The following is a 576,716-nucleotide window of genomic DNA, read 5'->3' as shown; positions in this document are numbered from 1 at the left end:
GTCCATTAACAATATTAGCAATGATAAATCCCCAAAATGTGTATTATGAATATGAATGCTTTCATCCCCCTTGATTCTTATTTTCAAAAAGAAAAAAGTTATTTGAAGTCAACTGTATAATAAATTCAGCACATGTGCTTTGAGTTTCTTCCATACTTAACTGATGGTGTGTTTCAGTCTAGATGTTCTCCACTTAAACATTCCCTAAAACCCAATACAGAAGCTAAGTGTGCATATTAGCAATTGAACAGCTGAATATCTACACGTCAATCTATCTGTTAATTAATCAGTTAAGAAATATTTCATATTATCCAGTCTCCCAAATGTGCCTTATCATAGGACTTACCTGGGCACTTCCTTAACATACAGAATCCCAGGTCCCTGTTCTGGAAGCTGCGGAATGGGTATGTTTAAACAATGCCCCAGAGTGATTCTTGACAATCTGGTCCCCACAGACACTAGCCTGTTTAATTATGCTGCTATGAAACAGAAGTTCTCAGAAGGCCTTGATTTGGGGTCATTTTAATCTTTTCAATGAAGATTACATTTTAAATGTACAATTATATGTGATTTAGTATTTATATATCACAAGACCTTTCCTATTAATATATTTATGAACTGGAAGATTTCCTGTATCAGACCACTTGTCTCAATTTTTCCTTTGGAAAAATGATCAACATAATATTAAGTATGGTCTTTTTCTTCAAGAAGATTGAAGAAGCTATTTAGACAGGGGATGTAATATGATGGTGACAACCACAAACTAGCTTTGTGATTTTGGACAAGTTACTTCATGTTTTTGAAATTTATATTTGGACACAAAGGCAAATATCAAAATTAGAAATGGAGTTGCATATACTTTGAAAACAAAGTAGTGCTATGTCATTGTTTTTACTTTATTTGGTCAAAGTATTTATTTTTACTTTGTATTTTAGGTAACATTAAAAGAGTGGTAAATGTGCAAGTTTACTGTTATAAAATGGGGGACATGGATTAAAACAGGTTAAGTATAGGTTTAGGCAGTGCATTTGTTTTCTATGGCTGTGTAGCAAATTATCACAAACTTAGCAGCTTCAAAAAACACATTTTATGTCATAGCTTCTGTGGATCAGAAGTCCAGGTATAGCTTAGCTGGCTCTTCTGCTCAGGATCTCATCAGTCTGTAATGCTGGATTGATTTGGAGCCTTGAATAGGGAAGAATCTCTTTCTAAGCTCATTCACATTGCTGGGAGAATTTATTTTGCTGTGTTTATAGGACTGAGGGCTCTTGCTTCTTACTGGTCATCCGCTGAAGGCCACCCACAATTCCCAGCCCTCTCCATTGGCAGTTTATACCATGGCCATTTGCTTTCTCAAGGCCAGCAGGAGAATCTCTCTCTCCAGTTCACTAAGATGGAGCCTTATATAACAAAACAATCAAGGCGTGACATCCAGCACCTTTGCTATATTCTGCTGATTAGAAGCAAATCATCGGCTTTATCTGCTCAAGCGGAAGGAATTCTACTCGAGGCATGAATCATTTGGGTCACCACGAGTGGGTCCACTTCAGGGGTGTCAACTAGATGATCTCTAGAGTAAGTTATTTACTTAGAAAACAGTGTGGCTTGAAATATGGTCCCTAGACCTCATACTTGAGAATCTCCTGAACTGCTTTCTAAAAATGCAGATTACTAGGTCCAGAGCCATACCTGCTGAATCAGAATGTCTTGGAACAGGTTGAGGAAGTCCTCATTTTTCACAAGCTCCCAGGTTATTCTGATGCATATTAACATTTGGGGACATTATGATTCCTATGATTCTGTAAGTTAATTGTGGACAAGTAACCTTTAAAGGGCAATGAGGATACCAAGGAAAAAATAAATTGGACTTCATTAAAATAAAAACTTTTGTGTTTCAAAGGACACTGTCAAGAAAATGAAAAGACAATTCACAAAATGAATAATGTACCTAATAAGGATCTACTTTCCAGAATATATTCTTACAACTAGAAGTTCTTACAACTCAAGAAGACAAATAACCCAATAAAAAAGGGGCAGAGAATTTGAATAGACATTTGTCCAAAGAAGATATAAGAATCTTTCAGTAGGCATGTGAAAATACTCAACATTATTAGTCATTAGGAAAATGCAAATCAAAACCTCAGTGAGATACTACTTCACACTCATTAGGGTATTAAAATAAAAAAGATGAACAATAACAAGTGTTGGTGAGGACATGAAGAAATCGGAACCCTTACATATTGTGGGTGACAAAGACTCCCTCCTTGATCAGACTTAAGTCAGGCTCCTCTGAGCCCTCATCTCCACTAGACATCATCCTTGGCCTGCCCATTCTTGGATTGATGAGCCCAGTTCAGCAAGAATCCTGTCAAGACAGTTTAGCAAGAATTACCCGCCTTGATACCCAACGCAGATCCTCGTAATGATTTTCCATCCACCTACTCTCTCACCCTGCCAACTGGCTGTAAATTCTCAGCTGTTCCAGTTGTATCTGGAGTTGAGTTCAATCTCTCTCTCCTGTTGCAATAATTTTGAATAAGTCTTCCTTGCCTATTTAACTCCATCCAATACAATTTTTATATGACAATGGTGAAAATGTAAAATGGTGCAGCTATTTTGAAAACAGTTTGGCAGTTCCTCAAGAAGTTAAATATAGAGTTACCCAGCAATTCCATCTCTAGGTATATATCCAAGAGAACTGAAAACATACCTTCACAGAAATAATTTGCACACAAATGTTCATAGCATATTCAGAGTAGCCAAAAAACAGAAACAACTTAAATGTCTATCAACTGATGAGTGGAAAAACAAAATGTAGTATATCCATGCAATGGAATATCGGTCATCCATGAAAAGAAATATAGTACTAATAGATGTTAAAACATGGATGATATGAAGACATTTTGCTTAGTAAAAGAAGCCAGGCATATAAGGCTATGTATCATTTAATTCCATTTATATGAATGTCCAGAAGAATCCATAGATACAGAAAGGAGATGAATGGCTGTCAGGGCTGAGGGAGGAGGGGATTGGGGACTGACTGCTAATGGGTACGAGGTTTCTTTTCAGGATCATGTAAATTCCCTGGAGTTAGATAGTGTTGATGATTGCACAATCTTGTGAATATACTAAAGGCCACAGAATTTTACACTTTAAGAATGTGAACTTTACCATACATGGATTATATTTCAATTTTTTGAAGTATATTTAAAAAAGCAGTGAGGAAGAATCATCTTCTAAATGAACTTGCCTCATGTGTGTTTGTGTTATGTGTATGTCTGAGTGTTGAAAATGAATATTCATTATGAGACTAAAATAGAAATACTGAATGTTAATATTTCAAACAAGTACACCATCAGAATCCCTTCTCTTTTCCCAATCGCTGTACCTAAACTTACATTAAGCTTTTAAGGATTTGTCATCCCTAAATAATCAATAGAAAAGACACAGGGAACTAATATGCGTGAATAAACCTTTTCTGCATCACATTATCAGAGATACACCCATCTTCTCAGGTACATAGCTTATCTCACCTGTGCTTCTCTCAAGCTTTATGTTATCCAGGAAAGGGGAAAAAAGGAGGAGGAGGGGAAGGAGGAGAAGCAAGGAGAGGGAGAAGGAAAAGAGATCAAAAAAGAAAAGGAGAGGAGAGAGTCATCAACGTGCATCCCCGAAACTAAGCTTTCTGTCTTCGTGCTTTGAAGCTACTGCTGGTTTTCTCCAACACCTTCTTGAGACTAGGCATTTTGGCTGCAGAGCATGTTATAATACCTTCCATAAAACATTCTGCAATATTCATTTGTAGCTGTTGAGTTACATAGCCAATAGTTTGGAAGGAGAGAAATAAACCAGAGAGAAATAAACTGCTTTGCATAAGAAAGAAACAGGAAACTCATGGGTGAGAGACGAGCAATTAAAACAGCCTAAGGAGGGGAATCTATTTAAAAGACCGGGTCCCAGTAAAGTGGTGAGATGTCCAGCTCCGCGGCAGGGATTAGCCATTGAGAATGTGGAGGGACTTTTTAAGAACAGGATTCTCTAATACTATTGAAAGTCACTTTCTGAGTGGTGCTGTAGTAAATACCGCTTGTTTTCCCTCGAAGTCTGCTGAATGCACAGCCTTGTGCATGTAGTAGCGTGAGGGGTGAATAAAAGCCAGGGGTCAGGGGCTTCCCTGGTGGCGCAGTGGTTGAGAATCTGCCTGCTAATGCAGGGGACACGGGTTCGAGCCCTGCTCTGGGAAGATCCCACATGCCGCAGAGCAACTAGGCCCGTGAGCCACAACTACTGAACCTGCGCGTCTGGAGCCTGTGCTCCGCAACAAGAGAGGCCGCGATAGTGAGAGGCCTGTGCACCGTGATGAAGAGTGGCCCCCACTTGCCACAACTAGAGAAAGCCCTCGCACAGAAACGAAGACCCAACACAGCCATAAAAATAAATAAATAAATAAATAAAAATTAAAAAAAAAAAAAAAGCCAGGGGTCAGGGAGAGACTCCAGTGTACAGGTGAGGCAGTGTGTGGGTTGCAAATGAACTGCACATATAATGAGGTGAGAGAGTAGAGATGTGTAAAAAGCAGGAGATAAACCTGATGAGGGGTTATCTTGACTGTATCAGAAGGACCCCTGCATTTCCCAGTCTGTGTTCTGCTCATCTCTTCTTTCTTCTCAGAAGAGATGGTAATAGGGCCTCCTATGAGTCAACAAAGAGTAAAACTGAAAATATTAAGCTTATATGTTTCTTACCCTATGGACCAATTGTGATTATTTCTGGTCTGATCTGGAGTAAGGACTTGTAAGAATTCAATGTGCAGCATGTCACATACAGAGAATGACCCAAGTCCCTGCCAAAAGACCGGGTTTGAGCCGGTACCCCCTGGCCTGCCCATCCAGCCATATTCACTGGGCAACTACAAAGTGTTTAATGCCTTGATCCATGTTTTGGCATGAAGATCAATAAAAGATGGTCTCTGCTATTCAGGAAATATCTGATCTGTGTTTAAAATGCAAATATAGCGTTAATGGTGCTCAAGTACAGTGCTACTCAGAGTGTGATCTGAACACCACTGCTAGCCCACAGATGTTTATTGTTTCAAGATAAGTACAGAAATTGAAAGTAAGTGTTTAAAACTTTTATTGTACATTGACAGAGTAATTTTATATCTGTTGAATCTAATGATTAAAAATTGTGATTGTATTTTACATCTTTTTATTTCATTTTTCTATGAATTTATTTGTATTGTATTTTAGAAAATTATTAGTCCATGATAGATTGGAGCTAAAAAAATATACTAGTCCTTCACCACTGATACTTCGTGAAATTCTGTTCTAAAAGAGAGATGTGGGATGCACTATAAACTTTCCCTGGAGAGTCAGGGTAAACCTCCCAGAGGAGATGATTCTTGAGGAGAAACCTCAAAGATAAACAGATTTGTCAGGCAGGAGAGGGAAGAAAGGCATTGCAGGAAAGAAGAAGTGCTTATACCAAGGCAGAGAGTCATCAGGCAGCAAGATGCTCTCAGAGAACTGCAAGTATTTCAGCATGGTTAGCATGGGTGCTGGGTTGGGGGGCAGGGGAAATTACCAAGATGAAATTGGAAAATGGCCTTATACCTAAGTTTGAATTTCATATTGCAGGCGATGTGTGAGGGTAGCATGTAGGAAATATAGCTTGTCTTAGTCTGCTTGGGCTACCATAGCAAATTACTATAGGCTGGTTGGCTTAAACAACAGATATTTATTTCTCACACTTCTGGAGGCTAGGAAGTCCAAGATCAAGGTGCTAGTAGATTTGGTTCTTGGTAATAGCTTTCTTCCTGGCTTGCAGACCACCGCCTTCTCACTGTGTCTCTACATGGCAGAGAGAGGAAACTAAGGTCACTGATCCCATTAAGGGGGGGTCCATCCTCATTATCTCATCTCCCAAAGGCCCCACCTCCTAATACAATCACATTGGGGGTTAGGACTTTACACATGAATGGGGGTGGGGGGCACAAATATATCTCCAAACATTCAGTCCATAACATAGCTAATGAGTTGGCCATATCTTATTAGAGTAGTAATTGTACATCCAGAAGAGCTGCCCAGTAGGCAACTATGTATACCAGCAAGGTACTCTGCAGAGACTCAACTAGGTTCAAGATTCGGTTTGTAAAGTCATCAACCTAAAGGTGATAGTTAAAGCCAAGGAAGCACTATGATGCTACAGATAAGAAATATAGAGTGAATAAAGAAGAGGGTCAAAAACCATGGCAGCTCCAAGGTGCAGACAGGGAAAGAGGAATCTGCTTAAGATTCCATAACACTCTGTCAGAGAGAGAGGAGGAGAATGGGAATGCAGAGTCAAAGAAGCAAAAGAGAATTCTAAGGATGGGGAAGGGCTATTCAGGAAGCACTAAGAAATTGATGTACCCCCTAGTGCCTCCTATTGGCTGGCCTTGTTGCTTAAAATTTCATCATCTGATCATCCCAAATGATGGCAACCTGGTGGTAGAAAGAGACAAGAGTATCTTGACTCGGCTTAGTTTCAGTTCAGACTTTGCTACTTATTGTGTCACCACCAGCAAATCATTTAGCCCCTCAGAACCATAGTGTGGTCATCTACAAAAATCAGGTTACTATTGGATTGGCAAAAAAGTTCATTTGGGTTTTCCCATAAGATGTTATGGAAAACCCCAAACGAACTTTTTGGCCAACCCAATATTTCTAGCCACGTCTTCTCCTTCATGGGCTTGTCAGTATTGAATGAAACCATATGTGTAATTATTAAAATGCTATATCTGCAAAGTGATAATATTTTAAAAGTCTCCTGCTAAGCTGCAATATCTTAACTGAGAAGAGTTCATCCATAATCACATGTATGGATAATTAATTCTCATCAGGTTTCTCTCAGTGATGGAACATATGCTTAGGTGATCATAGGAAATGTCCACGGCAGGAAATACAAAGCTGCGCATCAGAGGGACACCGCGGAGATGGATGACAACTAAGGACAGGGGCTGTTGAAGAGGAAAATTGTCCTGGGCCAGAATCACTGGGAATAGAATGTGTCATGAATTCACAGTGTTCCAAAGTCCCTGCAATCTGGTGAAAGGACAGGTGGTCCTTTGAACTTAGGTTTTAAAGTTACATTTAAAAGGCACATGCAGTAGAATAGACCCTTTAAAAGAAATAATAGCTTAACTGTTGGCACAATTACCAGCAGGTTTTCTAGTGTTAAGTATACATTCTGAAAATAGAAAGGACATTTCATAAAACTTCCTCTCTAGCCAAACAATCAAAAGCAAGTGTTAAAACTCTCAGACCTTTGGATGACAGAATTACTGAACTCAGGGAGGAGATACATTTCTTACCCTGGGACCTCTAAAATTACTGGTAACATGACTATGGAAAATGTGTCAAACAAAAGCACCAACTTCAGACAACGTAAGTTCCCAATTTCCCCATGAAGAATATCAAATGTTTTATACTTACTGGGCCAAACATATGCTCAAGGTAAAGAGAGTGTGTTATAATATTTTTCATTTCTCTTGCTGTGCATTTATTGTTAATATATTACAAGGAAAATGAAGGTGCTAAGTTGACGAAATACAGACTAGATGTCTTGATGGTCAAATTTAATTCTGATTAAGGCAGCTGCTATTAGGGAATTTCCCATAAAGGGACTTAAGTCTTCCAGCCTTGGGCTTAAGGAGAAAAGGAGTTATTGATGTAGAAATAAATGAAATAAAAGAAGAATAGGGAGATGCCCTCCCAAGTGAAAGATTCTAAAGGGAGACAACTTTTCTTGAAAGCATGTATTCATTCATAAAACAAATCCACACTACAATTATTAATTGAGCCCTTTTATGTGCCAGACATGTTGCCAGTGCTGGGGAGAGAGCAGGAAGAACTTGGAAGGGGCCCCTGCTCTTATGAAGTTCACAGTATAGTTGGGAAGACTTAGATCAATCAAGCAATTAAACAAAGCATCACCTGACTGGACAGACAGTGCGGTGTTGGATGGAGATGAATGAAAGGTCATTTGAGGCTGTGGATACTGTTAATGTCTATAGCATCCCCTTTCCCTCCGATTGCTATTTGCCTCACACACTGTGACTCTGTTCCAGCCTTCCTTTGCTTTTAACAAAAAAACTGAAAGTTTTCGGTTGCATGTCAGAAACCGAAGAAGCTCCTTGGCTCAGCATAGAATCAAGTGCAAGTTCCCGCGGCAGCCAAAGTTAAGCTGTCAAACTAATGACATGCGTACTACCTATTGTGCTTCATTGTAATTAACCTAAATGGTTCAGGTAAATCACTTTAACTTGTATTATGCTGACAGACTCAAACTACTTTTTTTGCTATTTTTCTCTTTACCTTTTAGTTTAATCTTGTCTGTTGTTGATATCATAGATCATGCTAGGAGACATCACTGTTTCTCCAATTTGCTACTGTCTGAAATTCCTTCCAAAATGATAAGAGAAAGGAGTGGTGTCTTGTATCCCATCAGCAGTGCTGGAATGAGTGAAGTTGAAGAGTCAGAGCTCCATATGCATGGGCCCTTCCAAGCAACTTTTTGTATTTGTAATTGTGTATTCTTTTTTCTTGAAGAGTGTCCCCAAAACCTGGATCCACCCTCAAACAAGATTCAAACTAAAAAACTACATGCCCCTGAGAATAAAAAATGTTGACTAAAGTATATTCCTATCATATCAACGGGGCATCACAATAAAAGACGTATTTGCAGGTGGGTCAGGACTGTCCAGGGAGGGAGGAAAAGGTATAGAAATAAACTTTACTGGTCTTCTTTACTCTTGCTTGGTGCGGACACTGTTCAAACATTCAATAATTCAACAAATAGTTATTGTGTGCTCACTCTGTGCCAGGCAGTGCCCTAGAAAAGTGGGATTTATCAGGAAAATGAAACAACTAATAGTACCTGACTTGTAGAGCTTACGATCTAGCAAGGGAAGACAGACAATAAACAGTAAGCATAATAAGTAAACATCTATTACCTTAGAAGGTAATAAGTACAATAGGGGGGAAAGGTAGAGCAGGATAAGGGAGACTGAGAGTGTAGAGTGAGAAAAAAAGTTCCACACTGCTAGGAAAAGACTGGTTATTTTTGTAGCTCTAGTAACAAGACAACTTCAGTGAATCAGGACAACTCACTTCTGTGAACACACTTTTACAAGCCAACCAAGCAGTGTCAATCCCTTTCTTCTAAAAGTCAGCCAGTCAGAAAGGAACTCGTTCCAAAAAAACATACCTCTGAGTGCCAACCCACCAATCAACAGCAGTCTCTTGGAGTAATCTTTCTTCTACCAATGAATTCATGCCTCTGAAATTCTGCCAATCCTTAAACTTCATGTTTCCCAAAACTTTATGTAAGATTAACGTAACAGTCTGCTCTCTGCTTTGCTTGGAGAAGCTGTGGGTGATCTGCATAGCTCTCTCTGACCATAGTGAGCAAAACAATTGAGCTTTGTCTTTTTAATCTCTGAGTTGCTAACGAATTGATCGGTAGACAGTATCACAGTATCGGGTGGTGGACAGAGTAGATCCCATTGAGAAGATGATATTTGAGCAAAGATAAGAAAGCTAGAGAGTTGGCCAAGCGAATAACTGGAGGCAGTACTAAGAAAGGATGAAAAAGGAGTTCACTCTTCCCTAGATCAGCTCCTGAGTTCCTCTTAGCAGGAGGTTAATGTTTAAAAACATGGACTTTTTAATGACATGGTTCTTACATGCAAACTTACTATGCTACTTGGTGTTTAATCAGAGAAACAGGAATCTATTCCAATATTGAAAGAAAAATTGACAGTGCTAGACATATGGAGAGATGGGCTGTGGGTCTCCAAAAAGGTAACTTCTTGAGGATTTTCATGGAAAATTTGATTATATTTAAATATCACTTTACTTACTGATTTTCAAATCTTATCACCAAGTAACATGCAATTCCATTTGTATGGAGACATAATGCTGCTAACACTATATTTCAGGTACTATTAAGTAAGTTAATTTATTTAATCCTCATAATAACTCTATAAACTTATATGCATGCATCCCTATACACATACATAAAAATCCTATAAAGTTTTCATTTTACTTATGAAGGAACTGAGGAACAGAGAGGTTTAGCAACTTACCAGTGTTACACATGGGGTAACAGCAGAGCTTGGGTTTCAGACCCAGGGAGTCTGGCTCTGGAGTCTGAACTTCCACAAGACTAGGATATACTACTCTCTGAATGCTTTTATGATTAAGTACTGACTTTTGCAAACTCAAAAATGGTTACTTTCTTCCAAGCAAAGGAAAAGTGTCTTCTCACCAGGCAATCTGAAGTCACTGAATTCACTGTGTAGCCAGAAAGGTGGTTAAGTGTTGAGAGAGTCAAAAGAAATGTAGACTGTACAGACCTCTGATGTTTAGAAAAAATGAAACTCTCTAAGACAATAGAGAAACCTTCCTTGACCTCCCCAGGTACACCGAGGTAGCACTTTCTGGGAATAAATAATCTGCTCATTCACCATTCTCCATGCCCCTCTGCACCCACTGCATCCACCCTGCCCCTCCAGAATGGGGGCAACTGAGAAGGTAGAAATCTACTGTCTTCCTCATAAAACCCTAGGTGCCTAGTACGGGGCCTGGCACAAAATAGAGTCTCAAAGTTGTTTTGAATGAAGTAATTAAATGAATGGGGGGAAAAAGGAATAAAATTGTCATTTACATGACTATTGACCTTTCTGTTCTTTTTTATATCTATGTATGAGTCAAACATGCAACCATATATTATTCAGTAACCTTGAGGCTGCTGCTTGTCACTTTCATGGAGCCCCAGGTAATTATGCTGTCCTGAAAACACCCATTACTTATGTAAAATCTTCAGATGTTTATCTCTAGGGGCAGTCAACTTTAGGTGACCTAAGGCAATTTTTGGAAGCAGTAGCTACTAAAACTAGTAGAGAGTGGTTGCTCTCTTTTATGTATATGGTAAATTTGCTGTCTTTAGTGTTGCCTTCGGAATAAGAGAAAGTATGTGCTTTTAGGCTGAAGAGTAGAGATAATGAAACGGTGAGGAAAAGGCCAAATTCTTTGCTGGCTTCTAATGATTAGCAATAAAGCCAGTTAAAGTTCAAGGGTGTGCCGTCTGAGGCAGAGTTTTTCACCTCAGGGCAATCTTTGCTTCTTTGTGAAACCAAACTGCCTAATTGGTACCCTCCTCTGGGTCCCAGGAGCCTTGTAAGTATCTAGGACTCCCAGCTATCTAGCAATAATGGGGACAAGAGGGGAATAAATTATCATTAAAGACTCATTGTCCTCCAAAGCTGGGAGTTTCAGCATTTGAAAACATCAAAATGTGCTAGGTCATTTAATAATTCACTTCCTGAAGTGCAATCTAATTTTAATTGAAATGTATGTTCTAATTAGCACTTTGTGGGAAACCTAAAATAGAACCACACTTCTAAAGGTATCTCTTTGAGGAAGCCTGGCTTTAGTTTTATTGAACAGTTTTCCCTTCATCTTCATAACTTCGTAGTTCACATAGATTTTATAAAGATAACTTTATTTTATAAAGATAAATCTAAGGTGGGTTTTTTCCTTAGGATTTGTTCTCTCTCAGAATTCAGATGCCCGGCTCTGGAACAGAAAGTGAACATGAGTGCTTTGCAGATGATTTTTACTTATACATATGGCTATTATGTTGTACATTTTAAACATTATATTTAATGCAGTAAATTCAAGTGCTTTCCATATATTTTTTTTCCTCCAACTCCATGTGGGTTAGTTCTTCCTCTACTATTTCATAACCTTGAGGGATATATTAATAGTCCAAAGAATGACCACATACCAGCTTCAAATTGTATATAGTTAGGACTCTTTTGGCTGCAAGTAACACAAGACAGCTTAAACCATTAGGACAAATATTGTCTCATTAAATGGAAAGTCCAGAGTCAGGGCAAACTCCAAGTTTGATAAGCAGCCCAATAATGTCACCAAAGCCCTAGGTTCTTTCTTTCTCTCCTCTCTACTTAATTCAGTGTCAATGTCATCCAAAGGCTGGTTCCTCTTGTAGTACCAAGAAGGTTGACAGTGTTAATCAGGGCTTTATTCTTTCTTGTTCTTGTCTGGCAGGAGAGAGAAAAGAGAAACTCTGCCCACAGGCAAGGTCTCTGCTGTCAGCCTGGCTGGGCGGTCTCAGGCTCCAGATGAATTATAGTTTCCAAGGGAATGTAGTCAACTTAGACCTTCAGTGACCAATATGGTGGCCGCTAGTCACATATGGCTACTGGGCACTTTGAGATATGGCTGGTCTAAGATGATATGTGCTGTAAGTGAAAGAGATACACTGGATTTCAAAGACTTAATATCAAAATTATATCACATATCTCAATAATTTCTATATTGATTATATATTAAAATAATGTTAGATAAGATAAAATATATTATTAAAGTTAATTTTACCTGTTTATTTTTACTTTTTTAAAAAATGTGACTACTAGAATATTTTAAATTACATATATGACTCTCTGTATTTCTTTTGGACAGTGCTAGCTAATCTGGATTCCGCCTGGGGGGTGGGGAGGTGGGCAGGTATACATTAAAACAAAATTCAGGGGTTTTTTAGAAAGAGAGGGAATTGGTGTTCAGTAAACATATGGCCTACTACATCTGGAGAACTCTTTCTTTAATTACTCTCGCTATTTTTATTCTAATTGCTAATTGGTGGCTAGAGGATATAGGAAAATCAGTAGCCGTAGGTGGGTTTCATTTGGGACATGACAGTTTTCTCTAAGCATTCCAAACCTACAACCACTGTCCTGTCCGGGAGTTCCGAGAGAGCAGAGATTTCCAATACTCTTCCTCATTTACCTGCAAAACCACTTACATGTGGGAACAAAACTGGATTGATCTCATAGGCTTGAGTTCTCTTTGACTACGCCTTTGTGTGCCAGTGCCGAATTGAATCTCGGAGATGGAGTTTGGGGTGAAGTAGCAAAGAATATCTTTATTGCTTTGCCAGGCAAATGGGGGACACAGTGGGCTTGTGCCCCTCAAAATTGGCTGTCCCAATCCGGAGGGTATTTGGTGAGGAGTTTTATCACGATGGTTCCAGGGTGGGGTTTCTGATAAGGATCAGGGTGTGAGCAGGGCCTGCACTCCTTTAATCTGGCCTCAGGTGGTCTCCTGATGAGCTTCTCTGGTTCCTTTAATCTGATCTCGGGTGATCTCCTGCTAAGCTTCTTGAAGTTATCAAACTGTGGCCTTCTCTGGAATGAAGAATGCTAACATCTTCCATTTCTTCGGGGTTTAAGTTCTGTACAAGAGCTCAGAGATATTCTTATGTGTATCCCTTGAGGCATAACCAGGACCCTGCCGCAAGGCTGCACTATTGTTTCTTGACTGCTCCTGCCTTGTCTCTGCATCCCTTCCCTTCCCTGATTAACAACAGTTGGAATCTGCCTTTTGGGACTCAGGGAAGGTCATGGAGGCTGGAGTCTATTCCCTACAAACAAGAAATGGGAGACAAAGAAAGGCTCCCAAGCCCAGGAGCCCCACAGGATCCTGCTCGGTTTCACTACTGAGGCCTAAACAATTTTATTTTGTTCATATGCAGTATTTATTGTTATTAAAGCTATATGTAACGGCAGCACCAAATGCATAACATTGATTAAAATGCTGTGGGGACAGGAAAATCATTGACGGGTATTGCTTCCTGCTTTTCTGCTCGGCACTATTTCTCTTTCTCCCCTTCTGTTTTCTTTCTCACACTCGTAGGTAGAAGGGTTCTTTTCCACACTTACCTTATTATGAGGTTATCCTTGTCTCTCTGACAGCTAATTGCACAACTGTTCTAAGAACAGGGATTCAAAAGAATTTGTAACCAGGAGAACTTTAGAAATTGGCAAAGAAAAATCAGTGTGAATCCTCAACAAATTATATGTGATGGTCAAGATTCTCAGTCATAAAGTGAAACATACCTTTGAGAAAATTTCCCCTCTCTCTTCATTCAAGAAGTGCACATGGAGCAGAACTACATTCTATTTTAGAGTCAACTATACCCAGAGCTGACATTCAGCTGGTGCAGAATACAGCACAGGCTATACCATGAGCTACAATACTGAAGTATTTGTGTAGTAATCAGTAAGTAACCATGGCCTCAAGCCCCCAGATGCCCTTTTTGCCACCCTGGCTCTCCTGGCCTCTCCCCTGCAACCGTGTTTTTTTCAAAAAACATAATTAACTTCCAAGATTAAAAGAGACCTAGTTAACCATGAGCATATGAATGCTGTAGACTCAGATCATGAGGCCATAATGCCTGGGTCACTCTTCACCTAAGAGCTTCCTCATAGAGCAGGCAGACAGCTGTAATTAGAAGGAAAAGAATCAAGTTCTACAAGTGTGCATGCTAACCTAAGCCTGCAAAATGATGGCCAGCGTCCCAACCATACTTTAGCTTTAAAGTTGGATTGAGAATGAAGCAGCTCTTTGTTAAAGCCAAAGTAGAACAAAGGCATTTTTTTTTAATCACGCTTGACATAGATAACAAAAGAAATAAATCCAAATTTTAGCATTTGGTTGCCCTTTCTTGGAGTGGGGGTGAGGATGGAAGTTGTTGAATGTAGACTTTCCAAATGCATATTTGTTGCTTAGTAATATAAGGCGCAGCTTTTTACTAGAGGGGGAGGAAGATGCAGGTGGGGAAGGCTTGAATCTGCTTTCAATAGGAACAGACAGGATGTATCTTCTCTGACCTCTTGCTACTCTCCTATTTATGTCAGGCCTTCTGGGTGATTGTGCTCAGATTCTTATTTAAATCCAATTAAATCTGAGACTTGAGTAAACACATATGTATATCATCCAGAAGATAGTATTAAAGGATTCTGCACTTAGGCCAGAGCAGCTGTATCTTTTCTTCTATTTAAGATTTGTTCTTTTTCTTGGGATCTTTGGGGGAAAAAAATTGGCAGTAAATATTGGGGGTTTTAATTTCATACAAAACCGAAGTGTTGCTCTTTTCTGGTCTTACTCCCTTTTTGATCTAGGCCAGACTGATTATATTAAAACAGAGTCTGATTGGGTCTCCCTTTTCAGAGTCTCCCACTCACCAACAGAAGAAAATCCAGCCTCCTAGGGGAACTTCAGATTCCTTTTATGTTCTAGTCTCTCCTTGCCTGTCTAGCTTTATGTCCTGCCACTTCTCACATAGAATATTCCATCAAACCCAGACTCTTGCAATTTCCCCTGCTCAGAGCTATTTCATACCTGCATGCTTTACCAGCCTTGTTTATCTTACCCACATTATTGCCATGTGTGTTTGTGTGCGACTGATCCTCATCTAGCTGGTGAGCTCTGTAAGGGATGGTCCTCCCTCCTAATTGCCTTATACTCCTCAGTGGGTAGCCCAGTAACCAGTACGCACATGGCTGATGCTCTGTGAACGTCTAATGAAAGAATAAGGAATCATGTTCCTGAGGTATAGGAGCCTGTAGACACTTTCATTATTATTGGATAGTTTCTAGAAGGAAGATGATTGAGGGCTACCTGTGAAGGGCAAGACTTTGAATTTACAATACTTGCTTACTCGCTTTGTGCCAAAGTAAATGATGTAAGGTCATCAGATACAGGACTTTAGCCGGCATACAACTGTTTTGCACTTCATGGACATGGATGTGGAGGGTATCAATTAATCAAGAACTAAACTGGGAGCATAACCATCCTGAGAAGCAGCTAAGTGACCTTGGGCAAGCTGCTTAATCTCAGTATCACCTAATCTGTAAACTGGGAGCAATGATAGACTATTTGCATTCCCCACCTTAGGTGGAGGTGTTAGAAAATGAGAGAATATAATTTTATTTATTTATTTATTTTTAAAATAGAGGGAAGGATTATTTATTTATTTATTTATTTATGGCTGTGTTGGGTCTTCGTTTCTGTGCGAGGGCTTTCTCTAGTTGCAGCAAGCGGGAGCCACTCTTCATTGCGGTGCGCGGGCCTCTCACTATCGCGGCCTCTCTTGTTGCGGAGCACAGGCTCCAGACGCGCAGGCTCAGTAGTTGTGGCTCGCGGGCCTAGTTGCTCCGCGGCATGTGGGATCTTCCCAGACCAGGGCTCGAACCTGTGTCCCCTGCATTGGCAGGCAGATTCTCAACCACTGCGCCAGCAGGGAAGTCTGAGAATATAATTTTTGTGGGCATTTCTGAAAATGTAAACAAGGCAATTCCTAGCAAGGAGTGATCTTGCCCCACCCCCCAGAGGAGCTTTGGTAACGTGTGGAGACATTTCTGGTTGTTGCAACTGTTACTGGCAGTGGTCACTGATGCTGGTAAAAAAAAAAAAAAAAAAATCCACAATTCACAGGACAGTCCCCGGACCCTCAAGAAATAATTACCAGGCCCCAAATATCACTAGCGCTAAAGTTGGGAAATCTCTATGTAAGGGGCACTGTGACATTTCTTAACATTTGGTTCTGTTAATATTTTTTCTTACATCTTTATTAAAGACAACAAAGGATGACAATAGTACTTAAGTTTTACCAACTGTAACTTGGAGACACGCTGGATTTATTGAATTGTAGATTGTCAACGTGCCATTCTCTGCCACCTTGGTTAACTAGCTGCTATCATTGAGCCAGGTGCTATTCTAAGCACTTTACCTGTATTAACTCATTTAATCCTCACAACAACCCTATAAGGTAAATAATTTATTACCCCTATTTGACAGATGAGGAAACTGAGCCAAATTGACAAAGCCGGGTTCAAACCCAGTCTTGCTCCAGGCATTATGACAAAAATTCAGCTAAGACTAAGTCTCTCCACCCTCCACTACAGATATCTCACTTCTGGTCTTAATTTTTTTTTTAAGCTTGTGGGATTTTCTTTTCATTGTCACCTTTGGCAGGGAAATTAACTCTGGTTTCTCAGGTCTTCTTAACGGAGGACCTACTGGTTTGAGGTGCTTGACTAACTGGAGAGGAAAACAGCAAGAGCACGGAAAAGGACATAAGGAAACAAACCTCTGAAGAATCTGGGATTTGAGCCTGGCAATCTATGGAAAAGCACTTCACAAGTGGCAGGGCAGTGGTTTTCAAACTATAGCATATTCAAGAATTACCAGGGGAGCTTGTTAAAAATGCTGATTTCCCAGCATTACCCTAAGAGCTTCTGAATCAGAGGATCTGGGAGGCTCCCAGGAATCTGCCTTTTTAACAAGCTCCCACGTGAGCCTGATGCAAGTGGTCCAAGCGCACACCTTGAGAAACACTCTGGTATATGCAGGGCTTGGGGACAAGCACTGGCTGATCCCAGAAGAAGACTTGGGTTTGCCTGCACATTAATTCAAACCACGTGCAAGGGAGCATATTCGTGCTGTTCTGGTCCTGTAATTCGCTAGCTTTAGGCCAAGGAGGTTGATTGAGAGGGCAGGGATGGGGAGGACGGAAAGGAGAAGAAAGGAGTAGGGCAATTACAACCACTTCCAGGGAGGTGATTGTTTCCCTGCGGACAGAGAAGGAGCTGTCACTGGAGAACCTTCTTCCTTCAGTGTCCCCCTAATTGGCTGTTGTGACTATCGTTCTGCCCCAAGGGAGTTTAATAGAATCAAGAAGAGAGACGAAAAGGATGCCAAATAACTTGGAGCAGGAACAAAAGAGGAGCAGGGCTCATTTCCACCAGCATGGAGAGAAGCCCTGATTGGTCCCTTTCCCCAAGGTCCTCTTTCACACCATCTCTGTCCGAGACCTTTCCCCTCCTTTTTCTTTTCTCCCTCCCAGGGACCAATAAATGCAGGTTGTCTGGACAAGCACGGCTTTATAATTATACAGGGAAAAATTCCGATTGCCCAGAATTCTGCCATAAAGTCATGTCATGCTATTGCAGCAGCAAAGCCAGGGATGTTTTAACCTTCTCGCTGAATCACATTTTTTTGGAGATGAACACCAGGCAGAGGCTTTTTTATTCTGAGCATCTTTTCAAGAGATCAATTGAGTTATTTTGATTTTAATATCTGAGCAGTATATGACATGCGTTAACAATGTAGGCAACTTCCCTTTCCCTGAACTGAGTAATTTAAAGCCATTTCAGCAATATAGTGTAGCATAGTGATTAAGATTGCCTGGCTTCATTCCTAGCCCTGCAAATCCCTGGCTGTGTGACGTTGAAGATTACTTTACATCTCTAAGTTGCAGGTACTAATCTGTAAAACTGAGATAATAATAGGACCCCACTCCCAAAACACACAGGCGCGCACACACACACACACACGCGTGCACACACACACTTCAGTGGATTGTTGTGACCACCAGATGAGACAATATATTTAAGATATTCTTCCTCTTTCACAATAAAGCCACATTGTTTGCCTCCATCATTCAACTTGTTTTCCCTGAATTATTAATGTTTGATATTTTAAACCCGTCTCTGGACAAAAATCAGCAGAAAAACATAAGGAAAAGAGAAACAATGAGAAAGGTGTTTCCACTCTCTTCGCATTGAATTTCAAATGCTCATAACTCACTGTGAGCTGGACAACAGATGACTTCCATCCGAAGGGAAGTACACAGAACTTGAGAAGCAGACAGAGGAGAACAAGATAAATCACTCAGTTGCCTACCACACACATCGTGAGATATTCAATGTGGATTAGAAGTTTCTTACCAACAGTTTGGCCTCCATTTCTTGAGTGGTTTTATATTTCCAGACTGCAAACAAATGATTATATGTGTGAAAAAAATATGCAGTACGCTGGAGGACAGATTCAAGTGAGCCAGAAGACCAGGGGCTCTGGAGTTGCAGCTCTCTGCACAAGAAATCCTCTGAGTGCAGTGTAGCCGCCAGGCATCTCATTCACGGGCAGCTTCCTCCCGGTGGTAGCTCTTGAGAGCTCCCAGTCAGAGTCGGGGTTAGCAAGCAACTCATTCCCACTTCGACATTCGAGGAGAGAAAGTCTTGATTTTCAAAACAAAAGAAAACCCAAAAGCCCTGCTGAGCAGACCTAATAATACACACACACCCCCTTCTCCTTTAAGTAAATTAACCCTTGAGGTATTGTACCTTTACCAGATAGCACAACCTCCCGGAAATCGAGTTAGAAAGCAAGCTGCAATTTTACAAAGTAACTTCAAGCACTGTCCTAAATTACTGCTAATAAATTTTATTTTAAAGTGGAACCTCTTATAGTGAATTATATCATATGCCTCATCTCTCAATTGGGTGCCTGAATGAAAAGCAACTATCATCTGAATAATAGTTTTAGCAACTCAATTAGCCAGTTTTTACTTTTGGACTTAAAATTGCTCTATTTTTTTTGTGTGCGTGTATTATCCAAGTCATACATGCTTATGGCAAAAATTATTACATTTAAAGTAGTTAATGCACAGATGATAACAATGAACAGTTGACTGGATCATGAGCTTATTTTAAGAATTATAAATAGATCTGTACATATTTGCATGTTCCCTACATACCCCCTTAGGAGGACACAACGAAACATTTTTGTGTTCTAATTCTCACTTTGATTAGCGTTTATTAAGCACTGATATGTGCAGAGCACTGTGCTAGACTCTAGGGTTGAAGCGGGAAAAGGAAGAAGAGACACCATGTAATGACATAAGGTCCAACCACTCTAGGAAGTGTACATTTCAATGGAAGAAATAGACTCATGCATAGATAAAGCAAGAGGTGGTGGGAAGAGGAATGAGAAAGCTCTTACTTATGTCATAGTAACTGAAATTCCTAGCCTCAAATAGCCAAGTGATAGCATCACTGTTCTAACCTTTCCCAGGATTGAGCAGTACAGAGGGAGTGGGAGAGAATTAGAACTCCCAAGTAGAAATGAGCCTGGATCTGACAGCAGCCTGTACCTTCTGACCTTTTTCACGTTCATGGTATATTACGTAAAAACAAACAAACAAACAAAAAAACCACATAATTTCCTTTTTATAATGGATCAAGGCAAAAGGACTTGTGTTGGAGGAGAATGAGGCACCAATGACCCAGGTCTTATCCAGCTGCTTCCAAGTCACCTCTGGAGCCACACACACCCATGGGAAGCCCTGCACATTCAAGACATGCTGCTTACATGGCTTTGCCCACTGGGAAGCCAGAATCTTCAGCATAACATGAAGGAATGTTGTCCCTACAGAGCTAACTATGGTCTGTGGGATGTAGTGTGCTTAGCAAGGCACACTGAGCTGGGATGGAGCCCCAGCCTGAACACTCACTAGTTTACACGACCTTGGGCAAGTTAGCTCACGTCTCTAAATTTAGGAAAATGTCTAAATTTAGGAAAATAATATGTAGTGCCCTGTTGAGCCATCTTGGGGCCTGAAACAAAGGGAAGAATATACCCTCCTACGTACACTTATCAAAATACCCTTCCATATTTTGAATCAAGTAGAAAAAGTTAGCAGAAGCTCTCCAGCGAAAAACCATGCCTTTTCATAAAGCTCTGTGTTGCCCAGTCCAGTCACACGCCATTACTAACTCTAATCAAGTGGCTGGTGGGGGACGTGCTGACCGGGAATGACTGTTCCTATTGCGTAATAGTACAGGGTTGTGAGACACACGGCTAATTTTTATTTCAAATTATGTTTTATTCTTCATGGAGTTTTTGTATTAGTTTTGATTTTTTTTTAAATATTACATGAAAATATTTTGTTAAGTACTGAGTTTTTTGTTTTTTGTTTTTTACTTAGTTTTTTTTTTTTACACACACACACTGTATTTTATTTTTACAAGAGATAAATAGACTGACACCAAGCATTGTACACGGATGACCACAACAAAAGCAACAATGATTGCAATTACCAAACATGAAACACACTCATACTATGTCATAATATTGACATTCAGTCCAGTAATCCTCCACTGTAACAGCTCCTTTACTTTGCAGTGAAAATTGATTTGTATATTCTTTGCCTCTGAGTCCTTGTGGGATTTTTTTTTTTTTTTAATTCAGACAGAAAGTCACAAAAATTATACTCATCCTCATCAGTTCACTCAGTCCCATGTAATTAATTGTTTTTTTTCATCTTGATCTTTTGTTAGCACTTTTATGAGTTCATCAGTTTTTCATCAGAGTTCTCAAAATGCTTATTCATTCAGTTCAGCAGTACAGTCAGTTACCAGAAACCTGTACTTGTCAGAGTCTTTTCCATGAATTTCTTGAAGATGAAACCCTTTTATAGGAACATATTTGCAAAATCATCAGAGTACACCCAGAACTGTCTGTAAATGACAAAAGACTTAAAAATGACCACGGTAAAAGATTTGATGAAAGTTCATAATAATGCAGTTGACAAGAAAATTAGTTATTTCTGAGATATACATTTTAAAGTAATAACTAGGATTATTACTTATAACATTATACCAGAACATATAAGATTTTTAGAAATTTCATGTAATGTCTGAAACATTTATATTAACATATTTCCATACATATTTCCATACAAATACAAATATAAGATTTTTAGAAATTTCATGTAATGTCTGAAACATTTATATTAACATATTTCCATACAAATAACCCAATGAAAGTTTAGTATTAGTTGTTTTGTTTGCTTTTTTATACTGCAGGTTCTTATTAGGCATCAATTTTATACACATCAGTGTATACATGTCAATCCCAATCGCCCAATTCAGCACACCACCATCCCCACCTCACCGCAGTTTTCCCCCCTTGGTGTCCATATGTCCATTCTCTACATCTGTGTCTCAACTTCTGCCCTGCAAACTGGCTCATCTGTACCATTTTTCTAGGTTCCACATACATGCATTAATATATGATATTTGTTTTTCTCTTTCTGACTTACTTCACTCTGTATGACAGTCTCTAGATCCATCCATGTCTCAACAAATGACTCAATTTCGTTCCTTTTTATGGCTGAGTAATATTCCATTGTATATATGTACCACATCTTCTTTATCCATTCGTCTGTTGATGGGCATTTAGGTTGCTTCCATGACCTGGCTATTGTAAATAGTGCTGCAAGGAACATTCGGGTGCATGTGTCTTTTTGAATTACGGTTTTCTCTGGGTATATGCCCAGTAGTGGGATTGCTGGGTCATATGGTAATTCTATTTTTAGTTTCTTAAGGAACCTCCATATTGTTCTCCATAGTGGCTGTATCAATTTACATTCCCACCAACAGTGCAAGAGGGTTCCCTTTTCTCCACACCCTCTCCAGCATTTGTTGTTTGTAGATTTTCTGATGATGCCCATTCTAACAGGAGTGAGGTGATACCTCATTGTAGTTTTGATTTGCATTTCTCTAATAATTAGTGATGTTGAGCATCTTTTCATGTGCTTGGTGGCCATCTGTATGTCTTCTTTGGAGAAATGTCTATTTAGGTCTTCTGCCCATTTTTGGATTGGGGTGTTTGTTTCTTTGATATTGAGCTGAATGAGCTGTTTATATATTTTGGAGATTAATCCTTTGTCCATTGATTCACTTGCAAATATTTTCTCCCATTCTGAGGGTTGTCTTTTCGTCTTGTTTATGGTTTCCTTGCTGTGCAAAAGCTTTGAAGTTTCATTAGGTCCCACTTGATTATTTTTGTAATAATTTTTTTTTTAATTTTATTTATTTATTTATTTGTTTGTTTGTTTATTTATGGCTGTGTTGGGTCTTCGTTTCTGTGCGAGGGCTTTCTCTAGTTACGGCGAGCGGGGGCCACTCTTCATCGCGGTGCGCGGGCCTCTCACTATCGCGGCCTCTCTTGTTGCGGAGCACAGGCTCCAGATGCGCAGGCTCAGTAGTTGTGGCTCACGGGCCCAGTTGCTCCGCGGCATGTGGGATCTTCCCAGACCAGAGCTCGAACCCGTGTCCCCTGCATTGGCAGGCAGATTCTCAACCACTGCGCCACCAGGGAAGCCCTAATTTTTAAATTATTTTTTAAATTGAGGTATAGTTGATATAAAATAATATGTAAGTTACAGGTATACAGTTTAGCGATTCAGAACTTTTAAAGGTTGTACTCCATTTGTAATTATTATAAAACATTGCCTGTATTCCCTGTGTTGTATGATATATCCTTGTAGCTTATTTATTTTATAACATAATAGTTTGTACCTCTTAATCCCCTACCCCTTGCCCCCACCCCTCCCCACTGGTCACCACAAGTTTGTTTCTCTATTTATATCTGTGAGTCTGTTTCTTTTTTGTTATATTCACTCCTTTGTTTTATTTTTTAGATTCCACATATGTCACATCATGTCTTTCTCTGACTTATTTCACTTAACATAATACCATAATATTTAGCATAATTTAGTAAAATTTTACTTAATTTTTAAAATTTTATATTTGTACATCTTTTCACTGAAAATCGGGGTTTCTTGCCACATTAACAAAGTACTGAGTTTTTTGATGCCCCCTTAAATTTTGCTTCTGTAGTGAGTACATCACCTGCGTCATCGTGGTCCTGAAAATAGGGACTTTGAAGGACTGTTATAATTAGGAGTAAAGACTGTAAAATAGCTTCACAAAATCAGTACTTAAAAAGAGTAGCCATTGTGACTGTATTTCTGCAAGACCTGCAGAGACTCTTGTAGTTGTCACAGGACACATTGGCTGGGAATCCCTTAAGCAGCAGTGTGAGAGCCTGCAGCTTAGTCAACAGCCTTGAGAAGATGGTCAGTGAGTTCTGCGATCAGCCCCCAGACCCTACTCATCAAGGAAATGTTGATGATTCTTAACCAGAACCTGCAGGAGACGGGGTTTGGACCAGCTGGGATTTCTCTTAGGTTCTGAGGAATCTCTCGTGGATCCCAAGCTGCACCTGTCACTTTACACCGTAATGATTACACTCAGAGAGCTCTCAGTCTTTGCACCCAAAATAGTCTCAAGTACTGAGTTTACCAGTAGACGTGTATAAAAAGCTCTGCTTCTCTCCTTCACATTCAGCAGAATGCAGACGGCCTGCTTGACTATGCTGTAGGTCTTCTGTCCCTCCAGCTAGGGAACTCTTCTCTCTGGCCCAATATTGGGTCTCAGTGGCAGACCTGGGGATTTTAAATCCCCCTTTGGCAGGAGGAACAACTCCCTGCCAGGAGTCTGCCCCAAAGCCTTCCCTGTTGGCAGCGCTGGGCCTCTCCCTCCTCATTAGGGGCAGCAACTCAACAGCTCTCCTGTCCAGCCACCTCGCCTCTGATGGCGTGAAAGCTGCAGAAAACAAACCGACGCGAAACATCACTTACCTCTGCCTCTGAGAATGTATTTTGGGGGGATTTGATGGCAAGCATCATAAAAGCACCAGTGTGCAGTTACATTCAACAAACACTGGAAAATTAGCACACTGACTGCCTCTCACTACCTCCACTTATTCTCTCACGTGGTGTCTAGCCGAACAGTTCCTGGGTAATTTTGCGATATACTACTTCCAGCTTAAGAAGGCAAACGAATAGGTACTTTAACTTTTCATTCCCTGGGTTGTTTGCAGAGAGGGAAAAAAAAGAAAAAGTCAACCTATTCAATACTGAAAAGATTTTAGGCATCAAGAGAAAGCGCTTACCAAAGGAAGGCCTTGACTAAAAGTAATATCTAGACACAACACAGGCCTTCTCGCTTCTGATGCATTTGCAGCCTAAACAGTAAAATATGCTCTTTCCCATTTCACCTTGTTTCCTCAGAGATCAGGCGGACAAACAGCCCATCACCAACAGTTATCACACTTTGTCTGCCCTGGATGCCGAAGGCTCTGTGAGCAGAGAATGAACAAATGTGAGATAAATGTTAGCTGCTGATTTCATTCTCACTCGGAACCGTCTCTCTCTCACTTCTGAGTCACTATGGAGCTCTCAGATTTGCCTCAATCGGACTCATTTTACACTCTGGCTTTTCTTCAATCTGCTTTTTTCTCTTGGTGTGCAGTAAAAATAAAGTGCACTACAAGATGGTGCTGTGTTCTGCATTTGCTTGTTTACATTTTAATTCAAATTCCTTTATTATTTATTCTCATTACGAAGGCAATCTGTGTGCTATAAGCTATTCCAATATAGAAAGATGGAAAGAAAAAAGTGGAAAAAATCACTGATAATCTCATCATCAAAAAATAATCACAAGCAACATTTTGATGTACCTTCTTCCACATTTTTCCCTGCCTCCCTTTCCTTATTTATTCTCTATCCATTTTCTTCCCCTGCTTATTTGAAATGCTAATTATATTACAGAGCAAATTCCCAACGATTTGTCAGTGTGTTTTCTAGACTCCGTCCCAGTGATTTTTTTGTACTGACTCAGAATTCTAGGGCTCTTCAGAGCCTCTGGGGTGTGGGCGGGAAGCAGATCTGTCTGCTGAGAGCTGGAGGCTCTGGGTCTCCCAGTCCCCTTTTACCAGACCGATTTTTTTTTTTTTCCCAGACATTTGGGCTTGTGTGTGAGATTTTGATAGAATAAAGAATTACGTGGCAAAACCAAAATCAAATTCAGACTTCACATATTCTGCTCCATTTTCCCATCAGGGAAGACTTGGATACTATGCTTTAGTAGCAGTCATTTTGGTGTGACTGCATTGATGTGACGATTTTGAAGTGAGGATGTTTCTCTATGGCCTAAAAAGCAATCATTCCGTGGGTAACTCATCAGTGAGTACTGTGTGAAATAGGCATCCTCACCAAAGTCCTGAGCCATCCCTGGGCACGGTTGTCCTTTTCTGATGTCCCCTGTTGGTGGCTCTCTCCATCCCAGGGGAAGAAAAGAGTTCTCACAAGGTCTCCATTCATTCCTGGCTGCTCTCCCCTCCCATTCGTGGTGGTGTGAAAGTTGGGCACACCGCATAGGACTAGAGGCCTCCACAGTGGCTGAACCTGACTTGCTACCCAGGGACTACCCACCTGATGCACTAGTTTTCTTGCTGTCGTAACTGCCTCCACGCACAGATGGGACTACAGGGCCGCAGCTGCTCTTTGTCTGTCTTCCTAGGCCAGGGGCAGCTCACCAACCCCGTCGTCATACCCTCCCCCCTCACATTCCCGCACTCGCTAATGAAACCTCTCGATGACTCACTTCTGCTCCAAGAGTAACCATTTCCCAGGATCACTGAGAGTAGGAAAGAACCCACTTTTCTCAACCAGGATGTGGCCTTGCCTCATGGCCAAGAAGGAAAATAACAGACAAGTTTTACATTGGTATATATTATATATTTAAAGTGTGGGTTATCTGTCCTACCCATGACTACTTCGTCACATAAGCAAAGTAAGCAAAAAGTTTGTACATTTTCTGAGAATTTATTTGTATATTAAATGGTCTGCCTTTCAATACTTTCATTTCTCTATTTACTATGGCCTTATTCACGTACATTCAATTAATAAATTATTGAACTGTTTACTAATGGCACTTGTTTGAAGATCTAAAAGATATACACCTCTTTTTGTAGACTTCCTCCTTATTCTAAATCTATTTAAATCAGCATAAAGTAGATACAAGAGAGTAGGCATGAGAAGGGGCGGAGGGAGACTCAGACCTAACACTAACATTTATACAATGCCTCAATGATATATGTGAATTATATGAAATTTACAAATGTGGTTAGAAGAATAGGATTAATATATTTGGGGAGGCTGGCTTACTTATAACAGGCTTTTGAAATATTTTATTGAATTGATATGACTGTAAAATTAATGCATATGTAATTTTTTAAATCCCAACAGTGTGGCACTGAGTAAAGTAAAAGTTCTCCATTTCTGGTGTAAGGATTAGAGATAGAGTAAGGGTAAAATGTGTCTTTGGTACAAATTTCTTGGAAATAAAAGAAAAAAACTAGGATCACTTTTGTAGGATCATTTTGGTGTGATTATGCAAGAATATTTCAGATTGGAGGTCTACACCAAAACCACACAGTTTTCATTGCTGTAGCTTTATAATACAATTCAGTATGTACCAGGTCAAAGACCCACTAATTACTCTTCCCCCGCATCCCCCCCGCCCTCAGGATTTTAGTGATGACTCTTACTTGTTTATTGTTCACTTAAGAATCATTTGGGTAAGAACTGAATTAAACTTTGACTTTACAGAAACAGCATTTTTAGCAGCTAAGAGAAATGACAATATCTAAAGTCCTAGTCTCTCAGTGCAACTCTATTATAGGCTGTAGGCATTTTGCTTCTGTGAGCATCACCAGAAACTATCTTGACCTTTAATGCTTAACATTTGTCCTCATGATAAATTAGAAGTTGTGAACACAGTTGGTGGTTCATTCTATTTTTACACTGTTTTTCCCCCGGGTAGGTTTGATAGGTGTGAACGTGCTGTCCTGATCAATTAGCACTTTATTGGCACAGAAGTCCACTGCAGCTCTCTTAACAGGAATCATAGGGTATAAACTGTTGCTGGGGGAAAGAGGAGGAAGAAACTTCACATTACAAAGTGGGAAGTGGGCTCTTGAAAGCTAATTTTGTTTTTCCTGCAGGTTGCTCTTTGTAACTTCAGAAAATTTATTCAAATGTATCTATACACACAGTTTCTAGATGGCAGCACAAACGTTTCACCCATTCCCCTTCCTCTTCTCCTTTATCTTACGTTCTTGTAGGTTGCGATGAGCAGAGACCCACTCAAAGTACTCAGGTTATGGGATTTTATTTTAAAGATAGATGGGAAAATGAGGACTCTTCAAGCTCTTTCAGGTTACAAGGAACAGAGAACCTTGCGATGGGGGTTAAATATAAGGATGCCCACTGAAGTAAGAATAACAGGGAAAAAAAAAAGAGTTTTATATTGGCATATATGACATATTTTGAAGTGTGCGTTAGCTGTCCTACCTATGAATATTTTGCTGCATAAGCAAAGCAAGCAAACAAACAAAAGCATGAATTTTCTGAGAATTCATTTGTTTATTAAATGATCTACCTCTCAAATACTTTGATTTCTCTCTTGACTTTACCACGGTTTTATTCACTTTTACTCAACTAATAAATTGTTTGAATGTTTACTAATAGCAGCTGCCCATTCAGGCCTCAAGGAACTAGAACAGGTTCTAAAATGGCATCAGAATATAATGCTTCAGGCTTCCACTGGTGGTGCAGTGGTTGAGAATCTGCCTGCTAAGGCAGAGGACACGGGTTCGAGCCCTGGTCTGGGAGGATCCCACATGCCGCGGAGCAACTGGGCCCGTGAGCCACAACTACTGAGCCTGCGCGTCTGGAGCCTGTGCTCCGCAACAAGAGAGGCCGCGATAGTGAGAGGCCCGTGCACTGGGATGAAGAGTGGCCCCCGCTTGCCACAGCTAGAGGAAGCCCTCGCACAGAAATGAAGACCCAACACAGCCAAAAATAAATAAATAAATAAATAAAGGTGCTAATAATTAAAAAAAAAAAAAAGAATATAATGCTTCCTACTCTCATATGTCCTTCTAATAGGTCTCAAGTTATCTCTGCTTTCACTTCTTCTGAGACGACTTCACCACTTCTGACCAGCGCTCTCTACTCTTATCCTCTTTGCTTGTGAACATCTTCTTACTCCTGGTACATGGCATCTCCCTATTGCCTCCTTTCTCTGTCTCCCTCAACCCACGCTACTCTACTCTGACAAGTCTCTCTGGATATCTGGCGTTCAGATTCACCCGGAGGGAGAATCTGATTAGTTCAGCCTGTCACCATCCTTACTAAAAAGCTTTTGTAGTAGCCTCTAAATGGATTGCTTTTGTATCAGGCATCAGTCCTTGGCCCAGTTAACTGTGACCAGGGCAGGGTCACCTGGCAGAAAGCATGAGTCTCCATGCCCAGGGAATCCCCCTGCAGCTGCTTTTCTCTGAAAGACATCATGCATATGACAGGCCTTCAGAGTGGAAGGGCCTGGTTAGTATGGGAAAATTTTAGAGTTTTATTCATGCTCACTAAAGGGGTCAACACTTATACGGCCACAAATACAGGTCTTGACATTGGTCATTGAAATGATAGAGCACCACGAATGCAGCTCAAAGTAGCACATGTTGGCAGCAAAGATTTCTTGGCCTTTACCACTCAAATAGAGCAGTGAGTGATTCCAACCAGAAAGGCGTAGCTGATGGGGAGTATGGTATGTGATCTAGATTTCCCCAGTCATACTAGCCTGGGGAAAGGATATCAACATCAGTAGCCAAATAGCATTTGTCAAAGTCCATCGTTTTGTGCTCAGAAGGAACTGTTTTTTTTCACCAGTGGAGCTTGCATTTCCCGGAGGGTTTCTCCCATGTGCTAGCAGAAATAAGCCTCTGGACTACTGGGGCGTATTTGAATTCTATCCCTCTTTTGTCGTGACTCCTTGTGATGAAGACCCTAACTGCAGCTGATGCCAAGAGTAGCAGCTGTGCCGCCTGCCAAAAACACCATTGCAGCTGCTTCTGCTGCTGCCACTGCCTTCCAGACGGAAACTGCTCCTGCCTGCAGAAAAAGACGGCACTACATCTACACCAAGTGTAACTCTGCCCACTGTAAGGACATGACAAACAGCCACAGCTGCAGCAAACGCCACTTCCACTAATGTTGCTGCTTTTGTTGCCAGCAATGTTGTCACCACCACCAGTGCCACTCTTGGTGTCTATGGGCCAGATGCCTTGCACTCTTAATGTCCCAGAGAGATGTAAGAAAAAATAACTTTTTAACTTTTACTTGTTAAGTAAAAGTAACTTTTACTTTTACATTCAAATTTTATCCTCCATAAACTTGGCCATGAGTCCATAGGAGCTGGGCCAGGACATAATCTGGGTGACAAATTGTGTCCAGAATCATCCCTCCCTTCCAGTATCAGCTCACTGGCTCCTCTCCATCTCCTCATTGCTTTGGGATGAGTTCTTTCCCACAAACTTCTTGGTGCCTCATGTGTATAGGAGTACGATCGGCCTCAGGCAGCCCACAAGCTGCAGAGGAATTAGCCACTTCAGAGGAATTAGCTATACCTTGTTATGTGATTAAGTAATTTAGAGATCACCCAGACTAAAAGATATAGTCTATAAGCATGTGTTTAAGGAGATTAGGGATATCTTAACATATATGATTGATGTGAACAAGAATTCGAATTTCATCAGCTGTATTCTTCCCAGTCTAAAGAAAGAAAGAGAAGGTAGGTGGTCTCCCTGCATTACAGAAATGGGAAGACCAAGATGCAGAATTTTTGCATTTATTCAACATCTTTCAAAGGAAGAAGACACTGAATCTGGCAGACAAAGATATCCCAATCATTACGAATGTGTAGTCTATTTTAGCATAAAAATATCTTCTTCTTCACCATAGCCTGAGTAAAATATCAATACTTCCTCAAGATTATTCAAATATTTACTCTACTTCTGTGTTCATCAAGACATTCTTGTGGACTATTAAATACATTCACTTTGAGCATTAATAAATTTGGGACTCTGCAGGGAAATCCATCCTCATGTTTAGTGTTGGACACAGTATTAGTTTTCTGTATAATATTGAGTAAGTGTACACTATGCTTACTGACTATATCCTACTTTAAAGTTTTAGAAAGTTACTCAAACTAAACTCTTTACTGCGAATTACAGGCACTCTTGATTCATAAACATCGTTATCTCCCTAAATTCATGTTCTTGTATATGATATTTTAAATGGGAAATTAGAGAGACATCACTTAGTTTCTTTAAAAATAATAATTTTTCTGAAACTATAGAGAATGTGTCTTTTGTGAAAAAAAGTATTTATGCTGTCTTTTTATTTCCCCTAGGGCTATTAAACACTGTGTGCTAGTCCTTTATCAGCAGTGTTTATACTGCATGATTTTGTTTATTTAGATGCTTGTATAGAGTGTAAAATTATGGGTTTGGTGGTTTGCAGCTAAAATTTGCTTCCCCACTTCCATTCTTGCTTTTACTTGAATTTTGAAGGTTTTTTTTTTTTTTTTTTTTGGTATCTTTTGTTTTCCTCTGTAAAGCAGATAAAGACTATGTAAACTCCCCAAGGAACTCTCTGCAGATTGATGATTGGGGAGAATTCCTCTCCATTTGGGAGCTGCACAATTTTCAAGTCAAGTCATATAAAAGGAGCATAGCTTGGGTCAGGCTGGGAATTGGCCTTATAATGTCTGTAGCTTTTCCAGACCAGGGTAGTTCTTCTGCTTGCCCTTCACCTCTCCCAGAAGAGATCCTATTCTCTTTTTAGTTTAGGAAGCAACTTAGGAAGGCTGATTGGCTCAAAGCTGAGGAGAGTATCAGTTTTTAGTTCATTTATTCTTTACATGAGTCAAATATAAGCCTACTTTGAAAGAATAATGTAGAGCTGAGTTGTTCACCTCTACTCCTTTAAGTGGGTATTTGCTATGCACCCTCTGACAGGGGAACACCAGCCTTTGTCAACTTCTTAGATTGTTCTCAGCTCATCCTGATTTTGTGACTTCTACACTCTTAAGTCTCATGGACTCTTCGGAGCTAAAGTCAATTTGCCTTTCAGAAGTCTACATGAAGTTACAATTATTGAACCTAACTCAATCATGCACAGCTATACAACATCAATTATATTAGTTTTTATTTTTGTTTTATTTTGTTTTGGAGGGCTAGGAAGGTCTGTTTCTTGTTTTTGTTTTTTGGTTGCAACTAACAGAAAATCCACCTGAACTAAGCCAGGCAACCAAAATAGGAAAGGGGATTTATTGGTTCATGGAGACTAAAGACTGAAGAAACAGAAAGGATACAAATGCATCTGGGTCTTAAGTCAACAGGAAACCTCCATCTGGATTTTGCAAGGTCTCTCTCATTCTCATTCTCTCTCTCCCCCTTTCCCTCTCCATGACTCTCCTTGGCTCTTCCCGGGCAGTTGCCTTCATTCTCTTTCATGGAAGTCTTCTCCATGGGGCAAGAAACCACTGATGGCTTTTCATTTCCCTGTGTGGTTCCTATATACCAGAGAGGGGTACTGAGTCTCTTCTTGGTGGTTAACATTGCTCAGGGAAGAGTTCAGAATGGCTTAGCTGGGAAGGTGCCCACCCCTGGACTAATCAAAGGACTAATCAGCAGTACTGCTTTGTAAGAATTTGGTGGTTTCCATGGGAACCACGGGTTAGATGGGGAGGGAAGGAAGGAGGAGGAACAAGTCCCCCAGAAAGAAAGGGAGTAAGGGTGCATGGTATCCACAGAAATGAAACAGTATATGCCCATTTGAGAAATGTGGTATAGCTGTATGGACACAAGGTTATTCCTTTTCCTTATTGGAGTAAGCTGACATATGTTTATTTGTCACTGCCCCACATTCACTCCCAAGATTAGATTTTCCCCCTTTGCAGTATGTGGGAAAAATAGGCTTATTTGTATGTACTTAACAATATTAAGATCTTTTCTGTATTGTGGGATAAGTTATCCGATTAAATTCAACTTTTTACTTCATGAATTTGTCAACTGATTGGTTGATCCTACATCCACAAAGGAGTTTGAAGTGGGTTAAAGGAAACACATTCAGACTCCTTCCATTGTATGTGATATGCCGAAAGTAAAACAAATTTTCCACATAGCCAGTGCTGAAAATAAACTATGATTTCAATCACAGAATCAAAGTGTCATCCTGAAAACCACCCTTTAGAAGTCTCATAAAACTGCCATTTGAGTTACTTTTTATTTTTTCTGACTTTAAAGGTTATGTAAGCATTGTGCAGCCCATGGCTCATCCAAATATTGGACAAAGGAAAACTTCAGAAATCTCCCAGGAATTTCCTCTGGTTGTAAATTAATAGAAAGGATGGAATTTTTGACAGTCAATGGATAAATTTAACAAATGATTACTCATTAAAAACACAAACAAAAAGAAACCAAAGCCACCCTGGCTTTGAGCATTGGCCTCACTAGCAAGATTTTTTCCCCATTTTCTTCCCCTTTTGCTCTTATTTAGATGGCTTTAGAGCAAAATGCACTGTTGGAAATTGAACAAACCAGTTATCTTTGCATACACTTCTTGCTTCCCTTTTCCCAGAATCCATCTTTGAATGCATACTTGCAGAAAGGGTCTATCTTGATAGGCAGAGGGAAATTTTCCACCAGAGGGCAGTTTGGCAATACTTCAGCCACGCAATCTACAGACACTTATTGAAAGCCTACTCGGTGCCAGCGACAGTACTAGGTGCTGGGTTACAGCACTGAACAATCAGGATAAGGACCAATCTTCATAAAGTGCATAATATTCTCCAGTTTCTCTTCTTCCTCCTGCCATCAAAGTTCTGTCCTTGAATTTCTCTTTTTACTTGATCTCCTTTGATCATCACACGTAATGTTCTGGTTGTATAACTTCCGAATCTATAGCTTTGTGTGTTAAATAGAGTCTCATTGATCTAATGGCATGTAAAACTTGTCTGCCTTTCTGGTTACCACCTCAAATTCAATATGTCCTGAAAAATGAATCATCACCATCTGCCTTCAGTGTCCTCGTTCCTCCATTTCTGATCATCTCAGTCCCATTATTCCCACCCCATCACTCAGACTTAAAATCCCACACGTCATTGCAGTGGGTTTAACAGGTCTTTTGCTCCCAGTATCTCCTCTTTCTTTGATCCAGATTAAATGTTGATGTCAGAGGAAAATTCATGACGAAAAACCAATCATTAACTCTGATCACATATAGGAAAGAACTTAGTAAATTACAAAAGTGTACCATGTTAGTTCTTTTCCATATTCGTTATCATGTTACTACTCAGCTGAGGAGTTTTCAACAACTACCTACACTTCTCAAATTCTAAACTCTTGGACTGGACATTTGAGGCCCTATAAGATCTACCCCTTGTCTATTTTTCATACTTATTTGCCTTCGATTTTTCTGTGCATTGGACAACTGGGATTGTTCACTGTTCCTTCACAGCCACATTGAAGAGCCTCTTCACACATGCTTTTCCTTTGTCCTGGAACACACGTCTCCCAGTCCGTCCCTTCGTGTCTCTCTCCTTGTGACTGACAATTGAACTCTGCCAGGAGGAGAGGCCCTAACATGGGAGTAATGGAATTCCACAGGGCATAGGATAACTGTGGCTTCATGGACCAGTTAATATAAACCTTTGTTTGAAAATGCCAGGCATGAAAAGCTACGAAGAAGTATTGTAATTCAGGGAGGGAAAACGGGCAAAAGTTTTATGGGACTTGAGCAGTAGGACGACAGTCAGCATATGCTACTTTCAGAAGTGGGAATAGAGGGACTGATCTTGGAGTCTGGGTGTTTGGACAGTCTGGAGTTTTGATATCAAGAGCTGTGGGGAGGATGAGTTAGGGGATACAGTCATTTGTAAGGGGGTAGGGGTGGGGAGGAACAGCTGCAGGGACCCAGGACATGTGAGAGCTGCCGTGGAAAATTCTCAAGCCTCAGGTCCTTCCGGGTCTCTCCCAGTAGACTCATATCTATCTCCACTGTGGATTTGCCCTAGATCTGAGAGCTAATACGGCCTCCTCTGAATCAAATAAACTGGCTACAAAATTTTCTGTAAAGAGAAAGATGAATAAATTAAACTTTACCCTTCTTTGTGTGTGTGGTTCATTTAACGTGCACAAAGGACAGCTGAAATCTGGAAACTTCCCAAGGACTTATTGTTTGTGCTTGTCAGCACACCTGAGTAAAATCAAACTCCTAAGAATTATCTAATCTAACTTTACAGGTGGCTACAGGGAGGAATAAATATCTAAATGCTTAGGGGCAAGTCAAGTGTAAAATATGCTTTGTGAAAATGCCTGATGAATTATGACATGATATGCTTCATTATAATAATGAATGATCTGAGAGTAAAGGACCCTCGGGCTTTTGAAGCTCATTGGTGTCAATTTGGGGAACAAGGGTAAAAGATTTAATCTTCAAGCTTTGCTGTTACGCTTTATATTGGGGTCTTTTTAGAAATGTTTATAATTGTTATTCAATAAAAACAACAAAAAATAGATCTGCTATAGAATTTTTTTTTTAAACAGACTCAGAGCAATGTTGCTGTTTTCTTTTTTTCTTTTTTAATTAATTATTTATTTATTTATTTATTTTTTATTATTATTATTTTTTGGCTGTGTTGAGTCTTCGTTTCTGTGCAAGGGCTTTCTCTAGTTGTGGCAAGCGGGGGCCACTCTTCATCGCGGTGTGCAGGCCTCTCACTGTCGCGGCCTCTCATTGCAGAGCACAGGCTCCAGACGCGCAGGCTCAGTAGTTGTGGCTCACGGGCCCATTTGCTCCACGGCATGTGGGATCTTCCCAGACCAGGGCTCGAACCCGTGTCCCCTGCATTGGCAGGCAGATTCTCAACCACTGCGCCACCAGGGAAGCCCTATAGAGTTTTTATATGAAAAATTATCAAGCTATAAATTTATCTTGTGATATTTAGTCTATGTCAACTCAATTTTGAAAATAAACATAGAAAAGTTAGAAGTTTATTTCTTGATTATTCGTATCAACTTTCCATTTGTAGTTGTGACAGATTTCTCAAATTTGGTATTTCTTATACTGAACTCCTGATCTCCCTCCACCAGCCTGATCTACCTGAATACATACATGTCCAGCTCAGTAAATGGCGACTCCATCCTTCCAGTTGTTCAGGCCATGATCTTGAAGTCACACCTGACTTCTCTCTTTTTTATATCCCAACATTCAAGTGATCAGCATATTCTATTGATTCTATCTTCACAATAGATCCAGAATCCAGTCAATCACTCCTCATGTCCTTCATCACCACCTTCCTGGTCTAAGCAACCATCATCTACTGTTTATTGCTGTAGCCTTATCCTTCTTTCGGCTTTCCTGCTTCACTCTTCTTCCATATAGTCTACTCTCAAAAGAGCAGCCAGAGTGATCCTCTAAAATCTCATATTCTTCTGCTTAAAACTTTTCAATCTCCCATTTCTCCCAAGGTAAAGATCCTTCAAAGTCTCTCAGAGCCTCCAAGGCCCTGCAAAATCTACCCCCTTATCTCATATCCTGTTTACCTCTCTGACCTCACCTCCTGGGACTCTCTCCCCTGCGGAGCTTCAATCACATTATCTTCCCCGCCCTTCTTCCATTCTCAAGGTGCTAGTGGTAGCCTCTGGGACTCTTCCCTCCAACGTGAGTTTTCTGTTCCTGACCCCATAGGAGCTGCATCCCCTGCATAAGAACTCCAGCCTTGAAGCTAGCAGTGGACAGTCATCAGGAGAAAACGGTTCCTACCATACTCCTTTAAATTTCTTCTATTGAAGTCACATGTTTACTCTAAGTATGAAGAACAGCTAAATCATACGTGATGGAAAGAAAAGAAAGGGAAGATGAGGAGACCTAATGGAACAATAAATTTATGAGAATGGAGCCTTAAGCCACAGCTGAGATTAATTCCCAAAGTACTTCATATTATTTTATATTCTTACCTTTTCATTAAAACCAGAAATTTCATATGAACATTTCTGTACCATTTAGAAGAGAGACATGAATATATATAAATGTGTAGACTGTGGTTCCTAGGCACCCAACTAAAGCTGCCAGAGTGGGTTCTCTTCCAGATTCTGAGAAACACTGGTCAGCTTTGGAAGATAGAAACGTTTCATCATTGATACCTCTAGCCTAGGCAAAGAACTGAATTAAGATTATGAATTTTAAGGTCTTAGACACTGACCGAAGAATAAAGGAAATCAAAAAGCAAAAAAAAATGCATGTTCTATGAGGTCCAGATTAAGAAACATTGATGAAATTGACAAAGCAAGCCTTGCTATTTTTAGTATGTATTACACATTTTCTTAATAAAATAAGACTGCCCACATGATTCATCTCTGGCGGCATTTGAGCAGAAATTCAGGATAAAGATCAGGTTTCCAGCAGTGACTGCAAATATGTTCATCCTTTGGGAAAACAGGAAAGGAAATCTAATGATGCAGAAATAGTCATAGAGCAGCCAGGAAAGAAAGAGACCAGAAGGAGAAGCGTGGACTGGATGGCAAAAGCTACACCCAAAGAGCTTGAAGTCAGCAATCAAACGCCTCCTCAAACTATGCTTGATGATTTCAAGGGGTGGGGGAAATAAAAGAGTAACTGACATTGAGCCTCCCTTGTTTTTCAGATGTACTGTGATTTTTGCTTGACTTCATCAGTAAAAGTATTCATTACCTTTGCCTTTTATGGTCAATTCCTAGACTATTTTAAACTGATCAAATTTTGTCCAGAAACTGGCATTCTTTTCCTACGATTTCCATATTTTCCAAACTCTTGGAGTTTCCTGAAATTCCTAGCAAGAATTCTAGATATCATAGTGTTAATTTTACTTCTTGTTAAAAATATTTTGCTCCCACCATCCATCCCAAATCCCCTTCACATTCCTTTTTTTACTTGTTTGTTTTATTGAGTTTTCGGTTTTAATAGACAAATGAAATTTTAGGATATTGAAAGGTAAAGATATTTACCTTCCTTGATTCCTGAATAGAAACACTTTTATCTATTTTTTGGTTCTTCTGTTGTTTCTTCCTGTATCTCTAGATTATAAATTTACCTGCTAGCTTTTGATTTGTTCATTATAGTCATAATCTGCTATTAGCTTCCTGCTATGATGCATTATGATTTAACACATTTACATAATAATATTGCTAAATTTTATTTTTCTTTTAGTTTGCCTTTGTTGTTTATTTTTGTTTCTGTCAACTACAAACAATATTCTTGACTCTGCTTCACTACTGTTCTTCCCCACTTTCAACCATCTGTACTTATACATGTATATTGTCAAATTTAATAACATTTCATTTTGTTCTGTGTCAAGAAATACTTCTATTTTTTTAATATATGGTTTGTTATTGTTTGGCTAACACCAATTGAGGACTTTCTCTGTGTTAAGCACTGTTACAAGTGCTTTGTGTAAATTAACTCCAGCCTCACGAGACTATAAAATAGATAACTTATTATTTCTATCTTACAGAAAGGAAATTGGGTAGTATAGAAATCAAGAAAATTTCTAGATTCATATAGCCAGTAAGAAATTTAGAGATGGTGCTCGTAACGGCTGTGTAATACTATCTCTTTAGGTTGTCCGTTCAAGTTGAAAGTCATTAACCACTATTTACATTCTAATAAGAAATCAAATGGAATCCATGGCAATGCCAAGTAGCGTGCTAGGATTATACTTTGTTTCTTATCTGGTCTGTTTTCTTAGAGTTCCTAAGTGCTTTTTTTTTTTTTCTTACTTTACCTTCCTTTTCTGTCTCTGAAACTGTTTTAGGATCTTGAGAGTAGTATTAAATCTTTTTTCCTTTGATACCTTTTCCCAAGCCTTCCATTATTCTGCTCCGAGTTGTTCTGATTTCTCTCTAGGATGGATCATCACAGCCCTCTCACAGATGACTGGATCATCTGTTTGCTAGATCTCACATCTTCCTCTTTCTTGGTTTACTGTCTCATTGTGCTATAGCATATTCTCAAGTAATATCCTAAGAAATAGGATAGTATCTTTCAGGGGATGTACATTTTTTTTTTAATTTTTATTTATTATTTATTTATTATGTTTATTTTTGGCTGTGTTGGGTCTTCGTTTCTGTGCGAGGGCTCTCTTCAGTTGCGGCGAGTGGGGGCCACTCTTCATCGCGGTGCGCGGGCCTCTCACCATCGCGGCCTCTCTTGTTGCGGAGCAGAGGCTCCAGATGCTCAGGCTTAGCAGTTGTGGCTCACGGGCCCAGTTGCTCCGCGGCATGTGGGATCTTCCCAGACCAGGGCTCGAACCCGTGTCCCCTGCATTGGCAGGCAGATTCCCAACCACTGCGCCACCAGGGAAGCCCCGGGGATGTACATTTTTGAAGGTTTTAAAAATGTGTCCTTCTTTGGACAGTTGATTTGACTGCTTTTAGGATTCTAAGTTGAAAATAATTTCCATTCAAAGCTTTGAAGTCTCCATTACCTTCTAGCATTCAAAATGGTTGACTGGATAACCAATGCCAAGCTTAAGCTTAAACGTATTATTTTTGTTGATCTGCTGTTTCTTCTCCTTGAAAACTACTAGGATAGTCTTTCTCCATGGTATTCTGAAAATCTATGACAATATGACAATTAATCTGGGCTCTAATACGTGAGGCACTGGGGATTCACTGGACTTATTTAGTCTGAAGACTTTTGTCTTCTACTCTAGGAAATCTCTGTTTTTGTTTCCTCCCTTCTATCTTTTCTGTTCTCTTTCTAAAATTCCTATGAACAGGCTGTTGAGCTTTTGAATAATTATATATGTGAATATATATCTTAAAGCTTTTTTCTCATATTTTCTTTTTAGCCTTTTGATTTTTATTCTAGAAAGTTCACTCAATACTCTCTTTTAACCCTTCCATTTTTTTGCTTTTCTATTTTTTAGTTTCAGACAACGTATTTTTAAGTATCTAGGGATCTCTTTGGTCTCTGATTTTTCTTTTTCATTGCATCCTGTTTTGTTTTATGGATGCAGAATCTTCTCTGATTTCTCTATATTAATTAGAAGTGTTTTGGGGTTTTTTTTCTGAATTAACTCTATCTCCTCTAGGATCATGTTTTCCTGTTTGTTAATTTTGATCTTTCTCTTTTTTTGTTGCAGGGTTTTCTCATGTTCAGTGTCCCTTGTTTTTCATTTATAGTTAAGCACGAGGCCACAGAAGAGTCAGTCTCTCTGGGGTGAGTGGGGCTTGTCAATTGGCCAGCTCTCACACCAGGGGACTCTAAAATGACAGAACAGAAGCATTTGTTCCAGTGCCCTTCCTGGCTGTCCTGGTTCTCCTTAGATTGTTCATTCAATACAATGAGAAAAGATCTTTCTCCTTTTTTCATTGGTGGGCTTGTTTGTTTAAGGAGTGTGTGCCTAGCTTCCAGGAGTGCTGTGTGCAGGGGAAGGGGAGGCTGCAGCAGGCTAGTCTATATTCTGTACTTCAATTCACTCCCTATTCAGTGTCCCCTGCTTCACCCCTACTCTCCACTGTCCCTGTGATTCTACGAGCCACATTCTCTAGAGCCGTGAGAGCTGATGAGTTTCCATCTGACCTGCAGCCCTCCCCTCCCCTTTCAGGCTTCAGCCTCCTCTCCTCCACGTCAGCAAATCCCAATCACCCTTGTCCTTCCAGGAAAGTATTGAAATGTCTGTTCCGATGATGGCTCCCTTCCCATTCTCTTCAATGTTGAGAGTTTATACTTTCACTATTAATGTTCAGACCCTGCAATCTTCACTAACAGAATGTGCTAAATGTTGTGGTGTGGCTATTAAGACATTTTATGTCGGCCCTTTTTTCTCAAAATATACCTCTCTTCAGCCTTGCAGGACTGAAGATATTCCTTTCTGGTTCTTCCTTTCTGGTTCTTCCACCACAGTGTAATGAAACCGGAAGTTCTGGAGTGAGCCTTAGTTTTGGGTGTTTTTAGGAAGCTCTGAGTGACTAGAGCATGCAGCCGGGGCTGGAAGGATGGCTCCTGCTGGAAGCACAGAGGAGGCAAGCTGTAGCCTATCTCAGTGCTGATAGGTGTCTCTGCGTGACCTATTTCGAATTTTCTGCTTTGGTAGACATTTTTGAAAGACTTACTTGATAATATATTAAGTCATTAACTAAAGCTGAGAGAGTGCCATATCAAGCTACTGAAGTGTTATCATCAAGTTCTGCTACTTGTCATGTGCAAGTAACTGTGTGTGTAATAGTTACAGGATCAGGACGTTGCCGACTCCTACTTTTCCGTGGTGCAGTGGGACGGAAAAGCCTCCTGTGATGCACGTCCACAGGAATGCAGGTCTCTGTGGGCGCTCATGCAATAAAGTCATGTTATGTCACTTTAAAACTTCCCGTAAGGAAAAGTATGTATTTCTAAGTTAAGCATCTATCCCAGTTCAATTAATCCTGCCGGTAAATTACCAGTATGATAAGTGCCCCCCAGATAATATTAGAACTGAATACTATTCATTTTTAATGTGCAAGTTTATAAAACTTCTTGAAGCGTGATTGTGTCCCCTTGGCCAAAAAGCTCTGAGTTCCCTGCCCATGCCCCACTTTTACATTAAAGCTGCCACTCCTTGGAAGATAAGTTTTCCCAATATGAAAGAATTTTGAAATTCTAGTGTGTATCACCTGATGAGTTTATTAAAAATACAAAATTCTGGGCCTTGAGCTCAGAAAAACTGATTCAGTAGATGTGGCCCAGGAATCTGCATTAATATATTGTGCAGGTTATTCAAATGCAGGAGGTATTGAACCTTCCTTTGAGAATCACACTCTGAGGCATAGAGGAGAAAGAGGCAGATTAATTAAAAAGCCAGTGTCTTTTGATAAATACTTTAAGAGGAAACAGAGCAGAGAAAATCAGTATGTAAAGGTCTCTAAAGGACCTGAGTCCCACTAGAGCTAAATAGATGGTAATTCTTCACATTATACATGTAAATGAACCAAAAAGATACAGAAATCATTATCAGGTTAATTTCATTTTTTAAAGAAAAACTCATTTACTTAGGTAAAGAACTTTTAGTTATCAAAATGCCAAACTTTGAAATGACAGTATTTTCATTCACTTTGTGAAACCCTAATTCTACAGAGTCATGCCTCTTCTGCATACAGGATTGACGTGTGTCTCCCAAACACAGAAGACACACGACCTCAACCTGCCCTTTTAAAATAAATAGCAGTTTTCATACTTGTCTCTTCCCAAGAATATCTCTTAGTCTCTGAACCTCTATGTGTTTGTTCGTTGTGTCAGGGCAAACCTCAGACTCAAAGACAAAAGTGAATAGGTGAACATGTTGAAACTGGAGGCCTTTCTTTGCTGTCAGCTATTTCACTCAGAGGAAAGATCACCAAAGGGGGCTAAATGGTTGAAGACAAGTATTCAGATGAAGTCAGTATTACATTCAAGCCGCTCTATTCTTTTTTTAAAGAAGCTGAGCTATTTTTCACTATGTTATCATAAATGTAGGCAGGTAGAAACCTGCAGACTCAAACTGTGAGGGAAGTAAAGGTGACAGAAGTATTTGTTAGATACTTAAGTAGCTTGGCCCATCTTCCTCTAGTGTATATCCACCAGACAAGCAGTTATGATTGCTTTACAGATATTAAATTCTGCAGGAAAGTGACTCACTCTGATTGAAAAGCCTAGCATGATGGGGCCCAAAATAACCATGGCCAGACGCCAAGTGAAATTTCCCCTAAATATGACTGTCTTGCCCATTTCCACAATCCCAGACAAGGGTTGCTTCAAATCGATTCACCACCCACCCCATCCCTCTACTGGTTAGAGCAAAAGTCCTTGACTTACCTTCCCAGTCCCCTAAATTGTCCCTTCTAGCCTGCATTTCTCATCTGGCTGTAAGTTTGTGGCCAGTATTTAGTGGCTGACCTGTGGACAGACTTAGCAAAGCTCAGATCTGCTCATCTTGCAGTTTTAAAGATATTTTGATTCCCAAAATGATTAGCTTCTTTTTATACATAGAAACGTCCTCAATTACTAGGCTCGTCACACAAGAGGGAGGAGAAAAGAGAGGAGGTAAAGGGAAAATAAAGGGGTCCCTGGAAGATGTCTGCTATGAGCCAGCACTGGTTCTGCCTATGAACCCTTCACCCTCCTCCTTCAATAGGGTTTGCAAATTGGTACAAGTCTTTCCATTCTATTATTTACCTTGTGATTCAGATTTTATTTTTTTTTAAAAAAGGATCAGTTTACCTATAACATATTGTGACCAAAAATAAAACTAAAATCAAGAGAAGTTTGCTAGTTGACTTATATTTTATAGGGTGATGAGAATATACTAAGCCTTACGCCAAGTGAGTATCAGCATATCAACCATCTTCATTAATTAAAACTGCATGTACTGATGGCCCATTCTGTGCCAGGCACTGAGTTGAAATAAAGGTCCCACTGTGCTCGCTTTGGCAGCACATATACTAAAATTGGAAGGAAACAAAGACGATTAGCATGGCCACTGTGCAAGAATGGCATGCAAATTTGTGAAGCATTCCATATTAAAAAAAAAAAAAAAGCGGTCCCACTGATCATTACATACATATCACCCAAACTTAAAAAAAAAAAGAAAAATGCAGTCTTAATTTCTGCATGCCACTTGAGTTTACTTATTTTAATTTTTATAAAACAGTTTTTCATTTCTTGCCCTTTATTATCACTAAAGAATATTTTCTGTATTTTCAAAATCTTCTATGATGGTTCATATGTCATCAGTCCTCAAACTGTGGTTGGTACACGCTGGGATGGAACTGCCATCCAGGGGCTTAGAGTCTGGTTGGCGAGAGGGATTAATCAAAATATGATGATCTAACGCAGTAACCATGTCTGTGATCCTAAGTTGAGATTTGACCTAATAACAATAATTATTTCCTCGTTTTTTTCCTGGGTACTAATGGTCAACGTTAGAGAGATGCTATATTAGTACAGTAACACAAAACACTCAAAATATTTCCATTAGATTTTAATTTTTTTCTTTTAATTACAGTGGAACATAGGTTTAGCTTTCTTCACTTTATAATACTTTAAATTATAATACATCTAATGAATGAAAGCAGGTGGTTCTCCCTGGCTCTGTGATTGAGTTTTCTGGACTCAGGAGTAGAAACAGGCTACCCTGTGCAGACAGCTGAAAGCACCACAGCAAGTGAAGCGAGAAGAGGAATTGAGGAGATAATTAGGCCTATGAGAGTGAACCAAGTAGTGTCAAGTAAATAATTTAATTCTAGCCTTTTTTCATTAATATTAAAAAATTAGACAAAAGGGGAGTTTTGGGTGTCTCCTTCTAGTACCCATAAATTACATGTGTAGCATTAAAAATGTCTATTGCTGGTCTAGGCTTTTAAAAAATAGCTCAGGGATTAGATTAGCCATAGGAGGTCTGAGACTTAATACCTAGGATTCTGACTCCTAAGGCAATGTTTTTTCACTACCATATACAATAGCCTGATCGTCAGCAAGAGATATCTTGCTGAAAGGGACTTTCTTATAGGACATAAAGGCAAATAATGATCTATTCTGGAATGCCCAGCAGAATCCTTTAGCTTTAGCCTTCAAGATTCAAGTGTGAGCAGCTGTCATAAAGAGCGAGTTCTCAGCAGAAACAAGGGCATGGGCACAGGGCGAGGCAGTGGTGGGAGGGGTAAGTATTGTCTCTTTCTTCTCCCCTGTCCTGCCCCAGGCCAAAATGGTCCCTTGACTCTCATTTCAGAATCAGAAGTCAGAGGCAGCACTTGTATAATGGCTGGCTACTCACAAAAGCACTGCTTTTCCTTTCAGTACCCATCCAATCTGAAAACCAGAATGATTGTAATCTTTGATCTCTGGATTCAACCACAGGGTTTAGAAACAGCTGTACATGAAGAGAGATGCTAAGCTGATCAATTATTTTTCTAAGTCATTTTCTAACAGTCATATGAGAAATCTCATGACAAAACCCGACACAATTTAAACACAACTTTAAAAATTGCTTTCAGATATTATTATAAAAACACATCAATAATTAGTTGATAAAACTAACAATGTAATAGGGAGGTCAGAAATTGAGTTTTTACAATTAATAATAGAAATCACAGAAAACACACCATTCAAAGAAAGTAAGTGCTATTTAACACATTTTTCTCCTTTTCTGGAAATGAAGGATGACAGTCTCAGAACTTCAAGAAGTAGAGGTATTTCTGTGAAAAACAATCAATTAGATGGGTCAAATTAAGCTATCAATCATTTACATCTAGGTATTCCCATTAACATTTACAATCTGATCAAAGTTTTGGCTCTCCAGCTGGTCCCCATAAATTACATTCACAACACCCCAAATTTGTAAAGTGTTCAGTCTCAATTAAAAATAATTTGAAATTAAATTGGCAAGGGTGTGGTGGGTGAAGACTGAAATGCAAAGCAGTGCAGGCCAGAGGGTAAAGTTAAATTTGAACCAAAGCCACAGCATCTTGTTATAAATATGCTTAAAATGTAAAGTCTTTGTCTTTGCCAAATCATGTGGGAAACTGAGAAAATTCTGTGGGGATAATTAAAAGAAAGTAAAGAGAAATCCAAAGTTACCTTTGATTTGAGGTATTCAGAAAATGCAAAACAAAAAAGATTTTTGGTTTTGTTTTGGCTTGAATTATCTAAACATAATTGCTATAAATTTCTCCACTTCAGTTATTATGTTTCCCTGGGGCCTTTAGAATAAAAGATAAAAGGATACTATTTAGAAGCATGTTTGTTGAACAACAGCTAGAGTGAATTAATAAGTACAGTCTATACAAACACGTAAGTCCCCACAATATTTCCTTTCTTCTTCTCACTTCTTTCTTGAGAATATCTGGAATTTTAATTGCCAATTATTCTTTTTTAAAGTAATCAAATACTATTTACACTTAACTATAAGTTCTATAGTTTTCCTTGCTCAATTATTATTTTTTTAACTCATAGTTTTTCTTATACTCATTTTTTAATTTTGCTGTAACCTAACCTCTAGAAATTCTTTCTGAGAAATTCTGTGGGTGGTAAACTTCATGACTCCTTATAGGTCCTAGTATTAGTTTGCATTCTTGATTCAAAATTATTTTCCCACAGAAATCTTGAAGAAATTGTTTCACTATTTTCTTGCATTCAGTGTTGCTGATGAAAACATATTGATCTAGCACAAAGTAGGTAGATTCTGGAATTTAAACAATGAAAGAGATAAAGGAGTTCGGGGTTTTTACAGTGAGTGATTAATCTGAGCAAGGAGTGAAGGGTGGACAAAGGGGGGTGATGAGAGTTTGCAAGTGGTAGGTTCAATGGATTGGACTTCTTGACAAGGTCAAACCATAGATGGAGTGGGCATACAGAGTAGGTTTGATGGTAAATTTTATGTGTCTATTTGACTGGCCTACGATGCCCAGATATTTGGTCAAACGTTATTCTAGATGTTTCTGTGAGAGTATTTTTGGATGACATTAACATTTAAATCGGTAAATTTAAGTAAAGCAGATGTGAGTAAAGCAGATTGCCCACTGTAATGTTTGTCGGCCTCATCCAAGCAGTTGGAGGCCCTTGGACTTGAATTGCAACATCAGCTCTGCCCTGGGTCTCAAATCTGCCAGCCTACCCTGAAGATTTTAGACTTGCCAGTCTCCATAATTGCATGAGCCAGTTCCATAAAATCTCTCTCTCTCTCTCTTATACCTATCTCTCTCTCTCTCTCTCTCTCTCTCTCTCTCTCTCTCTATCTATGTATCCAGGTTCTGTCGATTTGGTTTCTCTGGAGAACCCTGACTAACACAATAGGTGAGCTGGAAGGAAGTGCAGAAAGTCATGGTCAGAAGGTAAAATTGAGGATTTCTGATTGAATTATCTGAATAAATATATGTAATCTCTGATAGATTAAAAACATTAGTGAAATTTTTCTAAAATGCTTAACCCATTCACAGGGCATTAATAAAGCAGAGGGAGTGTTTAGTTATACGCAGTATCCCATTTCCTTAGGATGTACTTAAGGTTAAGCTCTGTTCTTAAGGTTATACTTCAGATGATAAAAATAAATAATAGTAACAGTGATAATGGTGATGACACTGGTAGCAATAGTGATATTAACAGCTAACAATAACAAGTGCTTTGTCTATGTCAGGCTCTATGTTAAGCACTCCAAGTGCATTACCGCATTTAAACTTCACAGTAATTATGAGATAAGCACACTAGTTAGCGTTATTTTAGAGATGAAGAAACTGAAACGTATAAAGGTGAAACAAATTATCTAAGACCATATAACAACTAAGTGGCGATGTGGTCTTGGAAACCAGATCTGCTTTATCACTCCACTTACCTCTTTGTATATTTAACTTGGACACTAAGGTAGAATAATCTAGAATCACTACCTTATTCTTCTTCCCTTCCCCTCTACAATATCTTGCTCACGTGTTATTCTGTCCTCAGTCTTCTTCCTGGACTCTAGTGAGCCCGTGTCACTAACTAGATGCTCATCCCCGGGCAATTCACATCAGCCATGCAGACCTCGCCGTCTCATTCTACAATGTGAGGCTATCTTGGCCACTGTGCCCCTTCTTGCCCCTCATCTTGTGAGCCTGTGCATTTGCCTAACATTTATGTCAGTAGCTGTACTGGTTTTCTTTCGCTGCGTAACAAATCACCACAAACTTAGAGGCTTACTACAACACAAAGTTACCATCTCAGTTTCTGTGGGTCAGGGATTTTGGCACAGCGTAACTGGATGCTCTGTTCAGGGCCTTACAAGACTGAAATCAAGAGTCACCTGGGGCTGTGAGCTCATCTGAGGCTCGGGTCCTCTCCCAAGCTCACCAGTTGTTGGCAGAATTCTGTTCCTTGTGGTTGTAAAGTCCCTGTTTTCTTGCTGGCTTGTGGGCGGGGATCACACTCAGCTTCCAGAGGCCACCTGCACTTGCCTGACATGTGGCCTCTCCACAGCCGCAGTTTGTGTTTTCGAATCCACCAGGAAAATCTCTCTGATGTGTCTCTCTGTCTTCTAGAACCTCTATTAACAGGGCTCATCTGATTACATCTGACCCACCCACACTCAAAGAGAGATTTTTTTTTCTCAAGCAATATGATTTAGAGGGCCATCCATTCTGATACATGTTGTTTTTGCTCATTTATTTTTAGCTGCGATATTGAATCCCATTGTATGAACATGCCAGTCATCCTTTGGATCTTAGTTCACACATTTCTTCAGGAAGGACTTTTCAGATCTGACAAACTCCCCCCAACACCTCATTACCATGTAAATAGATAGATAGATAGATAGATAGGTAGAGATCAATCAGTTCCCCTAATGAGGCACTCTCATAGCACTTGGTAGTTTTCTTTGTAATGCTTTTTTTACTACTCATCATTATTTGGATTACTTGGTTAATTTCCCTGTTCCCCACCAGTTTATAAGCCCCATGAAAGAAACAATCATGTTTATTTTGCTCACTATCATGCCCTCAGTTCCTAGCATGCAGGAGTTCAAGACATATTTGTTAAGACTGTTCTGGTGCAAATGTTTCTAACAGCGTGGTTCTGATAGAATTATATGGCCGTGGGCATTGGTGAAATGTGGAAGAGAACTTCAAAGTCAAACCCTCTGTCAGTGAGAGCAGGAAACTGGAGGCTGGTGCACACAGGGCGACAGACTTTGGAGCTGCAATAACGCTGGATCCCTGCAGTGGAGTGACAGTCATTGCTTCTCTTTTCTCCGTCAATAGAGAATTAAGTGTATGTTTATGGGGCTCAAGGTTATTTGCTTTTGAGAGAGTTAATTGATGGAAGGTTAAATAAAGCCACAAGTTTTTACTTAAAGAAAACAGAGAAAATGAAGAATTACTTTAATTATGAGCAATGTGTCAAAAGAAATGTTTCCCAAATTAATCTTTTCTGGGAGTGTAAAAATTCTTCCTATAATTTATTTTAACTCCTCTTAAAAAAGGAGGGGGCTACATTCTACCCAATCCTTCTCTTGCAGACACATACACACACACACACACACACACACACACACACACACACACACACACACATATACAGTGTTCAGTTAGCTCCCACTCAGATTACAACAAACAACATGAATTAATTACAGGCATTAAAGCTTTTCTTTCCAAGGTGTTTGCTTTCCAAAGATTAGTTTTTTCCGTGTTAGCTGCAGGAGGTACCCCTTTATGGTTAAAGAAGAGGCTCATTCTAGAAAGTGACTATAAAAGCCTTAGCACTGCTCCCCCTCCTTCAAAACACCCCAAACCCAAGAGGTCAAGGGTCAGAAATGTTACACATCCAATTGTGTCTTTTAAAGACAGCTCAACTGAAATTCTCCTGGAGAAAGAGAGCAGAACAATCTTGGAGTGGCTTGACTGTTAACATTTGTTCTTAATCTATCAAAATTCTCCTACTCCTGTTCACAGAGTTTCTGAGTATTCACTGAAGCCTTTTCAGTTGGAAATCAGTCCAATCCCAGTAGTATGGGAGGATTTAAAAGAATGGAGAAGGTGTTCCGTTGATTTCTTTTTTCCCTTCAATGTAGATTAGTGAGAAAACTCTAAGACGTTGTTTCTTACAGGTCAGGGTTTGTTTGTTTGTTTTTCCTTCTTGGTCTCCCTAAGGGGAATGTGTTGGTAGGGGAGGAATTGTAGAAAAACAGGAAGGAGGAAGCGAAGTGTGGGAAGAGAAGGATCTAAGATTGAAGATGTTAAGTGTAAAGTGAAATTGTCAGGATTTAAGTAGCTTCATCTAACTAACCTGCCATGAGCTCTGTGTGGTGACATTATAATGGTCCTGCAATCTGAAACCCAGGAAAGGCAAGGAAAAACGGGGAAATTTGAGGTTTCCTATACAATAAATTCTGGCCAAGAGCCAGAAGCTTTCAGGGTTTTGCAGTCATTTTCAGACTGGTCATGTTTCTTTTTTGTTTTAACTTTACACTCATGCAGATTTTCTGGAAGTTCAAGGAGAGGGTTCACAATGTATTGGCCTTGGTTTCAATGATTTGTGATAAACAGTAACCTTCTGCAGGGTTTAACAACGGTGGAACAAAGCACACTCTAAAGAATACAGGGTAACTTCATATATTATTAAGGAGTCATCGACATAAAAGTCCATGAAATGTTAGGTCTGTGAACAATGGCAGAGCAGAGTAGCAGAAAAACAGTTACTGAAGATAAGTGGCTAAACCTAACGCTGGATGTAAGGCAGGCAGCAGGGGATAAAATGTCAAAAGAAGCAGGTCATAGATCTCTATCTCTTGTCTCAGCAGAGGAGGTCAACCAGATGTATAAAAACAACTAAGAATTTGGAACGAGAACAGCGGGTCCTTTCCTTCTCCCCACATGCAAGGGAAATGGACATAGTTTTAACAGAAATAAGTGAGGAATAGATATTCCCAGCTCCCCACATACCACCCCATTGTACTGACACTGATGATTTGCTCAGGGTCAGATGAATATCTTTAGAGGCTCTTAACATGGAAAATATTATGAGGTCCTTCCCACTGGCAATTTCAAACAATACCTAAAGAGTGAAACACAACTTGCAGGAATGCTGAAATTAAAATAGCTTCTTTCTAGATCTTTTTTTATAAGAAAAATTGCTTTATTGAGGTGTAACTGACATACAATAAACCAGATGTTTTGATTGCAGAATCTGGCTGAGTTCATTGGAGCTTGACTTCTCTTATCGGTGTGGGGTTGGTGGCTCGGCTTTGTTGGTGCCCTGGACCCACAGTGAGTCTGCTTGTTGGTTGATCCACCCCTGGACTCCTTCCAGATCCAAACAGGGGCTGGAGAAGGCAGAGGGAGAGGACCAGTGCACAGGAACAGAGCTTACACTGGATAACTGTGGAAAGCCTTCCAGAATCATCTTCCCTCTGAAGTGGCCGCTGGTCCCAGGCCTCAGCCCTGCTGGCCAGTGAGGAGGGTGTGAAGCAGTCCTCTTCCCCACGTGGGCTGGGCTGCTGCATCTGAGGTGGGGTGAGCGAGGGGAGAGCCCTGACAGTGCCATGGCGGTCACTTAGCAGTTGAACTTCCAGGCTGCAGAGTCAAGCCACTGAAGGGAAAATGTCTGTACTTGAAATAATCATAGGCTTTCTCCTCTAATACCAGCCTGTCCTGCCAGAGTGTCAGCAGCACAAAGGGCCCCAGTATTCTTCCTCCATCACAGAGTACATGGCACATCCCCCTGCCGCTTGGCTCCCAGCTCCCTGTCTGGACAGGAACACAGCTGGGCTTTCATCTAATAAGGGGTGGATTCAAGCTGATTACTTTTGTTTGGCCTTCACTGAAGACAACAGAACAGGAGGCATTTTACATTTGTCTTGTATTCGAAGCCCCAATGCAGGATGACTCAAGAACATTTTCTCAGAGCAAAGGCTGCTAGTGAAAAATCACATTAAGAAAATGCTCAGAATTTTGTACAGAAGGCGTGTATTACTTGCATCATCAGAAAAATAAAACAGGATTAATTTAAAAGAGGCAAAAAGAGAAAATCATCTGAATACCTTCAGTAATTGTCCAAAAGATAAATTGCTCTCTTTTCCTTACTCTCTCCTTGGCAATATGCTCTACCCCCATGGCCCCAACATTCACCCATAGGCTGATGGTTCCCCAAATCTATATCCTTACCCAGTCTTTTATGAACCCCAAACTCATATGTATCCAACTGACTGCTTGTTGTCTCAATATATAAATATATCACAGCTTCCTCAAACTTAACACCTGAGACACTGAAATTCTTTCTTCTTTCATGACCTTCCCCAAATCCTCACCTCCTTCTATATTCTTTCCTTATTTATCATGCACTCAATCAGTAATCCAGTTGTTCAAGGTATCCTTCTCTCCTTTTTTTCATTTCCCTTTATCCTAGGATTTCCTATATCCCATCAATTTTCTCCTTCTGGTAAAATCATACTTTCCTGTATAATAATATTAACTTATTTAGCACTTGTGTTGTTCCAGATCCTATTCTAATTGCTTTGTATGTATTAATTCATTTAACCCTCACAATGACTCTAAGAAGCAAGTACTATTTTAATCCCTATTTTACAGCTGAGGAAACTGAGATGTTATATAACTTGCCATATAATATCATACAACAGGTAACAGGTAACTAAAGGAGGAAGGGCTCAGACCCAAGTGAGTAACGCCAGGCCTATGCTCTCAATCCGAGTGCTGTTCTGCCTTCTCAAATTATTTGTTATATTTGTTATATACATTATATACATATGTATTTACATATACACACTGCTCTCCATCCTCACCACTTAGACAAAGCTCTGACCATAAGGTATCTGAATGATTCCTCCTCCAGAATTAAGTTCCTAAACCACAAATGTGCCACACTCCTGCTTAATCTCAATGGATTCTTAGGAATGATTCTCAATCATTTTCTCAACTGGTCATTCTCACAGATGTGTTGCTGAATTTGAGGCAACATGCACGTGTTTTGCCTTATTGGTTCACCAGGGCTAATACTGTGGCAGTGACATCTATCACACGGAACACTGAACTGAGGTGATCATGAAATGATGGAGAAGGGGTGTGGGTTGCTAAGTAGCCTAGAGAAATGTTAAGTTGGGCCAAGGAAAGCACATGTCCATGGAACACGAGGGAACTTTTCCATCTTTGTATAATCAAGGCAGGATGCAGTTCTACTCAAACAGTTGGCAAAAAAGATCTGCCATAAATATGGATGCAAGTTCATTTCTCTCAGGTGCCACCAGAAATCCAGTATACAGACAGATGTGAGAAACTCAGACCTGTTAGGAAAAGCAAGTCTAGAGGATAAAGTTCAGAGTCCTTCTCACATCGACAATGCCATTTGTCTATTCTCTGGTCCCATCTACCAACACCCCACTTCTCCCTTCACCCCAAACTCTGCTCCAGCTGTAAGGACGTTATGTCTGAGCACACATTCCTGCTTCATGCCTCCCCGCCTAAAGATTCTATCTCCTCTGCCTAGACGGCCCTTTCTTGTCTTTCTGGAAGGTGTGTTTTTGTTTTTTAGGGTTTCACTCAAAGATCATCTCCTGTGCCTCCCCTACGCTTTGCACTGTGTAGATGAGCTACTATTCTCCACTATACTGTGTTCATATACTCACCTAAATCAAATTCTATTACAGTGTTTCACAGAACATCGTAATCGTTCATTCTTATGTCTCCCTCACTAGACCGGGAGCTCCTTAAAAGTAGGGTCTTTGCTCTGGTCATCTTTATATAGCAATTCCAAGCATACTGAATAACATATTGTAGATGCCCTATAAATACTGGAATGAAGGAAGATACACTGTTTCTAAACTATTTAGTGAATCAGGTCACAAGTGTGTTGTTTTGGCTGAAATGACCTGTATAGCACATTCTCTTTGACTTTATCATTTTTATGCTACAAAGGAGAAAACACCAGAAAGCTTTATTTCAGCTAGTTGTCCTTTTTCCTCAAATAACATGGGAATACCTATTATAAAAAGTGCCAGTAAAGGGCCAGAGATGCTTTAATGGAATCTGAGGATGAAGGAAAGGAGTTTCCGTGTGCCAGCAACTTAATATTTTCCTGCTTCAGCTGTTCTGCCAGAGATTATAATTCGGGAACTGATCTCAAGCTGAGCAGAGGAAAAAATGAGGTGCTTAACGAAAATGGCCAAATGTTATCAACAGCTATTTTGTGAGAGGATCTGTGTCAGGAGCCATCCCCAGGTAAAATGGACTTCTGCTGAATTCCAGCCATCTGCAGGCTTATGAAGCCTCACAATGCATCTCCTGAGGGAGCCTTTCCAGTTTTGTGCTTTTTCTGATGCTAAGAAATCAGACCCTTGTGATTTACTACAGGGCAGTTATAGGGATGAAGTCAACTATTTCCTAGGAAATCTAAAGACTGAGATGAGAAATTCAGAAAATAAAAATATTTTCTATATTAGAAAAATATATATCAGAAAGCTTGAAAAGTAGAAAAAAAATAACTCTGCTTAATAAAACGTAGAGTAATGAGAGTCTGAAAATCCTTTTGTTTCCAGTATATTTTTGAAATATCTAAGCTATATTAGTTTCCTTTTTTGCCTGGGGAATTACAATATTGTGACTGTGTGAAAGAGTATCATTCTAAATAAATATTGTTAATTTCACTGAATATATCTTTGAAGGTTTAGTGTTTTGATGTTTGAGGTCTCCATAGCATATTATAGAGGAGGAATGTAACACAGAAGAAGGATTAAAGGGCTCCAAGTAAGAAATGCTAGAGTCTGGCTTTATCATTTACAAATTCTGTGACCTTGAGCAAGTCATTTAGTCCCTGCAAAGTTTCAGGTACTTCACCTATAAAATAATTTTTTAATAGTGTTTTAAAATTGATTTATTTAATTTATTCATTTCTGGCTGCACTGGGTCTTCATTGCTGTTCATGGGCTTTCTCTAGCTGCTGCAAGCGGGGGCTACTCCTCACTGCAGTGCGTGGGCTGGCCATTGCGGTGGCTTCTCCTGTTGCGGAGCACGGGCTCTAGGCACGTGGGCTTCAGTAGATGTGGCACGCAGGCTCAGTAGTTGTGGCTCGCGGGCTCTAGAGCACAGGATGCATAATTAACTGGTAATCTCCAGTGATTCCCAACAGTAATACTTGTGATGTTAGTTGCGGATCAGGAGGGCAGAACGAGCAACAAACCTGCCCTTGCTCTAAGGACTCGATGGAAATCCCAGTGATTTTAAGATATCATACAGCAGTACAAAAAAAAAGATTAATCTTATTAACAGAGAAGATAGTGAGGGGTTAGAGGTGGTAACATCAGAACAGAGACTCTAACAAATTTTTGAAAATCTGAAAGGGTATAAAAGGCAATTGACATATGAAATAGAACACAGCAAAATGCAGGTCCAAATCCACTAATCCCAGACTGCAGTGGAGATGGAAGTGGGAGTCAGTTTTCCCATTGGAGGCCCCAGGCTGAAGGTGGCAAATAAGGAAGAGTGTGGGAGAGAGAAACAGAGCAAACAAAGATTATCTAGAGGTCTGTGAACCAAATCACTGCCCAGTGTACCTCTCATCTCTCCTTCTTCACACCAGAAATAGAAGGTCAAGCGACCTAAATTGGTTGAACTGCGAAGGCTTATGTTGTGGTATACAAGTTTGAAACCTCTTTGTCTTAGCATTTAGAGAAACCACAACCTATCAGCTGATGTCCAGATCACTCACCCTGAAGCAAATCATTTTATTTGACACACCCTTGTCCACATACATAAAACTGTCAGTCAAATTTCAATGTAGTGGAGGGTACTTTTTGGGAAAAAACCTATTCACACACCAGCAGATGACACTTATACCAATCACTTAAAATAAAGAGCCTCATTCTTTTTTTTTTTTTAAATAAATTTATTTATTTTATTTATTTATTTTTGTCTGCATTGGGTCTTCATTGCTGCACACGAGCTTTCTCTAGTTGTGGCGAGTGGGGGCTACTCTTCGTTGAGGTGTGCAGGCTTCTCATTGCGGTGGCTTCTCTTGTTGCAGAGCACGGGCTCTAGGTGCGCGGGCTTCAGTAGTTGTGGCATGCAGGCTCAGTAGTTGTGGCGCATGGGCTTAGTTGCTCTGTGGCATGTGGGATCTTCCTGGACCAGGGATCGAACCCGTGTCCCTGTATTGGCAGGAGGATTCTTAACCACTGCACCACCAGAGAAGTACAAGAGCCTCATTCTTTATTCTTAAAGTGGTTGAATAACAAAAAATATAGGAAAACTAGAAGCACAGAAGAAAAAGGACAAAATAATAAAACAGAAAAATCAACTTGGCAGAAAACAGAAGAGAGTTTAATAACAGCACTTGTATAGCACTTATTTGATGTCAGGCGTTGTTTTAAGGACTTTATATATATTAACTTACGTATTCCTCACAACTACCTTGCCAAGTATGTATCATCACCATCCTTATTTTACAGATAAGGAAACTGAGGCACAGAGAAGTGCGGTGCGTTCCCAAGGGCGTCCAGCTGGTACGTGGTGGAGGCATGATTCTAACAGGGGAGCCTGGCCCCAGAGTTTGCTCTCTTAATCAGTCTGCCTATTCTAATTAATATCCTACTGTGATGTGAGAAGACGTTATATTCATGTAATAACAATAGAATGCAATATTTCAAAGGAATCTCCCCCAAAGTTGTTTTAAGATACAGAGGCAATCATGAGCAAGAGATACCGCAGCTCCAGTCTATTTGCCCAGTTGCCAAAGTGAATGTACAGACATTTTAGAAAAATTATGAAGTACTCGATTTAAACCATCCTACACAAGTGGAATCCATCCTAATATGGAAAGGTTGCCACAGAAGGAAATTCCACAAATTTCCTTTGTAAACCTTTGCAATATTTAACAACCCACATTATTAAGAAATTCTTCTTTATATCTAACCTAAATCCCTCTTGCTACATTTTTAAACATTTCCTTGTTTCCTTATTTGGTGGAGATGGAGAACAGCTGGCCAGCATTTTGCATATTTCACCTTTAGGCCAAAATAATGGCAGTTGTTTTAACTCTTCCTGGAAGGCTGTGCTCTCTATCCCTGGATTCCATTTTCTTAGATCTCTTCTGAATGCCCCTTCCATCTTCTCTGCAGTTTCGATTCACATTTAGGGCCCGTCTGGGAATTGAGCAATGCGAACAAATTAACTCAGTCCTTTTTCAACATTATCAACACCAATTTCTAATTTGGAAACAACACTGTTAGAAGTACTTGAATTCATACTGAGTCATAGTGAGTAAGTTACATCCTGAGAACACTGATAATGAAAGAGAAATTATACTGACGCCTCCAGGACATGGGAACATTATTAAGGGGCAACACGGACAAGAGGGCAGCAGGAAAGAGCAAACCGTGGGTGTAGAGCAAGGACAATGAGTTGTGTTGGATGGGGCTCTGCTGAAAGGGGGAGCAAAGCTACACTCCTGTGTCCTGGGTGTGTGTGCTTAGGGAGGGAAACTCTGTGTGTGGTGAGGCAACTGGGTCACTTCCCCGGGGTGAGAGCGTCTGCGCACAGCAGGTGGGAGCTGGCGGAGGTGGGATGAATGAGCCATTTGAATGGGAAACACCAGTTCTGAGGATGACTCTGTCTTCCGGCTGCCAAGGAGAGGGCTCTGCTGCTCTGATGGGGTGAGAGCAGGTGTAGACGGTGGTGGTGTGGAGAGACTTGACCAGGCGAGGGCCTCCGTGGAATCCAGGACCAGTAACACCTTGTGTTTGCCCAGCACAGGATGGCCAACAAAGCACTTCCACATTCTTTTTTTTTTAAATAAATTTATTTATTATTTATTTTTGGCTGCTTTGGGTCTTGCTATGCGTGGGCTTTCCCTAGTTGCAGCGAGCGGGGGCTACTCCTTGTTGAGGTGCCCGGGCTTCTCACTGTGGTGGCTTCTTGTGTTGCGGAGCACGAGCTCTAGGTGTGCGGGCTTCAGTAGGTGTGGCATGTGGCCTCAGTAGTTGTGGCTCGTGGGCTCTAGAGCGCAGGCTCGGTAGTTGTGGTGCACAGGCTTAGTTGCTCCGTGGCATGTGGGATCTTCCTGGACTGAGGCTCAAACCCATGTCCCCTGCACTGGCAGGTGGATTCTTAACCACTGCGCCATCAGGGAAGTCCCCCACATTCTTGATTCATGTCACACTTCGCCCTGTGATGTTAACAGGCCACACATATTATCACCGCTCTACTGGGAAAGAGAGGCACGCACAATCACATGACCAGAAAAAAAGTGAGGAAAGCCCCTTGCCTTTTTGCCTCCTACTCTGGTGCTCTTTGCTCCACACAACCCTACCTTTCCTGCGAGAGTTCTCAGGGCAGGTATCAGTGAGCATTTTGTTGAGACTCTTCTGTAAGGAAGAGGGTGCTGCTTAATTAGCTAAAGACTTCCGGTACCTGAACCCAAGATGTGCACAGAGCATGCTCCATAAACACTGAAAGGAGGTAATAATTAATATGATGAAATGGCAAGGAGGAGGAAGTTGTTTCACTGGCACGTTGAATGGTAGCCTGTAGACTCCCCCCAAACAACTGATTACCCTCAGGAGACACCGTTTACTCTGGTTCAGGATTGGACGAAGCTACCTTAACCACTGTTATACTCCTTGGTGAATAAACACTGAACAGAAAGAAGACAAGTTCTTTAAATACATGTGCTCTTTAATCATATAAAAAAATATATTCAAAGAACTATTAACGTTGTTTCCTATTCACAATACCCTAAAACCAAACATTATCCCCATCAGGGTAAGCTGTGTACATTGAATTGTTCATCAGTCAAATAAGAACTGAATACTGTGTTGAAACCAAAGCAAAATTAGTTTTTTTTTTCCCACGGTAAGAAAGAGCTTCTTCTTCCCACTCCCAGAGTTTCCACACAGATTAGAGAATGGTCTATTTTATTTTAACAAAGCTTTTGGCAAAATGTTAACCAACCACAAATGTGGCCTCCAAGCCCAGGCACCAAAGAAACTGATACTGTTCCTTTGAGAAATACATAGTTTGTCCAACAGATGAGAGAAAGTAGAAAACCCTAGTTGTGTAACACCTAGTAAGTTAGTAAATCCAACTATCCCAATTATAGTGTGAAATTTCTCATAAATCAGCTGCCATTAAATCACATTACACAATATCACTTTTTATTTTTACCATATTTTGTGATGCTTCCCAATATAAATTAATGGCTAGCTTAGTGTGCTCAGTTGTTTATTCATTCAATACTCTTACAGGAACATGGAAACATTCGGCCTGTACAAGTCAGTTAGACCACATGCAACCGCTGGTAAAGAGTAAGACAGATACATCTGGTCCCTGCTCCACAGGGCAGCCATATAGGTGGCCAGATCCAAATCTTCCTGACCAATCAGAAAGAAGAGCTATTAGACATCTTGGAACCAACCATGGAAGTATAACTATGAGCAATAGAATAGAAAACTCATTCTAAATCCCATGAGGCTATCCATGGAGAAGTACAGAAATTTTTTGTTTTGTATTTGACTTTATAGTTCTGCCATTTTAATCAAAAATGTATTCTTGGTCCTAGGAATATAACTTCTCTAAATGATATTCCTTATTCTGTACAAATGTTCTTTATGTATTCTGATTACTGTAGGCTTAAAACTTCAGTCATGAGATGATGGTGTTTATGGTGGTTTGTGGACCTACGTTCTCCATCTCATACATGTCTGAAGAATATTCAGTCTTATTTGCTCAGGGCGTCAGTAGTTATAATCTGTCTACACAGTGTATCAAGGCATTCATTTATCTTAGTTCATGGTGTAAATAAGGCCAGGTAGTATGTTTGGTCCCTCTAAGAGTCATGCATTTTTATACAGTGACAAACTGCTGCTTGGTCACCCTTGAACAGACCACAAAGGGAATTGGGCATCTTTGGATGGTTCATTCCAAGACCTATCGCCTGCCAATGAAAAATGAGCTCTTGGGATCCACTAAATGTGGGTTCTGTTCCATTATGTTCGTCTGCAACCTTCTAATCTGCTTGTATAGCCATTGAAATGTTGTCCATTTCACACAGCCAGTGACCTCACAAGGAAGGCCCTTGGAGGGACCAGGAAATCAGTGTGGGTCCAGAGCTTCCACAAAGAGCCATCTTCACTGGCTGCACCACTCCTCTGTCCTGGCCTGGACTGGGTACCCTTTTTTGAACTTAGGCTGGGATGGCAGAGTTTCTCATCCCCTGTGATCATTTTTCTACACAGCTTTTATTAACTGAGCAGAGCAGAGAAAAGCAACTTGCATTACAGCCAAACTAACATGTGGTAGAAATTCCCTGAGGGATTAAGGTGAACATGCTGTCCCCTCCCTCTGAGAGACAAAGTCAGGAGAGTGACAAATCTGAGTTCTGCTTCATTACGCAAAATATACAATCCCCAAGGGCTTTATCTGAAAGGAATCTAAAGACTAATGAAATATCATAAAATTCCACCCTATAAATGAAGAAACTGACAAACCAAGAAGTTAGCAAAGTGATTAATGTAGGTCAGTGGTGGAATAATGTATTAGCTTCTTATTACCATGAGCTTAAAATACAAGTTTATTTTCTTAGAGTTCTGGAGGTCAGAAGTCTAAACTGAGCTGGCAGCGTTGTGTGTCTTCTGGAATCTCTACAGGAGCTTTTAGAGGCTACTGGCATTCCTTGGCTCATAACCCCACAGTCCCTCTTCAAAACCAGCTACGTAGCATTATCAGGTATCTTTCCTCTCTGACCTCTGCATCTCTTGTCACCTCCCCTTCTCTGAGTCATCCTCTTACAATGACCCTTATGGTTAATAATCTCCCGACTCAAGATCTTTAACTTAATCATGAACGCAAAGTCTCTTTTACGTGTAAGGTAGTATATTTACAGATTTTGAGTATATGGGGTGGGGGTCAGGGGGGAGGCAGGATATTATTCTGCCTACCACAAATAACAACCAAAAAGTTTAAACCTCATTAGTGGCTAAGGATCTAGCAAATACATGTGTTAATTTTGTTTTAAAAAGTTTAATAATTATTTACTAGATCTGGGATACTGTGATTGACAAACATGGCAAAGCAAATAATAGGCCTGAAATTATCTTTATTTACTTTGCAAAGGTATATTTTAAATGTAATTCTCAAGTAGAGAAGCCTTCTTAAGATCCTTAGAAAGAAAAAAAAATTTAAGAATAAAACTGTGCTGACATATAGGAAACAAAGACCTCATAAACCCAATATTTTAAAAAATGATCTTACAAATCAAAAAGAATGGGATGAACAACACAATAGAAGACATGGATAAAATGAGCAATTTACATAATAAAACACACAAATGGAAAATGCATATATAATAAGAAATCCTGTTTTACTTCTCAGATTGGCAAGATTAAAAAGATAGCTGATAATAATCTTTCCAGTGGCCTACAAGGCCTGCATGACCCGCCTCCTCTCCCTCTCTGATCCTTCTCTCTCCCTCTCTGATCTGATCTCCTTCTCATCTCCACCTCACTTGTTTGCTCCATCCAAAAAAAGATGCCCTTTCACACACTGTAATAAGACAACCTTGCAATATCTACTGAAACTCAAATCTATATACCATTTGACCTAGCAATGCACTTATAGGAATTTAACTTTCATAAATATTTACACAATGAGGTTATATTACAAAAGTGTAACTAAAAAAACTTGGAAACAACCTAAATGTTCCTAACTAGAGATTTGGTTAAATAAATTAATGTAGGTTCATAAAACAAAATACTATGTGACAACTAATTTGAGTGTGTGCGTGTATATGTGTGTGTGTGTGTAAAATATTTCTCAAATATACCAACACGGGAAGATTTCTGAATTGTGTCATTTAATATAACTAGTAACGTGTCTATTTTAGTCCTTCAGACTGCTGTAACAAAAATATCATAGGATGGGTGGCTTATACACAACAGAAACTTATTTCTTACATTTCTGGAAACTAGAAGTCTAAGGTCAGAGTACCAGCATGGTTGGGTTCTGGTGAGAACCATCTTCCAGGCTGTAGGCTGTCCGTCTTCCCATTGTCTGCTCACACAGTGGAAAGAGAGATGAGAGAGCTCACTGGCATCTCTTTAATAAGGGCACTAATCCCATCCATGAAGCCTCTGCCTTCTTGACCTTATTACCTCCCAAAGGCCTCTCCTCCTAATACTATGTCATTAGGGGTTAAGATTTGAAATTATGAATTTAGGAGGGGTACACAAACATTCAGTTCATAACAATGTATGTTATGTATTATATACTTACTCATTATACTTTGTATTACTTATAAAACAACTGTATCCTAATACACGTCCTTTCCAAAATAACTGAAAATGGCTGTAAGAGGAATGAATATTGTTTTCCATTTAGCTGATTATTGACATATATAAACTGTCTTAGTCCATTCGAGTTGCTCTAACAAATTGCCACAGAATGGGTGGCTTATAAACAACAGAAATGTATTTCTTACAGTTGTGGAAGCTAGAAGTCTGAGATCAAGGAGCCAGCATGGTCAGGTGAGGGCCCCCTTCTGAGTAGCTGATTTATCATCATATCCTCACGTGGCAGAAGGGGCTAGAGATTCTCTGGAACCTCTTTTATAAGACACTACTCCCATTCATGAGGATTCCACCCTCATGACTTAAGCATCTCCCAAAGGCCCCATCTGGTAATACCATCACATCACTTTTGGGGATTCGAATTTCAACATGTGAAGTTTGAGGGGACACACACATTCACACCATAGCATAAACCCAGAGGAAACATTTCTTCAAATCATTTTTTTTTATTCTCCCAGTCAGAAAGAAAAGACCTAGCAAAAACTGGCTTTGTCAAAATATTGGAAAATCTCATTCCTTGTAGTCTCTGTTTTACTAGTCAAAGTCACCACCGTCTGTTATACACATTATACTCAAAGCCCTTTGGATGTTTTCATTACATTACATACTACATAGAGAAGACTTAGGCATCCTTAGAATTTTTATAAGCATATGTTCTTCCTTCCTTATGAGGAAATGTAGATCTCATTAAAGTAAATTTTTCTAAAATGAAATATTTTAATGTATAAGCTTAGTGAGACTGCATCTGAAAGCCACAACTTTTGCTACAATCTTAAGTATGACCAAATTAACCTACAGCAAATTTTATTAAAGACAGAGCAATAACAACTTTGTCTTATTCTTTAAGAAAACTCAAAGACAGTGGTCTCTGTGTAATTTCTTATAGTTTTCACATGTATATTATTTTTGCTCTCACTAAAATGGTTTCTAATCATTAGTGTCACCAGTTAAAATTATTTTAAATAACCAAATTCTCTAATTTTACATTTAATGGAGTCATTTCCAAACAATCATTTTCAAGGTTGTTTTTAACTTTTTTTTTTCTGCAAATCCATACATGCAATGTTATAGACAATTTCCCTCTGGACAACATCCTCCTAGCCATGCATGTTCAGTTTGGTCTCAATGTCCTAAAAAAAAAAAGCACTGTATAAGGTCAAGTTGAAGCAGATTAAATTTGAATTAGAAGCACTTCTGTATTAACATGGAAGTGTTAGTCATATTTTCCCCCTTCTACTCTTGGAAATCAAAGAGACAAGAAGTATAAAAAGAACCCACAAACTCCATTTTGGCAAAACAAGGTAGCAGATTTAAATTACAGTCTCAAAAATAAATGTGAAGGCTACCAAAAGCAGCCAAGACCAGGCAGAAGCCACACATAAAACATGAGGAAAATAGCAAAGAGAGTCACAAGATGATCCAATGGCAGCAGATTTCAAAAAAACACACTTCCTGCAGGCGAGAGGTTCATTGAGAGGTGAGGAAGCTGTATCCATGTTGGCAGCAATGGATGTAGGACCTGTGTGAGCAGGGCTGGCAGCAGAAGTCTTCATGAACACAGTTAATTAGAGAGAAGCAGAGAAGGCGGGGTTACATAAAAAACACCCAGCTAAGCCATATTAGAAGGAAGAAGTCTGTCTCTGAGGAAGCAGAATAGGAGAGAGCACTGCATTAGGAAGCCTGAAAAGTTACAGTTGTGTTTCTTCTCCTATAGGAGTTTTCTATGAAAAGTTGCTCAGGAAAATTCAAGTTGTTCATTAATAAAAGGAATTGATACAGTATTGATACAAAGGTTACATAAGAGAAGATATGGAAAATAGCACTAAAACCTTCAAGTACGAGTAACATTCACCAGAAGATGTTGCCACAAAACAAATGAAAGTTGTAGCCAAATGCTTCATTGTGAATTTAAAAATTTAATAAATCAGTTTTCTCTATGAAAGAAAATCATAAAGCGGAAATAAATAAGTAAATAATAAAGATATGGAAGACTGAAGTAACATGATGAATAAGACATCTCATCAAATCAACTGATAAAGCGCTATTCAAGAAGAAATTTCTGACTATGGTAAACAAATGACTAACCTTTCTTTATATCATTTAAACATTTTTTCAAACATCTGTTTATTCATTAGATTATTTAGTTTTCTCAACAAAGAGAATTATTTTTAAATAGTTAATATTTCTGTTTGGTTTACCATCACTTTGAGGAATTTGGTGCACCTAGGTCAGTGTTTCTTGAATTTCAGTAATATAACATTTTAAAAGAAGAGAAAAGTTTTTGAAGCATTAATGTTAACTATAATTTTTATTATATTCTTTAATTATACATATACCAAAAAATTAACTGTAAGCTCTGTTGTCTCACAGTTGTGCTACAACTATAAAACCAAAGCAGACAAATCAATGTAAACAAAATTACAAAAATGAAAAAGTCAAAATTGAAATTAACAGATTATGTCATAAAGTACATTGTGTGGAAATGAAGTCACCATTCACAAGACCAATGGAGAGTTCACATGCCAACACCTCTGTGGGCCTTTTGAAGATTCAAGTTTCCTTCCAAGTCTTTTTCAATTTCAAATCATGCCTAATGATGTAATTTGTTCTTTACTTAGTGGGAAGCCATCATTTCTAAATTAAGTTATCTTTTGTTCTTTTTCTAACTAGCACACAACAATGACAAGGTACTTTTTGGTGCCAATAAGAAAGTTGAAAAAAATGCAACTGTAAGCACGAAAATCAGATGGTGTTATTCAGCTATAGTCATTCAGAATAGCAAACTAAGCTTCTACTAATTTTATTTTAGCTTTTTGTTGAATACAAAACAGAACTTTGAAAGTTATTTTTAGTGTTCTTTCAAACCCCTGTTTGAGAAACATTATTCTAAATTTTTAGAACACTAAACATTCCCTGTAACCATCTCTAGATAACCATACTTGGTATGTTCTTGGCAAGCCAAGTGTGATTTTATAACATCCCAGAATTCTTGCTGCCTGAGTCTCACATTACACACAAGAGTACTGTTTTGTGGCCTCGTTAGAAGACTTACATCAGTGTGGAAATCTCAGGAACTTAATGTTTCACCTTTTCTGAGACTAATAAAGACTCCAAAAACTCAGGGTATGATTCTTTAGATTTAACGGGGAGTCAATTAGAAGACTTCAAGATTCCAGAATACGTAGTTAGGGGTCAGAGTCTGAACCCAGTGGACAGATGGAGAACTTTGGAGCTGGGAAAGAATGAGAACATTAAGAACTATAAAGACATATAGTTTCATCTTCAGTACATATTACATACTATAGATGTAGAAGGGGAGATATGCAAATAATCAGTGATAGACTCAGAGTCACCCCAAAAAATAGATTAAGATTCCACCAGTCTCTTCTCCAAGCACTGAGGCTATAGAGCCTCTAGGCTTTCACAAGGTGCCCTCCACATAGAGAATTCCCCTGGATACAGGAACTCACAAATCACTTGCTGGTCACCGTTAAGTTTTCAAAGATGCCTCTTTATGAGAATTATCATACCCTCTTCTTTACCTCCCATACTTTCTCTGTCCACTTGTTCTAGAAAGAACTGTTCTGGAAATCCCTTCAAGGTACTGTCTTTTCTGAAGGAAAATGGATAGCAGCAGGTGCTTGAGAGGTGTTTTCCCCATGAGAATAGATGGGAAATATTCCAGGTCTCTCTTCAAAAATATAATAGAATTAAGTTAACATTTAAGGTGTGACTAAGAGCTATAGGCAGAATCAACTAGTTCTTGACCATATTCTACATGTGCTTGTAACTGACTATAAAAAAAAAAAAGTGTGCTCAGGTTAAGAGTTCCAGGAACTGGTTAGTCACTGCTTTCCACACTTTGTCATGGAGAACACTTTTAAGCAATGAGAAAAAATAAAAATACTGATCCTAAACCATATTGTTTTTATCATAAAAATATGGTAAAAACAGAGCCAGTGCAGTAAAAGTGAAATAACTATACAAATGTTATCATGTGACTCTGGTTTATTGAAGGAAAACCTCAACAAAACTATCATGTCTAGATCCAGAATCTAGGTTTCCTAGTCATAATGTGCTATAACTAACAGAAGTGAGGGTTTATCCCTGAATTTGCTTAAATTTGCTATACTAACTTAGCTTTTTTTTTTTTTTTTAATGGTGTGTCAAAGATAGGTTTACTCCCTTTGGGCTTTATCCCCAAATTATGGTATTTAGTTCAGTGCTATTCCCAGCCTGTAATGCACTAGCAATAACATGTGATGTACTGCTAATATCCTGGAGAATTCTGCTGGCTGTGTCCTTGAAGCAATGTAGCAACTTAGCACCATGCATGTTGCATAGTTATGGATCACACATGGGAGCAAATATTATCCTGTTATCTTTTGTTCTACTTTAAGTTTTTTCATCATGATGTCTCAAGAAATTTTACTATGAACTGCAAGTTTTCTTCTTTTCCTATTCTAGATGAGTAGATATTATATGAAACAGGTGTTTTCAGATGCATAAGTACACACATATACTTCTCATCACCACAATCATTTTAAATGTCTGGACGGTATACTCCCCCTGCACTTTACTCTTGGAAGTGGTCCTTGCTAACTAAGAAAATAGCTTTGGTTCATGTATTAGTTTGCTAGGGCTGCCATAACAAAATACACAGACTAGGTAGCTTAAACAGCAAAAATTGACTTTCTCACAGTTCTGGGGGCTGGAAGTTTAAGATCAAGGTGTCTGCAGTATTGGGTTATCCTTCGGCCCTTTTCCTTGGCTGGCAGATGGCCATCCTCCTGCTGTGTCCTCGAGTGGTCTTCTCTGTGCATCTCTGGTGTCTCTTCCTCTTTCTGTAAAGACACCGGTCCTGTTGGATTAGGGCCCCACCCTTATGACCTCATTTAACCTTAATTACCTCTTTAAAAGCTTTGTCTCCAAATACAGTCACATTGAGGGTTAAGGCTTCAACATGTGAATTGTTGGGGGCATACAATTCAGTTCGTAACGGTTCATAACCTTAAAGAGATAATGGGCAGGTGTCTCAGTAATAGATAAAAACAGCCACACATTTCTCCTCTAAAGTCTCCAGATCTTTTCATGATATGTATAATCTTAACCCCAGGGTACCGCATCATGTCATGTGACTTTCCAACCAATGTTATAATGGACACAAACACTTCCAGATGTTCACTGTTGGCTGAATCAGCCTAGAGCTGGATTCATGAGCCCTTTTCATGCCAGAAATTGGAGAAATAATTCTGTTCTGTGCTCCAACTGGATCAATGCATAAGTGGCTGGAGTTATTTCAACTGGTATCATTTGGTCTAACCAAAAATTAAAATATGGCCTCATGAAACCAACAAACAAGCAAAGAAAGTTGAAATTATTCAGGTTAGAGGCTATAGACCACTTTGGCAGCATGATCTCTGATGGAAGGAATGCTCAGGCAAGCAGATAGAGCGTCTCTAATTATGAGGGTGTTATAATATCACTGTCCTAACAAGTGTCCTTTAAGTTAGAACTAGAAAGTCTCCTCTTGTGAAAATGGAAAGTTTGCTGGGATTATTAAATTTTCATAACATGGTAGAGTTAATCCACTTGTTCTAGAGGGCAGGGACTGGGTAAAACATGAAGACAAGGATGGAATCACTCAGTAGCCTGACTGAAGTCAGGAGAAGAAATCTGTGCTCTAAAATAAAAATTTTCTCTGAGTACCCAAAAAATGTAAGCTCTGTAGACTCTTTCTATCCCTTATCAAAGTCCACTGGAAGATACACAGTGGACAGACCAGGTCAGGAAAACAGAAAAGAACAAAGGCAAGACTTCAGTTCCTCTTTATTAACCACCTGAGTTTCATTTTGAAGCAGAAAAGAAAAGGAACCTCCTCCAAAACAATTTCACCATTGTCGGTTACTCTTCAGATCTCAGCCTGATTCCCTCCTCAGTTCTCTGAATCAGAAAAGAGCCACATAAGATGTGAGTGCAAATAAAATCACACAGACCAGTAGGCTGAATGTTGATTTGGTGTAATTAGGCAGTCCTGAGAGCTCTCAGTAGAAACTGCTTTGATTTTTGACTTTTTAGAAAGTTGTTCTACCAGAGGATTATTATGGTAATTGAAATTAGGAATAGAATTATGGTTGGACCCTAAATAATACGATGTGGATGCTAAAGCTGCTATTTAGCTGTTACACTGAACAATTTGGAACAATGGGAGGGACAGGGTGTACTCATGAGGGCTCTAATTTTAATTATGGGATTGCCAATTTGTTAGCCTTTCACTGTTTCCTTAAAGGAAATGCAGGGTCTTAAGGAACTTGCTCAAGACCTATATTCAAGTAGAAAATTATGAGCTTCACTTCCTAAGGAGGAGATATTTAACTTTTTCTTTCTTTGAGGGTAGTTCACATTCACAGTTCTCAAAATCTCTGCTACAAAATGAGAGATACTCTGTGATGGATCAGTTGTAAGAGCTCATTACTTTGGGAGCAATCCGTTTGACAAGTGTTTGCGTTAACCCATTTTTCTGCAAAAAGGGGGTACGTAGAGTTGCTACTATAAAGACATGATTTATAGGCAAATGTATGATAGAAGATCAAGACTAAAATTCGCTTGTCATAAAGCATAATTCTGACAGTTAATTTGCTCTTATCTTCATCTGCAGACATTTGAATGAATGGATATCAATGGCAAAGAGTTGTTATATATCTTCATTAGATGATAAAGAGGATTATTATGATAATTGAAATCAGGAGTCACAAAGAACCAGATTAGAAATTAGAGTCACAAGGAGCAAATCAGTGAAAAGTAGGGAACATTTGTTTTGAAAAACAGAATAGGCGTGGCCTGTTATGTTTTCCCCAAATTGACAGTGCATCTCACTTTTGTCCCTACCTTTTAAAATAATAAAAAAAAAATACATACATGTTGTGATATTCATACACAACAAAGCTAGGGGAGAGTCCTTGTTATCTCAGCCTCTGAGAGAGAAGCACTATTAACAGTGCAGTGTGTTATTTTTTCAAATTTATTTTATGTATATACTATCATATTACTATTGCTGTAAGAATGGGAGTATATATAGTACATGTTGCTCTGCGATATTTTGTCACTAAACATATCATGGATGACTTTCTATGTCTTTTGATGAGAGAGAAATGTACAAATCACAGACATGTGCTAATAAATACATTAAAAGTTTCTGGAACAAACACAGGAAACTATAAACTATGCTTTGCTCTACAAAGTGAAAATAGAGATGAGGACAGTGACCGCAAGACTTTTAATTCTCCATTTTGTTTTCTTTTAAATTATTAAAGCTTTATTTATAACCATGAATTATTTTTATCATAGAAAGCTAGAAAAGCAAATGAGCAAGAAAGAGAAAAAGAGAAAGGCTAAATTTAAAAGGATAAAGTAGAAAAACAACCCAAGTTGCCTGGTTGTGATTTTTGTACTAAAAAAAATAATGAAAGATCAAATATTTAATCTATTAAATCTTTGGCTACTTCTAGAAAAGTCCATAAGCAGTAAAATTTTATCCAAACTCCCGGCGCAAATCGTTAGCTCTGGTACAAACCAAATCGACACCCCTCTCATCCTCTGAGATGTGTTTTCATCGTGAGCTGCCCGATCGTGCTTTATTCATGTACTCTCCATGACAGGGAGGGATAATTCTAATACAAAGCATTGTTTTTTTGTGGCCAACCTAACTAATGACTCTAATGAACAGAAGGCCCAGTAAATTCCCTGAGAAGTTTTATTTCTACAGCCTACTTTTGGGTTATTTTTTATTCCAAGGTAATGCCTGGACCCAGTGGAGGGAAATCTTTATTTCCTTTGATCTTACTAAGAGCTCATTTAAAGCAAAGGTCCCAACTGGGGACCTGCATGTGAGGACAAATATACTAAAAAGTATGATTTCTTGGCATTGCGCATCTTTCCGATACATTGCACAGCATCTCCTCTATGAAGACTCCAGGGAGAAATTTCCTTCTGGTCTCAAGAACAGTTGAAAGCACCTGAGCAATTGATTTGTTTTTACATTATGGACAATGTGGATTTTCCAATAAGGCCTGTTTCTGGTTTTTATATTATTTAAAATATGTAACCTAGATGTCCCTAGATCACACTAGCCTAGGGGCACAAGTGAGTCACATTAAGATTAACTTCCAAATACTACTGGCTGATGGGCCTCAACCCATTGCAGAGAAGACCCCATGCTCCAAGCGTTTCTGCATATCCCTCAGGGGGAATCACATGTGTTTACATTCATTGATTTTTAAGGAGAAGAAACCAACTGTGTTAGTTTAAACAAAGAAAAACAAATTTATTACAAGCATTAGGACATGACCCGTAGAACCTAAGGGCAAGAATGCATCCTTGCCTCAGAAAAGACTGGAACCAGAGATTCCAGTGTCATCAGGATGTTCCCTCATCTCTGTTTCTTGCTGCCTAATATTCTCTCTCTCTCCCTCCCCCACCCCCAACCCCTCTCTTTCTCTCTCTCTCTCTCTCAGCTTTTCCTGCTGATCCAACTCAGTAACAGAAAATAAAGACAACTGAGGGCTCCCAGGTTTATATGATGTGCGCCCAGCTACCTGGAAAGAGACTGAAACATATTTCTGGGTCCCAATTCTGAATTTCTGGGGAAGGGACTGAGAGCTAATAGTCACAGCTTGAAGAGAGTACTCACCTTTGTTTGCTCCAGCCCACTGTGGCAATGGTGACAAGGACATGTGGCCTTGCAATGGCCTTGTGGCTAGGTGGGTGGGAGAGTAGTTCCCAGAGAAGGGGATGAGCAGAGCTATGCTGACAGCAGAAGACAGCTTCGGGGGAAAGAGACTGCCCTCTGGGTATGGCCACCCTCCCCCATGGCCCCAGAGTGAGCTGCCGGGCTCATGCAAAACTCTGCATTGCTCATCTGATCCAATTGCTGAGCAGTTTTAAAAGAGATTTTTTTAAATGAAAGCAATATTTACTGAAGATGTGACCTTTGATACTGCTGATTGGTGAAAAATCTTCTGGAAAAAAATTTGGAAATAGGTATTTAAGAGCCTTAAAATGCAAAGATCTTTCGACCCATTTCTGGAAATTTATCTAAGAAAACAGACAGATGTACGTAGAGGTTTATCACATCATGAAATTGTTTATAGTGGAAGATTGATATGATGTTAAAGTGTTATAGTATTTGGATAAATTATAGCACATTCGTATCATGGACTATAACATCCATCTAAATATACAGTGTATTTATTGACCTGGAAAGATGGTTGTGTATAATAATAGATATGAAACAGAACAGAACACACAGCACATAAATAGTCATTTCTGGTTGAGCAAGTATACTTGATTTCTATATATTTTCTCCAGATTGGTTTATTTATGTTTTCTAATGTGTCCTCAATAATCATGTCACTTGTATAATATTTTTTTAAGCTTTTGAAAAATCACACTAGTGATACAAATTTTTTCAACACATAAACGTTACCCCAGCGTTAGAAATAAATATGTTTGTACATCCTTCTTTAAAAAACAGAAAGGACAGCTCTCATAGTTATAGAGACCATGCTATGTAGCCCTCTGTATATTAATTTCATAGTCAGTATTCAAAAATAGGAGAAGGAGGGTGAGAATAAAGAAAAAGTGCACAGAGATCTAAGGAAAAATCTTCTCTCTTTAACACCTTTGTCAGCTCTCCATCCTTCCGTGGTTCTCCAGCAGGGGTGGTACCACTCCTAGGGGCTGTTGGGAAATATTGGGCAGAGGACATTTTTGGTTGTCCAGGGATTAGTGAGCATGACTGACATTTAGTGGGTCGAGGGAAGAGAGGCTGGCTACCCTACAAGGCTTGGAAAATCCAGAACAAGAAAGACTTGTCCTGCTCGAATGTCAATCACACCCTCCACTGAGAAACCCTGCTAAACTAAACCTCTCTGAATAAAATCCAAGGCCTTCACTCCCTAACCCCTGCCTATTTTTCTAATCTCCTCTCTCCCAGCTTCCCTTCCTGTTTTATACCCTGCTCTGTCCCACTTTAATTCCTTTTTCCTCTGTCCCATGCCTTAACCATATCAAATTTCTGGCAATTCTCATAGAGTGCCAAGAAGTATTATGCTTCTCAGCTTTCATTTGGTTTAGATTATTTGCTCTGCCTAGAATACTCCTTTCATAAAGTCCTACTCATTCTTGAAGATTCAGCTTAATCATCTCCTTTGTGGAGCCTTTTTTGGATAATAATTCTTCCCCTTTTTTGCCCTCATTGTTACCTCTGTGCATCGCTATTGTAACACTTAAAACACCGTAGAGTATTTCACGTCCATATTCTCCTACTAGAGGTACAAGTTCCTTGTGGGCAAGGAGGGAATACTTATTCATGGCTTAACCCCAAACAAGAGGAAAAAAATCTCATGTTGCTCAACAAATGCTTGTTAGCTAAGGGAAAAAAATGGAAATCAGCTTGTCTTTCTGTTGCCATTGAAAAAAAATAGAAAATTAATTCAATCAGTAAAAAAAAAAGGTTTGATTTCTGCCTTCAAATTATTTTCCATTTCAATAAAAATAATGTTGACATCTGCTTCATTACCATCGCACAAAATGATTGGGGGAAAAAAAGGCAGGAAAATATATCTATTGGCTCCAAATGTGTCCAAAGGCTTAAATGCTAAGAAATCCACATTTGTGTATTGGTATGTTATATATATGTGTATCATTCTATTTGTAATACAGTTTATTCTATTATAATGTAGACCTGCTGGCAAATGCAAAGCAAATTTAGGCTAAGAAGAAATTTCAATAATCTTTATGATTGAAGTTCAAGGAACTCCGAGGAGATTCATTTTTACTGACAGTTGACTCTTTTTGCTTACAGAACATATGCTATGTTATTGTGATCACTGAATTTAGGGAACTGAGCTGTAAAAACATATTGAGCAAATTAAAATTAAGAGTCAGGGGCCAAAGAGAGTGATCTCACTTTTGTTTTACGTGTCTTGATCTTTAAGGTTAAATGTTTTCCCCCTTCTATTAATATAAAGTGTTTAGAAATATATTAGTCATTTATTAATAGGGCATCTATGTTCATATTTTAGGAGACAAACACAGTGCTCTATTCTAATTAACAACTTGAAGCAATTAAAACATCAGATTTGTGAAGGGTGTCGTAACCATCTAATGTTTCAACTGGCTATTTTATTCCACATCAGACCTCACTCTTCCCCCTTGAAAATGATATAACTACAATGTACTAAGCACTGTGTATGTTACTGTGGCAGAAGCAAAAAAATAAGAATCTGAACCCTCTCTTCTAACTGTTCAAACTTTAGTAGAAGGAAGAAAATAAACACATAGATAAAGTAAAAAGAGTAATGGCAAATCAGAGGAGAATCTTCTGGTTGCAGGAAACGTGAGAGCATCTGAGGTAAAAATTGAAAGGTGGATAAGTTTTGGACTGCTTCATTCATGTGGATGAAGACTATGACAGATTCAAAAGAAACAGTCCTTGCAATCATAAAGATTTCACAAATAGTAAATTATTTTATTTGAAAATTAGGATGTATCTGTTCTTTATTTTAAAATTATGAGTAGGATTTTTGCTTCAGGTCAAAATGGAATAACAGGGACTGGATCTACCCTCCTGCCTGAAACAACCAAAAATCAGAAAATACCTGAAACAATGGTGTTGAAGACACTGAACATCTATCAATAAAATACAATGATTCCTGAGAGATGGGAAAGAAACAAAGTGAGCAAATTGCCCCAGTTTACTGCCAGGGACCACAGCACAGAGAAGGAGAACTTGGGCGGAGTACCGCAGATTCCCTGAGTTGAGGAAATAATGATGAGAGTCTGGGGAAATAAAAGCAGCAAGAGCCTGAAGGACAGAAAAACAAAGGAGAAAATGGCACAGAAAAAGAACTCCGGAGGCTCTTCAGAGTATCTCCATTGAATATTCAACAGAGTATTGATAAGTGCATGCATGAGGAAACCACCCGGAGCTAGGGAAAAAACTACCCCCAAAATAAAAACGAATAGTACATGGCACTCACCCAGGGCAAGACATATTGTCTGTCCCACCAGTCAGACAGAAAAAACTCATAATTCAGAGGGCATCACAGAATACTTAGAATAGTCTTACTTCATGAGTGAACAATTAGTCCTAGTTTAAACATGGATCTAGTTGTTAACAAATCTTAAAATCAAGACCCAAAGGGATCATACTGTTTGCTAAGTAACTTAACAGCACCCCAGAACAAACTTCAAGAATATTCATAGGGGGCTTCCCTGGTGGTGCAGTGGTTGAGAATCTGCCTGTCAATGCAGGGGACACGGGTTCGAGCCCTGGTCTGGGAAGATCCCACATGCTGCAGAGCAACTGGGCCCGTGAGCCACAACTACTGAGCCTGCGCGTCTGGAGCCTGTGCTCCGCAACAAGAGAGGCCGTGATAGTGAGAGGCCCGCACACCGCGATGAGGAGTGGCCCCCGCTTGCCACAACTAGAGAAAGCCCTCGCACAGAAACGAAGACCCAACACAGCCATAAATAAATAAATAAATAAATAAATAAAGTGAATGATTTAAAAAAAAAAAGAATATTCATAGGAATATAAAAATGTCTAATGCCAAACGCCAACTTGACCTAATTAATATATGTGAGATGTTGCTAAGGAAAATATATACCCCTAAATGCCTATATTAGAAAAGAAGAGAGGTCCATCTTGGAAAAAGAAAAGCAAATGAAACTGAAAGAAAATGATAAATACGAGAGTATGAGAGTGGAAATCAATGAAAACCCAAAGCTAGGTTTTTAGGGTTTGTTTGTTTTTTTAGGAAGATCAAGAAAAGTGATAAACTTCTATCCAGACTGATTAGGGAAAAAAAGAAAATATAGATATTACTGCTACAGATATTACCAATATTCTGACAAGATTTGCTCTTTTTTTTCAGTGAAACTATTACTTCTTACTTGGTATTAAATGCTAAATGATCTTTGAACACAAGTATTTTCCTACTTGTCTTGCCTCTTATTGAAAACAGAAATGTCTTTACGTTTGTGTGTACGAAAAACATTTAAAATGTATAACAGATTGTCTTATCAAAGAAACTGAAATCTCCCAGCACCAGGAGATTATGTCTGAAAATGAAACTGCTTATGACTACCATCATTTCAAAAATAATTGCTCTTCATCAAGTGACAGTAGTTGAAACCTGATTTTTCTTTGAATGTACATATGCTTTACCTCAAAAACCTATGACATGTTACTGTGAATTGAAGAAAGTCTTTAAGTGCTCAGAGCTCAAGTATAAAAATATGTCCACATTTTCCTCTGATCTTGAAGATTGACCTGTATATCTTCTAACTGTGCTCTAAACATTTCTATCCATATTTGATTGCTCCAAAAAAAAAAAAAAAGAAAGAAAGAAATCCTCTGAGATTAGTTAAATAACAGGCAATCTGTTTAGGGTTTATTTCCGTCTTTTGGGCTTTATGAGGATGGAAGAAGTTTGTGATGTAAATTTCTCAAGTAAATATTCCTTGATTATCAAAATGAGATTTCTCACCAGCATTTTGCTTTTAACATCAGAAAGAAAGATGAAGGGAAGAAAGGCGATGTTTATACAGGGAAGCTGGGCAGTTGTTCAGGAATGAGTTCCAGATGCTATGGCCTTGAAGACCTTGGCTTCCATGGAAGGCCTTGTGTCTCTCATGGTACGAGAAGCTCAGGAGGATAAATTTCCTTTCAAAACCAAATAACTCAATCTCTTCAGTAGTTGCAGCTTGATGGAAGAGGGTTTATTTACCCTGTCAGGTAATGTCAATACACCTAACAGGACCATGGTGCAGGCAGGTTATCAGAGAAATTGGAACATCTCCAAGGAATCTATATGTATATAATATCAATTTATTATAGATTCTGCTGCTATTTTCATTCTGCTGCTATTTCATTCATGATGCTAATTTATCACAATTCAAAGAATGAGAAGTTTTCTGTAAGCTTATGTATGAAAAATGGGAAAATCCAGAATTTTTTGGATGATGTAAATCTTCAAAAAATTTTTGAAGATTTTTTCCTTAAAGAAGAGTTTAATGGCTCTATAGGTGCTTGTTAAATAAAAGATTATAATAGATACAAACACATTGAAATGGCAAAGATTTAATCCTATGAGAAACTTCCTGTGAATTACATCTTTTCTACTATGAATTTTGTGTATATTATTAGGTTTAGATGAAACATCCTTTGTGTGACTCTATAATTTTGTTAAGAAGGCTTTCTGTTATCAATTTTATAGACCTGCCAAATCATGACAAATTTACTGAGCAGCAACTGTGTGCAGCACTGACCCTTGAACTTGTAGCTCATCCCTCATCTCTCAGTTTCCACCACATCTCCCTGACAATCGATTCTCCAAACAAAAACAGTCAGAATGATCTTTTCTAAATGTAAACAATTCATATCTTACTTCTGCTCAAGACCCTCCAATAGGTTTCCATCACATTCAGAATAAAACCCAAACTCCTTATTGTAGCCTTAGAAGTTTTTCGTATTCTAGACCCTGCTTACCTGCCCAAAGTCCTTTCATTCTTCTCCCCATTCACTCACTCTGCTCCAGCTACCTGCACCCAATCGGCAGTGGGAGCAGAAGTTTCCATTTTTTGTGCGCAAACATGGAGACTTGGTACATATTGCACATTAACAAATAACATACATTCAAAGGAGTTATTCTGCAGGTATAGAATTTAAATATCCCTGGAGAGCATTCTATCCAGCTTTTCCTGCTAGGTATGGACAACGTACACTCTTGCATTCATTTCCTCTTTATAGATCATTGTTATGATGGATACTCTGAAGAAGGAGATAGAGGGAAGGAGGAGATAGCTAAAAGTCCTCCCTCAAAACAGTTTTTAAAAATTGGTTTATTTCTTATTTTATGTTATATAGATCTCTTCTCAGTGGTTTATGTCTACCTTCACAGATTGAGATTCATTCCATAGGGGGATGGAAATAATGATTTTGAGAATCCTGGCCACATTACTCTCATATTATTTGCATTCTGACTGGTTTGCATTTGCTTACATATGGGGCCAGGAGAGGAAGGGGCAGTGTCAATTTGCCTTTAGGTTCATTTCTTCCAACTGCAAATATGAAAGATACCTGTCTCCACATTTGTATTTTAACATGATCTGTTTTGTTATTTTAAGTTTCCTATACATTAAACAGCAAACTCCATTTTTCAGTTCAATCTCCACCACCACTTCCAACTGTCGATTATTGGGCACTTGCTTAGAGCTGGAATCTGATCTACGTGGTTTAAATGAAGCAGCTCACAAGTGTCCTGCAAGGTCAAATCGTGGTGGCCCTTTTACACTTGAGGAAACTGAGAGTTTAAGTGGTTTATCCAAATTCATGCATCCTATAAATACAACTGGACTGAACAACCAGGGAACTTTCTTTTATCTTGGCTGGTAAAGTATTTGTGGCTGGTTAACTGGTTACCTAACAGCTGGTTAGAGGTTAAAGTTCAGTGCTAATGAGTTGAAAGTCATAAACGGGAAGTTTAAGTGCAGGCTTTCCTGTGATTCACAACTGAAAGTTCAACATTTAACCCTAGACAGTCAACATATACTGTTATTCACAAGGAGGACAGAGTGAAGGATGGGTGGCTTAGTATAATTCCATCACAAATACAGGAAGCAGTACTCAGAAAACATGTTTCCTGATGAATAGCCAAAATCATCCTCTTTTTCCAAAAACAACAATAAGTTACATTTAAGCTAGGAAATCATTAATAGTTTTCACTCTAATAGCCAGACAATGGAAAAACCAGAGAATGGTTGAGCTGGATGCTATCAGCAGATCTCTCTGGTACAATCCCTTCATTTGACAGATAAGAAAACAAATTAAAATTCAAGAGTAAGGACAGGGGCAGGGATTACTGGATTATTTCCCCAGTGTCTCTAAACCAGAAGTACAGAGCAGAGAATAGAACTTGATTTCTCTGACTCTTGGTTTATGGTTCTTTCTACCAAACTAGGGAGACGGTATGCTGTAGCCCCAGCCTGAGCCTGAGAGAAATTATTTTCTGGCTACCTCCTGAATGTGAAGAACACATAACTAACCTGCCTCCAGATGTAAAAGAGAGAATGGAATGCATTGTTTCCCTTAGGGAATGGCCAAATCTAGAGAACACTTTTTTTTTTTTTTTGATTCCCATCGAAAGCCTTTACTTTTCCCTTAAAGCTTATTGAAATTTACATTTCGAATTTTTCTTCCTTTGCCTCATTAGTTCCCCTTTCTTCTGCTCAGAATCCTAAACCACACCATTCTCTGTGGGCAATGATCCCAAGGTTGTCTTTCATGGATAAAACACCAACCCGCCTCTCCTAATGTCTGTGGACACTTCAAGAACAGTGCCTGTTCCTTGTAGATTTCTTCTCTCTCTTCACGTAGAAAATAAAAGAAATTTTCTAGAAAGAGATTGACTTTCATGGAAATACTGATTTCTAGCATATGTCTCTCTGTGTAGGTAAATTCTCCTTTCCCCTTTAAATTGTGTAACTTGGCAGGATGTTGACAAAATAACAAACATGGAGACCAGGAAATTGTATAGAAAGAAAAATAAAGTAAAATAGGAATCTAAATATTTAGTATACATATATGATTCACCCTGTTTTCAGCCAGTTCGAGTCAACTTTTTATTCTTTGACTAAATTGAAAACGAGTGAAAAGAAAGCAATGTGATGGTGTAATACAGTTAATAAAGTCTTTTGTTTACATCACCATCACACTTTTAAATTATACTTTCTAAATTTGACTTCACATCTCCATGATACCTAATGAAAGCTGTAAATCAAGTAGTTGTGTAGATTTTATTCAGAATTATAACACTGTACTCTTAATAGTACTCATAAGCTTAAAACAACTATGATGGAATTCTTTGTGATTTATTTAGACCAGTGGTTCTCAAATGTAGTGAGTATCAGGGTCACCGAGAGGGCTTGTTAAGCACAGATCGCTGGGCCCCCATCCCCAGATTTTCTGATTCAGTAGGACTATGTGATATCTGAGAATTTTCATTTGTTAAGAAGCTCCCCGGAAAGGCTAGTCCTGCACATTTTGAGAACCACTGATTTATACCAATACAAGTCTGAAATTCTTTCTTTATGTTGGTGTAAAGAGACACCTTAACACACAAGCAACCTCAGACACAGACCATTTGGCAAGAATCAGATTTGGATTTTTCAAGTGTCTGGAGAAAATTATTGTGGACAATTTCACTTTGCCTCTTTTCAGCAAAGTCTCTTGATCCAGGTGAGCCTCAAGTGACTCCCAGCCAGACTGTCAAATCTAATCCCAAATCCTAGGGTACTTGGAAAATACAATAAAATGTTTGTAAATGCAATTGATCTTGTGAATACATAACAAGTGTCCTTAGAAACTAGCAGTTCATAGCTCAAATTATGTAAATGCTGCTCAATGTTCATAATGTGAAAATGAGAAATACTGAAAGAAAGAAACCCCACTCAACAGTTTGGTTATTAGGAACTACCTGGGTGGCACCCTTCATTCAGCCTTGTTCTCATCCTGAATGAAGTCAGTCCCTTTGCCCAGTCGTCAAAACAAACATTAGCAAGACAAGAAAAGAAGGAAACAATGAGGAAAGAGGTAAATAATTACCTTATAGCTACTTGTAACATCGCTGCAGTTTTTATGCACAATAGAAATAGTCCCAGTTTTTCTTCCATTAAAAAAAAAAGATCTGAATCGTAAATATAAATCGTGCTCATTTACTTCCTCCGTGACAGAGTCAGCTTCAACAACACAGCTTGCCGAGATTTATTGCGCTAGGCAACTGTTTGAGATCCATGGAAGCCGTTTGGGGAGCAGATAAGCACAGCCTAACTAGAGAAACACTAGGTTTACTTCGGTGTGGTCTGGTTGGATATTCATTCTTCCTGGACTATTTCCTGAATGGAAGTAATCTATTTTGCAGTGGGTCTGAGTACCTTTTGTGAGAGACACTCTATGTTCTGAACCGTAAGTGGGAACTTCAGGCTCCACTGCCATCAGGCCTCCCCTGAAAGGCCAGTAACAGCTATGAAAGGACTTGATAATTTAAGGTGAAAAGGCATGATTATGAGTCTCAAAACCCTAAGTGCCAAAAAGCATTTAAACAGGAGAAGACTGACAGGCTTGTCAAGCAGTAATGCATCTGTATTTGCATCTGACCTGAAAGCACTTTCAACATCTGCAAAGAAAAAAAAAAAAAAATCAACTGAAGAAAAGTTTTTTTGGAGCAAAAGGTCACCCCAGCTCTTCAGTTGTCACCCAAAATTAGACGTTGTTTGGAATAAGCTCTGTCTTTAAGGTTATATATTTGTTTTCTTGAAGGATAAAGTAAGAGCAGGAGGGACAAAAAGAATGCATTTCATGTCCTTTTAACTGCAGTGAATCCACAGGCACTGGTTCACAGATGGAGACTGAGCTGTCTGTCAACTTGGGTAGACATCTCCTTTGTCAACACTTTTTTTTTTTTTTTTTTTAAATCATACACGTTTGACCAGTTTGTGTATGATTCCCGAGTCCCCAGGAGATGTCCCAAACACATTTTTATTTGTTTTGTTTTGTTTTGTTTTAATTAATTAATTTATTTATTTTTGGCTGTGTTGGGCCTTAGTTTCTGTGTGAAGGCTTTCTCTAGTTGTGGCAAGCGGGGGCCACTCTTCATCTCAGTGCGCGGGCCTCTGACTACCGCGGGCTCTTGTTGCGGAGCACAGGCTCCAGACGCGCAGGCTCAGTAATTGTGGCTCACGGGCCCCGTTGCTCCGCGGCATGTGGGATCTTCCCAGACCTGGGCTCGAACCCGTGTCCCCTGCATTGGCAGGCAGATTCTCAACCACTGCACCACCAGGGAAGCCCTCCTTTGTCAACACTTTTGTCACCAACTTCCATCTGGTCTGCCTGTAGCATTTGTAATCATTTCTTAGTATAAGGGGTTGGAAAAAGGTCTCAGTTTCATTACATCAACCATAGGTCAAAGTCTCCGTTGATAAAGTGTGGATAGTAGAAGCCAAAAATATTTTAACCTTGGACTTTTTATTTTGTTCCAGCATAATAAACCTATGTATGAAATCAATCGAATGGGTCTTGCAAAGGCCTATGCCAATTAGAGAAAAAAAATTAAACGTTTCTCTTACTGTTATCTGCCCAATATTCTCAACTGGCATTGTGTCTGTAACATAATGTGGATTCACTGGGTTTAACTGGGAATTTGAAGGTAATCTTATTACACTGTATATTGTAAATGTTGTAAATTGATCAAATATATATGCCTTTGAGCATATATATTTCTCTTAAGAAAGAGAACTTTAGAGTGATTTTACACTATTTTCCAGATATGCTTAAGTCCATTTTCTGTTGTAATTAACATAAGGAGAGCTCTCTTGAAGCTATTTACAGAATGCAGTGTCTCTAGGGGTTAGTAAATTGCATGCTTTTGAGGTAATTTCCTAAGGAAGAAGCTTTTATACCTTACGATGAAATCTCTTGGACACCTCCCATGGAGCTACAGTCGACTTTCATATACAACATAATGACTACATGTCAAAGAAAGAGTGATAAACTGTACGTCTTCAAAGAAATAGGAGCCCACAAGCTTGCTTGCTTTCTTTCAACACATTTAAAATAAAGTTAGCCCACAAAGACATTTGAAAATATATTTTCTTTTGCAAAGATGGGTGATTGTTTTCAACATTACAAAGCAACTGTAGCTTCCTTGTTTAAAATGTTTTGTTTATTACTGTTTTGTTGGGGAAGAAGAAAATTCTTCAACAAAGTAAGGATTTTGTAAAAATATAGACCTTAATGAAAATTCATATTATGTTTTATGAAGAAAACAAGCAAAAAAAAAATCTCTTGTTCAAAGTTCCCAGGAACTTAATAATTATAAGCTATAAAAATATACATATATATATATATATATAATTTTTATATATGAGCCCAGATCCTATATATCAGAACTTTGGAAATCTTAGACATTCTTCATGTTTTCAACTAGCATCATGATGCAGCTCTGTCCTATCTTCTATCTGTCCTTTCTGCAATGCTTTTTAATTTATACTCATTAGTATAAATGAGTGTCACTGCTATTCATGAAATGTTTCAATATCTGAGGGTAGCTTAGTGTAGATACATATGTATATAGTTATATTACAGGTCTGAGAGTTTTGTTTTGTTTTTTAATTACTGAGCTATTCTAAGCGTAACCAAATACTGTAAAAGAAGGTTTTAAGAAATAAATTATTCTGCTAAAAGCAATTTATATAAAAATATAAAATATTTTGAATGACCTTGCTCAATAGTAAATATTTCTAGCCATAATAGGAGCCAAAGAAATAATCATATTTTCTTGGGAAATTAAGTCAAAATAGGATAGGTTTTAGCTTCCTGAAGTTTAAAAAGAAAGTTATATTTGGGAAACTGGGCATCATAATAATATTATATTAACTTTCTGTAGTGCTTTTTGAGTTTGCAAAACACTTTCAGATATATTACCTTTTCTATCTTCATAATAGCTTCATAAGACAGACAGTGCAAGTCATCATTTTCCAGATTGGGAGATTGATGCCCAAATTAGTTACTTGTCCAGGTTTATGCAACTCTCAGCCATGCCTCTGATTCCAGCCAAGTCATGGTGAACACTTGAGTATAGATTTTGACCCATTTCCTTCTGCCAGTGCCCATCCTCAGATATAAGCTCCTGAATGCTAGCTTCCTTCCAGGGACTTCTCTGACTCTTGTGTGGGATGTCCGTTTCAAGGGAGTCCACCCAGCATTGAGTTGAGCCACGAGAAGCATGAGGGAATAAACACCAAGTGGGGCAATTCTCAAAAAATGGGGAAAGGCAGACAATGGATAAAGCCTCTTCCTTTCATGCTCTGTGTGGACAATTCTGAGAAGCCTTTTAGAAGTTTTGTGTGAGCCTTTATAAGGCTCCTGAGAAGACCAACGCAACATAGCATTCTCCAACACCCTTAAAATAGCATTCTCTCCTTCCATTTCCCCTCTGCCTGGTCTCCAACTTCTGTTCACATCCCCAAATAAACTACCCTGTCTCAGACTCTACTTTCCAGAGAGAATTCAAGTTAAAATAGTCACCTACATAGTCACAGTAGGTGGTGGGAAGTAGTATGGTTTTGGACCTCAAGAGAGGAGTAGACATTTGAGATACGTAGTTGGAAATAATTGTTTAAAAGTAGTAAGTAGGGAATTCCCTAGCGGTCCAGTGGTTAGGACTCCGTGCTTTCCCTGCCGAGGGCTCGGGATCAATCCCTGGTCGGGGAACTAAGATCCCGCAAGATGCGCATCTTGTCCAAAAAAAAAAAAAGTGTGTAAAGCCTTAGGAGTACATGGTAGAAGAAGAGAAAGAAGAGGGAGAATCCTGAAAAGAGAGAAGAGCTACAGACAGAACGGTAGGGAAGAGCAACATCAACAAGAGACATAGAGGAAAAATATCTAGCAAAAGAGAAAGAGAAAGAATAGTCAGGGAAGTAAGAAAACCAGAAGAAGGTAATCATGGAGGCCAAGAAAAGAATTTCTACAAGGAGCCATTTTCCACCTGGTTCAGTGCTGTGTTCCAAGATGCCCAACATGAAAGACTAAAGAAAAGTAGGAAAGATACAGAAAGGGGAAACAGTGTACTATACTGGACACATGTTTGGTTTTTGTTGCACTACAGAGTATAGCACATGAGCACACAGACAATTCCAGTGCTTCTTCCCAGTGGCTGGTAGATGAGTTTCTAATTGTGACCTCCTATAGCCTCAAGCTGAAAAACACACTTCACAGTGGGTAGCTCTATGTATTTTCCTGGGCATGCTTTACAAAATAAAATGCCACTTGTCCAGGGAGCTTATCATCCTATCTGGATAACCATAAAATGATCTAGAATACCATAGCAAAATAATTTTTCAGGATTGTTAGTTTTCTTCTTAAAAGCATTTGCTGCAATCTTACATGTGTGTATGTGTATGTGTGTGTGTGTGTGTGTGCATTTAAAAAGTTTGGGAAAACATATGCCAACATAACAGTGGCAATCATTGGGTGTTGGGATTACTGGAATTTTTTAGTTTTAAAAAATATTTTTATTTATTTTCTGAGATTTGTGGGAAGGGTATGTTTTTCTCTTAGAATTAATACAAAAACTATCAAAAAAAATTTTAACCTAAATTGAATTATGTAAAAAATGTTTCCTTCATAAATTGTTGGCTACTTAAACCATCGCATCTTCAACATGTTGTCAACTCTTCTATTTGCAGCCCAGATAAACGGGGTTTTCTTCCAAAGCAGTTACCTGTAGATGGAGGTAAAAGTGGTCCAGAAATGTCTCCCTGCTGGCTTAGTGCAAATAGATCAAGGCAGGAAAACTGCACACTAATGCAGCTCTTGTTGTCTGTGGATTAAAAGATATTAGTCCTTATTGTAAATATCTGGGACATCAACTGTGTATTAATTTTCCCCTTTAAGGAGAGGTATGAAGGGAAACTGACAAAATTTAATCCTAAAACTACCTAATTCTGAATCAGAGGTATTCTCCTTAGAAGGTGATGGTTGGATTTATTTTGGGTTTTTGGTTTTTTAATTTCATTTCTTTAGGCTAACAGATGTGTCAACTTTCATGCTATCATATGAAATGCTGAATGGATTCAGCAGAAGTTAGTTGATTTTCTCTGATAGGAACCTGAAATGTTGTCTCTTTTGAGGGTTTGGAGTATATAAAATTGATTATAAGAAGGAAAATTCTTCAGCAAAAGACTTTAATTTACAAGAAACAACTTGCATCTCCAAAGACATAACTTTGAACCCTGCTAAAGATTTGGTGTTGGGTGAGCCCTGAGGGCAATAAGAGTCTTTCTGGTTTACTGTGCAGGGCACCAAATCCCTTCCATCAGTGGTTTCCAACTCCTCAAGGTTAAGAACTCATTCTACCAAAACTAAAAAAAAAAAAAAAAAAAGACAAAACTCTCTGTAATAGTTGCTGATTAGGGAAATATATAATGTCAGAGAGCTATTATAAATTCATTATGTCTTAGAAATAAATGTTTTATTTTAAAAAATTCCATCAGCATCCACACACATTTGAATATATAAGTCATTTATCTGGGAGTCTAAACAAAGAAAGCATCAAAAATGGAAATTTCCAATTTTTCTCTATGACCATATTTTTTTTAAATCTCCATTATAATAGTTGAAGGAAAATTTGTTATAATGCATAATATGCAAGGAAGACATCATGCTGTAGGAGCAAATGAGCAATATTGACAAATGTGGTATGATTCAAACAGGTGAAATGCCCACACATTGGTCTTGCTGTTTGTATATTTTAGCAAGTAACAAATGTTTTAAAGATTTAAACTGCAATGGTTAAAGTGCTTATTTTTATGCATCTTCTTTCTTAATCTATATAACAGAAAGAAAACCCAAAAGAATACATCCAGAAAATTTGGGGTACACTTGTTTTGAATTGACATATCTAAATTTTGGAAATGTCATTAATTTGAAAGTGGTTATTTCCATCTAGTCTGAATAAACACCCTTCTACTGGGAAGATGTATGTGGAAGGGTAATTTTTTGAGATCTTAGCATCTGTTTTGTTTACTTTTTGATCTTTTCCTCCCTTGCATTGTGATCATGAAGCACAGTGTATCAGTAAAGACCATGAGTAAGAACTCTCAGTCACAGTGCAAAGTGAAATCACCACAAAATCTTACTGATTGGCTTCCCTAGAAAGTCCAAGCATGGCTAGAACCAAAGCTCAAATGGTGCTACCTGTCTCTGCCTATCTCTGCTCTGCTTTTCTTTGGACTGTTTCCATTGTCTTGTGGGCTCCTGCCCCAGCTCTCAGCAGCTCCAGAAAAAAACCCTCTATCCCCATAGTTTCATCTATCCTAGATTGGGTCTTACTGGCCTGGCTTGGGTCTTCTGTGCATCTCTTACCAATCACTATAGTTAAAGGGATAAAATACTCTTATTGGTCAGGATTGGGTTATGTGTCCAGCTCAGCAAAAATTCTTCCCATATAAGCCAAACAAACTAATAGTGGGGAAGAGTTGTATTCCCAAAGGAAACCAAGGTGCTGTTACCAAAATAAGGAAAAGTTACAGGGCAGACAAAAGCAAATATATTCAAATCTCCCTGTCTCAGGAATTTTTACAGAGATGAAAGCAGATGTTGCTTGAAGACCACATTCCGGCAGGTCCTGAGCCCTTAGGGATCCAGGCAGCGTGGAAGCCAGACAGCAGTAAGCCTTGCAGGGAGACCAGTGAGAAATGCAGGGGCCTCCTCAGGCTTTGGTGCTACACAAAGACTGAGGACTCTGATACAACCAAGGGGAAGGAAACCCAGTGATGATTATGACAGAATTTCCCATCAGCCTAGTATGTTGGGTGCTTGGTATTTGATGACTAAGATTTATGTGACCACCCATATTATTCAGGAAACAGAAAGTACTTAGAGCATATGGACTCATGCCATCTTTGAAAAACTATGACACTCTAGGAGCCTGTGAGCTCTGCGTTGGAAAGTACATTCCAGATCCACTTCAGCAGTATTATGCATAAACACACTGTTGTGAAACAGATCTCCAGAACTTTTTCATTTTACAAATCTGAAACTATACCCACTAAACAAAAACTCCTCTTTTCCTCCTCCCAGCCCCTGGTAACCACAATTTTACTTTCTAGTTTCATTCCATTGTGATTGAAAAAAATACTTTGTGTGATTTTAATCTTCTTGAGTTTGTTAATATTTGTTTTGTGGCCTAACATGTGGTCTATCCTGGGGGATGTTCCATGTGCACTGAAGAAGAATGTGTATCCTGTTGTTGGATGGAGTGTTCTGTATATGTCTGTTTGGTCTAATTGGTCTTTCCTATTGTTTAAGTCCTCTATTTCCTTATTGATCTTCTGTTTGGTTGTTCTAATTAACCTTTATAAGTCTCAGTTCCTCATCTGTAAAATGATGAAAAAATCAGTACCTACCTCACAGGTTGATATAAGGATTAAAGAAGCTACTCCTCATTAAGTGTTAATACTTGACATGTAGTAACTGCTCATTAATGTCAGTTACTATTATTAATCCCAAGGAAAGCATGAAAAGGTCAGAGTATATCCATCACCATATTTCAAACATCAGTGCAAGATGCTTAGCCAAAAGACCGAAAGGAACAATTAGTTGAATTATTGAAGGACATATTTGCCAAGCAGTGGAAAAGAGGAATATTACAAATTTTGTTTGTATTTATTGTAACCCAGTTGTCAGCTGGATGCCTCCCTATCTCCACCTTCAGCCATCTACCTGATCAAGAAGTCTCCCTGCTCTCACCTATATGCTCTCATCACAAGATTTAGGAATACTTGACATAAACTCCTAATTTTCATGACCCAGAAGGGTCCAGAGCCCTCCCCATACTTTCTACCAATTTGTAACAATTTGAATTCTAATATTTTCCCTGAAACTGTATAGGATGCCTTGTTTCAGCCTCTGCTGACCTAGATCCAAAATTCAGTTTCTTAGCTGATGTCCACAAAAGATCAATTTGAGCTAACAATTTCATGCATTCTAAAACTTTCCTAAAGTTTCACAAGGTCATGGGAAGAGGTCACATCCCACTCTGACATTTTGCTAGACCTACCCTGTTCATTCTCTCCTTCCTTTGCTCCAACCTCTCTAGAGTAATAAGCAATCCTTACTCATATCCCTTGGAATGAACATTTTACTTTCAAGTACAATTATCAAGATATATTTTCCAAGCAAATGTAGTTTTCTTATTGAGGAATTCTGTTGCAAATGTTAGACAAATAATATTTTTAAGCCCATGACATTCAGTTAGGCTCCATGATATGCTGCCATTAAGGAGACAGAAATTGTACCCATTCTTCATAAAAGTTATAGTGCAGGAGCGAGACCTTTTTTTTTTGGCCACACCGCATGGCATGCGGGATCGAACCCATGCCCCCTGCAGTGGAAGCGTGGAGTCCTAACCACTGGACCACCAGGGAATTCCCAGGAGTGAGAGCTTGAGCAGAAATGCTACTACCTAATCTACCGCAAATGAAATAATATTACATCACAGTGTACCAATAATGAACACCAAGAATGTAATGAATCTGCAAGAATTTTAAAGCGAAATATTAATATGTTTAAAACTCCAAATTATTACAACTATCTAAGTGTTTATAATTGCAGACTTACTTTTATCTCTATTTTCAATGCTGATATTTTGTATAATTTGTATTTATTTCATTAAACTCTGGGGATTGCAACTAAGACAAAGAACGTGATTTTCTGGCCTATAGGAGATTAAGATTCCTTCAAATTATCTGTGTTTCCAAGAGAAGATAACTCTGAGATTACAAAATTATTTACTTAGAAAGTTAATAATAGATATAAACTCCAGGAAGGCAGGAACTTTTGTTCACTAAAGTATCCCAAGCTCGTAGAATAGCATCTGGCAGGAACTCACTTCACTTTGGAAAAATTAATTAACATGTAATAATTTATAGAACTTCATTTATCCAACTTACATTTATTATGTGCCTATTTTATGCATGGCTGCTTCTAGGTGAATTAGACTTTCAATTTATCCAATTTTATTTTATTTTATTATTATTATTTTTATTTATTTATTTTTGGCTGCGTTGGGTCTTCGTTTCTGTGCGAGGGCTTTCTCTAGTTGTGGCAAGCGGGGGCCGCTCTTCATCGTGGTGCACGGGCCTCTCACTATCGCGGCCTCTCTTGTTGCAGAGCACAGGCTCCAGACGCGCAGGCTCAGCAGTTGTGGCTCACGGGCTTAGTTGCTCCGCGGCATGTGGGATCTTCCCAGACCAGGACTTGAACCCATGTCCCCTGCATTAGCAGGCAGATTCTCAACCACTGCGCCACCAGGGAAGCTCCCAATTTCATTTTTAAGGTCCCCAAATATTGAAACTTCCATCACTTTCTTAGAGAGATTAACAGCTCTTATAGTTAGGAAGCTTTCCCTGACAATTAGATATTTTATTTTTCTTTTTATTCTTTCACACAGCTCAATCCTTCAATTTCCTTCTCAGGTGATCTTTACTGACCTATGTGCAGCATCTCTTCTGCACTGTATGACTTCTGCTAAACAAAGCATCATGTTCCAATTGTGAACTCTTGAGTCATTTTGCAAGGAGCTATCAGTTCTCTGTTAAGCACAATAATTAAGTGTAGTTTTTTGTGGCATTCAATTTTTATATTTTTATGGACATAATTGCTACTGAGAATTACCTTTCCTTTTTTCCCTTCATTTGGAACTTTTTCAGGATGACTGTCTTTTGTGTTTTCATCAGTATATTACCAAAGCTAATATCTAAAAAACTTCTACAGCTAACTTTGAGAGTCATTTTACCTACATTTTCTCATGTAATTCTCACAATAAAATCTCAGTGACATAAATATTATTATTATTGCCACGATATAGGTGGAGGATGGGGTCACATAGCTATATTGAACTGAGATTTGAATCTGTCTGTTGTGACTCAAACTCTTAACCACTCTGCTATTGTTGTCACATGATAGATCGAGTTTATTTACACTTAACTACTTTTGGTTTAATATTTAAACTTTCCTTAACTACTTTTGGTTTAATATTCAAACTTCTGTGCTTATTGTTGGTCTATATCTCAGGACAAAATCTTGGGATGGAAAGGTTCTTATTTTTCTCCACACTCGGTACAATAATACACGTTCAATTTGGAAGTAGATGTTTGTTGGTAGCCTATCAGGTATCCATTCCCGTCTTTCCCCTTCCTAAGAGCAACCAGATTTTCCTCTGGGGGATCAATCTTCCCCCATTGTGCAGCAAGCATATGGTTTGAATGGAATTGACCCCACTTCCTGCTCCAGGTGTGGACTGTGGTATCAATCCACCTGTTCATCCAATCCCTGATGGTTGAGGAAGGAACAGTCCTTTAGATTAAAGTCAATCAGAACATGACATTCATTTGACTTCAGAGACTGGTTTAGCTTGGTCCAGGGTGAAATTCAGGTGTTTATGATATGGTGGAGGGAAGAAAAGCCCTCTCTCTTGCTTTGGATAGTGTCACATATGCCAATGAGACCTGGAATTGCTGCAACTGTTTGTTATCATGATGGAGGCCAGTCTAGACAAACCAATGCATAGAGTGAGACTGAGTCAGGTGAACTGATGGGAATTTCAGCCAACTTCCTGGTTAAACCATGACTGAACCCACTCTGTACAGATGAACTAATAGTTATATATGCCAATAAATTTCTTCTGTCTTTTGTTGCTTGGAACTGACATCATCCAAACTGATAGAACTACTCTCATTTTTATTTCTTCTTAATTTTCCTTTTCTTTTACTTGACCAAGAAGTTTCTCTCAAATTTCTACTTTTGAAGGATATATTCTGTGTTGAACTTTGTCCTTGGAATAACATAAATTTTAAAAACTCATTTAAATTAGTTTCTAGATTTCTCTAATTTCCTAGTCGTTTCCTTTTTTGGTGCTTTATTCACTTGAAATTCTTTCCCTGAAGCCCATTTATTAGTGTACTGAATTATCACAGTTCAAGGTCACCGTAGCAAAGTTGCCTCTTAATTTCACATTGCCAATCAATTAGTTCCTGCCAGTAAGCTGTAAATATAATATAAATATTCCTGTCAGTAAGCTGTGGATACAATATGGCTTTGCATCCATTCAGACCACAAAAACCATATAATCTTAGTGGTGGAAGGAACCTTAGAGGTCATCTAATCCTGCTTAATTATTTTACAGATTGGCAAATTAGAGCCAAAAGAAATTAAATGACTTGCCTAAGGTCACACAGCTAATGGTGGGTCTCCTGTGATTCCTGGTTCTTTCCATTAAATCATGCCTCCCCATGTGCAATGAAGCCTACCAAAATTAAATAAATATAACCCAGTATTTCAGGAGACTAGTATAATTCCGTAATGTCTCATGTAACCAGTGTGCCATAAACCTTGGAAGCAACATAAAAAGGGCACTGAATTGAACTGAATTGATTTTCAAGTCTCAGTGGAAATTAATATAATTTTCTGTGGTTAAAACTCTATTTGAAATTTGACAATCACTGAAGATTGATTTTTAATACATTTTGGATCATAAAGTTGACTTCTTAGTGCTAAAAAATTTCACTGAAGATACAATGTAGATTGTTTTCATAAAACAACAGAAATTTTAAGTATGAAAGAACATGATTTTGGGTGGACTCTTCTTTCCCTACTTGAAGACAGTGATATTTATATATTAAAATTATTTTTCACATATTTCCTATAGAGCAGATACATTCCTCTGTTGTTCTCCTCATCTGTAGCATGGCTCTCATCAGAATCAGCCTGGGAGAGTTCTAAAATTACAGATTCTCAGATGTATCTAGAACCAGAAACTCATAAGGAGAGCTCAGATATCTGTATTGTTTTAAAAGTTCCTCTGGTGATTCTGCTAGTTGGTCAAGTTTAGGAAGCACAGCTCTATAGCATTCTATAAAATATGTGTCTAGAAATGTTTTACTGTAAAAACAAAACAAAACAAAAAACTCCAGTGCACAAACACACACACTCATTCTGTGAACAGCGGATGATGACTACAATACTTAGCAAGGTAAATAGTCACATCTTCTGTGTTGGTGAAAATAAGCATGCAAAAAAAAGCCGAATTTCATTGACTCCAAGATACCATTGTGTGTAAGATGCACCATTATTTATGTACCACTTGGGGGAAAGGAAAGTTACTAAACTGACATGCCATCAGTTGTAACATGCCTTGTGATTTCAGAGATGATAAAAAACATGCATCTTAAAATGGATGAAGTACAGTAAGTTCTACTCTTGTAATTGGAGTTATAATGGTGCCTGCCAGGTTGAAAGTGAATAAAAGAGGGAGATTAACTTCTAGAATATTAGGATAAGGGGAAACCATATTAATGATCCTAGCAATGCTACTAAGAAATCTCTGTGGATCTTATATGCATCAACTTCCAAGGCTTTTCTGATAACCAGAAATCCATCCTGCTGAGATAGGAGCTCCCATGACGTCTTAGGGAGCTTTGGTTAAAATTGGTGGCGGGACAAAGCCCTTCATCTACAGATCTGACTTGATGTACACCACCTCCACCCACGCCCTGCCCCCCACATTCTTCTCAGAGGGGTAACAGAGAAGCAAAGCACTGAAAGCAGAACATGCAAAAGAAAAAGAAAGTGACTGTTCATAAGGGTGACACTCAATTTTTATTGTGCATTGAGGTGAGAGAATCTAATTTTAAAGGGTTTCATATTATTGTTGCTTGGACCAAAATTGTAGTTGTATTTTCTGTTAGGCTGCTCAACTTGGTTCCTATAGCCAACTCTAGAAATGCTTTTAGTTTGTCTCACAAAAGAAAAGCCAAGACTTATTGAAAGTTTTTGGTGTTAATAGGTGAATAGTTACTGAAAAATATGGACTGAACTTATATTCTAACCAAAGTAAACCTCTTATCCTTCTCCCTCCTTGATATTCATTGTAAATAATGATGCATTTGGATTTATCTGTCTTCTTTGTTTCAAAACTACCTATACTAATTTCATGGACATAATATCCTTTCTTGTTTATAATATTAATGTCATATATTTTAGCATTCCCTCTGGCTGCCCTGATAACTCGGTTTCCTTTGGTCCTGAGGATACCGCCTCCATTTATGCTGTTGGCTTTTTTTAAGCGTGCCTTAAGAAAAGGATTTTTTTGGATTGTGCCTTTATGTTTACCATTGGGAGTCCTTATTAGATTGTCTTGACACATCTATTCATGTAGTTTCTTTGGGAGAATGTGGGCACTGCTGTTGCAGCTTGCATGCCACACTGCTTTTAGTGAGAAAGGGGGTAGGGCAAGGTATGCCACTAGGCAGTAGCTGTTTTCGTGATCTGGGGTGATTCCTCCTTTAATCAGAGTGTCCGTTTTCGTTGTCCCTAACTGGAGGCAGACTTTATGTTTAGATTTTGTGGTCCAAGGTAGGAACATGAATAGAGCTCAACATTCATTTCTACTCCTTACGACTGACTCCAAATAATGATCCTATCCAATGTCCCAACTATGCTTGGCTTCCTCTCACTCTGTCTGTGACCCACCGCTAGTGCTCCCCTGCATGCATCCTGGCCCACAATTTCTCTATTCAACTTGATGTCATCTGCTTTCTAACATTCATGGGTTCATCACAAGTTTCAGTCATCTGAGTTTTTTTTTGATTGTTGTTTTTTTTTTTAATAAGATATATTTAGCTGTGAAGTCAGTTTATTTTATATATATATTTTTTTAAATTAATTAATTAATTAATTTATGGCTGTGTTGGGTCTTCGTTTCTGTGCAAGGGCTTTCTCCAGTTGCGGCGAGCGGGGGCCACTCTTCATCGCGGTGCACGGGCCTCTCACCATCTCGGCCTCTCTTGTTGCGGAGCACAGGCTCCAGACGCGCAGGCTCAGTAATTGTGGCTCACAGGCCCAGCCGCTCCGCGGCATGTGGGATCCTCCCAGACCAGGGCTCGAACCTGCGTCCCCTGCATTAGCAGGCAGACTCTCAACCACTGCGCCACCAGGGAAGCCCCAGTCATCTGAGTTTTATGTCTTATTTTCATTAGCAGTTTATATATTTATTTTATGTCTTATTTTCATGAGCAGTTATATATTTAGGGTTGAATGTCAGTTTGCCAGATTGGAAGATTGGAGGAGGGGAAAAGTCAGGGTATTTCCCCTCCGTTTACTCTGGTTTTTTTTTTTTTTGGCATCTCTAGCAATAGTTCTGTTTTCTCTGCGGCTTCAATACCCATTTACCCCACGTTTAAGGATCCTAGACCAAGGCTAGACCAATAGCTGTATGGTTCTACCCTCTAAGCTCTGTTCCCAGAGCTTGTAAATAGTGGTTTCCTGCTATCATATGCCTTTTATTTCTCTTGCCATCTCCTCTTTTCCTTGTCTTTATTTATTTATTTATTTATTTATTTATTTATTTATTTATTTATTTATGGCTGTGTTGGGTCTTCGTTTCTGTGCGAGGGCTTTCTCTAGTTGCGGCAAGTGGGGGCCACTCTTCATGGCGGTGCGCGGGGTCTTTCACTATCGCGGCCTCTCTTGTTGCGGAGCACAGACTCCAGACGCGCAGGCTCAGTAGTTGTGGCTCACGGGCCTAGTTGCTCCACGGCATGTGGGATCTTCCCAGACCAGGGCTCGAACCCGTGTCCCCTGCATTGGCAGGCAGATTCTCAACCACTGCGCCACCAGGGAAGCCCCCTTGTCTACATTTTGATTGTGTGGTAAACAATCACCTGTACTAAATTCCTTTCATTTAAAATGCCTGGGACTTTCCTGGTGGTGCAGTGGTTAAGAATCTGCCTGCCAATGCAGGGGACACGGGTTCAAACTCTGGTCTGGGAAGATCCCACATGCCATGGAGCAACTAAGCCCATGAGCCACAACTACTGAGCCCATGCTCTAGAGCCCATGAGCCACAACTACTGAGCCTGTGCTCTAGAGCCCACGTGCCACAACTGCTGAAGCGCACGCACCCAGAGGCCGTGCTCTGCAACAAGAGAAGCCACTGCATTGAGAAGCCCGCTCACAACAACCAAGAGTAGCCCCCGCTCGCCACAATTAGAGGAAGCCTGCAAGCAGTAACGAAGACCCAACGCAGCCAAAAATCAAAAAATAAATAAATTTATAAAAAAAAAATAAAATGCCTAGAATGGTTTGTTTTCTTGCTAGTCCCTAAATGATAGAGTGGAAGACCAAAGCACGTTCTCAATCCACCATCTTAAAATAAACATTTAGAAATGTTAATAATATTTTAAGAGCACAGTTGAAATGCTATTTAAAATCATCTAGGAAACCACAGATCTATTTTCTGTACCAGGTCCACAACTCCCTAGCTGAGTAATTTGACAGAGCAGTTGGGACCATTCTGGTCGTTACATAGTCCGCCATTTCCAGGTATACCTGCAGTTGTGCTTTAGTGACAATGATTATTATTTATCTAATACTGTTTATTTCCATTTTTATATTTGCAACCAGAAAAACTGTTTTCAACCTGCACTGCACCTGTTTTTATGTTCAAAAGAATTTTGATGTCAACTCCAGCCAGCTGATGTCAACTCATGGCAGTTAGGTGTTGCCATGCTTGCCATGAAAGACATTACTTCAGCCACCAAAAGCCTTTAATTGTCTACATATTTTAACTTCTTTGGCGAGCACTTTGCCCATTTAACCCAAGAAATCAAAATTCTTGTATTTTCTTTGTCCAACGAGAATTTCCTCCCTGCATTGTCCTTGTCTCATGGCAAGTGAGGAAGAGACAGTTACCAAGGAGCCACTGTATGCAACTCATATTTCTCCAAGGCCCTTTTCTTCTCAAGAACCATCAGTAGCTCTTCTCCCAATTTACTCCTTGCTTTCAATTAAAATTTTAGGTTTAGATCAGTAATTACATATTACTTTATATAGAATGATTTAAGATTACCCATTAACAAGTTCAACATGATGTTTTTTAACAAGAGATTTTTACAAGGCCTAACTTCTTTTTTTCTCATGAATATTTATACCTCTGAGCTAAACACAAGAGCTTTAAGTCATCCAGGTGATGGTTTGTTCACAGGTAGTTGTAATTAAAGCAAATCTATTTTAAAGTGACCTTCCATATGTGGACACATCTTGTACCTGAATCATAAACATTCATTATAATTAAATAGGACTGCTAAAATTTTCAGTTTGGATCTTCCTTCTCTAAATTTCTAAAGCAACTCAAATTTTTTTATAGGTCCTGAGAAACTGCAGTTTGATAACTGCATAGCAACTTTTGAAAAATAGGCCTCTGACAAAGCAGATTCCAAACACAGTTTCACTAGAGCTTTAAGAGGACCATCATTTCTTTGTCAAATCACACACAAAAAAAACAAAACCCTCAGTCTAAAATATTCCATAGGTGTCGACCCTTTGAAGATGGATGAAGAACAGCTACAAGGCAAGAAAACAAAGTTTTCATTTCTTCTGGAACTTAGAATAGCTGCTTCTTCGTTCTGCACAATCTCACCCACTAGCAGTTTCACCCACTGGTCTGACTGAGGCAAAATAAGTCATAGGCTGTATCTCAGATATTTGTTCTGATGGTCAATGTCTTACTTCTCAAACAAGCTAAAATAAGACACCATGAACTCTCTACAAAGGAAGTAGACAATATATATATCACCTCTATACTGGTTTTCTCACCCTTCCCCAGATTTCCATCTGGAAGCACCATTTTCAAGCAAGCATCACAAATATGTGGAGGGCCAAATTGGCTGGCTGTGTAAGTACTTATGCCTCAGAAAACCCTTTTATTCATGGCAAGGCTGGATTCCACTAGGACAGCCAATGTGGGCACATTTAGCATTGGCTTTTAGTCCTGGCTCATTCCTTCCCGTCTGAGTTTCTGAGCCACATATACTTTAATCATTCCAGCACACTGATTCATTGAAAAATAAACACTGAGGTGATAATTAATTAGAAAGGCTGCATATTCCTCTCCTACAGCAAGTTGAGTCTCTTCCTGCCAGAAATTAACTGTCAGGAAAGGAGGTGTGTAATATCCTTATGTTTGGTTTACATTGGTTCATTTTTCATCAGATTCTCCAAGCTTTGATACCTGTGGCTTAATATTCATAACATTTTGCTTGGATTTTTGATTTTATTCAAAACCCATCTAACTTCCACAACCAATTGAGACAAACCAGATGAAAGATTTCAACCACATCCACTCATCAAACCAATTTGTTGCTGTTTTCGTAGGTTTCTGATTCCCCCATCTGTGTGGCTTGGTTCATGTGAGGCCAAATTCAGAAATGGGTGGGAACATATTGCCTAACTAAAGGAGTGTTAATCATTTCCACTAATAGAGGGAACCTTTTTTATTGCTACTTTACTGATGGAATCGCTCCCCCAAGGCAAGAAACAATAACAAAATCCCTCCTACCTTCCTGTCTCAAAAGAATTATAATCTGTCTGGGAAACAGCCATCCCCAAGAGATGTTTATTGAATGCCCTCAGGGGGTGGTACTCCTCTGGAAATAAGCAGCAGGTCAGGAAAGAGTAAGCACTGCACTTGGAGGCTCTGGGTTCCAGTTCTGGTCTGCCATTTATGTCCGTTCTGACCTTGGAGAAGAACAGTCATCATTTACTGAACAGCTCAAATTTGCCAGGTATTTCCCATCCATTTTAAAAATGTCAATAATGCTACAATAACGATTAAACCCCCATTTTATAGACTAAAATGAAATAAGGCACAGAGAGGTTCAGTGACCTGTTCAAGCACTAATAGCTAGCTAGTAATTTGCAGAGCCAGGAGCTAGCCCTGGGTTTGATTTTTCAGACTCCAAAGCCTACTGCCGCTTCACTATACTATGACAAGTAATTTTCCTTTGCTGGGTTTTAGTTTTGATTTAATCTGAAAAAATAAGATGATTGGGCTAAAACTTAAAAACCCCTTTGAACGTGGATACCATATGATCCTGTAATTGAGCCTAAGCTTTAAACGTGTAGAGATTATAGTTTGGTTCAGTTCAACCCAAACAATACACATATTTATAAAATAAATTTGGGCGGCAGTGGGGCGGGGCGGTATGAGATTAAGGGTCTGGTATTAATCTGGGAAAGCTTCCGGCCTAAAGGGTTTTCATCTGGTACAGGCAGGAAGAGACACGATGTAGGATGGCAGATGGGAGGAGGTCAGCTCCAGCTTCCGAGGGTCTCTGGGAAAACACGGTCGGGGAGGATTCAAAGTAAGAGAACATTAGCAGGTCTGACTGGCTGAATGACAGACTCTCTGGATCAAGGCATCCATGCTGAGGAAAAGGAAAATGGGTCCTTTACCCAGTATTCTTCCCTCCATGGGAACTCAATAAACATTATTAACTGTCCAGCTGAGGTGAACTGAACTGCAGAATTGCTTTGAAGCCCACAGTTACAAGCTATAATTGAGAAACTGTCAGGAGATTCAAATTCATGGAAAACCAGGAAAGAATAATGTTTCCATGTTTCAGAGCTTGCCAAAATATAGTTTCCTTTCTGCTGTTCATTTCCTCCCCGGCTTATAATTCATTTTTTAAAACTTTTCCATCAAGGAGAAGTCTATTTTGTAACTATGCATAATTAATGTTTAGCATCTTTCTTTCTTTTCAAAATGTTGAGAACTGTAACTTTTCTAGTACCCTAAGGGGAAAGGGGCGCTAGTTGTAAAGACTGTTCTATTTGTTTTCCCTGATAAAGGACCCTATTAAGAAAGGAATTCCAATATCCACAGGATCACTAGCTACAAAATAACCATAAATAAATGCAGGTTGAGAACGATAGCCCAGCTCTGTGCAGTGAGTTCTTCCAGTCTTTTTCCTCTAACACTGTATTAATCATCGGCTCCTGAGTGGCTTGAAATATGTGATCTTTGAACCTATAAAACAATCATATATACTATATGCCAGGCACCTTTTGCTAGACACTTTATGTATATTACCTTTAATCTTCGAAGCAATTCTTTAAGGAAAAGGAGATGTCAGGGCAGAGTAACATGCCCATGGTGGTAAAGCCAGGTCCCAACGCTGGTCTTTTTGACGTCAATCCCTTTCTCCTTCCCCTCTGCACCTTACAGAAGACAGGTATCGACCAGCAGGTACCTGTGCTTGTCCTTCTGACAAAATCACTGATGTGATCTTTAATCATTCTTTCAGAGTATCTTTGGACTAATCCCTTACAGAATCATGTGAAATGTGCCATAAAGCACAGCCACTTATACCCAGATATGTCCCGCACCTTAGTCTGAAAGGAAATTTTCCATTTTGAAGCTAATGGGTGAAATTTTAAAGAAGGGGCATAGGCGTGAAGAACTGTTTACCAGAAAGTTAAAATTACTGTTTAAACAGACCTCTTCGTTAAGAAATAAAGGCAAACCTTGGGATGGGTGAGATCCTGCTACATTCTCACGCAGATTAATAATTGCCTTACGAACGGAGCACAGCGCAGCGACACTCAGTTGCTCCAGGTGAATTTCCTGCAAAGATAAACAATGACATGGGCACTACTAAAATCAAATGCATCTGCTTAAACATATATGCCTATATGCCTATAAATGTGTGCATATGGTATATTAGGTTGTTTTCATTCGACAATTTTTTTTTAAATAGTTTATTTATTTTTATTTATTTATTTTTGGCTGTGTTGGGTCTTCACTTCTGTGCGAGGGCTTTCTCCAGTTGTGGCAAGCGGGGGCCACTCTTCATCGCGGTGCGCGAGCCTCTCACTATCGCGGCCTCTCTTGTTGCGGAGCACAGGCTACAGACGCGCAGGCTCAGTAGTTGTGGCTCACGGGCCCAGTTGCCCCGCGGCATGTGGGATCTTCCCAGACCAGGGCTCGAACCCGTGTCCCCTGCATTGGCAGGCAGATTCTCAACCACTGCGCCACCAGGGAAGCCTGACAATTTTTTAATTAATAAAATTCACTCACAATTTGACTCTCTAAGGAAAACCCAATGATTGATCATCTTCTAGGTTATCTAATTAAGTAGGTCTAAATAAAAGTTTGCTTTTCTCAAAGGATCCATGTAATATAAATATTAAGAAAAGTACAGAGTGGATTTGTCAGCTAACTCATCTTAAGTGAAGGAACAAGAGGTCTCAGAAATCACAATGATGTGTTCATTTCACTTCGTTGAATAAAAATGATAGATGCCATGGCGATTTCAACAAACAAAGCTAAGGAAACACAGTGTGAGGGCAGCCCATGAGGAAATTAGGAGAACATGGAGAACAGTCTTGATCTCCTGAGTTTTGATCCATTGCAATTTATTATGTATCTTCATGCTCTTTGAATCTGTGATTCTCTGTGAAAGCTGTTTCTTTGTTCTTAAAGCAGAAGTTAGGTGCAAATACTAGGAATGAGACAGAAGTAAACCGATGTGGTTAGCCCATGAGCTCAGGGCTAAATCCCAAGCTATAAGTTTTTCAAGTCAAAACAAATGTGTAAACTAAGAAAAATGTCTTGGTAAATGCCACCAACCCAGCTATTCCCACAGGCACTCAGAAAGCCTCAGTTACAAAACTACTGCAGAAGAGTTGAGTATTTGGAGACATTAGCTAGGATAGCCTCAGTCAGCAGATAGCATTTGGATCAATAATCACTCCAAAAATAATCACTCCAAAAGCAGTCAAAGGCTTCTTATTGTTTACATTAGATTTATTTGGGTATTCGCGCACTTACTTTTGCCACTAAAATAGCAAGTCTTTTGGTCAAAGTAGAAAACTGCCATTATTTTATTTATTTCATGCCTTCATGATTAATACATTGTCCTCCTTCTATGGCACCACTAACAAACTTGGTATGTTCTTTTTTGGCAAATTCTTGAAGATAAAAATTCAATAAAGACAGAAATGTTAAATTTCTTAAAATCAATTTGGACAATTTTTCAGTTCTTTTCTCTGTAATTCCTCATTTTTCTTGCTTTTTAAAAAACATGACACAAAGTTTAGACTCAGAAGAATTTTATTTTCAAATTCCAAAATTTAATTAGAATACCTTACTTATTAAACAGTAACTGGATATCAGTTTAGAACCATTTTCCCCCAAAGGGCTGGCAGTATACGTGGGATTCTTTGAAATTTTCTGGCACATCAAACACCTAACACCTTTAGCCTTTCCTTTCAGGGGAAGAACTTGCCCCTAGAACTGTTCCACTACAGTTTTATTAAGCAACTAGTGACAAATAATATTTTTATATCAACCCAGGGAGGTAATCTAAGTACCTTGAATTATTATTGGCTCACTGTTCTGAAAATGTTTAACATATATTGCCCTCATGTTTTAAAATGTATCGTAAGAAACAGACTCACCTGGTCATTGCAGTGGACGGTCTCTAGAGTGTGGGCCACATTCACAGAAGTAACTGCTATAATTGATATCTAAGTTATTGGTAACCTCCACCAGTAGCATACAAATGAACTTAGTTACAAAACAGAAATGGACTCACAGACATAGAAAACAAACTTATGGTTACCAAAGGGGATTGGCGGGGGGAGATAAATTAGGGGTTTGGGATTCACATATACACAGTACTATATATAAGAGAGGTAAACAACAAGGACCTACTATATAGCACAGGGAACTCTACTCAGTATCTTGTAATAACCTATAATGGAAAAGAATCTGAAAAAGAATAGATAGATAGATATGTATAACTGAATCACTTTGCTGTATACGTGAAATTAACACAACATTGTAAATTAACTATACCTCAGTTTTGTTTTGTTTAATTAATTAATTAATTAATTTATTTTTGGCTGTGTTGGGTCTTCGTTTCTGTGCGAGGGCTTTCTCTAGTTGCGGCAAGTGGGGGCCACTCTTCATAGCGGTGTGCGGGCCTCTCGCTATCGTGGCCTCTCTTGTTGCGGAGCACAGGCTCCAGACGCGCAGGCTCAGTAGTTGTGGCTCACGGGCCTAGTTGCTCCGCGGCATGTGGGATCTTCCCAGACCAGGGCTCGAACCCGTGTCCCCTGCATTAGCAGGCAGATTCTCAACCACTGCGCCACCAGGGAAGCCCCTATACCTCAGTTTTAAAACTGTAATTATAAAGAAGAAAACCAAACCTTCACTTTATGGTACTGGATTAGGCACCACACAATCATGCGCAATAGACACAATCTGTTCCTGCCACTAGCTCCAAAAATAAAAATGACTGTGTCTTCATGTTATCACATATAATGTATGTTAATTCCATCAACGTGATTTGAGTCCTGATTTCTAGTCTGCCTTAGTATAAGAAAAAAAATGAAAAAAAAAAATTGTGTTCACCAGAATTCTTTTCAGGGAAGACACTGAAATTCTTCAGAAAAATCTTTCGTAGACTCTTGGGATTAAAGGTACAAGTAAGGCTGCTCTTCAAACTGTTCTGCAAGACCAAGTGGAAGAATTTCCTGGTTATATCAGAGAGGTATGGACAGGAGTGGAAATTAAAGGAAAATGGAAGAAGAGGAGAAAAAAGAGTGCTAACAAAAGGCTGTCACTCCACAGTGAGGCACCATTCACCTAATATCTTCCATAAAGTTACAGAACCCCAAGCTGCTTCAGTTCATGTAGATGAATCAGTAAATTTATTCACTTTTTAACTTAGTTATTAAAACAGGTGACAGGAGGGCAGCTGGGACTGCAGGTTTTAACAGAGAAGTGAAGTAGACAAAGAAAGAGGAGATAGACTTTAAATCAAATTTTACTAATACCCCAAGGGGAAAATAGGCCCCAAATGGAGTATGGGTTGCATATGGTTTTTCCAGACCTTTCCAAACACTGCACAGTGAGCTTCCCAAGCACAATAAATAGTCTCATACTGTACATAGAAAACTATCTCCTGAAGGACACTGCCATTTGCCCTAGTTTCATATGAACTTTTTTACTGAATATTCCTATATCATATAGACTTACCTTTTATGCCTATAATCCTGATATTCTTCAGTTAGATTACAGCAGAGTTATGGACAAATAGAGGTATTTCAGGTGTCCTTTTACACACAGATTTCAAAATAATGTACATCTTTCAAAATGTTTAGAAATTATCATGAATTACATATTTTCAAAGTATGAAGATGAAGTAAATTATAAATTCTCTTTATGCTATTACCATGTGGCAGTCCCCACATGGGGGCTGATAAATAGAAATGCTCGTCACCCTTTTTGAATGATATGGGGAAATTAGTCTTGAACAATGCAGATTATTCAAGGTAATTGGGAATGTTTCTTTGGCATAGAGTATGATCGCCCTGCTGTTAAAGAGATTGGAAAAAGCATCAGAGAGTAGCTGGCATGAGATATGGAACTTGAATGGCAGGACTATAACAGGCAGAAATGAGAAGATGTCATTTAGAAAGAGGGAAGACATGGGGACAAGAAATCAGATGTGTTTGGGGGAAGAGCCTACAGTCCCATTCATCTGTAGGGTGAGGTCCAGGAGTCAGCCTTGGGAGCCAGCTCTTGGCACGAGTGTCAATGTTCTCATGATGGAACAGCGGTCAGCTCCTTCACTGAGCTTTTTATGAAGCAGGCATTGACAAGAGGAAAACAGAAAGGAAGAAGTCGGAAGATGCCAAGTGTTGACTACAGCTGGCAAATGGGTGTGATTGGGATCAAAATTATTAATGTATGACTGTTGCCAGCCTTTCCCATCCACCAACTGGCTCAAGAGGAGTCTTGCTTTTCTACGCCATTTCTTCCCTTTCTCCAGCCACCTAGGAGGCCCTTGCCTTGTCAGTTTCATTCTGTAGGTTCTCACAATCAAGAATGGAAAATAGACAAAAGAGCACATAATCAGAGAGGCAGAAGAAGGCCTGTGCCATTGTTATTGGAATATAAAGGGATACAACAATCTTCAGGAAAACCCAATACACAAGCTGAAAACAGCTTTCTTTTTCTTTTTTTTTTTAAATCCAAAGCAAAGTTAGATAGTCAGAACCAGAAGTTTAAGGAATATCCTCTTCAGGGGGTAGCTCAGCACCATTGTAATTTGGACATAAATATATATTATATTCATTGGTTAGTGGGATCAGGGCTATTATGGTAGGCATAAATAACAGACCGGGGAGATTTTGCTTAATTAGACAAAGACTAGGGAGACATTGAGGCCTCCTGAACAAGGTGGTGATGTGATTAGTATTCTTCTTTAGGAAGAATTATCTAACAGCTTTATCCACATAAATGAGAGAGGAAAAAAATTGAAGCCAAGTAAAATCAGATAAACTTTGCAATATGCCAGGTTAAAGGTAGTGAGGAACTAAAAGGGGAGAGTGAGGACGGAAAAGAGAAGATGGCAAGGTGTTTGGAAAGCAAGCTCAACAGTACCGTTATGAGAGGAAAAGGAAAAGAGATGACAATTTGAAGTTGGAGGCCTCAGAAATTGAGGGAATAGAAGTGCCATTAACAAAAGTGAGGATACCAGAAGGAGAAGCTGACTTCAGGGCAGACATCATTAGCTCAATTTTACATACGTTGTTTTTTATGTACATCTGGGTGAGAATGTCCTGTGGACAAATGGAAATGTAAGCTCCAAGAGGAAAGGCCTGTGTCTGTCTTGCTCCCTTTGCCCCATGGTATCTCTGAAGCCCAGCATATAACAGGTGATCAATAAACACTGCTGTATAAATGAAGAATGAATGAAAGTCTACCCAATACTCTGAGTTCTTATGATACATGATTACAGTTTTTCATGCTTGTTTCTCTTTATTTATAGATTCTGCTTTATACACATGCGTCTTAGATCTCCATTTCTGAGTGCCCTCAACCCTTGTTTGTTGAATTAATGTTAGTAGATGCTCTTTAGTAGTAGTTTATGTACAACCCCATTCACAATTCTCATCTGCTTTTAGCATATTCAAATAAGATAAAACTCACTAAACGCCATATTAATATACATAGAGAAATATGCATATCCCTAATACTTATTTTAAGGAAAGAGCAACACATATAAGTAACTACAGGTATAACTACATAAATAACCATCAGCATTTCAACATTTGGTTATTCTATTTGGTTAAGAGCTTACTTGAAGTTGTCATATATTACATTTCCTTTCAACTACAAAGAGCCTGAAAAAGACTGCTGGGCAACAACTTAGAAAAGATTATTTCAAAGGTAAATATGGGTCCTGGTCGAAGATGGCAGCGGCAGCTGGAACCCGGGTTTCTCACCTACTTCGTGGCGCTCCCCGGGGTGGGAGTGAGCTTGCTGTACGTCTTCCTGAAGTCGCACCATGAAGAGGAGGAGAGACCCGAGTTCGTCGCCTACCCCTATATCTGCATCAGGTCCAAGCCCTTTCCCTGGGGAGATGGTAACCATACCCTTTCCATAACCCTCATGTGAATCCGCTTCCAATTGGCTATGAAGACGAATAAAGAGAACCTGGACCACTACACAGTGAAGACCACAGCACTGGTTTGGCCATTACTCTGCACACATGGACCAGAAAATTGTACGGGACCTTAAGCTCACCTTCTTGTATCCAATGATGACCATTATACTTGATGACCATTATACTGATCTTCCGTCCCTTTGCTTATAGCAGGAGATGGCTTAAATAAATAACTTAGTCACGAGCTGAAAAAAAAAAAAAAGGTAAATATGTTTTAATTTCATGAATGGCTGGAGATTCCCTATACTCAGCAGTAGCATATGACTCACATTTGTCCATGGCACAAACTTGTAGAGCAAATACAGATCACAAAACTGACTGTCTCACAAGGCTCCTGTGATACAAACTTTTCCCAAGGTCCTCTCTCTCCTCCTGCAGTGTGTGAGGGCCTTCATAAGGAACATGGTGTTTCTATTTCAGAAAAACTGCACATCTCATATTCTATTTTAAAAGATTTGACAATATATGAGCAGTGTATATATTTATATTGAAAAGGTCTCTTTGGTCATTATGGTTGATTCACTGGAGATGTTCCTCGTACGCATGGTTTAATAGTAAAATATAAGTTCAAAATTTTACTCTGCAGTGATTCGCCCTACCCCTTGGACTGAGATGGCTTCATGAAAGTTAAATTTTTTTTTTTTTAAAGGCAAACCTTGAAAACAACATCTGGTGTTGAGTTCAGAAATTAGAACCAGATATGCTTCCTTATCCGTATTTCGGTTCACATGAGTAGGCTGCCAGAATGGTGAAAGGGAAAAGGTTTGCTAATTTAATTTTTGTCTTGTTTTTGAAGAAATAATAGAAATATTTTAATGCTCAAAGTAGTTATGGGTCTTTTTAAGTATACAGACCATCCCTGAATATACATAAAGAAATATTAGAATTAATATAACTTTTAGGTAATAGTTAGCATTGTAACAATTCACATTCAAAGGATTCGCCAAGGGTTTCCTCTAAGTAACAAGAGCCAAACGGTATAAAAGCCTCATAGATTGCTTTTAAAACCAGTTTTCCAAATAATTTATGGTATATGTGTTCCCCAAAAAAACTGAGACAGCAAATAACTATTTGATTCAGCTATATTTCGAGCATTAGTATACATCCCATTCAGAATGCCAACATGAAAGAGCAACTAGAATTTTTGTTTTCTAAAACTTCAACAATAACTAAAGGTACGCACAGAAATGTTGGGGATGGTGATTAATAGAATTCTAATTTGGTGTTTACAATTTACCAAGCACTACAGAGCCTATTTTATTTTGCATTTATAATAAGCTTAAAGTAAACCAAGCATATATTGTTATTTCCATTTAACAGATGTTAAAATTGAAATCTTCAAACATAATGTGTTACATAGTTACTTTCGTAGATCCAGTAAGTACTAGAACCTAGATCATCTGTATCTTAGAGCTTTTTCTATTATTTCATAATACCTTTCTGCGTGATGAAAATCCAACAAACTGTATCCCTAATTGGCTGGTATTTGAAACCTAGGTTGTAACTGTACTCAATTCTAGAAAAATCTATCTGAGCGAAACATCAGCATTAAAAAGCAGACATACTAACATTGCACTTGGAATATCTGTGTGGTAAGGAATCCATTAGATCCGGAACTCATTACTTTGACAGGATATCTCTATTAATGAATTTTTCTAATTGACTTTGTAAGTATGATTTTTATCTTCTACTTTTTTTCAATTGTTTTACATGTAAGTTTCTCCATAATCTTTCCATTTCAAGCAATTCTGCATCATGAAAATATGTCCTTTGTTCATCCAAGTGTAGAAAGGGTATAAAATTGTCTAATGCATATGCTACATCAATAAGATTTATTTTCCTTTTCTGGTGGGGTGGGGGTGAAAAGGCATCTTTTAAATTCTGCTCTACATCTTACAAATGAGAAAATTGAAATGGAATGTTTCCCTTTTTTTAAATAAGGTTTTTCTTGGTGGCATAGCCCTTTGGCTATTCTGTTGAGGTCAAAGTCTTATTCCAGCACTAGATTATCGGGTTTCCCAAAATGAGCATGAACCCTGGAACATTTTGCCTTTTTCTTACTCCCTCCCCAAATAATGGATAGTCAATCCCGTCTCTTTATATGAGATTAATAGCAACAACAACAACAATAATAGATGTCTTTCATTATAAAATTTAGTGTTTCCAGGTGTGGAAAAACAGTAAGAAGGGATGAGAAAATTACAAAATAATGATAATGCATACTTTTTTGGTACTTTATAGTTAATACAATTTGGCTGACTCCTCAAAATCTATGATGTAGACAGTGAAATTTGTATTCTTTCCATGCTCAAGAGATAGAAGTAGGGGCTCAGAGAAGATAAATAAGGTGTGCAAGCTGATATGCTCAGTAAATGGCAGAGGTGGATTAAGAATCCAAGCAGCTCTGCTCTGCTACTGATTTGCAGTGTTTATGCTACCAAGTTCTCTAATTCTGAAACTACATTAACTTTGAATAGCCAGATGAGACAAGTGCAGACCGGTCTGAAATTCAGGAGCTCTGAATTCCTATCTCCACCCCATTTGGCCTGATTTAGTATTCTCAAGTAGCATGACATCACAGTTAAGTGCATGGGCTCCAGAGGCACCCAGACCTGGCCTTACATCCCCATTCCTCCACTTAACATCTCAAGGAAGCTTCACAAGTTAGTTTCTCCAAGCCTTAATTTCCTCATCTGTAAAACAAAAATTGTTATGAAACTTAAATATAACAAATGTAAAAGTATTGGCCACAATAAGTATTGGATAAACCATTGCTACTAGCACTTCACTTTATGCTGATTTCTCTTTTCCCATTAATACATATATTTCTTGGAGGAAAGAAAGTGAAAACCCATATAGGTTTCATCACACACAAAATGCTGACCACACACAGAGAGCCCTCCCCCAGGCACTTACGTTCTACCTCTTGGACACCTTGGAAGTATTGCAAAGGTTCTTGAATCCAGATGTACAAGAAGAATTTCTTTGAACTGAATAAGTAGTATGTCTTACAGAGCTATGTGACTCTATTTCTTTTATCTCTAGGGTTTTGATCTCATAATAAATAAACTGAAAATTTAATAAAAAGCTTTATTGAATTCCAGTATAGATTTTCTTGATCAACAGATAGTTAGAGTATTACCATAATTGTAGATGGGGTAGGAAAGCATTGCTTTGTGAAAATATCTGACATTATTCAAAAGGGATGGGAATCAATGTTAGCTTTCAAATCTCAATCAGCATGAATTCATAAGTATTTCTAAAATCAGATGGTACAATTTGATACTGATTCCTAGAGGCTAGAGAATTCCTTTTAATTTATGGCTTGGATTCATTTCCTTGACTGTATCCCAACAACTAAAAAAAGATCATGTTTGATGAAATAATCATAGTTAACAATGAATGCCCTGTTTTTTCCTTGTCTCCTTTTAATTCTATAACCATTCCAAAAATGTAGGATTGGAATACAGTAGTAATAAATGTAAAGGTGAGAAACTCAATTATAATTCCAAGGGACTCATTCAAAGACACCCCAAAATCTTTACACAAATATTAGGTGTTGATAACTGCATTAATATACTTATGTACATAAATTCAGAGTATTTCTGTATCATTTACCATGTTCTCAGTCACAAGTAATAGGAAGCTCAAAATGGATTAAACATTAAGGAAACTATTGGCTTTCATAGCTGGAAATTCAGAGCTAAGGTGAACTTTGGAGGAGGCATTATCCAGTGGTTCTGGTTGGGTTCCCCAACAGTTTTCTCAGCTCTGTCCCACTCCTCAGGATGGAGCAGAATAGCTTCAGAAGATACAAACCCCACAACAGCAAATGAACACAGCCAAGAGAAGAAAAAAGTAGCTTTCAGAACTCTCTCATAAAAAAGAGAAAACTTCTTTCTGAATCCCCCAGCAAATTCCCCCTCAAATGTGTTTGGTTGAAATTGAGTTGCATGCTCATTTTTGTTCCAGTGTTTGAGGTGGTAGAGTGATGGAATTATGGCCACTCAAGGTCAACTTTCCCTGAGGTATTTGGCTGCGTAGTAAAAGGGTAAAGAATGAAACAAAACTGAGATTCTCTTGGGAAGGAATAAATGGAGAATATGTACCTGTACATAGGCAACGATCAGTGTCTTCTGCCTCTTTCAATATCTACCCATTCATTTTTCTAAGAGGTATTAACTGAGATAGTTAAGATCCTGAAACACAAATACTCCTTCTGATATACTCTTGGAAGAAAAGTACAAATATTTTAAGTATTAAATAAATTGGCTTGAGCTATGAAATTCTTATATTGCTGGCAAGCAACCATGTCACAAGTCATGGACAAGATTAAACTTTAAGTTTAATGGCTGGAATAAATCCAAGTATAAGAAAGGAGCACTCTGCAAATATGTTTCATGCTCATACAATGGTGCATATCACCTCTTAAAAATGTAAACCAGAAGATTTCATGCAAACTAGCATTAAAGAGGAAAAAACAAGTTTTCTCATAGAAAGCACTCAGCTTTGGGATAGGCACTTAGGAGTGGGATGGTATTAAGATTCATATAATGCCAGATACTAGTATGATCCACAAATTAATTTTAACCAGTGATCTGTCCAGAACCCAATAACAAAAATACTTCCCTGGAAATGAGATTTTACTTACAAAAAGATTTATATATGACTGTTAATGTTTACCACGATTTTTAAAAATGAAAAATGAAGATTTTCAGAGGTCTAATGAAGCCAAGAGGAAAATAAAAACTTTCTGGAAATGGTGTTTTGGACAGTGTTGACTGCATCAAAGTAGGAAATATTTTTTTTATTTTAGAATTTCTTTTTATTCATGCCCTATAATTGTTCTTAAAGCACTTACAAATCTCTTCCCCAAAGAAGTTTGGGCTTTTCTTTTTTTTTTTTATATATATATATATTTTTTTAATGTGACTTTGTTTGGAAATAGGGTCTTTTAATTTATTTAATTTATTTATTTTTGGCTGCATTGGGTCTTCGTTGCTGTGCGCGGGCTTTCTCTAGTTGTGGCGAGCGGGGGCTACTCTTCCTTGCGGTGCACGGGCTTCTCATTGCAGTGGCTTCTCTTGTTGCGGAGCATGGGCTCTAGGTGCATGGGCTTCAGTAGATGTGGTGCTTGCACTCAGTAGTTGTGGCTCGTGGGCTCTAGAGTGCAGGCTCAGTAGTTGTGGCACACATGCTTAGTTGCTCCGCAGCATGTGGGATCTTCCCAGACCAGGACTCAAATCTGTGTCCCCTGCGTTGCCAGGTGGATTCTTAACCACTGCACCACCAGGGAAGCCCTGGGCTTTTCTTTAAAACTAATTTAACTTTGAAAAATTATTGTTTATATTAATTGATTAAGTATTTATAAAACAGGTACTATACCCAGAAAGAATTAAAATGCATAGTCCTGCCCTCAAGAATTTAAAATCTGTTTGAGGACATCAATCCAAAAATATAAGAAACAATTAATAAACAAGAAATGATAGCATTTAATTAACCACTAAATTGTGAATCAAGGCATAGTCATATAGAAAAGACCAGATGAGGAAAATCATGTACTTCATAGAAATTACAGAAGCCTTATTAACATAATACTAACATCTTTTGAATACTCACCATGTACCAGATATGTTTAATAACATATAATTTAATCCCACTACAACCCTATACATTCTAATCATTATCATCAATATTTTACAGACAAAGAAATTGAGGCTTAGAGAGATTAACTTGCCCAAGTTGAAAAGTTAGTAAAAAGCAGAATTGGGAATTGAGCCCATATAGTCAAATCCTACCATGTGGTTACTTAGTTACTAAGGTATTCTGCCTCCATGGAATATGACAAACTTGGTGAGCACTTTCAAGACTTAGAGGTCCTTCTAAATCAAGGAGGATAGAGAGAGGTATTTTAGGAAGGAGGACCAACACCAGTGAAGACATAGTTGCCAGAGTGTCCATGGTATATATTAGGGCCCTTAAAAGAAACTGTGCAGACTGAGTCTAAAGTTTGAACCAAGTCAAAGAGAAGAAAAGATTGGGCAAATTCAGTGGAGTTGGGTTATAGAGATTAACAGAGGCATTGATGAGTTTTACAAAACAATTTCTCAATATAAAATAACCGTTTGAGGGACTTCCCTGGTGGTGCAGTGGTTAAGAATCCGCCTGCCAATGCAGGGGACACGGATCCGAGCCCTGGTCCGGGAAGATCCCACATGCCGCAGAGCAACTAAGACCGTGCGCCACAACTACTGAGCCTGAGAGCTACATCTACTGAAGCCAGTGTGCCTAGAGACCGTGCTCCACAACAAGAGATGCCACTGCAACGAGAAGCCCGCGCACCGCAATGAAGAGTAGCCCCCGCTCGCGCAACTAGAGAAAGCCTGCACGCAGCAACGAAGACCCAATGCAGCCAAAAATATAAATAAATAAATAAATTTATAAATAAAAAATAACTGTTTGAACTCTTTCCTCCCCTCTCTTTCTGTCCCTCAGCTGCATCTTCAAATTCCAAAAGACTTGAAATGAATCACCAGAGACCACCCAACATCTTTCAGACATTTAGATTAAACTCAAAAGCATAGAAGTGTTCTTAATAGCTGAAAGGTTAATACTTTTCAAATCCTGGGTCAGCCTACCCCAGGGAGAAAGCAAGAGACATCCTGGTGACCTGGAAAGCCCACAGGCCCCCAGGTGACCTTCCAGGGACGCTCCTCCACATTCCACACATTTTGCAGTCTAGCCTTGCCTTGTCAGTTCGAAATGGAATGCAGGCTCACACCGTGTCAGAGCGGAGGGTCTCCTAAACTGAAATGGAAATAGCTCTAAAACTGGAATAGCTTATACCTGCGTGTTTATAAATACGTGATTAAACTCTGGGATAAAAACTGGCCATTGTGATTGCCTCAGGGAAAGATAGCTGGATGGTTGGGGAACATTCAAAGAGAAGAGATTTGCTTTCCTTCTCCCTACCAACCCCTTGGACTTTTTCAATGTTGAAGGCTATACATGTTTATGCAATATGTCTATTGCAAATGAATTAACTTTTTAGTGGCCTTTTTGCCTGTCTCACAATGCATTCAAAGCACCATTGCCAGCCAAATTCCCAAAAGCACAGTTCCCATCACATCCTGCCCCTAGTCCCAAACCTTCAGTGCATGCCCATTAGTAATAATAACTAACTCACAAGGTTCACAAGAATTGATTTACTGATATCTTTTATGTTTCACACCACATTTTGAAGTAGGTTATGCCTCATATGACAAGTAGTAAAATGGCATGTAGTGAATTTAAAAGATTTGTTCAGGGTTACACAGCTAACTGGTAATGCTGCTGAGACTTGAGCTTTTAATACATGCCACTTTCTGTGATATCATGCAGCCTCTCACATACAGCATAATCAGATCAAAACTCTTTAGCCTACCATTGATTTCTAACCTTCCTTAGAAGTTTTCTCATGCAAATCCCCAACACCTATCCTTTGCTCCAGGTAAACTAGTACTTACACACTGGTTCCCCAAATACCTCTCACTCTTCTATCACTGTATCTTTTCTCATGTTCTCTCTTCCCCCTTAGAATGTCTCCCCACTTCATTTGTCACTGAAAATCTTCCAGTTAACCACAAATGGTCCCTCTTAATGCACCTTTCCCGGATTCCCCCAGTTTTCAATTATTCTCTTCTCAGTACATTATTATATCTCTCACAAAACTACATGTTAGTCTTAAATTATAGTTGAATTGGTGTTTGTCTTAACCTGACTACAAAACTGTAAACGTTGAGAACAAAGATCATTGCTATCCATGTTCGTTTTTCCAAATATGTAGGAAACTATTTTCACTTATTAGATGCTCAGAAACATTTGTTGAATTCAGTTTGATAACTGATATTTCTGGAACACCAGGGGTGCGTTGTAAGATGAAGCAAACTTTGGAGAGAACCCAGAAACTGATTTTACAGTAGAGATCACAAACTGGTAGTTTGTGACACTCTGAAAGACATGTGTGTTGTTAGCACAGGGTTTGTTTCTTTGGGGGTTTAATTTTTAATTTGAATTATTTGCCAGCATTTAAAATCAGAAGATCTCATGTAAAAATCTAAATTTCTAGCTTTTCTTGAAAATGGAAAAATCTAACAATACTGAGCCTACCCTACCACATGACAAAATTGGCTAGAGTTGGTAAAACCTGCCCGTTTTCAATAAGGTGCAGGCTGTCTGGTGTGCCACAGCCCACCATTCATGGTTGTCTTACACCGAGGGGGCTATATTGATTTGTGATACCTGTTGGATGCTATACATTTACGTTTGCAATTCCTACCAGAAGTGCTGATCCTTTTTCCTTCAGAAAAAAGTCCCTAAGGCTCATTACCTCTACCCAGAGCTCTACACCTATTTCAACAATGGCCTGGTGAAAGCAATTTTCTCAACCATCTTTGAAAAAGTAGCTTACCCTCCTCATGTAGGAAAACCTCAAGGAGAAGTTAAGTCAGTTGTTACATTCAGGTATATTAATGGAAATACAGAGAAATTCTATACACAGAAAGAAAACTGTCGTTTGAACTACAGGATGTCACACTGAGACATTGCCAGGGAAGCTATTTACTAGTGTCCCACAATCGGGGGGAGCAGAATACAATGCAGGTGACAGAATCCCATAGCAAGAAGGGATCTAAAGAAAGGCAATCCAATGCTTTAATTATTTTTATGACATTCCTACCAAATTGATTTTTTAAATCTTTAGCTCTCTGATGAGGGCAAGCCCATTTAAATTTTCACAATTTGTACTTCAAAAGCATTCTTTTTTGCATGTAAGGAAAAGATGATTTATTGTAACTTTCCCCCCTTAGTCCTTCATTTTCCCTCTGGGGTAACAATAATCACATGTGACAAACTTTGTTTATATTTAAAGACAATGGTCATAGTTGCCTCAAAGTCTTCCATTTTTCAGGTGAAACACATTTGGTTTCTGGTTAGTAAGACTCTCTTCACCCCCTGGTTATTTCTTCTCTGTTTCGTTATATTCCATCAAAATTCTTGGCGCCCCAAACTGGCCAGAGCATTACAGGTATTGTCTGGTCCAACAGAGCATAGCAGAGAATACTGAATCACTTTGTTACAATAACTTTATTTGTGCAGTCTTGAAGTTTAGTTAGTTGTTTTGGCAGCTACAAGTCTCTGTTGACTCACATGTTGTTGCAGTCGACTGGAACCGAGTTGCACCACCAAGTTCTGTTAAAGCTCATCTTCACCATCATGTGCTTCCACAATTAGCCTTCTGGACTTCGAATTTATCCCCATTAAATCTCATCATGTTTATATTGGCCCATTATTCCAACCTGTCAAGGTCTTTTTGGATTTGATTCTAGAACTCTCTCTCCTTGATTTCTATCTCTGTAAATTTCATGTGTAGTCAATTATTTCCTCCAAGTCACTAGAAAATAAGCAGAGCAAGAAAGGACTTTGCTTCAGGTCCTCCTTCCTGGTTTCCAGATTCAAGCTGGTCCCTCAATATTTTTTGAGAAGAGCCATTTACCTGTCAGTGATCCACCCAACTCTATCGTTAGTTGGGTTTTTTGTTTGTTTGTTTGTTTGTTTTTATTTACGGCTGTGTTGGGTCTTAGTTTCTGTGCGAGGGCTTTCTCTAGTTGAGGCAAGTGGGGGCCACTCTTCATTGCGGTGTGCGGGCCTCTCACTGTCACGGCCTCTCTTGTTGCGGAGCACAGGCTCCAGACGCGCAGGCTCAGTAGTTGTGGCTCACGGGCCTAGTTGCTCCGCGGCATGTGGGATCTTCCCAGACCAGGGCTCGAACCCGTGTCGCCTGCATTGGCAGGCAGATTCTCAACCACTGCGCCACCAGGGAAGCCCTATTGTTAGTTTTTTTTTTTAATCTGTCTTTAAGAATACTGTGGGAAAAGAAATGTTGAATCCCTCAAGTGCACATGCATACACGTAAATACATACTTTCCTCGGGAGAGGATTCATAGCTTCCACTGGATTGTCAGAAAGTTTCCTGACATAAAAAAGATTAAGAACCGGGCTTCCCTGGTGGCGCAGTGGTTGAGAATCTGCCTGCCAATGCAGAGGACACGGGTTCGAGCCCTGGTCTGGGAAGATCCCACATGCTGCGGAGCAACTAGGCCCGTGAGCCACAACTACTGAGCCTGCGCGTCTGGAGCCTGTGCTCTGCAACAAGGGAGGCTGCGACAGTGAGAGGCCCGTGCACCGCGATGAAGAGTGGCCCCCGCTCGCCACAGCTAGAGAAAGCCCTCGCACAGAAACGAAGACCCAACACAACCAAAAATAAATAAATAAATAAACTAACAAAATTTAAAAAAAAAAGATTAAGAACCATTAACTTATTAATTCTCCGGATACACAATATATTAAAATAGTTCTACTTTTTAAATCTCTGATGATCATTATTTATTGAGTGCCTACCTTGTGCCAGGGGAGCTCTAAATATTGAGATGTCAATGTGAACATAATAGACCAATCCTCTGCCCTCATGGAGTTTACATTCTAGTGAGGCAGAACGTTGGCCATAATGACCAAGATTAATAAGGAAGCCAATAGTGTGTTTAATAGTGATTAGTGCTAAGGGACAAAAATAATGTAGAGTGAGGGGATGTGAAGTGTTGAGTGAGAAGGCTGCGTCACTGAGAAGATGACATTTGTGTAAATACAGCAGCAAGTGCAAGGCACCCTGTTAGCAAAATTCTTAGTCTACCCAACGAACAGCAAAACTGCAACAGAGTAAGCCAGGGGAAATAGTGGAGATGATTTAGGAGAGGATTGTGGGTAGGGAAGCCAAAATGTTTCTCCGACGTGGAGGGAGTTCCCCCTTAGGGTGCAGCTGGAAATGTGGGAGAGAGGTTTCTTTAGTTGTCACAATGACTCTGGGACCCTACTGGCACTTAAGGGAAGCAGAGACACTCTGTAGGACTCTGTTTTGTATGGTGGAAAACTGTTTTGCCCATTGGCAACAATGGGCTTTACTCTGAATGAGATGGGAAGCCATTAGAGATCTCAGTGCAGGAGAGTGAGTGGTCTAACATATTTATCAAGGCTCAGCCTAGCCGTCGTGTTGGAGGTGAAGAAGACCACAGCAGAAGCACAGAGACCAGTTAAGAGGCTGTCACAATAATCCATGTAAAAGATGATGATGGCTGAACCAGGGTGGTAGAAAGGAGGAGATGACAACTGGTTGGATTCTGAATAAATACTTAAGATTGAGTCAACAGGTGTTGCTGATGCAGTAGAAGTGGCGTGAGAGAGAAAGAAGAGTAGAGGATGAATCCAAGATTTTAGGCCTGATTAGTATCTATCGTTTGGAAGGATAGAATCGTCATTTGTGGTTGTGATGGAAAACTCAGAGGGAACACAATTTTGGTTGGAGGCAGAGGGATTAGGAAGAAAGGCCACATGGCATAGCCACTTAGACTGCTGGATGAATGCAAGTATATAAGGATATGTATTGTATGTAGATATAGTTACAGAGAGATAAAGATACAGATATGAGTACCAACACAGAAAAAATATAGAGATGGGGATGTAGGAAGAAATCTAAAAGAGACCAAAAATGTTAACACCAGCTATCTCTAGCTTTTTACTTCACATGAAGATTTTTCTCTTACACGTTTCCTAGATTATTTACATTAAGCATGTCTTAATTTTGTGAAATGTAAAAATTTTGAATATCTACAACACTCATTTATGAAAGCGACAGAGCTCTGATGTGATTTTTCTTTTCAGTAGGCTCTACTCCTCCCTCTCCAACTGCTTAGGCATCAGTTAGCAATGGACTCCCCACTTGCGAGGCCACTTGTAGGGATTTTAAATCTCAGCCTTACTCTACTGTGGTCATTATAACCATGCAATACATTTCCAGACCCCCAGGATTTTCATTTCGAGGAGAAATGGTGGAACTGTTAGCAGCTGGATCCTCTTTGAAGGAGCAAGCCACACATATTTATAGAGCTTTGGGGGATTGTAGGAGGAGCGAAACAATTGTCACTCAGGTCCCCTTTCCTGGCAGCACCTCAAAGGTTACCAAGTGAGAACAGCAGTGCCCAGCTGCCCTGAAAATCCAGAGAGAGTGAAATTTAAAACTTGAATTTCCTCTCTCTTCTCATTATGTATTATTTGTCAATCATGGATAAAAAGTGCTTTTTGCCCTCCAGCAGCTAGCCCTGGGTGCACGTATCACTCAGTGGTGCCACTTTCTTGTGGAACATTGCAAGAAAAATCAATGATTACACCTTTCTTTGAAAGGAAATGTGGTCTTTCTTTTCCTCATTTTTTTTTCTTTTTTCATTTTAACCTGATGGCTTAAACTAAGAAGGCAAGTCACTTGGAAAAACATAAATAAACTTTGTTGTTATGGTGATAGACATCTTAGATATGGAAATAACGTGTATTAGAACACATACACTTTCCTTTTTCCTATTGGAGCCAACATGTCTGAAATGTACTGAATGACTACAGCCTGGTGGGAGAGGGATAGTGTACTCCTTTGTACCGGACCTTGCAAATGAGCAATAAAATGCACATTATCACTCTGTATGAAATTCAGACCTTTAAAAATAGATTCATTTTGATGCCCCGCCTTTCAAGCTTGTTTTACAACATCAAAACACATCGCCCTCATTTGTACATTTCACTCATGTGACGATGGAGTGCTTTTTAAACTTTTTTAGCACCATTTTAGGACTCAGTAACTTTTTACTGTACTATGCAGGGAGTGAAGATACAAAACTCAAATACGTTTTCAGTTGATGTGATAAATACATATTAAGCCATACTGCACACAACTTTCTGTCTAATGTTCTTAAACAAAGTACCAAAGCATCATCTCAGTTATTCAAGCACATTCAAATAGGAAACATTAGCATCTGTTTGTTTCTAAAATTTGCACCTTTGGCTTGTATAAAGGAGAAAAGTCCCAACAGAGGCAATGCTGAACTTTTTTGAAGATTTATTTAACCAGGAAAAGTGCACTAAAGGCATCAGTTGTCACAGTTTTATTCTTTTGTAAGTTAAATACCACTCACCAAACAATTCAAAATTGTGGTTAAAAGTACACATTTTACAGGTGAATCAAAATGCTAACATAATTGATAACCTACAATGAAACAGATCCTGTTAAATTAAGATAAGACGATATCGTCTCCCTCTCATTCTTTTCTTTTTGTCATAATTCCACCTAGGCATAGACATTGATGCCAACTGGAAAAATCCAATAATGGAAGCCCCAGCAGGTTCAGCTTCCCCTTTCATGCTCTAATTTACATGGAAATGTGAGGTGATCACATCTGTCATAAATTTTACAGAATGTAGGTTTGGGCAGTAAGGACAATACAATAGTTTGGACTCACCTATTTCTTCAAGCTTCGTATTTTCTGTGGGCAGGATATGCATCCTGCAGTAAGCTCAGGTTCCGATGGAACACACTGAACTGGCTGGGCTTCTGGCCAAAGCTGTGCATTGCCATGGCATTTCATATGGTTTCCACCTGAGTCCTGAAGGATGTCTGTCTGTACCTATGAATGTATGTATGCAGGCTGCCACCTCAGCTGGTTCTGATTTACACCTAATTCTCTACAGGATCCCTAGAAGCCAACTTTGTACAAGTTCGACCTTCAGAACAGATCTGAAATCCCAGTTTTGTCTGGGATTCAATTTCAAAATGGGGATGTCTTTCCAAGTTACATGTTTCCAACTATTGTTGATTATTTGGCCCCAGTATCTATCATGTTTAATATTGTACATTCCTGAATATCTAGACAGTGTAAGAGAATTGGAACTTAGAGGACCAGCACCGTGGAATGGGTGGTTGTAGAACACCTACAGTTTCAAAGTGTGTCTCATTAAAGAAACTTCCAAACACGTGAGGATTTTGTGGTGGTCCTTGGCAACAAGTATCTACTAGTTGCTTTTAATGCTCCTCTTTTTCTCTTTATACCTCTTTACTCTTCCCAACTGACCCATCAAAACTGAGATAATAAGTCAGCCAAACTGAATGCTTCCTCTTGCTTTGTTGATTGTCTCTGAGTTCCCAATTTTATGCCTTTGTTCTCCTGTCCTTTACATGGGCTACCTTTCTCTTTTTGCCATGTGTTCATAACCTCACTAATCATAAGGCTCCATTTACAGCCTCTTCATCCATGAAGACTTTCCTGACCCTGTCAACTGGAAATAATCCCTCCTTTATCTGAACTTCCATAACTCTGATGGAGTGGTATCATCATCATCGTGTATATACATATATTATCTCCCACACTAGACTATAAGATGCTTGAGGGCAGGACCAATTTTTAAAAATTTTTTTATTGAAGTATAGTTGATTTACAATGCTGTGCCAATCTCTGCTGTACAGCAAAGTGACCCAGTTATACACATACATACATTCTTTTTTTTTATTCTTTTCCATTATGGTTTATCACAGGATATTGAGTATAGTTCCCTGTGCTATACAGTAGGACCTTGTTGTTTATCCATTCTAAATGTAATAGTTTACATCTACTAACCCCAAACTCCTAGTCCATCCCTCTCCCTCCCCCCTTCCCCTTGGCAACCACAAGTCTGTTCTCTATGTCTGTGAGTCTTTCTGTTTTGTAGTTAGTTTCATTTGTACCATATTTTAGATTCCACGTATAAGTGATATCATATGGTATTTGTCTTTCTCTTTCTGACTTACTTCACTTAGTATGATAATCTCTCATTGCATCCACGTTGCTGCAAATGGCATTATTTCATTCTTTTGTATGGCTGAGTAGTATTCCATATATATGTATATATGTACCACATCTTCTTTATCCATTCATCTGTTGATGGACATTTAGGTTGTCTCCATGTTTTGGCTATTATGAACAGTGCTGCTATGAACATAGGGGTGCATGTATCTTTTTGAATTATAGTTTTGTCTGGGTATATTCCCAGGAGTGGGATTGCTGGATCATATGGTAATGCTATTTTTAGTGTTCTGAGGAATCTTTATACTGTTTTCTATAGTGGCTGCACCAACTTACATTCCCACCAACTGTGTAGGAGGGTTCCCTTTTCTCCATACCCTCTCCAGCATTTGTTATCTGTAGACTTTTTAATGATGGCCATTCTGACTGGTGTGAGGTGGTATCTCATTGTAGTTTTGATTTGCATTTCTCTAATAATTAGAGACGTTGTGCATCTTTTCATGTGCCTACTGGCCATCTGTATGTCTTCTTTGGAGAAATGTCTATTAAGGTCTTCGAGGGCAGGACTAATTCATCTTCCTATCACTCAATTGTTAGAAAGATGATAGAGTCACTCAAATGATTTGTTGAAAGAATAATGAATGAATAGATAGATGAATATTCATTATATTCAAATATAAAGTGACAGGAGGACTTAAATACAGGCAATAAGTATCATAAGAGAAGGCTACAGTGATAAAAAGTATTTAAAGAGGAAAGACATTTTCAGGGCCCTCATTGCTCTTGTGTACTGTCTAGTTAGTGCCAACGTCACCACCACTGTGAGTCTCAGAAGGACAAGCACCTGATGGCCCTCATTCAAAGCTACATCCCCAGTCCCTAAGCACAGTAACTGGCATATAACAGACACTCAATAAATGTTTTTTTGAATGAATAACATGTTGAATTTTTAAAAGCAAAGACTCTTTATATAATGTAAGCCTCTGGGCTAGAAAGAGAAATTTTAGGGACATCAGAAGGAGGAGATTAAAAAAAAAAAAACCTAAAGCATCTTAAGGCAAAAAACTAAAAATGTTCTCCCAGTTTTTACCTGTCTGACCTTGTCTGAGCCTCCTTGAGCTTTGACTTCTCCCCCTGTTCAATGTCAAGTTGATGAGACAGCCACAAATGATAATCTGTGTAAACTCAACCACTCTCTCATTAGCCCAGAAACAGATGAAAAAAACTGATACCGGCTCTTGAGAGTTCTTCTGTAGAGCACTCTCTTATTTCCAGAGTAGCTCCAAATTTGATAAGATCCGAGCCTTTGGAGGAAAGATTAGCATCAAGCCCAGTGGGGATTTTTAATCACATTAAAACAAGATAACATTATTATCTGAGAGAAAATTAATCCTCACATCTAGGCCATGTTATTTATGCAACTTGACACATGGGTATTCTTTTAAACAGTTATCTGGTCCATTTCATTTCATAGGCTTTATTGCCTTGACACCTAAATATCTTTAATTTATGAGCATTCAAATGTTTCTTGATTAAAATAACTAAAAACTTTATTATTTCTTGCTTCATAAAATAAGTCATATAATCAGACTCCTAAAGAGAGCATGTTGATATCATATTTCCAGGTTTATAACATCAGGTACCCAAAACTGACAGCATAAACAAATTCATTTAGTTCTGCACTTACAATTTAATATTAGCTGGAAGAGATCTACAGAAAATTACCTGGTGGCTGGTGCTCATTCATGAAGTGAGGAAGAAAGGTGGATGCCTGTTTGAATGAACTTTGTAAAACAACTAACTGCTTGTTTTGGTATCATAGCCTATTTCAAAATATGCAAAACCTTTATTTATTTACTGAACTAGCTATTCACAACTCTTTCCACAAATGACTTTTTTTTTTTTTTAACATCTTTATTGGAGTATAATTGCTTTACAGTGGTGTGTTAGTGTCTGCTTTATAACAAAGTGAATCAGCTATACATATACATTTATCCCCATGTCTCCTCCCTCTTGAATCTCCCTCCCACCCTCCCTATCCCACCCCTCTAGGTGGTCACAAAGCACCGAGCTGATCTCCCTGTGCTATGCGGCTGCTTCCCACTAGCTATCTAGTTTACATTTGGTAGTATATATATGTCCATGCCATTCTCTCACTTCGTCCCAGCTTACCCTTCCCCCTCCCCATGTCCTCAAGTCCATTCTCTACATCTGCATCTTTATTCCTGTCCTGCCCCTAGGTTCTTCAGAACCTTTTTTTTTTTTTAGATTCCATACATATGTGTTAGCATACGGTATATGTTTTTGTCTTTCTGACTTACTTCACTCTGTATGACAGTCTCTACTTCCATCTACCTCACTGCAAATAACTCAATTTTGTTTCTTTTTATGGCTGAGTAATATTCCATTGTATATATATGCCACATCTTCTTTATCCATTCATCTGTCGATGGACACGTAGGTTGCTTCCATGTCCTGGCTATTGTAAATAGAGGTACAATGAACATTGTGGTACACAACTCTTTTTGAATTATGGTTTTATCAGGATATATGCCCAGTAGTGGGATTGCTGGGTCATATGGTAGTTCTATTTTTACTTTTTTAAGGAACCTCCATACTGTTCTCCATAGTGGCTGTATCAATTTACATTCCCACCAACAGTGCAAGAGGGTTCCCTTTTCTCCACACCCTCTCCAGCATTTATTGTTTGCAGATTTTTTGATGATGGCCATTCTGACTGGTGTGAGGTGATACCTCATTGTAGTTTGTTTTTATATATTTATTTATTTATTTATTTATTTATTTATTTATGGCTGTGTTCGGTCTTCATTTCTGTGCGAGGGCTTTCTCCAGTTGTGGCAAGTGGGGGCCACTCTTCATCGCAGTGCACGGGCTTCTCACTATCGCGGCCTCTCTTGTTGTGGAGCACAGCCTCCAGACGCGCAGGCTCAGTAATTGTGGCTCACGGGCCCAGCTGCTCCACGGCATGTGGGATCTTCCGGGACCAGGGCTCGAACCTGTGTCCCCTGCATTGGCAGGTGGATTCTTAACCATTGCACCACCAGGGAAGCCCCTCATTGTAGTTTTGATTTGAATTTCTCTAATGATTAATGATGGTGAGCGTCCTTTCATGTGTGTGTTGGCCATCTGTATATCTTCTTTGGAGAAATGTCTATTTAAGTCTTCTGCCCATTTTTGGATTGGGTTGTTTGTTTTTTTGATATTGAGCTGCATGAGCTGCTTCTATATTTTGGAGATTAATCCTCTGTCAGTTGCTTAATTTGCAAATATTTTCTCCCATTCTGAGGGTTGTCTTTTTATCTTGTTTATGGTTTCCTTTGCTGTGCAAAAGCTTTTAAGTTTCATTAAGTCCCATTTGTTTATTTTTATTTTTATTTCCATCTCTCTAGGAGGTGGGTCAAAAGGATCTTGCTGTGATTTATGTCATAGAGAGCTCTGCCTATATTTTCCTGTAAGAGTTTTATAGTGTCTGGCCTTACATTAAGGTCTTTAATCCATTTTGAGTTTATTTTTCTGTATGGTGTTAGGGAGTGTTCTAATTTCATTCTTTTACATGTAGCTGTCCAGTTTTCCCTGCACCACTTATTGAAGAGGCTGTCTTTTCTCCATTGTACATTCTTGCCTCCTTTATCAAAGATAAGGTAACCATATGTGCGTGGGCTTATCTCTGGGCTTTCTATCCTGTTCCATTGATCTATATTTCTGTTTTTGTGTCAGTACCATACTGTCTTGATTACTGTAGCTTTTAGTATAGTCTGAAGTCAGGGAGCCTGATTCCTCCACCTCTGTTTTTCTTTCTCAAGATTGCTTTGGCTATTCGGGGTCCTTTGTGTTTCCAAACTAAACTGTGAAATTTTTTGTTCTACTTCTGTGAAAAATGTCATTGGTAGTTCGACAGAGATCGCATTGAATCTGTAGATTGCTTTGGGTAGTACAGTCATTTTCACAATGTTGATTCTTCCAATCCAAGAACATGGTATATCTCTCCATCTGTTGGTATCATCTTTAATTTCTTTCATCAGTGTCTTATAGTTTTCTGAATACAGTTCTTTTGTCTCCTTACATAGGTTTATTCCTAGGTATTTTATTCTTTATGTTGCAGTAGTAAATGGGAGTGTTTCCTTAATTTCTCTGTCAGATTTTTCATCATTAATGTATAGGAATGCAAGAGATTTCTGTGCATTAATTTTGTATCGTGCTACTTTGCCAAGTTCATTCATTAGCTCTAGTAGTTTTCTGGTAGCATCTTTAGGATTCTCTATGTATAGTATCATGTCATCTGCAAACAGCAACAGTTTTACTTCTTCTTCTGTGATTTGGGTTCCTTTTATTTCTTTTTCTTCTCTGATTGCTGTGGCTAAAACTTCCAAAACTATGTTGAATAGCAGTAGTGAGAGTAGGCAACCTTGTCTTCTTCTGATCTTAGTGGAAATGGTTGCAGTTTTTCACCATTGAGGACCATGCCGGCTGTGGGTTTGTCATATATGGCCTTTATTATGTTGAGGTAAGTTCACTCTATGCCTACTTTCTGGAGGGTTTTTATCATAAATGCGTATTGAATTTTGTCAAAACCTTTTTCTGCATCTATTGAGATGATCATATGGTTCTTATCCTTCAGTTTATTAATATGGTGTATCACATTGATTGATTTGCATATATTGAAGAATCCTTGCATTCCTGGGATAAACCCCACTTGATCATGGTGTATGATCCCTTTAATGTGCTGTTGGATTCTGTTTGCTAGTATTTTGTTGAGGATTTTTGCATCTGTGTTCATCAGTGATATTGGCCTGTAGTTTTCTTTTATTGTGACATATTTGTCTGGTTTTGGTATCAGGGTGATGGTGGCCTCACTGAATGAGTTTGAGAGTTTTCCTTCCTCTGCTATATTTTGGAAGAGTTTGGGAAGGATAAGTGTTAGCTCTTCTCTAAATGTTTGATAGAATTCACCTACTAAGCCATCCATTCCTGGACTTTTGTTTGTTGGAAGATTTTTAATCACAGTTTCAATTTCAGTGCTTGTGATTGGTCTGTTTATATTTTCTATTTCTTCCTTTTTCAGTCTCGGAATGTTGTGCTTTTCTAAGAATTTGTCCATTTCTTCCAGGTTGTCCATTTTATTGGCATAGAGTTGCTTGTAGTAATCTCTCATGATCCTTTGTATTTCTTCAGTGTCAGTTGTTACTTCCCCTTTTTCATTTCTAAATCTATTGATCTGAGTTTTCTCCCTTTTTTTCTTAATAAGTCTGGCTAATTGTTTATCAATTTTGTTTATCTTCTCAAACAAAGAGCTTTTAATTTTATTGATCTTTGCTATTGTTTCCTTCATTTCTTTTTCATTTATTTCTAATCTGATCTTTATGATTTCTTTCCTTCTGCTAACTTTGGGGATTTTTTGTTCTTCTTTCTCTAATTGATTTAGGTGTAAAGTTAGGTTCTTTATTTGAGTTGTTTCTTGTTTCTTGAAGTAGGATTGTATTGCTATAAACTTCTCTCTTAGAATTGCTTTTGCTGCATCCCATAGGTTTTGGGTCGTCATGTTTTCATTGTCATTTGTTTCTAGGTATATTTTGATTTCTTCAGTGATCTCTTGGTTATTTACTAGTGTATTGTTTAGCCTCCATGTGTTTGTATTTTTTACAGATTTTTTCCTGTAATTGATATCTAGTCTCATAGCATTGTGGTTGGAAAAGATACTTGATACGATTTCAGTTTTGTTAAATTTACCAAGACTTGATTTGTGACTGAAGCTATGATCTATCCTGGAGAATATTCCATGAGCACTTGAGAAGAAAGTGTAATCTCATGTTTTTGGGTGGAATGTCCTATAAATATCAATTAAGTCCATCTTGTTTAATCTGTCATTAAAGCTTGTGTTTCCTTATTTATTTTCATTTTGGATGATCTGTCCATTGGTGAAAGTGGGGTGTTAAAGTCCCCTACTATGATTGTGTTACTGTCAATTTCCACTTTTATGGCTGTTAGCATTTGCCTTATGTATTGACGTGCTCCTATGTTGGGTGCATGTATATTTATAATTGTTATATCTTCTTCTTGGATTGATCCCTTGATCATTATGTAGTGTCCTTCTTTGTCTCTTGTAATAGTCTTTATTTTAATGTCTATTTTGTCTGATATGAGAATTGTTCCTCCAGCTTTCTTTTGATTTCCATTTGCATGGAATATCTTTTTCCATCAGACTTTCAGTCTGTATGTTTCCCTAGCTCTGAAATGGGTCTCTCATAGACAGCATATATACAGGTCTTGTTTCTGTATCCATTCAGCCAGTCTATGTCTTTTGGTTGGAACATTTAATCCATTTACATTTAAGGTAGTTATTGATATGTGTGTTCCTATTACCATTTTCTTAATTGTTTTGGGGTTGTTATTGTAGGTCTTTTCCTTCCTGTGTTTCCTGCCTAGAGAAATTCCTTTAGCATTTGTTGTAAAGCTGGTTTGGTGGTGCTGAATTCTCTTAGCTTTTGCTTGTCTGTAAAGCTTTTAATTTCTCTGTCGAATCTGAATGAGATGCTTGCTGGGTAGAGTAACCTTGGTTGTAGGTTTTTCCCTTTCATCACTTTAAATATGTCCTGCCACTCCCTTCTGGCTTGCAGAATATCTGCTGAACGGTCAGCTGTTAACCTTATGGGTGTTCCCATGTATGTTAATTGTTGTTTTTCCCTTGCTGCTTTTAATGTTTTTCTTTGTATTTAATTTTTGATAGTTTGATTAATATATGTCTTGGCATGTTTCTCCTTGGATTTATCCTGTATGGGACTCTCTGTGATTCCTGGACTTGATTAACTATTTCCTTTCACATATTAGGGAAGTTTTCAACTACAATCTCTTCAAATATTTTCTCAGTCCCTTTTTCATTCTCTTCTTCTTCTGGGACCCCTATAATTCGAATGTTGGTGTGTTTAATGTTGTCCCAGAGTCTCTGAGACTGTCCTCAATTCCTTTCACTCTTTTTTCTTTATTCTGCTCTGCAGTAGTTATTTCCACTATTTTATCTTCCAGGTCATTTATCTGTTTTTCTGCCTCAGTTATTCTGCTACTGATTCCTTCTAGAGGATTTTTAATTTCATTTATTGTGTTGTTCATCATTGTTTGTTTGCTCTTTAGTTCTTCCAGGTCCTTGTTAAACGTTTCTTTTATTTTCTCCATTCTATTTCCAAGATTTTGGATCATCTATACTATCATTACTCTGAATTCTTTTTCAGGTAGACTGCCTATTTCTTCTTCATTTGTTTGGTCTCGTGGGTTTTTACCTTGCTCTCTCATCTGCTGTGTATTTCTCTGTCTCCTCATTTTGCTTAACTTACTGTGTTTGGTGTCTCCTTTACACAGGCTGCCGGTTCATAGTTCCCATTGTTTTTGGTATCTGCCCCCAGTGGCTAAGGTTGGTTCAGTGGGTTGTGTAGGCTTCCTGGTGGATGGGACTGGTGCCTGTGTTCTGGTCGATGAGACTGGATCTTGTCTTTCTGCTGGGCAGGACCACATCTGGTCATGTGTTTTTGGATGTCTGTGACCTTATTATGATTTTAGGTAGCTCTCTGCTAATGGGTGGGGTTGTATTCCTGTCTTGCTAGTTGTTTGGCATAGGGTGTCCAGCACTGTAGCTTGCTGGTTGTTGAGTGGAGCTTGGCCTTAGTGTTGAGATGGAGATCTCTGTGAGAGTTTTTGCTGTTTGGTATTACTTGGGGCTGGGAGGTCTCTGGTGGGCCAGTGTCCTGAATTCGGCTCTCCCACCTCAGAAGCTCAGGTCTGACACCTGGCCAGAGCACCAAGACCCTGTCAGCCACTCGGCTCAATAGAATAGTGAGAAAAAGAAATATAGAAAGAAAGAAAATAAATAAATAAATAAAATAAAATAATTAAAATTTTAAAATATTATTAAAAATAAAAATATATAAAAGTAATTTAAAAAAGAAAGAAAGAGCAACCAAACCAAAAAACAAATCCAGCAATGATAACAAGCACTAAAAACTATACAAAAAAAAACAAAAACAAAAAAACGAACAGACAGAACCCTAGGTCAAATGGTAAAAGCAAAGCTATACAGACAAAATCACCCAAGGAAGCGTACACATACACACTCACAAAAAGAAAAAAAGGAAAAAATATACATATAAAAAAAGGAAGAGAGCAACCAAATCAATAAACAAATCTACCAGTGATAATAAGAAATACTAAACTAAAATAAACATAAAACCAGAAACAAATTAGATGCAGAAAGCAAACCCCAAGTCTACAGTTGCTCCTAAAGTCCACCATGTCAATTCTGGGATGATTTGTTGTCTATTCAGGTATTCCACAGATGCAGGGTACATCAAGTTGATTGTGGAGATTTAATCTGCTGCTCGTGAGGCTGCTGGGGGAAATTTCCCTTTCTCTTCTTTGTTTGCACAGCTCCTGGGGTTCAGCTTTGGATTTGGCCCCGCCTCTGCATGTAGATTGCCTGAGGGCATCTGTTCCCTGCCCAGACAGGATGGGGTTAAAGTAGCAGCTGATTAGGGGGCTCTGGCTCACTCAGACTGGGGGGAGGGAGGGGTACAGTATGCGGGGCGAGTCTGCAGCGGCAGAGGCCAGTGTGACGTTGCAACAGCCTGAGACGCACTACGTGTTCTCCCAGGAAAGCTGTCCCTGTATCACGGGACCCTGGCATTGGTGGGCTGCACAGGTTCCCAGGAGGGGAGGTGTGGATAGTGATCTGTGCTTACACACAGACTTCTTGGTGGCGGCAGCAGCAGCCTTAGCGTTTCATGCCCGTCTCTGGGGTCCCCGCTGATAGCCGCAGCTCGCGCCAGTCTCTGGAACTCGTTTAGGAGGTGCTCTGAATCCCCTCTCCTTGTGCACCCTGAAACAATGATCTCTTGCCTCTTAGGGAGGTCCAGACTTTTTCACCGACTCCCTCCTGGCTAGCTGTGGCCCACTAGCCCCCTTCAGACTGTGTTCACGCAGCCAACCCCAGTCCTCTCCCTGGGATCTGACCTCCGAAGCCTGAGCCTCAGCTCCCAGCCCCGACCCGTCCCGGCAGGTAAGCAAACAAGCCCCTCGGGCTGGTGAGTGCTGGTTGGCACAGATCCTCTGTGCGGGAATCTCTCTGCTTTTCCCCCCGCACCCCTGTTGCTGCGCTCTCCTCTGTGGCTCCGAAGCATCCCCCCGCCATTCCCCCATCCCCACCAGTGAAGGGGCTTCCTAGTGTGTGGAAACCTTTCCTCCTTCACAGCTCCCTCCCAGAGGGGCAGGTCCCATCCCTATTGTTTTGTCTCTGTTTTTTCTTTTTTCTTTTGCCCTACCCAGGTACGTGGGGAGTTTCTTGCCTTCTGGGAAGTCTGAGGTCTTCTGCCAGTGTTCAGTAGGTGTTCTTTAGGAATTGTTCCACATGTAGATGTATTTTTGATGTATTTGTGGGGAGGAAGGTGATATCCATGTCTTACTCCTCTGCCATCTTGAAGCCCCTCCCACAAATGACTTTAAATGGATTCTTCCCTAATATGATTTCATTAGAAGTGAAAGGGAAAGTTTACCGTTGTTTAACAAACTTTACCTGGTTAGTGAAAATGAAAGGTTTAAATGAGATTATAAAGAAAGAGTTTAAGATATGTCAATACCTCAAATACGTTTAACAATTTAATAAATATCATTCATATATCAATTACCTAGCCAGGAAACATTTCTCGATCACTAATATTAAATGAAGCAAGTACAGCCAAAAGCTGTTTAAATCCAGTAATATGAAAATTAACATTATTACATTATAACCAAATTACATCCAATGAACTACCAGTTATTCTTATTTACTTATTATAAAGAAAGCTAGTCCCAAAAGCTCTCTCTGTTACCTGGGTTGTTACTATTTATAACTGTAGCAATCAAGTTCCTTTAAAGTCACTTAATATTTAATATCACATTCTCAAACTAAAATTTTACAACATCAAGTACCAAAAAGTTGAGAGTACAAATTTATTTAGTTTAGTCACTTATTTTACTTTAAAATGTTCTACTTTGTGTGTGATATGCATTCTAGCAAGCTACTCATAGGATGCATTCTAATTTTCAGATACAAACTACAAAAGCCTGCATAATTACATTTCTGATTTGGACTAATGCAGTAAAACAGCTTCAAAATTCTGATAAGGAAAGCATTCACTCATTATTTTAGGTAATCATTAATTTTTCACCTGAAAACACAAAGTGACTACCTCAATGATGAGTTCAAGCTTAATCATAGGTTCCAAAGTGTTACATTAGTTAAAACGTGACAAACAACCACAAATCAGCATTTCTTTTCTACCCTCACTTATTCATGGAAATGCTATGACCAGGCTAAAACTACACTATCACATATTCCCTCTTTTTTGAAAATTAAAACCAATAAAGTAGGCAGAACAGGCATTCTCACTCCATTTTACATATGAGAAATTTGAGACTCAGAAGATCACACAGTTGGTAAACAGCAGACCCAGAGAGCCAGATTGCTGGGAAAATAATTTGCCAGCAAAAATTAATGAAGCATTTTGCATTCAGGTCAGCCAGAACCGCTAGCTCTTCATTTCCTATATTTTTTCAAAGAACCTTTATTTGCTTTCCTATGGATCAACCTAATTTGTTTCTACTTTACTCATATAGTAGCATGTCTTCTATATGTGATCCATTTATTCCAGTCAGATTTCTATTTTCCATTGTCCTTGGACTCAAGTGTTGGTATCCTTACACAGTTTTGTTTTTTTTTTAAGTTGTCAATCAAAGGTCTTCTAAGTTTTTCTACCTTTCAAAGTACCCTGTACCTGAGAAAAATTAGAAGAGCAGAAATAAAATTCAGCCAGGTCAAAAACATATCTTAAGAAGAAATTTGCTTTGTGTACTGCCATTTACCAAGTAATCACTTGATTCCTACCATGTATCTGACAATGACTGAGGGAGTCAGTACCTAACAAGGAAGACATATAATAAGCCAAAGATGACTACATGTACCATGGTATGTGCTCTAATAGAAGCAACAAGTTAGAGAGCTTCCAGGAGTGGGTATGTAACATTGGGGGAGTTAGGGAAGGTTAATAGAGAATGGTCATTGAAAGATGAAAAGGAATGAGCAAAGAAGGCCAATCCAGGTGAAGAAGAGAGTTGCCCAACCTGGTGTGGCACTTTTAAGAATCTGCCCCTTTCTGGCAGAATGTGATATGTCCCACAGTGTAGAATTTCCCATTGCATGCTCAATTTTACTAAACTTTTCTTCCTGAAACTCCAGTTTTCCCCAGATTTGTATGACCCGTCTGCTACTATTCTATACCTTGGCCTCTACCCCGTTGGCTCGATAAAGGAGCCAATCTGTCTTACACTTTGACCCTAGCAATGGGTTTATATCTCAGCATAATTGCGGAAAATTTCTGGACAACACCACCTCCGTTCAACCCAAAGTCTAGCACCTTCCAATGATCCATAGCTCCTTAAAGCATTTCTCTATAAAGTCTGCCTCTTCCTCCTGGGCAGGACCTGAAAAATGGTGGGAAATCACAGGATATCCTCCAGAGACAGACAAAAGTTGAATACGGCTAGAAAATGTTTGGGAAAAAACAAATACTGGAGTTAGAAAAGTAAAAACAACAACAGTAGTAAAATTTTTCAAGCATTGAGCAGTAGCTATCTGTCAGGCATCCTGTCAAGAATTTTTGTGTTATCTAATTTAATCCTCACAACAATTTCATAAGGTAGATCCTGTTACTTTCCCTATTTTACACATGAAGTGACTGAAGTTCAGAGTGTCAGTAATTCCTGAAAATCACACAAATGGTAAAGGAAACAGTCAGGCTCACCCACACTCCAGAACCCACACTCTTAAGCTATATGCCTCCCAAATGTAGATCGGGTTAGCTTGTAAAACCCCATTTCATGCTTCATTAAAAATCTGAATTTGATTCTTATGCAATGAGCCATTGAAGGTTTTTAAGCAAGGGTGTGTTTAGACTTGAATTTTAGAAAAGATCATTCTGGGGACATAGGATAGGATAGAGAGAATGGAGAGAGTTCAAAGAGGGCTGCAGGACCCCATGGTGATGAAATGAGGCCCTCAACTTGTATGGTAGCCGTGGCAAAAGGAAGTGACAAGAAATATTTGAGAAGTAACTTACCATGTGTGAATGGATGAGGAAGGGGAAACAAAGAGCATTCCAAAGTCTCTCATCTGGCTGGCTATTGGTGGCTGCGAACAGTATCAGCAAAGAGAGAGAACACAGAAGGAACTGGTTTAAGAGACAGGATAAGGACTTGTATTACAGCCCACCACCAGACACACTTCCCTCCGTGATCAAGCTTGCTTGGTCCAGATTGTTCTTCCAAGTCAATTTTATAGCTGAAATTTTTTTTTAAAAAAGTAACTTTCTTGGAGATCTTTCAAAGAATAAAATCCATGGAGACTAAGAATTTGTGGACAGTCTGTTCTGATGGGTCTGGCTTCACATTCCCTTCCTACTCCATTTTCTAGAATATTTGTAGGCACCACAAAGAGAATCCACTACTGTCTTCCAAATCAGCATCCAGGACTTACAGGAAAAAGCCCACCCAGCAGGTTTTTAATTACCTCTACATATAACCACCCAAATATCTTCGTTATCTTCTCTTTTTTTTTTTTTTTTTAATGCCATGACTCATCAGACCACCAGGTAAAAAGCCTCAGGTCAGCAAGCCAGCAGCCAGGGAGAGCACAGAAAGGAGAGAGAATGGCTCTTAAAGTCTCTCATTTCAAAAAGCTTTTGTAGCTTATTCTTGCAGAGCAGAAAGCAACTTTTGAGTGGTCCAATTTATTGAACTACCACAAGGCTGACACAGTTGAAAATCAGTCCTAATATGAAAATATAAATTGGCTTCCCATGCTGAGAAAAACATTTCCACAGAGCCAAATATTTCATCACAAGAACTAAAGCCTCTGTCTTAGTTCTAGGTCATGTGTCAATAAGAGGGTTGTTTATTTTCTAAACCCGGTGTCATGTGACCCAACTGCACCATCTATAATAATTTTCTGGAGTGAAACAGACAACCAGGACCCTCTCTCAAACACAAATACTGAGGCCAAGTCAAATCAGCAGCTGCTCTGTGTTTCTGAATGAGCTGTTGTAATTTAAACGTCTCATTCCATTGGGAACTAAGGGAGGTGACATAACCCAGAAGAAGCTCGGAAGTGAGAGTGTTTGTGGGGGTGGCTGAACTATGTGACCTTTAGGGTCACCTTTAAGGTCTGCCCTCCAATTCTGTCTTTGGGAGTCAATGAAAGTACTTCAGGAGTTTTTGTTGCTCAGGACAAGCTCCTTGAGAGTTTAATTTGAAAGAAAAAGAAAAGTGAGGCTACAAGTAGGTGGATATGATGAAAGGTTTTTCTTTACATCACCTTACATGGAAAGTATTTTTAAGTAGCTAGTTAAACAGTGGATGTCTATTATGCTCTGTATTATGAGAAAACAGGAAGTTCATTTTCTTGGACCAAATCCATACTACAATGAAGAGTGCTTGAGCAGTGGTAACGGGCAGAGATCAAGTTGATTCTAGGACTTTGCTTTAACTCAGCTAAGACTATCACTAAGCACTCTCTATATTCTATTGTTTAAAAAACAAAATAGAGATAGTTAAAATGGACTTGGAACATGATACACAGACTGTCACTTCAGTACTGTGGTCAAATTTTCTCATGAAAGGTGAATCTCAGTTTTTATTCTAAATTGTACACTGAGCCCGTTTTTCTGTTTACTAAATGGTATCATTCAGTTAGCATTCAATAATGCCTAATTTAAAAAATCATATAATTTGCTCAATAGATGCAGAAAATCATCTGACAAGATGATAAGATTCAACACCGTTTCAGGATGAAAATCTTCAACAAACTAGAAATATCATGTAGTCTTAAAAAGAAGAAAATCCTTATCGTTTGCAATAATACAGATAAAACTGGAGGACATTATGCTAAGTGAAATAAGCCAGACACAGAAAAATAAATACTGCATGATCTCACTTATATTTGGAATTTTAAAAAGTCAAACTCTTAGAAGCAGAGAGTAGAATGGTAGTTACCAGAGGATGGGGGTGGGAAAAATGCGGAAATGTTGGTCAAAAGGTACAAAGCTTCAGTTATGCAGAATGAATACATTCTGGAGATTGAATGTACAGCATGGTAACTATTGTTAACAATACTGTATTGTACGCTTAAAATCAGCTAAAGGAATAGATCTTAATCTTTCTCACCAAAAAAAAAAGATAACAATGTGAGGTGATAGGTATGTTAATTAGCTTGATTGAGTGTGGTAAACATTTCACAATGTATACATTTATCAAAACAGCACATCGTACCCCTTAAATGCATACAATCTTAGTTTGTCAATTATACCTACATAAGGTTGAAAAAAATAATAGAAAGAATGGCTAATATACTTCCACTTAGAATTTGGCTTGTTGTATTATATTCCAGTTTGGGGAGGAGGGCACAGTATAAGACATACCTCTTATTATTGACTAAACATTCCAAGCAGGGTTTTTACCATTTATTTTTAATATTCTTTAGAGAAAATTTATCAGCATGATCTTTTGGTTGGGCCAAGAGCATTTTATAGATTTATATTCATTACATTGAACGGTAGTATGTACAATAAATATCTTAGAAATTTTCCAGCTAGTTTAGGCCTCTTATCCTAAAGTTAAGATTGCTATCAAAGCTAACATTTATGGAAAGATCACGATGAGATTAAGAAAGTATTGAGATTCTGTCTTTGTAAAAGCATCTAAGGTCCCTGGGTATAAGGGTATAATTATCACGGTATAAGGTCATGTGCCATATCCTAGACCTTACCATGAACTCTGAATTTATGTCTCAAGTGATATATAGTGCTAATTTCAATTCCAAAGGATCTAGAAGTTACTCATATTTAATCATTTATGTTATATATTGAACCAATTTCTCACCCTCTATGAGAACTGCCTGGGATGTTTTATGAGCCTGAAATTCCCCCATAGGCCATCTAGTGTGTATCCAAGTGTTCTGTGTTACTTGGATCAAGGTACTCTATTTACAGCCTTTGGAATACCACACAGCTTCCAGTGATTTCTGACCTTCTGTGGAAGTTTGGATATGGGAGTGCTTGTCAAATTTGTCTAGTGGACACCCCTAGACGTGGGGTCCGGTCCTGCTCTGTTCTTGCCCTCCCTTGACCCACAGATCCAGGATTGCTGGCAGGGTAGTTCATACATAGCTCCGCTTGGAAGTGGAGCACACCCATCCGAGCCTTAAGGACTGCTTTCAAAATGACATTTTGAGAGTAAATTTGGGAATCTTCTCAGGCCTTCAGCTGGGACTCTTTTCCAAACTAGTGCTGCTGCTTATTTGGTGCGCTCAAATTGGAACAATTTCTTAAGTACTCTGAGACTGTCTTTGACCATGAGGAGAGAAGCAGAAATGAAACCACTGCCTCCACTGATCTCAAAGACAGAAGTATCCTAACCAGCAGAGATGATTCAGTCATACCAATCTCCTCCTACTTCTTCTGGCCTCTGATCGGCTTTAGTCTTGGGTTCTGGTTTTTTCCTTGTTTGGGCTTTGTTTCTATTTTCTAGCTCTCAGCTTAGCTTGGCCCTTGTTTTTTATTGCTTAAATAGAGCTGTTTAAAGAACACTGATTAATGGATTAATGTGAAACTGGAGGGAGCTTTTCAGAAACCTGTGCAGAGTATCCTTTGCCCTATTGTCATATTCACCTATTCCAATGGCTTGGATAAGACATTATGCTTGTCAAAATTTCAAACTCTACATGGTAGAATTGATATTAATATTCTTTTTTTTTTTTTTTTTTTTAATTTCATGTAATGTCTGAAACATTTATATTAACATATTTCCATACATATTTCCATACAAATACAAATATAAGATTTTTAGGAATTTCATGTAATGTCTGAAACATTTATATTAACATATTTCCATACAAATAACCCAATGAAAGTTTAGTATTAGTTGTTTTGTTTGTTTTTTTATACTGCAGGTTCTTATTAGGCATCAATTTTATACATATCAGTGTATACCTGTCAATCCCAATCGCCCAATTCAGCACACCACCCTCCCCACCTCACCGCAGTTTTCCCCCCTTGGTGTCCATATGTCCATTCTCTACATCTGTGTCTCAACTTCTGCCCTGCAAACTGGCTCATCTGTACCATTTTTCTAGGTTCCACATACATGCATTAATATATGATATTTGTTTTTCTCCTTCTGACTTACTTCACTCTGTATGACAGTCTCTAGATCCATCCACGTCTCAACAAATGACTCAATTTCGTTCCTTTTTATGGCTGAGTAATATTCCATTGTATATATGTACCACACCTTCTTTATCCATTCGTCTGTTGATGGGCATTTAGGTTGCTTCCATGACCTGGCTATTGTAAATAGTGCTGCAATGAACATTCGGGTGCATGTGTCTTTTTGAATTACGGTTTTCTCTGGGTATATGCCCAGTAGTGGGATTGCTGGGTCATATGGTAATTCTATTTTTAGTTTTTTAAGGAACCTCCATATTGTTCTCCAGAGTGGCTGTATCAATTTACATTCCCACCAACAGTGCAAGAGGGTTCCCTTTTCTCCACACCCTCTCCAGCATTTGTTGTTTGTAGATTTTCTGATGATCCTCATTCTAACAGGAGTGAGGTGATACCTCATTGTAGTTTTGATTTGCATTTCTCTAATAATTAGTGATGTTGAGCAGCTTTTCATGTGCTTCGTGGCCGTCTGTATGTCTTCTTTGGAGAAATGTCTATTTAGGTCTTCTGCCCATTTTTGGATTGGGGTGTTTGTTTCTTTGATATTGAGCTGAATGAGCTGTTTATATATTTTGGAGATTAATCCTTTGTCCGTTGATTCATTTGCAAATATTTTCTCCCATTCTGAGGGTTGTCTTTTCGTCTTGTTTATGGTTTCCTTTGCTGTGCAAAAGCTTTGAAGTTTCATTAGGTCCCACTTGTTTATTTTTGTTTTTATTTCCATTACTCTAGGAGGTGGATCAAAAAAGATCTTGCTGTGATTTATGTCAAAGAGTGTTCTTCCTATGTTTTCCTCTAAGAGTTTTATAGTGTCCAGTCTTATATTTAGGTCTCTAATCCATTTTGAGTTTATTTTTGTGTATGGTGTTAAGGAGTATTCTAATTTCATTCTTTTACATGTAGCTGTCCAGTTTTCCCAGCACCACTTATTGAAGAGACTGTCTTTTCTCCATTGTATATCTTTGCCTCCTTTGTCATAGATTAGTAGACCATAGGTGCGTGGGTTAATCTCTGGGCTTTCTATCTTGTTCCATTGATCTATGTTTCTGTTTTTGTGCCAGTACCATATTGTCTTGATTACTGTAGCTTTGTAGTATAGTCTGAAGTCAGGGAGTCTGATTCCTCCAGCTCCATTTTTTTGCCTCAAGACTGCTTTGGCTATTCAGGGTCTTTTGTGTCTCCATACAAATTTTAAGATGATTTGTTCTAGCTCCGTAAAAAATGCCATTGGTAATTTGATAGGGATTGCATTGAATCTGTAGATTGCTTTGGGTAGTATACTCATTTTCACAATGTTGATTCTTCCAATCCAAGAACATGGTATAGCTCTCCATCTGTTGGTATCATCTTTAATTTCTTTCATCAGTGTCTTATAGTTTTCTGCATACAGGTCTTTTGTCTCCCTAGGTAGGTTTATTCCTAGGTATTTTATTCTTTTTGTTGCAATGGTAAATGGGAGTGTTTCCATAATTTCTCTTTCAGATTTTTCATCATTAGTGTATAGGAATGCAAGAGATTTCTGTGCATTAATTTTGTATCCTGCAACTTTACCATATTCATTAATTAGCTCTAGCAGTTTTCTGGTGGCAGTTTTAGGATTCTCTATGTATAGTATCATGTCATCCGCAAACAGTGACAGTTTTACTTCCTCTTTTCCAATTTGTATTCCTTTTATTTCTTTTTCTTCTCTGATTGCCGTGGCTAGGACTTCCAGAACTATGTTGAATAATAGTGGTGAGAGTGGACATCCTTGTCTCGTTCCTGATCTTAGAGGAAATGCTTTCAGTTTTTCACCATTGAGAATGATGTTTGCTGTGGGTTTGTCATATATGGCCTTTATTATGTTGAGGTAGGTTCCCTCTATGCCCACTTTCTGGAGAGTTTTTATCATAAATGGGTGTTGAATTTTGTCAAAAGCTTTTTCTGCATCTATTGAGATGATCATATGGTTTTTCTTCTTCAGTTTGTTAATATGGTGTATCACATTGATTGATTTGCGTATATTGAAGAATCCTTGCATCCCTGGGATAAATCCCACTTGATCGTGGTGTATGATCCTTTTAATGTGTTGTTGGATTCTGTTTGCTAGTATTTTGTTGAGGATTTTTGCATCTATATTCATCAGTGATATTGGTCTGTAATTTTCTTTTTTTGTAGTGTCTTTGTCTGGTTTTGGTATCAGGGTGATGGTGGCCTCATAGAATGAGTTTGGGAGTGTTCCTTCCTCTGCAATTTTTTGGAAGAGTTTGAGAAGGATGGGTGTTAGCTCTTCTCTAAATGTTTGATAGAATTCACCTGTGAAGCCATCTGGTCCTGGACTTTTGTTTGTTGGAAGATTTTTAATCACAGTTTCAATTTCATTACTTGTGATTGGTCTGTTCATATTTTCTGTTTCTTCCTGGTTCAGTCTTGGAAGGTTATACCTTTCTAAGAATTTGTCCATTTCTTCCAGGTTGTCCATTTTATTGGCATAAAGTTGCTTATAGTAGTCTCTTAGGATGTTTTGTATTTCTGCAGTGTCTGTTGTAACTTCTCCTTTTTCATTTCTGATTTTATTGATTTGAGTCCTCTCCCTCTTTTTCTTGATGAGTCTGGCTAATGGCTTATCAATTTTGTTTATCTTCTCAAAGAACCAACTTTTAGTTTTATTGATCTTTGCTATTGTTTTCTTTGTTTCTATCTCATTTATTTCTGCTCTGATCTTTATGATTTCTTTCCTTCTGCTAACTTTGGGTTTTGTTTGTTCTTCTTTCTCTAGTTTCTTTAGGTGTAAGGTTAGATTGTTTACTTGAGATTTTTCTTGTTTCTTTAGGTAGGCTTGTATAGCTATAAACTTCCCTCTTAGAACCGCTTTTGCTGCATCCCATAGGTTTTGGGTCGTCGTGTTTTCATTGTCATTTGTCTCTAGGTATTTTTTTATTTCCTCTTTGATTTCTTCAGTGATCTTTTGGTTATTTAGTAACGTATTGTTTAGCCTCCATGTGTTTGTCTTTTTTACGTTTTTTTCCCTGTAATTCATTTCTAATCTCATAGCGTTGTGGTCAGAAAAGATGCTTGGTATGATTTCAATTTTCTTAAATTTACTGAGGCTTGATTTGTGACCCAAGATGTGATCTATCCTGGAGAATGTTCCGTGCGCACTTGAGAAGAATGTGTAATCTGCTGTTTTTGGATGGAATGTCCTATATATATCAATTAAATCTATCTGGTCTATTGTGTCATTTAAAGCTTCTGTTTCCTTATTTATTTTCATTTTGGATGATCTGTCCATTGGTGTAAGTGAAGTGTTAAAGTCCCCCACTATTATTGTGTTACTGTCGATTTCCTCTTTTATAGCTGTTAGCAGTTGCCTTATGTATTGAGGTGCTCCTATGTTGGGTGCATATATATTTATAATTGTTATATCTTCTTCTTGGATTGATCCCTGGATCATTATGTAGTGTCCTTCCTTGTCTCTTGTAACATTCTTTATTTTAAAGTCTATTTTATCTGATATGAGTATAGCTACTCCAGCTTTCTTTTGATTTCCATTTGCATGGAATATCTTTTTCCATCCCCTAACTTTCAGTCTGTATGTGTCCCTAGGTCTAAAGTGGGTCTCTTGTAGACAGCATATATATGGGTCCTGTTTTTGTATCCATTCAGCCAGTCTATGTCTTTTGGTTGGGGCGTTTAATCCATTCACGTTTAAGGTAATTATCGATATGTATGTTCCTATGACCATTTTCTTAATTGTTTTGGGTTTGTTTTTGTAGGTCCTTTTCTTCTCTTGTGTTTCCCACTTAGAGAAGTTCCTTTAGCATTTGTTGTAGAGCTGGTTTGGTGGTGCTGAATTCTCTTAGCTTTTGCTTGTCTGTAAAGCTTTTGATTTCTCCATCAAATCTAAATGAGATCCTTGCCGGGTAGAGTAATCTTGGTTGTAGGTTCTTCCCTTTCATCACTTTAAGTATATCATGCCACTCCCTTCTGGCTTGCAGAGTTTCTGCTGAGAAATCAGCTGTTAACCTTATGGGAGTTCCCTTGTATGTTATTTGTCGTTTTTCCCTTGCTGCTTTCAATAATATTTCTTTTTCTTTAATTTTTGCCACTTTGATTACTATGTGTCTCGGCATGTTTCTCCTTGGGTTTATTCTGTATGGGACTCTCTGCGCTTCCTGGACTTGGGTGGCTATCTCCTTTCCCATGTTAGGGAAGTTTTCGACTATAATCTCTTCAAATATTTTCTCTGATCCTTTCTCTCTCTCTTCTCCTTCTGGGACCCCTATAATGCGAATGTTGTTGCGTTTAATGTTGTCCCAGAGGTCTCTTAGGCTGTCTTCATTTCTTTTCATTCTTTTTTCTTTAGTCTGTTCCGCAGCAGTGAATTCCACCATTCTGTCTTCCAGGTCACTTATCCGTTCTTCTGCCTCAGTTATTCTGCTATTGATTCCTTCTAGTGTAGTTTTCATTTCAGTTATTGTATTGGTCATCTCTGTTTGTTTGTTCTTTAATTCTTCTAGGTCTTTGTTAATCATTTCTTGCATCTTCTCAATCTTTGCCTCCATTCTTATTCCGAGGTCCTGGATCATCTTCACTATCATTATTCTGAATTCTTCCTCTGGAAGGTTGCCTATCTCCACTTCATTTAGTTGTTTTTCTGGGGTTTTTTCTTGTTCCTTCATCTGGTATATAGCCCTCTGCCTTTTCATCTTCTCTATCTTTCTGTAACTGTGGTTTTTGGTCCGCAGGCTGCAGGATTGTAGTTTTTCTTGCTTCTGCTCTCTGCCCTCTGGTGGTTGAGGCTATCTAACGATATTAATATTCTTTATATTTATTCAGGGCTTTGCTGTTTTAAAAAGTTTCTGCATATAGTATCTCATTGGATTCTAGGAATGATGGGCACAGACGATAAGATAAATTTCAGTGCAGTATGAAAGACAGCTTTCCATAAATTGACCTGTCCAAAAATGAAACAGCAAGCTTCACAAAGAAATGAGTTCCAGGCAGTGGAGATGTTTGAGTAGATGGTAAACAGTCAACTCTCAGGGATTTTGTAAAAAGATCCTTGGTTTGGGTGAAATCTTGGATTAAATGACACTATGATGAGAAAGAGAGAAAATGAGAGGAGATATATATTAATTCAAATATATTGTCTCGGGAGAGAGAGAAAAAAATGAGAACACAGGCTACAGTTTTCTTAAAATCTTTGGCTAGATTATAGAACTCCCAAATTCCGCTTTAATATAGCACATGTAGTTGAGCAATTCATCATTTTTTAGGTTTTGTTTCAAAAGTTCAATAAGAATCTGAAATAGTATAGACTTAAATCATGGTCTCAGGATTACAACAGGGATGTATGATTTACTTCTCCTCAGACCAAAATGACCTAAAACTGAAAAATTAATGGGAGTATCTGAAGGGTTAAGTGTAAGTGGGAGCAAGATGTGTGTGAAGATGGAAGATACTGCCTGGGTACAGATAGAAGGATGGGGGTGGGAAGGGCAGCTGGCTGGGGTGGCCAAAATGAAGAGAGCAGAATTACCAACCCAGCATAGGGCAGGGCTAAAATGAGGTCACTGCCCTTTTGAATTAGAAGCAAAGGAATCAAACAAACAGCAGAACTGGTTTGCATTAGTGCTTCCATAGTTGGAAGAAATGCCTCCCTTCTTCCCTCCAAGACCAGCTCCAGTGGAATATTTTAGTAAAATATTCACTTGGCCTAGTCCAACTTTACCTTAAGAAAAAAATCTTTTTGTAAGTTCTTAGAAAAAAGTTTTTAATGATTTTGTGGTACTGGGACGGGCAGGTAGGGCAAGGGACCAACACATTTTCCTTTCTATTTTACTGAGGTGATATTTTGGGGGTGTAATATAATATAATGTAACATAAATAACATTAAATTCAAATCACTTGCTGTCTTTCGTATCTGACTCACATCACACACAAAAAAAGATTATGAAAAGTGTTATTTGCTTGGCTTGGGTACATTTTCTATCCTACACCTGGATTGCCATTGACAGGAATGCCAGGCTAAAGATGCTCTTCAAATTTTACCATGTGTAAATGTGTAACTTGGAAAACGTTCAGGATAGTTGCTCACTTTTTTCAGGGGAAACTGATTATAAATTACTAACAATGCTTTATAAAATGATAAGTACCTAGCAATCAGATCTCGTTGTTTTTGTTTTGTGTTTTACCATTCTCCAATAAAAGAAACCAGGGCTCCTTGGAGGAACATATGATTCTAGGACTAGGACAGGAAATATATAAAATGATCCTGGAACATAGTGCCAGAAAGTAAGGAAGTTCTCAAAAACAAAACAAAACAAAACAACAAAACAAAAAGAATCTAAAAAGACCACAATGATGGGGAGGTGTCAAAGAAATACAGGCACCAACTGAAAGCTCTCCCAATGGCCCAGCCAATGCGGAAATGATTTGAGCAGCCAAGTAAATAAATTTGTATTGGATAATAACCCAAAGTATAAACTAAATATTCATGAGTCCAGACAGCTATAAGAAAATAGGATTGGTTAAAAAATAATAATAAATTGGGTAAAGAGACAAATCTTACATGCAAAAATAATTCCAGATAATTTATGAAGCTATTCTGCCCTCAGGGAGGTAGAGCATAATTCCCTACTATTTTAAATTTATTTATTTATTTATTTATTTTTGGCTGTGTTTGGTCTTCGTTTCTGTGCGAGAGCTTTCTCTAGTTGTGGCAAGCGGGGGCCACTCTTCATCGTGATGCGCGGGCCTCTCACTATCATGGCCTCTCTTGTTGCGGAGCACAGGCTCCAGACGCCCAGGCTCAGTAGTTGTGGCTCACGGGCCCAGTTGCTCGCGGCATGTGGGATCTTCCCAGACCAGGGCTCGAACCCATGTCCCCTGCATTGGCAGGCAGATTCTCAACCACTGCACCACCAGGGAAGCCCCCCTTACTATTTTAGTTTGGACTACACATAGTAACTAACTTCCTGCCCAAGTGTACTGTATGGAAAAGGTAAAAGAGAGAAGCTTTAGAGTGTACAAATCTGACAAACACCACCTGAACCAAGTGGTCAAGGTTAACATCACAGTCATAAGTCATATGCATAGTATGTGATGAGAAGGGCACTTCACTTCTGTGCTCTTCCTCCCCCAAACTCATAACCTCAGTCTAATAATGAAAAAAAAAAAATCAAAGAAATCCCAGTTGAGAGCCATTCTACAAAATGCCTGACTAGTGCTCCTCCGAACTGTGAATGTTTTTAAAAACAAGAAAAGCCTGAGAAACTGTCACAGCCAACAGGAGCCTAAAGAGACATGAAGTCTAAATGTAATGTGGTAGACTGGCACAGAAAAAGGACATTAGGAAAAAACTGAGGAAATCTGAATAAAGCATGGACTTCACTTCATAACAATGTATCAACATTGGTCTATTAATTATGACAAATGTACCATACTAATATAAGATATTCATATTTGGGGAAACTGGGTTCGAGGGGAATGGAAGCTCTCTGTACCATCTTTACAATTTTTCTATAAATCTAAAAATACACCACAAATAGCTGGAATTGTGCTACACTAAAGCAATTTCTCTGAGATGATTTTTGCTGCCATGAAAAACCACCTACAGAGATAAGAAGCTTTCTTGACTTTTCACGCTTATTAGCTTGAAGATTACATGTAAAAAGGGATGCTGGAGATCCACTTCTTGAAGGACTTGTCAGTGAGAAAATTTAAATGTATAATAAAATATGTGCCACTGTGTAGAGCACTTATACCAGCGCTTTTATGGGTTTACCTCTGAAGTGGAGATGTAGCTTCTTTCAAATTCCACTTGCAACATTTTTAAAAGCATGAAAGTGTTCTAAGGCAGTAGTATCCATATTACAGCAAAGCAACCAGTCGAAAAATAAAATAGTGACATAGTTGTTTGGACTGTAGAGGCTATCAGACAACCAGGGCGAACAATTAACAAGAGCCAGCTTAGTTTGCTAAATGTAAATTTCTTCTTGAAAGATGAGCGAAGAACAGGCTTCAGCTGGTATGGAAGGCAAATGTGTGTGCTTTTTCATTTTGAACAAAATTTTGGCCTTTAAATTATTCTTCCTTGAGTGCATTATCTTGAGAAGAAGGAAATGAGAGCCACGCAGAATGTTTCAGTTTTACATAGCAACATAGGTAGATCTGATCATAAAATTTCTAAATTTAAAGTTTATCACTGTAAGCAAGATAAATCAATTGCCAATAAATATGGTCACCCTCTGCTCTGAGTGGCTCTTAGAAGAAAATTATCCAAAAGGAGAGAAAGCCCTGTCTTTTTGTGGAACAGCCTTGGGAAAAGAGGTTCAGTGAAGAATTTGTCTTACTCTGATGGGTAGAATTGAGCATGAGACGTGAGAAGGGGACAGCCTAAAAACATAATTTATGTTACAGTTTATAACCTGACTATTCATACAATGGCACCTACACTGGCACTGCAGGAGATTCATCTTGAAATTGTAGGCAGGAACCCAATAACCAAGACTAGCAATCTATGTACCTAACACACACGAGACAGGTGAGAAAACAGAGGCACAGAAAGCCCAAGTTATTTGCAATCATACAGTCACGTAGGGGTCCCGGACTGGGGCTCTGTGACCTTGGGTTCTTCCTAGGAACGATCCCTGCCTTTTTTACAAATATCCACCTCAGCAGATAGACCTAACTAGTGTTCTGGGAGACTACAGAACACCTAATGCCAGGTTAAAAAAAACCTGCTCACAAAGTTCAGGTTGATTGATCCTGATTCTTTTCTTGAAGCAGAAGGAAGAAAAGACGCTTCTACCCTTTCACTGTGTCTCTCACTGAGACCTCAGAGTTAGGAAAGCTCTGTCTGAATGGTGTCACTCTGCCTCAGAAGTTCAATTTGATCAGCTCATATACCTATGCAAACCCCACCAAGCTTCTGAAGCAATCACACGAGGGAGTCTAGACATGTTCTGATGCACACGAAGAGCAGGAAACGTGTCCTGCGCATCTCAGCGTCTGTGCGGGACGGATACGCTCACTGCTCTGGCAGAAGCCAGCTCAGCGTGCCCCCTTGATTCCAGCTCTGAAACCCAAGTCCTGTGTTAAGAGCCAGAGGAGGGGGACTCCGTGCTGCGTTAGGCCAGCCCTGCCGTGCACGGCTGGAGAAGCACATCAGTAATAATTTAGCACTCAGCAGCTGCAAGAGCAGGGGTCCCTGCCAAGTGCCAGTCTTTGATTCTCCTCTCTACCAGGCAGTAGCTAGTTCATTTCCTGGGCACCCAGCCACATTTCAGAGAGAGCAGGACTGGTGATGTCTGGGACAGCACAGACACACAGCCCGCTGAACAAGTAACGGCTATGAACCAGCCCGCACCATTAACAGTGTTGAAGAATTGAGCTATTAGCCATAACTAAGAGGATACAGGGAATGATTCATTTAAAGAATTGTAGAGTCAGTAAAAATGTAAAAAGTTCTAAATAAACGCATTATAATAAGCAGAACATGATTTGGAGCCCCAGCTTACAGGGTGGCTTCTAAGGTAAGATCCAATTTTGTTTACATGGATTCTGGAGCTCAACTGGTTTTATAATTAAAAAATAAACAATCCACCATTTCCTTTCAGATCCCAGGGTGGTTCCTTGGAGTCAAAGGGGCATCAATCATTCCAAACATAAGATAATCAATGAATAGGAGTGTGTGTGTGGGAAGTAGGGTTTATGAAACAATGGCTGCCTCGGCAGTGTGTGAAAGGCTCCTCGAATTACCACTGCCCAACAGGAAAATCTCATTCATATCTTCCCTAGTTTTTCACGGTCAATCTCATCTAGATCAGATCTGTGATTTCAACATCAAGTCCTGTTCGTGGTGGCATTATTGCAGCACTCTGTTTTTATTGGAAATGGCAGCTCTTATTTCAACAGACCCCCTGGCTTCTGTTTGTGGCAGTCTGGGTTTGTGTTCGTTGTCAGCCTAAGGGGTTAAAATTCATTTTAAATTACAGCATGATGGATGCAATCCTTCTTTTCACTTGCTTCAGGAACCATTTGGTAATTTGCATTTAAAGTCACAGACTCTATTTGGGTTTAAAAGCAAATTGTATTACAATTAGACTTTTTTTTTGAAGGTACAAGGAAAAATAAAATCATTATTTAATCAACAGTGAGCTAACCTGGCATGTTGCTGAAAAGTTTTTGAATAATAATGATAAGTTAATTCTGTAATTTAAGATAGATGACAATGCTATTGCAGTCACCATGTTTTGAACATCTGTATGCATATTTTTTCAAGAAAGAAAGAACCTTAAAAAAAAAAAAAAAAAAAAAAAAAAAAAAAAAAGAAAGAAAGAACCTTGAATCACCCTGGCCTTAACCTCTTAGAAGTCCTAAGGGATGCTTGAGCCAATTAATAAGGAGCCCCTTCACTTGAAGTATTTGGAAAGCCAACATTTGTGGTTAACAGGGAACATCAGTTAATCACATATTAGGGGTGATTCCTTTGTTCACTGTGTAAAAGTGGTTTCTAGCAGATATTCTTATATTCCCATACACAATATTTATCTTCTCAAAACCAAACAACTTCCAACAGCCAATGTGACCTTTAAATAGTATTTTTTTCTGTCTCTTAGAAAACAATTTAAGGGGTTTCACTATATTAGTGGGATTTTCCCTTTTTTTTCTAGTCTTCAAAAGATTTTACTTTCATCTTCTTTTGCTTTCTCTCCAGCTACAAAATGTGCTCATTACGGGCCTGTCTGCCAGCTACAAAGGGGAGGAGACTCCTATTTCAGCAGGTCTGCATCTCAATAGCCACTTTCATCTCCCGAGAGTTCAATTCTGCTCTATTTAATAAAACCCAACACTTCAGTTATCAGAGTCATTAGGAGGAAGCAGGATTGGAAGAAGGAAAGCCTTCATTTATTTCAGCGCCATATATAATTACACCATTTATTTCCCTAATGGGGTCTACACTTTTCCACTACCTTTTTTTTCCTTTCAGAATATTTCTAAGGAAAGCTCATCATTTAGAAAACAAAGACTAAGCAGTAACAAAATTTAAAAAAACACTCCTTCAGAAACCAAAGTAGTTCTAGTACCAGGCAGTTAACACCAAGTAAGTGCCAGGATGCTATTCATCCCTAAATAAACCAAATCCCCCTGAATATCATTGTCACTTTGTTTACTGTCTTTTCCCTTCAACTAAGGTGAAGTATTTTGATGAGCCAAGTTTTCCCTATGACACAGAATAAAAGGGATTTAAGTTTGATAACTCTGAAGGGCTACAAGTCTCTGTGGACTGCAGATATGACCGATAAAAGTTATAAAATGCATCTCCTGAAGGTGCAATCAGAAATCCAGTATTACATTAGCACATGAAAACCAAGCTCAATTAATTAATTACTTCTAATCAACCATCCTTTGTTTAAGAAACTAAAAGTTACAATTAATTGAAAGTGCAAACTATCCTGAAAATTATCTGTTAGGTCTATATGGAAGTGGTTTTCAATGGTTTTCCACCAAGGTCATCCATATCCTGATTTCCCAGACTTCTGTGAGCTATGAGATAAGCCATCAGCTCTTCCTGATTGATATTAATTCAGATGATTTTAAAAATGAAATCACATCATCCTAGAATTTTTTTCTTTTTTTATCCTAGAATTTTTTAATCAGAAAAAAACCCCAAAACCCATATAGTTTGGAAATTGCTAACCTGGAGCTCATAACCTCCTGAATATATAAGCATAATCGTTTATAGGTATGTGCATACTTTTGCGAAGAGGATCCTTGGGTTTTATCAGCTTTCTTAAAAGATTTAGGACCCAAGGAAATGTAAAAATTATTAATCTAGTTCATTCTCCATCTCTGCAAGAACTTGCTATATAATAAGGCTGTATTTTTTCCTAATGTTCTAGGCTAATCCATGATTGATGATCAATCTGCATACAGTCAGCCAGAATTGTGTAATATTCTCCACATACAGTTGTTGGTTCAGTGCATTTAATGAACAGAATCAGAAACTTTGCAACACAAAGCAAAATGTTCTCTAACTTGCCCTTGGTCTCCTAGGTCAAGAGCTTTATTATAGTCGTACACATTAATCTGACAATTTTCTTTCTTCAGAAATCGTTGCTGGTTCGTATTCAATCTCTCTATAAAATATAATAAAAACTAATTTTTGTACATTTTTCATATTTTTTCAAAGCCTTTTAAAGGTATGCCGAGCTATAATTTCTAGTCTTGACGGACTGAAACCGGAAATGTGAATTTCATTGAGGAGTGAACTGAAACCTGTAAAGATTATGGATGACATGTGCACCATATGGAAAACATTGTTCAAAATTCAAATTGTCCCTTTCAAGTGTCTCTCACATCTCAACATGGCTTTGTTTTTCTAACATAAAAAGGTCAGCTCCCTGGTGCCTAGATTTGACATCCTGCAGCACCAAGAATCTTTTTTTGTTTTGTTTTTCTACTTCTACTTTTCCTGGTGTTAGTTTACTCCTCATCTCTTCCCCACCTTCCTCATCGCATGTCTTCTCCCCTTCCTACTCAGCCTTACCAACCAGAAAAAGAAAATAAAACTTGTAATGTCATGTAAAAGTAGACCAAAATGAACTATCCTGACAATTATGTGAAAAACAACAAAATCATAAGTCATTACAATCTATATAGTAAAGCAAAAGTCAAAGACTCCCAGGCATCTGAAAATGAAAGGGAGGGGAAATCTTACTTTTTAAATTTATGTGAAATGGGGCTTCCCTGGTGGCGCAGTGGTTGAGAATCTGCCTGCCAATGCAGGGGACACGGGTTCAAGCCCTGGTCTGGGAAGATCCCACATGCCGCGGAGCAGCTGGGCCCGTGAGCCACAATTACTGAGCCTGCGCGTCTGGAGCCTGTGCTCCGCAACAAGAGAGGCCGCGATAATGAGAGGCCCGCGCACCGCGATGAAGAGTGGCCCCCACTTGCCACAACTAGAGAAAGCCCTCGCACAGAAACGAAGACCCAACACAGCCATAAATAAATAAATAAATAAATAAAAATTAAAATAGTTTGGTTTAAATTTATGTGAAATGTATGAAGACAGAGAAATAGATTTTAACAGGTGGTCACAAATGGTGGTGGTTTCCTCTAGATTTACTCAAGAAAAGGCTACATGTCTGGTTTAGCTGAAGCTAGTTCCCTGGCAAGAAGAGATTGGAGTTATAAGTGCCTCTTACTTTGTATAAATGTATACACTGATTTCAAAACTGATGGTGTTTATGTGTCACTTTCCTTTCTCAGTAACACTTCCATTATATCTAGCTTACAGAATTCAGTCACATCACATGAAAAGGTCTAACCCTGGTGTCAAACCATCTAAGTCTCAGACTATAGCCACCACTTACTAACACTGTAACTCATCTCTTAATCTCCTGAAGCCTTCATATATTTAGCTACAAAATGGGGATAATAATAGCAACTACTTCACAGACTTTTTGTGAGGTTTTAATAAGATCATGAATGTAAAGCAAAATGTCGGACACACTCAAGTTTGCCATAAACATTACCATTATTAGTAGTTATTTTTATTATTATTAAGTTCCATGCCTTGTGCTCTTATTTCAGAAAACAAGCCACAGTGCCCTTCTCGTTGGGATTCCAACGTCATTCAGATCATTTTCATCTTAACATCCTTCTATACCAGTGGTTCTCAAGCTTCAGCCTGCATCAGAGTCACCTATCTGGCTTGTTTAAAAACACAGATTGCTGGGCTCTATTCTCATCGTTTCTAATTCAAAAAGTCTGGGTAAGCGCAAGACTTAACATTTCTAACAAGTTTCCAGATGGTAATGATGCTGCTAGTCATGAATCATACTTTAAGCACCAATGCTTCTATATCAGGGTTGGCAAACTTTTTCTACAAAGCACCAGGCAGTAAACATTTCAAAAGCAACCCTGGACAATACGTAGATAAATGAGTGTGACTGTGTTTTGGCCAAAGTTTATTTAAGCACAGTGATGCCCTGCATTTTATATAAGGAACTTGAGCATCTGTGGATTTTGGTATCTTGGGGGGGTGTCCTGGAACTAATTCCCCCGTGGATACAAGGGCTGACTGTACTTGAATTTTATATAATTTTTATTTCATGAAATATCGTTCTTTTAAAAATGTTTTAGTCATTAAAAAAATAAAAAACCATTCTTAACTTGTGGGTCATATGGAAATAGGCTGGGGGCCATTTTTGGCCTGTGGGCCATAGTTTGTCAATCCTTATTCTGTGGAGACCCAAGTGCTCTTTACCTGCCCAGTCTCAGGCAGAGTCATCGACCTTCCTCCCTGGCTCAGCCTGAGCCTGGTGGTTTACTCACTACCAATTGGCATCTCACCAGCAGGTTGGATAAATTACTGGTTTTTTAGCCTGCTCACTACTGCCCTTCCTAGAAAGTGCTACTCCTATTACTCTAGCTTATTAGCTGCAGCTTTGGCCTCTCAGAGCATATACTTCAGTATGTGTAGAGGAATCGGTTGTCTCTCCAGCGCTGATATCCCTCATCTTCTAACAAGTTTACACTAATTTCCTTTAGGGTGTGTGCTTAATTTCCTCCACTGGTAATGGCCCTGTGATTTGGGTAGGTTAGGCCAATCAGAGCATCTGATTTCCCCTGGTCATGGTCATTGGTTTAGGACCTCATTCTGGCCAATGAAACGTGAAAGGACTTTTGCTGAGGAATCATGGGAAAGGAGTTGATCCGCTCTTCATCAGGAGCTAAGGAAGAGGTCCTTTCTTTCGCTGCCGACTGTGTGGTAAGGAAGCAAATTCGGTAATTGCTGTAGCCATTAATGCTATTATGAAAGAAATAAGGGTGAGGCAAAAGCAAAGATATGGAGGATAGAGCCGAGAAAACTATATGTAAACAACCGGAGTCTTATTCACAGTCCTAGATCACACTTCTGGATCAAGCCACATCTGAATCGATTGGATTACTTATTAACTGTGATTAAGGTTTTTTTATAAGATTCTCTGATTTAAGCAGCCACTGAAAAACTTCATCAGTTTTTCCCCTCCTCTTTTCTCTTATGGGATATACTTCAATTAGGCGTTACACCCAGGGGTAAGGGATAAAAGAACAATTAATTAAACCATTGCTATAATCTTAATTACCACTAATTGAATGAACCCTTGGTGTGGCAGAATAAAATTGTTTCTTGCAGTCTTTTATATCAAAAGGCTATTTGAGGGAGTGGATGGATAGTCAAGGCAAAGCTGGCAGGAATTATAAGTATCCTTTGATTCCCTTTCTTATTTGTTTCTCATTATAGAAAGATGACCTATGACTTATTTAGAAACATCTGGATATCTTGAGGCATCTTCTAAGAAGTCTCTCCTTATTATAGGACTTGAATATATACAAAGTGCTTGAGAAATAAGAAGCATAATTATGACTAGAGTCATAAGTAGCGTAGATACCACTTCAGTCATGTCTTATGTTTTCCAGTGTTTAAAAGGATCAGTTAGCTGTTGTTTGACTTCATCTGGTTGTCCCTGTCCTAGTTAGAAGATGGGAAGCATTCAACCAGCCACCTATTTTGGAGGATGTTATTAGAAGGATCACTTGACAATGAGCTCTTCCTGGATTCTTTCGTGGGTATAAAATAACACTGTAATTGTGAGAGTCTGTGGGTAACTTGCATGTCCTTGAACCCCAAGAGGAATGTGTTGGAATAGTTATTTTAGTTTCAAACAACAGAAACAAAATATAGCTAATTTAAGCAAAAATAATAATAATATTAAAAGGAGTAGGGAAGTTACTAGAAAGCTTTAGAGGGTTTTCATGAGGATCTCACCAGAATGCTGCCATTAATGCACCTTAACTCCACTTACTCCAAGACTCACTGTCTCTCCAAACTAGATTTCAGATACCTGGGGGAAAGAATCTGGTAGTCTCTGCTAGTCAGGTGTCATCCACACCTGGAAAATTCAACCCTTTGTGGGGTATTCCCAGAGAAGCAGGAAAACTAAGCTAGGCTGGCAATCAGAAAGGGTCTAGCTCAGGAAACTTGTGTCAAGTACACATCACTCAAACTCACCTGATCTTCAGGAAAATGCCCGAGTTGGGGGCAAAGATCTAACTTCCATAGAAGGAAGGAGTCTATTTCTTGTCGAATTCAATCAGACTAACATGTTTGGTTTTTTGTGGGGGTGTTTTTGTTTGTTTGCTTTTGTTTATTTTGCTAAGGAAAAATTCAGTATTAGGCATACATCTGCATTTTGATGGCCAGGCCACAGCCTATTCCTCATTGCCTTGGTGTTCAGTACCTCATGTCCATTGAACTGGCAGAAAGATAGAAGCTGTTTAAGATGCTCCTTAGGAAGTAGGTGATGTTAATGAAAGTTTTGAGCCTATTTCTTACCTAAAGAAATCAGTATAATGTATGGTCATCAATAGCAATAGCAACGGCTACTTATTTACAAATTGACCTCTCCATGAGTCACTTTTGCCATACCAGTAGCAGTATAATACCTGGCCCATCTCTAAGCCTAGCAGTATTTTCCAGTGAATGACCCTGCAACTCTCTCCAGCAACAAGCTAGGTGGACCTAATCCTGATGGTGGGGAAATGCATCTGAACTCAACTTCCCATGGGAACTTGGATCTGCAAAGTCTCCAGGAGCTGAGCAGCTAGTATCTCTTATTATTGTCCTAAACAACTAATGGCTTATTTTGCTTGGCCGCTGAGTCCAAATCATGTGTTCCTCCAACCAATGTTACTTTCAAACCTGACCTATGAGAAGGAAGAGCAACAGGGGTCAAGGTCCCTTTCCTGGAGCACCCTTTATGTTAGCTATGCACCAGCCCAACCATGCCCTCCTGAAGGATGTGGGGTAACTAGTTACCCATGGACCAGCTCACCTTTCTGCCTCTACATTCTTGTCTTCACCAAGTAATACCACTCGGGTTAACTCTAAACTTTTTGCCCAACACATAGAGATGCCTGAAGTTACATTCAAGAAAGTTGTAGAAGTCAAGAGACTAGAGGTAAAATCAGACTAGATTTGCCCCAGAGTTGTTTTCATTTCTATAGCAGTGCTATAAGCCTAATGATTGTTAAAATTCTTATGAGAAAAGTGGTGTTTGGCAGAAGATTTCCCTGCTTTTTTTTAAGGAGTTTAACTTTTGCTCCTGGGATATGGGCATGTGCAGAGAATTGAACACCTTCATAAATGAGAGTGTTCCTTTCTTTCCTTTTCACATATATTTACTTCCAATAAATCACTTGGGGTGTGAGGATGAGAGGAGAATAGCATATTGATTCAGGGTTCTATGTAAAGACAGGGCAAAGGTCTTACAAATGTGATCATCTCATTGTCATTATTCTAGAGCAAATGATGTTTTTTCCTCTTTTCCTACATGTAGCCCAAATCTCCAAATTCCTACTCTGATTTAGTCTCCACTTTCCAGGTATGCCACTTCTTTACTGTCTACTGAAACTCCGTGGAAGGGAATGGGAAAGCATAATGACTGGGCACTTTTGATAGATATTTGCTGCTTTGATACCTGCTTAGCATTTGAACCCCCTCCCGATAGGGCCCTTACTCCCCTACAGAAGTAGAAAGGACCAGATACTTGCTCTACTCATCTGCATGGCAGCCAGGGCACTATCAGAAGGCCTAAACTTGACCAGTAGTAATTGTCACTGGAATAAATTGAAATATTAGCCCCAATTCTTCATCCCATCCTATGTGTGTGACTTTTGCTATGTCACTTCACAGATCGTCTCATTAGAGGTGGAATGTTTTTCGTTGTCCCCTTGACTTTGGGCTTGCCATGTGACTTGGATTTGCCAACAGAATGTTAGTAGATTTGATGTTGCAGAAATTCGAAATATACTTATACAGTTTGGCTTGCCATCTTGAACTTCTGCCATCACCATGAGAAGAAATGTCAGGCAGCTGACTGATGCAAAAAAAATGAGAGATAAGGAGTTTTAGTGGAACCCAACTTGAGGTTTGGAGCCAAGTACAGCCAAGTATAGCTTAGATCAGCTAACCCCCAGCTCACCCACAAATGAACAAAAATAAAATACTGTTATATTAAGCCACTGAATTTCGGAGTGCTTTGTTATGCAGCTCTGGTGTGGGAACAGTTGACCAATACACTCAGCTTGGCACTTTGAATCTATAGCCCATGATGCATAGGAACAGACACTGAAGAATTTATCTCCTCCACAGAGAGACTGTATTCAGGGACAAGTGATGAAGTGCTGAGGACAAGGCTCAGTGTGCAACCAGGGCATTAACTTGGCTGAGATTTTGGCTACCCAGCTTCCCTGTGTTCTTGTTTGATTTCCTTCCCTGGTTTGTTGGTCTTCTGGGTTATTCTATGAGATAACTAATATCCTTCCAGTGAATTTATTTTCTGCTTAACTTGGTTTGGGTCAGTACGTAGTGTTTGCAAATAAGAACCTGTCTGAATCAGCCCTTATATTTCAATGGAAGTGGAGGATATGGAAAAGCAGAGAGTGAAACTGGCCAAGAGTGGAGGAAGCAGGGACATTAGTTCATGGGTCCACAGTTCTGGTGGCAGGGTGTGGAGAATTTCTGCATAGTGTAAGGTGGGGTTTTTATTTTATGCTTCTGAGAACTTTCAATGATTCCTACTTTCACATAGAGCATGTGAGTAATGGGGTCAGTGAGTAGGCTTTCTTTCAAAAGGAGTGATGAAACTTTTTCAGTCAGTAAACTATGTTCATCAACAATCCTAAAACTAATAAATTATGTCTCACTGACACTTCTATTCCTTATCTAATTGTGTTTTTTTCACATCTTTATTGGAGTATAAATGCTTTACAATGTTGTGTCAGTTTCTGCTGTACAACAAAGTGAATCAGCTATATGTATACATATATCCCCATATCTCCTCCCTCTTGAGCCTCCCTCCCACCCTCCCTATCCCATGCCTCTAGGTCGTAACAGAGCATTGAACTGATCTCTTTGTGCTATGCAGCAGCTTCCCACTAGCCATCCATTTTACATTTGGTAGTGTATCTATGTCAGTGCTACTCTCTCACTTCATCCCAGCTTCCCCTTCCCCGCCATGCCCTCAAGTCCTTTCTCTATGTCTACGTCTTTATTCCTGCCCTGCCACTAGGTTCATCAGTACTGCTTTTTAAAATTCCATATATATGCGTTAGCATACGGTATTTGCTTTTCCCTTTCTGACTTACTTCACTGTGTATGACAGATTCTAGGTCCATCCACCTCACTGCAAATAACTCAATTTTGTTCCTTTTTATGGCTGAGTAATATTACATTGTATATATGTGCCAGATCTTTATCCATTCATTTCTTGATGGACATTCAGGTTCCTTCCATGTCCTGGCTATTGCAAATAGTGTTGCAATGAACATTGTGGTACATGTATCTTTTTGAATTATGGTATTCTCAGGGTATATGCCCAGTAGTGGGTTTGCTGGGTCATATGGTACTTCTATTTTTAGTTTTTTAAGGAACCTCCATACTGTTCTCCATAGTGGCTGTATCAATTTACATTCCCACCAACAGTGCAGGAGGGTTCCCTTTTCTCCACACCCTCTCCAGCGTTATGTTTGTAGATTTTTTGATGATGTCCATTCTGACTGGTGTGAGGTGATACCTCATTGTTGTTTTGATTTGCATTTCTCTAATGATCAGTGATGTTGAGCATCTTTTCATTTATTTGTTGGCCATCTGTATGTCTTCTCTGGAGAAATGTCTATTTAGGTCTTCTGCCCATTTTTGGATTGGGTTGTTTGTTTTTTTGATATTGAGCTGCATGAGCTGCTTGTATATTTTAGAGATTAATCCTTTGTCAGTTGCTTCAGTTGCAAATATTTTCTCCCATTCTGAAGGTTGTCTTTTTGTCTTGTCTTTGCTGTGCAAAAGCTTTTAAGTTTCATTAGGTCCCATTTGTTTATTTTTGTTTTTATTTCCCTTACTCTAGGAAGTGGGTCAAAAAGGATCTTGCTGTGAGTTATGTCATAGAGTGTTCTGTCTGTGTTTTCCTGTAAGAGTTTTATAGTGTCTGGCCTTACATTTAGGTCTTTAATCCATTTTGAGTTTATTTTTGTGTATGGTGTTAGGGAGTGTTCTAATTTCATTCTTTTACATGTAGCTGTCCAGTTTTCCCCACACCACTTATTGAAGAGGCTGTCTTTTCTCCATTGCATATTCTTGCATCCTTTGTCAAAGATAAGTTGACCATATGTGCATGGGTTTATCTCTGGGCTTTCTATCCTGTTCCGTTGATCTATATTTCTGTTTTTGTGCCGGTACCATCTTGATTGCTGTAGCTTTGTAGTGTAGTCTGAAGTCAGGAAGCCTGATTCCTCCAGCTCTGTTTTTCTTTCTTAAGATTGCTTTGTCTATTCAGGATCTTTTGTGTTTCTATACAAATTGTAAAATTTCTAGTTTTCTGGTGGCATCTTTAGGATTTTCTACGTATTAGTATCATGTCATTGGCAAACAGTGACAGTTTTACTTCTTCTTTTCCAATTTCTATTCCTTTTATTTCTTTTTCTTCTCTGATTGCTGTGGCTAGGACTTCCAATACTGTGTTGAATAATAGTGGTGAGAGTGGACATCCTTGTCTTGTTCCTGATCTTAGAGGAAATATTTTCAGTTTTTCACCATTGAGAATGATGTTTGCTGTGGGTTTGTCATATATGGCTTTTATGTTGAGGTAGGTTCCCTCTATGCCTACTTTCTGGAGAGTTTTTATCACAAATGGGTGTTGAATTTTGTCAAAAGCTTTTTCTGTATCTATTGAAATGATCATTTGATTTTTATTCTTTAATTTGTTAATATGGTGTATAACATTGATTGTTTTGCATATATTGAAGAATCCTTGCATCCCTGGGATAAATCCCGCTTAATCACAGTGTATGATCCTTTTTTTTTTTTTTTTTGAAGATTGATTGATTGATTGCTATGTTGCGGCAAGCGGGGGCCACTCTTCATCGTGGTGCGTGGGCCTCTCACCATCGTGGCCTCTCTTGTTGCAGAGCACAGGCTCCAGATGCGCAGGCTCAGCAGTTGTGGCTCACGGGCCCAGCTGCTCCGTGGCATGTGGGATCTTCCCAGACCAGGGCTTGAACCCGTGTCCCCTGCATTAGCAGACAGACTCTCAACCACTGTGCCACCAGGGAAGCCCATGTATGATCCTTTTAATGTGTTGTTGGATTCTGTTTGCTAGTATTTTGTTGAGGATTTTTGCATCTATGTTCATCAGTGATGTTGGTATATAATTTTCTCTTTTTTTGTGATACCTTTGTCTGGTTTTGGTATCAGGGTGATGGTGGCCTCATAGAATGAGTTTGAGAGTGTTCCTCCCTCTGCAATTTTTTGGAAGAGTTTGATAAGGATGGGTGTTAACTCTTCTCTAAATGTTTGATAGAATTTGCCTGTGAAAGCCTCTGGCCCTGGACTTTTGTTTGTTGGAAGATTTTTAATTTCAGTTTCAATTTCATTACCTGTGATTGGTCTGTTTATATTTTCTAATTCTTCCTGGTTCATTCTTGGAAGGGTGTACTTTTCCAAGAATTTGTCCACTTCTTCCAAGTTGTCCATTTTATTGGCATATAGTTGCTTGTCATAGTCTCGTATGATCTTTTGTATTTCTGTGGTGTCCGTTGTAAGTTCTCCTTTTTCATTTCTAATTTTGTTGATTTGAGTCTTCTCCCTTTTTTTTCTTGATAAGTCTGGCTAAAGGTTTATCAATTTTGCTTATCTTCTCAAGGAATCAACTTTTAGTTTTATTGATCTTTGCTATTGTTTTCTTTGTTTCTATTTCATTTATCTCCACTCTGATCTTTATGATTTCTTCCTTCTACTAACTTTGGGTTTTCTTTGTTCTTCTTTTTCTAGTTGCTTTAGGTGTAAGCTTAGATTTTTTATATGAGATTTTTATTGTTTCTTGAGGTGAGCTTCAATTGCTATGAACTCCCCTCTTAGAACTGCCTTTGCTGTGTCCCATAGGTTCTGGAGCATTGTGTTTTCATTGTCATTTGTTTCTAGGTATTTTTTAATTCCTTCTTTTATTTCTTCAGTGATCTCTTGGTTATTTAGCAATACACTGTTTAGGCTCCATGTATTTGTGTTTTTTACTGTTTTTTTTTTTTACTGTAACTGATTTCTAATCTCATAGTATTGTGGTCGGAAAAGATGCTTGATACAATTTCAATTTTCTTAAATTTTCTTAAATCACAAAGGTTGATTTGTGACCCAAGATATGATGTATTCTGGAGAATGTTCTGTGTGCACTTGAGAAGAAAGTGTATTCTTCTGCTTTCAGGTGGAATGTCCTAAAAATATCAATTAGGTCTATCTGGTCTATTGTGTCATTTAAAGCTTGTGTTTCCTTATTTATTTTCTGTCTGGATGATCTGTCTATTGGTGTAAGTGGGGTGCTAAAGTCCCCCACTATTATTGTGTTACTGTAGCTTTCTCCTTTTAGGGCTGTTATCATTTGCCTTATGTACTGAGGTGCTCCTATGTTGGGTACATAAATACTTGTAATTGTTATGTTTTCTTCTTGGATTGATCTCTTGATCATCATGTAGTGTCCTTCTTTATCTTTTGTGACATTCTTTATTTTAAAGTCTATTTTATCTGATATGACTATTGCTACTCCAGCTTTCTTGTGATTTCCATTTGCACAGAATATCTTTTTCCATCCTCTCACTTTCAGTCTGTATGTGTCCCTAGGTCTGAAGTGGGTTCCTTGTAGACAGCATATATATGGGTCTTGCTTTTGTATCCATTCAGCCAGTCTTGTCTTTTGGTTGGAGCATTTAATCCATTTATATTCAAGGTGATTATTGATATGTGTGTTCCTATTACCATTTTCTTAATTGATTTGTGTTTGTTTTTGTGGGTCTTTTTTTCTCTTGTGATTCCTGCTTAGAGAAGTTCCTTTAGTATTTGTTGTAAAGTTGGTTTGGTGGTGCTGAATTCTTATAGATTTTGCTTATCTGTAAAGCTTTTGATTTCTCCATTGAATCTGAATGAGATCCTTGCCAGGTGGAGTAATCTTGGTTGTAGGTTTTCCCTTTTCATCACTTTAAATATGTCCTGCCACTCCCTTCTGGCTCGCAGAGTTCCTACTGAAAGATCAGCTGTTAACCTCATGGGGATTCCCTTGTATGTTATTTGTTGCTTTTCCCTTGCTGCTTTTAATATTTTTTCTTTGTATTTAATTTTTGGTAGTTTGATTAATATGTGTCTCAGTGTGTTTCTCCTTGGGTTTATCCTATATGGGACTCTCTGTGCTTCCTGGACTTGATTGACTATTTCCTTTCCAATGTTAGGGAAGTTTTCGACTGTAATCTCTTCAAATATTTTCTCAGTCCCTTTCTTTTTCTCTTCTTCTTCTGGGACCCCTATAATGCTAATGTTTGTGCATTTAATGTTGTCCCAGAAGTCTCTGAGACTGTCCTCAATTCTTTTCATTCTTTTTTCTTTATTCTGCTCCCTGGCAGTTATTTCCACCATTTTATCTTCCAACTCACTTATTCGTTCTTCTGCCTTAGTCATTCTGCTATTGATTTCTCCTAAAGTATATTTAATTTCAGTTATTTTGTTGATCATCACTGTTTGCTCTTTCATTCTTCTAGATCCTTGTTAAACGTTTCTTGTATTTTCTCCATTCTGTTTCTGAGATTATGGACCATCTTTACTATCATTACTCTGAATTATTTTTCAGATATGTTGCCTATTTCGTCTTCATTTATTTGGTCTTGTAGGTTTTTACCTTGCTTCTTTGTCTGTAACATATGTTTTTGTCATTTCTTTCTTTTTTGTTTTTTTTGATGGGTGGAGCTGTATTCCTGTCTTACTTGTTGTTTGGCTTGAGGCCTCCAGCACTGGAGTTTGAAGGCAGTTGAGTAGAGCCAGATCTTGGTGCTGAGATGAGAACCTCTGGGAGACCTCACTCTGATTAATATTCTCTGGGGTCTGAGGTTCTCTGTTAGTCCAGTGGTTTGGACTCAGCTCTCCCACCATAGGAGCTCGGGCCTGACCTCCAGCCTGGGAACCAAGATCCTGCAAACTGATAAGAAATGGTGTGAATAATTTTTCTCCATTGGAAGTATAGCTTATTGTCCAATATGCCAGCCACTAGCCACATGGAGCTATTCAGCATTGAAAGGTGGCTAGTTCAGATTGAGATGTCCTTCACTCTGTTCAGTGGCCACCAACTGGATCCTTAGTTTCACTTAACTTCTTGGAAAACGCATGTTGTTGCTCACAAAGAGAACAGGAGGGCGTTGAGGAAATGTTTCACTTCTTCTAACTGCGCTCCTGGCACTGGAATCCATGCATCACCCTGTGGGCGAGTGGCCAAGCAGGCCCCTTATGTAATTGTTAATACTTAGATGCCTTTTTGATATCCTAAGAACTCCTAGTGAGGAAGATGGAATAAATCATTAAGTGAGCAGGAAGGCTTCAATCATTAGCCACAACTTCTATATAATAGGCTTCTTCAACATGCCATTCATTAACTTGGTTTCAGTAATTAACAGAATTATAGAAAAATGTTTTAAATGTCCAAAGCTATACATAACTGCTACAAAATCATTCATGCTCAGATTTTCTTACTAAGACTTATCCAGTGCTTCATTTTTTCAAAAGCCTGAAAGTATACATAATTGAGTGGTGTAATAAATACTAAATTCTCTAGTATTGTATTAAGTATGTAATGTGGATGGAGATATGTTTGCCACTATTTTCATAAACCAGAGAGTCAGGAAATTTTATAAAGTTGACATCTTTGTGTCACGTAATTGCAGATAGATGCATATAATTTCATTTAAGATAAAAAAGAATTGAGTTTCATCACTTAAAAAAATAAATTCATTTACTTAGCATGAATTTTACATTCAATGCAAGGCATTTATTTCTGGAACTTGGATCACACTCACTGTGTTGTATATGTAAAACCTTCATTGACTAGTATATACATTTTAAGTTTATTATCTTTTGCCTTTACACAAAACCCTTGGCAGACTAGTCTTAATGCATACATGTTGGAGATAACTGAGTCTGTTTCTTGTCAGTTCTAAATTTAAATGATTTACTTTTCTTGATGGTTGAAAATGCTTGAAGTTGGGGCATTAGGGGGTAAATTCAGGCCATTTGTGCTTCTTCAAAGAATTTAGAATTTACATGATAGATGAAAGGTTACTAAATACTGTTCACATTCTGGATTTAGAAAGGCAAATAAGGAGTGCCCATCCTTAAATTCATTAAATTCATATGAAACATCTAGTTTGAGAAAATGAGTGTGGGAGGAAATGGGAAAAAGGGAAGATTAGAGCAACAGATTTGGAGATAAAATGACAAAGACCTTTTATATTCTCATGGGAATGAAACAAAGAAGGGAAAAATATCAATAAAGCAAGTTGCAAAAAAAGTTTGATGGCCTGAAAATAAAAGCATGAAGAAAAAAAGTAGAGCATGAAATTCAAATGTACATTTGTTGCCATTTATTTTATCATGTATGTTTACCATAAAAATGCAGATTTAAAAAATAAAAGGAAAGAAAAAAACACTGTCATTCCTACCCCTAGAGAAAGTCATTCTTAGCATGTTGGTATATATTTTTATAGTCTTTTCCTATAAATGTGTGTGTGTGTGTGTGTGTGCGTGCACACACACACAGACACACACGTAGAGGATTTTTTACACTAAGGGATCTCATTCTATCAAGTGTTTTGTAACATATTTCATCACTTAATATATTGTGTGCATCCTTTCATGTCAAAGATCGACTTCAATATAAATACACTTAATGGCTGCATAAATATTCCATTTTGTAGAATAAACAAATAAATGAATTCTATCAAAATATTCTGTAAATTGATCCCTCACAACTTCCATTATTAAAATGGAGCTATAGCCCCCCTACACCCTGAATGACTGAAAAACTGTGGAAGCAGAGGCATCAGTAGGCTAGAGTGCTGTTGCATCCAGTAGTGCTTTGCTTAGTCTGAAGGATCTACAGCACTCCCACAGTCTCAACTCACTGTTCAGTTTCCTGTGTCTGATGTTATTCAGTCTCTCTCACTCCCCAGATGCCTAATTTCTTTTGCCCAGCCTGGGGAACATCTCTGTTTTTCTCCGTGTCCTGCAATGTGTGATAGAACTGGATTCAAATATGGTACTTCAGTGGCTGATTCCCCCATCTAATGCATGCACATACTTCACTGAAGACTCATGGTCTTGGGGGAGGGAATAATTTAAAATGCATCATGTCCAACTCTATAGAAAACTGATAAAATATGAATGTTAAGCTTTTTAAGGGTGTGATTTCAGTTTGCAGGTAGAGGTGAAGTGGGGAGATATTTCCAAGTGCCCTTGAAATAATCAGAAGTAAGCAGTCAACTCTTTTGCATACATGTGCCTCTTATCTTGAACAAGAGACCTGTTCATGCAGACCTAAGTGGAACTTTAGAATATCCATTTAACTTAGGTACCTGTGTAATATACACTAATCTTAGAGGACACTGATATGATTTGTGCCATGCTGTCCTTTTAAATATGTCATTACCAAAGTGGAAACAATATACTTATCCAATAACAGTCTATGGGTTAGATAAATTATGTTGTAGTCTATAGCAGAATACTCTCCAATTATTTTTAAATGGTATAATAGCAAAAATCTATAATTTATTTAAAGATGTTCATGATGTATTTTTTTATGTTTTAATTTTATATTATTATTAAAATTTTTTAAATTGAATTTTCATTTTATATTATAGTTGATTTACAATGTTGTGTTAGTTTCAGGTGTACAACAAAGTAATTCAGTTATACATATACATATATTTATTCTTTTTTTAGATCCTTTTCCTATATAGGATATTACAGCATATTGAGTAGAGTTCCCTGTGCTATATAGTAGGTCCTTGTTGGTTATCTATTTTATATATAGTAATGTGTATATGTAAATCCCAAACCCCTAATTTGTCCCTCCTCCCACCTTTTCCCTTTGGTAGCCATAAGTTTGTTTTCTATGTCTCTGAGTCTGTTTCTGTTTTGTAAATAAGTTCATTTGTATCATTTCTTTTTAGATTCCACATATAAATGATATCATATGGTATTTGTCTCTCTCTGTCTGACTTACTTCACTTAGTATGATAATCTCTAAGTCCATCCATGTTGCTGCAAATGGCATTATTTCATTCCTTTTTATGGCTGAGTAATATTCCATCATATATATATGTACAACATCTTCTTTATCTATTCTTCTGTTGATCGACATTTAGGTTGCTTCCCTGTCTTGGCTATTGTAAATAGTGCTGCAATGAACATTGGCTTGCATGGATCTTTTCAAATTATGGATTTCTTCAGATATATGCCCAGGAGTGGGATTGATGGATCATATGGTAGTTCTATTTTTAGTTTTTTAAGGAATCTCCATACTGTTCTCCATAGTGGTTGTACCAATTTACATTCCCCACAACAGTGTAGGAGGGTTCCCTTTTCTCCACATCCTCTCCAGCATTCACTGTAGACTTTTTGATGATGGCAATTTTGACCAGTGTGAGGTGATATTTCATTGCAGTTTTGATTTGCATTTCTCTAATAATTAGCGATGTTGAGCATCTTTTCATGTGCTTTTTGGTCACCTGTATGTCTTCTTTGGAGAAAAATCTATTTAGGACTTCTGCCCATGTTTTGATTAGGTTTTTGTTTTTTTGACATAGAGCTGCTTGAGCCGTTTGTATATTTCAGAGATTAATCCCTTGTCGGTGGCTTCATTAGCAACTATTTTCTCCCATTCTGAGGGTTGTCTTTTGATCTTCTTTATGGTTTCTTTGCTGTGCAGAAGCTTTTAAGTTTAATTAGATCCCATTTGTTTACTTTTGTTCTTATTTTCATTATTCCAGGAGGTGGATCAAGGAAGATGTTGCTGAGATTTATGTCAAAGAGTTTTTTGCCTACGTTTTCTTCTAAGAGTTTTATAGTGTCTGGCCTTACATTTAGGTCTTTGATACATTTTGAGTTTATTTTTCTGTTTAGTGTAAGAAAATTGTTCTAATTTCATTCTGTTACATGTAGCTGTCCAGTTTTCCCAGCACAACTTCTTGAAGAGACTATCTTTTCTCCATTGTGTATTCTTACCTCCTTTGTCATAGATTAATTGGCATAGGTGCATGAGTTTCTTGGCTTTCTGTCCTCTTCCATTGATCTATATTTGTTTTGTGCCAGTACCATACTGTTTTGATGACTGTAGCTTTGTAGCGTAGTCTGAAGTCAGGGAGCCTCATTTCTCCAGTTCTACTTTTCTTTCTCAGGATTACTTTGGCTATTTGGGGTCTTTAGTGTTTTCATACAAATTTAAAAATTTTTTGTTCTAGTTCTGTGAAAAATGCCATTGGTAATTTAATAGGGACTGCATTGAATTTGTAGATTGCCTTGCATAGTATAGTCATTTTGACAATATTGATTCTGCCAATTCAAGAACATGGTATATCTTTTAATTTGTTTGTGTCATCTTTGATTTCTTTCATTAGCATCTTATAGTTTTCAGAGGACAGGTCTTTTGTCTTCTTAGGTAGGTTTATTCCTAGGTATTTCATTCTTTTTGATGTGATGGTAAATGGGATTGTTTCCTTAATTTCTCTTTCTGAACTTTAATTGTTAGTGTATAGGAATGCAAGGGATTTCTGTGTATCAATTTTGTATTCTGCAACTTTACCAAATTCATTGATTAACTCTAGTAGTTTTCTGGTAGCATCTTTAGGATTTTCTATGTATAGTATCATATCATCTGCAAACAGTAACAGTTTTACCTCTTCTTTTCCAATTTGGGTTCCTTTTATTACTTTTTCTTCTCTGATTGCTGTGGCTAGGACTTCCAAAACTATGTTGAATAAAAGTGGTGGAGGGGACATCCTTGTCTTATTCCTGATCCTAGAGGGAATGCTTTCAGCTTTTCACCATTGTGAATGATGTTAGCTGTGGGTGTGTCATATATGGCCTATATTATATTGAGGTAAATTCCCTCTATGCCCACCTTCTGGAGAGTTTTTCTCATAAATGGGTGTTGAATTTTGTCAAAAGCTTTTTCTGCATCTGTTGAGATGATCGTATGGTTTTTATTCTTCAATTTGTTAATATGGTGTATCACAGTGATTGATTTGTGAATATTGAAGAATCCTTGCACCCCTGGGCTAAATCCCACTTGATCATGGTGTATGATCCTTTTAATACATTCTTGGATTTGGTTTGCTAGTTTTTGTTGAGGATTTTTGTGTCTATGTTCATCAGTGAAATTGGCCTGTAATTTTCTTTTTTTTGTGGTATCTTTGTCTGCTTTTGGTATCAGGGTGATTGTGGCCTCATAGAATGAGCTTGGGAGTGTTCCTCCTTCTTCAATCTTTTGGAAGAGTTTCAGAAGGATAGGTCAGAAGGATAGGATAGGATAGTTTCAGAAGAACAGGATATCAGACATTTATCTCTTCTCTAAATGTTTGATAGAATTGGCCTCTGAGCCATCTGGTCCTGGACTTTTGTTTGTTGGAAGTTTTTTAATCACTGTTTCAATTTCTGGTGGGCAGGGCCATGTCAAGTAGTGAGCTGTGAGGTCAGTAAGGCTCTAGACAGCCTGTCTGCTGATGGGTGGGGCTGTGTTCTTATCCTGCTGGTTGTTTGGTCTGAGGTATTCCAGCACTGGAGCCTGTAGGCTGTTGGGTAGGGCCAGGTCTTGACGCCAAAATTGCGACCTCTGGGAGAGCTTACGCCCATCAGTATTCTCTGGGGTCTCTGCCACCAGTGTCCTTGCTGCCCCAGTAAGCCACAGCTGATCCCCTCCTCTCCAGAAGACCTTCCAAGACTCATAGGTAGGTCTGGCCCAGGAGACTATGGAGTTACTTCTTTTTGCTGGGTCCCAGTGCACGTGAATCCTTGTGTGCACCCTTCAAGAGTGGATTCTTTGTTTCCCCCAGTCCTGTGGAGCTCCTTTACTCAAGCCCTGCTGGCCTTCAAAGCCAAATGCTCTGGGGGCTCCTCCTCCTGATAGCAGATCCTCAGGCTGGGGAGCCTGACATGGGGCTTAGAACTCTCACTCCTGTGGGAGAACCTCTGTGACACAATTATTTTCCAGTGTGTGGGCCACCCACCCAGTGGGTATGGGATTTGATTATATTGCAGAAGCACCCCTCCTACCATCTCACTGTGGCTTCTTCTGTGTCTTTGGGTGTAGAATATCATTTTTGTAGGTTCAAGCTTTTTTGTTGATGGTTGTTCAGCAGTTTGTTGTGACTTTGGTGTTTTCATGAGAGGAGGTGAGCTCAAATCCTTCTACTCCGCCATATTGTCCAGGAATCTCCCATGATGTATTGATAAACGGGGAGGCTAAAAAATAGCATGTGCTATTTTATAAAAATAAATTGTATGCTTTATCTTTACATGGCTATCTTTGCATGAATATCTTTACATGAATTGTTAATGGTGGTTGTTTTAGACTGATAGGATTATTGGAAACTTCTATTTTTTTTCTTTTTGTGTATTTGTATTTTTTAAGTTTTCTATAATTCATAGATTTCAATTTTGTAGTGAGATAAAAAAATTTGAAGGGGCTTATTATACCATCTCTCAAGCAGATGGCTTGTCATTCAGAGGTTGCCATTCTCTTAAAAGGCAGAATCAATAGCAGAAATTAGAAGTATCTCCTGCTGAGTGACTCATACTGTGCTAGGCTGATAAGAGGTAAGGGGCAGCTACATTAGCATGTTTCCTTGGATTATCATGAGTAAAAACATTTGGACAGCAGAGAGTAGGGGGAAGTGATTAGCAATTCAAGGCCTAAAAGTTATTTTCTTTCTATTTTTTTCCTCCTTCTTTTCTTTCAAGTTGATGTGGACATTTCCCTTTGCATGGTGTGGCTAATGGGTGAGCTGATTCTTGCTGATATTCATAGAATAGGTTAATCTCAGGATTAGGTTTAAAAAAAAAAGGAGTAACAAGCACATGCTCCCTGAATATTTCCTACTGAAATAACCACTGTTCTAATCACAGAATGTCTCCTGTAACTCTTTAAAATGATCGAAGTGAGTCCTTATAGAATTTCTGGCAAGGTGAATTCCTGGGTACATTTCACAAAGTAGAATTTCCAACCACAGTGGGATTTCCAAGAATATGCCTAGAAGAAAACAAATGAAGCTTCACTCTCTAAGAGCTCTTTTCCTTTGTTTAACCAACTGCTGAGAAATATAAGTGGGGGCCAGTGAAGAACAACTTGTACTATAAATACAGGATAGTCATCGGTTTTTAGAGCTGGACAGGCTTTTAGAGATCATCTAACCCAAATCTGAGAAAGATGAGACTCGCCCCAAAGTTTTGTATCTATCATACAGATGACGGCTCCCTTCTCACCACTTTCCCATTATATAAGTGGAAAAGGAGAACTGCATTCACTTTCTTAGGCTGAAGCTATGTTCCTTACTCATATTTTCTCATTATGCCTTTTGGCATTTGTGCCACAACTGCAACTACATATGCTTCAGTTGATGGAAGAAGTGGGAGTAGGATTTGTAACATGAGCTATACCTAGATTGTGTGGACGAGAATATTAAATAGAATGTACTCAGAGATATTTGTCCCCTTTCAAAGAAAAGTAAGCATAAGAATTCAGTTTATTTCAGTTTTAAATCTCAACAAGTTTATTCTCTGAGAGCCAATTTCTCTAGATTTCCGTGACATTTTCAGATGGAGCAGAAAAAGTCCCTATGGAATAGATTAGAGTGTTAATATGCTTAAGTAGAAAGAAAACCTCTATAGAAGAATTAGTGTACATGACTAAGGTTCTGTGAAGTCTGCTGATTGTACCAGCACCAGCTCACCAGTACCTTCCAATGACCACTTCTTTCCTTGTAACTCCATTGGGTGTGATTCAGATTGACCAAGATCATCTATCATTTCGGTGGACTTCTTCACAGCCCCTCTGCTTCCTAGCTGAGTTATTTATGTAACATTATTCCACATGGGAAAGCCCAGCTGTTAAAGTTTTAGAATCGGGAACAAGAACAGATTTTTATTAGATCTTTCATCTTGTCTACAGTGTGTTTTTCTTGGTTTAAATAATGATAACAGCATGCTAGCACCTCTGCCATAACTCACTCTCCTGTACGTGTCTTTGGAGGGGAGAATGCCCTTGTTGTACTTCTGGGGTTCCAGAATGAGGCTTATATAAAACTGAATCTGGGCTTCCCTGGTGGCGCAGTGGTTGAGAATCTGCCTGCCCACGCAGGCGGCACGGGTTTGAGCCCTGGTCTGGGAGGATCCCACGTGCCGCGGAGCAACTGGGCCCGTGAGCCACAATTGCTGAGCCTGCGCGTCTGGAGCCTGTGCTCCGCAACAAGAGAGGCCTGCGCACCGCGATGAAGAGTGGCCCCTGCTCGCCGCGACTAGAGAAAGCCCTCACACAGAAACGAAGACCCAACACAGACAAAAATAAATAAATTAATTAGTTTAATAAATAAATAAATAAATTAAAAAAAAAAAAAAAAAAACTGAATCTGAAATCAATGTGTGGGATGGTATAGTCACCTGGTGAGTTTGAACTCATATGCCTGGGGTAGGCACTGCAGAAGTAAAAATGATAGAACTAAACTACAGATTGGTGGGAGCAAGGGAGGGATATGAGAGAGAGAAAAAAAAGTTTAGGGGGTTAGAAAGTTTCTATCATAGAAAGAAAGTTGTACTGTTTACAAAAATAAGGAAACCCAGACAGAAGCAGATTTAGAAGGGATAAACAGTTGTGTTTGGCATACATTTTTGACTTGCTGGGAGGCGATCCAAGTGGGTCTTTAAGAGGATGTGATGCCCTTGTAATGTGTCAGCTTGGTGAGGCCGTCCTACATTTCCCAGAACTCCATTTCCTCTAAGGTTTGGTTAGAGTGGGCCACAGGAGAGTCTCGTGTGAAATTTGAGGGCAGAGGTGCAGCAACCACCGTTTTGTTAGCTCACACATGTTGTCCCAGGTGTGCTAAACTTTTTAGCATGAGGCAATGGCTGGGCCTATAACTACTCCACTTTCTCCTTCAGTTTCTCTAACCCTTGGCCAGATGTGTGTTTAGCTCCAAGGTGAAGGGCACTGGCTTCTTTCTGCAGGACGACCACAGCACCAAGATCAGAGCAATAATAACTGATGGGCTTTAGTCCATCCTGAAGCTTCTAGCCTTTCCTTCCCAATTACCTGCCCTGTGGATTTCAGTTCCAATACGCGATCCAAGGACAGCCTGATAGACACTATACCTGCTCCAATTTTGCAAGCAGGTATTGACTCATCCTTTGCATGAGTCTGCCAGTCTTCTCTATGGCTCAAAGCACTGCATAATTTGGCTCATTTTTCTATCCAACTCATACCATTCTTGGTCTCATTTAGTTCACGCTAGTTTCCTATCAACTTCTCCACTTCAAGCCCCAAGCGCTTTCCCATTTCTAGGTCCTCAAGTATGCTGTTCCTTCTGCCTCCTGGCTCATGCTCTTTTCGTCTGCAGGTCTTAGCCTAACCCATCAACTTTATGGACTGGCCATCTCTGACCACTCCATCTAAAATCATCCTTTGTCTGGTGTCTTCAAGGTCCTTCCTGGAGGTTGTGTATGCCTATCTAATTATTTTGGTTAGTTGGTCTTCATTAGAATCGAGGTTCTGTGACGGAAGGAGCTGTCTTGTTCCACATTGTATACACTGATGCTGGCACTGTGTCTGGCACACAGCCAGTTCTCAAAGGATTCTTCTAGAAATAGAAAGGAAGATGTGGAGGAACCTACTTTGTGGGACAGCCATGTCAGAGGGATTAATTTTCCATTCCTTGGAGGCATAAAGATTATCCTGAATTCTACCCTTATTTCTGTTCTTCATGGCAAGTCAAATAATTGCCTAGGGATTCAGGAACCATCTCAATAGTTTTCTATGTCCAATTTCTGTCTTAACAGATTCAATTACGCCTCTTTGAAAGGATGCTTGTGATGGTAATACTTAAAAATAAAAACAACTAGGATTGGAGTTGCCAGTAGTATGAATGCAGTTTTAAGTTATGGGTTTTAAGTTCTGTTACTGTATGTTATTTTGGCTTTGATTCACTTAGAGCTCAAATCAGTGACCCATTAATAGAGAGCTGAATGAGGTTTAGATTACATACTCATAAAACTAACTTTTCTGAAAACTCATCTAACTTTATTACCCTATATTTTGTGTTCTACAGCTCTCTTAATTTCATACTGTAAACTTCTTAAACATATTTTATAAGTCAGAGTACTCTCATCACTTTCCAAGATTTAATAGAGGTTCCTCCATTTGTGAATAACATTAGCTAAAAAGCAAGCAAAGAATAAACAATACTTTTATTAAATAAAATCAAAAGGAAAATCCTATCTTGTTTTTCTAAGGCCCTAATGAAATATTATTCAAAGAGTGTTCTATCTTCCTTTCAGTCTCCAAGATCAAATCTTTTGGTGTTACCCTGAGTCTGCAGATCATTTTTCTTTAAAACTTCACTACTGCAAATATTCCTTCTTTGATGCCAGCCTTCTTGAAATCCTTCACGGCTTAAATGTGTCCTTATTTCTTTTTAAGGACACATTACTTTGCACATTACTTTTCCAGCATTTAGCCTACACATACTACGTGATCAAAAGTGTTGAAGTGGCTCATAAATTAGACGTTTTGGCAATTTGGGTACAAACCTTCAATCACTACACATTTGCTCCCAGGCTACTTCCCTTGCCAAATAAAGCTCAAACAGTAGTGGTGTCTGGGTATTTTGAAATTCCTGAGTGTTCTCATCCTCCACAAAGTGTGTGTGAAGTGACGTACCCTATTTTCAATATTTATGTTTCTCTCTCTCTCTTTTTTTTCTCCCAGCAAATCTGTTATGGTTCAGGATATTAATGCAAACCCTCCGAATAGAAAACAGATTTTGCTTTCCTACTGTGTTAAACTAATGGTCTCAAGCAAAGCCATTTTGAATTCTTTTGATCTAAGTTAGAAATCAGAAACTTAGTCATTTTTCTCTATAGTCTCACATCAACTGGTAGTTACAATGGAGCAGTGAGGGAGGTTTATAATATACACTGAGGATACAACTAAGATACTGTTTTTCTATTCGTATATGAAGTACTTTTTGAATTCAAAACTCAACTAAAAATATAGTTGTTGCAATTCACTTGGTTAAGTCAATTATTTCCGGTAACAGGGCTAACAAAGGCTTGTCTGTGTTAACTGGGTGCTGGGAAGATAACAGTAGAAAGACCATGCTACCCAAAGTACACAGTACATGTTTTTTTTCATATTTCTCAATAAATGGTATAAATTGGGTAAATAATCTCACTCTGATGGACACTGCTCACAGATTTTGATAGCTACTTGCCAGAAGGCTTGGGCATCTGAAGGCTCTCAGTTGAGGACAAGTTGAAAGTCACTGTCAATAATTAATTGTCACTTTCATTCAGAATCAGATTTCCACCATCTCTGGAGGGAATTCATGACTTCACATCTAAAGCAAGTCATTAGACTCTTGAAGACTCACTCAAAGAAATAGCAATATAATAGATTGAACAGCTTTAAGATGCAAAACAATATAAAAATAAAACTTCCCCAAACCAACCTTGACCAGCCATGAATTAAAATACAGGTAAAACAAATAGAAACATTTCTCTATTCCCATCTTACTCAAAACATGGCAATTTCAATACTCTAACCAACCCCTAAAAAACCTTTCACTCATCTGACAATAAGACAAAACTAGGAGGCTCTTGCAAGTTCATTTTGATCTTTATTACATACCACAGACATATGCACTAACCAGAGAGTAGGATGATTTTTTTGTACTCTCAAAACCACAGGAAATATATTTCCACCTACCCTCTTTTTTCTGATATTGGAGTGGCATTTCAGATTACCATTTTGGGACTGGTTGAGGGCAAAGTAAAAGAAACTGTAGAAAGCAATGGATAGATTACATAATCATGAAGCTATTTTTGGAAGCTAGTAGTAACTTGCTGATTGAGAATAACAGGGCTGTGCAGTACTCACAATGCTGATATTACTCAGGTACTTATATTTTGTACATCTACTGTTACTGGATACCAAAGAAAGTAAAGAGGGGTCCCTAAGAATCTTCCATTCTTGTTTTCAGTTTCCTATGACCCAGTACTTCTCAAAGGCTTTGAAAGGAGCACATGTCCTTGTTTATTAGAAATCTTTTCTGTGCACCCAGGAAATGTAGAAATTGCAACCACCTTCGCTTCTTATGCACATGCGTGCTTTAACAATCCTGACTACTTTTGGCACTGATAGAGTATCAACTACTCAGAGTTCCTGGAAATACTTGACCTGACTGGTAAGTTACCTTGGCTTTATGCTATGCAGGTGCCTCTGGAGAGGACAGTATTGTATTCTTGGCCAAAAATAAGGTTGGCATGGATATATTCAACCTTGTTTACACATACACCAAGGGAGGATTTTATTTTTATTCTTGAATTTTTTTGTCAGGCAGGAGGAAACATATTCAACTTCAATTCTGAGGTAGATAATAGATAGCGATGAGAAAAATACAAGACTCTCTAGGATCTAACCTCTCTCCACCTTTCTAGGCTTATATCGTAGTGTAGTTGACCCTTGAACAATGTGGGGGTTACGGGCGCTGACCGTCTGCGCAGTCCACACTCCAGCCATATCCTACAGTCAGCCATCCATAAGCGAGGTTCCGTAGCCACAGATTCGACCAACTTGGGATTGTGCAGTACTGTAGCATTTACCACTGAAAAAAACCCAACATATAAGTGGAGCTGCACAGTTCAAACCTGTGTTGTTCAAGGCTCAGCTGTACTCCCCAAGTGGCTGGCATGACAAGCTAGGTACTGATGGCCCATAATATACCCCTGGTGCTTTTGCATATTGCTCGTCAATTCAGCTTAAGCCTTGCTCCTCTGGAAGGAAGTTCATATCCCTGACTGAGCTGTCACCTTTTTATTTTCTTCCAGAATCCTGGTGTTATCTCACTAATAAATGCTATCACATTGCACTTCATATAAAATAACCTCATTTCTCTCTCACCCACTACATTATGAACCACTAGAGGGAAGAAACTGTGTACTTGGGTTCAGTGATAATAGATTGAATGCACTCTCTTAATGCCTCTTAAAAATGCTGAAATATAAATATTCTATTTACAAGTGGTAGGTCTTTTTCACAAAACCAGGCAGAGATCTGTTCATTTTTGACATTGTGAACTTGAAGAAGTTACTTCACTGAAATCTCAATTTTGTCCTAGGTTAGAACTAGACTGATCTGCATTTTACTAAGATGATGGTGTCTATTACAAGTTACATATTACTACTTTTCCCAGCATAGGAGTGTTTTGAATCTGATGATGTAAGAACATTCAGGATAGTAGTGTCTGGCACAGCAGCATAGGCATTAACAAAATACTGGACTTGAATCTAAACTTTTTAAAGAGGGAATTCAGCAGACTATGTCTTCTTTTGATTGAACATCTTTTAAGACTGCCTGGAAAGAAGGCATGCTCCTGCCATTGGCACAGCTGAGGCCAATCAGGAACTAAACATCAGCACAAAACAAATTCCAGGCAAGATGGAATCAAAAGAAGATTCTGGAGCCAGGAAGGAGCTTAGGGAGGGTATTTGAATCTAGCAAGCTGTGGACTTTAGTGCCCATCATCCCATCCGGCCCTGCACCAAGACTATGTGACAGAGGAAGTCCATCTGATGTTTAAATTGATCCTTAATCCTCTTCTGCATCTTACCACCTCGCCAAGACCACAAAAGGAATATCTGAATATTCTGTGGGCTTAAAACTACCTACGCCGCCCTTTGGGTTAGAGAATAGGATTTAGTGGTAATTCTTTGAAAAAAAAAAATACATTAAAGAAAATGCTCATTGCTTTTCTTCACAGAATCCTGTGTCTTTCACCACCTCCCAAAGAGCTTGTGTTTCAAAAGGTCAGAATGTCTGGGGTCAGAAATAAGCTGCTTCCCATTCTGTTCAGCATCTACACACAGTAAAAAAATGTAAAAAATGTTTATATGTTGCCACAAATTTTCCAAAAAATTATTTCTTCCTCTACTTTCCACCTACCTCCTCTGAAATGCCAACTTAAAAGAAATGTCCTAGAACTGATTATCTAGAATAGTCCTCCCTTTTTCATATTAGATTTGTGTTTGTTAGTATATAAAAAATTAGTTGATAGATATAGCTTTTGGAAAGTCTAGTTGGCAGCAGAATTGGACAACAGATGGCCACTCAAGAAACTAGACCCACAAAGGTGACTTACTCTGCATGTATATGCTGATAAGAGTCCTATTTTGGGGATACCCTGAAAATCCTTGACCTAATGCAAAGCCCAAGAGACAGTGCAGAGTAGGAACAATTATCATAGCCTGATTAACCTGTTTAAGGCAAAATATACCATTTTAAACCAGCTATAGATAAGCCAGAAACGTACAATAAACAAATATACTGACAGCCAAACAGCAGCTTTTATCTTTTGCAAAAAAAAAAACCAGGCAATGTGTAACAAGATTTTCTTCGCTGTTTCCTAGAATTCTAAGTACTTTAAAGTGGTCCTAAAAATAGGTAACTTTCAGTTCCATACTTTGTTTCTGCAGAAACAGCTACTGGCAGGCTCATTTAAAAATAATTCTAAACAATTTTTTTTCTTAAAAAAAAAAGTTTATTCTTTTTATCTTTATGGGGAATTAACAGCTGACAACAATATCTAATTAATACTATGTATAACGGGCAATTTTTAGTTAAGAAGTTCTCCTTTGCTTTGAAGCTTTAACTGAATTTTGAAATGTTAACCATAAATGTGTAATAACTGCTCTACTACAAAATTTATGTCACATTTCCAATGTTAAATTACTGAAGGTCCTCCTTTATCATCAAAGCTCAAAGACATTTATGCCATGGCATATGGTAAGTAGATGTGAAAACTGTTCATCATCATGTAGTAAGTTACACAAGATTCCAGTTCAAGTTGATAGACGAAACATAAACTAGATTTAAAGTGCTGCATTAAAAAACAAAAACACAGTTTGCATTTTGGGGTAATTAAAATGTAGAGACCTAACACTAAAAAGAATGAAAAACGCATATAAGATGATTATCATTCAGTTTAGCTCTTTACTCTAAGCATGTAGTCTTATTCCAAAAACGACAGTTAGCTGGTCAAATTTATACTTAAGACATTTATCCATACTTAACCAGAGGTTTTAGAGACAATAACACCAGTCAGGTATTCTGAATTCTTTTATGTTAAATAGGAACATTTTTCTCAATAGCACTCTTAAGTCACTTCTCATTTATCTTCCTCCTTAAGAACTGCATAGGCTTGTTTTAAATAGTTTAAATACCTGTAATAAACTACAGTTTGCTAACAGTAGAGGTACTCTGGTTAATGCTCAAAATGATGTGGCCAGAGGAAAAGCAAGCATTATTAAATATGAATGCAGTCCTTATCAACACGAATTGAACCTTTTTTTTTCTTCAATAAAAAAGCTAGTCCAAAAAGTCTCATTCTATAAAGATTTATCGTTTCCCAAATCACGGTGAAAGGAACTTAAGTAATTTACCAATTTTGTTTTCTCCTATGTGCCTTAAAGATACCTCACTAAAAACTGGTATCTGACACAATAGAATGACATATGCAGAATGTAATATTGTAGTGACAGTACTGAGGTTGATTGTTACAGACATACTTAAACTCTGAGTATTAAATGGTTACATCCTAATTATTTATATAGAACATTGGTCCAATAACAAAAATAATAGAGAACAGCAGCTGAAAATTTATCTCATTCAATGTTGTTCAGAGATAAAAGGGTTAACCATTCTTTCCATTATTTTCTGCAGATAAATCCTTTTTTTTTCATATTTAAATCTGATTGCAACTGAATTCTGGCATTTTTCCAAGCTACTGTATGAAGAGGATGCTGAAGGCCATCACAATACAGCATACCGCAACATAAGGACTCTTCCGTTCACCTGTTGGAAAAAAGGTAGATATATTCACATTGATTAACTGAGTGGTTAGCATAAGGTTATTACTTACTACAGGAGAGGGGCATATAAAAAACCAAGATAAAATTCTTGCCTATGAAGCCCATATATTTAGGGGTAGGGGTGGGCAAAACAAACTACATGCAACATAAAAGTGAGTATACTCCAGAATGAGCTAAACTATACTGATCTATTTTTAAGACCACCTCCCTTTTCATGCCTTTAGAAAACCCTTCATGAGCCATTTCAGTGTCACTGCACAAACCCAAATATTAAAAAATATAACACAGAATGTAGGCTAAAGATCCAAATGAAATTATCTCAAAAACTCAATTAAAACCAAAGAAATATTGCTTGTTTTTTTCCTATAAAAAAGGGAAATTTCCACCTATAAAAAGAAGTTCAACATACAGTTTCTAGCCATACTTGTTTTCTTCATTGATAGCAATTCATGACAATTATAAGGGGTAAAAAATAAGCATTCCTAGATGAAAATAAACAGAGGGTGTTCAATCAAACTGCATTTTAAAAATCAATATAACGTAGAATGCTTAATAAAAACATATCAGAGAAAACTAAACTATTTCTGAAATGGATTTCATATCAAATCTTTTACAGTATAATTACTCTGGGTTAGAGATGTAGAACTCAGAACAACCACTTCTGTATTAGTCAATTTTCACATGTGTTTAAGGAGTGTTTGTTTATACTTGGAGACTTTCCTTTGCATGAAGTAGATCTGGAGTTGGCTTGTGAAACTGTCTTATAAACAGAGATCCTGTAATTGTGAGCTAACTCAAACTCATCTTGTTCTTTCCTGTTTCTTCAGTAATTGCAAGGCTGCACAAAGCACCAGGCATTTTTATGCTGCCTTGAGGGCACATAAGAAAGGAAGAAGGAAGGACAAAGAGTGATGTGCTACTTCTAGGAATAATCCTGGGTATGTACCTGGTTCCTTTACAGAGATGGTTTATACTCACCTCACCTGTGTTTTTCTATTATGTTTAAAATAATCTTTTCTAGTAACTAAGTTCCATATTTCACTAGCAAGTTCAGTTAACTACTTCTGGAAAATGTCAATCTTGACCACTCTTATCAACTAAAACCTTGAAGGTCATCTTCATTTTCAGAGCTTCCTCACTGAGATCACAGTGATACAGTCAAAAAGTTTATATCTTTGTTCAATGGCAATATTCACAGAAGACATTGCACACATACAAATAAAATAAACATTTGGTGTTTTTCTGAAAGTTTTTTCTCTCCGTAGACATTTAATGGACTGCATTCCAGCTAAAGGAAAATCTAGAAAGTGAGAAAATACAGTGTTTTTACAATATTATCTCAACTGGAAAAAAAAATCTTTTGAAACTAAAAAATACTGTGGTTCCTCATTTTTTAGCCATGCTGATTCTTTCAGGGTAAAAAACTCACGTTATCCAACAAAACAAGAACAACAACAACAACAAAACAATCAGACCAAAATTTCTGGTAGATCTCATAAGGAAGCCTGTTACTCACCATAGGGCTAGATACTCTCACTGTCTAATATAGTCTTCTTAAACACTAAAAGAAGAAACTAATATTGTCCTAAATTTTCCATCTGCTGGAAATTAATTTTTGAGGAAGTTTTTCTCTTCCTCATCCTCCAACTTAGCGTGCTATAATTTACATATGGGTTTCATTTTCCCGTTTTTAATTTTCTTAAAAGAGACTGCCATGTGGTAGAGCTAAACATCTTTGGTTGAACTTGGGTAAAAATGTTACTTCTTGTCTGGTTTTAGGTCTCTATAAGTGAATGTGAAACAGTTGCTGTAATGTGATGTGTAACATGATAAGATGATCTGGCTGGGCCTTTTCCCATTAAAACTGCTTCCTTTCTTTGTGGATATATTCTGTGTCAAGATAAGAGAGGAGCATGTGGTTGAGAAAGCAGCATATCACCATCAACATTTTCTAAACCACTTTGCCAAAATGAAAAGCTAATGCTTTCCACATAATTGGCAAAAATGAATAATTGAACCATTTAACCTATGGTATTCATATAGTCAAGACAGGAAAATGGAAATACATGGGCAAGCAAAAAAAGGCACAGTTTATAATTAGACATAAAAATAGGTAGTACTATAGGATAACATGAAGAAAGCTATAAACTAGATGTCTGAAAACTTTAGCTATACTTTCAAGCTAAAATTGTGAACAAAAGGATCACCTGGATTGGCTACTAAATGGAGTTGTACAGTGTTTTCTAATTTATTACACAAAAGATGGATTTAACATACCTTAATATTTTATTCATGAGCTAGCAACTTTAATGTTAGTATGACTCTAATCCAGTGATATTCTCTACTCCCTCAAACTGTCTTGCTCTTCCATATGTTCTCTCTCTTTTTTTACTGAAGAATAGTTGATTCAATGTTTCAGGTGTTCAGCAAAGCGATTCAGATACACACACACACACACACACATTTATACATATACTCTTTTTCAGATTCTTTTCCATTACAGGTTATTACAAGATATTGAATATAGTTCCCTGTGCTATATAGTAGATCCTTGCTATTTATCTATTATTATATATAGTAGTGCATAACTGTTAATCCCAATTTCCTAATTTATCCCCTCCCCTTGCCCCTGCCTTTCCCCTTTGGTAACCATAAATTTGCTTTCAATGTCTATGAGTCTATTTGTTTTGTAAATAAATTCATTTGTATCATTTTTTTTAGATTCCACATGTAAGTGATATCATATGATATTTGTCTTTCTCTGACTTAATCTCTAGATCCATCCATGTTGCTGCAAATGGCATTATTTCACTTTTTTATGGTTGAGTGATATTCTACGACTGCAATGAACATTGGGGTGCATGTATCGTTTCGAACTATGGTTTCCTCTGGATATATGCCCAGGAATGTGATTGCTGGATCATATGGTAACTCTATTTTTAGTTTTTTAAGGGTCCTCCATAGTGGCTGCACCAATTTACATTCTCAACAACAGTGTAGGAGGGTTCCCTTTTCTCCACACCCTCTCCAACATTTATTATTTGCAGACTTTTTGATGTTGGCCATTCTGACCAGAGTGAGGCGATACCTCATTGTAGTTCTGATTAGTATTTCTCTAATAATTAGCAATGTTGAGCATCTTTTCATGTGCCTGTTGGCCATCTGTATGTCTTCTTTGAAGAAATGTCTATTTAGACCTTCTGCCCATTTTTTGATTGGGTTGTCTCTTTGATATTGAGCTGTACAAGCTGTTTGTATATTTTGGACATTAATTCCTTGTTGGTCACATCATTTGCAAATATTTTCTCCCATTCCATAGACTGTCTTTTCGTTTTGTTTATGGTTTCCTTTGCTGTGCAAAAGCATATAAGTGTGATTAGGTCCCATTTGTTTATTTTTGTTTTTGTTTACATTACTCTCTAGGAGTCAGATCCAAAAAAATATTGCTGCGATTTATGTCAAAGAGTGTTCCGCCTACGTTTTCCTCTAGGAGTTTCATAGTATCCAGTCTTAAAATGGATTAAACACCTAGATGTGAGTTTATTTTTGTATGGTGTTAGAGAATCTTCTAATTTCATTCTTTTACATGTAGCTGTCCAGTTTTCCCAGCACCACTTACTGAAGAGACTGTCTTTTCTCCATTGTATATTCTTGCCTCCACTGTCCTAGATTAACTGACCATAAATGCGTGGGGTTTATTTCTGGGCTTTCTATCCTGTCCCACTGATCTATACGTCTGTTTTTATGCCAGTACCATACTGTTTTTATGACCATACCCTTGTAATAGTCTGAAGTCAGAGGGCAAGATTCCTCCAGCTGTTCTTCCTTCTCAAGATTATTCTGGCTAATCGGAATTTTTGTGTTTCTATACAAATTTTTAAATTATCTGTTCTAGTTCTGTGAAAAACACCATTGGTAATTTGATAGGGAATGCAACTGAATCTGTAGATTTCCTTGGGTACTATGGTCATTTTAACAATATTGATTTTTCTAATCCAAGAACACGGTGTATCTTTCCATCTGTTTGTGTTATCTTTAATTTCTTTCATCAGTGTCTTCTAGTTTTCGGAGTACAGGTCTCTAACCTCCTTAGCTTTATTGCTAGGTATTCTATTCTTTTTGATGAGATGGTAAATGGGGAAACTACTAGAGCTTATCAATGAATTTGGTAAAGTTGCAGGATACAAAATTAATATACAGAAATCTGTTGCATTTCTATACACTAACAAACAATGAAATATCAGAAAGTGAAATTATGGAGACAATCCCATTATGTTCTCTCTTTGTAGTTTACGTGAGGTATTCTTACCAGCCTGTTCCTTAGCGAGATTATTTTTTTCCTTGAGTGACCTGGATCTTGAAGCAAGGAGTTTGGTGTATATATATTTACATTTACCATTAGCTATCAGCATTAGCCCTTGAGGGTGCTTTTGTCTCTTTCTCTCTCTCTTCTTGGTTACTTTTGAAGGGCTTAAGATTTCTTCTGTTGTTTCAGGGTTTGCACTGGGACTCTGCAAATGTGATCTAAAAGCATCAGAAAATACTACCTCTTGGGGAGATTGGCCAAGATGGCGGAGTAGAAACACCCTGAGCTCACCTCCTCTCATAAGCACACCAAAATCATAACTATTTGCATAACAACCATCGATGAAAAAGACTGGAACCTACCAGAAAAGATCTTCTACAACCAAAGACACAAAGAAAGAACCACAAGGAGACAGGTAGGTGTGGAAGACTAGCTGTATATTCAAGTCCCATACCACTGGGTGGGCGACCCACAAACTGGAGAATAATTACATTGTAGAGATTCTCTCAAAGGAGTGAAAGGTCTGAGCCGAACATCAGGCTCTCCAGCCTGGAGGTCCTGCACTGGGAAGACGAGCCCCTAGAGCACTGGCTTTGAAGGCCAGTGGGCCTTAATTTCAGAAGTCCCATAGGACTTCGGGGAGAGAGACTTCACTCTTAAAGGGCACCCACAAAATTTCACACCAGGACTCAGGGCAAAAGCAGTAATTTGATAGGAGCCTGGGTCAGACCTACCTGCTGGTCTTGGAGAATCTCCCAGAGGAGCAGGAGGCAACTGCAACTCACCCTGGGGACATAGACACCGGTGGCAGCCATTCATAGAGCTACTTCTACCATGGGGACACTGGTGCTAGCAGGCGCCATTGTGGAATCTTCCCTCTAGCTTATTAGTGCTAGGACCCAACCGTGCCCTGGCCCAACAGCCTACAGGTGCCAGTGCTGGGACACCTCAGGCCAAGCAACTCACTCGGTGGGGACAGAGCCCCACCCATCAGCAGACAGGCTGCCTTAAGACCCCCTAAGCCCACAGCTGCCTCTGGACATGGCCCTGTCCAGCAGGGTCCCAGCACCCAGTTCCCCAACCAGTGCGCAGGCACCAGCCCCAGAAACTCCTGGAGCCCAGCCCTGCCCTCAAGAAGTCTGCTCTAGCCTCTGGACCAGCCTCACCCATCAGGTGGCAAACACCAAATGCAAGAAAACCACAATCCTGCAATCTGCGGACCCAGCCTGCCCACACCCCCCAGTAGGCCAGACCCTGCCCTGGGACCAGTTGGGACATGGTCCTGCCCAGTAGCAGGCCAACACAAGTTTCAGGACACCCTGGACTCCATACAAAACTGTGTCAGGAATCACTCCCCACCCCCCTCAGTGGTGCTGGGAAAACAGCTACATGTAGAAGAATGAAGTCAGAATAGTTTCTCATACCACATATGAAAATAATCTCAAAATGGATTGAAGACCTAAATGTAGGACCGGAAACCATAAAACTCCCCGAAGAAGACGTAAGTGGAACACTCTTTGACATAAATCATATTTTTTTTGGATCTGTCTCCTAAAGCAAAGGAAACAAAAGCAAAAATAAACAAATCAGACCTAATTAAACGTAAAAGCTTTCGCACAGCAAAGGAAGCCATCAGCAAAACAAAAAGACAACCTACACAATGGGAGAAAATATTTGCTAATGATATGACTGATAAGGGATTAATATACAAAATCTATAAACAGCTCATACAACTCAACATCAAAAAAACAAACAACCTAATTAAAACTGGGCAGAAGACCTGAATAGAAATTTTTTCAAAGAAGACATAGAGATGACCAACAGGCAGATGAAAAGATGCTCAACACTATTAATCATCAGAGAAATGCAAATTAAAACCAAAAATGAGATGTTATCTCACACCTGTCAGAACACCTATCATCAGAAAGAACACAACAAATGTTGCTGGAGATGTGGATGGTGGTGGGAATGTAAATTGGTGCAGCCACTGCGGGAAACAGGATGGAGGTTTCTCCAAACAGTAAAAGTAGAGCTACCATATGACCCAGCAATCCCACTCCTGGGTACATATCCGACTAAAACAAAAACATTATTTTGAAAAGATACATGCACCGTAATGTTCAAAGTAGTATTACTTACAATTGCCATGATATGGAAGCAACCGAAGTGTCCATCAACAGGTGAATCGATAAAGATGTGGCATACACACACACACACACACACACACACACACACACACACACACTCTGGAATACTACTCAGCCATAAAAAAGAACGAAATTTTGCCATTTGCAACAACATGAATGGACCTGGAGGGTATTATACTTAGTAAAACAACTCAGAGAAGACAAATATGGTATGATATCACATATATATGGAGTCTAAAAAATAAAACAAAAAGGAATGAACATAACAAAAAAAAAAAGAAACAGACTCAGAGATCTAGAAAGCAAACTAGTGGTTACCAGTGGTGAGAGGGAAGGGGGGAGGGGAAAGACAGAAGCAGGGGGTTCAGAAGTACAAACTGTAATGTATAAAATAAATAAGCCACAAGAATATATAGTACAACACAGGGAATATAGCCAATATTTTATAATAACTATAAATGGAATATAACCTTTAAAAATTATGAATCACTATGTTGTACCCCTGTATCTTATGTAATATTCTACATCAACTATACTGCAATAAAAAAAGAATACTGGCAAATAAAATGCATTTTAATTCATTTACTTACCAATCATTTGAGAGTCTACTATGTGCTGGCCACTGTGTTAAATGTTATTATGTACACAGTGTTATGGGACAATGTATAGTATATATTGTTATCTAACCATAAACACACTTAAGGAGCTACTAATCTTATTATGAAAAGTTAGAAGATATCCACATTTACACAAAGCTCAAGTATGACCACATACATAGATTCAAAAGATGAAATAGTTCATGTTTTCTAAAAGCAACCAATAAGATTCTGTGACCTAGCAGAGGGCAATTAGATGGTTGCTCAGCAAGCCTTTCATTAAATGGAAAAATCATACTCAGTTATCAAAATGGTACACATTATACAGAATTGCATGCTGTACACTAAAGTATGCGTGCATAAAACTATACATATTTGTCTGAAATCTCCCCAAAACCAGGAATGCATAGTATTTGATATCTGAATTAGAGAGACTTTTGTCATATTTTCCATCTGCCTGCTAATGAAGTATTACGAGCTATCTATGAAGTCTAGTTTTAAATAGTGTCAGGAAAAGAGTTAGGTGGAACTCTACAAACTACTGCAAAATGCACATAGTTGGGAAGGCTGCACTTTAAAAAGTGACATTTGATTTGTTTGAACACAACAAGTAAATTGGCCAACAATTTACAGATGAAGAAGTGGAGAGAGATTATAGATAGATACTCACCAATTCTGGCACACTTCCAAAATATACCCAACAACCTGCATAGAATAAAAAAAAGTAGCTACTGTTTACTGGGAAAGGTGAATTATTCAGAACCATATGGAGAATTTATTATATACTAGTATTTTAACTGCTGATGCTTTGCTTTAAACTGAAATGTAGTTGATGTTGAGCCACCACTTATGGAGAAAAGTAGGACACAAAAGCTTATCAACCATCAATGTATAGAAACTGTCAGAAACTGAACATATGTTGTGTCACAGGTTAAGCCCAAAGTAAATTAATGTGAGAGTGGCAAAAATTTGCACCAGGGCTTACTATTAGAAGATTGATTCAGTCAACTTCAAGTGCTTTACCCTTCAAAAGCAGAAAATACATATGCCCATTTAAATAAATGTTAACTTTCAGAAAACAGTAAATGGGAACAGTTAGTTCTGGATAAATTTTGACATTAAAAAATAAAACTCTCATACTGAAAAAACTTACTTCTTACTGAATATAGTTCTTTATTTAAATGATCTATAATCATGAACTCCAATGATAGCATTTACATAACTATAACATTAAATAAGGAGGAATACAAAAATATGAGCCTATATTTCAGTGTAATATATTCAATATATTTCAACATATACATTTCAATATAAGTGGAAAACCCTAGTTTCATATAATTGTATATGAAATTAACTAAATATACCATTTAAAACACATATACTCTGGAAATAAAAATTAGACTAATATGTCCATTTCAATTCTATGAATGGAATATATTATGAATGCATATTATATGGATATATCACTTATTTTGCATGCATTAAAAAATACCAGCTCAATAAAAAAGACAAGTCATTCAATGAATAGAGATATTTGGGGAAAAAAACACATTATAGACAACTATTTTGTTGGTGTGACAAAAGAATAGAATTATAAATCGTGTTACACATGGTTACAAATCAAGATAAATTAACATTACTTATTTAGTGAATTAGGATTGGTGTAAGAAAATCACAATGTTTAAATTACAGGGAAATTTATAATTTTTTTTTTTTTCCCAAAGAGATGGCTGGCAATGAATCATTGTATTTGAATGGTTAAGACTGAAAGAAAATGCTGATTCAATTAAGTTCTATACACTTTCCTCCTTTGAAGTATACAGTAAATTCCTGACATCAAAGCAAGAAGTCTCTTAGTACAGATTAAATGAAATGGCAAAAATACAAGTTTATTGTGAAGGATGGGCATTCTGACAGGTGAAACAATTTTCTTCTTATAGGAATAAAAAGGACAAAAATCATATACACTCTTGAAAGCAAAGGATCAGGGCTAGATTGTGCCTAAGTTCAATCCTACTTAATTGGCTGCATAACTGTGAGCAAGTTATTTTACCTCTTTTATCTCTTTATCTCATCCTCATAGGGTTGTTACAAGGATTAAATGAGTTATTACACAGAAAGTCTTTAGAATGGTGATTAACATGCGCTGTGTTCAGTATTACACAGGCTAAAGATGTATGTGACAATAACTCCAGGTATCACTTACATTGGCTTACATTTCATCAAAAAATGAAAGACAACTGGTTAGTGATCTGCAAAGCCCTGGATGCTTGATTCTAAAAGTCTGTTGATTATAAAATGCATTACTGACTTAAAGCTCCTCTGGGTGAGGTACTGAGAGGCAGGACACCTGAAGTTCCTCTATGGGAAGCTTAGGGCCCCACAGAATAATCTGAAACCACATGACCACAGTCAAGGTCTTTTCAGGTCTTATAGCCTAGAAATAACTAAAAGCCTCATTAGGAAATTGGTATAACACACTTAGCATATTGAAAGCTATTTAAATGAAAAAAATTTCCCACCTTGGCAACTTAAGAGATTAATTGGCACTGCTTTGGCCTTTTTCACGTATTTGCCTACCTAGACATTTCTGTAACATCCCAAATGCTAAAAGGAACTTTATTAGCTGGTAAAAACCAATGCAGATATGCTGCTTAGTTTTCTAAGGATATAAGCCAATAAGTATATCTGCTGATAAAACTATTAAATCTACGAAAATATGAAGCAAGACAAAGTAGCAATCTTTCTCTGCTGCTTTTTAGTTCTATATTATTTGAAGCAGCAAAAAATTAATTTGTTATTTTCAACAGTGAAGTTATCAAGAACTCATTTTATCTAATTGGTCCAGATATCTTCACTTTAGCATGGAATACTCACTATAATGAAAGGAAAGCTTATTTTGAGTCTCATAAAAATACGCATTACAACAGAAGAGAACAATGACCAGTAAAAATTTCTTCTACAGAAAATACTTCATATGTACAAGTCAAAATAAAAAGGGCTTAACATTTATATAAATAGAAGCAAAGTTTTAAAAAAAGCTTTGAAACAGCTGACTATATCATTATATATTTTAAAATGTGAAAATAGGCATGCTATTTCTTTGGTTTTTATGTAGGAGAAATATACTACTACTCAACCTCTACTGTAAGGTTGGCAGCCCTGAGAACTCCTTTTTTAATGTAGCATGTTATGGATGTATTCCTGCTTCCAAAGGAATGAGGAGCAGACATTTCCACATGCAATCTACTTTTTTTGTCGCAGCATCAGAAAAGTACAAATACACTGTTCTGCCACTATGAGATTATTCTTCAATGACATAAACACTTAAATTTCTTATCAGACATTATGTATTACATTAGAAATCTAAACTAATGATCAATGAGACTGTTTATTGGATTCTACCATATGCTTTAACTATAAGTTAATCGTTGGGGTTGCAGAGAAAGGGTAGGAGGAAATAAAACTGGCTGGGTAGAAAGGCTTCAGGCACAACTAAACAACAAATAAGATTATATAATTTCAACAAAGGGACAAAGTATTGAGTGCTGAGTCCAGAGAAAAAGGTGGACTGATGAGAAGATAATATCTACAAAGGAACTGAGGCATTGTCAGAAAAACTGATGGACAAATAACATCTATTTTCACCTTCAGCAGGTTAAATAAAATCCCTCATGCCAATAGAGACAATCAGTTTATTGGAACAGGATTATAGATTTTCATTATTCAAAACTGGTTAGGGGTTCTATTTATATCTTTATAGATGTTCAAACAAACCTATGTAATAAAAAGAAAGGAATAGTAACAAAAGCCAAATGATTTAGATAATAGGATGTTTGAATAAATGTTAATTATGACCCCAAAGATATAATGGAGTTGAAGGAAAGAGAATTATTTCCTCTCCTGGTTGAGTATCTACTACCTGGCCTCTTGTAGGGGCTTTTTATTAGGGGAAAAGCAGAGTTTGACCTTTCAGGATCTTAATTTGGCCCTTTTCCTTTCATCAAAAATAAAAAAGGTGCTGGAGATAATTAATTATTCCTATGTGAAGTATTCTACTATTTCCTCCTATTATTTCTTAAGATGATTAAGTGAGGTACAGGATCTTACCACAAAAGAATTAAGACAACTGTGAATTCAAGAAATTAATAAATCTGTAAGGCAAAGAAAGTCTACATAGTTTTCACCACATGGTCTCTGTTTTTTTACATACTTGTCCTTCTGGTTGAACTCAATATGTATTTCTGTATTAGGAACATGGCACTTAAAAATTTTAAGTCTTTGTGGTATCATATTAAGCTTAAAATTTTTGGGGGTGTGAACATATAATTAAAAGTGATGTGACATGCCCAAGACTTAATTTTCATTACTTTTTTAAGTAAGCTAAATAAATTTCTCCAAAGACGTTTGCTTTATGATACAGATGGGGAGCCTATATGATTAGACCAGTCTTGGAATGAAGAGGCAATGTCTATATTATTATTTTTATGGACACAGTGCTTATAAGATGTTTAATGCTTTCAAAATATGATAACCAATTTTACTAATATTCTATTAAATACTAAGGCCAAACACTGTCTTTGAAAGTACTAAACTATAGCTTCAATCTCAGAAACAAATCTATCACATCTTTTAAAATACACTTTTTTTTCAGTCCAACACATTTCAGGTCACTTCTGATATTTATATTTTTATTTAGTAAGCTTCTGTGAATATAAAGATTTGGATTTTTAAAAATCGGGAAAAAATAATGTAAAAAGTTATTACAAACTAAATTACATATAGGAATTAAATTATTTAATGACTTTCAATAATTGACATTCAATATCTCTAAGAACTAATTTGGGTGATTAGACATTATTAGTGACATACCCAGTTTTATTTCTGTCCAGGAGGCTGGGTGCCAAGGATCGGATATAAGCACAGGTACATATAAGCAGCAAGATTACAGTCAACAGACTCTGAAAATTGAAAATGGCAGACTAAAAAGAGAAAAAGAAAAATTAATGTCACAAGATAAACTGCACAGGTAAAAAATGTCAATTTCATATTAAGAATCATACTTTTTTCTTCAAAAAGGCAAACAGAATGACATGTCTGAGAACACTTTAAAAGCAAAATCACAAGGTATTCTGAGAGCATACTTTCCTCTCCATTCTTTGGGCTAAGGAATTCAGAAGATGCAACAAAAATTCTAAATTCAAGTACTTAAAAACACTACCAAAAATGTCATGAATCCAAAACAGCTCACCAAAGCTTAACCAATAATTAATAGAGATATTCTAGGATCCCAGACTACTAGGCAGGACATGGGGTCTCCAAGCTCTGCAAGTAAGCTGGTTATATGACCTCAGTTGAATACTGGCTTCTCTAAATCTCTGTTTCACATCAGTAAAACTGGGTGGAGAATGGGGAGACAGATTCAATGCTGGCTCAAGTTTCTTTCAATTCTGAAATTCTTTTAGAATAAGAATGCTTTAAATTTAAGTAATCATGTTCCATTTATTGACTAATACTAGCCTGTTAGGTTTTGGTGAAAGAAAAGCACTTGCTCATTCACTGCTGATTTTTTAAAAGTTATTAAAATAAAATTTAACACAGGATTCTGTTCCTGAAGAAAACTGTTATATGTTTATCACAATACTCATCCCTGAAGAGTGGACACTATCAACTCTGAATCTGCAGCACCTATGTGCCAGCCGCACAGTGGGAGCCCAATAAGAGATGACTGAATAAATAAAACAATTTTTAAAAAGTGCAGGAATACTACTGTATGTATAGTAAAGAATAACATTTCCATTATACACAGGTAGCTAAAATATATCAATCTCACACAGTAGCCAGCAATATGCTTATTTAGTAAATTCAGAAGTACTTCCTGAGGGGGATCACGATGGCAGAGTAGGAGGATGTGAAGCTCACCTCCCCCAACAAACACATCGAAAATACATCTACATGTGGAACAATCCTCACAGAAAACCAATGGGAAATGGGCAGAAGATCTCCTATACAACAAAAACTGCAAGAAAGACCTCCATGTAAGTAGGTAGGACAGGAAAAGAAAAAAAAAGCATCAGGATGGGGCCTGAGCCTCTGGGGGGGATGTGTAAAGGATAAGAGGTCCACACAGTCAGGCTTAGCGAGCCCCCTTGCCTGCTGGGACAGACAGAGGGGCTGGAGAAGCCTGGACTTTACTTGAGAGGAGTGTGCGCAGGCTGGCCTGCTAACAGTCACGGTGGAGGGAGACTGGTGCTGGCGCCTGTACCTCACCACACTTCCCAATCAAAGTTTGAATCTTGCGGGGCTACAAATACCTACAGCAGCTAAGCAGTGAATCTCGGCAGACAAACCCTAGAGAAAGACTCCATTTAGCTGCAAGGAGCTAGTCCTGAGAGTCTGGGGTGTGGTCCAGGTCTAACAACAGAGCGCACTGTCCCACTGTCAGCACTCCTAAGGTGGGGGTGGGGGGGAAGGGGGTGGGTCTGGGCTTTGTCAGCAGCACCTGGTGGAGCACAGAAAGGCATGTATCTGGTACAAAGCCTCTAGGGAGGAGTACTCAGTGCTCCAGTTCTGCCCACCCCACACCTCTGCTTGGAGTTGGATCTGGGGTGGACAGGTCCTGAGAGAGGCCTGCCACAGAGGCAGTCAAGGTCCCAGGCAGCAGCCCAACCATCTCGAGTCATGCAGCCACAGCACCCTGGCCCCCAGCGCCAGCCTACTCCATACCACAGCCTAGCACTACATCTAGGACGAACACAATGGAAAAAGGGAAGCAACCTTGGACTGCATGGGAGGTACATAGGTTCACCGTGACCACATGGGCCTCACCTGCTTCAGCAGTCACCTCCTTTGGGACAGGGCACGCACTCAAGGGCAATGGAGCCTCATCAAATCCAACCCTCAGGGCTTCTACTCCAACAACTGGGGAGGAGGCCCTGACTCCAACAGGCCATGGAGCAATGAGGGGGCTCTGCCTAACACCCAGTGCAGGCCCTAGACTCCAAAACACCAATCACATCCCCATCAAGGGGATAACAGCCAGCAGACTCTGGGGAGAAGAGGTGGCTGGCATCCATACCAAAACCGGCCCTCACACCAAAAATACTGGACTCACACAGAGTACACATGATACTCCCACGTTGAAAACACCCCTTCAAGACCACAGTAGAAAATGTTTCTCCTAAATCCAGACAGAAGAAGGTAAACAAAATGAAAAAGGAGAGGAGCTACTCCCAATTAAAAGAACAACAGACATCTGAAAGAAATGAAGCAGACCTCACCAGTCTCCTAGACCCTGAGTTCAAAAAGAAGATAAGAAAAGTGCTAAAGGAATTAAGATTACCAATAGAAATGCAGATCACTGTAACAAGGAACTAGAAACTACAAAGATGAAGCAATCAAAATTAGACAACTCAAGTGCTGAGATAACAACCAATCTAGAGCGATCAACAGCAGACTAAATAACACTGAAGAACAAGTAAGTGATCTGGAGAATAGAATGATGGAAATCACTCAATCAGAACAGCTAAAGCAAAACAAAATTTAAAAATGAAAACACCTTACGAGATTTCTGGTATAATATTAACCATACCAATGTTCACATTACAGTGGTTTCAGAAGAAGAGAGGTAAAAGGGGATTGAAAATTTATTTGAGGAAATTAGGGCTAAAAATTTCCCAAGCCAAAAGAAAGAAACAGATATCCAGGTACAGGAAGCACAGAAGGTCCCCAAAAAGATGAACCCAAACAGATCTATACCAAGACATATCATAATTAAAATGGCAAAAGTTAAAAACAATGAGAGAGCTCTAAAGGCAGCAAGAGAAAAACAAAGAGCCATATACAAAGGAATCCCTATCAGGCTATCAGCTGAATGAATTCTCTGCAGAAAATTGCAAGCCAGAAGGAAGTGGCATGATATACTCAAAGTCCTGAAAGGGAAAAACCTGCAACATACTTTACCCAGCAAGAATATCATTTACAATAGAAGGAGATAAAGAATTTCTCAGACAAGCAAAAACTAAAAGAATACAGCAATACTAAACCTACCCTAAGGTCTCCTCAAAAGAGAAAAGTAGCGAGAATTTATACGAAAGTGAAAATTACAATAGGAAAGGCAAATATATAAAAGGATTGAAGATCATTTAAATAAGACATTACATTGATTAAAAACAAGAAGGGACTTCCCTGGTGGCCAAGTGGTTAAGAATCCACCTGCCAATGCAGGGGACACAGGTTCGATCCCTGATCCAGGAAGATCCTACATGCTGTGGAGCAACTAAGCCTGTGTGCCATAACTACTCAGCCTGTGCTCTAGAGCCCGCGAGGCACAACTACTGAGACTGCATGCCACAACTACCGAAGCCCATGCGCCTAGAGCCTGTGCTCCGTAACAAGAGAATCCACCGCAGTGAGAAGCCCATGCACTGCAACAAAGAGTAGCCCCCGCTCACTGCAATTAGAGAAAGCCCATGTGCGGCAATGAAGATGCGATGCAGACAAATCAAAGACAAAAACAAAAACAAACAAACAAAAATTGTAGAAAGCAAATAGAGATAGTTATGGGTCAACATACTTGAAATCCCAGTTAACCACAAAATAAAAAACATACAACAGATTCACAAAAATCAAAAAGAAAGGAACTCAAGCATAATACGAAAGAAAACCATCAAACCACAAAAGGAAAAACAAAAAGAAGAAATCAACAAAGAAACAAAATTAACTGGAAAACAAGGTTTAAAATGGCAATAAGCACATACCCATCAATAACTACTTTAAATGTCAATGGACTAAATGACCTGATCAAAAGACACAGAGTGGCAGATTAGATAAAAAATAAGAACCTACAATATGCTACCTACAAGAGACTCACTTCAGGGCTAAGGAGACACATAGACTTAAAGTGAGGCTATGGAAAAAAATATTTCAGGCAAATGGAAATGACAGTAAAGTGGTGATAGTGATAATCATATCAGACAAAGTAGACTTAAAGTCCATAAAGAAAAAGAAGGACATTATACAATGATAAAGGGATCAATACAATTAGAGGATATTACACTCAATAACATATATGCACCTGGTATAAGGACCTAAATATATATCACTAGAATACTAACAGACATAGAGGGAGAAACTGGCAGAAATACAATAATAGTAGGAGACTTTAACATCCCACTGACATCAATGGACAGATCTTCCAGACAGAAAATCAGTAAGAAAACAGATGTCCTAAATGACACAATAGACCAGTTGGACTTAATTGACATCTACAAGACACTACATCCCAGAAAACCAGAAAACACATTTTTTTTCAAGCGTACATGGAACATTCTCTAGGATAGACCACATACTGGGTCACAAAACAAGCCTCAACAAATTTAAGAGCATAGAAATTATTTTAAGTATCTTTTCTGACCACAATGGTATGAAACTAGACATCAACCACAGGAGGAAAAATGGGAAAAGAACAAACATATGGAGACTAAACAACATGCTACTAAAAAACCAATGGGTAAAGGATGAAATAAAAGAAAAAAAATCAGAAAATACCTTGAGACAAATGACAATAAAAACACAACCTTACACAATCTATGGGATGCAGCAAAAGTGGTTCTAAGAAGTTCATAGCAGTACAGGTCTTCCTCAAGAAACAAGAAAAATCTCAAATAAACAACCCAACCTACTACCTAAAAGAATTAGAAAAGAACAAACAAAACCCAAAGTGAGCAGAAAGAAGGAAATAAAGATGAGAGAAGAAATAAAGATTAAAAAAAACCCCAAACTAACAGAAAAGATCAGTAAAACGAAGAGCTGGTTTTCCAAAAAGATAAACAAAATCTACAAACTCTAGCCAGGCTCACCAAGAAGAAAAGAGTGGGCCCAAATAAACAAAATAAGAAATGAAAAAGGAGAAATAACAATTGATACCACAGAAATATAAAAAAATCATAAGAGAATACTATGAACAATTATATGCCAAGAAATTGGACAACCTAGAAGAAATGGACTAGTTTCTAGAAACACACAGCCTGCCAAAATTGAGTCAAGAAGAAACATAATTTTAACAGAACGATCAAAGTGAAACAGAACCTGTAAGAAAATACTCCCTGCAAACAAAAGTCCAGGACTGGATGGCTTCACTGGGAATTTCTACCTAACATAGAAAGAACTTAAACCTATCCTTCTCAAACTGGTCCAAAAGGTTGAAGAGGAGGGAACTCTACCAAATTCATTCTATGAAGCCACTATCACCGTGTTACCAAAGCCAAAGACATTACAAAAACAGAAAATTATAGGCCAATACCTTTGATGAATATAGATATAGAAATACTCAAAATGTTAGCAAACTGAATCCAACAATACATTAAAAGGATCATACACGATGATCAAGGGGGATTTATCCCAAGGATGCAAGGATTTATCAATATCCACAAACCACTCAATGTGATATACCACATTAGCAAATTGATGAATAAAAATCACATGATTATCTCAATAAATATAGAAAAAGCAAACAAAATTCAACATCCATTCATAATAAAAACTCTTGTGAAAGTAGATACAGATGAAACATATCTCAACACAATAAAAGCCATTTATGACAAACCCACAGCCAACAATACTCAACCCTGAAAAGCTAAAAGCCTTCCCACTAAATTCAGGAACAAGACAAGGATGCACACTCTCACCAATTCTATTCAGCACAGTATTGAAAATCTTAGCCACAGCAATCAGACAAGGAAAAGAAAAGGTATCCAAATTGAAAGGGAAGAGTAAAACCGTCTCTGTTTGCAGATGATATGATACTCTGTTTAGAGAACCCTAAAGTCTCCACACAAAAACTAGCAGAATAAATGAATTCAGCAAGGTAGCAGGATACAAGATTAATATACAGAAAGCTGTTGCTTTTCTTTACACCAAAAATGAACTATCAGAAAGAGAAAGTAAAAAAACAATCTTGTTTAAAATCATCTCAAAAAGAAAAAAAAAAGAAAACCCTAGAAATAAATTTATCCAAGGAGGTGAAAGACCTATATGCTGAAAACTATAAAACACTGATAAAGAAAACTGAAGATAACTCAAAGAAATGGAAAGATGTCCCATGCTCTTGGATTGGAAGAATTAACATTGTTAAAATGGCCACACTACCCAAAGCAATCTACAAATTTAATGCAATCCCTATCAAAACACCCATGACATTTTTCACAGAACTAGAACAAATAACCCTAAAATTTACATAGAACCACAGAATTCCCAGAATTGCCGAAGCAATACTGAGGAAAAAGGACAAAACTGGAGGCATAACACTTCCAGACTTCAGACAATAGTACACAAAGCTACAGTAATTAAAACAGCATGGTACTGGCACAAAAACAAACATACAGATCAATGGACAGAATAGAGAGCCCAGAAATAAAACCACACACCTACAGTCAATTAATCCAGAACAAAGGAAGCAAGAATATATAATGGAGAAAAGACGGTTTCTTCAACAAGTGTCGTTGGGAAAGCTGGACAGCTACACATAAATCAATGAAACTAGAATATTCCCTCACACCATATACAAACTCCAAATGGATTAAAGACCTAAATACAAGACATGACACCATAACTCCTAGAAGAAAACATAGGCAAAACATTCTCAGATATAAATTGTAGCAACATTTTTTTTAGATCAGTTTCCGACGGCAAAAGAAATAAAAAGCAAAACAAACAAATGGGACCTAATCAAACTTAAAAGTTATTTACAGCCAAGAAAACCATCAACAAAATGAAAAGACCACCTATGGAATGGGAGAAAATATTTGCAATGGATGAGACCTACAAGGGGATAGTATCCAAAATACAAAACAGCTCATACAACTCAATATGAAGAAAACAACCCAATCAAAAAATGAGCAGAAGACCTAAAACTAAATAGACATCTCTCCAAAGAAGACATTCAGATGGCCAATAGGCACATGAAAAAATGCTCAACATCACTAATTATTAGAAAAATGCAAATCCAAACCACAATGAGTTATCACTTCACACCCATCAGAATGGCTCTCATCAAAAAGTCTACAAATAACAAATGCTGGAGAGGGTGTGGAGAAAAGGGAACCCTCCTATTCTGTTTGTGGGAATGTAAATTGGTGCAGCCACTATGGAAAACAGTATGGAGGTTCCTTAAAAAAGGAAAAATAGAGCTATCATATGATCCAGCAATCCTACTCCTAGGCATGTATCTGGAAAAGATGGAAACTCCAATTTGAAAAGATAGATGCACCCCAGTGTTCATAGCAGCACTATTTACAATAGCCAAGCATTGAAAACTAGTCAAGTGCCCAACAACAGTGGATTGGTTTAAGAAGATGTCATACACACACACACACACATGCACACACACACACACAATGGAATATTAGCCACAAAAAGAATGAAATACTGCCATTTGCAGCAACATGGATGAACCTAGAGAATATCACACTAAGTGAAGTAAGTTAGAGAAAGACAAATATCATATGACATCACTTATACGTGGAATCTAAAACGTAATACAAATGAATCTATATACAAAACAGAGACAGACTCAGAGACGCAGAAAACAAACTTATGGTTACCAAAGGGCAAAGGGACATGGGGAGGGATAAATTAGGAGTATGGGATTAGCACATTGCTTAGAGATAAGCAATAAGGGTTTATTGTATAGCAAAGGGAACTATATTCAATATCTTGTAATAACCTGTAATGGAAAAGAATCTGAAAAAAATATATCTGAATCACTTTGCTGAACACCAGAAACTAACAGAATATCAACTATACTTCAATTAAAAAAAAAGTATTTCTTGTAAAGTCAGAAGTTAGACAAAGAATAAGAGTTATAAAAAAAACTATTTTAAGGTGAAATTATTACTTGCAAATATAAAGTGTTACCTGAAAAGCCCAAAAGAATCTAGTGAAAAATGATTACAGACCATAAGGGAATTAAAATTGAGTAAGGTGGCTAGGCACATATTTAAAATACTTAAATCAACAATCATCAAAATTACAATATCAACCAGTTGAGAAACAAAATGGAAAAAAAGGACTCCATTTATAACAGCAATTAGAACAAAATGCTAAAATATATAGGAATAATCTTAACAAGAAATCTGTAATATTGGCATCAAAGGCCAATTGACAAAGCCTTAAAACATACTGAAGCATACAAAAGTAGAATGGAGTGGTATGCCAGGTTCTTATATTGAAAGGCAATACTGTAAAGCTAATCTATAAGTTTAAAATGAACCCAACTGCAACAAGTTACTTTTTTTTTTTGAAATTGACAACTGATACTGAAATTCATATGGAAAAATAAGTAAGCAAGAATAGCCAGGAGATCCTAAAAAAAGAATTAGCTATCAGAAACTGTCATAATATTTTTTAACCTTTTACACATTTAATGATTTTTATTTGCTATCTATTCAAAACATTTAAAAAAGTATACATGTTATTTGCCAATATTTTAAGGACAAAAAAATGCTTCTGTACAATGCTAAGTGATGGAAAAACATGATTTCACAATCAGTATATCTGTAGCTATGTAAACCTTTATGCAAAGAGAAGACAATGAAATGATTATCACTGGAAGGTTTTTAACCTAATTATCAACTTTTCTGGATTTCTCAAATTTTCTAAGTGTTACGATTATGGTCTGAACAAGGTAAAATTGATTTGTAATTACTATTTTAATAGCTGTTCTCTGTGCAAATCATTTCTTCATGGATATAATAAGGATAAAATTTAATATGTCTTGGTTTTTAATTGAACTGGATTTTAACCTTGCATCTGTGAAAGCAAGTAATATATATTTTTAAACTTGAAATAAATCAATAAAGGAAATGGTGATCAACTCTAGAGAGAAATCATAGTATCTCACAATGCTTATTTTTAAAGGTCATATTTTGAACGTGTATATGAATTTGTCAATGAATAGTATTTGATAATAATCTAATGAAATATAAAGCACAGGCTTCCTCCTAGCCAACATAACTAAACATGTATTTCATATCTACTTTGTCTGGAGCATGAGGGTAGACACTGGATCAAAAAAAGTACATAGCAAGACAGGAGACAAGATGGCGGAGTAGAAGGACTTGAGCTCATGTACTCTCACGAAAACACCAAAATCGCAACAAACTGCTGAACAACCATTGACAAAAAAGACTCCAATCTACCAAAAAAGATATTCTACATCCAAAGATGAAGAAGCCACAACAAGACAGTAGGAGAGGTGCTTTTGGCAGGTGGGTGACCCACAAACAGGAAAGTACTTATATTGCAGAGGTTCTCCCACAGGAGTGAGAGTTCTGAGCCCCACGTCAGGCTCCCCAGCCTGGGGGTCTGGCAGTGGGAAAAGCAGCCCCCAGAGCATTTGGCTCTGAAGGCCAGTGCGGCTTGAATGTAGGAGCTCCACAGGACTGGGGGAAACGGACTTGACTCTTGGAGGGCAAACACAAGGTTTCACGTGCACTGGGACCCAGGGCAAAGCAGTGACTCCATAGGAGCCTGGGTCAGACCTACTTATGGGGACTGGAGGGTCTCCTGGGGAGGCAGGGAGTGACTGTGGGGGCAAGGACACTGCTGGTGGAGGCCCAAGGAATACCCACTGGCTGCCATGTTGGCCTCACCCAATGGCCTGCAGGCTCCAGAGCTGGGATGCCTCAGGCCAAACAACCAACAGGGTGCGAACACAGCCCCACCCATCAACACACAGGCTGCCTAAAGCCTTACTGAGCTCACAGCCAGCTCTAAACACACCCCTTGACACGGCCCTGCCCACCAGAGGGACAAGACCCAGCTCCACACAACAGTAGGCAGGCACCAGTCCCTTCAACCAGAAGGCCTGCACAGACCCCTGGACCAACCTTACCCACCGGGTGCATTTCTATACACTAATAACGAAAGATCAGAAAGAAATTAAGGAAACAATCCCATTTACCATCGCATCAAAAAGAATAAAACACCTAGGAATAAACCTAGCTAAGGAGGCAAAAGACCTGTACTCTGAAACCTACAATACTCTGATGAAAGAAACTGAAGATGACACAAACAAATGGAAAGATATACTATGTTCTTGGATTGGAAGAACCAATATTTTCAAAATGATTATAATACCCAAGGCCATCTATAGATTCAATGCAACCCCTATCAAATTACCAATGGCATTTTTCATAGAACTAGAACAAAAAAATCTTAAAATATGTATGGAGACACAAAAGACCCTGAATATTCAAAGCAATCTTGAGAACGAAACGGAGCTGGAGGAATGAGGCTCCCTGACTTCAGACTATATTAGAAAGCTACAGTAATCAAGACAGTTTGGTACTGGCACAAAAACAGAAATATAGATCAATGGAACAGGATAGAAAGCCCAGAGATAAACCCACACACCTATGGTCACCTAATCTATGACAAAGGAGGCAAGAATACACAATGGAGAAAAGACAGTCTCTTCAATAAGTGGTGCTGGGAAAACTGGACAACTACATGTAAAAGAATGAAATTAGAACATTCCCTAACACCATACACAAAAATAAACTCAAAATGGATTAAAGACCTAAATGTAAGGCCAGACACTATAAAGTCTTAGAGGAAAACATAGGCAAAACACTCTGACATAAATCACAGCAATATCTTTTTGGATCCAACTCCTAGAGTAATGGAAATAAATACAAAAATAAACAAACGGGGCCTAATTAAACTTAAAAGCTTTTGCACAGCAAAGGAAACCATAAACAAAACGAAAAGACAACCCACAGAATGGCAGAAAATATTTGCAAACCAAGTGACTGACAAGGGATTAATCTCCCAACCTAAACATCCACCAACAGAAGAATGGATAAAGAAGATGTGGTACATAATATAATGGAATATTACTCAGCCATAAAAAAGAATGAAATAATGCCATTTGCAGCAACATAGATGGGCCTAGAGATTATCATACTAAGTGAAGTAAGTCAGACAGAGGAAGAAAAATATTATAATATCACTCATATGTGGAATCTAAAAAGATGATACAAATGAACTTATTTACAAAACAGAAACAGACTCACAGACTTTGAAAACAAACTTATGGTTACTAAAGGGGAGAGGTGGGGGGGAGGGATAAATTAGGAGTTGGGGATTAATATATACACACTACTATGTATAAAATAGATAATCAATAAAGACCTACTGTAAAGCACTAGGAACTCCACTCAATATTCTGTAATAATCTATATGGGAAAAGAATCTGAGAAGAATGGATATATGTACATGTATAACTGAATCACTTTGCTGTACATCTGAAACTAACACAACATTGTAAATCAACTGTACCTCAATATAAAATAAATATTAAATTTAAAAAAAGGACATAGCATGATTCCTTCTTTTCAGTTTATAGTTGACAACAAAAATAACTGATATTCACGGAATTCTTTGTTTTGGTTATCCTATTTATCCTCATATTTGAGGCAGTTGTTATTAATATCCTTCTTTTATACATGAGACAACTGAAGCACACAGTAGTTATAATCGAGTTAGAATATTAAACTTTAAAAACTCAATAGCAACTCATAGCATATGTAAATGATAACTCAGCAATGCTCACAAAAAAAGAAAAAGAAAAAAAAAAAGAGGCATTTTCCCAAAGAAAAGTCAGGAGAATCTTCAAGGAGAAGGCAGGAACTGAGTCAAGCCTTAAAGGGCACAGTCACATGGCAAAGAATAGAGAGCAGGCTCCAGAGGAGACAAAAGCATGGAAAACGTCCCCACAGAATCAGGAATTCGCAAGTTCAGGGAATAATGAGCAGACTTATTGTTTTAAGCAAAGGATTCACTTAGTTAAGTGGTTGGAAAAGAAATTTGCAAAGTAGGTTTATCATCTTCCTAATGGAGTATCTAAATTCATGATTTTGCAACGTATACTTTTTTTTATTCCTTGAATGTCTTGTTAAAGAAACATGCTTAAATGGTATGTCTGGGATTGGTTTCTAAATAATCCAGTGTGTATGGTGGGAGGCGTGGGGCTGATGATGAAACGCTAAGTATCTGAGACTTCGTTACACTCTTCTTTCTTCCTTTGTATGTTTGAATTTTTTCAAAATAAAAGATTTTTAAGAGGCACTTAAAAACATACTATTATTAAAGAAGTGGGGTATGTATATATACATCTGTGTGTGAAACCATTTACAACTGAAAACCATTTACAAATATGCACTATATGATACATACAACTTTGTTCCTGCGGTTTATAGACCCTTAAATTTAAACAAATAATCTTAGGTGGTACAGTCTTTTAGATGTACTCAGTCTCTGGTCAAGTGTTTCAAAACTCACGGACATTAGCCTACCACTGCTTAGCCTACCTAAGCATTCCTCTTAATGCTTAGCATCTGTTGCCCACTGATATAAAATTTTAGTCTCAGAGTTAAAGGAAACAGATGTTACTGTTCTTCAGAAAAATAATTGAGATGTTCAATACGAAAATGTTATTAAAGGGAAGGGAGGAAGCTAAGAAGAAAGCAAACATATTCGATCACAATATAGAGGGAAAGATGATTAAAAAAAAAAGGTGATAAGGGAAGCAAAATTCATTTACTATGTTTTTTTCTCAGATCCTTCAAATCCTGCAACCTTTTCCAAGGTACTCCGTGCTTTTGTACATGCTATCTATTTGTTTCAACCTTCTGGTCTCAACTCAAGAGTCATCTCTTCTGAAAAGTGTTCCTTGTCAGTAGGGACAACCTACTCTCCACACCAAGCAGAGTCTGGATCTTTGTACACCTATGTGTTACACACAAACCTGCCACCCAAAATTGTAGTGTAATTGTCTCCTCTATTTTATTGAGGTTCTTATCAATCCCCTGTGCCTATTAAACAAAATAGTGCACAGTAGTCACTGAAAAATGCTGAACTAACAAGAACTTGACAACAATTGCAAATAATGAACATTTTAACAAATTCAAGAGAACATTTTAACAAATTCAAAAGCACACTTACATTACAAATTAACAATGCATGCTATGTTTTCTTTATTTAAGAGAAACCTCACATTGCTTTGCACTTATATTTACTTGTCAATGATATTTTGGAAAATTCAGAATGAAGAAGCAAATATATTTATGTTTATGGTAAGGGACCGGGCTGTAGGGTAAAATAAAGGTCTGAGATAATTTCTCCTCAGCATCCAAATCTTTTATCACTAACTGGAATTCAGAGAAAGTTCTACTGAGCAGCCAGCCTCGAGGTGCTTGCATATGGGACGGTATGTGTTTTTCTGAGTCCACTTAATTTGTAAGAGAGACACATCCTCAAGAGTTCTGGATGCCGGAGTAGGCAAGCTGGCTGGCAGAAAATTCTTGGACCTCAAATAGTTCTCAAACCTAAGGTTTACCTAATTTTCATCGAGTACACCCTGTGACAATGCCCTGTGACAATGCCAGGGAGTATACAATGGCACGCTATTCAGTTTAATAAACTTAGCTAACTATTAAACATTAAATAACACACATTGGAACTAAGGAGTTATAAAACACAAGACAACTTGTTTCTTCTGGAGGCTGTAGGGAAGAATCTCTTTTCTTGCCTTTTCCAGATTCTAAAGACTGCCTGATTCCTTAGCTTAGTGACTTCCGGATCACTCTGACCTTGACAACTTCTTTTGTTATGTTATGACTGTCCCGCCTCCCTCTTACAAGGATCCTTGTGAATAAACTGCCCTGTTTCCCCATAATTCAAGATAATCTTCCCATTCCAAAATTCTTAACTGAATCACACAAGCAAAGTCCCTTGTGTCAAGTAAGATAACATATTCACAGTGTTTTGTTTCGTTTTTTTAAAACGGGGTTGGGGAGAAGGGCATTGTCTACCACACCTACAAACATTTCCTTTTTATAAAGAGGTATCCAATAACATTCCCTGGACTCAGGGCTGCCTGTAGCAACTTCTGGAGCACATCCTCAAATACAATCAGAATGGTAACCTTTGCGGTCCTGGAATACAGGAGCCCTGCCCTGACCCTAACTGGCAATATGAAAATCCCAAACTTTTTTTCTCCAAAGGCCCCTTTTACTATCCCTCCATATTCCAGACCCATCATACTACTCATAGCTGATTAGAGCTTCTGATATGCTTAAAATCATTGTACTAAACTAACTGATCCAAACCAGAGGAAATACACTTCATGACTTAGTCACTTTGTATAATCAATCTGAAGTAAATCGCAATTTGTTAGGCCACTGAAATAACAAAAATAATTCAGACTTTCAGTTGGTCACCACTAGATCAAACTGTTCATCAATGAAAGATAGAGATCGGTCAATGCAAAGCTTAGTTTCTAAACATGAAATAACCTCTAGTGTTGACACATCTCTTTAAAAATCTCTATTCTCAAGTCAATTTGAAAAGTTAGGAATATTTATTTCAGATTCAATTTCTATCATTTTTATCTATAAAGATATAATTTCTTATTTTCAGTCATTCCTGAACGTTAAAACTATATTAAGTATGGATATAAGGGCAAGAATTCAATACAGAGTTTTATTTTTAGCTGTATAAATAAAAATGCTTCTAAGTAAAAGAATACCCAAAACATTAGGAATAGAGGAAAAAACGGGGAAAAGATCCAAGCAACAGAACATAACAAAGAAGGAAACATTGAGAAAAGCAGAAGAAATACACATATTGATATGCTAAACAGTGCTCTGCCCAAGATGCTAAATGACTGGTTGCTAACTGTACTTAATCTGCAGAAAAGACTTCGACTAAGCCTCCAGTATATTCATTAGTCCTGGATCACTTGAGCTTCATGGAGCTTATTTACTTATTTTTAGGATTAGCAACACAAATTATTTAACCAATGTATTGATTAAGGGCCCTTTTTATGCATAACACTGTCTGGGAGCTTCAAATGTTGACTATGTGGGAAATACATTTCTACTGACATATTAACTAATTCTTCCAGTTTAACTGAATACCAAAATTTTTTAAAACTCCAAACACTAACAATTTTACTTGTTTTAAAAACCTACTGTTTTTACACAAAACTAAAGTCGTTGATCCCTTTCTGGAGGTGGACGGAAACCCAGAAATGACATTCCTGACCTGATTGTGATAGAAATTATACAGCACTGGAAAAGTGGGTCAGCATTTTATCATTTACAAATCTAGGTTAGGTCAGCATTTCCCAGCTAGTTTCTACCTGTAAATTCATATGCACCACTATTATCTCTTAAAATGGAGAACGTGAAAATACAGGGACAAATGTAAGGTAATATGTGAATGTGCAAAGACACCCAACACCCCGTGTGCCCAAGATAAGTGACCACAGGTGACTGAAAAGATTTCTAATAACACACAGAAATATTAACATTTTCTTTTGCACCTCAACTCTGTTCTCCACTGGCAACATGGGTGGTCATTTGTGCCTATTTTCATCTCATTGTCATGGTACCTACAGTGCATTTGCTATATTTGTGCTGCTTAATTTGAGCTATTTTACAGACACCTCACATCTAAATATGAAGCAACAAGAGTGTCACAGGTATTAACAAGAGAAATCATACATATAACTATGATTAATAGTAGACTTAAGAAAATGGAGATGTAAATACTTCACATGTCCTTATTAAATGATTGATAAGAGAAACTATTCTGAAGGAAAAGTGCAAATTCTGCTATGAAAAAAGTACTCTGATCATGCAGTCAGATAAGACAAAGAATGACAAAATGGAAAAACCTGCAAATATAACGAGTCAGGGTAGGAACACTGGCTACTCATTAGAATCACCTGGAGCTTTTAAAAACAATCAATGCCCAGAAAATTGGACTGAATTGGGTGGGCATATAGTTTTCTCAAAGTTCCCTGGGAGTTTTTACTTGCAGTCAAGGTTACAAGCCAGTATGCTACAGAAGACCAGCATCTACTTCAGTTACCTACCTATTAGCCTGAGGTAGTAGTTTTCAAAGTGTAGTTTATGGAATCTTTTCATGGGTTTATGCAGTCAAAACTACTTTTATAATGCTAAGAAAATACCTGCCTTTCTACTGTGATGCCATTTGTATTGATGGTGCAAAGGCAATAGTAGCTACAGAATTATCATCTTAACAAACTCCCTCCACCCTCAACCACTGAGGCATACAAATGCTGCTTTTCCTCTTGAATTTCCTGTGGAATTATCGGCATTGTTGTATAATAAAAAGGGCTCAAGATTTGGTGACAAACAGAGCTGTTAAGTTTAAATTTGAGCTTCACTATTTATCAGCAGTATGGTCTTGGGCAAGACACTTAATCATTCTGCGCCTTTTTCTTCATATGTACACTGTGGCCAATAATGTAAGTTTTCAATAAAGCACTGCATGTAAAACACATGGTAGAGTAGGTGCTTAATATTTCCTTGCAATCCAACCAATTATCTAAACTGGAGTTGTGCTTCACCACTCCTTACTAAGCACCATCAAAATGATTTTATTTATCCTTATCTTTCAAACCTAACTACTATTGTCAAGAGTTAAGGCATTCAATCATCTACTATCACTGTACTGTTTCTAAACTAGTCTTCCAGATTTTAATCTTCTGTGTAAATAGACCCTGAACATTGTTACCAGTTGGTTTTCCAAAATGCACACCATTCTCTTCCCTGCTCACAGTCTTTGTCAGGTACACAAACATCATCAAAATATAAAGGCCTTGAAATGACTTCAAGATCTGGCCCCAGTCTTCCTAGTCTCATCTCTCATCATTTCACGGCTTAACTTCTATTCCTGCCAGTCCCCAAGCAACTATTTGACTTCATGCACTTTGTGTCCGTAACTACCATTTCCTTTTTCTGTCTGAAGGATAGAAAATGCTTTCCCAGCTCTAGCTAATGATTCCTTCCCTAATCCCTACTCACTCCTTAATATACAGGTCAGAGTGTAACTTCTTTGGGGATGTCTCCCCAGCAGTTCTGAGCCACAATTATTCTTTCCTCTGTTTCTAACATATTTCCTATGTATCTCAGCTACAAGATGAGGGACACTATCTCACACCCTTTCTCTGATATTTAACTATAAAATGTGGGCAATAGGTCTTACTTTGCAGGGTTTATGAGCATTAAATGAATATATCTGTAAGTCATGTAACACATCAACAGAGGAAGAAATGAAGACAAACTTCCTCAGGTTGATCAAGCAAAGGCTGGGCCCTGGGAATGATTCTAACCTTGTTTGGCTCAGTCTAAAGCCCATGTTCTTTCCACCACACATGTCGTCTCTCTACGTCCTAGCAGCTAACACATAAAATTTACTTATTTAATACTCTCCCCCACTGGACTGTAAAATCCTTGAAGACAATGAGCATGTTTTACATGACTTTGTATCCCCAGACTCTCATTCATTTGAGTACCAACTCTGACACTGTGATGTAGAGATTAAAAGACGTAGTTTCTACTTTAAGAGCTCTGCCTAGAGAAGGGAAAAATATAGGCAACACCTTACTGCTGTTTTCTATGCAAGAGAAACACTGGAGGTATATACATGGGGTACAGATGTCCAAATAGATACCTAAAAGGAGCAGAAGAAAATAGAAGGTACAGGGAAGGCTTCTTGGGAAGAGATGAAATTAAATGTATTAATTCATAAATGATATAATTATCAGACTGTTTATGCTTTGATAGTTGTAAATTATTATTGCTGATAAACATTTTATGGTCTTCAAATGCATTTTAAAAAATGGATTCATTAAAATACAGTAATTCAGATTTAAGTCATTATCACTGGGCTACCTCACAAATATACCAAGTGTAGGTACAAACTCAAAAAGAAACCTCATTGTGTAGCTCTTCCAACTACAATGTACATTTTCTGAAATGTGGACAACTTAAGCTCACAGGAACAGAGCAGGAATGAAAAATTAACCACCGGGCAGTTGTTTCTATTTTCCCCCATGTCTGATTGACATGTTATATTTGAGAGCAACAAATCATTACGACGTATTTTATCCTCAGTTATGTTGTTTTTATTAACAACGGCATGAGGACTTCCGGCATCTGGACATTAAAATAAGTTTGAGTTCTGGCTTCACTACCTACTAGGTGTATAACCCCAAGCACGTCAGTCTCCTTGTGCCTGACTTCCATTGCCTGCAAACATATATTCAGTTTCAAGCCTGAAATAAGACAATGCTTATAAACTGATTTTTCAAATGCAGCCTGGCACATAGCAAGTGCTAATAAACGAGAGCTATTATAGTTACTTTGAAAAAACAAGTATGGCCAGATGATTCAAATACTATTAATCTTAAACACAGTATGTCTTGCTTCTAGATAGTACATAAGACAATAAGATGATGAAAAGAATAATCTATCTCTGACTGTACTATGAGCAAAATAACCCAACTTCAGCCTCGAAGAGCATATGCAAGAATTAAGAGTAACAGTTTCTCTACTCTTTTTGAATTGAAAAAGGAACCACATTTTCTAAGTTAAATAACCGCTTACTCATGACACAAGTGTATCCGTCCTATCATGTGGTAGGTGGAGAAAGAAGTGGGCCAAGGAAGGAATAACCTCTAATAAACTGCCATCTCCTCTATAAACGGTAAACTTCTCCAGGGAAGACACTGTGACTTATGCCCCAGCTATAACCAAAGTAGCTGGCATAAAGCAAACAACAATTAATGAGTTTTCGATTAATGTCTAAGGGTTTTGTGCTGTATGGGATTCTGCAGGAACTTCTGGAAACACAAGCTCAGCAACTTTTCACTGTAGAAGAGCTTTTTTGTCATGGTTGCTTTTGATACTATAATAAAAGGCATGCATCTTTTCCCCATAAATATGCTCATAAACGCAAATCTGGCACATGGACCTCATACATTCACCGCGAGGGCCTGGTGTAGAGGCTGTTGGCATTTACCGTAACAAAAGTGAAATGCCTGCAGACATAGCTTGGGAGACTTTTGCTATTACTACTGATTATTACCTCTGTCCTCTGCCTATACTGGCTTTATTTTTCTCAACCTGGAGACGTAAGCATTTTGCGATCTTTTGTGACTTATTTCAAGCTTTTCTAAAAGGCCCAAACTATTAAAGGAATCTGCAATAAGACAAAATAACACATAAAACCTTCTTAATGTGTGGAAGGGGAGGAAGGCCCGAGGCCAGACACACTCCAAGCACATTAAGCTCCTAGAAGAGAAGCCACCTCCGCAGACAACTCCAATCATTAAAATATAGCTCATAAAGTAGCATCTCTAAAGTTGAGAGAATGGAGTTGGAGGGACCTAAAAGGCCACTAATTCAACATGTGAAAATTAAGGTGTAGCACTTGGGGCTTATTTGACAACAGGGAAATAAAAACCTGGATCAGGCCCGCAGAGAGATAAGGCGCCGCAAAATAACAAGCGCAAACCCGGGCAGCTCTAATGCCTCAAAATGACCACAAAGAGTCTAAGTAACCGATGGGTTAAACCAAACCAGCGCACTTCTTCGAAACAAGTCAGGAAAGTGGCCTCGGCGTGTGAGGAGGGGTTCCGCGGCCCCGGGGTCTTTCTTGGGCTGCCGGCCCTGGTTCTCCCTGGTTGGACGTGGAGGGGCCACATGGCTCCCGGGCCTGTGCATCCTCCGAGGCCCGGGAAAATCAAGTCAGTGACAGGGTTCCCTAGCCGGGGACCCGGGATCGCCGCCCAACCCTCCAGCCCTTGTGCGGGCCCGCAGCCCCTTCACAAAGCTCAGCCGCGACCCCGAAGCCCCGGTTCTTACCATAGTGAGGCCGGCGAAACCCCAGCCACATCACCCTTCCGGGCCCGGGGCGGAAGAGGCGTACAGGCCGGCTTGCCTTTCTCGCTCCTTCCGCGGTCTGGTTGGGCCTGTCAGGGTACCTCCTCCTGAGCCGCACGTCTCAGACTCTACGATAGGCTCCTCTCTACCGGAAAGGGCGGGGTGTAAATGCCGTCATTCAGCCCCGCGGAAGTAAATGACACTCTCATTGGCTGCTGGATGTCTGCCTGTGGGAGCGGGCCTTTTGGAGGAGACCGGAAGTGGAGTTACTGACAGGTAGGGTCCGGAAGTGGCGACTGCCTCGGTGGTCCAGTTCTTTTCTTTTTTTTTCTCTTCTTTTTTAGCTTTGTAGAACTCCGCAGCGCGCACATTTTTTCCTGCTTGGAGCCCCTCCCCCCACGATGTGTAAGCTTTTGGCCCTTCTGTTTATGGACTCTTCGGGAACACCTGGGTTCCCTGGGCTTACACGCAGGGCGTTCATCTCCTGGGCTCCCTTTACAGTTTCTCCCTTTGCACCTGAGAGAGTCTTTGGAATGTAAAGCGCCTTTGAAATGCCCTGTAAAGTTGTGGAATTAGGAGGACACTTGAATTCGGTGGGTTGTGTTGAGAAGGTGTTGGATTATTTCTCTAACATTGGCGTCTCTCTCTTCCAATCCCCAGCATTTTGTAAATTGTAAATGGGTTCCATCTGGGGCTGAAACGTACTAGGCCCGTTGGGGTCAGGAAGGAACTTTATGTGGTAACAAATGGAAAGGAACTGCGTTTCCTGAGTTCAGTAGTTGATTAGGTACTCCAGAGAAGGAGTCCAGCTGCAAGACCAATAACATGCCAACTTTTTCTTTTAATCAGTAGTATTATTATTTAGCTTTCTCTAATTTTAATAATCCCATTAGATAAGGCTCTATTTCCCCCCACCCCGAGATTCTTTATAGAATGTTATCAGTTTTTTAATGCTTTGACTTAAAGTGGGATAGAGAAAAAGAGGAAAGGAAACTTACATGAGGTGTTGATTTATGTGCTGTTCTTGGCCAAACTATGAGACCCTTCTATATTTAGGGCAACACAGTGATTAGAACATTTGGGTTTCTCCTGTGATTACATCGTTGGCTACAGCCAACACGTTTTCTTTTTTCTTTTTTTTTTTTTAAACCATAACTAACTTTACTTTTGAATCTATTGAATTGTTAAGAGTTGGTCAAATACACAAATTTAGCAAGTATTTAACTGAGCTTTATTCATGGGATCATGAGAGTGCAGCAGAGGAATAAAGATGGCCTGTTCCTTCCAGAAATTTAATGGGCATGGGGAAGAGGGGAATAAGAAATGTATAAAAACGTACTGTACCCTCCTCCTATCAAAAAACAAGCCATAATGCTCTGGCTTTTGATTGCTTTAGAGTATACCTTGCAAGTGTTGCCATTCAAATTAAATAACCTTGGCTTAGTTATGGAAATTATGTTGTGCAACTCATCAAGCTTGGCTTCTAAAGTAGTAACTGTGTCTGCAGACATTTTGCTTTCATGTGAAGATTGTCTTCATCTTTATGAACGCTTAGGGTAATATGTAATACCTGAAGTGCACCAGGAAACTGAAGTTGTTAGAGATCACAATTGATTTACTATATTTATGGATTTGAATAAATTTTAGGCCATGGGCTCTTATGTACTTCAGCTTCAAAACAGGAAAGAACAATGTCAGTTATTTTAAAGTTACCCATAGAGGAACCCAAATAGCAATAGATAAGGCTGAACATACGTAAATGTGTAGTTTGTTTTTCATGTATCACAGCAACAAAGTTATCTGATGTGTGGCAAGATCTCTAGGGAGGTGGTAATTGAGCTATATGGTCATTAAGCACATAAACTCCCTGCTCTTGGTTTTCACTGCCAGTGAACTAATGTAAGTACTATCTTTCATTGCTGTTTCAGAAGTCTACTTTCCATAGCTCTGCTATGGATTCTCATTTCAAACTGTCTTGGATCATTTTCTTACTTACTAAAAATGAAATCTGACTCTATCATTTCCTTCTTCAAAAATTATTGTCTCTCCTGCATCCAGAAGAGTATTTTTAACTTTGGTTTCATGGGTTCAGTAGGATTGTATGCAAAAATAGTATGTATTTATGTTTTTCTGTGGAGAGAATGCATAGGCTTCCCCAGTATTGTAAGGATTAAATGAGTTATTACAAGTAAGTCATCTAGCCAGGTATTTGACATACACTAAGCACTCAGTAAGGGTTGCCTGTTGTGTGCCTGGCTTGCTTTCTTCACTTAATTAAAAACTCTTTGAAGGGAGGGATAATGGTGGAGGGCTGATTGACTTGCATGTTGGGCACTCAATAAAATGTTTTTTAAATTAATGGTATTTAAAATTAAATTGTTATCGCTTTTCTATCACCAGACCACTTTCTTCCCTCTTCTCTTTTTACTTTGTGTCTAGTATTGATAGCGTTGATTATTTCCTTTTATCTGACTTCCTTTTTTTCCCTCATTCAATGATATTCTCATATATTAAAAGACAATGGTTTTACTTAACTCGTTTTCTTTGATCCCCAGCTAGTCTCCATAGACTGAGATTGAAGTTTTTTGTTATCTAGTGTTCGTCTTTGTCCTTTTTCTCTCCCTCTTTTTAAATTCTCTTTCCCCATGGCTCTTAGATTAAGACCCATAAAATTTTGATTGACCTGCATGTTATTTCTTTCACCTTAAGAAATGCTTCTTTTAACTTTTCTCTACTTCCAACCCCATTTATTTGCTCCTCTGAGCAAAAATCCTTTAAGGAGTTTCTATGCCCCAAGTCCCAATTTCCCTTCTACTGTTCTTTCTTGAGATCCCTTCAACATGGCTATTGCTCCCCCAAATGCTCTTGTTAGTGTCACCAGTCAGTCTGAAACTGTGAATTGTTCATTTCGATATATCATTGCTATTTCTTGTCTCCAAGCCTTTGCTCATGCAGCTTCTTCTGCCTGGAATGTGTTTCCTTATCTTTTTCCTTCCACTCCTAAACCTTTTCCACCTTTTAAGATTTATATCAGATATAACTCAAGGAAGCCTCCCCTGAAATTTCAGGCTGGTTAACGTGCTACTTTTCAGATGAGCTCCCACCCTGCCTCTGCACTTTACAAGCTTGTATAATAATCCTCTTTGGGTGTTTCTATCTCACCAGAGAGCTGGGGATATGTCTTACTCATCTTTGAGATATGAAAACCTGGTACATAGGATGTAGTCAGTGAGCATTTTAATGCATTAATGGCATGACCAAAGTCACTCAGCTACGAAGCTGTAGAGTTTTGATTTCAATCTGGGTCTTCTGAGTATAAAATCAATGCTTTATTTGCAATACCTTGTTTTCAAGGAAGAAGGTGGCTATCTTCAAGCTAGTTCTTTTTGTACTAGTAGGAGGTAATTAATGCATTTTATAGCCCTGGGCAGTTTGTTCCTTGTCCTTTGTGAAGCTGATGAGAAAGTGAGTTGTGTCTTTTTCTAAAACACTGGCTGAAATCAGTGAACAGAGGGTTATTATAGTCAGCAAATTTTTAATATTGATAAAATTGGGCTCTTTCTAGAAGAAAAACACCACTGAGACTTTCGTTGCCCAAAAGAAAAAATCTGTGTGAGAATTCCAAACTGTTGATGAAGCATTCATGCTTTTACTAGATGCCAGTATTGCCAATAGCTTTAAATTAAACTTTTGTTTTTGTGCTGTTGGGAAATCCCAGGGTATTTACAAGGTAGTGCACAGATTTTCTCCCAATGATGGAAATTTGCTCTTAAGATTGAGTTAATGATGGTTAGTTTGTTAACATGATTTCTGATACTTGGCACAAAAGTTAGGTACACTAATTTTGCATGTAAAACACTGTTTAATTCTAGATAATGAGCCAGACTTTCCAACTACCTTTTATGGCAGGCATTCTGGATTCAAACTTCTCTCTGACTATCATCATCATTGTTGCAGTCTGTAAACCAATCTTTTATAAATTTGTCTAGCTTTTAGGACTAACAAAAAAGGAAATAATTTAATTCTATAAATTCTGAAAATGCTTCGGCGGCTTCACCCTTAGCAATGGGGTTGAAAATGATGATTAGGCTTGGAATTGCTGCAGTCAAAAACAAGTATTACTTGGAGTACACTCCTGAATTTGTGCCTTGTTTCTTTGAGCTTTACTAACCCTGCAGAAGTGACCAAAATGTTGAAATAAGCAAGGAGTTCAATCTGGTCTTTGTGTGAGAGGATGCTATTAGCTTACTTGTAATTTTGTCTGAACGGTTAGTGAGAATTTTATTGAATAAAGAAAGATCTTGCTCAGTTGGAACAGAAACAAGTGGCTGCCAAGAAATAAGATGCAGCCATTGTTGAAGAGACTCATCAAAGTGTCCTGACAGTATAAATATTGACATGCTGAGATATGTCAATATTTACCATAGAATTTGGAAGTTGCCAAGTTCCTGTTTAAGAAATGTGACCCTAGCATTGAACACAGTATATCAATAAATAAGGAGCATGTCCAAATGAACAGCTGCTCAGAGAAAATCTCAGAGAAAATAGGATAACATCTGTCTAAACTTTAGGGCACTTCAAAAGTTAAATTTAAAAAATTTATTGATGCTTCTTTGGTAATTTGTAGGTAGATACATGTATAATATAGTATATTAATATAGTTCTATATGTAGGTTTAACTTAAGTGTTTTTTAAAAAATTACAGCATGGTTGCAATTTATAACTTTGTAAATTAGTGGTGCTGTGATACTCATCTCTAAAATGAATTAAAAAAAAATCTTGCCATAATATTGTGTTTAGGAACCAACCTCTTCATTTTAAGCATTATTCTTACAGAAATTGGCTCAAGTCATGCCTTAGATATTACTTTTGGGAACCAAAAATTTGTGCTCTGAGAATTTAGCAATAGAGAAAACATAAGTTTCTGAAGTTTAACTGTAATGAAGAAATTTGTCCTGGTTATTATCTGAAAACTATGCCTCAGAAGAAAATCTGTAGGGTAATGAGCAAGTAAAGTCAATATGTTTGGTTGAGTATCACAGGTCACCACTGTTAATTCCCATATGACTATCACTGTAATATAACAGAGCACTTGGTGAAAAATAGATGTTGGAAACCTTTATATCAAGTCATTGGGACCACACAAACAACGTTACATCTGTTTTGCAGACTTCTAGAAGGTTAAACTTAACATTCTTAGAATAATAATGGTCCACGCAGTCCTAGAAGAGCATAAACCATGGGTATTGGGACTGGTCCTCTCATTGCTTCTCTTTTCTGATAGCAAAGATTGATGGCTTTTGTACAGTAATCTAATCATGTTACCATATTGCAATGTTATGTTTATATTGTGAACAGTGAATCCAAAGTACAATTGAGGTCATATGTTCTTGCAGAAGCTACATTTGTTTCTATAAATAACTTGATAAACATGAAGAAACAGCTTTGCTTAGAGGTTCATAAAAGGCTTTTGATCTATTTTCAGTGTATTAAAGACAGAAGCAAAAACACAATTTTAAAATTTAAATTGACTGGATCCCTCTTTTGGGGAGGCTTTGCCAATATTTTGAGGTAAGATGTTGAGTTTTAAGGAGAAAGCATTAGAATATTAATTAGTGATTTTTAAAACTTGGGAAACATTTTTTGCCCTGTAACCAAGACTTGAACCTTTGTTTTGAATAGACATATTATGATTTTTTTTTCTAGAATCATTAGCGCCTCATGCAAAATATTTACCAATTGTCTTCTTGAACCACCTGTTCACTGGTTATTTATTATGTAGTGACAACAAAGTCCCAGTGTTTTTGAAATGCCATGTGTTTTGGATTTGATAAGAATGGAAGCACATAAAGCTGAAAATGTAAAACTTCCTGTTTGGTATTGAATATTATGTTTAATAGAGTGTTTCCCAGAGTGTGTACTTATACCACTGATGGAGTATATACATTTGCTTACTTACAACTCTTTTGCACGTACTTTGAGATAATTCACATAACCAATGAATGACAATGAAGATTCGTCCTGAAATATGCCTGATTCCAAAGACTGACACAGGTAGCTTAAGGAAAAAGGAATTTCTTGGCCTCACACCTAAAACACACAGTTAGATCTAGATTCTGGTGCTGCTGAAATCAGATCTGACCTGCTGGCCACCCCTCAGTTCTACTTTCTGCTTTCCTGGTTTTATTCCCAACAGCTCCAGTCTTACAGCGTCGTAACACCAAATCCAGTAGAGAAGAGTATCTATCCTCTATATGCAAATAAAAGTCCTGAAATTGAGGCTTACTGGCCTTAGTTGTCCTAACTTGAATCACATGCTCATCTTTGAATCAGTTACTGGGGATTAAAATGTAATGTTGGTTTAGCCCGGGTCTGTGTTCTGCTGGAACTTGGGGCCAAAAGTCAGCTTGCTCATAGCCTGTGGATAAGAATAGCAGATGTGAGGGGGGTCACTCGAAGTTTTATTGCTACCAGTAGGGAGTCTGTATTGGGTAACAAAAATCAACAAATTCTCTCTAAATGTTGGGTGAATGAACACTTTTAACCTGAATTGTGGTGGGGCATGGACCAAGACACTGATGGCATTCTCTGACCAATGTTTAGTGACAGCTAATAATACAGAACTCTTCAGTTGAGAATGGAGGAGGAAAAGTATAAACTAGAGTCATTCAAATTGGTACAGATTAAATGAATTCAGCCATTTAAGTTAGAATCGTTTATTGATTACGAGCCAGGAACTATAATAGGTGTTTGACTTATATTGGTTAGATAAAAAAATCTAAGATGTCATGAGTCTAATGATGTGCCATAGGATGGGAAATTTTGGAAAGTTTCAGTACAATTATTACTTCTGGTTTCTTTATTGTGGATATTCTGTGCAATCTTTGAATATACTTATGATTCATATTGAACATTTTGTTCAATTAAAATTTTTTACACATTTTGGCCTTAAGACCAAATTACTATTTTTAAAAATACTTGTTTATTTTATTTCATTATTTATTTTCTTTTTATTATTTTTTGGCTGCGTCGGGTCTTAATTGCGGCACGCGGGATCTTCGTTGAGGCATGCAGGATCTTTTTCATTGTGGCGTGCGGGTTTTCTCTCTCTGGTTGTGGTGCATGGGCTCCAGAGTGCATGGGCTCTGTAGTTTGCTGCACGCGGGCTCTAGCTGAGGCGTGCGAGCTCAGTAGTTGTGGTGCATGGCCTTAGTTACCCTGCGGCATGTGGTATCTTAGTTCCCCGACCAGGGATCAAACCCACGTCTCCTGCATTGCAAGCAGATTCTTTACCACTGGACCACCAGGGAAGTCCAAAGACCAAATTATTAATGTATAGCTGATAAATATTGAAATAATTTAGGTATTTTTATTATCAGCTTTTCAGTTGATTATACGAAACAGATTTTTTATCCTTAGTATCTTTGATTCATTATTGTATAATAAAATTCACCAGTGCATTATGCACTAGTATCCCTGGTGTAATGTTTATCAGATAGGAGTATTTACTAGGACCAATAATGAGATCCATACTTCTTTAGATAGGCTCCTAAATTTTGAAGTATTAAATTATATATGTAAGAATAAACTTCTAATAGACGACTTTTTCTTTTTTACAGAAGTACCCTATACAAACAATTATTCTGATGGTCAAAGAACATTTTTTTGAAAACACTTTTTCTTTTCTTTTTCTTTTATTTATTTTTTTAACATCTTTATTGGAATATAATTGCTTTACAATGGTGTGTTAGTTTCTGCTTTATAACAAAGTGAATCAGTTATACATATACATATGTTCCCAGATCTCTTCCCTCTTGCATCTCCCTCCCTCCCACCCTCCCTATCCCTCCCCTCTAGGTGGTCACAAAGCACCGAGCTGATCTCCCTGTGCTATGCGGCTGCTTCCCACTAGCTATCTATTTTACGTTTGGTAGTATATATATGTCCATGCCACTCTCTCACTTTGTCACAGCTTACCACTTTTCTTTTTATACATTTTATTCTGGAAAATTTCAAACATATGTAACAGTAGAGAGAATAATGGATTCCTATTATCTAGCACAACAGTTATCAACTCATGGCCCATCTCATTTCATTTATATCTTACTCAAACTTCACTCTTCTTTTCTATATTATTTTTAAACAATCCCAGACATCATATCATTTCATCTGTAAATATTCTAACATGTATCTTTAAAAAGTAAGGACACTGTAGAAAACATAACCACGATTCTATTAACATAGCTTAAAAAATTAACAGTAATTCCCTAGTACTACCAAGTACCTAATCTGTCTTCAAATTCCTCAAATTACTACTTCATAAATTTTAATAGTTTGTTGGTTGAGTCAAGATTTAAATAAGGTCTTTAAGTTGCAGTTTCTTGTGGCTTTTAAGTCTTTTTTAACTTAAATAGTCCAACCCCCCTCTCCCTTTTGCACTGAAGTTTATTTGTTGAAAAAACTGTCAGTTGCCCCGTGAAGTGTCCCACTGTTTAGATTTTGCTGATTGCATCCCTTTAGTGCCATTTAACATGTTCCTTCATCCCTTGTGTTTCCTATAAATCGGAGGTTTGATCTGATTCTGTTGAATTGTTTTTTTTTTTTTTCAGCACGAATATATCATAGGTAATGCTATGTAGAGGTTTATGGCTTTTACCAAGGCAACCAATGGGTTATGAGTTCTTTTTTGTATTGGTTAAGCTAGTGGGTTATGAATTCTTTTCTGTTTATATCTCAAAATACAGTAAGTTTGGCTTTAAGACAGAATTTGTATTAGGAAATAAAAGAAGTCAGAATGTGGGGAAAGGGAAGAGGAATACTTATATATATAGACATGTTTACTGGCCATAAATTTGTCATTACTCTAGTAACTCTTCACTTCTCTAATTTTAAAACAAGTGATGTTAGGAGTTCCTGTCTTGAGCCATATAGACTCAAAGAATGTTTTTCTTTAGAATTTCATGAGTTCTTCTCATTAGTAGAAGAAGGATTGGCTCTATACTTTGAAAATTCTGTTTGTGGTTAGAATAATCTAAAATAAAGCAGTTGTTTGTAGAGAAGGTATAGTAAAGTTGTATAAAGAACTTTCCCTCTACTATTTGAAGTCTGTACCTGGGTTATTTTGGGTTATACATCAGGTCATGATTTAGATTTGTGTTAATACATTGTGATACCTTGTTTATAGGTTAAGGAAAAGCAATTCAGTACCTTGATAGTTATAAAATGAGATAATTCAGAGAGAGGCTGAGAGCTAAGAAGTAAAGTTAAATATGAGACTCATAAAGAGGCTGTCTAGGGTTGAGACACTTTCAAGGCAGTGTGTTGGATAGACCTAGTTTTGAATACACTTCTATCTTTACTACACCTTGCTGGATTTCAGTTTTCTTGTTTTTAGAATGGTTCTGAAGATAAAACCATATATGTAAAATTCTCAGCACATGACTTATGCTCAGTTCATTTTTGTTCCACTCCCTCACTGACAACCATATAACTTGAGTTTTTAGGATAAAGTAATGACTTAATAAAGCTCTATCTGTATCATACATTTTAATTAGCTATATATGTACCTTAATCTTTCTGTGTTTATCTAGTTGTTTTTGTTCTCAAATTATTACCACCCTCTTTTTCATTTTGTCCTGAGTCTAAGAACCTCCTTAGATATTAAACCAGATATACCTGAACTGAATGTTTTCATCTAACTCCCTAACCATGATCTTCATGTCCTAGAATAGTCTAACTTGATTGAATCTTATTGGCCATCAGTTAAATAGATATCTCTATTACAGATAATTTCCAAACAAGGTTTAACCAAAAATTAGGCATTTCCAAATAACAGCAGTTCTGTGAAATTGGTCATGGTCATCATTTGTCCATGTTTTCTGAGCAAGCAAGATACCATACTAAAAGACACAAAAAATTTAATATGATTTTTGTTTTTGAAAATTTGATCATTTATTTTGATGTACATCTTTATTTAGTTTGGAGCTAGGTCCCTTTTTATAATAAAAAGCATTTATATCAGTGGGCAACTTCCTGGATATTTTGTGTTATGTTTCATTGGACATTCTTGTATCTTGGCCAAAGAGGAGTATTCATGCAGGAAGAATTGAATTTACTAATATGTGTTTCACTTGCTAATTAAAGATAATTTTCAAGGTATTGGATTACATTGTTGTTGTTTTTAGTGAATCTACTAGTTTATTATTGGAATTTTATTTTATAAACATTGGATTCCTCATATGGACATACTCAATATCTCTTGTTTTTGTTTATTCTGACCCTGTAATTTTTTTTTATATCATAAAATGTAGCAACTTCATATATGCTCTACCATGTATTTAAGGTATCTCTCCCTTACTTTTTTTTTTTTAAATTTTAATCAAGTCCAATTTATTTATTTTTATTTTTTTATTTTTTAACATCTTTATTGGAGTATAATTGCTTTACAATGGTGTGTTAGTTTCTGCTTTATAACAAAGTGAATCAGTTATACATATACATATGTTCCCAGATCTCTTCCCTCTTGCATCTCCCTCCCTCCCACCCTCCCTATCCCACCCCTCTAGGTGGTCACAAAGCACCGAGCTGATCTCCCTGTGCTATGCGGTTGCTTCCCACTAGCTATCTATTTTACGTTTGGTAGTGTATATATGTCCATGCCACTCTCTCACTTTGTCACATCTTACCCTTCCCCCTCCCCATATCCTCAAGTCCATTCTCTAGTAGGTCTGTGTCTTTATTCCCGTCTTGCCACTAGGTTCTTCATGACCTTTTTTTTTTCCCCCTTAGATTCCATATATATGTGTTAGCATACTGTATTTGTTTTTCTCTTTCTGACTTACTTCACTCTGTATGACAGACTCTAACTCCATCCACCTCGCTACAAATAACTCAATTTCATTTCTTTTTATGGCTGAGTAATATTCCATTGTATATATGTGCCACATCTTCTTTATCCATTCATCCGATGATGGACACTAAGGTTGCTTCCATGTCCTGGCTATTGTAAATAGAGCTTCAATGAACATTTTGGTACATGACTCTTTTTGAATTCTGGGTTTCTCAGGGTATATGCCCAGTAGTGGGATTGCTGGGTCGTATGGTAGTTCTATTTTTAGTTTTTTAAGGAACCTCCATACTGTTCTCCATAGTGGCTGTATCAATTTACATTCCCACCAACAGTGCAAGAGGGTTCCCTTTTCTCCACACCCTCTCCAGCATTTATTGTTTCTAGATTTTTTGATGATGGTCATTCTGACCGGTGTGAGATGATATCTCATTGTAGTTTTGATTTGCATTTCTCTAATGATTAATGATGTTGAGCATTCTTTCATGTGTTTGTTGGCAATCTGTATATCTTCTTTGGGGAAATGTCTATTTAGGTCTTCTGCCCATTTTTGGATTGGGTTGTATGTTTTTTTGTTATTGAGCTGCATGAGCTGCTTGTAAATCTTGGAGATTAATCCTTTCTCAGTTGCTTCATTTGCAAATATTTTCTCCCATTCTGAGGGTTGTCTTTTGGTCTTGTTTATGGTTTCCTTTGCTTTGCAAAAGCTTTTAAGTTTCATTAGGTCCCATTTGTTTATTTTTGTTTTTATTTCCATTTCTCTAGGAGGTGGGTCAAAAAGGATCTTGCTGTGATGTATGTCATAGAGTGTTCTTCCTATGTTTTCCTCTAAGAGTTTGATAGTGTCTGGCCTTACATTTATGTCTTTAATCCATTTTGAGTTTATTTTTGTGTATGGTGTTAGGGAGTGTTCTAATTTCATACTTTTACAGGTAGCTGTCCAGTTTTCCCAGCACCACTTATTGAAGAGGCTGTCTTTTCTCCACTGTATATGCTTGTCTCCTTTATCAAAGATAAGGTGACAATATGTGTGTAGGTTTATCTCTGGGCTTTCTATCCTGTTCCATTGATCTATGTTTCTGTTTTTGTGCCAGTATCATACTGTCTTGATCACTGTAGCTTTGTAGTATAGTCTGAAGCCAGGGAGCCTGATTCCTCCAGCCCCATTTTTCGTTCTCAATATTGCTTTGGCTATTCGGGGTCTTTTGTGTTTCTATACAAATTGTGAAATGTTTTGTTCTAGTTTTGTGAAAAATGCCAGTGGTAGTTTGATAGGGATTGCATTGAATCTGTAGATTGCTTTGGGTAGTAGAGTCATTTTCACAATGTGATTCTTCCAATCCAAGAACATGGTATATCTCACCATCTATTTGTATAATCTTTAATTTCTTTCATCAGTGTCTTATAATTTTCTGCATACAGGTCTTTTGTCTCCTTAGGTAGGTTTATTCCTCGATATTTTATTCTTTTTGTTGCAATGGTAAATGGGAGTGTTCCCTTAATTTCTCTTTCAGATTTTTCATCATTAGTGTATAGGAATGCAAGAGATTTCTGTGCATTAATTTTGTATCCTGCTACTTTACCAAATTCATTGATTAGCTCTAGTAGTTTTCTGGTAGCAGCTTTAGGATTCTCTATGTATAGTATCATGTCATCTGCAAACAGTGACAGTTTTACTTCTTCTTTTCCGATTTGGATTCCTTTTATTTCTTTGTCTTCTCTGATTGCTGTGGCTAAAACTTCCAAAACTATGTTGAATAATAGTGGTGAGAGTGGGCAACCTTGTCTTGTTCCTGATCTTAGTGGAAATGGTTTCAGTTTTTCACCATTGAGGACGATGTTGGCTGTGGGTTTGTCATATATGGCCTTTATAATGTTGAGGAAAGTTCCCTCTATGCCTACTTTCTGCAGGGCTTTTATCATAAATGGGTGTTGAATTTTGTCGAAAGCTTTGTCTGCATCTATTGGGATTATCATATGGTTTTTCTCCTTCAATTTGTTAATATGGTGTATCATGTTGATTGATTTGCGTATATTGATGAATCCTTGCATTCCTGGAATAAACCCCACTTGATCATGGTGTATGATCCTTTTAATGTGCTGTTGGATTCTGTTTGCTAGTATTTTGTTGAGGATTTTTGCATCTATGTTCATCAGTGATATTGGCCTGTAGTTTTCTTTCTTTATGACATCTTTGTCTGGTTTTGGTATCAGGGTGATGGTGGCCTCGTAGAATGAGTTGGGGAGTGTTCCTCCTTCTGCAATATTTTGGAAAAATGTGAGAAGCATAGGTGTTAGCTCTTCTCTAAATGTTTGATAGAATTCGCCTGTGAAGCCATCTGGTCCTGGGCTTTTGTTTGTTGGAAGATTTTTAATCACAGTTTCAATTTCAGTGCTTGTGATTGGTCTGTTCATATTTTCTATTTCTTCCTGGTTCAGTCTCGGCAGGTTGTGCATTTCTAAGAATTTGTCCATTTCTTCCAGGTTGTCCATTTTATTGGCATAGAGTTGCTTGTAGTAATCTCTCATGATCCTTTGTATTTCTTCAGTGTCAGTTGTTACTTCTCCTTTTTCATTTTTAATTCTATTGATTTGAGTCTTCTCCCTTTTTTTCTTGATGAGTCTGGCTAATGGTTTATCAGTTTTGTTTATCTTCTCAAAGAATCAGCTTTTAGTTTTATTGATCTTTGCTATTGTTTCCTTCATTTCTTTTTCATTTAATTCTAATCTGACCTTTATGATTTCTTTCCTTCTGCTAACTTTGGGGTTTTTTTGTTCTTCTTTCTCTAATTGCTTTAGGTGCAAGGTTAGGTTGTTTATTTAAGATGTTTCCTGTTTCTTGAGGTAGGCTTGTATTGCTATAAACGTCCCTCCTAGAACTGCTTTTGCTGCATCCCATAGGTTTTGGGTCGTCGTGTCTCCATTGTCATTTGTTTCTAGGTATTTTTTGATTTCCACTTTGGTTTCTTCAGTGATCACTTGGTTATTAAGTAGTGTATTGTGTAGCCTCCATGTGTTTGTATTTTTTACAGATGTTTTCCTGTAATTGATATCTAGTCTCATAGCGTTGTGGTCGGAAAAGATACTTCATACGATTTCGATTTTCTTAAATTTACCAAGGCTTGATTTGTGGCCTAAGATATGATCTCTCCTGGAGAATGTTCCATGAGCACTTGAGAAAAATGTGTATTCTGTTGTTTTTGGGTGGAATGTCCTATAAATATCAATTAAGTCCATCTTGTTTAATGTATCATTTAAAGCTTGTGTTTCCTTATTTATTTTCATTTTGGATGATCTGTCCATTGGTGAAAGTGGGGTGTTAAAGTCCCCTACTATGATTGTGTTACTGTCGATTTCCCCTTTTATGGCTGTTAGCATTTGCCTTATGTATTGAGGTGCTCCTATGTTGGGTGCATGTATATTTATAATTGTTATATCTTCTTCTTGGATCGATCCCTTGATCATTATGTAGTGTCCTTCTTTGTCTCTTGTAATATTCTTTATTTTAAAGTCTATTTTGTCTGATACGAGAATTGCTACTCCAGCTTTCTTTTGATTTCCATTTGCATGGATTATCTTTTTCCATCCCCTCACTTTCAGTCTGTATTTGTCCCTAGGTCTGAAGTGGGTCTCTTGTAGACAGCATATGTATGGGTCTTGTTTTTGTATCCATTCAGCCAGTCTGTGTCTTTTGGTGGGAGCATTTAATCCATTTACATTTAAGGTAATTATCAATATGTATGTTCCTATTCCCATTTCCTGAAATGTTTTGGGTTTGTTATCGTAGGTGTTTTCCTTCTCTTGTGTTTCTTGCCTAGAGAAGTTCCTTTAGCATTTGTTGTAAAGCTGGTTTGGTGTTGCTGAACTCTCAGCTTTTGCTTGTCTGTAAAGGTTTTAATTTCTCCATCAAATCTGAATGAGATCCTTACTGGGTAGAGTAATCTTGGTTGTATGTTTTTCTCCTTCATCACTTTAAATATGTCCTGCCACTCCCTTCTGGCTTGCAGAGTTTCTGCTGAAAGATCATCTGTTAACCTTATGGGGATTCCCTTGTGTGTTATTTTTCCCTTGCTGCTTTTAATATGTTTTCTTTATATTCAATTTTTGATAGTTTGGTTAATATGTGTCTTGGCATGTTTCTCCTTGGATTTATCCTGTATGAGACTCTCTGTGCTTTCAGGACTTGATTAACTATTTCCTTTCCCATATTAGGGAAGTTTTCAACTATAATCTCTTCAAATATTTTCTCAGTCCCTTTCTTTTTCTCTTCTTCTGGGACCCCTATAATTCAAATGTTGGTGTGTTTAATGTTGTCCCAGAGGTCTCTGAGACTGTCCTCAGTTCTTTTCATTCTTTTTTCTTTATTCTGCTCTGCAGTAGTTATTTCCACTATTTTATCTTCCAGGTCACTTATCCGTTCTTCTGCCTCTGTTATTCTGCTATTGATCTCTTATAGAGTATTTTCAATTTCATTTATTGTGTTTTTCATCATTGCTTGGTTCCTCTTTAGGTCTTCTAGGTCCTTGTTAAATGTTTCTTGCATTTTGTCTATTCTATGTCCAAGATTTTGGATCATCTTTACTATCATTATTCTGAATTCTTTTTCAGGTAGACTGCCTATTTCCTCTTCATTTCTTAGGTCTGGTGTATTTTTACCTTGCTCCTTCATCTGCTGTGTGTTTTTCTGTCTTCTCATTTTGCTTATCTTACTGTGTTTGGGGTCTCCTTTTCGCAGGCTGCAGGTTTGTAGTTCCTGTTGTTTTTGGTATATGTCCCCAGTGGCTAAGGTTGTTTGAGTGGGTTGTGTAGGCTTGCTGGTGGAGGGGACTAGTGCCTGTGTTCTGGTGGATGAGGCTGGATCTTGTCTTTCTGGTGGGCAGGTCCATGTCTGGTGGTGTGTTTTGGGGTGTCTGTGGCCTTATGATTTTAGGCAGCCTCTCTGCTACTGGATGGCGCTGTGTTCCTGTCTTGCTAGTTGTTTGGCATAGGGTGTCCAGCACTGTAGCTTGCTGGTCGTTGAGTGAAGCTGGGTCTTGATGTTGAGATGGAGATCTCAAAGAGATTTTAACCATTTGGTATTATGTGGAGCTGGGAGGTCTCTTGTGGACCAGTGTCCTGAAGTTGGCTCTCCCACCTCAGAGGCACAGCCCTGATGCCTGGCTGGAGCACCAAGAGCCTTTCATCCACAACGCTCAGAGTAAACAGGAGAAAACATAGAAAGAAAAAAAGAAATAGGATAAAATAAAATAAAGATAAAATAAAATAAAGTTATTAAAATAAAAAATAATTATTAAGAAAAAAAGAAAAAAACTTTTTAAAGTAAAAAAAAAAAAAAAAAAAACAAAAACCGGATGGACAGAACCCTAGGACAAATGGTGAAAGCAAAGCTATACAGACAAAATCTCACCCAGAAGCATATACATATACACTCACAAAAAAAGGAAAAGGGGAAAAATTAATATATCCTGCTCCCAAAGTCCACCTCCTCAATTTGGGATGATTCACTGTCTATTCAGGTATTCCACAGATGCGGCATATCAAGTTGTTTGTGGAGTTTTAATCCGCTGCTTCTGAGGCTGCTGGGAGAGATTTCCCTTTCTCTTCTTTTTTCGCACAGGTCCCGGGCTTCAGCTTTGGATTTGGACCCGCCTCTGCGTGTAGGTCGCCTGAGGGCGTCTGGTCTTCGCTCACACAGGACGGGGTTAAAGAGCAGCTGATTCGGGGGCTCTGGCTCACTCAGGCCCGGGGGAGGGAGGGGTACGGATGCGGGGTGAGCCTGCAGCGGCAGAGGCTGGCGTGACGTTGCAGCAGCCTGAGGCGCGCCGTGCGTTCTCCCGGGGAAGTTGTCCCTGGATCACGGGACCCTGGCAGTGGCGGGCTGCACAGGCTCCCAGGAGGGGCGGTGTGGATAGTGACCTGTGCTCGCACACAGGCTTCTTGGTGGCGGCAGCAGCAGCCTTAGCGTCTCATGCCCGTCTCTGGGGTCCGCGCTGATAGCCGCGGCTCGCGCCCATCTCTGGAGCTCGTTTAGGCGGCGCTCTGAATCCCCTCTCCTCACGCACCAGGAAACAAAGGCAAGAAAATGTCTCTTGCCTCTTCCGCAGCTCCAGACCTTTTCCCGGACTCCCTCCCGGCTAGCTGTGGTGCACACCCGCTTCAGGCTGTGTTCACGCCGCCAACCCCAGTCCTCTCCCTGATATCCGACTGAAGCCCGAGCCTCAGCTCCAGCCCCCGCCCGCCCTGGTGGGTGAGCAGACAAGCCTCTCAGGCTGGTGAGTGCTGCTCGGCGCCGAGCCTCTGTGCGGGAATCTCTCCGCTTTGCCCTCCACACCCCTGTGGCTGTACTCTCCTCCGTGGCTCTGAAGCTTCTCCCCTCCGCCACCCGTAGTCTCCCCCCACGAAGGGGCTTCCTAGTGTGTGGAAACCTTTCCTCCTTCACAGCTCCCTCCCACTGGTGCAGGTCCGGTCCCTATTGTTTTGTCTCTGTTGTTTCTTTTTTCTTTTGCCCTACCCAGGTATGTGGGGAGTTTCTTGCCTTTTGGGAGGTCTGACGTCTTCTGCCAGCATTCAGTGGGTGTTCTGTAGGAGCAGTTCCACGTATAGATGTATTTCTGATGGATCTGTGGGGAGGAAGGTGATCTCCACGTCTTACTCTTCTGCTATCTTCCCAATTTCTTCCTTACTTTTTTATTATAACTTTAACTCACATCTAGCAAAATTATATACTACCTTGTATTTTAGTTATAATTTTGTAGAACTGTATTTTGTCGTGTTCTTGTAACTGGATTAAAAGCTTCTGAGGGAAGGCATCATTCCTTTTTTTTTTTTTTTTTTTTTTTTAATCCGCTGGAGTTCTTATTGAGCACAAAGTTTGTACATAATGCTTCCTCAGTGAATGTTTGACTGGTAATGGAGTGGACTTTTTTTAACTGGCTTCCCTCAAATTGATGTCAGTTCATTATTTCAATTTATTGGAAGTTTTGGTTTTGTTCTATGTACTAAGTGACTCAGAAACTAACTTAACTTTGAATGGCTTTTCAGATCAGCTTTTTAAATTCTTCCTTGCAAAATTAAACTTACTTCTCTTACACGAAGTAGCTTCATTTGTTACGAAATATTTTATTAATTCTTTGGGAAAAGTGTTTGTTTAAAAAATAATTATTTCTTTTATTTTCTAAAGAATGTGATATTTCCAACTTCTTCCTAATGAGAAAAATCATCATTGATAACTCTGTAGTTTGAATTTCGTTGATGACTTTCATTTTTTTTATAGGATGAACATCTCTGATTCAGTGCTATTTCAGAATCTTTTTAGGATTTAGTTTCAAAATTGATGTTTTGTTGTAGTCAGAAAAAGACAATGGATTGATTAATCTTTCTGATTAATATGGTAATGCAAAGATGCTCTTTCTTAGTTATGTGACCTTATTTTTTTGCTGCCTGCTACAGATATTGGCTGCCAGACACTGCCATTCCACACTGTAGAAGCACAGCCTCCAAAATTCTGATACCTTCATAACAAATGACTTTTAATCTAGGTTAACTTCATTGCTTGCTTTATTCAAATGTTGTAGAGGTCAAACCATGGGAAGTTAGCAGAGTGGTAGTAGAATTCTGAAGCTATCAAAATTCCATTTCAGAGTCAGAAGCTATATACTCTAAACTCACTGTTGAGTGATTCAGTGGGCATAATTCAGCTCAGGCCCTCTTCCATCGGGAGGAAGAGCTGGTAGAATCTCTCTGAACACGATGATCCTCATATCTTCCCTATATTAGACCTTCTTTCTTTTTTCTCCAGTTGGGGAATAAGATGATTGACAGCTGGGATCCTTGGAGGCTGATCGTAACTGCTTTCAATGCTTCTGGACCTTGGAAGGATGGATAGATATTCACAGGTATAGACTAGCGATAGATATTTTAGGAGAAGGAGTAGCATAAACAAAAGGGCAGTTGGAAGGGTGGATTCAGAATTCCTACTCAGCCTGTAGGTCTTAGATCTCATTTCCTCTAGAAAGTTTCCCATGACTGTCAATCTGGGTGTGTCTGATCTGGGTTCCCCTGTTGCCTCTTACTACCTCTTTATGGCTCTTAACCTCAATGATTTGTAACATGTGTTTATTTGACTTTTCTTCATGAGAGTATAAATGTTCTGAGGTCAGGGGATATGTCTATTTTATTCATAGGTCTATTCCCAGCACCTAACATAGTACCTGTTGTCTGGCAGGATCTAAATAAATATTTATGCATGACTTGTCATATTTCAAAAGTCACTTTTTTTGTGAGAGGCCAATCTGGGCCTCTTTATCCAGTGACATTAGAAAAGACCAGATTTCTCTGGTAAAGATTCCCTATTCCAAGAGCTTGGGGACAAAAGAATTGATTTCCGATTTAGTAGAGGATATACACCAATAGCCTTAAATAAAGCTGGACTAAGGCTATTTTGTTTGGCACATTGGGGTGTTTTCCAGCACCAATAACCAATTCTCCAGTTCTCCAATACCAACTAGGTGTCCAGCAATTCAATTTAATTCTTACACTGCCTACCTGGAGTTAGTGTTAGTTTCCATAGGTTAAAGGGTTCAGTCCCACAAGACTGCCGTCACTTCAGATGCCAGTTGCAAGTCCTGGGTCACCCATACTTCTGACCTGCTGTAAATTGGGGGTACCCATGACCATCTCCTCAGGTTTGCTAATCTGCTAGAATGGCTTACAGAACTCAGGAAGACACTAAAACACTTTACCTTTATTTACTGGTTCAGTAAAAAAGATACGGCTCAGGAACAACTGGAAGAGATGCATAGGACAAGGTGTAGGAGGTTAGGGTGCAGAGCTTCAGTGCATTGACAGGGCAAGCCGCTCTCCCAGTACTTTGATATGTTCACCAACCCAGAAGCACCCCTCTCCCCAATTTCTTTGTTCCAGAGTTTTAATAGAGCTCAATCTCCAGCTCCACACTCCTCTCTGGAGTTGAGGTGGGGGTGAGGCTGAAAGTGCCAACCCTTTAATCTTTTGGCCTTTCTGGTGACCAGCCACATCCTGAGGCTATCTAGTGACCCCACCCTAAGTCAACTCATTAGCATAAACACTGGTATGATTGAAAGGGGCTCTTCTTGATAAACAAAAGACACTCCTGGTGTTAGGACTTGTACTCTTCGTAAATTGTACAAGGCTTGATTGAAATTTTAGGGATACAAAGTTTCAATTCAATTTGAGAATGCATCACATAAGGGGACTCAGAACTGAATCTTTTCTTTGATCTTGGAATCTCCTCCCACTAGAGTTATCCACAATATGTTCAGGGATGTGCTTGAAAATGACTCAGACTCAGCAATTACAGCATGGGAGATAAGTATGTAATTATTCGTCCAGTTAGGTATGTTAAGTAATCATGTGCCATTTATAACTTAGTATTATTTGAACCATGTGAAATTGCCATTTTTTTATAGGTTAAAAAATGTGAAATATTGGCAATTTCATATGGTTCCTAAATATTTTTGTTTGGCTGAATTAGGTAGGGTCACCGGTTGAGGATATGTTGTAGGGTTTTTTTTCAGGGTTAACTCTCATTTGTAACCCAGTCTTATCATTCATCCCCTTGTTTGCCATTAGAAAATAGGCAGATAAATGGGTATAGTTTTAAGTAAATGGTGGGTTTGTGAGTGGGGGAAAAGTATAGTACAAGTCTTGTTTCTTTTCCATACAAGTGCTTTTAGTTACATTTCAGTTCTGAGCAGCACATTTTTCAAGTAGAAAAGGCTTGAATCTTTTGATCTTTTTGATCAGGCCACCCAAGATGTCTATTCTCTTGATCTGTACATCCCCTGCTTAACCAGTGCCTGCTTCACCTACACCCTCCTCACAGGACTGACCTTCTTACATACGTGCCCCTGCCCCAGCTAGTGATTGTTCATATCAAGGGGCAGTGAGGGGCCCGTGCCCCTCTGCTAGTTTCCCTGGTAGTTGAGGAGCCCACCTGATGTCAGTTCCCAGTTGGGAACCTCCCCCTTCCCATCCCCGCCCCGGGAGCGAAGCCTGCCATCACATCCTGCCTGCTGTCTGCCGCACTTGGTGAGGTGTTGCTCCAGGATCTTGCTTCAGACATGTAAGCTCCCCTTATACATTAAACCACTGATGTCTCTGTTGCTGACTCCAGGCTCTTTCTTCGGTCTCGAAGCTGGGCAAGTACAGGCCTTGCAGGCCTGCATGGTGTAGCCCAACAACTGTGTGTAAGCTTAACTGATGGTGTTTCATAGGAACCTCTTCACTCTTTCTGAAATTAAAATATGAGAGAGGGTCAAAATTTTGAGGCTTAAGAAATCATAATTGTTAAATTCTTAAAGAATACTGTTGCTTAAGCTGATAATATATTTGAGGTACTATCTTATTTCTTCATTTCTGTTAAGTGTCTTTCTCATATGAAACTGCAATTAGAATGGAAGTATTGTTGTGAACATTCAGAAAGTTTCCAAAATGTTAAGTATACTCTCATTCTTTCTGCCGAGGTTGTTTGTAATCAAGAGTGTCCATTTGATGAATATAAAGGAAGTCATAGTCTTGGAACTTTGAGTCCAATTCTAGGTGTTAGATTTTATGTGGGAAATTTATTCAGGCCATTTTATTGTTTTTTAATACTCACTTCATTGGGTAAGAGAAAAGAAAGGAGAGGAAGTGGAATCTGAACGAATCACTGAAACTAATGATTATTAATGGTGTTTGTAAAAGATAAGCAGAGGAAATGAGCAGTAATATGATATTTGGAATGCCAGCAGCTGGCATTCCATACTCATAAGAGATAATTGAGAATAGTCTGTAACCATGGCAAAGATACTTTAGGTTTAGACTTATTTTATTGTTCTAATGCTTTATTCCTGAAGCATCAGATTGTTTATTTAATGTCTTCCTTGAATATCAGCTGTATATTACAAGTGTTTGAACAAGATTATACCAACAGTCTTAATTATATTTTGCTCTTACTTAGGATAACCAACCATCCTAGTTTGCCTGGGGTTGAGAGATTTCCTAGGACATGGGACTTTCAGTGTTAAAAGCAGGAAAATCTCAGGCAAGCCTGGACAGATGGTCACCTTACTTTCATTTCAAATTTAATCGAATGGAGACAATCCTGACATAATTAGAAAGGTATTTAAGAATCCTGTAAATTCTTCACCCTTAAAGTTTAGAAAATTCTAACTTGAAAACATTATTTCAGGAAAGCATTTCTTCTATAGAAGGTTAGTTTTGTTTTAATTGCTTTGGAAATTTAAAGGTAAATTGATTTTGTGGTCATTTTTCAAAAAGACCTTAATTTACCCTTTGGTCACATAGATAACAACCAGCAAGTCGACATGCTATTAATAATGAAAATGCTAGGAATAAATTATTAATTAAAAAATACTCAGTGTGGGAATTCTGATAAGATAAACAGGAATAGTCATTGCTTTTAAAAAAGTTCTGAACAAATAAGAAAATAGTCTTCTTTTCTGAAATTGTTACATGATGTTTGTCTTAAACATAAGTAGCCTAGTGGCTGTTGTATAAACCTTTCTTTCCTTTTTATGTATCCTTGAATTTTTGTAACATGATAAACTTTTAAAAAATTTATCACCACACTTTTGGTTTACAATTTATATTTTTTTCTTTTCCTTATTTTTTAAAAAAGGAAGGTCAAACAAAATAATGTGATCAGGAATCTAATTACAGACTATTAACAGCATGTGCTGTGTGCTAATCTTTATTCTGAACTCGCTTTAGTTATCAGCCTACTTTTCTCAACAAGGGGGCACTTAAGTTAATTGCTTCATTAGAAACATGCTTTTAGCCCTTTCTGATCCGTAAGTACGACTCCTTGGCAGAACTGCAGAAGTTTGAACACCTGCAGCCCAAGCAGCTTGAAAGGAAGCCATAACTCACTATAAAGGAAAATAAAAGAAGCTCAAGTTCAAAATGGTGTTATCAATGATACAGTGTTGTCACTAACTTGAGCTGACCTAAGAGAATTGGCTTCTGCATTGCTTCTTATCAGCATCCAAAAGGGCATACAAAATTCTTTGTAAACTAATTTAAAAAGTGTCTTGTTTATTCAGAAGCAACTGTGAATGGTATTTGTTCAGAGTCTAGATCACATCAGCCAACAACTTATTTCTCTTCTAAGAGAGAAGCCAAGTATCAAAGACACAAAGTACTAAAGATAAGCTTCTCAATTCTCAACTGTTCTGAGCTCTCAATAAAGCTACTGATGTACAAATTGGGGTGGGACCCAACTGTTTCCACCTGCAGGCTTGTCTTAGATCCTTGGCTCTGGCTGGGAGAGGTGCTGATACTAGTCTGACCTTTAGTGCCCTTAGAAAACAAAACACAGTCTTTCTTATGGCCCTAATCAATCAGTCCTTCTGAAGATTCCATCCCCTTTCTTCAAGTACTAGTCTTGGGGCAAAAAACCCATGGCTGACTATTCCCATTTACAGTGCTGGTGAAAGCAAAGAGATCCTTGATTCGCTCTTACGGAATCTTAAAACACATTACAAGTCATCCTTTTTCCTGTTTCTATGGTGGAGTCTTAGATGTTTTGTATTTGATATTTAATGAGAGGGTAACCTCAGTAAGTAAAAGAATGAAGTGCTTTCAAAGCTGGTTCAAATAGTATATTATCAGGAAATTAAGACTCAGTTGATATAAAGAAAACATTTATAAGGCTATTGAGGCATAAAATACTTATAGGATACTGAGTTGTCACATTTGAGCTATTAATATGTTAAGTCTGTAAGTGTGGCCCACAGGTAGCATCCAAAATTTCAAATCTGAGTTAACTAGAATAGAATCTTTAAAATAAAATCGTTTAGTTTCTGTGATGAGTATCTAGAGTTAATCAGAAAATTGGAAAATATTTGAAACATGAATAATTCAAACATGTTAGAACTAATCTGACCCCTAAATGTCTTTTTAACATTATTATGATTAAAGCCTTTTATATCATTGTGAAAGTAGGATTTACTGATAGGCATCTGGAATATTGAATTTCAAATTAATTTGTTTCTATAATTAGAAATTTGTCACTTGTTTCAAACATGCTAAGAAATAACAGTGAAACCAATTGCTGTTTTAGAGAAATTCTAAGTTTCATTAATGCTAAAAATAGCCAGGGTTCTTCAGGCACATTTAAGAAAAAATAATCTGTGTAAGTGTGTGTGTATCTTTGTGTGTGTATATAAATTCTATACAGGCAAAACACTTCATCAGTAGTTTCTATTATCTTCTTCCCTCCCAGAATTGTGGTTTTAGGCCCATTAGAATTATGTAAGCCTCTAGGTATGTATTTTTCAATGATTGGCATAGAAAAACAGTAACACACATTTTCCAGTAATTTTCAAATTTAAGAATTGCAGACCATATGGGTAATTTACTGCATGTTAAGTGTATTGACTAATTGATCTAAAGAAAATATTTACAAGTGGATGAAGCATTTCAGAATTAAGTACATCTAGGCAAAGAAGACCTCAATGTAGGAAAAATTTCTAAGTGAAATAGTTAAAAATAATTATATTTTTTCAGTGATTATGATGTAGTCAAATCTACAAATTTCATATTTAAAAAATGTTAACATAATTGATGTGGCTACAAGTATGGTTATTATATAACTGTCTTTTTCTTCTGGGAAGAAGAATAATTTTCTGAGTAAACTTTAGGTAGATATTAGAATTATTGCTAACTTATCAGTTTAGAGGTATCTTACACTCTTTTTTTTTTTTTTGAATTTTATTTATTTTTTTATACAACAGGTTCTTATTAGTTATCCATTTTATACATATTAGTGTATACACGTCAATCCCAATCTCCCAGTTCATCACACCACCACCCCCACCCCACGGTGCTTTCCCCCTTTGGTGTCCATACGTTTGTTCTCTACATCTGTGTCTCAGTTTCTGCCCTGCAGACCGGTCCATCTGTACCATTTTTCGAGGTTCCACATATATGCGTTAATATACGATATTTGTTTTTCTCTTTCTGACTTACTTCACTCTGTATAACAGTCTCTAGATTCATCCACGTCTCTACAAAAGACCCAATTTCGTTCTGTTTTATGGCTGAGTAATATTCCATTGCATATATGTACCACATCTTCTTTATCCATTCATCTGTTGATGGGCATTTAGGTTACTACCATGACCTAGCTATTGTAAATAGTGCTGCAATGAACATTGGGTTGCATGTATCTTTTTGAATTATGGTTTTCTCTGGGTATATGCCCAGTAGTGGGATTGCTGGGTCATATGGTAATTCTATTTTTAGTTTTTTAAGGAACCTCCATACTGTTCTCCATAGTGGCTGTATCAATTTCCATTCCCACCAACAGTGCAAGAGGGTTCCCTTTTCTCCACACCCTCTCCAGCATTTGTTGTTTGTAGATTTTCTGATGATGCCCATTCTGACTGGTGGGAGGTGATACCTCATTGTAGTTTTGATTTTCATTTCTCTAATAATTAGTGATGTTGAGCAGCTTTTCATGTGCTTCCTGGCCATCTGTATGTCTTCTTTGGAGAAATGTTTATTTAGGTCTTCTGCCCATTTTTGGATTGGGTTGTTTGTTTTTTTAATATTGAGCTGCATGAGCTGTTTATATATTTTGGAGATTAATCCTTTATCCATTGATTCATTTGCAAATATTTTCTCCCATTCTGAGGGTTGTCTTTTCGTCTTGTTTATAGTTTCCTTTGCTTTGCAAAAGCTTTTAAGTTTCATTAGGTTCCATTTGTTTATTTTTGTTTTTATTTCCATTACTCTAGGAGGTGGATCAAAAAAGACCTTGCTGTGATTTATGTCAAAGAGTGTTCTTCCTATGTTTTCCTCTAAGAGTTTTATAGTGTCCGGTCTTACATTTAGGTCTTTAATCCATTTTGAGTTTATTTTTGTGTATGGTGTTAGGGAGTATTCTGATTTCATTCTTTTACATGTAGCTGTCCAGTTTTCCCAGCACCACTTATTGAAGAGACTGTCTTTTTTCCATTGTATATCCTTGCCTCCTTTGTCATAGATTAGTTGACCATAGGTGCGTGGGTTTACCTCTGGACTTTCTATCCTGTTCCATTGATCTATATTTCTGTTTTGTGCCAGTACCATATTGTCTTGATTACTGTAGCTTTGTTGTATAGTCTGAAGTCAGGGAGTCTGATTCCTCCAGCTCTGTTTTTTCCCCTCAAGACTGCTTTGGCTATTCGGGGTCTTTTGTGTCTCCATACAAATTTTAAGATTTTTTGTTCCAGTTCTGTAAAAATGCCATTGGTAATTTGATACGGATTGCATTGAATCTGTAGATTGCTTTGGGTAGTATAGTCATTTTCACAGTATTGATTCTTCAGATCCAGGAACATGGTATATCTCTCCATCTGTTTGTATCATCTTTAATTTCTTTCATCAGTGTCTTATAGTTTTCTGCATACAGGTCTTTTGCCTCCTTAGGTAGGTTTATTCCTAGGTATTTTATTCTTTTTGTTGCAGTGGTAAATGGGAGTGTTCCCTTAATTTCTCTTTAAGATTTTTCATCATTAGTGTGTCAGAGTGCAAGAGATTTCTGTGCATTAATTTTGTATCCTGTAACTCTACCAAATTCATTGATTAGCTCTAGTAGTTTTCTGGTGGCATCTTTAGGATTCTCTATGTATAGTATCATGTCATCTGCAAACAGTGACAGTTTTACTTCTTCTTTTCCAATTTGTATTCCTTTTATTTCTTTTTCTTCTCTGATTGCCATGGCTAGGACTTCCAAAACTGTGTTGAATAATAGTGGTGAGAGTGGACATCCTTGTCTTGTTCCTGATCTTAGAGGAAATGCTTTCAGTTTTTCACCATTGAGAATGATGTTTGCTGTGGGTTTGTCGTATATGACCTTTAATATGCTGAGATAGGTTCCCTCTAGTCCCACCTTCTGGAGAGTTTTTTTCATAAATGGGTGTTGAATTTTTTTGAAAGCTTTTTCTGCATCTATTGAGATGATCATATGGTTTTTATTCTTCAATTTGTTAATATGGTGTATCACATTGATTGATTTGCGTATATTGAAGAATCCTTGCATCCCTGGGATAAATCCCACTTGATCATGGTGTATGATCCTTTTAATGTGTTGTTGGAATCTGTTTGCTAGTATTTTGTTGAGGATTTTTGCATCTATATTCATCAGTGATATTGGTCTGTAATTTTCTTTTTTTGTAGTATCTTTGTCTGGTTTTGGTGTCAGGGTGATGGTGGACTCATAGAATGAGTTTGGGAATGTTCCTTCCTCTGCAATTTTTTGGAAGAGTTTGAGAAGGATGGGTGTTAGCTCTTCTCTAAATGTTTGATAGAATTCACCTGTGAAGCCATCTGGTCCTGGACTTTTGTTTGTTGGAAGATTTTTAATCACAGTTTCAATTTCATTACTTGTGATTGGGCTGTTCATATTTTCTATTTCTTCCTGTTTTACACTTAGAAGGTTATACCTTTCTAAGAATTTTTCCATTTCTTCCAGGTTGTCCATTTTATTGGCATACAGTTGCTTGTAGTAGTAGTCTCTTAGGATGCTTTGTATTTCTCTGGTGTCTGCTGTAACTTCTCCTTTTTCATTTCTAATTTTGTTGATTTGTGTCCTCTCCCTCTTTTTCTTGATGAGTCTGGCTAATAGTATATCAAGTTTTGTTTATCTTCTCAAAGAACCAGCTTTTAATTTTATTGATCTTCGCTATTGTTTTCTTTGTTTCTATTTCATTTATTTCTGCTGTTATCTTTATGATTTCTTTCCTTATACTAACTGGCTTTTGTGTGTTCTTCTTTCTCTAGTTCCTTTAGGTGTAAGATTAGATTGTTTACTTAAGATTCTTCTTTTTTCTTGAGGTAGGCTTGTATTGCTATAATCTTCCCTCTTAGAACTGCTTTTGCTGCATCCCATAGGTTTTGGATCATTGTGTTTGCATTGTCATTTATCTCTAGGTATTTTTTGATTTCCTCTTTGATTTCTTCAGTGATCTCTTGGTTATTTAGTAACGTATTGTTTAGCCTCCATGTTTCTGTGTTTTTTATGTCTTTTTCCCTGTAATTGATTTCTAATCTCATTTCTAATCTCATCAGTGTTGTGGTCAGAAAAGATGCTTGATATGATTTCAGTTTTCTTAAATTTACTGAGGCTTGATTTGTGACCCAACATGTGATCTATCCTGGAGAATGTTCCGTGTGTACTTGAGAAGAAAGTGTAATCTGCTGTTTTTGGATGGAATGCCCTATAAATATCAGTGAAATCTATCTGGTCTGTTGTGTCATTTAAAGCTTGTGTTTCCTTATTAATTTTCTGTTTGGATGATCTGTCCATTGGTGTAAGTGAGGTGTTAAATTCCCCCAGTATTATTGTGTTACTGTTGATTTCCTCCTTTATAGATGTTAGCAGTTGCCTTATATATTGAGGTGCTCCTATATTGGGTGCATATATATTTATAATTGTTATATCTTCTTCTTGGATTGATCCCTTGATCATTGTGTAGTGTCTTTCCTTGTCTCTTGTAACATTCTTTATTTTAAAGTCTATTTTATCTGATATGAGTATAGCTACTCCAGCTTTCTTTTGATTTCCATTTGCATGGAATATCTTTTTCCATCCCCTCACTTTCAGTCTGTATGTGTCCCTAGGTCTGAAGTGGGTCTCCTGTATACAGCATATATATGGGTCTTGTTTTTGTATCCATTCAGCGAGCCTGTTTCTTTTGGTTGGAACATTTAATCTGTTCACGTTTACGGTAATTATCGATATGTATGTTCCTATTACCATTTTCTTAATTGTTTTGGATTTGTTTTTGTAGTCCTTTTCTTCTCTTGTGTTTCCCACTTAGAGAAGTTCCTTTAGCATTTGTTGTAGAGCTGGTTTGGTGGTGCTGAATTCTCTTAGCTTTTGCTTGTCTGTAAAGCTTTTGATTTCTCCATCGAATCTGAATGAGATCCTTCCTGGGTAGAGTAATCTTGGTGGTAGGTTCTTCCCTTTCATCACTTTAAGTATATCATGCCACTCCCTTCTGGCTTGTAGAGTTTCTGCTGAGAAATCAGCTGTTAACCTTATGGGAGTTCCCTTGTATGTTATTTGTCGTTTTTCCCTTGCTGCTTTTAATAATTTTTCTTTGTCTTTAATTTTTGCCAATTTGATTACTATGTGTCTTGGCATGTATCTCCTTGGGTTTATCCTGTATGGGACTCTCTGTGCTTCGTCGACTTGGGTGGCTATTTCCTTTCCCATGTTAGGGAAGTTTTCGACTATAATCTCTTCAGATATTTTCTCGGGTCCTTTCCCTCTCTCTTCTCCTTCTGGGACCCCTATAATGCGAATGTTGTGCGTTTAACATTGTCCCAGAGGTCTCTTAGGCTGTCTTCATTTCTTTTCATTCTTTTTTCTTTATTCTGTTCCGCAGCAGTGAATTCCACCATTCTGCTTCCAGGTCACTTATTCATTCTTCTGCCTCAGTTATTCTGCTATTGATTCCTTCTAGTGTATTTTTCATTTCAGTTATTGTATTGTTCATCTCTGTTTGTTTGTTCTTTAATTCTTCTAGGTCTTTGTTAAACATTTCTTGCATTTTCTCGATCTTTGCCTCCATCTTTTTCCGAGGTCCTGGATCATCTTCACTATCATTATTCTGAATTCTTTTTCTGGAAGGTTGCCTAACTCCACTTCGTTCAGTTGTTTTTTTTGGGTTTTATCTTTTTCCTTCATCCAGTACATAGCCCTCTGCCTTTTCATCTTGTCTATCTTTCTGTGAATGTGGTTTTTGTTCCACATGCTGCAGGATTGTAGTTCTTCTTGCTTCTGCTTCTACCCTCTGGTGGGTGAGGCTTTCTAAAAGACTTGTGCAAGTTTCCTGATGGAAGGGACTGTTGGTGGGTAGAGCTGGCTGTTGCTCAGGTAGGCAGAGCTCAGTAAAACTTTAATCTACTTGTCTGCTGATGGGTGGGGCTGGGTTCCCTCCCTGTTGGTTGTTTGGCCTGAGGTGACCCAACACTGGAGCCTACCTGGGCTCTTTGGTAGGGTTAATGGCAGACTCTGGGAGGGCTCATGCCATTAGTTCTGGGAAGGAGTACTTCCCAGAACTTCTGCTGCCAGTGTCCTTGTCCTCACGGTAAGACACAGCCAGCCCCCGCCTCTGCAGGAGACCCTCCAACGCTAGCAGGTAGGTCTGTTTCTGTCTCCCATGGGGTCACTGCTCCTTCCTCTGGGTCCCGATGTGCACACTATTTTGTGTGTGCCCTCCAAGAGTGGAGTCTCTGTTTCCCCCAGTCCTGTCGAAGTCCTGCAATCAAATCCCGCTAGGCTTCAAAATCTGATTCTCTAGGAATTCCTCCTCCTGTTGCCGGACCCTCAGGTTGGGAAGCCTGACGTGGGACTCAGAACCTTCATTCCAGTGGGTGGACTTCTGTGGTATAAGTGTTCTCCAGTTTGTGAGACACCCACCCAGCAGTTATGGGATTTGAATTTATTGTGATTGCGCCCCACCTACCGTCTCATTGTGGCTTCTCCTTTGTCTTCGGATGTGTGGTACCTTTTCTGGTAAGTTCCAGTGTCTTCCTGTCAATGATTGTTCAGCAGTTAGTCGTGATTCCGGTGCTCTCGCAAGAGGGAGTGAGAGCATGTCCTTCTACTCCACCATCTTGAACCAATCTCATTACACTGTTAATTTTAGATATTTTTTCTATCATTCTGGAAGTTTCTCTGCTTCCTTGTGCTTTTTTCTGTAAGATAGTACAGCTCTAGCCTTCTATAATTAAGCATGCCTCTCATCCCCCAGAAGATAGAGAAGTTAGTTTTGTTTTGTGAAGATCTGACAGAAAGTGTTGTTTTGATTTTCATATTCATTTGTTAATTGAGAAAAATATGATGCTTTATTTAGGAGAACATAATAGTTTTAAATTGAGATAGCAAATTAAAATGATTTAAAAATTTGGCTTTTTAAAAAACTTATTAGTTATCAATGAAATGCCAATTAATAATTTACCTTTGGATTGTCACAACATAGTATTTATATTGGTCATAAAAATTTGAGGCAATTTTATACTCTTAGCTTTTTTAGAATCACCTAGTAAGAGATTCACGCTATGTGATTAAAGAATAATTCTCTCTAGTTTTTCATCTTTGAAGTGTGTGCTTTGTTCCTCGTTTTGACTTTTTATAATGTTTTTTCTTTGCATACTTGTAATTTTTACGGTATTCCTTTAGTTTTGTTAGCATCTGTAGCTTAGGTATCTCTTAATGAAGTGTACATGGGCAAAGGATATTCCAGTATTAGAAAAAATATAGTTTCTTGCTTTGAACTAAGTAGAATGTGGCATATCGCAGTCTGGTAAGTTTGAGGTCAATCTGGGCAAGATTCTAGAGTGAATTACCAGAAGAATAGTTTTCGAATTAATAGAAGAATAACCCGTAATCATTAGAAATGAGAGTGGGATCACTAAGAAAAATGTCTGTCTTAATTTCTTTTCTCTCCCCTCCCCTCCCCTTCCCTTCTTTTCTTTTCTTTTTTTAATAGCACTCCTAGACTGGCAGAGTAGGTAGGTTTTACGAAGGACCATCTTGATATCCTTGTGACTTAAATGGAGGTATAAGCAGTACAGCCACCTAGTAGTAGTGATTGATGTCTAAGAGAGGCTTGTTTCTAATGGCAAGCCACAGAAGTCTATGCTTGAGCTTGTTCTGCTCAACATTTTACATAAATGATTTTAATACTCAGAAGGGAGGTTTATCAAACTTTTAAATGGCAGGGTCAGCAAGAGATTATAAATGTGCTGGATCACAGTAACAGAATCACTATTCACTGTAACCTTGACAAACCAAATGTATAATATTTGAAATTGCACACCTGCAAAGAACAAACAAAACAAAAATTGAACCTTGTACACATATTCGGTCACATAATTTATGACAAAAGTAACAGCATTGCAGTAGGAAAGGATAGTCTTTAATAAATAATACTTGGTCTATTAGATATCCATGTGGAAAAAATATATTTTGACCCCTCCTGACAATTGATGTACAAAAATCAATTTCAGATGGATTGCAGATCTAAATGTGAGAGATACAATTATAAAGCTCTTAGGTAAACATAGGAGAACATCTTGGTGATCAAAGAGTTCTTAAGTAGTACACAAAAAGTAAACTATAACATACAGATTTTGATAAATTTTAACTTCATGAAAATTAAGAACTTCTTTTCATCCAAAGATACCATTATGAGAGTGAAAACATAGCTTACAGAATGGAAGAACAGTACATATATCTATAAAAGGATTCATAATCCAAAAAATAAAGAACAAAACAAAAAGAAAATAATATATCAATAAGAATGTCAATAAGAAAAATACAACTGAATAAAAACATAGGCAAGATTTAACAGATACTCCACAAAACAGGATGTTCAAATGCACAGTCAAGATATGAAAAGGACTCAACATCATTAATCATCAGGAAAATGTGAATAAACCATTGTGTAATACTACATACCCACCAAAATGGCTAAATTAAAAAGATGAGAAATGTTTGTAAGGACATGGAGTGATCAGAATTCTCACATACCAAGTGTGTAAATTGGTACAAACATTTTAGAAAATTTTTGGCTGTGTACTACTAAAACTGAACATATGCATATCCTCTGATCCAGAAATTTCACTCATGGGTATATACTCATAGATATATGCCCAACAGAAAAGCCTAGATATTTGCTAGCATATTTATGGAAGCACTATTTGTGCCAGTCAAAACCTGGAAAGTACTCAAATGCCTGTCACTAGTAGAATGTATTAATAAATTGTACTACACGCATATAATGGAATATTATACAACTATGAGCATAATCTGCAATTCTAAGAAGCATTTCTCAAACATAATGTTGCATAAAAGAAGCCAGACAAAATAAAATGTGCTGTATGATTATATTTACATGAAAGTACAAAGATACTCAAAATTCTGATCTGTTAGGAAAGTGGTTATTTGGGGACAGTGACTGGAAAAGGGGTGTTGTGAGAACGAGTGCTGGGGTGGTAATGTTCTGCTTCCTGATCTAGGTACTGCTTATATGGATTTGCTTAATTATAAAACTTCCAAGTTAGGTTTTAGATAGCTGTACTTTTGCCTGGGTATAATACTTCAATATAAAGTTTTAAAAATGCAAAAAGTTTATTGGTCTCAGGCTGTAATAGCTTGATATAATCCATCTCCATTACAGGGTACTTCTGTCTCAGTGGACAGAGTGAGTCCTGGGAACCCCTTTCTTAGAGAAGACGTGATAGGTATGGCCAACTCTTGGGTTCTGAGATTTTCTTCTCCAAATCTTTATGCTACTCTCCCTTTTCATTTACACAGTCTTTCTCCAGACAGAGACTAAGAACTTGATCCAATTTATTCTCACTAATTGTAATCAGATTCCAGTCCTCAGATTATTCCCAGATCACTCACATAAGTTCTTGTGACCATTTGTCGTAGAGAAAGAGGCTTTGGGGAAAATGTGATCTTCATATTGTTGGAGATGGTAATTTTTATTCAGCTACACAACTTGGACAAATCATTTATGAGCCTCTGCTTTTATCTGTAAAAATTGTGAATCAGTATTGAACAGAACTGTGATTTACTGAGTTTGATGGTTGTCTATTATATAGCTTTTTGTTTTACTTATTTCCTTGGTGCTTTGTGTAGCTGAGAGACCAGTACAGAAAGCATCATTATTTGATAGTCACAGTTTCTTGCAAAAATATTTATTTTTTTTCTTTTATAACAGGTGATCAGAAATGGAGAGAAAAGTAAGCAGAGTCTATCTTGCTTCTGAACCTGATATAATTCATTTTCTCCAAGTTGCCTGGGAAGAAACACTAGGATCTGGTTTTGTTATTACACTTACTGATGGGCAGGCAGCATGGACTGGGACAGGTAATATTAAAAGCGAATTTTTTAAAGAAAAATTTCAATAATGTGCTATTCTTCAATCCTCAGTGATACTTCAAGTTAAAGTGTTTCTTTAATAGATATTGGTTAAAATGAACATGATTGCTTTTACTTGTTATTGCTGTCTGATTTACACAGAGATTTGTAATATTAATATTGTTTTCTGTAAGTAATATTAATAGAAGGATAGAGAAATAACCATTTGAGTCTTAGTACTTGGAGTTGGTCAGAGTTTTTAAAATGATCTCTTTATACAAAACATAAATAGTACTTTTTATATGTATCTTTTCTTAGGACCCCAGGGAAATATTGGGAGGCACAGGAAGGTGGATTGGCTGGGCCAAGGCTTGGGACAGTGGGGTGGTGGTGGTTTTCTTTTTATTTCATATACTTATATTGTTGAATTATTTTCCAGTGAACATGTACTACATTTGTAACAAAATGAAACAGAACTAATAGCCTAAAACTTTGTAGACCAAAGTTCAAACCCATATATGGGATTTTGGCTATTATTTTATGAAATAGACTTTTGCTTTTTTTATCTTTGGTAATAATCTTTTTAAAGAGGTTAATGACCCTGAAATCATTTATGGAACATTGCAGGTGTAAAGTCAAAATATCTAGAATTATGTTTTACTCATATAGCAAAGTTTTGTTGATAATATACTTCTAAAATATTTTATTGAAAGATTTAAAAAGCTATTTCTACAGTTATGAAATAGTCATTTCTAGAGTTATGTTGTAAATGATGTTTTAGGTAGAAGAATTTTGTCATGTTAATTTATGTGCTATTTGTATCTTCTATCAACTTTTGAAATATTCCCCTAAAATTTATTACTGTAATAATTATTATATCACCTTTTAAAATCACAATACATTGTGACGTTTTGTTTTCTTCTTTAGTGTTACAAATTCTATTATACAACATAGTCGAACTGAATTTGTACTTACAGGGTTTTAGTTTTTATTACTCATTTTTTTATGACAGAGAATGAGGAATGGTAATATAAGTATTATTGTAAAATAAAGAAATTTCAAGGATAATGTTTGTAGTACCTGTTATGGTATCTATTTAAGCTGTAAATTTCTATGTAAGAGAATTCAGTTGTTGGTTGGTTGTTGCAGTGCAGGACTGGAGGAAAATTTGTCAGGTTAGCTCTGTGTATGCTGGTGAAGGTACACCCAAGTGACAATAACTCTGTTCTGGGGTAAATGGTACACAGGGTTGAAGACCATGGCAGTAGGTTAATGCCAGTTTTCAGGGAGAAAACAGCAGTTCCAACAGCACAGCCCAGGAGGCAGGTCCTAGGTGATATGTGTAAGGAATTTATAACTTAGATATTTCCAATTAACAAATGGTTTATTCTGTATAACAAGAAGTTATGGTCAGACGGATGACCTTGAGGTATTTTAAGAGCCTTAATTATCAAAGAAAAAGATTAAATTTTGATATAGTCAGTAATCCTCATTCACCAAGACAAAGAACAATAATACGTTGTTTGAATTTTTTTTTATATCATTAAGGACTGGGAAAAGAAAAAGAATACTGTGGTTAACTCTTAAATCTTAATTTAACCAGAAATTTAAGTTAACTTTGCATTTATGGAACATTTTGTTTATGTCATACAAAATGTGCTGGCAGTTGTTCTTAATATTATTAAGATGAATATTGTTTCACTAGCCTACATTCATTGAGAGCAAAGGACACATCTGATTTGTCAACCACTGTTCATAAGTATCTCTATCAGTACATAGGACATACATGCCTTGATGGATATTCTCTGAAAGAAAGAATGAAAGGATGCCTGAAATATATAAAATTGGTTAGGAAAAAGAAGAACGTAAACTACTCATTTTAGAGTTAGCATATATTTTAATGAAAACTCCAGTTTCATATTTACTTGTTGGCATTGATCATAAATGCAGTATGTTTTACCATTTGTTTTTCAGCTAATGAAATTTAGTGTGACAAAATGTGATATCAAACTTCTGTATCCCTTGGTGGATTGTTAATATTTTGGCTTCCTGTACTGAACAAGCTTTCAAACAGAAAATTTTATAGTGTACTGGATCTGGTCATTTATTTTCAAAGATATTGAAGTTTTAAATCTCACAAATGTTTAATGCCTTTTATTACTCATTTGTGTGAATTTCAGGGACAAAATACGTAACCAAATAATATAACATTGTTTCCATGTTTAGTTAAGTCTTATACATAAATATAATTTGGTTTGGTACTTTACAGATAGACAACAAGATAATTAAGAACATTGAAACAATTAAATAATTGAAACATGAAAATGAATTTCCTTCCTATACCTCATCCTGTTTTTTGTACAACTTTTTGATTTCTGCAACCTTCAATTTGGATAATTTTTTTTCTCTTTTCATTTGAGTGAAATTAAAAGGATGTGGGGTTCCTTTTAATCTCCCACACACTAAACTCACTGATTTCTTTTCCATTAGCAATGTTTTATCTAATGAATGTTTTGGGGTCTAATTATCATGTGGTCTATCATCACTTCAACATTATAGAGGATTATATCACGGGGTTAAGTCACAAAGTGGGTTAATGATCGATGACTGTTATTTGACTTTCATAAGAATTGCAGTCAGCGGTAAGAAACTTCTATCACCCATCTCTGGACTAAAGTTCATTGAAGAGTAAATTAAACTTTTTAGTGCATTTATTATCAAATAATTATATCCACCTATATTTATTCTAAACACTAATATGTTTGGTGACCTATATGGAGATTATGTGACAGAGCTCAGTAGAAAAAGGATTTTTAAGGAATGAAGTAGAAAAGTGGGTCTGTGATATGATGACTTATTAAGTCTGTGTGTCTTCTCAGCTCTGACACAAACTTAGGATATGCAGTCTTTTGGTTCATTATACATAAGGATCCAAAGTAAAGAATTTTCTTTCCTTACTTACGTCTTCACCTACCCACAAATAGTGTTAAAGTGATGCTTTCTTGGATCCTACCTGTCCGAGAACAATTCCTTGTTTTTTGGTCATGTTGGCCTGCTCGCTTTTTATGCCATATTATGTTGCTCATCTGTATCCTTACTGAATTTTACTATTTCCATGGCTTTTATCCCTGGTCACTGAAGTTTTTAAAGGAGCATTGACTGCTTACAGCTGTGCTTTCTGCAGCACAAAATTCAAAACTGGTGACCAAATTGTTTTTCTAGGATTGAAGTTCTAAATAGGCAGTCAGAATTTCACATTGACTGTTATAGGAAATGTTCAAGTAAATTTTTCTTCTTAAACTAATGCCTTTTTTTTTTACAAAACATATTTTTTAAAGGAGAGGCATAAATAGAAATAATTTCCTTTCATATGTTTTTTTCCTCTCAAGAATGAAATATTTTGAAACACTAACCAATGCAGCATTCACAGATGGAGTAACATACTAAGAGGGTATCTGAAAGGTTATCTAAGATGTCAGCACTTGAATCAAGGCTCCATAAGGCTGGCATTTTTGTCTGTCTAATGGTGGTATCCCTCGTGCCTAGAATAGTGCCTGGCACATAGTAGATGCTCATTAAGCATTTTTGGACTAAATGAATTGAATCAATAAATTCTATTAAATATTTTCAGACAGGTATCTTTTCACTGTAATGAAATTTAGAATACTTTTTACTAGATGTTTTATCAGTAGACATACTTTATTATTTTTTTAACTTAATATTTATTTTATATTGGAGTATAGTTGATTTACAATGTTGTGTTAGTTTCAGGTGTACTGCAAAGTGATTCACTTATACATATACATATATCCATTCTTTTTCAGATTCTTTTCCCATATAGGTTATTACAGAATATTGAGTTCCCTGTGCCATACAGTAGGGCCTTGTTGTTTAGCTATTTTATATATAGTAGTGTGTATATGTTAATTCCAAACTCCTAATTTATCCCCTCCATCCCACCTTTCCCCTTTGGTAACCATAAATTTGTTTTTGAAGTCTGTGAGTCTCTTTCTATTTTGTAAAGAAGTTCATTTGTGTCATTTATTTTTTTGCATGTTTTCTTATAAGTTTTTCTATAGTTGCATTAAAGATAGTTTCTACAGATTATTTCCTATTTCTCTGAGAAATAATTTCTCTCTCTAGGTACTTATAACTCTTCAAAATTATCCAAACACAAAATATGAAATTATTCCTCAGATAAGACGCATTTGCCTTCTTACTTTTATGTTTTTTCAGAGGAGCTAATAGGGTATTTGAAAGGTCAATAGATTTGATAGTGGTGATCATCTTAAATATGCATGTGCTTCAGGGAGAGAAAAAAATATGTTGAAGTATTTTAGGAGCTGTAAAATTACACAGGAATATTTTTATTCTTACCTTTTTTCAAAGGCTGTGTTGAGACTCATATTTCAATATTAGAACTTATCAAAAACTGATCATGAAAAATATATGAATGCATTCCCAGACTCTCTTTCTCATTGCCTGTCGTGGGGGCTTCCAGACCCTTGATAGCACATGGACCAATATTATGAAAAGCTGTTATATTTTTAGGGATTCTTTAATCAAGATTTTATTGTTTCTATATTATTTCATACCAATGTGTTTTTTTTTAATATTATGGAAGTAAGTAATTTAGCTAATGTCCCATATCTCTGCTTCACCTCAAACCAGAACAACCAGAGAGATGTAAGTATGACCCGTTTTACCACTTACCTACTTCATGACCCTAGACCATTACTTGATCTCTCTGAGCCTCACTTTTATCATTTGTAAAATGAGAATATCTATCTTTCAGTGTTGTAAGGAATAAAATAGATAAATGTGACCTTTAAGTAAAAAAGTATAGAACCGTATGAGTCTTTCATCATTGTGGTTACCCAACCACACGTACATTCCAAAGAAATACTAGATTAAATCTTGTAATTTTAAAAGCAAATAAACAGACACATTGCAGCCTTTGAATGTAAGAAAGGGAATCCCCAGGTGCCATGTGTGAAGAAGTATCTGAAAACCGAAGTGGTTAATGGGAACTAAAGAACTATAAGTTCATGGAATATCTGAACTAGATACACATCTAAGTGACTGTGGTTGTAATACCTGAGTGGAGTGGCATGTTGAGACTGCAGGCCTCTTAAGGAATTTCTTTATCTCTAAAGATAAAGAAAGTAACCCGGAAGTGATCCTGTTAATAAAATCTTTAAAAAAAACAAACAAAAAAATTACTCTGGCTTGGAGATGTAGAATCAGAGTAGTCACTAAGGGTTATGAGTAAATTAAAAGTCCTAACAGAAATCAGAATCCTGTCTGTGTTATATAAGTGTGAGGGTGGGGGGTTTAAATTTGAGCTCTCTTAAATTTGCCACAAGTGTAAAAACCAAGTGAAGAAATTAACTTTCAAAACTGGTCCAGAACTGGTGAAACCTGTAGGGACTACAAGAAAGGCCAACCAGCAACCTTCATTTAAAGCCTTAAATGAAGGGCTTCCCTGGTGGCACAGTGGTTAAGAATCCGCCTGCCAATGCAGGGGACACGGGTTCGAGCCCTGGTCTGGGAAGATCCCACATGCCGCAGAGCAACTGGGCCCGTGAGCCACAATTACTGAGCCTGCGCGTCTGGAGCCTGTGCTTCGCAACAAGAGAGGCCGCGATAGTGAGAGGCCCGCGCACCGCGATGAAGAGTGGCCCCCGCTCGCCACAACTAGAGAAAGCCCTCGCACAGAAACGAAGACCCAACACAGCCATAAATAAATAAATTAATTAAAAAAAAAAAAAAAAAAAAGAATCCGCCTGCCAGTGCAGGGGTCACGGGTTCGATCCCTGATCTGGGAAGATCCCACATGCCGTGGAGCAACTAAGCCCGTGCGCCACAACTACTGAGCTTGCGCTCTAGAGCTCATGAGCCACAGCTACTGAGCCAATGCGCTGCAACTACTGAAGCCTGCGCGCTTAGAGCCCATGCTCCGCAACAAGAGAAGCCACCGCAATGAGAAGCCCGTGCACCGCAACGAAGAGTAGCCCCCGCTCACCACAACCAGAGAAAAGCCCGTGTGCAGTGAAGACCCAACGCAGCCAAAAATAAAATAAATAAAATAAATAAAATAAATAAAATAAAATAAATAAATTTATTTATTTATTTAATTTATTTTTTTATTTATTTTTTCACACACACACACTGTATTTTATTTTTACAAGAGATAAATAGACTGATGAAGAGTGGCCCCCGCTTGCCACAACTAGAGAAAGCCCTCGCACAGAAACGAAGACCCAACACAGCTAAAACAAATAAATAAATTTATTAAAAAAAAAAAAGAAACAGAGGGTATCTAAAATTGAACATGTAATTATTGAAGTAAAAATCTCTACGGATGAGTAAAACATCAGCTTTAAATGTACCTAGATGAGAGATTTGGAAGCCAGATATAACGCAAGCTGTAGAGGAGACAATAAATATTAATTCCCTTCCCTTTCCTTCCTTATCGACTCCCTTCATCTACCGTTTTTATTGTTGGCACATAATGAGATGAGAAGAATGAACTCCATTTTTACTTTAATTTGACTCTGCCCATGTGAGTGAGAAATAGACTATGGACTATTTAATCTCTTTAATAATTGAGGCAAAGAAGACAGATGTTTTAAAATATTGAGCTTATTAATCATTATAGGAAATAATTGCTATGACCTAGGAGCAGGTACACAAGACGGTTGTTTCTGTGGTAATTTATAATCCATGTATTTCATCTGAGGACAGAGAAAGAACACAAGGAGTCTAATGCTTTCTGATGAGATTTGAGACTAAATTAATGTATTTCTCAAAAATTGCTAGTTCAGTTAAAAGGTATAATTTGACTTAAAAATGTGTGGTGCGGACATTGATTTTACTTTTTGTTTAAATTTCTGTTACATAAGGAATAAATTAGTAGCAACAGGTAAATATGTTTATTCTTAGGTTTAGAATTTATTTTCAAGTAAATAAGGCTTTTATTACTGTTTCTCATAGTTTGTGAATCAGAGATTTCCCAAGAAGCTGATGACATGGCGATGGAAAAAGAGAAGTATGTTGATGAACTGAGAAAAGCACTGGTGTCAGGAGCAGGACCAACTGACACATACAAGTTTAATTTTTCGAAAGAGTCTTGTCATTTCTCCTTTGAGAAAAACTTGAGAGATGTTTCAGTAAGTAAAACTTTCCATAATGTTATAATTGGTAAAATGTTAGAGAATACTTATTGAGAAATTATTTAAGTAACTAGCATATTATTCCCAGAATACCTCAGAAACAAAAGTTCAGAAAGTACTTGGTTTCCAAGTTGGAAAAATGCTTCAAAGTTATAGTCATTAAATGCTTTATATTAATGAATTGTGAAAAAAATTATTGGAAAATATATTTCATTTTTAATGCTTTAAGACTAAGTATTATTGAGATAATTACATGAATGAGCAGTATGAAAGATGGCATCAGAAGTTTTAGACCATGAGACAAGGCTTACTGAAATGAGTTTGGGGAAATACTAATTTTTGAGAAAGAAAATAATATATTTTTCTTTGAATATTTAATAATTATGACCTATTTTCTTCTTTATCAGCATGTATTTGCAATTACAAAATTATATAGATAAGTGTAGCAAGACATATGATTAGAAATTAAGGTATTTTATTTATATTATCAAACTTAGAAGTATTAAAATAGAAAGAAATAACTTTCAACCCAAGCTTTCTTAAGTTTAGAGACAGTTATTGAACAGTGTGTGCTGGAACTAAATTGAGTTTAAAAATTTCTTTTAAAAAAAACTCTATAATTCAGAATGACTAAAGGGATTTCACCAATTAGAGAAACATTTGAAGCAACAGATGGAATCATTAATTTGAAATATATATTATCCTGTATAGAATAATACAGAGAGCCTGGCTTCAGTAATTATTTCTGAAAATTTTAGAATTATTCTGAATTGTTTAGAAGATACATACTTATAGTACTTAGCTGCCAATTTATGTAAATTTCAATACGCTGAGGTTCTTAAGATGATAATTTAAAATAGGGTAAGGTTTGAACTGACTATTGAAATTTTGTTATTTATCGCAAAGTGCTCTTTCCTGTGGCTCAAGTACAATCAAATGATGTTATATACTATGGAACTGCTGACTGTTTCTTCTAATATTTTGAAGCAGATCATTGTCAAATTGGTTATAATGCCATTTCCCACTCAACAAGCATAGATATGTGATGACTAACATTATTTCATGCCTCCAGTTTCTGGTTTTCATATGTTTTGTGTACCCTGATGCATAACAAATTAAGAGTGTGAGAGTACTTTTGGGTACTTGAAAGGCTTTTGGTATCTTTGACATGGTGAAAAGGAGGGTTTGGATGGAGTACTTGCCATGCTTAGCGATACATTGGATCTTGCTGCCTTTGTGAAGAAAGTCCTCATGACTTCAGTCATTTACAGTTGGCTTGGCATGTATCAGACTCAAAAACCGTGACAATAATCCTGAAAGATAGCCTGCTTACTACCCTGATATTAATCAACTTTATCAGAGCCAAAGGCTTGAACCACTAGCTTTTCAACAGGTTTTCTAAAAAAATAGAAACAGAGTAAGAGATTCCTAGTAAGGCAGACGAGAGTTGGTTCCCTAACAAATATGCCCTAAAGCACTACAATGCAGTTTAGATAGCTGCCTCACTATTTATTCATTTATTAATTTGCCTATGAGAAAAAGAAAGGCTACTTTCAGAATGGTTTGATGAGGAGGAGTTCATGACTTGGCTTACTTGAGAGATATTTTTGGATGTTTGAATGAGGTAAAGCTTTCAGTATGAGGTGCTGCAGTCAGCCTTATGGATGCAGATGAAAATCACAAGTTTATTTGGCCAAATTTCCGTGGGAATCTTCTAGTGCTGTAGGATGTGCTTCTGCAAATTGAATTTCAGAGTGACAGTATCTTTTAAATTCATCTGCTGGCAAAAATATGCAGACAATTGGAAACATGGCAGAATACTTTTTAAGGCTAATTTTGCTTTGGATGACCTAAAACTTTAAAAGGAGTTTGTAATCCATTCCTTGATGACACAGATGTCTGATTGTTGCCAAAAATGACCTCCTACACTTAGAAGAAAAGAATGAACATAGATTCAACTCAAAAGGTTACAGTGAATTCTGTTCTGTTGTTGACATACGGTTACTCTCCCATGACAAAGAATATTCCATGAGTTCTAAGTACATTTGCTACCAGTTTCATACCTCTTAGAGTCAGGGTTTTTGGGCATTTGTTGTCATCAATTCAAGAAGTTTTATGTGTGTAATTCTGTGTTGAAGATCACTGCATAAGTTGAACATTTTGAGTATTCAAGCCATATGACTTATTTGAAATTTACATTTGTATCAAATTTTCTTCTTTTTTTCCTATTTTTAAAAAGGAAGTAACTACTAATTTTTATATTCAAGAAGACCTGTTTTTTTTTTGAAATATTACCTTGTGTTTTAATTGTCCATTTCCAAAGCAATGAAATATTTAATATGTATAATGTGTATGTTGATGTTTATATACATTTTTTTGGAGGGATGGGTCCATAATTTTCATGAGATTGCTTTTGAGTTCATAATACTCAAAATTTCATTTTTGCTCTCATTGGCTTTTCCTTACAGATAACATAGACTTTTAATTTTAGCTTAATTCTCATTGGGATAAATGTTGAATGGCCAGTTGGACGCTAACTCTTTTTCTCCATACAGTACAAACCTCTGGGACCCTTCCTGCCCCATCACCAGGACACTTCAGTTGGCAGTAGATTGTTCTGGATGAAAGCATACTCTAGTATAAGCATTTAGAACTCATTATCTCTTCACTATACGTACTGTCGCCTACTCAAGAGATTATCATGTACTTTGTGTCGCTGTTTTCCCTCTGCCTTTTGCAGTATATACTTTGTCATGCAAATAATACATCTTAATTAAAAATGTCTTCCTCTTCTTCTTTCATAATTTGCTCTGTTACTTCAGAAAACATTTTCATTCATGAGCCACATAAAAAAGACCTAATTTTTTTTGATAAGAGTAACCCTGGGTGGAGACAAAAGACCTGTGTGCAGAAAACTATAAGACACTGATGAAAGAAATTAAAGATGATACCAACAGATGGAGAGATATACCATGTTCTTGGATTGGAAGAGTCAATATTGTGAAAATGACTATACTACCCAAAGCAATCTACAGATTCAATGCAATCCGTATCAAATTACCAATGGCATTTTTTACGGAACTAGAACAAAAAAATCTTAAAATTTGTATGGAGACACAAAAGACCCCGAATAGCCAAAGCAGTCTTGCGGGAAAAACACGGAGCTGGAGGAATCAGACTCCCTGACTTCAGACCATACTACAAAGCTACAGTAATCAAGAAAATATGGTACTGGCATGAAAACAGAAACATAGATCAATGGAACAAGATAGAAAGCCCAGAGATAAACCCACGCACCTATGGTCAACTAATCTATGACAAAGGAGGCAAGGATATACAATGGAAAAAAGACAGTCTCTTCAATAAGTGGTGCTGGGAAAACCGGACAGCTCCATGTAAAAGAATGAAATTAGAACACTCCCTAACACCATACACAAAAGTAAACTCAAAATGGATTTGAGACCTAAATGTAAGACCAGACACTATAAAACTCTTAGAGGAAAACATAGGAAGAACACTCTTTGACATAGATCACAGCAAAATCTTTTTTGATCCACCTCCTAGAGTAATGGAAATAAAAACAAAAATAAACAACTGGGACCTAATGAAACTTAAAAGCTTTTGTACAGCAAAGGAAACCATAAACAAGATGAAAAGACAACCCTCAGAATGGGAGAAAATATTTGCAAACGAATCAATGGACAAAGGATTAATCTCCAAAATATATAAACAACTCATGTAGCTCAATATTAAAGAAACAAACAACCCAATCCAAAAATGGGCAGAAGACCTAAATAGACATTTCTCCAAAGAAGACATACAGATGGCCAAGAAGCACATGAAAAGCTGTTCAACATCACTAATTATTAGAGAAATGCATATCAAAACTACAGTGAGGTATCACCTCACACCAGTTAGAATGGGCATCATCAGAAAATCTACAAACAACCAATGCTGGAGAGGGTGTGGAGAAAAGGGAACCCTCTTGCACTGTTGGTGGGAATGTAAACTGATACAGCCAGTATGGAGAACAGTATGGAGGTTCCTTAAAAAACTAAAAATAGAATTACCATGTGATCCTGCAATCCCACTACTGGGCATATACCCAGAGAAAACCATAATTCAAAAAGATACATGCACCCCAATGTTCATTGCAGCACTATTTACAATAGCCAAGTCATGGAAGCAACCTAAATGCCCATCGACAGACAAATGGATAAAGAAGTTGTGATACATATATACAATGGAATATTACTCAGCCATAAAAAGGAAGGAAATTGAGTCATTTGTTGAGATGTGGATGTATCTAGAGACTGTCATACAGAGTGAAGTAAGTCAGAGAGAGAAAAATAAAAATAAATATCATATATTAACGTATGTATGTGGAACCTAGAAAAATGGTACAGATGAACTGGTTTGCAGGGCAGAAGTTGAGACACAGATGTAGAGAACAAACGTATGGACACCAAGGGGGGAAAGCCGCAGGGGTGGTGGTGGTGGTGGTGTGCTGAATTGGGCGATTGGGATTGACATGTATACAGTGATGTGTATAAAATTGATGATTAATAAGAACCTGCTGTATGAAAAATAAAATAAAATTCAAAAATAAAAAAAAAAAAAGAGTAACCCTGGGTTCATAGTTTAGCTTGCTCATACGTCTGTTTTCTCATCTATAAAGTTTTGAAGTGATTTCTTGGATTCATTCCAGGTCATCTAACATACTGTAGTTTTATGTTTCTAAAAATAGTCCTAATGAAGGAAAGCCATGAGGTTTGAAAGAAAATTAAACATGATAAGCACTCATACACACCCCCACACACACACTGCAAGCATACACATGAAAATTGGCTTTAGGTTTCTATTAGAATTAAAATAAAGTCTTTTTGCATTTTCTTTCCCTTCCTCTCTCCTGCCCCCACCAGCAGATATTGGCTTCGGATACAGTTAGCCTGAAAATTTGATGACTTAAATAGCATGGAGGTTTGCTTTTCTCTGATGTAATGATCCAAATAGGAAGGTCTGGGTTAATACAATGGTTTTATGATGCAGGGGCCCAGGCTTCTTCAATCGTGTTGCTTTACCATTTTTAACAAGGAGTTTTTATCTCATTGTTACTGTTATGCTCACCTTTCAGGCAACAGGACTGAGTTAAAGAGAAAATAAAGCACACATGCATTTTCTTTGACCATCACACTAAAGTTGCATGCATTACTTTTGCTTGCATCCCATTGTCCAGAACTGTCACATGGCTTCACCTAGCTGCAAGGGAATCTGTGAAGTGTGATCTTCAGCTGTGTCCTATGCCCAGAAATTTTCATTACTGTGTAAAAAGGGGAAGGTGGATATTGAGGGACAAGGAGAAATCTCTGCATGTTAAAGTTTAGGAGAGATTGAAGTGTCATTCAGTCATTTAGAAGGGTTCACTTTTATTGTTACAGGGGTCTTTCTCTAGAATTTTCATTATAAATAATTGTTTCAGTTGTTTAAAAAATGTTACAACATATAGTAAGGTATAGGTTAGTTTGTATCTTACTATATGTCATAACTGTTTTTTTAAGTGGAAGTTAAAAAAGTTCAAACAGCCTCCCTACATTTATTTAACTTACATTTCTCAGATATATAAAAATGAAGTAAAATAAGTTAGCCCAAAGCAGTCAAAGTTGTTTTTAAAAACAGCAGTCTAAAATCCTATATTATTGCCATGTGTCCCTGTGGTTTGGGGGACTTTGAAATCAAATGGGTATTTCCAGATGAAATATCAGAATTGGAGCATTTGTTATGGTACTCTGCCAAAGAGTTTGTCAAAAATAGTAATGATTTTCAGGTTTGTGGGAGTATGGGTTGCAAATGTGTTGCTTGAATGCCTCAAAAAGAAATTGTAGTATTCTTTATTTCCATGATAAAAGTATTTGTATACGTCTGCCATTTTTGTGTTAAACGCTTTATAATTCCTGACCTTTTGGAATGTGGGAACTAAATCCGTAATGTAAGTGGTGCAGAAGTCCTGCTCAAAGTATATGTTTTGTAGTTAAGCCATGGAAAAGAGTTTAGAATTATTACTTTACAAAATTAATCTTTAGTTATACAGTTTTGTATTTGAGAACTCATTTTCCTTTTCTTTTTTCATATTGCTCTGCTTTGATTTAAAGTGTTTTCTTCTTTTATAAGAAACATCTCAGTCATTATATTTTAATTTTTTCAGTTATTCCAGGATTTTTCAGAAAATAAACAACTTAGAGCAAAAACAGAAGTAGGACGTAGCATGTAAAAACTATGCTCTAAGAGAACTTTTGAGTATTAATATTTGCTTATTATTTTTCAGTTAATCTCCTTTTCAGTTAACATGTACTCTCACTTCATCATGTGGCGTTGGCGTTGTCACTCTCTGTATGTGAGGAAACAGTTGCTAAAAGCATAAGCAGGTTCCTAAGGAAAGCACAGGTAGTAAGTCAGGTAGGGTAGAATCCAGGTCTCTGTCAAAATCAAGTAAAATTTTTGTTGTTGTTTTTTAGGTGTAGTGTACATACAATGAAATGTACCTATGTAAAATTCAAAGTTTTCATTACTCTAGACAGTTCCTTTGTGCCTCTTTGAGGTCAATCCCCAACTAGCCCCTTTCTTCCTCACTCTGCTTACTCTCCAGGTTCCAGGCAGCCACTAAACTTTTAAATTTATTTGGACTTATACTGAGGCTCCAGATATGGTCTCTCTTGTTCAGTGGTCTTTGAACACTTGAAAGAAATGTCTATTCTGCTGTTGTTTGGTGGATTGTTCTATAAATGTCAGATCAAGTTGGTTGAGCTTGTTGTTTAAGCTTTCTATATTTTTGCTTATTTTCTATCTACTTGTTGCACCAATGACTGAGAATGTATTCAAATCTGTAATTATGGATTGGTTTATTCTCCTTGAAGCATAATCAGGTCTTGCTTCATGTATTTTTGAATCTTTGTTATAAAGTGCAAAACATTAAGGTTTGTCTTGTCCTCGTGATGATTTGACCCCTTTATCATTATGAAATGACCCTCTAACACTTAAAATTCTTGGATCTAAAATCCACTTCCAGCTTTCTTTTGATAGGAGTTAGCATGGCATATCTTTTTCCATCCTTCTGCTTTTGACTATTTTTGTCTTTATTTAAATTGGGTTTCTTTTAAGAAATATATAGTTGGATTTTGCTTTTTTAATCCAATCTGGCAATCTGTGTCTTTTAATTGGGGTGTTTAGGGCATTTACAATTTATGTAATTTTTGATGATGGTTTTAAAATCTGCTGTCTGTGTTTCATCTTTATTTCCTTGTTTCTCTTATTGTGTCTTTTTTTGGACTACTTTAGTATTTTTTTATGATACTATTTAATCTTTTTGGTTGGCTTATAACTCATTTTTACGCTATTTTAATGCTTGCTTTAGAGTTTATAGCATGTATCTTTACCTTATCACAGTCTACCTTGAAGTGATATACTGCTTTACAGATAGTTTAAAACTCTTATAGCAATATACATTATATATATACACACACATTATACATCCATTTTTTCTCTCCTGGCCTTTATGTTATTTTGGTCATACATTTTACTTCTATTGATATGTATGTTATAAACGCCACAATATATTGTAATTATTTTTGTTTTTAACAGCCAATTACATTTTAAAATCTATTTCGAAATAATTTCAAAAAGTTTCAAAAATAATACATAGAGTTCAGGATACCCTGCACCTGGGTTCTCCAATGATAACAATATATAACCATAGTAGATCATTAAGAGCAGGAAATTGACATTGGCACAATATTATTAACTAAACTACAAACCTTATACAGATTTTGCTACTTTTTACAAGTAATCTGGTTTTTTGTTGTTATGCTTTTTTGTTTCGTTTTTGTGTGTTTATAGTTATATGAATTTTATTACATGTATGGATTCATATAACCACTACCACAATCAGGGTGCAGAACTGTTCTATTATCACAAAGAAACCTCTTCGTTCCTTTGTGCTACCCCTTTATAGTTGTACCCGCTCTCCAATGTAACCCTCAGCAACCACTTATCTGTTCTTCATCACTGCGCTTTTGTCATTTCAAGAATATTACATTAATGAAATCATACAGTATGTAGCCTTTTGAGGTTAGCTTCCCCCCCACCCACTGAGCATAATAATGCCCTTGAGAGACATTCAAGTTGTTGCAAATATCACTAATTTATTTTTATTTATTTCTGAGTAGTCCATTGTATGACTGTATCAGTTTGTTCATCCATTAATAACTTAAGAACATTTGTGTCATTTCCACTTTTTGGCTATTACAAAGCTGCTTTAAACATTCATGCATAGGTTTCTGTGTGAATATAAGTCCTCATTTCTCTAGTGAAGAGATTGGCAAACTATATCCTGTAAATCGGCTGCCCATTTCGGTAAAGTTTTACTGGGACATAAGGGTGCCCGTTTGTTTGTGTATTGTCTGTGGCTGCTTTTGTGTTATAATGGCAAAGTTGAATAGCTGCAGCAGGACATTGTGGTGTGTAATGACTAAAATATTTACTTTTGGTCCTCTTACAAAGAGTTTGCTGATCTCTGCTTTAAGATAAATATCTAAGATTGGGAATACTGGGTTGTATGATAAGTATGTGTTTACCTTTATAAAGAAACTGCTAAACTGTTTTCCAAAGTGGGTGTACCATTTTATATTCCTACCTGAAATGTATGAAAGATCCACATTCTTTCCAGCACTTAATGTTGTCCATATTTTTTATTTTAGCCATTCTAATAGGCATGGTATGTATGGTATCTTATTATGGCTTTAATTTCTATTTCCCTAATGGCTAAGGATGTTGGTTTCATGTACTTATTTGACATCTGTATAACCTTCTTGGTGAAGAGTCTTTTCAAATTTTACCCATGTTTTTAGTTACATTGTTTGTATTTATTTATCAGATATGTGATTTGCAAATATCTTCTAGTCTATCACTGGTATGTTCTTTTTTTTTTTTTTTTAGAGAAATTGCAGAAGAAACCAGAAGTTTCTAGGAGGTTGAAATGAGGTTTTTTTTGTTTCTTTTTCCTTTTAAAATTTATTTATTTATTTATTTTTGGCTGCATTGGGTCTTCGTTACTATGCGTGGGCCTCTCACTGAGGTGGCTTCTCCTGTTGCAGAGCACGGCCCTAGGGCGCGAAGGCTTCAGTAGTTGTGGCTCGCGAGCTCTAGAGTGCAGGCTCAGTAGTTGTGGCGCACGCGCCCAGTTGCTCCTCGGCATGTGGGATCTTCCCGGACCAGGGCTCGAACCCGTGTCCCCTGCATTGGCAGGCAGATTCTTAACCGTTGCGCCACTAAGGAAGCCCTGGTATGTTCATTTTATTAATAGGGTCTTTTGTAGAGCAGAAGTTTTTATTTTTGATGAATGGTCCAATTTGTGGATTTTTTTTTATTTTTATGGATTATTCTTTGGTGTCATGTGTAAGGACTCTTTACCGATCCCTAGGTCATGAAGATTTTCTATGATTTTCTTTAAAAAAGTTTTATAGTTTCATGTTTTACATTTAGATCTATCATCTGTTTTGAGTTCATTTTTGTTTAGGTTAAGGTTCATTTTCTTGGATGTGAATGCCCAATTGAACTAAGACCATTAGTTGAAAAGACTCTCCTTTCTCCATTGAATTGCTTTTGCCCCTTTATTAAAAATCATTGGCTGTACTTGTGTGGGTCTATTTCTGGACTCTGTATTCTGTTTCATGAATCTATGTGTATATCCCTCCACCAGTACCACACTGTCATAATTACTGTAGTTACATTATAAGCCTTAAAATTAGGTTGTGTAATTCCTCTAACTTTATTCTTTTTTTCAATGTTGTTTTAGATAATTTAGTTTCTTTGCCTTTCCAAATACATTTTAAAAGCAGCTTTACTCTATTTTACAAAAAAACCACAATTGAGTCTTCTAGTCCATAAGCACAGTATTTTTTAGGTTTTCTTTGATATCTTTCATCAGTATTTTGTAGTGTTTATTAGCACACAGATCCTGTATGTGTTTTGTTAGATTTATTTCTAGTTATGTCAGTCTTTCTGGAATTATTATAAATGGTTTTGTTTTTTTAAATTTGAGTTTCCAATAGTTCCATTACTCATATATAAATATAGTTTATTTTTTTGTGTTGACCTTATAATCCCCAACCTTGCTAAATTTCCTTATTTGTTCCAGAGTGTTTTGTTGTTGTTGTTTTTATGTGTGTGTGTAGTTTTGTTGGTATCTTTTACTTATATAATAATGTCTGCCAGTGGGTATAGTTTTATTTCCTTTTTTTTCCCCAATCTTTATGCCTTTTATTTCCTCTCTTTGCCTTATTTCACTGGCTAGGACATGAAACTACTATGTGGAATTTTAGTGGTGAGAACAGAAATCCTTGCCTTATGTCCCACTTTAGGGGGAAAGCATTCAGGCTTTCACCATTAAGTATGCTGTTAGCTGTAATTTTATTTTTCAAATGCTCTTTATCAGATTATGGAAATTTCTTTCTATTCTTAGTTTGCTGATTGGTTTTATTATGGATAGATACTGAATTGTCTTAAATGCTTTTTTCTGTATCAAGTCGTGGTCATATGAGTTTTCTTTTTTAGACTGTTAATATGGTGGATTACAAAGATTGAGCTTTTGCCTTGCATTCCTGAAATATACTTGATCGTGGTGTATGTCTGTGGTACTGGGGAGAAGAGTGCCACCTGATTAGTGCAGGGTGAGAATGGCTGGATGTTAAGTCCCTGCCCACCATTTCCATGGCCACAGCCCCAAGTAGAGAGAGGAAGGGACTTCACCTTCTGAGTTCAGGGTGAGGGTGGTAGACTAGGCTCCACCTACAGCCTCCTGTCTTTAGTACAGGATTGGGATCAGGATGGGGATAGGCATGTTTCTTCTGGGTTCTAGGCCTGAACTGAGAGGGGAAGGGTTTTAGGCAAAAGGCTTCTGTCTTTCCTGGCTACCCTTTTCTAGTTACCACGGCCAGACAGAAGTAGTTTTTCTTTTTGTTTATTTGTACCCACTGGTGTTTTCATGTTGCAGGCTTCTTTAATATCCAGGTTGGATGTATGAAAGTCAACAAAACAAAATCAACCAGGGAACTTTCTGCCAAGTCTTTCCTCAAGTTCCAAGGTTCCTAGTAAATCTGCTTTCTTTTCTCTACCTTAAAGAATCTTTTAATAGTTGCTTTAAGTCTTTCAGGATTTTTGTTTGTAATTAGTGAGAGTAATAGAGTGTAATGAGCTATCTCCATCTTGTCCAGAATCAATTCTGAGTTGTCTTTTAAAGTGATTTAAATATTTTGAAAGTCTTTTATATTTACCCACAAATTTACCTCTTCTGGAGCAATTCATTATTCTGTGTAAATCCAGTTTTCCATGTAATATTATTTATGTTCTGTCAGAAGGACTTTGTTTAATGTTTCTTTTCATGCAGGTCTGCTTGTGATGGATTCTGTCAGGTTTTGTGAATCTGCAAAAGTCTGTATTTCACCCTTCTTTTTAAAAGATATTTTCACTGGGTAGAAAATTCTAAGTTGACAGTTTTTTCTTTCAGTACTTTAAAAATGTTGCTCTATTGTCTTCTGGCTAGTCAGTTGTCATTGTTTGTATCTAAGCAATGTGCCTTCTTTCTCCAGCTTCTTTTAAGATTTTTCTCTTTATCACTGTCTTTGAACAATTTGATTATGATATGCCTTAGTGTAGTTTTTTATCTTTATTGAGCCTCTTTGATCTGTTAGTTTATGTTTTTAGTCAGTTTTGGCAAAATTTGGTCATTATCCAAATAGTTTTTCTGTTTCCCTTCCTTCCTGTTTGCAGACTCCAATTATATATATCAATACATGTATATTATGTTGCTTGAATTTGTCCTATAGCTCCCTGATCCTCTTTTCTTTCTTCCTTTCTTTTTTTCTCCCCATTTTTATTTTTGAATAGTTTCTATTGCTCTGTCTTCATATTTGTTCTTCATAATTGTTTCTTTTGCTATGTGTAATATGCTGTTAATTCCATTCAGTGTATCTTTTATCTCAGAAATTGTGGTTTTCATCAAAGTTTGGTTTACATCTATTTAATGTCTTTTCTAACTCTTCTTACCACGTACAATCTTTCTTTTACATTCTTGAATATATGGAATAAAATTATAGTCACTTTCAATGACCTTGTCCATTAATTTGGTAACCTGTATTATTTTGGCATAGGTGTTGATAGATTTTTCTGCCCTATCATATTTTCTGTGTCATATTTTCCCTTTTTGTTGCATGCCTGCTAATCTTTGATTGGATGCCAAATATTGTAAATCTTACTTGGTGCTGCATATTTTTGTATTTCTATAAACTTTTGTTTTTTTCTGGGACACAGTTTAAGTTACTTTGGAACAGTGTAATCCTTAGGGTCTTGCTTTTTAAAGCTCTGTTAAAGAGGACCAGAACATTTATTTTAGGTCCAATTTTATACCCTGCTGAGGTAAAATACTTCCAACTCCCTTATCTGATTCCCATTCTTTCTACACAGGGTAGTAAAATGAAGAATTTTGCGATTATGTGTAGCATGTTAGCTTTGTCTGTCAATTACAGTACATTAAGTTAGATCACATGTTGTGATAATGTCTCTTAGATTTGTTGCTTATTTTGCCCCTACAGAAACTTTTAAAATTTGAGATGGTATTTCCCCCCTGGGTAGGATGGCATGGTCTTTTAGATATCATTGCTTCATGCCATGCACTTAAGACACTAAGGTTAGGAAGAAGATTATCAAGGCACCCGAGTTGTGATAATCTTCATTATTTAGTTACTTTTTTTGAATTTGGATTTTCTTTTAATTCTCATGACGCTCCAGCTTTAAGTCATTAAGTTATCATCATTTAAAATTTGAGTCTACTAAGGATAAAGTACTTAAGGTGATTCTAGGCCTTTGACATTCTCACTTCAGAATTTTAAATTTTCAAAATATTTTTAGATCACCTACATTTTTTTTTTTAACATCTTTATTGGAGTACAATTGCTTTACAATCACCTACATTCTTAATACTGTTTTAAATTATTGCATAGAAAAAATTAAAATTAGTTATACTTTGACAACTTGATTTTCTGAAGCTATAAAGACCTACAGTCTTCTTTATCAATTTAATCAAATTACATTCAGTTGTTTGTTTTCTTAGATAGGCATTGCTTTTTTATTTCTAGAAGAAAATTGTTTATTATGAAATTCAGTCAAGAATCAGATTTTCATTGACTGTTACTATCCTGAAATTGTAGGTAAATAACCAATTGAGAAAATTAATAGAATCTAAAATATTTGAGGAACATCTAAAATCAGATGGTGATGATGATGATGAAGCCGGTACATACTTTTGTATTAGCAGGAAAAATTGTGGAACATAATTGCTAATTAAGTTGATATTAAAACTAGGTATTTTAAAAATGAATGCAGAACAGAAATCTTTAATGTTGATAAAAAATCATAACTAATGTAATAATTAGACCACCTAGGATATTTCAGTGGTTAAGTTTGGAAGACATGCAGTGTAGTATAGCTGTATGTACCTCTTCAAAAAATATTGAATTTAGGAAGTTTATAGAGAGAGAAGTACTGTTCAAATGACATTGAAACTATTATACATTTTTTAAAGGCTATACTTTTATACTTTAAAAATTCACTACTAAAACAGTTTATAGCCTACTGCACCTATGTAACCCATTCTGGACATGCTACTGTCCCATTGCCTGATGACCTGATTTGGATCTCAGGTGTGAGACTGTGGGCAGCTTATTCAGTTGTTTGTCCTCAGTTTTTCTCTTGTAATTCAGAAATAATACTAATACCTGACCTAGTGACTGTAAGGATTTAATGAATTAGTGTATAGGTGTGTGTGTGTGTGTATACTTTTTCTAGGACAGTTCTTGCTTATAATAGGCACTTTATAAATATTCGTTGTTATTAATTATTTACTTGGGTGTCTCTTCCATTATACGGTAAAATCCTTGAGGGCAGTGACCATGTCTTAGCTGAGTTTGAAATTCCAGCAAATCTGGATGTCTTGGGAGTGGCCTTTTGTTGAGAGGAAATGTGGCATAATGGAAAGAACTTGAGATCTTGTCTTGAGTCTTGTATCTATTTCTAATTATATGGGTTTCAGCAAGTCAATTGTCTTTATTTAATGATGAAAAAACTGAGTTCAAATAGGCTAATAATGAGAACACCCAGAGTTTATGGCTGTAGGCAGTAGGATTGATGTGTGTGTGCAAATCTTTGTTAACTGTGAATTGTATGGTTTGTGACATATCCCAAGAGGCCATCAGGTTGATGCCTTGTATTCAGAAGGGCCTCCAGCATATACTTCTGATATTATCTATAAATGGGTTTATATACATTGTCTTAGCAGACATTCTTTATGCCAGTTTAAAATTTTATCCCATTTCAAGCTATATCATTTGAAGCACACTATAAATAAAATCAATTTAAATATGATGATATAATTTTTGTAATCTTGATTTCACTTTTAATGTGTCTGGAGATTAAAAAATTGGGAGTGACTTAGAACTCCCTTGACCTCAGAGAAGCCTTGTTAAACACATGTTATTGTTATACTGTATGCTCTATCAGATGTAAGTTTACTGGTGGATCCAGAGCTTCGTTTTCTCTGTTGAATTTTCTGGTATAGTAATATAATATACATTGATTAAAATTGGCCACATAGTAAATAATTTTTATTCAAAACTGGAAGCATGCAAAAAAAATAATTGTTTAAAAAGATATACCATTGTAACAATTAAAGGTTAATTGCTTTATTTGTGCAACTTCTGGAGAAGATGTGATATTTCTGGCTACAAATGATCCAAAACCAGTCCAATAGTGGAGATATGCCCATGTGACTAGAACCATAATGGTGAATTATAATGATGTTTTTCCTGATTTGTTATGGTTCTTGATCAATTTGTATCTTTTGACAGCTATCTTTTTTAACATTTTAATTTTAGACTTATAGAGAAAGTGGCAAAAATACTAAGGAGAATTCCTGCATATCCTTTACCCTATATTCCCTAATATTCACATTTTACGTAATCATGGTACAGTTATTAACAATCAGGACATTAACGTTGACACAGTAATCTACAGATGTTATTTGAATTTTCCCATTTTTACCACTCTTAGTCTGCCCTGGCTTCCGTAACAAAATACCGTAGACTGGTGGCTTACACAGCAGGAATTTATTTCTTACATTTCTGTAGGATGGGAAGTCCAAGATCAAGGAACCATCCAATTCAGTTCTTGGGAAGAACCTGCCTCCTGGCTTGCAGTCAGCTGCCTTGCTGTATTCTTGTGTGTTGGACAGAGAGCTAGCTCTAATCTCTTCCTCTTCTTTTTTTTTTTTTCGTATTTTATTTTATTTCATTTTTTATGCAGCAGGTTCTTATTAGTTGTCTATTTTATACATATTAGAGTATATATGTCTTCCTCTTCTTATAAAGTTACTAATCCTATCAGGGGGTCCTGCCCTTGTGAATTCATTTAAACCAAATTACCTCCCAAACGCCCCACCTCCAAATACCATCACATTAGAAGGGGTTAGGGCCTCAACGTATGAATTTTGGGGAGAAACAAACATTTCAGTTCATTATGCTCACTAAAGTTTTTTTCCTGGTCCAGAATACAAGTGTCTCACATTGCATTTGATGGTCTCCATTATCTTTTAGTCTGTGAAAGTTCTTCAGTCTTGGTTTTCCTACCTTTGAAGAACACTGGCTGGTTATTTTGTCTGATATTTTCTCATGGTTAGGTTGAATTTATGGATTTTTACAAGAATATCAAAGAAATGATGTTCTGTCCTTCTCAGTGCAACATATTATGAGGTACATGTTATCTATCTGCATTATTACTAGTGATATTAACTTTGAATACTTGATTAAGGGGGTGTCTGCCAGGTTTCTTTCCACTGTAAACTTGCTATTTTTTCCTTTTGTTGTTAATAAGTATCTTGTGTTTAGATAATTTTGAGAGTATACAAATACCCTATTTTTCATCATAATTTTACCCACTAATTTTAGCATGCATTGATGATTTTTGTCTCCAACAATTATTAGTCTGATATATCTAATTATGATTTTCTAGTTTCATCATTCCTTTACTTCATTAATTGGAATTCTTCATTAATCGGAATTCTACTGTAAGGAAAAGCTGTTTCTTCTCTTCCATTTATTTATTCAATTATTTATTTATATGAGTGTGTACTCTTATGAGTACATTTATTTTATTCTGTGGGTTAAATTACTCTCATTATTTATTTTGTTGCTCAGATTGTCCTCAATTTTGCCATTGGGAACTTCTTCAACTTTCAGGTCTTTTAGATATGTCTCCATTACCTTGAGCCCTTTCTGACTTTCTGGCACCGCAAGATGTACCAGGCTCATCTTGTCTTTCCTGACTCAGCCCTGGAATCAACCATGTATCCAAAGAGCAATAGTTCCTTTTATTTAAGATTATATTTTGTAATCAACATCTGGGTACTAGGTGGGCTTCTTGCTACTGCGGTGCCATTGCTTCTGAGTCCTCTCAGTGGACTAGCAGAGCTAGCAAATACATGTGTAAAGTTATAAATATATGTGCACACATCTGCATTTCTCCATTTGTATATATGTTAAAAGCCTTTAGTTCAACCCAGTGTCACAGAGTTTATTCTAGCCTTCCCCTCTTGCTTATTTGCCACTTCCTCTGGCAGTGAAAAGTCTGGCTTTCATTATCCACAATATGTTTACTTATTTACTCAGTCCTAGTATAAATGTAAAGTAGTTTCAGAATTGTTTACTTGTATCCCAGTGAAAAACAAATTTTCTAAATGTAGTGCACTATTTGTATATAGTTCTTTTTGTCTTTATCCTTACAATGTACATTTAAAATATGATTTTCCAAAATGTCTTAAATTAGTTTTGTTCCTTCCCATCCTTTCAGTGTTCCTATTCCATTTTGGGTTCAAATCACATATTGATTGATATTATTTATTTAGTTTTTGGGATGTGAACAGTTGCTAAGAATCAGCTATATACAAAGGTATATTCAGAAAAGGGCCACTTCTCCCTCATCCCTACTACCCTCTTCCCATTCCTATACTTTTTTCATTAAGTTCCCAGCAGCTCCTCTAGGTAACCAAGCTCATTAGTTTCTGGTTTATATGTCCCATATTTCTTTTGTACAAATGAGCATGTATATTTTCTCACATTTTATTCTTTGTTATATGAAGTGTAGTATGCTGTAAACACTTTTTTTTTTTTTTGCATTTTTTATTTTTTCACATAACAACGTGTCCTGGAAATCACTCCACGTCAATTCATAAAGATTTTCCTCTTTCATCTTTACAGGCACTTCATATTCCGTTGTGTGGTAATATAAAATTTTCAACTTCTCTCCTATGTATGAGCATCTAAGTTGTTTCCAGTATTCTGCAATTCAGACAATGCTGCAGTGAATTATCTATGTATTTTTGCATTGTTGGGGGTTTATCTTCAGGGTAAATTCCCAGATGTGTGATTGCTAGAAAATAAATGCATATATTGTTTTCTTAGATATTGCCAAATTCCCCTCCAGAAGAGTTGGACCAGTTTGTATTACCATCAGCAACATATGAAATTGTCTAGTTCCCCAGAGCCTCACTAACAGAACATACTGCTATACTTTTTAATTTTTTCCAGTCTGATAGGTACAAAGTGGTACCTCAGTGTTAATTTGCATTTCTCTAATTTTGAATGAATTTGAACACCTTTTTATATGTTTATGGGTCATTTTTATATCTTTTTTTTATATATGGTCTGTTCATGTATTTTACATTTTTTTCTGTTGGATTTTGGTCCTTTGTACTTGAAATGTTAAGAGGTTTTTCTGTGTTAGAGGCATTAGCCCTTTGTGTGGGTATTCTTTTAAAGTGTTGCAATGAGATTTATTCAGTCAGTGTGCTTCTTTGGTGTTAAACTTCCCAAAATATTAATCTGAAACAGATAAATATATAAATAGCCTTGTGCTGAAAAAATAATGCTATTTCAATCTCTTTGTGACAGAAATGAATCAGATATTTTGATCACCTCTGTAAGGCCCTTGTTATTCTCTAAATATCTCTTACATATACTATCTTATGAAAAGTGCATATTTTTGTGGGTACGTGGAAATGCCTTATTCTTCAAGAAGTTTTCACTTACCTTCTCCTTTTTTTCAAAACTGGTGTCACCTTTCTTCTTATTCCTATAGGTCATCGAATTATTTCGTAATTCGATTTACGCTGAGTGGAGTTCAGTTTATAGCTGCATAAGGTCTGGGACATTGTAATTGTCATATTTCATTCTTTTACTGTGCTTAATAATGAGAATGACCTCTGTATGCCATACATTATGCCACATGCAACCCTGATGGTTTTATGAAATAGGTCCTGTTATTCTCTCACTATTATGGATGAGGAAACTAACATTCAGTGGTGTATAACTTATTCGGAGCCAAATAGCTAGTGAGTGGCAGAGCTAGTGACTTCAAAAGCATGTGGGCTAATTACCATGCTCTATATAATGTCTCTTAATTTTGGATGTAGTTAATGTGCTCAAATTTTTATTGAGTTGATTTATTAAAGTTCTAAGACATTCACTATATTCCAGGTGTAAAGTTGGGAGGGCCTTGGCTAAAGGAGCAGCAGTAAATGGAAAGAGTCATGGCAAGACAAATTGCACATCCACATGCAGCCAGTATATACTGAGCTTATGTTGCCAAGTTTGTAAGGATCTTTGAAGTTTTGTCAGGGTAAGCTTCCTTATTTTTAAAGAAATTATCATTAATTTTGATTACACTGGTAAAATAGCTCATTCTGTACATGGCTACTGGGTAGATGGCATCCCTGAGATGCCCATTTCCTTTGTATGTTGTTTCAAAATTGTTATTTAGAGATCCCAGCTGTGATTTTATTTTTATTTCTAAGTGCTAAGTGTTAGACATTATTAAAATCTCCTTCAGATAAATTACTTGTTCAAATAATTTTTACAAATCCTGTTTAACATAAATTGCTTTCAATAGGTTTGCTTGTCTGTTTGGGATACATTACTTTTGATACAACTTCAGTTATATCATGTGATCTTTTACACTTCATGCCACTTAAATATAGAAATTCAGATAGTTATCGGTGACAGAATACTTTTTGATGAAAAGTGACAACCTTTTTTCATGTCATTTTACAGGCTCCTTATAACCCTGTGAAATAGGTATGATTATTTGTTAAGGTGATTCAGAGATTAAATGGTTTACCTATTCCAGTGCTGTTTTGATTTTTGGAGAATCACTTTTATTAGTGTTTTTTTTTTTTTAATTTACCATTATACTTAGGTATAGTAAAGTCTGTTGAACATTTAAATTAAATGAAAATATAGAAATGTAATGTAAAACAGCTGTTACTTAATTTTTTGGGGGGGGAATAGCTGTTACTTAATTTTAAAGATATTCAATATAAGTTAATATTACAAGTTCACTCAACTTGATTAACTTTTCCTCTTAAAAAAATATGACTGCTAAAAGCAAAAATTTTAACATTATACTGTGGGATTGATATTTACCATTTCTTTTTGCTCCTTATTCCTTCCTGCTGATCTGTATTCTTATCTGGTATCATTTCCTTTTAGCCTAAAGATGTTGCTCTAGCATTTTTTGTAGTGTAGGTTTGCTGGCAATGAGTTCTCTTAGTTTTATTTTATCTGCAGTTGCCTTTATTTTGCCTTCAATTTTGGAAGATCTTTTTGTTGGGCAAAGAATTCTAGATAGACTTTTGTTGTTGTTTTAGAAATTTCAGTGTGTTAATTTTCTGTTTTTCAATCTGTTGTTTCTGATGAGAATTTAGCATTCATTTGAATTATTGTTCTCCTGTTTATAATGTGTTTTTTTCCTGGCTGCTTTTAATAATTTCTGTTTATATTTGGTTTTAAACAATTTGACCATGATATGCCTAGGAGTGGAGTTTAAAATTACTTCACAGGGGTTCCTGAGTTTCTTGAATCTGTAAATTTATGTCTTTCACTAAAATTGAGACATTCTGGGCCATTATTTCTCAAAAAAGTTTTATTTACTGTCATTCTCTTTCTTCTTTCCTTCTGAGACTTCAGTTAAAGGGTCCTGAGGCTCTGTTTATTTAAAAAATCCTTTTTCTCTCTGTTCTTCAGATTCAATCATCTATATTGATCTTTCTTCAAGTACATTGTCTCTTTTTTCAACTCAATCCAGTAGTTTTTTGAATTTAATATTTTTTATTTTTAATATTTCCTTTAGGTTCTTCTTTATAACTTTTATTTCTTGCTAAGATTCTCTACTTTTTCATTTATTATCATCATATTTTACTTTAAATCCTTGATCATAGTTATATTGGCTGACTTAAAACCCTTATCTGCTAATTGCAACATCTGGATTAACTCATGTCAATCTTCATTGATTGTATGTATTCTATTTTTAATATGTTTTTGTTTCTTCATTTGTTGAGAACTTTCAGATTTTGTCCTGGACATTGTGAATGATATATTGTAGAAAGTGGATTCTGTTAGACTCATTTGAAGAATATTGAATTTTTTTTTGCCTGTTTGTTTTTGAAGTCATTTAACTTGGCTGTACTCCAACTTCAAATTCTATTTCCCATGTGGTGGGTGTTAGCTGAAATTTCAGGTCAGTTCTTTTAACCTTAGGAAGGCTGCTTGGAATCTTTCTCTTACATACTTGTTTTGAGGATTAGCAAGAGACTTGAACAGTTTATCCACAGAATTTAGAGCTTCCCTTCTCTGGTTCTCTCCTTTACAGAATTCTTCCCCTTACTTTCTTGCTGTGGTTTCCCTGGATTCTGTCTTCCAATTCTATAGGAGAGTAAGACTACTGTTTTCTATTAAATTTTAACTGCTCTTCATGGCAGGGATTGGGGTCCTAACTCAGGCCATAAAAATGAGACTCTTATTCAGCGCAATTCCCTTTTTTCCAAATTCAGCCTGCTTTTTTGCTCACTTTCCTGTGCCTTCAGTTCTTTTTTTTTTTTCCTCTAAACTATTTTATTCAGAGTTTATAATTGTTATCTAGGGTAGGGTTGGTTTTATGGGAACTATTTGACCATGACTAGAAGCAGAGATCTGTACTTAGCTTTTGAGTTCTCCAGTCCCTTATGGTCTTGTGGCTTTTCTCCATATTTCAAAAGAAATATGTTTATATTGTTGAACTTTACGCTTGTTCAGAAATTGGTGCTCTGGCCTAATTTCTTAGAATCAGTCTCTCTGCTGTCCTAGTTTATGCCTTGTCTAATTAAAGTCATGCCTGTATTTGAAAAGTGGACAATTTCCAGGGAAAGTGAGCAGCTGGTATTGACACTCAAAAGAGTTATGAAATGAAAGTAAGCAAAGGGCCAGTTCGGCTGAACCTCAGGAAAAAATATCTAATGGTGAGATTTGTGAGACTAAACAATCTGGCAAGGGGACTTTCTCTGAGCTGTTTCAAACTGAATTGGAAAAGTCAGAGGAAAAACAAGTAATCAGCCCAGGTCATGTATTGGCTGATGGACAGTTTATATGATCTCATAGTTACCTTTCCTAGTGGCTATTTGACTGTGTGGTCATTAGCAAGAAAGCCTTTTATGTTTTATTTTATTAACATGTGTGTCTGCATTGGAGTGACAACATGGATTCCCCTAAAAAGTTTATAATTGATAGTAAAAATTCTCCTGGAAAGGAGGAAATAGTATGATATTCATTTTATATGTTCTTTATATAATTTTTTGATATCAAGGACTTGAACTGTTTATCATTGTATTCCCAACACCCAGGATAGTGCCTGGCTCATAGAAGGAATTCATTAAGTATTAGTATCCTTTGTGCTTTTATTATGCTTACTAAAAAACAACCTAATCTCAAATGAATGTCAGTTATTGAAAGTGACAATTAAATTTGATGTTTTCTATTATTTCTCTTAGTCTTCTCTGTTTCTGTGTCCAACCCTAAGTCCAGAGGCCTGAATTTAAGATGTTTAGGTGTGCTTTGTAGTTTTGGTCACAGGAAAAAACAAAAGGTTAATTTTGTTGTAACCGTGAAATGCACTGTAGGAAAACAGAAAATCAAAGTTTTTTTGCTGGAAGAGAGAGTATTAAACAAAGTGGTTAATGGTACCAGATATGAAGTCAAATAGTTCTGACTTTAAATTCTGGCTACATATTCCACTCACTTGTGACCTTTGAAAACTTCCTTAACCTCTCTGAACCTCAGTTTCATCATCTTTAAAAAATGTGGATAATTAATACCTATTTCATGTGGCAGATGGGAGTTTAAGATGAGATTATTGTATAAAATTATTTAGCATCATACCAGATACACGATAGGCACTCAGTAAAAGCTGCTATTTTGTGGCAATTCTTCTATTCATCTTAATCTTCTTTGTAGTTTCTTCTTTCTTGCTTTTTAGGTAATTTTATATTTTAACATGGGACCACTTACTTGCACTGTGACCTTGAACCTTTTTGGCTTACTTTTGATCCTCAGTTAAAATGTTTATGAATGAGGAATTGAATTAACTCAGAGTCTCTCCCTTGTGCCATCTCTGATTGATGGGAGCTTCTTGGAGCTCTATTCTTCAGAATACTCTGGAGCTACTTTCATGGTTCACTAGAGGACATCCTGTAATGATATGAATCTGAACCAGATTTGACATCACTTATCTATTCATAGCCTCAATCTTCAACTTCCAGTAAAGGAGAATGTAAAACAAGTCCTTAAAGACATGTTTATGTAACTTTACATTTTTAAAAACAAATACTTATTGAGTGCCTGCTTTATATAATGCATTGTGTTAGGTGCTTACTTTGGGTCTGTGAGGGGTGAAGATATCAGTGAATAAATGACTTTCCCTGGAATAGATAGCTTAATTAGGACATTCGGTACAATAATTATAAAGAAATTGTAGTAAAGACACAAGAAAATAGCAAAGAAAGTGTATTAAATGTACTCTAAATAGATATGCTTTTTAACAGAATATTTAACAAGCTGTAAGAACTTGAATTCCTACCAGCAAAAACAAGAGTTTATGATATTTTATTTTTGCAGTGTTGTACAGTGAATAGCCCTATCTAAAACAAGAAATTTATTATTAAATCAGAATACTAAAATATAGTGCATTTTGTATTTAATTATCAGATCATATAGTTGATATGTCAATATGACCATATTGATTTATATTTTTATTTCCTAATGGTTTCTGCAGCCAGGCAGAGATTTGGATCAACCCATTGATGGCTCTTTTTAATGGATCTTGAAATGTGAGAAAAGTCTCCACTTTACATAGTATTCTGGTATTCATAGAGTTTATGTTGGGCTCTTGTTCTGTTTAGTTAATCAGGGTTAGCATGTATTCTTCAAATGACTGAACCACATTGAAATGTGTTATATTACCTTACTCTTGGTCTACAATATTTTTATTTTTATTTTTTTGAGATATAGGAAACATGTGTAATGAATGTGTCATTACATGTTACATTGTGTTACATGTTATACTTTAATAGCAGCGTAATGATTAAAGGCGGCTCTAAAGCAAAATGAATAGTTTATTCAACACAACAAGAAACTCCAAATATTTTTAGTATTCTTAATTATAATTCTTGTTCTCCTTTTAATTTTTTGAAGCAGTGATCAAAGAAGTTGCATTTCTGTGTGACTCAGTATTTTGAAATATTTAGTCCCAACCAAAGTAATATTTCATCAAAAGAGATGGTGTTGTTAGAACTGATTTATAAATGCACTGATATGCTAATCCTCTAAGCTGCTATCTGGCAGGTTGTAAATGTTCTGTATAAGAGCACTTTTTTTGGGTTTTGAGTAGAGTGAGGAGAGGATGTTGTTTATTTCTATTAATGTAACAGTTTGTTTGGTATACTGTGGCTAAACTGACTGCAGTGACAAAATGGACCACCCACAGAGAGTCCAGTGAGGGCTTATTGAGGATTGGCTGCTTAAACTGCTGCCACTTACAAAAATAGCATTGCTGATTCTGTGACTTAGTGCTTGATCTAAGTTAGTGATTACTTATTAATGAATCTTTCCAAGTGCCTGAGCTGCTGATATTCTATATTAAAAAATATAGGAAGAATCTTCTTTGGTATAAATCTAAAATCTGATAAGTAAATTGAATCTTCAAATTGTGGCTATTCTCTTAAATATTAGCATGGAAAACATCTTATTATTTTAAATAATGTCCAGCTTTCTATGTAATGCTATCATTCTTCATAAAATATTATATTTGTATTGTCTGTCTCTGTATTTTGCCACTACAGTGGGATTTTTGAGAATATTAAAAAAACAGTTATCTCTCTGATACCAATTTTATTTGGTGTCCTTGAATGATGCACATTCATAGCAATCTATCATAATGAAGTAAGTGTTTTACTTTGCAGGGGAAGCCTCTTGGTGTTAAATCTTCCTAAGGATGATGTGGTAGATCAGGGTTTGAATGGTAGTATAACTGTTTGGTCTGAGGATATAGTGTTTGGAATAGCAGAGGTCACTTGGAGTTCAGAATGTTTCTCAGGTAATTTAACTAACTGCTCAATTAAGGGAAAAAGGCATGCTCTAAGATGAAGTTGTTTTCATTAGTCACAGAAAATATAGGTACAATGAAGATATTTGTGAGTATTTACTACTTACTGAGGGTTTAACATAAATACACACACACCCACACAAGTTCTCACACTGATGGTATATGAACAGTGAGAAAGATTATTGGACTTGTGTGCTATGAATTTTTTCCAAAAATTATTCTATGCTCTGTCACACAGCTATAAACTAGTGTGAAGGATTTCTAGGATTTAGTGTGGTTGGAATTGTTACTTTCATGATAAACATAAACCTAATTATTCAGGGAATTGGGTGTTTGTATAATTCATAGTCTGCTGGTCAAGAGAATTTTTTTTATATTGAAATATATGTCATTATATAAATAGAGCTTGTGTGGTTTATTAATATAGTAAGTTTTAAAATAAGATTTGTTTAAAATAAAAACAAAATTCCTATATAAACATTCTTATGTAAACATAAGCATATAGCACTTTATAAGTGGTTTGTTTGTCTATGGCCCTCAATGTAGAGAGTGGTAAGTTAAGTGAAAATGAGTTAGTGTAAATTATGGTGATTTATGTTACAATTATAATGGAATCTTGAATGAGGGCTAAGTTTTAAAGTCAGTTCCTAAGGTAATAGTTGAATGTAGTAAAAATTACCCTCGAAAGTCCTTTAAATTGGTCTTAAGTATAACATCTATGGCACTATCTAAAAGAAGTCCAGCATAGGCAGTTTTTTCCTCTAGTGATAAAAGATATTACTGCTTCTTTCACTGGCCACCAGGTAAAGTAGTAAAAGCTACCTTTAGTTTAGGTGCTTTGTACCGAAAATATTTGTTTGTATTTTTTTACATAAGCACGTAGAGTTGATTTTGCGTATCTTAAGTATGTGTATGATGTAACTTCACAGTATTGCTTGTGGTGATAGCCTAAGGTAAGTATTTATAAAAAGTTGCCAAGAAGAAAGGAACATAGAGGAACTACAAAAAACAGCCAGAAAACAATTAATAAAATGACAATAAGTACAAACCTATCACTAATTACTTTAAATATAAATGGACTAAATTCTCCAGTCAAAAGACATAGGGTAGTTGAATGGATTAAAAAAAAAGATCCTGCTATTTGCTGCCTACAAGGGATTTACTTCAAACCTAAAGACACTAACAGACTGAAAGTAAAGGGATAGAAAAAGGTATTCCATAAAAATGGAAATGAAAAGAAAGCTGCTTTGCTAATACTTATGTCATAGAAAATAGACTTGGAAACAAAGACTGCAAGAAAAGACATAGAATAGCAGCATAATGATAAAGGGGTCAGTCCAACAAGAGGATATAAAATTTGTAAACATTTATACATCCAACATAGGAACAACTAAACTTATAAAGCAAGTGTGAACAGAAATAAAGGAAGAAATAGACAACAATATAATAATAGTAGGAAACTTTAATACCCCTCTTACATCAATGGATAGAGCATCCCGACAGAAAATCAGTATGGAAACACTGGCCTTAAACAACACATTATACGGGATTAACTTAATAGATATATGCAGAACATTCCATCCAAAAGCAGCAGAATACGCATTTTTTTCCCAAGTGCACATGGAGTATTCTCCAGGATAGATCACACTTTAGGCCACAAAAAAAAATCAAGCATCTTTTCCAACCACAACACTTTGAAACTAGAAATTAATTACAAGATGAAAACTGGAAAAAACACAAAATATGGAGACTAAACAACATACCACTGAATAGTCAATGGGTAAACAAAGAAATAAAAGAGATCAAGAATACCTTGAGACATGGAACCACAACTTTCCAAAATCTATGAGACACAGTAAAAGCAGTTCTAAGAAGGAAGTTCATAGTGATATTGACCTACCCCAAGAAACAAGAAAAATCTGAAATAATCTAACTTTATATTTAAAGGAACTAGAAAAAGAAGAGCAGATAGAGCCCAAAGTTAGTAGAAGGAAGGAAATAATAAAGATCAGAGTGGAATAAGTGAAATAGAAACTAAAAGTCAAAAATAAAGAGATCAATGAAACTAAGAGCTGGTTGTCTAAAAGATAAACAAAATTGACAAACCTTTAGCCAGACTTATCAAGAAAAAAAGAGAGAGATGCAAATAAATAAAATCAGAAATGAAAGAGAAGAAATTACAGTCAGTACCACAGAAATACAAAGGATCATAAGAGAATACTATGAACAATTATATGCCAACAAATTAGACAACCTAAAATAAATGGATAAATTCCTAGAAACATACACTTTTCCAAGACTGAATCATGAAGACATAAAAAATCCAAATAGACTAATTATTAGTAATGAAATTGAATCAGTAATCAATAAAACTCCAACAAAGTCCAGATCCACATGGCTTCACAGGTGAATTTTACCAAACATTTAAAGAAGAGTTAATATCTATTCTTCTCAAATTATTTCAAAAAATTGAAGAAGAAGGAACACTTCCAAACTCATTTTATGAGGCCAGTATTATTCCTGATACCAATATCAGGCAAAGACACTACAAAAAAAGAAAATTACAGGCCAATATCCTTGATGGAAATCAATGCAAAAATCTTCAACAAAATATTAGCAAACCAAATTCAACAATATATTAAAAAGATCATCCACCATGATCAAGTGGGATTTATTCCAGGGAGGCAAGTATGGTTCAACATCCACAAATCAGTCAACGTGATACACCACATTAAAAAAACAAAGGATAAAAGTCATATCATCATCTGAATAGATGCAGAAAAAGCATTTGATAAAATTCAACATCTATTCATGGTAAAAACTCTCAACGAAGTGGATATAGAAGAAACATAACTCAAGATAATAAAGGCCATACATGACAAACCCATAGCTAATACACTCAGTGGTGAAAAGCTTTAAGGTTTTCCTCTAACATCAGGAACAAGACAAAGATACCCACTCTTGCCACTTTTATTCAACATAGTATTGGAAGTCCTAACCATAGCAGTTAGGCAAGTAAAAGAAGTAAAAGTCATCCAGATTGAAAAGGAAGAAGTAAAACTATTACTGTTTACAGGTGGCATGATACTGTACATAAAAAACACCAAAGACTCTACCAAAGATATGATTTGAACTAATAAATTAATTTAGTAAAATTGAAGCATTTAAAATTAAGATACCGAAAACTTGCATTTCTATATACTAACAATTATTAGAATGAGAAATGCAGAAAACAATCCCATTTATAATTGCATCAAAAAGAATAAAATACCTAGGAATAAATTTAACCAAGAAGGTGAAAGACCTGTACCCTGATAACTATAAGACATTGATGTGGGTTTCCCTGGTGGCGCAGTGGTTAAGAATCCGCCTGCCAATGCAGAGGACACGGGTTCGAGCCCTGGTCCAGGAAGATCCCACATGCTGCGGAGCAACTAAGCCCACGCGCCACAACTACTGAACCCCCGTGCCACAACTACTGAAGCCTGCGCGCCTAGAGCTTGTGCTCCGCAACAAGAGAAGCCACCGCAGTGAGAAGCCCGCACACTGCAATGATGAGTAGCCCCCGCTCACCGTAACTAGAGAAAGCCCGTGCGCAGCAACGAAGACCCAATGCAGCCAAAAATTAATAAATAAATTTATTAAAAAAAAAAAAGACATTGATGAAAGGAATTGGAGGTGACACAGATAAATGGAAGTATATACTGTGATCATGGATTGGATGAATCAATATTGTTAAAATGTTTATACTACCCAAAGCAGTCTACAGATTCAATACAGTCCCTATCAAAATACCCATAACATTTTTCACAGAACTAGAACAAATAATTCTAAAATTTGTATGGAACCACAAAAAGATCCTGAATAGCTAAAGTAATCTTGAGAAAGAACAAAGTTGGAGGTATCACAGTCTCTGATTTCAAACTACACTACAAAGGTACAGTAATCAAAACGGTATGGTACTGGTACAAAAACATACATGTAGATTAAGGGAACAGAAATGAGAACCTAGAAGTGTAAAATGTTGCCAATATGTAATCAGAAGAACTTGGGCTTTGGTGATAGGTAACTCCCATTATCTGTCACCAAAGCCAGCCCATTCACTCAGTGTGTGACCTAGGGCATTTTCCTAAACTTCTATGCCTCAACCTACTTATAATGGGAACAGTAATATTTCTCTTGATAGTGTGTGAAAGTGGTCTGGTAATAAGTTAACAACAACTACATTTCTGTTTTCTTTTTCTATTTCCCCATGAATGTAACTACAAACACTTTTGAAAAGTGACTAGAATTACATTGGTTATTTTAAGTGCATCTAATTTATAAAGACTTTTTGAAGCCAAATAATTTGTTATTAGTCATAACACATTCTGTATCCCCTTCCTGCTTAAAATATTTTAACAATTCTCCAAAGTTTTCTGATAAGACTAAAGTTTTTATCATGGCATATGAGGCCTTTCATGATCTGGTGTCCTCCAACTTTCCCTGTCCACTTTCACGAAGAAACTCTTTTTGCTGGTGCTGCTAGTTCTCTCACTATCCTTATCCTGACTAACTGCCAGCACTTTGACACTTATCAACATATGCCCCTTGGTTTCTCAAGCCATCTCACCTCCACCCCGTCTTCTCTTACAGGACTGAATTCTGTTCCTTCTATGTATTTCCACAACACCCTGTATGTTGACATAGGTATTGTAAATATTTAACCTACCTCTTAAATGCTGTGCTTTACTTTATTTGAGGTTGTGGACCATGTATACACAATACGTAGCATAAGTATGTGAGATCATTAAACAATCTTTGGCTCAATTAAAATGTGGAATTTTGAAAAATAGAGAAGGGTTTATTTGAGCACTGCTCTGTTCCTTTGAAATAGTTTTTGAGACCCACAGTTTTCATTTGCACACTAAACTGTGAATTTTTCATGGACAGTCAAGATCCCAACTATGTCATATTTTTATGTTACAAACTGAACATCATTGCTTTTTGAGAACTGGTGGTTTCCCATGAACAATACAGTGGGCTTGAAAATATCTTCTATGCTTTACTCAGAGGATTTATCACCCTTTTAATTCTATTGGCATCAGAAGATGAAATAATCATCATCAGTAGTCAATTTTTGTCAGAGCATCTAGACATATTAGTCAGAAGCACTTGTGAGAAACCGGTGTGCAGCTGTACTTAACTAACTGGGTGTTGCATGGAGGCAGCTGGCAATGCCACAGTCAAGAGATTTCAACCGTGATAGATCTGCAGAGTGGTTTGCTTGCAAATATGGGTGCTATTTTAGAAAAAAAAAAATTGAGAACTGCTTTTCTAAATCAATGCTCTAGGCCAGGGTGGCCAAACTAGTCTGTTGGCCAGATTCAGCCTGTCTGCTGTTTTTGTAAATAAAGTTTTATTGTAACATAGCCACGCTGATTTGTTTGCATATTGTCTGTGGCTGCTTTTGTGCTACATGGCTGAGACAAATCATTGCAACAGAGAACTGCATTGTCCTCAAAGGCTAAAATACTACTTTCTGACCCTTAGCTGAAAAAGTTTGCTGACCCTTGCATTAGGTATTTTGTCAGTTTTACAGTTTGACAATTGTAGAGTGAGAAGTTTATATCTACATACTCTAGCAAGGAAAGTAAACTCCCTCAGATGCAGGTTAGTAAAATGAAATCTACTTTTGGTTTTTATTATATCTATTAAAAGTATACCTTCAAAATGTAAAAATCATGACTCTCCTATAAATATAAAATGAACTCATAAAAATTTCTACTTAACTCATTAATTAATGAGGGAGCCTATGTTAAAACTATTTCAAAGGAGAATATTATATATATGTATATTTAATCAGTAATTCTGAAATAAATTTATTAATCCACATAACACTGCATAATATTTTGTAGGGCAATGTAATATTTGGAATCATATTTTCTATGGGTGAAAATGAGTGTATTTGTTCCAGACAAAATTCATTTCTGTGTACAAAATCATTAGCACTGTCAGTTTTCTGTAACTTACCAAATTATAAAAGAGCCTTGTCTAAGACAGTTATGTTTGTATACCTCTATAGAATCAGATAACTTGGAAGGCTGTCTAGAGAACATCCAGCATTCCATTGAAAAGACTGGGAGATATCTCTTTGCCTATTCCAAAGTCTTTAACAATTTTCCCAATCAAATGTAAGCCAGTTAAAAAATACTTTGAAACAATAAAAATGTAGGAACTAAAATAAAAAATAATGCTATTAACTGTTGTTCCAAAGAAAATGAAATACTCAGGTATAAACTTACTAAAACATGTATAGAATCTATATCAGAAATCAAAGAAGATCTAAATCAGTGGAGAGATATATTATGTTCATGGATTGGAAGACTCTACGTAGTAAAGATTTCATTTCTCCCCAAATTGATCTGTAGATTTAATTCACTTTCTATCAAATTACAGTAAGTTTTCTATAGACACTGTCAAATTTATAAATTTTATTCAAATGGAAAGGCACAGACCCTAGAATATCTAAACAATCTTGACAAGGAAGAATAAAGTGAGAGGAATCACTCTACTTGATATGAAGTCTTGCTATAGGCTACACTAATCAATACAGTATGGTATTGGCAGAGACATAGACACAGATCAATGGAACAGAATTGAGAACCACTGAAAGACCCACACAATTATGACAATTGATGTTTTCAAGAAATGGTTTTACTTTAATTCATTAAATGTTGTAATCAAAGTCGATATAAAGTCCTGAGGCAGGAATTATCAGGGAATGGTCAACTGTGGGTCAAGGAACCAGGAAGTGCCTCAAGAAGTGAGCATAGTAATTAAGGTGGCTCTGCTCCACTTTGCATCATTGTTTAAGATTTATGCTAATCTAAAATTAGCATAAATTAGACTTTTTTTTTGCTCTGGCTCTCCTTGAGGAAGATGGTGAAGAGAAGTGAAGTGGCAACTACTACAGCCACCTGGGACTGCTCCCCCACCTTATTTTTTTTTTTCCAACTGATTTTGATAGAAGTGCAAAAGCAAGTAAATGGAGGTAGGATAGCCTTTTCAACAAATGGTGCTGGAGCATCCATAGGCAAGAAAATGAAGCTCAACCTAAACCTCATACCTTATACGAAAATTAACTCAAAATGGATCACAGGTTTAAATGTAAAACATAAGACTATATATATTTAGAAAAGATGACATAAGGAAAAATCTTTGGGATATTTTTGGGATCTAGGTATAGGTAAAAAGCTCTTAGTCTTGATGCCAAAAGCATGATTCATGAAAGGAGAAATTGATAAAATAGAACTTAAAAAAAATTAAAATATTTGCTTTGCAAAAGACCTGTGAAGAGGATGAAAAGACAAGCTATAGACTGGAGAAAATATTTGCAAACCACATTTCCCACAGAGGACTAGTGTCTAAAATATATAAGGAACTCTGAAAATGCATTAGAAAAAACCCAAATGATTAAATTATAACAGTGGGTAAAAGACATGAACAGACATTTCACTGCTCTGTTCACTGAAGAAAATATTTAAGTGGCACATAAGCACATGAAAAGATGTTCAACATCATTAGCCATTAGGGAAATGCAAATTAAAACCACAATGAAATATCACTTCACACCTATCAGAATGACTCAAATAAGAAATAGTGACAGTAGCTGATACTGGAGAAGATGTGGAAAAACTATCAGGTGCATTGCTTGTGTGAATATAAATTGTCACAGTCACTCTGGAAAACAATTTGGCTGGTTATTATAAAACAAAACATATACTTATCACATGACCTACCAATGATACTCCTGGACATTTATCCCAGAGAGATGAAGACTTATCTTTACACAAAAACTGTTCAGTAATGATCATAGTAGCTATGTTCTTAGCCAGAAACTGGAAACAACCCATATGTCCATCAACTGGTAAATGGTTGTACATACTGTGGTACATCTAAAATGGAGTACTACTCAACAATAAAAGCGAATGAACTATTCCTATACACAACAACTTGGATTAATCTCAAGGGAATTATGCTGAGTGAACAAGGCCAATTGCAAAATGATGCCATTTATATCAAATTCTTGAAATGACAAAATATAGAGATGGAGAACAGATTAGTGGTTGCCAGGGTTTAGGGACAGATCAACACAAAGGATTCTTATGGTTGAAGAAACTGTGGTAATGGAATGTGTTCTTGATTCTGGTGATGGATACAGGAACCTACACATAAAATACCAATACTTAGAACTTAATATACACACAAAAATGAATACATGTAAAACTGTAGATATCTGGATGAGTAGAGTATAGCAGTGTCAATTTTCTGGTTGTGATGTTGCACAATAGTTTTCCAAGATGTTACCATTTGGGAAACTGGGTAAAATCTACAGAGGATCTCTTTGTACTACTCCTACAACTGCATATGAATCCACAATTCTCTCAACATTAAAAATTTAATAAGAAGAAAAGAACATGGATCTTTCCAGAACATTCTTTTAAACTTAAAACAGTTATTTAAAATAAATATGTTTGAAGCCCTAGAACAATTGTACTTATATATACAGGTAAATATTCTTAGGTATTAAGTTTAAATTAGGAAGGGGGGGATCTCTTAGTTCCTTGAAAATTAAACAAACGTGGGTATATATTTTCTAATTTGAATAATTAGAAATCAATATTTAACTATCATTAACAGCAGTGAAATTAACATTTTCAATCTTTTATAGTTTGGTAACAGCTAATTCATTACTTTAGTTACCAAGAACTATTGTATCATTTTAAATTTTCTATAAAATATTAGGTATAAGTTAGTATGTTTTTACTATATAGGCTTAGAAAATAATAAATAATTTTAAGCCATTCTTATGGAATTATAAGTAGTTCTGTGACTACCTGGCTAACTATAGCTCCATTTTGGAGTACTCCTTGGGATAAGTCCTAGTGTCTGTAGTGACAAAGTGCTTTAGCAAGGGAAACGATGCATATAGAAAATATTGTAGTTATGTATGGGTTTGGATAATTTCTACTGAACTGAATGTGTATTATAAAACTTTACTGTTTTTATTCCACATTAAACCACATATTCAGGTTACATTATTATGTACTGACATCTAATTTTTTCTTTGAGTGAGTTCCTGACTTTTCCCTAGTGGTGCAATTTCAGCAGAAACGTATTAATCGGAAATAACAGTGCACATAGACCCTTGGTAATCAAAATGGAACAATGTGTGTCACTGGTTTTAAATGAAGTTTTTTTTATTGTTGTTAATAGAAGCACAACTAAAATGAAAATAGCTTCCTTCATTTTTATATTAACTGAAGATTTTATAGCTTTCTTGGAAATAATTTCTGTTCATCAGCTTTTAGAGTCTGATAAAAAATAATATACATTTAAAAACTTTTCATTGATGAGATTTTCTATAAACCTTCTACAAAGGAAAAGATAATTACTTTTGGATTCAGTTCAGTGACAGTTCTTGTTCTCGATATATCACTTTTTTGACAGTAGGTAAACCTGGTATACCAGGAAGAAAGCCACCTGCATACTAAATATCATTCTGGTCTCTCATCTTATTTTCTCTAATTGTGACAGTCAGTGGCTATACTATTCTCATAAAACGCTATCTTGTGAAGAAAATACTGTCATGATTATGATATATGTTTTCCATAGAGTTCTGAATCTAATTTCAAGATACTATGTTTATTCTTAGAAGTAAAATACACATTAATGATTGTTTTAATTTTATGAAGACATTTGGCATCTTTTCCATGTTTGCCTGTGTCTAAAATTTATAGTTAGATAGGTAGATACATAGATATAGATATATAGATATCTCCTTGCTACTTTACAATACAAAGTTTTTGCATATAGTAGGTATTAGTTTCCTATGGCTGCTGTAACAAATTACCACAAGCTGGATGGCTTAAATCAGATTTATTCTCTCACAGTTCTGGAGGCCAGAGGCCCCAGATCAAGGTGTCTGTGTAGACAGGGCCATACTCCCTCTAGAGGTTCTGGGAGAACCTTTTCCTTGCCTCTCCCAGGGTTTTTTGTTTGTTTGTTTGTTTGTTTTTCCAGTTGAAAAAAACTTGTGGTGAAAAATCATGTAGCTAGTTAACCTCTAAAGTCTGTTTGACTGTACGATCAATTTTAAATGCTACAAAGAAGTCAGATTGGGTTTGTCAGCTCTAGGACCTTGGATGAGCTACTTACCTCTATATGTCTCAGCGTCTTATAAGGTGGAGATTATAGTAGCACATATCTCTTAGGCTAATAGGGAGAATTAAATGAGTTAATTCATAATTAACTATGAGCTATCATTATAATTATTATCTGAAATGTACACAGTTCTTAGGAGTCTACCCTCCCAACTAGAACATAAATACCACGAGGACAAGAAATTTGTCTTGTTGGTTGCTGGGACTCCATAAGCTAGAACAAAACCTGACACACACTAGACCCTCAATAAACACACCTTGTTATGTTGTCTTTTGCCAGCTAACCTATTCTTTTAAAATCAACATTATTAATATTTTTGAAATTTAACTTTTATTATATCTGCATATGAACATCTAAATACATTTACTACCTCCATCTGTGTCAGAGTTTCTCAGCCTAAGCACTGCTGACATTTTGGGCTAAACAGTTCTTTGCTGTGGGGATGGTGGGAGCTGTTGTTGTAGGATGTTTAGCAGTATCTTTGACCTCTACTCACTAGATGCCAGTAACAACTTCCCAGTTGTGACAACCAAAAATGTCTCCAGACATCGCTAAATGTCCCTGAGGGTCAAAATTGCTGCAGTTGAGAACAACTGACTTTAATTCAGATGTCTCTCTCTAGCTGGCATTTCCCTTCTCAAGTGTCCTGCTTGACCACAGGAAGTCTTAGTCCCACTAGCTTCCCCTCCTGCGGCTTCCTAGAGAAAGTTTCTCAAACATTGGCATGGTCCCCTGCCTTAGTTCTCTGTGTGATAACCAATATGCTTTACAAGGAATTACACAGAGAAAACCACTGAGTGCTGAATATGGCTGTTCTGAATTATCACATTGCAGGAGTTAACAAAAACAACAAAAAAATGGTGAAATACATGTAACATAAAATGTACCATCTTAACCATTTTTAAGTGTGCAGTTAAATGACATTCACATACATTCACATTATTTTATTTGCCTTCTCTCGCTTTTATAGCTGCTGTTCCTTGTCTTGTGGCCACATCACTGCAATTTCTGCCTCACCTTCATATCACCTTCTTTGTGTGTGTGTGTGTGTGTGTGTGTGTGTGTGTATGTGTATGTGTGTAAACTCCCTCTCTCTCTTATAAGGAGGATAATAAGCTCTTTCTTTCAAGACCTCTAACTTAATCACATATTTTGCCGTATAAATTAATATTTACAGGTTCCAGGGATCAGGAAGTGATTATATTTGGGGGAGCCCATTATTTGAGACTGTCACAGTAGACATTCATTAAATATTTAATTATAGACAAAATATAGAGTTACTTTTAGGATTATTTTATGTAAGTGATTTCTTTACGTATCAACTTTACAAATCAACTGGACAAGTCACGAGGTAACTACAAAGTGCCTCTTGGTCCCCTACAGGATATGGCTCAAACTTCTTCACACAGTCTTTAAGATGCCTGTTACTTGGCTTGTGTCTTCATCCCCCTTCATCTCTAATCATTCCCAGTCTTACGGATTCTTCTATATCCAGACAGATGCATGTGGTCTACCCAGAAACCACTCTGTTATTTTATTCTGTACTCTTGCTGATGTTCTCAACTTATCCAGAATTCTCTTTTTTAGCCCTTCATGCATTCTTTAAAACAAATAATTCTTAGCTTTAGGGCTGAGAAACAAGGAAGAAAATGGATATAATTTAAACAAGCATATCCAGTATTATAATAATCACACATTTGGAAAAGTAACAGTTTGTTTCTTTGTTTTAAATTTAAATTACCACAGTTTATTTATCCAGTCACCTACTGAAGGACATCTTGGCTGCTTCCAAGTTTTGGCAACTATAAATAAAGCTGCTATAAACTTATGTCCACACAAAGACGTGAACAGGGATGTTTATAGCAGTTTTACCCATAATTGCTAAAACTTGGAAGCAACCAAGATGTCCCTCAGTAGGTGAATAGATAAATTAGCTGTGGTACATCAGATAATTGAATATGTTGATACTGGGGGAGACGATGCATGTGTGTGGGGGGGTAAATGGGAAATTGCTGTACCTTCCTCTTAATTTTGCTGTGAACCTAAAATTGCTCTGAAAAAGAAAGTCTTAAAAATTTAATTTCTAAAAACAAAGCTTGTCAGATCTTGCTTGCTAAAGGTATGCTCAAGATTTGATTCTCGATCAGACCTCCTTGGGGGAGTCCTCAGTAAACTCCGAAGAGAACTTTGATGTATTTCTAAAGAGCGAAAGGATTAAAATACTTTAACCTTTAGACAGTTAACAAAATATTACTTTTGTCCCCCTTCCCTCAGTTCCTATATTCAAGCAAGTAGTATACAAAACTATTAATTGCTCCATACATACCAGTCACCTGCCAGTTGTATTTACTAGCCTAAAGGGGTTTCATGTGATCTTACATGATGTGAAATTGGAAACTAATAAGTTATATGTAAAGTACAAAATAAATGTTTATTGAGTCTCTAACTCTGTCCTCAGTGGATTTCATTCCAGCAGGTGAAGATTCATTTTAAATTAGCCTATTCTAGAATTATTTAGAGTTGAAATCAGGAAGCAGCTCTTAGATGATCATAGTTTAGGCCTTTTACTAATACATCAAAAAATGCACCTAAAAATGCTGTTCAAGCTGTAAGAATAGACATGATTAGAATATGATTAACTAATAGTAATTTAGCATGTAGAATGCTATAAAATCATTTACACAATTTGAATGTCAATATTCATTTTGGTACCAAGAAGAACTTAAGAGAAGTCGTTTTGAACACACTGATTTCTTTCAAAAATCATTTAAAAACTAGGAACTTCTAGGATATTTTGTTTGAAACTTTTATTTTAGCTGTTTTTTCTCTAGCTTTATACAGGCAATATGAACTGTAATCTTCATTTTTTTTTACATGTTAATTTTACTCTCATTAGTTAAATGCTTTCTGGAAATTGGTAGCTTTAAAATGGAAGAGTAAATTAAACAAGTTATTATAACTGATAGGTCAGTTGTGAATGAAATATGTTCAGTGCCAGAGAACTGTTAACTATTTTATTTCAAAATTTTTAGAAGGGCAAACTGAAAAGGATATAACCTTTCATTCTGAAATGAGGTCTTCAAGCATCATTTATTTACAAGTATATTCTTCAGGGAATGTAACCTATCTTCTTTGCCTTTTGAATGACAAACAGTTGAAAATTTAAGACATTCATCAAAGCAATTCCCCGGCCAATAATGGTCTGGTCCAGATGGGATTTTCTCAAATGCTTTGTCTGGGCTCGTTCTCAGATGTGATCAGGCTTAAGTGAAGGGGCGTTCATTGCATACCTAGGGAGATTATTGCATCATTTGATAGACTTCACTTGAAGAAAATGTTTTGCTTTGTTCAGATTTATATTGTTATTGTAGTCATGCCCTTTAAGCCACTTCTATTTTTTCCTTTTACTCATCCTCTTTTTTGCCCCTACTGCTATATTTACATTTGTTTCAAGGTGATTTATTCATTGTATAGAAAGCAAAATGTCTTTTATGGAATGATTCACATAGTACATGTGAGTCTTAGGAACTGAATTTAGGTTTCTAGAGGAACTAAATACTAGTAATAGTAATTTCTACCTATTATTGTTTTTAAATTATGTATACTTATAGTTTGTTTCATAGATCTTTTCCAGCTATTCTTTAATAAGTAGGAACTTTTATTTTTTGAGTTATTTGAATGTTTTATATTTAGGAATACTCATACTTATTTTGATACATGGAATACAAACATGGAAGAGAAGGGATTATGGCAGAATTACTGAAAGTTTCCTAAACAGGGATACATAATGTTATTTAATTTTGAGTATGTATTGTGAAATCATATTATTACTATATTATATAATTATGTAATTATATTATGAGTTTGTACTAATATCATCTAAAATAAATGAACAAATATAGTTACCATTGTATTTTTGCTTGTGCCAAATGTACATTTTGTATAGTTGAGTAAATAATAATTACATAACAGGCATCTCAGTCCTAGTTACTGTATATGTCTTTACATTATGTATTTCATGTAATAGCTTATTTCTGGCTGAGGGTTTTATGCACTTTGGTTTCTTTTTGTCTCATCTTTCTAAACATTGTTCTTTTCGTGGATAATATGGGGTACGAATAGTTTAAAAAAACTAACTGTGTAAAAAAAAAAAAACTAACTGTGTATTCTATTATCTTAGTGTTTTTAGTGTAATTAGAAAAACTTAATAAAAACATTAAAACTAAATATAAAATTAAAATTCTCGATGAAGACTATGACTAAAGGCCTATAGCTCTGAGCGTATCCTTGGTATTCAAGAATTTACATTGTTGTGCTTCCCAGATTTGTGATGTAAAATAATTTCTTTCCCAAGGCACAAATTCAAATCCTGTATACCGCAAAGGATCTTCTGTGGAAGTTAAGTCACTAAGTGAGAGAATAAAATTGATAACTCAAAACAATTTTGTCTTTTTGCAACCCACAATGTTATAGACAAAAACTATTATCAAGTACTAAAACTATTTCTTTGTGAAAATGGTTATTCACAAGAAAATGAAAATGTGCTAGTGATGAACTGGCATTAAGTAATAACACATAAAATGTAAAAAATAAAAGTTAGGCAAATTGAACACTACCGTGTGAACATGCCATTTATTACTTAGGCTATGGCAGTTATTCTTTAAAAGGTTGCAATATTTCGTGAGCATTAAAATATTAATATATTCTCAGTGATATACTTTTAAAATAATCAAAAGTCATAACTGAGAAATACTATCATATACATCAAATTAAGTTCCTTAGTGAGATAATACTTTTAGGGAGTGAAGAGGTCTAAGAAATTGATGAATCTTACTTAAAAATTAGTTTTTATTAGTTGAACAAGGAAATGTTGAAACTAGGGAGTATCTCTCAGATCTATGTCTTAAACATATCTAAAATCGAAATCCTCAGTATTTATTTGGTAAAATATTAATTATTGCAAAAGAACCTATTTTAAGGTACATATAATCTTCAATATGAAATATGTCACTCATCTTATGGCAAAACTTTTGGTTATTTAACTAGCTGGAGATATATACACAGACATATGTATTTTCTCTCTTTCTTTCTAATAAAATTTATATGCAGTGAAATGCACCGATTTTAAACGTACAGTTTGATGCCTTTTGAAGATGTATACACCTATGTAACCACCACCTCAATCAAGGTACAGAACCTTAACATCACCTCAGGATGTTTTCTTGTGCCCCTATCCAGTCAATCCCCAGCCCCCATAGGCAGCCACCCTTCTGATTTCTCTCAAGGTAGAACAATTTTGCTTGTTCTTGCACTTTACGTAAACAGAATCATACAGTATGTAATCTGATACGGCCAGCTTCTTTTGCTCAGCATACCATCTGTGAGATTCATCCAGTTGGTGCCTGTATCAGTAGTTCATTCCATCTCATCGTTGAACGATACTCTATTGCTTTCATATACCACAATTTGATTATCCATTAACCAGTTGTTGGACTTTTACATGGTTACAGTTACAACTAGATTTGGTTTATCTTATTTCTTTAATTGTTTTTTTTCTCATCAGTATTTTTAGAGCAGCTGTAGGGTCACAGCAAAATTGAGAGGAAATTACAGAGATTTTCCATACATGTATAGCCCTGTTCCCACGCATGTACAGCCTCTTCAGTGATCAACAACCCCATTTGTTACAATCAATGAACCTTCATTGACACATCATTTATCATCCAAAGTCCATAGTTTATGTTAGGGTTTAGTCTTGGTGTTATACATTTTGTGGGTTTGGACTAATGTATAATGACATGTATCCGTCAATTACAGTATCATGTAGAGTGTTTTCACTGCCCTAAAATCCTCTGTTCCTCTGCCTACTTATCCTTCTCTCCACTTCAGTCCCTGGCAACCACTGATCTTTTTATTATTTCCATGGTTTTGCTTTTTTACAGAATGTCACATAGTTGGAATAATACAGTATGTAGACTTTTCAGGTTGGCTTTTTAAATTAAGTAATATGCATTTAAGATTCCTTCATGTCTTACACAGCTTGATAGCTCATTTCTTTTTAGTACAGTTTATTCATTCACCTACTGAAGGACATCTTAGTTGTTTCCAAGTTTTGGCAGTTATGAATACAGCTGCTATACACATCTATGTGCAGGTTTTTTTTGTAGATAAAGTTTTCAAGTCCTTTGAATAAATACCAAAAAGTGCAATTGCTAGATTGTGTGGTAAGAGTATGTTTAGTTTTGTAAGAAACCCCCAAACTCTCTTCCAAGGTGACTGTACCATTTTGCAATTCCACCAGCAAAACCAGAAAAAGTTTCTGTTGCTCTATATCCTGTCAGCATTAGGTGTTGTCAGTGTTCCAGGTTTTGTCCTTTCTGATAAGTGTGTAGCGGTACCTCATTGTTGTTTTATTTTGTGGTTCCCTGATGACATATGGTGTGGAACATCTTTTATATGCTTATTTGCCATCTGTATATCTTCTTCGGTGAGGTGTCTGTTAAGGTCTTTCCCTTATTTTTAAATTAGGTTGTTTGTTTTCTTATTATTGAGTTTTAAGGGTTCATTGTATATTTTGGTTAACAGTCTTTCATCATATTTGTCTTTGCAAATGTTTTCTCCCAGTCTGTAGCTTGTTTTTTTATTCTCTTGAAATTATCTTTTGCAGAACAGAATTTTTTGTAATGAAGTTCAGTTTATCAGTTATTTTTTCGGTGGATTGTGTCTTTGGTGTTGTATCTAAAAACTGCTGTACCTAAGGTCATCTAAATTTTCTTCTATATTATCTTCTAGGAGTTTTATAGTTTTGCACTATACATATAGTTCTATGATCCACACTTTGAGTTAATTTTTGTGATGCATGTAAGGTTTGTGCCTAGATTTTTTTTTTTGCATATGGACGTCCAGTTTTTCTAGCATGATTTGTTGAAACCAACTGTCCGTGCTCCATTGTTTTGCCTTTGCTCTTTTGCCAAATAGGTTTTTTTTTTTTTTATACTAATTGTAAAGTCTGCAGTGGGTATATAGGTGTTCAACTTTTTTCCAGATTTTATGTTTGTTTTTTTTTTGGTTTTGTTTTTAAATTTTTTATTTATTATTTATTTATTATTTTTATTTTTGGCTGTGTTGGGTCTTCGTTTCTGTGCTAGGGCTTTCTCCAGTTGCGGCAAGTGAGGACCACTCTTCATCGTGGCGCGCGGGTCTCTCACTATCGCGGCCTCTCTTGTTGCGGAGCAGAGGCTCCAGACGCTCAGGCTCAGTAGTTGTGGCTCATGGGCCCAGTTGCTCCACAGCATGTGGGATCTTCCCAGACCAGGGCTCGAACCCATGTCCCCTGCATTGGCAGGCAGATTCTCAACCACTGCGCCACCAGGGAAGCCCCGCCAAAGATGTTTTTCATTAGTTTTTGAATGTCAGAGACTATGTTTATTTAACCACTGTTCCTCAAACATTTCCATTCAATTATTCTTTTTGGCTAAAGGGAGTGAACTGGGTGTATGGCCTATTAGCTAGCATAAATGCAAAATTTCCTTGAAGTGTATTGCTTTAAATATTTCATATGATGCTTTCTGTTACCATGGCAGAAATTCAGTATAAATTCACAAAGTTAAGAAGAATAGCAGAGGATATCTAAGAAATAGATCAGCTCGGTGCTTTGTGACCACCTACAGGGGTGGGGTAGGGAGGGTGGGAGGGAGACGCAAGAGGGAGGGGATATGGGGATATATATATATGTATAGCTGATTCACTTTGTTATACAGCAGAAACTAACACAACAATGTAAAGCAATTATACTGCAATAAAGATGTTAAAAAAAAAAAAAGAAATATCTATACAATTTTTGAAGATGGGAGACAAACAATTTGTAACTCAGTAAGTGGAATGGAAAAAGAGTCTAATTCTTTTAGGAGAGGTTGCTACAGATGCAAACTGATTCCTAAACAGAAAGCCTCAGGAATTGGAGGTACCAGTTATATACCTCCAAAGCTAAGGGTATATAGAACAGTGTTAAAACCATGATAATTTGTTTAAGGCTAATAAGGGACACTTAGACCACCCAGGTAGCCATGCACCTAATTTTCCCTCTTCGCAGTCTCAGAAAAAACAAATCTGGGTTTACAGATACCAAACAAAGCTGAAGGAAGGTTGAGTGACTTTACTAAAAACATGAGGATTAAATGAAAGTCTCCATAATGAACACTGGTAACAGGCTCCCTTCCCTTGCTTAATTGCAAGAATATAAGCACCCAGTCTTATAACTCCTAAGGACAGGGATGAGCTGATCAAGAGTGAAGACTCTCAGACATTGGCAGGTAGGGGGGGTCTTTGAATACAGTCTCTGCATGACCATGTGTCTCTGCATGTGGTCTCTGCATGACCACACTATACTGAGGCCTCCCCATACAGAGATTACAATCAGGTTTTAGTTTTTCACTGTCAAATACAGATGGCTAGCAAAGATTGCCAGACATTGGGGGAAATCCTGTAATATAAAACACAGTGATCAAATCAAATAAAAAATATAAAACAACTTTGAATAAACAGAGATACTGAAGGGGAAAGAATAAATTTCTAATAACTTATAATTAATATGTTCAGATAAATAAGAGAAGTTTGCATTAGTAAGGCAAAGATAGGATATATGCTATTAAAACAGAGCTGTCAGAGAAAGGGCAAAGGTCTGGGAAATTAAAATAAGTTTTAAAAAATATTAGAATAGTGGAAGATAAATGAAGGCAGTCTTCTAGGAAGTAAAATTATAAGAAAAAGAGATTAACGAAATGGGAGAGGAAAGAAAATTTGATCATCAATCCAGGAATTGCATTCTCTAGTAAGGGTTCCAGAAAGAAATAAAGAGGAAAATGATAAAGAAGAAGTTAATTTTTAAAAGACAAAATACAAGAATATTTGTTGGATACGTGGGACATATGTAACATATATGAAAGTGTCCAGCACAATGAATGTAAAAAGACCCATACCAGCTCACATATCATTGTGAAATTTCAAAGCACTGGTAATATATTGATGAACCCCCAAAAATCTGGAAAAGGAAGAAAATAGATAGAATAAATACACACTAAACACTGGGAATGAGAAAATATTTGTAATTCTCAATAGCAATACTGGAAGCTAGCAAGAAGTAGACCAAATTTTGAGGGACAATAATATATAACTGGGAATTCTTTCATAACCAACCAAACTGTCAGTTGTCAGTAAGGATACTTGCAGATATTCAAGGTCTCAGAAATTTTATCCCCCAAAATTCCTTCTCATTAAGTTTCTTAAGAGTGTGTTTCACTAAAACGGGAGTACACCAAGGAAGAAGGAAAATACAGGTAATTACATAAATAGATATCCAAGGAGAGAAGCAAAGGGAAAGATATGTTGATGGTGATGGGGTGAAATCCCAGGATAACTGCTTTGTTTCAGCCTTAGGGAGTAACCACCTGAGGGTTGACAAGATGATGGAGGGCTTTAGGAAGGTTTTACCCAGGGGAAAATGTATTGCCTAATTAATGGTTGTCCATGTTGAGAGACATTTATAACTCTGTTGGAGACTTTGGGGATGAATTAGTGATAAGCATGTAGAATACAGGTGCAAAAATGAGGCAATAATTAATTCAGAGAAAACAAATAAAGTTGACCCTTGAACAGTGTGGTAGTCAGGGGCACTGACCTCCTGCCCAGCCAAAAAATCTGCCCAGAATTTTACAGTTAGCCCTTTATATCCACAATTCCTCCGTATTCCCGATTCCTCTGTATCTGCAGCTGCGCATCCCTGGATTCAACCAATCTTGGATTGTATAGTACTATATAAGTGGACCCATACAGTTCAAACCTGTGTTGTTTATGTTAACTGTTGTTGTACAAGAAAGAAAATAATAAAACATAGCATATTACGTAGTTCAGCCATGAACAGTTTTACACATTGCATCATCATGTAAACACTGAAATGATTTATTAAGAAATATAACTGTGGTGAATGAGTGGAAGCAGAGAAAATGAATTAGGGGTGAAGAGTGGTAAAAAGAGTTAAATTCACATCTTGCATAGTGAGGAGATTGAAGAAAGACTATAAAGGAAATAATTAGTGAATGGCTAAAATTGACAAGTTGTGAAAAGTAGCTAAAAGCATGAAAAGGGATGCTTCTGTGGAGCTGGAATCCGGGTGTGGGAGTGGGATGGGGCTTTTTCAGAATAAATCTTGTAGAACTCTTCGACTTTTTAAATTACATGTGTGCATTATTTTGGTTAAAAATGGAATTAAAATATGCCCATGACTTCAATATTCTCTTCCATATTGTACTTGTGATAGTTTTAATATTAATAAAAATTTCCACCTCTCAAAATGCCTGAGTTAAGTGTTCACTTGATGTGCCAGTTGAATATGTGGATTGCTGTGCCCACTTCCTTGGACCATAGCCGCATACTTCTAATACTATATAAAACCTAGTCTGAGAAGTATAGATTTAAATTTTTTTTTTTACATAAAATCGTGCTGTGTACATTTAAGAACATGAATACATTTTTAATAAATAAAGTTATGATAATGGCCACTAGTGCATGAATGAAAGCTGTTAAGAAAAACACAACGCCCCCAAACTTTGGATATTCTGTGATTGAAAACACCAATCTTTGTTTTGAAATTTGTTGTCCATCCAATCAGCTGTTTATCAAGAACCTACATTTAGGTGGATAGTACATTGTATGGTGAAGAGTTTGCTTATTCAAATGCAATTTGGAAGCTTTTGTAAATAAAGATATGACTGCTCTATAATAATCTCATTGTATTGAGGAAGCACTCCCTAAATCTAAATGCTTATGTGGGATTTTTATCTCTTGAAAACAAATTGAGAAAAGCTGACTGTATTCAATAACTTTAAATTTGTGAAACCATGGGATTTCTATCAAGTAAAGGACTAGGACATCATCTTCTGTAATGATCTGTCATGCTTCTGGGCTAGGAATAAATCCATGACAGGAGATGGATTAGATGATCTAATAGTTTTCCACTTAAAAAGAATTCTTGTTTTCTTTTTAATAAATTAAGAGAAACAACCATCCCTCATATAACAGGGATTAGATCTCCTTCTAGATTGTGAAAGAATTATTGTCTATATTCTAGAAACAATATAAGAGGATTTTATATTGATAATTAATGTAAAATCATTGCCAACCTATGAAAGAGACTTTATCTTGAATGTATTTTAAAAAATAAACCAATAAAATTTACCTAATATACACAAAATAACAGTTATTTCATGCAAAGATGATAGTAATGTCAAATACTGTAAAGTCATCATGAATTTTGAGAAACAAAAGAGGAAGGTAGGGGGAAGTAGTTTATGAATGGGCAAAGACAATTTGATGTTTGTCTTTTATGACTCATAATGAATATCACAATTTTTTTTTTCATAAGACTGTGGCATATTAAGCTGGAGAACTGTAATAGATTTTAATCGTAGGAGACAGAAGGGAATGTTGCCCAGTTTTGCTGAAAGAAACTGTGCTTTTTTCTTTAGTTATGAAATAGAAAATATGATAATCATAAAGAACTAATCTTGTGTGTACAACATTGAGCAAAAAGTATAAAGTATTTATTTTTTAATTCATATAGTTATGTTCATTCCTTTCATAGTTTTCTTATATTGCTCACCAAATTGCATTACTTCTCCAAGTAAAGATATATATACTTCTCCAAGTAAAGATATACTTCTCCAAGATATATGCCACTATGACACAGACATCCAAATTAAGAGAAGAAGACAAAGTATTGAGTAGAGTTCCCTGTGCTATATATACCGTAAGTCCTTATTAGTTAACTATTTTATATATAGTAGTGTGTATATGTCACAAACTTAGACTTTTTTTTTTTAACATCTTTATTGGGGTATAATTGCTTTACAATGGTGTGTTAGTTTCTGCTCTATAACAAAGTGAATCAGCTATACATATACATACATCTCCATATCTCCTCTCTCTTGCGTCTCCCTTCCACCCTCCCTATCCCACCCCTCTAGGTGGTCACAAAGCACCGAGCTGATCTCCCTGTTCTATGTGGCTGCTTCCCACTAGCTATCTGTTTTACATTTGGTAGTGTATATATGTCCATGACACTCTCTCAGTTCATCCCAGCTTACCCTTCCCTCTCCCCGTGTCCTCAAGTCTGTTCTCTACGTCTGCGTCTTTATTCCTGTCCTGCCCCTAGGTTCTTCAGAACCATTTTTTTTTTTTTTTAGATTCCATATATATGTGTTAGCATATGGTATTTGTTTTTCTCTTTCTGACTTACTTCACTCTGTATGACAGTCTCTAGGTCCATCCACCTCACTACAAATAGCTCAATTTCGTTTCTTTTTATGGCTGGGTAATATTCCATTGTATATATGTGCCACATCTTCTTTATCCATTCATCTGTGGATGGACACTTAGGTTGCTTCTATGTCCTGGCTATTGTAAATAGAGCTGCAGTGAACATTGTGGTACATGACTCTTTTTGAATTACGGTTTTCTCAGGGTATATGCCCGGTAGTGGGATTGCTGGGTCGTATGGTAGCTCTATTTTTAGACAAACTTAGACTTTTTGATGATATTTTCAAATAAGAGTTTACCTACAGTTCCAGAGACACCCTGACAGGATAAAAAAATAATATTCTTTTATCTCACTTCTTAAAATTTGAGTCCCATTGTCAGATTATATCACCTATATTGCACTATGAATATTGCAGAGCTTCTGTTTATTATTGTAAATGCATGATTTTATTATGATTAGAAGTACATAGAATTTTATATTAAACCATTGTAAAGGCACATAATTTTATGTTAAATCAATAATTTGTTAAATGTAAACATTTCAAAGAGTTCCTTATATTGAAGACTGTGTTTGATACTTCTCGTTTTCACTATGTCATGAGCTAAAATTTTAAAAATAAAAAAGAAGTGGAAGTGGCTCTGAATCTTATCTTCCAAATTTTACCCTATTTCTGAAATTAAAGAAAATATTTAAGCTTATTAAATAATTACGTCTGAGAGACCTGTAAAAGACTAACTTTTAATGATAGGGTATGCCATTTGAATTGTATCAATCAGAGAATATTAAATTATTTCAGGGAACACAAAAGAAAAAGCTCAAGGAGCCTATGCTTGTGATTGTACAGCAGTCAGCTTTCAAATTCATGATCAAATACATAAATCATATTCTATAGATCTTTGATGCATTATTATTAATTATTATTTTGTATGTGCAGTGTCTGTTTGGAAAGTAGTCTAATCAATTCTGTTTCATTTACTTGTATTTTCCTTGAAATGTTCTAGTAATAGCCTCTTTGTTCCAAGTTATCAAATTTTTTATACCAAAATTAGATATTACGTATATGTAGTCAGCTATTACCAGTGTACCATATAGGATGATTGATAACTTTTGTTTATATTATTCTGTGAAGTTCTTTTGTTTATTCTTACTTCAGATAGTGTTCTTTCAGAATTCTAATCAGATGGCATTTTCATGTAGGAAGTCAGATTGCCTGTGATTAGAGTGTTCCTGCTTTTCTTCTCAATGTATCTTCATGACTTATCTTTTGGTTGTTTACAGACTGCTATCACCTCAGTGCCATAAGAGATAGTGTAGACCTCTATGTCTTTTGTCCCCCCACTTAAGAAGACCAAATTTTAATTTGATTACTTGGAAACAATTATTTTTAAAATTTGTCACATGATAGTCTATAAGTTGTCATTTTTCAGGCACTTAATATAGCATTTATATGAGCTAGGATTGTTATAAGTGCTATGTCAGCTAATTTAATAATAACAACAACTGTATGCAGTTGATACTATTTATTTATTTATTTATTTGGCTGCACGGGGTCTTAGTTGAGGCACACGGGATCTTTTAGCATGCGGGCTTTTAGTTGTGGCATGTGGGATCTAGTTCCCTGACCAGGGATCGAACCCGGGCCCCCTGCATTGGGAGCATGGAATCTTAACCACTGGACCACCAGGGAAGTCCCTTGGTTGATACTGTTATCATCCCCATTTTACAGATGAGGAAGCTGATACACAGAGAGGCACATAGCTAGTAAATGACCATTGTGCCCTCAGTTCTTTTTATTTTTATTGGATGAATAATAAGAAATTTTTGACCTTAAAAAGTGTCCCTATGATTACAAATTATACCTTTTAATAGATAAGAATAAAAACAGTATCTGATTAAAGAAGTCTAGGGAATCCCTTTAATACTTATTAATATACTCAACTTCCATTTATTTTATTTCAATTCAAATCAGTTGCATTTTTTTAAACCTCAATAGAATTATGTGCTAGTAGAGCACTGGGTTGCTCCAGGTAACTCATGAAGTATACTGTTCTTTCCTTCACTAAGCGTATTTGTTCATTTGTCTTTTCTATTAGAAGTATAAAGAACTTTAATAAGTAGACTATATTTTCTATATTGTCCTTGAATCTGGACTCATAATTTCATGTGAATTTGCTACTTTTGGCTTACTTATACCAGCAACTGTTTTGTAATCTTACCTTAAATTCTAGTTTGGCATATGCCTTTAAATCTTATTCAGTCTCTATGAGTAGATATTGAAGTCCAATGCTTATGTAAAATTTAAGTTCATTTATTTTCTGCAGTGAGGATGCTAATTCCCTCTTATGTTGGGTTACCCTGCTTGCTGTTGTCATTTTTAACTAAATAGCTATGAACTATCCAAACTTCGCTTGGCTAAGCATTAGTTGATCAGGGGAAAAAATTAAATTGCGTTTCATTTCCTGTCTTATCTTTGGATTTCTATTTTAATGACAATCGATTTGTAATAGTGGAGTTTATGGAGTTTACCAATTTCAGTAAACTCACAACCACCCCTTCAGCTGCTTTGCTTATTGACAAAGGAAGGAAGAAATATATCTGGAAGGCTTTTGATTAACTCTTAGTTATATACCTACTAAAATGTATCACACATTTTGCCACTGGGACATTTTATAGCTGTCTCCTTTTTGTTTTTAATACACTTTTTTCCCCATGTGAAGACATCTCTAAAGTTACTGGGTTTCTAGAAACATAAATAGAGAACAGATGGCCACTCACACCTTATGACGAATACAGTGGGGGCAGAGGACTTTCATCACGTCATGGTCAACATGCTAGCTGTCATGTGGTGGACATCTGTGACTGTTTGAAATAGTCCCTGCTGCTGTTGTGGAGTCTCTCAGGTCTGGTGTCAGTCCTTTTTACAGTAGCTTATTTTCAAGCAATTAGGTTTCTCAGTTGTTTATTAGTCTGAAAAAAAGAAAGATAACTCTGAATAAATAAGAGTTAGGAAGTGTCCCAAATACAGTTGTTTTTCTTTTAGATTGTCCTGTAGTTGTGCAAACTGATTCATTAATGTTGATTGATATCTCATTACTCATCAGCATTGCCAAATTTGGGAATTGAATTTCATTAACGAAACGATCTTAATGGACACATTGCTATACTTGTATACCTGTGGACAGAGCACTGTAAAACAAAATAAAGCATTGCAATTTAGATTAACTCAGGGAGAAGACCAAAGGTAAAAGTTAAATCATGAATTATATCAGTAGGCTTCCAATATTTATAACTTTAATATCCAAATCATGAGCAATCCCTAAGGGTCTATGACAGAAATGATCAGTAATTTTCTGTAACTATGAATTTTAATTTTGCATCACAGATTCTTAGATGGGAGAGTTGCCTACTTATCCACATATAATTTGATATTTTGTTACAGTAGCCTTTGAAGTGTCCAAAACATTATGTCCTTATGGAAAAATGGTCATCAGATCAGAAGGAAAATTTTGGTGAATATTGAAAATGCTCTTAACTTGTAACAAAACATATCTGAAACACATCTCCTGAGAGCAGTGTGGCTTTGAAAATGTTAGGAGCTATTAGAAAGGTTTATGTTTTGTAAATGTGAATTCCTGAGGTCTTAGAAAATCTAACCATCATGTCAAAGGTCTTCTTGTATGAAATTTGTAAATAAATGGTATAATAGAGGACATTAAGGTTCTTAAACAAAACAAAGCAAAAACAGAGACAAAACCAAAAATTACTGGTTGTTAACTTAAAAGGAGAATTTTTTTAAATTACCTGATTCTTAGAAAGAAATTTGAACGATTTGGAAGTCTTATCCACTCTAGTGACCTCTGCTCTCTATATAAGAATTTACTCAACAGAAAAAAAATCTCAGTTTTATACTATCTAAAGTACCATGAAATTTGAAATTGTAGAATATATAGTAATTAATTTTATTCTGTCAGCAGAGCCTGTGAGTGAATTTCACATATTTAAGCTCTTCTTCAGAGAAATTTTTGTTACACATGTTTTACAGTAACATTTTCAATAGATTATTCTTTGGAAAAGTCAAAAATCATTACTTTTTAGATAGTACTAAGATCAAGGACAGGAAATTTAAAAATTTTACACTTTGGTATATATTTTGGGCATGTAGCGTATTAAAGTATTTCCGTTAAAAAAAATTCTTTCCATCTCTCATATCTTCTCCCAAGCTAAATAAGACTGCATCTATGAATCACATTGATTTTATTTTGTTAAAGACTGTAAGAAATTATTAGGAGTAAACTCATAATTATAGCTGGCAATATAAAACTTGTTAGGAATATGAATTTGCTTTATGGAGGACATCTAAGTTATGATTGTGTATCATTTGATGTGTTTATTTTGATATGTTTATTTAATTTTAAATGGTAATTAAAATTGTTTTTCTCTCAATGCTCTAAATAATGTGAAATGTTAAAGAAACTATTACCTGATTAGGTACGGGTTTAAGATAATCCTATTATACAATAAAATAACATCCTAGAGCTTTAAAACTTTGAACAAACATGCAGAATTAGTTATCATTTTTCAATTCAAAATGAAAACAAATGTGAAAGTTTCCTGATCCAGGAAATAATGAAATAACCCTCCTTTCTAAATAGGTATAACCTCTGAAAGTAAAATTAGTTTCTGTGAGGAGATATTCTTTCTGAAAAGTCTCTAGCATTTCTTGAGGTGATATACATGTCTATGATTAGGGTAATCTCTAGACATAATTGATTTTATTAGATTTATCTTAAAATATTATGAAGAAGACACTATGGAATTAGAGGATTTTATGTCCTGGATAGAAAACTGGAATCGTGGTAATACTGCATGTTGAAATCGCTGAGGACAATGATGCATAATCCTCAGGCCTTTTGTAAATCCAAGTGGACAGAGAACATGACCTTCTTGTCATTCACACTTGTGCTGAGCTGAGTACTCAATAAAATACCAAATGATATTCATGAAAGTAATGTGAGTGATTAGAAAATTGTTATATGGATTTCTAGGACTGACCTATGATATGAGCCTCCATCCCATTCCAGGTACATAGAAATGCTGAGACATGAAAAAAGGGGTGAAATCTCCAGGGGACAGAAATGAAAAGATAACTTGAAGCTGGAGTTATGCTGCATTGGCCAGAGAGGTCATTTGGCCAGTATAGTTCTAGAGGCTTGAATTTAATGTCTACATGGTGATAGGATACTAAGGATTCACTGTGGGAGGCAGGGCAAGGGTGAAAAGGGAGGGAGCCTCTTGTGCACATGTCTGAGTGGAATCAGAGTTTATACTGTCCCCACAGCACAGGGATCTCAGGCCAAGAGGTTGTCATAAATAATTTCTCAAACTCTTGCAAAAGCAAATGCTAAGCTATATAGAAGCTATTGCAAAGCCTATGCAGATGGGAATCTTATGAAGAGAATACCCCTTCTGAAGACAAGTTCAAAATAAAAAATTCCAGCCCACATGAATCATCTTACATGACTAACATGATACAGTCAGCAACCACAATAAAAAGGACAGTTATTACCATGAAGTATGAAATAATATAAAAAAGTAATATAAACTAAGCATATTTTAAGTGATTAAGCATATTTTAAAGGAATATGAAACATAATAAAATGGAGCAAAGGAAACATAAAGACAGAAAATAGAGGAACAAAGTAAGATGGTAGAAATAAACTGGTAAATCAATTATGTGAGTATAAACTCTCTTATTGAAAGAGATTCTAGATTGTACAAAATGCAAAATCCAACCTTATGCTGTTTATAAGAAACACATCTAAAACATAAGGATCAAAATGATTGAGAAGAAAGATAAAAGTAATACACCAGATAAATATTAATCAAAATATAATTTATGAGGGAATTTTATTATTATACCAAAAATATGCCTGAAGCCAATAAGTGTCGCTGGGAATAGGGAAGAACTAGGAAAACATAATAATTCTGAGAACCTATATTCACCAGACAACATAATCTCAAAATACATAAAGCAACAATTGACTCAGTTACAAGTTGAAATTTAAAAATCCAAAATCATATTGAAAGTTTTTAAAACATCTCTCTCAAAAATCAATATATTAAGCATATAAGAAAACAGCAAGAAAATAGAAGATGTGAACAGTGTATTTTAACAAGATTACTCGGATGGATGAATGGATGGGTGGATGGGTGGATGGATAGATAAGCAGATAACTAGATAGATAGGTAAATGGATAGATGGATAGATAGATCTATCTAAATGGGTAGATGGATAAATAGATCCCTTTATCTAACATTAGAGAATATACACTTTTTTCAATCTTACTAAAGCATGACAATATTTAACTATGTACTAGGCCACAAAGGACTCTAGTAAACTAGAGAATCAACATGCAGTTCTAGTTTTCTATAAATAGTTAATTACGAAAAGATTGTCTCTGCCACAAATATAAAACATACACATATAAGAAAATTCATGGGCCAGAGAAGCAATTTAAAGAAAGATTATGTAATATTTAGAATTGAACAGCAGCCAAAGCACTGCATATCGGAACTTGAAGCTAAAGAGTTAGCATAGTTTTTAAACGCATATTTTAGCAATGATTGAAGATTGATGAGCCAAGCTTTCAGCTCATGCCACGCGATCTGAGAAGCAGGGTGTACAACAAAGAGAATCCTCAAGATGATGCTGAAGGGAGATCCAGGATGACTGCACTACAGTTGACTTAGAGAGCATAGGTCCATCTTGGAGTAGGGCTTGGTCAGAGAGCCAAGAGGGATGAGTCTGAGGGGGCTGGTAGTGGGTGTGATTATTTGATATGTTGGATTGTTTTGAGTTAAGAGTTGAAATTTGCCAAACGTAAGTTGTTTTTAATATTTCCCCATTATCATTTAACATCTATTTTATCCTTCCATTTTTTTAAAGAATATGTTTCAGATTTATGTTCTAATTTTTGGTAAACTAGTCATTTTTTCATAGTTCATTTCCTTTTTAAAATTATGGATGATTTTTATGTTGTTTGGCTAACTTTAAAGGGAAGTGCTTTTGTTCGGTTTAGAATATATGCTGACTGGATAGCAAAGAATACCTCCTTGAAACTGTTCATCTGAGGACAACTCTAAATTTTAAATACTATTTTCTCAAAGATTGATTTTCTTATATTCCTTGATTTGGAGTAGACTTGCACTTTCAATCTAGAGAGAATTGTTTTGTTCTCTTTAGGGAAAGAGAGTTGAACTTTTACAAGAAGATTATGAAACACGAAGCGAGTGCTGTACTTGCTAACATAAAATGAGCAAAATGGACACATCGTGTCACGGGCTGCTTGTCTCCCTGAAGAGACAAAGACTAGGCCAATCTGGGCTATCCTTCTAAGAAGTTAGAGCAGCTGGAGTTTGACATTTTTCTTCTCTAAATCTAAAGACTGGATAATGTTCATATTGGATCTTACTTGTCTTTCCCACTTTTGGTTTCCTGTGTTCTTTTTGGCTTGGGATCTTGGTTAGTGTGCAGGATAAGCTTGAGAAAAAAAATCCTTCTCATTTCAGGATGAAATATTTAAAATAAACAGGCTGTGTGTTTATTACTGTGGAAACCAGACAGTAAGTATGACTGTAAACAGAGTGATTTCAAAAGACTAAGTGATTAAATGCCAACAGGACTGCAATAATACTATCATTCTTTCATAACTTTTATTTCTACCATAATTATTGAAATGCTTTCTGAAATAATTTTATGATACTTATGTTAATCTTTTGTCATACATACATGATTTTTTAAAGAGTTTTAGTAGAAACGTAGTCATTTATTTTACTGAATGGAGAACCTTGAAGGTGTGCTTGTTTTCAGCAATTATGATGGCTAGACTCTTCTGAAGGTGTTAAATTCTCAGGAATCACTTGACAACATTTTTCATGTTTGTTAACCACGAGTGAAATAGTGATTTTGTATCTTGTGAGTTTGCTGCATCTATCTGCTTTCTTCTCCAGTCTTTTCATGGGAATGCATTCTGAAAACCTAGTTGTAACTGTCCAACTCCTCTGATATATAACTTAAGATTTTATATAACACAGGTTATTTCTCATTCTAGTGAATCATTTTGTGCCTGATAGGATGACATTGGGTAAAGCTTAATGAAACCAAAGTTGCTAGAATATGAATTCAGCTTGACTCACTCATGGTAGTTGCACCAGCCTTATCTTGAAGCAGTCCCTGTTGTTTCATTCAAAAAAACTGTATTTTCTATATACTAAGTACATTAGTTTTCTATTGTTATATAACAGATTGTCACAAATTTAGCAGCTTAAAGCACCATCCATTATCTCACAGTTTCTATAGGTCAGAAGTCCAGCCATGGCACAAGTGTGTTCTCTGCTCAGGATCTCACAAGTCTGAAATCACAGTGTCAGCCGGACTGCATTTTCACCTGGAGCCCAGATTCCTCTTCCAAGCTCATGTGGTTGATGGCAGCATTTATTTCCGTGCTGGCTGTTAGCCAAGGGTTGTTCTCAGCCCCTGGAAGCCACTCTTACGGCTCCCTCCCTCTTCAAATCCAGCAACAGAGAACTTCCTTCAAGTTGACTCCTTGCTCTTCACAAAGATCGCAGTCCATTTTGAGGGCTCACGTGCTTTGCTCAGGCCCACCAGAATAACCTGTCTTTTTAAAAGTCAGCTGTGACATATAACCTAACCTAATCATGGGTGTGACTATCTCATTACATTCTCAAGTTCTCACACACAAAAGGAGAGGATTACACAGAACATGTACACCAGAGGACTGGAATCTTGAGGTGCATCTTAGAATTCTGCCTACCATTAAAATAATAGAGACTGTTAGGTATGTATTTCTTCAGTTTCTTTTTTCCATCTTCATATGTGTCTGTATTCTTTTCTTCCTCTAGCTTCAGCAAAGGAAGACTCTTTATTTGAAGTTTAAATTCTTCCTTCCTGGTCTTTCCCACCCCTCCTTGAATTTACTCTATTAGACTTGCATGTGTTCTCACTCTCGCACTCAGCTTTACTCTTGTATTTTAATTTTTCCCTGTCTATTTGCTCCTTCCCTTCAACTTATATGTTGCCTGGTCCTCAGTTCTCTTCACTCAAGTGAATCTGACTGCACTTTTCTATGACTCAGGTTTAAGTCCACTATCTTTTTTGAAGGAACTTTTCCAAACAGCTGATTTTCCTGTCTCTGGTCCTCCCTGCTCTCATCTACTACCAGAGGGACATTCTAAAATGCAAATCTAATCACACTATTCTGCTTAAAAATCAATGGAAGTCCCACCTTGTTGCCTTTACCAGAGGACCACATATGGACCACAGACAGGTTATGTTTGGCCCTTAAATGCAGAAAACACTTTAAACGAGTTTCCAAGAATTTAAATCAGGAGCTTATACCTAAAAATATGGATTTCTGGCCTCTCTTGAAAAATTAGAAATCTGAGTAGTCTGGCCTACATTTCTACAAGGCAACTACTCCTTCCACTATTACTACTAGTAGCTGCCCCTGTAGGTGGGAAATGCTCTGTATAGTTTTGCCAACCCATCAACTTTATTCATTTACTTTACCTGCCTAGCCCCTGAAGACAGTGACTTTACAAGCCCTGACCTAGAGAATAAAGACTAAATGTCTTAGCATTTATCATTTTTCGTAACATCATCCCATTCATAATTTTCAAATCATGTTGCATCTTAGTTGACTGATTACGTTTCAGTTTCTCCTGCCAGATTATGATTTCCATAAGGACAGGAAGTATGCTTTGTTTATGCTTTCACTCTCAGCCCCTAACAATTTCTAACACATACCAGAAACTCAGTGAAATTGATTTAAATGGTGCTGATTGTACTTTCACACTTACATACTGATTTTATGTGTCCATATAAATTGCTAAAAAGGCAATACAGACAAAAGTAGGTATCAGCTCTCTAGCACTATTGGAAAATCTTAAAGCATAACTTTATGGTCTACCAAAAGTGAATCAATAGAGTCATTTTGATTGACAAAGAATAATCCATTGTAATACTGTTACAGTGGCAGTGGTGGTGGAAACCCTTCAACATTTTCAATGTCTTGTTCCTTTTATACTTTTCATTGGAGTATAGGAATTTGGACTCCCCTGATGGTGTTGTATGTTCAGAACATAGAGAAAATAGGGCTTCCAGTTAGCTCTTGTTCCTTTCCCTGTAAGATACTGAAAATCTTTCTCTTTGTTGACATCCATCAATCAATAAATATTTATAATTTTTCGAAGTAGGTTTCCTAACCATTGCTATTCATTAAAGAGCATTTTAAACTATGATTTTTTAAGGTGTTTTGAGAATGATGGTTTTGGTTATTGGAGGTGATTAATAGAATTTCCACTGTAGTTCTTTATGATTGGATTAAAACATGAAAATGTAAATGGGATTATTGAACATACATAAATCTAGAAGGATGAAGTTTGTAGTGCTTTGTGTACTTAAATTTTCTTGTTACGGTTTGTCTGCAGATTTTAGTTCTGTTTTTCAGAAATGTCATATTGAACTACTTTAAAAAAATCTTTCCCTCCAGTATCCCACAGAAGCATACTTGCATGGAATTAGAGGTAGATACTCATGTTAAAAAGAATCATAGATTGTTGTTGGCAATGAGAGGGAAATCATATTTAATCCAAGACAGGGTGGTTCCTCTAGGTTACTCACTGATGAGACAAAAACAATGGAAAAATTTGCATCATTGCTCTTTTTCTCCCTCTCAGTAAAATTGTGAACAAATTCTTTTTGTGATCCTGTTTTTGTGTTGATCTCACAAGTTGAAAACATTCTGGACCGTTCCCTATTTCAATGGTAGTTCACAGTGATGACGTGAATTGTCTACAAGAAATTGTTTTCTGCATGTGTTCCAACAGCAGTCATTATTTGTGATATTCTCTGGTTTTATTTTTAGATATTGTTTCAGTATTTCTTTATTTTGTTATTTATAATGTTCAATCAACACTCATTAAATAAAACCAAAAACCTGGATAAAGGTAGTTCTTACCCACTTCATGTTTTTTTTTAATAATTGAATTGGCCAAAAGATAATCAGGGCACAGTGGGGGAATTTAGGAAATGAGTTATCTTTAGGACATAACCATAAGCACTGTAAGACTGAAATACTACCTGTATTAGAGTTTTCCAGAGAAAAAATATATATCTCCTATGTAAAGTATCTATCTATATAGATATAGATATCATAAGGTATTGGGTCACACAAGTATGGAGGCTGAAAAGTCTCACTATCTGGAGACCCAGGAAAGCTGGTGGTGTAGTTTAAAGGCTTGATAGCTGGAGAGCTGATATTGAATTTCCAGTCCAGGTCGGAAGCCCTAAGAACCAGGAGAATCAAGGGCAGGAGAAGATCCATGTTGCAGTTCAAGTTGTCAGGTAGAGAGTGAATTTAACTTTCCTCTGCCTTTTTGTTCTACTCCGGCCCGCAGCTGTATGGATGGTGCCCGCCCACCATGGGGAGGGCAATCTATTTTACTTAGCTCAGTAATTCAAATGCTAATCTCTTCCAGAAACACCCTTACAGACGCACCCAGAAATAATGTTTAACCAGCTCTCTGGGCATCCAAATAAAATTGACACATAAAATTAACCATCACACTAGCTATTGCCAATCTTGATATTGAGAGTCTGATTATGGTCCTATATATTGATATCATCCTTAAAATTTCACACTGCTACTATAATCCCCAAAATGTGCTCATCTATTCTGAGATTGATGAACTTGTGAAAAACATTGAATATAATGAGCATTTTTAAAAATTGAAGTATAGTTGATTTACAATGTTGTGTTAATTTCTGCTGTACAGCAAAGTGATTCAGTTATATATATATATATATATATATATATATATATATATATATATATATTCTTTTTTATATTCTTTTTCATTATGGTTTATCACAGGATACTGAATATAGTTCCCTGTGCTATATAGTAGGACCTTGTTGTTTATCCATTCTATATATGATAGTTTGCATCTTAATGAGCATTTTTAATAACACTTCTCATACTATATAACAGGTACCTTTTTATGAGTCTCTTTGTGGGCAGGAGCACTGTATTATTTCTTTGTACCTTTGATATATATATTAGTATTTGGTGAAAAATTCCTTTAAACTGTTTGTTGGATTAAAAGTGTGAGAATGAACAATTCTTTGAAGTTACATAGTAGTTTTTCTTTTTCTTTTTGAATGTCACTCATATATTACCTGGGAATTAGGCCAAACAGGTTGGATGATAGTATTATTTCAAATTTTTGAAGTTCAAAGATCAAGGTCACAGCTTGTTGGCAAAGCAACCTCATCCTAGACAGTAATATTTATATTTTGTATATCTTGTTCTGGAATTTAAGTACCAAGAATACGGATAACATAAAGAAGAGAATTTCAAATTTTAGAGCCATTTTGTGACACATCCCGTTTTTCTTCATATTTTTAGCTTCAGCCAAAAGGAAAATATACATAGGAAGAAAGAAGTGTGTTAAGAAAAACCAGAATTCAAATCTAATTGTCAATCTTTGATATCACATTTAGGTCTAAGAAATGGCTATTAAAACCAATTTAATTGTTACATTTGACAACGTCAAAATTGTAAAGTAGACTTTGAATTTATGCTCAATAAAAACAGTTGCTGCTAAGATACAGAGTTGTTAAAAGTAAAAATCTCAGTTAAACAAATGCTAAACAAATAGGAATTTACATTTCAGATAGCTATTCCAGTAGATATTCAAGTTCAGAAAATCTTTCTAGATTGCAGAGTCAAGGTGGCCGGATTTCTTAAAATCATTAAGAGGAGATCTACACAGATGACCTTTGAGGGTGGAAGTATATTAGGTATATCCATATGGATGAGAGTATTTTGGTTAAGGGGAAGACAAGGACAGAATAAAAAATAGCCTTTTTTAGCCCCCCAATAATGCCTGGTTTCTATTTCCTATGAGACTAATGTGCAATGAACTGAAATATTAGCTCTGTCTGGTTTAGGAAAACAACCTAACCTTATGGGAGCCATCTTCTATTTATTTGCTTAAAATTACTACTTCCGTAGTGATTCTAAGGAACATGGAATGTGACGATTGCTGTCACTTAATAAATAGAATCCCTTTGGGAAGAGTTTAGGTCATGTCATTTCAAAAGCAGTTGGCCGTCCCCATATAACTTTCTTTGGCTTATGCATTGGCCCAGTTAGCAATACTTCGGTGGCAAATTTGAGTTTATCCAAAGCATGAACTTGTAAAAGCTTGCCATGAACTTGAGAAGTGTACTTACCCAGTTTAAAAATTAAATAAACCTGTCAGAGCTCCCTTTCCAAAGAGGAGCTCTGTATGTGCACACCAGGAATTATGGCCTCCTTCTTCAATTTATAACCAAACACTGATTTATAAAATTAAGTCATGATAATTTTTAAAGAGTCTACATTCTGTGGTTTTCTGAACTGGCTTATTAAGGGGAGTGCTTTTTTTCTCCCTTAATATGTTGTAACCATGACAATAAGTGCCAAAGCGTTTCTCATAGCTAAACATAAACCTTTGATCTGACCTTTTGAGTCATACAAAGAAAAATTATTCTTTAAAAATTTTATGAAATATTCATTTTGTGTCTGACATTACTTCCACATTGGCTATGACTTTTCATGTAACCATATATCTCAGTATACACGGTATTTTCAGAATGCCGCCCTCCCTTCCATTGCTCCCTCACTTGAGTTTTAGAGATTCATCCCTTAGCACCCCATTGAATGAATGGAGATTACTACATTGTCAAAATACAATAACTGCTATACCATTTGGACATTTTTGGCAATGGGTAAGTGTTCTCATTTGAGATTGCTTCATAAGAAACAGTTCACAGAAGTGGAACTACAATATGCCAAAACAGTTGACTTCTTTTGGACTTAACTAAGTTTCTGGTTTTAATATTTGCTAACAGCAAGGTGCTATTATATGTAACATGACTTATTTACATAATTACCACAAAACACTTGGTGTTTCATCTAGTAATGACATTATTTCATTGAAAACAGTAATTTTACTACTGCAATATTTCGACATTTTTGTCTGGCTACATTTACACTTTGAGCTTTTAAAGGCTGAAAATTCATGGTTGTAGTATTATAGTTTGTATCAATTTTTCTAAAATTAATCTACTAACATTGTAGGCCTTATAAAGTACTACTACCCTCTTTACATTTATGTAAAGCAGATATTCTATCTGATTCATCTTTCTGTAATGTAGATTGCCTTGTACATATACATGGCAGGAACTAAAGAAAGAATATTTAATTGAATTTCAAGTTTTCATGTAGGATTCTACAGAAACTTATTGACCGTATTTCATATATTCCTTGTACTACTTTAGTCTTATATCCAGAGCTCAAAATCTGAATTTATTACAGTTAGCCCCAGAGAAATATAATTTGATTTATTTCATCACATTGAGTGGTGAAACATATTCTCTGAACATGTCCTTATTATTTTGAGGACATTAATTCATTGACTTCTGGTATTCAACATTGCCATGGTAATCCAGTGCCATTCTAATTCCTTATAATTCATTCACAAGTAGCCTATTTTATTGCTCTGTAATCTCTTAGGATTCTCTTTCTGTCCCATATGTTCTGAAATTTGATGATGCCATGCCTTGCTACGAGTCCTCTTTTGATTAAGTGTGCTGGGACCTTAGTAGACCCTTTCCATTTGGAAATTTAAATCTTTCAGTTCATGTATTTCTTCTGCTTTTTAAATTCCTTCTCTGTTTTCTTGTCTCTTTTGGCTAATTCTATTATGTGGATTTTAACTCATCATGTACTGTACTGATCCTCTCATTTTCTTACATTTTCTGTCCTATTTCCATCTGTTTACTTATTTGTGTGTGTATGTGTGTGTGTGTGTGTTTGTTTAGCCCAGAATTCCATCCTTTGACACCTCAAGTCAGGAAGAGTGGACTCTACTTGTTCTACATGAGCTCTAGGACTGGACAGTGCCATGTGAGGAACAGTCATACAAACATGGATCTCACCCTATTTGAGTACTTCCTAGTTGCTGCCTGCTTTCTGTCATTCTTCAGTCCTTGAAATAGGGTTTTGTTTCTTGGGGTTTTTTTTTTTTTGAAGGGTTGGGGGGCATCAGAGTTTATAATTGTTATCTCCAGGAGGGTTTAGTTTAATACAGCTTACTTTGCTATTAGCTGAACTAGAACTATCTCAATGTTAACTTTTAATTACATTTTTCTTTGTGAGAAAATTCAATTAAATGCATGGCTACCATCCATTGTACTCTCCAATTCTTCTCAATCTCATTAAAAATAGTTGTTAATTTTTATACTTTACAGGCAGTTTTCCTATTAGGTAATTATCACCTAAAAAAAACTACCTTGAAAAATTTAAAATGTTTTTTAGACCAATAATTTCTTTTTATCTTGTCTCTAGGTCAATAAAGAAATAAATCAAAGTAAATATTACTAGTTTTCTATATAAATATTTTAGATTGGAATTTGGTTTTTAGAGATCTGCCATTAAATTATAATAAGTATGCTTGTTAGGATTCTTAGTAAATATATTTGGATGAAAATTCTGACAGAAGAATTTTTTTATTATTATTTTTTTAACATCTTTATTGGAGTATAATTGCTTTACAGTGTTGTGTTAGTTTCTGCTGTATAACAAAATGAATCAGCTGTATGCAGACATATATCCCCATATCCCCTCCCTCTTGCATCTCCCTCCCACCCTCCTTATCCCACCCCTCTAGGTGGTTGAAAAGCACCGAGCTGATCTCCCTGTGCCACGCAGCTGCTTCCCACTAGCTATCTGTTTTACATTTGGTAGTGCATATATGTCAGTGCTACGCTCTCACTTCGTCCCAGCTTACCCTTCCCCCTCCCCGTGTCCTCAACTCCATTATCTACGTCTGCATCTTTATTCCTGTCTTGCCCTTAGGTTCATCAGAATTTTTTTTTTTTTTTTTAGCTTCTATATATATGTGTTAGCATATGGTATTTGTTTTTCTCTTTCTGACTTACTTCACTCTGTATGACAGACTCTAGGTCCATCCACCTCACTACAAATAACTCAATTTTGTTTCTTTTTATGCCGGAGTAATATTCCATCGTATATGTATGCCACATCTTCTTTATCCATTCAACTGTCGATGGACAATTAGGTTGCTTCCATGTCCTGGCTATTGTAAATAGTGCTGCAGTGAACATTTTGGTACATGACTCTTTTTGAATTATGGTTTTCTCAGGGTATATGCCCAGTAGTGGGATTGCAGGGTCATATGGTAGTTCTATTTTTAGTTTTTTAAGGAACCTCCATACTGTTCTCCATAGTGGCTGTATCAATTTACATTCCCACCAACAGTGCAAGAGGGTTCCCTTTCCTCCACACCCTCTCCAGCATATATTTGTTTATTTTTTGATGATGGCCATTCTGACCGGTTTGAGGTGATACCTCATTGTAGTTTTGATTTGCATTTCTCTAATAACTGGTGATGCTGAGCATCTTTTCGTGTGTTTGTTGGCAATCTGTATATCTTCTTTGGAGAAATGTCTATTTAGGTCTTCTGCCCATTTTTGGATTGCATTGTTGTTTTTTTTTTGATATTAAGCTGCATGAGCTGCTTGTATATTTTGGAGATTAATCCTCTGTTGGTTGCTTAGTTTGCAAATATTTTCTCCCATTCTGAAGGTTGTCTTTTTGTCTTGTTTATGGTTTCCTTTGCTGTGCAAAAGCTTTTAAGTTTCATTAGATCTCATTTGTTTATTTTTGTTTTTATTTCCATTTCTCTAGGAGGTGGGTCAAAAAGGATCTTGCTGTGATTTATGTCATAGAGTGTTCTGCCTGTGTTTTCCTCTAAGAGTTTTATTGTGTCTGGCCTTACATATAGGTCTTTAATCCATTTTGAGATTATTTTTGTGTATGATGTTAGGGAGTGTTCTAGTTTCATTCTTTTACATGTAGCTGTCCAGTTTTCCCAGCACCACTTATTGAAGAGGCTGTGTGTTGTCCATTGTATATGCTTGCCTCCTTTATCAAAGATAAGGTGACCAGAGGTGCATGGGTTTATCTCTGGGCTTTCTATCCTGTTCCATTGATCTATATTTCTGTTTTTGTGCCAGCACCGTACTGTCTTGATTACTGTAGCTTTGTAGTATAGTCTGAAGTCCAGGAGCCTGATTCCTCCAGCTCCATTTTTCTTTCTCAAGGTTGTTTTGGCTATTCAGAGTCTTTTGTGTTTCGATACAAATTGTGCAATTTTTTGTTCTAGTTCTGTGAAAAATGCCATTGGTAGTTTGATAGGGATTGCATTGAATCTGTAGATTGCTTTGGGTAGTATAGTCATTTTCACAATGTTGATTCTTCCTATCCAAGAACATAGTATATCTCTCCATCTGTTTATCATCTTTCATTTCTTTCATCAGTGTCTTATAGTTTTCTGAGTACAAGTCTTTTGTTTCCTTAGGTAGGTTTATTCCTAGGTATTTTATTCTTTTTGTTGCAATGGTAAATGGGAGTGTTTCCTTAATTTCTCTTTCAGATTTTTCATCATTAGTGTATAGGAATGCAAGAGATTTCTGTGCATTAACTTTGTATCCTGCTACTGTACCAAATTCATTGATTAGCTCTAGTAGTTTTCTGGTAGCATCTTTAGGGTTCTCAGTGTATAGTATCATGTCATCTGCAAACAGTGACAGTTTTACTTCTTCTTTTCCAATTTGTATTCCTTTTATTTCTTTTTCCTCTCTGATTGCTGTGGCTTAACCTCCAAAACTATGTTGAATAATAGTGGTGAGAGTGGGCAACCTTGTCTTGTTCCTGATCTTAGCAGAAACGGTTTCAGTTTTTCACCACTGAGAACGATGTTTGCTGTGGGTTTGTCATATATGGCCTTTATTATGTTGAGGCGAGTTCCCTCTATGCCTACTTTCTGGAGGGTTTTTATTATAAATGGGTGTTGAATTTTGTCAGAAGTTTTTTCTGCATCTATTGAGATGATCATATGGTTTTTATCCTTCAGTTTGTTAATATGGTGTATCACATTGATTGATTTGCATATATTGAAGGATCCTTGCATTCCTGGGATAAACCCCACTTGATCATGGTGTATGATCCTTTTAATGTGCTATTGGATTCTGTTTGCTAGTATTTTCTTGAGGATTTTTGCATCTATGTTCATCAGAGATATTGGCCTGTAGTTTTCTTTTTTTGTGACATCTTTGTCTGGTTTTGGCATGAGGGTAATGGTGGCCTCGTAGAATGAGTTAGGGGGTGTTTTTCCCTCTGCTATATTTTGGAAGAGTTTGAGAAGGATAGGTGTTAGCTCTTCTGTAAATGTTTGATAGAATTCACCTGTGAAGCCATTTGGTGCTGGGCTTTTGTTTGTTGGGAGATTTTTAATCACAGTTTCAATCTCAGTGCTGGTGATTGGTCTATTTATATTTTCTATTTCTTCCTGGTTCAGTCTTAGAAGGTTGTGCTTTTCTTAGATTATGTCCATTTCTTCCAGGTTGTCCATTTTATTGGCATATAGTTGTTTGTAGTAATCTCTCATGATCCTTTGTATTTCTGCGTTGTCAGTTGTTACTTCTCCTTTTTCATTTCTAATTCTGTTGATTTGAGTCTTCTCCCTTTTTTTCTTGATGAGTCTGGCTAATGGTTTATCAATTTTGTTTATCTTCTCAAAGAACTACCTTTTAGTTTTATTGATCTTTTCTACTGTTTCCTTCCTTTCTTTTTAATTTATTTCTGATCTGATCTTTATGATTTCTTTCTTTCTGCTAACTTTGGGGTTTTTTTTGTTCTTCTTTCTCTAATTGCTTTATGTGTAAAGTTAGGTTGTTTATTTGGGATTTTTCTTCTTTCTTGAGGTAGGATTATAGTGCTATAAACTTCCCTGTTAGAACTGCTTTTGCAGCATCCCATAGGTTTTGGGTCGTCTTGTTTTCATTGTCATTTGTTTCTAGGAATTTTTTGATTTCCTCTTTGATTTCTTCAGTGATCTCTTGGTTATTTAGTAACGTATTGTTTAGCCTCCATTTCTTTGTATTTTTTACAGATTTTTTTCCTGTAATTGATATCTAGTCTTATAGCATTGTGATCGGAAAAGATACTTGATATGATTTCAATTTTCTTAAATTTACCAGGGCTTGATTTGTGACCCAAGATATGGTCTATCCTGGAGAAAGTTCCATGAGCACTTGAGAAAAAAGTGTATTCTGTTGTTTTGGGATGGAATGTCCTATAAATATTAAGTCTGTCTTGTTTAATCTGTCATTTAAAGATTGTGTTTCCTTATTTATTTTCATTTTGGATGATCCATCCATTGGTGAAAGTGGGGTGTTAAAGTCCCCTACTATGATAGTGTTACTGTCAATTTCCCCATTTATGGCTGTTAGCATTTGCCTTATGTATTAAGGTACTCCTATGTTGGGTGCATAAATATCTACATTTGTTATATCTTCTTGGATTGATCCCTTGATCATTATGTAGTGTCCTTCTTTTTCTCGCGTAATAGTCTTTATTTTAAAGTCTATTTTGTCTGATATGAGAATTGCTACTCCAGCTTTCTTTTGATTTCCATTTGCATGGAATGTCTTTTTCCATCTCCTCACTTTCAGTCTGTATGTGTCCCTAGGCCTGAAGTGCGTCTCTTGTAGACAGCATATGTATGGGTCTTGTTTCTGTATCCATTCATTCAGTCTATGTCTTTTGTTTGGAGCATTTAATCCATTTACATTTAAGGTAATTATCAATATGTATGTTCCTATTACCATTTTCTTAACTGTTTTGGGTTGTTTTTGTAGGTCTTTTCCTTCTCTTGTGTTTCCTGCCTAGAGAAGTTCCTTTAACATTTGCTGTAAAGCTGGTTTGGTGATGCTGAATTCTCTTAGTTTTTGCTTATCTGTAAAGGTTTTAATTTCTCCGTCGAATATGAATGAGATGCTTGCTGGGTAGAGTAATCTTGGTTGTAGGTTTATCCCTTTCATCACTTTAAATATGTCCTGCCACTCGCTTCTGGCTTGCAGAGTTTCTGCTGACAGTTCAGCTGTTAACCTTATGGGAATTCCCTTGTATGTTATTTGTTGCTTTTCCCTTACTGCTTTTAATATTTTTCCTTTGTATTTAATTTTTGTTAGTTTGATTAATATGTGTCTTGGCGTGTTTCTCTTTGGGTTTATCCAGTATGGTACTCTCTGTGCTTCCTGGACTTGATTGACTCTTTCCTTTCCCACATTAGGGGAGTTTTCGACTATAATCTCTTCAAGTATTTTCTCAGACCCTTTCTTTTTCTCTTCTTGTTCTGGGACCCCTATAATTCAAATGTTGGTGCATTTAATGTTGTCCCAGACGTCTCTGAGACTGACCTCAATTCTTTTCATTCTTTTTTCTTTATTCTGCTCCCTGGCAGTTATTTCCACCATTTTATCTTCCAGGTCACTTATCCGTTCTTCTGACTCTGTTATTCTGTTATTGATTCCTTCTAGAGTATTTTTAATTTCAGTAATTGTGTTGTTCATCACTGCTTGTTTGCTTTTTAGTTCTACTAGATCCTTCTTAAAAGTTTCTTGTATTTTCTACATTCTGTTTCTGAGATTTTGGATTATCTTCACTATCATTACTCTGAATTGTTTTTCAGGCCTCTTGCCTATTTTGTCTTCATTTATTTGGTCACGTAGGTTTTTATCTTGCTCCTTTGTCCTTAACAAATTTTTTTGTCATTTCATTTTTTTTTTTTTTTATGGGTGGTGCTGTATTCCTGTCTTACTGGTTGTTTGGCCTGAGACATCCAGCACTGGAGTTTGCAGGCAGTTGGATAGAGCTGGGTCTTGGTGCTGAGGTGAGGGCCTTTGGGAGTCCTCACTCCGATTGATATTCCCTGGGGTCTGAGGTTCTCAGGCCAGCAGTTTGGACTCAAGCTCCCACCACAGGAGCTTGGGCCCGACCTGCAGCCTGGGAACCAAGATCCCGCAAGCTTCATGGCACTGTTAAAAAAAAAAAAAAAAAAAAAAAAAAGGAAGAAAAGAAAAGGAGCAGTACAATATCAAAGAATAAAAAACAAAATAAAATTAGAAAGATAAAAAATAAATTAGAAAAATAAAACTGTAATTGAAACAATTGCAACAAGGTAAAATAAAACCACAACAGGAAAAAGAAAAATAAAGGGGGGGGGGGTGGTGGGGAACAAGCCAGAAGGAGAGATCACTAACAAAGTATAAAAATAAAATAAAATTTAAAAAATGAAAGATTTATTAGGAAAAATAAAAATATAAAAGTATCAACAACAATGAATCAATAAGGTAAAACAACCCCAATCTAAAAGAGGAAAAAAGGAAAAAGAAAAAAAGAAGCCTTGGCTATGGGGACAGAGTTTAGGCAGGGGGTGGAACTTAGGCAGGGGCAGGGTTTTGGGTGGCAAGGGACCTAGGTGGGTGGAGGGGTGATGGTTGAGCATAGGGCGGGGTCTCTGCTTAGGACCTACACAGAAGGGGAGAGGTAGCGTGTTGAAAAGAGGGCCTTTGGAGTGTGGATTTCAGAGTTCTGGAGTTTGGAGGTAGGGCCCTGGGTGGGGGTGTGTGGGTGGGGTTTAGGCCCAGCGTTGGAGAGGGTCTCCGAGGGCAGTGATAGGGCCCTGGGTGTGGGGGTGTAGGGGCGGGGTTTGGGCTCTGTGTGGCAGGAGGAAGGCTCCAAGGGCAGAGGATTAGGCCCAGGAGCCTAACAGGCTTCCCGTTGCCTAAGTGGACAGAGAAAGCACAGGCCCCATTCCCTTCCGTTCCTTCGCACCCCTCCCCCACCATCTCCCCCAGGGTCTCCCCGTCGCTGCTGGACCCCTAACCGTGAGTGGGTCCCGCTGGGTGTAGGAACTCCTTCCCTTCCCCAGCTGCCCCTCAGGTGTGCCGGTCCTGGGGGTCTGGCCTTTACTTTTGCTCCCCCTCCCCTCCCTCCCTCTCTACCGGTGCCTGGTAGGTGCCCTAGTTGTGAGGAGGCGTGAATTCCGTGTCCTCCTAGTACGCCATCTTGACTCTGCCAAGATGGAATTTTTTAATCCATAGTTTAAAAAGACAGTTATTAAGCTTTGTGAAATTTTTTTTGAAAGAAATTCATATACCAAACAAAAAATGGACATATTTTTTCTGGATTCCTATATTTTATCATTTCATTTAAACTAGGATTTTAAAATACTTGGTACTTCTATGGCTTTTTAAAGATCACCCCGTTTGAGTTTACTAGTTTAGGATAACTGATTTTAAGGAAATGCAGTTATAGTTAACACAATAATTATTTATGATTTTCTTTGTTTCCAAAAACTTCTAATGTCAATATAATGCCTTTTAACCAGTCAAGCTGTTTCATCAAATATATATAGTTCAGTGCTTTGGGAGTGGGAGAGTGGAGGTTGGCTTTAAGTTTCTGTAATTTTTAACTGATGAAAGTCCAGGATTCATAATCAGAAAAAAATGTAAGATTCTATTGTTTTCATTTAATTTTCCTAGAGAATGTTAGAGAGACCTAAGCAGTTGTTACTAAACAGTGTAAACTGGTTTAAATTCAGAAATAAATAGTCCATGATATTTTGTACTATGTCCTATTAAGATATATTTCCTAAGTATCTCATAGTAGGTATTTTATCATATTGTAGGTTGTTTTTTTTTTTCCCCAGTGTTGGCTTGCTTATTGTTTCTATGAGGCCTTAGGAGCTAAGCAACAGCACACAGTGAGCCCAGCCCCAGTGAGATTTTTCTCTGTCATAGCCACTCTGGAATGCTACTGTGTTAAAGTAATCAACCGTTTTTAGAAGACAAATCAAATTCAAACTGACTCGAGAGTGGAGTTTTTTGTGCCGTTTGGTATTATTTCTGTTGTGGCTTATTTGTAAAATCCTTCATACCCAGCCCTTAGATTGTGTTCATGAATGTCTTATAGGATAAGTCATTATTTTGAATACAGTGGTTATAACGCTTGTTCACGACCCCACTTCAAATAAATGTCAGTATTGGGATTCTAAAATAGAGATTGCTAACTTTCCCAAATACCATATAATCCTTTTGATATGACCAAGGAATTCAAAATAACAAAAAATAAGACTACTAAGTAGGCAGTTACATTCATATTTCTACCTACACATCATTTGGGAGTCTTATCAGCTACAGTGTAGGGAGTTTGATTAAAAAATAAGCAATTGGTACAGCCACTATGGATATAAGAGTATATATGTTCCTCAATAAACTAAAAACGGACCTACCATCTGATTCAGCAATTCTACTCTTGGGTGTATATCCAAAGAAAACGAAAACACTAATTTGAAAAGATATATGCACCCCAGTGTTCACAGCAGCATTATTTACAATAACCAGGATATGGAAGCAATTTAAGTTTCCATCAAGAGATGAATGGGTAAAGGAGATATGGTATACACACACACACACACACACACACACACACACACACACACACACACACACACACATACACACACTGGAATATTACTCAGCCATAAAAAGAGTGAATTTTTGCCATTTGCAACAGCTTGGATGGACTTGGAGGATGTTATGCTTAGTGAAGTAAATCAGACAGAGAAAAACAGATACTATATATGTTCACTTAAATGTGGAATTTAAGAAATAAAACAGATGAATGAATGTAACAAAACAGAAACAGACTCACAGATATAGGTAACAAACCAGTGGTTGCCAGTGGGGAGAGGGATTGAGGGAAGGAGCAAGATAGGAGAAGGGGTTTAAGAGATACAAACTACTAGGTATAAAATAAATAATATACAAGGATATAATGTACAGCACAGGGAGTACAGTCAATATTTTATAATAACTTTAAGTGGAGTATAATCTGTAAAAATATCAAATCACTATGTTATACATCTGAAACTAATATGACATTGTAAATCAACTATACTTCAATGAAAAATTTTTTAAAATGAAAACAGAAACAAACAAAAAATTAACAATGAGAAACTCAACCAAAGGATATAAAAATAACTCTTGATTAGATAAAGAAATGCAGTGGTCCTGAATGGAGAAATTACACTGTAATTCATGTTGGAAATAAGTTAATTCCTTATAAAATAACTTGAAAATGAGTGTAATTCCAAACCAAATTCCTAGTATATTTTTTATGCTTCTTTGTTTGTTTTTAGTTTATCTGAAATTCTGATATGTGTCACTTTTGCCATATTCTCTTGGTTAGAAGCAAGTCAGAGACCTGCCCACTCTCAGGGAGAGGGGATTACATGGGGCCTGAGTACCAGGAGGTTGGGATAATTGGGGGCAATCTTAGAGGAAATGCTTAGTACTCTATAAGCACTTGTTTTCCTGCCTGTAATCATCTGATGGCTTTTTGTTAGAATAAGTTCTGAACTTTTTACTGTGGCCTACAAAATCCTATATGATCTACTCTCCTGTCTACCTTTCCCATCTCATCTCTGTTCTCTACCTCAGTTTTTGCAAGGACTTGTTCCCTGACCACTATATCTAAGCATACTCTGCCCTCTAGTAGCTATCTTATGACTCATTTTATTTTCTTCATTGAATCTACAACTGTGTGAAATTATTATTTGATCATTTGGCATCATCAACTTCCTCTACTAAGATATAAGGTCCAAGAGAGTGGACACATTGTTTTTCTTGTTCAAAACAGTATCTCCAATGCTTAACATATAGTACATACTCAGAAAGTCTGATAAATGAATGAATGAATACATTCTATGTTTAACCATGTAAGAATGGGGATACTAATTTGAGTAAGATGTAGCCCCTATCCCTTTGCAGCTTTCAGACTAGTATGAGAAAAAAAAGTTAATATTGTAATGCTATGATAATTGTCCATGCTCACCCACTAGACTACCCAAGTGTAACTGAATGAATGTCTAATGGAAAGTACAGGGAGGAGTTAGTTTAGTAGTGAGAGGGATGGACAATGAATTCTGTCTTAGCATATGAAGTTTCAGGTCTGTATAGGACATACTGGTGACATCACTCCAAAAATGAGTTAAATGTTTATAGAAGTCTGGACTTTAGGAGAGGTACCACCTGTAGATACACGTTTGGCAGTTTTCAGCTTATCTGTAATAATGGAAGCTGTGATTGTGGATAACCCTAAAACTCTATAGAGAAAAAAGAGAAGTAGGTCAAGGGACCATTCCAAGAAATATTACCGTTTAGGCTCTAAGTGGAAGACAGAGAAGCATACTATGAAGATATGATTAGATGAGTATTATGAGATCTAGTAGAGTGTCAGGAAATCCAAGGCAATATTTCTTTATCAGAACCTAATATCAAAATTAAAGTAACAGGCAAATAATAGGCAACCCCTGCCTTCTACCTACCCCACTACCCCCAATCCAGTTAACTATGGGAAAAGCCTTTTAGTTGATTCTAGATTCATGTATATTAAAAATTTTCATTGTTAATTATAACTCCTAATTAGACCAGATAAGTCTTCTAGTTTTTACTATATTTTCCAAGAACCAAAAGGCTCATCATCTCTATTTCAAGACATAATGGAATAAACATTTACAGTCATTCAAAGTAAAAGTAACTTCTGAGATAGTCTTATCACATGGACCTTTGGGCTTTTCATTCTCAAGGATTCTCTGACTCCCACCAATGAATTTTGCAATTATGAATACCAAATAATTCTTAGATGGTACTTAATATATTAAAGCATATAGCATGGCCTTAAAATCTAATAATTTGTAGCCCTATAATTAGAGCTCAGTGTATTTTCACTTTTAGATGATTGCATTTTGATTGTAAGAACCTATAGGATCTACAGATCTACAACTCTGCATATGCAGAGCCTTGTTTGATCATATAATCATCTTGAGATATTTAAACATTTTTAAATAAGCTTTAAGAAATTTGGTCAAGAAAATAGTTGGAAAGGTGAGATTAATAGTCTCACAATAAAGCTCTCTTATCTGTTTAGAAAGTCCTTATCAGTATTCTTTTCTCAGTTCTAGCTACCTTGGAAGTTAAATGTGACCAGTTGTCAACCTAGGTATGTCACTGTTTTAGAAGATTCATTTGTAATATTTTTTATTTAAATCTAAAATAACATTTCAGCAGGTCACAAAACCAAAGAGTTCATGATACTAAGATCTTAGTAAAAAATAGTTGATTCAGAATACTTACAGTTGATGATTAACATAACTAGGCCAAAGTAATGCAGTTTAGTTTCTTTTTTACTACATAACTTGATTGATTTCCTTTATTGCTAGAATTTTACAGCTATGTATTACAACAATGGTATATTTACAACTATGTATTTGTCTACAATAGACAAAATATCCTGTATTACAAACTATAATGAATAGGCTTTACTTTTTTAGTGTACACATATCTAGACACAGCTAAACTTTTTTTTTGATACTAATAAATTTAAAAACACATACTGAAAAAAAAGGAGTTCCTATCTGACCATTATTGCCTAGGAATCACATCAAGATATCTTTATTCCTCCTTTCCCTTTAGCTTTACATCTTGGTTCCCAGGACAGTAACAAAGATTAATTTTGTAAGGTTATTTAGACTACTTTGATAACGTATCAAAATTCAGCGTCTTTAGTTGATATATTCTAAGCAGAGTATCAACTCACACCTTGATAATCCTCCTATCCCCAGAAACATTTGGAATGACCATAAACAATTCCCCTGGAATTAGTGTTTATTTAGTATATTTTACCAATACTATATATTCTCTTTTATCTGTTTGGCCACTCCAAAGAACCTGATAACTGAGTACACATATAACTTTATATCTATACACTCTTTAAAAAAAAAGTATCTTTTTAGGTTTTATTAAACTTATGTATTATCATAGTATCGAGAGCATTTACGCAATATTTTAACCATGCCCTTTTTGTTGAAATTATACTATTCAATAAAATAAAACTGTTACATCCTTAAACAGATTAAAATATTTCTTAATTTGTATTCAGAGGATCACTGTCCCAATTATTTCCTTTACCTGCCACATTATAATTGTATTTTCTTATTAATAAGGATCATTGCAATTTAAAAAAATTCAAGTCTTTATTGAGCACTTAATATATGTCTAGAACTGTATAAGACACTGTGGAGGCTAAGGAAGACATAAGATAGGGTCTCTGATCTCAAAGAGCTAGAAATTTAAAGTAAAAGACTGCATTTCTGAAACAACAAGAGAAAAATATAGGGAGGATGAAACAGTGAAAAATTGTGTGAGACAAACTCTGAAGTATCGAGAACAGAGAAGCCAATGTAGGCTAAAGTAGTTAAAGAGAATTTGATCTGGACTTTGAAGTGATGGGTAAGGGGGTGTGGCATTTAATCTTGGATTTAAAGAATTGACAGATAGACAGATATCCAGAATAAAAGCCTGGCTAAAGAAAATGGATAAGTTTTCTGAAACTGAGAATTTTTAATGCAGATCAGATCAAAGATGCTATCTGTTTTGCTAGCTAAAATAATGACAGTTTAGAGTCAACTAGTGCAACCTACTATGATTACCAGTATTTAAGAAGTTAATTGTTTTCAAGTTTTTTTTACATGGAAAAATAAAAACATAGCTTAAAATCTTAGATTATAGACTGAATGAGATGCTTAGTATAGGTCTGTGTACACTGAATTCTCCATAAGTTCTTGAGAACTAACTACAAAAAGAAATTTATTTTTGCCCATGCCTCTAAAGAAGAGATATACTTTCAAAATGTCTTTAATTTGTGGTTTCTGACTCTGGTGTACCATTTGAAGTCCTGATTTCATATTGCAGATTATTTTGAAATTACAGAACTAATAAAGAACATCTGTGTTAATAGCCTTACATGTCCAACAAAAAACTAAAGTAAAAGATTTTTAAATTGACAAAAACATACAGTGTAACTTTTGTTGGAATTTGCTAGTTTTAAAAACAATACTTTTCTAAAGTTGCCACTTCATTTGAGGGATGGTATAAAGATGGGCTGAATATAGAGTTAGAGCATAGAAATATTTTATGCTTCTCAATTCATTAGGCCTGATTTGAGGCCCTTCTGTAAGTCCAGTTCACATGGGCGTGGGGTCCCTTGCATCTATGAGGTAGACAGGCTGGAACAGAGGTAGTGAGAGTGGAAGGGTGCTTCCTGCCTTGGCTCTGAACCATGTGTATACAGACAGGATGGTCCAGCAGACTCACTCTCTCATACATTCCAGAACTTTTCTACAAAATAAGCAGAATATTTCAAGTAAAATATTTTTCTTGGATTGAGTTTTAAATACTTCTTGATTATTTTTATTGTTTGGAATAACAGATGTTCACGCCTGTTAAAGAACCCAAAACTAGTGAATATAATTAGAAAAAAAAGAAACTGAAAAATACTTGCCTACTCTTAAGAAGAAATGACATTTTAAGTTTATTCTATACTGAATAGCCGAGAAGAAATTTAAGAATTCTCTTTTGGTATTTTGGATATAAGGATTTGAATGATATTTTGAAAGAAGTTTCTTGTTATCAGTGATTTAAAATTGTTCCCTTTTTCTTTTGCCATCTAAAATAGAAGGTTAGGGGGATAGACTTGTGTTTATCGGTGCATTTGTATTTTACTGATGACTGTATTCAGGACCAGCGTGTGAGCCTGAATGTCACGCTTTGAAATGGATAATGGACCATTATCCATTTGACGTTGTTGAAACTTCCAAGTGATGAAAAACTCTTTCCTTTCTAAAAATGTCCATCTTAGTCAAAGCTTCCTGACAATTGTGATAATGCGAGAATACAAAATCATGGTGTGGGTTTATGTTTTACTGATAATGTAATCTATTGTCTAAAAATAAAATAAGCTTAATTTTTCTTCTGTTCTGTATTGACTCAAAAAGTAATATTCTACAGCTAATCTTTATTTTTTGTATGTTTGTTTGCATAAGAGAAGCTTTAAAAGGTTAGTGCTCAAATTTACTTTCAATTTATATATTCTTTACATAGATAAAACTTCCCTATTTAAACTTATATACTTGTTAAATGGACTCATTATATGCACTTATATGCAAATGTTTTTGGCCATTTGATTCTTAGTATAAGAGAAATAAATCAGATGTGACAAATAGTCTGAAATAATTTCAAAATTCTTAGAATTTTTCCAAGTCTTTTTTGGGTAAAGGCTTAATAATAATAATTACACTATTTTAAAATAATAATTTTACTATTAAAATTAGAATTAAGCTCTAATTTAGGTTTTATATATCTATCTGCACAACTGGATATACTCATTAAAATATTGAAATAAAGGACAATTTTTCTTAATCTGGTTCCCATTCTTTTGTTAAGAAGAGAAAGAGGTGAGATAAAACAAATTAAAGGATTAAGAAGACATTGTGACCTCCTCGGATTTCAAAAAAAAATACACACACAAATACATACGCAATTTCTTTGTGACTAAACCAGTACTATTCAGTCCTCTAAAATGTGCCTGTAATACAAGAATATAAATATCCTTTGTTTTCCTTTACATTTTAAGCAGTATATATACATGTTTTTCAACACCTAGGAATTGTCAGTGTTTAAGTCTTTTCACAGGGTTTCTAAAATATTAAGTAAAACATCTACCTGTGTTTTCAATCTGAAAATTTAAATTGGTAAACATAATTCATCCAGAAAAGTTTACTCTGTGGGGTTAAACAACTAAATGATTCTAAATTATAGGAATTAACTGAAATGTTTTATAAATTGCCACTCAGATTGCAAACATTGGATTTTTACTGTAGTGACTTTTAGTTTTATTTGTAAATTGACTAACAATGATTTGTCTCAGAATTATCAATCACTGTTAAATATTTCTCAATCTGTATGTAACATATGTATAGAAATACTCCTTTACAAGCAAGACACTTTAGAAATATTCCTATTAGTGTATGCCATAATAGAAATTACTGATCCAGGAGACAAACAACAACACAAAACCAAAAAAACCCTTTTGTACTCTCAATTTTGCCACCTACTTAATGCCTTTAAAATCTCTCTTCAGAATTATGTGTCGGTTCTGAACCTAATTCTTCCTCTTACTTGTTGTTTGTTTAGCATACTCATTTATGTCAGGAAACAGTGTAACAGGATAGTATAGTAGGATCTTGATTTTATTCCTTCAATATATTAGATAACTACTCTGAACCTCACTTTACTAATCTATAAAATGGATATAATAATAGTTCCATTTTGGTGATGATTAGATGAGTTTGTATTTGTGCTATGCTTGAGTTATACTTCAATTATAAGGTATGGTGGCTATATAATTATAATTGTCATTTAAAAGCTTATTTTAGTTATAATAATTCTAATTTTAATAGTAAGGATATTATAGTTATTAGTAAATCATTGTGTTTCAGTACTTTATCTATCAAATGAGGAAAGCCTGTGTTCCTTTCAGAATTCCTTAACTATAATAAAATTGTATTACACTGTTTTATTTTGTAGTGCCCTCTAATAGAGGAATTAAGATATTTTTATGTCTTACCTTTATGCAAAAGTACTCAAGTTTGACATGTGACATTATTATTTATAATTTATAGTAATAAATTATTGGTTTTTGATAAAGGAGTAATGACTTACCAGGTTTATCTGTTTTTTAAAACCCTGTATTTTTCTTAGATATTACAAAAATTTTTCTCTTTCTTCACAAGTAGCTTGTGTCAGTTATTTGATTTTAACATCAGTACTAACAGAAACTAGAGTTAAGAATCTGCATGTAGGGACTTCCCTGGCGGTCCAGTGGTTAAGACTCTGCGCTTCCACTGCAGGGGGCACGGGTTCGATCCCTGGTCAGGGAACTAAGATCCTGCATGCATGCCACATGGCCAAAAAAAAAAAAGTCTTCATGTATAATTTCTTTCCTTATTCTGAGGATAGTGACTTAAATTAGGTAGTAGCAAACAGATGGTAGTATGCTTATATGGTATTTATGTTGTTTTCTTTTCTGCTAGGAGGTGGGAGAAAGACTTACCACTTAAAAAGAATTATTCTTAGGTTATATGTTGATTTATATGATAAGCTTTAGTAAGAAAGTAGGAAGTTGCCCAGTAGTTTTGTTCATTGTATTTATATCTGGTAAATGCACTATATTTAAATCTTACACTTTTTTCCCCTCAGAAGAAAATACGTGTATTTAAAACTGGGACACTCAATCTTGATATTCTCCCCCAAAGCTAATCATGTTTTCTTTTCATTCTAGTTCAGACTTGGTTCCTTCAACCTAGAGAAAGTTGCAAACCCAGCTGAGGTCATTAGAGAACTTATTTGTCATTGCCTGGACACCATTGCAGAAAACCAAGCCAAAAATGAGCACCTGCAGAAAGAAAATGAAAGGCTTCTGAGAGACTGGAATGATGTCCAAAGACGGTGTGTGCATAATGTGCTTGTATCATAAAAACACTCAGCTCTTTATATCATTGTAGCTATAAGTTAATGATTTATACATTTATAATATATGTAGACTAGCATATATTTAAAATGAAATCTATCATTAATTATACCTTTACTTAATGTGATTAAACTAAATTATTGGTCATTATTGTACATTTTATGAGTACATTAACACTTTTAGGTCCTTAATATTTGGTAGCACCGGCAAACTAATAACAATAAGGAGTAATTGGACAATGAGAATCAGAACCCATTAATATTAATCAAAGTTTAGGAAGTTGATATTTATAAGGATTAATTGACTTCAAATTATAAGATTAATAATGAATAAAAAAGGCATGAAATATAAATAAGCATAGTTGATTCCTTATTCGGAATCTTTTTATGAATGGCATCTATTTCAAGTGAAGTTTGTGTTTTGGTTCCTAATAAAGACTTATTTTTGCTGATTGATTGAAAATTCATACTATCAGCATTTTAAAAAGACGTAATTGTTACTACTGGATAAGACATTTGAAAGCTTTTATTTTCCTGATTTTGCTCCTTATCTTTTAAACGATGAAGAAGAAAGTGACCTATCTTCTCAATTATGCATTTTTCTCAACTATATCATAATCTAGGCTGGTCCAGGGTGTAGCCTGTATTACTCTATTGTGTAAAAGATGTTTGAAGGAAATAAAATATATGTTGTGAATATTTGTATCTCTATAAAGATACATAAATATAATATGCATGCATTTGTATATATATACATTGCAACATTTGAAATAATTATGTAGAATATATAAAATAATAATTATTATTATTACATCCAGTATATAAAGTAGATTTTATATCTTTCATTCAAACCAGTTGCTCTAAAACACAAGAACATTTATCCAATTTAGGGTCTTTTTAGGGTACTCACTAAGATTGTTCTTTATGGACATTAGTAAGTATATGGGGGAGTGCATGAAAAACGTGAAGGGTTTTATCATCATCAATATATGTATGTGAAAATGAGGTTGACTAGAGGAAATTGTTTCTATACATTTACTTATATTTATTAATTAATGCAAGGCATCAACTTAACAACTATCACCTAAAACTTGGTTCTATTTGGCTCTCATTTATTATATTAATAAAGTATCTTGTTTTCTTTTAGTTCTGAATTAATTTTTTATCTCCAATTATATAAAGTAATTAGACCAAATCAAAATTATATAAATGTTAGGAAACCATACAGAAAAATAATTTAGCGTTTCTCTTTAACTTTCTCTTTAAAATTCATGTTCCTATGAATTAATATCAAATATTTGTTCTAGAAAGCATGTTTGGGGCTCATATCAGTAGTTTGGGTGTGTTTTTCTATTTTATATACAAAATGAATCAAATGAAAGGAGACGTACTCTGGTCGTGATAAGCCATTATATTAAAAACTCAAAATACCCTCAGGATGATTGGAAATTTGATTCACAAATTGCCCACAAAAATGCAGACTGGGTACTTGGTACTTGAGCAAATTGCTTTAAAATGTCTGCCAGAGGTTGAAAGAGGTATTATCTCATCAGTATTCAACACCACTGCCATAGGATGGAAAGCAGCAGGGAACAAAGATGAGACAGTGGAGACAAATATACCTTGTGCTGTAAAACAGCATATGAGGGTATATATAATATGTGCCCCAAGGATGCTTGATTTGCTATTTCTGAATTACCCAGAAAATTCTTTTGTGTTATTGTGGCAAAAAGTTACCTATTTGATCAAAGGCATAGCCATGTAGCTTATCACAGTCTTATTATGCTCCAGCTATTCTTTTATTTTGTAAATACTGGATCACATATCTTCTTCAGGAATTGAAGATGTGTGCCCTTGGAGTGGCCCTTCAAACAGAGGAAACAAAATCCACTCCAGAGAATTCTAGGCTCTTGGTTGTATACTAGATGTTGGATTAGTAGATTTATCTATTTTCCAAATTTGGTTTTCTTTCGTATCACAGAGAAAGTGGCCATTTTAAAGAGCTGTAAATACACCTTGGTCGTGGCCAAGCAGTATTTCCTGAAGTGTTCCCTCTCCAGAGCCTTAGTACACTGGGAAATGAGCAAAGCATTTACAGCTCCTGCTTCCATAAGGCAGTAGTACTTTTTTTTTTTTTTTTTTTTTTAAAGAAATTCACGTTCTTTTATTTATTTATTTATTTATTTATGACTGTGTTGAGTCTTCGTTTCTGTGCGAGGGCTTTCTCTAGTTGCGGCAAGTGGGGACCACTCTTCATCGCGGTGCGCGGGCCTCTCACCATCGCGGCCTCTCTTGTTGCGGAGCACAGGCTCCAGACGCGCAGGCTCAGTAATTGTGGCTCACGGGACCAGTTGCTCCGTGGCATGTGGGATCTTCCCAGACCAGGGCTCGAACCCGTGTCCCCTGCATTGGCAGGCAGATTCTCAACCACTGCGCCACCAGGGAAGCCCCAGGCAGTAGTACTGATCAAGAGTCTTTAGAGAGATTAGAAATAGGATACAAACATACTGAGTTAGGTAACTGACCACATAGATAGTAGAGTTGAGGTCATCTCAGTAGGCCTGGTCACAGTTCAGTTTCCTGTGCTGCTTCTGATTAGTCTTATATCAGTGTCCATTCGTGATCCAATCATTTCTTCCTTATCATTGTTCAAGACTATGTGTGCCTGGGAGAGTGGGGGTGTGGGGCACAAAATAGGTGCTGAGAATTCCCTTAGAAGCTATGGTAGATAGGTCTGAAATATATTTAATACACAATAGGATATTATATGAGCAAAAAGCAATCATACACATGTGTGCTTATACCATGGAAAATGTTTATGATGTGTTGAGGCAAAATGTGAATTTCCAAAAATATGAAGAGTATCTCATTTTTTTGTAAAATGTGTCTTTAGCTAGAGAGTATCTAGAAGGAGAAAATTAAATGATAATAGTGTGTGTCTGGAATTGTGGATTAAATTTTCCTTTACTTCTTGGGAGTATTTTTTGCACATATTTTTGTATTTAAATATGTATCATTATTATAATCAGAGCCAAATCTAAAGCTATTTCCATTTGGGATGGCAGTGGAGAATAAATAAGGTTTGAGTAAGGAGTGAGGAATTACAGTAAGAGTAAAAAGAATGAGATTTAACGTGTAGACTTTTAACATATATATTTGCTGTTATTCTTTTATTTGCTATTTAATAATTGCAGTCTTAGCTCCATTTTAAACAAGTGACATTACTGGATTAATTTAATTCTGTATAGTTTAGATAAAGGAGAAGACATTAGAAATATTGTATGTAAATCCTTAGTTCATTAGCTATATTTATTTCACTGGTTTTTCCTATTTAGTTTCAAATAACAACTCTCAAGTTCCACGTTACTGAATAGGTCTTTTGTTTGCACTCAGACATCAAGTTAGAAACTCTCTAGCTTTACTCTGAGTTATAGTTATTAAACCTATAATTGAAGGCAGTTTTCAGCATTTTGAATTGGGTTGACACTCATGGAATCATTAGAATAGAAGAGACCTTGAAAGCTCTTCTACTTCATCTCTCTGCCTTCAAGCTAGGATCACATTATAGCCAGATGAATTTAGTCCAATTTTTAAAGACCTCAAGAGATATCTTCAACTCCCGTTGGTAGCCCATTACATTGTTTAAGAACAGTCACAGGCAGAAAATTCTTCCTTCCATCTATTGGTAATCTGAGTCCTTCATGGTGTACTGAAGGCCATTTCCTCTTGTTCTGTCATCAGAAAGGATGAGGAACAGCTGTTTACCATCTTCTTCAGTACTTAAAGGCTTATTAAATCTCTTTACCACTGCTTGCTTTTCCAGTCCTTTTTAGCATTCTTTGTCCTCTGAACTCTATGTAGATTTTCTTTTGCTGCACAACCCTGACCTGGATATAAATTTGATCAGAGCTGTAAATACAAGGATTACTGCACTGTTTCTAAGTACCACATGTTCACATTTACATATATATTGTTTTATTTTGGGCTATCATTTACTCTTTTATTTTGGATGTTATTTCTCCATGAAATTACCTTGTTTCTGCTCTCATTTTTGTTTTTTTTAATTAATTAATTAATTAATTTACTTTATTTATTTATTTTTGGCTGCGTTGGGTCTTCCTTGCTGCCTGCGTGCTTTCTCTAGTTGCAGCAAGCGGGGGCTACTCTTCGTTGCGGTGCGTGGGCTTCTCATTGTGTTGGCTTTTCTTGTTGCGGAGCACAGGCTCTAGGCACGCGGGCTTCCGTAGTTGTGGCTCGCGGGCTCTAGAGCGCAGGGTCAGTAGTTGTGGCGCACTCACGGGCTTCGTTGCTCCGTGGCATGTGGGAACTTCCCGGACCAGGTCTTGAACCCTTGTCCCCTGCATTGGCAGGCGGATTCTTAACCACTGTGCCACCAGGGAAGCCCCTTTGTTGTTTTTTTTACATTTATTCTTAAATTCTTTGTTTTCCCATCCAGAAATATTTTATTTTGAATATTCAGTGTTTTCCATATTTAGTTTTTACTCTTTTAGTTTTTTTTTTTTTTCTTAAGTACTATCCTTTGGTCCCGAGTTCCTAGATACCTCAGTCCTAGGCTGCTGATTAAACTTTATTGTCCTGTTGTCCCAGTCACTGTTAAAAGGATAAAGCATCATTAGGCCTTTCCTGTTTGATGTTATTTATGGTTTCATCAGGTTTGAGCTTTGCTTTGGAGATGATCCTTGGACTAGCTGTGGTCTGATCTGGTTGTATGTAAGTTCTCCTTTAGTATTGCTAAACTTAGCAATGAATCCCATATGTCTCACTTACTAATACCTGTTCAGTTCTTGAGGTGGAGGTTGGCAGGAGGCAAGTATCAATAATATGGAAGGCATAGTAACATCATAATGCTGTAAGGGAGAAATGGCATTACAAATGTGATGGGAGGATGGTATGTACCTGTTAGTTACTGAATATTAAATAAAAAGATAGAGTTCTCTGAATTTGTTAATAATTAATAATCAAGAGTAAATTCATATCCTGAAACTATTCACAATAATACTATTTCCTAGCCAACTCCCACTCCCCAGCTTTGTCTAGGAAGTGTTATTCAGTTTAATGATTAGAGGTTTGGTTGTAACAAAAGCCTAAGGCTTTGCTAAAACCAAGCAAGGTTAACTCACAGAATGCCATTCATTCTACTGAGTTTGCTTTCCTATCACAGAAATGTTGTTACCTTTGACAATGTAGCCATGACACTATCTATTCAGATTAATAATATTCTTTAGAGAAAAAGATATGATATTTCATTTTGATATCTATTTTCATTTTTAATTCATGAGTTATACCAAATGTTAATTTTAATAAAGGTTTGGAAATTTGCTTGATAGTTGGTAAGTACACATAATCTTTCAATCAAGAATTATTGAAGTGATTTATATGGAAATTAAATATGCCTTTAAATCAGATAAGTTACTAATTGGTTACTATTATGGTTTTACATATTGAATTATTATACAAGATTTTTATTGTAAAGTTTTATAACTGATTTTTACTTTGTATATGTTTAAAGTATTTTATTATTGTACACTCAGGTGTATGTTCTAGTTACCTTTTAAACATTTGTTATTGTGTTACATTGGAAACTAGTACAAGAAAATAAGAATATAATGTTTACAAACACTTTGCATCTGAAATATAAATGCAGTAACATGTCCCAGCTTAAAATAAGCCATCAATATTGGCAGCTTCTCCTCAACTTTGGCTCTATTTTTTTCCCACACCTTTTGGAGTACTTTATCAGAGAGCTTTGCTTGATGATATATTAATATTTATATTAATATTTATCACAGTTTTTTTCGCAAGTGGATAAACAATTTTTTTAATTAAAGTTAAGCCTGAATAAAATGTTCAGCAAGTACAGATGAGTATGAAATTAAAAATCCTCTATCCTTAGCCTACCCTTGGAGGTAATTAATTTTTAGAATTTCTATTTTCATTCTTTTGGTGATTTGCTACATATACTTATTCACTCTACTTCTTAATGTTCTGAAATTTAAGATTTACTTGTTTGCTCCCTGCTATAAGATGAGGAATTTTCATCACTTCCCCTGGTCTTGTTTTTCTCCCCTGAACCACATCCCAGGTTTCGTTTTAATTTTACTTTCATGCATCTTTTGGTCACATTTATTTATTTTAAAATCCATTAGCCTTTTAGGCAATGTAATTGATTCCCTCTTTACAAAATATAAGTATTAAGCATCGCTACGCTCTTTCATTTATTTTCTTCCTTTCTATGCCTAAACTCTTTTAGCTGTACCATTATGTGCATCACTTAAATATCACAATTTTTTTTTTTTTTTAAATATCACAATTTTTTAGAAGCTTGAAGAAGATGAAAAATATTACTGTTACAATAGTGAATAGCTATTAAAGGAGTGAAAAATATAATATTCAGAATCACTGGTTTTCCATTTCTTTATAAGATGTCCATATTAACTTTCTCACTTCATTCATTTATCTGATAAATAGCTATTCAACATCTGTTGAATGCCAAACACTATGCTAGGCACAGAGGGTAAAGCAGCCAATAAAACATACATGCTCTCTGCCCTTACGGAGTTCACAGCCTTGGCAATGACTATGGTATAAGACTGCTGTAATTGGTCCCAGAAAATATAATGCCATATGTTCCCTCTCATCCCATGAGAGGCCCTAATTCTTTGCATTTCTAGCTAGGTAGTCTCTTGAAAGTATAAGGGCATGTATATCAAATTTTGACATTTTTGTTTCTAATTATTTCACTGAAAAATATATATATTTAAATAATATATATAATGAAAATACTGGAATACCTGTATAGAAAAACAAGTATAATTAACAGTATGGTAAAGAGAAAACCAGGTAGAGCTAAACTACTTTGAAAAGAATATATTACATGAAATAATTTATATTTGAATCTTTAAAATAGAGGTTTATTCATGGTGTGTGTGTATGCACATATCAAGTATATACAACCTCTGCTAGTTTGCCTTCTTTATTTTATATATATCTGAGAGATTAAAATTAGTACAGTCTCTTGTTAGCTCATTTGAACATTGTAGGAAGAATTATAAATGATAGAGAATTTTATGTTTTGTCTTATATATCTAAATTTTAAAATGTATAGTGTTTCACATTTGCTGTTTCATTAATCTCCTTGGACATTTCAAGTTGGATAAAAATATGTGTGTGTGTATGTGTGTATGTGTGTGTGTGTTTGCTGGGTTATAAGATACAACTGGGTATGTCATGTTCTTGTTGTGGAGCAGTTCATAATCTGTTTGGGGAGAACAGATTAGGTAAATTACTTAATCACAAAACAAGATCATGGTTGCTGTTATAGTAATATTAACAAAGTACAAGAAACATAGGCTATAGTGACTTGTTTGAAATTTCTCCCACAAATATGTTCTTTTGGAAATAAACCGTAGATGTGAATAAGTTATTACATTTAGGCATTTAGATGTTTTAAAAGCTTTTTTGCTATCAGTTTCCAATTTCTATCCTTTTCTCAGTATGTAAACTACAAACGCTAATGAACAATAAGTTCTAATTATTTGTTTACCTATATAAAACTTTAAATCAATGAAAACATGTTAAAATGATTTTAATTGTATTTTTCTTGAAAAATTTTCTTGAAATTGTCTTCAGTATTAGATTGAATAATGCTAAAACAAAACCTGCATGATTTATTTATTTGTTTTTTTATATTTTAGATTTGAAAAATATGTGAGTGCTAAGGACGCTTTGGAGACTGATCTTTATAAACGGTTCATTCTGGTGCTGAATGAGAAGAAAGCAAAGATCAGAAGCTTACATAAATTGTTAAATGAAGTTCAAGAACTGGAAAAGAGCATCGAACATAAAAGGTGTTTTGACCTTTCTGTTTTGGGATGGCAGATGCAGACATTTTAGTGGAATTTCTTCCCAAACTTAATGAAAGTTAGATGCCAACTTTTTAGTAATATGAGATCATTTGATAGTCTGGGGTTGGATGCTCTGGTTGTTAGATGCAGTGGACTGGAGAATTCTCAACATGATCTCTCCCATGTCTGCCCAACTGTCACACCTAGACTTAAATCATAAAACTGGCGTGAGATTTACCTAAATAATATTAGTTTAATTCTTAGGCATCACTAAGAAATATATTAATTAAAAACTTTCATCTTCTACAGAACCATAGAGTTGGGCACACATTTGTAATCTCGATGTCTAAACAATGCTTAATTTTAGAATCAAGTGGCTCTAAATGTGAATATGTACTTGATTTTTAAGGAAGAATCATAGGTGACTTATGACTGGTATGGCTTGGACAATTATAATAATATTGGGCATTAGCTGATATAGATTTGGGTCTCTTACCCTGAATCTGAGAGAAAGCACAAATCTACTAATGGCATAATATAAAGAATATAACGTTTGATGTCAGATGATCCTAGTTCAAGTGTTGATCTGGTACTGATAGATAGTATCTTTGGGCGAGTCCTTAAACTCTCTGTGCCTTACTTGGATATCTTCGTAATAAGAATAAAGGTACCCATCTCAGAATTTTGGGGAGACCAAATGAAAGGCAGAACTGCTTTGAGATCAGTAAAGTACTGATTACTCTGTGACCCACAGAAGGTAATTTAGAAGAATAGTATTGTGATTTGATAGATAAATAATAAATGATAATAAACTGACTCAAGAATTAATTATAGTGAGCACTAAACCACATTTATATACGGTAAAAGAGAAACTTGTTCTTAAGAGAGTTAACATATAGTCTTTAAAGTGCTTTCATCTTAATTATATATATTTCAATATATATTTGTTTAATTATAATGTTTTTCCAGGGATATTTTCTATAATTACTTACTGGTGAATTTGATACCTAGCCAGGAGTGAACCAATAATTTATAAGTCTACCTCTCTCTGTTTCTAGGGAAACTCCAACATGTTCTGAAATGACTACTGACAGAGATGCAATCTATGATGAAAGTACTGATGAGGAAAGTGAAATCCCACCTAATCCCTCTGTGTTAAGTCCAGGTAAAGTAAATACATTTATTTCCTTTGTTGAGCATCTCACTTGGGCTTATTATTTATTACTTATTATGATAATAAACATTAAAGAAAAATATTATGAAAATAATTTTTTCTACACACATTCTTTAGGGTTTTTAGTCTAAAACCACAACTACTTAATGTTAAAAATTAATATTTATTATAAAATGCAGCAACTCGTTGGCAACAACAAAACAAGCAAGCATGCACATGTATATACGTACACACACACATATACATCAAGGTATACTATTCCTTATTAAACAAAGATGCATAAGCGATAAGCAAGATATGTCTTCACGTCAAATATGTACCAGGAACTCTTCTATGCAGTAGAGAGCAAAACACAAAAATTTCCTCTTTCGTGGAGTTTAAATTCTAGCCAGGGAAACAGACAATAGCAAGATGAGTAAATTAAAGTATGTGAGTGATAAATGCTGAGGAGAAAAATAAACCAGGGAAGGATGATAAAAAATGTCAGGGTGGGAATAAGGATGAGGGTTGTGATTTTAGCTAAGGCACCAGAAAAGACCTCGGTGAAAAGGTGATAAGTCTACCTGTGGGAAGAGCGTGCCAGGCAGAAAAAGCAGTTAAGTACAAACGCCCTGATGTGGGAGTTTGCCTGATGTGTTCAAGCAATAGCATGGAGAGCAGTGTGCATAAAGTGGAGAGATGAAGATAGGGAGTATTAGGAGATGAGGTCAAAGAGGCCAGATCATGTATAAGGTCTTCTAGGCCATTGTATGGATTTCAGTTTTCAATTTGAGTGATACTGGAAACTGTTACAGAATTTTAACTAGTCAAGTGACATGATCTGACTTAAGTTTTAACAGGATTAATCTGTTGTGTTGAGAATATAGGATGATAAGTGCAGAAGATATAACAGACAGAAAGCTAGTTCAACAGTGAGTGAAGGATGAGAGGACCTTAGACCAGAGTGAAAGCAGTGAAGGTGGTAAACAAAGGGCAGATTCTAGAAACGTTTAGAGGCAGCAGGATTTGCTGACGAAGTGGGTATGGGTCATCAGAGAAAGACAGTGGTGATGGTAAGCTTTTTGGAATGAACTATTGAAAGATGCAGTTGACCTAGCAAGGTGGGGGAGACTGCGAGGGGAAGGGCTGGACCTCAGTTTTGGAAACATTAATTCTGAGATATTGAGTAGAGAGATGGATATACAAATTTGGACTTTGGGGGAGGGCTCCTGCTGACAAATAAGATGGTATTTATAGCTGACTGAGGTCTCAAGGGAGTTTGAGAAGACCGAAAAGAGCAGTGGTCCAGGGACTCAGCCCTAATACACTTGAGTGCGCAGAGGTCAGGAAGATGAGGAGACCAACGCAGAAGACTGAGGGAGCAGCAAATATTGTAGGTGTGGTATCCTGAAAGCCAAGTCAACAAACTGTTTCAAGGAGGAGACTGTGATCAGCTGAGTTGAATGCTGCAAATTGGTCAAGGAAGATGAGGATGAGCACTGACTGCTGTATTTAGCAATACAAATGTTACTGCAGCTCTTAAAACATTTTCAGTGGAATGGTGGGGAGTAGAACAGGAGGCTCAAAAGGAATGAGAAGAGAGAATTGGAGAAGAGATAGCAAATATCAGCAACACTTTTAACAAGTTTTACTGTAAAAAAAAGGAAAAACCCAGGTCAAGATCTGGAGGGGGAAGTGAGCTCAAGAGGTTTTTTTTTCTCTTAGATGAGAGAAATAATGCCATGTTTGCCTACTGATGGGAGTACATAAGGAGAGAGAGAAAAAAATGTCCAGGCAGTAGACAGCGGTAAGAATTGCTAAAATACTGTCTCTAAGTAGAGAAGATGGTATCAGATGCACAAACGGCAGGATTCATTTAGCTAGGAGCATGGGCACTTCCCCTAATGAGAGGAAAGAAGGTAGAATAAATGAACAAAGACACAGGAAAGTGTCTAATTGCATTCATGGAAACGTTCTGAAGGTGTTGCTTAAATTAGTTGATTGATTAATCTGATTCTAATTAGATTTGAATTGGGTCAGTCACACACAGACTCATTTTGCATATGAGAGTAAAATTTCATTTGGAGGCTATGCTTGGTTTACATTTGTGACCCATTTAAAATGAAATCTTTTTAAAATAATCAGATGTAATTGAAAGCTCACAAAGACAGAGAATCTGTACTCTTTCCAATTTGAACATTCTGAATTTTTATTAAACACAATGGCCTTTGATTTTGTTCCCTATTCAGAGTATCTCACGAAACTTTGATGTAGATGAAAATTATTTTTGAAGAGAAAGTATACGGTTAAACATGGGTATATGAGAATGGGGTCCTTTATGTATCGTCTCTTTTAAGCAAAGCTTTACGTTATAATTGTACTCTTTTAAATTTGGCAAAATTTCTCTTCAAAAATGTTTAGGTCATTGCGTATTTTTTCTATATTTTACATGGAATTTTTTCTTTAACTCATATCTAGTTCACAACATATTTGACCATAGGTCTCTGATTCTAATTTTTTTTTTTTGCATTTAACTTGCTTTTGACAAGTTTTCTATGTCAAGAATTAAGAGCATTTTTATTAGAAGTTTTAGCTGTTCTTTTCTCTCTGCTTCAGCAAGAAGTGTTCATGAAACTGGTTTGCTAAAGGAAAAAAAAGTGAATCTTAGATCTAAAGTGCTTAATTTTGCATTAAGCACTAGATTCTATAGATCTGAGGAAAAACATTATATATGTTAAACAACAAAATCAGCCTCATAATTTACCAGATTCCATAATCTATTCTTTTATGGCAGCAAAATATATTCCAAGTCCATGAGATTTTTTTTTTTTTTAATTTTATTTATTTATTTATTTATGGCTGTGTTGGGTCTTCGTTTCTGTGCGAGGGTTTTCTCTGGTTGCGGCAAGTGGGGCCACTCTTCATCACTATGCACGGGCGTCTCACTATCGTGGCCTCTCTTGTTGCGGAGCACAGGCTCCAGACGCGCAGGCTCAGCAGTTGTGGCTCACGGGCTCCGCGGCATGTGGGATCTTCCCAGACCAGGGCTCGAACCCGTGTCCCCTGCATTGGCAGGCAGATTCTCAACCACTGCGCCACCAGGGAAGCCGTTTTTTTTTTTTTTTTAATCACAGTTTAGTCTTTTGGTATTTTATATATTACTACTATGTGTTTGGGGTACAACAGTGAGAATTTCTTCCTTATTCTGCTGTCTTGACAATAGCTTCTTAGAGTATAAGTAAATACATGAACTTATTTTAGATACTGCAGGTTCATGTGTGCTTTCTGTACAATAAAAACTAGAGGAAAACAAATCGATGGGATTTAATACATTTATCTTTCAGAAAGCCATTTCTTTAAATGGCTAGATCTGTAACTTGATAGTAATTTTTATTATGTAAATATATTTTCATCATTAATTATTAAAATCACCAGATTTCCTCATGAGTTGTTTAAATTATTACCTCATTCCTGCATGATCAAGAGGTTTAGTGAGCCCAGAATCATTTAGTGGTTCCACAATATTCACTCAAGTAAAAGATTTGAATGAATATTGTGGAACCACTAAACAATTTTTATGCATATACCCAGAAGTAGGGAAGGGATATTGCAGTTTGTAGGAAACTGATAGGTAACATTTTTATGAATAAGCAATCTGTTTTATTACTGTTTTCCTCCAAAGTTTTTAAATTTCCCTCATCGTTAGGATTGTTGAGGAAATAACTAATGACAAGTAGTTCAATCCAATAAGTGACATCATGTTCATATGTACTACACCATATTTAAAGGTTTAAGAAAAACCTTTAAAATATTCACTAACAGTTTATTAGCTAAAAGTAGATCTCTGAAGTATTCTAAAACTTGAACATCATAGTCGATACCACCCCACGACTACGTTTTATGTTTTTCTCTAGTAAGATTTGCTTTCTGTATGTCTTAATTTCCAGAATTTCTAGAGAGGTAGCAGTTGTTTTACAGACTTTATTTCCTAAACTGTGACTGCATACTAAAGCCCTAGAGTTCATAAATATTCACTTTGTTTCAGATTAAGATTATGATAGATAAACTAGTTGCTGTGTTCCCTATTTATAGTTCAATTCCTGGATTACACAGGAGGATGGGTCACTTTCATTCTCATCTAGTTGGTATTAACTCCTTGTGGCTTTAAGGATTTCCTGGTTAGTCTGGACTCCTCCTACCTCCAAAGTTGTTTTTGTTTTTTAATTCAATGGAAATGTATTGGGTTATTATAGATATTATTAAACAACCTTCTCTACAGGAAATCTTCTGTTTCTTTAGTTACAATTCAGGGTAATACCTGAGGTCCATCGCTGTGGAGAAACTTCAAGTTGAACTAGGTCCACTGAATAACAGAACCTCACCAAAATATACAGAGATATAAGTGTAATTGGTATAGCATTTTAGTGACAAAAGGCTACTAAGCAGCAGTGCATTCAAGTGGCCTTTCATTTGCCCCAACAATAGCTGATCTAACCTAAGAAATAACTTAGGGTTATGCAGATTTTTATATTGTTTCATAACCATTTTGATACTGCAATAAAAGTAGAATTATGTGAAAACAATTTTTAAATGGATATGAATGTTCTAAGAATTTTGGCAATTATTACAAAGCATTTCTTAGTCTTAACAGAATTCAAAATGCTTGTGAATATTTAGCGAAAAATTGGGTTTATTTTATAGTAATAGGATCGTTATGTGAAGCATTTTGAAAACATATGGTTAATTGGCTCCTACTTAGCCACCACAAGAGGACTTATTTTAACGTGTCATTAATTATTTTTAATATTATTTAAAATTATTTTAATGAATAACCAGTATTTTAAAATTATAGTTATTTCTATTAGAAATTGACAGATTTATAACATTTAGAGAACAATTAAATCAGCCTTACCAAAAGTTCAAATGAGAAATACACTTATTCTAGAATATTTTAGCCTTCTTAGCTTCATATTAAAGGTACACAACCACTAAAATCAGATAAAATAAGCTTTCTTACCAATTTTCTGCATAATTATTAGCCCGAGATTTAGCACATTAGTTTAATTAGTCCTCCTTCTTAACCGACAGGAAGGTCCCTGTATAACTGCTATCAGTAATTCAGGCTTCTCTTAGTTGGTAGGCTTCCTGAAAGGAAGGGTAATTATAGAATAGCCTTTTTGAATGTAAATGAATGGCCATGTCAAACAGTTGATGAATACTGATATAGTAGCTTTTAAAAATAGAACAGAATCCAAAATTTCCAAGTATCAAAGAGCTCGTTGCTTTGAACACTGAATGTCTACTCACAGAGGGGATAACAGCATGTCCTGCCAAAGAGATTACTCAGAATTCAGCTTTAGAATCACAGACTATGCCCTTAATATTATCCAGCTTGTTTATTATAGACACATTTGTTTATAAATTCTAAGTAAAAAGCTTGATTTAGTAGAACCTATCACAAAACTGGAAAAGCAATTTGAGTGTATTTCCTAGCGATCATGGGCTCTTATATATAAGCAACGTTGCAGAGGAACAATGGCATATTATTTGAGAAATCTAGATCTAATATAGTTCTAGATCTTCTAGTACAAGCCCATCATTTTTCAGATGAGGAAACAGAGGCCTAGAAATGTTAAGTACATTACTGTTGGCCACACAGGAGAAAAGAATGAGAAAGTATTTGCCTTCTGTAACAATAGATTGCCCACATTTGCACATTTCTTTTTGAGGTATTGTAAAAACCCTTGGGACTTTGCTAGCACTAAAGAGACTGCCACTGATGCAATAGAATAATGAGAACATTTTTTTCTTCTAAAGAGAAGAGAGATCCTATTTATACATAAATTTTCCATAGAGGTAGTCAATATCATCAGATTAAACAAGCTAGGCTTTATGATGTAAAGCTTGTGGAGAAAATCCCAGAATGTACATATTTCTACTGAGGTCATCCCTCTGTATATTTTTTTTAAATTGAGATATAATTGACATATAACATTGTGTAAGGTGTACAATGCGTTGATTTGGTACATTTATAATTGCAATGTGATTACCACCGAAGAGTTAGCTAACACCTCTATCACATCACATATTTATCATTTCTTTTTTGTGGTGAGAACAATTAAGATCTAGTCTCTTAGCAACTTTGAAATTTATAATACAGTATTATTGACTGTAATCACTCTGCTGTGCATTAGATCTGCAGGACTTATTGATCTACTAGTTGCAAGTTTGTACCCTTAAACAACAACTCCCCAATTTCGCCACCCCCAGCCCCCAGTAACGATCATTCCACTCTGTTTTTATGAGTTCGGCTTTTTTAGATTCCACATATAACTGAGATCATACAGTATTTGTCTTTCTCTGTCTGACTTACCTCACTCCCTGTGTATATTAATTGCTTTAGATTTTGACTTAGTATTTTATTTACCTGAGAAATCTCAAATGTACCAAGGGTATTTAGCAAATTTGTGATAACTTCTCTATACCCCACTATTAAAATATAACTTTGATATAACCTCCTAGGCAACTATTTCTACATTTTTGTATGTTCTTGGAGAGACAAAAATAAATTCTGTTAAGAATATTTATCTCCGGCTATGGGTGATGAGAAGGTTGGCAGAATCTCTCCTCCAAAAGTAATTATATATCTAAAATTACCAAAAAAGAAATAAACATATACTTCATTGCTCTGGAAATAAGCAAAAAGCAAACAGCAATATTAGAAGTATTTATGCTTAAAAAAATTACTGAAATTCAGGTAAGAATTGGGAGTCTGTGGAGTTCTTTTTCTTTTTTGTTTTTGTTTTTGTTTTTGTTTTTAACATCTTTATTGAAGTACAATTGCTTTACAATGGTGTGTTAGTTTCTGCTTTATAAAAAAGTGAATCAGCTATACATATACATTTATCCCCATGTCTCCTCCCTCTTGAATCTCCCTCCCACCCTCCCTATCCCACCCCTCTAGGTGGTCACAAAGCACCGAGCTGATTTCCCTGTGCTATGCGGCTGCTTCCCACTAGTATCTATTTTACATTTGGTAGTGTATATATGTCCATGCCACTCTCTCACTTTGCCCCAGCTACCCTCGTTGCTGTTCCCCCATCCTCTGTTTCCTGAACTTGATAGGTATGGAAGTTCTGTCAGGACCTGGGAGGCCATGAGGACTGGAAACTGTTATGCCTGGACCAAATAGGTCTCACTTAATTATCAGTGGAAGGTGATACCCACATCCAACAGTGTTGTTGGTGGCAGTAACGATCTTGCCAACAGTGGCTAAGTGGGTTGGGCCAGTGAATCTAAATAAGGTGAGGTTAGCCTGCTGTGTGGCTACATTTATACCATCTTTCTCCAAGTATGTATGACTAGGATTTACATACTAGGATTTACAGAGTATGGCGACTTGACATAAGTAGTCATCTACATGATGTTTCAATGAGTAATACATGTGTGAGAAAAAAGTATGTGGTCACTTATTTAACTTAAACAATTTTTTTCTTTCCTGCATAATCTCTCCTAGTCTTTAATATGTTAATGTGCATAATGATGAAGGATAGAATGTATTGTGAAACAGATCTCAAAATTATAAGACCTTAGGAACTTTTAAAATGGGCTTTATTATTCTATGGAACCCAAGTGAGAAACCCTGCTTTATATGGTTTTGACTTGTATATGAATTAGGTGAGAAAAAGGGAAGTATCTAAAGAAAGTAAATATTTTCCCATATTTCTGTATGTCCCAGTTTTAAGAGGACATGTACTAAACATGAGCAGAAGATCATGTAAATAAGGTTATAGTCTCAAAGTATAGCGTAACCCATGAGAATCATATTAAACCTCAGAACATGCAGTGACTTGCAGGAATTCTGAGAATAGTTTAAAAATGTTATTTTACCATTCTTGTGGTAAGAAGCCTGATCTGAGACTGGACTTAGGACAAATGTTGGTTGATATAATTAATGTTAATAAGTGACAGAAACACTACATAAATGCTTTTTAATTTGTTCAATCCAAAGTGAGTTCTTATGTAGTTCAAACACTACATAAATGCTTTTTAATTTGTTCAATCCAAAGTGAGTTCTTAAGTGAGTTCTTAGTGAGTTTTTTGTTTGGTTTTTATAAATTTATTTATTTATTTATTTTTGGCTGTGTTGGGTCTTTGTTGCTGTGCGCGGGCTTTCTCTAGTTGCGGTGAGTGGGGGCTACTCTTCGTTGCAGTGCGTGGGCTTGTCACTGTCGTGGCTTCTCTTGTTGCGGAGCACAGGCTCTAAGTGCGCAGGCTTCAGTAGTTGTGGCACGTGGGCTCAGTAGTTGTGGCTCGCAGGCTCTAGAGCTCAGGCTCAGTAGTTGTGGCGCACGGGCTTAGTTGCTCCGCGGCATGTGGGATCTTCCTGGGCCAGGGCTTGAACCCGTGTCCCCTGCATTGGCAGGCGGATTCTTAACCACTGCGCCACCAGGGAAGCCCAACCTCTGGTTCTTAAAGAATGTTTAGTGGGGAAATCTTTGAGCCCTTTGGAATTATATGTAAAATTATATGTATGTATGCATGTATTAGTTTGCTAAGGCTGCTGTAACAAAGTACCACAAACTAGGTAGCTTATACAATAGAAATAAATTGTCTTAAAGTTCTGGAGACTAGAAGTCTGAAATCAAGATGTCAACAGGGTTGGTTCCTTCTGAGGGCCATGAGGGAGAAGGATCTATTCCAAAATTCTCTCCTTGGCTTGTCAATGGCCATCTTCTCCCTGTGTCTCTTCACATCATCTTCCCTCTATGTATACCTGTGTCCAAATTTCTTCTTTTAATAAGAACACCAATCATTGGATTAGGGCCCACACAGATGAGCTCATGACTTTATTACCTCTAAATGCTCTATCTCCAAGTGAGGTCACATTCTTAGGTACTGGGGATTAGGACTCTAAAATATCTTTCTGGGGGGGGATACAATTCAACTCATAACAATGGAAATGTACGTTTTTCTGGAGCAAGGACCCAAACTTTTTATCTTTTCAATGGGGACCATGTTCCAAAAAAGATTCAGAACCATTGACCTAGGAGAATGGTGTTTAAACCAGAAAAGATGGAATAAGACTCGTTAAAAGGAAACTTAAGCTTAGAATAAATGAGAAATTGAGATGAAAAAAAAGAGAAAATAGCAGTGTTCAGACAGAAGCTAAGTCACCATCTATTAATACATTGGACTGGAGGTTTGTCTAGAGCTGCGTTGTTCAATAAAATAGCCATCAGTCACATGAAGCTTTCGAACAGTGGAAATGTGGCTAGTCCAAATTGAAATGTGCTGTAAGGATAAACCACATATTGGATTTCAAAAATTTAGTATGAAAAAAGAATGTAACATGTCTAATAAATTTTGATACTAATTATATATTAAAATAATATTTTAGATATATTTAGTTAAATATAATATTACTATTAACTTCATCTGCTTCTTTTTTACTTTTTAAAATAAGGCTAATAAGAAATTTAAAAGTCTCTATGTGACTCACATTGTATCTCTTATTTTACACACATAAGATCTATTTGATCTTAATGTTTAGAAACCTTCCATCTCAGGCTGATTCTGTGGTTCTAGAATAGATATAGAATATTGTGAAAAAGAAATCAAATTTAACTACCAAGTCTTTATGAAGCTCTTAATGTAAGTCATGAGACCTTTGGGTGGGTGTAGATGATTGTGGGTGTAATTGAGTATTGTAACACCTAATAAATGCAAAAGGTGTTACACTGTTTTTTGGATTCATTGTAGTAAAACAGATGTCAGAAATCTGTTTTACTACATTTATCAATTTGACCGAGAAAAATGAAGCTAAACATTTTCACTGGCGCTGTAAAACTGCAAACCCCTGTTAAGACAAAGGGGTGTAATGCATCAACAATCTCTAAATCAGCTGAATGTCTATACTGCAATATGTAGGACTCTCGTCTCTCTGTGATTGTGACAGGGCTCTCTACCACAGACAGCACATCTGGTTCCTTTAGCCATTTCATCAGTATCACCTATAAGCCATATTTAAGATCAAAAGGATAGAGAAGGTTACCAGTGATGAGGTTCTGGAATGTTGCCAGCCCACCAGCATTGACACTGATATTTGCTGCAACTTAACTCTGAGGGCCTGGGGATGTGTGAAGGATGGATATCAGCAGGCTTGCTAAGCAGAGTCTGAATGCATGATGCAGTGAAAGAGAACAGTAGGGTAGGCAAAAGAAAGACTCAAACCTGAGACCCTAAGTGCCAAATTCAAGCCTTGTAAAGTTCAAGAATGCTGAGAAATAGTAGCTGCAAATATATACCTATTGGCACTCAGGATTTTGTGGGGAGAGGGGAAGGGTTATAATTTGCGGGATGACAGAACAAAAAAAAACTTAGGGTACTTTCAAGCACAATGACTAGCTATACTAACAACCATATTTTTTAAAAAATTAAATGCATAACTTGGACTAAGTCAGAGGTTGTAAACTCTTGATCCTTGTTACAATCTAGGTCACATACTTTGTTTTTCCTCGGTGATATCAGTGTTTCAAATAATAAATTTGAATGCATTTAAACAGGGCATAGGTTTCCTTGTTTTCTGTAGTCCTCAACACATCTCTTAGATCTGGTTTACTTCATTCATTGGTATCACTTGCATGATTTCTGGAAGTATGTGAGTGTGTGACCCCTGGAAGTTGATGGTTATACTGACAATGGAGACTATCACAATAGTTCTTCTATCTATCATAACTATCATGTCATTACTACTACTAGTACTATCACCACTACCACCACCACTACCATTACTACATCTACTTCTATTACTATTACCGTTCTGTCATGGTTCCACTACCATTATTACTGGTAGCATCATCACCACCACCACAACGACTACAGACTCATAGTTATTATACTCATAGCACTTATAAATGGGTGCCAGAGTCTATTCTAGGTTTCTTAGATGCATTGTTTCATTTACATCTAATAACAGTCCTACAAAGTATGTACTGTGATTATGACCATTTTACAGCTGAGAGAACTGAGGCACAGAAAGATTAGAGAACTTGCCCAATGTAACAAGCCTAATAAGTTATGGAGCTGAGGTTCTAACACAGGCATCTAACCACAGAGCTCATCTCTGAGAACACTTCCCGTGCTAAAATTCTTCATGTTCAGTAAATAGAACACTCTAATTTATTAAAATGTTAGAGTTCTGTATGATTTCATATTTTAAATTCAAGTATATTTGATGCCTTCATTTTTATAAAATAATTTAAGGCTCCTAAAAAAGGAAGCATGGAATATTTGGCCTCCTTCTTACTTAATAGAGTGACACACATTCTACTAGAAAAGCTATAGCTTGGTGACATTAATGCACCATTAAGATGAATGGGAATGTTCATGTCTCTTTTGGAAGTTGTGTTATGATTTGATGACAAAGCAAATAAGGCAGGAGAATGGTGATTTATACTCAGTCCTTGATTAAAAGCCTTGGGTAAAGAGGTGCTAAATAAATATTAAGTAACACTATCAAATGTCCATATGGACATTAAAAAATATAGATTTATAGTTTTAAGTATAGACTTATTCTATATGCTGTTTATATATTATTTGGTGGATAGAAATTTAGAATTGTTTTATCTTTCTGATGAATTGACTTTTTCTTATCATTATGAAATATCTCTCCTTATGTCTAGTAATGTTTCTTTCCTTAAAGTTGTCTTTGTCTGATAATAGTATAGCTATAACTTTCTTTTCCTTGCTGTTTACAATGGTTTATCTTTTTCATGTTTTTCCATTTTTTTCAACCTTTCATATATTTAAAATCTGTCATTTGTTAGCAATATATAGTTGTTTTTTTAAATCTACCCAGATAATCTTTGTCTTTTAAATTGGTTTGTTGACTCCCTTTATAGTTCAAGTAGTTACTTATATATTTAGATTTAGATCTACTAAGACACTATTTGTTTATTTTTATTATTTAAACTTCCCTCCTTGTTAATTGTGCATTAACTTGTTAATTATGCATTCTTGTATCTTTTTTGTGTGTGTGTCTTTGTCTTAGTGGTTACTCTAGAGATGGCAACATACATCTCTGACCTATTACATTCTAGTGTAAATTTAACTTTCATACTTCCTAGATAATGCTAGGACGTAGGGCACTTTAACCACTTAGCCCCATCACTATTTTGCATTATTGTAACATGTATTTGAATTTGTCATATACTCTAGACCTCGTAAAGTATTATTATTGTAGCTTTGAAAAGTTAATATTCATTTATGTTTATCCATATCTTTACCTTTTACTTTGTTCTTTATTCTTTTCTATGCTTTATGTTTTCATTCCAGATTATTTTTCTTCAACTTAGAGAATTGCCTTTAATATTTCTTTTAGTGTACTTCAGATTTTGACAGATTCTCTTGGTTTTGGTTTTTGTGGAAGCCTTCAGTTTTTTAAGGAATTTTTGCTGGTATGGATTTCTAGGTTGACAGTTGATTTTCCTTCAGCACTTTGAAGATGCCGCTCCATTGTCTTCTAGCTTCTTTGGCTCCTTGTAAACGAGTCAGCTCTTAGTCATATTGATGCTCCTATGAAGTTGACATATTTTTTTTTTATTCTTGCTGATTTTATCCTATGGCTCTGGTGTTTAGCAAGTTTTCTCCGATGTACCTAAGTGTGGTCTTCTTTATATTTTTCCTGCTTGAAGTCGTAGAGCTTCTTGAATTGGTATCTTGGCATCTTTTGTCAGTTTTAGAAAATTATTGGCTGGTAATTTTTCAGATATTGACCCTATCCTGTTCTTTCCCTTCTCCCGTTCTGAGAATACGATTACACTGATATTAGAGTTTTCCACATGTTAGAGTTTTCACCATGTTTCACACATTTCTTATGTTCTTTTCCATAATTTCAATCCTTTCAGATTTCTGTGCTCCAGCCTAAATATTTTCAACTGATCCACTTTTGTTTATTAATATTTCCAAAATTTGTTAATTTGTTCTTTACTTATCTCCCTTTTATATCAGGAGTCAATTAGGGAGGTATTTTAATCTACTATGAAGATATGTTTCTCTCCATTAGGTTGTTAGCTGTTCGAAGGTGGTGGTCCCTCATGGCACCTAGTTCATTCAGTGTCTTGCAACTAAAAGGAATGTAGTAATTTTTAAAAAATAACTTATTTAGTAAATTCAATTATGTGTATGCCCCATATTGCTTTACTGAAGAAAGATGTATGCGTTGTACTTTGGAAGTGTTTTTTCTCCATTGATGATATAAAAGTGCCCAAACTAGTAGTAAGCATGTTGTAGTCATATACTAAATGGGTTTGTAGTAAACTGTTCATATAATTAAGAAGTAATTGTCTTAAATTATCTATATGGTTATCTCTGGGTAATACTTTGCTCTGTGGCATGCATTTTCAAGATTGTTGTCTAAAGACAGATATTAGCTTGTTTTCCAGTTGGGATGATTTCAGCTGCAAGTATTACAATGACTCAGTTTTAGGTAGCAACAAGGAGTTTATTATCTCACATAGCAAGTTTGAACATAAAGAATTTCTATGGTTGGATAATTCAGTATGTCCACACTGTCAACAAGAACTCAAGTTCTTTTTATCTTTCTACTCTATTCTCTTCAGGCTTTTTCTTTCATGTGGTAAAATACAAGACGGCTGTCATTGCTTCAGCATATCTATCATATGTTTATGTACATTTCTTCTCAGGGCTTCTTAAAGAATTGCCACAAACCCTTTTCTGAAACCATCACTTGTAGGGAGAATGACATACCTTCAATGATTGGCTTAACCAGTCAAGCCTTCATCCCTAAGGCTCCCCTGTGGAAAGTGAACAAAAAGCGTATCTGTAATCAGAAAAGAAGGGATGGTGGAATGGCTGTTGGCTAGACGTGGAAAAAAGCAAAACTAAGAGTCATCTCCTGAAAAAGTTATATTTTCCATGCCACTGTCAGGAATCCTTCATGCTTGGTGAAGTGGATTGGTCAAGGAATTTCCTAGGGAAGAAACTGGGTATCTATATTTTACAACTGTGTACTTTATTTATTAAAAAGTTCTTTATTTAATCTCAGTTCTGTGATCATTGAAATAATGTATAACAGTTTTTACAATGAAGTATGTCTGTTGTTCATAATTTTGAATGTATGTGGTAGACCAAACGTTGGTTTCATGTTGAATCTCATTGTGATACTACTTTTAGATATGTCATCTTGATTATAAATTACTTGAGAGCAAAAACCAGGTACTTTTCTGCCTCCAAAGTTTCTTTCTGAAGTAGGACTTGCATAAAGGTTTTAAAAAGGTAAAACTAATCTCTAGTCTAAGCCAACACTTGAAAAGCAATTATTGATAATATTTTCAAGAATAACTATAGTAAAATCACCAGTGCTCAGTTGCTAAAAAGTTGAGTCCACATCTAGGGTTTTAGATGTTGGCCAATAATTAATGAGCATCCATTCATAATAGATATCTACATTTCACTATTTTAAAAAACACTGTTTTGAAAGATTTTTATTGTTGTTTTATTTTTCATTTATGGCATGTAAACTTTGGTGGTTAACTTCCTTCATTAAAAAAAAGAAAAAAATGTTCAGAACTGAAGTGCCCTAGATGCTGATTTTTCAGGTTATCAGTTTTGGCTACATTCTCTTCCATGAGGCCTTTTATGATATTCTGCTTTTTCCTTCACCTTAAACATTTACAGTCTCTTTTTTTTGATTAAGATGTATTTAGGCACGATACACCTTACCATCCCTATATTAGCAATATAGCAATATGGGATTTATGTGTGTCAGTAATAACCAAATACTGGCAATTCTGTGTGTTTCAACCAAATATTACAGCTCCCTTGGTGCAGAAAAACAGAGAACAGCTTGATTTGCAGAGGATTTGTCAAGTGCAAATTAGCACCTTAACTGAATCCCAGCAAAAGATAATTAAAATCAACAGAAACAACTACAGAATTTAAACACTATTGTTCATCCTTTCCATGTCTCTTGATATAATGCTCCACTGTTTATCATTGGAGGTGGGCTTTATGGTATTGGGAGGGAACTGGGAATGGTGTTGCAATGTAAATGGGAATTTTAAAAAAAATTTGGTGTGTGAGCTGGCCTTGATATGAGGCTTTGACATATACCATGATACTCTTAGGCATTATGATGGCAAATATTCTGATGACTACAAGATGCATTAACTAAGATTATACAAGTCAGGCTGAACTCTTTCTTCAATATATCACTTTGGTGACTCCAAGGTTATTAAAACTGCTGAGGCCAGTAGTGTTAACAGTTGGTGATAGGATTTCAGGGATAATTCTATTATTGTTGACCCAAAAGCCAGTGCCGGATTCTGAAGAATGCCTTCCTTTGAATACATTTGTAATGATTTTTATTTGGAAGAAATGGTTCAATTGAGTACTAACAGGAAGATGAATTTGAACTAGAGAAATATCTTCTGACAAATGATCTTCATTCCATTAAAACTATTCTAGCAAGAAATATTAACATATTTTTTGCTAAAAATGAGTTTTGTGACCAAATAAGTTTGGAAAACACTGAGTTAATAAAAATTAAACATGTTTCTTCTAAATTGTTCAGTCTTTAATATGGTAATTAGTATGCATTTTTTAATACAGCATGCACTATTTTCCACATTTCACCATTTGAATGATTAGAAAGTTAATTTATTTCCAACAGAACGTGAGATTATTGAAAATTAAATAAAGTGCATAACAATATTTGATATACTTTTTAATTTGCCTTCCTATACCGGGATTAATTTCATTGATACTAGATTAAGTTTTTAATAACAGTGTTTACTGAAATAGAGGATTTGTGCATTTATCTTTATTTACTTTTATTGGTTATTCTTTTTCATAGATATATTTGTAGCATACTTGATTTGGAAGTGCAAAATTATGAAGTTAGGTAATATTACTTTTTAAAATAAAAATTTTAATAGTATCAAATTTTGAGAGATTAAAAAATGTCAAATAGGTTTAGTTTACCTGACAAAACACTTGGCACTTTCCTTAATAAAAAAGACTAATTTCAAAGGCTAATTAATGTGACTTTCTTCTTGAAAACTCTGAAGGCTTCTTTTCATGATTTTTCAACTGCAGATCAAGACTTCACAGATCTTTCTCTGCTATATTATGGTATAGCTTTCCAAAGTGAAATAAAATTAGACTTTGCTACCATTAGAGTCAGAATTCACGTGAACAATATCTTTAAAACATGGTGTGCAAAGTATTTTATACTTGCTGTAATTTCTATTACAAAGGAGATCAGCAATAATGAGTCATTTCTTTAAAAAATTTAATTGCTTTTTAAGTGACAACCTTTCTTTTACATTTTATTTTAAACTCAAAGATAAACAAAACAAAAAAATAACATCTGATAGTTAAATGGAGAACCTCCCATAGTCATGCTGTCAGTTGGAAAGCCTTTATTTTCAAGCCAATTTCTTATAGCTCATGTTACAAAGAGTGTGATTGGCAGCTCAGTCACTTGGTAACTCAGAATAAGAAGTGTGTCGCTTTAAAAACATAAGATGAAGGTGCTGCCACTTTATTAGCATCTTTATGTTGCTTCATTCACTTCATGCGTATTTAGGACGAGAGAATTAAAAACCAAAAATTAAATACTTTAAGAACTAATCTGTGTTGCTCACTTAGAAGGAAATTTTGACATTTGAATTCTGAAAAGTCACCCTCTTGTAAGAATTCCTTTTTGCCTAGGGTTGCTTGTGTATTGTTCTGTCTGCTTATTTAAATGTCACATAAGTGGTAATAACCCACATGTTTTAGATGGTACCTCATTTTAGTGCTACTTCTTTATTTGATTGTCAGCATCATGTAAATAAAATACATGTTCATAAGGAGAAGCATAGCCTATTTTAATGGAAAAGATTTAGACAGTGAGCTGAGAGCTCATGTCTAATCTTCCCTTTATTATTGTGGATAAGGATACATGTCCCTTACCTCTGTATCAGGCAGGGATTCTGGAAGCCATGTATCAATAATATATATGAAAGTGTTTGCACTCTCTAGAGCACATGGACTAATATTATTCTTGTCAATGTTACTCTTTGATTTAGGAGATCACGTTTTTCTTTGTTTCCCGTACTCTTTGTTCTGTGTTCTAAGAGGTAGATGAGTTAATTTACTGTTATTCCTGCATCACCTAGCACAGAGCCTTGCTAACAATAGAATTTTAAAATTTGTTTATAAAGTGGTGAATGCATCCTTTACGGTATAATTGAATATATTTGACATGAGCACAATAAATGCAGTTTACATTGGATTATTATTTTTAATTCATTTTACCTGTCATGTTGTTTAAACGTCATTAGTAAAATTTCACAAATTTGGTCTTTTATTGTTGTTACCTGGCATAACATCAGGACTGCCCAGAGTTTATTTTAGCATCGTAATAATTGCTAAACAAAGCCCAGCAGTTATGATTTTATTTGGCGCAATTTCCTACCTATTTCAGAAGGATAAAGTATGGTTTATTCAGTTGTTTTTCTCTACGCTTCATAACACTTATTTAAACATTGTGTTATATCAAATTAGCCTAAAAGACTCCATTCATTCTCTTTTCTTTGGCTGGTGTGCCACTTACTCACAGATTCATTGACTATGATTGATTATAAACTGCCTGTGAGACCCACTTACATGGATTCGTCATTTGTTAGAGTTTATATGAGTCACAATTCCCTCTGCTACTGGACTTTACAACGTGTTATAAGGTATTTTTAATGACTTTCCCTGCAAAATACACTTCTTTCATCTGCAGGTCAGCTTGGTTTAAATCTCTGTTTTGTTGGACATCACCCCAAAGAAAACTTTTATTCTTCATTATTCTTTTCTTTCCGTGAAATATATTCTTTCCTAAAATGTTTTAAAAGCCAAAGTGCAAACTAATTATGCTTCCATAAAATATTTTCACAGAAAAGTTGCAATATTCTACATCAGCCTTTTACATTTTCTGCATTCCTGATCAATTTTAAAATGTTCAACAAATGCCACCAACTTAATCGGTTGTCTACTTGCCTGATCATGAGCTCCTAAAGAAAAGGGATAATACCATGGTTTACTCTTGCTTCCCAGCATCAGCATAGTGCTTTGTACCTAAGGGGTAGCCAACATTTTTTGTCACACTGAATTGTCCTAATATTTCTATAAAAGGTCTATGAAAAATCTTACTAGGGAGAGCTCCACAAAAGTCTTTAGTAGAACTATTGCCTCAAACCAACAATTCAAACAGTAGCTGAGCTGTCACGTTTCTTAAGTGGTTGTGCAAAAGACTAGGCATTAGAGCATTGGGACTTTCATCTGAAACCACTCGTACAGTTTGAGGTTGAATATGTGGAGTTTTGTCCACATTCATCTAGATAACCTCTTTTATGCCCCTTTCATTCTAATATCTAAATTAGGATGCCTAGGATTATTTTAATCAAATTCTGTTCAAGAGCAAGGTCAATGAGTCTGGTAAGTTTCTGGTCAAAAGAGTAATGGGAAAGTGAACTAACATTGATTCTGTGCTGCTCTGTTGGGATGCCATGCTGTGTGCTTTATGTAATTTATCTCATTTAATCTTGACCACAATCAATATTAGGCCTTAGAGCTCTCAATTCAAGAGAGGTTAAGTAATTTGTCCAAGGTCATTCACTTAGTAAGATAAACAGCTAAAATTTGAACTCACTTGTGGCTGACAACAAAGTCTATGCTTTTTAATTACCAACTCTGTTATTCAGGTTCTTTTATTGTCAAGTAATAACTAGATTTGGTTGTTAAATCTTAACTTATTTTATATGGGTGAACTGACAAGATTTAATGTAAAGAATATTGAAGTCAGAAAGCTATTTTGACATTTATTATACTGGAAAATAAACAGTTACTGAGACATTATTTATTATTTAATTTGATGCATAAAAGGATCAATCTGTAAAGAACCCTTTATAGTTGAATAATTCCAATGTCAATATAAATCTTATTTCTCTAACTTTGACCTGCATACCCATGTGTTCTGTGTCTGTCTGTGCAATAGGCAAATGGAAGTACCCAACCGATTCGATTCTGATTTTCTCTGGACGTGAATCCAGAGAAAGAATAAAAGCCTCCTCTACTCTTCCTTAATCTTCAGCACTATTGCTGTTGTTAATAATTGACTAGAGTCCTTCCTCGGTATCTGCTGGGTATTGGTTCTAGGACCACTGTGGATACTAAACTCCAAGGATGCTCAGTCCCTTATATAAAATGGTATAGTATTTGCATATAACCTATGCACATCCTCCCATATACCATAAGTCATCTCTGGATTAATTACAATGCCTAATGCAATATAAATGCTATATAAATAGTTGCCAGGGTGCAGCAAATAAGTTTTGCTTTTTGGAACTTTCTGGGATTGTTTTGCCAAATATTTTTAATCCACAGTTGGTTGAATCTGTGAGACCAACTGTACATCACTTTTGAAGCATTAATTTAGTATAGTATAATTGATTTTTTGCTTACTGATTGCTGCATTAGGGGCAACTCATTCTTCCCCAGAAAAACACAGATCTCTCTTGAATTTATATATTATCCAGAAATGTTTATTTCCTATAACTTCCATTTTAAAAAATTTTAGTTACCAACAATAATTATTGAGTGATTTATACCGCAATTATTTACAGCACTATGAAACCTAGGATTCCACTGTAGTGCTACCAATACCTTAGTTCTCTCATCAAGGCATTTTTTGCTAACCTCTTGCATCTCATTTTTCTCATCTATAAAATGTAAGGAGACAGTTAGATAATCTCTGAAGTTCAGCCAGCTCTAAATTTATGGTTTTCCAATGCATTTAAAGTCTGCTGTTTGTTCTACAATATAATGAGGTCAGGGAAAGTCTGTGGTGGCCTAGGAGATAACTGTGTAATTCCATTTGGTAGAAGGGTGTTCCTAAGTTTTCTTCTACCTATTGCCATCCCAATAATTCTGAAAGGAATTATATAAGTGACTCACTGCTGAAATCACAGCTTTATTTCCCTCCATCTGATTTTTGGAAAGTCCTAAGGTATTTGATAATTCTGCCCGTCAGAAATTATAATCTAGAAATATAATCAAGGGGAAACTTAAAAGGTATAAAATTTATCATCCTGGGCTAGAACATTTCTTCTATGTCACTAGGAAAATGTATGTTTTATCTTATTTGTATTGCTAAGTCGGGGCAGGGGATATATTAATGGAGACTACTATAAGTTCAAAAAGGTTTAAATTTAAATATATCTTTATGATTTACATATTTATATAGTATTAATTATACCTTTAATATAGTATCCATCAATACTCAATAAAAATTAGCTGAAGCTAGCATTATTATTAATATCGCTATTACTATTGGTAGTGGTCATGGTAAGATGTACCACTGTTAAATATTATATTTTATTTAAATTTTCAAAAAATATCTAAAGAAAATGTTGCCAATAGCATTCGTTCTAGAAATTCAAATATTTATAAAAAATATTCCTGGAATTTAATCTTAGTAGAATTTGATGAGATTTATGAAGAGTTATAGTGGCAGTACTCAGAAAATAAGAGCTTGCCTCTTGGACAAATACTTTTGATTTTGGGAAAGGATCTGCCAGGCTTCAGAGAAATGTAAATTGTTAGGATAAACAATGAGCCTTCATCCCTGTGGGCCTTTCAGAATTTGGACAAAGCTGCCGTGCACTAATAATCTTTTAGTGCTTGTTTGTATCAGTAGATGTTATTAAATGCTCACAAAGCTCTTTCTTGGGCAAATTCTGTAATTTGCAGATTGATTTTAAATAGCACAAAGATAAATATTAAAGGATGAGCTAGGAAATAAAATAATAAACACTAATAAATGCCAGTAGACCCAAAGCATTCATCTATGTGTGTATATGAGCAAATAAGAGAGAATTGTATTTACATAAGTGATTTTGCTGATGTTGAAGTAAGTTTGATTTTTCCATGAGTCAATTTATTCTTCATAAAAGAAGCAAGCTTACATCATACCTTTTAGCTATATGGTTCCCAGGTTCATTAGTAATAAAAAAAAATTAAACCATTTTCTTAGGAAATGTAAAATTTTTTAAGATACGGAATTTTTGAAGCATAGAAACTAGGCAAAATAGGATTAACTTTTTCTTTCAGAAATAGTTGCTAAGAGACCACCAATAGATGTAATGATTCCAAGTTTCAGGCAGCTCTTAAGTAGGCTTGTATCTCTTTATAAAAGTTGTTTAATTCCTGTTCACACTAGACTATGTCATTAATAATTAAATGCCTAATGATTCTGTTCTCAGAAAATTTTAAATTTTGTTGGGGAGAAGAAAATAGTGTGTTAGAAAGCATCAAATTAATTTATTTACTTCAACATTTGTTAAGCGCCTGTTAGGTGTTGAGCCTGATGTCTGGCTCCAGGGATGCCACATTGAACAAGATATTGTTTCTGCCTTTTAGGAGTTTAACTTCTATTTGAGGAAAGGAACAGTTAATTACAATGTAAAGTAACAAGTGTACATCATAGAAGGTACTTAGTATATGGTAAGTGAATGAATGATTAATGAATGAATGTTTAAAATGCTATGTAGAAAGTACCCTGAGGTAAAGAGGATGGTTTACAGAGCTGGTGAGGTTTGAGCTGTATATTGAAGAGTGAGGAGTAAAACTAAAGAGTGAGAAGGTTGAGAAGGTAGTACAGGACATTCCAGGTAGAGAAAACAACATATGCAAAGGCATGAAGGTGCTTTGTTTTTTGTTTGTTTGTTTTAAGAAGAGTAAAAGAGTAGGACAAATTCAAGGAAGGGAGACAAGTTGTATGTGACTGGCTCCGAACATGTGTGGCAGAGTGGTGAGAAGTGAGCTGGACAGAAAGTCTGAGAGTGTTATGATTAGACTGACATTTTAGAAAGGAAACTCTGGTTAGAGTGTGGAGGATGGACCAGAAAGAGGAAACCCAGAAGGCAGAGTTGAATTAAAAGGGTACTGAATAAAAACAAGAGAAAATAGTGTCCTCCAAAATAGAGGGGGGAGAGACAGCAGGCTGTTGAAGATAAAATTTGACAGAACTTGGTGATTTCTTCCACACGAATGGGAGCATCCTGACTTTTAGGTTTCCATCGTAATTTAGTAGGTAGATGGTAAAGCTAGAAATCAAAACTAATGAATTAAAATTTTCACATGCTAAATTTATGTTTGGGAGACCTCATATTTTTTTTTTTTTTTTTTTGGCCGCGTTGGGTCTTCATTGTCGCGCATGAGCTTTCTCTAGTTGTGGTGAGCGGGGGCTACTCTTCGTTGCGGTGCAGGGGCTTCTCATTGTGGAGGCTTCTCTTATTGTGGAGCACGGGTTCTAGGCACACGGGCTTCAGTAGTTGCAGCACGTGGGCTCAGTAGTTGTGGCACACGGGCCCTAGAGTGCGCAGGCTTCAGTAGTTGTGGTGCATGGGCTCAGTAGTTGTGGCACATGAGCTCTAGGGTACACAGGCTTCAGTAATTGTGGCATGCGGGCTCAGCAGTTGTGGCTCATGGGCTCTAGAACAAAGGCTTGGTAGTCGTGGTGCATGGGCTTAGTTGCTCCATGGCATGTGGGATCTTCCTGGACCAGGGATCAAACCTGTGTCCCCTGCATTGATAGGTGGATTCTTAACCACTGTGCCACCAGGGAAGTCCCGAGACCTCAGATTTTTCAAAAATATACTGGAAACAGTTGGAATCCTGTATCCAGAAAGCACACAACGGTAGATGATTGTGCCTTTGTGTGTAGGTGGTTGCTGAAGCTGTGAAAGTGGGCAAGGTCTCCAGGGAGAACCAGTACCATGAGATACTGAGAGCTCTGAAACTTACCCTCTAAGGGCACTGTCAGAAAAAACAAAGATTATTTTTGAGGGGTTTCTAAAGTAACCCAAAATAAGTAATACAGACGTGTGAAAACCAATCTTTATATTTGACATCTGGTTAATGTCCCACAGGACTTTCAAAGAGTGATTCATTCACTGTGTTAAAAATTCAACAATAAAAAATAAATAAAGAAAATTAAAATTTGAGTTGTAAGATTTTTAAGTTAATACATTTGTTAAATCATTGGATTCATATTATTTATTTTAAAATCCAAACAGCACAAATCTGTTTTTCTTGTAATGAATATAATATACATGTGAATTAATTCTGTTAAATAGAGTAATACTTTCCCAGTGCCAGTTCACTGATCCTTTTTTCTTCTCACCTCAGAAGAAAAGTCTGTCTCTTTCAAAAATGCCTTATGCTCTAAAATAAGTCTTTCAACTTTTACTTATACAATAAGAATATATTTCACATTTCAACTGAGTAAACACATTTGTCTGTATGTGTGTGTAAAGCTGACACACATTTTATGAAACACTACTTACATTTGTTATATCTTATGATCTGTGATATTCTCTAAGATATTTTATTTTAAAAAAATCTGAGTACCATCCACCTAATTTATTTTATAACTTGCTAATGGGTCACAACCTGCAGTTTGAAAAACTCCGCTCCAGACACACTTGCCCTCCTTAATCTCTTTCAGTGTCTTGCTTCATTCATGCTTCTCCTCTCACCTGTACTAAGTTTCTTCTGAGATTGTAAAAATGTTTGATCCTCATTTACCTGAAAATAAATTTAAAAACTCTTCAATTTTGCTCCACTTATTTTTAAAATTATTTTTGAATCCAACCTTCATTTACCTCCAAGTGTCTCATATATATGTGAGACATTTACATATATATACATACACTATACTTACCGATATACGTGTGTACACACACACACACACACGCACACACACACACACACACACACACACTACACTTAGTCCCTTAGCAGTCCCATCCAAAATCAGTTCCTTTGATAATATCAAACACTTATATAACAGTTAATGAGCCAGGCTAGGTGCTTTACAAATGTTAACATATTTAACTTAAAACAACAGTATGAAGTAGGTACTGTTATTATCCACAGTGAGATTAAGTAGTTTGCCAAGGTTACACAGATAGTCAGCAAGGAAACTGGGTATCTTAAAGTAATTTCTGTAACACCACATTGCTGTTTGTATTTGCAAACAAGACACCTCTCTCTCTCTCTCTCTCTCTTCCCCCCGCCCCCCGCCACCTTTATATATTGTTTCCATTCAAAATCAAACTTATCTTTAAAGTCTGAGATGTTGTAATCGAGTAATAGTCTAGAAGTAGCAGTAGTTGGTAAGTGTTCTGGTTATACACCTGTCTTCGAAGGATAAGAATGATGTTTTTACAAATAGAACTACCATACGACCCAGCAATCCCACTACTGGGCATATACCCTGAGAAAACCATAGGTCAAAAAGAGTCACGTACCAAAATGTTCATTGCAGCTCTATTTACAATAGCCAGGACATGGAAGCAATCTAAATGTCCATCGACAGATGAATGGATAAAGAAGATGTGGCACACATGGAGGCTACACAATACATTACTTAATAACGAAGTGATCACTGAAGAAATCAAAGGGGAAATCAAAAAATACCTAGAAACAAATGACAATGGAGATACGACGACCCAAAACCTATGGGACGCAGCAAAAGCAGTGCTAAGAGGGAAGTTTATAGCAATACAAGCCTACCTCAAGAAACAGGAAACATCTCGAATAAACAACCTAACCTTGCACCTAAAGCAATTAGAGAAAGAAGAACAAAAAAACCCCAAAGCCAGCAGAAGGAAAGAAATTATAAAGATCAGGTCAGAAATAAATGAAAAAGAAATGAAGGAAACAATAGCAAAAATCAATGAAACTAAAAGCTGGTTCTTTGAGAAGATAAACAAAATTGATAAACCATTAGCCAGACTCATCAAGAGAAAAAGGGAGAAGACTCAGATCAATAGAATTAGAAATGAAAAAGGAGAAGTAACCACTGACACTGCAGAAATACAAAAGATCATGAGAGATTACTACAAACAACTATATGCCAATAAAATGGACAACCTGGAAGAAATGGACATAATCTAAGAAAAGCACAACCTTCTAAGACTGAACCAGGAAGAAATAGAAAATATGAACAGACCAATCACAAGCACTGAAATTGAAACTGTGATTAAAAACCTTCCAACAAACAAAAGCCCAGGACCAGATGGCTTCACAGGTGAATTCTATCAAACATTTAGAGAAGAGCTAACACCTATCCTTCTCAAACTCTTCCAAAATATTGCAGAGGGAGGAACACTCACAAACTCATTCTACGAGGCCACCATCACCCTGATACCAAAACCAGACAAAGATGTCACAAAGAAAGAAAACTACAGGCCAATATCACTGATGAACATAGATGCAAAAATCCTCAACAAAATACTAGCAAACAGAATCCAACAGCACATTAAAAGGATCATACACCATGATCAAGTGGGGTTTATCCCAGGAATGCAAGGATTCTTCAATATACGCAAATCAATCAATGTGATACATCATATTAACAAACTGAAGGAGAAAAACCATATGATCATCTCAATAGATGCAGAGAAAGCTTTTGACAAAATTCAACACCCATTTATGATAAAAGCCCTGCAGAAAGTAGGCATAGAGGGAACTTTCCTCAACATAATAAAGGCCATATATGACAAACCCACAGCCAACATTGTCCTCAATGGTGAAAAACTGAAACCATTTCCACTAAGATCAGGAACAAGACAAGGTTGCCCACTCTCACCACTATTATTCAACATAGTTTTGGAAGTGTTAGCCACAGCAATCAGAGAAGACAAAGAAATAAAAGGAATCCAAATCGGAAAAGAAGAAGTAAAGCTGTCACTATTTGCAGATGACATGATACTATACATAGAGAATCCTAAAGATGCTACCAGAAAACTCCTAGAGCTAATCAATGAATTTGGTAAAGTAGCAGGATACAAAATTAATGCACAGAAATCTCTTGCATTTCTATACACTAATGACGAAAAATCTGAAAGTGAAATTAAGAAAACACTCCCATTTACCATTGCAACAAAAAGAATAAAATATCTGGGAATAAACCTACCTAAGGAGACAAAAGACCTGTATGCAGAAAATTATAAGACACTGATGAAAGAAATTAAAGATGATACAAATAGATGGAGAGATATACCATGTTCCTGGATTGGAAGAATCAACATTGTGAAAATGACTCTACTACCCAAAGCAATCTACAGATTCAATGCAATCCCTATCAAACTACCACTGGCATTTTTCACAGAACTAGAACAAACAATTTCACAATTTGTATGGAAACACAAAAGACCCCGAATAGCCAAAGCAATCTTGAGAACGAAAAATGGAGCTGGGGGAATCAGGCTCCCTGACTTCAGACTATATTACAAAGCTTCAGTAATCAAGACAGTTTGGTACTGGCACAAAAACAGAAATATAGATCAATGGAACAGGATAGAAAGCCCAGAGATAAACCCACACACATATGGGCACCTTATTTTTGATAAAGGAGGCAAGCATATACAGTGGAGAAAAGACAGCCTCTTCAATAAGTGGTGCTGGGAAAATTGGACAGGTACATGTAAAAGTATGAAAATAGAACACTCCCTGACACCATGCACAAAAATAAACTCAAAATGGATTAAAGACCTAAGTGTAAGGGCAGACACTATCAAACTCTTAGAGGAAAACATAGGCAGAACACTCTATGACATACATCACAGCAAGATTCTTTTTGACCCAGCTCCCAGAGAAATGGAAATAAGAACACAAATAAACAAATGGGACCTAATGAAACTTAAAAGCTTTTGCACAGCAAAGGAAACCATAAACAAGACCAAAAGACAACCATTAGAATGGGAGAAAATATTTGCAAATGAAGCAACTGACAAAGGATTAATCTCCAAGATTTACAAGCAGCTCATGCAGCTCAATAACAAAAAAACGAACAACCCAATCCAAAAATGGGCAGAAGACCTAAATAGACATTTCTCCAAAGAAGATATACAGATGGCCTACAGACACATGAAAGAATGCTCAACATCATTAATCATTAGAGAAATGCAAATCAAAACTACAATGAGATATCATCTCACACCGGTCAGAATGGCCATCATCAAAAAATCTAGAAACAATAAATGCTGGAGAGGGTGTGGAGGAAAGGGAACACTCTTGCACTGTTGGTGGGAATGTAAATTGATACAGCCACTATGGAGAACAGTATGGAGGTTCCTTAAAAAACTACAAATAGAACTACCATACGACCCAGCAATCCCACTACTGGGCATATACCCTGAGAAAACCATAGGTCAAAAAGAGTCATGTACCAAAATGTTCATTGCAGCTCTATTTACAATAGCCAGGACATGGAAGCAATCTAAATGTCCATCGACAGATGAATGGATAAAGAAGATGTGGCACATATATACAATGGAATATTACTCAGCCATAAAAAGAAATGAAATGGAGGTATTTGTAATGAGGTGGATGGAGTTAGAGTCTGTCATACAGAGTGAAGTAAGTCAGAAAGAGAAAAACAAATACAGTATGCTAACACATATATACGGAATCTAAGGGGAAAAAAAAAAAAAAAGGCCATGAAGAACCTAGTGGCAAGACGGGAATAAAGACACAGACCTACTAGAGAATGGACTTGAGGATATGGGGAGGGGGTGGGGTGAGATGTGACAGGGTAAGAGAGTGTCATGGACATATATACACTACCAAATGTAAAATAGATAACTAGTGGGAAGCAGCCGCATAGCACAGGGAGATCAGCTCGGTGCTTTGTGACCACCTAGAGGGATGGGATGGGGAGGGTGGGAGGGAGGGAGATGCAAGAGGGAAGAGAAATGGGAACATATTGTATATGTATAACTGATTCACTTTGTTATAAAGCAGAAGCTAACACACCATTGTAAGGCAATTATACTTCAATAAAGATGTTAAAAAAAAAAAAAAAAAGAATGATGTTTTAAGGGTTGTGGTCATTAAGTTAGTTTTGCAATGATGAGAAGGTTGAGTGAATGTTCCAGCAAGAAATGAAAATATATTCAGGAGTGTATTGGTTTGCTAGGGTTGCCATAGCAAGCCTGGTGGCTTAAACAACAGAAATTTATTTTCTTACATTTCTGGAGGCTGGAAGTCCCAGATCAAGGTGTCGGCAGGTTTAGTTTCTACTCTCTTGTTTGCAGGTGGCTTCCTTCTCACTGTGTCCTCATGTGGGATTTTTTCTGTGTGTGCATATCCCTGGTGTCTCTCTTCTTATAAGGACAACAGTCATTTTGTATTAGGGCCACTCATACAATCTCATTTAACCTTAATTACCTCTTTAAATGCTGATATCTAAAATCAGTAGCATGCTGAGACGTATTGGGGATTAGGGCTTTAAAAATATGGATTTGGGGGGGGGACACAATTCAGTACATAACAAGGAGTTTCTTATCATGAAAAAAAGGTAATCTCCTGCACATAGTTACCTGGATTGTGGATCAATTAAATGAAAATGAGAGCTAGCAAAGAGATATTGACAGATAGAGCATTGATCCTGAATACTGATGTCAGCAGGATAAAGGAGGCAATAGGTTAGGAAATTGGAAGCACATTTTAATGATGTGGAGAAAGGAAGGACAAGACAGGAAGATGTGCTAAATTTGTTAGCCTAACCAGCCTCCCTAGATGCAAGCAGAAAGTTGATGTTCAGAGCTCTGCAAAGCTTACCTCTTGCTTCATGCCAGACACTGAGAAAGTCTAAATTAATAGAGCGTGGAGTAAGTGATAGTAGGGATGTGGCAGATGAAGGCAGGCTCTCAGAGCATATCTTTTTGAGATAATGCATAACGTTAAAATGTTTGGAATTTGGGTGTAATTTGAAGATATTATTTTTCTAAAATTCCAAAGATTGTACTATTCTACGATGGTGAATGTAGTAGAAAGCTGAATATAACTCTCTTCATCATGTACTTTAAGTCTTAGTTATTTCTTCCTTATTATGGATTAAATTTTCCTATTTTACATGTTTAGTAATTTTTTTTATTATATACGAGGCATTGCGATCTTTATGTTGTTGAGAGTCTAGAATCTGTTGTCTTCCTTTAAAGAGTGTTGAGTTTTGTTCTGGCAGGCAGTTAATTTAGTGGCAAACAAGTTTGACCCTTTTCTTTTCTTTTTAAGCTTTCTTAAGGTGGGTTTAAACATTTCAGGAGTATCATTGAATGCTCAGCATTTTCAGTGTGTTGTTTTACTCTGCCTGTCAGAAGTTCTGCATCTCTCAGTATATATGTAACATCTGGAGTATCTATTCAGCTCACAGCTCTGGCTCATCAGCTATTTTCTGCTGGGCCTCACAGTCTTGCTCTCTGCACTTGCAGCTTGTTATTCATCCAATAACTTAAGGTGACCCTTTTTGGGGCTCATTTTTTGTGCAGTTATTTCTTTTTCAGTACCCAGCCCCGCAGGTTCCAACTATTTAAATGACACCAGACTCTGATTTCTGCCTCTTCAGTTGAGTGAAATCATTATGCCCAGCTTGAGTTCCATCTACCTCCCCGTGCTGCGGCCTGGAAAGTGCCACCAGTCAGAAAGACAGAGTGGTCCTGGGCTCACCTCTTGTATTTCCCTTTTTTCCGGAAGGATAGTCCTGCATTAACTACTGTCCAATGTGGAAACCAATTATTTCTTCCTGAGGAATTGAAAACACCTTTAACCTGAATTATGATAAAATTAAATTCAGCTTTGTAGAGGTTATTTTTTTGCTGAGGTCAATTTCATATATTCATACTAATATTACTACTGTGTTGAAGAAGTTAAACATGGCTGTATGTTAGCAACATATCAAAGATAAATCACACCAGTTTGAAACATTAATGTAAACCACTTTATAGGAACCCCATCCTGAGAAGGAGCAGCCTGTTAAAATCACTTGTGTTGAGAGAAGTGTTCTGAGAATGGTTCTACTAAAGAAAGTTTGTTTTCTTAGCTTTTGATGTCCTTGGGTAACAAAGTCAACATTCTTCTGTATTTAATGAAAATAGGTTTGGAAATAGCAACAGGTGTTTTGGTAATAAAAAACTATTCATGGCTTAAATCATTAGGGTGCCCTGTTTTCTTTATTATAATTACTGAAACAAGAGATTTTGAAATTAATCTGTTGCCGTGTAGACTTGAAGAAGGGAGTCTAGGAAGTGACCTTATTGATCTTTGGACCTATCATGTTTAGTATAACAACTTAGAGTTAGTAGATTTTAAAATAATTTATTGTCCAAAAACGTAAACAAAACAGAAACATGTAGCTACTAGAAACCTAAGAATATCATTTGTATTGTCATCATAGAAATAACATATTAATAAATATAAAATAAATAAGGAAAAGTTAGACAAATTACTTTTTGAACGACTGTATAAGAATTTTTTCATGAATGTCAAAATGTGCCAGTGTATTTAAATTTCCAATTTAAAAATGTTTTTGTGATATCTGTATTTAAAAAGAATGATTGTTTACCTAAAAATTACATGGATAGAATAATTGTTTGAGAGATATTTAGAAATATTTCATGTGATCAGTGAAGAAAAACATATAAATTAATTTTAGATAGAGGTTCAATAAATATTTCCTTCTTGGTCTGTCTTCTCTCCCTCCCCATTATTCTCCTCCATCCCCTCTTCACCCTTTCTGTTTCTCTCTCCCCCTCCCTGCTTTCTGGCTTTATTTTAAAAATAAATACATAAATTTGGATCTAATATTATTGTGTGTTATCGTGATCTACTGAAAAAAAAAAGCCTTGAGGCCAGGTCTCCCAAAGTGGTGAGATAGTGATCTGGGTAATCAGGCAGAGGTTCCAGTTACTTCCCTGAGAGATAACATTTGCATTTTGCCAGTGTATCTGGATAATTGCCTCTAAAGCCTGATTTTCTGTAACTGTAGAGGCATGGCATGAGGGTGTGTTCATACCATCCTCTTTCCCAACTTTGATACTTTATGATTGAATTGCTTATTTTTCCTTATTTGTGTTCTTTCTACTTCCCTAAATTCAGGATTCACGGCAATTGTTTGAGTGTCATGATGGGCTTGACATCTATGTTGTTACACTGGCAGCCAAGGTCCAGCTCTTGGCAAGGTCTTAAATCCTGCATGATTATAGTGGGAAGCAGCAGCATAGCACAGGGAGATCAGCTCAGTGCTTTGCGATGACCTAGAGGGGTGGGATAGGGAGGGTGGGAGGGAGGCTCAAGAGGGAGGGGATATGGGGATATATGTATGCATATGGCTGATTCACTTTGTTGTACAACACAAACTAACACAGTATTGTGAAGCAATTATACTCCAATAAAGATCTATTAAAAAAATAATAATAAAATATAAAAGTTTTGCAACATACAATATGAATGCACTTTAAATAAAAGACAAAAATTTAAACCTTACAGAATTTCTAGTTGCTGCTTAAACCATTTTAAAAATGTACCAAGTGTTAAGAAAGGAAGGTGATTTTTTTTTTTAATCTCTATTTTCTATTCCATTGTTGTTCCTAGATTATTATCCCTTATGGGTAGAGATTGTGTCTATTAATTTTTTTAAAGGGCAATTTTATAAAAGGCTGGTATCTATTTAATGCATGGTTTTCATGACATATATATTTAACTAATGATCTATATTAGTTTACCCATAAAGAACAATTACAGGAGTCCGTATACTGGCTCAGCCATTTATTAGCTTTGTGATCTTGGGTACTTAATGTCTCTTGAGTGATTTCTCATATGGAATATAAAGATGATAATAATGCCTATCTCATAGAGTTGTTGAGATTCAATGAGTTAATCTAAATGAAACACTAGAATAATGTAGCTAGGTACTTGCCATTATTATTAAAATAACAGCTAATTTATTCATATGCTAGTATGTCTTAAAGTCTTACTGTTATCATTGTTCTATGTAAGCAATCGTACATCCTATGTGCTTCCTTATATAAACAGTAAATGCAAAGTATATGCATTCTTCTATGATCACAATGTTTGTCCCCCCCAAAATTCATATGTTGAAATTCTAATGCCCAATGTTTGGAAGTGAGGACTTTGGGAAGTGATTAAGTCATGAGGGTGGAGTCTTCATGAATGGGATTAGTGCCCTTATAAAAGAGGTCCAAGAAAACTCCCTTGCCCCTTCTACCATGTGAAGAAGGAGAAAAAAGTCAGCAATATGCAACCCAGAAGAGGGTCTTCACCAGAATCTGACCAATCTTGCAAAATCAGAATTTAGAGGCAATTATTCAGATACACTGGCAAAATGCAATCTTCACCAATCTGACTAGCCTCCAGAACTGTGTGAAATAAATCTGTTGTTATGAGCTACCCGGTTTGTCATACTTTGTTATAGCAGCCCTAACAGACTAAGATACATTACCATTTTCTTACATAATATTATTTTGTTTCTGTTTGATTAAAAACAATAATGCATTTTCATTTAATAGTCTTATTAGAATTTAGAAATGTGACCTTTCAAAGTTGATTTTCTATTTTTGAAAGTATTTATTTCAATATATTTAAATGTTAGTACACAAAGTGACCTAGACTTAGAAATTAGATCACTTAGAACACAATGATCTAGTCTAACCCTATAATTTTTGAGCTTAGGAAATTTAGGACTAGTGGAGTTATTTTTTAAATTTCTCTATTAGATGGTGTCTTAGCTGAGGATTAAACCGTGATCTCCTAATTCACATCTAGTGTACTTTTAACTACTCTGTGCTGATATTATAGGGCTCAGAAAGGGGGGAGAAGGTCTTTGCTGTCCGAATATTTGAACAGAAATGTATTTCAAATTGTCTAAGATATCTGATTTGGATGATAAAGTTTGTGGGTATGTGTCTTTCTCCTGCCTGGTAACTACTCTCTGTGTCACTACCCTTCTAATAGCTCACAGATTAACATACATATCTAAGAAAGAATTGTATATTATGAGCAAAGAAACACATGCCTAATTGCTTTTGCTGTGTAAAAATGTACTCTTTTTAAGATGTGAAATATTTATGAATTGACAATAACAAATCTGCTAGAAGATTTAAAGCACGCGGAACTTCGGTTCTTTGACTCTACTCTGAAGTTATCATTGGTAACTGGTATTTGAGTTACTCATCATTAGCACTATTGTGCTAATGGATTAACACCTGTTGAGACTTTTCAAAAACATAAGTAATAACCTATGACTTATTACGTCAGAATTTTTAACAGGTGAGGGCTGGGGTTTTACATTTTTTACGTGCTGAGGATTATAAAATGCACCTCCTGTTGAGAGCTACTGCTATAAAAGATAGTTTTGGTGGTTATGGGAAACAATTTAAAAAAACCCACCACCTAAAGGAAGTATGGTCCCTAGGTAATCTTTTATACTATTGCTACACCTGTATAGGAATCTTCCAATAATATCATTCCAAATATGTTGTAAAGAACACCAGTTCCTCAATATGTTAATAGGTTTTAGTAGGGAAGTTGGGGACGTATTCTATAAAGTTTTAGAATTACAAGTTTCAGAAAACACAAGCTTCATATGTTTAAGATCTTCAGAATGTTAAAATAGAGTTGTTTCCCAATTCATTTATGGATTCTTTTATGGTGGACTCTTTTGTATGTTCTACATACCAGAAAAACATAAAACAAAAAAGCGTGGGAATATTCAGACTTAAAACTACATTAATTCTGAGAAATCTTCCCACCAGAGGGATGACTGTGGGCAGGGGGACATATTAAGCTTACTGAATAAAAAATGTTGACATTTTCTGTCTATTAATACCAACTTAATTTGCCTACTTCTGAGTAATTATTTGACTCTTTTCAGTCATGATGAGGCAGGATGGAACTCAAAACCTTACCCTTGCCATTCCTGTTTCTGCTGAATCTATACTCATCCTGAAAAATCATTCTTATACAATACTCTAAGATACTTTTACTAAACTATTAGAGGTGGCATTAAAGATGATATCCAAAAAAAAGTAAGTATTTTTTTTATGTTTCTATTGAATCAGTACCTGAACCAGAAGTTTAAACAAACATTTTGTGCTGAGTCCACGCTAAGACAGTAACATCAGCTTTTACTCAAATGTTTATGAACTCATTAAATTTACCTTTTTTTCCTCTGCTGTTTGAATTGGTAAAATAAATTGGACAGTGAGTTTAAGCCTCTTTGTATAGTCATCTACAATAATCATGTGACCAATAAGAAATGTGTTACTGTCTGTTGAATACTCATTCTTGAAAGTCTCCATTTCTTTCACCCTCATGTTTCTGTATTTTCTCTATCAAGTTATTTGTCTAAGTTTCTGCCTAGTTATTTTTTTTTTTTTATCTTTGGCCTTGTTTAGGCATAATTCTTCTCACTTTTATTTAGGGCATTTACAGTTTTTGGTTTTCTAATTTATGTATAATCTATATGTATTTATATAGATATGGATCCATTTATCTATCTGAATAAACATCAACACAAGTACAGACTTTTTTTCTGCTTCTGTACTTTCCCGGCTATGTTATGATAACTTCCCTCTGTAACTGTGTTTCTTGGCTAAGATGGCTGGTAACCATTATTTACAAATAATATACTCTTTTGTACAAGGTTAGAATATTCTCCACAAGGGCATTTTAAATGCCAACTGTAGTTTAATGTATTAGGTTTTGAATTCAGTGTTTGCTTTATAATGAATATTACAGGCTTTTTTTTTTTAGAAGTTATATTTATGGATAAACAGATCAGTCAAACTTTTATGTTATTTTTTTAAAAATTATTTTTATTGGAGTATAGTTGATTTACAATGCTGTGTTAGTTTCAGGTGTATGGAAAAGTGAATCAGTTATGCATATATCCACTCTTTTAGATTCTTTTCCCATATAGCACAGGGAACTCTACTCAATATTCTGTAATGGCTTATTTTGCTATTTTTGTTTATGTTTAACTACAAAAGATTTGCTCTCTTTTAGAGTCTATTTATAAAATCTTCAGTATTTTCCTTGGTGATATTTTCATTCAACAATGATACTTGAGCACCTATAACATACCAGGCAACATGATGAACTATTTTCCTAAATGTCGGTTTATTATGGATTAATTATAAACATCAAAAATGTGGGGATACACAGCATTTACATCATTGGAAAGACATTACTTATATTGGTAGTCTTATCTTTTTTTTTCATTTTATACAAAATTATAATGCCTAAAAATTTCTAGCTCTTCATAGTAACAGTTTGTCCATTTTCATTTTTGACTAAACATTATGGTAAGTGCATCTGTGCAAAAGCTTGTTTTATGAATTTCAGGGAGAGTAAGACGCATAACTCTGTGAGGTCCGCTATGGTATGATGTCCCTACTTCCCATTTCATGATTAAAATACCTTGAGAGATTGAAATTTGGACTAGTCGTTTATGAATTATAGTGAAGTGGCATCATATATATACTTAATTTAACCTTATTTAACTAAATTTTCTAGATAAATATAGATTTTACAAATGAAGAAAATCACATTTTTAAATAGTTCTGCTGACTGCCTGCTATTCTACTTAACAAGTGTATGTCTACAGTAGTGGATATAGTTAAGCCTGACAAGAGTAAATACCATTGTGAAAAACCTAGGAACAAGTATGACTAACTTTAAAGTTTGGGGCTATTGACAAGGAAACGGTAATTACTGATTTAGGTAGCCAAGCAAATAAGGTGATAATGTGAGCCAGGAAAGAAAACAATGAAAAATTAATTTGGAACCATAAAGAAATCTGAATAAGGAAGCATCAGAGGAACTGATACATCTTTCATAGAAAGTTAAGATAATGACATTAAACTAGAAGAAATAGGAATTGAATCTTTCTGTATTGATGATGTGTTTAGATTATTGAAAACCTGGGGTAATTTTCTTTCTGAATGTAATTTCTCTATGAAACTATGTACTATGGTATTCATTAAGTAGTTATGCATGAATATTACCATACAGAGTTATATGTACTGTGTATTATTGTACTTATTGGACAGTTTAAGGAATTTTCAAGGGTAGTTTTGCTTAATTGTGATTGTTTGCCTTATTCACTGACTTTACAATAAAATTTATCTACTTCTCCTTAGGAAAACCCAAAACAGTTTTTCTCTATTTTCCTTCATCTGTGACCTTAACCACTCCTCTATACTGCAGTGATAGAAGGAGTAAAACGTACTATAAAGGCACAGAGAAGGGATATCTAATTGACACTTCGAAGGCCTCCTGACAGAGTAATATCTTTACTGAGATATCAAGGATGGGTGTGAGTTAGCCAGTGGGTGGTAGATGGTGGAACAGTATTCCTAGAAGAAGATCACATGTGCAAAATTCAGGAGTAGAGAGAGAGGTAGAATGGAACATCAAACAAAATTCAGTAGGGCTGTAAAAGTAAGCTGAATCAGGAAAAGTAGGAGACAATAAAGTTTATTAGGAATTTTATCTTTGTCTTCAAGGCAGTAGAAGAGGACATGACTTGATCAAATTTGTATTTTTAGAACAATTCTCCTAGATGTTTTGTAGGGAATGAAGTGTAACTGCTTTGGCCATTTATAAGTTATAGCAATAATCTAGGTAAGAGATTATGGAAGTACTGGGGATGCAGAGGATTATTAGACAAATTTAAGAACTTTTTAGGAGGTGCTGATTGGATGTGTAAGATGAAGTTTTGGAAGGCATCAAGAATGATTGTTTGGCTATTGGCAAGTTGTAGGGATAATGGCATTATGAAGGCTTTGTCCTGAGACTGCACATTACTGAGCAACATGTTGAAAATGATTGCTAGACAAGCTTCATAAACATGTGAAGAGTATACATTCTAATGTGAAGATCTAACGTGAAGAGTATAGATTCATAATAAACTAACAAATTTCTGAAGTATTATTCTCTCTGTCAAATCAATGCCTAAAATATTTTTTGCTCTTATTTGTTTACTTTTGAGTATTAAGATGAAAGAATATACAAATTATTTGTTTAAAAATAAACACTTTACAGGGTTTTTATTGAAAAATTAAAAATCCATAAACATTATGAAACAGTGTAAAATGTTTGGAAATGTAGATGTTTGGAAATGAAATTTCTGAAGAAAAACTTTCTCATTTGGGTAAAGCATTTAACCCGAAACTAACTTAAAAATGCTTAAAAATGGTCTGAAAGCACATTTCTTTTTCTTACCAAATTTAGATAATATTAAGGTAATCATTTTTAAAAAGCATAACAACTTAAATTGTAGAATCAGGGCATTTTTTTTCCCACTGGAAATAACTATTTGGTCTAACTTCTCCACACCTGATTTTGTGGGTTAAAAATAAAAACCTTCACAGAATTGTTACAGGATTTACACTAAGTCATTAAGACGTTGATTAACAGAGTCAGGTTTAGGATCCTTGTGAAGTATTTTGCTAATTCTGTGTAAACATTATCTTAGTTATTTGACCATTTGGCACATATTTTTTCTTAATCCTTCTTAGTAAAAGTATTACTTTAATCGCATTTGGTTTGAAAACTAGTTGGCACAACATGCCTAGCACCACAGATCTGGGAATCTCCCTTTTGAAAAGCATCCCACAGTTGTCAAGGGACACCTTGGAAATTTAACTTCATATTTGCCTCTTCATACAACTACTCCAAACTGGCTAAGTGATACCAGAGAGGCATTTACCTTATTGTAAAGGAGTTTAAATAAGTGCAAATAAGGCACTTTTTCTTAATGTATCAAAGTTATTCTAAATCTAAGAGTAAGCAAATACTAGCAAAATGAAGTGGGAAAGTCTGTCATGTCACAGAACCACAGTCAAGTTCTTCTTCTTACCCCTGTGAATATTCAAAGAAAGGGTTTGTGCTGCCGGTTAATGACTCTTACCTACCCAGTTCACCAGCAGAGGAAAAAGAGGTAAATTTAATGAGTTCGTAAATCATTTGAGTAAAAGCTGATGTTATTGTCTTAGAGTGGACTCAGCACAAAATGTTTGTTTAAAACTTCTGGTTCAGGTACTGATTCAATAGAAACATAAAAAAAAAAACTTACTTTTTTTGGATATCGGCTTTGATGCTAACTCTAATAGTTTAGTAACAGTATCTTAGGAGCATTGTATAAGAATGATTTTTCAGGATGAGTACAGATTCAGCAGAAACAGGAGTGGGAAGGGTAAGGTTTTGAGTTCCATCCTGACTCATCATGACTGTAAAGAGTCAAATAATTACTCAGAAATAGGCAAATTAAGTTGGTATTAATAGAGAGAAAATGTCAACATTTTTTATTTTGACTTGCTAGTTACTCTAGTGATCTTGTCCTAGTTCTAACCAGTTCACCTAGAGTCACTGCAGATAATATAATGGTAACACATTATTAAAATAAAAACAAACTGGAAGATTCCCTGTATCATTTCATTAGTTTTTATGTTTCACTTATTTTTGTCCATTTTTTTGTTACACTAGTTCAATAAAATCCTCTTGAAGCTATGTAAAATGTCCCAGGTTTTATTAAAAGTTGGCCAACATAAAAGAGGATGAAAATTTTAAAAAGCTTTAAGTCTATTAAGAAAATGCTGGAAAAAAATGTCTTAAGTTGACAGAAGTCCATACCTGACTCATGTACAACAATGAAAGCTTTATGTTGGCTCCAAACATTGCATGATGTAGGTCATAGGCAGAGACCCCTTCATAAAGCTGGTGAAAGCTGAAAAATTGTGGTTTTGTTTTCTGAAAGCTTATTAACCATTAAAACGACTTTCCAGTGTTTGTTATTTTGAATCATAAAATAATATAAATTGAAGGCTAATGTTTGCTCTTTCATAAACTGCTTTTCCCTACTAATATTTTTATTTTCTTAATGTTAACTGGACTGACAGCAGCAGGCATAGCTAATCGATAGTGTAGTATTTTATGTAGATTTAAAATAATTTTTTTGAAGTTATTATTAACTCTATTAGTATTTTAGAATTTATGCCAATCAACTAATATTTATTGAGGAATTATTATGTATTAGAGACCATGCTAGTCCCTCTTATACTAACAGTGAATAAGACAGGCTCAGCCCCTGCCTTCATGGAGTTTTATAAATATTAGATAAATTATTAAAAGTATGATGAAATCTACTAAGGATGTTGTGGGGACTTATGAAGGACTACCTATAAAGGTAATTTTACACTTTCAATTCAGATATGTAGTTCGAGTTCATTTTGGAACATCCTTAAAACTTAATTTTGAAACCCAGTCTTTTCTTATCAGGTTGCTCAGAGTAAGCTAGTCTTTTCATTTTCTCCTTTGGGAAACCTACTTCAGAGCTGGCTGATATTAACAATTATGCTTTCAAAAGAAATACCCATACAAGAAAAAAAAAACCCAAAAACCTGGAATAAGAAATCAAGTTATAATTGATGTTTCATAATGAAAAAAGAGGAATTAAAGCTTCACAGGTTAATTTGGAAAAATAGTAAAAGGTTGGAAAGTTCTGCCTACCTTAGAACTTTCAAATCCGTGCCTTTATAATTGCTTGTGTAACTTATGGCTTTCTTGCAAAAATAGTTGTGTCTTTCTGCCCTTCAATTATACACTTTTTGAATACATGGTGATGGTGTCTTTGGAATAGTGCCTGACACATAGAAACTACTCAATAAATATTTGTTGAATAAGTGAAAGAATAAATGAATCCTTAAGATTTCAAGAACTGAGTTCATTTGATATTAAAATTCTTAGAAATATATTTTTAAGTGAATTGTTTTGTAGATATGGAACAAAACTTAGTATACTCAACTTATATTTTTTCTACACTGTGAACACTTCTGAAGCCTGTATTTTATCTTTAGTGGCCCACCCTGCCTCTGACATTGAAAGTATTAGATTTCCAAAGATGACCTTTTGGGTTACCCCAGTGTCAGTAAGTATTTGTCATTAAGTCTGACTCCCATCTGTGCTGGCTAGAAGAGGAGCCTGACTTTTGGAAAAGTGTATGCACATGGATGTGCGCGCATACATGCACTTTTAAGTGTTTAGTGCGATGTCAATTATCAGTTTATTTGGTGATTGCTAATAATAGGTTAGACCATTGACCTTCTGTGTAAGACGGTCATCAGTTATTCAGGTTAGATTGTGAAAGCTGGGTAGAAACTGATTACAGATTTAGAAAAGGGCTATTTGACGAACGGTGAGGGAAAAATAATGTTTGCTTGTTTGGTCAGATTAGAAATTTACTACCTCAAGATAAGTCACTTTAAGATACTGCTTATTGAAGTATGGTGTGACTAACCTTATCTAAGCTTTTTTTGCTTATCTTTATACCTGTCAGTAAGACAAACTACAGAGGCACATTGGTTGGTTATTTTCCTTGGTGAAAGAAAGAGTATGTTTTTTGAAGTTTCAGATTTACTTAGGGTAGTATTTTAAGGTTTGGATTTTGGTTTTTCCCCTCAATATTTTACATCTTTCAAAAGAAAACACAATGACTTATTGATTCTAACACCTAATAAACATTTATGAAATGAATAAATGAATAAAATAGCAAAAAACAGCCACAGCAGACTGGCTGCTCTATGTTCATAACAGATGATAGTTCTGTGACAGTTGGGTTATTTTGAGTTTGGAAAACCATGAACTTATCTTAATTTTTTTAATTTAATTTTTATGTGCCTAAGAAGCTATAGAAGATAACCTGAAAATTCTTCAGATTCACCTAAATGAATCTCAGTATACAGGTGTTGACTTATAATGCTATATACCTGAAACTTATGTAATAGAAAATAATAATAATAAACTTTTAAAATTAAAAAAAAATAAATGAATCTCAGTTTGATCTTTTGTAAGGGCACACACATTTTGTTAATAATACTTATTGCTGATATCAAATATTTCTGACAATATCAAATATTTATGACACTATGATTTATAAAACAGTTTATATTATCCCATGTAATCATGGTTAATATACATTTTTTCACAGAGGAACTTAGAGATTCTGTAATACGTCAAAGGTAAATGGCATAAATAAAGATCCCAACCCAGGTCTTCTGATTGGATTTTTCCCTATACTTCTTCTGTGGTCCATAAGTAAATAAGTTTTGATTAAAAAAATAAGATACACATTTCAAAATAAGAGTTCAAGTCATCACATTTCTCATGTATAACACTATTGGGTAATACATTAGGAATATAGCAAACTATAAGGCATGGCCTCTAGCTGTTGGGTGTTCGTAATCTATTTGGGAAATAGGAGATATACATAAAAAGAATAACAATACAAGATAGTATGTGGAAAATGAGTGGTTCAAACTATAAGCCCTATAGAGAAAGGAGAGATTGCTATGGATTAGAAGTGCTAGGGGTGACTGAAATGACTGAAATGGGCTGTGCTGAAGGGGAGCACATAGTTGAGCCAACAGAGGATTGGAGGACATTCAAGACAAGGAAAGTGAGGAACAAAAAAGGAAGAGGTAGGAAGCCTGGAGCCCTTGGAATAGTTTATATACTATGGTAGAAGGTTTGTGGGAGGTATGGTCAGAGAGGCAGGTGAGGGTCATGTTGTAGGGAGATTTGAATGTAGGACTAGGATCTTAGGACTTTATTTTATAGGTGATGGGGAACCACTCAAAGTTTTTTGTTTGGATATGGCATATTGTAAATAGCATACATTTTTTTTCTGGTCTAGGGCCCTGAAGATCAGAGCCTCCTTCATTCAATAATTTAAGAGCTAAGGAGCCATTGCCATGAATAACATGCCTCAGGACATTAATTTTTTTGTGAGGGAGAGGGAGGTGGGTTCAGGGACTGGAGATAGGTGTATATGTTTGGCGGGGGACCAGAAGGAGAATGGTGACAATCTCCATTACAGTTCCATAGACTCTTTGTGTATGTGAAGATATGTATATTATGAAGAAGGAAAAAAATCCATAGATATGAGATAATAAAGAATCCCTAATAAAATTAATTATAAAGCTGAAAAATAATTTTTTAAAATACCAATATTTAGGTGTTTAATCATCAGAGACTTAAGTTTACCAGGTAGTTTAACTCATGGGGCTTAGGCAGTTTAGCCAACGGTGTCATTTCACTTCAACATTGAGAGCACCCAGGAAGGCCGACACTCTGCCTCTCTCATGTCTGAACTACTGCTGCCAAGCTCCTGCAGTTCTTCTGTCAGATGAGAAGAAGTGTGGCTTTCTGTGGAGCCTCCTTTTACAATAACAAGGCTTGTGTAAAGATTCCCCATTTTCTAGATGCAGTGAACCTAATTAGAGCTTGAAATTCATCCCACAGCTCTGCCAATCAGTATTTCAGCTGTATTAAGTTAATTGGCAATAGTTTTTTCTTTTCTTTCTTTTTTCTTTTCCTTTCTTTCCTTTTCTTCTCTTCTCTTTTCTTTTCTTTTTTTAATTTCCTGGAAATGGTGAAAGACACATTGTTATGACAAAGAGACTGATGATAATATTAAAAACTGAGAATTCTGGTTGTGGAATCTCAGGAAAAAACTCCCCTGTCAATATCAGGTTCATACTCTTCTGCTTGGATTTGAAAGCTTGCAAATTTATTTAACATGTCTCTCTATCTTCTTTTTCCTTCCTCTCCTTACCTGCTGCCCATACTTATCCAGTCTCATTTCCTGCATTTTTTCTCTCATGAACACTCCTGCAAACAGGCCACACTCCTTCTCATTACCCTTTGAACATTTGTTATTCTTTCCAACTATATTCAAACTCTTCCTCACAGCTAAAATGAATATGTATTACCTGGTAAACTTAATATGAATTGATTTTTTTCCTTAAAAATGGCATGCAAAACTTGAAACTGAAAACATTGTCACCATTAAAAATATGTAGGGTTATGAATAATATAGACATTTTGGAAGTTTCATATTTGGCTTTGTGTAGATGTAGTTCAGATCTCTTCTGTTGTATATAAAACAGCTTTGCTTGTTTCGAGATCCAGAATCATTGTCCAAGGCATCCAGAGTCAGACTAGAAATAAAGTATACAGCCTTGAGACCAAATGGAATGTAAGGACCAAACATCAGCACAAGTAGTGGAGAGAGGTGGGATGGCTTGAAATTTGAGGAATGCTCGAGTTGAGCAATTTAACACGTAGGTACCAGATGTTTGGAGTAGCGCCTCATTTTCCTGGTTACTGGCATTGCAGTGTGAAGAGGAAAGGATAAGATGGAATGTTTTCCTTTTTTAAAAGGCTATATAATTATTATCAAAACTTCGTGTTAAAGATATATATATTAAGTGAATCTATTACAGTATGATTCGCTATTGCATGTATGTAATAAACTGAAGGGAAAACTGTTTCTCATGGTGCAAACACAAACCAGAAAAGATATATTTGGTTTAACCAGTAATTAAGCTTATATGGTAGTCCTTTTTCCTTATGGCAGTGTTACAGAGAGCTACACTGTAACTGTGAAGAGAAAGGAATAAAAATGGTGCAGTAAACTGACATGAAACTCTTGGTTATACAAAACTCTTAAGTTCTTTGTGGTACATAATGGTAGCCACCAAGAAGTTTAAACTGTAGGAATAATAATAAATTATCAGATTAGGTTTTCCCACATATACAATGATCAGCTAAATATTTACTAACAAGTAAAGACAAAATCATTCATGAACTTGTTCTATAAGCTTGAAGAAGTTCCAGCTGTGTGTCCTTTTAGGTGTTCCAGTCACCCCCTCATATAAAATGTTCACTTTTGACAAATATAAAGATTCCTGAGGTAGGAATGGCAATTTTTCCTGGCATCAGGCAACGATAATCATCCAGAGTTCACAACTAGACACAGAACTACTTGAAGATTTAGCACAGGGCATCATCTCTGAGAGTAAACAGACCTCACTGGATTCTTATAGCCTGTTCATAAAATGGTGGGGAGTATCTCTAAAATATTTTAGCCAATTTTTGTATCTTAAATGCCTTTAATTTTACTCATGAGAGCTCATATGCAATATTCATCATGCATATTTTCATACCTTGTTTTCACCAATAGATACACATTTTTGTCATTCAGTATACTAATTAGTAAATCATCAGTTATTGAGATGCAAATAAAATAAGTGCCTCTAGTAGTCCCCTCAAGTATATAGACTTTATTATTAGAATCCCAGAAAACTACTCCTGGTCCGTAATTCTTGAGTAGATGCCACACTCTTACTAATACACACCTTTAATCACATTGCATTTTAAAGTAAATTCTAGGCATTATAACAAATAATATAACCATTTGACATATAAAATATCCTATTGGGTGCCAATGCGTAAGTTGTTATCTGGAGTTTTGAAATGAATGGCAGAACTTTTACATAACTTTATTTTTTAAAAGTTCACCTTACCTTTTAATTTAAACTTAACATTCTTCCCTCATAAATGTCCAACATGTCATTAAATGCAATCTTTCTCCATTTTACAAGTCTATCTACAGTTGAAACATCCTCTAACTCTGATAATTTTGCTAGTTTTATTCATAGACAAGATTGTACTTTGTTGATTGCTTATGTGATTGAGTAAACCCTGTGTAAGAGCTGACTGGGTAAGAAATCAGGAAACCAGAATTATCTTCCTTAGTCACCTCACAGCTTAATAAAAATAAGGGAATCATTCAGCTGGAATACATTCAGAGAAAAACCCCTTTTTATTTACCTTTCTTTACTCCCAATACATTTTTAGAGGTTAATAAAATAATGTATAAGAAATCTAATGGAACTTACATGTCTGAATAACTTAAGCAGCTTTGGAAAGTAAAATATGCTTTGATGAACATTCAGTTAATATTTTATCAATAAGTAATTTGCCTACCAGGCAGAAATATTTTTTAATTGCCACAATGATAAAATATAAAAGCAAAAGCTGTGTGATATGGGCAAGTTACTTAACCTCTCTAAAGCCTTGGTTTCCTCATAAGTAAAGTGAAGTTAGTAAGTACTAGTTATTTCCAGGAAAAAAAAATCAAAAGAAGCATTTCAAGAGAGTGGTCAATAGTGTCCAAGTGATGTCAGGTCACTCAGAGAAGCCTGGACTGCACAGAATGAGAACTCAAAATGCAGACTTTTCTTCTAGAATGTGATATATGTGTGCCTGAACAACTACTCACTCTGCAAATTAGCACACTAAAATTAATAGAGCTTATGGGAAAAAGAAGTTAAGTTTTGGGCTGAGCACTTAAAGTCTATGCAGCTTTACATTGCTGTTGTTAGTTCTCCAGTTACAATCCTAATAAAAACATTAACTCCATTAAATCTCTAACAACATTTGCACTAAGCATCACAGTCAGCTAACCCTTTGCATCATCATACTTACTGTTAAACGGAGGAGACAGGAGGTATTGAATGCATTTGATTACACTAGTTTCATCAAAATTAAACATCTGATTTGAGATACAGGGAGAAATGTCTTCATAGCTCTTTAGGCGTAATTGCAGCTTCAGCAGAGAGCTTAACTTTTGAAAAGTATAGGGTTCTTGACTCCACTAAACCAGCCCCTGTTTGTGCTAACGGGATGGACTTGTATAGGATTTTTAGACACTCATCTCCACTTTTTAAGGCCTTTATACATTGCTAAGGTTTTCTCTTTAATTGGGGTGAAAGCTTGCCCCTGATCACTTTTAAACATTAACAAGCTGGAAAAAAATCATATGGACTAACAGGACATCCAGAGTCCAAATTATACTGATATTGTTCATGATTTACCAATAGCAAAGGAGCTCTTCTCTTTTACAGAAACATGTGTTTAGAGAATATACTGTGTATTGGATGAAAGAATGAATATTCTGAACTCCCCTAAAGTCTTGGCAATTAAGTTTTTCATAGAGAATAAAGGAATATAAATCAAGCCTGTTTTTATTGTTGCTTCTGTTTCATGTATATCAAACATTTTTCAGGGTAATTTAATGGTTTAGCCATATTAGAGACATCTGATAGTATTTTCTTACATTTTTCTTGTGCTTATTCCCTACAGTTGGCTAAAAAGTTTATGAAAATTATCTCTGGATCACTAGGAGAAGTCCCCATTCCTGCTAACAATTACTGTTTTACTGTCAGTTTGATTCATTATTCCCATAGCAGTATCCCCCCCCACCAAATACCTTTTAGAGGTGCCTCTAATTCAGTTTTATCTATGCATTTGAGAAGGTTGTTGCTCAAGATAGGCAAAGACCGTTTTGATCAAGTTGTTCCGTGTGTACAATATACTTCAGATTTTATATTGGTATTAAAGTATTATATGCTATCTAACTAGCTCACTTCACCAAATCTGAATAAATTAAAAAAATAATTTTGCTGTATTTCAATGTGTCACTTTATATCAGTGCTCAAGCAGCAAGTTGATACTGTGCTCAAAAGTTATATGCATAATTTTGTTGGGTCACATTTTTATGTGATTTTATTTTAGCTACTGTAAGAAGAGATGATTCCATTATTTCAAGTCCTGATGTCACTGATATTGCACCAACCAGAAAGAGGAGGCAGCGGATGCAAAAAAATCTTGGGACGGAGCCTAAAATGGCTTCTCAGGAGCATCGGCTTCAAGAAAAGGAAAAGTAAGTCATTTTATTCTTTGCCAAATAGTGAGATGACATTTAAAAATCTAATATATAATCTTAAAATTATATTTTTATTTCTGAATTTACTTAAGGCTATTTTTAAGAACAAAAATTATGATTTTGGAAATTGTAAAATGTTTGAATCAATTTATTTTCTCTGGTTTTTGGTTAATTCCTATTAATATTTAAAGCGGAAGTGCTGAAAATGTAAGTACATTTTTTTTCTTGTGGTTGTTATGGATTATTGAGAAATGGCATGTAGGATACTAAGAACATTAGAATCCAGCTTGTGTTCAGTAAAGTACTTCGATCGAATTTACTGCTTTAAAGAGACTCATAGAACATTCAGCTTAGCCACTTGATTTGATTATGCTTGGTATTTTTTCAAGTAAAATGTCTCTTTGTAGTAATCTATTTATTTCTATTAGATTTTGGAATTATAAACTGTATTTTCACTGTTTTTCACTTTTTTGGTTCAGACTGCCCTCCTTCAGTGTACATCCCAATTTAGTTGTCATATGTTGAGGTGTTGGGATAACTAACGTTTCATTGCAGTAAAACAGTCTGCATTTATAAGGAATATTATCAGTTGAATCCAAAATGAATGTACAAATCATTTGTACGTGTGTGTGTGTGATATATATATGCCCTAAGATTTTATTTCTTTCTCTAAACTTTTCATTAATTTAGCAAATGGTAGTTGAACAATAGCCTTGTGACAGATGATATTACAGACCACTGGTATTCAAAGTATGGAATGAGGATCTGAGGGTTCCCAAGGCCCTTTGTGGAGATCCACAGGGTCATCCCTTCTTCAGTTCCATAGCTATGTGAGGCCAGATTTTCTTCATATATTTTAATTGAAATAATATGTCATATCTGTTTGAATGCAGAAGCTAATGAGAATCTAACTGTTTTCATTCAAGCCAGCCATCAACATGTTTGCAAAACATTGCCCTCACAAGATTTTTTGTTTGGGAAATATAATGATTTTTATAAAGAATATGTTATTCATGTTATCATATCCTCGGTTTATTATTATTTTAAAATTATTTAATACATATTGTAAGTTTTTCTCAGTTTTTATTTTGAATATAGCAAATACAGTCCACATGAACAAATGTTCTTGAGGTCCTCCAGAACTTTTGAAAGTGTAAAGGGGTTCTGAGAGCAAGAAGTTTTAGGATTCTGTTATAGACAAAGAGGATGCCAAGACAGGCACAATCCATGCATTCAGGAAACAGCCTGATAGGAGGGAGTTTCCGAGTTTCTTGCATAAAAGTATGCATTGTACAGTTAATAGTGGCATTGTTTTGTTGTCTGTTTATCATTGGGTTTTGAGTTTATAGTTGCATTACCATGGCTTATTAACCATTATATCCCATTAAATTTAGCTAGGAAGCCTGACTTCACTACTTGTTTTCAATTCTAAGCATATGCTGGATTTCAAACATTTCTGTCAGTCGCTCACAGTGGTATTTCCTCTGTATCTCTTGCAGTAGCCTCTCAGTAGAATTTACATTCATTGTATGACTACCACATGATTTCACATTGTCTAAGGAAATGCCCAGTAGTTACCGTTGTTTGTTGAGAACAAAATAATTGTGACTATGGCTTTCCCTCATTCATTCATTCATGTATCATTCTTTTAACATATGTTTACATGCTGAGCAAACTTGACACAGTCCCTGATGTCATAAAGCTTAGTCTACATGAGAGAAGACAAACATTACTCATATGATTACACAGATACGAGGAGTACAGTAGTGTAGAGAGCAGAGATTTAGGCAGAGGAAACAGCCTGTAAACATGCACTGAGGTGGACTGTGTGAGGGTGATGGCAGTGGAGGGAGCAAGGGAGGGATTGCGATGAGGCTGAGGGCTGCTCAGAGGCCAGTCCAAGCTGGGCTGTGACCCTTGTTAAAAATTCAGCCTTTTCTCATGTATATGATAGCATTTCTGGTTCTCACATCACAGAGGACTTTTCTTCTTGTTTTCCCTAACTTTTCATATTGCTTTTTGACTCTTCTTAAGGATTATCAAAATATTAGATTGACTAGAAATCTCTGATATTTTAGTCATTATTGTGTCTTCTTAGATATAGTCATTTAAAATTATCTAAAGCTATCGTCCTTCCTTTCTTTTTCATTTTTTAATTCTGCTTTCAAACTGCTGAATGTTGTACAGTTTTGGATTCCCAATAATAAAACTTTCATTCTTTTGAAACACAGGAAACTAGAAAATTGAAAACATACTGAAACTTATGTAGAGTACTCACAAGGATAATAGCCTAAATTGGCATGTGTTAGCAGTCCTGAGGTGCAGAATTGTACTGACATTTTGCCTTTTTCTTTTTTTTTCAGTAAATATAAATTTTTTTCAGGAATATTTTTAGATCTTTGATGATCTCCTGCTTTTAGTAAGACTCTGAAATCCTTGAATCTGGTATCTATTGATAAATATTCATTAAAAATTTTAGTGTGACTAATCCACACAATATGATTATACTTGGGGAACCCTCATCCTGTCTGTCAACTAGCATCAACACTAAGAGTTATTATTCAACATAACCATGTGCTGTACATTCCTTGCTATTTGCTATCTTACATCACTTGAAATTATGATTTGTAGAGTTGTTTGGTATGTCCTTTAAATTCTACATATTAAACAAAATGAACCAGCTGACAAAGACTACAGAAACTGTGAAATTATTTTCATCCTTACATACTTTATTAATATCATCAGGTAAAATTCTGAGTGTAAACAATGTAAAATCACTTTCTATAAATATACAATGGCATGGACTTCCCTGGTGGTGCAGTGGTTAAGAATCCACCTGCCAATGCAAGGGACACGGGTTCAAGCCCTGGTCCGGGAAGATCCCACGTGCTGTGAAGCAACTAAGCCTGGGCGCCACAACTGCTGAGCCCGCGCTCTAGAGCCCACGAGCCACAACTACTGAGCCCATGTGCCACAACTACTGAAGCCCACGTGCCTAGAACCCGTGCTCTGCAACAAGAGAAGCCACTGCAGTGAGGAGCCTGTGCACCGCAATGAAGAGTAGCCCCTGCTCGCCGCAACTAGAGAAAGCCCGTGCGCAGCAATGAAGACCCAATGCAGCCAAAAATAAATAAATAAATAAAAGTAAATTAAAAAAAAAAAATATATATATATATATATACAATGACACAATATGTATTTAAATTAAATAACACTATATTTGGGCTTTATTAGACACCCAGCTTAAATTTTTTTTTTAATTAATTTATTTTTATTTATGGCTGTGTTGGGTCTTCGTTTCTGTGTGAGGGCTTTCTCTAGTTGTGGCAAGTGGGGGCCACTCTTCATCGCGGTGCGCGGGCCTCTCACTATCACAGCCTCTCTTGTTGCAGAGCACAGGCTCCAGACGCGCAGTCTCAGTAATTGTGGCTCACGGGCCCAGTTGCTCCGCGGCATGTGGGATCTTCCCAGACCAGGGCTCGAACCCATGTCCCCTGCATTGGCAGGCAGATTCTCAACCACTGTGCCACCAGGGAAGCCCCCCAGCTTAAATTTTTAATGCTTTATCATATAACATAATAATTGAGGAAGAATTTTCATTTCAATTTTTTAAATTTAAGAGCTCTTATTAATTCTTTCAATATCCTCAGAAAGCTAATATAATAAAAGTCTATTAATACTATTTTGTTGGTATGACATGAAATCATTATGGCTAGGTAGACTAGTTGGATTATTTTAACAAAATGACTAATCCAGTCATTATTCACTTATTTGTCTAAATTGAATCAATGCCCCAGTCTGTTGAAATTAGCAACCAGTTAACAAAGTCAGCCAATAAACAAAATGCTCAGTTTAAGTGATTTAATCAATACTTTAATGTCTGTTACTTCTTCAACTATTTCAGCTCATTTCTCCCCACCTGGAAATTCTACTTTACCTTCTTTTGGCTGTTCTGTTTCTCACTTCTGTAGATTTTCTTTATCAAAAGCAAACTACTTTTTTAAGAGATACTGAAATTTGTATCTGAACAAGGGACCTATAAATGAAAACTTTCTCTTAGAATCAGGGCTCCAGACCCTGGAAGAGTTGGCCAAGAAGAGAGCCAAACCCAAGTTACAACCAAATCATGTTTGTACTGGAGACCAAGACAAGGAGCCAAACACAGGGCTACACCATGCAGACCTAGTTACCAAAACCAGGATATGAAGTTCTTATTGGAGCAGGAACAAGGGTTATCGCAAATCTCAAGCAACTCTAACTTAATTTTGAGCTCCTCCTTAAATGACTCTTGACTAGAAAAAGCATTAGCTTCTGTGGTCAGAAGAGCTGCTAAATATATAGGTGGAACAAAACGCCTCTAGCTCCGAGATTTGAATAGGTGGGGGGAAGAAAGCTCAGACGTTTATTGAAGTTAAATGATATTGAGTACAGAATTTATTCTTTATGATAACATTCACAGACTGCATTCTACAGAATTATATAAAAGGAGATCTTAATAGGTATCCCACAGAGGGTTTCATATTCAAATAAGCTTAGAAATTGCAATTTCTAAATTCAATTGGAATTTCTAAACTTATTTGAATATGAAACCCTCTGTGGGATACCTAAGGTCTCCTTTTACATAATTCTGTAGAATGCAGTCTGTGAATGAGAAGGAAATCCAAAAAGGAGAGAATATATGTATACGTGTAGCTGATTCACTTTGCTGTACAGTATAAACTAACACAATATTGTAAAGCAACTATACTCCAATTAAAAATAAATAAAACTAAATTTCCCTCTCAAAAAAAAAAGAAAAAGAAAAAGAAATTGCTGCATACCACAGCTACCACGCTCCCTTATGCTCCAACCCCTAAAACTTGGAGATTTATATGTTAAAGGATCTAAAAAAATCCATAGTAAATAATTCATTTGACTTGTTTAATCATTTTTCAAAAGTACTCAAGCATAGCACCGTCATGCAGTCTGCTTTCCTCTCTCCCAAAAAGGGATTAGTGACAGTCCAAGGGATAGCATTCTTTAGGGCCGTAGTTTGGGATACGAACTCTCAAAATTCTCAAACATTAGTGATTTTAAGTATATAAGATCCTTTCAGCCATAATTATAGAGTTTTAGGCATTAAATGTATCTCAAGAACAAAATGTTAGTTTGTATATAGGACCTTCCTCGCCACCTCCCCATCTCCCCACAATCCTACTGCTTAGAAAACCTCCTACTTGTCCGACCAACTGCCCTTTTGGGAGCAGCAGGGTCATTTTCTAAGAGAATTCTAGTGATTGGAACACATTCGTACACCCCTAAAAGAAGGAGTTCAACATCATCTCAGCTGCAGGATAAAATCATTAAAATAGTTTGGGCCAAAAGTACAAAAAAATACTTGTATAGTCTTTAGACACTTTTACGTAGTCTTTGTTTCTGCAGGCTAGCAAGTAAAAATATATAGGTTCACCTATCTCGTGTGAGGCACACAGACATGATTTAGTCTTCTTTGTGATGGATGTCTTCTGAAAACACAGAGTTCTAACACATTGTTCCAAACAACCTTAAAAATATTATCAAATCATAACTTTTCACAGATGTTGCTTCTTGAACTGTAAGGAAGAAGTTTTAACTGTGTGTTCTGAATCAACCTTTAAGTGGTCCCATTAAGTAGTTGTGTAGCTGCAATATTTTAGGTGAGCGTTAGGTTGTAAATCAACACGTGCATCTGCACGCACATGCGGACTCACGCACCCCGACGTTAAGTTCACGATTTAATTAGCCAAGGTTGCACGATCTTATCATAGTCCATGTGGCTACACAGAGCAGGAAAAGGTGCAGCACATCTTAGCACAGTATCTCTTCACCTCCCTGGAGTGCGGCGAGGTACTACACAGCCACCACTGATACAATTTGTTTAAGATATAATCTTCCTCGACTCAGAAAAGCTCAGTCTTTCCTTTTTATTCTAGAAGCTTACAGCATCATCCTGGATGAAATTGCACAATCCATGCACTTTTGTTTAGAGGAATAATTATACACATCAGGCTCTCCTGGCTCTGAACCAAAGTTCTCATGTCTATCAGAGCTTTCCAGGGTCCTAGAGCGTCCACTTCCCCACTGTAGCCCAATTGCAGTCAAACAGAGTTTTAATGAAATATTTACTATTACTAAAATTCTTTTTAGGATGAAGTGTTGAAGAAAGTTATTTGCCTTCTTCCTGTGTTTCTGTTATCAATGTTATAGATTATAAAAAACTAAATAAAACCCAACAGTAGGGAGGGAAAGAGCCCAGTATTTATTAATTAATTAACTTGCTTACTTTATTTTTTTTTAACATCTTTATTGGAGTATAATTGCTTTACAGTATTGTGTTAGTTCTGCCGTATAGCAAAGTGAATCAGCTATATGTATATGTATATCCCCATATCCCCTCCCTCTTGCGTCTTCCTCCCACCCTCCCTATCCCACCCCTCTAGGTGGTTGCAAAGCACCCAGCTGATCTCCCTGTGCTATAGCTGCTTCCTACTAGCTATCTATTTTACATTTGGTAGTGTATATATGTCAATGTTACTCTCTCACTTCGTCCCAGCTTACCCTTCCCCCTCCCTGTGTCCTCAAGTCCATTCTCTTTGTCTGTGTCTTTATTCCTGTCCTGCCCCTAGGTTCATCAGAACCATTTTTTTTAGATTCCATATATATGTGTTAGCATACGGTATTTGTTTTTCTCTTTCAGACTTACTTCACTCTGTAGGACAGACTCTAGGTCCATCCACCTCACTACAAATAACTCAATTTCGTTTCTTTTTATGGCTGAGTAATATTCCATTGTATATATGTTTTAGAGTAGTTTTCGGTTCACAGCAAAATTGAGTGGAAAGTACAGAGAGTACCCATGTACCTCTGTCCCCACACATGCACAACTTACCCCACTCTCAGCACCCCCCATCAAAATAGTACATTTATTACAATTGATGAACCTACCTTGACAAATCATTATCACCCAAGGTCCGTATTTTATGGGTTCACTCTTGGTGTTGTACATTCTATGGATTTGGACATATATATAATGACAAGTATCCACCATTGTAGTATTATACTGAATTGTTTCATTACCCTAAAAATCCTCTGTGCTCCACCAATTTATCCCTCTTTCCCCTTAACCCCTGGCAGCTACTAATCTTTGAAATATCCCCATAGTTTTGCCTTAACCAGAATGTCTTATAGTTGGAATCATACAGTATGCAGCCTTTTCAGATTGCATTCTTTCACTTAATAATATACACTTAAGTTTCCTACATATCATTTGATGGTTTGATAGCTCATTTCTTTCTGGTGCTGAATAGTAATCCACTGTCTGGATGTACCACAGTTTATCCACTTACCTACTAAAGGAATCCATTTATTTCTCAATAAAATGAGGTTCATTTTCTTTGTTTCCCAATTGTAAAAGCACCGCATGCTTATCTCCCCCCCAAAAGCAGATAGTATACAGAAACAAAATGGTAGCTAGGAAATGCATAATCCCACCCACATGGAGAACACCACTATTAACACCATGGTATTCTGTATATTTGCAGATCTCTTCTCTTCCACACTTTACGTGCAAAACAAGGCTCATACTGTTCATGACGTAGCCTGCTATTTTAATATTTAAATATATATTTCTACTTTAATAGATACATTGCTTCAACATCATTTTATATTTATAGTGTCCCATTGTGTAAATGTACCATAATTTCTTTAACCATTTCCCATACTGTACATTTAGGCCTTATCCACATTTGTACTATCGCAAAGAATGTTGTATATACTTGTACATAAATTTGCACATATGACTGATTGTTTCCTTAGTATGAATTCCCAAAAGTGAAATTACTAGTTTAGTAATGTACTTATTAGGCATATGTACTTGTTAGTCCTTTGTTATGTTTTGACAGAGTTCCTCCAGAAAGCTATCACAGTTGGTACTCCCACAAGCAGTGTTTGCCTTTTGTTCTTTTGTTTTCCAATTCATTCTGATCATTGCCAGGTCATTTTAATCGTTTAATCAATAAATAGTATTTCATTGTTTAATTTTTGTACCTAACCTTTAGAGACATCATTTTTCTTTGACATATATTGATTATTGACATTTCATCTTTGTTTATTACCTATCCATAACCTCAGCTGATTTTCAGTGGAGGTCTTTGTCTCCTATTGCTTTATATCTAAAAGTATTAATTTTATTTTACCCAGACTATCATTTGCCTTTTAATTTTTGTTACTGATATTTTGTATTTACATAAGTTATTAATCAAATCCATCTATCAATAATAAAGATAATATTTAACATTCACTGAATAGTTATGTCCTAGATACTGTGCTAAACCCTTTATATATGCCCTTTATATGTCTCACTAAACTATACCCATTTTATAGATTAGGAAGCTCAGTCCTAGAGAGATTAGATAACTTGCCCAAAGACAATGAATGCTACATCTGTGATTTTGAATCTAGGATCATCTTATTCCAAAGACCATACTTTTTAGCTACTTTGTTATACTGCTTCAATAACTAATATTTAATACGATTAGTGTGCACCAGGGGTTGTGTTAAGCACTTAAATTCCTTTAATTCATTCATTTAATTCATTCAATTCTTACAGAAACTCAGTGAATTAAGAGCTGAGTATCAGATTCAGTGACTTTCGACTGTTTGTTTAAAATTTCTACAATAACACAGTAGAGGTAGAGCTGCAGCTCTGTGAGTACAAGGATTGGTTTAATAATACCTCCTGCCTGCCTTTCAACATGGTTATGAGGGTCAGATGAGATCACATGAATGAAAGCACTATCTAAGTAAGAAGCTCTAAGACTGTGATACACTGTTATTTTTAAAGCACTGTTTTCCCAGGGCTTTTGGCGAAATCTTGGAAATCTCTTCCTGGAAAGGAAACTTTGTTTATGGAGTTTTTAAACCTGTAGTGTTTCCTTTCCTCACAATTCTTATGGAAATGAGGATTGCCCATACCTTTCTGTGGCACATTTGCTGAGTGTTAACTCAGCAAATCTTCTTTCCTTCCAATTAGCAGTCAATAAGATTATATTGAAGGAAAATAACACAATTGGAAGACTGGTTTTAAAAGCAGTTGATAATAAGTAAGTAAATAAATAGATATTTACATATATTTACATTATATATATGCATTTGTATTCTATCATTTTGTTTCATTTAAAATTTAATTTCTAACTCATTCAAACATTTACTCATTTTTTACAGTTTATTCATTTGCATCTGCCAATTTAGAATGTGGTAGTTGACCATCCTATTCTTTCAAAAAGAACCTATTTTCATGTTTATACCTTGATTGCTTTTTTTTTCTAATTTAAACCTCAACATATTTGATGTGTGTGTGTGTGTGTGTGTGTGTGTGTGTGTGCGTGCATGTGTGTATTTAATTTTCATGGATAATATAATTTATCAGATTTAAATATCTAATTCTTGAAGGTTTTTGGTAACTGAACTTTAAACTTCTCTAGTGTCAAATTAGGGACATAAAATGTATGTGCAATTGCTATATATTTGCTTTGGTCATCATTAGCAAACCTCATTTTTTATACAACTTTAATTTTATCATAATGTTTATCTTAGTTGCAAAAGTAAACACAGTGGTGGTTTTAAAATGAGATAGGTTTTTATTAACTTCACTGTGTGTTTACCTAACTCTTCAGGCTGCGGCTCTCACTTTCCTTGCTGCATGTTTTGATTAATGGCCCCCTGGACTTGTTCCAGAATATACTGATTATGGTCAGTGCATTTCAAAGATGATTTATTAGTTGTGTTTGCAACTCAAAATAATTAAGTAAAGATTGATCATATGCATTATTATAGGTTTGCCAATAAAATCAGCAGTTACACTTTAAGGTACAGGTTGCCTGAGTGGACTTTTTTAGCTATACAGAAAGGACAAAATATTAATATTTTTAAAAAACATATTCAATATCAACCACAGCTTTATGGCCTTTTAAAGCATGATTATTAAATGTGTCCAAAGCTTAGGCTTATAAGTACATGCATTTTAAGTTCTTTTTTAACATAATTTCAAAATAATATGTTTCAATGGAGATTACATAGATGTTTAAATAAAGTATTTCCATGTTTATAGCTCACCCTGGGAACAACCTGTACTACAATTCCCTCAGGCTATTACATGCATTTAGATTTCAAATTACTGACAGACTTGGATTTCTGTTTTAAAACAATTTTAATAAGAAGCTGTTATAATCTTTCTGTGTTTTAGGTAAAGGGAATTTATCACATATTTCATATATATTATATTTCTGTCACTTGAAAGACTTTCTCACATAAAATTTTTCCAAATTTCACTTGATAATCATTATTGTTTCAGGCATTTTAAGTACTCTACCAACACAGAATAATGTGTAAATATTCTTTATACCTGGTCAGAGGGGTTATTAATCAAAGGAAGTGACTCCCTGTTCATAATTTATAGTTTAATATTCAAAGAAATATAGGTGCATTTATTTTTTATTATTTGGCATACTGTATTCAAAATTTACATTTTAACAGTGAAATTCTATAACTTAAATCATCTACTATGATATATAACTAAATGTTAAATAGGTATTTGTTTTGTATTAAACATCATGAAATGAAATAAAATGGCTGTTTCATGTTCTAAGCTTGTGTGAAAGCATAAACTACTTATGTCAAAATAAGAAGATATAAACCCACGAGTAACTGAGATCTTGGCAAATAGAGTAAGGAAATCAAATATGAGGATAAAGAAACAAGAAATGAACAAACAGAAAACCTAAATAAATTAAAAGTATATAACTATTCATAAGTATTATTCAAGGATTTTGTTCAGTTTTGGTAAATCATTATGAAAGGACAAAGAATACAGACATGCTTTGTTTAAACATCATGATTAAAAATTTTTTCAGTAAAATTTTAGGACATTGTTTACTTGAAAATCTTTTACAATAATTTTGTTTCTAAGTAATTCCTTAAATTATAATTTATCAGTGAATTGAATAAAGCAATGTTATCATTACCAGCATTATTGAATGCTGTCTTCTGCATACACCACTTCTAGAAATACAGAATAAAGACTGTCTTCTACAATCTTTGTATAGGAAATAAAACAGTGAAGGAAGATTAATCAATAGCATACATTTATCTTTTCCTTTTTGGCCACATTATATTTCCTGACAAACTATCTTTAGTATGTATATAGCTAAAATGTGCCAAACTCCATAATAGGTACAATAACTTTGAAATTTCAGAGAAGGGAGAGTTGATATTCCATTCGGAGGACTATGAAATAAGCAGATGTGATAAGATCAGAGAATACTGGCTAGAAGAAGGTGATATTTGAGTTTAGCTTTGTAAAGTAAATGGGGGTTTCTAGAGACAAAAACTGAAGAAAGATAATGCAGAAACTAATAATTGAATCCAGGCTCCCAACTCCCCTTCTTTCTTTTAGTAATAGAACCCATTCTGCCATCCCATGCATCTGCATGTTTTAACAGGGCACATGGCTCCCGGCCTAGAGGATACATTTCCCAGCCTCCCTGTCAGTGAGTTATGGCCATGTGACGCAGTCCTTTCCAGTAGGATCTGAATGGGAATGATATGTACAATTTGGGGATCTTGCCCATAAAATGATTCAACATACATTCTTGACAACCCCATCTCTTTCTCCCTTCTCAGCCCATCTTCTACCAGGCATGTAAGGAAAACAACCTAGGAGATGGTAGAGTAAAAAGAGAGGAAGAATTGTAGTCCCTGGACAGTCTCATGGGGCAAGGCAGCATATCCACCACGAACTACCCACTACCTTTAGACTATTGTGTGAAAGAGAAATAAATGTCTAGCTTGATTGAGCCATGGTGCTTTTGGGGTCTGTTTGTTACAGAAATGAAATATCTCCTGACTAAGAAGGGCCTTCCTATCAGAGGAACAGAGTGCATAAGTAAATGTGTGGAGGAAGAGTCTGGAAGATAGGGAACCAGTGACCTTATCATGAGATGCAGAGAAATGTGAATAAAACTAGCAAGGTAGATGGAATTTGGTACTTAAATGCTAAGCTGATTTATTTGGACTTCTTTTATGAAAGCAGCAAGGACCTGTTAAACATTTTCAGCCAAAGAATATCATAATGAACAGTACGTTAGGAACATTTCTTTGGAAACCATACATTTGATGGAGGGAATGTTTACAGATTGTCAGTGAAGCTAGGATATTACAGTAGTCCAGGAAGAAAGAATTATCTGAAGAAGAATAATGATTATAGGTGTGAGCGTGATTGAAAAAAAGGGGAGGGATGGATTGAGAAACACTTAAGGTTGCTATCCTCTTACTATGGAAGAACTGGGAAACCTCATCAGTTATTGAAAGCTATTAGTTAAACATTGTCTTTATAAAAGTAAGTCATCTGTCTTACTTTAGAAATCAGCCTACTGCAAAAGCTGGATAAAGAAAACTTGGTGGTCATGGGCATTGACTTCCCAGAAGACTGGAAAAGTTTCCTTTGTCAGGCTGGGATATTTGTACACTCAAGTATATAGACATATACTACATTAATTTTATATTATTTTACTTCTTTTTATTTATTCAATTTTTTAAAATTAATTTTTATCACATAGGAAAGTATTTTAATCAGTAAACTATGTCCAAGTCACGTTTTTAAAATTTATTTATTTATTTATTTATTTTTGTTGTTGTCCAAGTCCAACGTTTGTTTCAGGATTTGGGGATTAGGTTCTACATATATCACCAGTGAGAGGCCAAGCTCTGAGAAAGGGGGACTATTACGTAGGAAGAAAATGAGTTGATTATGATTTAATAGAAGCTAAAAATATGTTTCAAAAAGAAAAGATCAACTCTCAACTGCTACTGAGAAATCAATAAGGACAGAGGCGCTACCAGGGTCTCAGGGGGAGTTTTGAGACAGATGACTAATTAGAGTGGAATGAGGTGAGAATTAGACACACAGAATATGGGTAAAACTTTGAAGGAGTTTTGCTCTAAAAATGAGCAGACAAGTAGAGACGTAGCCAGAGAGGGCTGTAGGCTTGCCTGCTTGCTTATTTAATATAGGAAGTAAGAGAATGTGTTGTTATGCTTTTGTTAATGACCAAGTCAAGTAGAAAATAGTGATCTTGACCAAGTTATTCAACGTTTCTTGGCCTTAGTTTTTCTTTCTAAAAAATGTAGGACTTAACCAGACAAAATTATCTTGATTTACTTTATATGTAGTGAAACACCATATTATAGTGATTTAGAGTATGGATTCTGAAATCCAACTGCCTGGGTCTGTGTTTTAGCTTCACAACTTACTACCTGTCAGATTGTGGACATCGCACTCAACCTTTATATGCTTTGATTTCCTTATCAGTAAAAAAAAAAAAGGGTAATAATAGTGCCTACCTAGATTTGTGAGAATTTTTAGATAGTGCATGTAAAATTCTTAGCACAGTGCCTGGCACAAATACTAGCACTCAGTACATGTTAACTCTTTTCTATTTATCATCATTTTTATCATCTATCTCTAATATGCTATCATCTGTGAATTTCATGTTTTTATCACTTGTTCTTTCAACTCTCTGCACATACTCTATAGTATATACACAGTGTAGAAATGTCTTCCACCATTTTCTATACTACTTTTACAAACAATGATAATTTCTATTAGTGAACCAGTAGGAAGTCCCATATTTAAAGCAGGACTCTTTGGAGGAGATAGTTTTTCTAATAAAAAAATTATTTAGCAAATATTTGAAGGACTAATATTTGCCAGGCACTGTCTTAAGTGATATAATAGTGAACAAAACAGAGTGCTTGCTTTCATGGAGCTGAAGTCTTAGTTGAAGAAGAGAAATCTTGAACTCATCACAAATTTCAATTCCTTTTCAAAGTCCTGTAGCATGTGTCTTTGAAAATTTAGAAAAGCATGTTTTGAAAAAAAAAGTAAAGGAAAGGAAAGATTTTTGGAAAGAAACAAATGTAAGAGGAAGAAGGAGAGGGAGTAAAAGGGAAGAAAAGAAAAAGGGAGGGAAAGAATCTCAGTATGATAATACGTAAAGGTTAAAAATTTATTTTTCTGGTTGTCTGGAGTCTTGTGTATATCTGCCAAATCCTCCTTCAGAAGTTTGCTATTAATAATTATTTTTCATGATTTAAACATGCTGTCATTTAAAAAAATCATCTTCTAACTCTAATCTTAAAGTTACCCAGTCAGTGGTGTTTGCTAATATGTCATATATATCTCATCTCAGAATTCAGGCCCACATTTATTGAGTACCAGGCACTGTACCATTCCTTTTTCTCAAGGAGCTAGCAACCAAGTCATATAGTTAAATAGATAATTTCTACATAATATAACAACTTTTAAAATACAGATATACACAGGCTACATACAGGAAAACAGAAGGGATTTTATTTAGCCCTTTATAATCAACTGCTGACTCAAATGTATTCCTGAATTCTGTTTCAGAGGTAGTATTATACCTTGTCTTTTCAGTGAACCCAATTGAAATTTTCTTTTTGTTAAAGTCACCTGAAACTTTGAAAAATCTTGTTTCTTTTGGCATTTATATTATTTTACTTCATTTTCTACTGTCTTTTGTACTTTTCTTTAAACTTTATAGTTATTGTAATACTATTCTTTATTTCAAATAATTTATAATGATAAGACAGCCAATCCAGTGACTCATTCAGTCTGAATTTTAGAGATATCATAAATCACTGATTTACTCTAAGATTCTTAAATTTATTACTTATTACACTCCCATTTGTATTTCAAGCAATGAAAGGGACGCTATTGTGCATTATCTAAAGTAGCAGACTGTAATTCTTTTCTTCCTACTATTTTATGTTCATTTTGTCCACTTCAGATAATTATTGTATTAGTATTGGAATGGAATTTATTATCTAATCCAAAATATATGGTCACGTAACCTTTATATAAATATTTTGTGGGACAAAAGTCTTACTGCTTTAAATGAAAGCCTGTTTCACATGCCAGTGTCTACCTATTAGCCCTACTTCTTCTGCCTTCTGTGTCATATCAGATATTCTACATTAAAGTCACTCATATAGTATAGTGGAGTTGTGTTCTAAATGCAAACAGCTTATGCACATTCAACATACACTCTCCATTCCCCTCTCCCACCATAAAAAGGGGAGGAGGAGAGAGATAGGAAAAAGAACAATTTAAATAGTTCACGGCATTCTACTGAAACATGCCCAGGAGTGGATGTCAAGTGGGAAACATATCTTCTTATCCCCTGTTTTCTCATTATCCTTCCATAATATGAGGAGCACATCTAAAGAGAAACCTTTTTCATACAACTGGCCACTAAACACAAGATAACTACTTCACAAAAAACCATTTATCAAAATAGCAGGAAAACCCCGTGGTGCTGGACCAATTGAAATTGGTATATCGTGATGGAGTATAATATTTTCCGAAGGGTTTTTCAGGATAATCTGATTTTCACATTAAGACATGCCATTAAAACCCAACCCCTAACTATCACTCCATTTAATTTGGAGACCATTTCATCCTCTGAGTTTTCTCCTCTGCACACTAGAAGAGCCTAAGTTTACCAGCACCCCCCAAGTATGACTTGGTTTACATGGGCAGTCTCTTGGTTGGGGTTGCCTTTCACTGAACGTGTATAGTTTGCCAGTGTTCCATTAAAGTCGTGTTCCCAGAGTCCCCTTATATTTCAGATGTGGTGTGATCTATACAGAGAAGAATGAGACACCACACTTCTGTTAATATGGGTTGTTCCGTTGCTGTTACACCTTTTATTCTTCAGATGTCACTAATTTTTTTTTTTTGAAAACCTACTTAAAAAGATAAGTACGAATGCCCTGAATTTCCTAAACTTCAGTTGTGCATGGGCCACCATTTGGATTTGCATCGTATCTGAGTTTCACCGCCTCCCTCCACGATTTTTGCCACTTCTTGGTAACACTTTCACTATGAGTTAATTATTGATTAAATCACTTTACTTTTTAAATTAAATAAGCTTATTTAAAGAAGAAGCTACACTTTCTTATCTTAAATGGAGAACCAGTATCACTTGAACGTAAATGTAAAATTTCATACAATATAAAGTTAATGAATACAATAAAATATGATCGTTATCTGAAGGCTCTGCACCTGTCTATGGTTCCCTCTCTATTAAAAGGTCTCCCAGCCATCAGCTCTTTGAGAGAGAGATCACTAATTTTACAGCTGTAGCAGCTGCTGCTGTCCTCAGTCAGGACTCACCAGGTAACTTCCTTTCGAAGGGCATGCCATGGAGTAAAGAATTAGAGATAGATTAATATCTGAACACTGTTCGATGCTGTGTGATTTGGGGCAAGATACTTTATCACTCTGAGCCTTAATATTCTAATTTCTAAAGTGGGAATAGTAATACCCACCTCATTAAAATTGACGAGGGGACTGATATAATGTGCCAGTCACGTGGTAAATGCTCAACATTGGTTACTACTGCTACTCGGTTCTTGTTCATTTTCTTTTTCCCTTCCAGTGTCTGACTGTCTAGGTTTGAATGCAAATTGTCTTCCAAGTTAAGTACTTGTGATAAAATTATACTATGAAAGCATTTAACTTATGTATTATTATGTTTAATAATTTATAATCTAATCATTTTTATCACTGGAAATTCCAGAATAATTATAAAGTGGCCAAAGATGAATTTAGAAGTGTTATGTTATGTAACATTTGTATCCTGCTTGCTGATACCATGTACCTTGTACATACTCAAATCATAAATACCTTTTCATCAGATATTTGCTCAGTACCTGGCATGAGCCAGGCACTGATCTCGTCACAGAGGGTATGGCACAGCACAAAACAGCTGACATTACATTCTAGTGGTGTGAAATAAGCAAACAATAAACAAACAAGGACACATCAGATAATAATCAGGAGATACGCAGATAATTCAGAGAGGGTGATGTAAAAGGTAGTGATAAGATGGTTCCTCTTTCTATAAAGCGGTCATGGAAGGTCTCTCTGAGGAACTGATATTTAAAACGGAACCTAAATGACAAACAGACATTGCTGCAAAGACTGGGAGGAAACAAGTAATGCAAAGGCCCTAAGGTGAGCCAAACCTGGCATGCTGAAGAAAAGAGGGCCCATGTAGTGGGAAAGCGAGGGAGTGGTATGTATTGATAATATAACTGTGTGGTCAGTGAAATGGATTCAGTCAGATCCTGCAGGGCTTTGAGGGCCGATATTCTTTAAATTTTATTCACAGTGTAATGGGAGATTTTAAGGAGGGAAATGTCATGGTCTGATGTTTGTTTAAAAGATTGCTATGACCACTATGTTGAAAACGGATGTAGAGGTGGGGGTTAGTGAAAGCAGAAGATCAGTTAGGAGGTTTTACAGTAGTCCAGGCGAAAGTCGGTCACGGCTCAGGCTATTTGGGGGAAGAGCGAGGCGTTCTTAGACCACGGGTGTGTTTTAGCAGTCAAGTTGCCAGGACTTGCTTCTAGGTGTGACTTAGAAGAATAAGGGACGGAGGGGAATCAGGAGGATTCCTATGTTTTTAGCTTGAGAAACTAGGTTAGTGGTGCTGTTTTCAGACACAGGAAGGACTAAGAAAGCAGATTTGCAGAGCAGAAAAATGAAAAGTTCTGTTTTGGCTAGGTTATGTTTAAAATACTTAGCAGACATCAAAGCAGAGATAGCAAGATATATGATTCTGGAGTTCCTGGAAGAAGTGAGGTCTGGAGATAAGGATTTGAGAGTCCTAAACATTTGGGATTCATGGCTATGATCTTAAAGTGAGAACACTTGGCATGAGTGAGTGTTTCTCTTCAGCAGTGCTGGAGTGGGTCCTAATGTGGGGCTTTAAACCGTAAATACAGTAAAGGTAGAGAGAGAATACTGTAGTGTCAGAGCTCCAGGCTTTATTCTGTAACAGATTGTAGCATGTGTGGAAAAATAAATTCAGTCCATTTTTGATTATCTATTTTATGATTACACCTGGCTTGCATAGCCAGGTGATTACTTTCTGGGCTTGCAGTTCATCTGAATAATTTTGTTATCTATTTCTGGCAACTTTACTGTATCAGAACTGAACTTTAAAATATATTATAGTATTGGGGGAAAAGTTCCAAAAGGACATAATTACTTTATTGAAATCACACTTTAATCAAGCTGTTCTCTTCATGTACTGGATCAAAAGAATTTGTTGGGAGCCTTTTAAGTCATAGGTTCTAACTTCACAGTCCAGCCAAGTAGAGAAAACAAAGATACATGAAACCATAATAGACCAATTATTTGGGTGACTGTGATAGTCATTAGTTCTGTTCACTAAATATTTCCAGTTCTCTGTCATCTGGGCACATGGTAAAATTGAACTTCATAGCTGTAGCTGAGTGCAGCTGTGATTCTAGTTCTCACCAGCAAGTTTTGATTAAAAGTGAGCGTCATGTGTAATTTCCGAGCCAGAGAACTTTCTTTCCTTCTGCCATGGTGACTGGCAATGCTGGTAACTGCCCTGTCATCCAAGGTCCTAGAATGAGGACAGCACAGAGTGGAGCCCCCAGGCTACCCATGATGAACGTATGGCACTAATGGGAAATCAAAGCTTTGTTGTTTCAAGCCACTGATTTATTGGGATATTTGCTACTGTGGTGTAACCTCACCTATTCCAACTGATAAGAGTACAGAGCCTAGTCTACGTATAGCATATTCTTAGTACCATCACAGTACTGCTTAAAAAAATAACCATAAGACAACATTGGTTGAAAGTTCAATACCACTCCCATGAAGTAAACATTGACACCCTTGCCATAAACAGAGTAGAGGGTCACAATAAGCCACTATTTAGCTACATTATTACAAACTTACAAATATATAACATCATTCCAGATGTCATGATTTGGAAGTTTTATTTTCTCTCTGTACCAATGTAATTGCATAATATGGAAACTTTAGGAAACATCAAATTCTTCAACAGTTTTGCAAATTAATATCTCGTTTAATAAAGAAAAATACAGCATTTTCAGCTTTTTCTCAAGCAGGTAGTAGGGGTAGATTTTATTATTCACAGAGCTATTTAACAAATGCTCTTTTATAAACTCATCTTGTGCCAGTCAGACAAATGGAGTCCAGCTCCCATCCAGAAGGTTAAGAGAGAAAACACTCAGAGATCTGACATCACTTCACCCCACCTAATGACTTCACTTTCCGCTTGACTTGCTTGTTGTCTGGCTCCGTTATTCATTGAACTAAAAAATGTACTAACCAAATTAAAGCTGTAGTCTTCACTTGCACTAAGTGTGCAGGGATTAACCACAATGCCGATGATCCAGAAACTCATTAATTGAGTAATTTTTAGTCATAGAATTTTTGAGGCAGGAATGCAGTAAGATAGTCCCTTCTTTTCCTTTACCAAATACTTAATAATATCTTCATCCATTGTTTAGTTGTAAACTGGCATAGAATGTTAGCCAGTGAAGCATGGTAGATGGGCTTTATTCACGGTCAGTGTCTATGCGCACTGTCTGTCTCTTCGTGATTTCTCTGTATATCCTTTTTCCTGGAGTTTACTTTAGTGTAGAGTTTGCCTACACTATACTAATAGTATCTATAGGAAAAAATTCTGGTGTTTCAAGGTAATGTTTGCAAAGAATCTCCCCTGTAACTTATTAATTGCAAACTAAACAGTATTCTACTCAGAAAGGCATCCTACAATGTTGGTATAGTTATAAGGATATCAAGCAAGGGAGTAGGAGACCTACGTTCAAGTTTCAACTGTAATTTACTAAACTGTTTGCCTTGTTTAACATCTTTCAAATCTGCCTCCTCCTTTCTGTGTCCCTGTCACCACCTTGGTTTAAGCACTTGTTACATAGCAACCTTCCAGACTTCACACAGCTGCCAGAGTGACCCTTCTAAGATGTTAATCACTTCAAGTCTTTTAATGAGTCCCTACAGTTTTCAGGATAAAGTCCAAACCCCTCAGCTTAGTACACAGAGCCTTTCATGAGCTGCTCCTGGCCTAACTCTCTAGCCCTGAGGTTGTAAACTGGCAGGCTATTAGCAAAGTTCAACTCACATATGTGTTTGGTCTTGTTTGTACCATGTTTTCTTTAAAATTTGGTACCAACACTGATTTAAAAATTAAAAGATTTCTGGCTTCTCTTCAGATTATAAGATCATCCCCTCACATGGTGACAATTGGCTATACTGACATTTGCTCTTTAGAGAGGACATTAATTTACCACAGACCTCATCCATGAAGTTTCACCCGTTTATGTAACTTGTGTGCATTCAAATTTTAACCCCCTAGTGTCCTCCTCTCCAGCCACTTTTTAAGGTTTATCCTTTAGAGTACTGAATTATTCCCAGTTCTTCCAAAGTTTTATGCTTACCCTTGCCTAGAAGGCCCTACTGCCTTTCCATTTCTTTATCTCACTGGCCCATTCACTTCCTTCAAAGTACAGTAAAACTGTTGCCTTCTTCAGAAAAGTCTTCCAACCTATCCTTCTGAGGTACCTGCGTTACCTTATTCTCCCATAGCATCTAGCACACAGGATAGTGTTGTTGGTATTCCCGCTAGGCGGTCAACTCCCTGGGGACAGAGATAATGCATAATTTGTCTTTGTGTCATAATTTGGGCTCTAGGAAGCCACTGTGGGCCTTAGTATCATCATCTATAAAATGAAGAACATAGACAATCTCCAAGGCCTCTTCTTATTTGAAAATCTGCTTTATACTGTTCATTTTTGGAAATCTGGGGTCAGAGGCTGCTTTGAATAGATTTTAACCAAAGCTTAGATATAACAAATAAGACTTAAAGTAAGGCATGTTGTGCCCTAAGGCACCAAGTAACAAAGATATTCCCCTCCAAAGGGGACTCTATGCTTTGGTTGGTCATTCCTATATAGAAGCTGACTGCTTGACTAATCATTGTCCAAAGAAAGCAAAAGACTAATCCATGGGCATCTGGTGGCATTTAACAAAAACGAATTATTGGTGCTTCGAAGAGGGCACTTATTTAACCTTAATAGCAACCTGTTTGGCATCATGAGGAAGAGACAGGGAAGAAGCGGAAATGTGTCAGAGAGAAATAGAATCTAATTCAAATGTTACACATGGGTTAGTTACCGTTAAAAGCAGGACAGAAAATGGGTACCTCCTGCTGGTGTCAACTGGTTTGGGTGTATTGCTAGCCTGAATTGGATCGAAATAAATATACTAGCCATTATCCCCATTATAATAAAAAAAACTTTAACCCACAAGCCATCGAAGCCTCCACTAAGTATTTCTTAACACAAGCTACCACATCCATGCTACTTATAATAGCAGTCATCATTAACTTACTATATTCCGGCCAATGAACTATTACAAAAATATTCAACCCAACAGCATCAACAGTAGTAACAGTAGCCCTGGCCATAAAACTAGGACTATCCCCTTTTCACTTTTGAGTGCCCGAGGTAACACAAGGCATCCCATTAATGGCAGGCCTAATCCTATTGACATGACCAAAACTTGCGCCTCTATCAATCCTTTAGCAAATCTCACCATCAATCAACCTAAACCTAATACTATCCCTATCCATACTGTCCATTCTAATCGGAGGGTGAGGTGGATTAAATCAAACCCAACTCCGAAAAATCATGGCTTACTCATCAATCGCCCACATAGGTTGAATAACAGCCGTCTTACTATACAACCCAACTATAACAACTCTAAACCTAGTAATCTACACTATAATAACCCTAACTATATTCATATTATTTATTCACAGCTCGGCCACTACTACATTGTCACTGTCACACACATGAAACAAAACACCTGTTATCACAACCCTTACCCTAGGCACTCTCCTATCAATAGGGGGACTCCCACCACTGACAGAATTCGTGCCTAAATGAATAATTATTCAAGTAATAACAAAAAACAATAATATTATTTTACCCACACTTATAGCCATCACAGCACTACTTAACCTGTACTTCTACATGCGACTCACATACTCCACAGTGCTGACCACGTTCCCCTCCATAAAAAACGTGAAAATAAAATGACAGTTTGACTCTACAAAACAAATAATCCTCCTACCAACTATGATCGTAATATCCACAATACTTCTGCCCCTCACACCAATACTATCAGTGTTGGAATAGGAATTTAGGTTAAACCAGACCAAGAGCCTTCAAAACCCTAAGCAAGTATAATTTACTTAATTCCTGCCTAATAAGGATTGCAAGACTATATCCTACATCAATTGAATGCAAATCAAACACTTTAATGAAGCTAATCCTCGCTAGATTGGAGGGATACATCTCCCAAGAATTTTTAGTTAACAGCTAAATACCCTAGTCAACTGGCTTCAATCTACTTCTCCCGCAGCAGGAAAAAAACAGCGGGAGAAGCCCCTGCAGGGTTGAAGCTGCTTCTTCGAATTTGCAATTCAATATGAACAATTTACCACAGGGCTTGGCAAAAAGAGGACTTCACCTCTGTCTTTAGATTTACAGTCTAATGCCTACTTGGCCATTTTACCGATGTTCAAAAACCGCTGATTATTCTCAACCAACCACAAAGACATTGGTACTTTATATTTGCTATTTGGTGCCTGAGCTGGAATAGTAGGTACCGGCCTGAGCCTACTAATTCGTGCTGAATTAGGTCAGCCTGGAACACTGATCGGAGACGACCAAATTTATAATGTGGTAGTAACAGCCCATGCATTTGTAATAATTTTCTTTATGGTCATACCCATTATGATCGGTGGCTTCAGAAACTGGCTACGCCTCTAATAATTGGAGCACCTGGTATGGCTTTCCCCCATATGAATAACATGAGTTTTTGACTACTCCCTCCTTCTTTCTTATTGTTGCTGGCATTGTCAATAGTTGAAGCCAGTGCAGGTACAGGCTGAACCGTATATCCACCCTTGGCTGGAAATTTAGCACACGCAGGAGCTTCAGTTGACCTTACTATTTTTTCCCTACATTTAGCTGGTGTGTCCTCAGTTCTAGGGGCTATCAATTTTATCACCACTATTATTAGTATAAAGCCACCCGGTATAACCCAATATCAAACACCATTATTTGTATGATCAGTATTAATCACAGCAGTATTACTTCTATTATCCTTACCTGTACTAGCAGCCGGAATCACTATACTGCTAATTGACCGAAACTTAAGCACAACCTTTTTTGACCCTGCAGGAGGGGGAGATCCCATCTTATATCAACACCTGTTTTGATTCTTTGGACACCCTGAAGTATATATTTTAATCCTGCACAGATTTGGAATGATTTCACACATTATAACCTGTTACTCAGGAAAAAAAGAGCCTTTCAGGTAAATGGGTATGGTATGAGCTATAATGTCAATTGGATACTTAGGGTTCATTGTATGAGCCCACCACATATTCACAGTGGGTATAGATGTTGACACACGAGCATAGTTTACATCAGCCACTATAATCATCGCTGTCCCAACAGGAGAGAAAGTGTTTAGGTGACTGACAACACTCCATGGAGGTAACATTAAATGGTCCCCAGCCATGATGTGAGCCCTGGGTTTCATCTTCTTTTTCACAGTCGGTGGGCCAACAGGTATTGTCCTAGCTAACTCATCATTAGATATTGTCTTTCATGATACTTACTATGTAGTCGCATATTTTCACTGTGTACTTTCAATGGGGGCTGTTTTCACTATCATAGGAGGGTTTGTGCACTGATTCTCACTATTCTTAGGATATACACTCAACTCAACATGAGCAAAAATTCACTTTGTAATCATATTTGTGAGTGTCAACATAACTTTCTTCCCACAACATTTTTTAGGTCTATCTGGCATACCTCGACGATACTCCAACTACCCAGATGCCTATACAACATGAAACACTATCTCATCAATAGGCTCATTCATCTCATTAACAGCTGTCATGGTGATAATTTTCATTATCTGAGAGGCATTCGTATCCAAACGAGAAGTCCTAGCAGTAGAACTTACTACTACAAACTTAGAGTGGTTAAATGGATGTCCTCCACCACATCATACATTTGAGGAGCCAACTTAACGTCAGTCTAAAATAGTCAAGAAAGGAAGGAGTTGAACCCTCTTTTATCGGTTTCAAGCCAATATCATAACCACTATGTCTTTCTCTATAAATGAGATATTAGTAAAATTTTATATAACTTTGTCAAAGTTAAGTCACAGGTGGAAATCCTGTATATCTCTACGGCATATCCTTTCCAACTAGGGTTTCAAGATGCAACATCACCCATCATGGAAGAATTACTACACTTTCACAACCACACACTAATAATTGTCTTCTTAATTAGCTCTCTGGTTCTTTATATCGTCTCACTAATGCTAACAACTAAGCTAACACATACCAGCACAATAGACACACAAGAAGTAGAAGCCATCTGAACCATCTTACCAGCCATTATCTTGATTTTAATTACCCCGCCATCGTTGCGAATCCTGTACATGATAGATGAGATCAACAACCCATCTCTTACTGTAAAAACTATAGGCCACCAATGATACTGAAATTATGAGTACACTGACTACAAAGACTTAAATTTTGACTCCTATATAATCCCAACATCAGACTTAAAACCAGGGGAGTTACAACTGCTAGAAGTAGATAACCCAGTAGTGTTGCCCATAGAAATAACAATCCGAATACTGATCTCCTCTGAAGATGTATTACACTCATGAGCCGTATCTTCCCTAAGCCTGAAAACAGACGCAATCCCAGGGCGCCTAAATCAAACAACCCTAATATCAACACGACCAGGTTTGTATTACGGACAGTGTTCAGAGATTTGTGTATCAAACCATAGCTTCATGCCAATTGTCCTTGGATTAGTACCCCTAAAATACTTCGAAAAATGACCTGCATCAATATTATAAACTCATTAAGAAGCTAGGTAGCGTTAACCTTTTAAGTTAAAGACCAAGAGCTAAGACTCTCCTTAATGGCATGCCACAATTAGATACATCAACATGATTCATTACCATCTCATCTATGTTTCTAACACTGTTTATTATATTTCAACTAAAAGTCTCAAAGTACACTTATTACCCCAACCCAGAATCAACACACACCAAAGTGCAAAAACAGTCCACCCCTTGAGAAACAAAATGAATGAAAATCTATTTGCCTCTTTCATAACCCCAACAATAATAGGCCTCCCTGTAGTTATTTTAATTACTATGTTTCCAAGTATTTTATTTCCAACATCAAAATGACTAATAATCGCATAATTTCCCTTCAACAATGTCTAGTCCAACTTACATCAAAACAAATAATAAGCACCCATAATCACAAGGGACAGGCTTGATCATTAATTCTAATATCACTCATTTTATTTATTGGGGCAACCAACCTTCTAGGACTACTACCCCACTCATTTACACCCACCACGCAACTCTGAGTAAATGTAGGAATAGCAGTTCCCCTATGAGCCGGCACCGTGATTACAGGTTTTCATAACAGAACAAAAGTATCTCTAGCTCACTTCTTGCCGCAAGGCACACCCACCCCCCCCCTCATCCCCATACTAGTGATTATCGAAACTATTAGCCTGTTTATCCAACCAGTAGCACTAGCTGTGCGATTAACAGCCAATATTACAGCAGGATATTTATTAATACATCTAATTGGAGGGACAACTTTAGCACTCATAAGCATCAACACTACCACAGCTTTTATTACATTCATCATTCTGACCCTACTTACTAGCCTCGAATTTGCCTTTGCTATAATTCAAGCCTATGTGTTTACCCTCCTAGTAAGCCTATATCTGCATGACAATAATAATGACCCACCAGACCCACACATGCCACATAGTAAAGCCCAGTCCTTGACCCCTTACAGGAGCCCTTTCGGCCCTCCAAATAACATCGGGCCTAATCATGTGATTCCACTTCAACTCAATAATACTACTAATATTAGGCTTACTAACTAATACTCTAACAACATATCAGTGGTGGCGAGATGTTATTCGAGAGAGCACTTTCCAAGGCCACCATACACCAATTGTCCAAAAAGGGCTTCAATATGGGATAATCTTATTTATCATCTCAGAAGTCCTCTTTTTTACCAGCTTCTTTTGAGCCTTCTATTACTCAAGCCTCGCCCCTACTCCTGAATTAGGCGGGTGCTAGCCACCAACAGGCATTCGCCTTCTAAACCCTCTAGAAGTACTGCTCCTCAACACTTCCGTGCTACTAGCCTCTGGCGTGTCTATTACTTGAGTCCACCACAGCCTTACGGAAGGAAATCGCAAGCACATACTCCAAGCCCTCTTTATTACAATTGCCCTGGGCGTATATTTTACACTCCTACAAGCCTCAGAGTATTAAGAAGCTCCACTTACAATCTCAGACGGAGTATATGGATCAACTTTCTTCATGGCCACAGGGTTCCATGGACTGCATATAATCATTGGGTCCACCTTCCTTATTGTCTGTTTTCTGCGCCAATTAAAATTCCACTTCACATCCAACCACCACTTCGGCTTTGAAGCCGCTGCTTGATACTGACATTTTGTAGATGTGTGTGACTATTCCTTTACGTATCCATCTATTGATGAGGCTCATAATTCTTTTAGTATTAATTAGTACAACTGAATTCCAATCAGTTAGTTTTGGTACACTCCGAAAAAGAATAAGAAACTTAATAATAACCCTACTAACAAATACAGCACTGGCCTCGTTGCTCGTACTCATCGCCTTCTGACTCCCTCAGCTAAACACTTAAACAAAAAAACCAAGTCCCTATGAATGTGGATTTGACCCCATAGGATCCGCCCATCTGCCCTTTTCTATAAAATTTTTCCTAGTAGCAATCACATTCCCCCTCTTCGACCTAGAAATTGCCCTCCTACTGCCCCTCCCCTGGGCAACTCAAACAAATAATCTAAAAACAATACTCACCATAGCTCTACTTCTAATCTCATTATTGACAATTAACACAGCCTATGAATGAACTCAAAAGGGGCTAGAATGAACTGAATATGGTATTTAGTTTAAAATAAAACAAATCATTTCGACTCATTAGATTATGACTAAACTCATAACTACCAAGTGTCCTTAGTGTACATAAATATTATTATAGCTTTCCTAATATCCCTTGTAGGGCTGCTAATCTATCGATCCCACTTAATGTCCTCACCATTATGTCTAGAAGGCATAATATTATCACTATTCATCATGGCAACCCTAATAATCCTAAACTCACACTTTACCTTAGCCAGCATAATACCAATCATCCTACTGGTGTTCGCAGCCTGAGAAGCCGCACTCAGATTATCCTTGTTAGATAGTATCAAATACGTACGGCACCAACTACGTACAAAACCTTAACCTCCTCCAATGCTAAAATTTATTATCCCTACGATTATACTATACAAGGGGTGATCCTTAGGATAAGTTGGTATGACAATGAATACCTTAAAACCATTTGATCCAGAAATTTAGCCTCCAGGAATTATCCTAAGGAAATAACCATGACTGTGCACAAAGATCTGAATGTTATTTATAAAAGCAAAAACAAACACACGAACAAACAAAACCACAGAAACAGTGTAAATGTCCAGCATTAGGAAATTAAGTCAATGGTTTTAAAACAGTACTTCTTTGAGTACAGGACTCCATAGAAGTGTGTTGACAATCACCTCAGAAAATCCCTGGCCCTTCATCACCATTTCAGAGTATTTTCACTTTTATTTCTTGTACATATTAAGGTTACATGTGAGATTTTCTTTAGAAAAAAATGATTCTGTGCATAAAAAAATTTGAAAACCACTGGATTCAATACATTACAGTAATTGATATAACAATAGATATGGAAACAGGTATGTTAACAGATCAGGTTATCCTTGTGTAGTGATTATAGGTCATTCTTTTTCTTGGCTGGGTTTGTCTCTATTTTCCACATTGCCTACAGATAACATGTAATTATTTCTGTAGCCAGACCCAAAAAAAGTGGTTTTTGAAAAGAAGAATTAGTTGACAGCAGTAAATATTCCACAAGCCATTAAAAATTTCCCAGGTTACCATTTTTGGCATTCAAATCATAGGTTTTATAAACCCACTACCATTATGAAATTTTTCCCATGAAATATCATAGGTTGTAGAGAACATTGAAGATGTAGTCCAACCCCCTCATTTTATATTTGAAGAAACTGTGATCCAAAATGTTTTAGTATATTGAAGCTAGGGCTGGGAGCCTGTGGTCTTCTGAGATTCCGTGTGCTTTTTCTGCTGTTCACCTAATTTGTAGAATGGATAGTCATAATTTTCATTTCTCTCATTTTTGTGTACCTAGTCTGAGCATCTGTCATTGTGTTATTGCTTACTTTTTCCTATGAGTGAAAATTTGAAGTACCAGTGGGCAGAATTTCTCTATTTAGAGAAATTGGCACAAACTATAAAACATTAAAATGGGTCCTAAAACTGTCATATGACTCATTGTTCTGATTTATACAATTAGAGTTTTATAATCTACTTTATTCCACTAATTCATTAAATGTGTATGTTCACTTAGATTTATAATTTAGAGTTGGATTAAATAGACCTCAAATAATTCTTACAGTTTGCCTTCACTCTTGGCATCTAAAAGGTAGACATTAGATACATGTTCCATCTGCCCCGCCTTCCTTCTCAGACATGAATGTACTTGGAAATCACTCTTAGTTGTGTTTCAGGATCTTAACTCATCTCTGAGTTATCTTGCTATGATCACATTGACACCCTCCCCAAAATGTTATGGCTTTGTGTAATATTTTTTACATATATGTATATACGTCAGTACTTTCCCATGGTTTTTTTTTTTTTTTTTTTTTTAATGACTCCATGTGTTTGGGACTTCGTTTCTAGGGCTGCTGGAGACAATAGTGACACCTCCCATTGAGAGGTGTGTTTGCCAGTTTAGTCATTTTCCAAATCCAACCAGCTCCCTCTGGGAGCCCTTTGTGATTCTTTTATTTTTATTTTTTTAACATCTTTATTGGAGTAGAATTGCTTTACAATGGTGTGTTAGTTTCTGCTTTATAACAAAGTGAATCAGTTATACATATACATATATCCCCATATCTCTTCCCTCTTGCTTCCCCCTCCCTCCCACCCTCCCTATCCCACCTCTCTAGGTGGTCACAAAGCACCAAGCTGATCTCCCTGTGCTATGCGGCTGCTTCCCACTAACTATCTATTTTACGTTTGGTAGTGTATATATGTCCATGACACTCTCTCACTTTGTCACAGCTTACCCTTCCCCCTCCCCATATCCTCAAGTCCATTCTCTAGTAGGTCTGTGTCTTTATTCCCGTCTTGCCTCTAGGTTCTTCATGACCTCTTTTTTTTTTTTTTTTTCTTAGATTCCATATATATGTGTTAGCATACGGTATTTCTTTTTCTCTTTCTGACTTACTTCACTCTGTATAACAGACTCTAGGTCCATCCACCTCACTACAAATAACTCCATTTCGTTTCTTTTTATGGCTGAGTAATATTCCATTGTATATATATGCCACATCTTCTTTATCCATTCATCAGTTGATGGACACTTAGATTGCTTCCATGTCCTGGCTATTGTAAATAGAGCTGCAATGAACATTGTCATACATGACTCTTTTTGAATTCTGGTTTTCTCAGGGTATATGCCCAGTAGTGGGATTGCTGGGTCATATGGTAGTTCTATTTTTAGTTTTTTAAGGAACCTCCATACTGTTCTCCATAGTGGCTGTATCAATTTACATTCCCACAACAGTGCAAGAGTGTTCCCTTTTCTCCACACCCTCTCCAGCATTTATTGTTTCAAGATTTTTTGATGATGGCCATTCTGACAGGTGTGAGGTGATATCTCATTGTAGTTTTGCTTTGCATTTCTCTAATGATTAATGATGTTGAGCCCATGGTTCTTTTTTGTTTTAATGTTAAGCAGTGAAAATTAAGTAACCCTTTGAACTTGGAGATGCTGAAGAAATAGTGTGAAGTAAGTGTTTCAAATAAAGGAAATTGGAAAGGTTGAAAAACATGTCACTCCCCCAAAACCTTCTCTGAACCCCCAGCTCCCCCCTCCCCACCAAAAGTGAGTAATTCATAATGAAAAGCAAACAGAACAAATACATGGAAGTTTTCAGTTTAGGTGAAGGTGATATTGATTGTTATTGAAAAAAACTAGAAATGAGGGGGACTTTGTAGTGCATTCTTTTTTAACTATTTCCCCCAAGAATCTTAATGTCTGAATTTACTTAAAATGCAGACCTTCCAGGCTTATATCTTATAAAGAGCATTTTGCTAAAAAGAGTTGTAACTTAAACTGAAATAATTTACACAGTTGTTTTTACTAAAATAGTAGATTTGGGATAAATTTTTAAATATTTTTAAATGTCATGGTTTTGCAAATCTGTTTTCTGATTTAGTTATTCTAACTTTTTTAACACATTAGGGCTGCTGTTCATTTACTCTAGGAATCAAGCACAGAAGCTCACAGAATGAAGAATCAAATTTGTAAACAGTTTAATAACTTGAGCTTACATGCAAATTTATTTTCTCATGATTAAACCTTTGATGTAATGCTTCCAATGAAGCATTCAAAGCTAGGAATGCTATGTCAGTAGCTAAATGTTTCAATATTGTGGTACTTCTTGGTTAAAATTTTGAGTTAAATACCTATAGTATATAGTTTTAGAATAGTAGCACTACCTGATTTTATTTTCCAGATAATATTTAAGAAATCACATTTTATTTATATATAAAACTGTACAGCTTTTAAAGCACACACACGTATTACTTCATTTAGTTTTTACACAAAACCTGTAAGAGAGGGAGATGGAAGATTATTCAGAAATGAAGATAGTGAAGTTAGTAACGTACCCAAAATTTCATGGTTGTGCACAGGTTCTTAGAACCTGCTGGGTGTCCACCATTGTTTCCACTAATCTTTTAGCCTCTATAAATGAATATGTGTACCCTAGAATTTCTTACAACTTAATAAAAGCAAGTTGCAAGATTGTACATACATTATAATGGCAATTGGTAAAAAACAGAACAGAAAATAGCAAGTATTTTCTATTGGTGAATAAAGGTTTTGAAAGGTTACATATACACTGTTAATAATGGCTACCTCTGATGCAGATGGGGGTTGGAATTGGGGGCGGGGGTGAGTATCTCAGAGGAGATTTTAGCCTTATCTAAAGTACAGTCTAAGTACATTCGTGTATGACTTGTAGAATTTAAAATAATTTTTAAAAACTGTAAAGAATGTAGAGTTGGATTCTGGGAGTTATTGGACTATCCCAGGAAAGAGAAGGGATAGATTGAGAGGTAAGTGGGGGAGTTACTACGTTTTGTAAATAAAAACAGGTCATCAAGCTGTCTTTGGAATCTCTGTGTAAAACAAAGGAATGGAAAGTAAGTATCTTTTCAGAATCATTCTGATTTGTTCATAGTTTTGGGAAATACTGTGCAAAGAGAAACTGGCTGTGGTGCTATATTGTGCAACAAATTAATATCAATCAAAGTGAGGGGGGGATGTTTGTTTCATCACAATAGCTTTGGTAAATTGAAAGTAGTAAATCCCCCTGAGAACCATGAGTATGTTCTTGTAATTCTGCATTTTATAACTTTTTCTGGTCCTGTGGGTAATTCCTTTGGGCTTTATTCAGAGGGGCGGAGGCATGGACTGTGGTTACCTCCGCTCTCTCTCCACCCTCCTGAGATGTAGCATCTGATTTACAAAAACTTAAAAACATGACTTTTCACAGGAGCTCGCTATTACCTGTTTCAAAGTTTGCTTGAATCAGAAGAGGGATTCGTGTAAAACATCCCCTGACCTTGTCATGTGTTCCTTTAGAAAAGCCAGCAGATCCAGCCCTTAATTCTTGGTTAGTAAGAGCATATCCGTAGCTGGGTGAGGTTCTAGAATAATTTAGCAGCCACCACACATCTCTGACTGAAACCTAAATGTGACTCTTGGGACCAGTGGAATGTGACTTGGTCTGTCTGTGTGAACTTCAGTATCCTTTCTCTGCTAATCAACTTCATGCCTAAAATCTCTAAAAGAAGCTCCCTGTTACAGTTCTTCTCTGACCTTTCTGACTCACACATGTGCTTTTCCATCTGACAGCTTGTCACCTTTATTCCATGCCCAAAGCAGCCAACTGTGGTCTCCACCCTCACTTAGTGGCTCTCTGAAGTGATTCTCCAAGATCCGCTCTTTATAATACAGGCAACCCTCTACATTTATTTGTGATAACAGTAATAATGATAGCAATAATAACAGCAGCCATAATTTATTTAGCACCTACTAAGTTTTCACCATTCACTACATAGATTCTCTCTAGTCTTTACAACAGTCTTGCAAGGTAGGTCTTGTTATCCTCATTCAACTCATGAAGAAACTGAGATACAGGGAGCTTTCCCAAGCGAACTTTCCCAAGGATATGGCAAAGTAAGGATATAGATCCATGTCTAAATAGTATACTCCAAAATAAGCCTGCCTAATAACAGATCTCACTCTATAGTGGTAACAGTGAGGTTCCAATGAACACATATTGCTATCAAAATCAGTTTTTTGCCACACATCAGTTTCTTGTTAATTTCGGTGTTTGCTATAAATTAAACAGATATGAGTTAAACTGTTGAAAGATAGTTGCTATTACCTTTTCCTAGCATTTTCTGCTTCAAAGACTATATTAAATGCTATTTTCAGATATTTATACTAATCTGATTATCTGCTAGTCACATTCCTATCCTAGAAATTGTTCAAAAGAATTGCGTACCACTGGCCTCTGTTCTTCAATAACTACAGCAAAGTCAACACATAGTCAGTCACTGGTTTGGAAAGGTGGAATGAATTCTATTCATTCAAAATCATTTCTTGGTTAAATAGCAGTTAAGAACACAGGCTTTAGAATCATGAGCTCCCAGCTTTTTTGACCTCAGGCAAATTACTTCATATCACTAAACTTTTTTCTTCTCTGTTAAAGGTCATATTAAGAGGTCATAGCTTGTGGTTTTTTGTTTGTTTCTTTCCTCTTGTTTTGATGTTGAATGAGATAATCCATGTAAAACACATAGCATAGTGTATATCTTATGATAATAAATGTTTCTCTTTACTGTTATGTAATTTTTATTTGAAAATAATTGTTTAACATTTGTAGCTATGTAGCATAATGACTTAACACACTTGACATACTGTAAAAATTTGTGATCATAAAACATTGCAAGGTTTTGGTGAAAGTTTTTATTATTCTTAGCTAGATTGAAAATACATACTAATGTGTAGTGTGTATCTTGAAGCCCTTATAAAAAGGCTTCCTTAAAAATTTCTTAATTGGTAGTAAAGATGGAATTAAGAACAGAATTCGTTGTTTGGGACTTTTATCATGTGAAAAACGTATTTTCCCATTGCTGCTTAGATCAGATGAAAATAAAAAGTTATTGAACATCATTATTCCAGTAACATGAGCCATCTTCTTGGTCCTAAATGTCAAAGACCTAAGCATTGCATCAGTGTCACTGGGAAGCCTAAGGCAGAAATGAACAAATAGAAAATTTTGTGTCAGTCAAGGTTCTCCAGAGAAACAGAACCAACAGGAGAGGGGTGTGTGTGTGTGTGTGTATGTACACATATACATACACATATATGCTTTCATTCATACATATATACACACATACGTATATGTATATATGTGCATTGTGTGTGTATATACATAATATATGTATGTATACACACACAGTTCTAGTCAACATATTCTTAGATAGGCAATTGGAAATGAAAGGCATACATACTAGATCTGTCAGTGGATTTGGTATTTGGTCCATTCATAAGGTTTCAGGGACAGTATGAGGAAGAAAAAGAAAAATCTTCAGTGCAAAATTATTGGCAGAAGCTTATCCATCTGACAAGAAAATCTGTTTTCAAACAGTGTACAACTCAACATCCCAGGGCAACAGGGAGAAGGTAGCACAGCTCTCTAGACCTTATTCTGCAAAAGTTAATCCAAAGGGTTGAAAAATAAAGCTGAGTTAAATTTTGTTAATGTTGATGTTTGATTATTTCAGCCTGACAATTTACAACACCATTTTGTAATGCAAATAGTTTTCTTTGCTAACCTTATAGATGATTCAGGATGGAAGTGCAGACAGGTATCTAGAATCTAATCATAAAATCCTTGTGATATATCTCATCCATAAATTATGCAAAAGACTGTGGGTTGCTGTCCGTGTTTTCACCATCTGTACTATGTTCAGTCCTCCCCCAAATGTTTGATTTTCTTATTTGAACATATTTTAAATTAATGAATAAATTCAGTATTATATAAAATATTTACAGTTTACAAGGTACTTCCATATACATTGTCTAATGTAATAATTTTTATTCATCCTTTCATGAAACAGCTTTTGGTTTAATTGATTTTTCTCTATTGCTATTTTGTTTCCAATTTCATTGTTTTTTGCTCTAATATTTACTGTTTCTTTTCTTCTGGTTGCTTTAAGCTTAAATTACTCTTCTGTCTCCTCAAATGGAAGCTTAGGTTATTGATTTTAGATCTTTCTTCTTTTCAAATATATGCATTCAAAGCTATAAATTTCCCTCTAAGTACTGCTTTTCATCCGTCCCACAAATTTTAATAAGTTGTATTTTCCTTTTCATTTACTTCAAAGTTTTAAAATTTCTCTTGAGATTTTTTATTTGACCCATGTGTTTAGAAGTATGTTGTTTGAAAGTAATTAGAAATATGTTGTTTAACCTCCAAATACTTTGGAATTTTCCAGCTGTAACGTTTCTGTTACTGGTTTCCAGTTTATTTCCATTATGGTTTAAGAACATACTTTGTATGATTTCTGTTCTTTTAAATGTGTTAGGCTATGTTTTATAGCCCAGTGGATGGTCCATCTTTGTGAATGTTACTTGTGAGCTTGAGAAGAGTGTGTATCCTGCTGTTGTTGGATGAAGGATTCTATAAATGTCATTTAAATCAAGGTGATTGATAATGCTATTCAGGCCCACTGTACCCTTACTGATTTTCTGCCTGCTTGATCTGTCAATTACTCAAATAAGGGTATTGAATCTCCAACTCTAATAGTGGATTTGTCTGTTATACCTTTTAGGTCTATCAGTTTTGCTTCTTGTATTTTGACCCTGTTATTAGTTGCATACACACTTAGGATTATTATGTTTTGTTGTCTATTATATCTTTTTTTGGTTTTCTGAGAAAAGCATTATTTCTCTGATTTTGAAGGATAATTTCACTAGATACAGACTTTTAGGTTTTTGGGCTTTTTCTTCAACACTTTAAATATTTCACTCCACTTTCTTTTTGTTTGCATGGTTTCTGATGACAAGTCCACTGTAATTCTTTACTTGTTCCTCTCTAGGTAAGATATCTTACCTGTTCTTGCCTCTTTCAAGATTTTTTCTTTGTCTTTAGTTTTCTGCAATTTGAATATGATATGCCTAGGTGTATGTTTTTTGTTTTATTTTTTTTTTCTGTTGTTTGTCTAGTTTGGTATTTTCTGACCTTCCTGGATATGTGGCTTGTTTTCTGTCTTTAATTTTGAAAAATTCTCAGACATTAGTACTTCAGATATTTCTTCTACTCTGCTTCCTCTTCTTTCTTCTTGTGTATTCCAATTATTCATATGTTATACTTTTTGAAATCGTCCCATAGTTTTTGGATATCCTGTCATTTTTCATTCTTTTAATGTTTTGTATTTCAGTTTTGGTACTTTCTGTTTACCTGTTTTCAAGCTCACTGATTTTTTTTCCCTTGGCTGTGTGCAGTCTGTTGATGAGCCCATCAAATATATTCTTCATTTCTATTATAGTGCTTTTGATTTCTAGCATTTCATTTTGATTTTTTTCTTAGAGTCTTCATCTCTCTGCTTACATTGTTCATCTGTTCTTGCAAATTGTCTACTTTTTCCATTAGCACCCTTAACATATTCATTGTAATTATTTTAAATTCTCTGTGTGATGATTCCAACATCTATTCCATGTCTCAGTCAGGTTCTAATGCTTGCTTTTCCTCTTAACACTGTTTTTTTTTTCTTGCTGTCTATCATGCCGTGTAATTTTTTGTTGAAAGCTGGACATGTATTGAGTAATAGGAGCTGAAGAGGACTTTGATGTGAGGATTTATGTTACTGTGCTAGGAGTTGTGCTGTATCTAATGTTTATTGTCAGAAGCTTCAGATTCCCCCGGTGCCCTTGTTTTTGTCTCTCCTCTTATCTTTGGACTTCCCTGAATACTTCTCCTCAAAGAGAGTCTGCATCTTCCAGCTCTTTCAACTCTAATCAACTGTGTTTTACTGAAACCCTATTGGTGTGATGGTATGGTGTAGGAGAAAGGCATTCTACCTTTTTATGATTAAATATCAGTCTTTTAGCAGGCCTGTGTCTTGGGGCTGTGAGTTTCACAAGTGCTTATCTGGTGTTACAGCTCTTTTTCCCCCTCTCCTCTTAAGTGAAATAAGAAAGGGAGGGAGGCTGGAGCATGAGAAATATCCTTACCCCATGTGGGAAGAAACTCAGATCAAGTCTTTTTCCCTGGAGAGTAGGCCTTTGTTACAGAGAGTCTGGGCATATTTCACAAAGATGACTCATTCCCTCCCACCTGCTAGAATCAGGAGGGGATCTTTCTTGGATCTTCACTATGAGAACCTGATGGGATTCCTGGAGGCAAAATCCAGGAAAGGGTGGGGATTCCCCAAAACTGTGCCCACCCCCCACTCCCCCCCAGGAGTTTCTTAATCTCCAGCTAGTCTACATTCAGCCTCCAGAAATGCATTGCCGTTTAACCAATTTATGGCTCCCGGGTCCTCAACTCCAGGGAAACAGATCTCAGCCTTGATAATCTGGATTAACCTATCTCTCCAGATTTTGAGGTGGTGGTTTGCTCTCCAATCTCAATTATCTGATTGGTCCAACAAACTGATGTTCAGTTTGTTCAGCTTTATTTGTAAGGATAGGAGTGATGACTTCCAAGATCTTTACATATCAGAAATGAAACTGGACATCTCCCTTATGTAATACATTAAATTTACTTAATCCAAAACAGAGAACTGAAATATTCTTGACTAAATTCAGTTTTTAACAATTGAGAAATTATAAAAATGTGATTATGTATACATTATATAGAATGATATACAAAGTGGATACTTTTATTAATTCTGTTCAAGAAAGTCAAAACTTAAATGTCTATCTGTATTTCATTCATTTTATGAATACTTATTGCATGATAACTACATTTCAAGTACTCTGATTATATTCTGTACCATGTGATTTATAAGGATTCTCTGCTAAAAATAAATCTTCATTACTTGGACACTTAAAAAGCACATTATTAAGGCTCAAGCTAGCAGTTTCTTGACTGAAAAATAGTTGGGAACAATCTTGTTTCACCTTATTATTTGCATAAAAGGAAATTTTTCATTATTTGTGACTTCTTGTTTAAGAGCTCATGTAGTAATTTAGAGAGCTCAGGGATTTTCTAAATTAATACAAAGAAGTCTAAGTTCTCTACAGTTTTCTTTTCTCTAATCTAAATAAATTGAATTTTTATCCTTTTGTCAATAGTCACTATTCAGAGATTTGTAGAATGCTACAAAATTACCACCCCTTGTGAATATTGGCCGGTAAAGATGTGCTTTTCTTTAGGCATGATAATAACAGTATCACTTTTTGGGGGTGGGGGTTGTGTTGGGTCTTAGCTGCAGCACCCGTGATCTTTGCTGCGGCACGCGGGATCTTTTGTTGCGGCACACGGGCTCTTCATTGTGATGTGCAGGTTACTCTCTAGTTGTAGCATGTGGGTTTTCTCTCTCTAGTTGTGGCACGCAGGCTCCAGAGCACACGGGCTCTGTAGTTTGCGGTACGCAGGCTCTCCTGTTGTGGCATGCAAGCTCAGCAGTTGTGGCATGCGGGCCTAGCTGCCCTGCAGCATGTGGGATCCTAGTTCCCCAACCAGGGATCGAACCCACGTCCCCTGCACTGGAAGATGGATTCTTTACCACTGGACCACCAGGGAAGTCCCAATAATAGTATCACTTTTGAAGGAGAAATGTACACTCACAAAAATCATTACTTTGTCATGTTTTATGTTCATTCAGCTTAGGTAGGTTATGCATGTGTTGTCAAGACTTCAAAATCAGCAGATGAATATGAATAAATTCAGAAAGGAAATAAAATAAATATTGCTGGTAACTTTTAATATTTAGACATGTAAGTATGTAGAATACAAGCACAAAATGTATTACTATATCTTATGTTTCTGCAATGTGTGAAGATTTTCAAAAGCAAAACAAAACAAAAATGTGGGAGGCACTCTGGTGAATTGGAAAGCCTAGGGGACAAAGAGTTGAAAGATTTGGGTTTTAAGCTCTGGTTAGGCCACGTGCTTGTGTGACTTTGAGTTCATTTATCACCTCTCCTTCCTTTTAAAATTTCATACATAAGTGAGACTATTGGATCAGGTCATTAGAGTAGTTTCAGCTCATAAATTATGTAATTCTACGTCACAGTTCACACTAGGATTATGCAATTATAAAATTTATAAAATATGTATAAAAAAAGTTTTGTCATTTTCCTATAAAATTTGCCTGAATTTTCTTTCTTTATTTCTTTCTTTCTCTATTTTCTGTTTCTTTCTCTGTTTTCTTCTTTCGTGTTGGGAAGGGTAGAAGAAGAACAATGAAAAATTTAAATACTTTTCCCAAAGAATAATAGCAATGCTTTCCTTGGATAAAAATTTGTTACTGGACTTACACGTAAACAAGGTGGATAGATGCTTATGTAGAATAGTTGTTGGATCAGCAGAATAGAACATCTTCCATCTGACTTAATCCACCTTCAAACTTCATTTACTGTTTATGGTTTATTTCTTTAGGTTAAGACAGATAGCCCTATGCTTTTAAAATTTCTGTACACCTGATTATTACCAACTTTATCTGCCAAATCATTTAAATTTATTAGGTGCTTTTCTGTGATACCTGATTTGGAGACACCATGTGTTAAGACTTTTGATTTGGAAGAAAGGGAAGGAGAAAACAACTGGATCCTGGGGCATTGCTCAGAGAGGGTAAATTTTGATAGGTAGGTAGATATGAAAGATACATACATATTTAAAATTTTGTATTTGTATAAATGTGACATATATATTGTGTGTATGTGAGTGTATTTATATATATTTGAGGTGTAGGGCAAGATGTGGGACTTGAGGACATTCTGTGAATAAGACATAAAGAAAGGTGAAGCAAAACTACCAAAGTTTGTAGGGAAAACTGAATCCCATCATTTTTCATAAAGCAGCATCTCAGAGTTTGTTCCTTGAAATAGTAAAAAGGAACTGTCCGGCAAATAAGAGGTTCCCTAGCCAATTGCTTTGGGGAAACTTTGCAGGCTATAGCCCTTCCCTGAGATTCACAGTGAACGTTTACATGTTAGCTTTATTGAATCAACATTTCCCAAATGTGTTTGAATTTAAAACACCTTTTACTGGAGTGTCTCATGGGATTTTGGAAAACACTTGCAGAGAGCACTTTCTGTTTACAATTATTACTAATTCTAGTAAGTATCCTCCAGAATAATTGGGATTGACTAAATGTTTTTCTGCTGAAGAATTCAGAGTGTTTTGTGGTATTCATTACCCACAAACTTAAGCTCTAGTATCTAATTTGAAGTAAATCTTTAAATATACATTTGACTTTCCCACTGTTTGCCTTATGGTAATGAAGTGGCATTATTTTATTTCATATAAATGAAATTTTGAATTGTACCATATTTCCAAAATTAATGAAATGATTTATTTTTGTAGATAAAATAATTTACAGTTCTGCAAGTTGAACACAGCAGGACTCTTTCTTTATTCTCATACTTACAGGCTAGTTAACATCCCAGTGAACTGAATGGACCGGCAATTCATTCTTTCCTCCCCCCCACCTTTTTTTTTTGGTTTAGTTGTTTGATCAATCGCATATTAATGAAATTATTTTTTCATAAATTCACAATTTCATCAAATGTGTGTCTTTTGTTTATTTTCTAGACCAGCTGACAAAAAATATATTTTGGATTTTTCTTAGTTCACTAGTAAAGAGAGGAACTTGAGTCTTTATTTTATTGTAGATTTAGTGACAGGATAAAGTGATCTTTTTAAACTCAGTATATAGTATATATAGGAACTAGAATTAGTTCCTATTGTCATAAACAATAGAAATAATAGTGAGATTTATTATTGGCCCATTTCTTGCTCAATGTAATTTTATTTAACAGTTATAATTTAAAATGTAAATAAAGATATGGATCTCCATTTTTGTCATCTGACTAAGCTGTTCTTTCCATGGATACATTCCCACCACACCAGCGACTTTGTCTCTAGTCATAGACCCAGTAGAAGATGTTCTCCACTCCTTATTATTTGTCACCAGTCATACTCGTCTTATATATCACCATCGCTTCTTCCCTCCTCTCCCAAAGAAAATGATGTCCTTTTTCATGACCAAACCTCCACAGTCTTATCTCCTAATACTACCCTATGCTTTATTTATCAGTTACTGTTCTCAAATCAGACTTACTGAAATTCTGCAAATATTTCTCATCCCTTCACTTATATGGTTTTGTTTTGCCTAAACTCTCTGCTTGAAAATTCTTATTTCCTACTTCTTTTATAGTCCTAGCCTTTAAAAGTCACCTCTTCTACCAGACTTTCCTGGAAATCCTGAGTACAGTCTTTCCTCTTTGAGCTTGTAGGCTATTAAGTACATCATCTAATTTTTAATCCATTTTGCCTAGTATTTATGTATGTGAATTACCTCCATACTAGGTTTTTAAGCTGCTTGAATGCTGAGGTAGTGCCCTGGCACCTTCTGTATTCCATTGCACTTAGCAAGATACTTGTACTTTGAGTGTTAGACAAACATGAGATATTTCTTGAATTAATAAATGAGTGAATGAATGTGATTTTACATCAGATTACCTAAGAAAAAGGTTAGAATATACAAGAATTTATAACTACAGAAGCAATTTTGAACAGAGTAGGTTACAAAAGTTTCTCTTAAATTAACACTATAAAAGCAACCAACGTATAGATATTTTAAAGTTGGTTTCATTTATAAAATTGTAGATATTAATAACGTCATTAATATCTAACTTTAACTCTTTATATCTCTTTTCCAAAACGGTCAAAGATGTTTAACTCTTGTCTTTTTCTCTTTTTATCATAAATAGGTATAAATAATACTTTAAACACTCTGTGGACTAAAGAATAAAATATGACAAAAAGAAAATGACCATGACTAACTATTTACACCATCTGTTGGTAGGCTAACAGACATACTTGTGCTTAACCAATGGCATGTATATCTACAAAAGTTCCTAACTACAGAGACGAAACTTAGAGATTTTTTTCTACTCAAATAGTATTTTGTGCCAAAGAAATAATCAAAAGATAATGGGAACAACAGGAACAAAGATTCAGTATAATTGAATTCAAGGTTTAAGTTTTTGGTGTTTTGAACCAAAATAGTTCAAGGAGTAAAAAAATAGCTTCACCAATGGAAATTTATCTTCACTATATTATGCTATAAAAAGTCATGTACTCCAAGTATTTATGACTATCAGTGAAACTTCTAGTGAACTGGCTAAACAAAAATGTTTTAGGAGCAGTGGACATCCAAGTAATACTTACATTACTTCAAAGAATATGTGTGGTCTATAAAAACCATACCAAGAGATTACCATTAGCAGCAAATTCTACCTGAATAGCTTTGTAGGAATTGATTGAGAGGACTTCTGGTTGCCTTATGAGATCACAAGAAAAAAAACAAACAAACAAAACAAATAAAATAATAAGAAGAACAATAACAATAAAACTAGCATAATTATGGTTAAAGGACCATGTTTCAAAAATAAAACACAAAATGGAAAATCTGAATGTAGGCCTGAATTTTAGGTATGCGTAAATTATTAGTGATTTATTACTAGTTCATATAAATTTACTTAGCTTTAGTGATCATGCTTTTCTTCCACCTCTTGACATTGTTTTAGAACTTTTAAAGGCATTTTTAGGACATTTAAAGACATTTTTGTAGAATAGGAGGGTTTTGGGGAGAACCATTTGGTGCTGTGATGAAATCCTTGAATACATTTAGGTAGGTAAATAGAAAAGACAATGAGCAAACTGTTCTTCCCTAGAACTCTATAGGATCATTTCTCAAAGTTTCTTATGTTGAACACTAATACCTCAAGAGGTTAATAAATGCTACTAAGTAAGAAAATGAAGAAGGAATTTGCAGAATCTACAAATACAGTAATCAGTGGATTGAGTAAAACTAAAAGTATTCCTTTACTTCTCGAAGCTTTCAGTATCCTAATGTGCATCAGGGACCCTCAAGAAGAACATATAGTTTGTAGCACTTGCAAAGAATTGTTTGACCTAGGACCAGTTTTTCGTCAAACATCATGTATTAGTATGGAACACACTTTTTAATAAACTGTGCTATTATTTCAAAGTAAAAGAAACAATGATGTGCTTTACATTAGAATAATGTAAGATTATTATAGAATAATCTACCTTACATTTCTGTAATAAAAAATTGTACATAAAAAGATGCCATTAGAAAAGACACACACCACTCTGTCATCATAGAGCTTCCATGTTAGGAAAGTAACTTTGTAAAAAGTTGACAAATATAAAAACTAATCATACACTATGATGTATGCTAAAAACAGGGAGCTGAGATACGTGGTCAGGAAAGACTCGAGGCAGGTAATATTTAAGCTTCATGTAAACAGAAAGAATAGGCTTTTAGAAGTGAGGTATTCTGTGAAGAAGGAAGGGTATATGCAAATGTTCTAAGGTGGATAGAAACTCGGCACGGTTGGGTAATAACATACACAGGAGGTTAACACACACACACACACACACACAGACACACACACACACACGGAGAGGTAGGCAGGCCAGATCATGCAGAGCTTAGAGCCCAAAGTAAGGGAGGTTGGATTTTATTCTTTGTGCTTTGGGAAACTTGCAGGGTTTTAAACAGTGAATTTTGTTATTTGATTTACATTGTGAGATCACTTTTTCTGCTCTATGGTAGATTGATTGAAAGTGGTCCCAAGTGGAACTCTGGAAGACCAGTTAAAAGGCTGCTCTAATCCAGATGAAAGATGAAAGGGGTGATGTATTGTCAGATTCAAGATACAGTTTGATGCTCTGCAGTGGAAGATAAGAGAGAAGTAGCAAATAAGCATGACCTTGATCTCCTTTTCCTCCTCTGCTCTTCTTTCCAGATAGCAGCAGCAGTGATATTTAGCATTGCTTTTTGCCAAAGTATAAATTATATAAATTACAAATCTCTCTTGAGATTGACTTTATTTGATGTAACGTTTGAAAGAGTTCCAAAATGATTGGCAGAAACAATGTGTAAAATCGCTTGGAATCACACCTACCTCTTTGCCTGTTCCATCCATCTTATTCTGACACTTTATTTCAGCACACCCTTTCATTTCAAATGAATCTCATTTTCTTTTATGACACTCTTGTATAGGACATGCAGATGAAAATTAATTTGGTACTATGAGAAATGAGAACTCTTTTAGCAAGGATATGCCACCATGGCATTCTCTGCAATAGCTGTCCTTATCAGCACTATCATTTACACTAGCCAAGTGTTATTCCCCCTAAATTTAAATCTTGCTTCCTACCACTTATGGCCTTTGAGTCCATGATAAAAAAAAACAAAAGCAAAACTAAGTTAGGGAGGGACCTCTTCCATATAGAATGCTTATGCTACACAGACATATTATTCAGACTAATTTTAACTTCACTTACTCAAATTTAAATTACATATACTTTCATATGTTAGCCAAATTCCAAGTAAATGAAAATTATAAAGAAAATAGTTTTCTTTAATATTCGCTTCATTTGTGTTAACGAACTGAATGGCCTCAAAAATCTGTGCATAGAAATATTTTCTCTTGAGTTTTCTAAGATTATTTAGTGAATACACTAATATGCAAGTATTTTAAGTATCTGTTAATAGCAGGTAACAGAAATATGCAGTGTTTTTGCTTTGGGGGATTGGCTGTGAAGAAATACCTAACAGTGAGGATTATTAAACTTTAGACGATTTTAAAGAGTGAGATCAGAGACTACTTTAAAAATAGACTTACTTAAAAAAGAAATCTATATCTGTTATCTATATAATATATGTATATACACACACAAATAAAATATAGCATAGCTCAGTTTCTTTTCCGTGTAGGTCATAGAGATATTTGCCTTAAAGATTGCGTCTTAGATTCTCTCTTTTTAATGAATGAAAAAATTATGTGCTTTAACATTTTCAGTCATTCACCAAAGAATTTTAAAGTAATAGCTATACATTTAGTAGACCTAGTTTCTGTTAGTTCTCTTTGGCCCTGAAATTGTAAATAGGAAGATAAATATCTGTGAAGATATGTCCTTTCACACGCTCTTCAAGCCCTCATTATTTCTCATCTGATGTATTATAATTTTTCCGAACACATCACCCTGCTTCTAGTTTTCCCTTTCTCTGAGCCATTCTCCATCTTGCTGCCAAAATGATCTTTCTAAAACATATCTAATCATGCCATTCCTTGTTTAGATTCATTATTTTAAAATCCAAACCATCTCTCATTGCGTGTAGGACCCGTCAGTGCATCATCTCTTTCTGTTTCTGGTTACACAGCTGAGGTATACCATTGTTACCCCATTTTGAAGTTAGGAGACTGAAGCTCAGAAAGGCTAAAGAACTTCAGCAATGTCACAAAGCTAATAAGTGACAGAGTTTAGGTTACATGTTATATGAATTCAGTCCTTTGAAGTTTGTTGAAAATTTTCTTAGACACCATAAATGTTCTATATGTGCTAGAAGAGAATATGTCTTCATTTGTTGGGTGAAGTGTTCTATATATGTTCAGTGGGTCAAATTTGTTAATCTTCTTATTAAAATCTATATCCACGTCCATTTTCCTCTGGTTATTCTATGAAAAGAGATGTGTTAAAATCTTTCACTACCATAATAAGCTTGTCTGTATCTTATTGTAGTTGTTAACCTGAGGCTATGTTATTAGATAAAATAGTTTTATCTTCCTGAAAACTGGAATCTTTAAATTATTATAAAATCACTCTCATTATTTCTAGTAATGCTGTTTATCTCAATAAAAGATATTAATGTAACCACATGAGTTTTCGTCTTGTTAGCACTTACCTGGTATATATGTTTTTCCATCTTTGTTACTTTCTACCTTTAGATATCCTTACATTTTGGAAATCTCTCTTGTATACTGCATTTAACTGCATTTTTTGTTTGTTTGTTTTTGTTTTGTTTTGTTTTTTTAATCTCATCTGATAGTTTTTGTCTTTCAACTTTTGTCTTTTTACTGTTTTGGAGTAAATATACTGTTTCTCTTCTTTTAGTGGCTACTCTACAATTCCAACATGTTTTCTTAACTTATGAAAGTGTAGAAGTCAATCACGTACCCTTTTGCTCCCATCAGAGAACGCAATATTTGGAACACTTTAATTCCTTTAAACTTTAATTCCTTTAAATTCCTTTAATACCCAAATCCCACAAAGTTATATGTTATTTTAATGTATTTGAGGATAGTTAAATTTTAAATTAAAAAAAAAAAGACATTCTTATTATTATTTCATATATATAGCCAGTGCTCATTTAAATTTATCTACAAATTTATAACTGTCACTGTTCTTATTTTCCTTCTTGGATTTAGAACTGCTTGCATTTTAGAACTACTATCTGGGATTATTTTCCAATTATCTGAAATACATTCTTCAGAATTGCCTTTAATGAAACTCTACTAGAGGCAAACTTTCTCAATTTTTAGTGGGTTGAAAAATGTCTTTGACTTTTGCTCTTGTGAAAATTCTACTGGAGCTAGAATTTGGGTTAGCAGTTATTTTCTTTCAACATGCTAAAGATTTAATTTCATGGGAAATTGAACATTTGCTAACATAATCACTCTTTGGGAGGTAATCTGCCTTTTCTCACTGCCTGCTTTTAAGATTACCTCTTTGTCTTTGGTGTTCTGAAGTTTCACTCTGGTACATCCAAGTGTGAATTTCTTTTTGGTTATTTTGCTTGTGATTTGTGATTTTTAAGGAGAATGATTGGTCACTTTCATTGGTTCCAAAAACTTCTCAGTCATTATTTCTTCAAATATCTCTTCTGTCTTATTCTCTCTGTCCCTTTCTTTTGGAACTCAAATTACTCTTAGGTAAGGCCAGCTTACTCTATTTTCTATGTCTCTTAACCTTTCTTTGACTTCCTATGCTGAATTCTGCATAATTCCTTCTAGTCATGTTTCAGGTTACTAATTCTCTCTTCATATCTGAAAGCCTAATCTCTGTTAAGCCTGACCATTGAATTTTGAATTTCAGGTATTATACTTTTTATTTCTAGAAATTGTATGTGGTTCTCTTTCAAATATGCTTTATCATTGTTTATAGTTTCCTGTTACTATTCTTAAGAGTATCTTTTATTTCTTGAAATTTAGTAAACATTGTTATTTTATTGCTGTCTGTTAGTTCGAATATTTGAAATCTTTGCAACCAGTTTCTGTTGTTCTTGTTTCTACTGTTCTTGTTCATAAGTGTTGTTTCTTTATGAGTGAAGTAATTTTTTACTGTGTGATACTCATTTTTTCTTAGAAAATTACTTGTAGGAATTCTTTGAGACCTAGTATAAAGGTGTTCTCTCTGAAAAATTTTTGTCATTGCTTCTGCCACAAAGGAGCACTAATGGTCTTCAACTACTTTAAACTACCTGGTTTGAGGTGTTCTTGTTTGTTTGTTTATTTTTCAGTTTTATTGAGGTATAATTGACAAATGAAAGTGTAATGTATTTAAAGTGTACAACATGATGATATGTATATATTGTGAAAGAATTACCACAATCCAGCTAACACATTCACCATTGAGGGTTTTGTTCTGTTTGTTTGTTTTTTAAACTACCCAAGTCACATTAATTTGAGCTGCAAATATACCCAAGGGTAAGTTTGTGGTTACTAAATGAATCTCGGGTGACCCACTTCTATGGGGGAGGGTCTCCTCTTTGGGCAAGCCCTAAGCTTTGTCTCTGTACCCCTGTGCCCTGCAACTGTGTGAAAACTGCAGCTTAAGGTCACAAAGTTCCAGTAAATGTCCTCAGGCAAAAAAAGGCTTTAGTGCATTTTAACCCTCTAGGGTCCTGCCTTCCCTTAGATTTTATTCTAATAATTTCCCTAGTACTTTATCAGCTCTTCAATGCTATTAAGAAAAAATATATATATATGTATATATGTATACACACACACACACACACACACACGCACACACTCACACTCCAGCATGTTTAGTTCTTTTAAGCAAGAGGTATTATGCAAACACCTAGCCTTTCAAATATTGGAAACAATCATTCAAATTCATAAGCTAAAATTTAACAAGATTTATACTAAAGGTATAAGTAGAATAACTTAATGGGTAAAGTTAATCAGATGGCTATAAGGCAGCTTACTGTGACATACAAATTTCATCTTTAATAGAAAACAAATTGTGAAAGACCTAATTCAAGGAGAAATAGCTCATAAGGGTTCTTGGGACGGTGAAAAATAACACCAACAAAAATAATGATAGCTAATACTATTAAGGACTTAAAATGTAACAATTTTTCAAAGTGCTTTACATGCATTACCTTAGTTAATCCTTCCACTAAGTCTATGACATACCTAGTATTTTTATCCCCATTTTATACATGAGAAGACTGAGATGCAGAGAATCACAGATTATAAGTGGTATAAAAGGGAGTCAAACATGGGTAGTAACAGTCTAAAATCCATGCTTTATCTATTGATATATTGCTGCCCTAACAGTAAAGGAAAATGATGGATATATTTTTTTAAATTTATGTGTGAAGAAAGGTTTCAACTATATCTCATTGTGGGTAAAATTAAAGCAAAACATGCATTTGAAAGAACAGTTATTACGTAGTATAGGAGACATCACATAAATGTTGGCTGGTGACTGAATGGTCTTATAAGAAAGCTTTGATTATTATTGTGGTAGTATAATATAAAGTATAAGGAAAATAAGTAACAGCAATAATCTACTATACTTCCAAATTGTAAAAAAGAGCGATTACTTTCAAATTTTAAAGAATGGGTCAATTAAAATAACTTTAATTTTATACTGCAATAACTTGTGAAAATCAAGTATAATCTAGCAAAAAACCCTACAAATAACACAATAGAAAATTCAATTAGAGAGACAAAGAATACCACATAGCCTACTTATATTTAGTTAATATTATGTGGAGTAAACTATTTAAGAATGAAGGATTTGAGGGAATGATTCAGCTGAGTGCAACTTCAAGTTAAAAAAATGGTTACAAATATAATTAGGGAAAACTCTGATAATATTTGCAGATGACGCATGGCAAATCAGGAAACAGTTTGAGAATATAGTAAAACTAATTACTTGGAATTCAACTACAGTCAACCGTTGTTTAACTGGCATAAATGGGGTGAGAATAGATAGAAAGGAAACCACAGACTACCCAGAATCATGGTTAAAACAAAACTGTAATACTAATAACAATATGACATAAAACAAATTTATGAATAATCTAGTAGTTCAACACAGTCCACAGATGTTACCCAAAAGTGTAAAAGAAATACAAGTACTTAGATTTAAGACCATGTAAATTATCTGCCAAAAAAGTACTGGGCTATTAAACAACTCTTAGTAAAGATCCTTGTATTTATGAGTCTTGAATTAAGCAGACATATGCCTCCTTTCTTTTTCATTACTACCCTTAATTAGAAGTTCAACCAAAATTCTTGCTCAATGGTGTTAGAATACAGGCATACCTTGTTTTATTGAGCTTCGCTTTATTACGCTTCTCAAGTATTGTGGGGTTTTTTGTTGTTTTGTTTTGTTTTTTACAAATTGAAGGTTTGTGCCAACCCTGTGTCAAGCAAGTCATTTTCCAATAGCATTTGCTCACTTCTTTTGACTCTGTGTCACATTTTGGTAATTCTCAGAATATTTCAAACTTTTTCATTATCATTATATTTGTTACGGTGATCTATGATCAGTGATCTTTGATGTTACTATAGTAGTTGTTTGGGGCTGCCATGAACCACACCTATATAAGACAGCAAACTTAATCAATAAATGTTGTGTATGTTCTCACTGCTCCACCCACCGGCCATTCCTCCATCTTTCTCCTTCTCCTTGTGCCTCCCTATTCCCTGAGATACAATACAATGTTGAAATTAGGCCAATTAATAACCCTACAATGGGCTCTAAGTGTTCAAGTGAAAGAAAGAGTCTTACTCTTTCTGTAAATCAGAAGCTAGAAATGATTAAGCTTAGTGAGGAAGGCATGTCAAAAGCAGAGATAGGCTGATAGCTAGGATTCCTGTACCAAACAGCTAGCCACGCTGTGAATGCAAAGGGGAAAGTTCCTGAAGGAAATTAAAATCACCACGCCAGTAAACACACGAAAGATAAGAAAGCAAAACAGCCTTATTGCTGATATGGAGAAGGTTTTTGTGGTCTGGATAGATCAAACCAGCCACAACATTCCCTTAAGCCAAAGCCTAATCCAGAGCAAGGACCTAACTCTCTTCAATTCTGTGAAGGCTTTGAAGAAGCTGCAGAAGAAAAGTTTGAAGCTAGCAGAAGTTGGTTCATGAGGTTGAAGGAAATAAGCCACCTACATAACATAAAAGTACAAGGTGAAGCAGCAAGTGCTGATGTAGAAGCTTCAAAAAGTTATCCAGAAGATCTAGTTAAGATTATTAATGAAGGGGGATACACTAAACAACAGATTTTTAATTGTAGACAAAATAGCCTTATACTGGAAGAATATGCTATTTGGACTTTCATAGCTAGAGAAGAGAAGTCAATGCCTGGCTTCGAAGCTTCAAAGGATTGGCTGACTCTTGTTAGGTAGAGGCTGGTGCAGCTGGTGACTAACGTGAAACCAGTGCTCATTTACCATTCCGAAAATCCTAAGGCCCTTAAGAATTATGCTAAATCTACTCTGCCTGTGCTCTGTAAATGGGACAACAAAGCCTGGATAATAGCACATCTGCTGACAATATGGTTTACTGTTTTAAGCCCACTAATGAGACCTACTGCTCAGAAAAAGATTCCTTTCAAAATATTACTGCTCGTTGACAATGCTCCTGGTCGTTCAAGAGCTCTGATGGAGATGTACAACGAGATTAATGTTGTTTTCATGCCTGCTCACACAACATCCATTCTGCAGCCCATGGATCAAGGAGTCATTTTGACTTTCGAGTCTTATTATTTAAGAAATACATTTCATAAGACGATAGCTGCCATAAAGAGTGATTCCTATGATGGATCTGGGCAAAGTAAGTTGCAAACCTTCTAGAAAGGATTCACCATTCTAGATGTCATTAGGCATATTTGTGTTTCATGGGAAGAGGTCAGAATATCAGCATTCACAGGAGTTTGGAACAGGTTGATTCCAACCCTCATGGATGACTTTGTGGGGTGAAAGACTTCAGTGGAGGAGGAAACTGCTGATGTAGTGGAAACAGCAAGAGAACTAGAACTAGAAGTGGAAGATGTGATTGAATTGCTGCAATCTCATGATAAAACTTGAGCAGATGAGAAATTACTTATTATGGATGAGCAAGAAAGTGTTTTCTTGAAATAGAATCTAGTACTAGTAATGATGCTGTGAAAATTGTTGAAATGACAACAAAGGATTTAGAATAAATATTGCATAAACTTATTTAATAAAACAATGGCAGGGTTTGAGAGGATTGACTCCAACTTTGAAAGCAGTTCTACTCTGGGTAAAATTCTATCAAATAGCATTGCATACTACAGAAAAATTGTTCATGAAAGGAAGAGTCAATCAATGTGGCAAACTTCATTGTTGTCTTATTTTAAGAAATGGCCACAGCCACCCCAACCTTCAGCGACCACCACCCTGATGAGTCAGCAGCCATCAACATTGAGGCAAGACACTCCACCAGCAAAAAGATTGTGACTCGCTGATGGTTAGCGTTGTTTTTAGTAATAAAGCATTTTTTAATTAAAGTATATGCATTTTTTAGACATTATGCTATTGCACACTTAATAGACTACAATATAGTGTAAACATACTTTTATATGCACTGGGAAACCAAAAAATTCATGTGACTCGCTTTATTGCGATATTCGCTTTATTGCAGTGGTCTGGACCCCTATCCACAATTATCTCTGAAGTATGCCTGTACCCCACAAGTACTGCTGTATGAACTGAGGGATAGGGCCTAGTCTATCAGGCTATCTTAGATAGGTCTGTACCATTTATTTATTACTACAAATATCTTTTGGTATATAGTTGTTTTATTCATAGTAATTTTCATTTCTTTACAAATATATGCTTTCTGATTAATTATTACTTTAGTTTATCTTCTACCAGATAATCAAGAGTTGAGTGCCCTCCCAAATATATAATCATTTAGATATTGTCTAGAGAAAATTTACCTTTGCTTTTTTGCTGTAAAAATTTCACATAAACTATAGATTTTTGCATAAATTGATATTTAGATAAAACTCTAGGAATAATGTTTCCTTTGTTTCAGAAAACAAAAACTTTGTTTCTTTTCAAGACACACTCAGATTGGTTGGTATGATATAGCAACCTAAAAATATTTATTGAATTGAATTACTGAACTGAAGTTGAATTTCTGAATTAATAACAAGCATGGAAATAAACTGATTCTAACTAATTCATATCCTGAGAACATTTTATAGTGATTGGGGAAAAAAGAAAAAAACCCAAACCTTACTAATCATTTTGCAGCTGAGAAGACCACTATACTGAGCTGACCAAGACCTCACAACAGCAACCTATTAGAACGGAATCTTCAGCTCCCAAATGAACTTTTTTTTTTTATGATGGACTTTATTTTTTAGAATAGTTTTAATTTAGATTTACAGAAAAATTTAGAAAATAGTACAGAGTATTCCCATATATACCCCCCCCTCATCTTCTATTATTCACATCTTGCTTTAGTATGATACATTTATTACAGGTAATACACCAATACTGAAACCCTTATTGTCAACTAAGTCTATAGTTTAATTCTGAAAATCACCCTTTGGAAAATTCTATCCTACAACATACCATGGCCTACCACATTAACTTAGACTGGGTTAATATATAAATCTGAAAGCATTAAAACTCAGTTTCATTAGAATTATCTCTGGAAGTGTAGCTAAGAAATTGATAATAGCAGTTAGTTCTTAGAGACAGTTATTGGCTGAAGGTATAAAAATGAAGGGAAGATCTGTTTCTTGTGTACCACTGTGTACCTTTTAAAGTTTTTACCAAGTATATATATTACCTATTTAAAAATTAACAAAAATTAACAAAATGCTATAAATTCGATTACTCTGTAATTCAGTCTGTCCTGGAAAAAAGGGTTTACTGTGTAAATATGGACTTTGTTACCATAACTTTTATAATACATGTCCACAGCAATAAAACATTGTTGCTAACTAAAATCATACACATATAACCTGTTCTCAAATATGGGATGGTAAATCGTTTAACATAAAGCAATCAGTATAGGAGTATTTTAGAAAATAACTAACACACGATGTTCTTAGATAAGATCATAGTGAGAAATCAGAGAGTTATGCTCATAAGACATGCATGTCTATAATTTAATAAAATAAGTAGTGTAGTATGCCTTATTGATTTTAGTTTTTAACTTAATATGTTTTTAAAAGTTGGTGATTCTGGAGAAATTAACCCAAATTTGCCAAAGAAAATCAAAGTAAAAGTTCATTAAACAATATGTTCTGCAAGGAGGGATTCATCATAATTTAGCCTCTGTGCAAACAGCAACTTTCTCAGCCATTTCATTGGGAAATGTCTATCTAAATAAAATTGTTGTAAAATACTTGGCTAGTGGGGTCTGTACTATAGCATATTATTCTGGTTTACAAAAATAAAATTATGACCTACTTTCATTTTTTTTCCATATATTTATACTGTTATTATCATTATTATTATTTTACCCTTTCAGTAGTCCTGGGAAGTATACTGTTGATGCCACTTTACAAAGCAGGGGATGGACACAGCAATCAAAGGTCTTTTTCTAGGTTACCCAGAGATCTCAGAGCATCGTCAACTCTACTTTCTTGACCCAGGTCAAGGTACCCCCTCTTTATATTATACTCCCTGACTGTAACTACAGCTTAATTATACAAAGCCTTAATAATTAGAAATTCAAGCAGAATTAATTAAAAAAGAGAAAGATGATATTAAGTATTTTTAAAATAACAGTGTCCAAGGAGCTTCAGAATAATCTCTCAGGATCACAACGCAGTGAGAACTGATTCTCAGGATGATCACATGATGGAGATGTTAAACTTTAATCTGCAGGCTCTATTAATTAAATCAGGAAAGTAGGATGTATTTCACAGAAGTTTTCAGTGAACATCTTTTGCATTAGTGCACAGTTATCCTGAAAAAACTCAAAACTATTAACCATACCAATTTTATCCCTGAACAGTCCAGTGAATTTTCTACAGAAGCTTGCAAATTCTTAGTGAGCAGAAACCATGTGGTCCTCATCGAGAGTTGTTATGATACCTATATGTGCTGTTGCATAATCAGTGCTTGTATCTATATATCAGTAAATATTCATGAGGACCAAGAAGTAGGAAAATGAGTAGTTATTAAAAACCATGGAATTTGTCATCACGTTAAAATTCATTTGAGATTAATTTGTCATTCTGTGTTCATCTCACTTTAGACTTGTAAAAAAAATATTTCAGTAGATGAAATCACAGATTATTGAATTCCCATGTTAGGCTTGATAGTCACAATTTAAAGCGGGGCCAAACTTAAAAACATTCAAGTAATCAGGTAAATCTCTTAAGATTGTGGACTCTTAAGATTGACTTCAGGTGCCAAATGTTTAAGATTTTATGTTAACAAAAATAATTTTATGATCAAAGGAGTGTCAGTGTCATAGAAATGGAGTGATACAGTTCCCAGCCATTGTTTTTTTAGACTTTGTATAGTTTTAGATTTTCAGCAATACCTGGCACTGGTGGAGAGTGGATGATGCGTGCAAAGCCACAGCGGCAATATCCCTCCCCAACTCCTGTGACAGGGCCGATTAGGCAACAGGAATCTGCATCGCTGAAGTGCTTCAGCTCGGCCACAGAGGCTGGAAACCCTGACTCATCTTTGTGGCTTCTTTTCTTCCACTGTGAGGCACAAAATACAGAACAGAGAATAGAGCACAACAAAAAACAGGGGAAAGGAGAAAGGGAAAGTCTGTTACTCTAAAATATTTCATTGTTCAACGCTTTGGTCAGACCTTATTTCTGCGGCAGTAAGTAGTCAGAATTGCTCGTGTTGGGGATTCAAGGCTATTACTACACCAGAGGGAGAGCACAGTTTCCTTTATTCCCGCTCCCCCTGTTATGTATTCTGGCCTCACCCTGGCCAGATAATGAACAGAGGTACAAGACTTTTTCCCAAAGTATTTCAGTCCAGCACACTTTTTTGCTAATGGAAGAATTTGAAAAGCGCTCAGGGAATTCTGATGGGATTTTTCATTTTATTAATTCAAACTAGTGATGTTTACTCACTTTTTTCTAAAAAGTGGTTATACATTGTTTCTGCCAGTTGTTTGGGGTTTGGGGGCAGTGGAGGAGTTGTAGAGAATAGGTAATTTTTCTATCTATGGCCCTTCCATAAGCAATTCTGAAAGATCTCACACTATACTCAACACTGAGGAGCTACCAGCTTTCCTTAATGTAACTCCCCAAACATAGCTATAATTTAGCTGAGAGATGAACAAGTACACAAAATCTATACTTCAAGGCAAAATAGAACATATATCTTAAGAAAACTATAAGAAAATATTTTTATTTGTTAAGAGAATCATAAGCAGGATGTCGTAGACCGGGTGGAGGGCATAGTGAAAGTCATGACTGTCAGGAAGCTTTATACCAAAGTGGTAAAGAGCTGGGTTTGTGAATGGTGAAGGCAAGGCAGAATCCCAACAGAGAATGACAGATTTAGAAGCACAGGAATAGAAAAACAAAAAATATGCGTGAGGGGCAGAAAGCAGTTAGCAGTTCTTTTTTAGTTGAAATGTAGGGCATAGCAGGAGGATTGAGAGAACTGCATAAGTAAGGTGAAAGCCAGGAGACATTATGTGGTTATGTATTCAGTTCTTTACTACATATACATGCTATAAAGGATTGGCTGTCTAGAACCATGTGGAATTCCAGATAGAAAATTCCAGATCAAATAACTATAAATGATTGAACCTTATATTTTAACTTTTGTGAAGAAAGCCTTTATGAAGTATGAAGTATACTCTGTGTCTCACTAAAGCATGTTACATATTCCCCCCTTTCCGACTGTGTTTCATGAAGCCCTAAAAATTTGTCAGATATATTTTGCAGAACCAAGGGAGCTGGTGGTAAATGAGACGGTCTTCCTCCTACCTCCTCTCCCTCATTCCCAGAGCAGTTTAACTTTTTACTCTTTTTCTTGTTAGATTACTTCTACAAGATTTCATTTGAAGAAGGAGTTCCACCAATAAAATGAAGTTTGAGTCCAGTGAGAAACCCTTGTGTAGTCAAATTACTAGGAAAGCATTGACTTATTGTAAGCAGTTTATTTCCTTTAATGTAATAGACGTAAATGTCATGGATAGATGAGTAGATAGAAGCATAGGCGCATGGATGGAAGTAGTAGTACATGGTAGGGGATATTTGAATGAAAAAATATGTGTGTAGGAAGAAGTTAACATCATATTATAGAAATAGACAACTTTTAACCATTTATCTTTTAGAGAACATAGAGATCTTGTTTAATATATGGATACAGGCATTTACAAAATAATTACCTGGTTTCCTTAGAAGTGTCAGTGCCAAAAGTCCTCCACACTTTTGAACATGTTTTTTATCCTTAATTCAAAAGTTCTCTTTGAAAATTATTTACATCCTGAGAAAATGTAAGTACTTGTAATATTTGGCATGTTTGTTACCTAATAGAAAAAGGTTCTTATTAAATAATATCTCCTAAACTTAAAATAATAGTAAATAGAATCCTAGTTGTGTTTTTTAAATGAAATGTTTCTAACTGACTTTTACTCCTTGTATAATCCACAAGCCATTCATTAAATTTTAACTTTCATAATCATTAAGTCTTTGTGCAACTTAGTCTTCATTCATAATTATTTCAATTAATATTTTTATCCCAATACTCAAATCTGATTTGAGTTGTCCGTAGTTCCATGTTTAGGAATTCATGATATGAAAACCATCCTTTTCATTTCTTGCATAGCAAGATCAACTCTTAAGAGAGTATTATCCATAGAAAATGTAATTTGCCCTTTTGAAATGGCTATTTTATGGCAATCACATTAAATTACAAACATTGAAATATTAAAATTGAAATTTTCTCCGTGCTCTGTTAAGCTACTTTTGTTAATATTTAGAGGAATGTGATTTTCTGTGCTTTTTGAACAGAAAGAATTATTTTGGGTCTTCTCACAAATGGATTAAGGATTTAGGAAAAGGAACTTTTACATTCCATCTACTGTCATCTCTTTGCAGTTGGTGACTGGTCTGAGTACAAAGTGAAAGCACAGGAAATTAATAAGAATTTTTAAACTAATGTTTATGTAATAGGAAGTTTAGAGAAAAAATACACATATTCTATACATATAAAAATAGACATATGCTAAGAAATAAATGTATTAAACCTCCATGTTGTACACCTCAAATTTATACACTGTTACATTCAGTTATGTCTCAGTTTTAAAAAAATCAGTTTAAAAAAGGTAAACATGTTTTTTAAGCTTAGTAGCATGAATTTCCTTTTGCTGTGTTCAGGAATGACAAATAATTAACTGCCTGTGAATGCAAACTAGAGTATTTGATGTCTAGGAGCTTACATTCCTTCTGGGCATAAAGATGTGGTCATATGTGAAGATAACTGCACACAGTCATAAATTTTATGATGTTAAAGGCAATATTACAGGATCCTAAAACTCTCTCTAAACTGAAGTGATGGGGAAAGATTTTAGGGAGTGGGAAGGATTTCTGTTGGTCCTGGCAATAATGAGGGAGAATTGAGCTGTAGGGAGAGGAAGGAGGAGGCCATTCCACCTCCTTCCAGAGGGGGGAAGGCCATTTGGCCACCTGTGGACACTTGATTTGCTCTAGCAGGAGGTTTATCTAGTAGAGCAGCAGGAGTCCAAGCTAAATAGGAAGGATGGGCCAGATGTGGGGAAGGTGATAAAAGAAAAAAATTCTCCTGGCAGCACTAAAAAGTTTATTATTTTTATATCATGTTTTCACATGTGTTCTATACCTTTCTGTGGCAGGTAGGATAATGCTTCTTCCCACTCCCCATCCCAAGATGTCAGCTCCCTAATGCCTGGAACCTGTGACTGTGTTATCCCATGTGGTGACATGTGAAAGAGGAAGGCGTAGTGTGGTAGGCCGAATAATAGTCCCCAAAGACATCCAAGTCCTAATCCCTGGAACCCATGAACGTTATCCTATATGACAAGTGAATTTTGCAGCTGTGATTAAATTAAGGATAATTAGATGCAGAAATTATTCTGGATTGTCCAGATGAGCCCTAAATACAATTACAAGTGTCCTTATTTAGGAGGAGGAAGAGGGATATTTCAGACAGAGGAGAAGGAGGCTATGTGATGGAAGCAGAGTCAGAGAAGATGCTAAGGTGCTGACTTTGAACACACAGGAAGGGGACATGAGCCAAGGAATACAAGAAATGTATTTCTATACACTGGAAAAGACAAGGAAATGGATTTATTCTAGAGCCTCTGGAGGAAGCTTAGTCCCGCCAACACCTTAATTTGAGCCCCATAAGACTCCTTTCAGACTTGTGGCCTCTAAAACGGTAAGAGAATAAATTTCTCTTGTGTGGGTCACCAAGTTTGTCATAATTTAGCCACAGAAAATTAATACACATAAGGTATTATGTGCTCATAAAGTCACTGGAAAATCTGGACTGTGCTCTAGTGGACCTATAAGAATGGTCTACCTCGGGCTGCCATCAGAACACAAGGAGTCATTACCGTAACTCTAATCCAGTTGCCAGGAACCTCCTCTGCATAACAGCCTCAAAATTGGTGAATGGCCACTGGAACTTGTATTCTGACCGTCACCTCAGCCACAGCTGCCTCTTGACACACAGCTGAAAAATGGGCACAGGAATCTGCTGCGGGAAAAAGAACAAAAAAAACCCACCTCTTAATTTTCCATTAAGACTTTGCTTTTGGGGGTATGGGGGGACAGTAAAATAAGTCAAGAACGTGTCCTTTGCGTCCTTTTCACCTTCTAGATATCTCAGTAGTTTTACAAAGGAGACAGAAATACAGTTTTTAGCTTTCCAGCTCCTGCAGTAGTAAAAAGTTGTCCTAGAAAGAGAATTAATGAAAGATGAGCAGAAAAATCCACAGAATTCACCACAAAGGCTTTGAGGTTATTTACTTGACCACTCTGGGTTCCATCATTCCCTATGCTTTTATAAAATTACAGTTGACCTTTGAACAATATGAGTTAAAGCTGCGTGGGTCCATTTAAATGTGGGGTTTTTTCCAATGGTAAATACTACGTGATCCACAGTTGGTTGAAAGTGCAGATAGAGAAAAACTGCATTTGGGGGGTGGATTTTGACTATGCAGAGGGTCTGCACCCCTAACTCCCCATTGTTCAAGGGTCAACTGTACTTTCTAAGCAATGTGAATTAATAAAATTGCCAATTAATGCAGCAACATGAACAGAACATCTGCTGTGTGCAGAGTATCATATGAGGTCAAGATGGGAAGATACTAAGGAAAGGAAAGACTTGGTCCCTGTTCTTTCAAAGAGTACATGCTTAATGTGAAACAGAACTGATGTGTACATATAGTTAATACAGCATAAATTGTGTTTGGAAGTTCTGAATGAATTCAGAGAGTCATCATGTGGGAGGAGAGTTTTGAAAGAAGAGACTCTTTCTCTGAGAAGAGTAGAAAATGCACCTCTGGGTGATTGAGGACTTAGCTTATCTGTAGGATGGAAGCAGGAGGGAATGTAGTCATATGTGTGATTCTAGTTGGTTGGCACAGAAGTAAGCATGGAGAAGTTATGGAAATGAAAGTGCTAAGGTTGACATTGTTGATAAGTAGCCAAGAGGAAATTGAGGAACTGATTTTTCTTAGTGAAGTTATTATGACCTGGTAAAATCATTGGAATAACCTCTGAGAAAGGAAGTTAGGAAATAAGAACACTTGCAAAATTCATTTAAGGATGCTGAGATGGCATCCAAACTGCAAAAGGCGAAACTCTTACATCAACTGCTGATGAGGTTTGACTGAAAAGAGACCATGCTGCAGATACACAAATAGCTCTTTTTCTTGTCTTTTTAGAGTAAAAGTAATATGTAGAGATGGTTTTTTAAAAGGTACAGAAAAGTGTAAAATGAAAAGTAAAAACCTCTCTCATACTCCACTCCACTTCTAGATCTTCTGTCTAAAGGTTCCTGCTATTAATCTTTCCTATGTATCCTTTTGGAAAGCATTTTTCTGACATAAAGACCACATGTAAATATACACAAATAGGATTATGGTATTATACAGTGCTTACCCTGTTTGAGATCTTTTAATACCAACACATTTAGATCTAACCTATTCTTGGTATGACTCTAAAAGTATCTCATTGTACAGAGTTCTCATGACACATATTATCAGTCTACTACTGCAGGATATTTATGTTGGTTTTTTCCCCCCAGTTTTTACCTATCTGTCCCATTTACCTCTCTGAGCTCATCTACTCTTCTCCCTAGGGCTCACTCTGCTCCAGCCACACCAGCCTCCTGCATATTCTTCAAACACATCAGTTGTAGCCTTGCTTTTGCACAAACATTCCTCTGCCTAGAATGCTCTTCCTTTACATATCGACTTCACACCTTAGCTTCCTCCTTCACACCTTAGCTCACATCTCAACTTCATCTTTGATTGTGCTATATGATATTGTAATTCCATCACACTTCCAATCTACTTCCTTTTTGAATTTTTCTCCATAGAACATTTCACTCTCTAAAATATCATATGCTAATTTATTTTATTTGCCTCTTTTTTTCCCTAAAATTTAAGTTTCATAAGGAGAGTAATTTTTGTATGTTATTTGTTACTAATGCCTTTAGGAGTTAAGAATTGCTAGGCATCTTATGTCTAGACAAGAATATAATCTTAAATAAAATCTTGTCCTCAATCAAATTATTTAATTATTGTTTAATCACATCTTTGCTCCATATATCTCTCTTGATTTTCAAATATCTCCTAACACTGTAGACGTTTCCTTTTAGTAGATGTCACTTTAATATATATTCCTTTAAAGAGGATGATCTTAGCACATAGCAGACACCAGTTTAAAAAAAAAAAACTGTATTAGTCAAATAAATAAATCATACCCCTTGCTCTAATAAAGGGATAAAAGTAATATAGTCCCATACTCTGATAATTATCCGTTAACACCATTTTTAGGTAATACCTGGCCTAGTGAAAGAAAATCATTTGATTGCACAAAAGAGTTCTAATTGCAGATAAAATTGTTATGTGTAATAGTCTGGATTCTCTGTACCCAAAATTGAAAGAGGGAGCAATTTAAATGATGTAGATGATAACAGCTTTCAATGGACACTGTTGTTCCAATATTCAGTAAACAATAGTTTTGAGCATTATGGGTGCTATAAATTTATATCAGTTTCACTTCATTTTTTTCAAGTTGCAGAATTTGCCACAAATTTCATCAGATATTTTGGAATGACATAGCAGGGTGCATCAACAAAATACCCAAATCTTTTGACAGTAAGTGCTTTCAGAGATTTTAGATCCTTCTCCTTCATGGAAACTTTTACATTATTAACATAGAAAAACTTAGATTAAATTATTTTCATAGTAGCTTGGTATGTTCTACTAAGCCACAGCAAATATTTTTTAATAAGGTTAACAATAATTAAATATTTGTTAACAATATTCACTTTTTTATTTTTCGAATTGCTGTTAATCTCAAGTACACTTTGGAGAACAAACATACAAACAACTTGATACCTCATAATATAAAGTACGTGGGTAAGTTAGATCTGTCTACCTTACAGGCACAAGTATGGAGGGCTTATTTCATGGCATTAACTGGAATTGTGGAATACAGGTAGGAACATTAATGTAATTGCAGAGATGTAGTGATCCCTGAAGAATGGCTTCTATCATGACATTTATCATCCTTGATCAAGTGTAAAGAAACTGTAATGTGTTGTGATATTGTCCCTTATTACTCATGATTAAGTCACACCAAAATGGCAAGAAGACCAGGAAACCAGTTAGATGTTCACCAGTGGCATTCATATTTAATCTCTGAGAGATCCAGTTGACTTCTATGAGTTAGTTAATAGTTCATTACCTAGTATGTATGATTTTTAAATAAAACAACCCTTTTAAAGATAATAATTGCAAATATGTGAACTGTATTTTTAATTAGAAAAATAGTGAGCTTTTTCTGGCTGAAGAATTTTTTCCTATTTGATGTCAGCATAGTTTTTGAGTGTTGTTAGACATTAAATGGGTACCTAATTATAAAACAAATTCAGCTATTCAATATATATGGCCTCTAATAACATTACTATTAACCTGTGAAAGCCTCTAGTCAGTTTTTCTTAATACTGAATTCTACTGAACACTATAAACTCACAATTTTGCATGACTGTATATACAGTTAAAACCTCAGTGAAATTATGTATTTGTTTATTCAACAGCCATATAGCATTTACTCTGCACCAGGTAATATACTAAGGACTGAAGGTATCAACATGAATAAGATACCTCTCCCTCACTGAGTGTGATAGACTAAATAATTGCCCCCTAAGATGTCCATATCTTAATCCCTGGAACATGTGAATGTTACCATATACAGCATGGCACAGACTTTGTAGATGTGATCAAGTTAAGGATCTTGGGATTATCCAACGATTATCCTAGAGTATTGAGGTGGACCCAAATGCAATTACACATATTCTTTTAAGATAGAGGTACAGGGAGATTTGACATAGAAAGAAGGAGAGAGAGCAGTGTGACAGTGGAGGCAGAGACTGGGGTGACGTGCCTCCAAGCCAGTGGATGCTGCAACACGTATAAGCCGGAAGAAGCAAAGACCAGATTCTTCCCTAGTGAGTATGGAGGGAGCTAAGCCCTCCTGACCCCGTGATTTTGGCCCAGTGATACTGATTTTAGACTTATCGACAGCAGAACTGTGAGAGAATAAATGTGTTTTGTTTTGTTTTTGGCTGCGTTGGGTCTTCATTGCTGTGCACGGGCTTTCTCTAGTTGCGGTGAGCAGGGGCTGCTCTTCGTTGCGGTGCGCGGACTTATTGCGGTGGCTTCTCTTGTTGCAGAGCAGGGGCTCTAGGCACGTGGGATTCAGTAGTTGTGGCACGCGGGCTCAGTAGTTGCAGCTCACGGGCTCTAGAGCGCAGGCTCAGTAGTTGTGGTGCAGGGGCTTAGTTGCTCCACGGCATGTGGAATTCTCCCGGACCAGGGCTCGAACCCCTGTCCCCTGCATTGGCAGGCGGATTCTTAACCACTGTGCTACCAGGGAAGTCTGCAATGTGTATTGTTTTTAATCATCAAGTTTGTGATAATTTGTTGCAGCAGTAACCAGAAATGAATATACTGAGGTACTCAACATTTAGTGAGAGACAGACACAAAAACTAATACTTATTGTGCAGTAAGAGCGCTGTGGGAGGTATGTGGGAAAAAGGAAGTGGGAGGACAGGCGTGGAGCACTAACTCTGACAGATCAAGTTCTTATAAAGCTACTTAGAAGATCTGGAGTGAGGCTTGAAGTAAAAATAAGAGTTTTCCCAGCAAGGAGAGGAGTGCAAAATGGCAAAACAAAAAAAGTGCAGTGAGTTGTATAATACAAGACCGTATTTTGAATTGCATATTTTATTTCAGGAAATACTAAGCGCTAACATAATTTTCATTGACTTTTAATATTTTGATTAGTTGTCATTTATCAAAGAAGAGCGTAAGGCTGTATGAAGCATTCTTGGAAAGAGTAATATCATATATACTACAAATAAGATAAAGGAATAATCCAGCGTTACAGAAGTAAAGAATAATTATTATTTCCTGTCATTGCTAGTAGCTGGGTGTTTTAGAGAGGTTATTACATGGAAATTTTGATTAAAGTCATCTCAACAGTGTTGTAGTGTAATCAGTTGGAGAGAGATCATTTATTCTAGTTATACAAATAATCACCAGCCACTCAAATCGTAGTAAAAATAAGGCAACAATTTTAATAAAATCTTTCTCTTATCTTCTTTCATTTTATTTGAATTATTAAGAAGTTTGCCTAGAAGTTTTGGGCCAAGTAAAAAGTAGAGAAAGGTCATTTCTCTGTATTCTCTTGTCAAAATTAAACAATAGAAGTAGTGGTGATGACTGAACAAAACACCTGATACTGTGTTGCGGACCCCTAGAAATTTTGCAAACTGAACAGAATCTGCATGAGTTTTGAAATCTATTTTCAAAGTTGAATTAAGGATTAGAATGGTAACAAAAAGAGGTCATAAATCAAGTGGATATTTATTACAGCGTACATCAGGTATCAGTGATTTGGCTGTGAGAACAAGGTAAAGACAAATAAATTATAATATAAAGGACAATTAGATTATCCAGGGATGACAAGAAAAGTAAAATTAAAAAAGCAGCTATTGGTTTTAGTCCTTTTCCCAGAGCCAAGAAACTGGATTAGCTGATCACTAGATACTGATAATTTCATCCCCGCACCCTTCACAGCATTAGGCATTATCAAACTTTTTAATTCTGTAGGGAAAAAGCCAAATACTGGCACTTCCCAAAACACTAGGGAAAAAAAATTTTTTAATAGTGTTTTAGCCATATTCACTAGGCTTGCTCCCCTCCTCAGCATCTCCAACTCACCTGGGGGCCGTGGAGCTCACAACCCCTCCCCAGACCTTCCTGGACTCTGACCCAAACCCTAGGTAAAATGAACCATGTCCACCCCCCACTTAAAAATAGATTTGTACACTCAGCCACTCAGGGAGGTCTAATTTCACATTTCATTTTGGCAGAGGGTTTTCTGGGATAATTGCCTCCAATACAGTCTAAACAACTTGGCTATTAATGGAAATCGAAGCAGAACTGAGGAGATTAGAATCCATTTAGATGGCAATATTCTGTTTTGTTTTGTTTAATCAATGGTCCAAGAGAGCTTTCCCATTGATAAAACTTTAAAAATACTTTAATCATATGCACAGTAACTATATTTGAATAATGGATGGCGCTTAGTCTAGGAAATCCTTTCTCATTATTTCTGTGAGCGTAGTTTCATTTTTTTCCTGTATATATCATTTTTTCCTCTATATCCTATAAAAATAATCAAGATAATAGTATAATAGTATGATAACCTATAGGAACAGTACATATGCTAAAATTCACTTATAGAAAAAATTTATTTTAAATATTTTACAATTTCTACTTCTCATTTTACTGCAAAACAAAAGATTTCTATGATTATCCTAAAAATATACTTATCCCTTAATTTTGTAATTAGATACCCAAGTGTTTCATGTACATTGGTAGTATCATCTGTTTACAGAGGCATATACCTTTCCATTAATTTTCAAGGATTTTTCATAAGTTATGTCTGTCAGCTACTCCGTTAACAAAAAATATAGTCTTATGCTGTCTCTATCTCTCTGGTTTCTATCCACATCAACCTAAGCCTGGAAACCAGTCATTCCAAAATTATTTAGTCTGCTAGTCTCTAGACAACAAATTATTTCAGTTAGTCACCATTTGACAATAATAGGGAAACTAAGCTGAAAAGTAACTACCAGTTTAATCAGCCAATATACCAATGTGAATTTTACAAAAGTCACAGTTGTACTTGGGATACTGTGTTAATTTATTTAGAATGTTAACAGGTCTTATCCTTGCCCCAGACTAACAGACGTAAGAGAGAAAAATAAGATGTCTGCATCAATGCTTTTTTTTTTTAAGTACATAAGATGGGGTTGGCTTTTGCTATCCCTGCAGCTTTTTGTGCAGCTGGAAGAAGGAAAATACAGTTTTTATTATTCTAGGAAGAATAAAATATGCTCTAGTAAATGGGATCTATTTGACATGAGGTAGTCACCTTAAGAGGGTGAAGATTTTGATTGACTCAAGATAATATACCTACTGTCACTATTTAAATTCAAAAACAAACCCACTCTGTAAAAACAGACTAAAAATCATTTGAAAATAGAATTATTGGGAACTCACAAGATTGATTTGGTCCCGGGTCATCAGCTATAATGGGATCTCTCCCCAGTTTTTGCTACTTTCACAGATAAGATGGGAACCCTTCAAGTGATTTTTTATGAAGTTGCTTCCTAGAACAATGTAGAACAGAATAGTCTTTCTTGACATGTAGACATTTCCTATTCTATTCCCTACTACGATCTAATTCCAAAGTCAATATTCCCTTTTTGCAGTGAGGCTGGAAATGTTTCTGCCTCATAATCAAACTATCACATAGTTGAGCTTATTGTACTTTTAGAAATTGTGACTTTACTTGCTTTCAGCCAGATTCTCTTGTTACTAATAGGCAGTTTTCCTCCAAATTCCATTTTATTTATTCATGATAGAATCTGTGTCTAATTTTTTAAGTATGATTGAAATAAATTAAGTAATCCTTCTAACCAGGCGTGAGCCATTTCACATTTAATATTCTTTATGGGAAAATCCGTTTTGTATCTATATATTCTATTAATACCACGTTTTCCACTCTTCCATTTTGAACTACAATATGGTTTATTTCTTGAAGTTTGGCTTTGACAAGTGTAATTTTGTCATTGCATAACATAAGTTTTTAGTACTGTACATTTCGTTTGGTCTTATAGCGAGTAATTCTTGCCAGAAAGCATCTCATAATCTATGTCTTAAAGAGTGTAGAAAGAAATAGAAAATCTTAAGAAGAAACATATTAAACATCCCTTGACAGTTTGAAACTAACAAGCCCCTTTCCTTAATCACTTTCCTCCATTACCAGAGGCTTGGTAAGGAACTCTTATTGCTATTCCATGGATATGTATTTCACAATTAACAATACACTGTATTTTTTTAATCAGTAGATTTTTAAAATAATTAACAACATAACTCTGTATGTTAATCAGAGATGAAAAGCTCATCATGAATATAGCTTGAAAATGCTCTTTCAGGGGAAAGATTGCTACCTGTTTTTAATTTGTATGTTTTGCTTATTGAGGTAAAATTACCATAAAGTAAAATTCATGATTCTTAGTTGTATAGTGCTATGAATTTTGACAAACAAACTATAAGGCTAGGAAATATTTCCATCATCCCAAAAAGTGTCTTCACGCCTGTTTGTAGTCAATACTGTCTTCCCACACTCAGCCCTGGCAACACTGATCCGTCCCAATAGTTTTGCTTTTTCTGGAATGTCATATAAAATCATGCAGTATGTAGCCATTTTTGAGTCTGTCTTCTTTCACGTAGCATAATGCCTTTGAGATTCTTCCATGTAGAACTGTGTCAATATTTCATTGCTTTTAATGAGTAGCACTCCATGTGTGGATGTGTCATGATTATTTATCTATTCACCTTATAAATTCTCCCACTATTAATTATATTATTATTGTTATTATTATTATTATTTGGCTATTATTTTTAAAGTACTTATTATGTGCCAAGTACCATGGCAAACTTTTTACGTAATTTGAATGATTTAATGCTGCAAATTATAGCACAGTGTTTTTTTTAACCAACAGAGTCAGACTTTAGGTTTGACTCCTATCTCCTCCACTTATTAGTTTTATGGCCTTGGGCAAGTTACTTAACACCCTTTAATTTTATACAACTATGCAAAGGTGATGATAATAATACTACTTCACAGGGCTGTTGTAAAGATTAAATGGGTTAATACCTATAAGTACCTATAAGAGTGTTTGACTCTTAGTGTTCAGTAAATATGAGTTATATTTTGTTATATTTTGTAGGGGTTAGTCACCAATTTGAAGAGGAGACAAGCTCAGAAAAGTTCAGACTTCCTCAAAATCACATGATAACTTAAGTGGAAGATCCAAGACTTTAATCCAGCTTTATCTGACTCCAAACTAGGTAGCTCTTCCATGACAAGACATTACTTATTGCCAAATTGAAATCACTGGATCTTTCTCTGATATTATGGCAAACTAGACATTCTGAGAGATCCACTAAAATGTAAAATGCTGAATTATGAATATACATATTTTTTCTAGTACACACAAAAATGAGATTAAAATTATAAGAATCTTCAAGACCAAAACAGCAAGCTGAAGCCAAAGCAGGCACCTTGCTACAAGCAGTAAACAAACTGAAAAATTGTGCTGCCCTGAGATAAACATGCTGATTGAATGCAGCCACTGAAAGACTACATTAGGCCCTGAGCACCCAGGGGTAGTACCCCCTGCTCTCATTAGAAATAAACACAAATCCTCTCTGGAGGAAGGTCCTCAGATTTTGCAAGGAACGAGTCATTTTAATATTATCAAACTTTTCTGGCAAAGTGAATGGGAGAACACTCCCAACTCATTCTATAAAGCTAACATAACCTCAGTTCTGGAACCAAAAAAAAAAAAAAGTAACATCTCGACACAGAAAATTACAGACCCATATTATTCCTGAATATAGGTGGAAAAGAAAATTCCTGACTGGTATTAGAAAACTAAATCTAGCAATGAATATTTTAAGCATAAAAAATATATGATGAAAAAGTTGGGTTTATTTCCAGAAGGAATAATTATAATATATCACATTAACAGATAAAAGGAGAAAAAACATATGATCAACTCAATTGGTGCATAGAAATTTAATGAAATTCACCACCCAAACATAACATTTCCTTGAAAATTAGGATTTATAGGAATTTCCTTACGTACCTAACAAAAACTCATGAGAAATAGAAGCATTTTTTCAGATCAAGATTCCCACGATCACTACCTCAATTCAATATTGTATTGGAGATCCTAGGCAATGCATGTAGAGCACAAAAAGAAATAAAATGTATAAATCTTGGAAATAAAGACAGTTTTCAATACTCATAGTTCCTATGACTGACTACATAGAAAATCTAAAAGCAATCTACAGATAAATACCTTGATTAATTAATGAGATTTATGAAAGTGGTTCAATATATGATAAAAATACAAAAATCAATTGAATTTTATACACTAGCATCAAATAATTAGAAAATGTAATTCAAAACATACAAGGATTAAATTATTAAAAGGTGGAGCAAATTTTAAACTTTGAAGGATAGGAAGATTCAGTATCATAAAAATTTCAGTTCTCTCAAAATTGCCTGTAGATTCACTACATTTATAATTAGTATTCCCAACAAAATTTTGGCAAGTTGTTTCTGAAATTTACATAGAAGAACAAAAGGCTAAGAATAGCCAAAAGTAGTGCTGAAGAAGAATAAAATGGGGGAACTTTCTATACTAAATATCATGACTTGTAACAGAAGAAGAGTAAGTAGTAAAGTATGATATTGACACTGACATAGACAGTTGGGTAAACTAAACAAGAGTCTAACAGTACACCCATGCTTATATGCAGATTTTGTATGCGACTAAGTAGTAATATAGTTCACTAGGGAAAAGATCAACTATTTACTAGGACAGTTGGTTTTCTCTTTGAAAAATAATGAAATTTAATTCCCTCGTCACACCTCCATGAAAATAAATTTCCAATAGATTAAAAATGTGAATATAAAGGGCAACAGTTTAAAATTTTGGAAGAAAACACGGAGAATATTTTTAAGGTCTGGAGGAAGAGTTTCTTAAATAAGGCTGAAAGAGTGTAACCCATAGAAGAAAAGCTATATTAATTTCACCACATTAAAATAAAGAGCTTCTGTTCAAAAGATACCATAAGGAAAATGACAAACTACATACTGAGATAAAATATTTGTAACCTATATAATTGAAAAAGAATTTGTGTTCTCCTCCTAAATCAGCAAAGTAAAAGGCAGGCAGCAATAGAAAAATGGGCCAAAGACTTAAGCAAGCATTTCAGAGAAGATATGCACAAATAGCTTTCAAACATGAAAAAATGGTCACCTTCATTATTTCTTCACAAAACACATTAATGACAAAGGGGGAACAAGAAACTTTATAGTAGAGAAGCATGGCAGACACTACCTTGTGATCAAAGTGAACAGCATCAGTAATGGTACAAATTGAAATCATACACCACCTGAGCAGATGCGATAAGAAGAGCACAGCAGCACTTCTGTCATTCTCCTGCCAAAGGTCCATAACTTGAATCAAACCACGAGACAAAAAATCAGGCAAACTCAAATTGAGTACATTCTACAATATAACTGGCCAATAATTGTCAAAATTACCTCAAGAAATGACTGAGGAACTGAGAAAGGAGTCTAAAGAGATGTGATTACTAAAGTGATGTGTGATTTTGAACTGGATCCTCTTGTTAGAAAGGATATTGTTGGGACTATTGGAACCTGAATGGAGACAGGATTAGATGGCAGTAATATGTCAGTGCTGATTTTCTGACTTTGATGGTTATATTGTGGTTAAGTAGGAAAATGTTTACAAGGACATTTGTGCTCACCAAATACTCACTAAAGTAGTGAGGTAGCAGAGGCAACACACTGGCAACTTATTTTCAAATAATACTGTTCCTTCAACTTTTTCTTTCAACCTCAAAAATAAAATTCTTTTAACATGCTACAGGGAGATACCATTTAACATCGTTTTGGCAAAAATTTAAAGTTCTGACGGTATCAAGTGTTGGAGAGGAATTGATCAACAGGAACTCTTAAACACTGCTAATAGGAATGGAAATTAGATCAAACACTTTGAAAAACAATTTGTTCTGTAAAAAGGTTAAAACATTCACATACAGTATGACCTAGAAATTTAGATTCTAGGCATATTACCAAAGAGAAATTCTAGTGTTATGTGCTCTAAAAATTTCATATACGAATGTTCATAGCAGTGTTGTTTGTATTAGATAGATAGATAGATAGATAGATAATGTGTATACATACACAACTATGATATGTATACATATGTATATAAAATCACACAATATAATATTATACAACAGTGAAAATGAATGAGATGGAGGAATCATAGTTACTTAATGTTGAGTGAAAGAAGCAAGTCACAGAAGGCTAGCCATAGTGTGATTCCATTTTTATAAAGCTCAAAAATAAAGTAGGAGGGGCTTCCCTGGTGGCGCAGTGGTTGAGAATCTGCCTGCCAATGCAGGGGACACGGGTTCGAGCCCTGGTCTGGGAAGATCCCACATGCCGCGGAGCGACTAGGCCCGTGAGCCACAATTACTGAGCCTGCGCGTCTGGAGCCTGTGCTCCGCAACAAGAGAGGCCGCGATAGTGAGAGGCCCGCGCACCACGATGAAGAGTGGTCCCCGCTCGCTGCAACTAGAGAAAGCCCTTGCACAGAAATGAAGACCCAACACAGCCATAAATAAATAAATAAATAAATAAATAAATAAATAAAATTTTTAAATAAATAAATAAAGTAGGATTTATACATTATTTAGGAATCTGTACATGTGTAATAAAACTCTCCTTTTATGGCAAAGGAATGATTAACACATAATATAGGATACAGTTATAACTCTGTGGGGAGGCCAGGGGAGAAGGTTGGGGAAGGAGCATGTTGGATGTAACAATATTAGTAATTTTGTATTCTTAAATTAAGCTGTAGCAATGCATTAGTTTGATTTATTATGATGATTTTTATATGTATTTATATAGTATGTATCAAATAGTACATAAAACTATTTTTAAGTTATTGAAAACACTGAGTAATTTAAGGTAACAGGTTTGAGTTTTACCTTTTGATGCTGGAGAGAAAGGGGAAGACACAGCAAATCAATCTGCCAGAACATTTTTGACTATGTAGTCAAACAATAAAAGAAAACCCTGGGGCTAAAGCATTAAAATACAGCTCAGTATTATGTCCCAAGGGCCCAGGTTATTTGAGAATACTTACAACTGTTTCTACCTCAGCCTTAAACTACAGCAGGGATGGTTGGATACAATATTCTAGATGCCTTTGATGCTGTGTGCCTACCTCGTCTATAGTTTCCTAACCAAAGTGTTCCATAGAAGTAGACTTTGGCATGCTGATTTTCTTTGTTTTAAAGTGTCTCCTTGAAAAAGAAAATTAAACTCTTAAATGGCTTTGCTGTTAACTAAAGAGGTCCATCTCTACTTGTCAGATGGTGCTCTGACACATGAAGAAAACAAGGAATCGATTATGTAAATAGGTAGACAGCTTTATGAAACACAGAGTAGTGACCCTTGGAGCTCAGAGAATCAATGTTGTAAAACATAGATGATTCCTGACAGCTTTTACATGGGTTTTGTTTATCTGCAATGAATCCATATATATTGAATCAACATTTAAACTATATGCAAAAGAAAACATTTGTAGCAGTTTAATACTGAGCTCACATTCTGAGGTATTGTAAATGAATACTTACCCTAACAGTCATTAATTAGATCTATAGGAGTTGTATGGCCACTAAACATTTTATTTTCTGTTGAAGTAAAATCCTTTGAAAAGGAGAGGATATAATGTAAACTTTATTGGCACAATCTTTACTAATAAAATGCAGCAATAGACATCTGTCCCAAAGATATTTGACTGAACACATATAATCATCACTTACCTCACCACAAGGATAATATAGCAAAGCAGCAGAAGAAGAGTTTATATTTTAACATCTCAAAGTACCCATTTTTGTATTTTCCACTACTTCAGGATGGATAGTACCATATGGCTTCCACATAAGTGAACCTGTTACCAATAAACTAGGACCAATGTGCAATTACGTTTTCAGTGATTCATCTGTGAAACACCCTGGGTTATTTTACATGGAAGCATCTGGTTCACATGTGTACAGCGGTTATTCTGTGGTGATTGACATCTGTATTCTTCTAATAAAGTCCCAGTCTCCCAGATGTGAGCCATTGCCTTCTTTCTTATACAGACAAAACCTGCGTTTGAAAAATCCTTACCTCAACCCTGAATATGAACACTTCAGCCTTCTACACACACACACACACACACACACACACACCCCACTTGCACTGTGACTAGAACATAATATAAATATTTCATGCAGTGTATTTCAATTGTTGAACAGATGTATGTGAGCACCTTTATCTCTTTCTATGTTTGTTTATACCATGACATCTGTTTTAGATTTTAAGCTCAAAGAGGGCAGTGACCATGTCAATTGACTATTATGCAGAAAATGTCCAGTAAAGCATAATTCACTCTCAAATGTTTATTAAGTATTTGTCCATTAAGATGGTGATGTTAATGACTTTAAGGAAAAATAGAGCTTATAATCTGACTGTAAACACCTTTTTGCACTTTAAGAAATATTTGCTGTAAACGGCCCTGCTTTCAATTTCACACATTATAATTAACCAGGTAACACATAAAGCTATATTGTTTTGAGCAGAATTAGTTTACTTTATGTTAGAATAATTCTGTAGTGATGCGTGATATGAGATTTCAAAGAGGCAGAGTTCAGGGCAAGTTTCATGAAGGTGTAGAATTTTAGCTGAGCCTTCAAGATTAAGTAGAATGTGGGCATGTAATAATGAAGGAAAAGACATCTGAGGCAAAGGGAAAAAGGGAAAGAGGCACTGGTTAAAAGCATGGAGGAGGCCAGCAGGCTTGGGTTCAAGTCTTGCATTGGCAATTTATGAATTGTGAGAACTTGGGTGAGTTGCTCAAATATCTAAGCTTTTGGTTTCTCATCTGGAAAATAGAGACCATACAGGACATAAGATTATCGTGACAATTACATGAATCAGGAGTTTAACACAGTACCTGGCATAAGGAGAACATTTAACAAGTGTTAGCTGTTGTTCTCAGTGATAGATTAGCAACTTCGAATAGACTTTCAACAGAATTTTGAATATTGAATTTGAAAAAAAACAAGACAGGGAGGGCAGCTTCAGACTGTGTTGGAAGATCTAAAACTTCCAGGTGGGATTCTTATTTGTACCAAGAAAGGTCAAGTTTCTTTTCTAAAAAAGTTATCTTTTTCCCTCTTAAATTATTCTCTTCAGTTACATATGTGGCAGAGTGACATCAGAGCATGATTATGTATACTTGAATTAAAATATCAATATCTCAATGAATAAAAAACTTTTCAATGAGTTGTCACCTTTGTTTTTTGTTTTTGTTTTTGTTTTTTGTCCTTTTACTTATCCTCTGCACACGAGGCTCAGAAACATTGTCTGCTCTGACTCTCCCTGAATTCTGTGAAAAAACTCTTTGTCTTATCTCCAAATTGATAATAACCATTTATTTCATGTGTAAGAAAGAGAGTTTGACCCACACGTCAACTAGCAGACACAAAACACTTGTCTTCTGTAATAGGTCAGATGACCTAATCTAATTTCCCCAAGAAAAATAAATAAAAATAGCAGTCAGTATATAATATTTATGAGGTCCGCCTCTGAAGTCCAACAGTAAAACCTTTTGACTTAGAAGCAAAGTGAGGGTGGTCTTCAATGAGAAAATAAGGAATTTCTAAGTATTTTCTATGTTGGTAATATACAAGTATTTTAATGAGTACTCTCTTCACTTTCCCAGGTTTTTTGTTTTTTTTTAAATTATTTATTTATTTATTTATTTATTTATTTATTTATTTATTTTTGGCTGCATTGTGTCTTCATTGCCGTGCGCGGGCTTTCTCTAGTTGCGGTGAGCGGGGGCTACTCTTCATTGCAGTGTGAGGGCTTCTCATTGTGATGGCTTCTCTTGTTGCGGAGCACAGGCTCTAGGAGCATGGGCTTCAGTAGCATGGGCTTCAGTATTTGTGGCTCGCGGGCTCTAGAGTGCAGGCTCAGTAGTTGTGGTGCACGGGCTTAGTTGCTCCGTGGCATGTGGGATCTTCCCAGACCAGGGCTCGAACCCATGTCCCCTGCATCAGCAGGCGGATTCTTAGCCACTGCGCCACCAGGGAAGTCCCACTTTCCCAGGTTTTAATCACTGTTTTTTTCCAGGTTTATATGTATTGTTACTGTGGTTGTTCTTAACACAGAACTTTCATCTAAAAATAATTTAATTTCCAGGTAGTTAAAATACATATATGCTGCTTTCAAATCATTGTGAGCTGTACTTTTCCCCTTAGCATTCCTAAGAGTAAGAAATTTCAGGAACTATAGTCTTATAGTCAACCATTTTCAATTAGAATTAAATAGACCTGTTGTCTTAACATTACTTAGAAAGAGTATATTTAAGGATGTTCATTGAAATGTAATTTACAACAAGCATTTAAATTATTTCTAGTATTTGTCTATGGATCAAGATTAGTTATAATTTTAAGGTAGCTCAGTGTGATGGAATACTATGAGGCCATTAAAAATGATTATGTAGACCCATAATTGTTGACAAAGAGAGGTATTCCTCAATTAATTTTTAAGAAAAATATAATAAAAAGTACTTTTCATAGTATAGTTATTTTTAAAAGACTTTGTATATATTATATCATGTATATAAATTCAAAAAAGATATACACTAAAATATCAACAGGTGAATAGACAGAGGATAATCTTTATTTTATTCTATTTTGATGAAATTTTTGAAGTCTTTGTAATATGCATATATATTACTTTATATACCCCCAAATTTTGTTGCTTGCATCTACTAGGATTGTTACAGGATTTTAGAATTTCTATATTTGAAATGTAAGTCTTCTTAAGAAATGATTAGGAAACTTCATTATTTCTTTTTACCAAATGTTTAAGAAGTAACAATTTCATGGTAAGGAATATTTTTTTACTATGATTCAACTCCCAAAATAAGTTAAGGAGAGACGGTAATACAGAAAATTTAGATTCATAACTTTGGATGAAACCTAAAAGTTGCACTATTCTCTTATATCCTGAAAATACAATACTAGAATTTTGGACCTACAAGGGAAATTCAGATGTGGAAATAGCCTTTTAACCCCATCCCACCTGAATGTTGGATATTTGGATTGGGTTTGGATTGGATATCTGGATAGTGTCTATCATTATTTTAATAAAATTCTCATGAGTATAAATAAATGTTTCCCTTAAATATTTAGTGTTCTGATACAGCAATCAATTCCATGTTCTTTATGAGAAAAGTTGCTTAAGGAAAGAAAACAGTCATTGCTATTGTGAATAAAAATTACTTTTAATCATTAATAATCAAGTATCTCTTCAAGAGTTATGGGAAATTACCATGTAGTAAACATCAAAATGTGTAACATGTTAATTTTTATGTGTACAACTGCAAATACAAATAAGCCTTCCATAAGCACAGATGTGTTCCTGACATCTAGATTTGGAAAGTAAAATATTTTTTTAATCTTATAAGTCAATACTTTGTACATACTTCATCACACATGTTATATTTAATTATTCAAATACATTTTTGTTCAACTGGACTGTGAGATTTTCAAAGTCTGGGATTATGTTTTATTTGTTCATCTCAGAAGCTGGCACAGTGCCTTATACTGAGAAAATATTGCTTGAAGTAAGGAATGTATGAAAAACAGATTCTTATAATTATGTTGACCACTAGTTCTCATCATTAATACTTTCTAATAGTTTGTCTATATCATAGGCTAAATAGTCTTAGTGGAATGATTTGAGAAAATCTATTATTTATAACATTTCTAAAAAATGTATCCTGAGTTTGTTTAAAAACAAACTCTATTAAGAACAAGTCTTTCCTAAGTTGTAAATCTCAAGTCTTTCCTAAGTTGTATATGCAGTTAAACTATACAAAGATAAGCATGGTTCCTGCCTTCTCGAAACTTAACACTCTTAAAAATGGAATTTTTAAGTGGTCCTTCTAGTCACTTCCAAATTTCTTAGTTAAAGAAAAGTGTCCAGTGATAGATTAGGAAATGTCAAATATCTTTCTTCTTTTGCAGTATGATAAGCGGGCCTATTTTTACAGAAAGCAGTAAAAGAATGCACTGTAGACAGCAATTTAAATGAATTAAGATTTAAGATTTTCTCTGATTACCCATCCACAGAGGCCCAGTAACATTTTGAGGGGACTTTGGAGGTTATATATATTTTAAGGGAAATTATGATCAGACTGTAGAATCTAGCTGAATATTTTCCATGCATGTTTATAACCTGTTCAATTTTCATGGTTGTCTTATGGGGCTGCATGTGAATTTATGGGTGACAGCTTTCCTAATTCCAAACAAGTGTTAGAATTTCTTGGTTTAACATTTAATTTCTGTTTATGGTTTCTGATTTTTGAAATCTGATTCTTCTTCTTCATTGGTCATTGAAGGTGAGATTGTTGGTGGTAACTCCGTGTTGCTAACAGGGGTCACGTTTCTTCTCAGAATAAAGGATGTATGGAGATGAAGATTTTATTTCACTTCTGACTTTTACTTGCATTAGTAATGAAAGTGTGATTGCTTCTTATTGTTGTTGTTTCTCAATAACCAGATAGAAGAGGTTTAAATTAACTAACACTCCTAAAGCTTAAGTAATAATAATAATAACTTAATGAAACTTAAGTTAATAGAAAATCCAACTAACTAGATCCTTCTAGTAGTTGGGTTCTGCGTACGTGTTTATTTAGAAGTTGACCAGCATTTGCTAGTGAGGCTTTTAGCCATGAGGATTGAAACACCATTCATTTAACCATAGATCTCCCTTCCCACACATTCCAGTGAAGTGGAGTATAACTAAACTAATGGTATTGTGTGAACTTGTAAGCTTATAAATTTATAAACATCCGAGACTACTTGGAAAAGTAAATAATTTAAGTTACTTCATAATGGAAAGTGAGCTAACTAGTGGCCAGCAAAAGTTGTCAGAAACTAAAATTTCCTTGCTGAAGTATAAATTTTATGTGATTGCATTTCTAAAAATCTATATAGTTGCCCTTCTGATCTGGAATGGTTTTTATTCTGTGTAAATTGTATATGAAACTAGCTATAGCTTTTTCATACTCAGCTCTTAGAGAAAAAAGGCAAACACCCTCAATAAGACACTTCTTAGTCAGTTTCAATGCACATAGTTCATTATTCTAGGAATTGTGCCAGATTCTGAAAGAAACAGTAATTCTAAATCGTAGTCCTTGTTCTCTGATTGCTTACAATGTAAGTGACAAAGATGTGCAGAATTAAAGTCTGAGGTTGATATTCCTTCCTTTGAGAAGTGGTTTCTATATCCCCTCCCCTTGTATCTAGGTGGGCTTTGGACTCTTTTGTAAGCAGTGGAATGCAGGAGAAGTGATGCTCTGTGATTTCCAGAGGCTAAGTCAACAAAGGCACCTCATGCTTACAGCCCTAAGCTTTCATGTGAAAAGTCTAACTATCCTAGGCTGCCAGGCTGTAAGGAAGCCAAGCCACTGAAGAGTCTCCAGGAGCCAGTCCTACTCTTTCAAGGCTCCCAGCCAAGCACCAGATATGAGTGAATGAGCTTTTCAGAGGATTCCAGCTCCCAGCCATCATGTCAGCCCCAGATTTTCTGGTATCCCCAGTTAAGGCCCTGACACCATGGTGCAATGACAAACCATCCTCACTGTGCCCTGTGAGATTCATGGAAAGTATGAACATAATAAAATTGTCATTGTTTTGTGCCACTAAGTTTAGGGTGGTTTGTTACACAGCAATAGGTGTAGGAACAAAGAGCTGCTTCATTTAAGATGTACTATGGGAGAATAGGAGATAATTAATTCCTCCGCCTAGGAGGGTTTCCCAGAAGCAGTGACATCTGAACTTGGCTCTTAATGATGAGTAGGAGCCTGGTAAGTAAAGAAGGCAGGAGAAAGAGTCCTCAAGCTGAGGGAACTGTATGGAAAAGTATGGCAGTGAAGACAGAATGATGCATTTGGTGGATGACAAGAAGTTTGGTGTGGAAGAGCATTGGATAGCTAGAACCAGAAAGGCAGACATGAAGCTAGAAATTCCCTGATTTTTTTTTTTTTTTTTTTTTTTTTTTTTACTGTGCCAAGGGAGTTTCAACTACAGCCTTGTAGGAGTACAAAGTAATAATCAGGCTTGTGTTGTAGAAAGCATTTGCAGCAGTTGGAAGATGGGCTGAAGGAGAAAACAATAAAAGGCAAGGAGAAATGTCAATAATTGTACAGTTCAGATGGCAGATGATCAAAGCTGAGATATATAGCTTTCTTATAGTAGCAAAATAAGATCAGTTAGGTAACAGTGGTTATTTAAATTGCTGATCAGTTATTTACTGAATGTGTCTGTTCCAGCCTTAAGTGCTACAGCCAGTCCTGCATTTTGGCAAATCAAACCAATGCCTTTACAAAACACTGATCTCATTACATTTGTTAATGATAGTTCAGTGCCTTGTAAAAACTTCCTCCACTATGAATTTTGGAGAATTATGACTAAATAATACTATTTTTTACATTTTTTAAGACATAGATTGCAGTGGGACATTTAAAGGAATGAGACCAAATTGTACCAGTTAATACACTAATGGAACCATATGTGGCACTTACTCTACTTCCTCAAAATAAACATTAGTTCAGTAAAAAATCTTGAAAAAAATGGTAATTTATGTAATCATAAAGATATCACAATGAGAAAGATATATAGTGCACTTAGTAAAGATAGTTATCTAAACATAACACACAACTGCAGTCGACAGCTTTTTGTGTGGATTGGATTGCAGTATAGCAGTGACATTTGAACTTTTATTGAAATCATAATACCATACATGTAATAAACTTTTCCAGGGCAAAAAGGTTAGCTAGGTCTTTCTCCAGTCATTCTGAGCATATAGACTGAATCCTCCGTGGCTTACACTGCCTTATCTCACAGTGACTTGCCGCCAGTTGTGAGGTATAGTGATTTGTTTTAAAAACATTCTATACAACTTGGTTTTACTTTACACTTTGGTTATATTTTTAAAGTCAACTGAAAAATTTAATCTTTTTCATTCAAAATCAAAATCCACAGAATTTTGTAGATTGTTTCCATCTGCCTTCTTGCAGTGCTCTGACTCCTTTCTGGCATGTTTCTTTAAGACAGAACATCTCCCAGAATTTGAGCAGACGCTGTCTTTACATTTGCCAATAATACCACATTGAGTTAGTATACTTTGTGAAGAGATGTTTTTTGTTTGTTCATTTTATGTATCAGTTATATGATACTCATTTTATCTAAAAGTTATATGATGTTGGTGGTGTTACAAAGTAGTCTGTCTTCTTTAAAACGTCTGGCTGCCGCATGATCCTTGGTCACCCATTCCATGAAAAGCCAGGAAAATATTCAGGAAGGATTTGGGGCAGACTGATACTCAGCAAATCAAAAGGGAAAGAGATAGGGAGGCCACAGCACAGGATGGCACTGATGAGAGGTTTGCTGCTTTGTGAGCCAAGGAATTAATTAGAGTGGGTAATTTTGAGAACACTAAGAATCAAGTCCACTAGCAAGGACTAAAATAATGGAAAAATCTGTTAATTAAAATAGAAACTGAATTCTTTTACTGTAAAACAAAAGACAGTGGAGCTTTAAATGAGAGAGAGAGAGAGAGAGAGAGAGAAGGCAAGGGAGGAGAAGGAGAAGCCTAACAAAGAGGAGTATTTATTTGCCAGGAAACTACATTCATTCTTATTTACTTACAGGTCAAAAAAAAAAAAAAAAATTACCAGTGAAAAAATTCACCAAGTATTTCCCTGAAGAGAAAAAGCAAGTGCTTTTCAAGTGTTAAAAAGGTTTACTGGTGGTTAGGCTAATTAAGGATCAAAACTCCGTTCTGAATAGGACAGAATGAGTCCATACATCAGTACATAATTAGTTTAAAAAAAAAGTCCCATTGTTTATTGGTCCAGAATAAGTGTGAGCAATTGTTTAGGTTCGGTTTGGGTCTGGTGTATGAAGGTCCCTGAAAGTGCGTGGTCTGGACAGACTACAATAATTTGCAGGACCAGTGTAAAATGAAAATGCAGAGCCCTTTTGTTCAAAATTATTAAGAATTTCAAGACAGTGACAACAGAACACTAAAGCACGGATGAGGCCCCTCTAAGCTTGTGGCCTAGTGTGACTGACAGCACAGTCACACACCCATGAAGGTGGCATTGTCTGCGGTTCTTTAACAGCCTCACGCGTTAGAGCTGTCATAGTGAAACAGTCTCTGTATTATCCCCTAGACAAGGGCTGTAGTTAGTGTATGTTCAGGGGAGCTCAGCCGCTCAGGGTTACCTCTGCCTTGGACCGTTTGTTTGTTCACTTTATATCCCAAGCATCTTGCACAGTCTCTGGCCCTTGGTAAGCACTCAGTAAATAGTAGACCCGGTAGGTGATGGATGATGTAGTTGACAGCCTATCTCAATGATTCTCGTTCAGTTCATCTCTAGATAAGAAGCCCCAGTGTGGATTCTTTTGAGTTTCAGGTCATATTGCACAGACCTTGCAGATGCCTCCTCCAGCCAGCTTGAAGGTTTCTTTTAGCTCTGGGCCTTGTGGGTCCTGCTCTTACTCAAAGCCTGTTTCTCTGTTAAGTGATCCTGAAACATTTAAACTGATAGATTAGAGTAACAGTTGAGCCCTAACCAAGTTAAGGCTGGAGCAGTAGGCAGAATAATGCGTTCCCCACCCCCTGCCACCAAAAAAAGGATGTCAAAGTCTTAATTCCTGGAACCTGAGACTATGTTAGAGCACATGGCAAAAAGAAATTAAGGTTGCAGGTGGATTAAAGTTGCTAATTAGCTGACCATAAAAGTAGCTAAATTACCCTAGATTATCCGGGTGGGTGCATTGTATCACAAAGGAAGAGAGAGGCAGAAGGGGAGTCGGAGAAAGATGTGACTAAGGAAGCCGGCTCAGAGTGATGTGGTGTGAGAAGGTGTCCACCTGCCATTGCTGGCTTTGAAGATGGAGGAGGGGAGTAGCCTCTGGAAGTTTCTCCGCTAGAGCTTCCAGAGAGGAGCACAGCTCTGCCAACACCTGCACTTTAGCCCAGTGAGACGTGGGTCAGATTGCCGACCTCCAGAACTGTAAGATAATGAATTTGTGTTGTTTTAAGCTGCTGTGTTACGGTAATTTGTTACAGCAGCAGCAGGAAACCAACAGCTGGTTCCACATTGTGGTGAAACTATCACTCCTGGTCCCTGGTTCATTAGAAGTCACTAACCTCCATCGCTGGGTATTATTTTCTGCCCATGTTTTTTCCACTTCTCTTGGTAGCCTGAAGTAGAGTTCTTTTTTTTTTTCCTGTGTTTTTATTTTCCTTCACTGGACCACTACATTTTTGGGTTCAGGCTAGTAGGTATTATATTCTCAGGAAAGCAAGCAATGCAGGCTGTTCTAGAAACACTCGTTTCTTGGGATATTAGTAATTGAGAGATAGTGAGAAAAGAGGCTTTGACTACCAAATTCATTTATAAAACTGAGGATAAACAAGCTATTTTTTTCTTAAAGCACTTTAAAAGGATATAATCTGTGTATAAATTGTTTTTTTAATCTCAACAGTTTGAGACTATCCAGCGAAAATTATCTCTGGCCTTCAGCCCAAGCTCCTATCTCCAGAGTCGGCCATTGCTGGTTTCTTGTGAATCCTTCCGGAGATATTCTGATATTCTATATACATATAAATGCACACATACACACACACACATATAAATTTGTACATATATTTGTGTGTGTGTATATATATATATATATACACACACTCTAATTTTCTACACACACTCTCCTGCACCTTGCTTTTGTTTTACTTAATAATTTAACAAGTTTATGGAATGACTTTAATAGCTTTAAATGTATAATATGCACATGAAACACTTAGAGGACTTAATGGAGAAAAATAAATACTTTCCAAACATTTTAGACTGCGGATTTTATTTTTTAGAGTGTCTCATGGAATTACTTTTTCAGACATACTGCCCAGCACCAAGTTGCCTTCCTCTTCAGTAGAAATAAGAATTAGTGACTCCCATATACTGGTATAGTAAGAAGGGTATGGATTTCGGAGTGAGGGAAACCTAGGCTAATAGCCTGGCTTCATTGTTGACTTGCCTGCCTGCTCACGTTCATGTTTACTGGCTGTGTGGCTTTGGGCAGGTTGCTTAACTTTATTGAGACTTCTTGTTAATACTGTCTACTTCATTCATTCAATCATTTGTTCATTAATTAATACATGTAATCATTGGAACGTTTATGAGCCAGGTCGTATAAAGCAGAGTCATTCTATTTGAGAAGCTTCTAATCTAGTGAGGGAGACTTTATTTGTAGCACACCAAGTAGCAAAGAGCAATGGCCTGTCTTAAAAGTAAAGTTGTGGAAAATCATTTTTTATTAAGATGACAGTTTTCTGCTTTTATAGGCACAAATCACCAGTAGCAAATGCCACCTATACCATTTCAAAACTTGCAAGGGATACAGGAAGTTTAACATAGGGTTTTTCAGGTATTGATTTTTTAAAGCATGTATGGACTTTGATATTGCTGATCTAATGAATTACCACAGTAATGTTATTTATCTAAATAAAATAGAGTAAGAATGACAGACTCTTCCAATTTATTATTATGAAATTCCTACATAAGTTCTGGCATCCTTGTGCATTATGGACATATTGATCCTAATGTTTGTGACTTTAAATGTTAACTTGGATAGAACTAGAGAATCTTATTTTCAAACCCATAATATGAATATTTTACAGGGAAATTTTATAATTATTCTTTCCCAATATCTATAAAGCATGTAAGTGCATTTTAACATTTTGTATTTACTCTTCATAATTCTCTATTCTATGTTTTATTCAAAATTACTTATTTCAAAAGCCTATTTCTATTTTATTCTTGTTCTTGATAAAGTTAAACAGCAAAAGAATATTCATTAGAAAAAAAAATTTAGGAATTTAGTTGAAAATAACTAATGCAATTTCTTTTATTTGCCATTTTGGTTGCCAGAAAGAAAGTTTCAACTTCTTTTCATTTTCTCAGACTAGTAAAATGCTGTGTAGGCCTATTGAATTCCAGACAATGTTCAACACTTGTTTTAATGAATCCTGATGACTTCAGTCTGTTAATTTATTTAGGAGATGCTTTTGGTTTTTATATGGTCAACTAGAAATGTGTAGCTATTTTCCCATTTATTCAAAGTTCAAACATTTTTTTAAATACTAAAATCTAATTTGAAAATACAGTGGTAATGTTGGTAATGTCAAATCTTTAAGCCCATTATTTATAACTTTTCCATTTAAAAGATGTTTCTCTAATTGAGTTTGTTCCATAACGAGAACTCTGTTAAGGCCAGTTCTATAGCTGTCTAGTTATTTAATAATAACAAGTACATAATACTTTGACTTGGCTGTTTTTGTGGTCATTTTGATGAAGGTTTGATTTGTTAACATCCTAAAAAACAAACCATTAGATATTTGGCTTTTATTATTACCAAATAATGTATGTCTCAACCAATGTTCGGGTCTGTTTCTCTCCTAATACATTGCCCTTACCTCATCTCTCATCTTCATCTCTTGCCACACATCTGACCTCTACCCCAATCCCAGGGGAGAGTCAGAGGTGACGTGGGTAGATGCCAGGGAAGTTGCTAGTAAAACAAAGCTCTCTTTCTGTCTCTCTCTTTCTTTGTCTATCTGTCTCTCTCACCCACTCTGTCTATCTATCTATATACATATATATATATAAAATATATTTTATCATAATGTGAGATAAAGAGCTACTTAAGAATGCTCTGCTTTGGTGGCCAGGCAGGAGTTGACCATTGACCATTTTGCTAGATTTTTGCTATGATGGCTGCAGTCCAAGGGTTTAAGACTTTCTTCCTCCCAAAAGAAAACACTCCCTGTTCTTCTTGTCTGTAACGAATCACAAGCATAGCAGCATCCTTCCAGCTTATTCTTCTCAACTCCAGATAATTCTTAGTGGGTGAAAATAATTTACCTAACATGTATTTACAGATTCAGCAGTCAAAGTTGTATAGAAAGCCAGCATTTGGGTGGCAAATGGGAGTAGCACAAGCTGTGGGCACACAAAATAAACTTGGTTCTTGGCTTCCACAACAACTCTCTTCCCTGGTTCTCCCCATATCTCTTGAATCATTCTATTTCAGTCTCCTTTTATTCATTTCTCTCTCTTGCCATCTGCCCCTGTAATTTTAACATTTCCCAGGATTCTATATTAAACGTTTTTTCTCTGGTAGACTCTCTCTGGGAGTTTCTTCAACTCATCTGAAGATCTCTTCAACTCATTTGTCTTTAGTGGCCAGTGGTAATGGCAGTGACTGCTATCTCTGTACATGTAGTCCAGTCATCTCTCCTGAGCTCTACATCTATACAAGCATTTACCTACTCAACATCTACCTCCATTTAGATATCCTGTGGTCGCTTCAGACTCACCCGTTATATCTGAAATGGAACCCTCTATGCATAGTACTCAACCTGCCCTTCTGTAAAACCATCTTCACAATTGCCAAAGTTACAAGACTCAGAAATCTGAGAGCATTGTCTTGGAAGAGCAAATAAGATCCAGAACTATTATGTACATACACAGATACACACACACACACACACACACACACACACACATCAGTGTTCAAAGAGTAATATTATATAGTTTTGCATGTTTTTGACTTTAAGTAAATAGAATCATATTGTGTATTATTTTGTGCCTTGCTTTTTTGCTCAACATCCTGTTTGAGATTCGTGCATGTGTGTAGCTGCGTCGTAGTCCATTGTGTGAAAATTCTATAATTTACTTGCCCATCCTGTGGAGAGACATTTGGGTAGCTTTCAGTTTTTCACTATTATAAATAATGCACCTGTGAACATTTGTGCACATATCTCCTGACACACGTATGCAAATATTTCCCGGAGTATGTAACTAGAAGTGGAATTCCTAGTTATAAGTACATAAATCTTCATGTACCCCGACAGTTATTGCCAAATTGTTATCTAAAGTAGTTTCAAATGTTTACACTCCAGCCAGTAGTAATTCATCTTGTCATTTCATGTTCTCTGTGATCTTTGCTATTGTTGGACATTTTCGTTTTTGCTAATCTGGTATGAAATACTTCATACTGGTTTTCATTTGCACTTACTTGGTTTCTAATGAAGTTGAGCTAATTATCATATGCTTATTTGCCCTCACTGTTCCCTCTTCTTGGAAGTTCCTGAAGTCTTTGGCATATATTTTTTAATAATGTTGGGTTTTTAAAAATTGATTGTAGGAATTCTTTAGATAATCCTTTGTTAGCAGCATATGTTGCAGTATTTCCTCTCAGTTTGTGACTTGTCTTTTCATTGTCTTTAAGATGTCTATTGATGAATAGGAGTACTTACTTCTAATGCTTCTAATGTAATTGAATTTATCTATCTTTACCTTTATGGTTTCACTTTCCGCCTTAAAAAAAACTTTCTATCCTAAGATCCTAAAGAAATTCTCCTCTATTTTCTTCTAGATGCTTTAAAATTTTGCCTTTTCTCATTTAAATGTTTAATTCACCTGGAATTGAATTGTATGTGTAGGTAGAGATATAGTTAAGCCACATACAAATTGACTTTTGGTTTTTGACTTTAGAACCATTGTTTGTGTCATAGTCAAAGGAGAATGATTTTTCAAGTGTCACAGTGCCATCAATCATTACACCTTTTCTTGGACCTCTCAGTCTGCTCAAACTGGCACCCTGACATTTTTCAGAAATATTATTTTCAGAATATGTTATAAAATGCAAGTAATTCACTCCAAACAATACTAATGATTCTCATTTAAATAAGAAAAGATTGATACTCCAGCCATGGTAATACCAATATTAAACGTGGCTGAGAAAATGTCTTTACAAAATGAGCCAATAACTGGAAATAATCATTTTAAAAGATGTCGGTAATTTAACTCTCAGAAAGTTAGAAGTCAATCATTCATTCTAACATTTTAGAGAAACTTTCCCAGGATGAGATATTTCTTTTGACAAATCTAACTTCTGATCTACACTATTTACTGTTAATTAGATGGTGGTAATGCAATTTTGATTCAAGTTATAGAGTGTGTGTGTGTGTGTGTGTGTTTTAATGCAGTGTGAAATCAAGTAATAAAACATAAAACTCTCTGCAAATTATTGAGACCATAAGCCATTTTTTAATAAGGCTCTCATCATCTGGAGAAGTTTCATTTATTCACTTTATTTGAAAAGTCCTTATACTTTAGCCTTTAACTCTACAAAGACGATTTCTTATTCTGGCATTAACCTTTCCTTTTTAATTCACCTTTTTCCATTTATTCCACAGGTATTTATTGAGAGCCTGTATTTTGCAAAGTAGTCTATTTGAGCATAACTGTCTCAGAATATAGGGACTGAAAGAACTTCCAAGATCATTTATAGTAACCCTAACTTTCTGCAGCTTAAATTAAGACACTGAGATCCAGAAAGGTGCTGCCACCTGACCAAAATCTTAATGTGGTAAAGCGTAAATAAAAATCGCCTAACCTTGGATTCAGGATTCTTCCTTTTGAACCAAGTTGTCCATAAAAACTATCTAAAAGTCTACTTGAATCCTATATACTGATTTAATGTTCATAGAAATTCCTAAAGGGATATATCACTGTGAACAAATTATATTACACAGTTGTTGCCTTAAAGCTACGTATAAAATGTTTAGGGTGAAAAAACATATTTGAAAAAAATTAGAGAAAGTAAAAAGTTTAACTGAAAGATTCCTGAGGGCAGAAATTATTGTTACCTTTATCAAATTTGTTATATTTCCCTAACACAATGAGCTGATCGTAGTATATACTTAAATATTGATTAAAGGAAAAACTAGTATTGAAATATTGGGTGCAGACATAGGTACTTTAAATGATCAGAGAAAATGAAAATCATCTTCAATGTGGAAAGTAAAAAAAAAAAAAAAAAGGAAAAAGGAAAAAAGTCTTCATGGAAGATTTAGAATTTAAAGTGGGCCATAACTAGTGGTTGTAACTTAATTAGAAAGAGAGGAACTCCCAAGTTTCAAATTGCTTGTATAGCTCACTTTCTGTTAAGACTTCAGGTACAGGTTCTCTGAGTTATTTGCTTTCAAATTTCACCGCTAAGCGTGAATGCTTGGAATAAGCATGCTCGTGAGAAAATAATATGATAAATATGCTAAGATGTAGGTATAAGGTTATTGATCGTTGTGTTGTTTATAAGAGCATTAAGAAATGGAACCAACCCAAACAGTCATCAGTGGATTCTTAGTACAAACAAATTAAAATTAATGATGAGTATAGATCTAAATATATTTTTCAACATGCAAAGACATTTCTAATATATTTTAGAGTAAAGACATCAAGCTGCAAAATTATATATATAATCTCATATTTGTAAAAAGAAAAAAAAAGACATGAAAATACAAATTATGCAAAGTAGGATGATGGACATTTTAATTTTCTTCATGTTTTTCAGGAGTTTTATAAAGTCTTACAATAAACATTTATTACTTATAAAAATGATTAAACTATTTTTTTGGTTGTGGGGAGAGTTCTAAATTTACTCTGTTGACTTGCCACAGTTATGAAAGCTGTAGAACAATGATCTCCATTCATGGAACAGCTTTCATTGAGCACCTATTATGTACTAGACACTAAGAGCAAAAGAGTCAAAATCTATATCTTAGGCTCCCCATGACTTTAGAAAGAGATGGGAATCTTAAATGGAGAACCAGGGATCTAGTCCCTTCAGACTTGTCACTTCAGAGTGGTCCTTTTGTCTTATGCTGATTTTTTTTTAACTAAATTGATCACTCTTTGTGTTCTGGTTGTACAGTGTCTAGATGACGAATGAAATTACAGAGGTTTTTCCATATCTGGCTTTTTGATTGAAATAATTCAATTCTCTCTTTTGCTAGGAGGAGAAAAAGCAGTTCTAAGATGTATAATGTGTTTTGAGTTGACATTGAAAACTTATGCATGTAATAATTATACTTCTGTACTGTATCATTTTCTCCTTCTATGGAATATATTTTTAGATATTTAATTACATATTACAGTAATTATGTCAGTATTTATTGTTAATTTTAACATTGAAACTCCCAGAGGGTAGTACTTGTCATCTTGACAATGCATTAATGCCTAGCACCTCCGCATTCCTGTGAGGGTTGTGTTATCTGAACTTGGCTTGCTCAGGATAAGACAGAACATGTCCCAGGCCTAGTAGCAGCCAACCATGGTTAATTGTATGCAGTCATGAGGCCAAGGAGGACCCTGTGGTGGATTCATTTTTAATAATCTGTGCAACTAAGCATGGGTGCAGGCTTTTGGAAGTACTCATAATCTAAACAACATTTGGGGATCTTTAGTTGGTTAGTCTTTTAAATTAAAGAAACTATTAGCAGGAGCTCTTTTGTAATTTATGCAATATTAGGAGCTAATAATAATAGTTTCCAAATGTTTTGTGGGAATTTACAAGCATTTTCATTTATAACATCTCATTTAATCTTTAGACCACCTCTGAGGTGAGAGAACAGAAGTCCAGTTAGGTTAAATGACTTGCCTAAAGTCACATGGCTAATAAGAAATAGACCTGGATTTAAACCCTATGTGTCCTGACTTCAAGTCCTATTCTTTTTGTGTGTGTGTGTGGCTGTGTTGGGTCTTCGTCCCTGCGCACAGGCTTTTTCTAGTTGCGTCGAGCAGGGGCTACTCTTCGTTGTGGTGCACGGGTTTCTCGTTGCGGTGGCTTCTCTTGTTGCAGAGCCTGGGCTCTAGGCGCACGGGCTTCAGTAGTTGTGGCATGCGGGCTCAGTAGTTGTGGCTCACAGGCTCTAGAGCACAGGCTCAGTAGTTGTGGCACACAGGCTTAGTCGTTCCGCGGCATGTGGGATCTTCCCAGACCAGGGCTGAAACTCGTGTTCCCTGCATTGGCAGGTGGTTTCTTAACCACTGACCCACCAGGGAGGTCCCTCAAGTCCTATTCTTTTTTAGCTGTACCAAACTGCTATGATGCTTCTGACTTTGTAGTTGGAAATATGGGTATTTTACTGAGGATTACTGGGTTGATTCAGACAAGGTTTATACAAGGATAAATATACATTCCTAAGGTCTTCTTCTTTTTTCTTTTTTTTTAAAATTAATTTATTTATTTATTTTTACTTTTCGCCGTGTTGGGTCTTCGTTTCTGTGCGTGGGCTTTCTCTAGTTGCAGCGAGCGAGGGCCGCTCTTCATCGTGGTGCGCAGGCCTCTCACTATCGAGGGCTCTCTTGTTGTGGAGCACAGGCTCCAGACGCGCAGGCTCAGTGATTGTGGCTCACGGGCGTAGTTGCTCTGCGGCATGTTGGATCTTCCCAGACCAGGGATCGAACCTGTGTCCCCTGCATTGGCAGGCAGATTCTCAACCACTGCGCCACCAGGGAAGCCCCCTAAGGTCTTCTTCTGATTGAGCTCTGTTACCCTCCAGCTCACCATTTTTGAAAGACCAATTATCCGTTAGTGATCATGCCTTTTATCCTAGGACTCAGAGAACATTTACACAAATATAGAGATCAGTCCCTTGATGTAGTAACTACAGTACTGAAACTGAGTAAATTTACTTACTAAATGAAGATATGTAGATTCAGTAAATTAATGTGGACCAACAGCATTTCATCAACAACTGCTAAAAATGTGAAATCATTATATACACACTTACAATCAAATGACCACTAAAATAAATTTATGTGATCAGAACTTCCTGCTGTTGAGATTCAAATGAATGTTAATAGTTAGAATTTAAGGGAGCCGAAGGAAAGTATAAATTGTGATGGAATTATTAAAGAAATGGCTTGAGAGATCTTCAGTATCTTGGCATAAAAGTACAGCCCAGAGGATATTTTATTTCTTGACCTTAATTATGAATATTGTTGTAGGCCCTTGAATTTTCGTTAGCTCAGAATAGAGGCCGATTAATTCCAAAGCAGTTAAAGAAATTAAATGCCTTTCATCTCTCTTTATGTTAATGCAGAAGTTTGGAAACAGGGTTTAACTTTTATTTCACTTATGTATCTCTTAATTGTCTTTTACTCTGTATGTAGTTTTTCAAAATAAAATTATCTTGATTTTTCTTTTTACTCTAGGCTTGATCCTCCACTACCTGAGATGCTGAAAAAGGATCACAGCCCAGCTGAAAACATGTCTTTAGAAACTCTAAGAAACAGTAGTCCAGGAGACCTCTTTGATAAGATTTAATTGTCTCAAAAAGTACTTTGATGTTCACAAGACTGTGTTTTCTATTCATTTCCTTAAACGGCAAAAGAAAAATTTCAACTCAGCAGCAGCTCTGAGTGTGCTTTACAATGTAATTACATACACACTGAGCTGAAACCATTATGCAAAATGGATTACACATGTATATGAAGATATGATTTGATGACAGTAGTGCATTATTCTAAACTATTCATTCAGCATGCCTATAATTAGATAAAATCTCAGACCTTTTTGTTGCAAAGGTCACATTTACCTTATTCAGTTCACACATATTATATGTAGTAGCTATCTATTCTGTCTCAGAAGATTTTGAAAATAGGACAAAGAAAATATCTACAAATTCTTTTTTGAATAGTCATATTCTGAACACTGATGTTTGAACATTTTAATTTGTGGAATGATGTGTAAAATCTATTTTTAGTTTGTACACAACCAACCTGAAAATCTGATGATAAAACTTTTGATTGAAGATTTTGTGTTCTTAATAAAATATGTTATTTAGTTTAAGTTTTTCCTGCAATATAGTAACAGGTCTTTATAAAATACATATTAATATAAATGTAACCCTGTTTTATATCAAAGCGTGTTTTTCAGAGATTGTTGATAAAAGATTTATCTTATAGGTGCAAGGGCCCTCTTTGAAGACAAGGACCTTGTCGAATCCACTTATCTATCCCCATTTACATCTGGCACAGATTTTTTTTTTAAATATTCATCGTTTCTACTTCCTGACCTCTCATTCACTTCTATCCAGCTGAACATCCATTCCCTCCATGCCACTCAAGTTAACGATGACCACCATGTTGCTAGTTGGTCCATTCCCAGTCCTCATCTTACTAAGCCTCTCAGCAAAACATTTGACAGAGCCAATCACTTCTCCTTAAGAAACATTTTCTTCACTTGACTTTTGCAATAACATATGCTGTTTGTATTTCTCTTTCATTCTGGCCACTAATTTTTTAGACTTCTTGGCTGAGTCCTTCTCCTTGTCCAACAGTTAAAAGTTTCAGTGTCCTGGGCTTAATCTTTAGCCTTTTCTTTTCATTACTTACATTGTCTCCCTAGGTTATCTGTGGTTTTAAATACCGTCTATATGCTAATATCTCCAAACTTAAAATACTTCCCTTTCTTCCCTTCCCTTCCCTTCTCTCTCTCTCTCTTTCTTTCTCTCTCTCTCTCTCTCTCTTTCTCTCCCCTCCCCTCCCCCCCCACCCCCATCTCTCTGTCTCCCCATAGAAAGTAAGCCCCATCATAGCAGAGGCATGGCCATCTGGTTTATCTCTCTACCTGCCAGTACCTAGGACAGGGCTGGATTCATAGAGACTTAGTAAGTGTTCGTTGAAGGAATAAATGCATGTCTATCACGCAGTAGCCCCTCAAATCATCTAGTTTCTTTAAGTTACTAGATCACTTTGAAAAGAAACTCATTAAAAGATTGAAATTTAGCTTGATGATTTGATACAAAGAAATAGTTGTTCAGAAAGCTCAACTACCTTTTGTGATTAATTATAAATAAATATACATATATGTTTACACATAGGCTTGACTACAGAGAGAGAATGAGAAGGAAGTTATACATTATTGTTTATATCAGAAATAGGATTTTATTAAGTCAATGGAACAACAAAATATTTTAAATAGAAATTTTACTGCATTTTTATTTCTATACTAGCTTCCATTTAAGAGGAAAAATTTTAATTAAATGTAAATATAAATATGTGAAATATAATTATAAAACTCTACTCAGTCACCTAGGAAATTCACTATAATAATGAATTAATATAATCCAAGATTTACCTTGGATCTTTCCAAGGAGATTGTGTACATAAAGTACCAGAATCTCAAGATAATGCTACCACATCTGAATAGACCACAAATGACTAACCAAAATTAGCATACATTAGTGTATATATGTATGTATATATGTGTATGTTATATATATGTATATATATATTTTTTTTTTAAGTGAAAGAGAAGAAGAAGAAAACAGAATTTTGGCTGTTAACTCACTAGTGGTGAGAAAGGGATACATGGAAAGTGTTTCCTAAGTAATCATAACAAGAGAATCTATAAAGTTCATGGTACAGTTGACCCTTGAACAGCATAGGTTTGAACTACGCAGGTCCGCTTATAAGCGGATTTTTTTCAATAGTAAATAATATTGTACTACACAATCTGCAGTTGGTTGAGTCTTCAGATACAGAATTGCAGATATGGAGGGTCTGAAGATATGGAGGTGCCACAGATAAGAAGGGCTGACTATAAATTATACTCAGATTTTTGACTATCTGAAGGGTCAGCACCCCTATCCCCCATGTTGTTCAGGGGTCATTTGTATTGTATTTTTTCAGGGCAGTGGATCTTTTCAACCACTGCTATGTGTCAGATTAATTCAGCTGGTTAGAACAGAACATAGTAAGCCCATAATCATAGTTTCCTCTTTTCTATCTCTTGTGGTTTTATAGTTCTTGCCCTCTATAGACAGATATCTATAGATTTGGTTAAGATGTCCAGATTCTATCATTCCATTCCATGATTTTTTTCCCCACATTTTTCCATTGTCTATACTCTAAAATAGATTGTTGTGGAAGGCACTGAAATGGAAGGCACAAGAATTGAGTTATAATGCAGCATGGCTTTTTTTTTTTTTTTAACATATATACAATTTTATTTGCCGATTATACCTTGATAAAGTGGGAAAATTACCAAAGGATTTGAATAGATATGTTTATAAAGAAGATATAAAAATTGTAAGAAACACATGAAAAGAAGCACAACTTCATCACTCATTAGGGAAATGCAAATCAAAACTATATTGAAACCCCAATACATAAAATAGATAACTAATAAAGATCTACCCACAGCACAGGGAACTCTACTAAATACTCTGTAAGGGCCTACATGGGAACAGAATCTAAAAAAGAGTGGGTATATGTATACATATAACTGACTCATTTTGTTGCACAGCAGAAACCAACACACATTTTAAATCAACCATACTCCAATTTAAAAAAAACTATATTGAAACCAGTTCACACATACTAGGATGGCATAAGGACTATGCCATATTGTCCTTGTGCTGGCATAAGGACTCCTGTACAACCAAGGCTGTAAGATAGATAGACACATAATTGGGAAAAATGGAAAGAAAAGCAACTGGGTCAGGACTTGTGCTCCTGTGAGGGGATTCAGAGAAAAAGGGAGATCGTATGGGTGGGCACCCTCCCTGGGGAGTGGGTGGGTCGAGAGCCACAGACCCAGTGTGTCAGTTCCCGGGTCCTATGTAGGAGACCAGCACCCTTGGCTGGTTGAAGAACCTCTGGGACAGATAGAAAGGCTGGAGAAGCCTGGACTCCTTCTTAAGGAGTGCACACATGCTGGCTTGCCACCAGACAGGTGCTTCATGTATTTCAAACATTTGTTCAGTTAAGATACCTTTGACATCTTCAGCATTATTACTTCTGGAAATGTATTTTGTTTTGAAATTGATTTTATTTGATGTTAATATAAAGACTCTAGCCTTATTATTACTATTTGAATTTTACATCTTTTTCTGTCAATTTAGTTTTAACCTATAATATTTTAAGTTCTATTGTGGGAAGCATAAAATTAAGTTTTTTTTAAAACCCATTCTGTTCATCTCTATCAGTAGATGGTGTTTAGGCCATTAGCAATTAGTTTGATGTGATGGTTATGATTTTGTTTCAGTCTACCAATTCATTTTTTGTTTTCTAAATTATTTTCTTGATAATGATTATGAATATGATTTTATTCTCATTTATTTATTTAATTAATACCTTCATTGGAATATAATTGCTTCACAATGTTCTGTTAGTTTCCACTGCACAACATCCCCTCCCTCTTGAGCCTCCCTCCCACCCTCCCTATCCCACTCCTCTAGGTGGTCACAAAGCATCGAGCTGATCTCCCTGTGCTATGCAGCAGCTTCCCACTAGCAGCATGGCTTTTTTGATCTCGGTGCCCTCACTTCTAAAACAAGGTGATAGCATGTCTGAAGGTTTTTTCAGCTTAAGATTTATAATGATTGGCCCTGGCGTCAGATGGTATGGGTCAGGCTTCATTAGGGAAGTTCATGGAAGAAAAAAATCCCATCCCAGGAAGAGACGTCTTTATTATGTAGTTTTAAAAAGGTCAGGAAACTACTTAAAACTTTTTTCTTAGTGGTGCATAACTCAAATTTATAAAATACTAGATCCCATGTTTTGGAGCCAAGCAGCTCTTGGGTAAGTTTGTTTCAACAAATGTTTATAAGGGATTAGTTATGCACAAAATACAGAACTGAGCCATGTGGAGAATTTAAGGATAAATCCATCCATTCACCAGATATTTGTTAAGCGCTTGCATCAATCTCTGTTCTGGGCACTAGGTGAGGCAATGAATAATACAACTGCTCTGTTACTGTGGAGTTTATAGTGACGTGAAATTTGGGGTCTGCTCTCCAAGAGTGGAGTATATGAGTGAGTATATGAGAGTGGGGTTGAGATTGGGGCTCGAAGCCGCTGTATGGTGAACTATAATATCAAGGAGTAGTAGGATAAGTGGCTTAAAGAGAAGGATAAAAAACTTAAAGTTGTGGGTGAGGCTCCATAGAAGGTAAAGGATCCAGTTGGGGGCTGAAGAGAAATTGGTAGGGGTTGGGGGAGAGTCAGCTGAGGGTGAAGCTGTCTTCCAGGTCAGAGGAGCGTACAGAAGGTCCTGGGGGATCAGGTGTGAGGTTAATTTCCAAGTTTGTAATTGTGAATCATCCGAATGAAGAAGACAAGTTAAAAGGTATCCCAGGAGTAATGTCGGCCTGGAGCATTTAGGAGTGTGAAACTAAGTTATATAATAAAGATACGGAGAGAATTGAGCTCCACAGTTCTAACTGGCACTTCCTTGGGAAGGTATGGGCTGCCAGAAAACTTCAGGTCATGGAACCCTTCCTGGGCATCTGGGAATGGGAAAGGAAGGCCAGTCAGTAGGCCCCTTAGCAGACATTTCCCAGAGGAGCAGCCAACCCTCATCCTTTTGTGTCTCTCTCATTCTTTTACTCAGTTATATTTGTATAGAATCCTTTTTTAATAAAATGAAATTAACTAGCTGACATCTAAATTCATGAAGGGCCTCATGAACTTACCTATAAATCAGGAAATTAAAAAAATATCATATAGTCACAAAAGAACTATTCATGCATCCGTGTGTAGCTATTGTCTGAGTTAAAACTTTTCACTGCTGATCTGACAGCTTCTAGTAAATGCTTCTCAGGAGGGCAGATTTCATTTGCAAGTGTTCTGTGCTCAAACCTGAAATGATTTCCTCTATTTTAATAACTGCAAAAGGATACATTGGAAAATACATGACAGGCAAGCATTTTGTGGTTAACTGACCATCCACCATCTCCTGTCCTGTCTTCCAGCTCTCTTTTACCTACTCAACCTGAAACACTCTCCAGCCTCCCTTTTACTCATTTTCTCCCTTTCAAATATCCACATACCCTCTCATTTACCAACTATGATCCTCACTTTTTGATTTTCCTCTCCTCTATTAGAATAAAATTCAATATGAATTTTATTGTTCATATGTTGGTTTTTCTTCTCTCTTTTGGAGGCCCTTCATCCTAAACTCTCATCTCACAATCTCACTGAGAACTATGCTTTCTGAGTAAAGGCTCTTGGTTCTACAGAAAAAAGAGAGAGATTTCCTTCTTGACAGTAGATGTTCCTATTAATGGCAGGAGCAATTTTGGTGGCCACTGTTCCGGTAAATAGAATGTAGGTTAGTCCTGAAACACTTACTTTTTTTTAAATTTATTTTTTATTGAAGTATAGTTGATTTACAATGTTGTGTTAGTTTCTGGTGTACAGCAAGGTGGGTTCTCCCTCTCTCCCTCTCCCTCTCTCTCCCTCTCTCTCTCTCTCTCTCTGCCTCTCTCTCTCTCTCCCTGCCTCTCTCTCTCTCTCCCTCTCTCCCTCCCCCCCCCCTCTTTCTTTCTCTCTCTCTCTCTCCCTCCCTCCCTCCCTGCCTCTCCTAAATGATCTAATTGAAAACCTCATGAGACTTCTAGAATCCCTACTGGGACAAAATGGTGGTAGAGATGATGAGAGAAGTAGGCTTGAAAGAGATGGTTTTGTCCTTATGCTTTGCAAACATTTAGGGAATTCAAGCATGTGAAATTTTCTAGAGCCCCTACTAAATAATATTGGAAACAATCTTGTTCCACTGCCCTAAGAGATATAATGTATCTCTCTGAGGAACTAAGTTTACAGAGGAGTAATTAGATTACTGTGAAAGATTAAAATATTGTCAATAAATTTTTGCTCTTCACCACCACCACTCAGTTGACTTGCTTTGGCTGATAAAATTTGGATGAAATAACAATATACACGTTTTTGAGCCCAGGAGTTAAGAGGCATTACATGTTTCTGCTTTTCGCTTTGGGAGATGCTGATCTCTGCCATGAGACAGACACGCCCCAGGTAGCTGCCACCCTTCCTGCCTGGGCCCCTCGTGAGATACAGAGCGGAATTGAACTCAGTGCCAAGCTGGAGCCAAGCTCACTACCCTGAAACCTAGAGAAGAGCCTTCCATCTGAGCCCAATCTAGATAAACTGAACTATAGTCAACCGTGCTGATTGTGAGCATGAGAATAATTGCTTGCTACTCAGAGCCACTGAGATTTGGGATCGTTTGTTATATAACTGTATTTTGATAAGCGCTGACTAAAACAATCACGTAGAATAACAAAGACAATTTTGCATTTGTAATAGCTTTCAGTATATACACGGCACAAAAATCTGGTGTCTTCTGGCTAGAATCTGATCATAGAATAAATAGGAATTAGGAATGTGAATTTGGGGACTTAAGCCAGGTTTCTACTCTGTGTCTGCCAGCTGTTAACTGTCTAACCTTGGGCAAATTCTCTGAACTTGAGCTTTCTTATCCATACATTGAGAACTAAGTAAGATAATGCAGATAAAGCATTTAGCACAGTGGCTGCTTCACAGTAAGTGAAGCACATATGGAAGATCGTATGATTCTTACTGTTGTTCTGTCCTGTGATGGTTGTGTTGCACATAATGAATCAGCCCAGTTATGTACCACCAGATTATCAGCTACACTGACCCTCTCTTTGAAATTTAATAGCTCAAGCTCCTTGTCCCTGATCCGTTCTAAAGTCTGATGCTCTTCCCAAGAATTTTGTGAATTCCTGCGGGATTTATTTTCATGGCTACCTCTGCTCTGAATTCTGTGGGGCTGAGCCTCATGTTTTATCAACCCCAATTTTCTTTTTTCTCCCATCCATGCCAACTCAGCCATGGAACTCACTTCATTTTCTTTGATTTACATGACAAAAGCACTGAGAAATCTCTGTGTATAGCAGAATTTATTGAAGGTGTGGGTCAGAGAGAGGCAGTTTACCTCAAAATGAGCACTTATATTTGATTTTACCATAACTCTGTAAAGTCTTCTGGCTTTCCTACTCATGAATCTCCCATTGGCAACTTGTCTCCATAGGATCCAGCCTCCTGCCACGTTGTCCATCCATCCCTTCCCTCTCTCCTCCCTCCTCTCCTCTCCTCTCTTCTCAGCTTTCCCCTAATTCCTCTTATTTTCTCATGCAGAACCACTCAGCTATTATCTCTTTCTTTTAATTGTTCCTTGTTTTTATCAGTCAGGGAACATGTTTTCATGTTACATTTTCCCTAGTGTTAAATGTTAAAATAATACTGTCTACCCCTCACCATACCCGCCATGTCATTTTTAAAAGATGACATGACTTCTCGGCAAAGCAAGACCTGATTGAAGGTATTGACCTATCTAAAGAAATAATGTGACTGTCAGAAGGGAGGTGGATTGGCCACTGAAATATAAAAAATGAAGAACTCCAGAGGAAAACACTTTAAGTGTCTGTCCAAGTGCTTTCTAGGGAAGAGAAAATCTATCCCAGAGCTTTAAGTATATTCATGTATTCACTCATTAATTCATTTATTCATACTCTCCCTCAAAAGATTAAATTGCAGTTCTTCTGTATTGGCCATAACTGGTTATCTTTCCTTAGATTAAAATGTCAAAATTCTGACTTGGAGACAGATTTTCATACTTAACAATATATCATCTGAAGGCCATGTTTGTTTAATAAGAATTTTATATTCTGTAAGAATTATGGCATTTGAGGAAGGTGAGAGAGAGAAAAAAAGTATATAATAAAACAAATACTAGTATTTTCTTGAGGAATTTTATATAAAATATTGACATTTCTGAAGGGCATTTCTTTTTTTTAAAATTTATTTATTTTTGGCTGTGTTGGGTCTTCGTTGCTGCGCGCGGGCTTTCTTTAGTTGCGGCGAGCAGGGGCTACTCTTTGTTGCGATGCGCAGGTTTCTCATTGCGGTGGCTTCTCCTGTTGTGGAGCACAGGCTCTAGGCACGCAGGCTTCAGTAGTTGTGACACGTAGGCTCAGTAGATGTGGCTCGCATGCTCTAGAGCACAGGCTCAGTAGTTGTGGCGCACGGGCTTAGTTGCTCTGCGGCGTGTGGGATCCTCCTGGACCAGGGATTGAACCCGTGTCCCCTGCATTGGCAGCCGGATTCTTAACCACTGTGCCACCAGGGAAGTCCCTGAAGGGCATTTCTTTGTTTTTTCTATTACAGCCCTAACCTGTCATACATGACATCAGTAACTTTCATAATTTTTAAAAAATTTTTATTGGAGTATAGTTGATTTACAATGTTGTGTTACTTTTTGCTGAACAGCAAAGTGAATCAGTTATACATATACATATATACACTCTTTTTTAGATTCTTTTCCCATATAGATCATTCCAGAGTACTGAGTAGAGTTCCCTGTGCTATACAGTAGGTCCTTATTAGTTATGTTTTATATATAGTAGTGTGTATATGTCAATCCCAATCTCCCAATTTATCCCTCCCTCCCCTTTCCCCCCAGGTAACCTTAAGATTGTTTTCTACATCTGTAATTCTATTTCTGTTTTGTAAATAAGTTCATTTTTACCATTCAGTAACTTTCTAATTGCCTACAATCAGCCAATGTTGAACTTCTTTTGCTGATAGTAACCCAGTGGTACTTTCACTTTTACTATCCTTTGTATCAGTCATCTTATGAAACTCAAGAATTTGAAATTTGGATTCTGAACAAGGATATGGTACCTTAAGCTTACACACAATTCTCACTTATGGTTAGAACACAAGTCCTGACGTGTATGTGTTCATTCATTCATCAGATGTCTACTCAACACTTTGTGCCAAGCACTCTGCCAGGCACTGGGGCTAGAAAAATAAATAAGACATCACTTTTGTCTCTTGGTGTCCAGAAGTCTAGACTAAGAAAAGAGGCAGAGCTGTACACAGACAATCAGGGTGTGGTAAGTGCCGTGAAAGAGCTGTGCCCCGTGTGCTCAATGCACAGGGAGAATCAACCTGATCTTATTTTGCTGGGAGAGTACAGGGAGAAGAGGCTGTAGCCAAGGGAAACTTGAAAGAGGAGACAAGAAGTTTGAGCTGAATTCTGGGATGACTGTGGCCTCGCCAGTTGGCTGAGGGATCCTCAGCCGTGTGTGACGCTCCGAGGAACGGGTGAGTGTGGCATCTTCCGTGCCTTGTGGCTGCAGTGAAGGGAGAGAGAAAAACTGAAGCACGAGGCTGAGAGGGTAGTGCAGGCTACCTATTGGTTTTGACTTGAATGAATGGCTATAGAAGGATCTTAAGGGAAGTAAGGGGTGACCTGATTAGATTTGTACTTTGAAAGGGAGCACATCAGGGCATAACCACAGGCACCCAGAGGTCTCCCATCTCTTTGCGGCTTGTATAACTCCATGACGCTATTCCCAGCCTGTCTGGAAAATTGTCAAAACCCGCTGCATACCGCCACAGATCAAACCTTTCCAATAATCTTTGTAAGTTGCGAGTCTCCTGTTAGAGCGACACGACGCGCTCACAACAGAGTGAACCCCTTTCTAGTGCCTGGGCCCAGGCCTTTGGTACAAGCAGAAGTGGTTTCATCATTTCCTCTCAGAGTGATTTCAGGATATTTTTAAGCCTCCTGTGGAACTAGCCTCTTTCTTGAACATTCCCAGCCCTGCTCTGACATTCCCATTTCCTGCAGAATGCGGCTCGTATACACCTTTGGAGGAGCTGCCGCCTCTGTCCTCATTAATTCACTTCTCCTGGCACCTCTTTCTAGAGGCTGTAGGTGCAACCACGCTAGTGGAAGCAATATTCACATTTATTTCCTAAGGCTTCAGCACTTTGTACCTGTTCTGGATCCAAACCTCGCTGGGGGAGGGAGGGCATGGATTTCAATAGACTGGTGCCATTCAATGGATGTTAAATAACATAAAGCATCATGAAAGAGGGGCTTAAATCCTGGAAGGAGACATTGTGAACTAACCCTTTATTCCCTGGGATTCTGATCTCAGGACAGTTAAGAGCTATAGAGTACCTTTTCCCCAAATATAAAGTGGCAGAAATAACACTTTTTGAAAAATCAAATTATATTTTGTTTTCAAGTTTCAACAGAAAACTTGAGACAATATTTCTCACTGTCTTTCTAGTAGATACATATTTTGGCCAGTATTTCTCCACAGATTTCAGTGGGCAAGTGCATGAGGAGGTACTTTTTCCACCTCACTGATGATTTTCTCAGTAACTGAACTTTATAAGAATATAGAAAATCTTCACAAGTCAGTCTTCCAATGCACTTGAAAATAATTAGGTTTTCTATCACTTTCCCTTATCGCCTTATCAGAGAAGCATTTGCAACCAGGCCTGCTATGAATGTGGCTAAATCGTACCATAGCGTCATTGAGAATGTCTTAAATATTAAAGCAAGTATCAGCGTCCCTAGAGCCCATCAGTCCTGCTAATAGAACAACCCAGCAGCCTGTTATAAAGAAATGTGAGGTTTAGTCCTTATTTTATTCCATTTAATTAGAGAACAGCTGAAAATGCTGTCTTGCATTTTCAACACATGTTTCCAATTAGTGCAGCCGCGCAGGACCCTGAATGTGATAAAAGCACTGACGTGTACCTTTGGTGCCTGTACAATGTACTCTTTCATTTTACAAGGTGGCTGAAGTACAGTTTTAAATATCTTTTTTTAAATGTTAACAAAAACCCAGGGGTATAAACGTAGAAAAAAGTGAAGAGAGGCAAACACAATTTTGTTTGAATTGCTTGCCTAGACTTTTAGAACCGTGTACGCAGAAGGAAGCTTATTTGGTAAAATCTGCACTGGGCATTTACGGGCTTGTGTGCAAAAAGCATTATGGTTTATGCGACTTGCGCTCAGAGGCCATTAGAGGGGAGATCCATCACCTCAGGAAATACCACTTACTGTACTGTAAATGTGCTTCATGTGACCGATCTGCTTAAAAGGCAATGGCAATCCCATTCAAATAAATTGTTTCAGACCATGCTGTAACTGATAGGACATCTGCCTTCAGTGAAACTCTTTCTGGGTAACTTTTGGAAGTTCATATATCTTTAAGTAGGAAAGTAAAACTGGTGTCCAAGAATCTGGGAATTAGATGTGGAAAAGCCTAATTTAGGTCATCACATCCCACCTCCTGCCAAAATAAAGGGAACTAGCAAGAGGAAAAAGTAAGATAAAACAAGTAAAATATTTTATGACTCCTTCACATGGTGTGTGTTCCAAGCTGTGCCAGGAACAGTGGAATGATTTTCCATTTTGGGTCATGGGAAAGCATGATGTCTTTAGTCCAAGAAGGTAGAGACACTTATATTGTTATAGTGTCCTACATGAAGATTAAAAACAAACATCTTTGTGCCTGAATTTTATTTTCAGAGCTACCATTCCATTTTTGGTCCATAATTCACAAACTAGAGAAATGTGCCCATCAAAAACAATAAACTCCATCTCCTAGACTCATTACCAATTGCTTTATTCAGAAATAACCAAAAGTGCCAAGATAATTACAAAAATCTGAATAGAATAAAACTGAGTAACTGGATTCCTTATAACTTAAACTTAAGAAAAAATAACTCAAGTGAGAACAATTAAGATCTACTCTCAGCAAATTTCAAGTATATAAAACATTATTATCAACCATAGTCACCAAGCTGTATATTAGGTCTCTAGAACTATGTATCTTATAAACTGAAAGTTTGTGCCCTTTGATCAATATCTTCCATTTCCCCCACCCCCCAGCCTATTATAACCACCGTCGTACTCTCTGTTACTATGAGTTTGGCTTTTTTTTTTTAGATTCCACATATAAGTAAGATCATATGATATTTATCTTTCCGTGTCTGGCTTATTTCACTTAGCATAATGCCCTCCAGTTTCATCCATATTGTTGCAAATGGCAGCATTTCCTTCTTTTTAAAAGCTGAATAATAGTCCATTCTCTCTCTCTCTATATATATACCACATTTTCTTTATTCATTCATCTTTTAACAGACACTTTATTTCCATATTTTGGCTACTGTGACTAATAATGCTTCAATGAACTAATTTTCAACAAAGGTGCCAAGAATACACAATGGGGAAAAGATAGTCTCTGCAATAAATGGTGTTGGGAAAACGATTACCACATGCAAAAGAATGAAAGGAGTCTTATCTTGCACCATACACAAAAATCAACTCAAAATGGATTAAAGACTTAAATGTATGACCTGAAACCATAAAACTCCTAGAAGAAAACAGGGGGTAAGCTCCTTGATGTTGGACTTGGAAATGAATTTTTTGGAATTGACATCAAAGCACAGACAGCAAAAGCAAAAATAAACAAGTGGGACTGCCTCAAACTAAAAAGTTTCTGCACAGCAAAAGGAACCATCAACAAAATGAAAAGGCGACCCGTGGAATGGGAGAAAATATTTGCAAGTCATATATCTGATAAGGGATTAATATCCAAAATATATAAGGAATTTCTACAACTCAATAGCAAAGACAACAAATAACCATATTTTAAAATGGGCAAAGGTCTTGAATAGACATTTTTCCAAAGAAGAAGTAAGACGCCCAACAGGTATAAGAAGAGATGCTCAACAGCACTAATGATCAGAGAAATGCAAATCAAAACCGTAATGAGATGTCACCTCACACCTGTTACAATGACTATCATCAAAAAGTAAAAGATAGGGACTTCCCTGGTGGTCCAGTGGCTAAGACTCCACGCTCCCAATGCAGGGGGCCAGGGTTCAATCCCTGGTCAGGGAACTAGATCCCACATGCCACAACTAAAAATCCTGCATGCAGCAACGAAGATCCCACGTGCCTCAACTAAGACCCGGCACAGCCAAATAAATAAATATTTCTTTTTAAAAAAAGTAAAAGATAACAAGTATTGGTGAGCATGTGGAAAAAAGGAAACTTTTGTGCACTGCTGGTGAGAATGTAAACTGGTTCAGCCATTATGGAAAACAGTATGGAGGTTCTTCAAAACATTATAAATACAACTGCCATACTATCCAGCAATCCCACTTCTGTATGTATCCAAAGGAAATGAAATCATTATCTTGAAGAGATATTTGCACTGCCATGTTCGTATTAACTTTAAATATCCAAAGTAAAGATCTGAGCATTCACCTTATGTGACTGTTGGGCTCTTTTCTCTACAGGTCCTCCCTGGTCATCATTTATCATTTCAGCCAACGATCTGGCTCAGACTTTAGGTCTCTCCTCCTTCTGTGGGCCACCGATCACTCCTTTATCTCCCTAGAATGAGTTTCCTGAAGCTGCCACTGCCCCACCATATTGCTTCATCCCCAAAAGGGGCATCAAGCCTTCTTTGATTCCCCACAGTGCAGCAGAGGCCAGGCTGTTACTTTAAATAAGTCTTTATCAAGGTCCCCAGTGAGTTCCATATTGGTAAATTTGGTGGTCATTCCATGCTACAACCCTGATTACTTGAAAACCTGAAAAGTTGGCAATTATGCAAGGGAAGTACACCACACTGACTAATTTAATTACCATAGCCAGACCTATAGGGAGTCACCAGTGACATGCGGCCATGTTGCAAGAACCAGCTTATCATCACATGCCCTCCAGCACACACATATGCACCCCCCTCAATGGGAGTCTCCTCTAACATGTCTCCCTTCCTGGCCCAATTATCTTGAGGCCCCAAAGGAAAAAGAAGTGCCTCGTCTTATCTCGTCATCTTAAGTCAGCTTCCTGGCCCATCACTGCATATCCCAGGATCTGTCTCTTTCCAGGATGATTGTGTTAATTCTCCAAGGGACGCTCCACACTCTACCCGAACCAGCCTTAATCTATATACTTCAGCAGACAAATGTTTCAGTGTCAGTATATTTCTCCCAAACTGTGACTATTGAGTCGTTTATTACACCAAGTATGGACATCTGTAACCCAATCAAAAGTCTTTTATAAAATGTCACGTTCAGACATACCCAACTTTCCTGCAGTCTTCAGATTCTCTGATACAAGATCTTGTATGGGAACAGTAATGCATAAACACATGCATTTATATACACAAACACACACACACACACACACACACACAGGCCTGCATGTTCTGAGAGGGTCTTCTTAACAATAAACAATATGCTATTGTAAAGCAGCGTAAATCTATATAAAGAAAAAGAAAAGTTTTCTGCCCTGGATTCTGCCCTCCTCCACCACAAAAAGTATCTTCAGAGAAAGAGAAGTCTGTTAGATTATATTTGATTTATGTGACTAAATGGACCTCTGGGTTTAAAGTGTCTGAATCCAGGTTATTATTTCTCCCCCAAGAAGAACAGAGGGTAGTTACTTTCTTTATTTTTCAGAACTGAAAGCCATATTGGATCGCTTTTCACAGAATCAAAAATCTGTCTGCTCTAGGTCTCACTTCTTGGGATATAAAAAATTACTTGCAGCATCAAAGTGGCAGATTCCTCAGCTTCTGCCTTTTGGTGTCCAAGAACTTTGAAGTACAGACATGCAGGAAATCCCATTGCATTTGATTTGCTGAGTGTTTGTGGTTTATACACATTACTTCTCTATAATCTGGGCTTCCTTTATCTATTAGATAATAGTGATGCTTTGATTCCAAAAAGTTTTCATGCCATACAGTAAATTCTCACAACATCTTTTCTGAATTGGGAAATGATAGCTGTCTCTAGAAGGAAGACAGTAATGTTTTTCTAACTGTAGAACTGTCATTAGGAAAAATTACAAAGAGTCTTGCCATGTAGTTTCTTAGAGTGGCCGCTAAGAAATTAAATCTGATTAATTGCCTTTTAAATAAACTCTGCAATGCATCAGAGCCATCTCATTTTTTTTTTTTTTTTTTAAATTTCTGCTATGTGGGACTAGCCCATTATGGGGAAAAAAAAAAAAAAAAAAAAAGCTTTTCCCTCATTTGTCCCACTTGATCTCTCATGAGGTCTTCAGTGGGTCCCCACTGTTGTAACTGTCTCTGGCCTTCCCACTAACAAAATATACCTGCCCATGTCTCCTGTCCTGGGACATTCCTGAATGACAAAGTGGCTAATAAATTGATGCCAAAGATAGATGGGAGTTAATTTGTACTGGGCTACCCTTTGTCTTGTCATATGATCCGTTTGACAAGCCTTCGTTGATCTAACCCAGAGTTACTGACATAAGATTTTAGGCTTCGTAGCCAATCAGTAGGGCTTTTCTTTTCATCAATCATTTAGTGGCCTTTGGTGCACAATGCGGGCACTTCTGGGTTCCATGTGCAGTAGAACTGCTTCAAATGCTGCCCAGAGACAACAGAGCCAATGCAGGCCCTTCGAACTGTTTTTAAAACATGGCTGTGGACCCTTATTTCAATAAGCTCTACATTGAACCTCAGTATATAAAACAACAAAAGAAGAGTTGCTTGGTTGGGGTAGGATCCTGGAGCTCTGCCCCTTCATCCTTTGGGAACAGATTTGCAAGCCATTGGTCCAGTGATTAAGAGGACAGATTCAAGAGTCAAACAGTTGAGTTCAAACTCCAGTTCTGGGTGACCCTTGGGAAATGTCTTCCTCTCCCTGAACTTCAGTTTTGTCATTTCTAAAATGCAGCCAATAATCCCACATTGCAGGTGGTTCTGAGGATTAAATGAGATCGTGTAAAACAGTGTTTAGAACAGCACCTGGTGCACAAGAATAGCTGCATTAGGGGTACAGGTTATTAGTGTTAAAATGCCACTTCCATTGCAGCCAAAACTGTTACAGAGGAAGGATGGGGGCTGTATGATGTGGGACCAACAAAAGCTGATGCTGGTGACTAACTAAACACTCCCCTGAGGATAGTGGAACAGTCTTATAAACTGAGTTAAATCACTCCCTGGTATGGCTGACAGTGAGTAATTCAGCAGAAGGGAGTTGGCCACCCTTGTCAGGAAGTTGACCGGACTCTGTGTATAGAAATTCAGGTCACCGATGAGCCCTAATCCCGTAGCTCCTGCCACAGTTCTTATCTTAGAAGAAATTTACTCATTTGTAGAAGAAATTTCAACCCTTAACATAAGCTAAATAGAATTTTTCTGGGCATTCCTAACAGACTTCCTAGAGTGAAATACACTCAATTAATGGTGTATTGATAGCCTGTTGACGAGGCAGGTTATGTTGGTGTGTAAAATATTAGCATGGAGAGAGACAGAGGATGTGATAGATGATAAGTAATGGGAACATGAACTGGAAAACTCATGTTGAAAACAGAAAAATGGTCCCCTTGCACCACAATATTTGAATTCTTTCATTTTTGTTCGCTAACAGCACAGAGAAGCACAGTATTTCAACTAAGTGTGTTAGAAAGGTATTGGCATTAAACAAATATCTAGCAATTTGAATGATTTCTTCAAAGTGACTGAAATACATTTCCTCATTTTTTCTTTCACTTCTACATATTGCTCCAGATAGGATTGCACAAGCGATGATCTTGCAAGAAATAAGACCTCCACTGCAAATGGTTTGCGCCATTAAAATACAAAAGAAAAGTCACAAGCCAACAAACCTAAGATGAGAAAAGTTAATATTTTTCTTCCCATACATCCAATCTGTCTAGACTCATTTCAACTTGGTCTGATTTGCTGATCCCAAAACCTGGATATATTGCTTAGACCTTGCCAGGACCCTGAGAAAGGACAAGAGCCCCCCACTCAGGTTGTAGCTATTTCAGGGCTGCTTCTACTTCCCCAAACTCCTTACCCTCTATGACCACTGAGGCCTGTTAAAGCATATTGCTGAGAACTTGGCAATGAGGTCATGTGAGCTTTGGCACTAAGTATCTGATTCTCGTTGCAGAGTCCTGATACCCCAATTCTCAAAGCCATGGCTCTTGAGCGGTGGCTTCTGTCTGACTGTCACGGGAAGTGTCCTCCCACTTAGAAGAAAGGTAGATTCCCCCTAGAAGCATGTCATGCCCACTCTCCACGTCATGCATCATGGGTCACTCAGATGTAGTCCCTGAGATGGGTCCCGGGAACAGAGACATCATCATTATTTCCTCCTTCCTTTACTTATACTTGAAAGAGACAGAGGAGAGCTAGTATATTTCAGGGTCCCCCCTGCCTGTCTGTGTCTCTGCTTGTGAAGAGTGTCAACAAACTCAATGGAACTCATAATCTCCCTTCTGCCTTTAGCCACATCTTGTTCCTACTTGGGTGTTTTCCAGATGGGTGAAAGGCACCATCCTTACCAGGATTATTATTGACTCTTCCGTCTCCCTGACCAGATGTTGTTCCCTATCCTGGGCCCCAGCCAATCACCAGATTTTGCTGTTTCTTCCTTTGTAATGTTTTTTCTATTCCACGAATACTACCACCATCTGTTGCCTGGATCAATGCGACAGACTCCTAACAAGTCTTCCTTCCTCTAACCTTGCCCCATTCCAATCCTTTCTTCCACTTCAGTCATTTTCCAGCCCAACATTCTTCAATGGCTCCCCACTGCCTTCAATGAAAGAGTCCAGTCTTCTTAAATTGTCTTACAAGGGCTATCATATAATTCCTCTTCCCTCTGGTGACATTTTTATCATTCTGCCTTTGTTACCCTTTCCCCCCAAATACCCTACATTTGACTGGCACTAAACTACTCCATCTCTCCACATTCTCTCTTCACCTCCAAGCCCCTGCATCTGCGCTTTTGTTTGTCTTGGGTCCCCTTTCTCACTTCACTTTCTCCATTCTCTTCCCCTCCTATTCATCTTTCAAGTCCTGAATTAGATTTCACTTCCTCAGGAAAGTTTCCATGCCCTTCTACATCCTGATTAGGCATTCCTCATAAGTCCTTTCTTAACGCAGTGTTTTCCCCACCCTAATACTAATATCTAGCACACTTTATTGTAACTGTGTATTTCCCTCTCTGTCTCTCTCACACTGTCATTCATAAAGACAAGAACCCACTCCTTCTTTTTCACTGTTCTATTCTTTGTACTTAGAACAAGTCTTCGTGAATGAATAAATGAATGAGTATAGTAGATACAAACTTAAGTATTCAAAGGAGTGTCAACATGTCAGATGCTTCTTAGAAAGCAAGTGAGCTGAGAACCAAAAAGTGACCTTTGGGCTCATATGGAAGTGGCTTGTGATCATGACAAGAGCACTTTCAGTGGGACAACGGGGACAGAAGTCAGAGTAGAGTGGGATGAAACCGGCTAGGACGTGAATTCATGTAGACAGCAAATATAGACAAGTTTATTGGAAAGTCGTGCCATGGTAAGAAGGAGACACTGTTGATGCAGGAGGGAGAGGGGGCACCTGCAGGAAGGTACCCATGAAAGACTGGAGAAACTGCCTGTGAGAAAGTCAGAACTGTCCTTAGGGTCACACACAAGGCAGCCACAAAAGAAGGGAAGCGCAACTGGGCTAAAGTCTAAAAGCACATTTTGAATCCCAAGTTCTGATGCCATTTGCTAAGACAAATGAGTTGAAATTCCATAAAGCACTCAGAAAGAGGTTTACAGTGTTGCTTAGCTCTGCTTTGTATAGCAAGTAAGAACTTTATTGGTAGACTTTGTTGGCCTGTGGTGATAATATATATATATATTTTTTAATTTATTTATTTTATTCATTTATTCTTGGCTGCGTTGGGTCTTCATTGCCACGCGGGCTTTCTCTAGTTGCGGTGAGCGGGTGCTACTCTTTGTTGCGGTGCGCGGGCTTCTCATTGTGATGGCTTCTCTTGTTGCAGAGCACAGGCTGTAGGCATGCGAGCGTCAGCAGTTGTGGCACACGGGCTTCAGCAGTTGTGGCCGTGGGCTCAGTAGTTGTGGCACGCGCTCAGTAGTTGTGGCTCGCGGGATCCAGAGCACAGGCTCAGTCGCTGTGGCGCATGGGCTTAGTTGCTCCGCAGCATGTGGGGTCTTCCCAGAGCAAGGCTGGAACCATGTCCCCTGCATTGGCAGGCGGATTCTTAACCACTGCGCCACCAGGGAAGCCCTTTTTTTTTTTTTTTTTTTACAACTGAGATGCAGGAAATCCTTGTGCTTTCATTTATTATTAAATACAGACATTACAAATATATGGAAAGTCGTGCAGCAAACAACTGTGTATCACCACCTGCCTTAAGGAAGAACATATCGTTAAATGCAGTAGTGGACCTGGTACATCTTGAATTTAAAACAACTTTTCTCCTAGTTGTTCAAGTCTCTATTCAAAGTGCAATTCATTTTTTAGCATGAAAAAAAAAGTTTCCACTGAGAAAGTCATAACCAACTTGTTGAAGTTTATACAAAAAATATTTTCAGTGAACAAATCCAAGTACAGGGTTTCAGGAAGAAAGTGTGAGGGTCATGATGATAAAACCAATGGAAGACCAGCAGATGTGCCCCAGGCTTTCCTCATTGTCATCAATCATAAGCCTGTCCTACCCTGTGGTTCCCAACCAGTAGGTCTTGGGCCCCTGGGTGTAGCAGAATTTATTGTAAGGGGCCTATATAGCCATATGCACATTTAGTATAGTAGACTAAATAAATAATATGTCATATACACACACACTACTATTTTTTTAGATGTCTATAGATGAAATTTTGAATAAGATACCAATTTGCTTACTTGCTTTGCTGAATTAATAGCAGCCTTTGATCACTGTGTGTTTTCTCAAATCGTAGACATTGGAAATATAATGTATAGCATGATGCAGTCCTCATACTCAAAAAGGTTGGTCTCTTGCTATAGTTATTTGCTAGAAAGCCACTGGATGATGATTTAAACAGGAGGCAAAACGTGTTCTTTAATATTTTAAAAATTGTTGGCCTTATAAAAATCTGTTCTTCAAAATACTTGCAGTATGTTTCAACACACAAACTTGTTTTATTCACAAACATATGGGCACCAAGGGGGGAAAGTGGCGGGGCTGGGGGGGGGTGGTGGTGGTGGGATGAATTTGGAGATTGGGATTGACATACATACACTAATATGTATAAAATAGATAACTAATAAGAACCGCTGTATAAAAAAATAAATTAAATAAAATTCAAAAATTCAAAAAAGCAAACAAACAAACAAACTTGTTTTATTCAGTCTTTGCCTCTGCAGGACGCTCTTGTGCTAAAGCCCACCTTAGTCCATACTCAACACAGCAAACACCATCAGATCTTGCACCATCAGAGCATCCAAAGGCCAATTCTTTAGGAGTCTGAGTGGGGTTTCTCTCCTTCTTTGACCACAGATAGTACTTCCAGGGGCAGAAAAGTAGGATCAGAAATCCCACCTCCCTTTTACTTGCCTTCTGCTTGCCATGCCCTGGGCCCCACTGGGCTGCGTCTATCAGACATGACTCATTTCTGATTTGCCCAGAAGAAGCACTGTTTTGTGTGTTATTCATGCAGAGGAGCCCAGGGGCTTCTTATGTGCTTTCATCTGGCCAGATACTTGGATAAGAACCCTTCATTGAGCATTGATTTGTTTAGTCGTTATTCGTTTCAAATATATTTGCCCCTCCTCACCAAGAGAACAAGCTACTCGAATATCTGAGCACATGATTCATATTGTGTGTCGGGTGGCATTGACTGTGGAGGAAAAGCAACACCCAACCTTGTCTCAAGTTCTTTTCCTCACGAGCATCTAATTGAGCAGCAGAAATGCTCTTTCAATCAAGGCAAGTTTTACAAAAACTCTTCCCTACAGTATTTCCCAAGTTGAGAGAGCACACAAGATGGCACAATGACCCAGCATCATTACTCTGAATCCTATAATGAAAAATTGATTTCTTTATCAATTTACTCTCAATCCTCTGATCACACAAAAGAGATCTTAAGTTAGTGCTGGCGTGTGTTTGACACTCCTTACAGTATCCCCTGCCCTCTCTCCGTTTTTCTTTTCTTTCTTTCTTTCTTTTTTTTTTTTTTTTTTTTTGGCAGAGAGAGTATCTAGGGCTCACATTCAGAGTTTTTAGCACAAGGTAACAATATTTACCTAAACTTTAAAGCATTGTTTTATATTCATTATATATTTTATAGCTACCTCCTATTTAAGGCAAATAATATACTCTAACCATTTATAGTAGTGATGTAATCTTTTAAAATAGTAGAAAAGGTGGGTCAATTTAAAGAAAAGTATTATATAGATATTGGTGGTTTCATAGTACAGCAAAAACCATGTGAGTTATTCAAGGGCAAAGTTTGTGAGATCCTGTCCTATCACAAAGCAAATAGATTACTAGGAGACACAGAATACTAACCTGTGAGCACGAAGTAGTTTATCAAGGTAGAAAATCCACTCATCACCCAGCATCCTTAATAAGAGGACCCAGAATAAGTCAGTGTTATGGCCATAAGGCTGTGAGTTCTGACTTGACCCTTTCTGCCACACTAGCAGACACTGTTACCACTTGCATTGGCCCCAGCATCTCTGAAAGTGACGAAGAATGATAAAAGCAGTTTTTCATCATGTTTTTAACCTGGCAGCGTATCATTTTTCCCATGCCACAGTGTCACAGGCTCCATTAATATACGGGGTTAAAGATTATGTTCTGAGTGGCTGGCAAAACAGTTCTCAAGTGCATTACTCAGCTCAAGGCAGACATCACAAGGGGAACTGGCTATCGTTTTCAAGCCAGTGGGTGTAAAACTTACTGTTCCTTTCTATTTGTCTGTGACATAATTCTGGCTCTCCCTTTCCCTCCAGGATATGGCTGCCAAAACGAATTAATCCCATACCCCATTCGTGATGACCTCCACAACAGAAGTAAATGTTTCTTACTGCTAACTGGGAACATTTCCCCCAAATGATCGCAAATAGCGTGAGTGCCTGTTCCATAATTCCAGCAACAATTTTTTTTCAGCAGAGTGGAGGTAGCGTCACAGTGGGATCAAAATGGGCCGGAGCCACTAACTTTGACGTTCCAATCCTGGCTCTCCCGCTTCCCAGCTCTCTCCTCTCCAGCCAGCCACTTAACCTCTTTTTGGAAGGCAGCTTCCTCCAGAATGAGACCTGCTCATATGTACTTCTTCTCTGAGCATGGATAAGGCAGATGCTACACAGAGGCAGTAGCCACAGCCTAATCCACAGTGCAAAAGTGCTTTCCAGAAGTTTTTATTTTCTAAGTGATTTCTTAGATCCCTTAATTTCAAATACTTGCCACCAGTGTCCAAGACTCCAGCCAGACAGAAAACCCTTGCTTGTACTGAAGAGCATCTCTTTGCCTGGTTGTGGGCTCATTAACCACATAGCATGATACACTTACAGAAAGAGTGGACTTGCTTTTCTTACTATCTCTATGTTGGTGGATGTCATCTAAATGGAAAATTTTTCAGTTTTTTTGTTGTTGTTTGTTGTGTTTTTTGTCTTTGCTTTTGTTTGTGCTTTGAGGCTCTGAATTTCCAGATATCTGCAGAAACTGGGAAAAATACGCCTTACTTCCCAGAGAAATAGTTTTTATAAAACAGAGATGTCTAGGACTTCCCTGGCGGTCCAGTGGTTAAGACATCGTTTTTCCACTACAGGGGGCGCAGGTTCCATCCCTGGTCGGGGAACTAAGATCCCACATGCCACACGGCGTGGCCAAAAACAAACAGAGATGTCATTTGTTATCCACAAAACATGCTTTGCCTTTTGACATTACCTGGAATGTTGAGAAGACGTACTCATGTGTCTACTTGGGCTGAGAATAGATAGCCAAAGTTGATCTTGGAAATACATAAAGGTGACACTGTTTATCTTTCACCTCAGCCATTACCAAAGAATTGGATTGGGTTGGAATAGGTATTTGCTGAGCAGTAAGGAACACTGAGAGAACAGATTTTATTTAAAAGTGGCAAGCTAGAAGTAGTAGCTTGCATGGACAAATTAGTTTGTGTGCTTGGGCCAAATAGCAGAGAGCAAGAGGCACCCAGTTTTTCAGAACCCTGCCCCGTAAGCTGTTGACTCCTGGTAGTTATTTCCTACATGCTACTCTAGTGGACTGAAAAAGCCAAGTGACTTCCAAAATTTAACCTACATTTACATAAAAGCACAACATACATGGAATGTTTTAGTCACACTAAATGCTTTGGTGTCTCACCTTTAATAAGGAGCTAACTGGATTAAATTTAAATCTCTCAGGTATAAAGTAAAACATACATTTAGAGCATTTTTACAACTTTTGTGACTATAGAAGGCAATAAATGGTTATTTTGTAAACCAATTTGTGAACCTAACCTTGATGCCCAGGGTTCAAAGGAACAGGTTATAATGGACAAGACTGATGAGAAACCACATGTGTAGAAGATCATGGTGAAATGAAATAAAAGAGGCCTCAGAGACATTTTTTTGTACCTGATTTGGCCCAATCTATTGACCACTTTGGCTTTTCATCTGTCTCACTGGAAATAGTTTTCAACAAATATGTCCATTAGGCAAATTACAAATGGTGTGTTAATGTGTTTGATGAGGGTTTTCATTTTTCTTTCTTCAAAGCTCTGAAAACAACTCTCTGGTGATTATTATAATTGAAGTCCACTTGCACACTGGATTCCCTTTATTTCTCATTAACCATGATTTTGGGCTGAATTTCCACCAAGGGAAAGTAGCACCAGTGCTAATCCCAGCTTGGCAGAATTACTGGGTTCCACCCCAGCAGTCACCAAAACATTTGGGTTTAGTCAGAACACCAATTCATCACTTCCTAAAACCAAATCTCTTCTCCATCCTTCAATAACGTGTTCATAGACCATAGGGAGAGTGAGAGAGATGTGAATAGACTCATTGAATAATAGGGCCCAGGCCTCTGAGGCATCAAGAGAGATCTGAGCCACTTTGATTTATTTGAGTCTCCTGGAATATTAAAAAAAAAGAAGAAGAAATGCCAGAACAGGATAGCAGAAATTGTATCACATTTTAAGTACTTAAAAGCATGCTTTAAACACATAAAAAATAAACTAACCTTTTTTGGAATGCAGATCAAAAGGCCAGATTTGACGTCCTTTGTGAATATAAGGCCCTGGCTAAATGGCTCTCCTGAAGACACCTATTTCCCAGCCATCATGGCTCCTGCTCTGATCTGGATGGAAGTTCCAGGATCATTTAGCCTCATTTGATAGATAAGAAAACTGAGGCCAAAGAGTGTAAATTATGTACTTTGCAGCACAGTTAGTTGATGACAAACATATCTCGGTGTGCTCTGTATGTAGACGGGAGGCACAAGAGGAGGTCTTGCATGGGTGGAGTGACTACCAGCAACTGATCAGGTGATGCGTATTGAGAGCATTATTGCAGGGAAAATAAAAGTATTGGTCAAAGGCACCATAAAATGGACTGAGTCATGGCCAGATGTGGCTAATCAAGACTCCAGATTTAAATATCCACACAATTTCAGTGAGTGCTCTAGTTGTAATGCTACTCCATAAGTGGAACCCAGAAGTTCCTTATTTCTAATACTGTTACTCTGTTTTTAGTCCTCCAGTTGGGAATCTATGTGAGATCCCTGTGTGGAGAGGAGACAACTTTTTCCAGTGAATGTCTAAGCTAGGAAGCAGGGACATTAGGAATTGATTTTGACTCAGTCTTTTGTGAGACACTCTCTTCTCTGAGTCATGCATTAATAATTTGGATCTCAGCAATGATTTTATTCATTTAGGGGAATTTTACTTTTCTAGACAGCCAGAATAATTCCTCCCTTGTAGATATCAGAAGCAGACACTGGAAAAGCTGCTTTCTGTGTCTTTCTCATAGTGCAGGGATTCTGGGCTCCTTGGTAACTTGGCCAGCCATCTTGAATCAAATGTTAGACAAGTATTATTGGCTCTATCTCTTCAGCGATCATTTCCAGCTGTTAGCGCAACACAAATATGAGATCTTCTAAGCCAAGAAAACTTGAAATTTTTATTGGATCCCCCATACAAAGATTGGATGCAATGATTAAAAGGAAGTGTCAATCCCCTGTGTTTTGAGTGTGACAGGATACAGGTATCATAACACTGTTAGTGGAAATGTAACTTGATGCATACACTTTAGTAGGCAAATTAGCAATATGTATCAAAAACCTCAAAATGCATATATTTTCCAATTCAAGATGGCAGACTGAACACATGCATTGGCCTCCCATTTCTTCAAAGACCTCATTGAATTAAAAGTATGGAAATATAGAATAGAATATCACCTTTATATCTGTATCTCTCAGAATTCAGCCAGAAAAAGTTGAGCCAAATAGTTTAATAGAGAGAACTCACCATGGGGAACTATTTATGAAGGTGTAGGAACATGTTAAAAAAAACAGATAAATTAGCAACATTGGGTGCTACTATCACCACTAGGACTAGAAAGACCAAAGAGGAAGTTATTACCCCTGGAGTCCAGGAGCCAGGACTATGTGGCAGGAGCTGGAACCATGGGAAAAGGGGCTGCTTGGGGTCAGGACATATTGGACAAGATGGAAAAATGTAGCCACTTCTAGAGATATTGCCCAAGGCAAAAAGAGAAGAGAGAAATATCCTGCCTTCTCTCTTCTTCCTTCTCTCCAATATCCATCCTATCAGTTTCCCACTGGCTGAACCTCGGTGGAAGCCAGTTGGCATGGACATGTCATTTGCAGGAGTCACTTCCCTGTGATGGAGAGCAGAGCAGAGGAGCGGTGAATAATGGCTGAAAGCAAAGCAAAAAGGCAACTGCCTGGCACAACAGACAGGAGAGCATGTGGGTGTGTCTGTGTTACTAAAGGGTGAGATATTTAATAACTTCTGGACTACAAAATATAGACAGGAGCCATTAGAAGAAAAGGGCAGAGAAATCATCAGCTTGGAAGAGACTCTGTCAGCTCTTTACGTAGAGGAAGAAAGCTAATCTGCCCCGTGGAACCCCAGATGCCTTTGGTACAGAGTCAGCAGACATAACAGAGGGAGAGAGTGAAAGATGGAGCTAAAAAGAGAGAGATTACTTAAAGGTCTGAATATGTTCTGAATTCTTCCAGTCAGCACCCCATCTCCAACATGTACACCGTAAGCAGGCGGCCAGCATTTTACCCCCAGGCAAAGCATGATCACTCCTCTCTAAAATTAAACAAACTGGGAAAAGATAACATTTCTAAATTTGTTGGTGCCTCAAAGGGAAGCCATTATCGTTGGGGCATTTTGCAGGCACTCAGCCTGACAGCCAGTTCCCACTCCATTGATCCTCAATCAGAGTTCGCCAGTCAACACTGCCTGACCCATCCTAGGAAGAAATTTCAGAAGGGAAGACACCCATTAAGAAAACAGTGTTATTCACACAGAAGCAGAAACATCTGTTCCATCTACCCAAGCCTCCTTTTTTAATAACGGAGAGGAATCACTAGAATGTAAGGAGAAGTAGCAATATAAAAAGAGAAATACCAAATTCTATAAAACAGAAAAGCAAAAAAGAACTTTAAAAATCATCCTTATGTCCTCAAAAAGATTCAAGGAAGTATTACATCTACAAAACAAGAAATAGAACAATGAGGGAACGAGAAGAGGTATTAGCAATTTAAAATGTAATTGCCAAAATTAAAACTTTAGTAGAGATACTAGAAAAATAAAAATCAAAGAAATCTTCCAAAATATTAAACAACAAGCAAAAGAGGGAGAATATGAGGAACAAATTGAGAGGACCTAAATTCAACCAATAAACACCTGGAAAGAGAGAGAGAGGCAAAGAAGTGTTGAAATGATTCAAGCAAATGATAAAAAGATACATACCAGAGCCAAAGAAGAATAGAATCTTTAGTTTGAAATGGCCCACTGAATGTTTAACCCAATGAATGAAAAAAGACCCCCACCTAGCCACATTGTGGTGAAATTTCAGAACAATATAATTAAAAAGAAGAATCTAAAAGCTTCTAGGAAGAAAAAGGTCACAAGTTATTACAAAGCTGCTTGAGAGTGCTTCAGCAGAATAGCTCAGCAACCTAGGAAGGGGGGAACAATAGATCTGACCCAGGAAAGGAGTAAAGGGATGTCCCAGGTTGCGACAGGTCTAGGAGAGTGAGACCATAGCCCAGGGACAGGCTTCTGGGACGATCCCTGGCTTGTGGAATAGCGAATATGACTTAGAGGGTGGAAAAACTAAAGGACAAATAACAAAAGGGATGGGGTCGGGGTGGAAATAGTAGAAATTCCAGGGGAAAAATTGTGCTTGATCAAAGTAGGAAGTAACCTAAATGCTGTGATTTTACGGAATCGGTGGACCTTCATGCTAGGACCAGTATTCTTTGGGTGGCCCAGATTCCTGTACGAGGGCCCATGGAGAAGGCATTGGAAGCCTAGTGCATCACTTGGCATGGCGTAGATCTGTTTTTGCATTAAAGCCTGACACCAGCAAATCTATTTGTTGGTTTTCTGCTTTAAGAAACAACCTAAGGACATAAAACGGCAGATTTATCTGTGGTTCCAGGAGAGAACAGAATAGTAACTACCTGGATTATTTATATGTCAAAGCAAAGCTAACAAAAGATGGAACAAAATTTTTCTGAGAGGAAAGATGGAAGGAAAAATAGGATACTAATCATCTCATCTTTTGATGGGGGTTGAGTATCAAGAAATACTGTCAATATAGGAGAAAGAAACTGGAATTTAGTTATATTATCTAATAAAATTACAAAAGTAATCAATAGTAGAAGTAGAAGTAATAATATAACAAACATTGAAAGAAGGAGGTGAGAGGGGATAATGAAAAGAAGCAAACTCTGTCTTTAACTCAGGGAGTCACTGCCTATTGTCGAAAGGAGTTAAATAGAAGAATACCCGTATTATCTAGCTCCTCAATACACCAAAGTGTGGTCTGCAGACCAGAAGTTTTGACATCACCTGTTAGAAAAGCCCAACCTCAGCTCCTCCCACCCCCGACCCCCTGCAGAACTACTGAAATGGAATCTGCATTTTAACAAGTTCCATCAGTGTTTCATATGCACGTTAGAGTTTGAATAGCACTCTTTCAAAACAGTGAGTCTCAGGTTTGGCTATGCATTATTAGAATCACCTAGGAAGATTTTAAAAATATTATTTAATAAGGGGCAAAGCCCAGACCCCACCTTAGGACATTATGCTTTAAATGGTCTGCGATAGAGTCCAGAAATATGTAATTTTTTAACAGCCTCTAAGGTGGCTGTAATGTATTGTTATGGTTGAGAACTAGTGATCTAGAATGACTGTGGTAAGTAACCAAGAGAATGGAAAAAAAACAATTTCGAAAATTTGTTTCTGGATCTATCTGGTCAATGGGCTGAGGATGGGGAAGCATGGGAAAGAGCACGATTATTTTGATTGTAAGAAATTTTGTAATGTTTGATCTGTACCTTGTGACTGTATTACTTTGAAATATATGTTAATTTTCCATGCGTATACCCTTTGATTCAGCAATTCTACTTCTAGGAATTTTCTTAAGAAAATAATTCACCAATTATACAATTTTTTATGTTCATAGAAGTTCATTATAATGTTCATAATTTTAAGAATTATAAACTACAAATACTGCACACCCATATTTATAGCAGCACTATTCATGATAGCTGAGAGGCAGAAGCAACCCAAGTGTCCATCAGTGGGTAAATGGATAAACATAAAGTGGTACATACATACAATGGAATATAATTCAGCCTTATAAAGAAAGGAAATTCCTTCACATGCTGTAACATGGATGAATCTTGAAGACATTAAGCTAAGTGAAATAAGCCATTCACAAAAACACAAATACTGTATGATTGCATTTATATGAGGTATCTAAAATAGTCAAATTCATAGAAACAGAGAGTGGTACTTACCAGGGGCTGGGGGGAGAGCTGATGATTCATGGATGTAGAGTTTTAGTTCTGCAAGATGAAAAAGTCCTGGAGATCTGTTTCAAAACAATGTGAGTAAACTGTACACTTAAAATGGGTAAGATTGTAAATTTTATGTTACGTGTTTTTCATCACAATAAAAAGGATGTATTTTTGGTAAACAACTCTGTGTGTTTGAATGCATATTAAAAATTACAGAAGGGTATGCAACAAAATGGTTGTAATGCCTAGCACAGCTACAGTTAAGACCTCTTGTCTTACCTTTCTAGATTCTCTAATATTTATAGAGTAAGCACAAAATATTGTTGTAATTATGAGGAAAAGACGAAGTTCTTTTGATTTGAAAATATAAAACAAAACTTCCATCGGGGCTTACTATGAGTGAATGACTCATGTACTGTAATCAAATCCCTTATTTTCCAAGGGAGTAATTCCATTCTCCTGAGAAAGTCAAGGCTTCACAACCCTGTAGGAGATCTTTGAATAGTGTCTGGATCTTCTAAGACTTCTGCAGTTCTGTCTAGTCTTGCGAAGAAGAAGCAAAAGCTAGTTAGCCCTCTTTCACGTGAAGTAGTAAAACTCATTATATTCAAAGAACAAATTGTGTTTCATAAATTGCTTTAACTTCAAGGAACCATGAAGCAGAGGTAGACATTGGGGAAAATAAGAGGTGGGGGGCCTAGGGAGGGCATTAATTGCTTTGGACAAAATGTCCCAGCCCAAGTGTAAGTTGACATTTTAGCTTTGTGTTAACAGCTGTTTTATCTTGACCCCGCCTGTGTATCCTGAGCCACAGTGACAAACAAGTGGGTCATTACATCACAATTGTTTTACTACTATTTGTGTATTTGCCCTTTTGGCGCTTGAGGCTGTGGTCCTTTGCTACACTATATTGTGCTGAAAGGGGATCGTTAATCATTTTTCTTTTATTTTAAAAGATTGGTCAGATGAAGTATCTATGAAAGTATAAGAAAAAGTTAAAGATTTAAAGAAAGTTAAAAAGTTCAAGACTATTAAAACCAAATGTTCAGAAAAGGAGTTTCCTGTGAGTGTCAAATTCTCTCTGTGGCTCTGTAATGCTTTTATATTCTACCAGATATTAAAGTTCATCAATAAGATAATGTATATCTCAATCAGCAAAATCCATGGATCATACCTGTGTGGGACTTCTTTTGTGGTGTTTTAAGCATTCTAATACAAATGGCTCCAGACACCAACCCTGAGTGCTTTTTAACCTCATAAAAATCAGATGGTATGCAATAATCTTGGCAATCAAGAGTTTAAAAAAATTGATAAAGGTATCATAGAATGAATATAGCAGATATATTTGAATCAAAGAATTTAACAAATCTTATCTTCAATCTAACATTAGAATTGTGATCCTAGCCTACTTCTATTCTTGTTATTAGGCCTGAATATACAGCTTTGGTTTGTCATTCTCATTTTTTTCTCACTTTTATTTTTAAGGAATAACCCTGAAATATCACATTTCTGGTTCATCTTTTCCTTCCTATAATCCATTACTCAGTTTAGAATACAGCTTCCATCTTTTGAAGAGAATGAATGTAGTTGCTGAAGATAAAATAGTTTCAATAATTCAGTAATGATTTTTGCAGTATAAGTGACCCAAGTTTTTATATACTTAGTAATCTTTCATGATATTGGTTGTTGATATTTTAGTCATGAAAAAAGAAGGGGAGGGGGGAGAAAAGTAAATGAGAGAGAACAGAAGTAAAGAAAGGAGGGAAATGAGGAAAAAAAGCAGAATAAGAAAGAAAGAAGGAAGGAGAGAGGGAGGGAGAAAAGAAGGCAAACAATCAGAGCTGACTTCAGATATGTGTTTCTTCCAATCTTGGTGCTAGTCCAGAGTAATCAATTGAATTTCCGCACTAAGTCCAATTTGAATAAATGTTCAGATCTGTAGAATAAAAGTAAAACACATACAAAAATAGCCCCAAGTTGTTTTATTGAATCTAAGAGAATTTTTTTTTTAATCTTAGAGGTAAAATGTTGCTACAGTTTTTCAAAACAACATTATAATTTTAAAATAATGTCATGCAAAGGGAAAATAAATTTTCTTATTGCCTGCAGGATAATTTGGGTAACAAGCCACACACAATTTTTGAGTGGATGTGTGCTGACTTAGAAAACATTCTCAATATCTGGGTCTTAAAAAAATTGTGCTAAGCTTGCAAGTCCTTAGCAGATCAAGAATAAGAACTGTCTTAGGACATTTGTTGGTTTTTCTTTAGTTTATATGTAGCCAGCTGGTTTCTGACCTCTTTATGTAAATATCCAGCTTTTCACATAATCAGACTCCGTATTACCTTGTTATGACATCATTCTGGGCAGACTTTGATCCCTTACTAACTTTTCCAAACTGTACACAGAGACTTAAATAACAATAAGAGGATTGCTGCTTATCCACTAAATACCACTGCTGGTGGTGTTAAAAAATGCATATATGTATACATATACATATTGAGAAGTATATCCTATTTGATACTGAATTATTGAATTTTCAAAAATGTATATATCTAGTGAAATATACATTTAAGTTCCCACTTTCTGCAATAGTACCTGATATTTTTGTTCAACTGATATTTTTAAAGCAGGTGAATTGAAGTATAGGATTCAGAAACCCTGTCACATATTATTTTTCTACATGGATAGATGAAAGTAAAGGTTAAGCTGTATTCTTTGGTGATCCAGGAGCCAGCGTATAAAACAATGATCTCGTAAATTATTAAAAAATGGCTTATTTAGTGTCTGATCAAGATAAATGACACAAGGCAGGTGTAAAAAGGATTCCCACTAGCCACTGACCCATAAACAGTGGTGTCATTTTTCATTTTTAGAGAAGAATCTAAATCAGTTTAAAATAATACCACATCTTTAGAGTTATAATTAAATGTCCTAAATTCTGCTTCACAGGATATTTTAATTAATGTTATTTTTTAAGTTAAAAATACATTAAAACATTCTGATTTCTATAGAACTTGGATGGCTATTAAATATGAATCATCTTTCTCTGGGCACACTGTATCCCCAAACACCTAGAATAGTGCCTGGTACATAGTAAGTGTTCAATAAATATTGTTGAATGAATGAATATGAATAACATATTAAGTCACGTGGAGGTTTGGATACTAAAAGTGTCACACACACAAAAGATAAACATATAGAATTAATAGACACATAATAGTAATGAATAATTGGCCACTTTTTATGTGCCAGGCATGATGCTAAGTGCTCTACCTGTCTTCTCTTAAATAATGATCAAAATAGCCTTATATAAAGTGGTGGTTAGGCTATCTCACATGAAAAACTGTGGCTTAGAAAATAGTAATAATGTGTTCAAGGTTACACAGGTAACAAATGGAGCCTCAGTTAAAATTCACACCATCCCGGCTCTAGAGCATACATGTTTTTAACAAGTAGGTACCACTCTCTTTGACACACTGTGGTTTCATGGTGACTTTATGTTCTCTAGGATCACTCATAGACTACAGCTACAAAGAAAAGAAAAACTACATTGTACTACTTCTAGAAGAATTAAGGCTCTCATGAAGTATTGTTTTCCATCAACAGATGAAATGTTTCCATTATTGTAGTATGTAGAAATTTTAAAATCGATTAATCACATTGTGCTTTTTCTGCTCAATACATAGGAATTTATCCTGTAAGTACATTTGCACAAATGGGAAAAGAAGTAGGTATAAGGATTTAATGGTTGTGTTTTTTCATAATAGCACGAAACTGGCAACAGCCTCAATGCAACTCAGTAGAAGTCTGATTAAGCAAATTATGAATGTGTAGTGGATGGCTACACAGTTATTAAAAAGACTGACAAATGAAATTCCAAATTTGAAAAAGAAAATAGCAAACTGCACTTGGGTACCACAGACTTGGAATCAAGTGGATCTGAGTTCAATCCCAGCTCATGCCCACTTACCAGATGTGTGACCCAAAGCAATTATTTAACCTTTTTAAGCCTCATTTCTTTCATCTGTAAAATGTAGATGCTAATAGTATCTACCACATGGAGTTGTTAATGGCACTGGTGAAGAAGGTGTGGGGGGTTGTGGGAGTTTAAATGCTGATTCAGTATATATTTTTCTGTTTCCATGCTGCAGTACATTAAGTATCTGGATCAACATCACTAGATAATTACCAACGGCAATCATAGGGAACGATGACCAAATTGCTGGCCAGAGTTACAACATTCTCAAATTCTTTTTTATTTTTATTTATTTTATTTATTTATTTTTTTAAACATCTTTATTGGTGTATAATTGCTTTACAATGGTCTGTTAGTTTCTGCTTCATAACAAACTGAATCAGCTATACATATACATATATCCCCATATCCCCTCCCTCTTGCATCTCCCCCCCACCCCCCCATCCCACCCCTCTAGGTGGTCACAAAGCACCGAGCTGATCTGCCTGTGCTATACGGCTGCTTCTCACTAGCTATCTATTTTACATTTGGTAGTGTATATATGTCCACGCCACTGTCTCACTTCGTCCCAGGTTACCCATCCCACTCCCCATGTCCTCAAGTCCATTCTCTACGTCTGAGTCTTTATTCCTGTCCTGCCCCTAGGTTCTTCAGAAACTTTTTTTTTCTTTTCAGATTCCATATATATATGTTAACATATGGTATTTGTTTTTCTCTCTCCTACTTAACTCTGGATGACAGACTCTAGGTCCATCCACCTCACTACAAATAACTCAATTTCATTTCCTTTTATGGCTGAGTAATATTCCATTGTATATATGTGCCACATCTTCTTTATCCATTCATCTCTTGATGGACACTTAGGTTGCTTCCATGTCCTGGCTATTGTAAATAGAGCTGCAACGAACATTGTGGTACATGACTCTTTTTGAATTATGGTTTTCTCAGGGTATATGCCCAGTAGTGGGATTGCTGGGTCGTATGGTAGTTCTATTTTTAGTTTTTTAAGGAACCTCCATACTGTTCTCCATAGTGGCTTTATCAATTAACAGTCCCACCAACAGTGCAGGAGGGTACCCTTTTCTCCACACCCTCTCCAGCATTTATTGTTTGTAGATTTTTTGATGATGGCCTTTCTGACTGGTGTGAGGTGATACCTCATTGTACTTTTGATTTGCATTTCTCTAATGATTAGTGATGTTGAGCATCCTTTCAGGTGTTTGTTGGCAATCTGTATATCTTCTTTGGAGAAATATCTATTTAGGTCTTCTGCCCATTTTTGGATTGGGTTGTTTGTTTTATGATATTGAGCTGCATGCGCTGCTTGTAAATTTTGGAGATTAATCCTTTGTCCGTTGCTTCATTTGCAAATATTTTCTCCCATTCTTAGTGTTGTCTTTTTGTCTTGTTTATGGTTTCCTTTTCTGTGCAAAAGCTTTGAAGTTTCATTAGGTCCTATTTGTTTATTTATTTATTTTTATTTCCATTTCTCTAAGAGGTGGGGCAAAAAGGATCTTGCTGTGATTTATGTCATAGAGTGTTCTACCTATGTTTTCTTATAGTGTCTGGCCTTACATTTAGGTCTTTAATCCATTTTGAGTTTATTTTCGTGTATGGTGTTAGGGAGTGTTCTAATTTCATTCTTTTACATGTAGCTGTCCAGTTTTCCCAGCACCACTTATTGAAGAGGCTGTCTTTTCTCCATTGTAAATTCTTGCCTCCTTTATCAAAAATAAGGTGACCATATGTGTGTGGGTTTATCTCTGGGCTTTCTATCCTGTTCCATTGATCTATATTTCTGTTTTTGTGCCAGTACCATACTGTCTTGATTACTGTAGCTTTGTAGTATAGTCTGAAGTCCAGGAGCCTGATTTCTCCAGCTCCGATTTTCTTTCTCAAGATTGCTTTGGCTATTTGGTGTCTTTTGTGTTTCCATCCAAATTGTGCAATTTTTTGTTCTAGTTCTGTGAAAAATGCCATTGGTAGTTTGATAGGGATTGCATTGAATCTGTAGATTGCTTTGGGCAGTATAGTCATTTTCACAATGTTGATTCTTCCAATCCAAGAACATGGTTTATCGCTCCATCTGTTTGTATCATCTTTAATTTCTTTTATCAGTGTCTTATAATTTTCTGCATACAGGTCTTTTGTCTCCTTAGGTAGGTTTATTCCTAGGTATTTTATTCTTTTTGTTGCAGTGGTAAATGGGAGTGTTTCCTTAATTTCTCTTTCAGATTTTTCATCATTAGCGTATAGGAATGCAAGAGATTTCTGTGCATTAATTTTTTATCCTGTAACTTTACCAAATGCATTGATTAGCTCTAGTAGTTTTCTGGTGACATTTTTAGGATTCTCTATGTATCTTGTCATCTGCAAATAGTGACAGTTTTACTTCTTCTTTTCCAATTTGTATTCCTTTTATTTCTTTTTCTTCTCTGATTGCTGTGGCTAGAACTTCCAAAACTATGTTGGATAACAGTGGTGAGAGTGGACATCCTTGTCTTCTTCCTGATCTTAGAGGAAATGCTTTCAGTTTTTCACCATTGAGAATGATGCTTGCTGTGGGTTTATCATATATGGTCTTTAATATGTTGAGGTAATTTCCCTCTATGCCTACTTTCTGGAGGGTTTTTATCATAAATGGGTGCTGAATTTTGTTGAAAGCTTTTTCTGCATCTATTGAGATGATCATATGGTTTTTCTCCTTCAATTTGTTAATATGGTGTATCACATTGATTGATTTGCATATATTAAAGAATCCTTGCATTCCTGGGATAAACCCCACTTGATCGTATGGGGTTTGATACTTTTAATTTGCTGTTAGATTGATACTTTTAATTTGCTGTTAGATTCTATTTGCTAGTATTTTGTTGAGGATTTTTGCATCTATGTTCATCAGTGATATTGGCCTGTAGTTTTCTTTCTTTGTGACATCTTTCTCTGGTTTTGGTATCAGGGTGATGGTGGCCTCATAGAATGAGTTTGGGAGTGTTCCTCCCTCTGCTATATTTTGGAAGAGTTTGAGAAGGATAGGTGTTAGCTCTTCCCTAAATGTTCAATAGAATTCGCCTGTGAAGCCTTCTGGTCTTGGGCTTTTGTTTGTTGGGAGATTTTTAATCACCATTCCAATTTCAGTGCTTGTGATTGGTCTGTTTATACTTTCTATTTCATCCTGGTTCAGCCTTGGAAGGTTGTGCTTTTCTAAGAATTTGTCCATTTCTTTGTGGTTGTCCATTTTATTGGCATATAGATGCTTGTAGTAATCGCTCATGATTCTTTGTATTTCTGCAGTGTAGTTGTTACTTCTCCTTCTGCATTTCTAATTCTATTGATTTGAGTCTTCTCCCTTTTTTTCTAGATGAGTCTGGCTAATGGTTTATCAATTTTGTTTGTCTTCTCAGAGAACCAGCTTTTAGTTTTATTGCTCTTTGCTATCTTTTCCTTCATTTCTTTTTCATTTATTTCTGATCTGATCTTTATGATTTCTTTCCTTCTGCTAACTTGGGGGGTTTTTTGTTCTTCTTTCTCTAATTGCTTTAGGTGTAAGGTTAGGTTGTTTATTTGAGTTGTTTCTTATTTCTTGAGGTAGGATTGTATTGCTATATACTTCCCTCTTAGAACTGCTTTTGCTGCATCCCATAGGTTTTGGGTCGTCATGTTTTCATTGTCATTTGTTGCTAGGAACTTTTTGATTTCCTCTTTGATTTCTTCAGTGATCTCCTGGTTATTTAGTAATGTGTTGTTTATCCTCCATGTTTTTGTATTTTTTACAGTTTTTTTCTTGTAATTGATATCTAGTCTCATAGCATTGTGGTCGGAAAAGATACTTGATACAATTTCAGTTTTCTTAAATTTTCCAAGACTTGATTTGTGACCCAAGATATGATCTATCCTGGAGAATGTTTCATGATCACTTGTGAAGAAACTGTATTCTGTTGTTTTGGATGGAATGCCCTATAAATATCAGTTAAGTCCATCTTGTTTAATGTATCATTTAAAGCTTGTGTTTCCTTATTTATTTTCATTTTGGATGATCTGTCCATTGGTGAAAGTGGGGTGTTAAAGTCCCCTACTATGATTGTGTTACTGTCGATTTCCCCTTTTATGGCTGTTAGCATTTGCCTTATGTATTGAGGTCCTCCTATGTTGGGTGCATAAATATTTACAATTGTTATATCTTCTTCTTGGATTGATCCCTTGATCATTATTTAGTGTCCTTCTTTGTCTCTTGTAATAGTCTTTATTTTAAAGTCTATTTTGTCTTACATGAGAATTGCCACTCCAGCTTTCTTGTGATTTCCATTTGCATGGAATATCTTTTTCTACCCCCTCACTTTCAGCCTGTATGTGTCCCTAGGTCTGAAGTGGGTCTCTTGTAGACAGCATACATAAGGGTCTTGTTTTTGTATCCATTCAGCCAGTCTATGTCTCTTGGTTGGAGCACTTAATGCAGTTACATTTAAGGTAGTTATCAATATGTATGTTCCTATTACCATTTTCTTAATTGTTTTGGGTTTCTTATTGTAGGTCTTTTCCTTCTCTTGTGTTTCCTGCCTAGAGAAGTTCCTTTAGCATTTGTTGTAAAGCTGGTTTGGTGGTGGTGAATTCTCTTAGCTTTTGCTTGTCTGTAAAGGTTTTAATTTCTCCTTCAAATCTGAATGAGATCCTTGCTGGGTAGAGTAATCTTGGTTGTAGGTTTTTCCCTTTCATCACTTTAAATATGTCCTGCCACTCCCTTCTGGCTTGCAGAGTTTCTGCTGAAAGATCAGCTGTTAACCTTATGGGGATTCCCTTGTATATTATCTGTTGTTTTCCCCTTGCTGCTTTTAATATTTTTTCTTTGTATTTAATTTTTGATAATTTGATTAATATGTGTCTTGGCATGTTTTTCCTTTGATTTATCCTGTATGGGACTCTCTGTGCTTCCTGGGCTTGATTGACTATTTCCTTTCCCATATTAGGGAAGTTTCAACTATAATCTCTTCAAATATTTTCTCAGTCCCTTTCTTTTTCTCTTCTTCTTCTGGGACCCCTATAATTTGAATGTTGGTGCATTTAATGTTGTCCCAGAGGTCTCTGAGACTCTCCTCAATTCTTTTCATTCTTTTTTCTTTATTCTGCTCTGTGGGAGTTATTTCCACTATTTTATCTTCCAGGTCACTTATTCATTCTTCTACCTCAGTTATTCTGCTATTGATTCCTTTAGAAAATTTTTAATTTCATTTATTGTGTTGTTCATCATTGTTTGTTTGCTCTTTAGTTCTTCTAGGTCCTTGTTAAACGTTTCTTGTATTTTCTCCATTCTATTTCCAAGATTTCGGATCATCTTTACTATCATTACTCTGAATTCTTTTTCAGGTAGACTGCCTATTTCCTCTTCATTTGTTAGGTCTGGTGGGTTTTTACCTTGCTCCTTCATCTGCTGTGTGTTTCTCTGTCTTCTCATTTTGCTTAACTTACTGTGTTTGGGGTCTCCTTTTCCCAGGCTGCAGGTTCATAGTTCCCATTTTTTTGTGTGTCTGTCCCCAGTGGTTAAGGTTGGTTCAGTGGGTTTATAGGCTTCCTGGTGGAGGGGACTGGTGCCTGTGTTCTGGTGGATGAGGGTGGATCTTGTCTTTCTGTTGGGCAGGACCACGTCCGGTGGTGTGTTTTGGGGTGTCTGTGACCTTATTATGATTTTAGGCAGCCTCTCTGCTAGTGGGTGGGGTTGTGTTCCTGTCTTGCTAGTTGTTTGGCATGGGGTGTCCAGCATTGGAGCTTGCTCATTGTTGAGTGGAGCTGGGTTGTAGCATTGAGATGGAGATCCCTGGGAGAGCTTTCACCATTTGATATTTCATGGAACCGGGAGGTCTCTGGTGGACCAATGTCCTGAACTCAGCACTCGGCTCTCCCACCTCAGAGGCACAGGCCTGACACCTGGCTGGAGCATCAAGACCCTGTGAGCCACATGGCTCAGAAGAAAAGGGAGAAAGGAAGGAAGAAAGGAAGGAAGGAAAGAAGGAAGAAAGAATTATTAAAAAATAAAAAGATTAAAATGTAATTAAACAAAAGAAAAAAAAAATGAAGAAAGAAGAGAGCAACCAAACCAAAAAACAAATCCACCAATGATAACAAGCACAAAAAGTATACTAAGAAAAAAACCCAACAGACAGAACCCTAGGACAAATGGTAAAAGCAAAGCTATACAGACAAAATCACACAAAGAAGCATACACATACACACTCACAAAAAGAGAAAAAGGAAAAAAATATATATATACCTATATATTAAAAAAAAGGAAACGAGCAACCCAATGAAAAAACAAATCTACCAGTGATAATAAACTCTAAATACTAAGGTAAACATAAAACCAAGAACAAATTAGATGCAGAAAGCAAACTCCAAGTCTACAGTTGCTCCCAAATTCTCCCGCCTCAACTTTGGGATGATTCGTTGTCTATTCAGGTATTCCACAGATGCAGCGTACCTCAAGTTGATTATGGAGCTTTAATCCACTGCTTCTGAGGCTGCTGGGAGAGATTTCCCTTTCTCTTCTTTGTTCGCACAGGTCCCGGGGTTCAGCTTTGGATTTGGACCTGCCTCTGCGTGTAGGTCGCCTGAGGGCGTCTGTTCTTTGCTCACACAGGACGGGGTTAAAGAGCAGCTGCTTCGGGGGCTCTGGCTCACTCAGGCTGGGGGGAGGGAGGGGTATGGATGCGGGGCGAGCCTGCGGCAGCAGAGGCCAGCGTGACGTTGCAGCAGCCTGAGGCGCGCCGTGCGTTCTCCCGGGGAAGTTGTCCCTGGATCACGGGACCCTGGCAGTGGTGGGCTGCACAGGCTCCCGGGAGGGGCAGTGTGGAGAGTGACCTGTGCTTGCACACAGGCTTCTTGGTGGCGGCAGCAGCAGCCTTAGCGTCTCATGCCCGTCTCTGGGGTCCGCGCTGATAGCTGCGGCTCGCGCCCGTCTCTGGAGCTCGTTTAGGCGGCGCTCTGAATCCCCTCTCCTTGCGCACCAGGAAACAAAGAGGCAAGAAAAAGTCTCTTGCCTCTTAGGCAGCTGCAGACCTTTTCCCAGACTCCCTCCCGGCCAGCTGTGGTGCACTAACCCCTTCAGGCTGTGTTCACGCCGCCAACCCCAGTCCTCTCCCTGCGATCCGACTGAAGCCCGAGCCTCAGCTCCCAGCCCCGCCCGCCCCGGCGGGGGAGCAGACAAGCCTCTCGGGCTGGTGAGTGCTGCTCGGCGCCGAGCCTCTGTGCAGGAATCTCTCCGCTTTGCCCTCCGCACCCCTGTGGCTGTGCTCTCCTCCGTGGCTCCGAATCTCCCCCCTCTGCCACCCGCAGTCTCCGTGCACGAAGGGGCTTCCTAGTGTGTGGAAACCTTTCCTCCTTCCCAGCTCCCTCCCACTGGTGCAGGTCCCATCCCTATTCTTTTGTCTCTGTTATTTCTTTTTTCTTTTGCCCTACCCAGGTACATGGGGAGTTTCTTGCCTTTTGGGAGGTCTGAGGTCTTCTGCCAGCATTCAGTAGGTGTTCTGTAGGAGCAGTTCCACGTGTAGATGTATTTCTGATGTATCTGTGGGGAGGAAGGTGATCTCTGCGTCTTACTCTTCCGCCATCTTGAAGGTGTCCTCCTCAGATTCTTTTTTAAAAGACTATTTCTGGTAGAAATTTTAAATTTTACTAACAAGTGTATCTTTTTTACTTACCAGTGCAAGTGCTTCTTTATATGGCATAGTCAATGGACCTCCAATCAGATTCTTTTACTGCATGAGGAAAATGTTCATCAAATACCTTTTTCAAGGGAGGAAGAGCTGTCTCACAATGCCTTTTTTTTTTCTTTTAAATCATTAATACTGTTAATTACATGTCAGTAAGCAAAAGAAGAGAGACAAACATTTCAAGCACAACAAGATCAATTCTCTGCATCCAATACTGAAACTCCATTTTCAGTTGCAGCTCTCTGCCTATCAGTGTACAGTGAAAACATTCAGACTTTGGCCATAGAACTGGCTTCAGAAAAAAAAAAAATTCTAAATAAGCCAACTCTCTGAGCCAATCTTATTACCAGAAGCACAATGAAATCATTAATCTTATTCAGAGTTTTACATTTTGTCATCATGTTTTTTGTTTACTTTCCTTCCTGAAGAAAAACATGTTTTCAGTTCTGAATCCAAACTCTTGATCATCTCCTCCCTTAGCACAAGCTAGTCTGCATCTGTATAAGGAAAGCAGAGCTTCAAAGGAACTTCCTAAGTTCACTTCAACCTCAAAATAGGAAAATTAAAATGACTACATTTCCAAAGTTTACTATTTTACTTCCCTGTGGTTCACACTAAAAAATTGGGAGATAAATGGAGGTAAGATTGGGAGCAGGCGAGACAAAAGCTGCTGGGACTCCCAGGCCTTATTGTAGCCAGTTTACCTTAGGATCAAGTCCACAAGCTTTAACACAGCATACACAGCTATTCCTGATGGGCCCCTGACACTTCATTCTAATTTCAGGTTTTGACTTTTCTGAACATACTTCATTTCCTCACATGCTTATAGGCCTTTCAAAGTGCAATCCCTATTGCCTGGAACTATTTGCACCCTTACCTGCTCTGTATGACTTCTCCTCTTAACTCCTACTTATTATTCTTTCTTTATCCTTCAGCCAAGATGTCACTTCCTTTGTGAAATCTGCTGGGGCCGTGACTGGCTGAGCTAGCTCTTCAGTATGCTTCCATGGCTCTGCATAGTTTTGCTGTCTTGATACAGTTATCACAATATATCATAGTCCTTCCTGTTCCCTGATGAATTCCCAGGTCTTAGCATAGTGTGCTGAGCCCAAAGGAGGAGTTTAACAAGTAGATGAATGAATACTGCATTTTCTAATGCTGAGCAAATAAAATATGTCTGTACTCCAGACCTGCAGAAGAAAGCATAAGACAGGTTGCTATTGAAAAATAGAATTCTTATGTAAACTATTGATTCACACAACAGCATGTATGAATCTTAGTTGCATTTTGTTAAGTGAAAGAAGCCATACATAAAAGGCTGCATATAGTATCAATATGATTTCATTTATATGGCATTCTGGGAAAAGCAAAACTATAGGATCAGGAGATAGATCAGCCATCTCCAGGGGTTCTGGGTGGACGGATGGGGAAACTGTAAAGTGGCAGCCCAGGGAAATTTAGGGTCATGGAGTCGGTCGGTGTGGCACTGTGGAGCTGGATGCGTGACTCCATGCATTTGTCAAAAATCATAGAGCTGTACACTGTGCAACCTGTATGCAAGTGTAAAAGGATTAATCAGGATGTTGAGAGAACCCAGGATGGGATGCAGAGTGTGACAAATGAATCTAACCATTAGAACACCACAGTACCTGCACTGCAGGCAGAATCCAGTGACAAATGCCGAAATTAGTGGGTGGAAACTTTAAGGAGGAATGGAGTGTTTGCATCACTTTAAAGTATCTCCTTTATTTATTAATTACTGTGGTGGTTTTAACATATGTCCATAAATTCAAGAAGTTGAAACTTAATATCCTCCTCTGGCTGAACTTGGTGACTTGCTTCTAACAAATAGAATATAGAAAGGGAAAAATAGTAACTTCACATTGGAGGAATGTAACAAACACTAGGTTAACCTGCAGGTCACAGTCAACATCGCCAGTGATAAGACCTATCAAAATCCTGTACCTCGTTTTTTTTTTTTAATATTTTCTTGGCCACGCCATGTGGCATGTGGGATCTTGGTTCCCCAACCAGGGATCGAACCCACACCCTTTGCATTGGAAGCACGGAGTCTCAACCACTGGACTGCCAGGGAAGTCCCAGAATCCTGTACCTCTTGACGTGATGTATTGAGAAGGCACATCACTTCTGTGGATTCCTCTTCCAGGATCCATAAGCTCAGTCTAATCGTGAGAGAAAAACACCAGACAAATCCAGATTGAGGGGCATATTGCAAAATACCTGACCACAAATGTGTCACAGCCATAAGAGATGAGGAAAGACCAAGAAACCGTGACAGATTGGAGGAGACTGAGGAGACAGGATGAATGCATGTAGTGTGGTGTCATGAATTGTATCCTGAAACAGAAAAAGTCATTAGTGGAAAAATGGAGGCAACCTGAATAGAGGTTAGTTAATAGTATTGCACCAATGTTAATGTTGATAGATGTACCATTGTTATGTAAGATGTTAATATTAGAGGAAGCTGAGTGAAGGGTATATGGAAGCTCTGTTTGCTGTTTTTGCAACTCTTTTGTAAATCTAAGATAATTCCAAGGAAAAAGATTTAAAAAGGAAAAAAAAGGATACCAGATAGTTCATTGATTTGCTGAGATCACAGGAGTAGCAGGCTCAAAGGCCACACAACCAGAAGCACTGTCCCAAATGGTGTGGTGAAACTGACCTCCCCAGCTTATGGCTCTCTCTGCTGTTTGAACTGCCAACACCACTGGCACTGATTCACCCAGAGGGAGCCATGGTCCCTGCTGCCCTGGGAGTGGAGTCTTGTTGCAGTAGTCACTGACTCTAGAAAGAATTCCCTGAGCTCCTGCTTTGTATCAATAGCCTTCTATTCAAAATATGGCATATGTATGTGATTAGTGGATGTCAGGTCTTATGCCTATATCTTGCTTAGAAAAACTGGGAAAGTGAGTGTCTGGCCTTTTTTCAGTTTGTCTAATGATGAATAGATAATAGATGAATATAGGAAGGGAGTTCAGATACTTGGCAGCCAAGGATAATGAAAAAAAACCTGCTATATTTTGTGAATATAATGTTCGTACAATTAGAACATTCAAGCTATTATAAAAGAATTCTAAAAGCAATTCGATTCAGCATGTCTAATTGTATAAAACAGAAAGCTAGGTAGAAAGACAAGGTAAACAGAAGAGTTTTGTTTAAGCTTTGAAAGATATGTATTTTGATTTAACTTCCTAGTATTCACTCTCCTACAACTCATCATTTTTCTTTATTGGCAATCCTGCCCCTTCACTTTAAAAAAAAAAAAAAAGGGAAGTGCAAACAAAAAGCTCTGCATCGTCTGTTTCCAAGTGAAAATATTTATTCCTCTCTCATTGACGACAAGTTTTTGTCACAAAGGTTCTTCTTAATTTTAAAATATGCATCACTTATAAATCACTAATAAAATATTTCAGGGATTTAATTTATGAAACAAACCAAATAGATAATGATTTGTTCTCAAGCCTGAAAAATCAAGTGAGCATCTATGCTTTCTTTTTTCTTTTCCTTTTCTTTTTTTCTCTCTTTTTCTTTTTTTTTAAATCTTCTGTGAGCAATGAACTCAATGCAGACAGTGTGGGCAAGTCTGAGCAATTATCATCATCCAAATATCGACAGTTTCCCTTTGTTGTTACCATGTACCTTTGGTCACATTCATGGTCTCTGCTTCTACCCCATCTGTTCTCTTTTTAAACTTATGGACAGTTAACTGACTTTTGAAATGGAGAGAAATGGAACTAAAACACTCCGGCCAATAATTACTTTTTAACCTTCATAAGCGAGTCTGGCTGTCTCCATGATAAAGCGTCCAATGAAAGAGAAAGGGCAGCAATGTCCTTTCAAGCATTAATCATTACCTGTTGCCAGGGATTTGGAAAAAAAATTAAGAATGTCTTAATGTGTGAAAATTCATTATAAATTCCACCCCCCTCAACCAAAATCTTGGCTCCTGATGGAGCTACCCATTCCTTACAACCATGATAGGAAAACTGGCCTTGAACTTCCCACTGTAACTCAGCCACACTGAAAAATGTGGCAAAGACTGGGTAGGCTTGGGCAACAGAAATCTGAACTCAGATTCATGCCTTGTAAAAATGCCCTTTCAGCAGCAGGACGGGGACAGACACATCCACCTGGACCCAGATCTCACCTCCAAGTTATTGTTGCCTGTGAGTGTCTTAAGCCAATTCAAATTTAAAAGTTTTCTTGGGATTTCCCTGGTGACACAGTGATTAAGAATCCACCTGCCAATGCAGGGGACCCGGGTTTGATCCCTGGTCCGGGAAGATCCCACATGCCGCGGAGCAACTAAGCCCATGCGCCACAACTACGGAAGCCTGTGCGCCTAGGAGCCCGTGCTCCACAACAAGAAAGGCCACTGTGATGAGAAGCCCACATACCGCAATGAAGAGTAGCCCCCGCTCGCCACAACTAGAGAAAGCCCGCACGCAGCAACGAAGACCCAAAGCAGCCAAAAATAAATTTAAAAAAATAATAAAAAGTTTTCTTTTTTATAAGTCTGAAAGTAAAAAAAAACAAAAGATTCTTCCCTTCTGACTGTGTGAGAACATAGAAAAGTGAACTCAAAGAACAGAATTATAGTAAAAGAAAAACTTTATTACTGCCTCCCAGCATCCCTAGACATGGAGAGAAGGAGAGAAGGTGAGAGAAGGTCCTTTGCCTAGAAAAAATGTAAGAGTTATAAGGCTTAATATTCCAAGCAGGAGGGGAAGAATGACTCAAGTATCATGATAAAAATGCTAACAGTAATAACTAACATTGATTGAGTACACACCATGTGCCAGATACTCTTTTAAATGCTTTATATTGCTTAACTTGTTTAGTCCTCAAAGCAACTCTATGATATAGGTACTATTATTTTAATGACTTAACAGATAAGAAAGATGAGCACAGAGATTTTAATCAAACTGCCAAGTGACACAGCCACTAAGAGGTGAAAGCAGGATTGAACTCAGATAGTTTACCCAGACTCCACCGCGTGAGTCTTTAAGGAGTCACAGGTCCATAGGACTTGAGAGGAGGGCAGCAGATCCCTCAGCAAGTTCCAGCAGATTTAGTGGAGAGAGAACCAATCTGACTACATGTTCTGCTGGGCCAGAGTGGTTGCTGGGAGCAGTCATGACTCTTAACAGGGTCAACCAGGCCTTTGCAGTTGAGGCCACGTGTACAAATAACACACCCATTTTCCCCAACACACATCACTAAATACCAATCACAATCCTTATTTAAACTGCAGCATTCGCCCCAGTGTTCATACTCCAGGACTGTTTTAGTTCAGATAAATAATGTTAGGTGCTGTTAAAATCCCAGTGACCTAATAAAGTAAAAAGCTTATTCTCACTCTTGCCATTCTCTGATGCAGGTTGTCAGGGAGCCCTGCCCCACCCACTTGATCAGGGACCTAATTTGCTTCCTTCCTCAACACAAGCTTGCCTAGTGTCATCTAGCAGGTGGATGAGGAAAGAGAATGAGAATGGAGGATCCCAAGAGAGGTTGTCAGAGACCAGGCACACGGCTTCTACTCATGCTTCATTGGTCAGAATGTCAAGAGGCCAGGAAGTAAGGTTTAGTGTTGGTTCCAGGTAGAAAAGGAAAGTTGTGTGTATATATAGGCACTGGCGTTCTGTGCTACAAAAATTCTAACTGATTTTACCACTATGTTTATGTGGTAGGGTGTATAGGCTTCAACTAATTTAGGAGATTATCTGGGAACCAAACGGAGAATCTCTCACTGCAAAATAGCTCGAAGGATCTGCAGTGCACACTTGTCTTCTGACCACTCTTCTTTGTTATGTTCTCTTGTTTGCTCATGGGATCAGCTTATGACCTGGCTTCTGGCTTTACATTGGTTTGTTCTTCAAGCTCATATTAATCCCTTAAATTCTGTCAATGAAATGTCCCACCATAGATTTCTCCACCAGTAAGGTACCCATGATTATATTTGAGACTGTGTTTTTTTGTCTCCCCAACATTGTCTTAGAGTGAACTGCTATTAACTACACAAATATTTCTTATTTTGATTTTATTAAAAATAAAATATGACTGATTCCTTAAAAGGTATATTTTATCACTAACTTTATAAAATACCAATACATGACAATATAAGATATTCTGAAATCATAATTTTTAATATTTGTGCTGAGTGATATGAGCTATATCCAAACCTTCAGAAAAATTCTCTAAAATTAAGAAATCATGAATATGTTAGGAGAGCAAAATGACTCATAATGGATGGGTCACTCCGTTAAAGTATTTAGCATTTCTTATTGTGTTTGCTTTGGAAAGTATCAGCCTTGCTTTAGTGATGAAAGAACTTAGCTGATCTCCAGTGATTACAGGAGGGAGTAAAGGTTAAGAGCTTAGACTCTGGTGACAGACTTCTTGAGTTTTATTAGCTTGTGTTTTGGGGCAAGTCACTTAACCTTTCTGTGCCTCAGTCTCCTCAGCTATAAAACAGAGATAAGAATAGTACTTACCCCATAGGGTTGATGTAAGAATTAAATAAATTCAATCCTCATAACAACCTAATGGGGTGGCTACTATTATTTTATACCGACATGTGAAAGCATGAGTAGTGCTTGGCCCATACTAAGTAACCAATAAATGTTAGTCACAATCATCATCAGTATTATCATTATTATTATTTATTATTACCCCTCCCAATCAAGAAATAATTTTTGCATTTTTAGATAAAAGCTTTATTTTTATTTTGAGATAGTTGAGAGCCAAAGTATTAGACTGTGGTCCAGAAGAAATACTGCACTGAGTATTAGTTGTTAATATACCCAATGGTCAATAGTCAGCCAGCTTGAGCCCTCATTCTCAACCATAATTTAGTCATCCATTTATTCATTTAATCAATACTTATTGCATTTCTACAATGTGTCTATATTATAACTCTGCCACTTACCAGCTGTGTGAACTGGAGCAACTTTCTTTACCTCTCTGAGCTTGATTTTCTTCATCTGAGAAGTAGAATAATAATATCTACTTTTATCTCTGTTGTGGAGAGTAAATTAAGTAAGAAATTCTATGAGGCACTGGCATAGTGCCTGGCCTGTAATAAGCACTCAATAAATAAATTATTATTTTTACAAAAATTAATATGAAAAGGTCTTTGTCCTGAGATATGGTTCTTTCATACAGTTTTTCAAAGTGCAGATCTTGATTCATTGGTAGGTGGTAAAATCAATTTTTAACATAAAATTAGCACTTTTAAAAACCAAAATTTGGGAGCGGAGTCAAGATGGCGTACTAGGAGGATGCATAATTCACGTCTTCTCACAACTAGGGCACCTACCAGGCACCGGTAGGGGACCATGGACACCTAAGGGGATGGGAGGAACCCCCAGAGCCCGGGTAGGACGTGGGGCGTGGGGGAAGTGAAGGGGGAGGAGAAGTGGAGGTGGGACGGGACTGGAGCCCCTGAGGGGCAGCTGGGGGAGGGGAAGGGATCCCACACCCGAAGGGGGAAATTGGGGAACCATTGGGAGAACAGAGGATCAAAAGGGAGCGTGGCCAGGTTTCCCCTGCCCACTTGGACCCCCAGGAACCTGCTGAGATCCCAAGCCTGATCCTCTGCCCACCTAGGCCCCCTCCAGCCGAACGGGTCCTGAGGGAGTGGGAGGGAGGGGAGGGGGAGCAAAAGTAAAGGCCGGACCCCCAGGACCGGCACCCGTGAGGGGCGGCTGGGGAAGGGAAGGAGTTCCTACACACAGCGGGACCCACCCACGGTTAGGGGTCCAGCAGCGACGGGGAGACCCTGGGGGAGACAGTGGGGGAGGGGTGCGAAGGAACGGAAGGGAATGGGGCCTGTGCTTTCCCTGTCCACTTAGGCAATGGGAAGCCTGTTGGGCTCCCGGACCTAATCCTCTGCCCTCGGAGCCTCCCTCCTGCCACGCAGAGCCCAAGCCCCGCCCCTAACCCCCCCCTCACCCAGGGCCCTACCTCTACACTCGGAGACACCCTCCAACGCTGGGCCTAAACCCCACCCACACACCCTCACTCAGGGCCCTACCTCCAAACTCCGGAACTCCACACTCCAGAGGTCCTCCTTTCAACACGCTGCCTCTCCCCTTCTGCGGGCGGGTCCTAAGCAGAGGCCCCGCCCCATGCTTGAACGTCACGCCCCCACCTGCCTAGGTCCCATCCCACCCAAATCCCCGCCCCTGCCAAAGTTCCACCCCCTGCCTAAACTCTGCCCCCATAGCCAAGGCTTTATTTTTTCTTTTCTTTTTTCCTCTTTTATTTTTTTTATTTTTTTATTTGTTACATGTGTTTAATCTCCTCCTCCTCCACCACTTTAAATTTATTTATTTATTTATTTATGGCTGTGTTGGGTCTTCGTTTCTGTGCGAGGGCTTTTTCTAGTTGTGGCAAGCGGGGGCCACTCTTCATCGCGGTGCACGGGCCTCTCACTATTGCGGCCTCTCTTGTTGCGGAGCACAGGCTCCAAGCGCGCAGGCTCAGTAATTGTGGCTCATGGGCCCAGTTGCTCCGCGGCACGTGGGATCTTCCCAGACCAGGGCTCGAACCCGTGTCCCCTGCATTGGCAGGCAGATTCTCAACCACTGCGCCACCAGGGAAGCCCCTTTTTTCCTCTTTTAGATTGGGGTTCTGTTTTACCTTGTTGATTCATTGTTGTTGATTCTTTAATATTTTTATTTTTCCTAATAAATCTTTTGTTTTCTAATTTTATTTTGTTTTTATACTTTGTTAGTGATCTCTCCTTCTGGCTTGTTCCCCACCCCCACCCCCCCACCCCCTTTTTATTTCTTTTTCCTGTTGTGGTTTTATTTTACCTTGTTGCAATTGTTTCAATTATAGTTTTATTTTTCCTAATATACTTTTTATCTTTCTAATTTTATTTTGTTTTTTATTCTTTGATATTGTACTGCTCCTTTTTTCCTTTCTTTCTTCCTTTTTTTTTTCTTTTGTGGTGCCATGAAGCTTGCAGCATCTTTGTTCCCAGGCCGGAGGTCGGGCCCAAGCTCCTGTGGTGGGAGCTTGAGTCCAACCCGCTGGACTGAGAACCTAAGACCCCAGGGAATATCAATCGGAGTGAGGCCTACCGGAGGTCCTCATCTCAGCACCAAGACCCAGCTCTATCCAACTGCCTGCAAACTCCAGTGCTGGACATTTCAGGCCAAACAGCCAGTAAGACAGGAATACAGCACCACCCATCAAAAAAAACAATGAAACAACAACAACAAAAATTGTTACAGACAAAGGAGCAAGGTAAAAACCCACAAGACCAAATAAATGAAGATGAAATAGGCAACCTACCTGAAAAAGAATTCAGAGTAATGATAGTAAAGATGACAAAAGACCTGTATGTGGAAAAGTATAAGACACTGATGAAAGAAATTAAAGATGATACAAACAGATGGAGAGATATACCATGTTCTTGCATTGGAAGAATCAACATTGTGAAAATGACTATACTACCCAAAGCAATCTACAGATTCAGTGCAATCCCTGTCAAACTACCAATGACATTTTTCACAGAACTAGAACAAAAAATTGCACAATTTGTATGGAAACACAAAAGGCCCCGAATATGCCAAAATTTCTTTCTTGAGAAAGAAAAATGGAGCTGGAGGAATCAGGCTCCCAGACTTCAGACTATACTACAAAGCTACAGTCATCAAGACAGTATGGTACTGGCACAAAAACAGAAATACAGATCAATGGAACAGGATAGAAAGCCCAGAGATAAACCCACACACCTGTGGTCACCTTATTTTTGATAAAGGAGGCAAGCATATACAATGGAGAAAAGACAGCCTCTTCAATAAGTTGTGCTGGGAAAACTAGACAGCTACATGTAAAAGGATGAAATTAGAACACTCCCTAACACCATACAGAAAAATAAACTCAAAATGGATTAAAGACCTAAATGTAAGGCCAGACACTATAAAACTCTTAGAGGAAAACATAGGCAGAACACTCTATGACATAAATCACAGCAAGATCCTTTTTGACCCACCTCTTAGAGAAAGGGAAGTAAAAACAAAAATAAACAAATGGGACCTAATGAAACTTCAAAGCTTTTGCACAGTAAAGGAAACCATAAGCAAGACGAAAAGACAATGCTAAGAATGGGAGAAAATATTTGCAAACGAAGCAACTGACAAAGGATTAATCTCCAAAATTTACAAGCAGCGCATGCAGCTCAATATCAAAAAAACAAACAACCCAATCCAAAAATGGGCAGAAGACCTAAATAGACATTTCTCCAAAGAAGACATACAGATGGCCAAGAGGCACATGAAAATATGCTCAACATCACTAATCGTTAGAGAAATGCAAATCAAAAGTACAATGAGGTATCACCTCACACCAGTCAGAATGGCCATCATCTAAAAATCCACAAACAATAAATGCTGGAGAGGGTGTGAAGAAAAGGGGACCCTGTTGCACTGTTGGTGGGAATGTAAATTGATACAGCCACTATGGAGAACAGTATGGAGGTTCCTTAAAAAACTAAAAATAGAAGTACCATATGACCCAGCAATCCCACTACTGGCCATATACCCTAAGAAAACCATAATTCAAAAAGAGTCATGTACCACAATGTTCATTGCAGCTCTATTTACAATAGCCAGGACATGGAAGCAACCTAAGTGTCCATCATCAGACGAATGGATAAAGAAGATGTGGCACATATATACAATGGAATATTACTCAGCCGTAAAAAGAAATGCAATTGAGTTATTTGTAGTGAGGTGGATGGACCTAGAGTCTGTCATACAGAGTGAAGTAAGTCAGAAAGAGAAAAACAAATACCGTATGCTAACACATATAAATGGAATCTAAAAAAAAAATTTGGTTCTGAATAACCTTGGGGCAGGACAGGAATAAAGACACAGACATAGAGAATGGACTTGAGGACACCGGGAGGGGGAAGGGTAAGCTGGGACAAAGTAAGAGAGTAACATTGACATATATACACTCCCAAATGTAAAATAGGTAGCTAGTGGGAAGCAGCTGCATGGCACAGGGAGATCAGCTCAGTGCTTTGTGACCAACTAGAGGGGTGGGATAGGGAGGGTGGGAGGGAGACGCAAGAGGGAGGGGATATGAGGGTATACGTATGCGTATATCTGATTCACTTTGTTATACAGCAGAAACTAACACAACACTGTAAAGCAATTATACTCCAATAAAGATGTTAAAAACAAAAACAATATTTAAAAAAATAGACTAGGCTACAATAGAATAGTATACATGAAAGGAAGAGGTTAATATAGAGCAATACAGATAACAGTGTATCATATGTACTGAAACATTAATTTTGCCTATGAAATGCCTACATGTGTATGGATATTGATTGTGTGTAAAACATACTTCTTACTATGGGTTGCAGTCAAGAAACTTTGAATGCTTTTTAACAATATATGACAGTGCTATGTTGGTACCTTTAATTGCCCAGAAGTCAGAAGATTGTGTTTGTTATGAAGCTAGTTCGAAGATATATCTTTACCAGCATGTGGCAGAAATTGCACATATAGAATTTTTAACTCAGTCAGTGCCAAGCTTGCTTGGTTTGGTGGAAAGGATTAAAACCATTACCTAAAAAGGAAAAATCAGGCTTATTGATAAATTGCATTTTTATGTGCTACTTCTGCTCACTGTCATTCTGTAAAATTTAAAAAGTCATTTATCATGGAGTTAAGTCATATGAATGTATGATACCTTTGAAACATTCTGCATTAAACCTGCCTTCTCAGATGCGAGGGGAAATCCAGCAGTCCTCTGTTGTTCCTCGTGTTTAGCCATGTAGACTACAGGGAAGAGAGCTGTCACCAATCGCCTGAAAAACTAGGTGAATAACTGCCACCTTCTCAGAAGTGTCCTTTGCCCTAAAAGCCTTCAATTCCAGATCATCCGTCTTTAGAGTTTCTTGGGCACAGAGGCTTCCTGTCTCTTTTTCCAAATTAAGGGCACTCAACAGAGCTGCCACACTGGGCACTAATGAATTCTCTGAGACTAATCTACACAGTAATGAGAACTGGTATCTGTCACTCACTCTCCCAGGAGGTAACCGTTCACACGCCATTACATCACCCTATTAAAATAACTTATTAGCTGTGTTGCTTGTCCGCTACTATTCATTAAGAAGGTGCGACCAAAGAGACATGTATTTGCACAAATGATGAGATTTAATTTGATTTGTTCTCCATTTTGTTTTTATGGCTGAGTGCACACATGCTGTAAGTAAATGTAAGCATTTTATACATATCATCCGTACCTTAGGGAAGCATCAACACAATTATGACTTTTCACCAATTAAATGAAGAACAAGTTAGATGAGACTCTGCATCCCATTCAAAATGTGTGAGGAACTCGTATACTCCATTCCCTGCATTTTTGTATCCCGGGAAGTATTTATATTTTCGCAGAGGCTTTCATTATAGGCATAATACCATGAAACCATTGATAAATGATTCTGAGAGCTAAATTAGGGAGGGTAATTTTGGATGGAGTAATAGAGAGTTGGTACAATTTTTATCACAAACTCACCAAATTATGTAAACATTTCTTTGCTGTTTATTTTTGTCAATGTAATATCTCAGTAAGAGCATGGGCTTTTGTCCTTATATGGAGGTTACTTAAGTCCTGGCTTTTCCTTTTGGTGGTTGGTTGTGTGATCTTAGAGGAAATTATTTAGCTTTTTTATCCTCATTTACTTCATCTGTAGGATGAGAGTAAAATACTATCTATCTCATACCTGAGGTCATTAAGAGGATTAAATGTGTTTAAACAGTGCTTGACCCACAGTAAGTACTGAATAATACCAATTATTATCATTATCCAGTCTTCCTCCTTAAAGAAAAAATCAGAAAGAGATTTTTTTGCATTTTTGTTTTAATTTTTCTTTTGATGCAGTTGTCTGAAAACTATCGAGTGTAGTTCAAAAAATATTGGAAAGCAGCATCAATGCTTTAGTAAGCTCAGTGGCCCCATCAATTGCCCTGCAGGTCCATCCTCCAACATGGTTCTCTGAAGAAAAGCATTTCTTCCACGTATTTCTATGGCTCTGCCAGTTATTAGCTGTGTGATTATGAGCAAGCTTCTTTAAATCTCCAAGCTTCATGTTCTTCTTCTTTGGAAAGGGGATAATAATACCTCCTTCATTGTATTGCTATGAAGATTAAATCAAATTAAACACACTTTGTAAAGCATCTATCACTGTGTCTAGCAGGTGGAAGTATTCAATAACCTGCACTTATAATGATTATTATTACTCATAATGCCACTGACCCATCATCTGTAAGAACAGTTCTGAATTACTTTCTAACAGTTGCATAGACGCAGGCTCTATCCTTCCCACCCTTGCCTAGTCTCTCTTGTATCCTCAAAAGCCAGCAGTCCCAGGAGGTTTCCTGGAAGTGCACTTATTATAGAACAGAGCTTTTCAAACTAGACCATGTCATACTTAAATAGAATCTATAATTTTGGCCTTATTTGCTCAACATTAGAGCAAACTATACACAGTAGCCTGTGTTAGTGTCCTAGTTGTTTTATTATTAGATCATTAATTGGATTAAGTACTATTTAAAAATGTTTTAAAATAACATTTGTATTCATATTATCGGTGAACAACATAAACCACTCACAGGCTTTCAAAACTACTGGAATTAAAAGGATATTCCAAAAATAACAATCATATAAGGACAATTATTCTATAACATAATAGGTTGAAGAAGAGATTTGATAATTTTGTATTGTTCAGAGTCAAGCTAAATTCATGAACAACTGGCAATTAAAATTGTACCCAAATGCTATTTAAAACAAACCAGATTCTTTCCTGCACTTTGGGACTTGGCATGAGAATGTTCTGGGGAGTTTTATAGCTGCATGGTGCATACAAAATGAGGTGCTGAGTTTCCGTCATTCTGCATGAAATATGTCTTTCCAGATTTGTGTTTCCCACAAATCTTATCATAGTTTTCTAAAAAGCAATGTAGTTTGGTTAAAAGCAAATTCTTAATAACAATCTTGAAAATACATATAAAGAGTTATCTCCACTTTTATTTTTCTTGTCTAGACTAAAACATCCTTAATAGATAGCTCACCATCTTAAATTAGAATAATAATAATAATAATAGTAATATGGTAATAATAGCAAATACTTCTTCCCTATTTCTACATCCTGCATAAGCCGCTTACACATATTAAGTCATTTACTCCTCATAGCAACCCTATGAGGTAGGCACTATTTTTGACTCCATTTTACATTGCAGGAAAGTGAGCCCAGAGGAGTAAAGTAACTTGCTGAAGGTCACAGAGAAAGTGGAAGAACCATGACTCAGACATCAGGATTTTACCCTAAAATATCATCTGGCTAAAATTGTTATGTGGTCAAAACTTACTCATCAATGTCAAATTTATGGCACATCAGTTGGTGATGAAGACCCCTGTCTTGGAATGCAGTACTCGTATATAATTCCTAACTAGGAAGAAAAATTCCTTCTTTTCTATGGCCTGGTTTCTCTCAAACTAAGCTAAATTTCTTTCCTGTTTGCATGATCTGGGCTAATTTACATGACTAGTTTAGATAAAGCAAGTAAGAGAAGATACTTTAAAAAATCACATTAGTATAAATTTCTAACTCAAAATTGAATCGTTTATTGGCGTTTGAAAGCAACATGGTGACTGTATCAAGCTAATCAAAAAACAATATAGGTCTTTTAGAAAAAGCTGGTTACAGGGATATGTAATTGACCCTCTAACATGCAGCAGCCATGTGGTTTGGGAGCTGACCCTAATTCTGGAGGCAGGTTCTGATTTGACTAAGCCAATTATAATAATCCCATCTTCCTTGCCAGTATTTCTTGAGGAACCAGTGCTTAAGCCAATCAGAATACAGCATTCCCCTGGCTGTCATTTGCTGAAGAACGAGTGACCTAAGTTGCCCCAGTCAGACTCAATGGAGGGACTTACGGTTGAGAGGAGCTGCCTTTACTCCCACTGGAGAAAGAGATGTGGGATGAAGTTAATACTGTGGACAAGACAGAAGAACGAGAAGGAACCTGGATGTTTGATGACATTCTTAAGTTGCTAAATCCACCAGCCCTGAAGGCCACACTACCTTGAACTTCATCTTGAAGGAAAAAATACATTTTTTATTACAGTTTAAGTTTGTTTTAAGTCTGGCTTTCTGTTAATTTTTGCAGCTCAAGCACAGCTAGGAAACACATTTTCACCCCTTAGCACCTGTCCTATAGTCTTGGTTTTAAAGAGGCAGTTAGGATCTGTGCATTTTGAATCATTGATAATTTGGTTCAAACATATGAACTGACCCAGATTCATATCTATATTTATTAAGCACATAATGTAACACATGCCAATGAAACAATGTAGACACTTTCTTATACAATATCTAGAAGTACCTTCGCAACAGGCTCAGGGAGAGAGAGATCATTATCTGCATTTTTTAGGTGAATAAGTAGAATTCAGAGTGGTTATGTTACTTTCCTCGCATCACACTATGACTTGTTGGAAAATTCTTACTTGAGCTCAGCTCTTTCAAATCCAGTTTCCATTACCCTGGCACTTTGATTCGGGGCAGGAAAGATGGGGATGCATGAAGAACTCCACATTGTATCATTTGGAGGCAATTTCTTTTCATGGGATAGACCACTACTTACTACCATGAACCTTATACTCTAACACTTTTTTTCCCCTGTTGTATCTTGTGGAAAATTACCAAAATCATCGTGTGTGTAACATTCTATAATTCTATGAAAATTGAAGCAGAAATATCTATTCTGGCACAACTAACACATTTCTGAAGTTTCTTTGCAGTCACATTATAAAATTATGTGTATATATACGTATGAATATATATATAATATATATAGAGAGAGAGATAGTATATCTGAAGCATATTTAATTTAGCTTTTAATTTCTTTATTGTCTCACGATTCTCCCTTTCTTGGATTTGCTAACTTAAAACATTCTAATGCCATTCTAATTGGAAAATATTCGTTACTCATTCTAGGGCCGCATGCTGAATTAGGTTTGAATAACATAGTAAATAAAGATGATTATCACACAACAGAGTGAAACAACCCAATGTCACTCTCAGATGACAAGATCTCTGTAGAGCTCTGCTTGTTGCTTTTAAAAACCTGAAGTTTTTCAGAAGGTGCTACTGCAGATTCTCTTGATTCTTATAAAATAATTTGTCTGGAAAGATAAAAACTCAAATAATCAAATCTTTTTCCTCTTCCTCTCCCATCCAGCGCTTTCTCTTGAGTGTTTCTTTTAAAGCCAAGATAACTTGCATTTGTTGCAGTTTTGGGCTTTAGCATGAAATTAATTTTTACCATAGCCAACAACTGGTGTTCAAGCCCAAGTGTGGCACGCAAATTGTCCAGAGATGTTGTAAACATAGATCTCAACCGTAAGGCTGGGGAAACATAGAACTTGGGGAAGCAGGATAAGTTCAGACTTTGACCAGTCATACTAGCAATGATTTAACTCAGCAGTCCTCAACCTTTTTGGCACCAGGGACCGGTTTCCTGGAAGGCAATTTTTCCACGGACGGGGGAGGGGGGATGGTTCAGGCAGTAATGCAAGCGATGGGGAGCGATGGGGAGCGGCAAATGAAGCTTCGCTCACCTGCCCGCCGCTCACCTCCTGCTGTGCAGCCCCATTCCAACAGGCCACGGACCGGTACCAGTCCACGGCCCGGGGGTTGGGGGATCCCTGACTTAACTTCAAGGAGCTCAGTACGAACTAAGAGGCATTGTAAGGCTGCCCAGAGCGTGCTGGGCTGAATAGAAATCCACTGGATATTGATAGGTAATATGTATTCCATGGATAGTAAGTACTCTATGCATAATAAGTATTCCATGGATACAGGATGTAGGATTGCCTACATTTATTTATCCGAAGAACCTATTGTGTGTGTGTGTGTGTGTGTGTGTGTGTGTGTGTGTGTCTGTGTGTAGCATCTTAGCAGACCAGTGCTCTATAAAACACACCTGGGGAAGTGTAAAACACACCATATAGAAGGGCTCCATTTGAAATAGGTTAACTACATGAAAATAAAGAGGATACAATGGAGAAAACATTTCTTTTTAACTATTTTTGTTTGGAAGTTTTACTTTGAATCTTTTCATCGAAATAATAACATTTTGTATAGTGTAAACACTACTTTTTTCTAAATAAATCCCTCTCCATTCCCTCTTTTTACTCTCAAGGAAACTCGGAGAGGATAATTAGGACAGTTGTATTCTATTTTACAGTTGAAGAAACTGATGCAGAGAGAAGTAAATGTCTTTTACACTTAACATAGGCTAGGTAAGGGCATTGGAAAACTAGGGCCAAATCTGTTTTGCAGCTTATTTTTGTGCAGTCTGGATCCAAGAATTGTTTTAAAGGCTTGTTTAGAAAAATAAAAAGTGGAATATTTGCTATCTGGCCTTTTCCCAAAAAAGTATGCCAACCTCTGGACTAAGTTATGCTGTGGTAACAAACAATACTTATATCTCAGTGGTTTTGTCAGACAAAAATGTATTTCTTTCTGACACAGCATGTCCAACACAGGCTGCTGGGAGTCTCTGCTTCCAGATCACTCAGGAAGCCAGACTGACAGAGACCTTGTGTCATTATATTCTTCTACGGCTGCCACAGCCGCTGGAAGGGAATATGGTGAGATGAACACCGGCTCTCAAAATTTCCACCTGGGCGTGAAGCATACCACTTCTGCTCACATTTCACTGGCCAAGCAAGTCACATGGTGTCATCTCACTTCAAAGGGACAGGGAAATGCTGTCCTACCTTGTGTGTACAAGAAGGAAATCCAAAGATATTTGGTGAACAATCGCACTAATACAGGGTACACATACGCACACACACACATATGTGTGTAGAAAGCTAATTCAAGAAACTATAGCCTGTGAAACTTGATTTATTGATCCTTTCTCTCTCTCTCTCTCTCTCTGTATGTGTGTGTATATATATATATATATACACATATATGTATGTGTGTAGCTATCTCTATTATATATATAGAAATCTCTATTATATATAATTCTTATCCTTTGTATAGTTCCATATATATATCTCAACATGTAATAGTTATCTCTTTATATAGGTAGACCTATGTATCTATCTGTTGACAAACATTAACATTAGAAGGAAACCTACAGCTGGTTCTAAGGAACTTTTTTTATTTTATAAAGACAGGTGAGGTTAATAGTGACAAATTCAAAGTGCAAGATTCTTATCAATTTTTAGGTTCCCGATAATCTCTTGAGTACTTCTTCCTGTACATTAAACTTCTTCTTTTCTAAGTAAAAGCCTTATATCATTTTGAAATCATGCTAGATAGATTTTTATATGGTCTCATGTTGGAAGTATTTGCTCTGTGTGACAAAGAGAAGTCTGCCTACCCCCAACCCCCACCTTCCCCTCACACACAGCGAAGAACAATCTTGGTTTCCAAGAGTCATTGTGAATTGACAGTGTCCTTACTACATGCCTGCATGCACAAGGTCAAACTGTGCTCTGAAATAATCCCACACCTGAGAGCACAGTGGCCACACCCTTCCTGACTCAGTGGCAAAGCAAGAAAATTTGGGGTGATAAAGAAGTGAAGGAATCATTTTTTTCCTCTTCATGTATGTGTCCTTCCTTCAACCAGAGATTTTTGGTGGGTTTGTCTCCTTCCATCTTCAGGCCTTTCTCTTTACTTAGGAGATACCAAATGAGAGAAACATCAATTGTGAGGTTTCTTAACCATACACTTGGCCATTCCATCCTTGTACACTTTGTCCCTAGAGAGCTATTACTGCCAAAATGGCAAGTTACAAATAACCAATTCCTGGTGAGTGGGAAAAACCCTGAAAGGGACAATTTCTTTTCAGGAGAATAAATCATAATGTTTAAAAAGGGGAGATCTTGGAAAAAGCCACCAGTGGAAGAGTCCAAGCAGGTCTTCCATCTGTGTTTGGGGAACGGTTAACAGCAATATGTGGGAAGTCAAACAAAAATGGAGAGCAGAGATTTTCTTTGCTTATTTTTTTTTTTTAAAGGATGTTTGTTTAAGGAAAGTATGTGTGGGGGCAGGAAGGGGGAGAGCCATGGCTCCAGTGAAAGAGATGAGTCTTGGTGAGACAAATACCAGCAGTAGTTCAAAGGACTTCTTGGCATGAAGATAATAAATAAACTAAAAAGGCAATTTTCGTAAAAAATATTTGCCCAGCCATAGAGGGAAGACAGTGAAATTGTAAGGTTGCTGCTGAATAATTAAATCCATCATGTAGGGCTCAACTCATGAACATCACTGATATACATCTCAGTTGGTCTCTGGGTTTTTCCATTTTTTCTCTGAAAGTCTCCATATTTCCATTGAATTTCTTCTGGAATTAACCTGTACCTCTGAGAAATGTGACTAAACTGCTTTTAAAAGCCCCTGGTTTCCATCAGGAAAGAGAAAATATAAATGCAAAGAGAGTGCAATAGCTCCTAGCTCTATTTCCAAGGCATCTGGATGTCAGCAAGTTGGAGAATAAAGTAAGGAAGGCATTTTATCAGACACTATGGAAAGTGATGCAGAAATCCCAGAGAAGATGGCAACTTTTTTTTTAAAGGAGCACGAACATCCAGTTATAAAGGCTACATTTTGGTTAAAGATTATGTCTGCTGATATGAAAAGAGCTGGAAGAATCATTTTATATGACTTTGTTGGCTCATGAATATAAACAACTTAAAAATATTGTAAACTCTTACTTTGAAAGGAACCAGTAATAATTTTATTATTTGTCTTCAAAGAGAAACAAGTTTAAGATTCTCAGTTTTTCACTGATGAAATTACAGGCTATCTGGTTCTCTATGAAGATGATAAAGGAACTTATATAAAATTTTATCCCCACATATTTAAACCTTTCTTATTGTTGTAAATTCAAGTCAATATATGAAAGTTAAAACATAGCTCATATTTGGACTGAAATTAAACTTATTTCAAAGAAAATATTCAAATATACAATGTATCATTCAATTTCAGAAAATAGAAAGTCTTCAGACTTTACATATTTCAGGCTTTATATGTTAGTGGATCATACTTAATCACTGAAGGGTTAATATTCTATGCATACTGTAATTAAAAATAAATAGATTTCTAAGCCACCTTGTTCTCAAATGTGCCAGATGAGGCAAACATTTCACTTCTGTAAAAATAACTTTCTAATTTTGAAGCATTAGTTGAGCCTCCCATCAAGGAATTCTGTGGTGTTTGTTCATTTATCTAAGATACTTTTTTTCAGACTCATGAATATTTATGAACTACTGGGTTCAATTGAGTGTTATAAGAAGTGAGAGGTAGTGTCTTCCAGACGTAAAGGGTGCTTTTAATTCTATTGCTTCTCCAGATATTCACTGGCATCTTGTCATGCTTGAATGAGCCATTCAAAGTAGAGCTGCCATCTAATCGAAGTACCTGAAGTGCAAAGACGAGAGGAGAATTTAATGAAGCATAAATTGTCTGTTCGGTTGGAGATAGACTCCTTTACCATAGCACAATTAAATAAAGCATAGTGAAGGCTTCCATTAATCAACCCCAGCCACCTTCTGTTTTGCAGACACAAAACCTACAAGATCAATTAATGTCTTTATTGTGAAGTGTGATGCATGGACAGTAAATGTATTCTGTGTGTGTGTGTGTGTGTGTGTGTGTGTGTGTGTGTTTATAATCAAGAGTGTACTTTGGGCTTCCCTGGTGGCGCAGTGATTAAGAATCTGCCTGCCAATGCAGGGGACACGGGTTCGATCCCTGGCCTGGGAAGATGCCGCAGAGCAACTAAGCCTGTGTGTCACAACTACTGAGCCTGCACTCTAGAGCCCGTGAGCCACAACTACTGAAGCCCACGCACCTAGAGCCCGTGATCCGCAACAAGAGAAGCCACTGCAATGAGGAGCCCGCGCTCACCACAACTAGAGAAAGCCCACAAGCAGCAACGAAGACCCAACGCAGCCAAAAATAAATAAATAAATAATTTTTTTTTAAAAAAGAGTATACCATGACAAATATACCACTCTGGTGGGGGATATGGGGGAGGATAGTGGGGGGAGGTTGTACATGTAGGTTCAGGGGATAAAAAGGAATTCTTTGTATATTCCACTCAATTTTGTTGTGAACCTAAGACTGCTCTAAAAATGAAGTCTATTTTAAAATATGAAAAAAAAATAAAATAAAAGAGCCTACCGTGTATAAGACACTCTGTTCAGTGCTGGTAGAGGATACTAAAATTAATCAAAATGGTCCCACCAGCTATAGGAAACAATAGCCCTTATCAGGTACCAACAAACTGGCTTATTGTTTAACAACAACAAAAAAAGTCATTATGCAGCTCTTCAGGCTAAGGCTGTGAAAAGTGCAGGCATTGGAATTTGGAGGAATGGCAACTAGAGTGGCTCAATGGAAAAAACCTCAGCTATTTTTGGGATAATGAACTTTCTTCTGGTTGTGAACTGTATTGAATTTCTTAATCTTATGGGTGTGTCCATGGGTGACTATGAGCATGAAAGTCAGAAGCTTAGTCATTAAGGGGAGAGAAAGCAGAGGGCTGTGGGAGGAGTAGCAATGGTCAAGTACACACTCTCCCCACTTGTAATTCTACGGGAACCAAGCAGCTCAAGACATGGAAGTGACAACTGGCTGAGAGACCAACCAAGTTCAGAAAATGGGAATGGCAACCAAGAGATCTAAAAATCCACCAATAACATGCTACTCATTCATATATTCTTTATTTTAGAAACTATTTCTTGAGGACCTATACATATATGTAAAGCGTTTGGGGTGCTATTCACCAGGTATATAGTAGTGAACAAGATTGACATGTTTCCTGCCTTTTTGTCATTGATAATCTAGTGGTGAATGGTTGGCTCTTTGTGCCAGGAGGCTATATCACCTGCCACTTTTCCTTTTACCATCACGGAGCTCCAGGATCCAGTTCAGGATCATTCATTGCACTTAGTTGTTATATCTCTTTATAGACTTCTTCCATCTAGAATAGTTCTTCAGTCTTCCTTTCATTTTCTTGACCTTGACTCTTTGAAAACTACAGGCAAGTTATTTCGCAGAATGTCCCTTAATTTTGGTTGTCTCATGTTTCCTTACAATTAGAATCTTGTTTTCCTTCCATGGCTATATAGATTGGTCCTCAGCCTAAGACTCAAGGGGACCCTTCTGCAGATCCAGAGCTTTCTCTCTGTGCAGTTCCTTCCTCTGGTAACTCTGTCACATGAATTCTAACTCCTTGGCTTTCCTAAACTCTGATCTCTATCTCCTGAACTCAGTGAAATCAACGTGCTTTGCACATTGCACATTGTACTGTGCTGTAACCTGTAAACTACCTCCAGGCAATAAGCTCTCCCCTTTCTTGCCCTTCTCTGGGATAATGGTATGGTGATTCCTGTTGTCCAATGTCTTAAAATTATTGTTTCACGTGTTTTGTCATGTTCTCTGATTGTTTAAGAAGAAAGGATTTATTTGGTCCTTGTACCCTATCATGACCAGAAGCTGAAGTCTATTATTGTCTTCTGACAATTGAAACTACAGCATAAAAATTTAGTGAGTTGACAGATGCTAAATGCCTAGGATGACTGTAGTTTCCTTCTTCAAGTGTATGTGTCTGGAACCTAGAGCTTGCTCCTGATCAGCTACTCCAAGCCATGCTCCCATTTTACCACTACATTCTCTGCAAATTGCCCCAAGGGCCCACACCTCCCAGATTAAGCAGCAGCCACCTCTTCTCAGTTACCTGCCATTGTGACCACATCCTCCTTGCAGGTGCCCCAAAGCACCACAGGACTGCAGAACCAAGAAGGTGGACACATTTGCCTCAAGATATCAATAAAGCCAGCCCTGATGATGGGAGAGCAGGCTGATCACAATGGACTGTGCATAACACCTAGACAATGTGTGAATCTATTATTGCTGGAACTACAAAACTGACTACAGACAAGAGTGGCATCCATTTGTTTGGCTTCCTTGAGACTCATTTCAAGCAGATGAAATCCATTTTAAAAATGGATGATTATGTAATAAACTTGTGTAAGACAGGGGTTCAGAAATCTGGCATCACAGTATGAACCTTTGACAAGCACACCCTGGGAGACAGTGACAACAAGCATGAAGCCTCAGGCTGGCTTCCTACGGCTAATGGGGATGACTTTCCATGGTGAATAATGCCGTGCATTCACATTTGTGCCATCTTTACACTTTCTGTAAGCTTTACCAAAGGGACCATCTCTGCTTTCTTCCCATGTTGGAAGAAATTGGAAAAATTGGACAAGTCTTGTCAATAAAGAATTTTGGTACAAAGAAAAAATGTCCTGATGGGTCCCAACTGTGTGGCAGGGGATGATCCCCCTTCCCAACACCTGGGGGTACATGCACAGAATGCCCGTGGTGCCAGGGAGCTCCTGAAGGGACCATAGTGGCCACAACCACAGGACAAACTCTAACCATGAGGCTGACAGGGTCTTGGTGCTCCAGCTGGCTGTCAGGCCTGAGCCTCTGAGGTGGGAGAGGCAAGTTCAGGACATGGGACCACCAGAGATTTCCCAGCCCCATGTAATATCGATCAGCGAGAGCTCTCCCAGAGATCTCCAACTCAACACTAGGACCCAGCTACACTCATTGACCAGCAAGGTCCAGTGCTGGACACCCCATACCAAACAACTAGCAAGACAGGAACACAACACCACCCATTAACAGAGAGCCTGCCTAAAATCATAATAAGTCCACAGACACCCCAAAACACACCACCAGACGTGGTCCTGCCCACCAGAAAGACAAGATCCAGCCTCATCCACCAGAACACAGGCACCAGTCCCCTCCACGAGGAAGCCTACACAACCCACCGAACAAACCTTAACCACTGGGAGCAGACACAGAAAACAACGGGAACTACGAACCTACAGCCTGTGAAAAGGAGACCCCAAACACAGTAAGTTAAGCAAAATGAGAAGACAGAGAAATACACAGCAGATGAAGGAGCAAGATAAAGACCTACCAGACCAAACAAATGAAGAGGAAATAGGCAGTCTACCTGAAAAAGAATTCAGAGTAATGATAGTACACATGATCCAAAATCTTGGAAATAGAATGATGAAAATACAAGAAATGTTTAACAAGGAACTAGAAGAACTAAAGAGCAAAAAAACAATGATGAACAACACAATAAATAAAATTAAAAATTCTCTAGAAGGAATCAATAGCAGAATAACTTAGGCAGAAGAACGGATAAGTGACCCGAAAGATAAAATAATGGAAATAACTACCACAGAGCAGAATAAAGAAAAAGGAATGAAAAGAATTGAGGACAGTCTCAGAGACCTCTGGGATGTTAAATGCACCAACATTCGAATTATAGGGGTCCCAGAAGAAGAAAAGGAAAAAAAAAGGGACTGAGAAAATATTTGAAGAGATTATAGTTGAAAACTTCCCTAATATGGGAAAGGAAATAGTCAGTCAAGTTCAGGAAGCACAGAGAGTGCCATAGAGGATAAATCCAAGGAAAAACACACCAAGAAACATATTAATCAAACTATTAAAAATTAAATACAAAGAAAAAATATTAAAAGCAGCAAGGGAAATGCAACAAATAACATATAAGGGCATCCCCATAAGGGTAACAGGTGATCTTTCAGCAGAAACTCTGCAAGCCAGAAGGGAGTGGTAGGACATACTTAAAGTGATGAAACGGAAAAAACTACAACCAAGATTACTCTACCCAGCAAGGATCTCATTCAGATTCAACAGAGAAATTAAAAACTTTACAGACAAGCAAAAGCTAAGAGAATTCACCACCACCAAACCACCTTTATAACAAATGCTAACGGAACTTCTCTAGGCGGGAAGCACAAGGGAAGGAAAAGACCTACAATACCAAACCCAAAACAATTAAGAAAATGGTAATAGGAATATACATATCGATAATTACCTCAAATGTAAATGGATTAAATGCTCCAAACAAAAGACCTAGACTGGCTGAATGGATACAAAAACAAGACCCGTATATATGCTGTCTACAAGAGACCCACATCAGACCTAGGGACACATACAGACTGAAAGTGAGAGGGTGGAAAATGTTATTCCATGCAAATGGAAATCAAAAGAAAACTGGAGTAGCAATTCTCATATCAGACAAAGTAGATTTAAAATAACGACTATTACAAGAGACAAAGAAGGACACTACATAATGATCAAGGAATCAATCCAAGAAGAAGATATAACAATTGTAAATATTTATGCACCCAACATAGGAGGACCTCAATACATAAGGCAAATGCTAACAGCCATAAAAGGGGAAATCGACAGTAACACAATCATAGTAGGGGACTTTAACACCCCACTTTCACCAATGCACAGATCAACCAAAATGAAAATAAATAAGGAAACACAAGCTTTAAATGACACATTAAACAAGGTGGATTTAACTGATATTTATACGACATTCCATTCAAAAACAACAGAATACACTTTCTTCTCAAGTGCTCATGGAACATTCTCCAGGATAGATCATACCTTGGGTCACAAGTCAAGCCTTGGTAAATTTAAGAAAACTGAAATCATATCAAGTATCTTTTCCAACCACAACGCTATGAGAGTACATATCAATTACAGGAAAAAAACTGTAAAAAATACAAACACATGGAGGCTAAACAATACGCTACTGAATAACCAAGAGATCACTGAAGAAATCAAAGAGGAAGTAAAGAAATACCTAGAAACAAATGACAATGAAAACACGATGACCCAAAACCTATGGGATGCAGCAAAAGCAGTTCTAAGAGGGAAGTTTATAGCAATACAACCCTACCTCAAGAAACAAGAAAAATCTCAGATAAACAACCTAATCGTACCCCTAAAGCAATTAGAGAAAGAAGAACAATAAAACCCCAAAGTTAGCAGAAGGAAAGAAATCATAAAGATCAGATCAGAAATAAATGAAAAGGAAATGAAGGAAACGATTGCAAAGACAATAAAACTAAAAGCTGGTTCTTTGAGAAGATTAATTATAAACTATTAACCAGACTCATCAAGAAAAAAAGGGAGAAGACAAATCAACAGAATTAGAAAAGAAAAAGGATAAGTAACAACTGACACTGCAGAAATACAGAGGATCATGAGAGATTACTACAAACAACTATATGCCAATAAAATGGACAGCCTGGAAGAAATGGACAAATTCTTAGAAAAGCACAACTTTCTGAGACTGAACCAGGAAGAAATAGAAAATATAAAAGGACCAATCACAAGCACTGAAATTGGAATGGTGATTAAAAATCTCCCAACAAACAAAAGCCCAGGACCAGATGGCTTCACAGGCGAATTCTTTCAAACATTTACAGAAGAGCTAACACCTATCACTCTCAAACTTTTCCAAAATATAGCAGAGAGAAGAACACTCCCAAACTCATTCTACAATGCCACCATCACCCTGATACCAAAACCAGACAAAGATGTCACAAGGAAGGAAAACTACAGGCCAATATCACTGATGAACATAGATGCAAACAAAATACTAGCAAACAGAATCCAACAGCAACTTACAAGGATCATACACCATGATCAAGTGGGGTTTATCCCAGGAATGCAAGGATTCTTTACACAAATCAGTCAATGTGATACACTATATTAACAAATTGAAGGAGAAAAACCATATGATCATCTCAATAGATGCAGAAAAAGCTTTTGACAAAATTCAACACCCATTTATGATAAAAACTCTCCAGAAAGTGGGCATAGAGGGAACCTACCTCAACATAATAGAGGCCATATATGACACACCCACAGCAAACATCATTCTCAATGGTGAAAAACTGAAACCATTTCCTCTAAGATCAGGAACAAGACAAGGTTCCCACTCTCACCACTATTATTCAACATAGTTTTGGAAGTTTTAGCCACAGCAATCAGAGAAGAAAAAGAAATAAAAGGAATCCAAATCAGAAAAGAAGCAGTAAAGCTGTCACTATTTGCAGATGACATGATACTATACATAGAGAATCCTAAAGACTCTACCAGAAAACTACTAGAGCTAATCAATGATTTTGGTAAAGTAGCAGAATACAAAATTAATGCACAGAAATCTCTTGCATTCCTATACACGAATGATGAAAAATCTGAAAGAGAAATTAAGGAAACACTCCCATTTACCACTGCAACAAAAAGAATAAAATACCTAGGAATAAACCTACCTAAGGAGACAAAAGACCTGTATGCAAAAAACTATAAGACACTGATGAAAGAAATGAAATATGATACAAACAGATGGTGAGATATACCATGTTCTTGGATTGGAAAAATCAATATTGTGAAAATGACTATACTACCGAAAGCAATCTACAGATTCAATGTAATCCCTATCAAACTACCAGTGTCATTTTTCATAGAACTAGAACAAGAAATTTTACAATTTGTATGGAAACACAAAGACCCCAAATAACCAAAGCAATCTTGAGGGGAAAAAACGGAGCTGGAGGAATCAGGCTCCCTGACTTCAGACTATACTACAAAGCTACAGTCATCAAGACAGTATGGTACTGGCACAAAAACAGAAATATAGATCAATGGAACAAGATAGAAAGCCCAGAGATAAACCCACGCACATATGGTCACCTTATTTTTGATAAAGGAGGCAAGAATATACAATGCAGAAAAGACAGCCTGTTCAATAAGTGGTTCTTATTGTCCAGTGGAAAACTGGACAGCTACATGTAAAAGAATGAAATACAACACTCTCTAACACCATACACAAAAATAAACTCAAAATGGATTAAAGACCTAAATGTAAGGCCAGACACTATCAAACTCTTAGAGGAAAACATAGGCAGAACACTCTATAACATAAATCACAGCAAGATCCTTTTTGACCCACCTCCTAGAGAAATGGAAGTAAAAACAAAAATAAACAAATGGGACCTAATGAAACTTCGATGCTTTTGCACAGCAAAGGAAACCATAAACAAGACGAAAAGACAACCCTCAGAATGGGAGAAAATATTTGCAAATGAAGCAACTGACAAAGGATTAATCTCCAACATATACAAGCAGCTCATGAAGCTCAATATCAGAAAAACAAACAATCCAGTTTAAAAATGCGCAGAAGACCTAAGTAGACGTTTCTCCAAAGAAGATATACCGATTGCCAACAAATACATGAAAGGATGCTCAACATCACTAATCATTAGAGAAATGCAAATCAAAACTACAATGAGGTATCACCTCACACCAGTCAGAATGGCTATCATCAAAAAAATCTACAAACAATAAATGCTGGAGAGGGTGTGAAGAAAAGGGAACCCTCTTGCACTGTTGGTGGGAATGTAAATTGATACAGCCACTATGGAGAACAGTATGGAGGTTCCCTAAAAACTTAAAATAGAAGTACCATATGACCCAGCAATTCCACTACTGGGCATATACCCTAAGAAAACCATAATTCAAAAAGAGTCGTGTACCACAATGTTCATTGCAGCTCTGTTTACAACAGCCAGGACATGGAAGCAACCTAAGTGTCCATCGACAGATGAATGAATAAAGAAGATGTGACACATATATACAATGGAATATTACTCAGCTCTAAAAAGAAACAAAATTGAGTTATTTGTAGTGAGGTGGATGGACCTAGATTCTGTCATACAGAGTGAAGTAAGTCAGAAAGAGAAAAACAAATACCGTATGCTAACAGATATATATGGAATGTAAAAAAATAAAAAATAAAAAAATGGTTTTGAAGAACCTAGGGGCAGGACAGGAGTAAAGATGTAGATGTAGAGAATGGACTTGAGGACACGGGGAGGGGGAAGGGTAAGCTGGGAAAAAGTGAGAGAGTGGCATGGACACATATACACTACCACATGTAAAATAGATAGCTAGTGGGAAGCAGCCGCATAGCACTGGGAGATCAGCTCGGTGCTTTGTGACCACCTAGAGGGGTGAGATAGGGAGGGTGGAAGGGAGATGCAAGTGGGTGGAGATATGGGGATATAAGTATACATATAGCTGATTCACTTTGTTATACAGCAGAAACTAACACAACAATATAAAGCAATTATACTCCAATAAAGATGTTAAATAAATAAATAGATAAATAAAAGTGCAAATAAAAAAAATGTACTAACTTACTGTACAAAAAATGTTAAACAAATTTGTAACAGAGGTTAACAACTTTTACATAGTAGTTGATTATTGGCAGAAGAAAATTTGATCTATGTATCCTGATTTCCAGCCTGAGCTTTTTTATATAAACTAAATAAAAGTTATTTCGTAAAGTTTTATGACAGTGAAACACTTTAGAGGTAAATATTAGGGACTAGGGTTTTCTCTTTAGTATTTTAAGTATATAAAATTATAAACTATTTTTGAATGTTTTAGACTTTCGTTAAATACAAGTGATTTTTGTCAAGTACATTTTCTTTGTGTTTCTTTTTGGATTCTTCCAGGCTTTATTTCCTTAAAATGAATGTTTAACCTACTAGATTCACTCACACAATGACAATTGGCTTTCTAAGAACTATTAGATGGGCAAGAAGCCTTTGAGCCTAATAATAGTTCATTCTTAGAAACAGGAAACAAAACTTTGCCAAGATTAAACAAGACCAAACACCAAAGTTTCCAGGTCAGTTTGAGACAGAAACCACAAATTTTGATTGGATCTAAACATGGCAGTGTAAGACTCGCAAGGATTGTTTCCAGTATTATATAGAGGAGATATATATACACAGTCTAACAAAGGGAGACAGGAAGGCCAGTTTAATCTAGCAGAACGTTCAGGGAAGGATTGAAAACTCAAGTGTGTTGTAATGAACATACACCTGGAGCCCTGAGTCTCATGTTCTGTCACTAACACACCTGGAGTAGGTTAACAGAAGGACAAATGCTTTTGGAGACATCAGCTAACTTTTCTGAGGTGAATGAATGACATACAGCACTATGCCAAGTACACCCTCCTCCTCAGAGAGAAAGCAAAGCTAAGAAATGAGAGTTCAAAGGATAGAGTTTAAACATGAAAAAATTAATTTCAGAATTCTCATTTTCTTAATTTATATGATGTAGTTAACTGGGCCAGCATCCCCTCATCTGGTTACCAGGAGGCTAAGAAAAGCAAAAAGATATTCGTGAAGTGTTTTCGAGTCACTAAAAAGAAAGTGGAAATATACGTTAAAATACTTTACTTTTAAAGTGCAACTATAAAAGAAATTGTTATTATACAGCTGGAGACCAGTTTTTCATTGTCAGTGGATCTCAGGGAATACGACTATTGGGTTTGTTAGCACTTCACTGTGTTTCTTAAAGGGTCTCACAGGTTCAAAAACACAGACCATAACATTTTTTAAGCTTTTTTTTTTTCACTATGAAACATAATACACATAAAGTATAATATATAAAATAACGCTATTTTTTTAAAATTTTATTTATTTATTTATTTATTTTTGGCTGTGTTGGGTCTTCATTTCTGTGTGAGGGCTTTCTCTAGTTGTGGCAAGCGGGGGCCACTCTTCATCGCGGTGCGCGGGCCTCTCACTATCGCGGCCTCTCTTGTTGCGGAGCACAGGCTCCAGACGCGCAGGCTCAGTAATTGTGTCTCACGGGCCCAGTTGCTCAGCGGCATGTGGGATCTTCCCAGACCAGGGCTCGAACCCGTGTCCCCTGCATTGGCAGGCAGATTCTCAACCACTGCGCCACCAGGGAAGCCCAAAATAACACTATTATAAAACAAAATAACATGGAACCACCACATACGTCAAGAAATAGAACAATGTCAGCAACCCACCAGCCCTTCCCAAGGTTTGTGACATGCTGAGTTGTTCGTTAAAATAATCCCATAATGTTTTCAGAGGATAAAAACATCATAAATCATGTCTTCAAAAATTCACATCCCAGATAAGAGGCATGTTCCAGACTCACCTGAACACGGTAAATTCAAACCAACAATAAGCCAAGATTTGTATTTTGGTTTGAGTGAAACATGTCAAGTTAGGAGTTAGAGATAATAAATACAGTCAGCATCCAACAGAAAACTCAGCTCTGCCCTCCTGGTACTTTGCTTCACGATGAAATTATGCTGTTAGGATCTGAGACCCACCTACCGCTTTTGGGGGGGAGGGGCACCTGAGAAAACAGATAAATATCATAAGGCCTGGAGGCAAAATTTGTGTAGGAGTAGGTTAATATTGGCCTGATCTGGCATTCACTTTCTAGAGTAAAGGAAGAACTTGTCTTTCTCACAGACAATTTACTTGGTGTTCTTGCTTCCATCTTTCCCAGACCCAATGCTTCCTCTCAATTGGAAATTGTTTCTGGCAGCAGGTATGTGGTCACGCACAGCTAGAGATTCTTCACAAATGGATTCCAAGATAGCTTCTCTTCAAAAGAGGCCATGTGCCTACTATAACATCTTTTCCTCACCTCTTCTTCACCAAATCTTCTCCTGTATGTTTTGAGATGAGCATAGATTTCTGAAATTTTGCATACCAAGTTTGTTAAACTTTTGATAAGGATAACTCCGTAGCTGGGTGCAATTGTTAGGTGAGTAAATTCAGTCTCTCTCTGTATATGTAGCTTCATCAAGAAAAACAGAAAGAATAAATGAATAAGTGAATGAATGAACGAATGGAGTCCTACTTGTGTGTGCTTTCCAGCAGATTCTGGGCTGCTCATGTCTTGGAACTATTTCTTGTCCCAGCAGAAAGCATATTAGAAGCTTCCTGACTAGGACAAAATTGATTTGCACACCAGATTCTTGTATCCTTACTGGTTACCTGATCAACTGCTTCCCGTCTTCGCTGTCAAGGTGTTTTCCTCATCACCTTGCCTAACCTCTGGCTTCCCTCGTGATTGCCTCATGCCATCTTCCTGGTCTCTACTCACTGGCCTGGGCTTTGGCTTGGGTGGCATCTGACTCCAACATGGATCCTGCAACTAACCCGGTTACGGCACAGCCTTGCTGTTAACCCCTGGCACTTATGTTTTCCATTTCTAACCAAACCGCCTTACCTTTGCCTCTGTTGGAGTCCTTGACCAACTTCTGAACTCACCTCCTCTCCCACACCCTCAGCCTTGCCTCACTTTTCTCAAGGCCTGCCTTTGCCTTGTCACATGACACATTCTGTTCGGAGCACCAGGCACTGATCATTGTTTAATGCACTCTCTGTATTTTTATGGCCATGAGATTATTTGTTTCTCCAGCTATGCTATAAGGGCTGATTTAAGACAGGTGCCATTTCTGCACCCACAGCATCTAGCTTTGTGCCTAGAGCTTAATGTGCCTATATGTACATTTGTTGACGAAAGCTTTTAACCTGGACCAGGATGACGCAAGTGACATGGAGCCTAATCCCTATCTAATACCATAACCTTAGGCAAGAGATTTCATATCCTTGGTTCTCAGTGTCTTCAATTGCAAAACAAGGATGATCATTGGGATGTTCGGCTTCAAAATCCTTCAACTGTGCTTGATACTCAGAACCTTAATTATGAAACCTTCCATAATGATAGTACTCAATTTTCATCCTAAAAGGGGGATTTGCATTGTTCTCACCATTATTCAAAACTGATTTTCATAGAAAAGTGATTTTCAAGGCAAGCAGTCCCTATTACCTTTCTCACGCCCATCACAGTGCTTAGCAGACAGGTTCTTCAATCCTAGGACTAATGTAAGAGATGAATCGCCACCTAGTGGACATGTCCCTAGCCTGTGCACTCCCCACCAGGGCAAGAGGGAGCTTTGTTCTCTGTGGCTGATGGATCCTACCCATAGCTTCTCCTTCCTCCACCTGACATGCATCTCAACCTTGTAACTGCTTTTGCTTTCTAAAAAAAAAAAATAACAGACACGTTCATTTTGGTAAGAAAAATGTATTTATTTTGACCATATTTGATTTAATTTTTACCTATTTGTGTTTCACAGTTACAGTGTGGTAGGCATTTTAGGGAAAAAAGATAATGTCCAGCAAGCTCAGACTGAATCTTTTTAGTCTCTTATCAATTTGGTTTGAAAACAGTCCTTGAGCATTCAAAGACACCTTGGCTAGACACGCAGAAAAGGGATAGTAGAGTTCACACGTCTCCCAAGCAGAACGGAGTAGAGGGAGCCCAACTTTTCATCCAGTTCATCACCAAAGGCTCAGAGTTTTACAGTTTTTTTTTTGTTTAAAGGAAGACCATTTAGAGGCTAATTTAGGGCTTTGGATTAGTAGTTATTTCCGTGTGGAGTGGAATCTTCGCCTGGATAATGTTTTCACTGAGCTTAAGGAAATCTAAGTGACCACTGCTTAGAATGAACAAAAGGATATAACTGCACTAGGTTTTCTTTCTCCATCTAGGAAAAAATAGCCATGAGTTCTGTCAGTGGAGGTTCAAAGAAGCTTAGGAGAGGGTGGTCTTCGTTAATTACTGCAATAGCGAGAGAATTGCTACAGATCTTCAACACAGCTTCCGATGCCTCTAAGGTACTTAATTATTTTAGCAACAGAAACATATTCATTTAGCCAGCGCTAATGATTCCTTCCAGCAGCCCCAGATTGTTCAGCTATTCATACTGTAATTGCAGCACAAGGCTCTACATTTCTCCAGCCTTCTCCACAAACACATTTTTCCCCTTTTCATTAGTTTTTCTTTGCCGCTAAGTACCTCCAGCCAACTCATGACCTTCTGAGAATTTAGTTCCTGTTTCCTACAACCAACAACCCAGCGCAAAATTTCTTCACCTCTCCACAGACTTTTGTTTAATTTCTCTCTCTGATATCTCTTACTATGTCTCAAAAAAAAACTTCGGAAGTTCTTTGAACCTAAAAATAACTTTTCTATTGATCCTAATATCTATTCAAACTAAAGTTCTCTCCACCCTCCCTCCTTACCCCCTTCCTTCCTTCCTTTCAAGATAATCATTCCAAACAGTTCTAACCAAGGTATTAATACAGTCTCCCTGAGTTCTACAGACATATTGCCCAGTGGCAATCCTGTAGAGCCTCAGTCCTAACTAAATCACTCAAAGGATTTTGTCAAGATTTCTAAGCCATGTTCTTGTACCTTGCTCTTGAACAGACTTTACAGGCTTGCTCTTTTTACCTGTATTTTCTAGAAGCAGGTATGTAAGTCAATCCAAATAACCAAATAGAAAGGACTCAGTAGGGGGTGGAGGGAGGAATGAAGAAATTACAAGCCTAGAGCTAGTCTTGCTCATGCTTTCACACCCGACCCCCGAAGGAAAATATACTGTCCTACGAAAGCTATTATTGTTCCTCTGCTACATTCATACTCTTAGCAAAATCTCTACAGAGATCAGGGAAAAAGACTAATTTCAAAATGAATATACTAATTGATAAGCAATCAATAAATATCTGTCAATGTGCGTTAGGCTGTCTTAGGTGTTGAGTAGAAAAGAGAAATAAATATAAAGCACTGTACTTGGATTCTCAGAGCTTACAATATTATTTGAATGTTGAACTAACATTTAAATATTCATGGAAAACAGATAAGTAGCCATGTCATAAATCACATCTAATTTTTTCTATAGAAATCATGGTAGAATTAAGGCTTGTGTTGTTGACCAAGGACTTGATGCTCAGCCCTTCATGGAATTAAAAAATGGGAGCCACATTAAGTATAAATAGTATATCTGTATGGTATAAGTGTTTCTAAGATGTGTATCGGGAGCTCAAACAGTGAGATGTGGTATATTCTGTCAGATGGTGGACTGACAAAAAAAAATATGTTCACATCTTAACCCCCGGAACCTGGAAATGTGTCCTTATTTGGAAAAAAGGGTCTTTGCACATGTAATTAACTTAAGGATCTTCAAGTGAGATTACCCTGGATTACCCTGGTGGGCCTTAAATCCTATGACAAGTATCCTTATAAGAGAAAGAAGAGAAGACACAGACACAGAGGAAAAGGTTATATGAACACAGAAGCAGATATTCAAATTTTACAGCCACAAACCAAGGAACCCCTGGCACCACAAGAAGCTAGAAGAGGCAAGGAAGGTCCATTCCTAGAGCCTTCAGAGGGAGAGCTGCCCGGCTACCAACTTGATTGCAGACTTGTAGTCCATAATTGTGAGAACATAAATTTCTATTATTTTAAGCCACTAAGTTTGTAGTAATTTGTTGTGACAGACACAAGATTTTAATACACATGGTAACCAAGTACATAAAACCTTTCGATGGTCTTATTTTATTCACCATAAATTCTGCCTGACCTTTACTGTAATGAATCAGAAATTAAAGTTATAGCCATATAGGATTAATGAAATTCAGTAGATTTTGTCTGGGGAGTGTGACAGCATCTTTGAAGAGATGTGTGGGGATGATAAAAAAGATTTACAGAAACTTATCCATGTGTATCTGCTTTGCTCTCACCTTTTTCTTTTCTTTTCTTTTTTTCTAAGTTCTGGGTAACACCTAAAGGAATTAGGGAGTAAGCTTTGGCTCATCTGTTACTCTCAAACCCAAGTGTGCCTGGCTTCTTGAGGCAAACCTAATTTAAAAAATCGTATTGTTTTTCTTATCTGTAACACAGTTGAGAAAACCAGATCACAAATCTTTAAAATATTCGAACCAATCCTTTAATTTACCACAGCATTACTTCATCAGTTTGGAATCCTTAAAGCTATGCTTGGATTTGATGACCAAATCGTTTTCGAAATCTGCTCCTGAATGTGTATAATTAAAAGCGTTTGTATCCTAGTCATAAGACTAACTCTTTATCAGATATTGTTTGTAGTCATAATCATTAGTCAGTTTAAGGGAAATCCAAGATATAATCCTGAAGTAATGACATTGAATCCTAAACAATGCCAGGTATATAGTAGGCACTCAATAAATATCTGTTCAGTGAATGAATTTATTCCGCTAAAAAAGAGTTTGACTTCAGGTAGTCCTCTGGTTAGAATTGCGTAATTGAAATAAACCCATTAAAGCTGAGGATACCTATAGAAAGTCAAAGACAGTGATAAGATAATACAATGTAGAAGAAACAGATGCAAATCCCTGAAGAGGCTGGAAGAGTGCCGCTGGCTGGAGTGAGATAAGAGAGGGGTTGGGACTGGGGTAGCTAGAGGGCACACACTCTGTCTTGAGGGAGCAGCCGCTGCTCAGCTGTAGCCAGTTGTCGCCATGCAGAAATTTGAAACTAATTAGCCATTCATCTCGTATTTTCAAGAGAAGCCAGAAATATAGATGAGAACACTTGCCATTTTAAAAGTTGGCAATGAGTTCACTTTTTAAAAAAATGCTCTGTGACGACCAAACAAAACATCTGCTGGCCAGATAGAGCCAGAGTCCTCCAGTCTGGGTCTCTGCTTCCCAGCATCTTTCCCTTTCTCTACCTCCCTCGGGTTTCTCTCTATTTCCTTTCTTTCGCTTTCTCTCCTCAGCCTCTTGAACCACTAATTGTCTAGAAACTGATGTCCCGGATAAAAGTTGTGCAGGGCAAAAAGACCGGAGAACTGGATGGGTTCTGAATGTCAGAACAAGACTTACCTTGTGCAAGTCAGAAAACAGACCAGGAAGCAAGTAAATGGACTTTGGATGTCATAAATGCTGGGGTTTAGTCCATAATCTAATGAATATCTAATCACTGGAACATTAATTCTTTGGTTCTTAGTTTCTCCATCAATAAAATGGGGATAATTGCACCCATGTCAACTGCACCATTATTGTGAAACCAAATGAGATAATAGTTTTAAATGAGCCGCATCAATATAAAGGGCTGTACAGTTAGTAATCATACAGTAGTTACTAGTAATGAGAGGCATATTTGTGTGCTGCATGTTCGTTATCATATGATGGTTATATTCACAGAGCACCAGAAATGTGGGTAGCCAGAAGTCAAATAGTCATAAATCAAACATGCTGTAGTGAATTCTACAAGACAGTGTATAATTCAGTGCTAAATTATGTGGTAGAGACTAAAAGTGCTATAAAATTTCAGAGAAGATTGATGACAACTAGAGTAGTAGGAGAAAGAGTCCTCAAGGAAGCCAGACTTATACTAGACTTTGAAGGCCGCAAAGGATACTATAATATTATTGGATTGTTTCAGATGTCAAAACAAATTTCACTTTAGAATTACATTTTTATGAATATATCCTATGTAGAGCACCAAACAAATTTAGTTGCTGGTTTCCCAAACTTCATTCATTCGTTCATCCATCCATCCATCCATTCATTCATTCAGCTGATACTTATTGACATCTATATGTGCCAGGAACTTTGATAGGTGCTAGGAGCACATTGTCTGTGTCCTTGGGGAGCTTACCATCAAGAAGTTTGGAAAATGCTAGGTTAATCAAGATAAAACCTTTTTGGGTGAGGTTACTGTGTGTATGTGTATGCGTATATATATGTGTGTTTAACTGAAGAATTTTCAGATCTTTTGATATCCTTGAGTCTGAAAATATCTAGAAAATGGTGTATTGAGAGTTATTTTACAGATTAGCAATTGGACCCAGCGTTTAGCCACCTGCAAAATTGTCTAGAGGTTGAAGAAAAATATTGTGAGTATCATTTGAAAACATAATATTAGACTCTTCAAACATAAATTGATCTTCTGTTTCCTGCATGTATAATAATAGCCAATTTTTAGATTACAGAGATATTTGAAGGTATCCAGGAACTCGTCTATAGTGAGGTATCTAGGAACTCATCTAGTGTCACTGGTTAATAGGGCTTGTACATATGTATGACCACTGTGATCAGCAAAATACAAAACCATTTAAAATTGTTCAGTCATATTGTTATTCTGTACTTCGTCAATTTTTAGGATGCCTATCATGGAATTGTGCTCAATGTTTAAATTTTATTTTAGAAAAGGATTCTCTGACAAACATTACCACCAGTCTTACAGACACATTACAATACTTGTGTAGTTTATTTTGCTCTACTGTTTTCTTACTAAAATAAAACCTCAACTTTAGGAGCTTCAAAATTTATTTGAAAAAATATTGGTCTCATATAAAGCTGACTACAGTGGCAGGTCTATATCTTACCAATAACTTAAATTTTGAAACATGGGATTTCTGTGAGAGATTTTGAATGAAACTATTGTTTCATTCTTCTCTAAATCCATAGTTCATTCATTATTCCATGCAATCACCAATAAACAAGCACCTAGTATGTGCAAAGAGTACCAAGGTTCAAGGTAGCTTTATTTCAATAATGACCATGCATTTTAAAATAAGCTTTCTACTGGTTTGCTCTAATTTCAACTTCATGACTTTGTTTTTTATAAAATATGTCAAGTATCTCTCCATTTTTGAGGGATTAAATAAAGAAGCATTTAAGTGATAGTGTTTTTAAAGTAAAAAAGTAAGTTAGATTTAAGAAAAACAGACCCTAAGGAAAAATACAGAGAAAAAATAGGCATAAAACATAAGCAGCCTGAACCAATGATTTTCAAGCAAAATTGTTTTCCAAAAAAATAATTTTCAAAGTTTTTCAAAAGGCATCTAGTTTTCTTGAAGATAAATTATGTATTATAACATTTAAGGTAAAATTCAGCTGCTTTTTTATACATTGACCTTTATCCATTAACACAAATCCTAATTGAATTTAGTTTACTAAACTCTAACATTTTTTGAAAATTAAAAAAAAATGTTTAATTAAATTTAAATAATAGAAACCTTTATAATTTCTTCAGTAATTTAAGCTACTTTGAAGCATAAGTAGTATTCTCTTTAAGTTCCTTTAAGAAACTATCTTGTTTGAAAGCAGAATGCAGGAATGCAGTAATTTTTGTCTCTACTTTTTCCTATAACTGCAAGCTCTTTGCTCTAGCTATCTCCATGTCAATGATGTAGGTTTCTAGTAAGGCAGCCAGCAGGTTTTTATTCCCACTTAACAAATGTTAGTAACAATGGTAATGGCCAATACATAAATAAATACATGAAACAAACAAATCCACAAATCAAACCAAACCTAAACAACAACAGTAACAAATAAAGTTTTCACCTGTTGGGCCTAAAGGTGGAGTATGAGACTAGTAATCAAAAATGTGCTTATTAAAAGGAGAATAAACATTATTTATCACCTGGCAGATTAGTGTAGATTAAAAGTAATATTTTATCTGATGTTTCTGAGGGCACAGAGAAACGGTTGCACTAAATAAGTAAACTTCTGGAGGGAAATGTAAAATGTGTGCATCTTTGCTACCTGGTACTGAAATGTCCATCCCAGCTTTGGTTTCAGCAGATGCCAGTTGGAACTATGCAAATAACCAATAGCAGAGGACTTGAGTACTAAATCACTGTACATCCAGACAGAAGCTTAAAGCATTTTTAAAAACATTCAGTGAAATTGGTATTTCATGAAAAATAAGTTATTTTCAAATTATTTTAGTTATTTAGTATTACTAAATATTATTATATTAATGATGTTAGTATTTAAATAATTTTACTCAGTGAAAACTGAGTAAAACATACTATAGGAATACTTAGGGTGTTTAAGATGCTAAAGTACATTACGGATTTTCAAAAGGAAGGTTAGTATTTAATGTTTATGGGATCAGAGAATCCTTTTTCTAAGACATAGGAAATGGAATTAGTGCTCTAGGAAACTATATTCTCTGCTTTCTACCATATAACCTCTTCTTTTAATGCTATATCCCTCAGTTATTTCAACATTTTAAAAATTATAATATTTTTGAAGGTAAAAATAAATCATAAAACATTATATAAGGTGTAGTATTATTGTTATTTAATGTACTTAAAATATATGAAGTACATATGAAAAAATATGTATATATACATATATATGAAAATATGTAAATAAAAATGTCTAGAAAGCTATGCATCAAAGAATTTGCAGTGCTTATCTCTGAAGAGTGGCATGACTAGTAATATTTCTTTTCTTAATTATATTAATATTTTCCTGTAAAGTATATGTATTGAGATAATAATTTATTATTTATGTTCTTTAAATGATTGTTTCAGGAGTATAGCATATAAAGGTTAGGAAGGTGAGGAGTATGGGCTTAAACTTGAGATTTAGAGCAGAGCATTAGGAGACCCATAAGAACAAGATAGGGGGCATTAGGAAAGCAGGTGCCTTAACAGGAGGGTGTCAGAGGGGAAAGCTGTATCTCTTGCAGAAAATGTATAACTTATTCACATTGGAACAGTGGTTCAGTTGTATCCATTTGTGAGCTGGATCTGGCTTGTACCATCATCACAGGGCCAACTGTGTGCACCTCTTCCCAGGAACTCATTCAGTGATACCACACTGATAACTCAAAATTGGCCACAGTGAGAGTATTTAAGCCATGGAAATTGGGAAACACTATAAATCAGGGATCCTGCACCTCTGCAGAGAGCCAATTGTTAAACACTTACCATCACAGTACTGATTATATCCAAGTTGTTCATGCACCTAAAGTATGCTTTTCTTTTCTTTCTATTTTTAATAAATTCATTTATTTTATTTATTTACTTTTGGGTGTATCTTCATTGCTATGCACAGGCTTTCACTAGCTGCAGCCAGTGGGGGCTACTCTTTGTTGTGGTGCGTAGGCTTCTCATTGCAGTGGCTTCTCTTGTTGCAGAGCATGGGCTCTAGGTGTGTGGGCTTCAGTAGTTGTGGCGTGCGGGCTCAGTAGTTGTGGCTTGCGGACTCTAGAGCGCAGGGGCAGTAGTTGTGGTGCACAGGCTTAGTTGCTCCATGGCATGTGGAATCTTCCCAGACCAGGGATCGAACCAGTGTCCCCTGCATTGGCAGGCAGATTCTTAACCACTGCACCACCAGGGAAGTCCCCAAAAGTATGCTTTTCTTACTGCTACCTACCACACATGTATCTCTTATGGTAAACCACCTCTGCTTGCACAACTTAAAATCTTTAGAGGAAATGATTAGGTTAGTTTGGTCAATTTCAAGTTGATAAAGCAGGCTTAGGAAAAAAACTTTAAAGAGTGCTATCTACTAAATATAGAGATATTTTTTCCTCCATCTTGACTCCATCCAGCCATTCATCCAGCCAGCCATCATTATAACCCTCAGAAGTAAAGAAGGAAGGAGGCACTCAACACAGAGACTAATCACCTTGGATTATTTCCACCTGGAATACCTGAGTAGCTAAGGGTGTTTTCTTTTACTTGGCTCTGTGAATTGACTCTTATTTTAGATTCAAGTTATTTCTGTGGGCAGAGATACTTATTTCTATGTTTGGTGTTAATATTGGTATTTAAACTAACAACAATCCTAAAAAAATTAAGAAAGCAATTCTATTTACAATAACATCAAAAAGAATAAAATACTGAAGAATTAATTTAACCAAGGAGGTGAAGGACTCGTACAATGAAATCTACAAAACATTGCTGAAATAAAGGAAAGATAGATAAATGGAAAGACATCCATGTTCATAGATTGGAAAACTTAATATTGTTAAGATGTCAATGCTACTCAAAGAAATCTACAGATTTAATGCAAACCCTATCAAAATCCCAATGCCTTTTTCTGCAAAAATAGAAAAACCCATCATAAAATTCATACAGAATCTCAAGGACTCCAAGTAGCCAAAAACATCTTGAAAAGGAAGAACAAAGCTAGAGGAATCATATTTCCTGTTTTCAAAACTTACTACAAAGCTACAGTAATCAAAATAGTGTGGAGTTGGCATAAAGACATTCACTTATGTGAAATACACAGAATAGTCAAATTCATAGAGACAGAAAGTAAAATGGTGATTCCAGGGGCAGGGGGGCAGGGGGGAGGGGGAAAGTGGACAGAAGAATGAGAAGTTATTGTTTAATAGGTATAGTATTTCAGTTTTGGAAGATGAAAAGAGCTTTAGGGATGGATGGTGGTGATGGTTGCACAATAATGTGAATGTACTTAATATCACTGAACTGTACACTTAAAATGGTTATTTAAAATAGTAAATTTTATGTCATGTGTATCTTACCACAATACAAAAATTGGCGGAAAATAGTAAATTGATTTTTCAATAATTATGATAAAACATTGACTTTGTAGTTTTTAAAGACTTCAGCCTACACCACTTGAGCGTTCTCTTCTTTCTCACTCTTCACTATTGTTTTTGTTTCACCTCACTTCAGGGCGTTCGGATCCAAAAAGTTCATGTTCGAAACTCTTGAAACGTGGGCACATTTATTTACAAGACTTTGACACATAGTGAGGGTGTTTCACTTGCCCAGTTCCATAACCAGTCTGAACCTGCACTAAAGGGATTTATTACAAATGAACACCTTGTAGTCAGGGCCTCCTTTTTGCCTCAGGACACTCACCATCTTGAGAGGCTTCCCCAGAGGTTGCTCAGCCTTCTGGGAACATTTTACTTCCCCCGGAGGGCTGCCACTTTCCACACCACCACCTCAGATATGTGCATGTCAGTGGTTTCACCCAAAGGCTAGGATAATTTTCTCCTCTGAATTGGCTTTCATTTGAAACAATATAAAGATGGAAGAATAACATGAGGGGAATGGATACTTAAAATGTGCACTAACGAGAACCCTCAGATCCACAAGTCCGTGAACTCTCCTCTCTGTGACTTCCCAGAAAATGATAGCCAGTGACTCAGATTAGAGCGTCTCAGGGCTGACCTTCCTTTTGAGTTGTCAGAGAGCGGCATTTAACTTGCCCTAACTCCCCAAAGCTAGGAAATATACTCTTCACAGACAAAACACCCTGCTGACACCAGAAAAGACACGAAGCATAATGTGATCTGTTAATCAGCCACCAGAGTACCTATGGCAAGAAGGTTCTTTACAAACCCTATTTAATGAGAGTTGCTTGATAAACCGCATCAGATGTAAAGTATAATAAAGTGAAAAAGTGCTTAGAGGTCTCTCTTGCAGTTTAGCTGATGTGTAACTGGGTTTCTAAGCTACCCATCTTCATTTATTAAGTTCTTACAATTGACTGGGTGCAGCACTTTTTCATTTTGCAATTCTGGACACATTAATATGTTTGTCACTCATATTTCAATAAAGCTGTTGGAGGAGGGGGAGGAGAAGGATGGGGAGAGAGGGGAGAGAAGGGAGAGGGGAGTCACCACAAAGCAGGGATTTTCTTCTCAGATTTTAAAAATGAAAATAGATTGTTAGACACTAGCCTGATAATTGGTCATTGTTCCCATGTTCTGGGCCTTGGGCAAAGTCCTTTGTGTACATTATATCCTCCAATACCCACAAGAACCCTATGAGGTAAATAGTGTTATAATCCCTGTTTTACAGATGAATACATTGAAGACTTCTCTTTTGGGGAGACGGTAGAATTAATTTACTTTTCCAGGTTTATTTAGCTAGTAAAGTGGTGAAGTCACATTTCAAACCCAGGCAGTCTATTGCTATTTCAACCTTTATGTGTCTATGAATAATTTTTTAATGATGACAAAATAGGTGCACTAAAGAGTTTACTTCATTTTGAGAACTGAGAAGGAAACAAAAGAATCTCTGAAATAGCAATCAGATGTTCTTTCTCATCATTTATTTTTTTCACCAAATAATTTTTCAGGTTATCTAGATGTCAAACGCTGCTCCAGAAATCTGGGACACAGGTATAAAACAAAATAAAACAAAACAAACAAACAAAAATACCATGATCCTTGCTTTATAGTTATGTAACCCATGAATTTTAGCCTTCTGGGTTAAATGTAATAATGGAAGTACGTACAATTTATACTAGCAGATTCCCTGGTTAAGAATCCGCCTGCCAATGCAGGGGACACGGGTTCGAGCCCTGGTCCAAGAAGATCCCACATGCCGCGGAGCAACTAAGCCCGTGCGCCACAACTACTGAGCCTGCGCTCTAGAGCCCGCAAGCCACAACTACTGAGCCCGCGTGCCACAACTACTGAAGCCTGTGCTCCTAGAGCCCGTGCTCCACAGCAAGAGAAGCCACCACAATTAGAAGCCCGTGCACTGCAACAAAGAGTAGCCCTCGATCGCTGCAACTAGAGAAAGCCCGCGCACAGCAACGAAGACCCAACGCAGCCGAAAATAAATAAATAAATTTATTTTTAAAAAAATTTATAGTAGCTACCTCTTCTGAGAGGCAGCAGGGGTGAGGTAGGGGTGAGCGTGGGACTACCTCAGAAAAACTTCATGGAGCACTTATAAACTTAATCTAGGTCTTGAAATTTTGGTCAGTTTTTTCCAGATAAACCAAGGTGGGAAGCAGAAAAAGAAGTTTACAGGCTATAGAAACAACATATAAGGAGGCAGGCAGGATGGTATAAAAGAGCAGATGTTTTCAAAGGTAGAAGCCACAAGGAAATTAATTTTTAAGTCAATTTGTTATAAGAAAAATCATCCATATTAGAGTTGGAAATTTCTGGAACATGAAGAGTGTCCATTAGGCTATAGTAATTTCCAGAAATAAACATGAAACCCATTGTGCTTTGTGGCCAAGATGTGGAAAAAAAAAAAAAAAAAGATGAACTTGAGGAGTTTAGCTGTGATAGACACTTCAGGTCACAATGTGTGACCTAGGATTGCTCAGTGTGTGGTATCTCTAAGTGGTATATCAGTAGAATGAAAATAATTTGGGTCTGGACTAAACTTTTCCTGGTAAACTAAATTTTACATGACAACAAGACCACCTCAAAGATATTTTAATAAATGAACTAATGTTTATTAAACCTGCTTTACAAACTTTACACTTTTATGAAAATGTCATAAACTACTTTTCTAAATCCCACTTTCTCTTTAGGAAAATGGAGCACTTGAAAAGCCCAAACTTTTAATGCTCATTTTCCCCTTACAGAGTCTTATTCTTATGAAATTGCTGTCCTACTTTTGTTGGAAAATTTTAAGTCTATCATTTTTAATACCATATAAACGGATGTTTCTTAGTTATCTTCTTAAAGAATTTCTGGTTTTATTTTTATAGATTATTGGCTTAATTTGTAAACGTTGCATTAACTTTAAAGAAACCTCCAAAGACAGTTTTTTGTTTTTGTTTTTTTTTTAAGACCAGAATTTCCTGAAGATTTTGAAACTTCAGTTCATGTTTATTATGACTACCTCAAAGACTGATAGGAGTCTGAGAACACGGATAAGTTATTACAGAAAGTCCTATTGAGCTTATTTCAAGAACATTTCTATCTGTGAGGGCTAATATCCAAGGCTGATGCTATCACAAAGTCGTGTTACTTTGAAGCTTGGTAGGGGAAAAAAAAAAAAAGGTAAAAAGAAGCATTTAATTGACTAAAAGCAATGGAACAAAACACCGATTGATTTTTCTGTGTTCTTGCGTAAAACTGAATGAGGCAGAAGACAAATTATCAAAATCAAAATAATATGTCCCCAGAACAGAGTTTATCATTACGTCCGGGATGGTAAGGATTTACAGAGCACTTAACTAAGTCTGAGGCCACTTAAATGTGATAAGCAGTTTTGCCACACACTTCCCTCCCTTTTTCTCTTTTTTCTTTTTCTTTTTTTTTTTTTTTTTAAGAGGGTGGGAGTAGGGCAGTCCCTGTTCTGTTCAGCTTCAGTTTAGAAAAGAAAAAGGGGAAAAAGTGGCCCTCTATCTAAACAGTAAGAACTTCCTGGGAAAGTTAAAGAATACTTATTCTTTGGAAATTCAGTTGTAACCTTTTCCTAGATTAAGTTTTGCTTTGGACCTGATGGTATCTCAGGTCTGAGAATAAAAAAAAAAATTGTCACAATAAATCCACACTCTCATGCTCTCATAATACATATATGAGCTTGCTTGCTGCAATCTCACTCTTGCTCTCTCTACCCTCAGTCCCTTTCTCTGTCTCCTCCAAAAACTGTATAGAGACATATATGGTATGTTGTACGTGGACATAGCAGGCGGGATCCGTCGTATCTTGACTGCTTGAGGTAGTGTCTTTTTTCCTCTGAACTTCAGGTTTCCCTTCTGTAAAGCTAGAGTAGTCATATCTACTCTTCAAGATTATTATGAAGATATGCTTGGCTTATATTAAATACTCAGCAGTTGGTGGCCATTATTACTGTTATTTTTATTACTGTCGTTATTACTTTTTATTACTACCATAATCATGTTTGGAGAATGAACGAAAGAAATTTAGAGCTCATCTGAGATTGTAGTATCTTTTGTATCTTTTAGCCAAACACTTTCCTGGAAACAAAATATTTTGGTTTCCATAACAGGATGATAGTATAATGATTAGACTTATCACCAAAACAGAAGTAAGAAATCAAGAAGTAAGAAATCAATGCCAGCCTTGTACATTTACCTTAACCAAGAAGAACATCCTTTTTCAAACCTAATGGTGGTTGCCCCATTCAGTTTAAAAACTACTTCTGGCTGTAAACTTTTTGAATGTAACTTTAGCCAGCATTTTAGGGTAAAATTGTTCTAGAATCATTACTTCAAGATGGCTAACAGTACTGCCCCACGCCAGCCATCTCGGCCACATGAAGCCAGCACTCCCAGGGGCCTTCACCTCAGGCCACAAGTCCTCCTGCTTCCCTTTCGCTCTCAGGAAGAACTGGAGACCATGTCAGCCATACAAAACGCAAAGCTAATTTTCAAGCAATATGAGAGTATTTGAAAGCACTTCTACTAATTACAGCTTATGCCATAGGAGATATAGTAGTATTTTGCTTATAGTAATACAGAACTGGTTAGAGTAGGAAAACTTCTGAATCAATACAGAATGCTTGCTTTTAAGACTATTTCATTTCCAATGAAATGTACTTGAACAAGAGGGAAAAAAATACGACTTTTCAAGGAAAGGGAAAACTTGTGAATTAAACTATGAATTTTAGGGTGTTTTTAGAAAAGTATCTCTTAGGTCTGTGGAGGCAAAATTCAGTTTTGCAATTGCTACTATCATGCACGTGTGTTTTAGAGCAACTGGCAGATAATTGCAAAATATTGTTACAGTGCATATAAAATTTTGATACTATTTTTCTTACAGCTGCAGAGTTGATATGATATATCCTACTGATAAAAATATTTTATACTTGTTTTCCTGTTACAAATTAATTATTTCAATCATCACTTAACTACATCTCCCAATTAAAGTACAATTTTAAGTATCGAAAATCAAATTGGACCCTTCCAGTAAATGAATCCCCAAATATCACATGTTCTAAATAAACTAAATTTGAATCCAATATCTAATCTTTCTTTCATAAAAAAGTCTCTAGTCATTTATGTCAAAATTGAACCTCCCAAATGGAGTTCCTATGTACCTATTTCCATCCTCAAACCACTCATTTGGTTCAGAAATCACGTAATTATGAGTACAAAGGGATCTTGGGAAGTGCAATCACTTTACTGGCACATGGAAGTAAAATATGGATGCTCAATTTCCATCTTAATGCGTGCAAATGATAGACCCACACATCCAGGCATCGTAACTGCCCCTGTGCACAGCCGGTCATGTTGGCTATCAAATTTAAGGAGATAATCCTGCTCCTCTGAACATGCTGAACAACATTCAGCAGAATTGTCTCCAACTCTATTTTTGTTTAAATGTCTTACTTTTATTTCTAAATAGGTAAATATTGAATTCTAGTACTTAACATATTTTTATCTTTTGCCTAAGAAAGTTGATGTGTTATTATATTTTATTTTATAATGAAACTACCACATTGTCCTCTGTAAATTCTATAATCCTTGTAGGGCTTTGGGTCTAAGATTTGCTAAAGGTGTGGCCTAACCTCCTTGAGCTTTGCTGTCCGCATTGGAGAAATGGAACTGTATTTAGGGGTGCCATGTGCAGCACAGAGGCTGTACGCTGTGCAGTGTGAAAGATGCTTGCACAACTGGACACCACAGCTCAACTATCTATGTTAGGATACAGGTTTAGGCTTTGTAACAGAGGCTCAAAATTAGTGACTTAACAAGCTATCAGTTGATTTCTCTCTCATGGGTCAATCTGATTAACTGAATGTAAGCAGATCAACACTGTCATGGCAGAGTCACAGGTCCTAGGCTCCTTCGCCCTTGCTTCTCTGCCATCCCTAGGCTGTTGTCCTATACACATGATCCAAGAAGGCTAAATGCCACATCTGCATTTCAGGGGGCAGGACGAAGGAAGGAGGGAAGAGGGGCCATGTTGCCATCCTTGAAGGACATATCCTAGAATTTGCTCACAGCATTTCCCCTCCTGTCACATTGGCCAGAATTTGGTCATGCGGTCCTTTGTGATTGCAAGAGACTCTGGGAAATGTCATTTTCCCAGTAGTGATAATCCAAGAATGCTATGCAAGAAGGAGTGACCTACTGGACAGTTAGTTGGGGGGAAGTACACCGACTATATTTCCTTATTTTCTATGTTCTTGACACTCTGGCATTTGGGGCCTTGATCCTGGAGGGACTGCTCCTCCTGGAGCTAGCTAATTCCTAAAGAAGAGCACGCCTCCCATTCAGAAACCAACCAAAGCAGAGCCCATACCCTCAACCATCTCTTTTGTCAAATGCTCACACACCAAGCTAACACATACCCTACATCTTCCCAGAGCCAGGGGCTGGACAATTAGGGACCACCTCTACAGCCCAGGACCTGCCAAACTATTCAAACTATCCAACCCCAAGGTTACTCAGTGAACCTACCCTGTCTTGTCCATACCTCCCACAAAATAATGATAATAATAATAATAATAAAAGGCTCTGGATCATGTTCTGCTCTCGCTTCTCTTCTGGCTTTTGACCATCCTCGTCCTTCTCCAGGTGACCCTGTGGGGCATGCCATTCATCTATTTCTAGGGATCTGCGAGTACAAACTTATTCCTTCATGACAATCATTTCCATGTGTGCTGTCTTACCATACCTGACTAAAACTAATTCTGGGTACATTTTTCTTTTTTTCTTTTAACATCTTTATTAGAGTACAATTGCTTTACAATGGTGTGTCAGTTTCTGCTTTATAACAAAGTGAATCAGTTATACATATACGTATGTCCCCATATCTCTTCCCTCTTGCATCTCCCTCCCTCCCACCCTCCCTATCCCACCCCTCTAGGTGGTCACAAAGCACCGAGCTGATCTCCCTGTGCTATGCAGCTGCTTCCCACTAACTATCTATTTTACGTTTGGTAGTGTATATATGTCCATGCCACTCTCTCACTTTGTCCCAGCTTACCCTTCCCCCTCCCCGTATCCTCAAGTTCATTCTCTAGTAGGTCTGCATCTTTGTTCCCATCTTGCCCCTAGGTTCTTCTGACCATTTTCTTTTCTTTTTTTTTTTTAATCCTTTTTTTTATTCTGGGTACATTTTTAACATAGGGAGCAACTAGGAGTCTCTGCCAGAGGGCCTGTTACTATCTTTCACATATACTACACAGGGATAGTTCAAGGATTAAGTCACTATTGAACACTAACTTTGTAACTAATATTAACATTCTATACAAATATAAAGACAGTTATACAATCCAAGAGTAAAAGATCTTTAATATGAAAATTTTTAATATTAATATTTATTGTGTCATGCAGTTGAAACTAACATCCCTCACCACTAACTTTTATTCTGATTTGGCAAACACTGTAAAAAGAATGGCCAGATTTGAGATGTGGAAGATGAAATCTCATCCCAGTGCTTGATGGTGAAGGAGCAAGTAGAAACTAGATCCCCCAAGTTTGAGACACTTTCTGTAGAGCCTTCTTGTCTTTATTTTGGTTGATTGTGGGGACAATGGTAATAGAAATTTCTTCCATGAATTACTGAAATTTTCCTTGGTTTTCCTTGTATTACCTTTAATTTTTATCACTGAGCACACTAATAAGAAAACTAGAAAGACAGAATCTTCCATTTAGTTGCCTTTAACTATTAACACTGAGAAAAGAGGTTTTTTTTTGTCCAAACTGTTTCTCAACAGTTGGACTTCAAATGTAGGTGTATTACAAGGAAAAATCTCCCAGCAAAAGCTACAACACAAATATAATACAATTCATTTGTAGGACAAACTTTTTGTGTGGTTGACAAACTTGATACAAATGAGAATGACCCAGTGTACTTGTTTATATTGCACATTCCTGAATTTCACTCACAGAAATTCCAATTTAGTGCATTTGAAGAAGGGCTCAGGCACCTGCAATTTTACAAGCATCACAAGTAATTTTTTTAATATACATTTTTGTTAATACCTTTTGAGATATAATTCATATACCATACAACTCACCCATTTAAAGTGTACAATTAAATGCTTTTTATTTTATTCACAGTTATGCATCCATCAGTGCTAACGTAATCCATAACATTTTCATTACCACAAAAAAGAAACACCATACCCATTAGCAGTCAAGCCCATTTCCCCGTACTCCCCAGCCCTAGGCAAACACTAGTCTATATTCTCTCTATATACATTTGCCTATTCTGGACATTTCATGTAAGTGGAATCATACATTATGTGGTCTTTTGTGTCTGGCTTGTTTCCCTTAGAGTAATGTTTTCAAAGTTCATCCATGTTGTAACATGCATATATCAGTACTTCAGTCCTTTTTATTGCTGAATACTATTCTTTTATATGGATATACCATATTTTATTTATTCATTCATCAGCTGATGGGCATGTAGGTTGTTTCCACTTCTGGCTACTGTGAATAATGCTTCTAGGAACATTTGATGATAAGTTTTTGTGTGGACATACATTTTCATTTCTCTCAGATATATACCTAGGAGTGAAATTTCTGGGGCAAATGAGTAACTTTATGTTGAACCTTCCGAGGAATAGCCAGACCGTTTCCCAAAGTGACTGCACCATCTCACATTCCCAACGCCAGAATGTGAGGGTTCTGAATTTCTGCACATATCACCAACACTTGTTATCTGACATTTTGATTCCAGCCATCTTAGTGGGTGTGAAGTAGTATCTCATTGTGGTTTTGAATAATATTTTCCTGATAGTTAATCAGCATCTTTTCATGTGTTTACTGATTATTTGTATATCTTCTTTGGAGAAATACCCATTCAGGCACTCTGCTCATTTTTTAAAATTAGGTTATTCGTCTTTTTCTTATTGAGTTGTAAAAGTACTTTATATACTCTAGATACAAGTTCCCTAAAACATGATTTGCAAAAATCGTCTCCTATTTGTGGATTGTCTTTTCACTTTCTTTAAGCACAAAAGTTTTCAATTGTCCTGTAGCTCCGTGTTTTCATCTTTCTGCTATTGCTTTTGATTTGGGTGTCAGAGCTATAAATTCCAAATGATTTTTTGCAGTGACACAAGATATATCTTGAGAAACGCTGACTTAGTTGCAGATGGTCCTTGACTAGTTCATTCTTTTTTTTAAAAATCAATTAATTAATTAATTAATTTTGGCTGCATTGGGTCTTCGTTGCCGCGCGTGGGCTTTCTCTAGTTGTGGCGAGCGGGGGCTACTCTTCGTTGTGGTGCGCGGGCTTCTTATTGCGGTGGCTTCTCTTGTTGCGGAGCACGGGCTCTAGGTGCGTGGCTTTCAGTAGTTGCAGCACACAGGCGCAGTAGTTTGGTGCACGGGCTTAGTTGCTCTGCAGCATGTGGGATCTTCCCGGACCAGGGATCGAACCCGTGTCCCCTGTATTGGCAGGCGGATTCTTAACCACTGTGCCACCACAGAAGCCCTAGTTCATTCTTTTGGAGCCTGCTGTTGTGGATGTATTGAGAGCTATCCTCAAGGAGAGCTGGGAAGATTAGCCTAAGTACCCCCATTACGAGACAGTCTTCCATTTAGTCATTCATCTAGTAGCTATTAAAGTGTTACAGACATTATGAAAATTAGAAAGAGGTGCCAGCTGTGGGAAGATAGAATCTTTGGTACAAGTCTCAGTGGTAGTTCTGTGTCAGATGTGGAAGACAGTTTGCCCCTTTCTCCTGTCCTGTGTAGCCCTGTGCTGGGTCAGTGGCTTAACTAACAGACCTTGGGAGCTATTTCAAGCCTTGCTTATTCGCTTGGCTGGACACTTGTATAGTGCACAGCTGTACATGTTGCCCTGGCCACTTTATTGGGTGCTTTATTTTGTTATCTCATCAAATCCTTGTGTTAACACCTCTGTTGTATAGATATTGTTACACCCATATGGCCAGTGAAGATACTCGGGCAGGTCAATTGGCTTCCTTAAGTTTACAAAACTTGTACATAGTAGTAGAACTGAGATGTGCACCCCCATCTGGTGACTTTGATTCTAACGGTCTTTCCATTATGCAACTTTCTTGTATTCTATGTGTCACTCAACTTTTAAGACCTTAAAGCTTAGTAAATTCCTCTATCTGAAACCAGATCAGGAACTACTTGACATGTCGGGAACCTATTTACCTTGCCTGAGTCTGAACTCAGATCACCACTACCTTCCCGTTGCTTCCCTACATCAGATACCTGCCCTTTGAATTCAGGGGCTTGGCAGTGTTCCTCTTCCTGTACTGCTGAACCAGAGGAAGAGCTCTTCTATCTTCATGGAGTTGCCAGAATGCTGTGAATCAGAAGAAATTCTGGAATTTGGTATGGGATTACCTAATCCCTGGAATGCCTGGAAGATTTTATTCAAATGAGACATAAAGGTCTGGGATATGAAGCTCATGAACACACACAGGTACACAAGGGCACAGAAAGAAAACCAAGGGGCTATGGCAGAGGAGACGGGAGGAAAGGCTTTTATAATCCCTTTCTTTGCAGGCAAATCTTTTTTTCACACATGAGATACATATGGCTGCATCTCTGGACAACCTGACAACTTGTTTTTCACCTCACTGATATCTCTCACACTGCTTTCCACCTATACTATGTTTCACTGTGTGTGTGTGTGTGTGTGTGTGTGTGTGTGTGTGTGTGTGTGGAGAGGGCTGTCTATTTTCTGTCTTCTCCTCAAGGGAGAAATAAAAAGGAGGCTACAAGAGAATAATTCACAGAAATTCAGGATGTCTGTAGGAAGTGGAACTCAGCATAGGAAGTGGATTTGTTGCTCACCCTTATACCTACCTGAACAGGAGCAAAGATATTTGGAGAGAAGTGATTGGAAGGACAGAGGGCATGGGTAGCCTGGGTTCCCGCTATGTGGTCTGGAAGAATTAGGGTTTGGGGTATTTTGATGGGCTAAGTGACAGAGCAGAAAGTAGCTGCACTAAGCTGCCTTGCTGGTGTCCCAAGGGTGGCCTGTCAGACTAGGGGACCACAGCACCAGGGGATATGGGGCATATCAACTGAGATCAAGTGGAGGAGGGTGAAAGAAGCACAGCTGCATCTCCTAGGGCAGGGAATTGCACAGGGGGATGTCCCTTAGAGACTCTTGGAAAGTACACATGTGTCCTCGGTGGCCAGAGTTGGGACACCTGCCACACCAAGGGCATCAGCTGTCAGTCACTGTTATCCAAGGAAGCTTTCATGATCCCAAAGAAGATTATAACAGCAGACACTTAAGTAAGAGGGTCTTGTTCCTTTCCTTCACCCTCTCTTCTGCCATTTCATAACAAAGATGCTGAAGCCAGGAAAAGGCCAAAAGCAGGGTCTCAGAGCAGCCTGCCAGGTCACATCCTCCCCTCCCCCATTCATGTCCCTTGAGCCACAGAAATAGAAGCTTTGGTAGAAAGAAAGCCTTAATTCATATATGAGGTTAGCATTTAAAACTCTGTAAAAACAGGCATATATTAATGGAAAGTGTACAGATTGTTATGAAATCTGCCCAAGATTCAAGAACTTTATTCTCAATGTGAAGGGGACATTTGATATAGTAGTTTGGGTAGTGACTGGAAAAATAAAACCCAATAACTTCCAGGTTTTTATTTTTTCACCTCACTGAGTAGAGTCTGCCCAATAACCTGGTTTTAAGCAACCTAATTTTGCACTCACCTTTGCTCTTTCCTACTTTCCCACTGTTTTCCAAACACCATCTACTCATCTGTTCCCTCAGGTTCTTCTATTTGTGATCGATACCTTCCGTCTTCGTTAGGCATCTCTGGGTCATCTTAGGAAATAATTCCCAATTACAATCGAGTTTCTGGCTTATTGCTCAGGTGTGAGCATCTTTGATCTCTATTTCTCCACTTCTTCCACTTCTAAGGACACAGTTATCTTTCCCACAGGAGGTATCCTTTCCTATTTTGTTTACAGTCTGATGTGCCAGTCTCTACTTATGAATAATGTAAAATTGTTCTTTCAGATCTCAGAATACATTGTCTCAAAGATTTTAAATCATGTGGAGCCTACTCATTGAGAGTATACATTGAGGAGTGCAGAATTAATGGTATTACTGTTTACAGTTCCCTTATGAAAATGCAACCACTGTTCCCACTTGATTTGCTGGGGATTTGGATTCCTCAACTGCAAGAGGAAAAGGGGGTCTCCTGGCCCCTGGAACTGGGGCCCAGGTGGAGTCAGGGCTGCTGATGGCACACGGTGAGGACAGATGACCCCAAAAAAGGGGAGCTGGGTAGGTATGGGGAATCTTCCCTGCCTGCTACATTTTGGCCCCAACCTTCCTTGTTTCTCAGGGCATAGAATACACTCAGCAGAGTGTTCATTCCACATCTATTCAACACATATACGCTGAGCACCTACTATGGGCCAGGCACTGGGCTAAGGAACTGTATGTACAGCGTGAACCTAACATATAAAGGCCCTGTTCTCACAGAACTTCCACCAGCGACTACACGTCTGAAGTAAGAGGACTTTGAAGAAAGTGAATTTATAGTTCTTCTAGACTGTAACTTCCATGAATTTAAGATTCATTGATGATTCCCAGGACAGCAATTTTTAGGCCTCATCTGGCTAGTTCTTCCTGGGGGTTGAGTTGTATGAGGGAGTCAAACTAGATCTGTGGGCGGGAGAAGAGGCACTGAGATTCAGGCTGGAGATCCTGTTAACAAGACAGCACTGGGTGTGGGAAAGGTAGCAGTAGGGATGATGCTGGTGTGGGTGGAAAGTGGCCTAAGAGGGAGGAGCTGCTGGATGGATTCACACTCCTCCCTGATATCCTAAGACTGTCATCTCATCTTACCCCAACCCAGGTAGAAAACCTGTTGTTGCCAGCCCTGCAGTCCTAGCCAGTGCAGGTGGTGATTAGAATATAGAGAATTACAGCAGCTGTAATTGGTACCCCGCCTGTATCCCCTTACTGTTATCATTTCCGTGCATGCTGGACCAGCTTCTCATTGCAGGCCCAGCATCATTTAACCTGAGAGCTTTCTCTGGCCACCAGAGCCCAGTCTGCCTGCACCCATGCAGAAGTGGCAGACTTACCCCCTCGGAAAAGCCCTCAACCAATGACAGGTGTATAAATATTCCAGCTCCCTCTCTCTCAGATGGGATACCACTGAGGTTCATGTTCTGCATGGTTTCTCAGCATCCCCTGGTGGGACCAAGCTCCAGTTGCCCGTAGTGACAATCTGCTTGAAATGCACCCTTCACTAGTCTCCTTCCCTGCTCTGTCTCATTCCCTGCTTCTCTATAGACATTTCTTGGCCTTGCCTCCCAAATAAACTACTTGCATTCGAATCCTTGTTTCAGGGCTTGTCTCAGCAAGAGCCCAAGCTAAGATAGACATTGTGTTGTTCCTGTTTCTATTTAAAAATGTCACTGAAGTTTTGATAGATATCCCATTGAATCTATAGATATCTTTGGGTAGTATGAACAATATTAACTTTTCTAACCATGAACACAAGCCATCTTTCCATTTATTTGTGTCTTCTTCAATTTCTTTCCTCAATGTCATTTAGTTTACAGTGCGTAGAGCTTTCACTTCCACAGTTAAATTTATTCTTAACTAAATATTTTATTGTTTTCGATGCTATTGTTTTCTTTATTTCTTTTTCAGTTAGTGGTTACTGTGTGGAAATGCAACTGATTTTTGTGCATTGATTTTGCATTCTGCAACTTTACTAGTTTATTAACGCAACAGTTTTTTGATGAAGTCTTTAGAATTTTCTATAAACAAGATTGTGTCATCAAAAAGTGGAACAATTTTACCTCTTCTTTCCTGATTTGGATACTTTTTTTTCTTTTTCTGTCCTAATTATCATGGCCAGAACTTCTAGTACTATTTTGAATAAGAGTGGTGAGAGTGGGTATGTTTGTCTTGTTCCCGATCTTAGTGGGAAAGCTTTCAACCTTTCACTTTTGAGTATGAAGTTAGCTCTGGGATTATCATATATGGCCTTTTATGTTGAGAGTAGGTTGGTTGTTGCCAGTGGATGAGGTGGGGGAAATGGGGAGAGATTGGTCAAAGGGTACAAACTTTCAGTTATAAGATGAGTAAGGACCCGGGATCTAATGTACAGCATGGTGACTATAGTTACTATTACTGTGCTGTATATTTGAAAGTTGCTGTTAGAGTTGAGCGTTAATATTCTCACCATAACAACAAAAAAATGGTAATTATGTGAGTTAAAGGATGTGTTAACCAAGCTTATTGTGGTAAACCTTTCACAATATATGCATGTATCAAATAATCACATTTTACACCTTAAACGTATACAATCTTATGTGTTAATTATATCTCAATAAAACTAGGGGAAAAAAGAAATAGATATTGTGTGAAATGGTATGGGAAGGAGGAGGTAGTCACAGGCAGCTACCAACAGAGAGAAAAAGAGATAAAAATTCCCCAAAGGAGTTGCAGAAATAGGGGACGGGAAGGGCCATTATACATTCACAACTGCATTTTTGAGCGAAGCTATAAATTCGATACTATATTTAAAATAAAATTATTTCAACTTTCTGAGGACTAAGAAGAATAACAGTTTTTAGCACAATGTTCTTTTCTCTAGTTTTTTAATGTCTACATTTGATACTCATGTTCAACAGCCAAGGACCCTAGTGTCCTTGGAGTGAGCAATTTCCTTGAATTCTTTTCTTGTTAGAATGACATTTAATGCTTTCCTTCCACCTTTTAACTTTTTTTAAAAACATCTTTATTGCAGTATAATTGCTTTACAAATGGTGTGTTAGTTTCTGCTCTATAACAAAGTGAAACAGCTATACATATACATATATCCCCATATCCCCTCCCTCTTGCATCTCCCTCCCACCCTCCCTATCTCACCCCTCTAGGTGGTCACAAAGCACCAAGCTGATCTCCCTGTGCTATGCGGCTGTTTCCCACTAGCTATCTATTTTACATATGGTAGTGTATATATGTCCATGCCACTCACTCACTTCGTCCCAGCTTACCCGTCCCCCACCCCGTGTCCTCAAGTCCATTCTCTACATCTGCGTCTTTATTCCTGTCCTGCCCCTAGGTTCTTCAGAACCTTTTTTTTTTTTTTTGCATTCCATATATATGAGTTAACATATGGTATTTGTTTTTCTCTTTCTGACTTACTTCATTCTGTATGACAGACTCTAGGTCCATCCACCTCACTACAAATAACTCAAGTTCATTTCTTTTTATGGCTGAGTAATATTCCATTGTATATATGTGCCACACCTTCTTTATCCATTCATCTCTCGATGGACACTTAGATTGCTTCCATGTCCTGGCTATTGTAAATAGAGCTGCAGTGAACATTTTGTTACATGACTCTTCTTGAATTATGGTTTTCTCAGGGTATATGCCCAGTAGTGGGATTGCTGGGTCGTATGGTAGTTCTATTTTTAGTTTTTTAAGGAACCTCCGTACTGTTCTCCATAGTGGCTGTATCAATTTACATTCCCACCAACAGTGCAAGAGGGTTCCCTTTTCTTCACATCCTCTCCAGCATTTATTGTTTGTAGATTTTTGGATGATGGCCATTCTGATTGGTGTGAGGTGATACCTCATTGTAGTTTTGATTTGCATTTCTCTAATGATTAGTGATGTTGAGCATCCTTTCATGTGTTTGTTGGCAATTTGTATATCTTCTTTGGAGAAATGTCTATTTAGGTCTTCTGCCCATTTTTAGATTGGGTTGTTTGTTTTTTTTTTGATATTGAGCTGCATGAGCTGCTTGTATATTTTGGAGATTAATCCTTTGTCAGTTGCTTCATTTGCAAATATTTTCTCCCATTCTGAGGGTTGTCTTTTTGTCTTGTTTATGGTTTCCTTTGCTGTGCAAAAGCTTTGAAGTTTCATTAGGTCCCACTTGTTTATTTTTGTTTTTATTTCCATTTCTCTAGGAGGTGGGTCAAAAAGGATCTTGCTGTGATTTATGTCATAGAGTGTTCTGCCTATGTTTTCCTCTAAGAGTTTGATAGTGTCTGGCCTTACATTTAGGTCTTTAATCCATTTTGAGTTTATTTTTGTGTATAGTGTTAGGGAGTGTTCTAATTTCATTCTTTTACATGGAGCTGTAGTTTTCCCAGCACTACTTATTGAAGAGGCTGTCTTTTCTCCATTGTATATTCTTGCCTCCTTTATCAAAAATAAGGTGACCATATGTGCATGGGTTTATCTCTGGGCTTTCTATCCTGTTCCATTGATCTATATTTCTGTTTTTGTGCCAGTACCATACTGTCTTGATTACTGTAGCTTTGTAGTATAGTCTGAAGTCTGGGAACCTGATTCCTGTAGCTCCGTTTTTCGTTCTCAAGATTGCTTTGGCTATTCGGGGTCTTTTGTGTTTCCATACAAATTGTGCAATTTTTTGTTCTAGTTCTGTGAAAAATGCCATTGGTAGTTTGATAGGCATTGCATTGAATCTGTAGATTGCTTTTGGTAGTATAGTCATTTTCACAATGTTGATTCCTTCAATCCAAGAACATGGAATATCTCTCCATCTGTTTGTATCATCTTTAATTTCTTTCATCAGTGTCTTATAGTTTTCTGCATACAGGTCTTTTGTCTCCTTAGGTAGGTTTATTCCTAGGTATTTTATTCTTTTTGTTGCAGTGGTAAATGGGAGTGTTTCCTTAATTTCTCTTTCAGATTTTTCATCATGAGTGTATAGGAATGCAAGAGATTTCTGTGCATTAGTTTTGTATCCTGCTATTTTACCAAATTCATTGATTAGCTCTAGTAGTTTTCTGGTAGAGTCTTTAAGATTCTCTATGTATAGTATCATGTCATCTGCAAAGAGTGACAGCTTTACTTCTTCTTTTCTGATTTGGATTCCTTTTATTTCTTTTTCTTCTCTGATTGCTGTGGCTAAAACTTCCAAAACTATGTTGAATAATAGTGGTGAGAGTGGACAACCTTGTCTTGTTCCTGATCTTAGAGGAAATGTTTTCAGTTTTTCACCATTGAGAACCATGTTAGCTGTGGGTTTGTCATATATGGCCTTTATTATGTTGAGGTAAGTTCCCTCTATGCCTACTTTCTGGAGGGTTTTTATCATAAATGGGTGTTGAATTTTATCAAAAGCTTTCTCTGCATCTATTGAGATGATCATATGGTTTTTCACCTTTAATTTGTTAAATATGGTTTATCACATTGATTGATTTGTGATTATTGAAGAATCCTTGCCTTCCTGGGATAAACCCCACTTGATCATCCACCTTTTAACTTTGGTTTGATTTATCAACTCTGGAAGACTTTTGGAAACTTAAAATGAATTCTGAGTACGTATCATCTAGCCAGCTGTTTTTATTATGGGAAAGTAAGAAGCACAGTTTCTTCATCTATAACTAGATTAATGCCCAGGATTCAATGTCAGTAGAATGTGTGTGTGAAGAGATTTTCTAGTAAAGGAAATAGATTTGTTGGGCTACCTTTCTTCCCTGATCCATTTGTAGTCAGTGGCATGTTTTTAAATGATGGCTGAGTGAACCAGCCAAAGGACACACACACACAAATACTTTTTTCCCCCTCTAAGTTCATTTGTCATTATGTAGGTCATAAGCTTGACTACTCTAATAAATTAATTTTTTTTCTATAGAAATTATAAACTTCTTTAGGATGGGAAGCAATTCTTACCTTTTGAATTATTCCTAAATACCTAAGGTCTAAAACAGTGCACACAGAAGGTGCTCAGTAAATGTTTGTGGACTTGAACAAAGAAAATAGAAATGAAATTGAGAACAGTCTGTTTGTGACAAGTATTTGCTGAGTCTATAGATGTTCTTCTCTTCTTTTTTTCTTGATGAGTTATACCAAATATTTAATATTGTTTGTATCACAGGGTTAAAATGTGATCACTCATATTTTGTGACAAGGGCCTAAAGCCCCTGACATTCATCTAGTCCTTCAATTCTTTTTACTGATAGAATAAAAATAATAACTGCTGTTGCTTCTACTTCCTGTTCTGATACCTGTACTAGATTTCTCCAAACATTCTTCTCACTCTGTAGAACTTCCTTTGTTTTCTGTCGTACTTCCACCTTTGCTCACAGGAGACACTAATGATGCTATGTTGGCTCTTTTCCCCAACCATGGTGCTTTCATTAAGCTTCTTGTCCTCTGGGTCCCATTGCCCTCTAATTAAATACATGGAGCCTGGTACTCACTGAAAATACACAGCAACTGCTATAGTTTTGCCTCTTAAGAAAACCTCTGCCTTGTTCTCTGCCCTGCCGCATAGTTTCTAAGATCTCTACCGCTTCCTTGTGTTCAGAAACAAGATTCTTCGGTTTGTCTTGGTTCAGTCAGACAGATGCTTTATAAAAATAAATTAAAAAAAAAAAACCTTATACTTGTCAGTCTGTGGGGAGGAAAAGAAAAGAAATTGAGAAAGTGACTAAGGAGAGGAGTAAGGTTGCTATCTTTGATTCAATTTAGTTGGACTGCTTTATTTATGCCTTGATCTTTTCCTTTACAAAAACGATGGCATTTTTGATACTCTCCTCCAGGCAGCCTCCCCAGGGTAAGTGCAGATGTGCTGAGCCATTTGGCTGCAGCTTGGACCGACTCAGAGAGCCTCCCTTCTCCCTAATGAAGTCATCTCCTCTCGGCAGCCCAGCCTTTCCCATCACTCCATGTTGGAACTTGGCTTTGGCTTGCATAGTTCTGTCATGATGTAGATGGTCTTCCAGTTAAGTTCTGGAGAAATCTACCCAACCATGAACAGGACATTTACAGCAAAAAAAAAAAAAAGAAGAACTCTTTCATTGAAAGAAACATTTTACTGTAACATTTTGATTTGGAGGTTGGGGAGCAAAGGCTTGGTATCTGATTTCTGGGGAAAAAAATCACATTCTTCATGGCTTTCTAAGGATATTTGTCTGTATTTAATTTATCTGAGTAATTTATATACTTCAGGCTAAAGTGTAATGAACTTGTCACCATCACTTTGCCTTTTGTTGGTTTTCTTTTAATTTTTAAAGAAAGCAACAAAGACCTTATATTATTGAATAGTTCTGCATTTCCTGGAAACCAAAGAAGATTTGAAGTGTTGGGTAAAATGTCTTTCCTTAATCTGTAAATTTTTTTTTTAAAGCAATCTTAGAGGGTTGACTTCCTTCTTCTAGGGTCTTTGGAATTCTTTAAAGGTGCATTTTTAATCTTTCACATTCTTTCACCATCCAGAGAGGATATTTGCTTCATTGTGCCTAGGATCAGCCAGATCAGGGACTTGAAATGTGAACTCTGTTTTCGGAGTGTGGATGGGACTGGAACCTTGTCATTCCTAGTGCAGCAACAGATAATACTATGTCTAAGAACACTTCACCTGATCAATAAAAAAGGAGAAGACTGAAATGTGATCCTAAAGGACCTCAGAAGGAGGTTTAGATAAAGATAATGAAATTCTCTGGAGACCCACCTGACATCTACACCATTCTTCTCTAAGTCTTTGGCTGGCTGCCCTCTGACCTCAGCCAAGTTCCTAAAGACAAGATCAAGGCAGTGAAGCAAGGCACGTAGCTTCTGGCTTCTGGTTTCTTGTAGACACCAGCACTGGGAATGAAGAGCTTGTTTTATCTACACCTGGGACCGTGGAGTTTACAAACAGAACATCCCCCGTACAAGGACATGATTTAAAGGGGGATGCACAGAATGATATTTTAATTACTGTTTAATTCAGACAAGTGTATTGGGCAAATATAGTTTTAGTTATAAAAGCTGCAAATATATATTTTCTCATTCAAGAACTTTTGATGATTTTTCAGACATAGGAGAATAAGAAATAACTTTCTCCCATTCTCTTTTTCTTGATTAAAGAAAGAGAGAAAGGAAGGAAAGAAGGAAGGAAAGAAGGAAGGAAGGAAAAGGAGAAGAGAGGAAAGGAAAGAAAGGGAAGGGAAGGAAAGAAAAAACAAAGAAAGAGAGATAAAGATGTCCTCAAGGAGAGTTACATAGAAATAATACAGCTGTAGACTCTATCCTGGATGTACCAGGTATGCTTTCCTTTTTATTCTTTATCATAAATAGCTAGAGGGCGAAATCTGCCTTAGAGAAAGAAAGCAGATATTCAGGGGTGTCATTTCATTCTGGTTATTTGACAGCTTGAAGAAGCATTTAATTTTCTAAATAATAATGTTACAAGCCAAAGTAAAGAAAAGGCATGCAGTATAAAGCTTTTCAACTTTGTCCAAGTTCTGACTAGTTATGTCTGCCTGAGAAAGTGCCTTTGCCCCGTAGAACTACTCAATCAAGAGTTGTAATGTCTATGGACATTACAAGGAACCAAAATGTTGGAGGGCTGGAGAAACACATTTGGCAAGATAAAGGAAAATATCTCAGTACGTAAGGAGTTGCTGACCCATAATTTTAATCATGTTCCATTATGTACAGATGGTATTATTTGTAGTGAATGTTAACCGTTAACATTTGCTTGAAAATGGATATTAATCTGCTATTAGTTTCTTGTTTCTGCTCTAGGTCTCCTTTGTAGAAAAGTTTTACTTAACTGTATTATGAAGGGAGAACAGGGTAATGGAGAGATAATAAGCTTTTCAGATTGGCAGATCTACCACTTAAAAAGTGGCCGTGGGCAGGACACTTAAACTCTTTGGAACTCAACTAGGTTCACTCACATTTAAAAATGAGAATAATAATATATACCTTGAAGTGTTTCAGAGAAAGATCTAACCTAATGCCTGGGTATAAACTGCAGTAAAGACTCTTTTATTTCATTTTTCTCCCTTTCTGAGTGAGCTCATCTTGGTCATAAAGATACTATGAGGAGCACTGAAAAGACCACTGGACCAGGAGTCAAGAGTTGTGTGCTGGTAACAGCTTTGCTATTAATCGTGTGATTTTAGGAAAGTCACTTTCTGGGCCTTAGTTTGCTTATCTGTTAAATATAAATGTTGAACTCCAATTCTGTTCTATGACTCTGTTATTCTAAATATATTTTAATGGACTAGAATCTCAATGTTGGAAATGGTTGTATAATAACTGTACTAAGAATAAATAAATCATTGTGAAAACAAATAGGTTGATTTCCAAATCCTAGAGTTAATAGTTACATCGTTCACTGTAGTGAGCTCATAGATAGATAGATAGATAGACAGATAGACAGATAAATAAATAATGCACATTTTGAGGACTGAAGTTCTCCTAACAAATCTTCTACCTGTTTATTAATTAAAATCTATGATCATGCAGAACACATACAACTTTCAAAAGAAACATTACAACAAGAGTCTAGGCTGCTACAAGTTTTAAAGTATGAGCTTACGCCAACCTACTCAAAGAAATTCAGAGCGAAAATGGACTTTCTCCTTTAAGCATCACTCTGTGAGGTGTTGTGTTTGATATAATTTTATAAGTAGGGACTTCAGAGTGAAGAATTATCTCATTTTCCATATTTGGAATACTTCCATATTTGTGTAGAAAGAAAAGTTTGCTCTCCACTCCAGTATCCCCAGTGTTAAACTGATGTGCACCTTGGATTTATTTTGTTTCCATTGTATAAACTCAATACTTGACTTCAAAGAAAAGTAAGATACAAAGTCCCTCTTTTCTAAGGGG

The 576,716-nt window shown here is 36.8% G+C and overlaps 2 protein-coding genes and 2 long non-coding RNA genes across 13 annotated transcripts; 1 reads left to right on the top strand and 3 right to left on the bottom strand.

Moving 5' to 3' along the window:
- Nucleotides 1–53,831: 53,831 nt before the first annotated feature.
- Nucleotides 53,832–103,799, bottom strand: LOC309659022. The gene is made up of 6 exons (XR_014262511.1): nucleotides 100,721–103,799; nucleotides 95,364–100,407; nucleotides 65,788–65,931; nucleotides 60,695–60,791; nucleotides 55,751–55,888; nucleotides 53,832–54,996 (listed from the first exon to the last, which is right to left on the bottom strand). It is a non-coding gene; the product is annotated as an uncharacterized lncRNA (long non-coding RNA).
- A 67,027-nt stretch (nucleotides 103,800–170,826) lies between these two features.
- TMEM167A (transmembrane protein 167A) lies at nucleotides 170,827–207,040 on the bottom strand. 3 transcript variants are annotated; one of them, XM_082458331.1, is made up of 6 exons: nucleotides 206,888–207,040; nucleotides 187,017–187,126; nucleotides 182,815–182,849; nucleotides 176,312–176,395; nucleotides 175,053–175,078; nucleotides 170,827–171,833 (listed from the first exon to the last, which is right to left on the bottom strand). In XM_082458331.1, the coding sequence occupies exons 1-6, from the start codon at nucleotides 206,888–206,890 to the stop codon at nucleotides 171,828–171,830; spliced, it is 264 nt and encodes an 87-aa protein (XP_082314457.1). In that variant the 5' UTR covers nucleotides 206,891–207,040; the 3' UTR covers nucleotides 170,827–171,827. The 3 variants fall into 3 exon arrangements, with proteins under 3 accessions (XP_082314457.1, XP_082314456.1, XP_082314458.1); XM_082458330.1 differs by having other exon boundaries at nucleotides 170,827–175,078; XM_082458332.1 differs by lacking the exon at nucleotides 176,312–176,395 and having other exon boundaries at nucleotides 170,827–175,078; nucleotides 206,888–207,038.
- A 26-nt stretch (nucleotides 207,041–207,066) lies between these two features.
- Nucleotides 207,067–472,721, top strand: XRCC4 (X-ray repair cross complementing 4). Of its 8 annotated transcripts, none has more exons than XM_082458232.1 (8): nucleotides 207,067–207,181; nucleotides 240,518–240,666; nucleotides 247,654–247,829; nucleotides 326,154–326,320; nucleotides 334,057–334,209; nucleotides 335,265–335,371; nucleotides 381,701–381,848; nucleotides 472,085–472,721. In XM_082458232.1, the coding sequence occupies exons 2-8, from the start codon at nucleotides 240,528–240,530 to the stop codon at nucleotides 472,194–472,196; spliced, it is 1,002 nt and encodes a 333-aa protein (XP_082314358.1). In that variant the 5' UTR covers nucleotides 207,067–207,181; nucleotides 240,518–240,527; the 3' UTR covers nucleotides 472,197–472,721. The 8 variants fall into 8 exon arrangements, with proteins under 8 accessions (XP_082314358.1, XP_082314365.1, XP_082314359.1 ...); XM_082458239.1 differs by having other exon boundaries at nucleotides 207,100–207,181; nucleotides 240,518–240,539; XM_082458233.1 differs by having other exon boundaries at nucleotides 207,175–207,310.
- LOC309659031 lies at nucleotides 409,039–566,854 on the bottom strand. Its single transcript, XR_014262523.1, has 2 exons — nucleotides 562,207–566,854; nucleotides 409,039–411,213 (listed from the first exon to the last, which is right to left on the bottom strand). It is a non-coding gene; the product is annotated as an uncharacterized lncRNA (long non-coding RNA).
- Between the last annotated feature and the right edge of the window lie 9,862 nt (nucleotides 566,855–576,716).

Source organism: Balaenoptera physalus, assembly GCF_965194825.1.
Source record: "Balaenoptera physalus genome assembly, chromosome: 3".
Lineage (NCBI taxonomy): Eukaryota > Metazoa > Chordata > Mammalia > Artiodactyla > Balaenopteridae > Balaenoptera > Balaenoptera physalus.
The sequence above is the reverse complement of the archived record's forward strand: the minus strand, read 5'-3'. Positions and strand labels throughout refer to the sequence as shown.

Coding starts and splice junctions, on each gene's coding strand:
- TMEM167A (XM_082458330.1), bottom strand. Junction 176,396..182,814: donor TTGGAAGTGTGCCAGAATTG/GTGAGTATCTAT, acceptor CTCACTTTCTAG/ATTTTCCTTTAGCTGGAATG. Junction 175,079..176,311: donor ACCAAATGTTTATTTTATTT/GTATGTGTGCAA, acceptor TTTTTCCAACAG/GTGAACGGAAGAGTCCTTAT.
- XRCC4 (XM_082458232.1), top strand. CDS start 240,528: ATGGAGAGAAAAGTAAGCAGAGTCTATCTTGCTTCTGAACCTGATATA. Junction 240,667..247,653: donor GGCAGCATGGACTGGGACAG/GTAATATTAAAA, acceptor TGTTTCTCATAG/TTTGTGAATCAGAGATTTCC. Junction 247,830..326,153: donor AAAACTTGAGAGATGTTTCA/GTAAGTAAAACT, acceptor TTTTCATTCTAG/TTCAGACTTGGTTCCTTCAA.